The following is a 562,737-nucleotide window of genomic DNA, read 5'->3' as shown; positions in this document are numbered from 1 at the left end:
AGCAGGTAGCTTATTGATTTTTTTGTCTCATGTTTGCATGTCAACTTCTTTTTGTGGTATAGATAGGTAGATATGTAGGTAGATACATAGCAGTATGTGTATGTATATTATTTAACATATGTGTATGTATTAATGAGAATTTTAAGAGCTCTGAAATGTATTAGAGACAATATAAATTTAAGGATAAATATTCAGTTTCCTTTTTAATGTAGTTTCTTATTTCCTAAGTGTAATCCAACAGTACTGTGAACATTATGAATGCGAGTTTACATTCCTCCCCTCCCCTTCATGTATTACATTGTGCCTGAAAATACCAAATATAGCAATTTACCCAAATAAACAGCAAGGGTGTATATTATGGCTTCTGCATGTGTACTTAATTTAAAAGCGTACTGATGGTATTTTTAAGAATCATCCTTTTTGAAATAAATTCAGCACACCCCCATTGATTTTGTTCAGTGTATGAAGTGTTGGATTATGATTAATTTTAATAGCTATATTAAAAAATACATCTAACATTCTTAATTAGAATAATCTCCAAAGCCAGTTAAATGTTTCAGAAGACAAACAGTTTAATTAGCTAACCTCAGAGTTCCCCTCCCCCATATGTTGCAGTGGTTTAAGTCTTGGTGTGAGCCTTTCAAGCATTCTTGAACAACTGGATGAAAAGGGATTTTAGGCAGATTAGAGGAGGGGATGCTTTATATGTTGTTCCTAATCTTGCGATATACCACATCTACAAAGTTTTACAAAGAAATGAAAATTTAAATAAATTTTACTTTGACTACCTAGTTAGCATGAATTACAAGCTAAAACATTTAATGATAAGACTGCTTAATAAATGTATTCTTTTAATTGTGGATAAGAGCCAAAGTACATGCTGGGGTGGACTAGCAAGTGATATGGCAAATTAACATTCTAAAGGAGTCAGTGATTATGTTTCTACTCTTCCATAGTGCCACTAAATTTTTGGAAATAAGGTCAGAAAGTTGACATTGATTTTTTACATTTTATTCATAGTTTTTTTCCTCCTGATTTTTTTCCTGTTCTTGTCTACTTTATATCTTTCAGAAATTCTGAAGATTTAATGAGTTAATTTTTTCCATTTACTATTACAAAGTGCTAGGCATCTTTACAGAGGTTTAAGTGTTATATAAATCACTGCTTCCATTTTTTTTCTTTTAACTGTACCAAAAAAAGATTAACCCTTTTATACCTAGAGGGTTTTTCCATAGTTGGTTATATGCTTATAATTTCTCCAAAATAAGTACTTGTGGACTTAATTTTTTAATTATGAGGGTATTTCAAAACTGTGACAGTAATAAACTAGAAGTAAAAATATGTAAGGTTAGATTATAAAGATTTAACTTTGTCAATTTCATACAAAGATATTCTATATTTACATTATGTGAAATTCTCTGAAAGCTAACTTTAAGATAGTTTTGATTGCATAGATCCATAGAAATAAAAAATTAATTTCCTTTGTGTATATTTTGTATGAATACTTAGTAAGGTGGCATTTGCAGTTAGCTTAATTGAGTTTGAAGGAGGAAAGGTCATTTAATTGGTCTATTGAAATGTTAACAGAAACAGATATGCCATGGAATAGACTTTAATGACCACAGTGTTGCTCTAAGACTTGCAAAATTGTTAATTAGGGCACTTTGGTAGTTCATTTGTTTTGTATTGATGTGCTTAGTCCAATGGGAAAATCAATTTTATAAAAAGAAATGTATATGACTTGCTAACACCCTAAAGTGCATATTTATTTTTTTATACCCAAGAGAATATTATATAGTGTAAAACCCAATTGCATTTTTAGTAGGAGACCTCTACTTCTCTTTTGAATAGTAGAATGTCAACACGCGCACACAGACACACACATACATGCACACATGCACACATCAGTGCTGGGATTGAACCCAGGGCTTCTCTGTGCTAGGCAAAGTACTCTGCCATTGAAATATATCCTCAATATTATCGGTTTTCTATTTCACTTTTTTGATACAGTTAAAATGTCCTGCATTAGCATCTCTATTTGTGTCTTATGTGGAACTTTTCTTAGCTAACTGTACCTATAAAGTGATTCTACTGTTTCTAGGAAAAAATAAAGGAAGAAAAAAGAACAGTTGTGTGTAGGATTGATCCTTTCAACCTCTAAATCAGAGTGTAACATTTTGGGCCATGCGTTTTGCTCTGCATAAATGTTCATTCATTAACTAGGGAAAACTGTTAGGAAAGGGTATTAGGGATTTTAAGATTCCTCACTAAGTCTTACATGTTTCATTTAATGAATGATGTAAGACTCTAGAGAAGCTCTACTAAATTTTGGCTTTTTGTAGTCTACCTATACATGATGTCATTTGTACTAATCACCTTTTAAAGCAACTGAGAAAACAAGCTAACAGTCAACTTTTAAACACTAAGTTCTAATATTGCATTATATACATTATATATATTACTACTGCATAGTTATAATTGTTTGTGAATATGAAGGATCTTGAGATCATCTTTGTGTTTTTATTTTACTGATGAAAACACTGAAGTTGCAGTAAGAGACTGGCACAAAGCCAAAATTAGAACAGGTATTTTCTCCCATTCCAGAATGTTTTTCTTCCCCTGAGCCATGTTGTTATACAGCTCATTTCAAAACAAAAATTCAGTTCCTAACTATTTCACGAAAACAATCCACACTTTGAAACATGTCTTAAAAATACTTTGGGAGATAGGGAAGTAACATAAAATGTGTGAGGGGTTGGTCTTTAGTAACACTAAAACAAAACAATGCACATAGAAATAAATAAATAAAACATTGGATTATTTGCTATAGTTTCTTCACAGTGAAGTGAATCTTTAATTTTTAACTCACAGATAAATTAAAAAATTATATTCTACTTACATAGAATAAGTGTTTTATAATTTAGACTAAATGTTAATAGAAAATATTATCTGTGTGGTAAGTTATATTTATGTATTTATTTACTTATTTGAAATGATCCTTTCACGAAGAAAGTTTTAATGAAGCAATTTGAAACTGAAAATAAATTTCTTAGGCTTCTATGGCTTCAGGTTTTTTCTTAAGTAAATATCTATATACTTAAGATATTGTTGGAATTATAGCCTCATTGCAATATGGTTTATGATTAAGTTATATCTTGATGCTTTCCACATATTTTTCATGCTACATATGTACACAATCCCTGTTTAGCTTGCGAGTATAATAAAATCTAGAGCATTTCATTGTAGTACTATGCAAATGTATTTACTTAGGAATAGCTATAGTTTTCCTTAAAGAGGGCAACAGAATTGAAAACTGAGGCCAACAAATAAATGAAAGTTCCTCTAAATCCACTGGATAATAAAGGCAGTGTTAAGGCTAACCATAGTGTTGAACTAAACAGAGGGATTACTCCTGGGTTTTGCATCAGTTGTTTTCTGCCGGGTGGCCTCACTTGTCAAAAAAGAAAGAAAGAAAAAAAGGAAAAAGAAGAAATTTAACGGGCAAACATTCACATGGGCACATTGAGAAAAGAAGTATTCTTAATTCCATCAAAGCTTAAAAAAATGAATCATTAATTTATTCTCACAACGATTGTTGGCCATTTGTGAAAAACATCTGGCCTTTAAGTCATAGAAAACTAAGCACCAGTATAATTTGAGCTTCAAGTTTGATGTGGTACAGAAAAGCTATGTTAACATGTTTGTTGCTATCAACTGTAGACTGCATTTGTTTACTTATAATGCTTTAACTCTGTCTTTATGTTTTACTTTGAAGCTATTATAAATTCAAATTTAGTGTGTTTTAGACCTTAAAAAAAATTTAAATTCACTGCCTTTCCAACTTCTACTTTTTTACATATCTTTCTACAATTGTTTAACAACAATCTTGGCCTTATCAGTCAAGAATATCTCTAATAAAGTCTAAAATCAAGGTAGTTTTTAAATGATTTTGGGAGAAACAGACCCTACAAGCTAAGTAAATTGCTAAAATATTTGTTTTAAAACTGAATTTAAATACTCTTGAGTACTCTCTCATTTGATATAGCTAGTCCAGATGATTTTATTTAGGAAACTGATAGAAAAATGCATTGAAGGGGTAAATGTGCAACTTTATTCATATTGCAAAGTATAAACTAATTTAGTTATTATGTATGTAGTAACATCCATTTGAATTTTTAAGCTAGCTGAAGAACAGGTACTTGGGATATATTAATGCATAGTTTTAAGTTAGTCAAATTTCGTATTCTAACAATATGTAGTCACATCATAGCAAAAGTTATTGATAAATAACAAGTCTTTCTATTTTTTTTTGCTTTAAGAATGAAATTTTAAATTATGGAAGAAAACCAATAAGCTTTAAGCAGTGAATTTAGAGCTTAGAGACATGAAAAAGATATATATCATTTTAATTAGGCACTCTTAATATAATATGAATATTTCATATATAAAAGCTATCCCTGTGATATGCTTTTTAGTATAATGGCTTTTCACTGAATGAAGGAAGTAAAACATAATATAACCAAATGCTTCTCTGTCAAAAGCTTCATGAAGAAATAATTCATTTATTTGTGTTGGGTGTTTTGCCTTGTTTTGTTGTGTTTATAGTGCTAAGGATCAAACCCAGGGCCTCTCGAACACTAGGCAAGTGTTCTACCACTGAACTAAATCCCCTTTCCTATTAAATCTCCAGCCCATTAAAGTATTTTAATTTGGTTATATCATGTGCTGTATTTTATGTACCATTGTTCTTCTTCTGTTGCTTTTGCTTTTTGTATCATTGGAGTTGGAACTCAGGGCAAGTACTCTACCACATGAGCCATGTTCCAGTCCTCCCTTGGGATTTTGATAAGCTGTAAGTTAGAATTGACTCTAAGTAAAATAATGAACAATGAGAAGCACTTTTTTGTGATGAGAAAAGTATTTTTAGACATTATTTCACTTATGCCACAAATAATACTGTAACAAGATGATCGTGTTTCTAAAATACACATTTGAAAGCAAATCTGAAAACTTCTATGCCATATGTACAATTCATTTGTAAAATTTTGTTTAGCCCTAATTTCAAAGACACTGATATTCAAAGTACTGTTAGGATACTAGAGATGAGAGGAAAATCACTTAAAATAGCTTGTGAAATATAATGTTTGAAATGGTTCTTTGAGAATGTGCAGATTATGGCTTGCATAGGGACTGCTTCCAGCTCTCTGGGAAAATGAGCTGTTGACATTCTTTTGGGTCATCATCCAAGATAGGAGGGCAATCACGAGGATTTAGATAAATTCATCCCCAAAGACCTTTATCCATTTCATTGCAACTTGGAAACATTCATGTTGAATAGTAGCATTAATGTAGCCCATTTAGCTCTTCAAAGTGAGTCATACATTAAATAAAGACAAAAAAGATGATAAAAGCAAATGAATAAGGTAATAACTTATTGAAGTATCCTAAGAGATATTCCTTATTTACCTAATTTTAAAAATACAAACTATGTTTTTCTTTATACTAGATTAAAAAATAAATGGAAAAATTATTTAACATTAAGTTTTGAATGAACCAATCTTGCATGCTACTTAATTAAGAACACAAGTGTTAATGTTTAAAATTTTTTATTTTAGAAGGAAAGTAAGGGAATTTAGATTCTCTCTTTGGACTTCATGATTTAGGCAACAGGGAAGACGAAATTGTGATAATGTACATTAAGGTTATACACCAAGAGTCACATACATGTTCTTTCTTATAAATGGTGAAGGAAAATAAAAAACTTTTTGACTCAAACTGGAATGATACTATATAGGGCTGAACATTCAGGAAAGGTTCCCACAATGCATTGTGCAAACCTAAGGCTAACAAATACCCTGCTGCTTTGAAACACCACCACCACCACCTCCCCCCCGCCCCAAAAAAAAGACAAAGGCACAATGAAATAGAAAGCTTACCACCGGTAGCTTTCAAAACGACAAACTAGGCAAACTATACATCTCCACCACTCCAATTTTGTCAGAATGCTAATGAGCTTGCTCTGATCTTTACTCGGCTTCCCGTGTTTTCTACATCTTCAAGGACCACATGGTGCTAGCAAAATAAAGACAACTAAATGAGAATTTCGAATGCTTTTTGTGTTAGGACCTAGTGCTTTTCAGCAGACGCACTCGTTGAATATTCTTAACTTAAAAGAGTACAACAGGGGGTTGGGTATGAACTTTTTAACAGGAGGAAATTTGAACAAAAGTAAATTAGTGAGATGAGGAAAATATGAGAAAAATTTCTGATTAATTTCCACTCCATAATATCAATGACACCTTCAGCCCCACTCATACTCTTCTAACAAGAGATGCTGATAAAAGATGAATGATTCTGTGTTGTTCAGAGTGAATGTTTAGTGGTGTTTTAATAGCAGCATTCTACATAAAAGGCACCAGGAAGTACTCCGCATTAGCAGTTGAGATCACTAGTTAATAGGATGATGTCTTTTAGCTTTTGTCACAAGATTATTAGAAAGGATGGGTTTCTGTTCTCATCATTGCATAGTTTGGAGTGCCTGTTGAGTACAAGTGCTAAAATACAGGTTTCTCAGTATTGTTTCACTGTAAAGCAAAAAGCCTTTTAATGCAACACCTTTTTCCTTTTTTTACCAGGTGATTTTGTTATTGATCTCTAATCTGCCCCTTTAGCTGTATTAAATGCTTGAAGTGTTCTGCTTTTCACTATAGCCTTGATGCTAGCTATTTGTGCCTATAAATTCATTAACATTAAACAGGGTCTATAATAGAGAGCATTAGAAAATGGCTGGTTACATGCTTTTTATGACTTAGACTATAGAAAACAACAAAGTTAAGATTGTTGAAGTATATATGATAGAAATACATTCTTTGGGAGATAATTACTATATTAGATTTTAATTATATGTTTCTAAGGGACATAGTTTTCACTCTCTCTCCCTTATCTGCCAGTTGCTCTCAATCCCCCATCTCTTCCCATACCCTAGAAGAGGAAAAATGAAACTCAAAATTGGTTTGAACTGAAAAGTTAAACTGATTCTATACAACTAATAACCAGGAAAGGAAGGAAAAGATTTAAAAATAGTAACACACTCCAGATTTTTAGAGGAAATTTTTGCCATTTTTTTTACATGCAACATATACCTTTGATGTTTCTTTGACTTTTATTTTGAAAATTGTATTTTATGGCTGTATTTTGCTTACATTGATATTAAAAAATCTTACCTCTGAAAGTATTATAATTTATTCCCACTCCTCACAAAATGAAAAGTCCTACAGTAACAGGAATAACTTGGACAATTACAGTTAAGAAAATCAGGGCAATGTAGAAAATACATTCTAAATAACACAACCATTTTTATACTTTATAATTTAGTATTCTTAATCACTTACTATGATCTTATATAGGTGGGAATTAAAGTTCATGTAGGAAAATGTCACCATTTTGTAGAAGTTCTACTTTATAACGTCTATTTTCACACAAATTATAATGACAAAAAAGGTCATTGGCTTTTAAAAGTATACATTAAGTTGAGATACCTGTTTTTGGAGTTTTGGCTACAAAACTAAAAGAAAGTAAGAACTTAGGCTTGAATATAGTGCTTTTTATAATGTGACAAACCAAATAAAAGTAGAAACCACGTTCTGGTGGCTTACACCTATAATTCTAGTAACTGAGGAGGGTGAAACCTAAGGATCACGGTTCAAAGCCAGCCCAGGCAGGGAAGTCTGTGAGACTCCACAGTTAACCACCAAAAAGCCCGAAGTATAGTGTAATTCAAGTGGTAGAGTACCAGCCGTGAGCACAAAGCTTAGGAACTGCTCACAGGACCAGCACAAAGAGTAAATATATAAATAAAGTAGAATGTTTTCATTTGATCTCTATACAAATAAAATATCAAAGGAACAGGCTTGTTTACAAGGTTGCTTCTGCAAAGGAACTTTTTATAAGTAGAAAAAGTGAGGGAATCTGGTATTATAAAGTAAATAAAATTATCTCTAAGATTTTAAAATATAGACCTAGCTTATTTTTCACTGAAATAATTATTACTAACAAATTCACCTGGCACTCAGTCTGTGTCATCATAAATAAGCCATTTTTAATAAAAGATTTTATTATTGAAATGTTTCTATAAAGTGAGTTTTTCTGCAGTTTTCAGCAGCAGTGTGCCACATCCTTTGATTAACTCTGAGTTGACAGAATTCATTCCTTTTTGGAAGTAAAATGCCAACATATATTTGTTAAATGTAGTTTTATAGTTTCTTTTTTGTATCTGGTTTCTTTTTTTTGTATTAGGTAAAGATTTTGTTTTATATTTCCTGACATCAAGAATTCAAAATAGTAACATTTTCTAATTGCAAGATTATGATACAATGTCATGTGAATCTATTCTAGTTTAGTATGCAGAAATGTGAGTATATAAGCATATAGAAATATGTCAAACAATTGATTCTGTCACATCCGTGATTAACAGAATGATAGGCAGATAGAACAGTGAGCAAAGGTCTAGCTTTCCAAAGTTTCTATGTGAATTTTCTTTTAAGTGCCCTGTGAACTATGTGTCAAGGCTATATGTCTTCCATTAATTTTGACAAAATTATTGGAGAAGGACATTTTTTTTTAGTGATTCATCCTAAATATACTTTCATCTGAAAACAGAGACAGCCATTTCTGCTGTGAGGTGAGTTGGAACCCTAGTTAGTTGGGAAGAAGATAACCAAGATTCCACTCTATTGCTATGTATATTCATCCCTGCTTAACTTCAAATGTGAGCCTTAGTTTCCACTATAATAGAATGAGAATAATATGGCCTGAAACATAAAAATGGAGGCCTAAAGCTTGGCACTGGTGGCTCATTCTTGTAATCCCAGCTACTGAGTAGTTCAAAGTCAGTCAGGTAAGAAACTCCATGAGACTTATCTCCAATTAATCAGCAAAAAGCAAGGAGTAGAGTGTGGTTCAAGTGGTAGAACACCAACCTTGAGCAAAAAAGCTAAAATACAGTGCTCAGGCCCTGAGTTCAAGCTCCAAAACTGCCAAGAAAAACAAAAAGGAACCTGAGAGTATCGTTTAAATGGTAAAGTACTTGCCTAGCATGTATGAAATTACAGTGAATTCTCAAAAGATAAAGCTTGTTTATGTTTTTTTGTCTTTTGATTTTCATTTTTTTCAACAAATATATTTTGAATCATAGTACACTATATAGAATTTGTACCTTGGTTAGCAAAACTTTGAACACACTGAGTCAAAGTTGGTATTGCATGTCAGCTAAGAGAATTGTAAGAAATGAGATAACCTTTGCACAGTACTGGCAAATAGCATAGGAAAAGCTTAATAAATGTTACCTAATATTATTTGTATGATTCACTGAAAACTTAAATTTTTCAGGGTCTCCTTTGAATTAAATATATCAAAAGTGGGAATGACTCGTGATCAAGCACCAAATAAAAAAGTTATGACAATAAATATTGTTCTTTTTTGCATTTCTACATTTTATTGTTTTATACAAATATATTACAGTGAGGCATTTAATTATATGAAAATAACAATGAAGAGACAGTATAAGGGATAAAATTTCTTTTAAAAGATAAGTTTAGGGGCTGGGAAGGTGGCCCAGTGGTAGAACACTTGCCTTGCATGCATGAGGCCCTGGGTTCGATTCCTCAGCACCACATAACCAGAAAAAAAAAAGCCGGAAGTGGCGCTATGGCTCAAGAGGTAGAGTGCTAGCCTTGAGCTGAAGAGCTGAAGGACAGCGCCCAGGCCCAGAGTTCAGGCCCATGACCGGACCCAAAAAAAAAAAAAAAAGTAAGGTACTTAATAGTGCTTTTCTTAAGTTTTTATACTTTTAAGTTTTTAAATTCATTATATCAGGGTGGAGAAGTAGAGTGGTAGAACATTTGTGTATCATACACAAGGTCCTGGGTTTGAGCCCTAGCACCACACCACACTAAATGTTTCTCTTTATTTTTTCTTCTACAGTAACAAGAAAACTAACATTTGGAGGTTTTCTTTATTTTCACAATTTGTTCAGCTAGTTCAAATATCTGTTTGTACCTAGGTTTTATTATTTGCACTGTTGAAGAAAGAAACTTTATAAATTGTGCTTAGAAGTAAGAGCGCTCTACTATCACTAACCCATTCTAGTTTATGCAGTAGGTTTTAGATTATGAGATTCTAGAAAGCAATCTCTGGTTCAGAAATGCGAAGAGCTTCCTAAGGTTCTCATTTGTAACATTTGTTTCCTCTCCTCTTAGTGCTCACTGTATGCTCCAGCTTTTTACTCTGTTTTAGGCTGAATTTTCTCATCTTGCTGACTCAAGTTTATTCATTTATACAGAAAAACAAATTTATATATAATTTCTATCAATGATATTTAGAGGGTATTTTCCATAACTATAAAATTTGAGTTGGAAGTGTAAAATGCAAGTTTTGAACCTAAAGACTTATCCCAACACCAGAAGTTTCTATCTGGAACATGCCTATTGCTGAAAGCAAAGTATGTCCTTACTGAAGACTGTAACAAAAAAAATTTAACATTTAAAAGAGTAGAAATTCTAGGAAAATGTGGTGGGTTTCTTTTCTCAGCAACTATCTATGAAGTAAAATTTAGGCATTTGAACTGATTTGGCAGCAACATATTTTTCTTCTGAATGTGAAATTAAATTTGTGTAATGTCATGCCAATGCTAAAATAACATGTTATACATGGAATATCACCCTTTCTTTTTATGAAAAATTAATTTCAGTGATTTTTTTTGTGAAAGACCCAAGATAGTGGTTCTCAAACTTTGGTACCCATAACAAATCTGATGTTGATGGTTTAATCTAGCACTTCAGAGGCTTACATGGAGGGATTGAGAGTTCCAGGTCTGGGCTACAAAGCAATGCTCTGTCTAAAAAAAAAAGGAGCTATTAAATATACAGCTTCCTAGACCTTGATTAAAGATTCTAATTTAGTGAATTTGGAATGGAGCCCATCTTTTAGGCAATTCTATGACAGATCATCCACAGACCACATTTGAGAAATATGGGGCCAAAAGATGATAAACATGACAGGTAGATTTAAGATCATAGACTCTTTTTTTCTTTTTTTTTTTTTTTCTTTTTTTCTGTTTTGGGGCTTGAACTCAGGAGTGCCTCCCTGGCTGGCTGTGAGCCACAATTTTCTATCTCAGCCTCCTGAGTAACTAGAATTAGAGGTATGAGCTGAAGTACATAGAGTTTAAAATCAACAAGGTCCCAGCTGGAATGTTGTTGGTCTTGGATAAATTACTTAATCTCTCTAAGCCTCTATTTCTTCAACTCTTTTTAAAACTGGAGGAAATACAAATACTGCCTATTTCAAAATGTTGAATACTTGGGTACAGCATGGCAAACAGTGAGCATTTAATATACAAGAAACTGCTGCCATCAGTATTTTAGTTTTTCTATTTATCATTGTTTCTACTTTTTCCTTTTTACTTAGCTTTTAACAAGAATGTATGTATCCCATTCTGTAACTCATCTCTTTGTTTTAAGAATTTCTTCTTCACCTCCTCACCATTTTTCCCTCTCTTCCTTTCTGCTTCCACCTCCAAGAAATGTAAGTAGAACAGGTTTAGGAATTTGACCTAAGTCTGGAAAGCTGTTCCAGGTGCCTGTTCATGACTCACACCTGTAATCCTAGCTGCTGAGGAGGCTGAGATCTGAGGATGAGTCAGAGTCAGCCAAGGCAAGAAAGTCCATGTCACTCTTATCTTCAAGTTAACTACCAAAAAGCTAAAAGTGGGGTTGTGGCTCAAGTGGTAGAACACAGTTCTGGAGTGGAAAAGATAAGGGAGAACATCCTGGCTCTGTGTTCAGGTCCCAGTACCAACCACAATAAAGACTGAAGAATTGTTCTTGCTAGTGTTTAGCCATTAGGTTATGTATTAAACAGTAACCGACATAGTTGCAGTTACTTCCTGAGAAGGCAGCCTTAGGAATGTTGCTAGTCCTTTAATCTGCTTAAGTTTCATTGAATTGGTATACTAGTTACTTGAGTTTTGTAAGTCACATACAAAACAAACTGAACTTGTGTGTTTCATTTTGAGAAATTTATTTTAGGACATTGTGTAGGAGGCAACTTTACAAATGCCTTTCTCCTCCTCTGTTTCATCTTGACACTGTGCTAAGAAGCTTAAGCCTGATTTCACAATTTGATTTTACAAAGAATAACATTAGAGATGGATAAGTGTATGTGAGTTGCCTCCTCAGTTGAGTCAAAATCGAGGTAGTTTATGGAAAGATACAAACTCTATTCTAACATCTTTCTCCTAGTTTCTACAAATGAATCATTTTTCTGTAAAAATACAGATAGTGATGCATAGAGACAACTAGATGTGTCTGAGAGGTCCTTCATCTTGGGGAAAGAACTGCCAGATCAAATAGCTCTCAGTCTTCCTTTTGTTGTTACAGGGGCTTACAAAGTTCTGCTTATAAACCACTGTTCATTTTGTTGCCAGATCTTTTTCCAGTGGACAGTAAATTATGTCTTTTAGATATGCATACTAATCCTTTTCATAGATGTTCTAGTAATTGTATCTGTTCCCTGACCCCACATAACACTTCTGTACTGGAATATAAAGGGTACTCATGAACTCAAAGGAGCTATTTCCTCAGGAAATGTTTACAAGTTAAAGAAAAATTATTGAGTTGATATGTTTTTACACTTTCCCCTATCTGTTGGACCCTTGAGCATGCTAGACAAGCACACTATTACTTTGAGGAACACTCCCTGCCCTTATATATATATATAATGTTCAAAACTGTTTTGCTTTTGAAATTGGCTCTTTGCCTTGAGTGGCCTTGGAGTTCTACCTCCCACCACCAAGGAGCTGGGATCATAGGGTATACTATCATGCCCCCAGCTAATTTGCTCTTAATACTGCTAATTAATTTTTAATGTATATAGAAATTTTTCTGTGAAAATTTGTTTTAATGGTATTTGGAAGAAGTTTATACAGAATGAAAAATCATGTATAGCCTTAAGCAAACTATAAACACACACACACACACACACACACACACACATTTATTTTCAAAATCAGGTATAATGATATGTTCCTCTAGTTCTAGCTTTTCAGGAAGTTGAGCCCAGAAGTTCAAGGCTAGCCTGACAATGTACCATACCTCAATTCTACAACTCAAAAATGAAACAAAACAACTTAATAATCCTAAAGGAATTTAGTGGACTTTGTTATCAATATATAAGAATATGTTAAATTTCTTTAATCTTTTGTTTTAAATTTCCTCTTAAGTTTCTTCTTTTAAGTTTTCCTCTTTGGTTTGAGTGGGAGACAGTATGTGAAGACATAATACATAAAATTACAAATACCTACCTTGTCTCCTGCATTTGTTGACTGGTTATATACTGCTTCTTTACCCATTCCAAACCCACCTAATGCTATATCTCTCATTAATTCATTCTGAATTAATAGTACTTGATAGCCAAAGCTAAAAAATGTGTCAAGTGCCATAGAAGTACTCATTAAGATCTTATTTTCTCATGAGAATAAAAGGATCCCAACTTTAATGCTTTTAATACCACTTGCTTCTACTTGTTTTATTCTCTTACTGTTTCATTTTCTGTGTGTATTTGTGCATGCCAGTACTGCAGCTTCTACTCTGGGCCTCACATTCTTCAGCTTTCTTGCTCTTTGCTGGCATTCTACCACTTGAGCCATGCCTCTAGACCAGCATTTTCTTGGTTAATTGGGAGTAAGAATCTCATGGATTTGACTTTCTTGTGCTGGCTTTAATCTGAAATTGTCAGATCTCAGTCTCCTTAGTAGCTAGAATTACAATAGAGCTACTGGTTCCTGGCTCAAGAGCTTATTTTAAATTAAGAGGAAAAAAAAAGATTAAATAGAGCAGGGGGCCAGTGGCTCCTACTTGTCATCCTAGCTATGTAGGAGGCTGAGATCTGAAGATCACAATTCCAAGCCATCCCGGGCAAGGAAAGTCCATAAGTCCCTTATCCCCAGTTCATCTCCAGAAACCTGGAAGTAAAAGTATGGCTCAGTGGTAGAATGATAGCCTTGAGAAGAAAAAAAAAAGCTCCCAGGCCCTTAGTTCAAGCCCCAGGACAAACACACACACACACACACACACACACACACACACATTATGGTACAAGGAAAGATGTCACATTTTAGAGGCAAAACCACAGGTCTTTAAAGAAACAAAGCAAAACATACATTTATAATCAGATTGTCTTAATATTAAAGTAAAAACTTCACTTTTATGATGTTTTTATTGGTAATATATTTATAATAAGCATGAGATACTGTATTTTACTATGTAAAGTAATAACACAGCCATGCTTTCACATTGGAGTAGCTGTCTACTGCATGGCCACAGTTCAGCAGAGAAAGACTTGCTCGCCCCCCCCCCACCCCCGTGGTGAAGTATGTTTTGCTGCTTTGACCTCAGATTTATTACACATGGTTTTGGCCAAGAATAGTCAAAAAATAATAGGTGTGAAGAGAATGTTTTAGGAAAAATTCCTACAGGTGAACTATGCAGTTCAGTGAAAGGAGAGATGATTTCAGTCAGTTTATATCATTGTGTGATCTGCCAAGTGTTTCCTTCCCCTATATTTTGTGAAAATATGCCTCACAAAGAGCAAATCATGCCTGGTACAAGATATGGTCATTCTCCCAAGCCAAAAAGAACGTGTAATACGTTTTAAGTGATACATTGAAAATTTTAGATATGTTGCAAGGTGGCATGTCTTTGGCAGAAGTTGGCTGGCATTATGGGAGAAACAGTGAATCATACAGTACAGAATCCTGTGCACCCTGAGCATTCTTGGTATTTCCTCAGCTGTGGTCTCCTTAGGTCTGTATACCCTTGGATACTATAGGTCTGTTTAATTGCATATGTGGGGCAGTGAACTCATTCATTACTAGAAACTAAAAGTTCTGGAAATTCTGTAGTGGGTGGGGAGCACACTGATACCAGGATTTGAACTCAAGATTCTGTTCACTCAGCACTCAGGATGCTGAGATTCCACACATGTGCCACCATGCCCCCACTTAGAACTGCTTTTGAGTCATTCCCATGACTTGTCTGAGAGGGCTTTAGAAGATTAGAATGTAGTGGAGTCTGACTGGTCCAGTCCCAAAAGAGGGGCTTCAGGAGAGAAGTGCTCTCTATCTGTGAGTGCAGTTCACAGTTCAGGTTTTCTCCCGATTAACAGATGCCTAATTGATTTTCCAAGTAGATTACTATCTATTCTGTGGAATGATGCCTGTGTTTCACTGTATTTTACGCCATCTTACGAAGTATGCTGCATATATATTTTTAAAACTAATTCATCTTTGGAAAGTTTCAACTTTTACCAAGTGCTCACCTGTAGAGAGTTCAGAGAGTGATTCATTCTCTGAAATTTTGGTCATACTAATGCCTTTGAGGTTCATAGCTATGAAAAGTCATAGGTGCAACCTTGTGCCATGTATACTTTTTTTTTAAAATATGGATGTGTGACTTAGGACATACCTCAGTCATGGAGAGCTTGCTTAGCACTCACAAAGCCCTGGTTCTCTCCCTAGCATTACAAAAAAATTATAAAAACCAGTTTCCGCTGGGAAGGTGGCTCAGTGGTAGAGTGCTTGCCTTGCATACATGAGGCCCTGGGTTTGATTCCTCAGCAGCACATAAGCAGAAAAAGCTGGAAGTGGCGCTGTGGCTCAAGTGGTCGAGCTGAAGGACAGCACCCAGGCCCAGAGTTCAAAAAAAACAGTTTCAGAATTTGGGCATCACTTTAATCTTTAATTCATTTGTGTGTATTCCCATAGCTGAATACTAAATGAAACCACATAGAAATTCTTGAGTATATAAATGAATTCCTAAAAGAAATTGTAACTAAATCATTTTATTTTGGTTTTTGGTTGTAAATAAAAGCAGTTCTTGTAGTCAACTGACATTTAAGTAAATGTTTATACTACACATAGTACTGTTCATTATATGATGCATTCTGTTAAATAGTTTTGGTACCTGTGAGAAGTAACTAAATTCTATATTATTCTTGATTGCTTAATAATTTTACAAATCGTACTCCAGCTAGAAAAATTGATTAAGAGAAAAAAATTGACATTAAGACAGTGTGATATCTGGGTGCCCATTACACATGCCTGTAATCCTAAAAACTCAGGAGGTTGAGATCTGACAATCAGTTTGAAGCCAGCCTGAGCAAGCTTGAGACTCTTACCTCTAATTATCCAACAAAAAAACTGGAAGTGGAGCGTCAGCTTAAGTGGTAGAGCGCTAACTTTGAGGGGAAAAAAAAAAAATGCTAAAGAATAGCTCCTAGACCTTGAGTTTAAGTCCTAGGACCAGCACCAAAATAAAATTGCAGTTTATTTTTAAAACCACAAGTCTTTAAGTAAACACATTTATAATCAGATTGTCATAATGTTAAGGTGAAAAACTCAGTTTTTATGATGCTTTTTAAAAAAATTTTATTGTAAAGGTGATATACAGAGGGGTTACAGTTTCATGAGTCAGATAATGAGTAATTTCTTTTTGGACAGTGTCACCTCTTCCTTTGTTTTCTCCCAACCCCACTCCCTCACAAGTTGTATAGTTCATTTTCAACATAGTGTCTATTGAGTATGATGTTTTTATTGGTAATATAATTATAAATGCATGAGGTATTGTTTTAATATATAAAGAAATATCCTAGTCATGCTGTCACGTTTTAGTAACTGTATACGTGACTTCATTTTTTAGGCATTTTTTATACTAAGTATCTTGAGTTTTTCAGATGATGAAACTGATAAAAATTTGAGAGGAAGGAAAATGATGGAAGAAGTGAAACTGCTCAAGATGCATTGTACTCATAAATTGACATGTTGATTGAAACTCCTTTTACAATTATTTAAAGACAATAAAAATAAATTCTAAAAACTAAACAAATTAAAAAGTGTCACTTGGCTCTCAGGTGTAAAAGTGTGGTTGTAATTACAAATTAAAGATCATTTTGAAAGAGAAGTAGTTAACCAGGTATGGTTAAACAAGATTAAATGATTTATGGCCATTTTATAATATAATGACAGTCTTCATTTTTAAGCTACAATGTAAAGTGCTTTATTCTGAGATTAAGTATTGTGGCAGAAGCTAAAACTGCCTTTTTTATAACTGCCAGAATACAACCTCTTTTTCTTTTTTCACTAACAAGACTGCTTTACCACCACAGCCCACTCTAAGTAATTAAATCAATCCTTTGTACTTACCGTATTCTCTTCTAGTGACGGTACTAGATCTGATTATATGCTTCATGCATATTCAAAGTGCTGCACTGACAGCTCTTTAATGAGCTCTTACTTAATCAGTATGAACAATGTTCATCTTGTTCTTTTTTTCCTCCTGCATTAGAGCTACGAACAGTTGGGAAAAATGAAACATCCAGCATTCATTTGAAAAATATATTGTACTTTGAAAAGTGTCTAAGCTGAGGAAGTTGCATTCTGCCCTTTAAAAGTCTGATGGACAAATTGGATTACTAGTATTGGATTAAATAACAAATGGTTAGAGGAGAAATGAGAAAAGCTCACTGTGATCACAGGCTTTAATATTTTTTGTTACTTATAAAGCTAAAGGGGTCTTTAACCAGTTATTAAAGTCAGGATTAATTTGTAATGGTTCAGCTTACTGGCTTTTAAAAGCCTTTTAAATTTAAAAATTTTTTAAATCTCTAAAAACAATAGTGTAATGATGCCCAAGAAGAAACTTTAATTTTTTTATTACTATAGACTAAGTATACATTTCCATCATTATATATTATTATCTCTGATAAGCTTTTGTGATACAGGATTGATTTGTGGTTTAATTTAAATAATCTATATAGCAATGTATGTGTCCTTAAATATTTATTGTTAGGTTTACTTCTCTTTGAAACATGATACTCTTTTATTATTAGCCATTTCCTAACAATAAGGGAAAAGGGCTATCTTTGTTTCTTACCTAGAAATCATAGGCATGAGTTAAACTGAAAATAACACAGTACCACATCAATATTATTATACTCAAGGAAGCAGTGTTCCATTGAAGAAAGTAATGCTAATTTAAGAGTAGGCTGGTTGCTTCTACTATTGCTTGAAAGCCTCAATTATAGGTTAAGTTAAAATCAAAACAAAGTTTTAATATGTCTATATTTTAGAACCTATTTAGGCTATGAATACAAGAATCAGATCTTTAATCAGAAAATAAAATATCATAAAATCTACACCTATTAATATTGCCCACATGTGTCATTTCACTGATCAAAAATATCATAAAATCTACACCTATTAATATTGCCCACATGTGTCATTTCACTGATCAAAAAGCTTTCACGGGGTACAATTGGCCTTTTTCCAAATTGCAAGCTTTTTCTCAGCTTTTTCTTTTTACTCTTTCTTCTTTTGTTACTACCCAGGGATTTGTGCCTATCGCAGCCTGTATCACATGACCAGTGTCAAGACATCACATGGTCCAAAGTGAATACAAAACCAGCTACCCTAAAGGAGAGATTAAGAATACTGTAAAACAATAAAGACTTTTGTTCAGGCTCTAAAAGAATCTATCTTAAGTCGGCTTCATACCACTCAGTTTTAACAGAATTTAATGAAGGCACATATCTTCACTATTCTCCCTAATGATAAACAACAGATGATTGTTTTATAGGGATATTTAGAAATTCATTATTTTTCTCCTGTACACAGACCAGCTTTTTTGTATTCTATTCTATTTTTTAAATTTCTTCCAATTTCTATTAATGCAGAAATAGTTTTACTATGGCATGCCCACGGTTGATGCAAGCATTGAAAAGAATGAAGTTGATATTTGGACAGAATGAGAAAATAAATCATAGGCCAATGTAACTCAGCTCAGTGGTGTTAAAGAAACTTGTAATTGTGTATAGACATGATATATACATGTGTTTGATAGACATATCTATGTGATTGGAAGGAGATATGCTAAAGTGTAATAGTACTTAATCCTAGAAATGGGATCTGGGGTAGGGAAGTAAAGACGGTAGGGTTAGTGAAATAAGACTTGATTTTTTTTTTTACTGTTATACCTCTGTATTATTCTTTTATTCTGTATTATTATTTAAAGTATTAAAAAGAAAATAAAACAGAATAATAATGCTATAGCTGGGATATTTAATGCATTAATTTTTAAAATTTTTTTATTGTAAAGATACTGTACAGAGGTGTTACAGTTACATGAGTAAGGCATTGAGTACATTTCCTCTCAAGCATTTCCTCTTGTTATCTCCTCCTTTGTTTTTCCCCAGAAAATTCTTAATCTTATGAATGTTATGCAGTACTTGAACTGGTAATATTAAATATTGGCCTAGCAAAGCAATACAGTCATGAATGAAATCCAGGGGGAAAATTTAAACAGTTATCAATTTGACTAGTATAATTTAGAAGAGTACAATTTTAAAAAGTAAATTGTCTACTTTTGCATGAAGAATTCCAAGTATATATTATATTGTATTTTAATTGTAAATGTACTAGCCTTTGATGGAGAAGGGCGGACTGATTTAGTGATGGAATGGGTATGACTGTTAGTGAACTTCAAATATCTCCAGTATGTAATCAGTAACTGCATAATTGAAAATATTAGATTATTTCTTTAATCAAGTGTCTTCTGAATACTATATTCATTATAATGTATTTTATTTCACAAAGAGGCATTTTAGTAGCATGGCCATTTACATTCATTTAATAATGTGGAAATGGTTACCTTATTGGTTGATGAGTTCCAGAATGGTGTGTGTGTGTGTGTGTGTGTGTGTATGTACATATCTTTCATATATATATATATATATATATATATATATATATATATATATATATATATATATATATACCTTTTATTTATATATATGAATATATAAATCTTATTTTACTTTGCAGTAGGAAAATTTTTAAAAAGTAAATTGTTATGAGTGGAAGCTTTCATCCAGTCTTCTGATCTCTTCCTAGTTTTATGGTTCTTGTAATGATTTTTTTTAATGTTTTTGGGATTTTTTTAAATCATGATTGTATGTCTGTCAGCACTGTGAATTCTTCATTGAAACATAATAGCAAGTCAGCCTCTGGGGAGGATTTATAAGGTGGAACACTTTATTTACAGTACTTAGTGTTAATATGATCTATTGGAATGTTCAAGGAACTAAGATATATATGCTGAATAGTACCAGCTTTAAAAGATTGAGTTTTTAAATACTGAATTCTTCCAGACCTTCAACTTCAGTCTTACAGTATAAGCAGTGAAATATGTAGTACTGAAGTAGCTAAAATATTTTTCATCTTAAAAGAATTGTGCTAAGTGATTATTTGGCTTGTAAAATGTCATGTAATAAGAAGTTACTCTTCCTGAACTATAGGAAGGAATACGGAAGAAGAAGAAGCTATGATGCAAGAATGGTTTATGTTAGTTAATAAAAAAAATGCCCTAATAAGAAGAATGAACCAGCTGTCTCTTCTGTAAGTACTCACAACTATTTTTCTACTGATAAATCTTCGGTTTGTGTTGTTATTGCTTGCTTTGGGGTTTCATATTTATTAAAGTTAATTGTTTCCTTAGAGATTATAGTATTTTGTATTTTTAAAAAATAGCAAATAATTTTTATCCAGTCAGCTAAGGAGAAGAATAGACACTGGAGAAAAGAAGTGTTTATGACGCAAAAAGTAAAGGAATAGGAACTATTTTTGTGTAAGAAAACAATCTTTATAAGGACAAAAATGCATTTATCATATGACAGCAATATTAATCTAAGAAAGATAAGAAATTAATTGAAGTGATCTTTTGATGATTGTAAAAATTAAAGTGGAAACTAGGCCATATGTAAACATTCTTAGTCTTTAACTTCACTTCAGCAAAAGTCTTAATGCTTGTTCCTTTCTGCTTACCAGCAATGTTCTTATAGTATGCCACCTAGTGTGGGAAATGGCAAGTTTACTATGTTTTATTTTGGTTAAAGGAAAAAAAAAAAAAAAAACATTTAATTTTATAACTTCTACCTAACAAAAATTTAGTGAGACACAAAACTTGTCCAGAACTTTTTATTTTTCGCTATATTAAATTTGCACTGGCATTTTGTATTTCTTATATTCTTTTTCACATGGGGTTTTGAATTTTTAAAAAGTATTTATTGTAAACTATGAAAAGTGTTTTCAAAAATGACTTTATACCTGGCACTTAATACATGCACCACTGAAGAATAAAACTATTAATGCTCAGATTAAAATATACCTTTGTGCCATTCAAAATTGAGGGAAGAAAATAAGCACACTAGTAAATATTCAGCTGAGAAAGGATTTGAGTTTGTATATCATTTGTTTGGAGTGGCTTAAAGTTAAAGAGAAAAGTCAGTTCCGAGTCCTAAAATCAATGTAACCTAAAGGTTCTTTTAAGTGTTTAATGATTTAGTAATTAGCATATTGATGAACTTTTGCAACTTGCCTAGGGAAAAAGAACATGATTTAGAACGAAGGTACGAGCTGCTGAACCGGGAATTGCGGGCAATGCTAGCCATTGAAGGTAAGAAATGCAGTGATGAGGAGAGGTATGTGAGTATCTGTTCTCAATGTGATATTTAGAGTGGAACACACATCTGGTTTTTACCACCTCTGGTCTATGAGGTATCTACAGGAATTACAAATAATTGCCTTGGAGGCAGAAAGCAGTATCATAAATCTAAGGATCCTAATTCAGATAGATAATTATCATTATGTTTGCTACTATGCAGAATTACCTTAACTTTTGATTGAACAAGACTAAATTTACATAAAATAAACATATAAAGAGTTAACTGATTTGGTTACATTTGCAATTTAAAATTATTTCCTCTTGGGAAGGTTTAAGAAAATGTTCATTTTGATTTTTCATCTTTAGACTCTAAATTTTATCATATCATTGTTGTCAACTTTGGTATATGTCACTCTCCAGACTGTGTTGTAGCTATTAAGACTCAAACTCCTTTTAAATGGTAGGTAGGCAAAGATGAACATGAGGGGGGGAAATTAAATATTTTGATACAATTTATAATTCATAGAAATGAATTGCATAGAAATGTTATGCATGGTTTAAAATATCAGTAAACATCAGTTAACGTAACTGTACCATTTACTACGTATGATTTTTTTAAAAAATTCATAGGTGTTACATAATATCTTCTCTTTATATTTTTCACTGGAAAATATTTCTAGTTCAAAGAGTTCTGCCTAAAAGCTAATCCTTTGGGCTCTGTAAAATGGATCTTTTGTCTAATCAATGCAAATTGATTTTCCTATTCTATATTGACCTCTTAACCCATTGACTGTCCATGGTAATTTCATTCTTCACCTGATAAGATACCTGATCCATAATAAGTCGATTCTAATTAGTTCAGAAACTAGAAATCTTAGTTTGTAAAAGAAAGCCAAGTGAAGTATTATATTTTTAAAATATTTTAATAGACTATTGCTATCAAATATAATGTGTCTTATTTATCCTATATATACATATATATTTGTCCTATTTGTGTTAGTTTTATTTTTAGCTACTTTTATATCCATACTCTCATTTGATAAATACCACTGGTAACATTTGTATATCTATCTTTAGAAACTCGATTTATTTTATTTTAAAAGCCTCCAGTTAGCCAGTTTCCTTCAAATGGCTATCTGAATGTTTGTTAGAATTCTTTAAGAAGTTTTGTGAAACTGCCATTGAAAGAAAATGTACAAGTACATTAATGGGTTTTTCCCCCCTCTGGATGTAATGTTTGTGATCATAGTATAATGTTTAAGCAAGTGAAACACTAAAAGGTTGAAAAGTATATACAGAAAACACTATGTATATGCAAATATGGTGTATGATATATAGTGTATATATTTAGCATTAAAAATAGCTTATTAAACAGTATATTCTTAATAGATTCATTGTACATTACACTGGAAATTAAGTATTCTTTAAAAAAAATTACTTCTCCTGTTTGTAGAAAAATAAATTGTCCTTAAAATACAACTTGATACAGTATAGCTGCTTTTTAAGGTAGATATTACATGTTGTTCTATCCCCCACACCAGTATTATTATTACCAAATACATCATAAAAGGAAGGCCTCCCTCATATAAAAGATAACAGTTTTGTGGCCTTCCTATCCCTGCATACATACAAGTTTACAATCTTAAATAAGCTTCCATGTTAAATAATGTACCATTTTGAAATCATGCATGGCATTTGTATACATAGAGGAGTAATAGTCATATTTTAAAAATACTTTTAATGCAGTTATTAATCATTTTGTTAATATTTTCTCTCCATAGTCCATCCTTCCCCCACTCCCCCTTCTCCTTCCTCTTCCACTTCCTTTTTCTCCATGTCCCTCTTCCTCTCCCTCCTTCTCCTTCATTGTAAATTACATTGTCCTGTGTGTGACAGTGCCTCCAATCTTACTGCTGGTTTTCATTTAGGGAAAGGGGAGACTTGAAGAAACAGAATAGCCTGTTGATTACAAAGAAAGACACTATCTTCCAGAGAGGCTTGTCCCACTGGCTTGGGCAGGACATAGGCAAAGCTAGCCAAGAGAGATGCTGAGCATTGTGAAGTTCAACTCTTGGAATGGACACACGGGCTTAAAATAACACACACACACACACACACACACACACACACACACACACACACACACACACACACACACACACACACACACACACACACACACACACACACACACACACACACACACACACACACACACACACGAATAGGCAACACAAGTTGATTTTGTTTTGCTTTCCTTTGTTTTAAAGTTCATTCTTCTTTTCCAATCTCTTCTGCTTGGTAATTTTAAGATTCAGTAATAAACTAAAATCTTTTTAAGTAAATCTGCTGTTAAAATTATTGATCAGGAGAAAAGTATAGAGTATTAATAGCCATAGCACACTGAAAGAAATATTAACAGCTTGGTCTGAGAGCAAAACATACTAAATATTCAATACATCCATTCTTCTGAGAATCCATAGTCACTTTGTCTCAACTGTTTTTTCCACCTTTTTTCCTGAGGTGTATTCATAGCAGGAGTTTCACTCTACTGAGCTAAGTTGTAGGATCCCTCAAGCTAACAAACATCTTTTAGATACTTTTCCTATAGTTTTTTGTTGTTGTTGTTCAGATTACTTAATGCTCCCTCAGGAAAGATAAATTCATTTCTGCACACATTGGGGTGGGCTTTTAGAAAGTGGTATGTTCATTTTCTGCACAAGAAATGGATCTTCTCTGGGATTTTGTACATCTTGATTTATTCTTGGCTTAGAGTTTGAAGTGGGTGCTCTTCTAAAGGGATTTATGCATAGGTTCACTATTTTTGTAGTTATGGTTTATATGATAAGCTTTTTATATTTAAAATCAATATGTAATCCTGTGGAGGAGCTTATCCCCTAAAACCCCATTTGTAAATCTATTTTAGCTTTGTTACACAGCACAGCCACAGTCTTCCATAGATTGATTAGGTACAGCAGTAGAATCCTATCAAATGGCCTGTTCTGATGATGATGCAAACTCTTTCAGGATTGCTAGTTGACTGGAACTAAAGATAAGACTTGACTGCAATCCCCCAATGTGCTCTTTACAAAACTAGTGTTAATTTTCATCAAAGTGCTAGGCTTACTTATGGTGGCAAGGTTGAAGGTTTACCACAAGAACTTCAGGTCTTTTCTATTACAGTGTTTATGGTATTTCTCTTGCCTTTTTTTCCCCAAGGTAATTACCAACTTCAGCAAATAAACTGACTCATGGAATGAATAATTTTCCCTACGTATAAAAAAACTATTTTGAATTAACCCAAACATCTCAGTACAGATGGACATAAACAAAATCTCTTTATTTCAACAGTTTGGGTCAAATGCAGCATCAAAACTTAATCCTATTTGTTGTGAGAGGATATGGCTTTTGTAGTGAAAGTACACTGGAATCTTTAAGTTAATCACAACCCACACTAGTCTGTCCAAGCCAGTGAGAGCATCTAGCTAGCTGTGACTGGTGTTATAAGTAAGTGACTAATCCTTTCTTAAAACACATAACAAGTAACATGTAAACTTACACGCAGACTTTTAAAACATGGCATGTATATAGGTAAAGGCATTTTAAAAGCACTTTTTTTCAAAGTGGATTTTAAAATTTTTTACTTAAACACGGGTGTAAATCTTGATCAATTGTCAATATAATTTTTAGTGATCAAAGTAGTAGTCTACTTAATTTCTCAAATTAGTGTTCAGTTATACATAATAGGAATAGATGAGTGGATGAGGGTATTTGTGCATATACATATATTTGCCTATGAGAAACCAAATATAAAAGTATAGTTTGCTACTATAAAATCTATTCACACCGGTATGTGCTCTGCAACAGACTATATAATTATATTAATGTAGTAATGAGATACTTAATAGGAAAAATCCAATAAATTTATGCTAGAATATTGTAATTTGTTAGCAATTCAATTAGACCTAAATGTCTTTAGTCTTTAGTTTTAAAATGTTCTTTTTCTAGTTATGAGAATGACCTTATCAAGATAGGAAAAAGTTGAGATTCTTATTTTAAAATTATTTATAATACCTCAGCTTAAAAATGTTTCCTCACTTATATAGTTAAAATTCTAATTTTTCCAATGCTAAGAAAAACCTGATATTTTTAAGTTACTAATTAAGGTCTTAAAAGTGACTGGTCAGGTTTAGAGGACTAGTTCAATTTAAAAAATTATGTTTCCCATGTTCATTTTTTTTCTTGGCTTAAATATTTCTATTTGTATTTTTGGAGTGTGGTAAAGAAAAATTATTTTCTACTCATAAAGTTATCAAATATTTTGGAAGCCAAAAAGTATACATTTAAGCTTATAATCAGAATGATTCCGCCAAGTTGAATATTGAGCAATATTAACCAAAGCTAGTAATTTAAATAATTATAAATTTTACTTGCTATTTTTTATTAACTCAGCAGAGCTTTTTTCCTGAATTAGTATTTCTAGAACAATTACCTGAAATTAGACTAAATGAGTTTAAAGATTTTCCCAACCTGGAGAATCTATTAATTTACTTTCTCTGTAGAATATGGCTGATTTAAGAACAAGAACCAAAATATTAAATTTCCAGCATTCCTGTTCTTAGTTGCATTTAAAACCAAAGTAAAATTATGATAGATTTGGCTCCTTCGTTTCTTTTTTGCCTATTATTAAAATTCTTTTACCAGAAAATACTTTTTATAGTTTATTTCTCTCCATGCTATAAAGAATTTTATTTCTAATACAATATAACAATCAGTGATTTAACATTTATTTTGTGATGTTTTGTATTAAATGTAGATAATTAACATATGGCAGTTTCATATATATGTATTTATGTGTTTGAGTTTATAATAAAGGAACAGTGATAAAATTGAATAAGCTATTTTAGCTTCTTAGAGTTATTCTAATCTTTACTGCATGTTGATGCATCTAATTTTTAATTTGTAAATACAAGATAGAATTCCCTCTAGCACCATTTGCTTTCATAAAGCTGCTGAGCAGTTTGCTGTCTTGAATAAATTTTGCTTTGGAGAGAGTAGGGAGGCGATTTGAACCAGCACATTCTTGTGTGGTTTGTGAAGATTCACATGGTAACCAGCGGTGTGCATTGTTAGGTTTATCTGAATAAGCACCAGCCATGTGAGTTTTAACATGATTGCCCTGGGCAATGGAGAGAGAAGAGAAACCCGAAAGGATTGCACTCCTCTGTTTTTTTGGAAACTGCATTTGCTCTGTGGGGGAGGGGACTGTAAGAGTCAGTGCCCAGGGTGTTTTTTTTTTTTTTTTTAAACTGGTGTCCTGTTTCCCTCTTGGTCCTCATTTGTTCTGCTATCTGCCTCATCATCTACTTCTTCTTTTCATTGTTTACCTTCCTAATGAGGGAGGCGGGGTAGACTGAGGGTTGATTGACAGCTACAAGCCCTTACAGTCTGGCCAGAGAGCTGTTGGCTTTGGTTTCAAAAGTGTTTTAAATGTTCGATTTGGTCCTGTTTTTATTAAAGGAAACTGCTGCTCATCTTAAGGAAATTATCAGAGTAGCAAAGACTAGGAAATATATTATTGGGACCGAAACCTTCATAAAATGACCCTCACCCATTCAAAGAGCACTGCCCATTGGATTTTCCAACCTTTAACATGGAGTTTCAAAGAAATATGTAATTTTTTTTCTTTTGCACAAGTGCTTTCATTTGAAAGCACCCAGCAAACGTCTCCAAATAAAAACTGGCTGTGATGCGATTGAGAGCTGCAGTGTAATATTGCAGAGCAAATTTATTTTTTACTTCAAAGAAAAATGCTAATTAGCCGATTCACTACTTTTAAAGTTATTGTGAAGCATATGGCGCCCAGTGTGAGATACATCCAACTGCTAAAATAGAGCGAAGAGGAAATTAGTGAAGAATGGGCTGTTTGGGGTGAGAGTGGGGGTGGGGAGGAGAAGAGGTTCTTAGGCAGATTCTCGGGCCTTTTCAGAATGATTTTTATCTCCCATCACTGTTTCCCGCCTCCTCGTTTACCCACTCGCCCACCCCAACCCCAGGGCCAACCTCCTCTGGCCTCCATTTCCCCTCCCCCACTTGGCCGGGATTCAGGTGCGCACCTCTGACTGGCCATCAGCTCACACCTGGTCTCTAGTCGGTTCCCACCTTGCCTCTCCACACTCCATCTGTGGGAAATATTTCGAAAGTATGGTTTTAGGGGAAAACCTCACTACAACTGCCAAACTCCCCAGAAATACTAGCTAGTGGAGCTATTAGCTGGCTTTAATGGGAGATGTAAGGGAACTGGAAAAGGCGGGAAGGGGAGGGCAGAGCAGGGCCGGGAGCTGGTATGCACTCAGGCCTTGAAGCCCATTAACTAGCCTCCCATCTCCTATAGACTGGCAGAAGACTGAGGCCCAGAAGCGACGAGAGCAGCTCCTGCTGGATGAGCTGGTGACTTTGGTGAACAAGCGAGATGCACTTGTGAGAGATCTGGATGCACAGGAGAAGCAGTGAGTACACCTTGGGCCTTGAATTCAGGCATAGCCACCTGCCAAAGGGGCCCCCTAGAGAAGTTTACCCGAAGTTCGGTTTAGAGGTCTCCGGAGGCCCGGTGCCCCGAATTCCTCCTCCTGGATATGGAATGTGGGGCAGGGGGAATGCTGCTCTGCTCTCCATGAAGAAAATAATTTTGTTCTCGTTTGTCTGGCATCCAGGGCAGAAGAAGAAGATGAGCATTTGGAGCGAACTCTGGAACAAAACAAAGGCAAGATGGCCAAGAAAGAAGAGAAATGTGTTCTTCAGTAGCCATCAGACCAGTGTCTCTCCCAACATTTTAGTCTTGGGCCCCCAGACCAGCAACAGACTGGTTGTTTCAAAAGTTAACATTACATTTGGCTGGATTATACTTCTGTACCATCATCACCACTTTAACTCCTTTCCAGATAATATACAGAACTCCAAACATAGCTCTGTTTAAGGATTTTTTTTCTGTGAGTGAATACTTTCTTTTGAAATCATGTGAGATAGATTTGCACAGACACTTTGTGAGTAATTGATATTGGAGGTGTTCAAGAAACTGTTCAAAAAGAAAACACTTCCCGCATTATTTCCCCTCATTGTTTGATGGGAGGAAAATTTGAGACATTTCTGTTGTTGTTGTTGTTGTTGTTGTTGGTAATAGCATAATGACAGTATAGGGGGGAGGGAGGCAAGGCAGGATAAGAAAAATGCCATGATTTTTTTTCCACTCCTGCCATCTGTAACATTTACTCTGTTACCTAAATTTCATAGTTAGATCATATTCAATCTACTTATTAAACTCTGTTTATTTACCAGTGAGGTTTTCTGCAACTGTTTTGCATTTCACAGAATTCCTCTGCTTTCCTCCAAAGATGGCCCTTTAAAAGGTAGCCTGAGACAAACCCTGCGATTTGCAGGTGATGAGAGGAATTGACATGCAGCGGTTTACAAAGACAGTTTTATCATGGGAGAATCTGCCATCTTTTTCTCTGGATAATATTTATTACATCTTGGTTCGTTCTTACATTTTGTTGTATCTCAACATTGGCTCAAGAATGCTGTTAATATTTATTCTGTATTGATAAAAGTCTGTCTTGCCACTACAAGTAAATCTTTCCAGTTAATATTTTCTTTTCTAGCATAGCACTGTCTTTTTTGTGAAAATGGTTATCTGTTTATTTATTACAATACTGAGTCATATATAAATTTTCAATAAAAGCAGAAACTTTCTTACCTGATACTGCTTGGACTAGACTGGAAGTTTGTGTATCCATAAATCTTTGCATGTGGGAAATGGTCCTCTGGAACACGGGGTAGGATACTGGATGGTATTCAGAGCTGGGTAAGTTTATACATCCCAGAGGAGCCCTGCTGACACATGGATGCAAATTGAAAAGTAATTAGTCATATTCTTAAGGAGTATAAACTATCTTCTCTTTTGGAAGGGTCATCTCAAAGACTTGAAGAAAAATTCTGATTCCACGCCACTGAAAGAAAACAATACGAGTGTGATGAATTTTCCACATGACTTTGAATAGTTCCCTTTTTGTAGTTGTATGGGGAAGAACTGTGTCCTGTTAACCGCAAGTCTGTGGATACTGAAGTGAAAGGAAGAGGGTTATTGCTAGGGAAGGTGGACTGCAGGGAGGCGTGTGCCCATGTACCCCTGGGTGTAGGAGAGAAATGAAAGAGAACTTTTAGAATTTCTAGGCTGGGGGGGGGGGGGGAAACTGGCTTTCCTATAGCAGTTTACATCACTCTCTAACTGGGTGTCCGAACAAAGAAAACTCCTTCAACAAGTCCAGAAACTTAAGACAAAAAAAAAAAAAGCATTTAGCTTTAGCCTAAGAAAATCTCTCTCCCTTCTTCCCTCCCTGCCTTGGACGTCTTCCCTTCCCAGACCTACATCGTGTCCGAAAAGTCTGCTGCCACTCCCCAATTGTCAATCCTTTTCAAAATTTAAAAAACCCACTTGCCCTGGTAAGAGTTCCTTTATGACACGAATTTTAAGTTGCTGAAAAGTTCCCGGAACTAAAGGAAACAGGGTGTTTTCCCTCTGCACTCGAGCCCCGGCAGAGCGAGGTGTGGCTCCCGGGGGAGGACTGAGACCCCCTCACCCCGGTTCACCTTCGGGCCGACGGGGCCCGGCGGCAGCCCGCAGCACCCGCCCTGTGTACGCTGCTTTTGAGAAACCCCTTCGGATGGGCCTCGAGAAAAAGCTGCTTTTTCCTGGCCCCACGCAGCCCCAGATCCACCTAACCATAACCCCCTCTGGCCTCGGGTCTGCTAGGGTGTCTGGGGGCCGCTGCGGGCCCTCGCCTGGCCCTCCCGGCGCTGGCGGGCTGGCGGCGGGCTGCTCCGCGGCGCCCGAACGCCCCTCAGCGGCGGCGGAGCGCGGCCCCTGGGGACTGCTGTGCGGGGTCGGCCCCGCGCACGGCGCCGGCCCCGGGCTTCGCGGCCCGGTGCCCGCCCATGAGTGGGAAGCGCCCCTTGCAAACGGAAGAACCCAAGTCCTGAACCTTCTTCACGCTATGGGACCAGAGACTGTACAGGGTCTGGGGGTTGCAGAGGAAGCTGGAGCGATGGCAGCGAGCTGGACTGGGCACCGTGTGCCCGGCCAGAGAACAACTTCGGTCCCTCGCCCGGAACCTTTGGCCTGAATTCCAAATCCCTCCCCCACCCCACCCCACCCCACCCCGTGCCAAGTGTCCTCTAGAGTCCGACCAGGCCTTTGAGGTCACCAGATGCTAGGTCCCGGTCTCCAGGCCCAGGTGTCTCGGCCCCTCCCGGCCCGGGGCCCTTACGCGGGCTGCCTTCCCCGCCTCCAGCGCGGTGCGGGCCGCTGGAGCCCGCAGCGCTTCTGGCCCGGCGTCCCCCACCTGGACATTTGCCTAGCGACGGCCGATTCGATCCTCCGCACCGCGTCCAAGAAACTTTCAGCTCACTCTCCACGCTCTTCCCTCTCCCCTCTCCTCTGTCTTTCTTCTCTTAATCCCGGGGCTTTAAGAACTAAGCATTAAGAAAATTCGCCTGCAAGTTGGGATTAGATCCATATTCTCATTGGGGGCGGAAGTCTGTGCTACTTGATCCCTCCCGTCTTCCCGGGGACTGGTGGCCGCGTCCGGACCCGGGCGCGCCGGACTCCCGCGCGCCGGCGGCGGCGGCGGGGCCTTGGGGACGGCGCGGCCACATTCCGGCGCGCACGGCCCGCCCCGCCTCGCCACGCGGGACCCCAGCCTGGCTTCCACCGCTGCCGTCGGAACCGCTCGGGCCAGGCAGGAGGACGCGAGGTTGTGTGGGACGGGGCCGGGACACTTGCCCCGGCTCTTAAGGGCCAAACCCAGCCCACATAAGACGCGGGCCGGGACCCTGGCAGCGCCCACTACAGACTCGGCCTCCGCCAACCAGCACCCCGGGATGTCTGCGTTCGCTTCCCGGCCAAACTTGTGCGACCCACCCCGGACCTTTTTCCGGGAAACCCGTGGGCGGGAGTGTATTTCGTTTAGACCGCACCGCGACCTCCGAGGCTCCGGGCCCCCGGGCTGGCCGGCGGCCGGGCCGACTTCTCCCGCTGGGGGCCGGCGAAAGCCTAAGGTGTGTCCCCGGCCGGGCCAGCGCGGGGCTCTGCGAACTTCTTTCCCTCTTAAACGTCCTCCCCCCCCCCCATCGCTCCCTTTCCTCTCGTTCTTTTCTTCTGCTTTCTCTTTCTCTCCCTTTTGTGAATGGGCCGCGGTGTCTTTGTTCTAGAGAGAAGCGCCCGTGTCGCTGACTTTTGTGAACCAGAGAAGGATCTTGTAAAACCTCCTTTTCTCCTCCCTGTCCCCCCACTCACACCCCTCCTTCCCTGCCTCTTTGATTCGATGTTCCCTCATCGTTAAAAGGGGGGAAAAATGTAATTTCGTTGGTCTGGCGGCCACTTTCTTTGAACATTAGCTCGCTTTCAGCTCCAACTTCAATTAGAAGGAGTTGATTTTGAGAGATCAACAAAAGAACCGACCAAAGCCTTATTAAAGGTCCTAAGAAGATCTCCCGGGTCCTTTGAGAAGCAGTTAAGGAAACAGTGTGCCCTCCATCATATTCTGTTACCGTATTTTATTCGGACTCCAAAGGAAAAGTGTCGCTTGGGGGAGGGGGAAGCACTTTGATGAGCGACGGCCGCAGCCCCTTTTCACTCGGCGCCCCCCCCCGCCCGAGCGCCGGGTCAGCCCGGTGCCGACCCCGCGGCCCGCGCGGCGCGCCCGGCGGCCCCGGCTCGCCCTCGCGCTCGCGGCGGCTCAAACTTTTCCTGCACCTATGGGAGTGGGGGTGGGGGCGATGACAAGGCTGGGGTAGGAATTCCTCGAAAGGTAGAAAAGTGGTCCCTAATATTCAGTAGGAGGTGCCATTGAAAAGAATCGTCTGGCTCAGGGTTGGGTCGAAAACCTTTTCATTTTCCCCCCTCTCCTTTCTTTTCTCCCCCAAGCTTTGAGAAGTCCAACACTGGTAGACGTGTTTGGCAAGTTTGTTCCACGGAGCATGGGGTTTGCCAGTTACGGACTAAACGGGAAAAAATCGCTTCCAGAAGGCTTCTGGAGTTGGGGGGGAGGGGGTTGAGGAGCCGGATTGGGGGCGGGGGTCCGGTGGATCCGTTTTCCCGCGGATCGTGTCTGCTGGGTGGAGACGTGGAAGGAAACAAGTGTGAAAAATAAAGTTTCCTACCCCCAAACCCTACGATTGAGAAGAAAGCTGTATGAGTGAGGGGAAAGAGACCTGGGTTCCAACGGCTCAGAAGAAGACTTTGAGATGTGCGAAGACCCCCGGAGGGGCCGGGGCCGTCTGGAGACGCCCAGGCGCTGGTGAGTGGCGGCGCGTCCGCGGCGCGCACTCTTCCCGGGGCGCCGAGCAGGGATCGGCGCGCCCCGAACTGCTCCCGCGCTCGGAAAAGTAGTCTGCGCGGGCAGCAGCCGCCCCCGGCGCCGGTCGGCAGGTGGAGACTCGGAGGAAGCAGACACAGGGGCCCACGGCGCCGCGAGAGGGGCCAGGGGCCAGCGTTCCTGCAGCCCGCCGCCCCCGAACCCTCGCGCCCACACCCTGGCTGCGGAGCCCGGAGCCGCGCGCGCGCGCGGGAGAGGGGGGGGGAGAGAGATAGCGAGACAAGGAGGGGGGGTGAGAGAGAGAGAGAGAACCGATTATCCAGTACCTCGCCCCCTCTCTCTGCCACTGTCTGAGAAGCGCCGAGAGGGCGAGAGAAGGGCAGGGGGCCCCCTAGGCAGGCCTCGAAATCCGAGGGCTCTGGGCTTTGCCCAGCTCAACTCGCTCTGCGCGGAATTCGCCAGCGGAGCCCCGGAGTTAGCGCGCGGCCGGGGCGGGGCGGGGCGGGGCGGGCGGCGAGGGCGGGGTGTGGGGGGCGGGGGAGGGCGGGGGCGCGCGGAGGTAACCCCCGGCTCGCGCTGCCATTGCCCGGCTCCTTGTCACTCAGCCCGCGCAGGGCCCCCGATTGGCGGCCTTGCCCCATTACGCACTCGCCTCGCGTTCACATACCCGGGGAGGGCAGTAGAAAGGTGATCAATCTTCATCAGGCTACATTTCCAATCACCTAAACAACAGAGCAAGACAAGCCACTCCGACAAGGTAAATCGCTTGATTTATTTAGTTTGCCAAATGACTCTGCAGGACTTCCCCGGTCGGTCCTCACCGCCTCCGCTTAGCACGGGGAGTGCAGCGGCAGCCGCGGGCCGCCCCCAACTCTGCCCCTGGCATCCCCCTCCTCCCCCTCGGCGGCCCCTCCGCATGGTCCCCGGCTGGGCACTGTCCGGTCCTGGAAGCGTGTGGGGCTTTTGCAAACAAAAGTGTTTATGCAATAAAGTGAAACCTGGAGGGACACGCACAAAGCTACGGGAAAAGGAGAGGGAGAAAGAGAGAGAGAGAGAAAGAGAGAAGGAAGTTGGGGGAAAAAAAGAATCCCGGGGTCTTGGGCCGGCCGCAGGAGTGATCCCAGCGCCCCTCTGTTTTGCAGGTTGGCTGCCCGCAGGGGCACAGAGAGGGCGTGAGGTAGATGGTGAGCCGCCCCGGCAGCTGAGGGCAGGTAAGGAAAAGGCTGTGGGGCCGCGCGGGACTCCGGGATCGCGTTGGTTACTTTGGCCTCCCCCCCCTCCCTTCTCAAACCGACCCTTGCTGCTTCCCAGGTCCTCGCCAGGTGGGCGGGGCTGGGGGTGACCCCACTCCTTTCCGGGGTGCGGCGGGGACCCCAGATCGTTAGTGCGGCCGGGCGCCTCCTCCCCCCCCCCCCCCGCCTCCTCCGAAGTAACCGAGCTGGGGTGCTAAGTTTGGAGAAAGTCTGAAAACTCACCGTGCACCCTCGCAGAACCGTAGTGCCGTAAGAGCTGTTTTCCTTTGGCTTAAGAGCCAGCCCCGGATGGTTTCCTTTTCGCCCCTTTCTCCCCAAGCTGGGCCCAAGCCCGTGAGTCCCAGAGGACGGGGGTGGGGGGTTGGGATGGGGAGCTTCTTTAGCCCAGGCTTCTCTCCCCGAATTTCCTAGCCTGGGTTCCCGGCCTGCTTTGCAGGATCCCCCGCGAAACGGGTAGAAAGAGAAGGCCTTCCACGGCCCCAGCCCCGCACCCCAGCACCCCTTCTTTACCCCCTGAGAGGAGCGCCACGGGTTGAGAGCAGCTGCAGAAGCCGAGCCTCGACCTCCCAGCTCTGTTCCGAGCCAGCTTTACCGCTTGAGGCCTAGTTCTGTCGTTTGGGTCGGGTCCTGAGGCCTCGGGCTCAGGTAGTAGAATGGCAGGGAACGCACACGACCTGCTGTGCCCAGGCTTCCCCCAATCCCCGAGAGCCTTTGACGCTTTGGCCGGGTCATCCTTGCTCTTCTGAAGAGACTTGGTAAGGCACGGCCAGACTTGGTTACAAGAAGGCTCCCCCTGCGCCGCGAAGAAGGGCGGTGGGCCGCATCTGTGCACCTCTGACCTCGGGCGGCGGCTTCTTAGAACTGCCACTTCTACACCGGCCCCTTCGGCGCTCTCTGTCCACCTGCGAGGGGCCTGGGCCCGTAACTGCGGTTGGGGCACCGGGGGGACTGTGGGTGAGCCTTCCTTTAGTAGTGATAGACACAGGGCGGGCAGCTGCAATGGTGATTGCCGGGGCACTGGCAACAGCGCAGGCCTGGAGACCTTTGAAAGAGCGAGGTGTCCTGTGTGGGCATTGTATCCCCAAGAGCCTTAGGTAAAGCTAGCCAGCCTTCCGGTCTCACCTTGGCCTGCTGTAGTACCTACCTTTTTTGCCCTCCTCTTAATAAACATTTGAAACGAAACGAAACAACCCTTCCTGGGTGGCACGGCGAGAGAATATTTGCTTGAACAATACGAAGCTCGAACTCAAAATGTTGTCTGTCCTTGGGATCTTGCACCTTTGCAGGTTCCGGCTAACCTCCCCAGCCAGGTCGCTTTTTTTTTTTTTTCTTCCTCTAACCACTCCTCAGTCTTGTCTACACCCTTGGCCCAAACCAAGCTGGAAAAGAGGCCAGGACATCCAGAAAAAAAGTTTACTTTTTAAAGAAGCCATGCCCGATCGCTCAGCCAAGGCCTTGCGAAGGACTGACTGCCTTGGGCGGTTGCACAGCCTGCCTATCCTGACCAACCTGGACGCTGAAGGAGTGGCTGGAAGCTGAGTGTTGGTTTTGATGTGTTTCTTGTTTCCCTTAGGCCAGGCCCCCAGAAGAAACGACTTCGAGGTGGGAGCTCTGAGCTGCTCCTAGCCCTAGGCCCCCTGGATCCGTCTGGGCACCTCCATCCAGCTGTTAGCATGATGTCTTACCTCAAACAACCTCCATATGGCATGAATGGACTGGGCCTAGCCGGGCCTGCCATGGACCTCCTACACCCCTCTGTGGGCTATCCGGGTGAGCAGTGGCCCTTTGACCATACACTTTAGTCTCTGAAAATGTTTGAGTTCCCAGACTCTCAAGTTTGAGCCTGTGTTGTCTCTGAACTGGATAGGGGAGACCCGCTGCAGGCCCCAGAGTTAGAGCCGCAGGCCCTGTGTGGTGGCCAGGACTTTGAAAGGCCCCAGTGCACATAGAGAGCTAGCAGTATTGGCAACCTGTCTCCTATTGTGGGCTCCTCGGTGTAGAGTGTTTACCCCAGATTCGTTTCCTGTGCGCCGCTATTGTTTTGTGGGTCTATTTCTCTCTGCCCTCCATCCTCAAATGAGGAATCTGGTCACCCCTAGACCATGACATTAAAAGCAAAACCTTCCTTATTGGACTTGTTGGGTTGAACAGGAGAAGGTCGAGGGTGGTGGCTTCCTTTTCTAATCAAACTGTCCCTCACAACCAGTGACCTGCACCAACTTTTGTGCTGGTATGGAGGACTGCTTCAACTGAGTCTTGTGTTTTTTCTCTGGCTCCTACTCTTTTACACTCTTTTATTTGCCCTGAAAGTGTTGGGTTGTTTTTTTAGGTGGTGTTTTCTGCACACCTCTTGTCCCCAGCTAGGGAGTTGGTGGCTATGTAGGGAAATGTGAAGGAAGGGAAGTTGTGTGGCTTCTCTTCCTTTTAAACCTCAGAGCGGCGGGGAGGGAGCTAGCTCTCCTGTCTTGGAGTGGAATAGTGGCACTTTCTCCCACCTGTGGCCTTTAGGCTGGTCCTTCAAGGCAGATTCTTTTGCTCGGGGAACTAGGCCTTTGATGACAGTGGCCAGGTTCTAGGCCTGTAGAATGGGGACCTGCCCAGGGCTGCTCGCGTCAGTCCACGTGGCCACCGCTGACCGGAGGCGCCTCTGCCTGTCCCCGCAGCCACCCCGCGCAAGCAGCGGCGGGAGCGCACCACCTTCACGCGCTCACAGCTGGACGTGCTCGAGGCGCTTTTCGCGAAGACTCGCTACCCTGACATCTTTATGCGCGAGGAGGTGGCCCTCAAGATCAACCTGCCCGAGTCCAGAGTCCAGGTGCGCGCTCCTGGTGGGAGGGCTGCCAAGAGCCAGGGCCAGACGGGAAGGGTCGTGGGAGGGTGGTCTGGGGGTGGGGGGGTGGGGGGCAGAAGTATAGGCTGGGCAGCCCCTCACGGACTCCCCCTAGCGCTGGGCGTCAGCCAGAGGGGGAACAAAGTTGAACGATTTGGATTCAGTCCTTGGCCCTCCTTCAAGTGTTCAGAGTGGTTGTAAGGATTTCGGGGGTACAGGTAGGCTCCTAAAGTCACAGGGTCCTGCGTGCGCCCCCCACGTGGCCGCGCTTCTTCGGCAGCCCCAGGACTCAGAGTGTCTGGTGAGGCCTGAACTGGGTCTGCGCCCTTCCCCGCGGCGCGTCCCGCCTCGCCCGCCGGCAGTCCTGGGGCAGAGCTCAGCTGGAGCCTGCTGCTCCGCCCCGGAGAGTGTCCCGGGAGTGGCGGCAGCCTGAGCACACACTTTCTTTGCCCGGAGCTGTTGCCGAGTGTAAAACCTGGCTGCCGGCTTTGCTATTTCTATTTTTGAGATGAAAGCGCTCCGAAAATACAGTTTGGATTAGAACTCAGAACTCTCTGAAAGGGTCTTTTGTCTCGCCCTCTTTCCCTAGAGGCTGGAAAAAGGACCAAGAATGAAATGCTGGGTATTCCAAGAGGAGAGGGCACTTTATGGCTGGCTATTCTATTTGGTTCCCTACCTAAATACTCCAAACAAACCAACAACGAAATATCACCCAGGCTTCCTTCCCAAGAAGCCCCGGTACTGGAATAGTGCCTTGGTTTTCCCTCCAGCCTCGCTTCTTCTCCCACCTAAACCTTCCCCCCTGCCCCGGCCCCCTGTGGGAGCCGACTGAGTGCCACCCGCCGGGCCCCAGACTTGGTGACTGCCCCGCACTCCTGCGCTCTATCCACGCAGAGAAAACGGGGCTCTCCAAACACGAGGGGCTGTGGAGGGGCAGCCATCAGCGGCAGTTTGGGGACCGTTGAACTTGTTGGCCGGACGGGCATGAAAGTCCCCCGGCGGGGCAGAGTCTCTGGAGCTGGGGGTGGGGAGGTGCGCAGCGCAGCGGGGCAGCCAGCGAGGATGGGGGAGGGAGCAGGGTCTGGCGGGCCCGGGCCGCGGAGGGGCGGGGGGTGGGGAGAGGACGGGGCGCGGGATCCGGGGCGGGGTGCTGGGGCCGGGGGGTGGGGGGCGGAGGAGCCTAACCCCCGCCACTCGCCCACCCTCAACCCACTCTCCCGCCCCCCCCCCCCCGGGCCGGCTTGCAGGTCTGGTTCAAGAACCGCCGCGCCAAGTGCCGCCAGCAGCAGCAAAGCGGGAACGGAACCAAGAGCCGCCCGGTGAAGAAGAAGTCCTCCCCGGTGCGCGAGAGCTCGGGCTCCGAGAGCAGCGGCCAGTTCACGCCGCCCGCCGTGTCCAGCTCGGCCTCCTCGTCCAGCTCGGCGTCCAGCGCCTCCGCCAACCCGGCGGCGGCCGCAGCTGCGGGCCTGGGCGGGAACCCGGCGGTGGCAGCCGCGTCGTCTCTGAGCACGCCGGCGGCTTCGTCCATCTGGAGCCCGGCCTCCATCTCGCCTGGCTCGGCGCCGGCGTCCGTGTCCGTGCCGGAGCCGCTGGCCGCGCCGAGCAACGCCTCCTGCATGCAGCGCTCGGTGGCCGCCGGGGCGGCCACGGCCGCCGCCTCCTACCCCATGTCCTACGGCCAGGGCGGCAGCTACGGCCAGGGCTACCCCGCGCCCTCCTCGTCCTACTTCGGCGGCGTGGACTGCAGCTCTTACCTGGCGCCCATGCACTCGCACCACCACCCGCACCAGCTCAGCCCCATGGCGCCCTCCTCCATGGCCGGCCACCACCACCACCACCCGCACGCGCACCACCCGTTGAGCCAGTCTTCAGGCCACCACCACCACCATCACCATCACCACCACCACCAAGGCTACGGGGGCTCGGGGCTCGCCTTCAACTCTGCCGACTGCTTGGATTACAAGGAGCCTGGCGCTGCCGCTGCTTCCTCCGCCTGGAAACTCAACTTCAACTCGCCCGACTGTCTGGACTATAAGGACCAAGCGTCATGGCGGTTCCAGGTCTTGTGAGGCCCTGGGAGTGAGAGGAAGAGGAGAAGAAACGCAACTACCTGCGCCCTCTGTGGTCCCCGTCCTGTTGCTGCTGCACCGCCCGCCTTTGCCTCGGCTTCTCCAAAACTGAAGTTTTCACCGCCTCAGAACATGATGCCCATTGCCCGCACCGCCGCTCCCATCTTTGTGCCACCTGTTCTGTTTTGGTTTTTTTTGGGGGGGATGCAAACCTGCCCGCCCCTTGGATGGGGGGGAGGGGGCGGTGATCGCTTTGGCCCATGTTCTTTTACTGGATAGCTGTGTGCTGTCCCAACCCCTACGGAAATCCTGACACCCTACCCCCCCACCGGCCCCTTCCAGTCGTTCTGGACAGCTAACGATGCACTTGCAGCCTTCCAGGCTCTTCCTTTCGACCCTCTGTTTGAGCTCAATACTTTAATTTATTCTTTCTGGACCCTGGAGTCTCGAACCGGCGCCTCTCTCCGCCTTGGCGTGCGCCCACAACACTGCTCCGAATCCAAACGACCACTTAAAAGTGTTTCTGGCCCCCACGGACTTCAGCTGCCTCCACCCCGCTCCCCGCCTGCATGCCAGCGCTCCCCGGGCGTTTCCTCCTCCCCAGTGGGGTGCGCTGGGCACCGCGGGCAGGATCGCTCCCCGCCCCCCCCCTCCCATCGCACAGCCTTGCCCCCGCGCCCTGCGCTGGACTGGTTGAAGCTTCCGCCTCGCCTCGGCGGGAATGCTGTACATAGTCAGGTCCGTTCCAGGGACCACTTAAACTTTTTAGTTGCTGTTGGTTGAACTGAGCATTATTCACGTCTTAGCGCCCAAGAAACTTTAAGATATATACAGCACATTATATATATACATATATATATATATATATAAAACAAGAGCAAAAGCTATTTTCCCTTTGTCCCTTTTCCCCCCAATCGATGGCGCTTTTTATTTTTCTGTTGCTACAAAGCTGTCCGGCCCTCTTCACATCTTCTCCCTCTGTGTATTTATTAAGGAGAACCGCTTGGTTCCAGGAAGCTGGGCGCGGAGGATCAGGAGTGTGGAGGAAACAGCCATATTAGGGTACCAGGGGGGGTACTGGGCTGGGGCAAGAGGCTGAGTCCTCTCACCCCTCCCAAGTGCCTGGGCTCCATTCCAGCATAGACACCCCAGACCAAAAGGCACAAACAAAAACAAAAAGACGAGATTTCAGCATTGTGGAAATAACAGAGCCAGGCCCCAAGCCCCCTTCCCTCTCCTCCGTCGGCTTCTCTTCCATCATCCTTGTTTTGTCTAGTGAGTTCCCCGTGCGCCTTCGTTCTCCCAAATCTGAGGAGAGCCCTGCACGCCAGTATATCAATTTTGGTTTCGGCCGCTTCGTCCAGTAGGTGGGAAAGTAATTTGTAAATTTGATTTGTCCGATGTGAAGATCTCAAATTACTTGTTGAAATGTAAGGCAGTCCCCTTCCCTCCTCTTTATCTACATTATTGCCCCCCCCGAAAATAAATGCAAATTAATGAACGGCTTGTCAGTGTTACTCTTCGGATTCCAGCCCCAGCTCCTGGTCTTGGGGGTGTAAAGGCAAAGAACACTGCGCTAATAACCCGCGTGAATCTGGAGGCCAAAGAATGGGGTGGGAGGACGAACCCCTCCAGAAACGTTCGTTTAGGGAGTGTCTCCTCCCACCCCTGCGTCAGCCGGGCCTCCCCCCACCCCCCATCCCCAAGGTTTTGACCCCGAATTTCCCTCACCATCCAGGACAGAGACAGGTGTCAGGACTCAATTCCTTTCTCTTCAGAGGCAGGAGCCTGGCACTGATTTCTTCACCCTAATTGCCTGCACCAGCAAGCAGAGGGGGAGGGGAAGAGGGTCGGGAGGCGGGAAGGGAGAGCTCTGTCGTGCGCTCCGAGCTGAGCCAAAAAGGAAAACAAAAACGACCCCCCCCCCAAAAAAAACCCCAAAACAAAACAAAACAAAACCCCGATCTGTGTCCTGCATGTTGGCACAGACAGCCTTCCTTTGAGCTGAGCTGTCCCGGGCGGCTTCCCGGTGGCTGGGGACCCGCGTGATGAGGGGGACCACGTGCTGATGGCCCTCCAACCCCCCGGCCCGCGCCAGCAGGAGCCAAAACACCTCTGTTTGTATGGTAAAGTTTCTTTAAAACATACAAACAGAGCCACTGGGAAAGCTGAGAGGACGAGGTGTCTGTCTTTCTTTCTTTTTAAACTTTGGCAGGGGAAGAAGAGGCCCAGGATTGCAGTTGGGACTGGGGAAGGAGGGGGCTCCACCTGTCTCTGAGGGCAGATGGAGATGGGGGGGCTCCCCCCAGAAAGTCTAGAGCCGCACACCGTCCAGCCTCGGTTGTGGCCTGGAAGCTTGGGGCTTGTAAGGCCGAGAAGCTGCTCGATCTTGTCTCAGGCAGGAAGGAAATGAGGAGAGAACGAAAAGTTTGCTGCGAAGTGACCAACACCCCCTATTCTTCAGACTCCACGTGAGACCCGAGCCGCAGAGTAGAGCGGGGATCGGAGAGCGACCCCTCCCGCAGGGTCCCGCACCCGCGAGGTCACAGGGTTGCGGGCCCCGGGCAGTTGAAAAGCTTCAGCCGCGTCCTCCACCGGGATCTGGTGGGCCTGGCTCGGGCCCACCTTTTCCTCGCCGACCCGCCTGGCCTCCGCCCGGAGGCCCGCGGGAGGGCGCAGCCCCCCCCCCCCCCCGCCTGGCTCCGCGTGCCCTGCGGCGCCGCCCCTGGCACGCGGGGCTGCAGGCCGGACCCGCCGCGCGAGCGCGCGGGCTCCTCTGAGGCGCCGCCTCCCGGGCCACGCCAGGCCGAGCTGTCCCGGGCTCTGTGGCCCCTGGGCTGCGGGGTCCGCACGTGTCGGGGAGGCCCGGGCGAGGAGGTTCCCAACTCGGCCCCGGCCTCCCGGCCTCTCCCCTGTTTTTCCCCTACCCGGCAGCTCGAGGCCCTGGTGCCAGGCGGCCTCGGCCTGCCCCTGAGGTGTTGCCCGGCGTCCCCGGGCTGCCGGGTGCGGCGAAGCCAGGACACCCGCGTGGCCTCCGGAACAAGGCACCCGAACCCCCCCGGGCCTCGGTTTCGTTGCCATTGTGAGTTGGCCCCTGGCAGCCTGGGATGTTCCAGAACTTCAACTTGGTCTGGAGACAGCAGGTGAGAAGGTCACACTCGAGCCTTCCCTCCCCGCCCCCACCCCCTGTCTTAGCTTGGCCACCGAGCGGCGTCTAGAAGCTTCGGCACCCCCGGTACTCTCTTGCGGGAGGGGTGGTGAGGCGCGCCGAGGCCCCACCGCAGTTCCCGCGCGCGGCACGAGGCTTCGAGAAGAGCCACGTGCTTCTCCCCGGGCCTGCGGGCTGGCGCCGAGGCCCAGGGCGCCCCGCGTGGAAGCCGGGAGCCGGAAGGCGCGGGGCTGCGGGGCGCGGGGCGGGCCGGAGCCAGGCAGGTCCCTCCCGCCACCTGTTGCCCCGCAGGTGCGGGAGCTCCGTCCCCAGGCCGCCCTTCTCCAGAGGGAGGGTGGGGGGGAGGGAAGGACGGACGGACGCTGTCCTCCCCGAGTTTCCGCGGGGCGCACATGCCATCGAAACCCCTAGAAGTCGACAAGTCGAGCAGATCCAGCAAAACTGAGCCAAGTCGAAACTCCCTAGGCGGCTCAACGAAATCTCCAGGGTTCGCGCCGGTTCTGGGCCCCTGGCAGAGGGGCGCGGGCGCCTCCCCGCCAGCCCAGGGCCCTGAGGTGTTCGTGGGGCGCGCGCGCGGGAGACGAGCAGGCTGGTGGTTTCTCTGTTCCTCAGGAAGGTTTCAAGGTATCGCATTCACTCGCTGGCGCTTTAGCCCGACGCGGGGAAGCAGCCTGGCGTGGCCAGGAGCCTTCCTGTCACCTCGTAGACCAGCTGCGGAGGTGACAGAAACAGCGTTGTTCGAAATGATCTTTTCCACGCGAATCCTGTAGTGGTTTCCACGTGAGGGGGAAATCCGAGAGAAAAAGCCGGTGAACACTGAAGACGGGGGATGTCAGCAGATTCAGCCATGAATGTTTTTTTTTTTTTTTAGCCAGAGACCAAAACCCCAAGTGATTTCTGGTATTAAAAGAAAAAAAAATTTTTTCCTAAGTATTTGGTGGAAAAAATAGCCGTTTCCACGGCTAAAGGTTGTTTTCTTTTAAAATTATGATCATAAAAGTAAGTTCACTACTCGTTCTGGCAGAATTAATTATAATGTTAATGATGTCATTAGTATCTGATGACAAGCACTGAGTCTGTCTTTTAGAGGAACCGAAATAAAATACATGTGATGTATAAATGTAGATAACATATATGTTATTGGTAAAGAGAATCTGTATCATTACTATTCAAGACCAGAAAATCACTTGGCTTCTGGTGCAGAATTAATTTAAGAAAGGCAACAAGATATCTTTACAAATTTCCCTGATTTAAAAAAGAAGTTCTCAACAACTTATTCTATATTTTCTGCATTATCTTCTTTCCTTTATACAGTTGTATGTCTCAAATGAACACTCAAGTTCAATAAGAAGAAGAAAAAACCTGTTGACTTAAAAATGAACACCAAATAGTAACAATGTACTACTTTTCTACAAGAAGCAGCCTCCATTATCTTTCAGTCGTTGACTGTGTGAATTATGCTTTTTAAAAATCAGAAATTTTTTCGTGTGTTTAATAAATGGATCCTTAGAGGACAAGTTTACACCTCTTAGTGTAAAACATCATATTGATATTTACTGGTATATGGGAGAAAGAACAGAATGAGTGTGGGGGGGGTACGGAGCACAGGGGGGAGGAGGAGGAAAAGGAAGAGGAGAGGAGGGAAAAAGAGAGGAGGAGAATATTTTGATCTGATGTTTCCTGAATGAGTTTTAAAACTGAATTGAATTGAATTTTCCATAAAATACATGAGGTGCAGTCCTTCAAAAGCATTAAAAGACCAAAAATATTTGCCAAAAAGTTGTCAGTAATTAAAGTGCAATGGCAGTTTTACAATATTGTCAAAGTTGAAACAGCCTTTCAGTATATCCAATATTTTTCCTTAGGAACAAAATGAAGCAAAGAACTGTACTGTTGTTTGAAACTAAATTGCACACTAATTTAATATATAAAATTATACAGTTTTGTTTCTAGGACTATGGCTTGAAAATAAGGATATGCTTCAAGTATTTCACAGTTCTTTTTCATCAAATAGGACTTAGAATCCATTTAACCAATGACAACCCATCGAAATTTGAAAATCTATTATGTTTCTAAAAATTTTGTACCTCTTCCACTCCTTTGGATCCTTTACTTAGTGACTAATATAATCAAAGGAACAAAATTACATTCCATTCCAAAGGTCATAAATACTTTTTTATAAAGGTTAATCTTTATTGAACAGCTTATGAAAACTATTTTAGAATTTTTTAAGAAATTCCTTTAAGTGGATTGTAAAATTCGGATTTAAGGAAGCTGAGTCCAATTTTTTTCAGGATTAGAGTATAAATAAATCATAATTAATTTTGACACTTGGGGGTAAAACTAAAATGTAAGAATAAACGGTCTGTGATTCAACAGCTTGGTGTCTAAAGAGCTTATAAAATATTTTTAGTATACAAATATTCTTATGTATGCTCAAAGCTCTAAATGCTTCTAAGATATACCATCATCTGTCATAGCTATTTCAAATAGGAATCACATTTCTTTTTAAAATTTATTTAAAATTTTTCCTGTGAAATATACATATGAAAAAAAATTATAAAACTGATTTTAACAATTTAAAGAGTGACAAGTTTTTAACAAATACTTTGAAAAGTAGATTTGCAGTTGGTTACAGTATTCATGTTTAAATTTGATGTTATATAAAATATATCTGTTTTAGGTTTTTGTTAAATCCTTTAGTAACTATTGCTACATAGAGACAACCTTTTAAGTGGAAGAAACACCTGAAATCATAGGTTCTGTACATCTTGGTAAATTCATAGTTTCTTGTGCTTTATTTTTTTAAAGCCTAAAGAGACTTTCCCATTTCACAAGCATTGATACTTGTTCTTATTCAAAGATACAGCTTCAGATCTCAAATCCATGTCTCTAGCCTAGACTTTTCTGTTGGATTTCATACACCTGAAAAGAGGCCATTGGGTTTTTGGACTCAGGAAGTTAATGATTACTGTCTTGCTTCAAAATAATTGACGAGGAGGAGTGGCCTTGAATACTGGTGAAACAAGATTAGCACCAGGGTTGATAGTGTTTAAATCTGAGAGTGAGTAGGGAAGATTTCATACACTATGTTTTTGTACACTTAAACTTGTTTCCAAAATAAAAAGTGACTAAAGGGCTGGGAGTACAGCTCGGGGTAGATTACTTGCCATGCACGTAGAAGGCCCTAGCTTCATCCTCAGCGTGTGTGTGTGTGTGTGTGTGTGTGTGTGTGTGTGTGTGTGTGTGTGTGTGTGTGTGTGTTCATCACATTTATCACACACATGTAAGTTTGCAGAAAGTCTTTGCAGTGAGCTGAGAAAATTAAGCTGTCACTAGTTTGGAATTTACATAATATTATTTCTATATGTTTTCTTTAATCTGCTCACATCTTGAGAGGTGGGTGATGGGAAGGTGAGTCTCCCTGTGGCTTGGCTACTTACTGAAGATTGCACCACAGGGGGCAGCAGGCAGATCACAATGCTCAGAATTTAGATCCCAGTTTCTTTTGCTGTAAGAGCTGCCTATTTTTTTAGTCTATTAGCAAACATTGTTATTTTTTATAAGCTTCAATCAGTTATACTGGAGAGATATTGCATTTTGTTACCTGAGAATCACATTGCCAGATTAGATATTGCATTTTGTTAGCTGAGAATCACATTGCCAGATTAGCATCAACAAAACATGCACCATCATCATCATCATCATCATCATCATCATCATCATCACCTTCATCACGATTACTTAGCATGCTAAGCAAGCCAATCCCTGGCCTGATGTTAAATTTGAGTTTTGCTCATGAATAATTCCTGTGTGGGATGTCCTTACCTTTCTATTTCTGGGCATCACTTAAATCTTATTTTAATGACTTTTCAGAGCCAGAGTAACAGACAGTAAATGAGGAGATTTGTCTGATATCAGATCTCTTCTTTCTATTTCCCCCTTTAATTCTTTATTAATTTTAATTCCTCACTATTTTTAATTTCTTAGTAATTTATAAATTCCTTACTGGTTCCTTCATGTTTTTAAGTGAAGTTGTCTGTTCTTGACTGAGCCTTTTTTACTCCTTAAGACACAGTTTTGCTACATTATAGGACTTCTAATCCAAGGAAAGTTGTATAAGCAAGGTAAGGAGTTAGAATAGATTAATGGCTCTGTGTATGAGGTTTAGTTAAAAGACATTCAGAGGTCTTTTTCTGCTTGCATTTTGGGCACTTCCTTCTGAGTTTTGAAGCTTGTAGCCTCCTGCAAGTTTTGAATCTCATTGGTGTCAAATCTTTTGTCTTTTTAGGTAACTTTTCTTTTGCAGAGCTAAGTGTGAACATTTTAAATGACTTAAGTTTGGTAATAGAGATCTCACCATTTTATAGGTTTATTTTATTGAAAATCAACAAGTATAGATCTTGTTTAAATTGCACATTCAGTTTTTAAATTCCTCAGTTCATTATTTTCTTCTTGCCACTGATCCGTCAGTCTTCTCCTAACCAGGCATAAATTATATAGATTGTCTTTCTCATTTACTATGTTTGAAGAAGAAAACAACTACTATGCCCCCTCACCCCCTGTATTTTCTCAGTGGAGTCATGAATATTGTCAGCCCTCGATTATTCCTGGATAACTAATTTTTTTATTAGGAACTGACTTGCCGTTGTTGTTCTGCAGAGATTGTGTTCCAGTCTATAAATCAGCTAGACATTTATCCCTAGGAAGAAATCTGTGGGCGTCCTGGTACTAGAAGAAGCCTAAGTGGTAGTAGGACCAAGTTGTTCTGTATTCTTAGTTCTTGGCATAGTGCCAGACACAGATGGGACTCAACTGTGTTTGTTGAATGAATTAAAGAGTGAGATTGTTATCAACCTTGAAGCATATTTACATGTCGTTCATCTCAATTTTTTTAGTTGTCTCTTTTCTTTGTACTATTCGAAGTTAGTTTTGAATGGACTTGACAACACGATTTTAAAGTTCTTTGGTTGGTTGGTTGGTTGGTTGGTTTGCAATGCTGTAGATTGAACTCCACAGCCATGGTGCATAACAAGTAACAACTACTACTGAGCTACATGCCCAGTCCTACTAGTCATTTTTAGTCATCCTTTAACTCAAATCTTTTTGGTTACTTTACACTATAACATCTCTTGTAAAATATAAGACCATTGCAAAATTTATTTCATGAGAATATTGCTCTAAAATTACTTAAAAGTTTGCAAATGTTATGTGTACTTTAAATCAAATGATGATCCACTTAACATCATATGATCAATACCCCCCAGTTCAAAACATAGATTTTTTGGGGGGGGGTCCGGTCATGGGGCCTGAACTCTGGGCCTGGGCGCTGTCCCTCAGCTCTTCAGCTCAAGGCTAGCGCTCTACCACTTAAGCTACAGCGCCACTTCCGGATTTTTTTCTTTTTGCTTATGTGGTGCTGAGGAATCGAACCCAGGGCCTCAGGCATGCAAGGCAAATGCTCTACCACTGAGCCACCTTCCCAGCCCAAAATAGATTATTATTAAGACCACGGATGGAAAGGGTATTCCCTTTCCATCTTAATCTCTTCCATGTCTTCAATAATAACCATTATACAGTTGATGATAGTAATTGCTTCCTTGCATTTATTTTCCAATTTACCATTTGTATATGCATTCCTAAACAATAAAGATTCATTTATCTGTTCAGAATTTTATATAAATAGAATAATATTACAGTTTTGGGCTAACTTTTTTACTTAATGTTATATGTTTATAATTATGTGTCTGTAACTTATTCTTTTTTTTTTTTTTTTTTTTGGTCGGTCGTGGGGCCTGAGCTCTGGGCCTGGGCACTATCCCTCAGCTCTTCAGCTCAAGGCTAGCACTTTACCGCTTGAGCTACAGCGCCACTTCCAGCTTTTTTCTGCTTATGTAGTGCTGAGGAATCGAACCCAGGGCCTCATGCATGCAAGGCAAGCACTCTACCACTGAGCCACCTTCCCAGCCCTACTTATTCATTTTCGTTGTTGTGTGCTCTATAATATTCCACTGTTTGAAAATGCCATAATTTATCTGTTGAATTTTTTAGTTATTTCCAATTTGTGGCCATTATAACAGTGCTATTGTGAACATTTTTTTATGTATGTCATTGTGCATAAAGGATGCAGACCTATAGGGAACATCTTAGGAGTGAAATTTCTGAGCCATAAGGGATTATATATTTTCAACTTGGCTAGATGTTCACATGTATTGATTTGTTACTTTAATCCCCAGATAGTAAAGGAGAATTCTAATTGCTCTATATTTTTGCCAAAGCTTAGTATTGTTAGACTTTTAAAACTTTGATTGTTTGTTGAGCCTGTAGTATTATTTTTTATTTTTGTGTACTGGTACTGGGCTTGAACTTTTGACATGAGCATTGTCCCTTAGCTATTTTACTCAAAGCTATTTCATTCTGTCACTTGGGCCACAGCTCCACTTCCGGCTTTTTACTGGTTAACTGGAGATTAAAAAGTTCACAAACTTTCTTGCCCTAGCTCTCATCAAACTATGATCCTCAGATTTCAGTCTCTTGACTATCTAAGATTATGGTGTAAAGCACTGGCTCTGGGCCTGCATTTTCTTAATTACTGAAGAGCTCAAGCCCTGTCTTTAATGCTTGTTGTCAGTTTGGATTTCTCCTTTTTTGAAGTGTTTATTCTTTATTTGCTTCCTTTTTTCCCTATTAGGTTGTATCTTCCCATGTGTTCTGAATTATTAGTCCTCTCTCAGTGTGTTGAAGGTATTTTTCCACTTTATGGATTGTACTTTCATTCTTTTTATGGTGTTTGTATTTATTTAATTGTTTAGTTAATTAATGAATTGGCCAATTGTAGGGCTTGTACTCAGGGCCAGGGTGCTGTCCCTGAGCTTTTTCACTCAATGCTAGCTCTCTACCCCTTTGAAGCCACAGTGCCACTTCTGGTTTTCAGGTGGTAAATTAGAGATAAGTCTCAAGCCAGCCTGGGCTGGCTTCAAAGCACGATCCTTAGATCTCAGCCTGCAGAGTAGGTAGGTATGAGCCACTGGCACCCGGCCTACGGTGTTTTTAAGTAGCTGTATTTTAAATATTTCATTTCTGATTGGTGCTTTTTGTATGTTGTGTTTAGGAAATCCTTCCTTACTTTATGGTCATGAAATTATTTCCCTATATTTTCTTTTTAAATTTTTTTCTCTTTAAGTTGTTGTACAAAGGTGTTTCAATTCAACGTATCGGTTTATTAGTTTATATATCTTGATCAATGTCATTTCTCCCATTTTTCCCCCATCTCTCCCAGTTCTACCCCATATTTTCTCATAAAAGATTTCTTTAAAAGTTTTACCTTAAATATGCATCATCAGACATTTTTGTGTGTAGACTATTTGGTGCTGGTTTCTTTTTTAAACTGAAACTTCATTTGTTTATGTGATTGCTCTGTTATCTTTATGTTCTAAATCCACAAACTTGTATTTTTTATAGATGGTCTATAATTGTTAGCTGAAATCTTTGTATCTAGCTGTCTTCTAGACCACTCCTTACCACCTGAATGTTTTGAAAATGTTTGCTATCTGAAATCATTTTTACCCTCTGATTTCCTATTTACATTAAATCATAGAATAAGTCAAAATATATAATGGGATCTTTGAGACATCTTCCCTTCCTTCTCCAACCAAACAGCCATCCTGGCTAGCTGGCTCTACTGTACTCTGAAATGCATCTTAAATCCATTCATTCTGTTCTCTCTAGTTTCACAATTACCACTCAAGAGTTCTAGCTAGTCTGGTGCAATCGCTTTCTAATTGGTTTTCCTGCCTGCTTTCTATTCCTTTTCTCTGGTCACTCTTTCACCTTGCCACAGTATATCCTTTCTAAGACACCAATTACATCTATTTCCTGCTTTTATGGCTTTTCATTGCCTTCATTCTAACAAAAAGTTTAGATCTTTCACATGACTTCTGCCACTACTCTGCAGGAATCTCATGTTTTAACCACACCAGGCTACTTATTGTTTCCCAAAGAAGCTGTGTACATTCTTTGTGTGTTTTTCCCCCATGTTGTTTCCTCTGCTTGGAATAGTCTTCCTTCTGCCTCTTTCCATGGGGAAAATCCTATTTCTTCCAGCACCATTCCCAGACAGAATAATCCTTCCTGCCTCTGGGCTTCCCATAACACTTTGTTCATACCTTCATTGCAGTGTTGATCATATTGCTTTACAGTTATTAGTTTATGCATCTGTCTTCCAAGCTAGATCATGTGGTCTTTGAAGATAGAGAATATGTTCTGCTAATCTTTTTATTCTTAGCACCTAGCAGGATACATAATGTACTAAAAAATACTTGAATTAAATTTAAGAATTGTGCTAACCTTAGCAAAGAAAATAGAAACGTATACATTAACTAAGGAGTTGTCAGCCGGGGGGAATATTGATGAAGAAGTACAATGTAGATACTTCTAAACTATCTTACCTATTTTGAAGTTGATTAAAGCTATCACATATTGCTGTACCATAATCAGAGCTTAATTAGTTATTGAGATTTTTTGATGTTGGGTGGCTTCTAGCCTAATGCTAACTGAAGTAGTAAAAATAATAAAAATCAATTTCAAAAGAACACATAAAATGGACTGAACTTCATTTTTAAATGACTTGTTACAAACAGGCTTAGAATACACAGTTGCATACAATCAGTTTAAAAAAAGAATTTCTCAATACTGTTGAAGAAATGTGTCTTTTTGAAAGAACACATTAATAAGCATACATTATCTAATTACAAGTTGTATATCACTGCTTTGTAACTTCCTCTGGAAAATGCTGGCCCCGTAGGTTTAATCAGAGCAGTGATAAATTAGCAGTTTCTGTGTATGTTAATTTTTCAAACTCCTATTAAAAACAAAATCTCTAGATGTATGGATTTAAATATTTGCTTAAACTCACACACACACACACACACACACACACACACACAAATGCAGAGCACAATTGAATTATGGCAAATGGATTTTTATAGTTCATTTTGAGGAAGCACATTAGTATTCAATAACATTATTTCCATTTTTCATGTTAACATAACTAATTTATTATATGTACAAAATACTCAAAATGTAAATGTTAGAGAAAACTGAAGAGCAAATGATTTTTATTAAAATACATTTTTTATATTTGGGACTTTGATTAAAACAACGCTTTAAAGAAGTTAAAAGAAAGCTGTCACCTATGACTACAGATAAGTTATTTTCTGATGATACAGTAAATTTTGAAATGAGTCAGCCCCTAATAATAAAAGCATCTTCCAGATAAACATGATTAATCCTCTGCATGTGTTTATTTTTACTCTCTCTTGAAAATAAACTAACAACAAAGCTAAGGAATACAAAAAGTCAAACTGTAAGGACAAAGGGAACGTGGGGAACATTAACAGAATTTTTGGAAGCTGGAATATCCAGGCATGAAGGTAACTTAAAGAGAGTTGAACTCCAGCCTGTGCAGCTGCCTTCCGCTTGCCACAGCTGGCTAGCCAGGGTTGAGGGCCACAGGCTATGCAGATGCTGATGACTCCCAGGCAGCAATGGCCAGCATGAACTCAGCAGGGAACTAGAGTTCCAGTTTAGGATGAACTAGCATAGTGTACTGATCTAGACTTTTGGCTTTTGAACCTGGGAATAACTGAGCATCAGAGATGAAATATACTATATAAGCATATGTTATAAATCATGTTTGATTATATAACTAGATTTATGGTGTCTAAGGAAGAAAGAACTTCAGTGGCTCTGTTAATTCAAAAGAGTTGAGTTAAGGAGCTACATCGTGGCTTTTTGTTTCTTTGATGGTGCTAGATATGGAACCCAGGATCTCAATAGTAGGCAGGTACTCCACTACTGAGCCACAACCTCATCCTGGTTGAGGTTTTTTAAATGGCTTAAAATTATTTTTAATTTTATTAAACAGTTGTCCAAAGAAGTTACAATTCCATAAGTTAGGTTATGAGTACATCTTGATCAGTGTCACCCTTCATTTGCTACCTCCCTTCTCTACCCTCAAGTTACTAAGTTCATTTTTTTTTTTTGTCGGTCGTGGGGCTTGAACTCTGGGCTTGAGTGTTGTTCCTCAGCTCTTCAGCTCAAGGAGAGCGTTCTACCACTTGAGCTACAGCACCACTTTAAGTTCATGTTTTTAAAAAACAGTCTGGGGCTTGAACTCAGGGCCTGACCACTGTCCCTGAGCTTATTTCACTCAAGGCTGGCACTCTACACTTGAGCTACAGCTCCACTTCCAGCCTTTTGGGCCATCATACCTGGGTTGGCTCCCAGCTTAGATCCTCAGCTCTCAGCCTTCTTAGTAGCTAGGATTATAGGCATGAGCCACTGGTGCCAAGCTCATAGTTCAATTTTAACATAATGTACATTGTATATAATGATTGTATTTGCTCACTCTTACTCCTTCCATTCGTGGAGGCTTTAAAAAAACAAAACTAGGATTTATTTCTCTTCTTTCTTATTCTCCATCCCTCCCTTCATTCTTTCCTTCTCTTTTGAACCTAAGGCCTTCTGCATGCTAAGCATATTCTGTTATTGAGCTATACCCTAGCCCACATGTGGCTCTTTTTTTTTTTTTTTTGTCCATGGTGGAGCTTGAACTCATGGCCTAGGCACTGTCCCTCAGCTCTTCAGCTCAAGGTGAGCGCTCTACCACTTAAGCCACAGTGCCACTTCCAGTTTTCTGGTGGTTAATTAGAGATAAAAGTCTTACAGACTTTTCCTGTCAAGGCTGGCTTTGAACCTTGACCTTTAAATCTCAGCCTCCTGAGTAGCTAGGATTACAGGCTTGTGCCACCGGTGCCCAGACCACTTGTGGCTTAAAAAAAAAAACCACCAATTTTTAGCAGGAATTTATTTTAGTAAAACAGGGTGGAAGTAGGAACAGCTAGAAAGAGGACCATGTCTTTCTCTGATGCAGGAAATGGGAGTTCAAGACTCCCTACATATGAACTTTTTTTTTCTTTTTTCTTTGGCAGTTGTGGGGCTTGAACTCAGGGTCTGCGCACTGTCCCTGAGCTTTTCTGCTCAAGGTTAGAGCCTTGAGCAGCACTTGGAGCCACAGCATCACTTCCAGTTTTCTGGTGGTTAATCTGTAAATGAAGACCTCCTCCATAGCATCACCTCTCAGTAGCACCTGAGATATGGCAATATATGCCTTTGGCAAACCACAAAACTAATAGCAGTATCACTTGCAAGCCGAATGCAATAAAATTAATGGAATGAAAGGAAGTTGTCTACTTATCAACAGATGTTTTGCTATTATTTATATGTCTTCACAAATATCCTAAATCTATATAACTTCTGTTTTGTATCCGAGTGCTGAATGACAAAAGGGACAACTAAACAACTGAGCACACAGAGCTTACCATAGGCATCACTGGGAACTTGTTCTTGGTTCTCAAGGTTTCTAGCAATCATTCTGTGTGTTTCTAATCACTTTTCACCGAGTTTCATAGTGACTACTTGAAACCTCCCTTCTACTTTCTCCAGCCTTCACCCTTGTTCACGGCATATGCTTTTATTTCTTACTTCATTGAGAAAGTACTATAGTGGGCATCAGCAAAGAATGACCTTGATTTTGAACTACTCTATCAGGGTGCCCCACTTTACTTATGCTCTATAGGTAATTCATTCACTCCCAGTTTCCCTCACAGCTGTTCCTTTCCTTCTGTCCACTACTTACATGCCAACTGATTTCTACCTGAGGCGAATCTACTTTGTGCTTGGAACTTTAGCCCCCTCTGCTGAAGGTTTCTTTTGGCTTCTTCAGGTTCTTTCTTTCTCCATGTTGACTTCCTCCCAGCAATATTTAAATACACACCTACCTTCGTCATCTTAAAAAAAATTCTTCTTTGACTCTTTGGCCTTCTGTACCTACCACTGTCTTCCTCTTTTTAATAGTTGAGCATCTTGAAGGAATTATTGTCATTGTTTCCCTATCATCATCTTTATTCACTTGTCACTTCACTGCAACAGTACTTGTATGCCTCACGTTGTTTTTGCCAAATCACTAATAACTTACAGGTCTATTATCCAAGGAGACCATTTTCAGTCTTAATCATATTTAACCTTCCTCTATATGGCATTTGATACTAACAATAATTTTGTTTTGTATAAAATACCTTTTTTGTGTATGGTGCTGGGGAATCCACATAAGTCCACATAAATACTAGGTAAGCATCCTATACTTTATACTCCACCCCTTTATTATCATTGTTGTTGTTATTATTGTTTTGGTGATGCTCTTCTGGTTTTTATTATTGGTCTTCTTTATGACTACTCCTTTTCTTTGTTTTCTTTTTTGTTTGTTTTGTTTTGTTTTGGTCATGGGGCTTGAACTCTGGGCCTGGGCTCTGTCCCTCAGCTCTTCAGCTCAAAGCGAGCACTCTGCCACTTGAGCCACAGTGCCACTTCCAGTTTTCTGGTGGTTTATTGGAGATAAGAGTCTCATGGACTTTCTTGCCTAGGCTGGCTTTGAACCATGATCCTCAGATCTCAGCCTCCTTAGTAGCTAGGATTACAGGTGTGAGCCACTGGTGCCCAGCCTCTGTTTCTTAAGACCACCATTGGGGTGTCCTCTCCTTTCTATCCATGCTCTAGAGGTAATGCATTCATGCCCATGATTTCTGTTGTTCTAAATCTCTATCTTCTGTCTCGATCTTTAGAGCTGATTTCATCTACTTAGTACAAATACCACAGTACCTTTGCTACCACATCTGAACTTTTCTCTCTGTTGTGGGGAATACCAACTGTATTAATCCCTAAGGCCAAGAAGGAAACCAGAGAATGCATTCCTCAGTTCTCTTTATCAGTTATTCACCAAGTTCAATCCATTTTATTACTTGATAGTTCTTAGTTCTATTTAAGTACAGAGACAAAACATCACTAAATCTTTTACCTAGTCTAATCCAATAATCTTCTAACTGACTTCCGATCCCTCGATCCCTCGGTCTTGCTCTTGTGGATGAATCCTTCAGGATTCATACTGTTGTGTAGTTAGTCCCTCCCATTCTGAACCTGAGCTGACCCTGCCATTCACTTTAAGGATTGAAATGTTGCAACGTGACACTATGCTAGTTACAGGCCTCAGTCTTATAAATGCCAGATAGTTTTAGTTTTTGTACCTAAAGTGCTTGATAAGTATAGTTACTCCACTAGAGTTCTTCTTGGAAAGAAAGTGACTGAAACTTAAGTGGAGAGGAATACCCAGGTAAGTATTCCAGCATTCTAAGTAGCCATTCTTCTTGATGTTTTGGATAAGCTGCCATACCTAAGAGAGAGTCATCTCAGATGTTCTATTCCTGCCCCCCTCCCTTCCCCTAATGCCTTCAGCTTCAGGCAGCATTACATGCAGCTATTGAACTGTCTAACCAAGGCCGCTCAATTCACAGACTAATGAGAGATAACAAAATGGTGTTTGTTTTAAACTACTAAACTTTGCGGTGGTGTATTTCACAATAGATAAAACAAAACAAAACCCCTCTCTGTTCTTAACTACTCTAGTCTCATCTCTGGTAATTCACCTTTGACACTTTAAGCTCCACCTTCACTAAGCTGCTTGAAGTCCCTGAATGCCTTCAGCCTTTTCCTCTACGCTTTCTGCTTCTGCCACTAGAAACATTTTCCTTTTTAACTTATGAACACTGCCACTACCAAATTTCTACTCAACTTTTGTGTCTTGGCTTAGACATTCTGGATGACTAAGTTAATCACATTGTTTATGTTCTCTAGTAGTAGCAAATGCTTCTTATTGGCAGCTTAATATGTGTGCCACCAGCATCTGGCCTTTTATAACCACTTTTTTTAAAGAACTTTTTATTTTTTATTTTTTTTTGGGTCCGGTCGTGGGCCTGAACTCTGGGCCAGGGCGCTGTCCCTCAGCAATTCAGCTCAACGCTAGGGCTCTACCACTTGAGCCACAGTGCCACTTCTGGCTTTTTTTTCTTTTTGCTTATGTAGTGCTGGGGAATAGAACCCAGGGCCTCATGCATGCAAGGCAAGCGCTCTACCACTGAGCCACCTTCCCAGCCCTTATAACCATTTTTAAGTGTAGGACTTAATGGCATTTTTCATTCACAATCTGATGTAACTACCACTACTCTCTATTTTCAATTTTTTTTCCTTCCAAACAGAATGTTTGTCTTATTAAACAATAAATTCTCATTCTCTAGAGTCTCAGAACTTTTAAATCTCTTTTTTTTTGGGGGGGGGGGGTGGGGGTCCGGTTGTGGGGCCTGAACTCTGGGCCTGGGTACTGTCCCTCAGCTCTTCAGCTCAAGGCTAGTGCTCTACCACCTGAGCCACAGTGCCACTTCCGGTTTTTTTCTTTTTGCTTATGTGGTGCTGGGGAATCGAACCCAGGGCCTCATGCATTGCAAGGCAAGCGCTCTACCACTGAGCCACCTTCCCAGCCCCTCAGAACTTTTAATCTGCAGCTGTTCATACAAGTTTTCCATGAATGTGTCTATTTTAGATATATTATTAGAACTGTAGTCTATTTGTCTTTTTGTATATGGCAAGAGTAATGTCTATGAGGCTCTTTCTCATTACAACATTCATTAGATTTTCTTCCTTTAGAAGACTAAACATTTGTTTATCTCTTTCCTACTTTGTTGGACACTCAGGCCAGTTTTAACCCTTTGGCTTCTGTGAATAAGGCTGCTATAAATATGAGTGTTGGCTTGAATATCTGTTGAAGTTTCTGCTTTCAGTTCCTTTGAGTACATACCCAAAGTAAAGATGTTTGATTATATAATTCTTCGTTAAAATGTTTGGAGGAGCCATGGTGTGTGTGTGTGTGTGTGTGTGTGTGTGTGTGTGTGTGTGTGTGTGTGTGTGTGTGTGTGAGTTTTCTCCCATAACATTCCTATCAGCAGTGTCCAAGTATTGTAACCTCTCTACACCTTTATTGACTCTTGTTATTTTTTTCCTTTGTTTGTTTTGACATCTGTCCCAATGGATGGGAAGTGATATCACATTGTGGTTCTCTCTAATGATTAGTAGTGTTAACTGTTTTTTAATGTGCTTGTTGGCCATTTGTATATCTTCTTTGAAGAAATGTTTAAGTTTTGTGCTCATTTTTTTTCTGTGCTTGTTTTAAATCAAGGTTGTCTTTTTGAGTCCTCATCAGATATAAAATATATAATTTTTTCATTCTAAGGAGTGCTTTTTAATTCAGATAGTAAAGTTCTTTTAATGTGCAAAAGCTTTACTTTTTTTTTTTTTTTTGCTGGTCCTGCGGCTTGAACTCAGGGCCTGGGCACTGTTCTTGAGCTTCTTTTGCTCATGGCTATTGCTAGATTGAAGTAAGGAGGCCAGCCATCTTTCAGTCTTGAGATTTCTTTTGGGTAAAGTTAAAAAATGGCCTGTCATCTGGAGGGGAATCATCCTAACTACCTCCACCTTGGTAAAAGCAGATGAGACACAGCTGATCACACACAGCTGATTCCTGGTTGAAAGACTACTTTGAGTCTTCTGGAACAAAGACTTTAGTTATGGGACATTCTTTCTTTGGAACATAGATTTGTAAATTATACCCAGCCTGACCTGGAAAAGGAAGTTCAAAGTCCCCTGACTATATTGGTACCAACCATATGGAGCCAACTTCAACTGCTGGAGACTCCTTAGATACAGGAGAGAACAGCTTAGGCCAAAATCCAGCTCTCTTACAGAGAAGTCAATGATTTGATTTCATATATATAAAAAGTTGGGGGGGTGTGAAGTAAGGAGGCTGAGTCTAAGTAATTTCTTACAGCCATCCTGGTACCTCTTGCTGTAGAGAGGGAATTCTACACCCAGTCTTGAAAAGCCTAGAGGTGAGAGAGGCCATTCATTGAATGCATAAGCCTAGCTCAAGGTGAGCAAGGAGGTCTCTGCTTCAGAGAAATGCAGAGATCATAGCCTTAGGAAAGCTTTGCATACGGAGAATGCTCTGATTCTGCATTGATTAACTCCCTAAATGGCTTGAATCACCAGCCTCTGAGTAGCCTCTAGGTACCTGAGTATGTCCATTCAAGGTCTGGCATCTTGTCTTCTGGTGGGGGAAGGTGATGCCTCCCTCCTCAGGTGATGGGCATACCTGGATCTCTGGAGACAGGGGCAGGCACTTGGCTGATAGGTTACTGAACCTGTTAGTCCAGAGTGTCCTGTGGCCCTTCCCCCTGCCCTGGCCCTATTTAGGCCCTGGAGAAGAGAGGCAACATTACACCATGCCATATGTCTCTGTGTCTTCATGATTGTGCCCTGTGTCCTGTCTCCAGGCTCATCTCTGGTCATCATGGTGTCCCAATTTCACTCTCTATAGGAGCTGAACTGGTTTGTTGGTATTGTTTTTGTTTTTTCTTTCCTCTCTGGGTGTTTCCTAACAGTGTGCACTGCAAACCTTTTTAACGATCGGCTGCCTGCGGACTGCTAACGGTGTAATAAAGACTCCAAAATTCTATCTTTCAAAATATGACTTCTCTGATAATTTACCTTATAACAATACTACTCGAGTCACAGCACCGCTTCTGGCTTTTTCTGAGTAGTTTATTGGAAATAAGAGACTCACAGACTTTACTTCCTTGTCTGGCTTTGAACTGTAATCCTCAGATCTCAGCCTCCTGAGTAGCTAGGATTACAGGCATGAGCCACTGACATCTGGCTAAAAGTTTTAAATTTGACAGTGTCTAGTTCATATTTTTTTTCTTTTCTCACCAGTGCTTTTGGAATGATAACAAATAAATCATTGCCAAATCTAATGTCTTTTGTGTGTTTTTCCTAAAAGTTTTATGTAGTATTAATGCCTATGTTAGTCTATTTAGTGACTTTAATTGTTACAAGATAAAGGTCCAACTTTTTTTTTAGTGGGTGTACAGTTTTTCTGTGACTATTTGTTAAAAAATATTGTAGTTGCTATAGTCAGGGCTGGAAAACAGCTGCCATCTTAATTGAGGGACTGGGGAGTTGCTGCTGCCCCGATTCCCAGTAACAAGCATTTTACAGTGGCCTTCTGGAGACTTCTTAATAGAAAGAAGTAACTTCAACAGAGAGAACTTCAGGTGTGTACCACCACAGCCAGCAAAATTTTTATTGGAAGGAAAAGATGGCCACACACTTTAGCCAGTTACTGGAACAATCATTCCAGTGCTGAAGTAGATGTCCAAAGGCTCTGGAATCATTTGGATGTGGCTCACTGCTTGGTTAACAGGTTTGTTTTCAGTCATGTGCCAGTAATTATTCTTCTTTCTATGCTGGTATGGATTTCACATACTCCTGACCAACAGCAGCCAGAAATTTCAGACAGTCTCCTTTCTCCCATGATTGTATTTCTGAATCCTCTGAGATCACTAGCCAAAGTGTGTAGATGGTGTGCATGCCCTAGGTGGGCAGCATGGCCAATACTAACAGAGAAAAGCCCTGGACCTATGATGGCCTTGCATCCTCCAGTACCAGAACAAGTTATATCAAGGCTGTTATGAACCTCAGTGGCTACCTGATCAGAATACAAGTGTCAGTAAATATGATCAGAACCATAGAGCTAATTCTGTATGAAGACTTGAAGACATTGGACATGGGCAGATAGCTGTGTTTCTTGGTGCCTCTTCCTGGAGGGCACTTGGAAGCCTGGTGGAAACACTGGTGACCATGATGTGTGATAGGAGCCAGAAAAATTACTTCTAAAACTGAGCTACCAACATGTGGTGCTGAAAACAGAGCTGGAACTCCACAAGTTGCTATCAATACAGATATTAGTTTCAGAAAAATTCAATTTACAGTCTGCTCTGGCAAACATACAGCAGGTGGCCAATGAAAGAGATCTAGAGCACAAGGGATTTGCAAGCTGCCTGCCTGCCTCACAGCAGCATGTTGCAGAGCTAGAGATGAACTTGCCTGCAGAATGAGACAAACAAGAACAACCTAGAGTTCACTAAATATCTGACTAATGTGAAGCTGAAGCTCCAGGAAAGGGCCAGAAGCTGCGATAAAGTGGAAGAAGAGAACACCAAGCTGTAGGAGAAACTGTGGAAGTGCTCTTGACACAAAAGGCCGACATGAAGATCAAAACTCATGAGTTACAACAAGCACTGGTGGAGTGGGTAGAGTTGGAAAGACAGCTAGACAACATGAAAAAGTTGGTGATGGCATTAAAGTTGGAGAGAGACATCTTTGTGGAGGACCTGAAGGAGGAGAGCTCCAGATAGAAGGAGAAGATCTAGCAGCTCTTGGAGTAGATGAGTCAAATGAGAGAGGGGAAAGAGCAAGAGGTGAGGCAGGTGTTGGACCTAGAGACCAACCTGATAGACTTGAGAAAGCAGCTGGCTGAGCTTCCACCCCACAGTCCCTTACAGGACCATTTCAGGCTGAGCTGCAGCTGCAGGCCCAGGCCTACCACTTGCAGGAGCTAAAAAACAGTTTCACATCCACATACAGGAAAACCAGGGTCTCAGTCTCCAGAACGTGGAGCAGCAGGAGCAGTTGTGGATACTGGAGAAGAAGACTGAGGAATGGCATCAGCATGCTGAGGATTAACACAAGATCCTGGAGACAATGGAAAAGGAACATAAAACCTTGAGATGCATATTGGTGTGCAACCAAGAGCTGAAAGATCAGCTGGCACCAGGCTGAGCAGTGAGAAGGAGGAGCTCACCAGCATCCTGTACTCAGAGCAGCAGGTGAAGAAATATCTGTAGGTGAGGCTGGGTGAGTGAGAGAAGTTAGAAGAAGGAAAAGAGTCAGCTGAGTCAAAGAGCCAAGTGGCTCAGAATCTGCAGGAGCAGCGTGACCAGTACCTGGCCCAACTGCAGGAGTTCAGAGCCACCTGCGAACAGCACATGGCTTCCAATCATCAGCTGACCTCAGAGAAGGAGGCCCTGCAACAGCAACTGCTGAGGCAGACCCAGCTCCTGGACCAGCTGAAGCAGGAGCAGGGGCAGAGAACAAGTTGGAGGACTAGACAGCGCCTGAAACGTTACAGGACCCTCTGAAGTGCCTGGAAGCAACAAGACAGGAGAACAGCAGCTCTGAGCCCAGCTCAGCTTCCTGGTTTTCTCTAGGGAAGGTAAAGGAGTGACCAAAGAAGAAAAGAGTGAGGAGGTGTCTCCACCTTATATGAATGAGCCAGAGAATGTACACAACCCACAAGCCATGTGGGATTTTTATCTTGTAGCATGACCAATTGCTGAATCAAAAAAAGTGAAACTCAGCTAGCAGCTGAAGGAACAGCAGGTGTGCTGTGGGTCCCTGGTGAACCTGGCAGCCCAAGGCCAGATAAAGCTGGAGCAGCAGGTCTGGAACACAGAATGCTGTGTCTGGGAACAGGAAACAGGGCACACAGGAACCCAAGAAGGAGCTGAAAATCTGCTGCATCCATGACCTGCCCAACAAGGTGGACTACCAGAAGTAAGTGGATAAACTCCAGCATCGATGCATCCAGCTGTCAGAACACATCAGCACTGTTGAAGAGTCCCTAGTTTTCTGTAAAGAACAGATGGCAGTTCTGGATGAGTGGCATCAAGAGAAAGATGAGTGTGTCACCTGACTGTCCCAGGAGATGAGGGAGAAGATGCTTCAGGAGCTGCTGTTGCACCTGCAGGTGAAGGTACAGAGTGCCAGGACAAGATGCTGGCAGCCAGCCACTCAGACCCCTACTGCTGAGACTTGTTGCACCTCAGACTTGTTGCGCTCAAGAAGATGGAAGATGGAGGAGCAGTAAGGTTTTGAAGAGATGCAACTTGAAGAGAATGTGGAGCCTGCCCAAGGAGATGCCGGGGTATCTTGCCCCCTGGAGGACCCCACCACAGGACACATTGTGCGACTGCTGCCTGGTCAGCACCGCCAAGAACCTGCAGCCTTGGGCACTGAGCCCTCCTTCCCTTTCTTCTCCAGACTGATGCGATGAAGAGTTTGAGATGATTACTACCAATGACCTGGCAGGCACCGTCTAGAGAAGTAGGCTCTGGTCCTCTTTTTTTTTTTTTTTTGGTCCTAGGGCTTAAACTCAGGGCTCAAGCACTGTCCTTGAGCCTCTCTGTGTTCAAGGCTAGAGCTCTACCACTTGAGCCACAATGCCTACTTACAGCTTTTTTCTGTTTATGTGGTTCATGCATGCTAGGCAAGCACTCTACCACTAATCCACATCCCCAGCTCCTGTCCTCTTTAATGTACTCTGGGACATGGCAGCTGAGTGGCATTCGCTCAGGGCTTGTTATAATGGGGCATGGGAAGGGGTAACTGCAGGCCAGACAGAGCAGAGGTTGCTAGGAGGTGGCCCAAACTCTAGGGACAGCTAATAGTCCATTGATTGCCAGGCAAGTGGCCCACATGATGGTTATTACAAAGAGTAAATTCGTTACAAAGGAATATGGGGAACAGTGGCATAGTTTTCTATTAGTATATTGCATTAGTGATGCTATTTTATAAACTACTTCCATATTAGCATACTCATTATTTTATGGCATATTTTTAAGCTGATTTATGAAGTTGTTTTCATAATTCTTTGAATTTTGAAGAAAATTTTTATATGATTTCTTTGAGTTATTTCATTACCATTGCGTGTGGTGCATTCTTACATATTTTTAAAAAAAACTGTACTGTGTACCAGCAACACTGAATTTTCTTGTCTGTATTTTAATATACTACAATGGTAGTAGTGAGATGAAAAAAAACCAGGATGAACTGTGCAAAAGAAGAAAAGGTTATTAAACCTGAAAGTTTGGGAAAAGAAATAATAGAACAAATGGAGGTGTCCTATAGCAGAAAAACATTCACCAAACAAGTGCAAAACTGTAATGCAGAATGATCTACACAACTGTAGAACATCTGCATGAGAATATCAAGCATCTCAAATTTTCATTCATGAGTATTTCTTTTTTAAATATTTTTTAATTGAGATTAGGTGATTATATAAATTTCACATATTTCACAGTATTGTGGAAAAGTGATACTTAGTTAAAGTCACAAACACATTTTAACCTTCACAAGGCAAATTGTCATTATCGTGGTCTATAAAGTTTGTGAATTCTATGAGCTTTGACAATACAACTATTTCTTCCACATCAGGTGATACTTACATTTCTTTCCTTTTACTAGTGTAAGCTGTTTCAGTCATGAGTATTTCAAGTGGTAAGTGTGGTATACTGTTCATTGGATCTAATAAAACATTAAAACTTAAATAAAAGATTGTCCTACTTGGTGCCGGTGCTTACATAGGAGGCTGAGCTCTGATGATAGCTGTTCAAAGGCAGCCTGTACTGTCAAGTCTGTGAGACTCTTACTTCTAGTTAACTACCAAAAAGCCAGAAATAGAGCTTTGATTCAAGTGGTAGAGCACTAACCTTGAGCAAAATCCTCAGGGACAATGTCTAGGCTCTGAGTTCAAGACCCAGGGCATGCACAAACACAAAAACAAAAAAAATCACCTTAGTTATGGTTAATTTTTTTAGTCATCATAACCATTTTAAGAATATTCACATTGACACACAGTTGCCAGTACCTTCCACTGGTAAAACTGAGACTCTGTAACCATCCTAGGATATGCAACTCACTACTAGCAACAAGCTACATGCTGCATGTTATGTGCTACTCATTACATGCTACTTTCTGCATCCCTACTCTTGAATGTGGCCAGAGGTTTGGTTCTCCCAATAAACTCTTCTGCCTGAATGGTATGGTGGTCTCCTTTCAGCAACCTTTATTTTTTTTTATTGTGAAAATACTGTACAGAGGGGTTACAATTACATGGGCAAGATAATGAGTACATTTCTTATCAAGCATTGTAGCCTCCTCCTTTGCTTACCCTTCCCATCCCTTCCCAGCCTTCCCCCCGCCCCCCCCATCCTCCCCACCCCACCACCAAAGTTGTAAAGTTCATTTTCAACATGACAACTAGTACTTCTCATTGTTGCAACGGGTCCACCTGTATCCTTATTTAAATGACTTGCTTTTCCCCTTCCCCTCCACAAATTATACCGACATCAAATACAGTGAAAGCAGGGGTTATACTGTGGGGGAAGGACATACAAAGCAACAAAGAAATAATCTTATAAATGCTTTAGAAACAAATGCATGAAAGAAAACAAACATTTAAATACATCTTAGGGTTCATTTCCCTAACATCACCTTATCTGACCTTTTCTGCTTGACTCAGACATATACTAGATATTGCAAATAAGGGAAACCATGGGACCTATGTTTCTTTGGGCTTGGCTTACTTCATTAATATAATTTTTTCCAAGTCTTTCCATTTCCTCACAAATAGGGCAATGTCATTCTTTCTGATGGAGGCATAGAATTCCATTGTGTATATATACCACATTTTCTTGATCCATTCATCTACTGAGGGGCATCTGGGTTGGTTCCATATCTTAGCTATGGTAAATAATGCTGCAATAAACATAGATGTGCTGGTAGCTTTAGTGTGGTCTTGTTTGTAAACATTTGGGTAAATGCCCAAAAGTGGGATTGCTGGGTCATGGGGGAGCTCTATGTGGAGTCTTTTGAGGAACCTCCATACTACTTTCCAAAGTGGTTGAACAAGTTTACACTCCCACCAACAATGAAGTAAGGTTCCCTTCTGTCCACATCCCCTCCAGCATCTGTTGTTATTAGAGTTCTTGATTTTTGCCATTCTAACTGGGGTGAGGTGGTATCTCAATGTTGTTTTGATTTGCATTTCTTTTATGGCTAGGGAGGTTGAGCATTTCTTCATGTGTCTATTGGACATCCTTCTTTCTTCTTCAGAGAAGTTTCTCTTTAAGTCATTTGCCCACTTATTTATTGGGCAGGTGTTTCTTTGAGGATTTGTTGTTGGACTCATCAAAGAAAGAGAACTATAGACCCATTTCTTTGATGAACATTGATGCAAAACTTCTCAACAAAATTTTGACCAATCGACTTCAACAATTCATCCAAAAAATCATACACCAGGATCAAACAGGATTCATTTCAGGGATGCAAAGCTTGTTCAATATATGCAAATCAATTAATATTATTCATCACATCAACAGGAGCAAGGATAAGAACCACATGGTTATCTCAATAGATGCAGAAAAAGCATTCGACAAGATCCAACACCCCTTCATGATGAAGGTTTTGGAAAAATTAGGAATCCATGGAACATTCCTCAATACAATAAAGGCTGTATATGACAAACCTACAGCCAGCATTATACTTAATGGTGAAAAACTAAAGCCATTTCCTCTTAACTCAGGAACAAGACAAAAGGATGTCCACTCTCTCCACTTCTCTTCAACCTAGTATTAGAATGCCTAGCTACAGCAATAAGACAAGATGCAGACATAAAGGGGATCCAAACAGGGAAAAAGAAATAAAACTCTCTCTCTTTGCAGATGACATGATCTTGTATTTAAAGAATCCCATAGACTCCACTCCCAAATTACTCAAGCTGATTCAAAACTTTGGCAAAGTAGCAGGGTATAAAATTAACCCCCCAAAATCAATGGCTTCTCTGTATGCCAACAATGAGAAAAGTGGGGCTGAAATTAGGAAAGCAACTCCATTTGTAATAGCCCCACAAAAAATAAAATACCTAGGAATTAACTTAACCAAAGAAGTGAAGGACCTCTATGATGAAAACTTTAAAAACTTGAAAAAGGAAATCAAAACAGAACTTAGAAAATGGGAAAACCTCCCATGCTCCTGGATTGGAAAGATTAACATCGTAAAAATGGCAATACTTCCCAAGGCTATCTACAAATTCAATGCGATACCCATCAAAATTCCAACCTCATTCTTCAAGGAAACAGAAGAGACAATCCAAAAATTTATATGGAACAAAAAAAGACCCCGAATAGCAAAAACGCTCCTCAACGGAAAGAAAACTGCTGGAGGAATATCAATACCAAATTTCAAACTCTACTATAAAGCCATAGTAATCCAAACAGCTTGGTACTGGCACAAGAACAGACCTCAGGTCCAATGGAATAGAATTGAAAACCCAGAAATGAACCTACAGACCTATAGCCATCTAATCTTTGATAAGGGAGCTAAAAAAATAGAATGGAAGAAAGACAGCCTCTTCAGTAAATGGTGCTGGCAAAATTGGTTAACTACTTGTAGAAAACTAAAGCTAGATCCTTATATATCACCCTGCACCAGAATCAACTCCAAATGGATCAAAGATCTCGGAGTCAAAGCAGACATTCTGAAAACATTACAGGATGGAATAGGAGAAACCCTAGGTCTCCTTGGCGCAGGCCGAAATTTTCTTATTAAAGACCCAGAAACACAACAAATCAAAGAAAGGTTGGACAAATGGGATCGCATGAAGTTGCAGAGCTTCTGCATGGCAAAGGACATAGCTAGCAAGATCAATAGAAAGCCCACAGATTGGGAGAAGATCTTTACTAGCCATACAACGGACAAGGGTCTCATATCTAAAATATACTTGGAACTCAAAAAATCAGCAACCTTTACATCAAAGCACGGCGTTCCATATCCCACTGCCTTCAGTCCACATAAAGTGCTCTTCTGCTTTCTGTCTCTTAAGTATTTGACTTCTCTTAGGTACTTTGTAAGGGGAGTCAAATAATATTTGTGGTGGTTTTCTTTGGGGGGGAGTGGCTAGCTAATTTCACTTAGCATAATATAGTATATGTTTAATATATATAATATAGTATATAATTTAGTATATGTCAGAATTTCCTCCTTTTATTTATTTTTATTTTTGGCAGTCCTGGGCTTGAACTCATACTTGCTTAACAGGCACTGTACTACTTGAGCCACTCTACTTGCGCTTTTCACATTGGTCATTTTTGAGATAGGATCTTGCTTTATGTTCAGGCAAGCTTCGACTGCAGTCCTCCTATTTGTGCTTCTCAGTGTTTCTGGGATCATAGGTAAGCACCACGTACCAAGCTATTGGTTGAGATAAAGTCTTATGAATGTTTTTTTTGTGAGGGTTGGTTTTCAACCATGATCCTCCATCTCTACTATCCAAGTTCCTAGGACTACAGGCTTGAGCCACAGTACCCAGCTAGACTTTTTGAAAGTTGAATAATATTCCATTGTATATCTAGATATTTTGTTTATCTTCTCATCTGTCAATGGACACATGAATTGTTTTCATGTTGGGCTGCTGCGATCAATCCTGCTCTGAATATGTGTATAGTTTACTAGTTTGTTAGGACTGTCATAATAAAATACCATGACTGGGTGGCATAAACAACAGTAATTTATTTTCTTACAGCTCTAGAGGCTAAACATCCAAGATCAAGGTGCCAGCAGAGTGGTGTCTCCTGATACTTTTTTTCCTGTGGCTTGCAGATGTCTAATTTCCCACTGGGTGGTCTTTCCCTCTATAAGCACAGACCTAGCATCTTTTACTTTCATCTAAGGGCACAAGTCATCATGGCTTAAGTAAAACCCCTAACTTTTTTTTTTCTGGTGATCCTAGGGTATTGAACTCAGAACTTCACATTTTCTAGGCAGGTGATCTATTACTTCATCCATGCTTCCAGTCCATTTTGGTACTGTTTATTTTTGAGGTAAGAGTCTCACTTTTGGTCCAGGCCACTCCAGATCATGAATCTCTTCTTTATACTTTCCACCAAAGCTGAGATGGCAGGCATATATCACTGCATCCAACTTTTTCTGTTGAAATGGGATCTCATGAACTTTTTTTTCACCTGTGCTCGCCAGAAACCTTGACCCTCCTGTTCTTAGTTTCCTGTATTGCTGGGATGACAGGCACATACCACTGTTCCCAGGTGTTTACCATATGGTTACAACATTTAGCATTACCAGCAAGTGTTCAAGGATTCCGGTTTCTTCATCAAGTCTCCATTTTTCTTCATCAACACTTACTATTTTTTTTATAATTGTCATTCTAATAGAAGCCGGTTTCTTCATCAAGTCTCCATTTTTCTTCATCAACACTTACTTTTTTTTAATAATTGTCATTCTAATAGAAGTATTTTTGGTACTATTAAGTGAAACTGCTTAATTTTTCAGATTCTTTATTGCCAATGTATAGTTACAACTATTAGTTGAATATTGAGTTTGTATTGCTAAATACTATTGCCAATGTATAGTTACAACTATTAGTTGAATATTGAGTTTGTATTGCTAAATACAATTGCTGAATTTGTTAACTCATTCTATCAGATTTTATGCAGACTTACTCAGACATTTTGGGTTGCCTACATAGAATATCATACCATCTATGAATAGAGATAATTTCATTTTTTTCCTTTCCAATACTAATGCCTTAATTAATTAATTAATTAATTTATTGTCAGTCATGGGGCCTGAACTCTGGGCCTGGGTGCTGTCCCTCAGTTCTTCATCTTAAGGCTAGCGCTCTACTGCTTGAGCCACAGAACCACTTCCAGCTTTTTCTGCTTATGTGTTGCTGAGGAATCAAACCCAGGACCTCATGTATGCAAGGGAAGCAGTCTACGACTGAGCCACATTCCCAGCCCTTATTTTGTTTTTGTAATTATTCTGGCTATAGCTTCCAGTATAATATTAAATAGAAGTAGTTTGTCTTATTCCTAATTGTAGGAGAAATTATGTCTTTTTTAATATACACATAGCTGGCTCATACACACACACACACACACACACACACACACACACACACACACACACACACAGCAGGTTGATTTGAACTTGACTTGCTCTTGTTACGCTGGCAGGTTATTGCTGAGCCACACCTCCAGCTCTTTCTTCTACTGGTTATTTTTAGGATAGGTTCTTGCTTCCTGGGTGCATTTCCTTTTTAAAATTTTTTAAATTAAAATTTAAAATTGTTATAAAGGTGACGTACAAAGGGGTTACAGTTACATAAGCCTTGTCTAGTTTCCCTTCAGTAGAGATGTAATCCCACAGACTTTTCTGTTTGGGCTGGCTAGGCACCATGATCCTCCCATTCTCAGCCTTCCATTTAGCTTAGGATGACAGGTGTGTGCCTCTGGACCCAGCTATGAACTGAGAGGAGAGCCTGTGGATTTTTCTGCTTGGGATGTTTTTGAACCATGATCCTCCTCAGCTTCCCAAGTACTAGGATTACAGGTGAGAGCCACTGGAATCTGGCCTGTTACAATTTTTTTCTTTGTTTACAGCAAAATATTCTATATTATGGAGTGTACTTATCCAAACTTGGAATATATATATATATATATATATATATATAATAAACAGAGTTTATTATATGGGATTGAAAGAGGTGAACAAAGCTATAGGTAGATGTGGGAGAAATACCCCCGGCTAGACACAATGTTTAAACAGAGGTGGGATCAGGGACAGCCAAGAATCACCCCACCACTAGGAGGCAATCCCTAGCTGTGTCAGGGCTAGACCTGAAAGAATGAACAGGATCTTACAAGTTTTTAGCAGCTGTTAAGTGATGTTCATTGAATACAACAGGTATTGTTATAATTTAAGAATTAACATGAAGTGAAATGTTTCCCTTGTGCCTAGCTTGATATGGGGCCCGTGTAATTTATCATCCACATCTTCAGAGTAAAAGAGGATGCTATCAGCAGTCCTGCCTACAAAGCAAATATAAACTATCCTACCAACACAAACAGTGATATGGGTTATCATATTCATAGACTGCTTCACATTCATAGGTAGCAAGTGTAGTTTCAACTTGAGAATGTTTAGTTGTGATGGCATGTTGATTAATGTCTGCAAAAAATTAACTGCAAAATCTAGAGATAGATTCATGGGTTGAGAAATTTAATGTAATAGCCCTTTTACACATGAGCATAGAATGTGAAGGATAAGTTTTGGAGGGTATAGAGATATCTGCAGTGCTAACCTCTACTATTGCTTACAACTAAATTTGTGCACTAAGCAGGATACCCTTTAGGCAGTTTTGTTGTTGTTAGATTGAGTCAGAGTAATTCTTATGATGATGCAACTTTCTGTGATGATTGATGATGGGTTTATAGTTCATTTCTGCTTGCTGCTGTTTCTGGACATTTGTGATAGCATCTCTGAATCTAGTGACTCATCTGCACATGACCATACTCATTTTCCTTTTTTGTACCAGTCCTGGGCTTGAACTCTGGGCTTGGGCATTGTCCCTGAGATTTTTTGCTCAAGGTTAGCACTTTGCCACTTGCACCATAGCTCCACTTCCAGCTTTTTTGGTGCTTCATTGGAGATAAGAGTCTCCATGGACTTTCCTGCCTGGGCTGGCTTCAAACTGCAGCCCTCAGATCTCAGCCTCCTTTGTAGCTAGGATTATGGGCTTGAGCTGCTGGCACTCAGCACCATATCCATTTTCTGTAACTAGAATGCCCTTCTGCTAGAATAATTTCCTTCATGGAAGTATGTGAATATAACTTTAGTACATGACTGATCTCTGATATCAACTAAAAAACTTCAAGAATTGTCATAGCATGTTAGTGACCTATCTTGACTCTGTAGTCCATAACTTTCTTAACTTTTAAGAAATAATTGGTTTATATTTTTAGCTCTACCATGCTCCTAATAAGAAAAAAGAAAAAAAAAGCTTTCCATAATTTTATGCTCTGAATGTAAAGTAGCATTCATTTGCTTTGGCTTCATTGCTGGCTCTTACTCTGCTCTTCTAGCCTGTGGGCGTTGCCCAAGGCCCTGTCTTCTACCGCTTGCCCCGTCTATATTGATTCTCTCCATGAACTCATTCAATCTAGGATGAGAGATTCAGCTGTTACCATTATGTTGATTTTTGAAGCTACCTGATCATCTTAATTTCATCAAATTTAAAATTTAACTAATCTTTGTATGTCATTCTCCTCTTGCTTCCCTACTGTCTGAGGTCATTTATATCTTTCTCTCCATAAATCTGGCTGCCCTGTATCTTACAGACTTATCATAATAAGTAATTCATCTTTACTACTTTCTCTAGGAGTCTAAAGGAACTTTATTTCATTTATTACTTTCAACTCCTATTGAAGTTGAATTTAACTTTGGTTTCACCATCTGTCTGTCTGTCTGTCTGTCTGTCTGTCTGTCTGTCTCTTTTGTCAGTCATAGGGCTTGAACTCTGGGCTTGGGTGCTGTCCCTGCGCTCTTCAGCTCAAGGCGAACACTCTACCTCTTGAACCACAGCACTGCTTCCAGGTTTCTGGTGGTTAATTGGAGATAAGAGTCTCACGGACTTTTCTGCCTGGGCTGGCTTTGAACTGTGATCCTCAGATCTTAGCCTCCTTAGTAGCTAGGATTACAAGCGTGAGCCACCGATATCTGGCTCACCATATCTCTTATACCCTTCCCTCTCTCTATCTGACCTCACTTTTCCCCTCCCCTGAAAGCCGTTTTGCTGGTCACCTTTTGTCATGGTAAACATACATTGCTAATTTGATCCAATTAATTTCTAGAATGAACAACTGAAGGGGTCCATCTTATCCCCAGACTTTCCTGATCTTTCAAGAATCCTAAGACTATTGCCTCATTATCTAGATGTTTTTCCATGCCTTGTTACATAGATGTTTTCTCCTCAAATGGTTACAACATAATTGTTGGAACCATGTTAATTTTGTGAAGGCAGAGAGACTTAGATTATACTTCTTTGTGCTTCTGTGTCATCAAATGCTAGGCACATAGTAAAGGCTTGCTGATGGATTATTTTGTTTTAAACATTTATTTCTGCCAGATACTGGTGGCTCATACCTATAATCCTAGCTACTCAGGAGTTGACATCTGAGGATCACAGTCTGAAGCCAGCCTGGGCAGGAAAGTCTGTGAGACTCTTATTTCCAATTAACTACCTAAAAACTGGAAGTGGAGCTGTGGCTTAAAGTTGTAGAGTGCTAGCTGTGAGCCCAAAAGCTCAGAGACAGTGCCCAGGCCATAAGTTTAAACCCTATGACCAACAGAAAAAAATACATATTTTAATAAGTACCTTAACCTTAACCATGCCATTTTTTTACTAATTTTTTTATTGTGAAAATACCATACAGAGGGGTTACAATTACATAGGCAAGGTAATGAGTACATTTCTTATCAAGCATTGTTGCCTCCTCCTTTGTTTCCCCTTCCCATCCCTTCCCATTTCCCCCCTTCACTCCCCTCCATGCCATTTTAAAATTATTTCCTTTAACCATTTTTTTTTTTAGTCAATAACTTGTACTAATTCAAATCCTTATTTTTAGGAAATCAAAGTTGTAGGATAATGGTTTTCAATCTTATTGAATGGAATTTCTGTGTTTAAAATAAATGCTTTGTGGGCTGGGAATGTGGCTTAGTGGTACAGTGCTTGCCTAGCATGCATGAAGCCCTGGATTTGACTCCTCAGTACCACATATCAGAAAAAGCTTGAAGTGGAGCTGTGGCTCAAGTGGTAGAGTGCTAGCCTTGAGCAAAAGAAGCTCAGCCCTGAGTTCAAGCTCCAGGACTGGCAAAAATAAATAAATAAAAAATAAATGAAAATAAATGCTACTCTTAAAATAAATCTGCTTTATTATTGTGAAAAAATTATAGGGAACACATTGCACTTATACAGCAAATATAAAAAGACAATATAATACCTAAATTATATTAAGCCATAAAATAAACCTACTTAATATACAAAATATTAGATATTTCAAGATGTAAATATGTATAACATGACTGTGCTGGAAATTCCTATGACAGATGTACTAGTACACAAAATCACTGGGCAATAGCCAAGTACATGTACAAACTGAGGTATTTAGTATTGAAAAACATTATACATAATATTTCTTTCAGTAATATGATTTTCTGAAATAGTGAGCTACTCTTGACAAAATTCCAGACTCAGAATTTCTGAAAAATTCATCACATACAATACTATGCAAGATTATATTATGTTGGTAAGTAATATAGAGTTAGAGTATATTTTTCCTTATATCACTATGCATTAGGTATAGAAAGTATTCCATGTAATTATTCTATTCTCTATTTGTTTCCTGCCCACTAAAGAGCAGTAGCACCCCACCCTATTTTCTAATAACTATCTATAAATTTTACCATCAACTTTCATAAACAATTTAAATTTGATAAAATTCCAGAAGTTTTAAAAAATTCTTTTCTTAGGGTATGCCATCTGGTTGAGAATAATGTTAAAATGATGTTGATTTTCAAAATGTAATCAGTTTTTTCTCAGTTTTTGACATGCTAACAGAATATCTATGATGGGGAAAATATCCAATGGTCAAAGTGAAATTTTGTTTCTCTAAACTGCATACATTTTTATATCATTTTAATATGTCAAGGGTAATTTAACCTACTAAAGAAAGATGTAATAATCCCCAGGCAATGCCATTGTGGAGTCCTTTGGAAATTGCTGAATTCAATGGTTTAAAGTATCACCCCTTTAGGTATATTAGACTCTGTGGGTTACCTTTGAAGATAAAGATGGCAATGTCAGTAGTGCGCCCATTCTCAGTAGGATCTCGGTAGCTCTGGTCACCTGGAGAACTTGTCATGTAGCAAGTGTCTTCCTGCATGTAAGTGCTTCAGTTCCATCAGAATGTTATGGATTAATTCAATCCTGAGCTTTTAGTGAGCCTGGGAAAACTTATTAAAAAAAACCTGCATGACTACATTTGATACCCCTTAAAAGTGGCAGGAAGATGTGGCGGGAAGAGTGGCTCACCTCGGTGATCTGATGTGGATGCTTAAAATTTTGTTTTTGTTAATTTTTTAAAGTTTCATACAGAATTCTGTGTGAATTAGAAGAGACAACATTAAATGAGTAAATAAGTCTAAGAAATACCAGACTGAACCGAGGAATAATCTTGCTTCTTTGGAGAAATCTCAAGCAGAATTAAAAGCATATGGAAAAGTGAAAGAGAATGAAATGCAGAAAATAACACCAGTAAATAAGTATGTGGAAATCTGTATTTTTTGTTCAAGTAAGGTCCAGAAATTTATTGGATAAGGTGGTGAAGAAGCTTTCCTTAAAGAGAACACATGATTCTGCCTTTTTGGCTAATAAATATTATAGTTTTGTAATTATGTACATTATTATTATATATAGTATGTAGAATTACTTACTTTCAAACAGCAGGAAATATTGGTAATCATACCAAAAGCCAAGATATGAAAGTGATAGAAGAAATGAAGGACTCTAGTCTAGGAACACCTCAGCCTTCATCCTTAATGCTGTGAAATAGTATAATTGAATCAAAAAGTGTATTACTTGGCTGAGAACATGGCTCAAGTGGTAGAGTGCCTGGCAAGCACAAGGCCTAAGTTTAAGCCCTAATTCCCCAAAAGAAAAAGAAAAAGAAAAAGTATCCAACCGACCTTTGCATTGACAATGCCTCAACTTTTTTTTTTTTTTGTCAGTGGTGGGGCCTGAACTCTGGGCCTGGGCGCTGTCCCTCAGCTCTTCATCTCAAGGCTAGTGCTCTACCACTTCAGCCACAGTGCTGCTTCTGTTTTTTTCTGCTGATGTGGTGCTGAGTAATCAAACCCAGGGCCTCATGCATGCAAGGCAAGCTTCCTAGCCCCAACTTTTTTTTTTAAAGCAAGGATATATATATTACAGCATTTTGATAGACTATGCTCAGGTAATTGAAATGTTCAACAGCATATAATAGTTCCAAAGAATAAGAAAGAATAAATAACAAATGCCTCAGATGATCCCAGTTAACAGCAAGTGGTTTCTGCTATAGTTTGGTTGAACATGATGAAAAAACATGTTTTGCTACACCCTATTAAGAGGGCTTTATTTAGATTTGTATAGGGAAAAGTCATTATCACTACTAACCTCTGAAGATAAAGGTTGGCTGACTTTATGGAGAACTTTGACACCACAATCATATATAAGTTTGCTAGAAGAAAATGAAAAGGAAACAGGCAGTAATGGCAACAGTAGGAGGCCTCTGCCAGGTGAATCTGCCTGAGCCAAGCAGGCTCATTCCCTTTAATGAGTTATTTAGAAGGGTTGTCAATCAGATTAACAACAGTCAGAATAACAGTTATTTCCAAAAATGGTTTACTTTTAAAAAACCAGTGTCAAAATTAGAAATTATATCTCCTAATGAAATAAAAATGTAGCAAAACTCTCTAAGTAGAGAAAACTCCTTTGCTACTGTGAAATTCTGATCATCAATGGCAAATCATTTATAGAACTAAAAAAATGGTAAAAAAAAAAAAATTAGGAGCTGGGAAGGTGGCTCAGTGGTAGAGTGCTTGCCTTTCATGCATGAGGCCCTGGGTTCGATTACTCAGCACCACATAGAGCACCACATAGAAAAAGCCGGAAGTGGCTCTGTGGCTCAAGTGGTAGAGAACTAGACTTGCGCTGAAGAGCTGAGGGACAAGTGCCCAGACCCAGAGTTCAAAACCCACAACCAACCTCCTCCACCCCACCCTGCAAAAAATTAAAGTCTTTGAAGTTTATCAAGATCAAATACAGGAAGCAGTGGTATGTGAAGTTTTCAGGCTGTTGGCTTCTCCTGCTGGGCTTGACAGTCATAGTTGTTTGTTCCTAGGGTAGCAAAGTAGGTGCTATGGTTTGAATCTGTCCCTCAAAGTTCATGAATACCCAGAGAAACTTAATCCCCATGCAACCACCATAGGAGAGGCCACAGGAGAGGATTAAGTCATGAGAGCTACCTTCTTGAGTGGATTAATGTTGTTACTGTGAGAGTGTGCTATTACCAGAGGTGTATTTTCAGGGTTGTGTGTGTGTGTGTGTGTGTGTGTGTGTGTGTGTGTGTGTGTGTGTGTGTGTGTGTGTGTGTGAGTGTGCGTGCTGGTCTTATGGCTTGAACTCAAAGCCTGGCCACTGTCCCTGAGCTTTTGTACTCAAGGCTGGTGTTCTACTATTTGAGCCACAGCTCCATTTTCAGTTTTTTGGTGGTTAATTGGAGACAAGAATCTTACAGACATTCCTGCCCAGGCTGGCTTCAAACTGTGATGCTAGATCTCAGCCTCCTTAGTAGTTAGGATCACAGGTGTGAATGAACAACCAGCACCCACTTAGTATTTGCAGTTTTAAAAGCAAAATTTCCCCTTCTTTTTGCTATTTCTTGTTTGTATCCTGTTATTGTCCCACCTTCTTCCATGAAATGATACTGTGAAGACTTTCCCCAGATTGGGCCCTTAAGATGTAGACCCTTTGACCTTTGACTGTCCTAGTTTTGATGACTATAAAAACACATTCCTTCCTCCAACCTTTGCTATCTTCCTCCTTCTTTTCCTCCTCCTATCCCCCATGTCTTTCCTTCTTTTTCTTTTTGGCATATAACTTTGTTTTGTAACACAAGCTGGCATGGAACTCACTATGTAACCCAGGATAGCCATTAGCTCATGATCCACCTACCTTAGCCTCCTGATTGCTAGGATATAGACTTGTAACACCTTGGTACATGTATGCTTGGCTTAGAAATAAAATTATTTATAAATTATCCAGTCTAGCTTTTCTGTTACAGTAGCACAAGCATAGAGTAAGGTGACATTACTGAGTGTTAATGACAGGACCATGTTATGGTTACTGCAGAACCTACAAAAGGGAGCTTAACATTTGAGATCCTAAATGCAATTGTCAAGCAGGACCATCTGTTTTGAGTTGAGGTTGTCTAACCAGTAAAGAAAATGTAGTGTGTTGCTTCTATCATTATGTAAAGGACTAGGGGCATCTTAAGGCAAAGCAGAGAAAATTATTGAGGAATCTTCCAAAACCCTGATTCTGTTTGATTAGGAAAACAGGAAATAAAGACCTGGCAATGTCAGCAGGTTAGAAGACCCTGATCCCTTTCTCTCACATCAAGGCAATGATTTTGTTACATACTCTTGCTCAAGAGGGACAACCAGTCAGTTAAAATGAACAGTTGACAATTACAACAGGGTTCTGACAGTGTATTGGGAATGTTGCCTGAAATGGCAGTCTTTGCTTCTTCCTCAGCAACAAAATGCTTCTGGTAAGGAGAGCTTCTATTTAAAGAGAACTATGAGAATTTCGTTTGACTGTTTGCAGCTCCTAAAGTGAATGGGAAACTATTGATATTTAGTTGTGATATATAAAATTGAGAGAAAAAAATTTCAAGAGAAAGGAGAGAAGAAAAAAATTACTTGTCTCATTTAATAACAAAGGCAAATATATAAATACTCAGCTGTAATATTGTCTGCTCCCAGACTAATTAGGACATAAAATACCTTGAAATAAGAAATAAATGCTAGCCAGACTCTGGTGGATCACACTTGTAATCCTAGCTCCTCAAGAACTGTAGTTCAAGCTAAAGTACAGTTCCCAGGCCCTAAATTCAAGCCGTACAAGCAGAAAGCAAGAAAGCAAGCAAGCAAGCAAGCAAGCAAGCAAGAAAAGAAAGAAAGAAAGAAAGAAAGAAAGAAAGAAAGAAAGAAAGAAAGAAAGAAAGAAAGAAAGAGAAAGAAAGAAGAAAGAAGGAAGGAAGGAAGGAAGGAAGAGAAGGAAGGAAAGAAAGAAAGAAGAAAGAAAGAAGGAAAGAAGGAAGTAAAGAAGAGAGAGGAAAGAAGGAAGAAAAGAAGGAAGGAAAGAAGGAAGGAAAGTAGTCGGGTTAGTTACCATATAGATTCCTCTAAAAATTCCCAGGGTTTGCTAGGCATGGTGGTGTTTACCTGTGATTCCAGAACTGTGGAGATGTTGGCAGGAGGATCAAGAGTCTGAGACCAGTTTAAGCTACAGAGTAAGGCTTGACCTAAAAACCCAAGTACAAAGACTCATGATTAAAATAGTGTTAATAGTTTCAGAATATTTATTTTGATACTGATACATGAGTATTCCTGCCAAATAAGAACAAAAAAGTTTAAAAGAAAAACTTCCTTTATCCCTGAAGGAAATTCCAATAAAGTGATAACTAAGTTTGGGATCTTAATTGGCTTTATTTAGTTTTAGTGAATGTTAGTGAAAGATATATATTTATATTAGCCATGTTCATATTTTGTCTAAAAAGCCACCTTGGTAAATTTATCCTCAAAGCTGTTTCAAAATGAAAGTATCAAAGGTCTGTATCTAATTTAATGTAATGCTAACATAGATATCTTATTAAAGCGCTACAAATCTTAAATTATAAACCGTAAATCTTTTTCACTTAAGCTATTGTCACATGTTTTTGTTTATGTTTTTCATTTTTTTATTCTTGGGTGTTCTGTTAGCTGCTAGGATAGAACTCTCAAGGATGAAGGGCCACGCAAGAAGTAATCTGAAGGCTGCCAGGTAATGATCTCACCTGTACTAAGTGTCTATGTGGTGTAGGCACTGAAATAGATTCTTTACATTTAATTAATCTGTATGAATTGATGCTATGGGGTGTGTGCACATGCCAGTCTTCAGGCTTGAATTCAGGGCCTACCCTCTAGCATGTGGAGTCACTTCCAGTGTTTGTGTGTGTGTGTTTGTGTGTGTGTGTATGCGTGTGTGTATGCGTGTGTGTATGCGTGTGTGTGTATGCATGTGTGTGTGTGTGTGTGTGTGTGTGTGTGTGTGTGTGTTTTGGTGGTTGTGGGGTTTGAACTCAAGGCCTGGGCGCTGTGCCTGAGCTTTTTTGCTCAAGGCTAGAATTCTTATCACTTTGAGCCACAGTGCCACTTCCAGTTTTCAGGTGGTTAATTGGAGATAAAAGTCACGTGGTTTTCCTGCCCAGACAGTCTTCAGATCTCAGCTTCCTAAGTAGCTAGGATTACAGGCCTGGGCTACCAGAGGCCAGTCTGAATCAATACTTTAATTCTTTAACTTCTCTTTATCTCCATTTTTCTACTTTTTTAAACAATCTAAGGTCATGAAACTACTAAGTAGGTGATCTTAGATTTTAATCATGGTCAATCTGATCCATCTGTTTTTTATTTATTTATTTTTTTTTGTTTTGTTGTTTTGTTGGTTGTGGGGCTGAACTCTGGGCCTGGGCGCTGTCCCTCAGCTCTTCAGCTCAAAGTTAGTGTCCTACCACTTGAGCCCCACAGTGCCACTTCTGGCTTTTTTCTGCTTATATGGTGCTAAGTAATCGAACCTAGGGCCTCATGCATGCAAGGCAAGCACTCTACTACTGAGCCAACTTCCCAGCCCCCATCTGGTTTTTATATAATCTAAAGAAATCTAGTGTTAATAGAAACAATTTTATATATTTTTGGGAGCTCCTAGTACAAGAGAGTTGCATTATGAAAACATCATCGATGAGTACAGTGTACTTCGAACAAGTTCACCCATTCTATTATATTCCACCTGGTTTGGGGAACCTCTTGCTAGAGGGCCTTACAAGGCTCTCAGAATTAGTTGATACACATTGGGGTAGACATGTATACCTCTTGAATGCTTCTCATTAGCTACCCATGGCTGTTAGTCTGTATTGATCCTTTTGTTTGATCCTTGACTGATGTAATAATATCCTTTTTACTGTTCTTGGCAGAAAAAAAAATCCCTTCTCTTCCCTTCCCCTCCCTGCCAACAGTTCCCTTTCAAATAGTAGTTGGGTTTCACTATACTTCTTTATACATGCTTGTGTAACATACTTTGAACTTTTTCATTCCTTGGTATCCTCTCTTATTATTCTCCTATCTACTACTGATCTGCTCCTCCCCATAGTCCCTCTTTTACATTCAGGTTCAAGTTTCATTATTGTTATCCACATTAACCATAGATTCCATATTTGACTGTGAACACTGGATATTTGGCTTTTGAGGCTGGCAAATTTGCATTCTATTTTACTAGTTATAAAGTCAAAGTTTTTATGGTGGACTACAAATTACTACTTAGTCCCTTTCCTACTTCTCTCTACTATTGTCTTCTTAACCTCTTCATAACTTTTCCTCTTCAACAGTTCTCACTGGCTTTCTCCTTCTTCTCAGTGAGAAAAAGATAACCTTACTTACCTTGCCACATCCCCTACCTTAATGTCCTCTTATTTTACCGTACTTTTCTATAGCATTTAATCACTTTTCAATGTATTATATAATTTATATAATATTTATTATAGTATCTGCCCAATGGAACATAAACCCAGCGAAGATTTTTATTTACCTGTTCAATCTCACTGGTTAGAACATTGCTTGGCACACAGTAAGTGCTTAATAAATACTTGTTGAATATGTGAATTCTTCACTTCTTCAGAGGTTTTCTGATGCCTACAACACATAGAAGAATCTCTTAGCATATTATCATTGATTAGTGGATAGTAGATAGTTCATAGGTGCTTTTAGTGGCAATACAGTTCATCCATTTTAGATATAGTGATTTCTCTATAGCAATTATTGAATTTACAGATGTTAGAGGTAAGTCATGAATTTTCTGCTTCTGTTTGTAAGGCACAAGATTTTCTTGGTGATTTTTTTTTCATTTTGTAAATTTTAAGACTTACAGTAGAAAAGTACCTCAATGAACTTGCATCTACCACAATGCAGCTCCTACAGCTATGAACACATGCTAACATTATTCTTCCTTGTTCAGAGCCCCCTTCTCAATCAGGAAGCAAAATGGCTGTCATTGTAAAAAATGTATTTGTAAATAACATGAAATACTTTTCATAAAAGTTGAATATTGTTAAAACAATATTCCATACTTACTGGTAGTGCCATACTTATCTCAACTTTGCAGCTCATGATTTGTTTCAAGATATGACTAAATTTCTGCTAAGTCACTTATACGCTAGAATTTTACTATAATTTTATCTTCTCATCTAAGACCTGATGAATCAATTTTCTGTTTTATGTTGAATTTGATTTCTTCTCTTTTGGCTATACAGTTTGTTCACTCCTCAGCCCCAAACCTTCTGATAACTATTTTCAGTCTGGCATGGAAGTTCACATTTGTAGTTCCAGTACCTAGGAGGTTGAGGCAGGAGGATCCTGAGTTTGAGGCTAGACTGGGTTATATAGAGAGACTCTATCTTTCACATCCATTGAGGAGAATTACTTTTTAAAAATGACCCTTTAGAGAAAACAATTTTATATTTAAAAGGAAAAGACTAGTTTTAGGGTGGTAGGATGATGCATAATATTTAATTTTTTCAAAATGGACCTGTTTTGCTATTACTATTGTAAGAAGAAAGTATTTTGTAGTTGAGAGTTCTACACTTATCTGTAGACTAGGGGATGAGCAATAAGTGATGCATTATTTTACTGTCTTGTGGCTGAAGAGAGCTGGATCACTTTGCTTACAGCAAATGAGCTGTGATTTCTATCAAAAAGGCTATAACTTATTTTTGAAGCCTAAATTCTCTCTGTGCTATGGGATTGCTTCAGGCAATCTGAAAACACCACCCAAGTCAAAGTCAAAATGGGTAATTTGCTGAAATTGTTAATAGATGCTTGTAATCTGTGAATATTTAATTTTTAATTTTATTTTATTGTCAAGGTGATGTACAGAGGGGTTACAGTTCTATGCTTAAGGTAGTGAGCACATTTCTTGTCAAATATTGTTACCCATCCCTCATTTTTCTCCCACTTTCCTTTCCCTCCTACCCCCCCAAGTTGTGAAGTTCATTTCCAACATATTGTCTTATGAGTATAGTTAGGAGGGGTGAGGGAGGGAATAATTTGTTATAACTATCATACTATCAAAACGAATGCATTGTTAGTGTAGATTGTTTTTAATTTTTTAGAAGTATGCATTCTCTAAATACGAGAATGTACCCTATGAGTGAATTTTAATCTTTTTCTTGTGTGTGTGTATGCTAGTCATGGGGCTTGAACTCAGAGACTGGGCACTGTCCCTGAGCTTCTTTTGCTTAAGGCTAGTGCTCTACCACTTGAGCCACAGCTTTACCTCTTGTTTGTGTGTGTGTGGTTATTTGGAGATAAGACCTCAACCTCCTTAGCTTGGATTTCATGAGTGAGCCACCAGCAGCTGGCAAATCTTACTAAAATTATTAAATTGAATCTTGATAATTTTCTAATCAGTGTGAAAGCATAATAAATAAAGTTGGCATTTGCTGTTGTAGTCATAGTAAGGAATGTTCTCTCTCTCTCTCTCTCTCTCTCTCTCTCTCTCTCTCTCTCTCTCTCTCTCTCTCTCTCTCTCTCTCTCTCTCTCTCTCTCCTCTCCCTCTCCCTCTCTTTCTTTCTCTCTCCCCCTCTCTCTCTGTAAGTGTGGACATTCAGTCTCACTATGTTGTCCTACTTGTCCTAAAACCCCTGGACTTAAGAGATTCCCTGTGCCTTGGTCCAAGTAGCTGGGACTTGCTACCACACTTAGATTAAAGAACCTATTCTGCTTAGAAATATTTGCAAGTTTTAAGTGCTGACTAGGAAATTTTAAAATATTATATTATCTTAAAAAGATTTTCTTGACAGACAAATTAGCATCTCTGCCAGTTTTTGCATCATTATTTTTGGCAAGATAATTAGCTGTAATGCCAAGATTTAGATATATGGTAGTTGGAGTTATAGATGATCCAAAAATTCATTCTCAAACTGTGATATATCTCACACCCCTAGGAAGTAGGGTGTGGATTACATTGCAAATAATTAGGTGTGTATGTGGTTTTAAAACTACCCTAATAGATACAGTGGTTTCTAATAAAAAAAATTAGAGCTTTTGCACTATTATAACTTTGGTTATATGTTTTAAGTTAATAAAACATCAAGAGCCTCAGCATTCTGTCAGGCTTTTGGCAGTACATAATTGTAGATAGTAATGCTCAGTCTTTCCTGGGGACAAGGGGAGCATGCCTTTGGATGATTCCTGGCATGTATGGCTTTTACACACGAGGAGTAGTAGAAGTTACCGAAGAAAGGGGTTTACGGAGTAAGAACTCTTAGGTAAGATCGGTAAGCCCTTCTTTTTTTTTTTTTTGTCTTTTTTTTAAAATTGTGATTAAGTGATTACATAATTTCCCAAATTTTACCGTATTATGGGATAGTGATGCTCAGTTAAAGTCACAAACACATTCTAACTTTCCTGGAGCAAAATGTCTATCACGGTCTATAACGTCTATGAGTTATGTGAGCTTTGTGATACAGCTATTTCTTCCACATTGGGTGGTATGTACATTTCTTTTGTTTTGCATAGCATCAGCTGTTCCCTCTTTCCCACTTGTTCCCTCCCTCTCATCACTGCCATTAAGTTGCTTAGTTCATTTTGGTCAATGTCCTGTGCAGCTGATGGGTCCCGCTGTTGTATGTTTTTCCGATTCCCTCTAGTTCTGTGTTGTCTTCCTGGTTCCCCTCCGGTGTACACATATATACCATACATGTGATCAGCAGCATAGGGTTATTTAGTAGTGGTTCGACCAGATGAGTGGAAGTTCTTTGTTTGTTTGTTTTTTTTTTTGGGGTCCGGTCGTGGGGCCTGAACTCTGGGCGCTGTCCCTCAGCTCTTCAGCTCAAGGCTAGCGCTCTACCACTTGAGCCACAGCGCCACTTCCGGCTTTTTTCTTTTTGCTTATGTGGTGCTGAGGAATCAAACCCAGGGCCTCAGGCATGCAAGGCAAGCGCTCTACCACTGAGCCACCTTCCCAGCCCCAGTTCTTTGTTTCCTAAGTCCTGTTAATTTGGTTGTATCACCTAACATTTTGGATTTAACATCCACTTATCAGGGAGACCATGTACTGTTTGGAAAGCCCTTCTTTAAAGGGAGTGCAGAGGATGCTGGATCAAGAAGTAGAAGAATGACTGAAATCTTGTGCATTGTCTGCTATGCTTATGTTCTGGTAAGAGATGGTATACCTACAGGGGCCTCTTTTTCTCTTTTCTTTTTTATTGTTATTATAAGGTAATGTACAGAGGGGTTACAGTTACATAAGTCAGGAAATGAGTGCTTTTTTTTTTTGGAGTGTCACCTCTTCCCCCATGTACTCCCAGTTTTCCTCTCCAAACTTCCCTCCCCCACAGGTTGTATAGTCCATCTCTAACATAGTGTCTAGTGCTGCATTTGTTCACTTTTTCTCTCACCATTTCTGTGCTCCCTATTATCCTTTTCAAAACAGATAAGCTTACATGGAAGACAAAAGGTGCAGAAATCAAATACAGTGACAAGTAACAAAAAACCCTCTTGTTTCCATTTCTTGGAGTTCATTTCTATAAATATCATTTTATACAGTCAAATGAACATGGCTATTGAGTCTTTGTGACCCTCTCCTAAGAATATCCTCCTTTAGACTCACTGTGTGAATGTTTAGAGTCCCATATAATTTATTATGTATGAGTGTAATTTTTTTGTCTTTTACAATCCAGTGTGTTTACTTGTAGATTTAACAATACCAGATCCTGACCAGGATGTGGCCAAAAGGGAATGCTACTACATTGTTCCTGGGAATGTAAACTTGCTCCACAATTCTGGAAAGCAGGATGGAGGTTCCTCAAAAGACCTAACATTAGAGCTTCCCTATGACCCAGCAATTCCACTCTTGGCCATTTATTCAGTAGACCACAAACCAGGTTACACTAAAGCTACCAGTATAACCATGTTCACAGCAGCTTGTTTACTATAGCCTAGCTATAGAACCTTTCTCTTATGCAGTATAGCAGTATGAACTATCAGAAGTCCTGGTGGGCAGAGATGAGGTCCAGAGGCGAGAAGTGATTCCTACTCCATAATGACATTATGAAAGTAGAAAGGAAAAATCTAAACAGTGATCCCTTTAAATGTTTAATATTTTCTTCAGGGTAGGAGGATATTGATTGATTTTTTTTTAGTAAAAAATGTGTGACTCATTATAATAAAAGGTTTTCTAAATGCATGGGATATAGCTTAACACTTCATTTAAAAATTCATTGCTTTCCTACCATTTATAATTAGATTACCTTACATATTCACACACTCATTAAGGATTGAGATAGTGGCTTATATTTGATCTTGACTTCTCCCTACTTTTCTAAAGTTGTCTCCTATAACTTATTATTTCCTTGTTTGTTATATCACAGGCATTAGTGGTTGTTCTTGCTTTTATTATTGAAGTCAGATATATTATTCAAAATGGTTTAAGGTTATTTTTCTGATTTTTTTTAATTTTATTTTATTTTATTTGAGAACATACTGTACAGAGGGGCTACAATTACATGGGCAGGATAATGCATACATTTCTTACCAAGCATTGCAGCCTCCTCCTTTGTTTGCCCTTCTATTTTTCTGATTTTTATTTTTACTTTTCTATTTTTTGTTTTCTAATCGTATTTTATGCTTTTTTTCTAAACCAAATTTTTTTTTAAAGTCTCAAATTTAGTTTTTGTTTTTGTTTTTGTTGGTCATGGGGCTTGAACTCTCAGCTTGGGCACTGTCCCTGAGCTCTTCAGCTCAAGGTGAGTACTCTACCACTTGAGCCACAGTGCCACTTCCAGTTTTCTAGTGCTTTATTGGAGATAAGAGTCTCACTGACTTTCCTGCCCGGGCTGGCTTTGAACTGTGAGCCTCAGATCTCAGCCCTCTGAGTAGCTAGGATTACAGGTGTGAGCCACCAGTGCCCGGCTCAAATTTAGGTTTTTTTTAAACTAAATTTCTTGTTCCTGATAAACAACACTATTCAATGCCTGATTTAATTTCAGATTTTCCTCAGGTCATGCTGTCAATTTCAGTGCCTGTTAATAATCTGCATTAAAATTGATGATGTGACCTTCAGTAGCACTGTACAATCTATTAAGGAGATACAGTTGGAAAAATGCTTGCTGGAGATAGTTTGGTGTTGGAAAGGAGTATTTTAAAGTGTTTTCTCAATCCTCTTGATTTTAGAGGTTTGGGTGAAACAGTGTCATTAACTGGTCTTTTATTATCAATTAATTCCAGTGATAATTGAGTGTCTCTTGAGACTTCTTTGTGCATTCTCTTTATTCCTGCTCTGGGAACTGATAGGTATGGGTACAGATATCAGGACTTTGATATCACACTTTAATGGGTTCTTGGCTGATATTTTTTATTATTAATGAATTAGGAAGCAAAGTCATTTGCTGAGACTAAAGAAAGAAGTATGAGATTTGAGGAAAGTAAGGACGAATATAAGGGAACTGGCAAAGGAATGGAAGAAGGATTGTTGAATAAAGCTAAGGACCAAACCAACATATGTTAGGAACCATGCATTGCCAGTGGTTTCAGCCAGCTCTTTTACACAAATAACGTGACTAGCAGATTTTCAGGTAAATGTAGTACATGGAGTTTTAAGTGTACATAGGTTTAGTTAACATGAAACAATCACAATACTGGGGAAAATGAAAGGACATGTGTGATGGTGATATTATTATATTCTAACTGGATTGTTAATGATTCTAAGAAGATTGAGTTATGTGTTAATTAAAATTTCTATAACAGCCACTAAAAATTGTGAAGATATAGAGAATTAATGTAATAGATAACATGGGATTTAAAGATATTCAAATAATCAAAAAAGCAAGGAATGACCTGACATATGAAATTGTAACTTCTTTGTACAACCACTAAATAATATTTGTTTAAAAAGCAGAGAATGGAAAACAGATGAAAACTGAATGGAGAAACAAAAAAACAAAGTCAAATAATAGTTTTAAGTAAAAACATTAATATTTATTAAATATAAATGTCCTAACTACAATCATTAAGAGATAGCAATTGTCAGATTTCATAATAATGAAAACATTAAAATATAGTGGTAGCTGGGCTCTAGTGTTTCATGTCTGCAGTCCTAGCTAGTCAGGAGGATGAGATCTGAGGATCATGGTTAGAAGCCAGTCTGAGTAGGAAAATCCATGAGATTGTAATCTTTGGTTAACAAACAAAAACTAGAAGTAGAGCTGTGGCTCAAGTGACAGAGTACCAGCCTTAAGTGAAAAAGCTAAGAGACAGTGCCCGGGCCCTAAGTTCAAGCCCCAATACTAGCATGATAAATAGACTGACTGACAGATTAATTAAGCAAATAAGTAAGCAAGTAAGTAAATAGGTACAAACATGTTAAAAGAAAAGGATTGGCCTGGCATTAGTGGCTCTTAGCTACTCAGAAGGCTGAGGTCTGAGGATCATGGTTGAAGCTGGCCCAGGCAGGAAAGTTTGTGGAATTTTTATCTCCAAATAACCAGGAAAAGCCAGAATTGGAGTTATGGCCCATGTGGTAGAATGCTAGCCTGAGCAAAAAAGCCAAGCAAGACTGCAGGGCTCTGAGTTCAAACTAATACTGGCACAAAAAGAAGAATAAAGAGTGGGAAAAGATATATCATGTAAATATAAATAGAAGATATTTAGAGTAAATATTGTATTTTCAGGAGGGAATTCAAGCAGTGTAATTCCTGAGAAAAATGAACTCACAGTCCAAGAAAATGAATACCAGAAAACTGCCACTTGAAAGGTGTTGGGGGAGAGATCAAGGGGAGGAGGATAGACAAATGAAGACAGGAAGGAACAGAGAAAACAGTCATAATATTCAATGCATATTCTATGAAAGTAGGAAAACTGAGGTTAAGATTTGGGTTGGGAGAGTGCAGGAGAATAACAGCAGGTTTAACATTGATCAAGATGCATTATACTTACAAACGGATTTGCTAAATGGTAACTTTTGAACAGCTACATATTTTAAAATAATAAAAAATATTTTTGAAAAAGAAAAACCAAGAAAGCGTATCAATGTTAAATGTCTGTGTATCTAACAACAGAGATTCAAAATACTTAAGGCAAATCTGGCAGAAATGAAAAGAGAAATAGAAAATCCACTTACAGGTGGAGACTTCAACACTCCCAGTAAGTGATAAAGTTGGCATCTAAATAACACATCAGCTAGCTGGATCTAGTTACATGTAGAGAACATACCACCCAGAGCAAAACGAATATTCCTTTCCAGTGTTCATAGAACATACATCTAGATTAGGATGATTTGTGTAAAGGACCAGTAAGTAAATATTTTAGGCATGGTAAGACATTTGGTCACTATCACCAGTACTGTGCCATTGTAGAGCAAAAGTAGTCTGACAATCCATTAATAAATGTGTCTGAGTTCTAATTTTAAAAAAATCACAAGTGAGCACCAGTGGCTTAACCTGTGACGTTAGCTACTCAGGAGGCTGAGATTTGAGGATCTCCTTTTCAAGCCAGCCTTGGCAGGAAAGTCCATGAAATTCTTATCTTCAATTAACCACCAAAAACCTGGAAGTGGAAGTATGAGTTAGTTGGCAGAGTGACAGCCATGAGTGAAAAGGCTAGGGACAGCTATCAGGCCCAGTACTAGCGCGCGCGCACACACACATACACACACAAATATTTATGGACATTGAAATCTGAATTTCATGGCATTTAAATTTTTTTCTTTTCTTTTATTGTAGAGGTAATGTACAGAGGGGTTATAGTTACATAAGTAAGGTAATGAGTACATTTCTTGTCCAACGTGGTTACCCCTTCCCTCATTTTTCTCCTATTTTCTCCCCCCAGAAGTTGTAAAGTTCATTTCTGACATAGTGTCTTTTTTTTTTTTTTTGGTCCGGTCATGGGGCCTGAACTCTGGGCCTGGGTGCTGTCCCTCAGCTCTTCAGCTCAAGGCTAGTGCCCATGAGCCACAGCGCCACTTCTGGCTTTTTCCTTTTTGCTTATGTGGTGCTGAGGAATCGAACCCAGGGCCTCAGGCATGCAAGGCAAGCGCTCTATCACTGAGCCACCTTCCCAGCCCCTGACATAGTGTCTTGTGAGTATCACTGTGGCATTGGTTCACCTTCTGTCCTTTGTCTTACCATTTTGTTATTTCCCTTCCCTTCCCCAAATCTGATAAATGTCTATACAAGACATAGGATACCAAAATAAAAAATACTGACAAGAAAGGATAAACCAAAGGGAAAAAAAAGAAAAAAGAAATAACTTCATGCAGAACATTAACAACAACAACAATGAAAATACTCTTGTTTCCATATCTAGGTGTCCATTTCAATTAACATCATTTTATATAGTCATATGTACATAGCTATTGAGCTATTGTGATCCTCCACTAGGAATGGATCAAGAAAATGTGGAATTCTATGCTTCCATCAGAAAGAATGGCGTTGCCCCATTCATAAGGAAATGGAACGACTTGGAAAAAATCATATAGGCTCCATGGTTTCCCTTCATGACATTTTTACATCATGAATTATTTTTCTTTTGGCATTCTTAGCCATTTAAAATGTAAAAATAATTCCTCATTTGTAAGCCATACAAAAATAATCAAGGGATGGATTTGTTGCAATAGCTATTTCCTCACCAAAGTAAATTATATCCCATGGCATAAAATAAATCTTTTTTTTTTTTTTGTCCATTATGGGGCTTGAACACTGGGTCTGGGTGCTGTCCCTGCACTCTTCAGCTCAAGGTGAGCACTCTACAGCTTGAGCCACAGTACCACTTCCAGTTTTCTAGTGATTTATAAGAGTCTCATGGACTTTCCTGCTCTGGCTGGCTTTGAACCACGATCCTCAGATTTCAGCCTCCTGAGTAGCTAGGATTACAGGACTGAGCCATAAGCGCCCAGCTATAAATTAAGTCTTAATCTATCATATTGAGTGAAATAAGTCAAGCTCAAAAAGGCCAAGAATCACATTTCCACTCACTTGCAGAATATACACCTTAAAAACTATAATATGGCATGATTATTAGAGGGTGGTTTGTGGAGAACTAGCCATTCTGATTTGGGTGAAATAGAATCTCAGTGTTGTTTTGATTTGTGTTTACTTTAAGGATGTAGCCATTAATACTATTTGTCTTTGTGCTTCTTGTCTTGAGAACTGTCTGTTCAACTTATTTTCCCATTAATTAAATTATTTATTCTTTTGCAGTTTTGAGCTCTTTATGTGTTCTGGGTATTCATCTTTTGCTTGATGATCAGTAAAGGTTTTTCTCTGATTCTGTGAGTTATCTTCTCATTTTAGTAATTATTTTCTTGATGTGCAAAACTGTTTTTTAGCCTGGTCTCAGGCTAGCTCTCTACCACTTGAGCCAAAGCACCACTTCTGAGTAGTTTATTGGAGATGAGTCTCATGGACTTTCCTGCCTAGGCTCACTTTGAACTGTGATCCTCAGATCTCAGCCTCCTGGGTAGCTAGGATTACAGGTGTGAGATGTGCAGAGAATTTTAAACTTGAAGCAATCCCATTTTCAATTCTTGCTATTTTCTCAATTATTGATGTCCTATTACAAAAGTTGTTTTCTCTGCTTCTATCTTGTATTTGCTCTGTTTTCTTAATGTTTCAGATTTTATACTAGGATGTTTACTTCATTTTGATTGATTTTTGTACAAGGTGAGAGATAGGAGCCTAGTTCAGACTTCCAAATGTGGATATCAGGTTTTCCAACACCATTTATTGATTTATTATAATTTGTTGTAATTCTCTGATGCATGTTTTTGGCAATTTTGTCAAATAATGGATGGTTGTGTAGGTTAAGTTTGGGATCTTCTATTCCATTCGTTTATATATCTGTTTTAGCCCCAGTACTGTACTGTTTTTGTTACTAGGACTTTGTAGTATAATTTGAAGTTAGGTATTATGAGTTCTCTAGCATTGCTTTTTTGGTTCAAGATTTATCTGGCTACTTAGAGGTGTTCTATGATTCCATATAAGTTTTAGGATTGAAATGTCTACTTTTATGAAAAGTGGCTTTAGGATTTTGGTGAGGATTGCACTGAATCTCTTTGTCACTTTTGGTAGTATATCTCTCCCCCCCCCCCCACGTTTTCTCCTTTTTTTCCATCTACCTTTCTCACTCTTTGTTCCTTCTCTTTTATTAGAAAGAATACAGTAATCTAGGTTGGCTCTTTCTTTTCTTTCCTTTCTTTCTTTCTTTCTTTCTTTCTTTCTTTCTTTCTTTCTTTCTTTCTTTCCTTTCTTTCTTTCTTTCTTTCTTTCTTTCTTTCTTTCTTTCTTTCTTTCTTTCTTTCTTTCTTTCTTTCTTTCTTTCTTTCTTTCTTTCTATTGGGGGGTCTGAACTCTGGGGCTGGGTGCTGTCCCTCAGCTCTTCAGCTAGCACTTCAAGGCTAGCACTCTACCACTTGAGCCACAGCATTTCTTCCGGTTTTTTCTGCTTATGTGGTATTGAGGAATCGAACCCAGGGCCTCATGCATGTGAGGCAAGCACTCTACCACTGAGCCACCTTCCCAGACCCGGCACTTACTTTCTTTTAGGACTTGGAATACACCATCCCATGCCATCTCTTCTTTTAGTGTTTTTGTTAAGAAATTTGCTGTTATGGTAGATTTGCCTTTATATGTGACTTGGTACTTCTGCTTTAAAATTTTCAATATTAATTCCTTCTTCTGTATACTTAATGTTTTAACAATTATGTATATTAGAGAGGTCAGTTTATGTTTTTTATCTGTGGGGTTACCTAAAAGCCAGCTTCTATACTGATGTCACTCTTTCTCAAGATGTGGAAATTTTCTGCTGTTATTTTTATAAATATGTTTTCTATGCTTTTTGGCTTGCACATTTTGTCTTTCTTCGTTGACAGTTCATAGATTTGGTCTTTTAATCATGTCCCACAAACCGTATATATTCTGATTGTGCTTTCTTATTTTTTTGTTATATTTCTCTGAATGTTTTAGTTTCTTGTCTTCAAGGCATCATATGCTGTCTTCAACTTGACACTGTCTAATGGACTGATTTTCAGTTGACTTGTACGTACCTTTCCATTGCCCAGATTTCAATTTAAGATTTCTTATTGAAGGGTTAAAGTTTTGAGGCAGTGACCACTTGTTGCTTGTTTCGTCTAGCAGAGCAACACATGGTGGTAATCCAAACACCTTTATGACCCCTGCAAATCCTTAGCTCGGGGCTCTCCTCCTGTGCTCCACTGTGTTGGAGTGTAGGATGAGGCTCGAGCTGCAGCCCATTTAAATAAAACAGCTGTAGAGTCTGACTCTCGGTGGTCTTCTTGGTGGGGGTCCTGCAACCTTGGCATAACATATTAGTGGGGGCTCGTCCGGGATCCCTCCAAAGACCCCGAGACCTCAGACTCCAAAGGTAAAACAGCGCTGTCTTTGTTAATTTGTCTTGTCCTGTCGTTTGTCTGTTTTACTTTCATTTTTCCTTGTGAGGACGACTGCTCCGATTCCTAAAGGGTTGTCGAAGCAGACGTGCTTGCACGACAACCCTGGAGGAACTGGGAGACGTCCCAGATCCTCTTGTGGGGTGGGGGTAACCCTGCCGTGTGGAGCAGGGGTCCTTGGAACCCCACCGTGTGGGGCGGGTGTCCTTGGAACCCCACCATGTGAATTGTGGGGTGGGGGTCGGTTCAGTGTTGGGCCGGAACTGACCAAGAGGGCCTCCTAACCAAGGCCCAACTTACCCACTGTGGGTCTGCTCCTTGCTGTGGGGCGTGGGTGTGGAACCCTGCCATGACAGGAGTCAGCGGACCAATTCGAGAGCTCTCCACTTCATAAGCTTTTTTTTTTTTTTTTTTTTTTTGGTAACTGTCAGGCCTGTGTGTGTTTTGTTTGTACTGTTTATTGTTTTTTGGACTGTACGACTGACGGGACTGGAAACCATGGACACCACTCCATCTAGCTTCCTAGGCTTACAAAAAGAAACTGAGAAAGAGGAAAAGAAAAGGTACCCCCCCCCGGTTTTTCAGGGAGATAACTTGGAAGAAGAAATGTTTCCTCCCCCATACTCCCCTTCCCAAGTTCCTTTTGCAGAACCTGAGAATGATCAAGAGGAGGAGGGAGCTATAGAACCCTCGGCACCTGCCCTTAAAGTTTCTGAGGGGCCAGTCACTCGACGACACTGTGGGATCTAATGCAGCAGTTTTTCCCTTACATGCCATAGGTCCTGTTGATGTGGATGGTCAACAGCAACTCCAATATTGGCCATTTTCTACCAGTGATCTATACAATTGGTGCACCCAAAATGCCCCCTTTTCTGAGAAACCCCAGGACTTAATTCGTTTGCTTGAAACTATTCTCTTTACTCATCAGCCCACTTGGGATGATTGCAATCAGCTTTTGCAGGTCCTATTTACCACTGAGGAGAGAGACCGTATCTGAGAGGCGGCCCGGAAACATATCCCTGGCCCCACAGGAGCGCCTATCATGGATCCTACCCTGATTGCTGCCTATTTTCCTGAGATCCGACCAACATGGGACTACAATATGTTTGAAGGTAGAGAGCGACTCCTCGTCTACCGCCAGGCTCTGCTGGCAGGTCTCAAGGCGGCGGCTCGTCAACCTACTAATATGGCCAAAGTTTATGATGTTAGACAGGGAGGAAGTGAAAGTCGGCAGCATATCTTGAGCGGCTCATGGAAGCTTTTAGTCAATATACCCCGTATGATCTTGAGACCCAGGAGTCGGCTCAGATGATTATGTTTGCCTATATCAATCAAGCTGCACCAGACATAAAGCAAAAGTTGCAGGCTCTAGGTAGATTTGATGAAGTCTATTAGGGATCTAGTAGCCGCGGTGGAAAAGGTTTACAATAAGAGAGAGACAGAGGAGCAAAGACAGGAAAGGAAGGACAGAGAACATGAAATTGAGTGTGAAAAGAGAGACCAGAAGGAAAAGAGGCCAGACTTGTTGGACTCGCCACTATTGCATGCCGAGCATACCTGGTTTACAAATGGCAGCAGTTTCATTCATGATGGAAAAAGGTACGTGGGTGCAGCAGTCACCACGGACACTGAGATAGTGTGGGCAGAAGCACTCCCCCAGGGAACGTCTGCACAAAGAGCAGAACTAGTGGCACTAACAAAAGCCCTACAAATGGGAAAAGGGAAGAGACTAACCATTTACACGGACAGTCGGTATGCTTTTGCCACCGTGCATGTCCATGGAGCCATTTACCAAAAGAGGGGGCTGCTGACAGCTGAGGGAAAGACTATTAAAAACAAACAAGAAATTTTAAGCCTCATCCGGGCCTTATGGGAACCAGCAAATATTGCCATTATGCACTGCCCTGGCCTTCAAAAGGGAACTGATTCTATAACCAAAGGAAATAACTTGGCTGATCAGGCAGCTAAGGAGGTGGCCCTCCAGCCCAGAGCGGAAGTACTGACTAGTAGACCCAGGGCCACGAGCTTTGCCTCCTGAGCCTCAGTACTCCCAAGAAGACTTGGAGTGGATAAAGAAAATTCCCATGGCCTATAAACCCTCGGACAGAGAAGGAAACAAAGACTGGTGGAAAACTGGTGAGGGGAAACTTACCTTGCCACAGAGATTGGGCAAGGGGATTCTTAAGAGAATCCATTGGGTCTCTCACATGGGAACCCAAAGAATGCAGGACTTGCTCCGACACTCAGAAGTAAAAATTAGGCAAGGAAATCAACTCATTGAGGTCATTGTTAAAAATTGTAAAGCCTGTCAGCTCACCAATGCCCCCAGTCAACCGGTTACAAAAGGAGCTCGCCTCCATGGAGATAGGCCAGGTGTGTATTGGGAAGTAGACTTCACAGAAATTAAAACTGGAAAATTTGGATATAAATATTTGCTAGTTTTTGTAGACACCTTTTCAGGATGGGTTGAAGCCTACCCAACAAAGCATGAGACTGTGAACATTGTGGCTAAGAAGATCCTGGAAGAAATCCTACCCAGGTATGGCTTCCCATCCACCATCGGGTCGGACAATGGACCAGCCTTCATTTTAAAAGTAAGTCAGGGAATAGCCACGGCACTGGGGACGGATTGGAGGTTGCACTGTGCTTATAGACCCCAGAGTTGAGGGCAGGTGGAAGAATGAATCAGACTCTAAAAGAGACCTTAACTAAATTGGCTTTGGAGACTGGCACAGACTGGGTATTGCTCCTTCCTTTTGCCCTATTTAGAGCAAGAAATTTATTTATTTAGAGCAACCATATCAGCTTGGCTTTACTCCTTTTGAAATAATGTATGGACACCCTCCACCCATTATCCCTAGCCTTCAGACTGAATTGCTTGCTGATTTGGATGATACTGTATAAGCTTGACTATTTACAGCTGGTGCATAAGAGTATATGGCCCCAGCTTAGGGCATTATATGATTCTGCTTCTATTCCTAACCCCACCCCCCATTTGTTTAAACCAGGGGACTGGGTGTTTGTTCGAAGGCACAACTTGAGATCTCTGGAACCACGGTGGAAGGGACCTTACATGGTACTACTGGCTACACCTACTGCCCTTAAGGTGGATGGCATTGCTGCTTGGATCCACTGCTCCCACGCCAGACCGGATGACTCCTTTGCCCTGGATGACCATGGGGAAACATGGGAAGTCTCCAAGCATCCTACCTAACCACTCTGCATACGCCTCAAGAAAAGAAAAATGAACTGATTGTTATTGGTATTGTTGTTTAATAGTATGGCTAAGGTCAGAGAGGGACTATACTCGTTTAAGATCGAGAGCTGTTGGAGTCTAGTTTTGGGCCAGAGCCACAAGATTGTGTCTCAGGACCATAAGTCAAGGGGGGGAATGAAGGGTTAAAGTTTTGAGGCAGTGACCACTTGTTGCTTGTTTCTGTCTAGCAGAGCAACACGTGGTGGTAATCCAAACACCTGGTTGATTGTGTGCTTTTATAACCCCTGCAAATCCTTAGCTCGGGGCTCTCCTCCTGGGCTCTGCTGTGTTGGAGTGTAGGATGAGGCCCGAGCTGCAGCCCGTTTAAATAAAACAGCTGTAGAGTCTGACTTTCGGTGGTCTTCTTGGTGGGGGTCCTGTGACCTTGGCATAATACTTATCTTCATTGAATTTGTCTTCATATCCTTTTGTGATTTGCCTTACTTACTTTATGTAGGTATTTGTATTATCCTTTAATTAACCCAGGACTTTATTAGTGATATCTAGATCATTCTTAAAAGCTGCCTTCTTTTTTTTTTTTTTTGAAAGTTGTGGGGCTTGAACTCAGGGCCTAGACTCTGGCCCTGAGCTTTTTTGCTCAAAGCTAGCACTCTACCACTTTGAGCCACAGCTCCACTTCAGATTTTCTGGTGGTTAATTGGAAATAAGAGTCTCACAAACTTTCTTGCCTGGGCTGCCTTCAAATGCGATCTTCAGATCTCGGCCTCCTGAGTAGCTAGGGTCACAGGTGTGAGTCTCTAGTGCTTGGCTTACAATCATTCTTTTATTTCTTCATTTGAGATTACCTTCACTTCACTGTTGTTGTGCCTCTTACCATGTAGTGGTTGACTTTTGGAAAGAGTCATATTATCTTTTTTTTCTTTAACTGTATTTTTTCTTTTCTTTTTTTTCTTTTTTGGTACTAGGGCTTGAACGTTGTACTTGCTAGGCAAGTGCTTTGCCAACGAACTTCATCTGGCCCTCTTTTTTTTTCTCTGTATTTCTTGTGATTCTGCATTCAGATTTGCACGAGACAAGGAAATTTAATAACCTAAAGTCTTGCCATTGAAATGTTTTCAACGTTCAGGCATGACTATATAATGGCAGGGTTGAGATATAGTTTCACTTCACTAGATGGGATTAGGACGGGTAGTTTAGCTACCAAACAGCTGCTCATTGCTTAGAGCACCAGGTCTGATCTCTTTATCACTCACTAAAGGAAAACTAGCTAGAGTGTCTTGTAGCTCCTAGTGTATGGGCTGGTGCTATATTGGGTTAATGGCATGGCCAGCCCAGGATCTGCTGTTGTCTTCTGTGTTGCTTTCCCTTAAGTAGCCTCTTTCTGTCTCTGTCGTCTTTCTGTCTCTGTTTGTCTCTTTCTCTTTCTCTGTCTACCTCTGTCTGTTTCTCCTGCACTGGAAGTTGCTAATGGCTGCGAAGAACTTCGTAGTCCATGGGCCAGACAGTTTCTCACTTGTTGCACCAGGCCCCCAGTTTGTGCCTCCAGGGGCAGTTAAGTGTCAAGCCTAGGCATGTCCTCCAAATACATGAAATTGTGAAGGAAGCAAACAAAGCACTGAGTTCTGTATTAGTGGTGGAGAGCAGAGGGACTGAAACAGTCTTCCAGAAGGTTTTAGTGATTGTAGACCCTTCCTAGCTGCGGATGGGGCCACAGTCCACCACACCCTGTGATGTGCAGGCTCTTTGCTGTGTAAACTTATTAGTGGATCCATTTCAGACTCTCTTCCTCTCCAGAATCATCCTTTGTGGCTGCTTTCCATCAAGATACTCTGTCAGAGTGTTCCAACACTCCTTGTACTATCGTACTATCGTTGTTTGGCTTTCACATACCTAGAATATCTCAGTCTCAAATCCCACCTGCCAGCAAATACCTGCTGTTAGCAGCTAGCTCCTGGAGGCTCCTGGAGCCGCCATACTCTGTTTTCCACAGTGGTCCTTACACAATGTAACTTGCAGAAAGGGTGGGTTTGTCAACCACATTGGTGTTGCTCTTGGCAGCTTAAACTTAGTGGGTCTACATGTAGAGAAACTGTAATTGTTCCTTGTTTTCAAGGCCTCAGAATGGCTCAGTATCAAACTCCACTTGGTATCCCTACCCGCTCTGGACCAGCCTGTGGTTCTTGGAGCTAGGGCACTCTGCCACTTATGGGCCTAGTGGTCTGTTTCCACAACCATCCAAAGTCAACGGGATTTTCTCTCTCCTGGAAGGGTGGGGACACCAATCATCAGTTTTCTGGGCTGAGAACCTTTAAAGTTTAAGTGCCCTAATGCTGAGTGCTGAGAGATAGGGAATCTTACCCATTTTATAGGTTCATGTTTTTACTTTTTAACATTCAAAAAGTAGCATTTGGGGATCTTTAAAAATTTTAATTTTTTTGTTCCTTCTTCATATTGCTGGGTTTTTTTGGAAGTTCCTAGTTATTTTGTGAAACTGAAATAATTGATTGCAAAAGCATAAACATTTGAAAAGGCTGAAGTGAAAAAAGATGAGAAAATTTGTATCTTAAAAAGTAGTTATTTAATTCCATTCACTTGCTGGTATCCTTATAGAAACATTTCTGGAACCAGCTGGTTTGTTGATGTTTCTCTGCCTGTTTGCTTTTCTCTTCTTTATGTAGACACTGACTTTCCTGATTACATATTTATTTGTACATGGCTTCATCATGAGCCGCTTAAAGTGATAGCCTCAGACTTAACTTGAGTCTACATGGCTCTGGGTCTCCTGCCCACAATTACATATCCATGTTATAATTCCAGACATGCAGGAGAGATTAGCTAATTGCTTCAATCAGTTGTGTTCTGGGACTGAAGTTTGGAATGCGGGAACCAGGTCAAATAGTAGAAGGATTTGTGCCCTCCCAGAGTTATATGAATAGGAAAAACAATGCCAAAAAGAAAATTTTGGTATTCCTAGTAAGTTTAAAGAATTTTATTTTTTGTCTTTAATGAAAGAACAGAGTAAAGGAAATAATGTTTCTTAGTCTGACAGTGTCTTCTACCCTACTATGATTTATGTAAGCACATCTCTCCTCAATAGTGGGAAGCTTCATAGAATGATCACAAAATGAGAACCTGCTAACTTGTACAAACTCCTCAAATGAACCTTTGTATTTAAGATTTCATTTTTATATGAAATCTTATCAAATAATGACTTTAATTGTATGCCCTAAAATTATTGTATTTCACATCTTAAAATGTCTGTTCATGCTATATAGATATTAAAATCTAATATTTTAGGAAATCACCCATTTTATGTACATGTCTAGAATTACTTCCTGTGTAATTTTAAAATCTGAAATCCTCTTGGCATGGTAGGTAAATACATTATATTATACCGAAGGATTAAGCTTTACTGTTTTGTGTCAGATTAATTCCTCATATAGAGATTGTCACTTGACTTGACAGAAATGTGGCTGCAAGTCAGAAAAAAACCCTCAATGGATAAGTAACATGGCATTGTTTCATATAGGATGAATGTTATGCCTTTTGAGTGGTTGTGGTGTAATTTTCCAAAGTCAACTTCATTAGCACACTTTTCTTAGAATTTCACAGGAATCCATGGAAAAGGAATGTCTGATAAGTTGATGTGATGAAAGTACAACTGAGTATTTTGTGCTGATTCTTCTCCTTTTATTGGAGTAACATTTGGTAAGGATAATTCTTTGTGTTATTTTCATAGTTGTAAATAATCTATTTTGATTATTTTCCATCTCCTTGCACTTTTAATTTTTATATAAAAGTTTGTACATTACTGGCTTTGAATAAAATTGTTTTTAATAAAAAGCCAGTGTAGCCAGGCATGATGTCATTCATATCTGTAATTCCAGACCTTGGGAGGCTGAAGCATGAGGACAGACAGTTTGAGGCCACCTGGGCTACATATTAAGATCCTTCCTGTCTCAAAACAAGTTAGAAGCTTTAATAAATAAGTTTTTAACACAAGAAAAACATATGTGCAATTTTTGTTAGAATAATTGTGAGGAAATACTTTGTGTGTGCATGGAGTAGTGAGGAATAACCCAGGATCTTGTTCATGCTAAGTAGGCACTGAATTACATCCTCAGACAAGTAATAACTCCTTTAGAGAAGTAAGAACAAAAATAAAGGTTTGAATAGTTTGTTAGCATTATAAATTTGAAATCTGGATTTTTATAAGTGAATTTTAAACTCCATGACTTTTCAAAAGAGGTAACTTTTTCTTGGAGCACTTTTAGGTTCACAGCAAAATTGTAAGTGAAGTACTGAGATTTCCCATGTCACATGCCTCTACACACGCAGGAGCCTCCCTGTTATCAGCATCTCCCAGCAGAGAGGTGCATTTGTTATATCCATTGACTACACTGACACATCACTACTGCCTGAAGTCTACAATATATATTGGGTTCATACTTGCATGTTGTATGTTCTGTGGGATTTTTTTCTTTTTTCTTTTTTTGTGGGGGCTTGAACCCAGGCCTGGGCACTGTCCCTGAGCTTTTTTTGCTCAAGGCTAGCGCTTTATCACTTGAGCCATAGAGCCACTTCCAGCTTTTTCTGTTTATGTGGTGCTGAGAAACTGAACCCATGGCCTCATGCATACGAGGCAAGCACTCTACCACTGAGCCACTTTCCCAGCCCCTGTTCTGTGGTTTTGACCAACCAACAATGACATATATGCACTGTTAGACTCATACAGAGTACTGTAGTTTCAATGCTTTAAGAATTCTGTGCTCTGCCTGTTTATTTCACCCCTATAATCCTTGGCATTTACTGATTTCAAAATTTTTTATTGTAAAAATGGACAGAGGGGTTAGTTACATGTCAGTACATTTCTTTTTGAACAATGTCACCCCTTCCCTCATTTTCTCCCAGATTTTCCTTCTAAATTCCATTCTCCCCTAAGTTGTATAGTTCATTTTCAACATAGTGTCCATGGGTATCACTGCTGAATTAGTTCATACTTTGTCCCACCATTTCTTTGCTTCCCCTTCCCCTCCCCAAATCAGATAAACTTGCATACGGGACAAAAGGTACAGAAAAATAAAAAACAGTGACAAAAGGGGGAAAACAGAAAAAAATCCCACAGAAAAGTAAAAAAACCTCATTTCCATTTCTTAGAATCATTTTGATAAGCATCATTTTATATGATCTTAGCACATAACTATTGAGCCCTTGTGCTCCTCTCCTAAGAATATCCTTCTTTCATCTCACTGTGTGAATATGGTAGACTCCTGTTTATCATGCCCAAGTGTAACTGTTTTTACTATCCATTGGATTTACTTGTAGGTTTGCTCTTTTCAGAATGTGATACATAGGATGCAATCTCTTCAGGTTGATTTCTGTCACTAGTAATATTCACTTACAAATTCTTAATGTCTCAGTAATCCATTTATTTTTAGAGCTGAGTAACATCCATTAATTTTATATACCAGTTTCTTAGTTTACACAATGAAGGGCATCTTGATTGCTTCCATGCTTTTGGAAATTATGAACAAATCTGTGATTTATAAAAAACTGTATACAGTTTTTTGTTTTTGTTTTATGGTCATGGGGCTTGAACCTGAGGTCTTTTGCTAGAGCTCTATCACTTTGATTTACAGCTCCACTTCCTGTTTTCAGGTGGTTAGTTGGACTTTCCTGCCTGGGCAAGCTTTAAACATTGATGCTCAGATCTCAGCCTCCTGAGTAGCTAGTAGCCATAGGCATGAGCCACCAGTGCCTGTGTACAGGTTCTTAGGTGTACATGTTTTCAATTTGATGATGATGTAATTGTACAAAGGGGTTATAATTTCAATGTTTCTTGGTCAATATCATCCATGTTTTCATCTCTTTTGGGTAAATAACAAGGAACCTGATTGCTGGGCCATCTTGAAAGAGCATGTTTAGTTTAAGAATCTCCCAAAGTATTTTCCAAAGTTGCATACGATGTGGAACATCTTTTCTTTTAAAATTGTACATATTACTACATATTAATTGTCCATGCAAATGGTTTCACACTGACATTTCCATGTATGCTTATATCATCCTACTGTGGTCCTACCACCTCCAGCAACCCTGATTTACCCTCCCTCCTACCTCACATTCAATCCCCAGTCTCTGTGCCCTTCCCTAGAAGTCCCTCTGTCACTTGCAGCATATTTTTTTTTAATTCTAAGAAGACTTCATATGCTTATTTTTCTTCTGTATGTCTTCATTGCTGAGATATGTTAGGGTCATTGGCTCAAAGTTTTGGTAGTTTTGGAAGTCTGGGCCTACAGCGTGTGAGGCAGGTATACTACCATTTGAGCCATGTCCCCAGCCCTTGTGTTTTATTTTTCAAATAGTCTTTGGTTTTGTCTGAGGTGGTCTCAGACCATGATCCTTCTTTTTATGTCTCCAGTGTATCTGGGACCACATGCGCCACCATTCATGGGACTCATTGATTGAGAGAGGGTCCTAATAACTTTTTGCTTGAGTTGGCCTTGAACTTTGATCCTCCCAATCTATGCCTCCTAGTAATTGAGATTACAAGCATGAACCACCGCACTTGGCTTTTATTTTTTTCTTTTTGGCAGTTGTAGGGCTTGAACTCAGTGTCTGGGTGCTGTCCTTGAGCTCTGCTCTTTTTTTGCTTTAGGCCAGTGCTCTACCATTTTGAACCACAGCACCACTTTTGGTTTTCTGATGGTTAATTGGAGATAAGAGTCTCCTGGGACTTTTCTGCCTGGGCTGGCTTTGAACTTCAATCCTCAGATCTCAGCCCTGAGTTGCTAGGATTACTGGCATGAGCCACTAGCACCCAGCTTAGATTTTTTTTTTAAATCTTGCAAACTAAAAGTCTGTACCCACTAAACAGCAACTCTTGATTTTCCTCTTCCCTCAACCTCTGGCAGCCACAATTCTACTTTCTGTTTCTGTGAATCTGACTGCTCTAGATACCTCATCCCAATGGAATCATACAATACTTGTTTTATGTGACTGGCTTATTTCACTTAGCACAACATCTTCAAAGTCCATCTGTGTTACAACATATGTCAGAATTGCCTTCCTTTTTAAGGCTGAACATCCCAGTGTGTATATACATACACCACATTTTGTTTATCCATTCATCTGTTGATGGACATTTGGGTTGTTTCTACCTTTTGGCTATTGTGAATATTACTGCTATCAACATAGTTATATAGATACTGTTTGAGCTTTTGCTTTTAATTCTTCAAGTCATACACAAGAAGTGGAATTGCTGGATCAGATGGTGGTTCTATTTTTAATTTTTTGGAGAACCATCACACTGTTTCCCATGGTGGCTGCACCATTTTACATTCCTACTAACAACATAAAGCGTGCCAATTTAGCTCGCTAACATTTGTCTTTTTCTTTCCTCTTAAAAAAAGTAATAGCCATCCTTGTGTGTATGAAGTGGTGTGTCACTGTGGCTTTGTTCTTTATTTCCCTAAAGATTAGTGATGTTATTATTTCATGTGCTATGGACTATTTATGTATTTTTTTGAGAAATGACTATTCAAGTGCTTTGCTCATTTTTAAATTATTTGTACTTTTTATACCTATTTCTCAATCTAAGTTGTAGAAGTTCTTTGTTTTCTATATTTAGCCCTTATTAGACACATTTTGAAAATATTTTCTCTCTCTTTTTTTTTTTTTTTTGGGTCCGGTCGTGGGGCCTGAACTCTGGGCCTGGGCCTGTCCCTCAGCTCTTCAGCTCAAGGCTAGTGCTCTACCACTTGAGCTACAGTGCCATTTCTGGGTTTTTCTTTTTGCTTATGTGGTGCTGAGGAATCAAACCCAGGGCCTCATGCATGCAAGGCAAGTGCTCTACCACTGAGCCACCTTCCCAGCTCCTCATTTCTTAATTGCCTTTTTGTCCTGATGATGATGATGCTCTCCTATGATGGACAGAAATTTTGAATTTTGATGAGTTATCTACTTTTATTTTTGTTGCCAGCAGTATGTTATAGCCAAGAATTCCCAATGGAATGCAATTAGATTTCAAGGAGTTTCATAATTGTAGATCTTATGTGTGGGTACTTGAGTCATTTAATTTTGTGTGTATGTCATGATACTGAGGTTTGAACTTATATACTTTGTGCTTTCTAGGTACTCTACCACATGAGCCATACTCTCACCCTTTATTGCTTTTGTTATTTTTCAAATAGGGTAAATGGAGCACTTTAGTTCTGCATACTCCAAGAACTATGATTCAGCTGGTTCATCAAATTCATCTAACCTTGAGTCATGTACACATGCATGATCTTAGGAAACCTTGAGGTTATATTTTGGCCATATGCCACTTTTTCTAATGGTAGTATAAACATGCAAGACTGGAGGACAGGGTGTGATGGACTGTACACAGTGTTGTTGTGCTGTTAGCTGTGTGTTGTTGCTTTTGAGAGCAGGAGAGATTGTAAATAAAGTCTGACCCCATTCCTACTGTGCCTGTCATTTTTCTTTGGCCTGCCCAAATTGGAAAACCAGCACTGGCCTCTCACATTCATGACTGGTCTACTGGGAATGTAGCCTCCTATTTATGCTTCCTGCCTAGCTGGGACAGGCACCTGACAGGCATACACCCAACATTTTAGAGCAATAACACATTGAAAGCCCTGAGCATCAACTTCTTTCTTTGCTGGTAGGGGTATAGATGAAGAAGGACTAGAAATAAAAATTTAAAGTATATTTTTAACAAATTTTAATTTTATAATTCATGGATAGTATTTCAAAAGAATGATTACTATGGAAGCTACAATTATGAAATATTATCTGCTGCTGAGTGTGTGACAAGAATTGTGAAAGAGATTGGAAATGTCACTATTAATTGTGAGGCCTTGAGTTCAATTTCCAGTACTACCTCCTTTCTTACCTCACCCCACCCCCACCAAAATAAAAAACTGTTAGGGTCTGAGATTTTAGCCTACTTTGAAGCTAACAAATTTTGGAACTATAACTGTACAGATCCTAGACTCAAAGACAAAGGACAGTTTTTATTACAACAACAGCAGACAAAATGTCAACTTTTTTTTTTTTTGCATTTGTTTCCTAAGCTACATTCCCATACAGCAATGTGAAAAGGGCCAAATGACCCTGCATACAGCAATGTGAAAAGGGCCAAATGACCCTGCATACAGCAATGTGAAAAGGGCCAAATGACCCTGCACACTGTGGGCTGTTTCAAGGACAGAAGCCTGAGCTTAAGGAGCTCAAATCTCATAATAGGTGGTAAGCCTGCTTCCACTTCGCTCCACAGACATAGCATCTCTGTGTTCCAGGGGACATCATGGCAATAATTTGAAAGACACATGGACCTACTAACATTAGGTCTGAGGTGATATTTTTCTTAATACTTTATTTACATGTAAATTAAATACTTTATTTAAATGTAAATTAATTATGTAAATAAGACATGAGGAAGGAAATTTAAAATGCTAGAGAGAACAAATTAATCTACTTACAAGGCATCAAATGGTGTATGATAGTTTCCAAAATTTGTATATTATTGAAAGTAAGTAGGTTAAGAAGATTGATTTATGATGCTTTTCTGTTATGCTGTGCTGCATATTTTGTCTTTCCTTTATAAAAATGCATAAAGAAGAATTTAATAGAATCAGGGCATGAAAAAGGTGTGAAAAAGACCAGTTTCTTTGTGAAGTTAAAAAAAAACCAACTTTGTTATTATTTACATCAAACCAAAGTGAACCATTCTGAGAGAACCACCTTCTCCATCTTCAGGGTCCTGCAAATAAACAGATGAAAATAATTAAAATAAAATCATGCTTAAATAGTAAAACACTGACTTACATTTATATCTATACTGTTTGTAACTTGAGTATTTTAAAACAATGAAATGAAATTGTTTAAAATACTTGTATATATTTAAACAGAAGAACTGCATCTTACTCAGAATTCATAGTCATAAAAATTACAAAGAAATGGGTCTGACGCTGGTGGCTCACCCCTGTAATCCTAGCTACTCAGGAGGCCAAGATCTGAGAATTGCGGTTCAAAGCCAGCTAGGGCAGGAAAGTCCATGAGATTCTAATCGCCAATTAACCACCAGAAAACTGGAAGTGGCACTGTGGCTAAGTGGTAGAGTGCTCACATTGAGCTGAAGAGCTTAGGGACAGCGCCCAGGCCCAGAAGTTCAAGCCCCACAACTGAAAGAAAAAAAACAAAACAAAAACAAAACAAAACAAAACAAAGAAATAATATCTGAAGTATAAAAAGTCTAAGTCAAAGAAGGAAGGGCAGGATGGTAGTAGAGATTTGGAAATATCTGAAGATACAACAAAAATTGTTATATGAGATCTAAACTATTGATTCTTAAATACTGTACATTCTAAAAGGTTCTACATAGCTTCTATATAAAATGCGTGCCTTTTTTTTTTTTTTTTACTGAATATTTGATAGTAAGGGAATGGATTACAAAAAAAGATCATAGATCTCTCTCTCTCTCTCCACCCCCCACCCCCCGCCAGTACTGGGGTTAAATTTAGGGCTTTGGCACCTTACCACTTGAACTATGTCTTGAACTCTTGTTTTTATTTTTCAGATAGGATCTTCTGCTTTTTACTCTGGCCAGCCTTGGATTGAAATCCTTTTAATCTAAGTAGGTGAGATTACAGACTCCTGACCCAAGATCACAGTTTTATAGGCCTTTGATAACATTTATGAAAGTGTATGAGAGATTAGTGAGAACTTCATCTATTTCCCATTTGTTCTTCCCATAGTTCTCATCGTTTCCTCCAACCCAACTTCATCAGATACAGAATAAGATTTTATGATGGGATTCTGAAATTAGAGGATGTTTGAAGGTAAGACTAAAGATGAATGAAAATATCTGAACATTTTTTTAATGGGAGCTTTTTAAAAAAAAATTTGAAGGTAGCTTCTTGGAATGGAAAAGATGAAGGTTAAGACAAGCAGAAAAGGTCAAAATCTATGTACATATGACCAGATAAGATGATGTTAAATGAAATGAACCCCAAGATATGGAAACAAGTGGTTTTTTCTTTCTTGCTATTGTTTCTAACGTATTTATAATGTACCATGTGATTTTTTTGTTTCTTTGTATGTTCCTTCCCCATGGTATAACCCTTGTTTTCACTGTATTTGATGTTGGTGGTCTGCATCTTGTATATACACTTCTTTAATTTGGGGAGGGGAAGGGAAAACTAAAATGCTTAAATAGGGATACAAGTTGACCCATTGTAAAAGTGAGATGTACAAGACATTATGTTGAAAAACTAGCTTTACAATTTAGGCAGAGTGGTGGTGGGGGTGTGGGGGGGAGTGGAGTTGTGGAGTTGGGAGGGAAGGGATGATAGGGGAAACACAAAGGAGGAGGCAACAATGAGGAAATGTACTCATAACCTTGCTCATGTAACTGTAACCCCTCTGTACAGTATTTTTACAATAAAAAAGTATAAAAAAAGAGTAATAGACAAGAGACAGCAGATAGGATTTGCACTACCATGTCATAACTGGAAATATTTTTCTTAATGTGGAGGTGAAAATAATGTATTTTAAAATGATTTCTGTGGTGTTGGAGCTATTAACAATTTAGGGCTAGGGCTGTAGCTCAGTGGTAGAGCACTTACGTAACATGTGCATAGCCTCAGGTCTAACCCCTATTACCACACACATGCAAAAATTAATGTTATTCCTATATATCTTTTTAAAAGATATGTCTCATTGTTATCACAGAGGTGATGTACAGAAGGATTACAGGTAATGAGTACATTTGTTTTTTTGGCCAGTCTAGGAGTTTGAACTCAGGGCCTAAGCACTGTCCCTGAGCTTCTTTTGCTTAAGGTTAGTACTCAAACACTTGAGCACAGCACCACTTCCAGCTTTTTCTGTGTATGTGGCACAGAGGATTAGAATCCACGGCTTCATGCATGTTAGGCAAACACTCTACCACTAAGCCACATTCCCAGCCACATGAATACATTTCTTTTTGAACTACATCACTTTTCCCTTGCTTTCTCCTGTCCCTACCCACAAATTGTTTAGTTTTTTCCACACAGTGTCTGGTGAGTATCATTGCTGTATTTGTTCACCCTTTGTCCTACCTTTTATGTACCTTCCCAAAGAAAAATAAGCTAATAAAACAACAAAAGGAAAAAACAACAAAATCTTGTTTCCATTTCTTGGAGTTCATTTAAAAAATACTTTATATGATTATATGCATATCCTATGTTAAATCTTAATAATTCAAAACCATTTTATAAAGTCTGCCTTTATAGTATTTCTAGTCATCTCTCTAAGGAAACTGGTATGCTCCTGAAAAGTTAGGGAAACACACGTGTGTGTGTGTGTGTGTGTGTGTGTGTGTGTGTGTGTGTGTGTGTGTGTGTGTGTGTGTGTGTGTGTGTGTGTGTGTGTGTGTGTGTGAGAATGTGCCTGTGGATATTGAAATGCACAAAAATTAAAAAAAAAACCTGGAGTAACAGGAACTAGAAGAATGAGTAATTTAATACTGCCCGGGGCTTGTATGTGTGTGCTGGCAAGTTTAGTGGTTTTAGGTAGCTTTCAATTGCAAAACAAAACAGAATATTACAAGCACTGTCATTTTAAAAACATACGCTCCGACTCTTGGCTTATAAACCACCAAACCAAAGTTTTAGTTTCTACAATCATTAGAATGGCCATTGAGGAACCTGGACTTAGCATTTGGTCTTGTTCACTGTTGGAGAGTCTAGGTAAATTATTTTATTTTCCTTTTATATGGATATATGCTGTTGCTTGAAGGCCAGGTGCATACCCAAGAAGTATCATATGATTGGACCTTTTCTTTTACTTCACTCTTCCCTTCCCTTCCCTTTGCTTTTCTAACTCCCTCCTATTCTTCCTCCCTCTCTGCCTGCCTGGCCTTTTTCTTTCTCTTTGTGTATTCCAGTGATCCTAGAATCTACTTAAAAAAAAAAAAACAAAGAAATTTCCCCTTTGATGGATTTCTTTTAAATCTATCCTTTTTTTTTATTTTATTTACTTTAGGGTATTTTGAAGGTTTCCATGGTAGCTTGCTCCATGTTAAACTTGACTTGAACCCTATTTGCTCAAGAGGGATATTTTGAAGATTAATAAAGCATTTTATGTTTGGTTATTTAATCGTTATTAAAAGTAAGGCATAGTCATTAAGTAAAAATTGGAAAGACAGAAAAGCATGAAAATTTCTCTTAGCTCCATGTAAAACTACAGTTAGTGCATATGTTTCCAGTATCTTTTTCTCTATATTTTAATTAATAAAAATAGAAACCTAGCTATAAATATTTTATTTATAATTCTCTAGTTTCTGTTCCCAATTTTTGGGCTTCTCTGAAAACTTTCTGATACTTCTATGAAGTCTTTGATTTTAATGTTTGAATTTTATTCCATCAAATACTATATTTACTTAACCATTCTCTGCTTTTGGTTTCCAATTCTTTTTCAAAATAACCCTATGCTGGATATTCTTACATAAATTATTTTTGTATTTAGGATTATTTCACCAAGGCTTATGAAACTTTAGCCCTTTATAAACACTGAAGAATCAATAGTTTGGCTTTACTTTTCTAATAGTTTGGAAGGAAGCAACTCTGTTTGGTAATAGGAAGTTGTGGTTCCAAGAGAGGCTGACCTTTATTTTATTATGTGCTGAAATTGCATTCACCCTTGACTAAAGCTGCATGTTAATTCCTGTAGTAATCTACAGCAACAAAAAGCTTTTCCCCATTTGATTTCTACATATGGTTAAGTTCTTTTTTTAGCCACACCTTACTGCTGTTACCTAATGTTGGGTGATACCAGGTCACTTTCTTCTAAATGTACACAGACTTTCCCAAGGAAATTCAAGGAACAAGTTAAGGTTCGCTTTAGATGTGAACTGGATTCTGACATGTTGCTCACTGATTACAGATTTTTTTCTTTAATATAAGTGATTATGTAAATATTTGTATTGTGTTTCCTTTGTTATTAATGATCCCTTATAATGCTTTTGATTTAACACTAATTAAATTCTAGAAGGTATATATTTTCTGTAATGAAATGAGGTACTTTATGTAAGTACCTGGTTTATGTAGTATTTATTCTTTTGAACTTTATGTATTTCACCTAATGTACCATCTTTAAGTATGTTTACATACGGCAGGTATCAACATTTCATTTCTTTTTAGGCTGAGTAATATTTTTTTTTAATTTTATTTTATTTATGAACATACTGTACAGAGGAGTTACAATTACATGGGCAGGATAATGCGTACATTTCTTACCAAGCATTGCAGCCTCCTCCTTTGGTTTACCCTTCACATCCTTCTTTTTTTTTTTTTTTTAAGCCCCAACTATACTTTTGGCTTTTGTTGGTTACTTGGAGATGGAGTCTCAAATACTTTTCTGCCCAGGCTGGTTTCAAATTGGGATATTCTAGGTCTCAGCTTACTGTGTGGGTAGGATTATAAGCATGAGCCACTGGTGCCTTGCTATATTATCTTTTAAAATTAGAAGTATATAAGCATACATATATAAAAATCATTGACATACAGTAATTGTAGAGTGAATGGAAATCCCTGGAATTTCCATATATGTATGTGTATATTGTGTGCTGATCATGTTCATCTACCTTTCTTCTACCCTCTCCCCTCCTAATTTCTAGCAATTAGTCTATTTTCAGGTAATCTTTTCATTTATTTTTGTGTAGTTTATGCATCTGAATGAAAACAAAGTGTTTTAAGAAATACATTCATGTATTTCTTCACTTGGTTTACTCTGACTAACATTATGTTCTCCACTCACATCCATTTTGCTTCAAATGACAGAATTCATTCTTATTTTATGGCTGAATAATAACCCACTATTTTATACACACCATATTTTATACAATAATCTGTTGGCGAGCAGTTAGGCTGGTACCATTACTTAGGATGTATCTCTTTTGTATGAGGCTTTAATTTCTTCAGAATTACACCCACGAGTGTGCGAGACTGCTCAATCATATGGTAGTTCTATGTTTATTTTTTTAAGACACCCCCATATTATTCTCATAGTGGCTGAACTAACTTACACTGGTTCCAACTGTGTACAAGGCTCCATTTTTCCTTTGCCAGCATTTTTTTGTTATTTTGATAATAATCATTCTAGGCAGGGTGGTTTGATTGTAGGTTTGATTGCCATTTCTTTAATGGCTAATGATACTGAACATTTTAAATGTATTTATTATCTATTTCTATCTCTTCTTTTGAGAAATGTCACTCAGGTCATTTTCCCATTTGAATATTAATCCTGTTAGATGAAAAAATGGCAAAGGATTCTCTCCAACTCTATACACTAGTCTGTTGGCTGTTTTCTTGTCTTTTTTTTTTTTTTTTTTTTTTTTTTTTTGTCAGTCATGGGGCCTGAACTCTGGGTCTGGGTGCTGTCCCTCAGCTCTTCAGCTCAAGGCTAGCACTATACCACTTGAGCCACAGTGCCACTTCTGGCTTTTTCTGGTTATATGGTGCTGAGGAATCAAACCCAGGGCTCATGTATGCAAGGCAAGCACTCTACCAACGGAGTCACATTCCCAGCCCCAGCTATTTTCTTTTCTGTACACTTTTTAGTTTTATGTAATTCTATTTGTCAATTCTTGGAATTGTTTCCTATACTTTCAAAGACCTATTCAGAAAATCATTGTTGATACCAATATCTGAAGTGTTTTCTAGGTCTTTAGTTGATTTTGAGTTGTTGTTTTATACATGGTAAGAGAATTCAAGTTTCAGTCTTCCTATGTGTATATCAAGATTTCTCGCTGGGTGCTGGTGGCTCATGCCTGTAATCCTAGCTATTTACAAGGCTGAGATCTAAGGATCATGGTTCAAAGCCAGCCCAGGTAGGAAAGTCTGTGAGACTCTTATCTCCAATAAATACCACTAGAAAACTGGAAGTGGCTCAAGCGCTGTGGCTCAAGCGGTAGACCGCTCGCCTTGAGCTGAAGAGTGCAGGAACATCGCTCAGGCCCAGAGTTCAAGCCCCACAACCGACCAAAAAAAAAAAAAAAAAAGATTTCCCAGCACCATTTGTTGAAGAGGTCTGGGCACCTTTGATGAGAATCAGGTGGCTGAAGATGTATAGTTTACCATTCCATTGGTCTACATGTCTCTTTTTATGCCAACACTGTGCTGCTTTTGTTTCTATATTTTGGTGTTTTTCAAATAAAGTATTGTGATGCTTGCAGTGTTTTGTTAGGATTGCTTTGGCTCTTTGGAGTCGTTAGTGCTTCTATATAAATTTAAGGATTTTTTCTGGTTCTTTGAAGAATGTCATTGATATTTTGATGGAGAGTTCATGGAATCTGTAGAGTGCTTTGGGTACTCTAGACATTTTAACATTAATTACTGAAATTCATTACAATGAGAAAATTTTCTACTTTTTAGTGTCTTCAATTTCTTTAGTCTTTTACAATTATTGTAATTATGATTCTCACATTACTAGATTTACTAATGACTTTTGCTGTGACTACTGTAAATGGGATTGTGAAAAAGCTGAGTACAACAGGAAAAAATACGTATGACATTGGGAGTAGGGTAGGAGATCTTAAAACAAGATATAAAAATGTTGAATGAAGGGAAAAGGGTCATACATCTTATCTTTAATGTAGTCAAATGTATTAACTATAAAGATAGGAAGAGACAAGCTTATTTGTTGCATCGGGGTTTCTCTACAGCATGCATATGGATTGTTGTGTCATATAGTGGTTTTTCCAAAGCAGTGGTTTTCAGTGCCGCATGTGTGTGCGCTCGCGTGAGTGCATGCATACATGCATGCATACATGCATATGTGTGTTTTGTGACAATGACAAAAGCTTATTTGGACTATGTAGAGAACCATAAATCAGTAAGAAATGGGCTAAGAACCTAATAGGAAAACAAGTACAAGACAGGAATGAACATTATAAAGAAGAAGAAACAAATATGAGAAACCTAAAACGTCCAACCTCATTAATGCAAATTAAAAATTAAAACCTCAATGAGAAACCATTTCTGTTACTAGGAATGGCAAAGCAATAGAAATGTGATTATTAAATCTAAGTGTTAGTAAGGACTAGCAAGAAGTGGAGCAGAAGAAACTTGTAGTTACTTGGTGGGAATGTAAATAGGTAAAATTACTTTGGAAATTTATTAGAATTAAAGATGTGTACTATGTGTGACCAGAAATTCCACATATATAAGTATATTTTCTAGAGATACACAAAAGAATACTCAATAGCAGCATTGTTAGTAATAGCAGAGAGTAATGAATAAAGGAGTATAGTGGATAAGTAGGTTGAGCTATTCACTCACAGAATAGTATAGACAATGAAAAGAAGTGTACCTGCCCATCAGCACGACTGCATTCAAAGCATAATAGTGAATGAGTAAAGCAAGTAAGAAGAATGTGCCATTTCCATTATATAGTTGTCAGAAAATGATAAAACAAAACAGAATTATTTATAGATACAGCCACCTATGAAAAGCCATAGAAGCAGCATTCAAAGCGATTCATGCTGTTCTCCTGGAGGGATTGGTATAGAAAAATAAGCCTAACCCCAAATCTTTCTCTGGCGTCCCATCTTGACATATCATCACTTCCACATATACACTCTTGTCATTTTGATGATATTTGCAATGAGCCTGGGGCCAGAGGCTTAAACAATGGAGCCACCTGATTGTGACTTTCAACCTCCAACATAGTGCTAATATACTGACAGCTTCAAGTATTTCATTATGGCAATAGAAAAGACAAATTTGAAAGGAAAATTAGACAAAGACACACACATATGCACAAACTTTGTTTTAAAATGTAGTGCCTTCCAGATGCTGGTGGCTCATGCCTGAAATCTTGGCTATGCAGGAGGCTGAGAGCTAAGGATTGTGGTTTGAAGCCAGGCTGAGCAGTATAGTCCATGAAACTCTTATCTCCAATTAACCACCCAAAAGCTGGAAGTGGAGCTGTGGCTCAAAAACCTCAGGGACAGTGGTCAGGCCCTGAGTTCAAGTTCCAGGACCAGCACAAAAAAATAAAATGTAGCACACGAAAATTTTGAATAATACAATGCTTAAAAGCAACAATGTCAACTGGTCATAATCTACATAGAACTGTACCTAACAGATTTCTATATCAGAAATCACAAGACTGAACATTGTCTTATGACCAATAATATAATAACCATTCAATTACATTAATACACAAACTAGTATTTCTCTTAATTAAACTACATCCCTCCCACTTTCCTCTTACTGAGGTATTTTAACTGTATGAAAGTCCTTCTGGAAAGACTGTTGGGAAGTCAGTTTCTTAACAGTATTTCATGCATACTTGTGTAAGTGGATGTATCTATAAAGTTTTGACAGGATGCTGTATTTTCCTTAACAAGTGTTCTAAAAACTAAGACACTTAAAATATGTAAAATTTATGGTAAAGTTTTTTTAAGATTTAGCAGTCTAAATGCAAATTATTACATATATATTCAACTGAAATATGGAATATTTTTTCCTCTGAGCAAATCAAGATTAAAAAAAATCCTGTCCATAAAAAGTAGGTTGAAGTAATGTTGATAATTACTATCATTAGTATAGTTATATGTAATTATCAAAGTCCTACCACATTTATGCTCATAACAGAATCTCACAAAAACACTATGGATATTTGGCATTACCTCTGTTTTACAGATAAAGAAGTTGAGTAGTAAAGAGATGAAATTATTTGTCCAAATTGTAATGTTAGTCATTGTAGAACCATCATTCAAATCAAGTCTCAAAATGAATCATGTAACTATTGGCTATTCACAAAATTATGAGTATTTCTATGACTTATACTTCATCTTAAAATGAATGTCAGAGACAGAAGATGAAGTCAGAGAGACAGAATATGGAAAGGCTAAGGTTCAGGACCACTTGTCAGAAGTGATGTCTTTATATACATTTCTTATAAAAACCTATGTAATCAAAAGGCACTGGATAATTTCATATTTACAAACCTTGTCTCTGATTTTTCATTTTGAATAATTTCAAGTATATACCTATGAAACAATGATGTACATGAACTGCTAGATTACTTAATACCAAGATCCATCAAATTTCAACTCTTGGTCTATTGTGGTCATGACCTTGCAATCCTCCTGCCTCAGACTCCTAAGTGCTAGAATTACAGCCCATAATAACTACACAACTGGTGACCCTTACTTCATCTATATTCCTCCTATTTTTCCCTTACTGAAGCATTTTAACTCAAATTCAAGATAAATTATATTACATTATGGGTAACTTTATTCTAAAATAACTATTATAATAATAAAATCTTGGGAATAAAAAGAAGCTGAACAGTCCTCAGTATTATAATATAGACCAGTAGGCATAATTTCTTTTTTTTTTAAATTTTATTTTATTTTATTTGTGAACATACTGTACAGAGGAGTTACAATTACATGGGCAGGATAATGCGTACATTTCTTACCAAGCATTGCAGCCTCCTCCTTTGTTTACCCTTCACATCCCTTCCCAGCCTTCTCCCTCACCCCCAATCCCAATCCTTCTCCTTCCCCCCCTTGCCCCCAGTAGGCATAATTTCTTGAGTTCTTGGAATTAACTAATTAATTTTTGTCAGTCAAAGGGTTGAACTCAGGGCTTTTGCTCAAGACTAGTGCTCTACCACTTTGAGCCATAGTGCCACTTCTGATTTTGAGTGGAGATAAAAGTCTCATAGGGACTTTTCTGCCCTGGCTGGCTTCGAACCACTGTCCTCAGATCTCAACCTCTTGAGTAGCTAAGATTACAGATGTGAGCCAATAGTGCCTGGCTCTTGGAATTTAGCTGTCTAATAATAATAGTAAGATAAAGTATTTTACCTGTCCTCTGAAGTCGTGCTTCAGTTCTCCTAAAAGAAAAGGTCAGAAAAATCATGATTTTAAAAGCTAATAAAGGATCTCAATAACATTAAACAAAACTTTTCAATTTCTTCACTAAAAATAAAACAATCAGAAAATGCTGAAAGCTAGAGAACATTATAAAGAAGACTTAAAATAGCATGAAAGTGCTAATTATTCTCAAGTACATGTTGTGGCTCATATCTGTATGGAAATCAAATAAGCAGAATATTCTTACATTTTTTTTTCTGTTCTTACTAATGATGTCTTACTAGTATGACAAGAAAGTATCACCCAAGTACCACTTCCAGTTGAGTAGTTGTGATTGCTGGGAAGCTGTGATGACAAGTTGTCTTTTTTTTTTTTTTTGGTTCAATGAGAAAGAAAGTTGTAATTGATTAGTGAGTTATCTTCTGTAACAGCAGTCTATACTTGCTGACCCTACTACATCAAAATGATGCTTTAAAGAGGCATCACTTCAACTTACATGCTGAGAGAAAAGACAGCCATTATTGCCACAATCTACTTTTTTTTTATTATAAACAGATGTTAGGTAGTAATTCACATAGTTACATATTTTCATCCCTGAAACATTGAATTGGATATATATATATATGTATATATATATATATATATATATATAAATTCCAGTTTTATTTCTTTTCTCTTTACTTAGTGAACAAATGCATAACTCACTTACACTAGCCTTATGCTAATTTACATTATTCATTTATTTTATTTATTTAGTCTGCCTTCCTAAGTAGATTACAATTCACCAAAGTTAGCTGGCAACATCTTATTTTCCTTCCTTGTCCTACCAACAAGTAATGCCTTGGTGACTATATTCTATAAATTTGCATGCTATTTGTCATTAACACCACATTTGCTCTCTTTAATTGTTGCTGAGCTGAGATTTTGTTTACGTAGATTAAAATTTCCATAACATTTTGAGCATGATGCAGATCATAAATCTAGATGATAATATCTGCTATCAATACACAGCAGGTGAACTAGCTTTCCTTCCTTCCTTCCTTCCTTCCTCTCTTTCTTCTTTGCTTCCTTTCCTCCCTCCCTCCCTTTTTCTTTCTTTTCTCTGTCTTTTTTTCTCTCTCTCTTTTCTTTTTCTTTCTCTCTTCCTTCCTTCCTTTTCTTTCTTTCCTTCCTTCCTTCTCCTCCCTCCCTCCCTCCCTCCCTCCCTCCCTCCCTCTCTCTTTCTCTCTTTTCTTTCTTTCTTTCTTTCTTTCTTTCTTTCTTTCTTTCTTTCTTTCTTTCTTTCTTTCTTCTTTCTTTCTTTCTTTCTTTCTTTCTTTCTTTCTTTCTTTCTTTCTTTCTTTCTTTCTTTCTTTTTCTTTCTTCCTTTCTTCCTTTCTTTCTTCCTTTCTTTCCCAGTCCTGGGGCTTGAACTCAGGGCAAAGGAACTGTCCCTGAGCTTCTTTTGCTCAAGGTTAGTCCTCTACCACTTGAGCAACAGTGCTATTTACAGCTTTTTCTGTTTATGTGGGTACTGAGGAATCGAATCGAGGGCTTCATGCATGCTAGACATGCATTCTGCCACTAAGCCACATTCCCAGCCCACAGGTAAATTTCTTAAAACAATGAGTTGTATTTTGCTAGTTCATTTTCAACATAGTATCTTGTTCATCTCACTGTTACAATGGTTCAACTTGTATCCTTATTTCAGCATGCTTTAGTTTCTTGTCAACTTACTTCTTCCATATATGTGTCTTAATTTAGATAAGAGGCCAGATAGGAAATATTTTAGACTTTGTGGCCAAAAGGTAAAGTGGAAGATACAGTGCTAAGTACTTATTTTAAATAACAAGAGAAAGACTGTCAAAATCGTATTGATGAAATTTAAACTAATAATAATTATACATCTATTATTTTGAAATTTGTCCATTGAAAATTATAATTGCAATTAAATGCAACTTGTAATTTAACTGCAATTAATTTAAACTGCAATTGAGGATCAAAATTAATTATTATTTCTCATTAAATTAATTGCAAATGTTCATCAGTTAACGTTGATCTCTGGAGAGTATAAAATATTTCATCTTTGGAAACGCTTTATCAAGCAAACAACTGGACCCTTGGTTACCAAAGGTGGTATGTAGTTCTAAGAAGACTGCTGTTGAAGAAAAGGTGTAATTGCTCAGTTTAGTACTGCAGTGAGCATTTTTGATTAAAAAAATATGTCTATGTTAACTTAACTTTTTATGCCAGTACTGGTTTGAACATGGCCACAAGCTCTTGTGTGGCTTTTTTTTACTCATAGCTAGTGCTCCCCTACTTGAGCCACTCCTAGTCTTCTGGCTTTTTCACTGGCAAATGGGACATAGGAGTCCAATTTTGAAAGTCAGTTCTCAGATCTCAGTCTCCTGATTAGCTAGGATTATAGGTATCAGCCAATGGATACCTGGCTTATTTAACTTTTTATTTATTTTTCGGTCGTGGACTTGAACTCTGGGCTTGAGTGCTAGCCCTCAGCTCTTCAGCTCAAGGTGAATGTTCTACCACTTGAGCCACAGCACCACTTCTGGTTTTCTAGTGGTTCATTGGAGATAAGAGTCTCATGGACTTTTCTGACCATGCTGGCTTTGAACCATGATCCTTAGATCTCAGCCTCCTCAGTAGCTAGGATTACAGGCATGAGCCACCGGTGCCTGGCTCTTATTTAACTTTTATTTTAACTTTTTAATTGAAGTTTAATTAATGCATATGGGGGAAATGTCCTATCCAATTTTATAAAGTTCTGTTTGATTCTTCTCTTGATATTTGCATTATAGCATATCATTATATAACAGATTAATCACTTCTAATTCAAGGTTTGGTGAAAGCTTCTCAATTACACAGTTCATGGATTTTGAAATATGTGAATTCTTTTGCACTAGCATGCAGAAAATGCCATTGTAATTAAGATCAGTTTGTCTTCTGGACTGAGCAAGTCAGGGACTTCCCAGGATTTGAGAGTTTTAACTGCTAAAACTGGGATGGTTTCTTTATTTTTTAATTTAAAAAAACCTTAACTTTTAAAAATTCTTATTGTAAAGGTGTACATAGGGGTTACAATTACGTAAGTGAGATAATGAGTACATTTCTTTTTGGACAATGTCACCCCTTCCTTCTCTCTCTCCCAGTTTTTCCCTCCCATCTCTACCCACAAATTGTACGTTTCATTTTCAATGTAGTGTCTTGTGAGTACCATTGCTGCATTTGTTCAGCCTTTTTTGGAAGTTTCTTTGTTCTCCTAGACAGGTTTTTGATGTATTGCTTGGGATGGCCTCAAACTTTTGAACTCAAGTGATCATTCTGCCCCTAAGGTTTTTTTTTTTGTTGTTGTTCCCCAAGACATAGCTAGAACCAAAGTTTGACCATAGAAAATATATCTTCTTCAAATTTCTTGTGAAATATATATTTGGTTTGTTGTTTTAACTCTTTCAGTACACTTTGACATCACTTATGATTCAAATAACCTCAACTAACATTGAAATGGCTTTACTTCAGTAAATTTTCATATATATAAGCACTATTTATTCTTGTAATTTTAGGTTGAAGTCATTAAAAACATCAAATTTGCAGCAAAAGCTAATTTCCAAAGCCATTTAGTTTTATAATGGCTTCTTCTTGTTCATGAAAATTTCAATCTCAGCACTGAGCTAAAAAAAATTATAATGAAATTTTTTCCACTACTAAGGTTTTGAACTTCTGTTCAAAGTATCCAGCTTCTATTTCTGACAAAAATTCACAAAACTTGCAATGGCTAACCCAACAGAGCTAATAAAGTTCACTGTGGACACTATCAGTTCAATCACACATGATACAGTAAAATGTTTTCTGCAAGGTACCTGATGATGAATAGTTTAATCCAGTCAATAGCCAAAGCATTGAATCATATGGGATTTCATATAAGCTTCATAAATTTGCCTAACGATTTTTCTTCTCTCATAGTTGTGAAATTTAGCATATTCTATGGTAGGTTATACTTAATTGGTATTTTCTCATTAAAAAAATCTGTGCTTGGGTTATTCTACACAGATTTTTTTCTTAAAATCCATTCTTTAATTTTTCAGCTACTTGAATGTTCTCACTGACTCTTCAAAATGAAAAACAGGAAGTGGTGCTGTGGCTTAAGTGGTAGAGTGCTCGCTGAGCTAAAGAACTCAGGGACAGTGCCTAGGCCTAGAGTTCAAGCCCCATGACTGACACACACAAAAGAATCAGGTAAAATGAAAAACGGAGTTGTTTTTGTTGGTCATATTTGTTGGCCAGGGATAAAAACCACTTGAAATTATTTACTTTGATTTCTGTGTGTTTACTTGTTTTCTTGCTGTGTTCTTCTAATCAATTATTGATGTCATTTTTAATGACCTCAGCTTTTGACCAATTACTTCCACTAAATGTCCATTGGTCTTATGTTTATTTTCTCTGGACACATTTCTTCAGCAGCTTGCATCCAATGTGATAGATGCAGTTCACCATCATTTTACACTGCTTGTTCTTTGCTTGGCTTGCAAAGGAGCCACTCAGATAACTTTCGTGTAGGATCATTTTTAATTTTTATGAAAACAGCTTATTATAAAGCACTTCACATAAAAATTTCTCATTATGTTGGAGAGTGGTAGAGTTACAGCCAAGTGATCAAGCTGAGCAATTGTGAGGCCCTGAGTTCGAACCTTTGTACCAGCAAAGCAAAACAAAACAAAACAAAACTAAATTTGTTGTCTATGGCTGGGGATATTACAATTAATTCTCTTAACACTGATGCACACTGACTTCTTTTAAGCACAGTCATGTGTCATTGCACAATTAATGCAATGCTTTGCCATCTAATTGAGTAACCAAACAAGCCAATTCATTGTCCCCTAAAAGTGTGGTACTCAAAGTTCAAGCTTCTTTTCTTGTTGATTGTTCTGTTTTTTATGATGAACATTCACTCATTAAAAAATTAGATAAAATGTTGTACTGAAGCAATATAATGGCACTAGAAAAGCTATAGATTAATGACAATGTCCCCGAGGTTGCAGTGACACATGTCAGTGTAAAGTCCTATTTGCTTCTGTCACTGTAGCATGAAAATGGTTAAGTAGTATGTAAAGAATTGAGCCTGGCACCAATAAAACTTTATTCATGGGTATTGAAATTGAATTTTAAACAATTTCTATATGTCACTGAATATTATTTTTGATTTTCATCACCTATTTAAAATTCAGAGACTCATTCCTTTCTTGTCATTGAACATTTTCATTTCTACATAAACAAATAATTATTCCTTAAATGGAGAAAAGCTAACTTTAGCATGGTATATAAGCCCTTACACGTTGTAAATGCCTAATATCTTTATGACATTGCTTTAATATTAACATTCTTTTAAGATTTGCCCCTAAAAATGTAGAAAGGTATTCACTATCTTGTTTTAGAGTTCAGAACACAATCAAAAGTATTTTTAAAATATCTGTAACTTACTGTGCTAAATTATTTGTGATCATTAGTTCCTGTATTTCTCTATGTTGCATATCCATTAGGTCTTTTGGACTTGGGTTACTTTTTCTTAAACCTATTACTTGAGCCTATTGCCATAATTCAGTAAGAGCTAATTACTATTAGGTCAGTGGTATGAATATACAGCATGAATACTGATTACTGATATGCTGTAAATTATCTGTTCTCTACATTTGATAATCTCTGACACCAAGAAAAGCAATTAGGAACTTTGATGGCAGTTGCATAGGATACTTTTATGTATGTTTATTATAATAAAAATTTTGGACATTTCATTTTTATTTTTACTGTACTTTACAAAAGTGCTGATCCATATTAGATTAGAAATTTTTAAAATGGAACAAAAAACCCCTGGTACTTCTCCAAATCTAGTTTGAGTCATATATGGTTTCTGACTCTCAGATGGGAGAATTAATAATATGTTTTTGTCTTTTATTGTAGTTTTTCTCCTCTCTTTTGAGCTAACTTGCCATCTATCCTTTCATTCTTTGACTTGCAGTGTAATTCTTAGCGTGTTTCTTTTTGCTTTTCTGTATGCACTATTAACTTAGTTTGTATAGCTTCCTCATTATGCCTTATTTCTGTATTTCCTGCCTATTCTCATTTTGTGTTAGAAAGTATCACCTTTATGATGATTTTGTACTCTGCCAATAAACTTGGCTAAGCCAGAATCATGTTTCCCACAATACCCTTTTCTGTTAGAGATGGCCAAAGGGAAATCTGTGTACTATCTGGAAGAATAAAGTAAAACACCAATTATTACTCTTTGAAGGTTTTGAAGGTGAGAGGAGAGACAAGGTGCCAGCAGATTCTAGTCTGTCCTACCTATCTACCATTTCATGTCCAGCTGACCTCCCCTGAAAGAGGAGCTCCTCCTTCCTTCAAGCTGGGATATTGGGTGCTCTTGCTTTGTATTTTCATCTGAAGCATTGCTCCTCCAGCAGCTACAGACGGTGGCCGGCCTTCACTACAGTATCAGCTAACTACACAATTGGCTTTCCTGAGTTTCTAGCTTGCCAAATGCAAATCTTGAGATTTACAAGCCTTCTTAATTATATGCTCCAATTCCACATCATCTCACCTCCTTCCCCTTCTTAATCCTTCTCTCCCACTCATTCCAGCTTCCCTTTCCCCATTTTCTGTTTGTTTAGTATTTTGGGACAGGTCTCTTTAGGGAGCCCAACCTACTCTGGACCTCAACAATATTCCTACATTTTGAGGTCCCAAGTGTGCATAATCATACCCAACTCTGTTCTCTTCCAAAATCTGAATTTCAGTCTTTATAACAGTTGCTATGGTCTGAACCTTCTGACACTCACACTGAGATTCTGCTCCCCTCATAACAGTGTTGAGAAGTGGTGGGATATAAGCCAAGGAATCATACAATCTTCATGGGACTGGATGGTTCCTATGAGAGCAGGCTGTTACAGAATGAGGCTGTTAGAGCAGGAGGCATTTCCCAGATGAAGCTGCCAGGTATGGGACTTCTATCTTCCAGAAATCAACTTCTTTCCTTTACAAGTTACCTAGTTTTACACATTTTATTAATGCAAAAGAAAAATGGACTAAGGTAACAGTTGACCAGAGTTGGCTTTAGAAAAAAGAAAAGGGGAGAGAATGAGTAGATCAAGCTGGACTCATCTTTAGGGGAAAGAGAGAAGACTTAATGAAAACGCCAAAGCACGAAATACTTTTCTTTCACAGACAGTCATCAACATAATTGTCTTTTTTATCTCCTAAAGTGCTCCTCTATTTTATTCTGAATGTTGAGAATGTACTGATCTTTATTAGGCCAGCTAGATCTAGGCTTGGAGTGATTATCATTAGCTTGTCATGCTTTTCTTTTTGTTGGTACCAATTTTGAGGAGTATATTACATGGTTTCCTTGTTATAGTATTTTCTATGTATATTACTTTCTTTACTGCTAAGTTGGGCAAAAAATTGCCATTTTTCTCAGTGATTCCCAAAGCCTATTTATTTACAGGCTGAGAGTTGTTTAGAAACACAAAATCATAGGTACCACTCTGTTCCTACTGAATCAGAATCAATAATTTAACAAACTCTCCAAATGCATATTCCTTTATATGTTCATTAAAATCTAGCCTCGGGGCTGGGAAGGTGGCTCAGTGGTAGAGTGCTTGCCTAGCATGCATGAGGCCTTGGGCTCAATTCCTCAGCACCACATATGCAGAAAAAGCCGGAAGTGGCACTATGGCTCAAGTGGTAGAGCACTAGCCTTAAGCTGACAAGCTGAGGGACAGTGCCCAGACCTAGAGTTCAGGTCCCATGACCAAAAAAAAAAAAAAAAAAAAGTTAAAATCTAGACTCATTTATAATCATGAGTTTGAATTTTATATTATATCAAACAAAAGTAGTCCTATACTGACTGCTCTTATTTTTATTTATTTACCAACGGTTCTTATACAATTTTTAATGTTATACTTTGAATATTCTGGGTACCTTGAATTCCATTACCTTCTGTATTACAGGTCTTCAAAGATTCAGCACAGATGTCTTTTTCTTGTTCATTTCTTCTGTCAATTACCTGTCTGTAGGGTAGGAATATTTTAATATGAAAAAGGATTAAGAGAAGTTTAAGGTTAGATATAAGTTATAGATGTAACATTAAATGTATAAGCAAAGTATTAAATATTTTTAAATTTCCAATTTTCTAACAGAACTATCTAAAATGTCTCCTGAAATTTTCAACTATCTTATATTTGAATTTTTAAAATTAATTTTGCAGTGCTTAAGATTGCATATGCAGGCTAGGCAAGCAGGATATCATTGAGTTACATACATCCTTTGCTAGTGATTTTTTTTTACAGATATAATAAATTTTTATCATAATCAACCTCTTCTTTTGTGTTCCTGTGAAATCATCTATGTATATACATTTATTCATTCATGCTTTATTTATCACTTGGACACTTATGCTGATTCCATAGTTACACTATTGAGACTAGAGGTGTTATTAACATAGGTGTACAGATATTCTACTATATGCTGACTTGTAATCCTTCAGATATATCCCAAGGGTGGCAGACTGGAATCATAGGATAATTCTATTTTTTGTTTTAGAGGAACCTCCATACTGATTTACATTAGCTATACTAAATTACACTCCCGCCAACAGTGCGTAAGAGTTCCCTTCCCTGTGTCCTCAACAGCACTTAAAAACAAAAATAGCCATTCTGACTGGGATGAGATGGAATTCCATCCATGTTGCTTTGAGTTTCCATTATGATTAAAGATGCATTTATTCTTGAGAACTGTATGTTAGTATCCTATCTTCTACAAATAGATAAGCTTGACTATTTTTCTTGCCTTAGTGCTCTGGCTAAGAATTCAAGCAGTATAGTGAATAAGAGTGGAGAGAGACACTTATGTCTCATTCCTAACTTTAAAGGAAATGCTTTTAGTTTTTTCCTATTTAATATGATATTAGCTATAGGTTTGCTGCAGATAGCTTTTGTTATGTTGAGGTATATTCCTTGTATTACTAAGTTTCTTCAAAACTTTTATCATGATAGATGTTTGTTGTCAAAGGCTTTACTGTGTATATTGAGATGATCATGTGACTCTTGTCCTTCATTCTATTTTCTGTATTATGTTTACTGATTTGCATATGCTGAGTAACTCTTGAATCCTTGGATTGACATCCGTTTGATCCTCTAATGTACTGTTGAATTTTGTTTGCAAGAATTTTATCGAGAATTTTGCATGTATGTGCATCAAGGCAAATGGCCTATATTTTCTTTTATGGTTAGGCTTGCAGGAGGTGTGGGCTTATACCAAAGCTAAAATTTCCAGTTTGTTGAGGGTTAGCGGGCTTGTCTTTGTTTCTTCAACTCCCTCAGCTCTTGGGAGGCAGGATTAGAGCTATGGACTCTTTTCTCTGCTTTTCTCTCCCATCTTTGTTTCTCTGTGCAGTTTAGCTATCCTGTCATGTTTTCTAATACTCCATATTCTGTTTCTTCAGAGTATAGTTTCCATGTTGTCACCCTGCTTCTTCTCATTCAGAGTTAGAGGGACAAAGGTTTTATTCCTAACTTCATTTTCTCTGTAAATTGTTCATAGTATTGAAGAGGACTAAAATTCAGCTTTAACATACAAATATTCTATATATGCAGTTTTTTAAAATACACTGTTATTGTTATTAAGGTGCTGTACAGAGGGATTACATTTCAAAAGTCAGATAATGAGTGTTTCTTTTATGGATACCGTCTTCCAAATTATATATGAAGTTTTTAAGAGAAATAATTATGGAAAAATGATTCTCTGAGCTGGGTATTAAAAATTAATGAGCTTCAATAGGAAGTGTTCATTTTTATGACATTTCTACATATATTACAAAAATCAAGCTTAGAGTTACCATGTTCTCACCCTGCCCCCCACCTGCCCCCACTCCCCTAGCTTTTTTGCCAGTCCTGGGCCTTGAATTCAGGGCCTGACACAGTCCCTGACCTTTTTTTGCTCAAGGCTAGCACTCTACAACTTGAGCCAGAGCTCCACTTCTGGCATTGATTGGAGAAAGACACAGATTTTCCTACCTGGGCTGCCACTGGACTGCAATTCTCAGAGCTCAGCCTCCTGAGTAGCTAGGATTATGAGTGTGAATCACCATTTTTTTTTCACTTTTGATAAATGCTGTTAAAATGACTTGAAAAATTATTTTTAAAAAGTTTATATTGAATTACAAAATTTGACCACTAGAAAAATTTGACCACAATGGATTGAAACACTTCAAATATGCTTTAGACATCCATAGGGTCCTTCCTGCTACCTATTTCCTTGAATAAAGTGTCAATGAAGAGCTGACAGGTTATTACTCTGAGAACTGATAAATCTAGGGAAATTAGCAAGCATTTACCTTCTAACCAAATTTGATAGTCAATAAGCATTTTTTTTTCTGTATACTGTAAGGTTTGCTGGAAAGGAAACCACTGCATGGTTCAGGCAGAAAAGAGTTTATTATGGGGAGGGTAAACTGCAGACCAGAGGAGTTGGAGGCCACTGAAAAAGAGGAGGGGACGTGAGCCTGACTATATCGGGAAAGATGGGAGGCGGGCACAGCAGATACGGAAGTAATCTCGGAGCCTGGGGAACCCCTCACTGTTCAAGGGAGACGTGACCAGTGCTATTCCTCAGCAGATGAGGAAGTGACCTCAGAACCTGGGGTCCTTCGCTGACTCACAGTCGGTGATTGCAGGCAGGTGAAGAGCAAGGGGGAGGGGCTTTTTGACACTCCAGGCTTTTGGCAGTTATAAGCGGGCGGGCGAGGATCCTCTTTGGCTACTTGCTGCTTGCAAGGGGCATGGACATTAGGGGTAGAGGCAGGGTTGTTGTCCAGTCCCGGAGAAGGCACAAGCAGCAGTACATCTCCACCTTTTACCCCTAGCCAGAGAGAATCAACTTCCCTCTATAATTATCAAAAGAAGGGGACGTTATGTCTGCTGGAAAGAGCTCAGCTTGTCTCCGTGCCAGTGTACACTAGCCCTCCGCCCCCATTTTGTTTTCCACGCAGGAAGTCTACACGCAGCACCTGCGTTACCCAAGTGGTGGGCACGCCTGGAGGCAGTCACCGCCCCTTTCTCTGAGGTTATCCCGGGGCGCCCCTGTCACACCTCCTCCTGCCCTGCTTGCCACCCACCCAGCCAGGGCTGCTCCCTGAGGGCGGGCCTGCAGTTTGTTTTCCTTTCTGCCTGAATCACGTGGCAGTTTACGCTCAGCAAGCCTTACAGATGCAGTAATTCTAGCTCATAAATATGAAAGGAATGATGGAATTAGAAAAGTGCTATCTTACAATGCTATTAATAATTTAGGTAAAATCCATCAATAAAATCCAAAACAGGAGGCTTCAAAAAGGATGATGGGAAACCTTATAGTGATCATCGTTAGCCTCACTAAAACATATGCACCTAATATTGTGATGTAATAGGAAACCCACAGCACATCGTTGGTATTGTTTGACACAAAGCAACAAGTTCCCCGTATTAGTTTATAGAAACATATATAGCAAAAGAAAAACAATTCATAAGTAGGAGAAGTGTGGATACTATGTTGCAGATATGCAATTTACCTCTAGTAAGAGGAATAAAAACAACTTCGTCTACCTTGAACCATAGTAAATGGATAATGTCTGTAAAAGGAAAAACTATTATATGATGCTTACAGCATGTTTTTAGCCTAGTGAGGAGATTTTTCTGGGGACCTGAAGTATATATAGAAGATATTTCAGTCTGTTTTTCAGTTCTATTTTTAGTTGTGCATGAAATAGCAAAGACCAAACTACCTGTTTCTTATACAGTTACAATTTTTGTGTATGTATATTACTGACACTGTTTTTTAGTTTGTTTTCTGCTTTTCACCATTCCTTCCCTGAAGCCTTAGTTTCTTAATCTTTTTCTCCTTGTCCTCCCAGTACTGGGCTTGAACTTAGGGCGTCACACCTGTAGGACACACTTCCTGGACCTACTGCCACCCTTCTAGCTCTGCTTTTTGCTGGTTATTTGGAAATGGAGTCTAGGCCTCAAACTGCAATCTTCAAGATCTCAGCCTCCTGAGTAGCTAGGATTATAGGTGTGAGCCACCAGTGCCCAGCTTTCTTCACTCTTAATGCAGAAAATTATGAGAACCTAGATTCAAAGAATATTGCAGAGAGAAGAAAACAGTGATGATCAGAAGAGGCAAATAGGTACTTTTATCTCATCTACAATGAAAATATATTTTATTTTTGAAACAGAACATTTCCTTATTTGACCAATGAAATTTTCATTTGTTTCCAAATATTTGTATTGGTATGTTGGGTATTTAAATAACTGACAATATGTGTATTAATGATGAACTAGCCCTTCATTTGGCAGAGATGACAGAATGCTCTGAGCCTTGTGGAGGACATGTCATATAGAGTTCACTGATAAAGGTTTAAGTGTTTTAAAGTATATAAATAAAACTTTACATATGCAATTACATTTCCTTGTTTTTCATTTGAATTAAAAATAGAAAATGATACAATCTAATTCAAAACACTATTCTTTAAAAATGAATAAACTTTGGGCTCTGACTTTCTACATTCTTGTTTGTCTAGTTTTAGTACCAAAACAACTGCAGTTCCATGAAAGAGCTGGGGATCTGTGAAGAAACTCATTTCCTTACAGTGCTCCTTGTCATATTAAAACGATGAAGTATCTTCCCTTCAGTAAACTCCAGTGGATTAGAAATTAAGAAATAGACTAAATGAGGCTGGAAAAAAAGTGGAAATAATCTTTTTTGCTCTTCATTTCCAATTTCTAACATTTTCTCGATTAGCATTCTTAAACCGCCTTAGGTGTGATGAAAGCCTATATCTTTTGGTTGATAAATTTCCAATACAGACTTTTATTTTTATATTTGAAAAGAGCTTTACATTGTCTAGCTTCTTTGGAAACATGCTTAAAATTGGCCAGATTTAGTCATATACCAAGATTTGAAAAATATATGTCTCTAGGGAGTTTCCCCTTTTTATATGCAAACCTATGTGCTTAAGATGAATGCAACCAGGTATGTCTAAGCTACTACAAGAGCTCAATACACTGGAAATGCCCTGTATGTTACACTTATTTTGGTTTAAGATGCAGAAATGGACTTCGTACACATATGCCATATGTTCTCATTTCATGCCAAGTTAACAAGAATTAAAAGACTGAGATGAATAAACAAGGTCAACTTAGGCTGAGCCAAATTAGACAACAGAGTAATTGTCAGATTTTCTGTTGGCAGGACCAGTTTGTTTTCAGCCAATCTTCATGAATTATAGGCTGTAATTTTTTTTTCTGGTTAGTCTATTGCCAGGCATTCTGTTGACAATTTCTTTGTTTTGTAAACACTGAAATTTTTCATCAGCTATATTAAATTCTGAATTAATGAGTATCTTTTGCCTGTCCCAACTTAAAGAAAAATTGCTAAGACATGAATCCATAGAATCAACTCAAAATTTAACAACTTGTTACAGAATAGTATTTAATTTGGAGTCTGTTAGGTATAAATTCAGATTTATAATAAATAGCAAGAAACTAATCAGGCTGGGAACTGGTGGCTCACACCTGTATTCCTAGCTACTCAGGAGGCTGAGCTCTGAGGATCGCGGTTCAAAGCCAGACTGGGCAGGAAAGTCCGTGAAACTCTTATCTCCAATAAACCACCAGAAAACTAGAAGTGGTGTTGGGGCTCAAGTGGTAGAGTGCTTGCCTTGAGCTGAAGAGCTGAGGGGACAGTGCCCAGGCCCAGAGTTCAAGCTCCATGACCAAACAACAACAACAAACAAACAAACAAAAAAACCAACAACAGAAAACTAATCGGTATTGCAGTGAATTTATGACAGTAAATATCAGGGTAGATAAGTTTGCTGAAAATATAGCAAGGAACTTTAGACTTCGACAGATAATCTAACACAAATGAGAAAGTTGAGACAACTACAGAAATGCATTATTTGAAATATAACTAGTATAGGACAGGACCATTTCTAATGGTAGTTAATATTACTTCAGATTTGGTACAATTATTTTACTTATATACTGCCCTTCTCACACTGTGAATTTTTCTTCTAAACTATGCTTGAGTTGTGTACCACTTTTTAGTTGTCACATCAAAAACATGAAGGACCATTTCAATACTGATAATGTCATATAAAGAATAGCATCTCAGGCAGCCAGATCCAAAGAATGAAAACCATTTAAATAATAGTACTACTGACAAAAATACAAAATTTTCCTATGAATATATATAACCTTGTCAATTTATATAATAGCAACTAAAAAAACTGTTCTGAACTGCAAATAAGTGCTTTAATTTGGGAGATGCCATTCTTTTGTACATCTAATACTTACTTTAACTATTTTCAGTCTTTTAGACAAAACTTGCATTCTTTGGTTCATGTTTCCTTTATTTTTAAAACCAACAACCATGAGTTGAGTTCTTCTCACATTGACTCATTGTGGACACTGACTCTTCTTTCTTCCACATTTAAGGATTACACTACTCATATCTAGATAATCAAGTTGATATCCCTGTTTCAGAGTCATATGATTAGCAACCTTAATTCTATCTGCTACCTTAACTTTTCTTTGCAATATAATTTTAATATATTCATAGAGATAAATATATAGGAGGCCTTTCTGCCTAGCACATACTCTAATATTCTACAGTAACTTCTTGCTGAAATTAAAATGAAGACCAATTGAATGGTCTACTAAGGTCCTAAGTAACTTACTTGCTCTTCCACCACACTTACTGCACAGTGTAGCTACACTGGATGCTACTTGAACCTCTCAAACTTATCTCCACCTTTAACATGTATAGTTTCTTTCCTTGGAGTTCTTGTCACCTCACATCATTAAATAGCCATTTGGGTTTTAACTCAAATATAACCTTCCCAGTGCAGGTTTCTTTGTTCAGATATTATTTTTTTCTTCTAAAATTTACCATTATTATACACTTTTTTTTGTCAGTTGTGGGACTTGAACTCTGGGCCTGGGCACTTTCCCTCATCTCTTCAGCTCAAGGCTAGTGCTCTACCACTTAAGCCACAGCACCACTTCTGGTTTTCTGAGTGGTTAATTGGAGATAAGAGTCTCCTGGACTTTCCTGCCCAGGCTGGCTGTGAACTGTGATCCTCAGATCTCAGCCTCCTGAGTAGTTAGGATGATAGGCGTGAGCCACCAGCACCCAGCTTGCGCATATTTGAGTTTGTTTCTTATTCATATTCATAGCATTCCTTTCACAATGCTCTCAAACTTCCAAGAGAGCAAGTGGCATAAATATATTCCCTACCTAATATGTGACAGCCATTATCAGACACTGTGGTATGGCTTGGAGACATTATGATGGTGGTCACGTGCCTGCCTTAATGAACATTACAGCTCTATGAGGAAGTAGGTATTAATCTAGTAGTCACACAGTGAATAAAATGACAAATGAGACATAAGTTTTAAAGGTTTTATGATGTGCTTTTAAAAAAATCTCTAGTAGATCAAGATCTAGCTAGTGGTTTCTCTTTTTTGTGTTTCCCTTGGTATTTTTTTAAAATAAAAACTTTAATATTAACTTGTCTAAGTACATAAAAGTTTGTTGGTATTTTTGTTGGGATCACATTAAATTTTTAAAATAAAATAGGAAAAACTGATGTCTTAATAACAGGAAGTGATTCTATCCCAAGTCTTTCTATTTGTTAAGCCTAATTTATATTTTTTCAGGGTGTTTTTAAAGTTTTCTATATGTAGACTTTGCACATTTGTTACACTTAATCGTATGTCAATTTCTTCATTGACATTGTAAATGAGGCTTTCTCTAACAGTTGGCTCTGTAATACATTTGTTTGCATATATGAAGACATTTGGTTTACTTGTGTCAATTTAAAATTCTTTCAGGTTTAAAGTATTTGATTTAGTTTTAACAATGAATCCATGACTTTTGAAGCAGATTGTTTTACTGCTTTTATTTCCTTACCAATTCTTTTTTCTTTCTTTCTTCTTTTTTTTTTTTGTTGGTCGTGGACTTGAACTGTGGGCTTGGGTGCTGTCCCTGAGCTCTTCAGCTCAAGGCACATGCTCTACCTCTTGAGCCACAGCACCCTTCCAGTTTTCTGAGTGGTTTATTGGAGATAAGAGTCTCACAGACTTTCCTGCCCGGGCTGGCTTTGAACCGAGATCCTCAGATCTCAGCCTCCTAAGTAGCTTGGATTACAGGTGTGAGCCACGAGTGCCCAGCTCTCACCAATTCTTGTATCTTTGCTCCAAGGAAGCAGCAAACCCTTATGTAAGGGCCTGACAGCAATTTATTTTAGTCTTTGTCTCTATTACTAAACCATACTCATTAAACCAATAGGTATGGCTATGTTTCAATAAAATTTTATGTTCAAAACAGGCAGCAAGCTGCTTAAATTTGGCATGTAGGTGAGTTTGCCAGCCCTTATTAGATGATTTGTGCAGTCAGTTACCACCTCTAGAATAATGATGAAAAGTAGCTGAAACAATGGCTGCCAACATGGAAATGCTCCATTTAGAAAAACATCAGCATTAGGATTAAGTTGTGTGTGTGTGTGTGTGTGTGTGTGTGTGTGTGTGTGTGTGTGTGTGTGTGTGTGTGTGTGTGTGTGTGTGTGTGTGTGTGTGTGTGTGTGTGTGTGTGTGTGTGTGTGTGTGTGTGTGTGTGTGTGTGTATATATATATATATATGTTTAGTAGTATTCTCCAGTTTCTTTTTTCTTGAGTGCATTCATCAGGGACAGAAGTTGAATTTAATCAAAGGTATTTTCCACATCCATAGAAATAATGCAAATTTTTATGGGCTGGGAAGGTGGCTCAGTGGTAGAGTGCTTGCCTTGCATGCATGAGGCCCTGGGTTCAATTCCTCAGAAAACATATGTAGAAAAAGCCGGAAGTGGCACTGTGGCTCAAGTGGTAGAGCACTTACTAGCCTTGAGCTGAGGAGCTCAGGGACAGCAAATTTTTTTATACTTCAGATGTATTTTCATTCATTACAGCTCATATGTATAGTCTTGACAGTCTTTAGCAAAAAATTCTTAAATGAGCTCTGTGTTTGTAATATATAATAAAACTTTTTTTTTTTTGAATCTGGTCATGGGGCCTGAATTCTGGGCCTGTTCGCTGTCCCTCAGCTCTTCAGTTCAAAGCTAGCACTCTACCACTTGAGCCACAGTACCACTTCTGGCTTTTTCTGCTTATGTGGTGCTGAGGAATCAAACCCAGGGCCTCATGCTTGCAAAGCAAGCACTCTACCAATGAGCCACCTTCGCAGCCCCTATAATAATACATTTTTAACAATATAAGGATGAAGAGTACAATTTACATGATAGAAATATACCTTAAGTTGTATGCAGATAGTAATAATGACTCTTGCTGACAAAGGAAAAATTTACAAACTTATTTTCATGAGTATTTATGAATGATATTGGGATATTTCTGTACTGTGAGAAGTCCTTCCTTGTTTTTGAATGATTTGGAATATTTTCCAGAACATTAGAAATATCTGATCTTTGAAGGTTTGGTAGGATTTATAGAACTATCTGAATTAGATGCTTTGTTGCACAGATCATTTTGTATAAAATTTGCATGCTGCAGATTTCTAAGTCTAGTACTAGCCATTTGTGGTAATAAGTGTTTACCTAGGACATTATTTAACTTACAAAGCAACCAAAAAAGTAGTTTCATGATTTAAAATTCCTCCATGGTTAAGTGGTTTGTCGCCTGTTTGTGTAAAATGGAATTTTATTGGACACATCCATGCCCATTCATATCTGTCTATGCTACAGTAACAGCTGACTACTGTAAGTCTATCTTATTTGTGGATTTATTACATTCAGTTGTGGCCAAGTATAGTTCAAAAAACAACAGATTTTTTTTTTTAATCAAAAGAAAAAAGCCAGGTGCCAGTAGCTCACATTGCTAATCTAACTACTTTGAGGCTGAGAATAGGAGGGTGGTAGTTCAAGGCCAGCCAAGACACAAAAGTTCATGAGATCCCTTCTATTGTGTGTACCTGTAATCCCAAGCTCCTTGGGAAGTTGAGAACTGGAGAATTGTAGATCCTGGGCAGAAAATGATCACAAGACTCCATTTTCATGCTGGGAAGCTGGACCAGTGAAGTGATTTTAGCTATGATGGGAAGCAAGACCCTCTCCTGAAAATAACCAGTAGAAAGCAGGGCTGGAGGCATAGCTCAGCCTTAGTGCTGCCAAATTTTAAAAAATTATAAATTCCTATACAGGTATTATACAACTCAGTTGCTGTGAGAGTATGTCAATCAATCTAGTGTTATTACCAACTGTGTTCAATCACTGTATGATATGCTGAGCGTTTCCCTGCCCTTTATTTTGTGAGAATATCTCTGCAAAAGACTCAGACATGAAGGCTTATGGTAGAATTATTCATAATAGCCTTCAAATGGAAATGTATATAAAATTTTTCTAGAAACAGCAAACAGAGTGATTGTCTTAGGTTGGAGTAGAGAATAAAATTAGGCACATGGAAATATTTGTGTGGAAATGTCACAAAACTGAACTGAGGTGATTTTCATATAACTTTCTAAGCTTATCAAGTACCCTTATAGAGGAATTTTATAGTTCATACAAGATACACCTCACTAAAATTGTTTTTAAAGAAGTAAAATGCAAAAATGGCTAAGGATAATATTGGTTGCCTATGTTTCTAACTCCCAGTATTTCTATAAATAATACAGAACATAACTAAAGGGAGGAATGAGGGACTGGGGCATGGCTCAAATGGTACAGTACTTGACTAATAGGCATGAGGCCCCAAGTTCTATCTCTAGTATTACAAAAAGAAAAAAATGATTAAGAAGAAATGAGCTGCTTGGCAACTATGCACCTGAGCATGACTTGAAGAAAATGTCCCAAATTCAAAATAATTAAAAATAGGATGGAAAACCCCCCTCCAAATTGAAAAGTTGAGTCCATCTAGGAAAAAAAACACCAAAAATGCGAGGTCATATAGCTTCATCAGGAAATTGTGGAGGGCTTAATTAGCCCTTCTGACTCTCTTCTTTCTGTCTGTTAAATTTTTGACTAGCTGTCATTCAGCCACTTGCTCAATCAGGAGATCAGAATTGTTGCTCTCCTTGGTCATTTCCTATTAACTCTGTCACTAATTTCACTGGCAGTGAGTTTGATGCTTTTATTGACAATAATGGCAAGCAAGGTTTTTTCCACACTCAGCCCCACATTCAGTCAGCTGTTGGCTTTCACAACCAATCTTAACTGGTAGAAGAACTAGCTTAAGCTTGGGAGGAAGATAAGAACTGCCTTCAGCAGGATTTTCATAGACTCTAGTTTATTTCTAGAAATTGAGCAGTTTTTCTAACCAATAAATGCTTCTCTATTTGTTGCTTGCCTTTGCTTTCCAGGGCCCAGAAAGGAGAGGGTTTGTATAGTTTTATAATAGTTTCCTGGAGAGAGGATCTAAATAAACACTCATACTTGGAAATGCTGATCCTCTTTACTGTTAATTTATGTGATTTGAAGCATTTTTTCTCAAGAACATTATAAAAATATGTGTATAATAGATACACATGAATTTCAAATCCAGCCTTTCCACAATTAGTACATATGATTAGGATCATCTATAAAATATAATCTGTCAAGTTTGAACCACTGTTTTCATAAGTTTTGTTGTAACATAACTATTCTAACTCACTTGCCCATTCTTGTCTATGACTACTTTCATACTAGAACAGCAGGATTGAGTAGTCACTAAAATGTTCACGTGGCTCACAAACCCTAGCAGACTTATTATCTTGTACATTACACTATGTTTGAGCATTATTATATCTTAGTTAATGTTATAATGATCATAACAAATAATACTATTTCTGAAAATAGTGCTGCAATTATCACTCTACATAACAATCATGTATTAATTTCATATCCATTTTTTTCTTAACCCCATGTGGCAAGACGGATCTTTAAATTTTCTTTTATCAGATTTCAAAACGAATAGGAAACATATTTAAGTTATATATCCTAAAAATTAATATTCATTTAAGGTAGTCTAACAGTCCTAGAATTTAACAGGAAAATATAACTAGACTATAACAAATATTACAGTAATTTCTAGAAGAACATTCATTTTAACAGTACTCTTTTTATGTTCAGTTCTGCTTGCATTAAGCCTGCTCTGGCATTACCTAACTACTGCAAAGTCTTAGCCAGGAGAAAAATGCATATTTTTTCCTTGGCATTTTCAAATATTCTTGCTTAGCTATTAGTTTTTAGTTGAGCATGGTATTTAAAGTATTGAATACGAAGTACTTCCTTTTATGGAATAAATTTTCAATTCAACATAGCTTACCTGTTAGAAGAACCATTCAGTGTTTTTTGCTGAATAATATGTCTGTGGACAGATCCAAAGGAAGGAAGATCATCTGGAAGTGATTCTTCCCCTTGAGGAACTAAAGACAGTCCAACAAAAGCATCACTTAGCATATCCCCTCTGTCCAAAGGCCCCAAGAGTTCTGTAAAAAATGATTAAGACAGGGATCAAATACAATTTCAGCTAACTCCTACATATGTTATGATTACAGAAAAACTTCATACATCCCAATGGAATTCTTCCTTTATCTTGTCAACGTGCTATGTAGCACACAATTAAAATAATGAAACTCCCAGTCCCTCATGACTTCAGTCATTTTTATACTTACTTCAACAAAAGAGTTGATAACATCATGATTTCAGATTCAGATTTTTAAAAATTCATTTATACTTTTGCCTATTCATAATGCTTTTGTAAGCACTTTATTAACCAAATCTTTTTATACTGTCACACAATTTATTTCTGGAATATTGTAGAAGTCAATTTTACTCTTCTGTATTATACACACTTTGAAGAGGAAAAGCTGTTGCTCAATATTTTTCAACTACTGTTAATTAGTGTTCGGGATAAAACCAGGACGATGCACACTGTAGGCAAATCACAATCACTGCTTTCAACTAGCATTATCAAGAATATATAGAGGGGTGTATTTCCATATCATACAGATGTAAGCTGTAGAGACACCTTAGCCACTTTGACAGGTAAATGCTTTAAAAAGTTGTTTGAAATAGAGATTATAAAAATATGTATATATTGTCAGAAATACAAGGCTTCTTAAAAATCCAAGAAGGCTGTGGACCACAATATCTGTCAGTTTAATAACTGTAGCAAGAAAACCACAGAACTTAATTTTTGCCATCCCTAATTTCAAATGTACAGTTCACTACTGTTAAATACATTCATTGTCGTGCAGCATGTCTAGAACTCTTTCATCTTGCAAAACTGAAACTGCATCTATTAACAATTAATCATTCCTCCTTTTTTTCCAACTGTGAACATACAATTTATTATAGGAGATATGACATAACAAGCTAGAAGAAAACATTAATATTTGACACAACAGAATGTGTGAGGGTTGGATAGCAATGCTAAAGATACACAATTGCACATATTAAAAAACATTCCTCCACCTTGCTGCCCCTAATACACCGTTTTATTTTCTGTTTATATAAACATGATAAATTTAGATACTTTGTATAAAAAATGTCTTCGTTTTGTGACTGGCTTATTTCACTAAATATAATGTCTTCCCTCAGTTTTATCCACATCATACTATGTGATAGGATTTAGAATTTAAGGCAGACTAATATTACATTGTGTGTATATATATATATATATATATATATATATATATATATATATATATATATATATATATATACTACATTTTCTTTATCCATTCACTTATATATGGGCATTTCAGTTGCTTCTGCCACCTGGGTATTATGAACTATGAACATGATTGTACGATTATCTACTTAAGAGTCTGCTCTAAGTTCTTTTGAATATAACCTAGTAAGTGGAATTGATTATGTGAAATTCTATTTTCTATAGTTTCTCTTTTATTCTGCTATGATCTGATAAAATTCAGGAAGTTATTTAAATTTCCTTATAATTGCTAAGACTTGCATAATGTCTTGAAATATGGTCTATGTTGCAGACCTCTCCATGGGCTTCTGAGAAGAATGCTTATGCTGAAGCTGTTTGGAATATTCTGTAGATGTCTATTAAATCCATTTGCTGTATAGTGTTGTTTATTTCTGATGTTCCTTGTTGATTTTGGAGGTGTGTGTGGATCTAGATGACTAATCTATTGTTGAGACTAGGGGTACTAACATAACCAACTATGTTGGAGTCTACTTGTGCTCTTCTTTCTAGTAGTATTAATTCTCTGGCACTGGGTGCTTTGAAGTTGCATGTATATATATTTACAGATACATGCTGTATCAGTATGATGGATTACTCTCTTAAACATTATGAATTAACTCTCTTGATCCCTTCTGACAGTCTGTTTTGTCAGATATGAGTATATAAGCTTTTGGGCTCCATTTGCACGAAAAATCCTTTTCATCCTTTTTAACTTGTGTTTGTCTTTACTAGTGAGGCCCATTTCTTCCATTTCTTATAGGCAACAAACAGTTGGGTTTTGTTTTTTAATCCAATTCATTAGTCTGTGTTGTTTGAAAAGTTGAGAGCATTAACACCCAGAATTATTATTAAAAATTATGCAGTATTCCCTGGTATTTGGTTGTTTTGAAGTGTTCGATTCTTTCCTGCTCTTCATTTGTCTTTCCTGTATTTTTATAGATGTTTATCTTTCTTTTCTGGTCTTGTCTATATGATATTCTAAAACCCTCCTGTATATGGATGACTATTTCCTCTTGAAAAATTTTCTGGTATGTTTTTGAGTATGTTTTTTTTATGCCTTTAGAGTACACCTTTTTTTTTTTCTATGCCTTGACTTGCAGATTTAGACTTCATTTTTCCTTGTCAGTTGTGGAGCTTGAACTCAGAGCCTGGATGCCGTCCCTGAGCCTTTTTGTGCTCAAGGCAAGTGCTCTACCACTTGAGCCACAGTGCCATTATTGGTTTTTGAGTGGTTAATTGGAGATAAGTGTCCCATGGGGACTTTCCTGCCCTGGCTGGCTTCAAACCATGATCTTCATAGCTCAATCTCTTGAGTAGCTAGAATTACAGGCATGAGCACCCAGCACCAGGCTTAGGTTTAGACTTTTAATGGTGTCTGAAGGGTCTTCTGTGTTCCAGTAGTATTTTTAAAAATTATTTTTTTATATGAATGTACTAATATATCCACTTGTCTCAAATACAGATTTTTTTTATCTAGTCTGCTGGGGACACATTCAACTGAATTTGTTGTTTTTGCACAAGGCCTATTGCTTTGCTTCATTGGTTGATGCTCTGCTCACTTGATTCATACCTCCGGTCTAGCATTTTGCTGGTTAGTTTGGGGATAGGACTTTTCTAGCTGTGTTGGTTTTAAATCTCATTCTTCAGATCTCAGCCTCCTGACTAAGTAGGATTTAGGTGTTAGGCACTGGTGCCTGGCTCAGCTTTCTGAAGAATCTCAATTTGTTTTCTTCTTCAGAATTTCTATGTTTTTAAAATTACTGTATTATGTCTTACATTATCTTTCTTTCATTTGTAGATTTTTGTGTTTATCCAAGCGCATTTAAAATTTGTTGATTTTTTTGAATTCTTTGTGATTTCATCTACTTCAATATTGTTAGTATTTGGTATTTTTAGGTATCCTTAGTGTTGTTTTCACAGAAGAGTCTAATCTTGTTTTCTTGTATTTCTTGTATTTCTGCAATTCAGATTTGTGTAACTGAGGCCAAATTGTTGGTTGTTAGTCTTTCAGTTGATATATTCTTAGTTTCAGACAGGACTCTATAGTAGAAGGTTGACATACTATTTCTCACCACTGGACTTGGGGTATGGCACAATAGTTAAGTATTCATTGATATAGTCAGGGTAGCATACTTGATCCAAAGCACTGCTCACATCAAGGAAAACTAACAGAGTCTGTTGTAGAAGGGCTGGCTGTCTGTTTCTGGCATGTTTTCCCTATAGTAGCTTGTCTTCATTGTGCACTTGGAGACACAGCTGGCTAAGACACAGGGCTCTCTGTCTCACTTGGCAGCAAACGCATTACAGTTCCTGGAAGTGGTTCTTAGTGCTTTCAGGCTATGTCCTGCAAGTCATCTCCCTATGGGAGTCAGGAGGCTGTAGAAACCATCTGATGTGAAAGGTTTGGGCTTGGAGCTCTCAATCCCACCTGGCAGCTAACACGTGCAATTCAGTTCCCAGAGGCAGGTTTTAGTGTTTTTAGACTATGCCCAGTAGTCTACTGTCCTGTGGAAGGGAGATGGAAATTGAATGATCTGGAGAACATAAACTGAGGGCTCTCTGTCCCTTAGAACAACAACAACACACCACAGGAAGCAGTTCCCAGAGATGGGTTCAGTGCTTTCAGAACCTGCCCAGTAGTTAGCTTCCTTTGAGAGTGAGTAGATTATGGAAATCACATGACTCAGAGGGTCTTGGCTCAGAGATTTTGGACCCATCTGGCAGCCAACCCATGTGGCCAAGAATCAGGCTCTAGAGACCATACACTACATCACCCTTGGCCTTTTAACACTTAGATGATGGGACTTGCTCCTCACCAGGGAGGCAGGTCCTCCAACTACTAGGTCATTCATTGCCTGAGCTTTCCAGTGCTTGAACCTCTGTGGGTCCATACCACATGCTCTCCCTTCCCATGACTATCTTCTATCCAGACACTGTGGCAGGGTATACCAAAACTACCCAAGCCATGACTGTGCCTTGCTACCAACCCCCTAATACAGCTCATTCCCAAACACTGAGCCCTCTCTCAAGATAATGCTTTGTTTTAGCAACCAGAAATAAGTGGAACAGCAGAATGTCATTTTTTTCACTGAAGCTAGCCTTCTACACAGGAACAGACAATACTGTCTGACCAAATCCCTGTACTGGATCTAAGGCTTGTAGAGGTATGGATAATCCTCCTGCTAGAATTGTCAGTGTGTGCCAGGACCTTCTGGCTTACCTTGTAAGTGTATTTTTGGCTTCCCTTCCCTGTTGGATAGGGTAGACAGAGCTTCAGATGGCTTCTAGTTTTCTCTGTCAATTTCCTTTTTTCTGTGCTTTTCAAGTATTTAACTACCTCTTCACAATTCCTAATACTCTCTCTCTCTCTCCTCTCTCTCTCTCTCTCTAACTGACTCTTCTCAATCAGGCCACCAAATGTAGGATGCTCTAATCTACCAGCTTGCTCCGCCCTATTGATACATATGGCCTTCAACTTTTCTCTTTGCATTATTTTTAGTGTATCTCATCAATATAAGTATGTGCTTGGGTCTACTTTCATTTGAAACAAAACATTTTCTAATTTCTTTTGTGCTTTTTTTTTTTTTACCTATTAGTTATTTGCTGCTTAATTTTCATGTATTTGTGGATTTCCTGTTTTCCTTTTGTTACTGCTTTCTAGTTTATTCCACTGTGATCAGAAAAGATACACATTTTCAATCCTTTTGAATTTGTTAGAAGATTTTAGGGCTGTGGATGTACTCAGTGATAGATCACTTGCCTAGTATACCTGAGGCTTAGTTTGTACTCTCAATACCACATGGAAAAAAACCAACCTATTTATTGACTTCCTATGGTCATTCCTAGAGAATGTTCTGGGTACACATATAAGGATGTATATTTTATAGCTTTGGGTGAGTATTTTGTATTTGTCTGTCATTCTGATCTGTGGTATATGTATATATATCTTCTGTATGGTAGTTTATTCATTAGTGAAATTTTATAGAAACTATGAATTACCTACTTCTTTGCTTTGTTTTCTTTTCCTAAACTGACAGTCCCATGTACCAAAATCAGTTAACAGATGTCTGACCTACAGTATTTAAGAATGTACTTCAATTACTTACCAACACTTAAATATTGGTAAATTTCACATATGATCTAGAACCTTAGCTTACTTTTTTTCAAAAACTTACTTGGCAGCATTTCTCCTCTATTTCCAAAGAACAGTTGTCTGCTGAACTAGAGTGGGTACTGCCCTCTTTATCCTATCCCCCATCAGATCCTATTATTTCCATAATACTAAAGCTAAGTATTTTGTCTGTTTAGCATCAGGCTTATACTTCTAAGGCCTCCATGTTGACTGTAGGACAGGGCCAAATACAGTTCTCTCCTGGGCCATCTGGTTTTATGTGGCTCGTATCCTAAGTGCAGTTTTTGTATTTCCAGATGGTTGAAAAGAAGCAAGATACTCTTAGAAGTGAAAATTATAAGAAATCAAAATTTCAGTGTCCAAATACAGGTTTTATGGAACATAGCCACACTTGTTTGTAAGACAAAATTAGCCTTCTATAATACATAAATAGTTTAAGAGTAGCTGAAGCAGAGAGAATATGACATGTAAAGCCTAACATTTATAACCCTTTGGGAAAAAATTTACTGTACATTATCTAGAAAAAGGAATGTTTTCCTCACTTAAAAAAACCTTTTTCTCCTTCATGTTTGTTCCATATTTTCTCTTCTACCATGACCCTTCAACCCAGGTAGAAATTTCATGAAATTTAATTTCATAGAAAGAAGGAAAACTGAAAAACTGAGGAGACTGGGTTCTGATCTCTCTTTAACTGTGATCTTGAACAAGTCATTTCATCTCTTTAAGCATCAATTTCTTCATTTATTTAACATAAGTGCTAAATTGGGTTACCTCTAAAACATTTATCACTTTGAATTCATGAAACAGAAAAAAAGAGATAAGCTGGGTGAATAAAAATGTAAAGGAGAAAGACTAAAGGAGGACCTGGAGACTCCCAGTTGCTAAGTAGGTAAGACAGACTAATAATTATTACCTTTATTGAGTTAGTCCATTTACATATATTTTCTTTCATTCTCATAATGACCCCATAAACCTGTGCACTAAGTATCATTACCCCATTTGCAGATACAGAAACAAAGGGTCAAAGAAGTTAATTGGCTTGTTCTAAACCAATATCTATTAAGTGGTAAGAATCAAGGTTCATACCTGAAATATCTGGCATAAAGCCAGTGTTGTTCCATATCAACAAATTGCTAGACTCAAGAAGAGAAGTAAGCTAAAATAACTTACTGGCATTATACATTGTCTTTTGAAATGAACACCATTATTTCTCTAGTGATCTTATACATCATTTGTTAAATCATTCTCTTCCTTTTGTTGGCTTTGTGCCTTCAAAGGAGATATCCTTTCTAGACTAAAATCTCCAAAGGATTTTCAGGGTAAAACACATTTCAAGATGTGCAATCACATGGAAGAACGAAATTCTTTTATAATATTGTTTGTTAAACTGACAGCTCTACTTAACAGGAGCTATTAAAATATTTACAAAGTAGCAGCTGCTCTTGTTAAAAAATACAGCTTTTGGAGGCATAAAATAAACAAGCTGATAAGTACAAGATAAGCCATTTGACGGGTTCTTTGTGTACACTGCACAATATTTAGAAAATTCTGATATTTACAGAGCAATTATATTGTAAGATCTTTTAAGTTACAAGGACATAGATTCAGCAAGAACTGAACTGTTTATAAGAATTTTCCATACTGATCTTTTAAACAAGTTAGGAAGTCCCCAAACATTATCTTTTGTGAAGTACTAGGCGTTTGGTATGTGTTGTTTTGTTTTTCAAAATAAGTTTTGGTCTTAGAAGACAGTTATACTTGAACGAATCTCTATAGAGCTAGTTGAGTTCTGCCAAGGCTCTTCAGAAAGTAATTACAAATTGCAGGAAATAGACCAAAACAACAAACCAATGCCAGCCAAAACAAAATAACAACAACAACAAAAAAACCCCAGAAATCCATTTAAAAGCAATTTCACATTTGTACTTTATGTCTTAATCTACTAGTCTAACAGGTATTTTTTATATAAGCTGAATGGTTCTGTATTTTCCAAAAAAATTTACAAAAGTGTTAATCACAAAAAGTTACCTGTGTGGGAGTTCTTATTAATTTTCTCAAAAGAGAGCATCAATATATAACTTTTACAATCCAACATTATATATAAACAGAGGGAGACCTACATATAAAAGTGGCTTTTGGAAAAATCCAGACACATAAAAGATACCCTGGTTATAAGCAGGCTGATTTTATTTAATGGGTTTTACTTACTGGCAAGAAAAAGTAAAATCTAACAATTATTTATAAACTTGTAATATTCTAATAAGCTTGAGTAGACCACATCATTTTATTAATAAAGTTTCATAAAAGGCATGGAGTTATTCTAAACATTTAATTGTGTGTGTGTAGTATGGCTGTTTTCAAGTTCATCCAGTTTGTTTGTTTTCTTTTGTGCCAAGCACAAAAGACACTGAGTTTTTTTTTTTTGTTTGTTTTGTTTTTTTGCTTAAGTCTAGCACTTTACTACTTGAGCCACAGCTCCACTTCTGTTTTTTTGGTGGTTAACTGGAGATAGAAGTTTCATGGAGTTTGCTTCCCAGGTTGGCTTTTAACGATGAACCTCAGATCTCAGCCTCCTAAGTAGCTAGGAGTTACAGGTATGAGTTATAGACACCCAAATTTATGAGAGAAAAAAATTGGAGATAGGGTTCCTCGTATGCATTTCCCAGACTGGCTTTAAACTCAAAGAGGCTACATCAACTTCTTAAACTGCTGCTGTGTTAGTAGGTATGCTCAAGTGTCCCCAGCCCAAGTCATGTTTTCAATATTTCTCAAATATAGTATTTTCATTCTGGGTGTTTTTTCCTTTTTTCTTTTGATAGTTTGTTACAGCCCAACTTTGAAGTTGCTTCTAGATTAGGCTGACTTTGAACTTGCAATCTTCCTGCCTCAATTTTTTGAGTACTGGGATTATAGATACATACTACCAAAACTAGCTATTGCTTTCTATATCTACTTTCTAGAAATTAAGTGATAGAAATTATGGCATAAGTTTCTGATTTTACTTTTAATAAATCCTCTGTGTATGTGTAGTATTGTTTTATTTTATAGCTTTTAAGACACATTAAATACTATATACTATACATTTTATTCTAAGCTTTGTGTGGGTGCCCTGGGCCTTGTATCTGCTAAGTAAATACTCTGCTGCCATATTCACAGCCCTAAAACCTTTTCAAATTATTTTTATTTCAAGAAGTTCTAAAGTTTAGATTAAAAATAGGGTATTGTGAAGTTTCCAAATAACAAGCTCTTAAATTTATTTCATATGTTACTGCTTTTAGATCACAGTATGCTTTTTCTCTATTATTTCTACTCTTTGAAAGTTAATGGTGTTTAGAACATAGTGCATCTTGATCAATGTCACCCTTTTAACATTCTCACCCACCCCTCCCAACCCACCTTTTCCCTCACTTATCTTTATTTTCGGTTATGTATTAATTTTGGGGGAGGGTATTTAACGAAGCAGTTTATATATACAATGCATCTTGATCTATATCACTACTTCAACATCTTCACCCCCTTCTACCTATTCCTTCCCTTATATTTCTCAATTCTGTGGTATATACAATGAATTCTTTGCCTGCATTCTTACCCTCTCCCCCTTCATTCTTTATCCCTCTTTCCTTATAGCCCAATATATAGCCAATTTTTTTCCTGAATGTTTCCATAACACTTTAAAAAAGGAATAGCCTTCAGTTTTAGAGTTTCTCACATATCTGCATCACTGATTATGTTGCCTAGGTATATTCTTCTTCCTATTTTTTGTTCACTTGGTGTTCCTCTTTTTTTTTTTTTTCTTCCAGACTGTGGATTGAACTAAGGACCCTATTCTTGCAAGCATAAGCCATGGCTCCAATCTCTTTTGGCACTGGTTATTTTTGAGGTAGGGTCTTACTTTATATCCAGACTGGCTTGGGCTACAATCCTACTACTTGTGCTTGCATAAATGGTGTGTACCACCCTACCCATGAGTGTGATGGTGTCTCATAAACTTGCACCTTTCTTGGCATCCTACTACTACCCTCTGATCTCTATTTTTCAAGTAGCTAAGATTACAGGCCTGAGCCACTGTGCACAGCTTGACCTTTCTCTTGGGAGAGGTATAACCGTTTCCTTTTAGAGTAAATTGCTCTTTATTTCTCCTGAAAGATCTCATACATAATATCTGCTTAATGAAGGCTGTTTGCTGTCTTAGAAAACTTCAAGTGATACATTTTCACTGTGAATTTCTGCTTTTAGCATTATGAAAAATGTCCTTTTCATTCTCTCTGAATTCTGTCTTCCCAGATATTAAGACTGTGACCTCTAATTTCTTTTCATTTGTCTGCATCTTTATCTCTTTTATTTTTAACCTTTCTGAAGCAATCTCTTCTCTTTCTTCTCCTTCCTCATCTCCTTCCTGGGTGTGTCTATTCTGTTTTCTTTAATAAAAAAGTTGTCATTATAAAGGTGGTATACATAGGAGTTACAGTTACACACGTCAGGTAATGAGTATGCTTCTTTTTGGATAATGTCACCCTTCCTCTGGCTCTCTCCCTGGGGCGTTTATTTTTATGTCTATTTATATGTGAAACACGGTGTTGGATTTTGCTTTGTTACCTGAACTTTTTTTTTAAATAAATGAGTTAGGCTCATTCATAGTTACTGATATATTTATATTCAACCTCAGATATTTCATATTATTTCATTATACAAGATTTTCCCCTTGGTATCCATAGATGATTGTTTCTAAGAACCCCCATGGACTCAAAGTTGTACAGACTCAAGTCTCTTATATAAGATGGCATCATTTTTGCATATAGCCTATGTATAACTTCCTGCATACTTTAAATTATCTCTAGAGCAGAGGTATAGCTCAATGGTAAGGTGCTTGCTAGCATATATGAGAACCTAGGTGGGCCCCAAACACCACAAAAAATCAACAAATTCAGCCGGGTGCTGGTGGCTCACGCCTGTAAGGAAAGTCCATGAGACTCTTATCTCTAATAAACCACTCAGAAAACCGGAAGTGGCATTGTGGCTCAAGTGGTAGAGCTCTAGCCTTGAGCTGAAGAGCTGAGGGATGATGGCACCCAGGCCCAGAGTTCAAGCTCCATGACCGACCCCCCCCCCCAAAAAAAAGCAACAAAGTCATACTTAGATTACTTATAATACCTAATACACTGTATATAAATAGTTCTTAATGCTAAATTGTTTAGGGACTAATGACAAGAAAAGATGTCTGTACATGTTCAGTATAGATGCAGTTTCCCCTTCATATATGTATTTTTTATTTAATTTTTATTTTTTTATTGTGAAAATACTGTACAGAGGGGTTACAATTACATGGGCAAGATAATGAGTACATTTCTTATCAAGCATTGTAGCCTCCTCCTTTGTTTACCCTTCCCATCCTCCCCCCACCCCCCCACCCAATCCTCCCCACGTTCCCCCCGCCCCGAAAGTTGTAAAGTTCATTTTCGACATAAAGACTTGTGCTTCTCATTGTTGCAATGGGTCCACCTGTATCCCTATTTAAATGACTTGTTTTTCCCCTTCCCCTCCACAAATTATACCAACATCAAATACAGTGAAAGCAGGGGTTATACTGTGGGGGAGGGACATACAAAGCAACAAAGAAATAATCTTATAAATGTGTTAGAAACAATCGCATGAAAGAAAAATAAAAACATTTGAATACATATCCTAGGGTTCATTTCCCTAACATCACCTTATCTGACCTTTTCTGCTTGACTCAGAAATATACTAGATATTGCAAATAAGGGAAACCATGGGACCTATGTTTCTTTGGGCCTGGCTTACTTCACTTAATATAATTTTTTCCAAGCCTTTCCATTTCCTAACAAATGGGGCAATGTCATTTTTTCTGATCCAAAAATGGCTGAATTTACTGATATGGAGCCCATGAATATTGAAAGCTGACTGTACAGCTGTGTATCAACACTTTATCGATAAATATTGTCTGCCTTATTTTATGTGAATATGTAAAATTTTGATATATGCAAATACCTATTTGTATTTTTGTATTTGCAAATACATATGTGCATTTTTTCCTTTTCTGTATGTTTCCAGTTAAAATTTTTCTTTGAGGACAAAATTTTCTGTTCTCTACTGTGAACAACCAGAACTAACTAACAATCTATTTCCCCCTTTAATCTTTTACCTTCCCAATGTAGGATTTGAAGAAATATACTTTTTTTACTTTAAGCCAACACCTGTAAGGTAATCACTGCACTTTTTCTACTTTTATTTTATTCTTATTCTTCCTACTTTTTTGTTAGCTTACTGTTTGTCTCCTGTTAAGTGGTTAGTGCAGCATTAAGTATATTCAAGTTGTTTTGAAACAGATGTCCAGAACAATTTTTCATCCTGTTAAAACTGTAAATCTACCCATTCAGCACTAATTCTTAGTTTTTCCTTAATTCCTTGACAACTACATTTTTAGTTTGTTTCTATGATTTTTGACTGCTTTAGGTAATTCAAGAATGAAATAATACTGTACTTGTCCTTTTGTGACTAGCTTCATCATTTATAGGTCGATATATTTTTATTGTATATTAATATAAATTAATTATATAAAATGAGTTTCATTATGACATTTTCACACATTTGTAATAATGTTCTTTGATGATATTCACCTCCCATTACCTTTGTTCATCCCCCACTGTTTTCTTTTTTATTCTCTAATAGTCCCTCTTCTATTTTACTTGTTTAAATTCCATATATGAGAGAAAGCATGCTGTCTTTCTGAGTCTGGCTTACTTCACTTAAGGTGATGATCTGCAGTTCTAGCCATTTTCTTACAAATGACTTTAGGTAGATATATTTATTATGTTTACCACTAATCCTTATATAGGTGACTCCAATTATTTTGCCTTTCTTAATCTCATTCTCTAATAGATTTCCTAGGAATTGGTTGTTTTTGAGTATTTTAAATATTAAATATATTCATATATTATATTCTAGCACATAATATTGCTGTCAAAAGTGCCCATATTCTCATTTTTTTCCTTTATAGGAATTTGAATGTTTCCAGATGTCACATGCCTATTCATTAGGATTATATAAAGTATTTTTTCTCTTTAAGGGACAAATCTGAAGATTTTTTTTTGTCAGTCATGGGGCTTGAACTCTGGGCCTAGGTGCTGTCCCTGAGCTCTTCAGCTCAAGGCAATCACTCTACACAGTGCCACTTCCGGTTTTCTGGTGGTTAATTGGAGATAAGAGTCTCATGGATTTCCTGCCTGGGCTGGCTTTGAACCTTGATCCTCAGATCTCAGCCTCCTAAGAAGCTAGGATTACAAGCATGAGCCCCTGGCACCCAGCAACAAATCTGAATATTTTTAAAGTATTAATTCTATAGTTTTGTTTTCAATAGCCCATGGACTGGGAGATCTTCACTAGCTATACAACAGACAAGGGCTTCATATCTAAAATATACGTAGAACTCAAAAAATTAAATCCTCCAAAAACAAATCCTCAAACAACCACCCCATCAACAAGTAGGCTAAAGAAAAACAGAGACTTCTCTGAAGAGGAAACAAGAAAGGCCAATAGACACATGAAGAAATGCTCAACTTCTCTGACCATAAAAGAAAGGCAAATCCAAACAACATTGAGATTCTACCTCACCCCAGGTAGAATGGCTATAATCAAGAAACCTAATCACAACAGATGCTAGAGGGAATATAGTCAAAAGGGAACCTTACTGCATTGTTGGTGGGAGTGTAAACTTTTTCAACCACTTTGGAAAGCACTATAGAGGTTTCTCAAAAGACTCTGCATAAAGCTCCCCTATAACCCAGCAATCCCATTTTGGGGCATTTACCCAAAGGATTATAAACAAGCCCATACTAAAGCTATCAGCACAACTATGTTTATTGCAGCCTTCTTTACCATAGCTAAGATATGGAACCAACCCAGATGCCCCTCAGTACATGAGTGGATCGAGAAAATGTGGTCTGTGAGTATATATATATATGTATATGTATACATACATATGTATGTATGTATATCTATATGTATACATATATGTGTATATACATATGTGTATACATATACATATATGTATATATGTATGCATACACACACACATATATAATGGTTTTTCTTCTTTATGAATTCTTATATATATATATCTTATCTGCTGTATCATTTTTCTTGATTTGTCCCGATTTACTTTTGGTTTTTAAATATCTAAATTTTCTAGTTGTCTTAAGTCATTTGTGGTATTTTTTGGTTAATCTTCATTTCTACAATATTTTTCCTAATTAGTTTCATTTTATATTCTCTAAAAAGAAACAAAAACTGTCTCTAACCTCATTTCTGAATTTCTGCAATTCTGATTTATTTTTGCATTTTTATCATATGTATGACTAAAGATTTTTAAAATATTAGGATCAATGTTAATCTCTTATGAGCATGGCTTTCTACAGTGCTTTCTTCTGACTCTGGATTTAAAAGTAACTAAGTCAGATTTGATTGCAGTCCTTTATTGTTGATGAAAACTAGTTTCCTATATACTTTCAAGAGGCAAGCATTGGCCAAGAGATTTCTTTTTGATCTTCAATAGTCTAGAGCTTCTGAATGTATTGTTGACTAAGTATCAAACATATAGTTTTCTATTTTCTGCCAACTGATTTCTACCTTTATGCTTCAACCACATTATTCCTGTTCTCAATTTCGGTTCTACTTCTGTTTCTCCTCCGTTTGGAGATTAACCTAGAAAGATTGTTTTGATCAGTTAATGTGAAGCATTCATAGGACCAACTCATGAACATGCCAGTAAAATTCATAGCTTCTCTTGTATCTATAATTTGGATCGTACAGAATTCCCTCCAGTTTGTGCTGATGTTCTGAAAATGGCCCTGAAAAAATGTTCAGTTATACCTGAATTCTCTACTTTCCCTACACTTTTCTCATAATGTTGCTGTAATTATTCTGTGTGGCCTCTTTGGTCTACACATACTGAATATCAAGATCAGGTGAGCTTTTGACTCCCTGTTCCATAGGTTTCTGCCCCCCTGAGTAACCTTAGGACACATGCATTACTGTCACACTGTACTACCCCAGCTCAACCCTCTGCCTGCCACTCTCTTTGGAGAGGTTTGTCTGTGTTTAGTGTTACTAGGAACTTGAAGTAAGAGTTCCTTGGGGCTCCTTTCCACCTGTTCCCTAATTGGGTCAATAAAAAAATGCGAAGATTGGATTGCCCAAAAGGCTATCGCTATTCCATACCCTCACAGGGTGCCTCCTTCTTATATGGATTTTATAAAATCCACTTCTGTTTACTCTGCCAGACTAGAGTCAAGATCAACTGGATCTTCCTTCCCAGTCAGTCTGTCACACCGCTTCCCTTGGTTGTGATTTCACTACCTTGGTAGGTAAAGACAGTGGGAATCTTGGTCAGTTATTTGTGCACATCACTAATTAGATGACCATGTGTTTGACTGTCATAAATAGAGTTTCTTTTTTTTTTTTCCCTGCCATTTACCATGCTGCACTGAACTTTTCTACTATGTCATTCAGACCACTGGGTAGAAATCATGTTGTATCAATGCCTATTTTCAGTCTTCTCCATCCTATGGAGTTTTTAGTGTGTTTTGTAGCTGTTGGTGATTTATTACAATTTAATTACATTTTGAAACTTATGAAAATATGTTGTCATTAAATTTTTTTGTGATGCTGGCCACAGTTTTTGAGGTGCACTATTCTAGTTGCTCCTTTATATGAGGGCTTCAGGAATAATAAAACCCTACAATGATGTCATCTTTTCAGAATTTCTGACAGCATGTATTTTGTTTTTGTTGTTGTTGGTTGTAGGGCTTGAACTTAGGAATTAGGTGTTTCTCTGAGCCTCTTGGTGCTCAAGGTAAGCACTCTACCTGTTGAGCCACAGCACCACTTCCAGTTTTTGAGTAGTTAATTGAAGATAAGTGTCTCATGTGGACTTATCTGCCCTGGCTGGCTTCAAATGGTGATCTTCAGATCTTAGCTTCCTGAGTATCTAGGATTATAGGTGTAAGCCACCAGCATCTGGGTGACAGCATGATTTTAGTAAAATCATGGAATTACTCAAATATCCACCAATATGATTTTGGCTAAAGAAACAATATATTCATGCATTTGAATAATATGAAAAGAAGGCAGGTATAAGGTATTGCTAAAAGCTTTCATTGATAATAGCTTATTTTTTCTTAAAAGGCAGTTTCTCAACCTGTAGTACTGAATCACTGTATTTTGTTTAAAATATATAAAAATTGGGGGGAGAGATAGAAAATATTAATTTTCTGGTGGATGACATTAAGTAGAACTCTTTCAAAATTAATCATTTCCTCATACATGAATTTTATGTAATTCACATATACTAACTTCACATCAGAAAGGAAGTACTCTGAAACAATGATTAAACTGTATAATTATTTAAACAAATTGAAATTCTTTTGTGTAAAAATCTGCAGGATTTTATGCAAAATTAAAGTTCATCTAAATAATTTAGAAAATGGTCAAATTTGCTTTTTTCTAAAAATTTATTAGGTTGGGAATTTTTTTATTAATAAGTTTGTTTTTATTGTGAAAATATCATACAGAGGAGTTACAATTACATGAACAATGTAATGAATATATTTCTTATCAAGCATTGTTGCCTCCTCCTTTGTTTCCCCTTCCCATCCCTGCCCTACCATCTTCCTCCCTCCCCAAAGTTGTAAAGTTCGTTTTTCAACATAATGTCTTATATATCTCATTGTTGCAATGGGTCCACCTGTATCCATATTTAAACAATTTGATTTTTCCCTTTCCCTCCCCAAATTATACCTACATCAAATACAGTAAAAACAGGGGTGGTTGGGAAATTTTTTATGGGATTTTGTTTTTGGCAGGTTTGAATTTAGAACCTTGTGCTTGCTAATGTGCTCTATCACTTGAGCCATGTCCCTAGTCCTAGAACAGGAAAGTTTTAACTAAATAAATGGAATTAATTATTTCATAGTGAAAAATAAATATTTTACACCGTGGACTACTTTAACAGTAAAATGGGATCAGATCATTAGACTGGATTCACTAAAGAAATATATTTTGAATGGCCTTACTTCCCCTTACTAATTTTTCTGGGAATTTGTATGCTTTCTGAACGTATCAACTATTTTAAACACTTCATTTTTAGAAAATCAGTTCCTGGACATGGTTTTTCTTTTAACCATGGATGTAGTATCTCAAAGAAGAAACAAAGTTGTGTATCAGAACAGGGTTGCCAAATTATGGCCTAGCCTGCTGCTTCATTTGTTTTTTTTTTTATTTATAATTCCTGAGTTAAGAATGAATTTTGCATTTTAATGGTTACATAACATCTAAGATAGATTCAGGAGAGAACTCAAGAGGCGTAAATCTTTAGAAAGGCTAGCTCACAATCCAACAAAATAAACATCAGCAAACAGGTTCTTGAAAGGGAGGGTGAGTTCAAGGGGAGGAGGGATACAACCATAAATTTCAATGCGTATCCTAGAAAATTAGGAAACTGAAGAAGGGATGGGGTTAGGAGGGGTGGGAAGAATGATGAAAGGAACAGCATTCAGCAAGATGCATTGCATTCATAAACTGCTTTGTTTGAATGGCAACTCCTTCTTACTACTAAAAATCAATGATAAAAATACAAAACAGTATTTTGTCGAATATAAATATTACATGAAAAGTATATGTGTGTCTATAAAGAAGTTTTTTTTAGTGGAACTCAGCCCTGGTTTTCCATTCACATACTGTCTACAAATGCTTTTACACTAAAGGACAGAAATGAGTAGATGTGACAAAAACTATGTATCTCCCAAAGTCAAAAATATTTCCTATCTAGTCCTTTGGAGAAAATTTGTTCATTTGTGCTTTGGAGTATTTCATTCACCTAGAATAGCAAGGTCTATTAGGATCAAAGTTTTAGATAATCTTCCCCCCATTTTATTTTAGTTCCCACAGAACCAAAGAACTGGTCTGTTCCTCCATTAGTGCTTTCATTTTCATATGTGACTTAGGTAAATTCTTGAGGCCAGTAAGTAAAGTATTTGAAATAGCTTTCTTTCTTTTGACTAGAATCTTAAGGCTGTCATCTTAGAGTAAAAGGGAAGAATAACATATCATTTTGTGCTAGGCCACATAATTAATGGGCCAGTGCACACATTGATGGGTTTAGATGAAAAGTGACTGAAATTTGAACTACTAGCTTTCTCTTTCTTGTTACTTCAAAACTAGTTCAGGCTGTAAACTTCAACTTACAGGTGTTTACCTTTCTTTTTTTTTAAATTTAATTTGTCAGATAAATAACTTTCCAAAAACATAGTTTTATGGTTTAGCCTTCCTCGAAAAGAAAACCTGCTAGGTCCCACAAATGAATTCACAGAAAAATACTATTCAAAATTTATTTTCTCAATTTTTATCAGAATATATACAAATGGTTTCACTACCCCTGGAATTGACTAATGAATAACAGATTTATATTTAATAGATGCTTACTTAGATTCCTCTCTGTGCTATGTCCTTTAACTATTCAGTGTTTCTTAAGGTTGCGTCTATAAGAATATTTCCTTTAGAAGTGAAGAATGTGCAGTGGCACTACTACATGCTAAGTTACTGAGAAATTGCTAAGACTGATTTTTTTACCTCATTTTGAACACTAACCAGAATTCAATATGATAATTCACAGTTATGTGGGTTAATCTTTAATACTTATCAAAAACTAGACATGTGGATTATTATTATAAATTTGGAAAGTAAAAATTATTTTGTTGCAGGGTAGGTTTTGGTCAAAAGAGAGACTATGGAGGATTTGTATTGTATATATGATGTTTTCTATACACTTTGAGTTACTTTCTCTGTTCATTTCACTAAGAGTGACGAGGATCATAATTAATATATGCTTAAAAATTTTTAAAAGAAGGTTCAGTTATCATACTCAACAAGAGATATTAGACTAGTAAAAACAAGTCATTAATCTACAGTATTTGTTTTCATTTCTTATTTCAGTTCAGAATTTTATGGCTGTTTATAAAGTCTGATGTGAATGTATTTCTATATTTAATATTTTAAATATAGCCTGCTATAAAAACAGATTGTCTATCATTTTTAATAAGAATAATAAAGGTCTCTAGTAAAGTTCTGGTATTAATATCAATTTGAGTTCAGTACACCACATTAATATGTTTTAAAATACTGGTTTAAAGTCTGCCACAAAAATAGAATGACTTTTTTTTGTCATTAAATCAGAAATAGTTGCTTACACATTTGAGCTGAATTATATTGAAGGCTTAATTAGCTGTGATGTGTAAATATGCAATATATATGTGCATGCAAAGTATCATAAATCTTCTTTACATTACTCTTTACTACTAGGCTTTTACTTAGCTTTTTTTTTTGCAGATGCATGCTTTTATGAGTCGAAACATAGGAACATTTTCTGAATTTACCTCTAGGCACAAAGGCAAAAGAAGTAGGGTATTATAACCTGACTAGTTTAAAACATCATGATGCTACTCTGAATGACAGTTTACAATTTACAAGTAGGGTGTGGCTAATAAAGTCACTGAAGCAGACATAAGCATAGGTTTTCTCTTATATACACTCCTGGCCTGTCAATCACACCTCTGAAATGCTTTGTTGCACAGGCATGCCAATAACTAAAACCACATTTTACCAGTTTTGTGCCCAAAGGCTTTTAAAAGGCTATGCAACCCTATCAATGTTTGAAAACCCCAGATTAAAGTTGAAGTCCTCAAGCAGAAACTTTTATTTTATCCAAAAGAGTAAAACATTCTTGAATTTTCTTGAAGTAATTGATATAATGTATTAAAACAATGATAAAAATTATAAATTAACAAAAAACATTAAAGTTTTGGCTTCTAAGTTTCTTGTTTTGCCCTTTCCCAACATTTTCTGTATTTCTGAGAAAATGTTAATCTAAAGACTTTAAAATATGAATTTTCTTTTTGTGCATATTACTGCATATTTGTACATAGTAATGCATCTGTGTGTATTAATATGTAGTAATGTACAGTAACAAAAAAACAAACAGCAAAAGCCAATCAATGGCTGCGCTGATGCCATGCCTTCTTCCTGCTGTCTCACACACGTCATCCTTAGTAATTTTTCTTTTTAGTGTAATATCTCTATGTTCTACCTTTATGGGGTAACAGTACACAATTTTAATTTAAAGGCACAGATTTGGAAGGTAGAAACACATCTCAGCCAATAAAATTTCTCATGTTTTAGTACTTTGTAGTTGTAGAAAGCTAGTTCCTATCACAGCAGACATTAAAGCTGGACAGAGGGCTGTTGAGATTTCACATACTAGAAGGTACGCAAAAAGAGGTGAGAAGCCAGGTGCTGGTGGCTCACGCCTGTAATCCTAGCTACTCAGGAGGCTGAGATCTGAGGATCGCGGTTCAAAGCCAGTCAGGGCAGGAAAGTCCATGAGACTCTTATCTCCAATAAACCACCAGAAAAGCGGAAGTGGTGCTATGGCTTAAGTGATAGAGAGCTTGTCTTGAGCTGAAGAGCTGAGGGACAGCGCCCAGGCCCAGAGTTTAAGCCCCATGACCAACAAAAAAACAAACTAAATAGGAGCGAGAAGGAAACCAAAGAAATGGGAACAAAGAGAGTGAAAAATCTGACAGAATATTCAAGCCTAGGCTGATTCTGAAGTAGTTGGCTACCTGTGTGATCCCGAATGGCAGGAGGAAGGTTTTAGCTAAAATGGATAGTATGGGTGTGTTCTGGTGCTTCCAACTAAGATAATGTTTTCTGATAACTGTTGTTTATTTTGGGGAATAAATCTTCTTTGGCTTCTTTGAAGTCCTATACAGTGCTTAATAAAGACTTGTGAAATTATCTAATGATATAAAAAAAAAGCAAGTCTGGAAGTCAAAATTTCTATGTAGTTCAATTCCATGTGAATGAATGTAGTGCATTATTATAATGTGTTTGTTTGTAGTGAGGTAAAGGAAGCAAGAACATTGTCTATAGCATGTGGTTCTTGAGGAATTCTTCTAGGATTCAGGCTGTATTTCTTGTCTTTTTTTCTCTCATTTGAATGGTGAATTGGAGAATAAGAATTACTATTTTGAGATGAATAAGTATTTTAGCAGTGCGTCCATAAAGGTGACTATGAACTGTGGAGGAAAGAATGAGACTGTGGGGACGTCAACAGTAGCAGAAAACCTGACTACACGGATAGTACCAAAAGGTCAGTAGGGCAAATGAAGGTGCTACAGGCATTTTATATATATATATATATAATAGCATGTCATACAGTTGGGATCATACAGCAAAAGCTTTGAGATTGGCTTCTCTTAGTAATATGCATTTAAGATTTCTTCATGGCTTGATAGATCATTTATTCTTAGTATTGTATAACAGTCTATCATCTGGATGTATCAGTTTATCCACTTATCTATTGAAGGACAACTTGTTTTGGAAACTTCTATATATCAGTGTGCAGAATTTTGTGTGTGCATATATCTTAAATTCATTTTGGTAGAGATCAAGGAGTGCAGATGCTAGATCACACAGTAAAGGTGTAACTGGTCTGATAAGAAACTGCCATTGTTTACACACTGCATTCCAATCAGTAATGTATGAATCTCCTCTTGCTGTGTAGCCTCATTACCCAGGTCACAAACAGATAAATGAGAATACATGCAGAGTAAAAAACATTTTTTTTTTTAAGTAAAAGATGATGTTTAAAAAGCAAAAGCAGGCGGGGTGCTGGTTGCTCACACCTGTAATCCTAGCTAGTCAGGAGGCTGAGATCTGAGGATTGCAGTTCAAAGCTAACCCTGGCAGGATAACCACCAGAAAACCAGAAGTGGCGCTGTGGCTCAAGTGGTAGAGCACTTCCATTGAGCTGAAGAGTTCTGGGACAGTGCCCAGGCCCAAAGTTCAAGCCCCATGACTGATTAAAAAAAAAAAGCAAAAACAGTATTCTAAGTGTGGGAGTAAATATTTACATTCAACTAAGTGCTAAGTAAACAATATACAGAAAATTTCTGGAAAGAAAAATTACAGAACTCAATACAGCACAATTGGGCAGAAATCTTAAAGGGTACTTCACAAGAAATGTATCCAAATTTCCAATTAACATGTAAAAAATATAGTCAACATTATGACTTACCAAGGAAATACAAAGTAAATCAGTAGGGTAACTCACTATATACACTCCAAAATGAGAAAAATGGTGATTTGGACATCAAATTGTTTTGAAGATTTTTTGAAATTCTTGACCTAAGTCATCTTTATGAAATGTCACACCCTGTCACATCCTATTACTTACATTGAATAAACAGAAGAAAGGTTATAAAAACTTAGTATGCATATCACCTGACATAAAAGTATTTGCCAATAATTTTTTCTGCTTAAATGAATGCACTTTAGATTATTAGCTTAGAAAAATATAAAGTACAACTAATTCTGGATAAGAAAAGAGTTGTTTGTTTTTTTTGTTTGTTTTTACTAGAAACAGCGTATTTCTCCTCCCTATCATCTTCTTTCTTATATGTGAATATGAATATAGCTATGCAAACCAGTTCTGTTTCCTTCTTAGAAACAGTCTTAACATGGAACGTGGTAGCTATCAAGCACAAGTGGAAATTAGCCAGAAAATAATGGAAAAAAATCTAATAAAAGTTCAACAGAAAATTACTCAGGAAATATGTGGAACTTAGTATATCCATTGTTATGAAAAAGCATTATGTGAGGGGTAACATGGGGAATGATGATGAAAGGGGTGACACTGAAAAAGAAGCATTGTACTCATAACCTGACTTATGGAATTGTAACCTGTTTGTACAACTACTTAATAAAAAAAGTGTCAACCAAAACAAGGATAACAACAAAAATCCATTATGAACAGCTGAATGACCTAGAAGAGCTCCCATCATTTTTCCTTTTAGCTACATAAGTAAACATTTTTTTCCTATCTCCAATAAGTTATTTAGCTGTAATAAATGAGCAAACTTACTAAATAATGCTTACTTCTCTATCGTATTTTACAATCAATACAGGTTTAAATAAATATGTCCATTGAAGAAACAATTACATTTTATGTAGTTCTAGGGAAATTGCCCATGTTTCCCATTTCATAAGTGAAGGAACCAGTGAGGTCAAGATCTACAGCAAAAAAGCAAGAGACAAACATAAGGGGATCCAAATGGGGAAAGAATAAGTAAAACTCTCCCTCTTTGCAGAGGACATGATCCTGTATTTGAAAAACTCCATAGATTCCTCTCCCAAGTTACTGATCTGAAAATTTGGCAAAGTAACAAGGTATAAAATTAACCCATAAAAATCAGTAACTTTTCTATATGCCAACAATGAGAAGAGCTAGGCTGAACTCAGGAAAACAACTCCTTTTGCAATAGCCTCAAACAAAACAAAATAACCCTCCCCTAGGAATTAACAAAAGGGGCGAAGGTTCTCTATGATGAAAACTTAAAAACAAAAAAACTTGAAAAATAAAGCAGATTTAAGGAAGTGGAAAAACCTCCCATGCTCCTGGATTGGGAGTATTAACATTGTAAAAATGGCAATACTGCCCAAAGCTATCTAAAAATTCAATGCACTACCCATCAAAATCCCAACAACAATCTTCAATGATACAGAAGAAGCAATCAAAAAATTCATATGGAATATTAGAAGACCCTGGATAACAAAAACAGTCCTTAGCAAGAACAGAACTGGAAGAATATCAATACCATACCAAGCTTTAAACTCTATTACAAAGCCGAAGTAATAAAAACAGCTTGGTACTGGCACAAGAATAGGCCTGAGGACCAATGGAACAGAAGACCCAGAAATGAACCCACAGACCTATAGCCACCTAATATTTGATAAGGGAGCCAAAAACAGAGAATGGAAGAAAGCCCTTCAACAAATGGTGCTGGCAGAATTGCTATACATATGCAGAAAACTAAAGTTAGATCCTTATATATCACCTTGACCCAGCATCAACTCCAAATGGATCAATGTAAGACCAGATACCCTGAAAATATTACAGAAAGGAATAGGGAAAACATTAAGGCTCCTTGGCACAGGCTGAAACTTCCTAAGAATCACAACAAATCAAAGACTAGATAAATGGGATTGCATCAAACTGAAGAGTTTCTGCATGGTAAAGGACATAGCTGGCAAGAAAAAGCCCGCAGAATGGGAAAGACCAAGGGCTTCATCTCTAAAATATACTGAGAGCTCAAAAAAACTAAACCTCAAATCCTCAAAGAGACAACAACCCAATTAATAAATGGACTAAGACTTAAAGAGACTTCCCCAAAGAAGAAATAAGAATGGTCATTAGACACATGAAGAGATGATCAACATCTGTGGCCATAAAAGAAATGCAAATCAAAACCACATTGAGATTCCAATCTCAACCCAGTTAGAATGGACAGTATAAAAAAAAAAAAAAAACTAACAATAACTGATGCTGGTGAGGATGTGGCCAAAAGGGAATGTTATTACACTTTTGGCAGGAATGTAAACTTGTTCAACCACTATGAAAGCAGTATAGAGGTTTCTCAAGAGACTCCACATAGAGCTTTCCTATGACCCAGCAATCCCACTTCTGGGCATCTATCCAATTGACCACAAACTAGGCTACACTAAAGCCACCAGCATGAGCATGTTCACTGCAGATACGGAATCAACCCAGATGCCCTCAGTAGATGAAGCATCAAAAAAACGTTCTGGTAGCTTCAGTATGACCTTGTTTGTGATCCTTTAGGTAAATGCTCCAAAATGGGATAGCTGGGTCTAGGGGAGCTCTATGTGTCGTCTTTTGAGGAACCTCCATACTACTTTCCAAACTGGTTGAACAAATTTACACTCCCACCAACAATGCAATAGGGTTCCTTTTTGGCCACATCCCCTCCAGCATCTGTCAGTATTAGATTTTTTATTTATTTATTTATTTATTTATTTATTTATTTATTTATTTTTGGGTCCGGTAGTGGGGCCTGAACTCTGGGCCTGGGCTCTGTCCCTCAGCTCTTCATCTCAAGACTAGCACTCTACCACTTGAGCCACAGCACCACTTCCGGCTTTTTTTCTTTTCTTTTTTTTTTTGTTTTGCTTATGTGGTGCTGAGGAATTGAACCTAGGGCCTCAGGCATGCAAGGCAAGCGCTCTACCACTGAGCCACCTTCCCAGTCCCGTTATTAGATTTCTTGATTATAGCCATTTTAACTGGGGTGAGGTGAAATCTCAATGTTATTTTGATTTGCATTTCTTTTATGGCCAGAGAAGTTGAGCATTTCTTCATGTGTCTATTGGCCATTCTTATTTCCTCTTCAGAGAGGTATCTCTTTAAGTCTTCAGCCCACTTATTAATGAGGTGGTTGTTTCTTTGAGGGTTTGTTTTGGGGGGATTTAGTTTTTTGAGTTCTAAGTATATTTTAGAAATGAGGCCCTTGTATGTTATATGGATCAAGAAAATGAGGTATATATATGTGTATAGATATAGATAGATAAATCGATATAGATAGACAGATAAACATGGAATTCTGTGCTTCTATCAGAAAGAATGACACTGCCCCATTTTTTTTAGGAAATGGAAAGACTTGGAAAAAAGTCATATTAAGTGAAGTAAGCCAGACGCAAAGAAACATAGGTCCCATGGTTTCCCTTATTTGCAATAATTAGTATACATCTAGGATAATCTTAGCAAATGACCAGAATAGTTCAATAAGTATGACCATATAAGATAATGACCATATAAGATAATGGTAAGTGAAATAACTCCAAGACATGGACACAAGAGGTTTTTCTTTGTTGTTGTTTTAAATGTAATTAATATATGATTGTTTGCTCCTTTTCTATGTTCTTCCCCCTATGGTGTAACCCCTGTTGTCACTGTATTTGATTTTGGTACCCTGGTACTGTATATACGTTTATTTGAATTAGGGAAGGGAAGGGGAACAACAGAATGGTGAGACAAAGGACGGGGGGAACCAATGCAACAGCGATATACACAAGACAGTATGTTGGAAATGATCTGTGCAACTTGGGTGGAGGTGGGGGAAGGGAAAGTAGAAGAAAAATGAGGGAAGGGGTAACAAGTTTGACAAGAAATATACTTATTGCCTTACTTATGTAACTGAAATCCCCTGTACATCACCTTGACAATAAAAAATAAAAAAGAAAATGTGGTATCTATACACAATGGAATTCTATGCTTCCATCAGAAAGAATGATATTGCCCCATTCATAAGGAAACTGGAAAGATGGAAAAATTACACTAAGTGAAGTAAGCCAGACCCAAAGAAACAAAGCCGTATATTTTCTCTCATTTGTAACAATTAGAATATGCCTATACATCTACAAGTAAACTCAATGGACAGTGAACAACAAATAATTATACCTGGACATAATTAATTAAACAGAAATCTAAACATTCACACAGTGAAACCAAAGAAGGACTTTCTTAGGAGAGGATTGCAGGGCTCAATAGCTCTGTGCATATGATCATAGAAAATGATGCTTATTGAAATGAACTCCAAGAACTGGAAGAAGTTTTTTTAATAAGTTTTTTATTGTAAAAATACTGTACAGGCTGGGAAGGTAGGTCAGTGGTAAGAGTGCTTGCCTTGCATGCATGAGGCCTTGGGTTCGATTCCTCAGCACCACATAAGCAGAAAAAGCCTGAAGTGGAGCTGTGGCTCAAGTGGTAGAGCACTAGCCTTGAGCTGACGGTGCTGAGGGACAGCGCCCAGGCCAAGTCCAGGCCCCACGACCAAAAATAAATAAATAAATAAATACTGTACAGAGGGGTTACAGTTACATAAGCAAGGTAATGAGCATATTTCCTATCAAGAATTGTTGCCTCCTCCTTTGTTTTTTCCCTACATTCCTTCTCTCCCACCTCCACAAGTTTTTTTTTAATTGTACTACTTTTTGGTCCTTTTTCGATTTTTTTCTTCTTTCCTTTTTTCTTTCATTTATTCCCTTCTGTCACTGTTTTTGTTATCTGTATCCTTTGTCTTGTAATATAAGTTTATCTGATTTGGGGAGGGGAAAAGGAAACACAGAAACAGTGGGACAAAGGTTGAATCAATTCAGCAGTGAAATCAACTAGACACTATATTCTACATGAACTTTAGAACTTTGGGGGATGGAAAATTGGGAGGAGAAAAACAGAGAGAGAATAAGGGAGAGGGTGACACTGTTCAAAAGGAAATGTGCTCATTATCTGAATCATGTAACTGCAACCCCTCTGCACATCACCGTTATAATAAAACTGAAAAATAAAAATAACTTAAAAACATCTCCAGCAGAATGTCCAGTCTTTAGCATTAAAACCCACCCACTTACCACATAAAAGTATTACAGAGACTATTTGAAACAGTGCTCAAAGTGACTCTCTAGCACAGTTTTATTCCATGGTGTACGAACTCAGTTTGGCAGCGACAAACAAAGAAGACAGAGATAGCTTTCTTATTGTCTTTTGCTGTGCCAAAACTTTAAGAATCAAACTCTAACAAACAGTAACAATTCTATGGCAGCAAGGACAATAAGAAAAAGCAGCCTATCTGAAATCAAGGAGCATAGCAAAGTGATTTCGAACATTTGGTTTATAATTAGATGGCTATGATTTTTACATTCAGTCTCTAACACCAAGTCACTGTATTTTCATTTGTACATGGGAAATGAATAATTAACTTTTCAAAAAAGAATTAACTCTCTAGGGTTGTTTTTTTTTTGTTGTTGTTTTGTTTTGTTTTTGTTTTTTTGGGGGGTCCGGTCCTGAACTCTGGGCCTGAGCGCTGTCCCTCAGCTCTTCAGCTCAAGGCTAGCGCTCTACCACTTGAGCCAGAACGCCACTTCCGGCTTTTTTCTTTTTGCTTATGTGGTGCTGAGGAATCGAACCCAGGGCCTTGAGCATGCAAGGCAAGCGCTCTACCACTGAGCCACCTTCCCAGCCCTCTCTAGGATTGTTGTACATAAGAAAGAGGTAACTTACGCTAACATACAGTTGTTCTTTCTAATGATTTCTTTATTGTCTTATAGTGATAATATTCTAGTTTTAGACTCAGCATAGTAAAGAAAGATCGATGTGTAACTATTTCACATTTTTCTTCACAAGATTTGGACTATGGGTCTAATTCTTGCACTGACTGATATGTTAATTCTAAGCAAGTCCCTCAACTTTATTGAGTTCTATCTAAAAGTTAATACAGATAAGTATTTTAAAAATGGTAATGAACATTATTTGTATAGCCATTTCATTGTATTTCAAAATCTATTTTATATTATTAAAACTGCTTATTTTGTGGACAATGTGTAAGTGATAAAAATTAAAATGTACAGTTTTCTCTGTTGAGATTAGTACTTGAAATCAGAAAAGTTACTTAGTATAGGTATTTCTTCTTGTTCATCACTTAGGTATAGGATAGTAACAATTAAATTTATGTACCTTGTAGTACACATGTATTACATTGAAGACTTGTTGAGCAGAAAGTGTTTTACTTTTTTGCCTCAGAATTTAGTAGTTGGAATGGCATCGTATCATAATGAGTAGGTAAATTAATGATTATGTAAAGCCCCTTAAAGATGAACCATGAATAAATATGCATCTAATAAAGAACATATGAACAAAATTTTTCACAGTTATATGTTGGCTAGAATTTGATTAACGTCTTAGTTTGAATTCTATTCAGTCATATCTAGTCTAAAATTTCTCTTAAAAACAATTGCCTAATTTAGAGGAAAATACTTAATATATCATGTCTGGTATTATTCACTCCAAGAGTATTCACAAGACAAAGGTTTTATGATAATCGAGTTCTTAGGAATTTCACTGAAACTATAACTCATTGAGTAATACAAGTAATATGATCTGTACAGACCTTTGTATCCAAAACAGTTAGTAATCCTTGAGGTTCAGATGGTTATAGAAGTTTAGGTTAACCCCAAGATAAGTATTCAAATATTTTTGCTTTCATGCAATTGTTTCTAACACATTTATAAGATGATTTCTTTGTTGCTTTGTATGTCCCTCCCCCATGGCATAACCCCTGCTTTCACTGTATTTGATGTTGGTATAATTTGTGGAGGGGAAGGGAAAAAAACAAATTGTTTTTAAATAGGGATACAGGTGGACCCATTGCAACAATGAGATGTACAAGTCGTTATGTCAAAAACGAACTTTACAACTTTGGTATGGGAGGAGGGGAGGGAGGGTAACGGGAAGAGATGGGAAGGGGAAACAAAGGAAGAGGCTACAATGCTTGTAAGAAATGTACTCATTATCTTGCCCAGGTAATTGTAACCCCTCTGTATGGTATTTTCACACACACAAAAAAAGACGTTTAGGTTTAGACTTATGTCGTTAGGCAAAGATATCTAAAGGTAAGAAGGTATAGATAAAAACTGACATCATGTTCTAATAAAGATAGGTGAAGGATGGGGCTGGGAAGGTGGCTCAGTGGTAGAGCTCTTGCCTTGCATGCATGAGGCCCTGGGTTCGATTCCTCAGCACCACATAAGCAAAAAGAAAAAAGCCGGAAGTGGTGCTGTGGCTCAAGTGGTAGAGTGCTAGCCTTGAGCTGAAGAGCTGAGGGACAGCGCCCAGGCCCAGAGTTCAGGCCCCATGACCAGACCCCGCCAAAAAAAAATTATTAAAAAAAAAAAAAAAGATAGGTGAAGGAGAGCCAGGTTAACATGAATGTCCCTCCTAGGACAAACATGCAATAAATCATACACTGTCAAGCATAGCACAGAAATTAAACAACCACAGTTTAAATTGTTAGAATTAAAAACTTTTTTGGAGTTTAATTTTAGAATATACTTTAAGAGCGAATGTCTATCTTTATACATGTATCATCTATTAGATATCATTTGTATGCACCTTTACAAGAGGACTAGGGCTTAGTTACTGACTTTTTTTTTTCTTTTTCTTTTCTTTTCTTAAAATGTTTTGCCGGTCCTGGGGCTTGAACTCTGGGTCTGGGCACTGTCCCCAGGCTCCTTTTGCTCAAGGCTAGCACTCTGCCACTTGAGCCACAGTTCCATTAAGGACTATGGTTTAATAAAAGCTAAAAGACACTTTTAGTAAGAAAACTTACTAAAACTCAAGTTTTTGAATGATTTTTTTTTTGTTGTTGTTGAAATCAGGTCTTCTGCTCTTATTTAGCTTTTTTTGCTCAAGGCCATTGCTCTACCACTTGAGTCACACTTCACTTCCAATTTTGTTGCTGGTTAATTGCAGATAAAGAGTCTCACAGCCTATTCTGTAGGGCTAGCTTCAAATCTTAATTCTTAAGTCTCGGCATCCTGAATAGCTAGACTTTTGGGGTAGAGCCTGGCTTGCATAAATTTTTAAAGGCATGGGACTTTGCTGATGGCATATCATTGAATAACAACTCAAGACAAATAAGGAATCCAATTTTATTAAGTATATGCATAACAAAAGAAGGAAGTAAACTGATTTATTGGTAATCTCTGGTTGAAAATAAATTTTTATTTTTATACTACAGCTTTTAAATTGTAGTGTTTCAAATTTTTCATTAAGCATGAATAGGCTTTTGAAGTAGAATTTAAAAATATATTTTAAAAGGAGATGGCAACTTACAATGCTACAGATTTTTTATAGCAGAATATCTGAAAGATCATATATAATAAATGAATTTGGAAATATAATGCATTTGGAAGAATCTCATAATATGCAAATGTATAGACAGTTACATTAAATGCAGCTGGGATGTCTTTTATATTTTCATTTCTCTGCATATGTGGATTATATAGAAGTTTTTTTTTTATGTTTCTTTTCTTTGAACTGCTAGCTATCCTCCCAAATGGTTTCTGATTTTATAGTAACAACACTTGTTCAGCCCACTGAACATATACTTGCCTCCAACTTTCTCATAGTTTAATGTAGTATAGTCCTATGACTAGGTTCTGCCCAATGGTATATAAGCAGAAGTGATGGCTAACAACTAGGTTGTACCTGGACAAAAAGGAGCCTTCCCTCTTCCTTTTTCCTCTTTCCTGTAGGCTAAGACGCTCATCTTTAATGATGTAGATGGAGGCTGTACCTTACGTAAGAAAGCAACACATAGAAGGATCCTGGTAATCTGATAATACTTCTATGCTTTACCATTCCTGAATGCATCTCAGGATTAAGAAGGGAGTAACAGCTGGGTGATGGTGGCTATGATGAGACTCTTATCTCCTATTAACTACCAAAAAAAGCCAGGATAGGAGCTGTGGCTCAAGTGGCGGAGTGTTAGCCTTCAGCAAAAAGGCTCAGGGATAGCACCCACACCCTGAGTTCAAGTCCCAGGAGCGCGCGCGCACACACACACACACACGAGTAGTATTTCTTTGGTAAGTTGTATTTTGAGGTTTCTTGTTTTATTTCTGCCTGGACTATTCCACACCAACTATCTCACTGACATTACAGTACCCACTGATACACCAATGATAAAGCCAAGGTTAAAAGTGCAAGAGGACAGATTTTACTTCACAGTTTGTATTATGCCAGACTTCTCAGGCTTACAATAAAATTAGACAGTTACAAAAATACAAACTTCTGTAAAGATATAGTTCATGGGATACTCATTCCTAGTTCTTTCCTGATAAATGAATTTTTAAATTCAAAATTTAATAAAGAATGCTAAAATTTAAATAGGAAGGACTAAAATTAAGGTATCATAAAGAACAAACAATAAATTTTGTACTTTGTGGATGTTCTGTCTTCTATTAAAATGTGTATTACTACAAATACATACTATATTTTGAGTTTTAAAGGACTACTAATAGTTAACCAATACTATGCCTTAATCTTTGCAAGGCTCTGTTCAAAATATGAAAGAACTAACTTAATTCCACAATAATTTGTAACATAGGTACTAAACATACCATCACTTTTTAAAATGAGGGTGCTGAGGCATGTAGAAAGTAAGTTACTTTCTAGTGGTCTTGCAACTGGTAGTAATAACTCTGGTGCCAATGTTCATATTCAGAATTTTATTTTATTGTAATAACCAGCCGTAGTATTTTATCAATCTTAAGAATTTTTGCCTTTGGTATTTAACCCAATATAATATATGCGATTATATGATCAGAGAATAGAAATGCCTGAAATAATCAAGTTGCTTAAAAAAAATCTAGCCATCAGTTGGACACCAGTGGCTCATATTTATAATCCCAGCTACTCAGAGGTTTGAGAATTGAAGATCCTGCTTCAGATCCAGGCCAGAAAAAGACAAATATAAGAGACTCTTATCTTCAATTAACCAGCAATATGAGGAAGTAAAGATGAGGCTCAATGTTAACCTTGAATGGAAAAAGCTAAGTAAGAACTTGAAGGCCTTAAAAAAAAGCTCCAGAACCTCAGTTCAACCACCTGTATGGGGAAACATGGGCATGCGCGCACACGTGCGCACGCGCACACACACACCCCCACACACCCACATTAAGCAGTCCAGTTTAGGCCAACAGAATTTGCCCTGACATAATTCACACTATGACTACATTATAATAGTAATACTGGGGCTGGGAAGTTGGCTCAGTGGTAGAAGCGCTTGCCTTGCAAGCCTGAGGCCCTGGGTTCGATTCCTCAGCACCACATAAGCAAAAGGAAAAAAGCCGGAAGTGGTGCTGTGGCTCAAGTGGTAGAGCGCTAGCCTTGAGCTGAAGAGCTGAGGGACAGCGCCCAGGCCCAGAGTTCAGGCCCCACGACTGGACCCAAAAAAAAAAAAAAAAAAAAAAAATAGTAATACTGGATGTTGTTTTGTAGTATTTTATCTTTTTCAAAAATGATTTTATACCCACAATCTCATCTATTTAATTCTTTAAACTTAAGTCTGTCTAGTCTTCTAATATACAAGAAAATTTGCATATAGTACTGAAAAGCAAGCAAAGGAAAGAAGGAACATTTAAAGTACTTCATTGCTGCTATCAAATACTTACTGAACTTAACTTTTTTTTTGGGGGGGGGGCCTGGTTGTGGGAACTGAACTCTGGGCTTGGGCACTGTCCCTCAGCTCTTCAGCTCAAGGCTAGCGCTCTACCACTTGAGCCACAGTGCCACTTCCAGCTTTTTTATTTTTGTTTATGTGGTGCTGAGGAATCGAACTCAGGGCCTCATGCATGCAAGGCAAGCGCTCTACCATTGAGCCACCTTCCCAGCCCTGAACTTAACTTTTATAGGTAGTGACTATGTGTCTATGTCATGCCATGTCAAAACTGATTACAAGTCTTTCCCCTACTAAACTGTAAAATGTTTAAGCATGTTATGTGCTTAAATGTGCACTTAAATAAATGTTATGCACTTAGTATAATTTATTGAGTATACTTGAACACTCTACCAAACATAAGACAAGGCTGCTAGAAGAAATGAAATAATCAAAAAGCTAAGCAAGGGTTGGGAAGGTGGCTCAGTGGTAGAGTACTTGCCTTTCATGCATGAGGCCCTGGGTTCGATTCCTCAGCACCACATAAGCAAAAAGAAAAAAGCTGTAAGTGGCGCTGTGGCTCAAGTGGTAGAGTGCTAGCCTTGAGCTGAAGAGCTGAGGGACAGTGCCAAGGCCTAGAGTTCAGGCCCCATGACCGGACCCAAAAAATAAAAATAATTTTTAAAAAAACTAAACAAATTGTGTATATTTGTATTTATACATATATAATATATAGTATATATATTATATATACATATGAATATATATTATATATACACATATATATTATAATATATACATATATAATATATAATAATATACTATATATACATTTATATTATATATATAATTAACCTCACAAGTCATATTTAAAAATGAATTATCCTACATCCACTTTAATGGAATGAATAAAATTGTATTTATAACTGCAACACTGTTGTACATTGATTAAAAATAAAAAAATACAACTAGAGGCTGCTGGTATAGCTCAGTTTAGCATAAAGAGGTATTAGGTTTGATCCCCAGAGAAAGAAAAGAAAAACAATTAAAACTGCCTGCAATAATATAGAAGATTCTCACATTCCCAGCATTGAGTAAAAGGAGCCAAATATGAAATAATGTATATGGGCTGGGAAGGTGGCTTAGTGGTAGAACGCTTGCCTTGCATGCATGAGGTCCTGGGTTTGATTCCTCAGCATCACATAAGCAAAAAAGAAAAAAGCTGAAGTGGCGCTGTGGCTCAAGTGGTAGAGCGCTAGCCTTGAGCTGAAGAGCTAAGGAACAGCGCTCAGGCCCAGAGTTCAGGCCCCATGACCAGACCCCCCCCATCAAAATAATAAAATAATGTATGTGTAATTCTATCTAGTATTTTAAGATTTAAAAAGGCCAAACTAACCAATTATATAAAAAGTAAAAAGTTGGGCATGTGGTTTATTCTCTGAACAAAGATACAGGAGGACTTCTATGGGTCTTAATCATGTATGTTACTTGTTCTGGGTACTGGTAAACAAAGAAGTGCTCCCTGTAGAAACTCACTGAGCCCTACTTACGATAAATCACTATTCTGTATGTATGTCACACTTCACTAAAATTTTTAAATGATCTAGTCACTCAGTGATCATGATAGAGCTTTTCCTTTGACAACTCTTACTTTTAACTGTGTTGATAGCAACTATATGTAATACACTATATGTAATAAACTATATGTAATACATTTACAAATTCTTCCATGTAGACCAAACTACTCTGAATATCTTACATAATTCGGCCTTTTACTTTTACTTGGTCTTTGTGTGTGTGTGTGTGTGTGTGTGTGTGTGTGTGTGTGTGTGTGTGTGTGTGTGTGTGTGTGCATGTATACACGCATGTGCAAAATGGTGCTGTGGCTTGAACTCAAGGCCTCATACTCTCACCTGGTTTTTTCTACTCAAGACTGGTACTCTGTCATTTGAACTACACTTCCACTCCTGGCTTTATGCTGGGTAACTGGAGATAAGCATTTCTCAGATTTGTCTGTTCCTGTTGGTTTTGCACAGAGATCCTTTTAGCCTCCTTGAGTAGGTAGGAACAACCAAACTCCAGCTCCAAACAGCAACCTTGATAGCTAAATTTTAATCATTTTCTCCTTTGGGAAAAGTTTGCAAGAACAGTGATTTAAATTGAGGTAATTTAGGAGGAATCTAGGCCTAAATAGCCCAAGGAATATAAGGGGAAGGAATTATGATATAAAATTATCCATACTGACAGATTTAGTACATCAGATAAACTGAGTTTAGGAAAAAAAGTTCATGTTGATAGTACAATGTATTTTAAAACCTTTTACTTTTCTATTCTATAGTGTTTAAATGGGTCTTTAGTTTCAGTCTAGGCCTCTCTGTTTATTTCAGACTACTACTTTGTAAAGTGGCCTCTAGCAGCTTCTGAGCAAAGCCAAATCACTCCTTAAACCTGAAATCCCATGAAATCCTTTGATGCAAGAGATAATTCTGTTAAGGTATGACATGTCTGTGAATAAAATTGCTATACGTTTCTATGTTAGTTCATCACCTAACAAATGATAAAAATGAACTCTTTTCCCAAAATATAGAAATAGCATCGTCTTTTTGCTAAACAGTGACTGAAGCAATCAGTGGTTATCAGTTGTCACATATCAGCTGGTTTATCAATCCTAAACTCTTTCTCAAGGCTTAATCTTTCTTTAAAAAAAAACAGACTTTACAAAGAAAGTAATCCAAATTAGCCAACCATGCTCTACAAACATATATAGGAATGATGCTAAGTATTGATTAAAACAAAAGCATTTTAAAAAACCAGCATTGATTCTTACCGACTCCAGAGGTTATTGATTCCGCATCAATGTCACTAGCTCTTTTTCTTGCCACTTCAGCTAGTGCCAATTCACCCTTATCTAGGGCGAGGTAATGGATATCCTTTGGAAATAAAGAAAAATAAAAGATTAATTCAAAATGATTCTTGCTCAAGTTACAAAGGAGATTCTGAAAGAGGAAATTTAACTGTTCAGATTACAAAATAGACTTGACAAATGAAATTTTTTTGGACTTTAAGGTTCTCAATATTCTTTTCTTACAGACCAGAGCTGTGACTAAATATAATTATGTGAATTAGCTATTTTATGCTACAAGGGAAAAATACAAAATTTCCCTCAGCCTCTCAAGTAGCTGATTCTACGGGCACAAGCAGCTGAGGGTGAGTCTTCAAATTTTATATTATGCTAAACACTATTCAGTGATATTAATTACACAGAATGTATGCCTGGGGTATACTTGTGAATACTGTAATTGGTGCCGGCAAGTATTGAAAACTGATCTGAAACAAAAATCAATTACAGTCTTAGAATCAAGAAACTATGAGCCCCACTGGACACTGACGAAAAGTGAACTGTAGACCTGGTGGGTGGAGATGGGAGTGAGGGAGGGACTGGAAAAGGGTGAGGGAATAGAAGACATTGTAAGAAAGGAAAGGAAATGTACTCACTACTTGACTCATGTCATTGTAATCCCTCTGTATATCACCATAATAATAATAATAATAATAATAATAATAATAATAATAATAATAATAATAATAATAAAAGAAACTATGAGCCCAGGAAAAAGACAGACCACTATAAACAGACAGTTAATTACCACTACTATCACCACCACCACCACCAACAAATCCCTGTGTCTCTTTTATGGCAGACATGGGCACAGACTGGAACTAAAGAAAGGAGCTGGTCCTTAATTTGAGCCTTACAGGATGTATAGTTACACTGGGAGGGAAAAAGAAGAAAATGTAACAGAATGAATGACATCAGGCACAAACATTCAGAGAAGCTTGAGAAAACATTTTCTGAGTGTTTGAGAAAGCACGCTCTGTCAGGCAGTGGTAGGTCTCTCAAAATGAAAGAGGTGTTGGACGTGTGAAGGAAAACAGTGAAAAATAAGTAGGTAGAACCACCAAAAAGAACTTGGTACTCTTAGGTATGAGACTATTCCTTGATTGTTGGAGTGAAATTTTTATAAAAATGAAAAAAATAATATGAACAGCCAATTTCCAATTAAGAAGTAAAATGTAAATGGCTTATAATGATGAAAAGATACTTAATCTTATTATTCAATCACATAAATTGAAAACATTATTTCTGATCTTTTTAACTGTACAAATCTATGGAATACTGTGCTGAAATTCAATACATGTATAGAGGCGTACAGTTTTAAATGAAATCAGGGTAATTAACATTCAAATTGTTTTTTAGAAGTTAATAATATTTGTTTGCAAATTTTGGGAAAAGTCACTAATATTTACTCAGAACATCATCAGTTAATACTTTATAGGACCAGACCTACTAATACATACTTGTACCTTAACCTGAGATGCTGAGGCAGGAGAATCACCAGAGAGAGAAGGGGGTGGAGAGGAAGGAGGGGGAGAGAGAGAGAGAGACAGAGAGAGAGAGAGACAGCAAGAGAGAGAGAGAAACAAAAACAAAACCCAACAAGACTATAGAACAGGAAGTCAGCAAACTATGACCAATGGACCAACTAGCTTGTGTTTGTATAGTTTTTAAGAATGGTTTTTACATTTTTTGAATGGTTAGAAAAACTGTTCTCAACCACTGTTATTGAACTTTGGCTCTGGAATTAGATTTTGCTGCAGACTTGAAAATGTTTCAAGCTAAAATTACAAGGCAAAACAGTGCTTATATGTGAAACATTCTGTGATAAAGTCATTTCAATGAGAACTAACATTGTTGAATTGCAAGTAATGTCAGGCCTGCACTGTCAAAAGTTTTTTTTAAGTGATATCTTCATTCCTACACAAATTTGTAGCGATATATTCTAATTTCAAATAACAGCAGTGTTTTCAGACCTCTATGCATGTATAAAAAATTTCCATATTCCAAAATCCACTTAGCTGTGCAATTGAGGAACTTTAATTGGAAGTGATTTGCAATGTAATGACATGCTAAAAGGCATTCTAGCCTTTTAGCTAATAGAATTCTAAAAATGCCTTCCAATCTGTGAAAATGCTCAATTAAATCATGTGTTCACGGATTGATACCAGTATTTGGCAGTACCTATGTATGTGGAAAGACATTTGCAAAGGTGAAATATGGAAAATCTCATTGTAGATCAGCGTTAACAAATGAACATTTGAAACAGATTTGGATGACAGAGAACATCAACATTTAACTTCCAAAAGAACTCTGTTCTTCAGATTTGTAGACCTGGATTACAAATTGAGTACAATGTTGTATTCAATGTTACCATATTTCTAATTTAATCAATAAAGATTTACAGAAATCTGTTTTCTTTCTTGTAATTTAAGTACCTACAGAATAATCTCAGTTTTGTCTTGGCCTACAAACCTACAATACTTGCTATCTGACTTTATAGAAAAAGTTTACTGGAACCCTTTTTTTTTTCTGCTGGTACTGGGATTTCAACTCTGGGCCTCACCTTTGCTCAGCTGGTGTTTTACCACTTGAACTACACTTTCAGACCTGTTTTATGTTGGTTAAGTTAGAAGTAGAGCCTCTTGGGACTTTTCTGCTTGGGTTGGCTTCATAATGGTTATGCTCTGGATCACAACCTTGTGAGCATCTAGTATTACAGGCATGAGCTACAGTGCCTGGCTTGGACCCATATTTTAACAATAAATAAAATTATATATTCTTTCAAGAAATCTACTTAAGGAAATGGTGGGAAAATGTATGTCCAGCAGGGTATAGGTGGTTCACACCCATAATCTTACCTACTACAGAGGCTGAGATCTGAGGATTGCAGTTCAAAGCCAGCTGGAGTAGTATAGCTCATAAAACTTTATCCTCATGGTGAGACAAAGGACAAGGGAAGAACTAATGCATCAGCAATATATACAAGACAGTATGTTGGAAATGATCTGTACAACTTGGGGTTTGGAGGAGAGGGAAAGTAGGAGAAAAATGAGGGAAAGAGTAACAAGGTTGACAAGAAATGTACTCATTACCTTACTTATATAGCTCTGTACATCACCTTGGCAATAAAAAAACACAACAAAAACAACAACAACAAAATCTCAAGAAAAACTTTATCTGCAATTAACCAGCAAAAAGCAGGAAGTGGAGATATGGTTCAAATTTCATAATACTAACTTTGAACAAAAAAGCTAAGGGACAGCTTCCAGGCCCTGAGTTCAAGTCCCAAGATTGGCACAAACAAACAAATGATAAAAAGTAGACAAGACTTACTCTAACTGACAAAGGTTTTGATCATATGTTACACTATAAAACAAATTAATAAATTTGAGAAGACTGAAATCACATCATGAAACCAGTAATTAATGACAAACAGATGGCAATTGAACAACATGACCCTAAACAATCAACGGGGTCAAAATGAAATAAAAATAGAAACATAAAAATGTATTTAAATAAATGAAATGTGGTAAAAAACAGTAAAACTTGTAGGATACAATAAATAGCAGTTCTGAGAAGTCTGGCTACAAAATAAATGCCTACCTAAAAAAAAAAAATGAAGATCTCAAACAATCTGGTATACTTTAAGGAACTAGAAAATAAAAACAAAGTCTAAACTTTGTACAGAGAAGGAAGTAACAAATAACAGAAATAAATGAAATAGAGATTATATAAAAACAATAAAAAAATCAGTCAAACTAAAAAATGGGTTATTTTGAAAAGATAAGAAGAACAAGCCTTTAGGTATACTAAAAAGAGTCAAATAAAATCAGAAATAAAAAAGAAGATATAAAACATGCATAGAAATGCAAAGGCTCATGACACCAGTATGAATACAGGTGCACCAACCAAGAGGATAATCTAGAAGAAATGGATGCATCCCTAGAAACATGCATTATATCAATACAGAATTAGGCAGAAATAGAAATGGCAATGAGAGACTGATTAGGTAATACAAAGTTTCTCATCACAGGCGCTGATGGCTCACGCCTATAATCCTAGTTACTCAGAAGGCTGAGATCTAAGGATCATGGTTCAAAAAGCCAGGTAGGCAGGAAAGTTGTGAGACTCTTATCTCCTATTAACCACCAGAAAACCATAAGTGGTGCTGTGGCTAAGGTGGTAGAGCATTTGCCTTGAACTGAAGAGCTCAGAGACAGCACCCAGGCCCAGAGTTCAAGCCCCATAACCGACAAAAGCAACAACAACAACAACAAAAACCACAAAACAAAACAAAACAAAACAAAACAAAAACATTTAAAAGAGAGCTAATATCAGTCTTTCTCAAACTCTTACAAAAAGCTCAAAAGGAGGGAAAATTTTCCAAACTAACTATAGGAGTTCAGCAATATCCGGACACCAATGCCACATAAGGATTCAGAAAAAAAAATTGAGAAAATTCAATATTCTTTCATGATAAAATCTTGTGAGAAGGCATAGAAGAATTGAACTCATATATATATAGAATCTGAACTCATATATAGATAGATATAAGTATCTATCTATCTATCTATCTATCTATCTATCTATCTATCTATCTATAAAACAAACCATCAGCCACTCATTGAAAGCTCTTTTTCTAAGATAAGAAATAAAACAATGCCTACTCTTACTATTCGGTCAAGTACTAGAAACTTCATCCAGGAAATTAGGCAAGAAAAAAAGAAATAAAGCACATTCATATAAGAATGGAAGACGTAAAATGGTCTCTGTTGGCTGATCACCTGATTTTGTATATAGAAAACGCTAACTCACAAAAGCTGTTAGAACTAATAAACAAATTCAGTAAGGCTTCAGTAAAAAATCAACATGTAAAAGTCAATGGCACTTCTACTTGCTAACAACAACTATTCAAAAGAAAAACAATCTCATTTACATCATAAAATAATTAGAAGTTAACAAGAGTGAAACATCTGCACAATACAAAACAGATGAAAAGAAATTGAAATAGATAAACTGAAACAAGTTCCATAGTCATGGTGTAGAATTAATATTGTTAAAACATACATACTAGTCAACATTTAAGATATTCTAGCCCTACATGATACTTTACTGAGCTAAAATAAGGTAAAATAAGTTAAAATAAGTTATCAAAACTATTAATATAAAATATTGTTCAGAACTGTTCTATTTAGCCTACACATCAAAACATGAAATACAATTCTTTTTCTATATTAAAAATAAGTTTCTTTGGCAGGACAAATCTAATCAGTAAGAAACTTTTTTTCCCCTCCCCGTAGCATTTTTGCTCAAGACTGGTGGTGTACTGCTTGAGCCACATCTCCACTTCTGGTGTTTTTGCTGGTTAATTATAAATAAGAGTCTCCTGGACTTACCTTCCCAGGCTGGCTTAAAACAATGATCCTTAGATCTCAGCCTCTTGAGTAGCTAGGTTTGCAGGTGGCTCAGTGAAAAGTTTTAAGAATTGGGAATAACTGCCTAGCGAATCATAGGTTCTCTGTTCAAACCATGGGGTGCTTCCCAAACCCAAGAATTAAGAATAAAATATTGTTTTTCATAATGCCATATTTTAGAAATTTCAAATTTTGAGGATTTAGAATATAACTTTCAAGATAAATGTCAAATAACACATTAATGTGAATATATATTTTAGTAATCAAGAGTCACAAGCAGGCTATGCCACAAACAAGACCCAGTTGTCTTTCCAGAATCTCAGAATGCAATGAATAACAAATTTACAAGTTATGTCAATTTTGTGGTCCTTTAATCACCAACTACTGATTTCACCTGGCATTCATGGCCATTTGCCATCACAGATTCTTTTATCCCAACCTTAATTATTAGCAGTAACTGTCATATCACACATTATACATAAAGTTTACAGAATGGCTAACAAAGAGTTAAAGAGATTATACTATCTGGTAAAGAGCTCATACTTATGCAAGTAGGTCTCTGCAGGTAACCAGATTAATAATTTCATGAACTTCAAGCACAGAGCTGATCAGGCCTTGGAACATGGGTCACAATTGTCAAATGGAGATCTAAGTGGCAAGATAGTTTAAGTTACAGTCTGAAGTGTGCTGTGTCTTATGGGCAGCAGAAATCATTTATGAAATGGAACCCAGGGAAAGAGGCAGTGATCTTTTGCAATATAAAAACAGGTCATCAAAGTACAGCTTGTGAGCCAAATTCATCTTGCTAAAAGCATTTCTAATAAAGTTTTATTAGAATACAGTCAGATTCATCTCTGTAAATATTGCCTCTGGATAATTTGCATGTATAATAGCAGAGCTGAATAGTTGTGACAAAGGCTGGGGTGGCCTGGAAAGCCTAAAATATTTACTATCTGGTCCTTTACAAAAGAAAGCCTGTGAGCTCCTTGTTCTAGCTCATTACTCTGGAGTATAATGAAAAACATGGTAGTAATAAGCACTCAAGAACCTGGTCTGTGAATTCCAGCAACACTCCTACTAAAAAAAACCAGAACTACTTAGAGATATAGCTGATTCTTGGTTTGGGGCACCTTATGATGGAAGAATGCAAGGAAGCTATCAATACTACAGGAATCAGTGCAAAGGACTCAGTAGAGAGAATTTGGCTAGTAAGGAGTATACCACGTGTAACTTGTTCACATGAATATAGCAAAATCCGGTACTCACAACACAAAATTTAAAATAAAACATGCAATAGGATATAAGAAAATGTAATCCTAACCAGCAGAAAAACTGAAAAATGTTGACAGCAATACATCAGACTATGGCCTAATATCCAAAATAAGGAGCTTCAAAAGCAAAACCCTCTATTTAGCTTATAGAATCTTCTCAGAAGTAACAGACATATGAAGAAAGGCTCAACATCTCTGGCCATGAAGGAACTGCAAATCAAAACAACATTGAGATTCTACCTCATGAAAATTCTCATGATAAAGAATAAAAACAGATGCTGACGAGAATGTGGGCAAAAGGAAACCCTAATACATGATTGGGAATGCAAACTGTTCAACTACTCTGGAAAACAGCATGGAGGGTCCTCAAAAAACTAAACAGAACTACCCTATGATCCAGAAATCCCACTCCTGGGCATTTATCCAATAGATTACAAACTAGGATACAGTAAAGCCACCAGTACAATCATGTTCATTGCAGTACTATTCGCCACACCCAAGGTATGGAATTAGCCTAGAGGCCTCCATCAATGTACAAATGGATCAAGAAAATGTGGTATATATACACAACGGAATTGTACTCATCCATTAGAAATAATGATACTGCATCGTTTGTAAAGAAATGGAAAGACGTGGAAAAATTATGTTAAGTGAAGTAAGTCAGGCACAGAGAGACAAAAGTTAAATGTTTTCTCTCATATGTGTAAGATAGAATTAGTGTATAAATATTTAAGTAAATACTTTGGGTAGTATGCAAATGTACATAAATGGATTAACTGAAATAAGATAGATTCAGATGAGAATTCAACAGTGTAATTCCTTAGAAAGATTACATCAAAAGTCAACAAAATAAACACTAGGAAACCACTACTTGAAAAGGGTGAAAAGGAATCAAAAGGAAGAAGAAAGGAGAGGAAATGCAGTAAAAAATGCAATATATGTTCTACAAAATTAAGAAAAGTGAGGGAAGGGTGATTGGGAAGGAGAGATGAGAATGTTCAAATGGTGACTTGACCAAGATGCACTGTGTTAATACACCGCTTGGTTGAATGGCAGTTCCTTTATACAGCTCCTTAAATAAAAGAAGAAAAACTGAACACCTAAAACAGACTAGAAAAATGACAGAGATAATGGAATAGGAACCAACTTTTAAAAATATATTTTAAGTCATATAAACCAAATAATCAACACATATCCTTAACACATACATACACAATATACACATGAATACAAAGAAGGATTTAATGGAAAACATGAATATAATAGTTACTGAGTTGAATTATATTTTTTAAAGAAAAAAATAGAGATTGAAAACACTACATCTCAAGTGAAAAACATACTGGATGGGCAAAAAGTAATTCTAAGACTGCAGAATTCAAGATTAGTGAACTTAATGCAAAAAAAAAACAAAAACAAAAAAACCCAAAACCAAAGCCAAAATAAAGCCTACAGAGAAAAAGACTAAAAAGGACATTAGCAAAGGTATCTCTACCAACATTACAGTAACATAATGTCAAAACAGAAGGGAAAAATATAGTGGGAACCATGAAAATAACATGAACAAAGTTTTAATAAATGGATTAGTCTAAGTGGAAGCCCAGAAGATGGAGAGAGAGGGGGGAGGGAGAAAGAGAGACAGAGAGAGAGAGAGAGAGAGAGAGACAGAGACAGAGACAGAGACAGAGACAGACAGAGAGAGACAGAGAGACAGAGACAGAGACAGAGAGAGACAGAGACAGAAACAGAGAAACAGACAGAGAAAGTGAGGGGCGAACAATAAGGACAAAAAGATGATGACTGAAATTTCCCAATATAATGAAAACCATGAAACTACAAACCATAAGCAAGATAGAGAAATGCACAGACACATATACAAGGCAAAGATACAGCATAATCAAATTGCTGCAAAATAGTAACAAAAAGGCCGGGCACTGGTAGCTTAGACCTGTAATCCTAACTACTCAGGAGGCTGAGATCTGAGTTTCGTGGTTCAAAGCCAGCCCCAGCAGGAAAGTCAGTGAGACTCTTATCTCAAATAAACCACTAGAAAACAGGAAGTGGTGCTGTGGCTCAAGCGGTAGAGTGCTTGCCTTGAGCTGAAGAGTGCAGGGACAGCGCCCAAGCCCAGAGTTCAAACCCCACGACCAACACACACACACACAAAAGTAACAAAAAGAATATTGTAAAAACAGCAAGATGGACAACTCATTGTATAGAACAATGAAGAAAGATCATGAACTAAATTATATAAGCCACTAAAAATAAATTTTAAAGTGTTGAAAAAAAAAGAAATACACTCTGTAAACCAGGAGGTCTATACTAAGCCAAAATATCTCATCTTTGAGAAGTGAAAGTTATACAAAGTATAGGTAGGGGGACCAAAGTGTAAAGCCGGCACTGAGTAAAAATGAAAGACTAAAGTAAAAAATGGCTAAGGGCAGCCATTCCAAGTGGTAAACCCTTGCCTAGCAGGTTTGAGGCCTGGTTTTATCACTGGTACCACCAAACAAACACCAATAAAAATGTATTGCGGCTTGTACTATTCCAGAAATAAATATATAATATCACAATTGGTAGATTTGAATGAGGGAATATATGCTTCTTTTTTTGATATAAAAACACAGTTATAACCTAATGATACATATTATAATGACAAGGACAAGTGTATATCTATGAACAAATGAAAGCAATGCAGTATAGCCAAAAGACAGAAAATATAAAACATATGCAATTAATTCAAAAGAAGCACAGAAAAGGAAAAATTGGGGGAAAAGATAAAGGCAAAGAACAGTAGTGAAAAAAATAACATTTAAAGTAACCAAACTGGAAGCTCTGGAGAATGGTTTCCAGTAAAAGGTGGATCAACATGTGGGAACTGTATTGAGAAGGAATATCTCAAGCAGGGTAACATCTGGAGAATGGATCTTTTCTACTGAACTTTACAGGATGTGCAGCGTGCAATAAGTGGGACTTCATGATGATTACTAACAAATCCCTGGAAGGGGAGGATGGAGAAGAAATAATTACCTATGATCTGTATAAAAATTGTCATCGTGGGCTGGGAAGGTGGCTCAGTGGTACAGCGCTTGCCTTGCATGCATGAGGCCCTGGGTTTGATTCCTCAGCACCACATAAGCAAAAAGAAAAAAACCGAAAGTGGCGCTGTGGCTCAAGTGGTAGAACGCTAGCCTTGAGCTGAAGACCTGAGGGACAGTGCCCAGGCCCAGAGTTCAGGCCCTACGACCAGACACCCCCCCCCGCAAAAAAATGTCATCATGTCATAGCCAGGCATGAGTATTCATTTGGTATCATGGATGAATTTCAGGAATACACCATGCTATGTCTGTTATGTGGCAAAGCTGAAGATAATGTAAGTATTCTCCCTGATGACCCTCAACAAATGACTCTGTTATCCTAAGATTCCTAGTTTTGTTGTAATCATGTTGGTTAGTTTAAAATATAGCAATCCTGATGTTTTATCTAATAATGAAACTTCATGTTTTTTTATTGTGAAAATACCGTACAGAAGGGTTCATGTTTTAATTATTTTTTTGTTTTTGCTGCTTAAATAGCAAGTCTTTGAACAAAAAGCAAAGGGGATCTGCATTTCCCTAGAGCCAAGCTTTTGCTGAAGTTTCTAGTTAACAATTATCTGACCAGAAAGTAACTAAATTAAGTGTATACTTAGGGCCCAAATCTTGATTTTCCTTAGAAGGAACCAGAAGGAACCAGAACTCCTTGGGAAACTGACTGGTAGAGTAGGGCAGGAAATATACAAGATGAGTATGGAGCATTTATGCCACAAAAAACCAGCAACAATGAAGTCATAAAAAAATAACACAATGACCAGTAGTATGTCAGATAGACAAAGGAACAACTAAAGAAGTTCCCAGTGACCACAGCTGGACAACTTAAAGAAACAAAGTGGTATTGGATTATGACCCACACTGTAGCTAACTATATTAATAATTACATTAAGTCAAAGGGTGACTTCATGGGTGAAAAAGCAATCAGTTATCAATGGAGACTCACTCTAAAGACAGATAAGTAAAAAGAAAGAAGTTGAAAAAGATTAATGTAAACATTAAAATCAAAAGGAAGCCAAGTGTTTATAATAACAAAAGACAAGTTTTAGAAGAATACTTTTTTATAGACAAAAGGATATTGCATGATAAAGAGGATCAATGACTCAAAATATCTAATGTAAATCTGAAGGAATGGAAAACACAGCTAGCAAAATGTACAGCTAAAGTTGGAGGCTTAACTCTTTACCTCTAAGTTAGCTGACAAAAAGACTGGGATATAAAATAGAATGCTATCAACCATGGACCTAACAACCATGATCAGAATTCTTTCTCACATCCAGAAAGAAAACACATACTGGTTATGCAACAAGATTGACTGCTTAGCTATAAAAGAATTCTTAATACATGTTCAAAACAAGAAAAATTTTAAAACTCGGACAATGGAGCATATTTTGTTTACAAAGGAATTAAGTTAAAAATCAATTCAAAAGGTATTGGAAAAATCTCCAGGGATTTGGTATTAAACAGCAGACTTTTAAGTAGCCAGGGGCTCAAAGAAATCACAGAGGAAATTAGAAACTATTTTGAATGAAAATGAAAACATGACATTATAAAAGTATTAGAATTCAGCTGTAGCAGTAGTTACTAGGAAACTTTTAGTTTTAAATGTTCATATTAGCAATGGAGAAAGGTCTAAATGGACAATATAAACTTTAACTTATGAACTTAAATGAAAGAACACATTAAACCAAAGAGAAGTTGAAATAAAAATAAATACAGAACCAATGAAATGAAGCAGAAGTCAGTAAGTGACTAGAAAAAAATTGAAAACAAAGATATTATAGAACATGATATGGGGGTGGGGGGAGGATGGGAAGGGATGGGAAGGGGAAACAAAGGAGGAGGCGACAATGCTTGATAAGAAATGTACTCATTACCTTGCCCATGTAAATGTAACCCCTCTGTACAGTATTTTCACAATAAAAAAAAACAAGTGAAAAAAAAAGAACATGATATGAAAGTCAGTTTCCAGTGTGCACAGTGTGCACAGTGTGGACCAGAACACCGGTGTATTCACTTACTTACTTGTTATGGGTGGCTACTTTCCTGTTGCAGTCATAGACTTGAGTAACAGTAACACATGTGGCCTGCAAAGCCTAAAATAGTTACTGTGGCTTTTTTTGTTTGTTTGTTTTTTTGGTCAGTTGTAGGGTTTGAACTCTAGGCCTGAGTGCTGTCCCTGAGCTCTTCAGCTTAAGGTGAGCGCTCTACCATTTGTGCCATAGTGCTACCTCTGGTTTTCTGGTAGTTAATTGGAGATGAGTCTCATGGACTTTCCTGACTGGGCTGGCTTTGAACCATGATCCTCAGATCTCAGCTTTCTGAGTAGCTAGAATTATAGGCGTGAGCCACTGGCGCCCAGCTCTGTATGGCTTTTGAAATAAATATTTTGCTTTATTCCTGAAACAGGACATGGAAAGTCAGCAGAGGGCATGTGGCAATCCCAGCACTAGAAAGGCTGAAAAAAAAAAAAAAAGGATTTCCAGTTCAAGGCCAGCATGGACAACACAGCTAGATCCTGACTGAGGATTATACTTCAAAGCTAGCCTTGGCAAGAAAGTCCACGAGTTTCTTATCACTAATAAACCACTAAAAAGCTGGAAGTAGATCTGTGGCTTAAGTGGTAGAATGATGAACTTTTATTTATTTTGGTAGGTTACAAAAAGGGAGAAGTTATATTTGGGCTATCAGGAATGAAAGAGGAAACATTGTCATAGATAATACATATGTTAAAATGGTAATAAAGGAATATTATAAATAATAATGTAACAATAAATTTGACAAAGTAGTATGTTAGGCAAATTCCTTCAAAGATAGATTACAAAACTAATTTCAGAAGAAATATAAAACTTAGATGGCCATATATCAATTTACAAAATAGAATACAAAGTAGAAAATTTCCCACAAAGTATATTCCAGGGCCCAATTCTATGAAACAATTTGTGGTACAATACTGTCAGGTATACACATATTTTTCTGCACTGAGAAACAGGCAGAGAAGTCAGTTGGTCAGGAAGAGAAGTGACAAGAGGAGAAAGAAGGATATTCAATGCAGTTTATAACACCAGAATTACAGTGACATCAAAACTATAAAAAGGCATACAATTTTATAGACTGATATAACTCATGAACAATGCAAGAAAATGCATCATTACAAATTGGACTTTTCCACAGGAATGCAAAGTTTAAGTACTGAAAAATATTCTCTTACCGGAGTAACAGAATAAAGGCGAAAATAAATTATTACAATAGATGAAGAAATACGATATAATTGAACATACATTGATTACAAATTTTAAACACATTAGGACACTCGGAATCAAACAGAACCTCCTCAAAGTAATATGAGGAACTACAAAAAATGTCAGACTAGACACCATTCTTTTGTGTGTGTGTTCTAGTCCTGGGACATTAAGAATGGCCAATAGACACATGAAGAAATGACCAACATCTCTGGCCATAAAAGATTTGTAAATCAAAACAAAATTTAGATTCCACCTCACCAAAGTTAGAATGGCCACTATCAAGAAAACAGTAACAGATGTTGGCAGGGATATGGCCAAACGGGAACTACACATTTATCTACATAAGAAATCCCAAGTAGTCTATTGATAAATTAATAGAAACAATAAATTAAAACTTGAAAAATTTGCTGCTTTTTATTTCTCAGATACAAATAATGCCTTTCTTAGACGTTTTTTGAATATTTTAATGTTATCGTAAATGTGGCATAAACCTCCCAAAAATAAATCCTCAAAGAAACAACAACCTAATTAATAAACTCATTAAAAATGTATAGAGAGCCTTCTCAGAAGAAGTAAGAATGGCCAATAGACACAAGCAATCTTCCTGTCCTAGCCTCTAGAGTAGCTGGGACTATAGGAGTATACTTCCTGAATCATTGAGGCTCTTCTTTCATCCTCACTAACTGAAATTTTTCCTACATATTCTTTGTACTAAATGTCTTTCTCTTATCTTCTTGAGATCAAAGCTAATATCATTTTTTTCAGTTTTTGTAAGAATATAAATTTCTACTGAGTATTATTGCTTTGATACCTAGCCACATTTCTTGACATGTGGTATTTTCATTGTCATTAAATTTAATAATTTCTACTTTCATAGCACTATTCAAAGAGCTATTAAAAATACCACTTTTATAATGATGCTGAGGTTAAAGCAATTGCCTATAGCATACAAGAGCCCCTGGTTTCTATCCCCAAGCACAACCAAAAAACTTATAAGGCACATGCTATTTTTTAGAAGATAATTGTTTTACAATTTATTTTTATCTTTATCAACTAGGGTCTGATTCCCAGGAACATTTTTGGTTTGTTCCTTGATGGCTCAAATACAATTATTATGAATTATTTACTTTGTGATTCTTATTAATAATGTGTATTCTTTTTCAAATTAAATATAAATATTTTATTAGCTAAGTTTTGCCATTATGTTACTCAAACCTGTAATCCCTTTCCTTACTTTTTTTTGTTCTTTGTGTATAATTTTCAGAGATAGGGGTGTTAAAATTCTGCAAGTTGACTAGATATTTCAATTTTTCTTTGATGACTTTACAAAAATGCATCCTGGAAGTGGCGCTGTGGCTCAAGCAGTAGAGCGCTCGCCTTGAGCTGAAGAGCTCAAGGACAGCACCCAAACCCAGAGTTCAAGCTCCATGACTGACCAAAAAAAAAAATGCATCCTGGAGCCATGTGGTTAAATATTGCTATGTTTATGTGGCTGACTGATTCTGGTATCAACTATATATATTATTATGAAAGATCTCTCAGCTTCGGTTATGTTACTAAATAGCAAATTGCCCCTTCCCACCACTGAGCATCTTAAAACAGCAAACAATTATTATATCACAATTTATGAGTACCATGCATTCAGGAGGCCTTAACTAGATAACTGATTCAGGATATCATGAGGTGGTAGTTATCTGAAAGTTTAGCTGATGGAGAGTTCAGTTTAGTTATCTGAAAGTTTAGCTGATGGAGAAACCTACTTATAGACGGTTCATCAATGGACATGGCTGTGTCTGGACACCACAGTGCTTTCCTGGTTCTTCAAAGGAAGCACAAAGGTCTCACTGCTGAGACCTTTCCAACAGAGGGGCCTCAGCCTGGTCAGAGCATGGCATCTAGCAGAGGCACATCACTTCCCCCAGTCAAGTGATCCAATAGGTGAGGGCAAAAGAAGGAGCCATTCCTTTCACTACTTTCTGAAGTTACATACCATAAACACCTACCATATTCTTTTTTTAAAATTTTTATTTATTTTTTATTGTGAAAATACTATACAGAGGGGTTACAATTACATGGGCAAGATAATGAGTACATTTCTTATCAAGCATTGTAGCCTCCTCCTTTGTTTCCCCTTCCCATCCTTTCCTATCCTCCCCCCGCCCCCCACCAAAGTTGTAAAGTTCATTTTCGACAGAATATTCTTTTTGTCTTTGTTTTATTTTTGGTCAGTTATGGAGCTTGAACTCGGGGCCTAGGTGCTATCCCTGAGCTCTTTCGCTCAAGACTAGGTTCTACCACTTTGAGCCACAGCACCACTTCTGGTTTTCTGGTGGTTAATTGCAGATAAGAGTCTCATGGATGTTCTGCCTAGGCTGGCTTTGAACCACGATCCTCAGATCTCAGCCTTCTGAGAAGCTAGGATTATGGGTGTGAGCCACCAGTGCCCTGCTTCATATTCTATTAAGTAGAAGAAAATTACTAAAATCCAGCTTATATTTGAGGGGATGAGAGACCCAGGTTCCACCTTTTGAAAAGAGAAGTACCAAAGTATTTGTAGATGTATTAAAAAAAGTATTTCGCCCTCGTTCTCCCTTTTAATTTTTTTGCCTTCTAATATATTCCCTGCTACTTAGCAGGATGCATTTGTATAATATTCTATTGGTTTGAATGTGTCCCTCCAAAATTGGTAAGTTGGTCTTCCCTTCCTTTACTCTCTCCCAGTCCCTCCCTCCCATCTCTACCCATAAGTTGTATAGCTGAGGGAAGTGAAGACACTGCATGAAAGGAAATGTACTCATTACCTGACATGTAATTGTAATCCCTGTGTATAATAACTTTTATAATAACAATAAAGAAAAATTTAAAAAGACACCAAGATACTTAAAAAAAAAACCAAAATCAAAATTGGTACATTAGAACTTAAACCCCCAAGATGACTGCGTTCAGAGGGGAGATCTTTAGAAAGTGATTAGGTTCTGAGGCTTCCACTCTTACAGAGGAACAGATGGATAAGGCTCTTCTGAGAGACAAGGGAACTGTTATTTTTGGTGCTTGTCCCTCTCACTATTAACTGCTACTGATATTTAAATGTTCCTGCCAGCTTGTTTTGTGTTTTCCACTTACCATCTCCTTATTTTCTCCTACAATTTCCTATTTGCTTTTAAAAATGATCATTTTCTTTCCTGTGCGTTTCCTATTTACTGGTTCTGAAATAATGCCATTTGGATCAGTCAGCTAAGGCTGCCATAACAGATTATTAAGGCTGCTTAAAACACTATTTTCTCAACAGTTCTACACATTGGAATTCCAACATCAAGCTATGTGCTCATGTTCTGGTGTTTACCCCAAGGTCTCGCCTTAGCTTGCAGAAGGCCATTTCCTTGCTGGGTCCTCCATACCTTTCTCCTATGCTCAAACTCCTGACATCTCCTAGTTGTAAAAACACTAAGCAGACTGGCTGAAGAACTCACCCTGAAGGCCTTAGAGCCATTCTTCCTTACTTCCTTAAATGTTCTGTCTCCAAATACTATCATATTGAAGTTAGGGCTTTAATATCTGAAGTTGGTAGGAAGTGGTGCTGTGGTTCAAGTGTATTGTTCTAGCCTTGGGCAAAAGAAGAAGCTCAGGGACAGTGCCTAGGCTGAGTTCAAGCACCAGGACCAGAAAAAAAAAAAGAGTGAATAAATGAAGTTGGTGGAGGAAAATAACTCAATTCATCCCATGGAACCATCCATTTTTATCTGTTCAATATTCTTGAATCTTAACATATTCTTATCAACCATTTTTTCCTACAAGTGTTTAGGGTTTACTCCATACTTTTTGTGGCTTTTCTCTACTCACTGATGTTCATGCAGCATCTGATGTAGCCACAGCTTTCTCATACATACTTTTCCATTCCTAGTATCCTTTCAGGCATGGAGAACTTCTGGTGTTCCTCCAACTTCGGCAGCAGTCTTCTCTTAACATTATGGTATCTTCTGTGTTTCTTTAATCATATGCTATTTTTTAGCTTTCAATGGAGTCTTATAACCTCAGTTCCATCATTGTCCATTCTTGGTTTGTATCCACATTCAAAATTTAAAAACATATACACATACAATTCCATCATGGGAAAGATTTAGCATATGCACTCAATTTAATATTTTAAAACTAAAGAAGTACAATGCTTCTGAGTGGAGACTTCTTACTGGGAGAATTAAAACTTGAATGCCCAATCTAAGTTTGTGAATAGGGTCCAGAAAGGTATGTATTTATAATATTAATTTAAATTGTAGTGTATGTAATTAATGGTAATCTTGTTTCAGAAATTAGCAGGTATAAAACTCCTCTATGTAAAAACAGAGCCAAGGAAGCAATTCTATGTCAACTTGATCACCAAGCAAGTGCCTAGGAATAGCAGATGTAAGCCACCCACAAAAACATGCCAACGAAAGACAAACTACCCAATAGTCTCATGCCAAGGCAAGGCACAGATGGCTGGAGAGCAGCAGCTATAGGTCTTTTTATAGCATTATCAGATGGTACAGTTGACATTCCAACTGGCCTTGTGCCAATGGCCAAGGTAGTTAGGATGCCAACATGAGAATGTTCAGGAGACATACTCATCTTCATGCTATCCAACATAGGCCAGAGAAGAAATCTAAGGTGGCTTTTCTGCCACAATGGGTAAAGCAAAATGAGAAGGTTTATGCTGGAGTAATACTTAGCTTAGAGAAGTTACCTGAATTTTCAAAACTAGAATAATGTCCTAATGATAGATAATTAAAAGCAACATTTTTGTGACCAACGCAGTAGACTTTTAAGCCACATAGATTCTACCTAGAGTAGGATCAGCAGTAGAATAAGGAAAATTGTATATTTTTGAAATAATCTCAAAGTTGCAGAAAGTGTCCAGAGCAGTTCAAATGTCACTTTTTTCTGAATTATTTGAGAGTTAAAGTTGCCAACACATTTTGAGTTATTTAGCGTTTAGTTCCTACAAAACCACAAGCCATCAAAATTGTGACAATATTGATAATATGACTTCCATTTAAACAATAAAGTTACAGTTGTTCTACATATGACAAGATTCCATTTCTTAATGCTTTTAATTATGTCTTTTTGGTCCTTTTTATAATTGTTTATAAGTCTCTTCTCTTACACGAATGTGACATTTTTGCAGATAAACTAGTTATTACATTGTCCCTCAATTTGAGCTCAACTGGTCCTTCTTCTTTGTTAGATTTAAGTATGCACTTTTTTGCAAGAATGTCACAGAAGGGCATTGTATTTTTACTTTGATATAAAGTGGCCAGCTATTGTGACTTTACCATTACTGATGATAGTTACTTGGTTAACATGCTGTCTGCCACCCTTATCCACTACAGTTACTCTTCTTACCCTGTAAACAATGCACACTTTGTAGAGAATTACTTTGAGACTTTGTAAATGTCTTGTTAATTATATAAAAACTTCTCTAATTATAGCACCCATTGGTTATTTTTCCCTTATTCAATTATACCAAATGGTAATTTTCTAGTTATATTGTTATTTTACATTTATTAGTTGGCCTTGTTAATTATTTACTTAAATGAATATAGACTTATAGATTATATAGTAGAATCACCTCATACATTATTAGATATTGTTGTTCTCATAAAATTCATTTAAAATACTTATTTTTATGATTTCTTCTTTAACCATTAGATTTTTAGAGAACTGGTATTTAACTTGCAAATATTTGTGAGCCTCATAGGTATGTAAACATACTGATTTGTAATTTAATTCCTTTGGTATCGTATTTTAGTGTTTTATATCAAGCTTTCATCTTATGGACCGGCATATATTTTAGATTGGTGACAATAGCATCTGCATTTGGAAAGAATGTACATTCTGCAATTGTTGAATATAACTTAAATATCAGATCATGTTGTTTCACATATTTTGTATATTCATAATGTTTTGACTATTTGATATATGAATGATTATATATATAAATATACATCTCATTTGTTTTTCAGCTTTGGCTTTATGTATTTGAAGCTTACTAGTACATAAATATTTAGGATTCTTAAGTTTTCCTTAGAGCTTTTATTATTACAAATATCTTTTCATCTTTTTATTTTTCCTTTGTTTTGAAGCCTTTCTCTTATTTTTCACATATTATCTTGTTATTCAGTTTACTTTCAATTTATTTGTGTCATAACAATGCAGAGTCTCATTTACATACTGAATATAATTTAGTCTTGCTTTTTATCCAGTCTAATCTATTATTTAAAACATTAGTAGCTATCATTTACTTGGAATGTCCAGTCAATTTGAATTTAATGTAACTTACATGCTTGAAATTATACTTCAATTTCATTATGTTTTCTATTTGTTCCCTTGCCTATCCTTCTTGTAAATAGAATATTTGTACATTATATTTAGGTTTTCTCTATTGACATTTTAATTTTTTTTACAATAGTATTTTTTTATTGTGAAAATACTGTACAGAGGGGTTACAATTACATGGGCAAGATAATGAGTACATTTCTTATCAAGCATTGTAGCCTCCTCCTTTAATTTTTTTTTTATCGTAGCAAAAAACCCCTTTTGAACTCAGGGCCTTGTACTTGCTTAGTTGTATTAGTGGGCCCTCTACCATCAAGTATCATCTTCAGCACAGCTATTTGCTATTTATTATGGCTCTACCACCTGAGCCACAGCATCACTTCTGGTTTTCTAGTGGTTTATTGGAGATAAGAGTATCACGGATTTTCCTGCCTGGGCTTGCTTTGAACTGTGATCCTCAGATCTCAGCCGTGAGCCACCGGTGCCGAGCTTTCTAGTTTAATTTTTCTAACTGAAAAACTTCCTTTTACTTCAGTATGATCCTTGTATATAAGCCAGGTATACATATTATTTATTCATTACCTATTATTATTTATTATTTACTTATACAAGCCTTGTATATATATTATTTAAGTCTAAAACATATAATAACATAATATAGCAAATCCTAGAAAAAAGAGAGAATCTGAACTCAGTTGTCACATTATAAAATTCAAATATTCAGTTTTCAACAAACATACTGAAAAAAAAACTCAAATAAGTATGGGTCATTTCAAATGGGGTGAATAAAAAACCTGATGGCAAAGACAAAGACATTCAAAAACAACTGCCTTAATAAAATATATGCAAAGAACTAAAGGAAGATATGGAAAAGCCGAGAAAAGACAAATGAACAAAGTGGAAAAATTAATAAGATGACCAGAAAACCTAACAGAAACATCCAAAGAAATTCTAGAACAGAATACTACCATAATTTTTTTTTTAATGACTAAAGGGTTTCAAAGAAAGATCCAACTAGGCAAAAGAGAGATTTAACAACTTTGAAAATAAGACAAGGGAAATAGAAAAGGACTGAGTAAAAATAAACATCAGAATCTCTGGAGATCAGAAGGTAGTTGGCAAATATGTTCAAAATGTTAAAAGAAAAAAACGTCAGCAAGGAGTTGATGGCTCACACCTGTAATCCTAGCTACACAGAAGGCTGAGATCTGAGCATCACAGTTCAAAGCCAGCCTGGGCAGGAAAGTCCATGAAACGCTTACCTCCAACTAATCACCTGGAAAATGAAGCTGAGGCTCACATTGTAGAGTGACAGCCTTCAGTTAAAAAAACTAAGGGATGGCTGGGAAGGTGGCTCAGTGGTAGAGCGCTTGCCTTGCATGCACAATGCCCTGGGTTTGATTCCTCAGCACCACATAAGCAGAAAAAAAAAGCTGGAAGTGGCACTGTGACTCAAGTGGTAGAGCGCTAGCCTTGAGCTGAAGAGCTGAAGGACAGCGCCCAGGCCCAGAGTTCAGGCCCCACGACCGGACCACCCCCCCCACAAAAAAAAAACCAAAAAAACAAAAAACTAAAGGACAGTGCTCAAACTCAGTTCAATCACGAGTGCCCACAACAAAAAAAAAAAGAAAGAAAGAAAGAAAGAGAGAAAGAAAGAGAGAGAGAAAGAAAGAAAGAAAGAAAGAAAGAAAGAAAGAAAGAAAGAAAGAAAGAAAGAAAGAAAGAAAGAAAGAAAGAAAGAAAGAAAGAAAGAAAAAGTCAGTAAAGGCCCTTAAGATTCCTACATCTGAGAGTTCTGGGAAGATGGCAGAGGAGAAGCTGGAATCTAAACAAGCTCTCGCATAGAAAGCAGTTTTAGAGTTCCAGTGAACAGTCCTAAGCCAGAGAATTACACCAAGTGTGCCATCACAGGACAGAGAGTTAGACAAGAGAGGGAAAATCCAGGCAAGGAGACAGATCTGAGCTCTTGCCAGCAGTCGCCGCGGCAGTGGCAGCGGTGGCTGAGGCTGTGGCCATACCTGAGCCACAGAGAGTCCAGGACGAAGGAGCCATATGCAGCAGGCAAGCGGATTCTACTCAACACCAGCAAGAACCGACAAGGAGCGGACATCTTCATCCTGCAGTTCGCAGACCAGAGACGACCCAGGAACCAAGACTCGGCGTGAGTAGAAGCCTGACGTCCTCACTCCTTCTCAGGGAGCAGAGGAGGGAAGGCCACCCCTCCCCCCCCCCCCCCCAGCACCTGTGATCTCCATCTTGGATACAGACAAAGCTCTGCGGAGCTGCTAGCTCCAACTCAAGCTTTGGAATAAAACAAGTCATTTAGCAGGTCACAAGAACTTAACAGCGGCGTGACCTGCCAGACTCAGATCCACCCAGGGAAAAGTCACCCAGCTTGGGCGCCAGCCCTAGGAGTGGCTTTCTTCACTGGGTAATCAGAGCCAGAGGCTGCCCCTCCCTCTAGCAGCCTCAACAATCAATTGAAATTCAGTAAACAGAAACCCTGAGAATGGCTCCAGGCTGGGCTCTGTGAGCTTTTCACAAACTAGCCTCCAGGAAAAGCTACTGTTTTTTGAAAGGCCTCAACTCTACCCAGAACCTAGCCTCATCACTGCATCCCCCTCTTTGGTGATACTCAAAGCAGATCTGCCTCCCATTGAACTAGCCTGGGAGGAGGATCGCAAAATCCTAGGTAAAGCAGAGCATTTTTCTGCCTGTTCGAACAAACTGACTTAAGAAACCAACCAAGCCACAGGACCACAAGCAGACCAGAGACTCCAACAAGAGGCTGGTTACGGACACAAGGGAGATACAGGATTTTTCCCACCCCTCCCCTCAAAGAACTTCTTTTTTCTTCTTCTTCTTTTTTTTTTTTTTTTTTTTTTGGTACCTTATATAAAAAAATTTTTTTTTCTTTTCTAAAACTTTTTTTAATCTTTAATTTTTGCCTTTTTTGAAAAAAAAATTGTTTTCCAGTAACTTTTTTTTTACTCTTATAATTTTTATTTTAGGGATATGTGAGTGTGCGTTTTTCTTTCTTTTTCTGTTTTCTTTCTCTTTTTTTACTTTTTTAATTATCTTTTTGTTTTTTGCTTAGCTCTACTGAACGTCTGATCTTTTTTCTTCCTTTCTTATCCTTTTCACCTTTTCCTCTCTTTCGTTCTTCTTTATGTGACTTAATTCTTGTCCTGCACATCCTCAGATAAACCTGCAGTTGACTATTAGACCCTATCACCTATTGTGTACATTCTTAATCCACAAATTTATTACTCAATTCAAAACCTCTGAGACTTAAATTCCTTAATAGCAGTACTACTCTTTATACCTATATAATATTTTAAGCATTTTTATTTTTAAGTTTTTCACATCTCCTTTATATATTCACGTTCTTCTCTAAATAGATTGTGTTCTATTCTATATAATATTATTAATTTTTACTTTTCTATTTTTTCTGGTCTCTTTTCTTTTCCAATTCCCTTTCTTCTTTTTTTCTCTCCCTCTACTTTCATCCTACCCAACCTATTTCCTGCTTTGAGATTAGGACTTAGTTAACTCTCCCTGTGCCTCCCCACATCAATCTATTCCTATTTTTTACCCACATCTCTCCCTAACCCTAATAATTTCTGGTTTTTCAAATTCTTCTTTGCAGTTCATAGCCCATTAACATATAGTTGTTTGATGTTGAATAGATATATCTGTTGAACTAGATTGTATCTGCAGACTATTGACTGTGCAAATTCAGACTTTGGTTGATGCTTGCCTTAAGATAGTGTTCTAGCACAAAACTGGTGCTATTTTCATCTCAAATGGGCAGAGTAAGCCGGAAAAATGGCAAATCCGGGTATCTCAATTCCCAATCTTGATAATCAGGGGACAGAACAGATAATGAATAATCCAGAGGAGAGTTCCCAAATAGTTCTACAAACACTGCTGGCAAACATGATAAATGAAAAGATGGAAAACATACAAAGGACTCTGTATGAGCGTGATAGGGAGAGAGAGAAGGCAATCCAAAAGTTTATACAGGAATATCATAAGCGTGAGGAAGCTACTCAAAAACTGATACAGGATTTGCGTGAGTAGCTTGAGAATACTCAAAGAGAAAGGCAGGAATGGCGTGAGCAGGCTGAGAACACTCAAAGAGAACTACAGGAATCCCACAAATGGGAGGAAGCTAATCAAAGAGTAATACAGGAATTGAGAGAGCAGGAAGAGAATACACAAAGATCACTAAAGGCATTCATGGAATCCATTAACAAAGAGCTGAAGGAAGTCAGGGAGACCACAAAGGGAATGCTGAATGGAACCCAACAGAAGAAATGTGAGTCCAAGGAAAACATAACCAATCAACTAAGTGATTTGAGAATAAACATTGAATACCAAATTAAGGAAGTAAAGAAGTTCATACAAGATCTAAAACAAAGCTTCAACAAAGAATTTGAAGCCATCAAAGCTGACCAATTAGAAGGAAAAGAGATAAAAAACAAAGTAGAAAGCTTGACAGCAGGTCAGACCATGCAGAAGATCGAATCTCAGGGATTGAAGACAGCCTAGATATTATAGAGAAAGAACATACAACCATCCAAGACAAGTCCAAGAAATATGATAGATCTATCCAACACTTGGAAGACACCATCAGAAGGCCTAATCTAAGGATAATGGGTGTAGAGGAGCACCTACAAACAGAAGTTAATGGTCTAGGAAATTTGTTCAACAGGATCCTAGCAGAGAACTTCCCAAACATGCAAAAAGATAGGCCTATTCAGATACAAGAAGCTTTTGGAACCCCAAATAGACCAGACCAGAATAGGACATCCCACCCTCACATTATAATCCACACTGGATCAACACAGACCAAGGAAAAGATCCTTAAAGCTGTAAAGGAGAAAAGATTAATCACCTATAAAGGGAAACCAATTAGAATCACCTCAGATTTCTCAGCAGAGACAATCAAAGCAAGAAGAGCCTGGAATGATGTATGCCATGCCCTAAAAACAAACAACTATCAACCAAGAATACTGTACCCAGCTAAACTCTCCTTCATAACTGAAGGCCAAATATAAACCTTCCATAGCAAAGAAAAATTGAAACAATACATCTTCACCAAACCAGCCCTACAAAAGATTCTTAAAGATGTCCTACACATAGAAAACCAACAAGACCACAATAAAGGCCAAGAAACAGCACCCAAACTGAGAATCCAAGAACCATAGGAAGAACCCAGTTTTCGCAATCCCCAAGAAGGTGGAAAACATGGCAGGAACTCCCAAATACCTCTTAGTCCTATCTCTTAACATTAACGGACTTAACTCTCCAATTAAGCGACTTAGACTGTCTAGTTGGATTAAAAAACAAGACCCTTCTATCTGCTGCCTTCAGGAGTCACATCTTGCCCGTAAAAACAAACACATTTTCAATGTGAAAGGCTGGAGCAAAATCTACCAAGCAAACGGCCCCCATAAACAGGTGGGAGTTGCAATCCTAATATCAGATAAAATAGACTTCCAATTTAAATTCGTGAGAAGAGATAAAGAAGGTCACTACATACTAATAAAGGGATCTCTCCTTCAGGAGGATATTACAATTCTAAATATCTATTCGCCAAACAATGGAGCACCCAAATTTATCCAAGAAACACTACTTTCCCTCAAATACCATATAGATCCAAAGAAATTAATTGTTGGGGATTTTAACACATCACTCTCCCCACTAGATAGATCAACCCGGCAAAAACTCAACAGAGAAACCGCAGATCTAAACAGCTGCATAGACCAACTAGATTTTACAGACATCTACCGAACATTTCACCCAGCAGCACATGGAACATTTTCTAAAATAGACCACATTTTAGGCCACAAAAAAAAACTTGTCTAAATTCAGAAACATTGAAGTTATACCTTGCATTCTCTCTGACCACAAGGGAATAAAATTAGAACTCAACACCAAATGCCACCAAAGAAAGTCCGGTATCACATGGAGGCTAAACAACACACTGCTGAATCACGAGTGGGTCATGGAAGAGATTAGAAAGGAAATTCAAATGTTCATGCTATTCAACAAAAATGAACACACAAATTACCAGCTCCTCTGGGACACAGCAAAGGCAGTACTCAGAGGCAAGTTTATAGCTCTGAGCTCCTACATCAACAAATTGGAGAGATCTGAAACCAACAATTTAATGACACATCTAAACCTCCTTGAAAAAGAGCAGCAAGATAAACCCCAAGCCAGTAGACGGAAAGAAATAATTAAAATTAAATCAGAAAGGAATTAGAATCCAAAAAAACTATAGAAAGAATCAACAAAACAAAGAGTTGGTTCTTCGAAAAAATTAACAAAATTGACAGACTCTTAGCAAATCTTATCAGAAAAAGAAGAGAACACACCCAAATTAATAAACTCAGAGATGAGAATGGAAACATCACCACGGAAACAACCAAGATTCAGAACATTATAAGGGAATACTTCTCAAAACTTTATGCTAATAAGTTTGAGAACTTGACAGAAATGGACCTTTTCCTAGCAAATATTGACATGCCAAACTAAACCAAGAAGAGTTAAACCACTTTAACAGGCCCATATCAAGCATTGAAATAGAAACAGCAATAAGAGACCTCCCAGCTAAGAAAAGTCCAGGACCAGATAGTTTCAGAGCGGAATTTTACAAGGACTTCAAAGCAGAGCTCACACCAATACTCCTCCAACTCTTCAATGAAATTGAAAGAGAAAGTTCACTACCGAGCACATTCTATGAAGCCAGCATAACCCTCATCCCAAAACCAGGCAGGGACTCATCAAAGAAAGAGAACTATAGACCCATTTCTTTGATGAATATTGATGCAAAACTTCTCAACAAAATTTTGGCCAATCGACTTCAGCAATTCATCCAAAAAAATCATACACCACGATCAAACAGGATTCATTTCAGGGATGCAAAGCTGGTTCAATATACGCAAATCAATTAATATTATTCATCACATCAACAGGAACAAGAATAAGAACCACATGGTTATCTCAATAGATGCAGAAAAAGCATTCGACAAGATCCAACACCCCTTCATGATGAAGGTTTTGGAAAAATTAGGAATCCATGGAACATTCCTCAATACAATGAAGGCTGTATATGACAAACCTACAGCCAGCATTATACTTAATGGTGAAAAACTAAAGCCATTTCTTCTTAACTCAGGAACAAGACAAGGATGTCCACTCTCTCCACTTCTCTTCAATCTAGTATTGGAATGCCTAGCCACAGCAATAAGACAAGATGCAGACATAAAGGCGATCCAAATAGGGAAAGAAGAAATAAAACTCTCCCTCTTTGCAGATGACATGATCTTGTATTTAAAGAATCCCATAGACTCCACTCCCAAATTACTCAAGCTGATTCAAAACTTTGGCAAAGTAGCAGGGTATAAAATTAACCCCCCAAAATCAATGGCTTCTCTGTATGCCAACAACGAGAAAAGTGGGGCTGAAATTAGGAAAGCAACTCCATTTGTAATAGCCCCACAAAAAATAAAATACCTAGGAATTAACTTAACCAAAGAAGTGAAGGACCTCTATGATGAAAACTTTAAAATCTTGGAAAAGGAAATTAAAACAGAACTTAGAAAATGGCAAAACCTCCCATGCTCCTGGATTGGAAAGATTAACATCGTGAAAATGGCAATACTTCCCAAGGCTATCTACAAATTCAACGCGATACCTATCAAAATTCCAACCTCATTCTTCAAGAAAATAGAAGAGGCAATCCAAAAATTCATATGGAACAATAAAAGACCCCGAATAGCAAAAATGCTCCTCAACGGAAAGAACACTGCTGGAGGAATATCAATACCAAATTTCAAACTCTACTATAAAGCCATAGTAATCAAAACAGCTTGGTATTGGCATAAGAACAGACCTCAGGACCAATGGAATAGAATTGAAACCCAGAAATGAACCTACAGACCTATAGCCATCTAATCTTTGATAAGGGAGCTAAAACAATAGAATGGAAGAAAGACAGCCTCTTCAGTGCTGGCAAAATTGGTTAATTACTTGCAGAAAACTAAAGCTAGATGCTTATATATCACCCTGCACCAGAATCAAATCCAAATGGATCAAAGACCTCGAAGTCAAAGCAGACACTCTGAAAACATTACAGGATGGAACAGGAGAAACCCTAGGTCTCCTTGGCTCAGGCTGAAATTTTCTGAATAGAGACCCGGAAACACAACAAATCAAAGAAAGGTTGGACAAATGGGATTGCATGAAGTTGCAGAGCTTCTGCATGGCAAAGGACATAGCTAGCAAGATCAATAGAAAGCCCACAGATTGGGAGAAGATCTTCACTAGCCATACAACAGACAAGGGTCTCATATCTAAAATATACTTGGAACTCAAAAATTAAATCCCCCAACAACAAATCCTCAGAGAAACAACTGCCCAATAAATAAGTGGGCTAAAGACTTGAAGAGAAACTTCTCTGAAGAAGAAAGAAGGATGGCCAATAGACACATGAAGAAATGCTCAACCTCCCTAGCCATAAAAGAAATGCAAATCAAAACAACATTGAGATACAACCTCACCCCAGTTAGAATGGCTATAATCAAGAACTCTAACAACAACAGATGCTGGAGCGGATGTGGACAGAAGGGAACCTTACTTCATTGTTGGTGGGAGTGTAAACTTGTTCAACCACTTTGGAAAGCAGTATGGAGGTTCCTCAAAAGATTCCACATAGAGCTCCCCTATGACCCAGCAATCCCACTTTTGGGCATTTACCCAAATGCTTACAAACAAGACCACACTAAAGCTACCAGCACATCTATGTTTATTGCAGCATTATTTACCATAGCTAAGATATGGAACCAACCCAGATGCCCCTCAATAGATGAATGGATCAAGAAAATGTGGTATATATTCACAATGGAATTCTATGCCTCCATCAGAAAGAATGGCACTGCCCCATTTGTTAGGAAATGGAAAAACTTGGAAAAAATTATATTAAGTAAAGTAAGCCAGGTGGAAAGAAACATAGGTCCCATAGTTTCCCTTATTTGCAATATCTAGTATATGTATGAGTCAAGTGGAAAAGGTCAGATAATGTGATGTTAGGAAAATGAACCCTTAGATATGTATTTTAATGCTTTTTTATTTCATGCATGTGTTTCTAACACATTTATAAGATTATCTCTTTGTTGCTTTGTATGTCCCTCCCCCACAGCATAACCCCTGCTTTCACTATATTTGATGTCAGTACAACTTGTGGAGGAGATGGGGAAAAACAAGTGGTTTAAGGATACAGGTGGACCTGTTGCAACAATGAGAACAAGGTCATGTCGAAAACGAGCTTTACAACGTTGGTGCGGGGGTGGGGGGGGTGGGGGGGAGGGGAGGATTGGGTGGGGGGGAGGTAGGGAAGGGATGTGAAAGGTAAACAAAGGAGGAGGCTGCAATGCTTGATAAAGAATGTATGCATTATCCTGCCCATGTAATTGTAACCCCTCTGTAGAGTATGTTCACAAAAAAAATTAAATTAAATTAAAAAAAAAAGAAAAAAAGATTCCTACATCTCAGATAAAAGCAGAAGTATTTATTACCACTAGGCCCATCTTTAAAAATTGTGCAAATAAGTTCTTTAAAGTTAAAGAGCATTACATAGTAACTATAGGCCATATGATCAAATAACGATCTCAATAAAAGTAACTATATGGACAATTACAAAAGCAAGTCATGTAACAATGGTTTTTAATATTACCTTTGTTTTGTACATACATGATTTAAGAGACTAATACATTTTTATGAGGGCTAGAGATGTAGCACGGTAACACAGCACTTGGCTGCCATGTCCCAGTCCTAGAAAGAACTTATTAAACAGTCAATATAACTTTGGTTTGCAACTACATATTTGTTTTAGAGAATGTATATATAAAATTATTCCTTTATGGATTGAAGACTTGTATAATGATGTGACTTTGTGACATCAAACACTGAGAGGGTAGGAGCATAGGTGTAAAACAGCTGTAGTTTTGGCTACTACTGATGTAAAGCTGATAGAAATCCCAACTAGAGCACTATAATTTCAGGATATTAAGTCTGATACCCATAGAAACCACAAAGAAAACAGGTATAGACAATACCACAGGATATTAAACATTTATATCACAAAAATCATAATATATACATTTGTTCCTAACATATACATTCTTCTCAAGCGTCTATAATATAAGTTAGTCCATAAACTACAGATCAATAAATTTAAAAAGAAAGGTATAATACAAAGTATCACTTCCCATCAGAACAGGATCAAGTTAGAAATAAATATTAAGAAAATTTGAAAATTCACAAATTTGTGAAAATTAAGTGACATTTTTCATAACAATTGTATGAAAGACAATCACAAGAGAAATTAGAAAATACTTAGCAACAAATGAAAATAAAAACAATATGTACCGAAACAAGACTGAAGATTTTTTTAAGTTTCAAATACTTTGGAAAAAAACAAATCACAAGAATTATTTCATACAACTCTTAAATTTTTTAGGGTAATTAAATATCAGTGTCTGTAAACAATGAAACAACAGCCAAACTATTTGCACATACATTGTCCTTGGATGTTTTATCTCTACAAATGCAGTGTTTAGGAGCTACAACAGTGAGTAGCTTGTAAAATACAAAATATTTATATTTTTATAGTCTAAAGTATTCATGCATGGTCCTTTGCCAAAAAAATTATATACCCTTGCTCAAAGTATTATTATTCCTTTGTTTATAAACTTTTTCAGCTTATAGTTTTCTTTAAGATAAATTCTCAACTCCTTTTTGTGCACCTGTGGCCTCTCTTCTGTCTCAACTCTGTTTTCCACATCAACCTCCTTGCTATGGTGTCTTACGTAACCCACTAAAGCTAATGCCAAAAGCAATTTTTGGGTGCGCTTTTGGATATTATATTTAGTCTTTCAGGAAGAGATACAGTAAGGGTAGAAAATCATCTGTAAGTAGGGATAATCTGTTCATTTTATAATTTTTTTCCCAAAAGATGTAAGGTTTTGTTGTATATAGGTTACAAAACTCTGGGTATATTTTCTTCTATATGGCAAATTCTTTAGGACAATTTCAACATGGAGCCTCAAATGTATCTAGCAGGATCTTGAACTTCCACAAAATGCTAAGGTCCCAGTGCTCTCTTCATTCTGATCTTCCTTAAAACAGGCCTTGCTACAGTCAAGTCTTACATGAGGAATGAGGACACAGCACTCTGAATTATGACTGTTTACATCTTCTTGAATTAAGTAATTCTTTTCTTATTTTAGCTGATCAGTAGAAAGTTTATTTAGATTAAGAAGATTAGAACTAACACAGGGACTTTATGTTGGTACTAGGAAAAACAGGCTAAGTCCTTAAACAGATATGAAAAAAAGTTTAGAAGATGGCTTTGATGATTATGCTAATTAATAAAGCAGTATATTTATAGAGCAATATAATACCCTGAGGGGAAAAAACTGGTAGACACAAAACATTTAAATACTAATCTTGTTAGTCCTTATCTTGGCTAGGGAAAAGATTGGAGAATATGTATAAAAAAATAAAGAAGCCAGGCGCCAGTGGCTCATGCCTGTAATCCTAGCTACTCAGGAGGCTGAGAATCATGGTTCAAAGCCAGCCTGGGCAGGTAAGTCGGTAAGACTCTTATCTCCAATTAACCACTAAAAAAATGGAAGTGGTGCTGTAGCTCAAGTGTTAGAGCACTCACCTTGAGCTGAAGAGCCAAGGGACAGCACTCAGGCCCAGAGTTGAAGCCCCACAACCAATAAAAGGATAGAAAGAAAGAAAAAGAAAGAAAAAGAAAGAAAGAAAGAAAGAAAGAAAGAAAGAAAGAAAGAAAGAAAGAAAGAAAGAAAGAAAGAAAGAAAGAAAAAAGAAAGAAAGAAAGAAAGAAAGAAAGAAAAAAGAAAGAAAGGAAGAAAGAAAGAAAAAAGAAAGAAAGAAAGAAAGAAAGAAAAAAGAAAGAAAGAAAGAAGGAAAGAAAGAAAGAAGGAAAGAAAGAAAAAAGGAAAGAAAGAAAGAAGGAAAGAAAGAAGGGCTGGGAAGGTGGCTCAGTGGTAGAGTGCTTGCCTTGCATGAATGAGGCCCGGATTCGATTCCTTAGCACCACATAAGCAGAAAAAGCCGGAAGTGGCGCTGTGGTTCAAGTGGTAGAGTGCTAGCCTTGAGCTGAAGAGCTGAGGGACAGTGCCTAGGTCCAGAGTTCAAGCCCCAGGACTGGCAAAAAATAAAAAATAAAAAATAAAATAAAGAAAATGTACCTTTATTGAGTAAGCAGCATAATTTAGATGGTAGAGATAAGGAAGAAAAGTTAATGGGTAAGAAAATTTAAGAAGTGTTGTAATTAAATTTCTGATACTGCGATAATCTGCACGTATAGTTTTTGGTGAAAATAATAAAACCTTCCCTCATACTTATATGCGTTCTTAAACATCAAATAAATAAATGAAAAATGAATAACAAGATGTTAATAGTTTTGAAAGCCACTGAAACTTTTCTCATGTTCAATGAAAGTTGAGAATATATAAATGAAATATATAATTTAGAATTTAAATATTAAACCTATTCTAAAGACAAGTGATCTAATGTGATGAACCCACAGTAACTTCAGAAATACCAAGCCTTGAACTACAAAAATTTCTGCAAAATGATTCAGGTTAAAAAGTCATCAAGTTTTTGTTTTCAAGAAGCTTTTGCTCTATTGTTTATAACAATGAACTAGCTATGGAGAAAAATATGTTGGGAAATCAGAAAAGGACTCTGACTTTGTTTATCCGATGTCATTGTGACACAAGATCTTATAAAATAAGAACCTGGTACAAAGCACAAAGACTCGTTAAGAGCTAAACACTTTTACTCCTCTGTAGGTAAGAAATGAAAGGATTGGAACAGATGTGAATGCATAACGTCTAGTTCCACTTTGCACTGTTTATACTTATCAATACATGTAGGAACATTCATAATTTGTTACTTCTCACTAAATTCTTAAGAGAATTGAGCACATTCAAGATCTGGGGTCATTTTCCCCACATGTTCTGCTTTCTATACTTGTATGTCCTTAGAGAATAGATTAGAAAGACATTTAAGCTTATTAGATAAAAAGGTGTCATCCTTTCACCTCAAGGTACATGAGAAGAAAAGTTCAGGAATTATAAATTCTTCGACAACATAAAAGGTTCTGTGGACCCTGGCAAGGAAAATGTCAACAAGTCAAAAGATGCTAGATGGCTATTGACCAGTTTCACGAAGGCAAAGCTGCAAGCCAGGATGGGATAATGCTTTCCCCCCATGTGTCTAAAGCTGCAAATGACACTAATCCTTTTTAATGGTCACAAAAGCTGACAACTTACTCAGCCTTAGAACTGAAGGCACAAAAATCATGTCTGGGAACAACTCACCATGAACAGGTCACGAGCACCGATGTCAACAGCCAGGAGAAATGCCTTTTCAAATCTCTGGTACCTAAGAAGGGGTAGAAAAGAAATGTGGATTCGTTATGAACAAAGCTATATAAAACGAAAGAGCTGTTTGTTTAATGTATTTATTTGATACCATTTTCATTCTTCTGCAGGAAAAATATTTTCCAACAGAAAGGATTTAGCTGGCTAGGATCTTCCATATGTGAAATATTTTAGACCTTAGGTCTAATTTCATAGAATCAGTATAACTTTGAGTAGATATTGTTGAATCCATATGGGAAAATGATAGCTCAGGAAATGTGCTTTCATAATTTTCCCTTCATAGTGCTTTATAAGAAAAGATTATATATACAATCATATATCAATTATATGTATGATCAACTAACAAATTATCTGGTTAAACTTTTATAGTTAGGGATAAGGTAAAAAGTCAAATGTTCCATAATTTTAAAAGTCTCATGTTTATGAGTTTTGAAAAAAATATTCCAGGCTATCTTAAAAGGATAACAAATATATATATATATATATATATATATATAACTTTTTGGTTATCATAAAAGAAAAATAAAATATAAATATTTCTAAAATCTTAAAGACATTGCTACGTTTCTATCCTTTCTAAAACATACTGCCTTTTCCTGAAGTAAAATTTTGACAGTTTTCCTTGTGAAAGTTTATTTTCAGCTGAGATATATATGATCAGGCTTCAGTTTAAATCAAATACCTCTAACAAAGTTTAAGATCTTAAGAGAAATACATATCATAAACATTGCTTGCACAGGTTTTTGGCATGAAAGGTTGTGTTTTTCCCAAGCACTAAAATTTATATAAATGCAAGCTATCAGATTTTCCGACGTTAGGAACAAATATGTAAGTAAGTTATTCTCTATTCTCTATTTTATACTGTACAAGATGGGGATTGAAAATAAGTAATGAATACTATTACTATCATCTAATTACATATATTTTATTAATGAAATAGCTAAAATAATAAAAATTCAAATACACATACAAAGCTTAATATTAATAGAGGAGATATTAGGTCCTGAGCCAGAAACATTTGTATAATTTCCATGCTCTGATGACTTTTCATGACTGTTACCCAATCTCCTCCTTTTTACAATCTTACTAGTACCTGAATTCCTCTTAGCTATAGAAGATCATGAGAAAATGATGTTTATTTCTTTGGATGAAAAATGTCTTACTAGGAAACTTACTGGTTCATTATACTGTCAATGGGAGAGAATTATAATGAGGAAGGTCAGAGAATTAGCACAGTGTACAGTTGTGTACTTTTTATGCCATTCCACATTGTCTTACTCCATTATACTCAGTGCCTACTCCACTGTAACTATTCTGGCAATAGCCATTATCCATCTTCAAATCATCCAAAACCTTTGGCAACATCTAATACTATAAATTGTCCTCCCTTGAAACCCATTCCTTAACTTCCTTCATTCTTGGTTTTCTCATTTAGCTTAGATCTTCATACAATTCTTTTCTAACTCATCTTTCTCTATCATCTCTTGAAGTTGGTGTTCTATGGTCTTCTTTTATTTCTACTTACTCCATTCTCCTCAGTAAATCTTACCATGACATTAATATTATCCATGACTCACAAATCTACATCTCTAAAACCCTAAGCTCTGAGCTCAAAGTCCAGGTACCACAAAGTTAACATGTCTAACATCATTGGCAACAATATATAGGAAAAATTGAAATTGGAGAAGTGAAATTAAGGGAAATAAGTTCAGATATACTGGTGTTGCGAGGTGAGAAATATTGATGGAAATAATGATAAAATGAGGAAACTGGCAGTGGCATTTGACAGTATAGTGAAACTGAAATACCAAAAGGAGCACGCAGCCAGACTATTTAGAAAATATACTTTGAATATATAATGAGAATCTAAAAATCTAAAAGAGCAAGGAAATACTCAAGGGTACTTCATCCTCTACTGAAAGATTACCAACTCAGCAAAATTGCTTGGTAGAAACCAGAGTAAAGAACCCTAAGTAGCAAGTAAAAAGAAGCAGGAGAGACAGAGCTACACTGAAAGGCAACCACCCTTAGGAGACTGACCTGTAAACTAGTCTCAAGGTAAAGATGTGGCACCCAAAACTTCTGATTGAGCTGGGATGTAAAAAGAACCAAACTAGCAGTGTTCCTAACTTTTGCAGACACAAAAATTATTATGCGGACTAAAACCCTCTGATAGAGGTTCTGAAACATCACAAATTAGAATCTACAATATGAATCTATTAAGATGATCAAAAATATAATAAAGCAACTCTGAAACATTAGAAAAATATGTAGATCAGCAGATTTCAGATATCTGAATTCTTAGAATATAAATTGATTTACAATACAATATTCATAGAAATAAGTGATGTAATCATGAATATAAGCATGCAATATGACACGATAAAAGAATTACTAGGTCAATTTTTTTTTCCTCCAGTGGTAGGGACCAATTCCAGTATCTCCCACATGCTCCACCATTAAGCTATATGTCCAGATCAGCAAATCCATTCATTAAGGGATAAAATAGAACTTTTAGAAATGAAACATTAATGAACTGACACAATTGAAGAGAGATTTAGTGAACTAAAAGCACATGGCCAATACATAAAGAATTATGCAGACTATTGTGAGGAAAGACTATTGTAAGTATAAGTAACACAGAAAAATGAAAAATACATATGAAATATATCTAATATATCTAACTAGGAAATTAAGTTAAGTGGATAAGAATTTTCAGAACACCTAAATGATATGAATCAACAAATAAAAAAGGGACTAAGCAAGAGAAAGGAAAAGGACTTTATGAGTATAGAATCCTTGAGTATAGAACTGCAATGAAAATGCAGAACTTCATAAATTTAAAAAAAATCTTAAAGGCTGCTGGGGAGAATTCTGATGACCTATAAAGGAACTACAAATAGACTGATACCACACTTCTTGATGGTGATAGAGGGATAGAAATAATAGCAATAGAAGATGATAGAAGTATTTAAATTCTGAAAGGAAAACACCTCAATGAGTCTCCATTGCATACATAACTGTGGAACTCTGTGAATTCATACTTTAATCTATGTATATACTACATAGAATGGAGCTGGCTTTATTATTCATTCTCATATATATATATATATATATATATATATATATATATATATATATATATATATATATATATATATATATAGTGCTGTTCTGAGAGTTAACTTGGACCTGCACACTGTTCCTTAACTATTTCGCTCAAGCCTGTTTCTCTACCACTTGAGCCACAGCTCTGATTCCAGCTTTCTCGGTGGCTTATTGGAATAAGATTCTCAATGACTTTTCCTGCCTGGGCTCGTTCTGAACTGCAGATCCTCATATCTCAGCCTCCTGAATAGCACTGATTGCAAGCATGAGCCACTAGTGCCTGGCTCAATCCTGTCTTAAAAAAATAGAAAGTTTGACAAAAAGATAAGAAAGAAAATCACAGCCCTTACTTAAGAGAAATCTACTATACATATTTAAAAACAGATCATTTGAAAGGAGATAGGTGGAAAATACAAGGAAGCCAGAATGGCTATTATTATCATCTGGCTATGAATATCAATCAGATAAAAAAGACTTCCAAAAAATAGTATGAAGATAAGGTGGGACAATTTTATGTTAAAAATGTCAATTCACTAGGAAAACATAAAAAACTGAATGAAAATCATGATTTTTAATCATAAATACACAAGACAAAAAGTAACAGAATTAAGGGAGAAAGACAGATTTTTGTTACTCCTCTATGAGCAAATTATGGAAATTTTAAAAATTAGTAAAAGTATAGATGATTTACATCTTCATGCAAATGATATTTGTGTGACTGACGTGCTACCAACCATTATGCTAACAAAACACCTTACATTTGGTATTTATAGGACAAGTGTGTGTGTGTGTGTGTGTGTGTGTGTGTGTGTGTGTGTGTGTATGTGTGTGTGTGTGTGTGTGTGTGAATACTCCTATTAAGAGCTCCTTATTTATTCTGTTGCTGTGTTCATTTGTATCTTGTTTTCCTAGTCAGCCATAGATCAAAACTGATAAATGCAAAACTACTACTGGTTTATTTTTGTATCTTTTCCCTAATATTTCCTACATTATCTTATCTATGAAGATTCCTCTCAGGTTAATACAAATACCCATAACTTTATAATCATCAACATTATAAATGACATCTCTATCCTGCCTACTGACATGTGGCTTAATTCTACGTTGTTAGTTATATGTGCCACTTAGTTACATGCTACATTTAGTTATATGTTACACTTAGTAATGATACATTTTGAATTGATTTCAGTACAGGGGAAGAGGCATGGCTCTAGCTTTAGCTTTCTAGATACATGAGGATGTCAAGTTTTCTCAACAACATTTAAGGAAGAGACTATCTTTTCTCCAATATACATTTTTGGCTCCTTTGTTGAAAATCAGATGGCTGTGGGTGTTGGGCTGTATAGGTTTACTTTTGGATCTTCTATTATGTTCCATTCATCTGTCTGTTCTTATTCTGTACCATGCTGTTTTTATTACTATGTTTTTGTTACTATTGAAATCAAGTATTGATACTTGCAGCATTGTTCTTTTTGTCCAGGATTGCTTTGAGTATTCAAAATCTGTTATTTAGAGTTTTAGCATTTCTGATAAGGAAGGTTTGGTGGTGATGGACTCTCTCAGCTTTTGTTTATTGGAGAATGTCTTTTCTTCATTTCTGAAGAACAGGTTATTTTTTTTCCTGTCAGCATTTTTAATATATCATCTCATTCTCTGCTGGTCTATGGGGGTTTTATTTGTTTTCTTTTTGATGCGGGTCCTGTAGTTTGAACTCAGGGCCTGGGCACTGAGGTCCCTGAACTTCTTTTGCTTAAGTCTCTACCATTTGAACCATATCTCCACTTCTGGCTTTTTTTGGCAATTTATTGGAGATAAGAGTCTTACTGACTTTCCTGCCAGGACTAACTTCAAACTGTGATCCTCAGATCTCATCCTCCTACGTAGCTAGGATTAAAAGCATGAGCCACCCATGACCAGCTCTGGATTTGATGTTTTTAATCATTATTTCCTTAAACTTTGTGATTCCTTTCTCTTTCCCCACTTCTTCATGTGTTCCCATGATGCATACATTGGGACAACTGATGTCCCAGAAATCCCACAGCATATTTTTTTTTAATTTTCATTTATATTTTATTATTGTTGATTGCTTTTTTCAAAATTTATTGTAAAGGTGATATACAGAAGGGTTACAGTTATATAAGGTAATGAGTACATTTCTTTTTCTTCGTACATTGTTTTCCTGATTTTGTCGAAATGTTTATCTGTGTTCTCTTATAGCTCACAGAACTTCTTTCATAATAAATTCTAGCTATTCAAGCTCAAATGAAATGGTCTGACTTTCACTTACTTCCCAGGTAAAGTTTTATTCTCCCTTATACCTATCCGTTCTCCTCACTTTTGAAAATTGTCTTGTCTTATAGTTTGTTAGAGCATGTAATATACACTAGTGTTCTATTCGTTGCTTTTGTTTTAGAGGTAGAAATAAATATACTTCCTTGGTGCTAGGTTTATATGCTTGCTTTATAACAGATTCCTTAGGATATATGTATTCACATTTTCCTCTAGCATCTGTTTTTCCAAGATTGATACCCCATAGACATATCTTGATCTATTCTCTTTCCCTGGAGAATTCTGTAGCTATTTCATAATACTTGTCTCATGGGCAGGAAATCTGATGTTAGCTTTATTTATTTTTTGTTTTAGTTCTAGGGACCAAGGCTTTCAGTATCTAGGTAAGTACTGTACCACTGGGCTACATGCTCACCCCCCATTTACTCCCTTTCCAAAAATGATTTAACTTCTTTGCCTGAAGGATCAGTGGACACTTTAAAGGTTATTTTACTAGAAAATTTCCTGGAACTGACTGTTCACTTAATCTTTTCAAGTACACTGTGGGCTGTTTAAATATGTAAATTTAACTCATTAATTTCCTGAGTGTTTTTTTTGCCTATTGAAGTATAATTTATTTATAAGAAAAATTAACTCCTTTTGCATAAATAATCCAAAGAATTTAAACAAAAGCATGTAGTTACTGTACCATAACCATAATACAAATTCACATATATTTTTCGTCATCTCAAAAAGCTACCAAGTGCTCATTTGCAGTAAATGCCCTCAGCCCACCTCCAGGCTTTGGCAACTACCGATCTATCTGGTTCCTGTTGCTACAGCTCTTTCTGTACAGCTTATTAGATGTATGAAATCAAACAGGATATAAATATAAATTGTATCCGGCTTTGCATTTTCAAAGACATGATAAAAATGGGATCATGCAGTACGCAGTGAGTTGTTTTTAGCTTCTTTGCATAAATCTTTTGAGGCTGATATATTTTGCTCAGGTACTTATAGTTATTTTTTAATTTTTAGTAGTATTAATCAACTATTTGTTCATTTATCAGCTGATGGGTTACTTGGGATGTTTGCTGCTTAGACCTAATCCTGCTATGAGCTTCTTGCACAAGTCATTATATGGACATGTGTTCTCATTGCTCTAGATGTTATTAGAATTGCCGGATCATATAGTATTTTTAATTATAAGAAAATGCCAACCAATGGCTTATAACATCTTACACATTCATTAACAATACTGAAAATTTCTTCCCTAGTTTGTCTTTTTAAATTTTATTTTTGTTAACATATAGTGACTTTCTGTATACTAATAATTATTTGTGTATATCAGTCCTGGGGTTTGAACTCAGGGCCTGAGTGCAGTTCCTGAACTTATTTTGCCCAATGGTGTTCTACTATTTGAGCCACAGCTCCACTTCCTACTGTTTAATTGGAGATAACAGTCTCACAGTCTTTTCTACCTGAGCTGGCTTTGAACTGCAATCCTCAGGTCTCAGTCTCCCAAGTAGCTAGGGCTATAGGCATGAGACACCGAACACATGACTCTGATGACTAATGATGCTGAGCGGCATCTATGGGATTATTAGATATTCATTTTTTTTGATTCAGTGTTTTTGATTAAGTGGGTTTTTTTATTGCTTCTTCTAAACCTTTGCCAATTTTTATTGTTTGTTTCACTATTCAGTTGTAAGAGTTTCTTATAAATTCTGGGTGCAACAGTCTTTTATTGGATAATCTTACTGGATAGGCTTATCAGATACAAGTATTAAGAATATTCTGTTTAAGTTCCTCCCTTCCTCCTTTACTCTCTCTCCATGCCTCTTTCCCTTTCATAGTATTGGGGTTCAAATTCAGGTCCTTATTGAATGCTAAGCAGGCACTCTACCACACAAGATACAACCTCAACCTTTTAAACTTTAGTTTTTAGATAGTTTTACATTTTTGCCTGGGTGGCCCTGAGTTTATTTACTTCTTCTATGTAGCTAGGATGACAAGCTGTACTACCACATTGAGAGTTTTGAGAGACTTTTGCTAACTTTTTGCCTACACTGGCCTGGAACTGTGAGCTTCTGACCTCCATCTCCCAAATAGCCTGGGATTACAGATGTGAACCACCATGGTAGCCTATTTTGTAGATAGGGACTGCCTGTTTGCCCCAGCTGGCCTAGAACTGTGACCTTCCTGATCTCAGCTTCTCAAGTAGCTGAGTTCATAGGCATGAGTCACCACACCCAGCCTTATCTTTGTTCTTTCAAGACCTGCTGATTTTTGTCTAATTTGTATCTACTATACACTCTTCAGTCTGCACCAAGCCAATGGAAGATGAGGTAGAATTCTAAGACAGGTTCATTACTGGTAGATATATAACTGGTTTTTTTTCCTTTATCTTCATAGAACTGCCTATGCACAGCTTAGACTTCAGCCAAAGACTTGAGATGACTCTTCTATTTCTGAAGCTATTTCTCTGCATAGCACCTGTCTTTCTAGTACACAAACTCACAAATCCCAGCTACCTTAGCAACCCTAAATATTAGCAAATTGTTATGTTGTATGGATTCTATTTCCTTACTCCCTGGCCTAAAAAGGAACTCTGGGCCAGAAAACTGGAAAGTTATAAGGTTAATTTCATGTTTTTTTACTATCAGGGATGAGACCTACCACAGTCAATCATTTAATTCTAAAAACAATTTTTTAAAGTATTTTGTCTGTGCTAGCTGTCTTATGATGAAAGAGTCAGGCTATCAGCTAACCATGATAGCTGTTAACAAGAAGTCCCAGGAGTGACAGGACTTTTATAAATATTATTAAACAATACTCAATAATAGTGTTTATTGAATATGACATTTATTTTTATTGAATATCTTCTTCATTCTAGTTACCAAAGTTCTTTATGTATATTAACTTGTTTAACTTTTATAACACTTTGTGTAGGTTGGTACTATTATCTCTATTTGCCTGATATGAAGAGCTTGGAGTCGGCCTTGAAGGACCTGAAGATCAAGTGAGTTGTGGGAGGAACGCTGTCCTCGTTCCATACATGCTGCTGGGCAAGGGACCAGGGGACGGGAGGCTGAGGGTGGCTTTGCTGAATACTTCTAGGTACCAGTATGAGTCCACGCAGGGGAGGGATGGGGGCTTTTCTTACCTATTCAAAGAACATGTGCCTTTTTCTTTAAAAAGAAATGCTTGCATTTATTGTAAAAATGCTCCTAAAGCACAATGCTGATCATGAACTGCTTCAGAAGGGAGGTAATAAATGTACAAGTTGTGGTGTGTCAAAAAAAAATTCAAGTGCACAATGGTCAAGTAACAGCTTCCAGATAAAATACAGCATTCTCAATTACCTTTGCATAAATAATAAATTTCAGAAAACAACAATATATTTAGTGTAAGTACTTCCTGTGCAATATTTGGGAAGGTCTTAAAAATAATTCTTTGTTATGTGAAATTCAAATTTAACTAAGTATCTTGTTATTTTTCTAAATCTGTTGAACTAAACTTGTCCAAGGTCCCATAGTAATTCACTTGTATAGAGGGGTTTAGGACTCTGGATCTGGCTCTAAAATTCATACCCTCTACTACTCTACTAAGCTACTCCACTCTCACCCAAAATGACTTTGCTAGTTGCTGTAGGCTTAAAGATCCTTGTTTAAGTCAGGTCTCTGGTTTTAACTTTTCTGAATTCAAAATTCAAAATGGGACTACTATGTCTGGGTGTCATATGAGGGAAAATATGGGTCAGCCCTTCCTTCTCTGCTTTATATACAGTACTTTCAGGACCCTAATTTCATCATTTTTTATGGCTTAGTTTTAAAATCAATACTATAAGTTATTGTCAGCTAGACTGTCAACTATAACTACATTTACTTTATAAAGTACTTCTACAATACTTTGAATGCTTGAAGTCCCATATTAGGATGAAAAATATTGGAAATACTAATGATACAAGCCTTTGATCATCAGCAAGTTAAGTCTAATAGGAGACACGGTCATAAAAATAACAGGGAGCCTTCAGAACAGATGCATCCTTAATACTTAGCAGAGGAAATATACATCATTAAATTGCAGCTGACCACTAAGATAGTTTCATGTAGTAATTAGTCATATTATTAATATTAAACCTTTAACAGTTTAAGACTTTCGGTCAGCTATTAGCAGTTAACTGGGAACAGACTGGCTCTATCACCATAACATAATGGTGAATGGCTTTCATATTGTTGATATGTGCTTGTGTGCATGTGTGTGTGGAGGGGGGGCGGTAATTGCTTCTAGAGACTGAACCTAGTATGTCTGCATACCAGGCAAGGGCTCTACTGCTTCAGCCATGTCCCGCCCTTTTGTCTGTTTTGTTTATTTGTTTGTTGTTTGTTTTGGCAGTACTGGGGTTTTAGTTTAGGCCTAACACTTTCTATGCAAGTACTCCACTATTTGAGCCACACTATCAGGCCTACTTTGCTTTAGTTATTTTTCAGAAAGGGTGTTATATGTTTTGTTCAGGGTTGACCTCAGACTGTGATTTACCACATTCCAGAGTAGCTGGCATTAGGGTTTAAGTCTCCATGTCTGGCTTTATACTCACTAGATACTGAGATAGGATCTATCTTCACACAGATATCCACTGCATACTCATCAGGGGAAGCTGGAAGTAAGCTCAGTTGATTCCATGAAGAAGCCCTGAGAAACATTTCTCAGTTCTGCGCTAGGGGTGTAACTCAGTGTTAGAGTGTCTGCCTCGTCACCTGCAAAGTTCTGGTTATGATAATCCCTAACACTGAAAGTAGGAAAGTTCCAAACCCTCCATCTTTTTACAGACATCTTCCTCAACATGCTCTCAGGACCACAATTTATACTAGCATATAATTATCTCAATTTTTATGGGAAATCCTAATGTTCATAAAGCCAGAATAGGTCAATATACTTGTTATTCTCAGGTATCCTGGGTGAAAAATTCTCTTCAGAGAACTTTTGGTAAAACAGTATTGTTGAAATTCTCCCTTGTCAGCCCTATTTTATTTTCATTCTTACTTGTTAAATATGCCTTCCTTTATTAGTTTGATGTTTTGCATTTCAATTGATTTTGGACTGCTTTACTGGCATTATTCTTAGCTTACTATTATTTTTTGTATATTTGTTAGTAGCCATATGTTAACACAATCCCATCATTACCCACAAGATTCAAGTGTGATAGCATGTTCCTGTAATTCCCATCTACTCAGGAGGCAGAGGCTATTTTCTTTACCTAGATGATATCTGTCTATATGAGCTATTTTGATTATTACAGCACAAAATACTATGCAAAATGAGGTTTCAGAAGTATTTCTCATTAACCACTAAATACTGAACAGCTCTTATAATCCTTTGGAAAGAAAACCCTAAACTGTTCCCTGTTATCCTATGTAGTTTTATATTAAAGTGAAACATTTGGAGTCATCTTAATCTAATTCTCATCCTTTGAGGAGAAAAGTGTAGTTAGGAAGAACTACAGAGTGTGGCTGACTAGGCTACTGATGCCCTGTGGTTCCTCTCTTAGGGATGAGTAGCTCCTCTCTATGGAACCAGGAAATCAAGGATCACTCTAGTTTAGCTACTGGCTCTCTGGATCTCATTCAGGGAACAGGCTAGATCCCAGCTCCTTGTTTTAGTGATCGTTTGGGGGATAATAGGGCTGAACTCAGGGTCTCACACTTTCTAGGCAGGCAATCTATTACTTGAATCATGTGCCCAGACCTTCTTTCTAAAATACTAAAATGGAGCCATTGATGGACAGAGGATTTCAGTTTCCTTTCCTTTCTAGACCTCCTCTTCCTAGCGCCTTATCTGGGCTTCCGTGGTCGGTCCTAGTTGCTTTGGGTTGAAGATTTATGCCATAACCATTGGAGTGCTGAAGTCTTCCCTATCTCTCCAGAACATAGTACAGGGAATGCTGAAGAGGAGGGATTAGGTGGAATGGCTCTAACTCAGTCTGCTCTATTTTGGCTCTAACTTGGACTCCTGTTTTGTATAAGGGTTTACTTAAGGCTTTGGAAATCTCCCAGGAATTTTCAGGCATTTTTGTGGCATAAGCAAAGCAAGTTATAAACTTCAATGATGTTTTACTGGCCTGCGTAATGCAAATTTGTTTTTTCTTCTGCACCCTAATCTGAAAATTGATGAATAAAATATTGTTTTGTATCAACAAAAATACTTAAATATCTGATTACATTGTTTAAAAAGATGTTGGAATAATGTTTAATAGTTAACATTTTCCAATGATTTCTGTTTCTTATATAAAGACGAGAGTATAATTTTTTTGCAAACTACTTCATGAGATTACAGTGATAAGTAAATTAACAAATGTCAATAAATGTGCCTCAGAAATCAATGTGAAGCACAATTTTTAGTGTTTAGTGCTGATGCCTTTTAATATAACAATCTGATAGTGCATCAAAATAAAAACTGAATGGAAGTTTAATTACATCGTGAGATCACAGCAAGTTATACTTGAAAGTCAGCACTTGGAGGCCTGAGTACAGTTCAATGTTTTTATTTAATGTGGGTTCAAAAGCTAAGAGAAGAGCAGTGTAGAGTTAGTATTTCCTACTATTGAAGGAAGGGTGTTGAGCACATGGTCTCTGTGTGCTAGATTCCTTCCTGCCACTCAGGAGGTTAGTGACACAACACTGAGGGATGGCACATTCTCTAGCTAGAGGGTGCCAGCTCTCCTTCCAGGACACTGGTATGCATTCCTCACCCATAACAAGAATCTGACATGAATTTGCTGACTTCTGTGCATTCCTAGTTGGTGGTAATAATTATACTAATGAGCAACTAGTAATGTACACGTTCTTTTTAAATAACAAAGTACTTCTCTTTGTGATCAAGATTGTTTTCATTCCTGTAATTTTTCAGTCCTGTTCTTATATTCTACATTTTTAAATGATCAATTACACTTTTTATTTGCAGAATACAATTATTTCCATCTTACAGGTCAAAAATAGATGCTTTCTAATAATTGTCTTGGTAGATACTATATTCTGGAGTGATAGGCAGGTGATTTGATTTCTCAGTATATAGTTAAAAGTTTGTCAAAGGTTTCTTAATCTTCAGTAGAATTTTAATTAAAGATCAAAACCCTTAACTCCAATGTTCTTTCTTTCTTTTTCTTCTTTTTCTTTTTTTTTTTGGGGGGGGGGTGGTGGTGTCCGGTCATGGGGCCTAAACTCTGGGCCTGGGCGCTGTCCCTCAGCTCTTCAGCTCAAGGCTAGCACTCTACCCCTTGAGCCACAGTACCACTTCCAGCTTTTTTCTTTTTCCTTATGTGGTGCTGAGGAATTGAACCCAGGGCCTCATGCATGCAAGACAAGCGCTCTACCTCTAAGCCGCCTTCCCAGCCCCCTTTTTCTTTTTCTTTTGTTCATTGTGGGGCCTGAACTTTGGGCCTGAGCACTGTCCCTCAGTTCTTCAGCTCAAGGCTAGCACTCTACCACTTGAGCCACAGCACCACTTCCCACTTTTTCTGCTTATGTGATGCTGAGGAATCAACCCAGGGCCTCATGAATGCAAGGCAAGCACTCTACCACTGAGCCACCTTCCCAGCTCTCCAATGTTCCTTTTTCTTGTTGTTGTTGTTAGTCATAGGGCTTGAACTCTGGGCTTGGGTCCTGTCCCTGCACTCTTCAGCTCAAGGCTAGTGCTCTACCACTTGAGCCACAGTGCCACTTCTGGTTTTCTAGTGGTTTATTGGAGATAAGAGTCTCACAGAGTTTCCTGCCCATGCTGGCTTTGAACCATGATCTTCAGATCTCAGCCTCCTGAGTAGTTAGGATTACAGGCATGAGCCACCAGTGCCTAGCCCTCCAGTGTTCTTTTAATGCTAATTCTAACAGTCATTTTACATACAATTTCAAAGAAGTCAACTGGGCCCTGGCAGCTCATGCCTATAATCCTAGCTACTTGGGAGGCTGAGAATGGAAGGATGGTGGTTCAAGATCTGCCTACACAGCAAAATTCACAAGACATTTTCTCAACCCATAGTTGGGTACAGTAGTATGCACCTGTCATCCAAGCTATATGGGATGGTGAGATTGGGAGGCTGGGTTCCAGGCCAGCCAGGGCATTCAAGTCTGAGGGCAAGAAGCTGTGATCCCAGCAGTAAGAGAAGCTTAAGAAGGTAGATCAAGGCTCAAGCCATACTTGGGTGTCAAGGGCGAGCCTATGCTAAAAGTAACCAATGAAAAGTAGGACTGGAGGTGTGGCTCAGCAGTTGAGTGCCAATGTGCATGTGCAAGGCCCTCAGTACTACCTCATAAATAAACCTCAGTACCACCAAATAAATAAATAAATGAAGCAGTTGGCTGGAGTCATGGATCAAATGGTGGTATTTGCCTTGCAAACATGAGGTCCTGAGATCAAAGCCCAATACCACACACACACACACACACACACACACACACACACACACACACACACACACGAATGGAAAAGAAAAACAAGACATTATAAAATTAAAATTCATCTTTTAAAAATCCTAAAAACTTCTCTATGGACTCTCTGGTCTCCTCTGTTCATTAGTCCTAAAGGTACTTTCCAGTCCCAGACAAAAGACCTTGCTCCTAACATATTTCATTTTTCTTCCTAGCCACTCTCTTACCACGGTCTTCATTTTCCCTATTTCCAGTCTTTCTATTCCTTCCCCTTTCCATTTCTCATTCCTCTTCCTCCCCTTTTTATCTTCTCCCTCCCTGCCATGTGCACATCTCAAAAGTACTTTTTAGAATCTGACTCCAAGCAAAATCTAACCACACTATTCTGGCTCCTACACCTACATGTAAATATCCATACTATCACCCAATGCCTTGCAAAGTTTCTCAGTCTATCAAGTAAAAACATGCTTTTCCAAAGCAATCATATTTAAAAGGAATGTTGATACAATCCAGTTAGAAAATAGGCAAAGAATAATGAAGATATTTCACCAGAGGGAATACAGATAGGAATAGCACATGAAAAGATTCTCATATCATTAGCTATGAAGAAAATGCAAATGAAAACCCCAAAGAATGATTCCCACAGCTAAAATAAAAAAGAATGACAATGCTAGTGAGGCTGAGGAAAATGCAGATTGCTCAGATGCGGTAGGTGCATGACCAGTGACATATTTGGGAAGATAGTATGGCAGTTTCTGTGTACTAAACACCCACAACTAGCACACAATTTAGCAACCACACTGCTGGGCATTTATCCATCCACAAAACTCCAAACACATATGGTTCAAGCTTTGTACCCAAACCAGACGCAGTGAAAATGTGCCTCCTAACAGATCCCTGTCTTTAAAAATTACACTTTATAAAATGACATTTATTGGGAGAGTCAGACTGGCATCTTTTATATATGTAAAAAAGTAATACTCATTAAGATACTCCTTTAAAAAAACCTTCTCCTTCAAATAATGCAAAAACAAATTTCAGCTCTGAGTGAGTCTATAGCTCAAACAGTGGAGGCTGCATCTCAGTGCAATTTGAGTTATGCCTGGTTATTCACAGAATTCTAAGCACGGTGGAAATTTTGACTGCTAGATGACACTAGTGAACATTTTTCTGTCCAGAGAAAGCCAATTGAGAAAACTGTTTTTCACCTCCCCTTTTATAAATTCTCTTTCATGTTCTTAATTCTCTAAATGCTTTCCATATTTTCCAATGTGAAAATTCTTAAACTGCCACCATACCTTGTTCTATTCATAGAGATTTAACATAGGCTCCCTTTAGACATCTACCTCCAGTGAGCGCTTTCCATTATCCTTTCTTCCCTATAAAAACCTTTCCTCTCACGATTTAGCATCTTCTCAATAGCTGTGTTTATCTCAGAAAGCAGGCACGTGGCCATGTACAGTAAGCGCTTAGGGCTAAAACCAGCTGTTACTTAAAATCCTGTGATAGCAGTCATGCACCTGTTGTTCCTCACTTCTTTTGCTCAGGGGCCAGTCCACTCCACCCATCCTTTATTTCAATAACTCTCTATAGTTCTTCCATTCCAGCTGTAAGTCTTTCATGGTGGCAGTCATTTTACAGGAAAGCCATGTTTTATTGAGCTAAACTATCAGGATGACTGTATAGTCAGTTAGAGCTTTGGTTAAGATTAAACTACAGGCTGGTGTGGCTAAGGTGGTAGAGCACTTGCTTAGCAAGCATGAGACTGTGTGTTAAAATCCTAGTATCTCCAAAAACCCAAGAATGAACTACCTTTCAACAATCAATGTCAATTGTCCACATGATAATGCAGTGATTTTTTAACTATGGGAATAACTTGGTACATCAGTTAAATATATATATATATATATATATATATATATATATATATATATATATATCCCTCTCCCAGCTCCTACATCTTAGTAGAGTGTTTCCATAGAAGAGAATAATCTAGTATTTAGAAAGCACAAGAGGATTCAGTGACTTAAATCACCTCAGCATAGAGGCAGGAAAAACTGATGATCTTCAAGAGTAACTGCTGGTGAGTCACTGAAAAGAAAATGTATAAAAAAATAAAATGGGGGAAAAAACAGTATATCAGAAACATTTACAGAGTGGCCTGAATGATGTAGCATTGAGGCTAGTGAGATCATAGTTATAAATCGGAATAAATTGATATTGCCTCCAAATGTTGTCTCATAATGGTTAGCATAGCAAAAAGTAGGTTTAAGTCAGGAAAAAGAATGTTGGGAAAATAGCTGAATCTCTGTGCCATTTTTTACAGTAAATTACTTTCTGAGTATTTGAATAAAATATGAGGCATAAAGGTAAATAATTTTTAATCTTGGGGCAATAAGATCTAAGAATGACAAACAAGTACCATAATGGAGACGATTCATATACTAACTGGTCCTCATACAGTTTCTCTCACCAACATAGTGTTGGGCAGAAAAAGCAAAAGACAAAAAATGTACTATGTAATTTTGTTCATATAAATTTCAAAAATGAGCACAGCTAATCTACACTGTTAGAATTCAGGGTAATGATTACCTCTGAAAGGAAGAACGCAATTGGGAGCTGGCAAAGGGGGATTCCTGACGTGCGGGTAATGCTCTCTTTCTCACTGGGGTGCTGGCCCAGCAAACATCAGTGTGTTCCCTTCTGATGAATGTGGTGAACAATGATCTACACAGTTATGTTTTTTGACTATATGTTAATGCAATATAAGGTTCTGAAAAGCAATTTGTTTTGGGGAAAAAAAAGAGCAAAACAAAAAATAGCAAAGAAATCAATACCACATGCAATTTTACTACTCTTCTAAATTCGTGTGTCACAGTAGGTTTAAAAGCATTCTCAGTAATCACCTCCATGCTAGGTCTTTCTCTGCAGAATGACTTAATGAGCTGACTGTGCTGCTCTATCTATGTGCTCTAAGGTAAGATTCTTAAATAGTAAAAAAGCATGTACTTTTTCTCCAATGTTCTTATTTGTCAAAACAAATTATCTATCTATCTATCTATCTATCTATCTATCTATCTATCTATCTATCTATCTATCTATCTATCTATCTATCTGTCTATCTATCTATCTACCTATCATGTATCCCTCACTCTTCTCAATGTTCCATATAATAAATAACGTGGTAATGGGATGTTGTGCAGTTTTAGCAAAATTGGATTTTATATGTTGTAAAATTTGCAGAACACCTGTGACAGGTTCACAGTACAAGTTAAGAACCATAGAACTGACCTATCTCAAAAAACAAAACAAAAACAAACAGAAAAACAAGATCAATGATAGAGTATCTAGCATGTGCAAGGCCATGGGTTTGATCTCCAGCACCATCCAAAAGAAAAAATATATAATAAACTTGAGCCTGGTAGGCAGATCTCCTATGCATTGCTGGGAGCTTTTGATTTCCTGCTTGCTCTTTTCTTCACCTCTCCCCTCCCACCCCACACTGATGCAGGAATTCAGTGGACTCAACCCACCTCTGTGATATTGTGCATAGGTCAGCCCCAATTTTGTTGAGTTTGGTCTGTCAAAACTTCTTCCATCTTTTTAGTGCTAGGATCTATGAAGTCCATTTACTCAGCAAACATTTCTGAACAAAGGGAACTCATAATGTCTTCTTCCTTTTCCTTTTGTTCTCAACTGCAAGCTCCAAAGAAATTATAGATATCTCTTGCTATTTTGATTATAATAGGAGTTGGCAAATGTTCTCCATAAAGAGACAGGGAGTAAACACACTTAGAGGGATACACAACTAAACCTCCATTAGAGCATGAGAGCAACCCTAGATTATATGTAAACAAATGGGGTTGGCTATGTTCCAGCAAAACTGTATTTACAAAACTGGAAGGCAGGTTGCAGTTAGCTGACTCCTGCTTTATATAATCAACCTTGGCATTGCAGTCAAGGACATGTAGTGACTTGAAACAGGGAAATCGCTACTTAAATTGCGTTGTTGTGGGGATTAAATAATAGCCAACTAGCACAAACTTGGAATTCAGCAACTCATGGCTGATGGAGAAAAAAGCTCCTGTAGGTGATGTGCCTGACCTATTGAGGGCTCCCCTCGCATGGACATTCTTCAACCTAGGGAGTAGAGGACGCTCTTTGGATATGAGTAATACTGAAGAATGACAAAGATTGACTTCAGCTGTAACAAATATGGTAATAGTATTCAATCTCCTTCTGTCAAGCACTTTCAAGTTGTATTCAAGTAGTATGCACTTCACAACAACCTCTAAGGTGTACATGGTGCACAAAATTTCCATAACAAAGTTGAAGAGAGTGAAGACAAGGAAAAAAATTTAAATTATAATTCCTTTTTGATAAGTCATTCTAACACCCAAAGATAGTATTACACTATGGTTTTAATTTATATTTCCATAAAAATTAGAAATGACGTGTTCCTCATTCTCTCCTTTTGAAACGCTCAGTTCGGGTATTTTTCTAATGCTGATTTCATAAGTTACTTTCTTTCTTGCCATTGAGCAGTTTCAGTTTCTTATGGAGTTTGGATATTTTCCCTTTTCAGAGGTATGGTTAGTAAATATTTTCTTCTAATCTGTGGGTTATTTCTTCATCCTGATAATTGTTTCCTTTGCTGAACAGATGCTTCCAGTTTAATGCAATCTCACTTGGCTATTTTTGTCTTTGTTGCTTGTGTTTTTTGAGTCCTATCCAAGAAAATTACTGCCCAGACTCAGGCACAGAAAGACAAATATTTTATGATATCACTTACAATAATTTTTAAAAAGTGAGTTCTATGACAACAGAGAATGAAAAAGGGACTAGCAGAGCCAGGGAGCAGTGGAGTGGAGCATGCATGGCGACTGCAAATAATAACAATGTACTACCTATTTCAACATGACTACAATAGGTTGTTATGTCTTTACTGTGAAAAGTGATAGATTAGTAAGGTTTTAAACAAAGACAAGCGGAACTAAACTTACTGCTGTGTATCCTATAGATGCTAATTGAAAGTAAATTTAAATTTTAAAAAGTCCATTCCTATAGTACATTAGGAATATACCATAATCATAAACCAAAGTGAAATGGTGACATTTTCTAAAAAGAAGTGTACTCATTACCTGACTTATGAAACTGTAATGCCTCTGTATATCAGCTTTATAACAACAGGTTTAAAAATTACGCCCCCCCCAAAAAAAAGACTAATCACAGTATCAACATCTTTTATGCTCTGAGAACTCTTAGCTACAGGTTTCCTCTCAAGCCCAAAGAAAGACAACCAGGAGGCACTATCAGCAATGGCTAATTTAGGGCAGCACCCTCAACTGGTATCTGGTCATACTTCACTCCCAGAATTCTTTTTTTTTCCTGCCAGTCCTAGGCTTTGAACTCAGGACCTGAAAGCTGTCTCTGAGCTTTTTTTTGCTCAAGGCTAAAACTCTATTACTTGAGCCACAGCTCCACTATGGCATATGGTTAATTGAAGATAAGACTCTTACAGTCTTTCCTGCCCAGGCTTGCTTCAAACAATGATCTTCAGATCTCAGCCCTTTGAGAAGCTATGATTATAGGCATGAACCACTAGTGCACAGCTCTGAGAAGTATTTTATTATTAAAAAAAACCCTAGGTTATTTACATTTAGTAGGTAGTCTGATTTGGGTTATGAATATTATTAGACATGTCAAATAAACAGTTTTATAAATGCAATATAAATCTACACTCAACTATTTTGTGTACTTTTCTTCATGACTTACCACTAAGATCCCATAATTGATCATTTAAACTTTAATTTTAACTCATTAAATATGAAAAGTTTAATTTAGAGAAGTAAGATCTAACCCTTCTACTCAGAGGAAATCTGAGAATCAGGCACAACTAGTGGACATTCGGGGTAAAACAGTATTTATAAGGACTGGACATGGTAGCAATGCCTGTAATCCCAGCACTTGGAAGGCTCAGGCAAAGAAATTTGAGTTTCTGACCAGTGTGAGCCACATAGCAAGAACTTCTCACAAGACAAAATAGAAAGTACCTTAAAAGTTTACGGAAGGCTTACAGGCCTATATTTACTCTCCTAAGCCCAGTTGACTCTCATATTAGTAGCTGATGGTTTGGAGTTTTGGTCAATTTTAAAAGGAAGTATTTCCTTCTAAAAATGCATTCTTACTGGGGGAAACATTATCTTCAAAGGAGCACAGGTTAGTTTTTTTAGGAATTGAAGAAAATAATAGATATTACACCAACTTGCCTTCTGATGTTTAAATTTATGTGATAAATTTTATTCTTCAGTATCTTGTTAGGAAGAAAACGAATTCATTTAACTTAACTGTAAGTAATTTCCTTCATGTGGCAATGATAAAAAAAGGTAAAAAAAAAACTGTTCTAAAGATCAATCTGTCCATATTTATCTAATTCACAAATCTCTACAACACCATAATTAATATTATATAGCATTCATTGTACCTCATTATGTATAGGTCTGAATATACTTTAATCTTTGATTACATGGATATTAATTCTCACATAGAAATATAGTAGGAACCAGAATCATCCTAGTTATAAGGCAAGAGTTGAAGCTAAGGGATACTGACACTTTGTTGTCATGACCTGCCATGCTGTATGTCCCTCCACAGCAGGAAGTTACTTCTCTTGTACAAAATACTTCTGGAAAACAACTCTGTGTGTCCTGAGGTGGCTTATTTCTTAGTCCAATGGTGAAGATCAGGGACTTTGGGGTCAGCTGGGTTAGAGGGAGAATTCTGGATTGTCATATATTGTTTCTGACTTAATCTTTCTAAATGTCTTCATATAAAACAGGCTGACAAAGGCTTATGTACTGGCATGTGAGGATTAAATGTGATCATGTTTATAAAGTCCTTAGCTTTAACCAACACTCATTAAATAGTTGTCATTCAGACAAGAATGCAAATAGCTTACTTCTATAAATGTATGAAATAATTTTTACTTTAAAAAAAGAATTGGGTTGGGGGCTGAGAAGGTGGCTCAGTGGTAGAGCATTTGCCTTGCATGCATGAGGCCCTGGGTTCGATTCCTCAGCACCACATAAGCAAAAAGAAAAAAGCCGGAAGTGGTGCTATGGCTCAAGTGGTAGAGCGCTAGCCTTGAGCTGAAGATCTGAGGGACAGCGCCCAGGCCCAGAGTTCAGGCCCCACGACCGGAGGCCCCCCCCACCAAAAAAAAAAAAAAAAGAATTGGGTTATCTTGCCTATGTAATTGTAACCCTTCTGTATAGTATTTTCACACACACACACACACACACACACACACACACACACACACACACAAAGAATTGGGGGGTAGTTGTGGAGGTGGGAAGAAAGGGATGGTAGGGGGAAAACAAAGGAGGAAGCAACAAACTCAATAGGAAATGTACTCATTACCTTGCTCATGTAATTGTAACCCCTCTGTACAGCATTTTTACAATTAAAAAATGTACAAAAAAAAAAAAGAATTAATAGGGCTGGGAAGGAAATGGGAAATTTCTATTTTCCACTTGGTTCTCCTATGAAACTAAATGTGCTCAAAAATAAAATCTACTGATGGTAAAAGAGCCAGTAGACATTAAGAATCTATACACTAAAAACAATTAAAGTGACAGGTGCCAAATGTCACCTATTTGATAGTCAATGCTTTAAGAAAAATATTGTTTCCGCTATGAATATGATTTTTAACTTTACTAAGTTATGACAACATTTAACTATACACATGCATAAAATTTAAAATTGTACAAGTTGTGTGCATCTCATCTATGTGTGTTAAATAAGGATATCATGTATATGCATGGAATGTTTATTGGAGCAATGTTTCTAGTAACAAAAGTTGAAAAGAGCTCACTCATCACTCAACACTATGTCTGTATCCACAGGAAGATGTAAACCTATGTTTAAACATTTAGAAAGGGAATAGAGTATTTATGTTGTGAACAAAATCATGACACTTCCACCTCCCAAAGACTATTTTGGAAAAAAAAAAAAAAAGAAGTTTTGCATTCTAAAAACTACAAAGGCCAGCCAGGCACTGGTGGCTCACATCTATAATCCTAGCTACCCAGGAGGCTGAGATCTGAGGATCGAGGTTCAAAGTCATCCCGTGCAGGAAAGTCTGTGAGACTCTTATCTCCAATTAACCATCAGAACACCAGAAGTGGCGCTATGGCTCAAGTGGTAGAGTACTAGCCTTGAGCTGAAGAGCTGAGGGAGAACACCCAGGCCCATGACTGATAACAAAAACAACAACAAAAAACCAAAACACTACAAAGGACACTCACAGTCTTTGTTTCAGGAAAACCTGAATCACTGGGAAGGCTTTAGGTTGAAACAACTTTTATTTTCAAAATCTACAACATAAGCAACATATATCCTCACTTGGCAATTAACATATGTGATCAGAGTATTATTAAACATTTTACAAAAGTAGTGTTCTTTTCAGCCATTTCAACACTGCTGAGGCCCATAAACAAAGTGAGCCTCAAGTAAACCTGGTATTGCGCTCCCCAACTTAGTTCCCAGGTACTGACAAAACTGAAGTACCCTTTTCTACAGAATATAATGAAATTGGTAATAAGGATCAGAATGTACAGTGAGTTAGATCTTTTATTATTTGGATATGCTTACTTGTAGGGAAGGAAAAGGAGTGTGGGAATTGGGATTGAAAATGCAGCAAGTGCACAGAACTTATTCTCATCTCCTCTAGGGAACATGCATGAGAGTGTTGACTAAAGCTAGAATCAAAGTTACATCATCAGTTAAAGTTTAAATATGTAATAAAAGAGTAAAAGATTATTAAAGGTGTGCCTATACGATCAAAAGCAAAGGCAATACAAATGTATTTCATGTAAGTAGACACAATCTAAAACCTGATGTCATATGTTATCATTATCTTTATTTGAGCTGGAGACCTGAAGATGCAACAAACCTGCCTAACAAATTCTTAACAGTATTGTTTCTAAAGATTTCTTTTCAGACCTCAACAGGGTAAAATATGCAGTAAAAGAAAATGTCTGCTAGATTTTACAGAGTGTTTATGAGTGTCAAAAAAAAAAAACAAGAATCATCATTTTTTTTTCTGGGGCTTGAACTCTGGGCCTGTCCTTGAGCTTTTGTGCTTAATTAGAGATAAGAATCTCACAGATTTCTGCCTGGACTGGCTTCAAACCTCAATCTCAGCCTCCAGAGTAGCTAAGTTTACAAGTGTGAGCCACTGGTGCCTGGCTCATCATATCTTTTTAATTACTTCATTCACTCATTCATTCATTTTTAAGGGTAATGTACAGAGGAGTTACAGTTATATTAGTCAGGTAATAAGTACATTTCTTTTTGAACAGTACCACCTATAAGTATGGACATTCCTCAAAAGACTAAACACAGAATTTCCCTATGACCCAGGATTCCACTCCTGAGCATTTATCTAATTGATCACAATCCAGGCCGCACTAAAGCTACCAGCACAACATGTTCATTACAGCACTGTTTACCATAGCCAAGATATGGAATCAACACAGATACCCCCCAGTAGATGAATGGATCAAGAAAAATGTGATATGTACGCATTATGTATGTATAGACACACACACATACACACACACACACACACACACACACACACACACACACACACACACACACAGGGATTCTATACTTTGCATCAGAAAGAATGATATTGTACCATTTTTAAGGAAATGGAAAGACTTGTAAAAAATTATATTCAGTGAAGTAAGCCAGACCCAAAGAAACATAGGTTGCATGGTTTCCCTCATTTGTAGTAATTAGAATGTGCCTATAATTCTACAAGTAAACACAATGAATGGTAAAAGACAAAAAATTACACTTGGACATGCCAAATTAAACAGGACTCTAAATATTCAGAGTGAGACAAAAGGAAGATATTCTTAGAAAAGGATCTCATCATCTCTTAATAACTACAGTCAGCATTATTGTAAAGGTGATTACAGAGGGGTTACCATTACATAAGTCAGGTATTGAGTACATTTCTTTTGAACACTGCCATCCCTTCCCTCATTTTCTCCCAGTTTTTTCCCTCATGACCTCCCCACCCCCCAAGTTGTACAGTTCATTTCCAACATAGTGTCTAGTGAGTATCACTGGTGCATTAGCTCACCCTTCACACTGTTGCTGTGCTTCCCCTTTCCTTCCTCATCAGATAAACTTACATATAAGACAAAAGGTACAAAAATCAAATACAGTGACAAAAGGGAAAAAAAGAACTGCAAAAGGTAAAATTTAAAAAAAAACCTCTTGTTTATACTTCTTGGAGTTCATTTCAATAAGCATCACTTTATATGATCATTTGTACATAGTTATTAACCCCTTGTGATCCTCTCCTAAGAACATCCTCCTTTGGTCTCACGGTGTGAATGTTTATAGAATCCTGTTTAATTTATCATATCTAAGTGTAATTTTTTTGCCTTTTACTATCCATTGGATTTACTTCTAGATTTATAGGCAGATCTGAATTAGTATAAATGAGGGAAAACATGCAACCTATGTTTCTTTGGGTCTGGCTTACTTCGCTTAATAATTTTTTTCCAAGTTTTTCCATTTCCCTACCAATAAGGCCAAGTCATTCTTTCTGATGGGAGCATAGAATTCCATTGAGTATATATACACCACATTCATCCACTGAGGGGTATCTGGGTTGATTCATATCTTGGCTATGGCAAACTGCTGTTTATGGCTATGCTGCAATGAATATGGCTGTGCTGTGGCTTTGATGTGGCCTGGATTGTGGTAAATTGGATAAATAAATGCCCAGGAGTGGAATTGCTGGGTCATAGTGAAACAACATGTTCCTCTTTTAAGGAACCTCCACACTGTTTCCAGAGTGGCTGAACAAGTTTACACTCCCACCAACAGTGCAGTGATATTCCCTTTTGGCCACATCCCCACCAGCATCTGTTATTGTTGGTTTTCTTGATAACTGCTATTCTAGTTGGGATGAGGCTTTGATTTGCATTTCTTTCTTTCTTTTCTTTTTTCAGTCCTGGGGCTTGAACCCCAAGCCTGGGCTCTGTCCCTGAACTTCTTTTGCTCAAGGGAAGCTCTCTACCACTTGAGCCACAGCACCACTTCTGGCCTTCTTTGAGTAGTTTATTGGAGATAAGAAGCTCATGGAGTTTCCTGCCTGGGCTGGCTTCTAACCTCACATCTCAGCCTCTTGAATAGCCAAGATTACAAACTTGAGCCATCAGCACCTGGCTGATTTGCATTTCTTTTATGGCCAGACATGCTGAACATCTCTTCATGTGTCTCTTGGCCATTTTTACTTCTTCCTGGAAACGTCTCTAAGTCTTTAGCCCATTTATTAATTGGGTTGTTCTTTCTTTGAGGAGTTATTTTGGGGAGGTTAATTTTTTTAGCTTTAAGTGTATTTTAGATATGAGGCCCTTGTCTGATGCATAGCTGGTAAAGATCTTCTCCCATTCCGGGGCCTTTCTATTCATGTTGCTAGCTCTCCTTTGCCATGGAGAAACTCTTCAGTTTGATGCAATTCCATTTATCGAATCTTTGATTTGTTGTGGTTCTTGATTTTTTTTTTTTTTTGTCAGTCATGGGGCCTGAACTCTGGGCTTGGGCGCCTGTCTCTCAGCACTTCAGTTCAAGGCTAGCACTCTACCACTTGAGCCACAGTGCCACTTCTGGCTTTTTCTGCTTATGTGGTCTGAGGAATCGAACCCAGGGCCTCATGCATGCAAGGCAAGCACTCTACCACTGAGCCACCTTCCCATCCCAGTTCTTGATCTTTGCTTAAGTTTTGACCCATATCAAGAAGTCCTAGTGTTTCCCATATCCCTTCCTGTAATATTTTTAGGGTATCTAATCTTACATTGAGGTTTCTGATCCATTTTGAATTGATGCTGCTTCAGGGTGATATATAAGGATCTAGCTTCAGTTTTCTGCATATGTATGGCCAATTTTGTCAGCATCATTTGTTGAAAATGCTATCTCTCTTCTATCCTGTGTTTTAGCTCGCTTATCAATTATTAGGTGTCTACAGGTCTGTGGATACATTTCTGGGTCTTCTTATAATATTTATTTTTCTAATATTAAACTTTAAACAGTTTTCTTTCCTCTATTCTACTCTGGTTAAATTTATTTTCTAATACTTTTTAATTTCTTAAAAACAGTATGGCTTGGCCAAGCAAGGTATCTTATACCTATAATCAGAGCAATACAAAAGGTGTATATAGAAGGATTTCAGTCTAAGGACTGTCAGCGCAAAAAACCCACAAGACCCAATCTGAAAAATAACTAAAGGGAAAAAGATTGTATGTATGGCTTATGTAGTAAAGCTCCAACTGAGACAGTGTGGGGCCAAGGTCAAGTCCCAGTACCTCCCTCCACCAAAAAACAGAATAGCTTAATAATTTTGAGTGATCTACTTTCCCAATATAAACATTTTAAAGATATATAATTTCGGGGCTGGGCAGGTGGCTCAGTGGTAGAGTGCTTGCCTTGCATGCATGAGGCCCAGGGTTCAATTCCTCAGCACCACATAAGCAAAAAGAAAAAAAAAAGCCAGAAGTGGCGCTGTGGCTCAAGTGGTAGAGCGCTAGCCTTGAGCTGAAGAGCTGAGGGACAGCGCCCAGGCCCAGAGTTCAGGCCCCACAACTGGACCCCCCCTCCTCAAAAAAAGATATATAATTTCCTCCTTTAATTCTATCACAAAACTCATTTCTGAATTGCTTACTCAAACTTAACATGTTCCAAAACAAACTCCTGATCTTTTTTCCACATACTTGTTCTTTCATAGTCTCATCAATCTTCCCAATGTCAACTCTATTGTTCCGGTAGCTCAAGTCCACACTTGACTTCTCTATCATACCCTTCACCCTCATGTAAAGAGAGAGTTGGTGAAAGAATGCACAGTGGCTGCATCAGAGTGGTTAGCACAAAAATAAAATTGTTTCAGAGTGTTAGTTTGTCTCAGAGAACCAGTTCAGATCAGGTTACCGACTTAGCACAAGATATTGAAAAACACTGAAGGATTCTGCACGAGATTACCAGTTTTTCTGTCCGTCTTGTGAAGAAACAATGAGCATAACAAATGCTATTCAACTGGCTGTTTACGTTCATGGGATAACTACACAGTTTGACAATGGAGAGGAATTGTTCCTGGAAGCCAGGCACACTAAAAGAGGTAAGGAGTTGTTTGTGAGACTTGTTTTTCTCAATGCAGAAACTTGAGAAGACATTTGAAAATATTACTACATATTGGAAGTAGGTGCCTTTATTCCTGATAGAGCTATGGTCATGGGTGGCTCAAAGACAAGGTTAACTTCATTTGTAAAGAAAGACCTGAAGTCAGACAGATGCTGGTGCTTGTAATTCTAGCTACTGAGGAGGCTAAGATCTGAGGACTGCAGTTCAAAGCCAGCCTGGGCAAGGAAGTCCATGAGATTCTTATCTCCAATAAACCACCAGAAAACTGGAAATGGCACTGTGGCTCAAGTGATAGAGCACTAGCTTTGAGCTGAAAACTCAGGGACAGAGCCCAGACCCAGAGTTCAAGCCCAAGCGACAAAGAAAGAAAGAAAGAAAGAAAGAAAGAAAGAAAGAAGAAAGAAAGAAAGAAAGAAAGAAAGAAAGAAAGAAGAAGAAAGAAAGAAAAGAAAGAAAGAAAGAAAGGAAGGAAGGAAGGGAAGGAAGGAAGGAAGGAAGGAAGGAAGGAAGAAAGAAAGAAAGAAAGAAAGAAAGAAAGAAAGAAAGAAAGAAAGAAAGAAAGAAAGAAAGGAAGGAAAGAAAGAAAGAAAGAAAGAAAGGAAGGAAAGGAAGGAAGGAAGGAAGGAAGGAGGAAGGAAGGAAGGAAGGAAAGAGCTGAAGTCTTGATCCATTGATTTAATTTTATGCCCCTGCATCATGCACCAAGAAATTCTCTATGCACAGCTGCTGCAGCACAACAATGAGATGTTAACAGTAGTATCATATATAAATTTTGTCCAAAACAGAGGGTTTAACAGCCACCATTTAAAGTAGTTACTAAGTGATGCTGACTCTGAGTCAGGTTGTTACTCTATCACTGTGAAGTGTGGTGGCTGAGTCACAGGAATATGCTCATGAGACATTATGAACCACAGGTGAAGTCAAGCAGTTTCATTAAGATGAAGGGAAATTGTCAGGATTGATAGCCACTGGTTGTGTGATCTAGTGTTCATGGCAAGTACTTCTCAAAGCTGAAGGTCAAGATGCAAAGGTCCCACCAAGCTCCTTCAGCTCCTTGGCTTTGAAATGTTAACTCTTACGATGTCAAAATAAGGCTGTGGAATAATCTAGTGTATTTCCTTACTCTAGAAGATAAAAGTGTTCTATGACATGTGCATATGCTAGTGAATGTACAGAACTGACTGAGGCAATTAGTAAAAGATTCAAGGATGTAAAAAGCAAACAAACAGAAGTAAACATCTTGGTACACCATTCAATGATGAGTCAAAAGCTAGGTATACTGCTTTAATTAAACAAATGTTACATGAGCAATGATGAATTTCCTACATTGAAATATGCACCTGTGTTCTGGACAAGTTATTGCTAATGGGTAGTTCTTTTCAACATTTACCTTTCCAAAGAAGTGACTATGCTCCAGATTAACCAATACAAACCTAGAAAAGCAGTTGCCAGTAGCACACATCCATCAATACCAGTTAACATCACTTTGTCTCACCAAAGAGAAGTCATCCCAGCCATCACATTAGGGATGAGTCAATTAAATGTTTGCTCAATGATAGCAACCTAAATTTAAGTTAAAAACTTCTTACAGAATGTGAATTATTTCATAAATAATCAACTGCTCTTGACAGAAAATAGCATCCCTAACCAAAAAATAAGCAAAGTAAAAAAGGGCTTGGCAGAGTTGTTCAAGTGATAGAGCTCCTGCCTAGCAACCGCAAGAACCTGAGTGAAAAACCTTAGCACCATCAAAAAAAGGTATGACTCTGTGCCACAATCACATAATACCATTGTATGAAAGTAAACAATGGCCTTAGAAGTAAATGAATTATTGCCTTTATAACACATATAAATAAAAACTTAGTAGGTGGCACTCATTTCAATTTGCCTGTCCTTTCATTTCATCCACATTTACACACTCCAATTATAGTTTTCTGTTTATGTCTGAGAAACTTCATGCTTCCAGAAGACTACTGAATACCACAGATAAGTGAACAACTGCCTTCTAAATCTGTTTAGGCAAACACACATTTGCATTCTATAGGGTGTCTTCCAGAGTAATTATTTTTATGAATTAAACTAAATTAAGTAAATAATATAAAATAAATTAAAATTAAATAAATACACACTGTATTGGCTACCCTATCAAGATTGTGCTTCTCTACTACTTGTCTTTTTTTTTTTTTTTTTTTTTTGTCGGTCATGGGGGCTTGAACTCTGGGGCCCTGGGGCGCTGTCCCTCAGCTCTTCAGCTCAAGGCGAGCTCTCTACCACTTGAGCTACAGCTCCACTTCCAGTTTTCTGGTGAGTTTTTATTGGAGATAGGAGTCTCATGGTCTCTCCTGCCCGGGCTGGCTTTGAACCGCGATCCTCAGATCTCAGCCTCATGAGTAGCTAGGATTACAGGCGTGAGCCACCAGCGCCCGGCTTCTACTACTTCTTATCGTTAATGTTAGGAATAATTATTTAAATTTCTAGGGTTCATTTATTAAAAAACTGATGACTTTGAACATATCCAAAAGGATTTCAGAAAGAAAAGATGAGAATTAAGATTCATAGTTTTAGATTTGTTAGAATTTGGAGGGTTTCAGGTTTCTCTGTACTTGTGAAAGATAATAAGGGCCAAGGAGCATAAAAAAAAGATGTCTGTAAACTGTTTTTCAGTCAACAAAAAATCAAAATTATATACAAAACATATACTTTAATAACCTACATGGTATACTGTCTATTGTCCCAAATTTAGTCTGAAACCCCTTTATATGCTGAAGAAAATTAAAGTGAGTGTAAATTTTACTCTTCTTACTCAAAATAATCTAGTATATACTCAGGCATTCTAAGCCTCATGTGAGTGATCTTAGGCATGCCTCTAATGCCATGGAAATTCTATCATCTAAAATGAGAAATTCCCTATATACTCTATGCTGCTTAGGACTTACTTTATTGCTCAATAATTTTTTTAAAGAATATTAAAATAATGATTAGCCAAAGCAGAAGGAGTAATATCATTCTAGCATTTCACAAACACACAAAAAGTCTTGCTCATTCACCTACCCTTAGCAGAACTTGGCAGTAGATTAAAAAAAAAAGAATGGTTTCACCTTAAGCCATCTCATTTAATATCCACCAAACTAACTTTTCTTTTTCCATAATGATATGTGTGGCCTACTATCAAAAGAAGAACTAATAAACACTCATTAGAACAGAAATAGCAGCAAAGCATTCAAAAAGAGCAAGATGAAAAGGCTAGTATAACTCCAGGGGAAAATATCCAATTCCACATGTAACTATGTAGAAAAGTTAAAGTCTAATCATAATGACAGCAACAATAGTCACATTAGCAAAGTATATAAAAAATAGAAAACTGCATAAAGAAAATAATGAATATAAAAGTGCACACAGGCAGAACGTGAGTATGGTAGGGCCTAGGTGCTGCAAAAACAGAATCTTTAGACAAAACTCAAATAACTTCATAGAGTTAAGAGAGGCCATCAAGAGTATGCTCCCAAGATTTTTTTGCATTCATTCTTGTTTGGCATTTTTTTGGGTTCTTCAGGCAAGAGGTTAACTCATTAATTTTCCCCAGAGAAAATAAAATAGCAACAGGAGCAAAGAGCAAAACCCGAAGTTCAAATAAATATGACCTCCACCCCAACACTTTTGGCATATTCCCATTCCTGGAAGACTGCCTTGTTCAGGGTGATGCATCTCTTGGAATATGCCAGTACCATTCAGATAAAAAGGCAAGATTCAATTACAGATAAGTGAATGTTTCTCTCAGCTTCTAAAAATATTGTTTTCCGAGGCTTCACTGCTGCATAGAGTTCAAAGTGTTATATACAGAAAATTAATAGTAGAACGTAAGAAAATCTATACATAATATACCCTCCTGAAGCCTTGATTAAACTGGTTTCTCCCAAAATTTGGGGCTTGCCAAGCCTATTTATCATTTAGCCTATAACTATTTTACAGGCATCTAAAAACTATAAAACCAATAACTGATGAATGGTACTAAAGAAGGGGTAAAGAGAGGGCTCAAAACTAGTTCAAGATCTGCTACCGCCAATAACTTGGCATTTGATCTAAATAAGCCATTTACCGGTTTTTCAAATGACAATACTCCTTTTTACCAAGCTGTTTGAGAGAAGAAAAATAACAAGATTACAGATAGAAAGTCTAGTATACTAGAAACTTTTTTTGGTGGTACAAAGGTTTGAACTCAGACCTTGTGCTTGCAAGGGAGTTATTCTACCAATGAGTGCTACTTCAGCTCCTTTTGTACTGTTATTGTTGTTTTGGGTTAGGGTCTTGTTTCTTATCCAGGCCTGTGCCTATTTGACACTTCCCGCCATCGCCGAGATGACAGGCATATGCCATGGTACCAAGCTTCTTGCTGTTGAGATAGAATTTCAAGAACTTTTGTTTTGCTTGGGCTGGTCTGGCACCACAATCCAGCCTCTCAAGTAGCTAGGATTACAGATATAAGCTACTGCACCCAGCATAGTAATACCTTCACAAACCCTAATACATACTACTCATCATAAGAAATAGAACACTATTAATGCCTTCAAGGATCCTATGTGCCTATTTTATTACATTTCTTTATACTCACTCCAGATTATTCTAAATTTTGTTATCATTTCTTTGTTTTTATTGATAAAACCATGGTATTTATATGTATCCCTAATATACCTTTCTATCTATCCAACCATTTATTTTCCTTCTCTCCATTTATTTAACCCATCCTCTTTTAATATGCTATATATACTTGTCCTTCAACAGCATTTTTCTTAGAGCAATTTCTTAACATTTTTTGTTTTGTCCCATTGAAGCAAAAAAAGATACAGTGAAGTTAGCAATTGACCCACTGTATGAGAGGTAATTATAAGAATAATACTCTCTTTGCAACATCTAGTATAGGTATGAGTCAAGCGGAAAAGGTCAGATAATGTGATGTTAGGAAAATGAACCCTTAAATATGTATTTTAATGTTTTCGTTTCTTTCATGCATGTGTTTCTAACGCATTTATAAGATTATTTCTTTGTTGCTTTGTATGTCCCTCCCCCACAGTGTAACCCCCGCTTTCACTATATTTGATGTCAGGATAACATGTGGAGGAGATGGGGACAAACAAGTCGTTTAAGGAGTCAGGTGGACCTGTTGCAACGATGAGAAGTACAAAATGTCATGTCAAAACCAGCTTTACAATGTCGGTGTGGGGGGTGGAGGGGGGTATAATTGGGTGGGGGGAGGGGGGAGGCTGGGAAGGGAGGTGAAGGGTAAACAAAGGAGGAGGCTGCAATGCTTGGTAAGAAATGTATGCATTATCCTGCCCATGTAATTGTAGCCCCTCTGTACAGTATGTTCTCAAATAAAATAAAATTAAATTAAAAAAAAAAGAATAATACTCTCAGAGTTTTATAGCAAAAAATTCATATAGTTAAACCCCTGTTTTCACTATATTTGATGTTGGTATAATTTGGAGAGTGAAAGGGGAAAAAACAAATTGTTTAAATAAGGATACAGGTGGACTCATTGCAGCAATAAGATGTACAAGATGTTATGTTGAAAAATGAACTTGACAACTTTGGCAGGGTGGGGGGGGAAGGGGGGAAGGGATGGTAAGGGGGAAACAAAGGAGGAGGCAACAATGCTTGATAAGAAATGCACTCATTACCTTGCTCATGTAATTGTAACCCCTCTGTACGGTATTTTCTCAATAAAAAACTTATATTAATAATAATAAAAGAATAATACTCAGAGCTTTATAGAAAAAAATTCATATAGTTAACTTCAATTACCACACAAACATTAGGAACAAAATTCAGTTAAAACTTGATATTGACTTCATACAGCTGCCATTTTTATAACAAAGGTGAAAGTATATTAAAGAATACTGATATAAAAAGCCCTGAGCAATATTCAAATACTTCCTTAAAAGAAAAACAAGGATAAATTAAGTAAAGAATATCGAGAAGATGGGAAAAAACCAGTTGTTTAAGGATACAGGTGGACCTGTTGCAACAATGAGAAGTACAAGTTGTCATGTCCAAAACGAGCTTTACAACGTCAGTGCGGGGGGGGGGGGGGGGGGGGGCGGGGAAGGAGAAGGATTGGGATTGGGAAGGAGGGGGGAGGCTGGGAAGGGATGTGAAGGGTAAACAAAGGAGGAGGCTGCAATGCTTGGTAAGAAATGTACGCATTATCCTGCCCATGTAATTGTAACTCCTCTGTACAGTATGTTCACAAATAAAATTAAATTAAATTAAAAAAAAGAAAATAGAAAAAAAAAGAATATCGAGAAGATTTTTTTCTTTTTCAGAGATGGACTGTCAGAAAATACTGAAAGTATTATGAAATACTCTCAGTAAAGAGGACGGCTTCTGAAACAGGTAGTCTGACACTAAGCAAGCTAATGACAGCATTCACCTGAGCAAGTGGTGGAAGAATCGCCTTGCGTACTTGCTGATTTGGTCTCTATATTTCAAAATAGTTGTATCCAGAAGCGGTCTTGTTGGAGCATAGAAGGTTCCAAGGCTTGCCTCAAGCTGTGCTGTGGAATTCAAACATAGCAGCACTAAAACAAGTGAAACTCCTTCAATTACAACAGAATACTCATGTTTGCAGTCAGTCAGGTTTTGCAAACTTGGATGAAATGTGAGCTTGTTGCAGGAAAGATGAAATTAAAATATGACAGCTGGTACAAAAACAAACCTGTGTATAAACTTTCACTTGAGGCAAAGCTGACAATGACTCTGAGCAACAAATAGCTGTCAAAACTGAAGAAATCCATAATGAACCAACCTCTCACCACAAATGGGTAATTAAAACAGTGACTCATCAAAGAAACACAGTTTGAACTAGTATTTCCAGTGAAATCAACTCACAGTGTGCTCAACATTTACTCTCTTTAACTGAAAGTATAAAACTAACCTCTTTGCATGGGGAAGTGAGATCAGTAGAGTAGAAAGTTTTTTCTAAATAATACAAATGAAAAGTAGGCAGTATTATATATAGGCATTTCTTTAAAAAACAACTATCTTCCAATTTTAACAGAACAGTGAAAGTCCCTCTATCTTTTGTAAATCCTATCTGAAACAAGATTCTTGGTTTTGTCCATGTATGAAAGCTAATACCCTGGGAGAGAAAAGAAGGACTGGAAAACAGGTTTTGAAAAAGAAGGGGGCTAGGGATTACGAGAAAGGCACATTTGTCTACTTCACAGTTTTACTGAGACTTGCCTATGGGGCTGTGCTTCCTCCCAGAAATACCTGGAAGTTAAGTAATTACCATAGGGTGAGAATATGAGTATGTATGAGAACACTACAGTTCACAGTGAGACTCCTCTTATTTTTATGCTACCAGTACTTGGTTGAATAAACAATTCATTATTTATCAAAACTCTTTAGTTGTAGGCATATTTGGGTTTGGAAGTATTAAATACCTCATCAGAGTAATTGCTATGAACTTGGCTAAGCTGTTAGTAATTTCTTTCTCAAATCTAGACAGTAAAGTAAGATGAATTTGAGAGGTATTTTCTTTTAAAGCAGCAGTCAATTTAGATTAAAATTGCATACAGCAATGCTATTGTGAACACAAGCCAGATTCTCTTGCCATTGCTTGTTTTCCTGACAGCATGTTTCGTACATCTGAAATGCTCGAGCCTACATGGAATACTCCTAACTCCATGCACAGTTACAGCTTCATTAGATAGCCCAGCTTGATGTTTAAGGCAGAAATGAAGATCTCAAAGATAACCACAACACGGCTGCAAATAAAAGAGCTTGCTGGGTTCCACTAATAAAAAGGAAAACAAATTACCATGTCAAATTTGTTAGATTCAGATAGAATAAATCTCAACAGAGAAGAATTCTGAATGTTTTAGAAATGTGTTTTGCAGTTACTTGGGGGAAAATCTATGCATCAAGTTAAAATATACATTTTCTGATAACCCAGCATCATACAAGCATTTTAATAGCCTAGTTTCATAAAAGCCTTTTTTACTTCCTTATCTCCCAATATCATTCTGTGAAAATTTCTTTTATTAGGACAAGAATCTGATAATGCCCATTTGTGTATTCCCTAATAATCTTTCTTGAAACACAGTAATCTTACAACATAAATTCACCAAGGTGTTAGCAATCTTCTAGTGTCCTAAACACATTTTGGTAATTTATCTTCTCTGTATTTCTTCTTTAATTGTAAATTTAGGAGCTCTTGAATAGTCTGTATGTATCACTATATGCTCCTTTTTATTTTGCCCCAGTACTGGAATTTGAACTCAGTGCTGTCCCTTAGCTTAGCTAACTTGCTCAAGGCTGGTTCTCTACCACTTGAGCCATACCTTCACTTCCACTATAGGCTTTCTTTGGGGGCACTGCTTCTTATTTTATAGTACATGCCCAATCTTGAGAGTATGTCAATACTCAGAAATAGTTACTTGAGAAAACTCTGCAGGCAGAACTATTATAGTAATACTTTGTGCTATTAAAATCTTGTGAATTCAAATTTTTTTAAACCAGTATTTAGTAACACTGTAGGGCCAAGCACTGTGTTGGGCATTTCTTTAGAGTAGAAATACTAGAATCTCCATAGATGGGTTTGGACTACTTCCAAAAAGTCCATTCAAATCATATTAAGTAAATATTTATTATGGGACTTCTGTGAGTTAGGGCAAGACTCATAACTTCCTGGAGGAGCATATACATATACATTATTCTTGCCTAAAATTACTAAAAGGAAGGTTACCTGCAGAATTCTATCTATATGCTTAAAATTTTGGAAATATAATAAAAATGAGTGAGGAAAATCTATATAAATTTACAGAAAATAGTAAGAAACAAAACATTCTTCAGTTAGGACCTTTTGACATATAACTTGGTTTCCTTAGTTTATAAACTCCCTAGAAACAGCTTTTTGATGGCCATGATTTCCCAACATTAACACTAACTTCAAAGATTTGAAATAAAGATGCAAAGCCAGAATATTCTGGCATATTTACATTATGTAAATGAGTAACTCATAAAATATATACTAAATAATTAGCCAATGAATGCTTTCTTTTTATTGTTGTGTGTGACATATTTTTCCTTTTTCTTTTTTTTTCTCTCATTTAAACAATAGCTCCGGGCAACATTACCTATTGAGTAAAGGAGGAGAGGAGAAATCCAAGCAGGTAGAAGGGAGAGGTAAGGTGTGTCAAAAGTATAAGACAAAGAATGAAAACAAGAAGGAGCAACCTGGGTTACAGCGCTTTCTCCCTCTCTCTCTCTCTCTTTCTCTCTCTCTCTCTCATACACACACACACACACACACACACACACACACACACACACACACACACAGAGTGAGTGTTAAGAACTACTGTTGGGACAGTGAGTGGACTTAGGTGTGAGGGAAAAAATATTGATGTCTAATGCTGAGGAGGAATAAAAACCTTTGTTTGGGGCCTTTGTCTACCAAATCCCAAAGAGTACATGAAATTTCTGATCAAAGTTTGAAATATAAGCATATTCCACACAGCTCAGACTGAACTGTACAATGCGTTGTGAATTCCAACACAAGAATATATAGAAAAGTTGTTCTTTATGTAGACAAATACCACATAGTAAGTACTATATTGGAATAATTATTTGATATCTGATCCTTTCCGTTTTAATAGAGTATTAGCATTTTTGTCCTCCAGTCTCTAGTAATGTAACTCAAAGGCATCCTAAAAAGGCTGATTTATAAATGCACATCATGTATATACAAAGCCCACTTATGAAATACATTCAAGCTGACCTTCTCTCTGTGGAGTGAGCTTTTGTCTGAGAAGATGATTCACAATGGCGGTCATGCTGATAAAGCACTGCTGGCCCAGAGTGTCCCAGTTCATGCTGCTCAGGATGTTTACTGCCTTGCAGATCTCATCATAGTGAATATACTGGAAGATGATGTCCATGGGGGCCAGCTGTCCTCGAGTGAGGATGCCTGTTACAAAGTGTAAAACCAGGTGAACCTGTTTCTTTATTTTTTGTTTTAAAATACTAAGCAGAGTAACAAAACAAAGTTAATTTTCCCAAAAGGAAAATAACCATCATCATTTATTGGATAAGTGCTTGACGTATGGAACTGAGTCCCTTGACAACTATTATTTGCTATAAAATATTTTGGTACAATACTGTACACTTTTCTATCCTTTCAAAATAAAAGAAAATCCACTTTCAATCTTAGAGGGCCAATACACAAAGGAGAAAAAAAAAGTTCAGAGAAAAGGCACTCTGTTCTGGTTTTATTTTATTGTCTTTTAAAAGGCTGATCTCATTTGAGACTAACAATTTCCCTGTTTTAAACACAATAAGTACTGGGGCTTTTAAGCACCTTTCTGCTTTATTTTGTTTTTTCATCTTTTATAAATGGCTAGCTATAAAATTGGTTTTTTTCCTTCAGCCATGTTTACTCACTTGAGCAAGTCTACAAAAACTTCTCAGTTCAAATAATCATAAAGCTAAATGAGAAAATGTCTGTGAAATTACTTTGTAAGCTATAAAATATTATAAAACATTACTATAATTCTTGTTTTTATTACTGTCATCATCATTTAACTGGAATATTTATGGTTTAAGATTAAAAAATATATTAGTTCACACAAAAGATGCTGAAATTTTCTATACTAACTTCAAGTCAGATCAGAATAAAAACTTGCGCTGTATCTAACAGGACTCAACTTGACAGGGAATCTGGGGAATTGCCCTAACTATACTAAGTAGTAAAACTTTATGGTTCTTTTTGTGTTGGTAGAATCAACAAATGTGACTCTCCAAAAGCCTCACGAGTCTGCAGTGAAGCCCTGGAAGTCCTCATAAATCAGGTGGCTCCTTGGCAGTAGGTATTAATGTGCAGGAACTTTGAAGGAAAATGAAAATACCTGAATACTACTGACTCTATTTGTATCAAAAGCAGTGCTTTTACAAGGACCAAGAGAAAGAAATGATCTGTTGACAAAAAAAAAAAGCTAACTAGAGTATAATAGTTCAATGATGATGAAAAAAGAAACTTTTTTAAAAATAGGAAAAAGATAGGATGTACGGAGATATAAATACAACGATTACAGACTTTGCACCTGAAATTTTACAGGCCCAGAAAAACAATAAGAAAAATACTTTTAAAGACTGAGATAAAAAACAAAGTAACCTATTATGCTAAAAAATGAACCAAAAGTAATAAAGAAACATAAAAATCTTTGCATATATTTAGTAACAAAGCTTTGAAATAATAAAGTAAAAACTGACAGAGACCTAAAAAAAGAAAGAAAATATACAATTATAGTTGGAAATTTCAGTATTTCTTTCTAGAAGCAAGAGAACATATAAACAGACAATCAGAAAAATGTACAGGCTGTGCACTGAGTGGCCCATGCATGTAATCCTAGCCACTGATCTGAGAATAGCAATTGGAAGCCAGTTTGGAGAGGAAAAGTCTGTGAGACTCTTGTTTACAATTAACAACCAAAAGTCAGAAGTGGAGCTGTGGCTCAAGTGGTAGAGTGCCAGCCTTCAGGGACAGCAGCCAGGCCCTGAGTTCAAGCCCCAGTATTGGCATGTACATGCACATGTGTGTGCTCACATGCACACGTACACGCCCCCCACACAATGTATAATACTTGAAAAACACTATCAAATTTGACCTGATAGTATAAAGCATTTCACTGAGCAATAGCAAAGTATACACACTTTTTTAGTATACCCAGAACACTAAACAAGCAACAGCAAATCACTAAGTTTCTCCTAAAGTAGGTAACGGACCAACACTGCTTTTGTTTTGCCCAAGAGAAATAAAAATGTTTCTATACAGTCTTGTACACAAGACACAAAGGTACGTACTGTTCTTAGTCCTTCAGCTCAAACTTGGCAATAGCCCACCTGCCCATAAATGTGTAAAAAGATAAAAGAAAACTATGGTATATCCATATAAAAGGCTGCTGGTCAGTAACATAAAGGAAAAAAATTATAGATGCACGCTAATGGAAGATTCTCAGGGATTAATAGTGAGTGAAAAAGAATATCAACTATATGATTGTTTCCATAAAATGCTATATAAAACAAACCTAATCTGTAGTGACAAAGCAGCTTTGAAAGATGCGAGGATTTACAAAAGGTTTTGGAGAATTTCTTGGGACAAGGGCATGTTCAATGTCTCAATTGCGGCGGCACTCATGAAGTGTATATTAAGCTGTGTATTTAAATTTTTGTATTTTATTTGTGCAGCTTATATCCCAAAAACTTGATTGTAAAATCCAGTATCATTCTAGTGTGAAAAAAAAGTAAAATTTTACCTGGAATAAAAGTTTACTTCAAATGATATAAAATCCCTTTTTTTTTTACTTTAAAAATCTGGTATATTTTCTTACAAATTTTGTGTTATAGACTCTATTCTTTTTTATTATTTATGTATTTAAATGACAACAGTCAAGACAATATATCAAAAGGCAATGAGTATAATCAAAAAGTTATTATGATCTTTATAACTGTTACAGGCAATATTTCATGTAAATAAATAAAGCAGTAAAGGGTGACTGCATTATTTAAATAAAATCATTTATAGAAAAAGAATAAAGATAAATATAAACCACATGTTTAAAAAATCCCTGAGCCATGGGCTGGGAAGGTGGCTCAGTGGTAGAGCACTTGTCTTGCATGCATGAGGCCCTGGGTTCGATTCCTCAACACCACTCTGTGGCTCAAGTGGTAGAGTGCTAGCCTTGAGCTAAAGAGCTGAGGGACAGTGCCCAGGCCCAGAGTTCAGGCCCCACGACCGGACCAAAAAAAAAAAAAAAAATCCCTGAGCCAGGCATGGGTGGCTCACGTCTATAATCCTAACTACTCAGGATGCTGAGATCTGAGGATCACAGTTCAAAGCCAGCCCAGGCAGGAAACTCCGTGAGACTCTTATCTCCAGTAAACCACTAGAAAAACTAGAAGTGGCACTGTGGCTCAAGCAGTAGCGCACTCAAGTTGAAGAGCGCAGGGACAGTGCCCAAGCCCAAAGTTCAAGCCCCACAACCTACCAAAAAGAAAAAGAAAAAAGAAACCCCTGAGTAAAATATAATAGGACCTGTATTTACATCTATATTCCTTATTAGATCTGGTAAAAGAAAAATAAGTTCAGTCTAAATATTTCTTATAATTATTTTTATTGATGAAGCATCTAATAAAGTATCTCACATTTCTATCCAACAACAAACCACCATCAGTTACCACTTAGGTAAGTATAATGTTAAAACAGCTCATCGGAAATACGTTTTGAAGAGAATATTCTTTTACAAAGTTCCTAAAAGAAAAATCATCCTCTTTGCTTTTTAGAGAGTGACAGAAAGGCAAACATAGACATACATTCCTGTGATTTTCAAAATTCTAGGACAGGGAGAATGTTAGCTTTAATGATCTCTTTTTAGCATTACCACTTGAACATTTAGCCTTTCCCCAGCTGTGCAGACTCCATGAGAGCCCTATAGGGTCACTCCAGGCAGATGGTAAACAATTACCATCACCATGGACAGAGCAAGTAGGAAAAGACATGCCATGGTTGGAAAGCTACATTGATGTAGCACAGCTGGGGAGGTGACAAAAGCTGTTCCACAAGTGAAGTGGTTCAAGCTGGAGAATCCAAGACCACAGTTAGAATGGTCACTCTGGTGCAGTGTGCAAGCTATGTAGGGCATGGGCGGAAAACTAGAAGGTAGAAGAGTGTAAAGAGAAGACCTCTTCTTGATCATGATAAAATAGGAGAGGTCAGATCAAGTGAGATTGAATTGAATTAAGATGTCTGAGCAGTATATAAAAGGAAAATGATGGAATTTGGCCATGGACATTAGAGTGATGATGACATTTCTGGTTTTTTTTCTGAGAAAGGTTTTCACTATGTAGCCCAGGCTGGACTTAGTCTTCCTGCCATAGACTCTCCAATGCTCAAATTATGGGTATGTACCATGATGTTTAATGTTTTTACTCAGAGGTTCCATCTCTGTGATTGTAAAATCCGCCAAAATGGAGAGGACACGTGGAAAAGCTGGTCTGTGGAGAAAGATGATTTCAGGTCTATATAGAAAGAGTCTGAGGCAGTACCCAGCAAGCCAGGTGAATGTGCAGATGCAGGATCTGGAGTGGGCTGGGCTGGAGTCAGAGATGGGCTAATGGCTAAATCATTTCATGCTAGTGTAACTGAGTACCACAGACAATGTCAATTACACACAGTGGAAGTTTTCCCAGCTCATGGTTCTGGAGGCTGCAAAGTTCATGATCAAGGTACTGCAGTGGATGAAGGATTTCTAGCTGAGCATACCCAGGATAAGAGGAAAGATAAGGACTAAAAGTAAACATGCCTCCCCCTTCAATAAAATGAAACACAGCTAAAAAAAAAAAAAAAAAACAACCAGAATCCTGGAGACCCAGCATCTTCATGAGCAGTCAGAAGAGTATAAAGAAGTAATGAAAAGCTGAATCTGGGGTCAGAAAAGCAAATGCCATGAGGGTTCTATGACAGTGGAGGTAGTCAGCAACCAGCCAGTTCTGAAAAGTCATCAAGGAACAAGGAATATAATTATCATGTAGGAAACCACCCCATAAATCTTCCCTAGGGCAGCCCCAGAGAACACTGCAGACACAAACCAGAACACAATGAGAAGTGAATGAGAAGTGAAGAGGTAGAGAAAGTTGATGCTTACTATTATATCAATGATGGCTATGAAAAGCAATCATTTGATCAATAATGAGGAAACCACTTGGAAGGGTTTTTTGGGCTTATGCTTGTACTCCTAGGTACTGGGGAAGCAAAGTTCAAAAGGACTGCAGTTTGAAGCCAGATAAGACAAAAAAAAGACCCCTATCTCAACATATAAACTGGGTGATAGTAATACACATCTATCTGTAGTCCCAACTACTGAGAGGGATAGGTAAAAGAACTGCAGTCTGAAGTTAGCCCCAGACAAGAACACAAGACTCTAGCCAAAAAAATAAATCAAAGAAGGGCTAGGGTCCTTCTAGCGACAAAGTACCTACAAAATAAGTGTATGGCACTAAGATCAATCTCTGGTGTTGCCAAACAAAACAAAAAGAAAGAGTTGTTTGTTTACCAGGTGAAGCTTTGGCTTGCTTATCTGCTAATTTAGTAAGACTCAGGGAATGAGGAAGAGTGATAAAGTAAAAACATAAAAGAGGATATTATGAGATCTACAGTGGATGCAGGGAAGTAACTACTCTAGGACAAAAGGAAAGATTCCCTTTCCTTGGGATTGGGAGGGAAATATGCAAGTGCATGTAGGTAAATGGTTAGATGGCTGGATATCTGCATTAAGCAAATACTTAATGAAGGGCCAATTAAGACATGAGCTACTCTGCTGAGAGAAGATGGAGCTGGTTACGTGAGTTTAAAGAGAGCAGTGAGAGTTGGAAAAAGTTCCAGTGAGAGTAGAGGCGCTTTAATACCTTAGGAGTATAATTAAGGGCCCTTCTTCCTCTTTAACCTCGGTCTATGTATGTGAAAAGTATGGAATAATGACTGCCACATAAAGACATTCTGTATTTAATGTTCTACATAAGGTAAAATTTCTTGGCTTCCTGAGGACAGATACTTCCAATAATAGTGAAGATGGACTTTTAATATTCAAAAATTTTTATGCAGTTACTATAAGGATTAAGTGGGAGTAGGGCACTGGTGGCTCAAACCTGTAATCCTAGCTACTCAGAAGGCTGAGATCTGAGGATCATGGTTCAAAGCTAGCCCGGGGCAGGAAAGTCTGTGAGACTCTTATCTCCAATAAACCACTCAGGAAGTGGAGCAGTGGCTCAAGTGGTAGAGCATTAACCTTGAGCTGAAGAGCTGAGGGACAGTGCCCAGGCCCAGAGTTCAATCCCCATAACCGACAAAAAAAAAAAAAAAAAAAAAAAGAAAAGAAAAGAAAAGATTAAGAGGAAAACTCTACCCTTGGAACCGTTTTCCTTCAACTCTACACTAACTGACCTAATCTAGGAGTCAAGATCCAAAGATCTTCGCATGTTGGCATCAGCCACTGCCACGTTTACATATGACAGCATTCTATTTTAAACTATGATCTATGATCTGTCTTTACAATTTTAAATCATAAGCTACACCTTTCATGTCAGATTTTCCAAAGGCTTGCATAACAAGTATCTGAAAAAGAATCTCATAAATGCTCCTAGTGGGGAAACTGCACATGCAACTACCTGTTTACATATGCAGCAACTTGAATTATACATGAAAATGCCACATGGATGCCCAGAATCAGCTCTGTGTTAATTCAAGAAGTATATTAATTTTTGGATGTATTTAGTAGCAGATCATAAGAAAAATCTGTTCTTTAAAACTGAGTTTTCTTTTTAAAAGATTGCTAGTTGGAATCTACTATTTCAAGGAGTCTACTCTTCCCAGGAAAAACAATTTGATTTAAATATTATTAATCTTATAATACATTAATAATGAGAACTAAAGCTTTAAAAATCCTTATAAATTCTATGTTTAGATCTTTTAAAGAACCTTAGGACTATACAATTTCTCTATCCTAAAAAACTTAAGAGTCATACTGAAAAGAAAATTTAAATGATAAATGTCAGTTGCAGAAGTTATCACCTTTTTATTTGAATGCTCGTCTTCTATTGGATAATCCGCTTCCAAGAGACCTTCTTGGGAAAAAGAGGTGACAGCCAACTCATTGCCTAATTGATTTAGGAACAGTGCCCAGGGAGACAGTCCAATTAAGTTTACAAGCTGGCAATTAGCAGGAAGCCCTCTAAATCCCTCCACTGAGAGCCTGTTTACTTTAGTAAGAAGGCAAATGTGCTAGAGATAGGAAGAGAAAGCTGTGCTTTTTGCAAAGCTGTTGTGAGTAGGCCCACAAGGGAGGGCTGAAGAAAAACTAGGTCTACGTGGGCAGACAGCCTTCTGTTTGACAGGTAACTGAGTAATTTAAAGGGTGAGAGGGAGAGAGAGAGAAAGAAAAAGAGATCTATGTAGCAAGACAAGAGACACAGAGAAGAGTGTGTGTTTTAACAGACATGCAAAACATCAAACATCCACTTTAATTAGTGTTGTGTATGGAGACATACAACTGTTAAACATGTAGTTGGGCAAAGTATAACTGCATTAGCTCATAATAAATGAGATTTGAAGTATTCTTTGAGCAATATTAACTTACTGACTAGAAAATTTAGCTGCATTCTTTTTTTTTGTAGAAGGGGCACAGAACTCCCATTATATATGTATATATATATATATATATATATATATATATATATATATGCCTTGCAGGTTAATCAGGTCATTTTCACCAGATTTATTTCATATCTTCAATTTCAGAGACAAGTAAACACAAATAAAATTAAACTGAAAGTTATTTACCAAACACTCGAATGCTGTGAATCTTCTACAATACCTTTAAAAAATTAACTGCATCACATAGCCAAATCTTATAGGAGGTTTAAAAAATGTTTTCATTTTTCTATCTTTTCAAGCAAATGTAATATGAACTAATTTAACAAAATTTTAAACTTAAGTTCTCTCAAGAATGTTAAATTATACAAAACTACCTAAAGTAGTCAGTGTTATTTCAGGATGTAATTGGTAATGGAAAGCTACAAAGAACACATGAATCATCAGAAACATTTTCATTTTAAATTTTTTGGGAAGTGAATTTTATCAAAGATTGTATGTGTAGAAATATTATATTATATATGCATATATGCAGCCCCTTTTTACAATTAATATAGACTAATCAAAAAGGTTTCTTGATTGAAATAAGCTATATTAATATATAATTTTAGAGATATTGGTAAATCCTTTTGGATATTTTTCCCTATGGCAAACAAAAAATTACAATAGAGATCTTTAGCAAATTCTAAGTAAATATGATTCTTTAAAGCATTTACTTGTTAACTGCTAACCTGGGAAACAAGAAACACAGATCATCTAAGACAGTCATGATAGAAAAAGTATTACATTCCAAAAACACATAGGTTGTCAATGGATATAGAAAATACCTTGTAAAAAACTCTATTTTTATTTACTTTTTAGGACTATTTTAGTAGGTCATTGGAAAGTAGCTTTTTTGAGGAAATTACAGTAAGTGTTTGAAAGCCAACCATTTTTAGGGACGGCAAACAGAAAATCTACTTTCCAAGAATAGTCGTATTTCCTCAGTGATGCCATCATCATAAACAGTGTATTCACCAATTTCCTTGACTTACCAAGTTTAAACAAAAGCACACCCAAGGGTCCTCTGTCCAATCTAAGAAAGAGAAGGTCATAGACATTTCCACTTTCAAGCTTCTGAGAAACAGCTGGAGGGGCTATCCACTGCATCTGAACAAGGCTGCTGGAAACATCAAATAACTTGCTGAATTGCAAAGTCACCCTGGGTAAGTGGTCTTCAGCCAAGAGCTGGATGTTAATAGGGGATAGAGCCATATCAAAAATTTGCAGTTCCCCTTGGTTGCTGCCAACTAGCAGAATGGCACCACTTGGGTGGCAGCTTATTAATGAAGGCAAAAGTTCAGCCTGGGCCAACAGAGTCACTCCATGATGAGTTTCATAAAGAATTACTGAAGAATCTTCACAGCCCAGAATCAGTTTGTCTTCAGTAACACTCCTACAGCAGCTAATGGCCTTCGATCTTAGTGGTATTCTAGTGACTGATACACAATGAATTTTGTTCCGAACACATTCATAGATGCAGCTGTCAGCCATGGGCTCGTGGTCTACGCTGACAGAGTGCTCCACTGTGACCACCTGATAAGGCTGTTTGGTGAGAAAGCAAACATCCAGTGGCTCCCATTCTGTGCGAACAGAACTTAACACCTGTAAGAAATGTCAAAGACATTCTGATTGACTTTGGTTTTTCTTCAGCTGCCACTGCATTTTAATACAAACCATCAATTACTATCTTAAACATCAGCAATATGTAGATATATAATAGTGCTGAGCACACAGCGGTCAGTATCTATATTATAGCACAGCTTCAGGTATGAAACTATAAGATTTTTAACTTAAATATTTGATTTTGAAAAAAGTATAAGTCACTTAAAGTTGATTAGGTCCTATAATATATAAAGACAAAGTGGGCTTTTAGTAAAATAATATGCCTAGCAGAATATCTTGAAAAGTTAGAAGTCAGAAAGGAAAAAGGATTAGTGAATCCCCTTCCCACCCACCAGGCTTCCCAATTTAGAAATTACTTAGCAAAAATACAATCAGTAGGGCTAAACATTCCAAGCAAACACTTTAGAACTCTATTTAAACACTCTTATAGGTTTATTTTGCTATTGAGAAAGATATAACAGATTGCTAAGTAGAAAAATGACCAATGGGAAGAAATAATATCATGTACTAGTTTTAAAATAAAATTAGACCAAGTAAATAATATTAGTTAATATTGGTGAAGTAAACTGGAATTACTTATGCCTATAATCCTAGGTACTCAGGAGGCTGAGACCTAAGGTCCTTGGTTTGAGGCTAGCTCGGATACAAAAATCCAAGAGACGCTTATGTCCAATTAACCAACAAAAATACACACACACACACACACACACACACACACACATACACACATACACACACACACACACACACACACACACACACACACACACACACACACACACACACACACACACACACACACACACACACACACACACACACACACACACACACACTGTTCCAGGGTTTTAACTCAGGACCTCATGCTCTCTATGGAATTTCTTGCTCATGCCAGGCACTGTACCACTTGAGCCAGTTTGTGTGTATGTGTGTGTGTGTGATACCTATATTTATCTATTGATGTGTGTATATATATATATATATATATATAAATTTAAAGTATCTTATATGTAGAAAGGAAAGGCTACTTGCCTACAAGAAACATCAATTCAGAACAAACAAATTTACTTTATCCAAGTTAATTATGGAAGGTCAGAAGCCAGCAGAGTGTTATTAAAGAGGATTTTTTGAAAATATTGACTTTCAAAAATTAGATGCACTTGCTAAAATTTTTTTAGAATTTCATACCCCCCCCCAAAAAAAAGTGCATGTTGGCTGGGAATGTGGGTCAGTGGTAGAGTGCTTGCCTAGAATGCATGAGGCAATGGATTCAATTCCTCAGTACCACATAAACAGAAAAAGCCAGAAGTGGCGATGTGGCTCAAGTGGTAGAGTGCTGTTAGCCTTGAGCTGAAGAGGTCAGGGACAGCACCCAGGCCCAGAGTTCAAGCCCCACAACTGACAAAAAAAACAAAAACAGAAACAACGGTGAATGTAAATCTGCCTATATCTGACTTAGGTTTGTCTGAGTTAATAGTACTGCATCAAGGACATTGCTTGTGACCCCATTCTGTAGTAATGTAGGCTATTACCATAGGCGGCAAGTACATAAAGAGAACTCACTGTACCATTTTAACAATTTCTTTTGAGTCAAACTATTTCAAAATTTAAAGTGTGTAATACACCAAAAAGCACACAGAGGGCTGGCTTAGTGGTAGAGTGCTTGCCTAGAATGCATGAAGCCCTGGGTTCAATTCCTCAGTAGCACATAAACAGGAAAAGCCAGAAGTGGTGCTATGGCTCAAGTGGTAGAGTGCTAACCTTGATTAAAAGAACTCAAGCTCAGGGACAGTGCCCAGGCCTTGAGTTCAAGCCCTAGGACTAGAAAAAAAAAAAAAAAAAAAGCACATAAGAGCTATGTTGGGTTAGCAGGAGAGGAGGGATAGATGTGATGTTTTGAAACATCTATCTTACATATTATCACCAAATTAAAATGCTTTTTTTTTCAGTCCTTTCAATATTCAAACATTTCAATGGCAACACACTTTTTACAGATTTCGAGATTACATTGACTAATGAGTTAAATTTTTATTCCCTTGCCTTAGAATACAAATGTGTTGAATATGTTCCATTCCTTTCTTCCCTTGTAATCACTTTCTTGTTCTTTTTGTGAGCCAGGTACTAGAAGGGACACAGCAGCTAGCAAATCCTCTCCCTTGGGTCCCATACACTGTACCAGAGAGAAAATAGCATCTTCTCCTAAACAAAAGTTGTAAAAGGCCAGGTGCTGGTGGCTCACACCTGTAATCCTAGCTACTCAGGAGGCTGAGATCTGAAGATTGTCGTTCGAAGCCAGCTTGCGCAAGGAAAGTCTGTGAAACTCTTATCTCCAATAAACCACCAGATAATCGGAAGTGGCGCTGTGGTTCAAATGGTAGAGCGCTCACTTTGAGCTGAAGAGTTGAGGGATAGTGCCTAGACCCAGAGTTCAAGCCCCATGACTGACCTCCCACCCCCAAAAAAAATTTTGTAAAAGTTCCAGGCTGATACACTATAACAAAAGGAAGGTTCTGAAGAAAGAAGCACAACTAAATTCTTTAATTCTTTAATTCTTTAATTAATTCTTTAATTTTCTTCATGGCATGAAGACCCTAGACCCAGGTTAAACTGTGGACTCTATGCTTACGTTTCATGAAAACAATGGCCCATTTATGCAGTATGACTGGATGAAAAGCATGCACAGTGGACCATTGGTATCTGTAGGCATGTGGTTCCAAGAGACTGCTGTTAAGGAAAATCTGCAAATGCTCGGAATGCAATAGGGTTCAGTACCATCATGTGGGTGACTGATTCATCTTTCCCATAATGCTACCCAACTTCTATTGAAGATATTCTGCCTTTCAAGTCTAAAAATCTTGTTTTAACATTCAGATTAAGCACATTAACTTTTACCTTGATTTGGGAGAACTATATACTTTTGGCAGGCATATTTTCACAACACTATGGGCAGGCAAACACAAAGCAGATCATACAACCATTCAAATGCAACTAATGGCACTGGGAACCTGATTGAGATTCTTGGCACCAACTGAACTGTGTAATGTGAATGAGAATTTAAAATTTTTGGTTTTGAAATTTCATTTGATTTTTTGAAGCCATGCTTGATCAAGACCAGTAATCAAGGATTACTGTGAAACCTATAGGAAACAAACTGCAAGGAAATTAGCAAGGCCTGTCCATTCATATTTTTGGTATCTCTATATCTTCATTTCTTTCCTCTGTATAGAGGGCCATAGGAAGATCTTCTGGCCTACTTTCAGGGGAAGTAGGTCAGATGATTCTGTCAGGAGAGAAAGATAGGAGAAGAGAAAGAAAGAGGACTAGAGAGATCTTTCTGCTTCTGCTATTTTCTCCAAATCCTTCAGCTTAATATATTCAGGGTGCCAAATTGCTCTATTTGGGGTAGCATTTCCTATACTCATCACACTTTCATAATGAAAGAAAAGGCAATAATTAGCAATTAAATGCACATAGATACTCTATATTTGTACCACACAAGTACCATGGAGTAAAATAAAGCTAAGTGAGAGCAAAGGGAGTGGGAAGGGGCACGATATTGAGAGGTCAGGTAGGCCTCTCTGATAAAGACGGCCTGAAACGGGGAGCCTGCGGCCATCTAGAAGAGAAGAACTCCAGGCAGATGAAACAAGCACTGAGGCAGAAGCTCTATGGCCTGCTGAGTGATTCACTATGGCTAGAGAAGGAGGAACAAAAAGAGAGCAGTGGAAAATGGGAATTGAGGGGGAGGATTATTGAATAATAAGTTGTAGACTAATAAGAGACTCCAACATTTTTCTCCAATGAGATGAGACGCCATAAGCAAGTTTTGAGCAAAGGAAGGGCATGATATAACATGATATGACATGATATAAATTCTAGTGATATTCCCTACAGTCTCACTGAATGTACTCTATCCTGAGCTCAGACCAGAACCTGCTCCACATTTTCTCCAGGCATACCACTTTACTTTCATCCTTCATCTGAATTCCTCTTCACTCATAGAGAATTTCTTCCTTAAAAAACTAGACCAAAATCATCCCTGTTTTCTGGATTCCTTCCAGGTAGGTGACAGCTCTGCTTTATTCCCACTTCCATATCCACTTCCCACTCCCAACTCGGTCAGTGTCTATATTGTGATATGTAACCTCTATTTACTTTTGGAGTTTCATTTTAAGTCCTTATTATCACACACTAGCAGCGTTTGGAGGTGCAAGTCACGAGTGCTAGCATTCAGGAGATGAAGGCAGGAAGATTGTGAGTTGGAGACCAGCTTGGGATACATATCAAGTTTAAGGACAGCATGAGCTATAAGCTAGACTCTGTCTCAAGAGACGATAAAGACAAACCAAAAATCTTTCTTTCACATTTTATACCTTTCACACCTATGTACCCAAAAGGCAAAACTATGCTGGTACAAAATATGTAATAAACTTTTTAAACTATGAATTTAACAAAACCAAACATTGTAATGCTGGTTGAAATATCACATTTCAGAAGGTATATTTTTGCAAAAGAAGCCTTAGAGCATACTAAATATTTTCAACTGAAGGTAATTAAAATGCTAGTTAATACTGAGGATAGCCTGTATCAACACAGGTCAGCAGAGGGCAGTGTGGTCTACAGGTCACAAGGCTCAAGTTCCACGAAGAAGGGTCCTAGGCATCTTTCATTCCAGAACTCTGCAAGACCCTCGCTAATAGATTTAATAGTCCCATCAAGAGAAAGAGGAGGAAGTGGCACTGTGGCTCAGGAAGTAGAGCAAAAACCTTGAGCTGAGAACTCAGGTACAGTACCCAGGCCCCAGGTTTGAGACCCACAACCGACAAAAGGCGCGGGGGGGGGGGGGGGGGGGGGAGAAAAAGACTTCATCCTACTTGCATATGCTTTCCAATCCTGTCAACCCAGATTATTCTACAAAAGTAGCCATAGTCAGATGACTTGCTGTCTCCCCAACTGTTTCTATAACTATGGATCGTATGACTGACACTCACTTAAGAAAGAAAATGTCTTATACAGTAATTAAAAATACCATGAGCTGAAGGTGTAGGTAGAATACTAGACTAGCAAGTATGAAGCCCTGATGTTGATTCCTGGTGTTACAAAAATTAGTAAATAAATAGATAAGCTTAAAAAGTATTTGACACATAGGTTTCAATAGAGTAACCCTATTAATAAGACAATAGGATATAATTGCTTTCCATACATTGTTTTAGTCTCTTCAATACCTCATAGATAGGTATTATAATCTATATTCTATTATGACAAAGGTAGTTATTGAGAAGGTATGAATTGATCTTGGTCTCAAAAGTTAATCAATGATAGATTTGTAGTTTGAATGCAGGTCTGTGTGAAAACAGGTAATATGTAAATTTACATAACTGCATTGTATCAGTTTTTCCTCTAAGTAAACCCAGAGATAGAATGAGAACCACAGGGCATTGAGAACATTAAGTGTTGCAAGAAGATCCCCCTACAGCAGAAAGAAGAGTATAAAAGGTGAAGGGACTAAAGGGACAATGTATGCAAATGACAAGGGAGCCTGGTAGCTCTGGGGTAGGGAAGAAAGAAACTCCTGCTGAGCTGTTCTTGTCTGGCAGTGAATACTAAAGGCAATTTTGCTGTGCATGATTACAGAAATTTGGAAGGAGGAGTCTTACTAAGCTGGCTTCTTTTAAAGATATTACATTCTTAGATTGAGTCATATTGAAAATGAGAGAGACTTGAAGATAAATCTAAAATGTCAAAATATATCTGGAATGCTGGATCTAGTGGTAGAGCACTTGCTTAGCAAGCATAACGTCCTGAATTCAAACCACAGCACTAACAAAAAAAGTTAAAATATCCCTAAAATGAACTACAATAGGCACATGAACACTAAAATATCTCCTCAGAATAAAAATTAGTTCATTTTCCTGACACAACCCACTTTCATTCTTGAAAGTACTTTTCTGTTCTGATAACTCTATTAATAACAGCTAAAATTATAGACATAAAACAATATTCTAGTTTAATATCGGTTGCTTCTATGATATTGCATGTAGTCTTATGAAAGCAGTACTGTGTCAAGAATAGTTAAGTTTATATGACTCAGAATGATAAGATACTAGTAACATTAAACTATCTATATGTTTAAAGTATTTCATATGCTTGTGGTCCAAGTTTTACCCTAATATGAACGTGACTCTAACTTGGACATGTAGTCATCACAACACTTTATACAGAAGAAACACACTAACAGAGCTGGTTTTTATTTTGGCAAAGGTATTCTGAGTTCCTCAACAAACTCATCTCTCAGAATTGTTATTTTCTCACACATAAATTAAGGATGTATTTGCCTTTAAATTAAGGATCTATTTACAAGATTGCTGTAAGAATAAAAAATGTGACTAGTTTGGAAGGACTGAAAAGCCCTTAATAAACAGTGGCTATTACTGTCATTCCTAAAGAGAAATCTCTGAATTCTTTGGCAAGTAGTACAGAAAACAAAAAGAATGAAAGACATTGTTACTTAATAAAATCTCTATTTCATTATTTAGAATTTATGGTTGATATATAAGTAACAACTATAAACATAATTTTAAATGTAGTAAAGATGTATTTTAGAAGTTATTACTAAGGCTGGGAATGTGGTTTAGTGGTAGAATGCTTGTGTAGCATACATGAAACCCAGGATTTGATTCCTCAGTACCACAGAAAAAGCCAGAAGTAGTGCTGTGGCTCAAGTGGTAGAGTACTAGTCCTGAGCAAAAGAGGGACAGTGCCCAGGCCTGGGTTCAAGCCCCAGGACTGGTGAAGAAGAATGAGGAGGAGGAGGAGGAGGAGAAGGAGGAAGAGGAGGAAGGGTGGGGAGGAGGAGGGGGAAGAGGAGGGAGAGGAAGAGGGGAAGGGGAGAAAGGGAGGGAGGAGGGAGAAGAAGAAAGAAGGAGGAAGAAGGAAGAAGAGGAAGAGGAAGAAGAAGAGGGAGAAGGAGGAGGAGGAGGAAGAGGAAAAGGAAGAGGAGGAGGAGGAAGAGGAAAGAAGTTATTACTAAATGGATTTTATTTATTTGTAATATTTAATACTGCAATTGGCATATGGTAAGACTATTCAGTGGACATATTTTAAATAAAATCCACAAAGTTCATGATTTTAATTTAATTAAAACATACTTAATTCTGAGATTTAAAGAATATTTTCATTTATTCATTTTTATTTGCTTTATTCATTTATTTAAACTGCTTAACTTGATGGTTTTTAGTACATACAACTATGGACACAACTAACATCTAGATTTCCACCCCATGCTCAGCCTTGTTGGCACACTGGTTTGTCTATAGATATGGATTCAATGGATCTAACATCTTTCTTTCTTTTAATATATGTTTTATTATCTTTTTGTGTGAGTATACATATGTCTATCTGTCCTTGGGCTTTTCCAGGACCCTGTCCCTAAGTTTTTGTGCTTAAGGCTAGTGCTCTACCACTTGAACCACACCTCTTCTTCTAGCATTTGGGTGGTGCACTGGAAATAAGAGTCTCCTAGACTTTCCTCCCCAGGTTGACTTGAAACTTTATCCTCAGATCTCAGCCTCCTGAGTAGCTAAGATTAAAGGTGTGAGTCTCCAGTGCCCAGCTATTTTAAATTATCTTTAGCTGTACCAAAGAGTTGCTTTTTTTTTTTTTTTTTTTTTGGTTGGTTGTGGGGCTTGAACTCTGGGCTTGGGCGCTGTCCCTGCGCTCTTCAGCTCAAGGCAAGCACTCTACCGCTTAAACCACAGCACTACTTCCGGTTTTCTAGTGCTCTACCACTTGAACCACAGCACCATTTCCAGTCTTCTAGTGGTTTATTGGAGATAAGAGTCTCATGGACTTTCCTGACCTGGCTGGCTTTGAACCTTGATCCTCAGATCTCAGCCTCCTGAGTAGCTAGGATTACAGGTATGAACCACAGGTACCTGGTAAGAGTTGCTATTTGAATAAAATGCATCTTGACTCCAACATCTTCTCTACCACCAATGATAGAAGCTTGGTCAGGCCACCTATGATCTTGAGATCAGGCCTCTTCCAATTAAAAAGATAACCAATAATATTAAATGAGAAAATCATTTGTTTATGAAAATAATAAATTTATATAACATTGTAACAAAGGTGACATGTAGTACTATAATAAAATAAAGCAAAACAAGACAAATACATGGGAAAATGTGTACAAATAATGTGTTGTATGTGTGTACTTGTGTGCATGAGTGTCTGTGTCTGTGTGCATGCCAGTACTAGGGTTTGAATTTTGCACCTGTCATGCTGCCCACCCGTCCACACAGCTGGTGCTCTATCACTTGGCCTATAGCTACAGTTGCAAATTTTTGCTGATTATTGGAGGTAAGAGTCTCACAGACTTGTCTATCTATGCTAGCCTTGAACTGCAATTTTCATATCTCAGCCTCCTAAGTAGCTGGGGTTATAGACATGAGCCACCAGCATCTAGCTTTATAAATAAATGGATTTACGTGGCAGACAAAGTATCAAAGTTTAATAAAGAAGAGTAAAATGATACTTGAGTGCTACCAAACTGTGATACTATTTTTAACTGAAAGGAAAAGCAGACTGAAATTTATATATAACTGTGGAGATATTTTGTATTAAAATAGGGAGAAATGAATAATCAATAAAAAAAAATAATTCAGATGACAAATTCAGTGCAGGGGAAGAAAATTCAGTTGTTCAGTTAGTTCTATGAAAATGCTAGTATGCTGCAGAAAGATAATAACACTCAAACACGTGCAACTTTCAGCAACCTTTTAAAGCTATTAAAGTATATCGTTTTAATTTTGACATAGTGTTAGTTTCTTGCAAAAAACAACTGGAAAACAGCAATAAGAACTGTACACTTACTGTCAAATACCAAAAAAAAATACTTAAAATTTCAAATTTGTAAATACTAAGATACCTCTTGCTTTATATTCATGTAGCTAGTTCTCATAAAGTGAACTCAGATTGAAATACTAGTCAAGATATGATCAAGGCCAAGATATGATACTAACTTAAAAGAGCAAAATGTTTGGTGTGTAGTGAAGGAAGAAATGCTAAGTGACAATGCCCTTAAGAAAAGAATGAAAAAGAAGAACCCCAAAAGAAGATTGCTTTTGTGACACTTATACAATGCCCTTAAGAAAAGAATGAAAAAGAAGAACCCCAAAAGAAGATTGCTTTTGTGACACGTATACCCACCAAATTAATCTGCTGTGCCCTTGCACCTTCCAGGAAGCATCTCATTTGTATCTTCTTCCGTTTTTTTTTTTTTTTTTTTTTTTTTTTGGACAAGGGTGTTTGCAGAATTTTATTTTCCATGGCTCTCTTTTGACTTCCTTAAGTCACGTTAAGGCTGATTTTTCCCTTCATCTTAGTCATGCACAATTATAATAATACTATCTTCTGAAAACTTTATGACCAAGAATTCCCTTCTCGTTGAGTTCTTGATCTTACTCTGTCCTTAAATATGCCTCAGACTTAGTATTATAAAATCTAATAATGTTTTAAAGATTCTCAAAACATGTATCAGAGACTTCAGGAACTGTCCGTTAGAAATCGAGTAGGAATGGTTGAGATGAAGAATAGAGTCAAAGGTTCTGATCAAAGGCACTGTGAACAGGCAAAAAAATGAGAAGGGGTGAGCAGTACAACAGTTTAACAGTATTAACAAAAGTTATACTTCTATAATATGAAAAGTCTATGGAACGTCTGAAAAATCTGAAATAAAATGTCTCTGCTTCAACTCTAAGGAAGAAAAACACAGAAACAAAGCTGTTAGTTAAGAGACCATGTAGTGTTAGAAGGGACTAGAGAAGGAAGATTGTTCCAGAGATGGTTGATCTGTAGCCTACATTCTGTTTTCCCTTCTATTTTTAAAAAGAAAACTCTTTATAGAGAAATTGTAAAAAATTGAAATAGCAAGCTAAGGAATAGCAAAGAAGATAAGGGCTCATAAAAAGGCCTGAACTTTTCTAATTTCAAAGATGAGCAAGTCGGCAGGCAGTACCAACCCTATGTGAAAATGTTTTATCCAAGTTTAAATCAATCAGCTTAGGTTAAAACAGTTAAAAAGGCATCATAAAAATGATGCATTTTATTCTTTAAAAAGATAAATTTGAAAAAATTATATAGAATTAACCTAAGAATCTTCAAAGAGGAAAACAGTATAGAGAAGGAAGTGAAATATCAGTCATTAAGATTGATACCATCTCTGAAAGATGAATTAAAATTCAGAAAGAACAAAAAGTAGAAAAGCAATGATAGTAAGAGACTGGCTTGAGATGATCAAATTTCATGTTTCTATTAGAGAGGGTATCTATTAGAATTTTTTTTTTTTTTGGTCAGTTGTGGGGCCTGAACTCTGGGCCTGGGTGCTGTCCCTCAGCTCTTCAGCTCAAGGCTAGCGCTCTACTACTTGAGCCACAGCACCACTTCTGGCTTTGTCTGCTTATGTGGTGCTGAGGAAACTAGCACCCAGGGCCTCATGCATGCGAGGCAAGCCACCTTCCCAGCACTAGAAATCTTTTTAAAATCACCCAAAATGTAAATCAGGAAAATTTATTTAAAGAAAGGACTTTTCTGGCACTGAAATTTCCACCAGTGGGTAAACAGGTTACTTAAAAGATTATGCAGCAACCAGAAGTTCTTAGCTTATCACTAGGATTTTTCTGAAATCTACATTTCCCTCTTACGTTGCAGAAATTTTTAGGAACAGGAGATAAAAAGTACACTTTATTTTTATGAAACATTCAAAACACAAACGTAGAGAAGAAAAATATGTGAAAAACAAAAAATTTTTTAGGAAATGCCATCTTTTTGTTTCAGTTTTAAAAATAAAAATATGTATACAGCCAAAGTCTGCCAGGCCTCATTCCTTTCTCTCCCCTGGAGACAATGCTAACATTAACTTGGCATTTATTCTCCTTATTGTCCTTCATCAGTCAAGGGCAATCTTGTACAACACACAGAATTTTTTGATTGTTTTAAAATTTTATGTATTGTACTATGATTCTGTCATACTGTCATTTTTGTGCTCAATTTATTCCTTTGAGATTACACAAACAAATAGCTCTAATTTAGTCTTTTCAATTTCCATGAAGCATTCCACTCATTAAATGGGCCACAAAATATTTTTATATTTTCCAATTGGCATACATTAAAGTTGTTCCTTTATGTATTTATTTATTTATTTGCCAGTCCTGGGGACTGCACTCAGGTCCTGGGCACTGTCCCTGAGCGTTCTACCACTTGAGCCACAGCACCACTTCTGGCTTTTTCTGTTTATGTGGTACTGAGGAAGAGAAACCAGAGCTTCATGCATGCTAGGCAAGCACTCTACCACTAAGCCACATTCCCAGCCCAATGATTCCCAGTGATGCTTCACACTACTGTACACACATACAGACCACTTATGTTGGTGTGGGACTCACCTCTATTGAGAAGTGGCTTTCTATCACAGTTTACTAATGCTTTTCTAATAAGCAGTGAATGTGAATTTTCTGTTGTGCCATGTCTTTACTGACCAACTAAAAACATAGTAACATTTAAATAAATATATCTACCATATGTCTAAATATATTATATCTGCTATGTACCTACTATAGTTAATATATCTACTATATTTAATAGCTTTCTACTAATTATGACACATATAATAAATATGGTTCATGAGTATAAGTTTAGAAAAAATATCTACTAGGAAGTATCTGTATTTTTTATTATGTGAAAGTTATAACTTTATATGTTTATATTAATAAAATCCTCAATGCCACACAACTACTTGTTATATAACAGACAATACAATTCCCAAAATATACTTATTGAAAGGATATGCAAAAAGATACTAGAACAGAATAGAGACCCTCACAGACATAGTCAACTGATATTTAATGAAGGAATAAAGGGAATTCAATGGAAAAAGAGTATTTCAACAAATCATCCTGGAATAACTAAAACATCTGCATGCAAAAACATGAATCTAAACACAATGCCTTATATTTTTCTCAAAAGACTGGTTCAAACAAATGGTGTTTACTATGATCTAGAACAGTTCCCTGATTCTGGAAAGGTAACAATATTGGCATGACTGTTTTTGATCTCTCAATCGCTCCATAAAATATCAACTCATCTGAAGGACAAAATCCAAAACCCATGAACTAAGAGAGAAAGAACATTTATGCAACAATGATATAGTCAATAATATAGGTAAGGTGAGATTATTTAAAATGGGGGTAACAGAAATGAGGAAAAACACAGACAAGCTTTTGAATGCTCTTAGTAATTTACAGTGATGTGGTAGAACTGGTATGATTAACCTGAGAATGATTATGTGCATACTGTTAAAGTTGGAAAATATTTACAGGATTTAATTCACTCTTGTGTCTTTAAACTAAAACTTTTGATATAAAAAAGAGGAAATACAGATGTATGTTGAAAAAGATAATTAGAAACCCTGTACTACTGAATTTGAGGTATACATTATCAATGTGCACTTACTATAAACACGTATTTGTATAAAATCTCAAAAATTGTATATGATAGAAATGTAGAAATAACTGACCCCAAGCAACAACAGACCAATAGTCCAATATTGCAACTTGGGCTTACAATACTGTTTTACATTTAAGAAATTAGAGTGTTGGAAAAATGACCAATTCCAGTTAAAGACAGGAAATGAACATGATGAGCACAAAACTTACGGACACACCAGACAGTAGGGAAGCCACCCAAGACTGCGGGGGTCGCCACAAAGAAGAGCCAACTTAAAGATGCTCCCATTGACCAGAGATGGGACAATTTATGATTCCAATTTATCAAACATATCAAACTGAGTATGTGTAAGTCTATAGATTAGTGCTATTCTTAAAATTAGAATTGGCCATCTTAATTAAGAAATCTTAATAAAGAATCAGTCACATATTCTGTTTATCCTACATGAATATAACAACTATAACAACAAATGGGAGTTAAGTGGAAGTGTCTTTATAAAAAGTATCACAACTGATTAATAAAAATGAAATAATATGATCAGAATATTAACATTTTGCAGCTTTAATCAATGGATGCATTGGCTATCAATAACTGCCGATATCAAAAAATGGAAATGGAAACGTTTAAATGAAATAATGTTAAGACTTCTTGAAATGACTGCTAAAATGACAATGAAACATTTTTATGATTCATTTTATTTCATTTTTTTGTCAGTCATGGTGCTTGAACTCTGGGCCTGGACACTGTCTCTGAGCTTTTCAGCTCAAGGTGAGCGCTTTACCACTTGAGCCACAGTGTCACGTCCAGTTTTCTGGTGGTTAATTAGACATGGACTTTCCTTCCCAGGCTGGCTTTGAGCCACGATCCTCAGATCTTAGCCTCCTGAGTAGCTAGGATTTCAGGCGTGAGCTACCAGCGCCCGGCTTATGGCTTATTTTATATATTAGTTTAACTATTTGTCATGCTAATAAATTGTTGATCATATGGTAAGTCTATTGGCTGCTGTTTCTACTTCAAAAAGCCTATTTATAAGCATCATATAAATGTTTTATGGGTATATTTTCTATCATATTTTTACTTAGTGCAAAATAAAAAGGTAATTTTGCTGAAGGGGGAAAAAAAGAAATATCTAGGAGAAGTGAGAAATGCTGAAAGTATGTACCTCCTGATGAAAGACAACCACCTCATCTCACCTTGCCAAAACTGCCTACAAAACTGTAGAATTTTCAAAGAACAGACAAACATGTTGAACCATGCCATGCCTATACAAACAACAAGATTCAGGCTGAGAAACACGATAGTTCCAACAGATAAGTTTTAAGGACAAGAAGGAGGTAGATGAGAGCGTCTAGATCAAAAGACTGAAGGTATACATTAAAACATTTTAAATAGAGAATGTTAAATTATGATTTCTGAGGATGCACACTTAGGTGATGGAAAAAATCTGTAAATATGTAAGAAAGTGATTAAATGTCTTGATGGTGATTCCTTTGGGGGAAACGAAGGAGGTTACAATTGTGACAGGGCCTATGGAGACATTTCAGGATATTACAAAGTACTTAAAAAAAATAGTACTGGCTGCAGGGAGCATTTCCCTGACAGTATCTCAATCTTATTAAATTATTACTTTTGTTTATTTTTATGTATTTTACTTTAAAATAGATAATAAACACCAATACCCATAAAATAGAATGTATTTGTCATTTCACTACAAGCTAATTCCACTAACACAGCTTTCAGTGAGATTAAAGCATTTCTTCAGGAAAAAAATACATTCAGAACAAATTCAAATTAGTAATTAAAAAATAAAAGTATTTCTTTCTTATTATTACTATTTTTATTGTGAAAATATCATACAGAATGGTTACAATTACATGAGCAAGGTAATGAGTTTTTTAATTTTACTTATTTAGCCAGTCCTGGGGCTTGAACTCAGGGCCTGAGCATTGACCCTGAGCTTCTTCCACTCAAGGCTGGTACTCTACCACTTGAATCACAGCACCACTTTTGGTTTGTTCTGTATATGTGGTACTGAGGAATGGAACTCAGGGCCTCATGCTTGCTAGGCAAGCACTCTACCACTAAGCCACCTTCCCAGCCCTGTATTATCACTATTTTTTGTGCATAGGGTCTTACTATGTAACCCAGGCTAGCCTGAAATTCATGATCCTCCTGCCTCAGCCTCCAGTAGTACATACATTACTATATCCAACTCTATATACATTTCTTTGTAAGACATGCTTTTTAAATATGTTGGCTTTTCAATTGAATATATCTGTAATACTTATTGGATGCATTTTTTGTTAATTACACTATCTTAGCTATTGGCACATTATTACTTTTCTATCAATTATTGCTCCTGAAAATCACTGCAAAAACAATGTTTAATTCTTATAGGGATATCTACTGAGGTTACATTAGCAAACAAATTCAGGTGGCTAGCCGGGTGCCGGTGGCTCACGCCTGTAATTCTAGCAACTCAGGAGGCTGAGATCTGAGGATCGCGGTTCAAAACCAGCCCGGACAGGAAAGTCAGTGAGACTCTTCTCTCCAATAAAACACTAGAAAACCGGAAGTGGCACTGTGGCTCAAGCAGTAGAGCACCAGCCTTGAGTGCAGGGACAGTGCCCAAGCCCAGAATTCAAGCTCCATGACCGACAGAAAAAAAAAAAAAAATTCAGGTGGCTTTTTGTAAGAAAAGACATATTCAGAAGGCACTAGCAGACCCTTACATTGTAAAAGTTTAAAATGCCTGCTTAAGTATAAAAGTAAGGGCATAAGTTGTTGTCATCACACTATTGTCAAAGTGAGTAAATAAGGTAATCCCACAAAGATGGCAAGGACTTTTCAAAAGCAAATGCAAAGAATATACAAAAATTGAAATGAAAACAACTACATTACGAACCATAATCCACACATACTGTTAATATATACTTTTTAATGAATTCACTGATTAAAAACTTGCTTTTATTTCACTATCATATATTTTTCAAAATAATTTTTTTCTTAGACTACATAACTCCCTTTGCTCTGTGCTTCTAATTAAGATATGGACTGTTGTGTAGAGCTGTGTAGTGTGAAATTAGACCTACGGTTTTCTAATATCCATAAAATAAATTAAAAAGTGTTTCTCCTCTGAAAGAGAGATAATTCAGTCACAGAAAGCTTACTTCTATGTTTCCTTTGTTTTCTTTTCTTTTTTTTAGCTGCTTGGTAAGCCAATTTTCTACTTAGAATCTACTGTTAAACTCTCATTTGCTTCAGTGTGTGGGCTTTATCCTTTCCATGGTCTGTTATGTAAAAAAGATGGGTTTAATCTTTTTTTTAATGTTTGCAGTAGTTCTCAACTTTGAATGCACAGGAGAATCACCTAGGGAAACTGTGAAAGATTCCAGATGTCCCCTCCGGTCCAGAGATTCTAAAGGAACTGGTCTGGGTGGGCCTCTTCCCAAAAGCTTTGCAGGTGATTGTAATTGTAACATGTAGCCAAGACTAGCAAGGACTGCTCTAGGATCCTGCCATTGTCCAAATAAAACCTTATTATCTTTTTGGACTGAATCCAGAAAGGAAGTTTCCCCCCCCCCAAAATTATAGCTTAACAGATATAAAGATTAAATTTCTCCTCTACAAGACTGCTGTGACTTCCTTTTTTGTTTGTTTGTTTTTTTACATTTGAATTTTAGTAAGCATATTGTAGCCGGGAGCTGGTGGCTCACGCCTGTAATCCTAGCTACTCAGGAGGCTGAGATCTGAGGGTCATGATTCAAAGCCTGATCAGGAATGACTCTTACCTCCAAAGCTGAAAGTGGCACTGTGGCTCAAGTGGTAGACTGCTCTCTTTGAGCAAAAGCAGCTCAGGGACAGTGCCTAGACTCAGAGTTCAAGCCCCGGAACCAGCAAAAAAAAAAAAAAAGCATATTGTACCATTATTCTGATAATTAGTTCAAGGAGTACCTGGGTTGCTAGTGGCAAATAAATAAATAAATAAATAAATAAATAAATAAATAAATAAATAAATATACTTGAGCATACACTTCAGTAGACTGGTGGGTTTAAGTATATCATACTGTTTTCAAAAAAAAATTTATACTTCATGATTAATGATTATGCCTTCAAATGAACAAAAGTAGAACAATTATTTGTTTCTTCCAAAAAACCGTTTGTCTTAATACATATCAATATTCACTTGAATTTTTGAAAACAAAGCTTGCAAGACTATTTCCAATAGGTTAATTTCAATAGAATAACTGGAAAAGTCAAATCCAAGGACAAAGCTCTTGCCAAGAAGATGAACTGTGCACAGTAAAAAGAAAAATGAACTCTAAGATATGGAAACAAGAGGTTTTTCTTTGTTGTTGTAGTTTTTAATGTACTATGTGATTTCTTTTTTCTTTTGTGTTTTCCCCCCTTATGATTTATCCCCTGTTGTCACTGTATTTGCTTTTTGTACCCTAGGTCTTGTATATATGTTTATCTGAATTAGGGAAGGGAAGGAGAACAAAATGGTGAGACCAAATACAAAGGGCAAACAAATGCAACAGCGATACTCAAAGACAATATGTTGAAAATTAACTGTACAATTTGAGGGAGGAGGGATTGGGAAGAGAGAAAGTTGGGGAAAAATGAGGGAGGGAGTAATAATTTTGACAAGAAGTGTACTCACTACCTTACATATGTAACTGTAACCCCTCTGTACATCACCTTGACAACAGTAATGAATTAAAAACTGCCTAGTGAGAGTGCGCCTCACTGGTGGAGCACTAGCCTAGTCTGGGAGAGGCCCTGGATTTAATCCTCACAGCACACACATCCAAGAAGATATATATAAATACTGTTTACAACTTTATGAAAAGCTCAAATAGTTACATAAAGTAGATACTTTTATAAAGGTACAACTTATAGAAAAGAATCCAAAAAATTATAATCTACCCCTAAACAGATTCTTTTAAAATAAAATCAGTACTTAAAAGTAAGTCTATCCTTCTAGGCAATTTAATAGAGCAAGTTTCACTAAAATTTCAAGTATCAGATAATTCCCTTTTGTACTATTACAGAGAGAAAAAGAAGAAAAAGCTAGCAAATCTCTCCACAGGGATAGTACAACATTGATATTAAACCTAAAGGATAAGAAAGGTAAATAAAATTGTATACCAATCTCATTCCAACACATTGTAAAGCTTTCTTTAATCCTCCTTCCTTACCATCTCTCTAGAATCAACCACTCTCTATGAATTCTATTACAGTTTACATATTCTATCCACAGCACCGTTCACACTTTCATACACTTCCTTACACACAGTCGTATTTGCCTCTCAATAGTAGACACTAATATTCTTGCAGGCAGGACAGTTCTTCATTCAATCTCATGGTATGAAATATAGTGCTTACTCATGGCAGGCTCATAACTGCTGAATGGCATGCCTGTTTCAGGCAGAAACACTGTTAGCATGACTTGAAGAAAATGGGAAATAATGAGGCAATGAGTAGATCAGATCCATTTGGCCAGGGCACAGGTTTATGTAAGACAGTAACACTGTAAATAAAGGTTGGTCAGACAATTACTGTGAGTTTTTCAGAGGTAAGGTTGAGTTTGGTTTCAGTCTCTAATGAAGATATTTGAGCAGGCAATGACTAACCAAGATAAGCACCTTTCAGACTGGACAGGGACCTGGGAAGGACCACTCTTGTCTATATCTATTGTTTTTTAAAAGCAAACAAATAAATAAAAACCTAAAATTCAAAGCCAGAGCACAGAATTATCTAGAAGCAGGCATTAGCTTACAGGGAGTAAACTTGAATCACATAGTCTATGGTATAATCAACAGGCAAACCCAGTTAGTTCAATTGGAAGTATGATCTAGATGACACCAGGCAAGAGGTATGTAAACCTTCTGTATACTCTTTTAGGAAATCCAGCTTTCAGATTAATGCACTCAATTTGATTAAAGGTAATTAGTTCGTGTGTAACCAAAGGCTGATTTACTTATTTTTACTTTGATTATATATCTGAACACTTAAGATTTCTAATTAGCTTAATTGCATTAATGATTTTGATTAAAAATCATTTATTTAATTAGTTTCTAGAACTAAGATTACTAAAACGGTGGACATGAAGAGGAAATATACAAAACCTAGACCTAAATCATAACATAAAAGTCATTGCAGCAGAACTATTAGAGCTCCAAAAGAAAAGATATGAAATCTATAGCAGGTAGAGAGGAAAACTGATGGACAAACATATCATACATAATATATTTGGATTCTTCAGTCTTAAAAGACAGGCTGAAACAGAGTATGGTATATACATCTGTACTCTCAGCACTTGAGAGGGTGGATCAGGAGGGTTATGAGTCTCAAAAATAAAAGAAATAAAGGAATAAATAATAAAGATAGCCTGAAAGTTTATAAAACCAGAAGTATGTAGGGCCAAATATCCTGTTTCACCCAGGCAAAATTTTAACAAGAAGGGAACACAGAAGTTTGTCTATAAGAATGAGTGACTAAGTCATTGTCGGGAATAGCTAGAATGAGGATATTGTCCTCATCTTGTAGATCAGTCCTTGCTTCCATGAAAGATAGGATTCTGGACTGAGAAGGACACTGCTCTGTACCTTCTTTAAATTTCTTCCCCTGACAGTTTACTACAAGGGCTTGCAAATGGGTATTTAACTAATATATGTTAATTGATGGAATTTTGGAAAGAATAATTGGGAACACAGTCTTTTCTTTTTGTCCCCTTGACAGTACTGAGAATTTAACTAAAGGATTTGAGCTTGGAAGGAAGGTGCTCTTATCACCTGAGTCAGGCTCCCTTTGCTTTAGTATTTTTCAGGTAAGGTCTCATGCTTTTGCCTAGGGCCAGCCTCAGACCTTACTCCTTCTGTATAAGTCCTCTTGTGTAGCCAGGATGACACATATGCTTGCTACACAATGCCCAGCTTCTTTATTGAAATGGAGTCTTGCTAGCTTCTTTGACTGGGCTTTCCTTGAACCATGATTCTCCCACTCTCCACCTCCTGAGTGGGCTAAGCTTAAAAGGTGCCAGCTACTGTACCCGGTTGTGACATAGGCATGAAATCATGAGCAAACAGTATGCTAGTGCTAATGATAATTAACAATGGTATTCAACAGTGAGTGATTCAGAGTTTGTTATATGCAAATATTGATTGTTACTGAAATTACAGCACATGGGTTAAGTTAACTTGCTCAAGCAGAAAGAGCTACATAGGAGCTACAAAGGATCTGAACCTAGACGCATGTGCTCTTAATCGCTATGCTATTCCAGTCAGCCCTAGAATTTTCTAGTTATCCCCTAGCTATGATACTTTTTAGGATTTCATTTTATATGCCATTTTCATTTTTGAATATCTGAAAACATAAATTATAGGTTTGAAAAAGTATACACATTTACTTTAGAAAAACGAATACAATTTTACTTGCATTTCATTAAAATGTAAATGATTATTTTAGATTTACCTCAAGTCTTCCTTGAGCACAACCTAGGAGAAGCAGATTGGCTTTGTCCTTCTCAGAAGAAATTGGGGCCCAAGGCCAAGCATCATCATTGACCAGTGGCCACCAACAAACAACTCTATCCTGATTGCAGTTGATAGCTAGATGACGCTGCGTTGTCCTATTAACTGGGCCAGGTATTTCAAAATAAGAAATCTAATGATTAAAAGAAAAGCATCTGAGAAACATTTCTTTGAAAAGATGTAACATCTTCAAAGTATTACAAAATTAAAGCATCTGTAAATGTAGATACATGCAAGTGAATATGCATGTTAAACATGCATCTTCAGAGGGTGTCAGAATTTACCAAATTCTTTTGACACATACATAAGAAAGACATATGTTCACAATTCTCCCCATTTTTAGCAGAGGAAAGGAAAAAGAAGAAATGTGAGTTAGGGAGGAATTGGATATAGCAATTCCAATCAATACCAAAATGTACAGTCATGGTTGCTTGACAGCATCGACCTACACATAGGTTTCAAGACCAGCTATATTAAATGACAAGTTCAGTACTGCTGACCAAGGATGTCTGAGTACTGTTTAAGACATAACATGTTAACAATGACTGACAACAATCAAAGGAAAAACAACTTGAGCAAATATCTCTTACAAAGAATATATAAGACATATACACATATATTCTACATAAAATGGATAAGCCACAGCATCATGCGTAAAAGTTTATGCGGCTTCTGAGAATTATGCTTTTCTTTCTTCGGAAGGATTTGTAGAATTTATTATTCAAACTATGTTATTTTGGAACATGGTTATTTGAAAACATAAGCACGACACCATCTGGGTGACACATGCCAAGGAAATATAGATTGCACCGTATTTCTGCTTAAGGAATTAATGGAAGGTTGATAGCTTGGAAGAAAAAAAAAACTATCTTGCCATTGCTGGTCAGCAATAATCGAACCACTTTCTGGGGATTAAGCGCATGGCTAAGCCTACTGGACCAGACACTAGCAAAGGGCAGGGGGTCTTCTTATCAGAGAAATGCTTCTGGAGCCAGTCTCACTACATGACAGATTGCTTTCATATTCCTGTCTGCAAGGCAACAAAGGATGGCAGTAATGCGATAATGCCAGAGTGCAATGGGTGTTAAGAACCCGTTGCATTTATGTATTGTATTTAGTAAATAATCAGGCTCATCCAAATTGTGATCTCACCACTCAACCAAGGCCATTAAAATCAAGGTTAATGCTTTAATAATCCTCTGCTATTTTTTTTCAAAATGGTCAAAAGGAACCCTTTTCTATTTGCATGGCCATAATATTATTGACCTCTTCATCCTCTGAATGCACATCAAAAGGAACCGAAATCAAAGTAATTACCAGTGTTGTTCTCTCATGGTAAACATTTAACTCCTTGCACTATCCCTTCACTGTTAAATTGAATTGCATTTTCAAAATGTAGACAGGAAAACTTGCTAAAGGTCAACAGTTTCAGGATAAATTTTCTTAACCAAAATTATTTCAATCTGAAATAATTAAATTATGGTAAGGAACTGAAGAAAGCAGAATGATAAGATTTGATACAACTTCCTTGTGCTAAAATCCAAATGGGCTATGACAAAACCCAGATGTACTTTGTGATTTTAAGTGAAAATACATCTATGGCCTCAATATAATTATTTTAACTTTCTTCTCATTGGAGAGAAATAGCATAATAGAATTGCTAAGTACTTTAAAAACACATATATACACATTACATCTTAATGTCCAACTTGCCAAGTAGGCATAGTACTTACAAATCTCAAAATGAGAAAATAGTTTAAAATGAGTGATTGGCATTTTAATTTCTCACATAATGCAAATGAGTTGTTATTTGAAATTTCATATTTCCTATGAGTTTTAGTGGTATCAGTAGTCTCTCATGATGATTAAGAGGGCAGGGAAAATGAGTAAGTTTCTTAAAATATCCTTCCAATGAAGAAATGGCAGTTTTTACTAATTATCATATATCTATATTTTAAATATTGAAACAGGAAATGAAATCCATAGGCTTTCCAAAAGGAAACAAATTAATTCTGTAATGTATAGAAGTGAGGTGGAAGGCTCACACTCCTAATTTTTCAAATCCAGAGGTAGAAGAAATAAGAGAGTTAATTCTCTTATTTAAGGTATGCAAGGACTCAAATGCTAGCTCTGTTTTCCATCTGTTTTCATAATAAAAACTGACATGCTGGTAGTTTTCTCTGCTCTCACTAACAGGTAGCTACTATCCTTCAGTTCAGGAGACTTTACCAAGCTATTCTTCACACCTAAGATGGAGGAACTAATCATACATAGTTTTTATAACAGCATTAACCATCCTTTATTCTAAATGACATGGGTTAATGCATATTGTTACATTTTAGGGACCAATTTTAGCAGCTAAATAATGTTTCAAGTGAATCTGCAGTTAGCCATTTGGAATGCTAAAGGAAAAATTGTTTTGGTAATTAAGTATAACACATATATTACATATTTCCAATTAAAGGAAGTCAATATTATATCAAGTTTCATAGATGAGCCCCACAAAGCTATAAAGAAAACCACACTATAGCTTATTACCACATTGGAAACCTATTTCATGCATTTCATTCCATTTTAAAACCCTTTTTTTAAGAATAGATGCTTCTAGTAAACAAAATGAAATCCTCCCTGCTACCACCTCAGTCATAAGAAATGATCCCAAAGTGCACAAAGTTAGGTTAAATACTAGTCTTCTAAAACCACACACAAATTACAAACCAGCAAGCTGATGTCTAAAAAATCTTTGCCCTTGCTATATAAACTCTAGGTATGGCATAAGTGTGCATCTTTTTTAAGAAAGCTGTATATCAGCTCTGTTCCCAGTGAACAGTGAACTGTCTCAAATCCACGTCACAGAGGCTGGATCAATCTTGCAAACACAAGTCATTGCTGAAAGGAGGCCTTGAACTGAAACAGCCTGGAAAATGTATTAGATACTCATCCTAGCAGAGAGTATGCCTTCCTAGCAGTTAAAATGTAATGTGGCAAAATTTAAACACATCATTTTAAATTAAAATCCTGCCTTAACAGATGTAAAGTCCCTGCCTAATACAAGGAAACAAATTACCTGGACTTAGTGAAGGAAGACATACATCTAAAAGAAATTTCTTTTTTGCATTTTCACCATTTATAGCTGGGAATAGGGGTGGGATTTCACTACTCTTTGTTTATTGCACTTTTTTTGAAAGAGCCTTCTTCCTTCTTTTGATTCTTGTGAAGTGGAAACCAGGGCTCCTAATAGGAAATGAGAATGGTTTTCTACAATTGGCAAAAAAAAAAATTGAAAAATGCTATTTGCCTCTGTTACCTGTCTTTGACTTTCATAACTACTATAAAAATTGCTCCAAATATGTCCCTGTTATAACTGAATAGTAAAAATGAAAACTTAGGATGGCCACCGTAGTAAATCAACCTTAATCCTGTAATTTTCAGTTTTCTGAAATCCAGATGTGTTCGAGAATAACAGTTATAACAGTAACTCATATGATACTCCAGTATATCTTAATTAGTAATATAACTATATACATTGAGAGCTGTACCTTATAATCCAAGGCCGAGAGTTTTTCCAGTCTTTTATTTACATCAGACAAATCCATCTTCTTTGTAAACTGAATGAAACATAGATTGTTTTGTGCCAAAAATGATAAGATGATGAAACTGTCTGTGAGAAGAGCTAAAAAAAAAAAAAAAAGATTTGATGTTACCAAGTTAGAATAAAATTGTGACGAATTAATAGGTTGTTTTCCACAGAAGTGTTAAAAAAAAAAAAAGCTGCTTTCAGAAGGTGAATTAATTCGAATCTGTAGTCCTTTAAATATGGTCATGATATTTTATAAAAGTATTAGGGATATCATGAATAAATAACAACCATCAAGTTAATCATACAGATTTACTTTTTGTTTTTGTTTGGTCTTCTTTTTGTTTCTGTGACTATTTTAATATAAATTGACATTTGGGAGCTACCACAATTAAGACATATGTGGAATCAAGGCTACAGAAGCATACAAGATGAGTACTTCATGCCGAAGTGCAAACATGAAAACAATACTTTCATTGTGCTTTCACTCTAATTCCATGTTTCTACACTATTAAGCCATCTGAGAGTAAAGTGATAAATGTTCTGTACCAATCTAAATTTTATTTCGATTCACCAATTTAATTTTTAACCAATGATCCTTCTTTTGACAGTATACAAGTCAAATGAAAAAAAGTATATTTTACTCCATTTATATATTACAGAAATTAATATTTAACAATGAAGATTGCCAAAGAATATTTCTATAGCCTTATTCATAAAGTATAAAGTGAATAGATAATATCATGGTTTACATGAAGGGCCATATGTGTTATGAAATTACTGATAAAACACATAATAGCTATTTGAGAAATTCACTGTTCCTAGCATAAAGAAATTGTTGAATGTCTTATACATTTTTCTTTATTTCCATGCCCCTGGCCGTGCAAGCAGTGACCAACAGTGGATCTGCACAATAACAGGGGAATTTGGAGAACTGCCAAGAAACCACATTGTTATCATGTCCCATGAGAGTGTATTATTTTGGGTACAAATAAAAGAAACAAGTGAAAAAAGATAATTCACACGAATAGCATTGGAAGTCTCATTTTAATTCTTATAGAGGAGCATCAAAATGACAAAGTCATCACAGTCACTATTTCATTTGTAATGTCAACAAAAGGTTCAATTCTTAGAATATGAAAATGGAACATCTTCCATAGGGAAGCTCCCTTAACATCATCCTCCTACATGGAAGGGGAAGTGGCATCCTGACAGTCCTAGCCCCGCTTGTTATTATCAGTAATGTTGCTAATTATAACCATCCTGCAGAGCACTTTTTTTAAGGTGCTGTGATTATGTCTGACTTACTCAGAGGCTGCTAGTGAGAGCACACGGTGGACAGGTCTCTTCACTCTCATTTCTGTCTTTCTACTATACTACATTTTCCTTTGTTCAATTTAAGATACTGACCAATTTCATTATTCCATATAATGGAATCTCTTTTTGGATCTTTTGCCTTAAACAGAAGGACAAAGTCTGAAAAATTCAGGAGTCCGCATAGTATAGCAGAAAGAAAATCGGTGTTGTAATCAGAACCTATGTTCAAATCTCAGCTCAGTCACTTTCCAGCTATAAAATTCTCGCTATGTTCCAATGTCATTCAGCTTCAGTTTCTTTAACTATAAAGATGGAAATAATTCTACTTTTTTTTTCTTGAAATAAACAACACAGGTAGTCTGGCATCAAGCATTGTGACTTTATGACTCAATAGTGGTTTTCCTATTCAGTGAATGACTTAAAATATTTTCTTATGTATTTTGTACCAATTATATACTATTTGTGTTTTCACTCAGTAGAGCCAGTATATCTGGAATTGATTTTCCTTATTTAGAAAAGTTTCAAATCTCTCAAAAGTCAGTAGTCATAGACTAGTAACAAAATATCTTCCTAAATAAGCTCTTATGCCATTTTACCAGGATCTGTGTTGACATATTTGTGTTATTAAAGAAATGAGGACCAGGTATTAAGTAGTATGCACCTATAAGCCCAGCTACCTTGTAACCACAGATGGGAGGATTTTAGGTCAATGCCAAACAGGGTAAAAAAGAAGTTAGCAAGACTTTATCTCAATAAGCAAGTCAGAAACAGTGGCTCCTGCCTGTGGTCCCAGCTACTGCAAAAAAATGGAAGGAGAAAGATCACAGTCCAAGATCATTAGATCTCCATACAAAATGTGTGATATCCTATCTGAAAAACAAGGCAAAAATGCCTGGAAGCATGGTCCAAGTGGTAGAATGCTTGCTCAACAAACATGAGGTCCTGAGTAAAAATCCCACTACCACCAAAAAGAATATTTTTTGGGGGGGGGGTCTGGTCGTGGGGCCTGAACTCTGGGCCTGGGCACTGTCCCTCAGCTCTTCAGCTCAAGGCTAGCATTCTACCACTTGAGCCACAGCACCACTTCTGGCTTTTTTTTTTCTGCTTATGTGGTACTGAGGAATTGAACCCAGGGCCTCATGCATGCAAAGCAAGCACTCTACCACTGAGCCACCTTCCCAGCCCAAAGAATATTATTAATAGTAATATTATTATTAAAGATATAATAGAGGAATGATCTTGAAAGAATAAAAACAAGCTTATTTTCAAAATATATTCACATTTTTAAAGAAAAGAGTAGAAAATACCCAGAATATGAGCCTAACACTTGGCAAGAAGAAAAAAAGACCTTGGTATTAAATATTAGTGGAAACTTATATTGGTCCCAGGGGTTGTAAGTACGCTATTACAAGCAATTACTTGTTGTGTTTGCAAGTCCCTAGTGTTAATAATTAGTCTACCTGTTGACACACTATTTCTCCTGCCCCACTGTTAATGTAGGCAATTGATTTGCACATGGGGGTAATTACCATCGCTGATGGTGTCTGAGCCGAGCTTCCCCACCAAGCTTCTATCAATCACCACTTTCTCCAGCTGCGGCCCAGAAAGGCTTAGGGACACAAGCACACCTGAACCAAAGAGGAGCTAAAACCAGGTAAAGAAGAAGGGAGAGGAAGATGTGGAAAATTAGAATCTCTTAAAAATTTCTCCAAATGTACAAGTGTAGACAAATATTTATACATGTATTTACACCATGAAATTATAAAGCTTCACTCCACTGAAAAACACCATGATTAAAAAGAGACAGGTGGCTAAATGATGCCATGTCCTAAGAGCATCGATTAGAGCTGTATGCAGAAAGCTAATTTAGTGTGTGTTTGTTAGAAACCTAATCTTCTAAATACTTAGAAAGTGCCTAGGCAGAAATGACTGCTTTGTTTTGCATTCAGAAAATGTGCTCTATTAAAATACTTTCAGAGATTATTATTTGTATCTGAAGCTAAAAGAACATTTCTAGAGGCTTGAATAATCATTGCTATACATTACATACAGAAGAGAAACCACCATTAGAATATAAACAGATAATGTTATATAAATGGAATTTAAGCCCTACTTCCAAAACTAAAGATCATGTCAGTCTAAAAATATTAAAATACATGTAAATTAAGGCAATTAAGTAAAAACACTTTAAATTCATAAACAACACAACCATAAGCAATGTCACAAGGAAAGATAAGCATCCAGGCTTTATCAATATCAGCATTCAAGCAGCCACCCAACAAAGGATGACTGGATACCACCATTACAATTTGTCATTGCTCCTTTCCATTTGTAGCAGCATAATTCATTCATCTCCAAATGTTTAAAACTTCTGCAAGGACTCTGCATATGTGTGTGCTTGTTATCTACGAGATTTTGAAATATCAACATTGGAAGAAATTGTTTCACCTTCAAGGCAACAGACTCAAAGCTGATGAATCATGGAATAACATATGGTATAAGAAGGAAAAAACCAATTGTCAGTAAACTAATCATGCACATGCTAGCCAAACCCAAAGACAACTATGATTTAAACAAAACAGGGGAAATCCCCACCCACCTGGGCATCAAGTCCCAGCTAGAGACAGTGATTTCATTCAAACCATTTGACATCCGTGAAAGATAAGCTTATCTAGGGACCAAAGTCCTAGAATGAAGGACCCTTATTCCCCCACCATCCAAGAGATTCCAGGTACATGAAGCAAAGAAACGGAAAGATCCCTTTGTCTATACTGCACGAGTCCTTGTCCTAATCCACAGAAACCTTACTTTTACTTAGTTTAATGGATTCATTCATTCCATATCAGTGCATTTACTGGCCTATGAAGTGGAGACAGGGAGGAAGGAGACTTCGTCATCTTTGAGTTCTGGAGACTAAAGTAAGACAAGATGCATTTGTTCTAGGAATGTCAAAATACTTTACAAATTAATTACACTACTGAGTTACATCCAGCCCTGAATCTTATCTTGAAGGCAAATGCTAATATACTATTCCAGTGGGAATTCCCTGCCAGCACCATAGCACATGGCCTTCACACTTAAAAGTTTTCCCTTCTCAGACAGGAAAGATTCTATGCTACCTTTCATGCCTAGTTATCTTCGTTTTTCTACCCTTTCTATTCTGTTCAAATCTCTCAAAAGTCTTTTTCTGTTTATCTACTAAATTTTACAGCTATACTCTTAATTGCTTCTTTTCGTAGTTAATAATAGTTCCTTACAGACATTGATTAAGCTGCATTATCTTTTCATCTTCAGTGCTTTGAAAAATGCCAGACACAGAGTAGGTGCTCAACACATGTTTACAGAAGGATCCTAACAAAGTCATCATAGGATTAGGAAATGTGGGGCATTTTCCTTCTACAATACTCCTTCAAGGGCACAGCAGACGAGCACTGCCAGTGATCAGGCCAATTGCCCCACGGGTAAGCTTTTCCAAGATGAGACCGTTAGAATCAATTTTTAATTTTTTCTCTTTTCCTCAATTTAAATAGCATTTAAAATGAATGTTGTGATAAAATAAATGGCTCAAAAATGAATCAATTTAAATAGCATTCATTTTTCATTCAACAACAACAAAATGAGTGTTGGTCTAAAATAAATGGCTCAAAGTGAATCAAATGTAATCCTTAAAATAGAATAAATATAGGTTATTAGTAGACATAGAAGCAAGTAAGTCTGAGGTAGTTCTGTTACTGGTCCTGTTAGAGGCTACATTCTCAGTGTACTGAGAAGACTGAGAGGTCGTAACTCTGGAATGTTTGGCTAAGGCTAAACCTGATTTCTAAGAACTTCCACTCTAGCCTGCTTTCAGTAGTGGCTCTTCAAATATTCAAAGATGGTTAAGAGCATGAACTGAAATCCACATTGGCCCTATCTCTTACTACTGTGTGACCCTGAGGGGGTTTATTTAACCTCTCTGTACCTTCATTTCCTCTTCTGAAAATAGACATGATAGTTATCAACTTCATAGGACCAGGATTAGTGTTTTGCAAACAACATTAAGTAATGCTTGTCACACAGTGTTCGCAATGACTGTCGTTCTACCATTCCTCCTAGGATGTGTACTCACAGTACTCTGCCTGGGGCTGGGATGTAGCTCAGTTGCAGAGCACTTACCCAGCCTCTCAAGGTCCCCTGCTACAGCAAACAATGACAACATATATCCTCATCTACTCAGGTTAGATCCAGTGTTAAGACACAGAACATCAGGGCTCCAGTTGAGTTGTAACCAATATCACAAAAGAACCCTCATCTCCTAACAGAAACTACCCTGTTTGTCAGCACGTGTTATGTTTAAAATTAGTTCTAAAAGGCTATTTTTGTGGAATGAAGAGGAAAGTGCAGCCTGAGGGAGCAGGTGAAAATGAAATTAATACTATTTAACAGATGGGAGTCAGGAGCAGTGGAAATGTGCATTCTGCCCATCAAGGGAAGTAGGACCAGTGACTTGGGTACCATGGAGCCTGTGCTCCAAAACATTTTTTTTTTTTTGGCCTGGGCGCTGTCCCTCAGCAATTCAGCTCAAGGCTAGCGCTCTACCACTTGAGCCATAGTACCACTTCCGGCTTTATTTTTTGCTTATGTAGTGCTGAGGAATCGAACCCAGGGCGGCCTCATGCATGCAAGGCAAGCACTCTACCACTGAGCCACCTTCTCAGCCCCATCCAAACATTTCTCATCCATTCACTGGCATTCACTCCATCATTCATCTCACTGTTCTGATTATAAAGATACAGCAGGGAACAAGGCGAGAGTGTCTCTGGCCTCTCAATCTTCATGGAGCATGCATTTGAACAAGGATATTAGCCAATTAAAGTGTCAAATAGGGGCTGGGTGCTGGTGGCTCACACCTGTAATCCTAGCTACTCCAGAGGATGAGATCTGAGGATCACAGTTCAAAGCCAGCCCAGGCAAGAAAGTCTGTGATATTCTTATCTCCAATTAACCACCAGAAAACCAGAGGTGGAGCTGTGGCTCAAAGTAACAGAGCATGAGCCTTGAGCAAAAAAGCTTAGGGACAGGACTCAGGTCCTGAGTTCAAGCCCCCAATTGACAATAAATAAATAAATAGCAACAAAATAAAATGTTAAATAGACGTAAAAATTATAGAGGAAACAAACACAGTAAGATAGAGATTTTAGGAGGATGCTATTTTAGGTAGGATGACTAATATATCAAAATGCCTCTTTGAGGAAATGGTACCTGAGCAAATAAAGAGAAGTGGTACACCACATAAACATCTGAGGAAAGGAAATCTGAAGCGGAGAGAACAGCAAATGCATATTCTTTCCGGTTGGATTGGGCCTGGGATGACTTAAGCAAAGCTGGGCCAGTACAACTGGAGGGAAGAGAGTTCAGGGATGTTCACAGAGGGTGAAGGCCAGAAGGAGTCAAGGGTGAGACTTCACAGGACCCTGCTGATGGAGAGCAATTGAGCTTTATGCTGGATGAAATTACAATCTGCATTTTAAAGGGAGAAAGGGCAAAAGGGGAAGCATAGGAGGCTCTTTTGAGGTCCTCACAAGAGAAGACAAATATTTGCAGACAGACTTAAGCTATACAATATCCAGTAGCACTTAATCTAAAACTTGGAAGTGGCACGTAAGAGAAAAACTCACAGTGTTTGGCCTGAGCAACCAGGTACTGATATAAATAATGCTAGAGAAGCAAATTTAGCTTATGGGTAATCAAGAGCTTGGTTTTGCTTAAGTTAAATTTAAGGTGTTTATGGAAATGCAAGTGGAAAAATCAAGTAGACAATTAGAAATAAATCTAAAGTATAATCAAGGATGGGAATGGGAGCCGTCAATATAAAGGAAGTATTTAAGGTCATAGAAGCACTCTTTAAAAATGAGTGGAAAAAGAGAGAAGTCCAAAGTCTAAGTTCTGGGGCCAACCTTTAGCAGTATTTAAAGACAGGGCTCTTTTTAGGATCAAAGTATGTCTACCATTTCAGATCTCAGTGCCCGTTACCAACTTTTGGAATATGAAGATACAAATAAATTAATAACCTAATTAATGCTGTAAAACAGCCTATGGGGGAGCATAAAGTTTCCAAGTACTGGTGCCAAAGATAATCCTGGACGTGGTACAGGAAATAACTTCAGTAAGGAAAAAAAGAGTTCTGAAACTCCAGGAAAAATATTCCAGCTCAAACAGGAAAGTGTTAGTCTTACCTGTTGTGTATGATGATGTGGTATAACAAGAAGTAAAAAGGACAAAAAGGCCCTATTCCTGGCAAGGGGTTGGAAGATTCTGGTAACTCAGAAAATGGAAAAGAGCAGGCTGAGTGGCAAAAGGAAGCAGCTGTGAAGTGAACAAGGAATGAAAGAGAACCTCAAAGAAGAATCAGTCAAAAGGTGAATAGGATTTCAACACTGTCCCAATTTGAATACTGTTCTTGGCACCTCTCCAGACTGGAACTATCCTTACTTTTGCTTTGGCACATCTCTTTCTGTTGCATTTACTTCTTCATCATTTTCTTCATCAAGTTTAGAACCCATAGAGATGAGTTTGTCCAGAAACTCAAAAAATGTTTCTTAGGATGATCGGCTAAGCTCTTCAATTTGGTTTCTCATCCTTCCTTGCCCCTTGTGGTACTGGGGACTGCAAATCTGTTACCCTTACAGTCTGCAGTAGACCGAATAATTAACAGGGTAAAATGATACTCGCACAAGAAAAACAATACTGTATTAGATGGCATTCATCAATCAAAATAAAATATAAATAACAACCAAAATATGAGTTTCATTTATTCAATAGGTGAAAACCTATATGAGACTTTACTAAAAGGAGCCAGCTACCTAAAATATCCAGCGCAGGCTCCTATCAAACCTGCCTGGGCCCTGCCCAGGAGCCACATACGACCAGCTTCTCTCTGTTAAGACAGTGCTAGGTCATTTAGGTAGAAGGTATATGAAGAGTGAAGAGGAAGCTGGGCACTAGTGTCTCACAATTATAATCTTAGCTACTCAGGAGGCTAAGATATGAGGATCGCAGTTTGAAGCTAGCTGGGGCAGAAAAGTCCCAATGAGACTCTTATCTCCAATTAACTACTCAAAAACTGGAAATGGTTTTGTGGCTCAAGTGTTGAGAGCATTAGCCTTGAGCAGAGAAAGGCTCAGGGATAACACCCAGGCCCCAAGTGCAAGCCCTGCAACTCCCCCTCCCCAAGTAGGAAATATTCAGAGCAGCAACTTAGACCTATGGAAAAAGATGTTCTGAGCCCTAAAATAAGGAGGAAAAAGGCCACAAAGAGGTGTTGAACATTAACTAAATGCACATTTGTCCAAAGGAAATATAATCTGTATGTTGAAGAGATATCTGTATTCCCACATTTATTGCAACACTGTTCATAACAGCCAAGAAATTAAAAACAAACCCTAAATATCCTTCAACTGATGAATGGAAAGAGTAAATTGCTACATGTACACTATCGAATACTATTTGCCCATAAAAGGGCATATAATTCTATTACAACATGGGTGGAACTAGAAATTATTAGGGTAAGTGAAATAAATTAGGCAGAGAGCAAGTATTGACATATGTGTGATCTCGTGAGATAGTGATCTCACAGAAATTGAGGGTAAAATAGTGGCCACCAGAGGTTGGCAAAGTAGGAGGAAGAGAGGGATGGAGAAGGGTTGATCAATGGATATTAAGGTATACGTGTTCATAGCATGACAACATATTCATATATAATGCAAACCTAATTATCAAAAAATGATATATATATATAAGAAAAAAGGAATATATCCAAAATTCAATAATGATTGTCAGTAAATAAGGAAAGAAGTGAATTATAGATTATATTCATATGGTCTTTTCATATTCCTCAAAATAAAAACATATTGCTTTCTTTAAATAAACTTTCATATTCTGCATGTGCATCACACACACACACACACACACACACACACACACACACACACACACACCAGCTTAGACACAGGTCGCTCATGCCTGTAATCCTAGCTACTCAATAGGCTGAGATCTGAGGATAGCAGTTCAAAGCCAGCCTATGCAGGAAAGTCTGAGAGTCTTATTTTCAATTAATCACAAAAAAAAACAGAAGTGGAGCTGTGGCTCAAATAGCAGAGCACTAGCATTGAGCAAAAAAAAAAAGCCCAGGAACATCACCCATGCCCATATTTGAGCCCCAGGACTGGAAAAACAAAACAAACAAAACACCAAAAACAATAAACGATGTGAGGAATCCATATACCATGTATATAGATGTATGGAGATATGATGATAGACAAGAACAGTAGACCAGATGTAAGATAAAGGAGTCTTAAATTTAGGGTTTTAGGAGTTTTTTTAGGTTTCAATTGGTCTTAAATTCTGAAACGGTATTATAAGTAATTATGGTGACAAACAATTTAATTAGTAAAGCTGGACAATGGGTGATAGGTTAAATCTACTGACAGCCAGACCAATCCCAAGAGATTATTAAGAGTTCCATGTGAGGGGCTGGGAAGGTGCCTGAGCAGTAGAGTGCTTGCCTCGCATGCATTAGGCCCTGGGTTCGATTCCTCAGCACCACATAAACAGAAAAGGCCGGAAGTGGCACTGTGGCTCAAGTGGTAGAGTGCTAGCCTTGAGCTGAAGAGCTCAGATACAATGCCCAAGCTTAGAGTTCAAGCCCCACTACCAACCAAAAAAAAAAAAAAAAGAATTCTGTGTGAGACAACAGTACTAAACACTACAAACTAGGGAAGCAACAAAGTATCGGGACACTTAATGAATTCTAGGGCTGGGAAGGTGGCTCAGTGGTAGAGCACTTGCCTTGCATGCATGAGACCCTGGGTTCGATTCCTCAGCACCACATAAGCAGCAAAAAAAAAGTGGTGCTGTGGCCCAAGTGGTAGAGCACTAGCCTTGAGCTGAAGAGATGAGGGACAGTACCCAGACCCAGAGTTCAGGCCCACAACCAGATCCAAAAAGAAAGAAAGGAAGGAAGGAAGGAAAGAAGGAAGGATATATGCCTTCCAATCTATATGACAAATTCTCAAAAAAACTCAAAACTACATAGTTAGATAACTTTACATTGAAGAATTCTATAATGAAGACTAGAATCCCTGATTATTTTAGCAGATAACCTACTAGAAAGGAGATAACACATTTTCTGTAATTCATTCTTTCATTCAGCAAACATTTATTGAGCATAAAGGGAAAAACCAAGCCTGATTAATCTATTAAAACAGAGGCAAAGTTGAATTAGTCAAGATAATAAAATAATAAATAGACTCACTATAAAGTAATTAACTTAAGGACAAGAAACAGGCAAGAGTTTTGGATACAAACATGTTAGCAGTTGGGTTTCCCAAAGCTCTGTGTGATGTTCTCCAATACAGAGCATATATGTGTCTAGAAATGTACCTGCCTGCTAAGTCTATTTCAGCTTAAGGAATCTCATTTTCTTATTCTCATTGTAAAACACATGATGTCACTTTAAACCTTTGTATTTATATTTAAAAACTGGTCATTCCTCAAGCAATATTTATATTCCTGGCCAAATTCAGGAAAGAGTAAGATTAAAAGATAAAGTTTACATTTATCAGTTGTTTTAAAATTAAAGGGGTAACAATGGTGAGAAATGAATAGGAAAATATATCTGATAATAGAATACTTCATTTTGTATTATATTTTAAGATGGACAGAAGGGTTTTTAAGACACTGAGTATAAATATTAGCACAATTAGTTCATAATAAGTATACTTAAAAATAAATAGCAATAGTTAATCCTTTAGTGATTTCCAGTCAGAAGAGTGAAGACTAACTGTCCTAAAATTAGTTAAAGCTAAAGGTCTGATTAGGAAAGCAGAGACCAACACAGGTCTAGTAAAAACATTTCTATACTCTCTATGCTTCTGCACAACTGGTATCCTTAACTTTGCTACTCAGCTGACTTCCATACAATATTCTATCTGGTTTTTCTTTCTGTCACCCTTCACTCTAAACTAATGATTTCCAACTACACTTGATTTGGGCCACTAGGACCAATGTCAATGTCTGAAGACATTGTGGTGATCACCACCTCTATGTATTAGCACCTCCACAGTCTTACCGGGTGTAAATAAGTTGCAGTGAAAGTGAAGGTGTTTCCCATGTCTGTATCAAGTAGTTTTGGGGGCTTTTCAAACTCCAATCAATGTCTTATTTACATAAAGAGAGGGTATTGTAGTAAGCTGCCCTCTTGTCATGGAGGACATGGGCAGGTGTGTCCAATGGAATGGAGGCAGTGAACAGTCCAGATCAAGACGGTGGAAGAAACCTGTTCTGTGTGTCTCCAACAACATCTCAGTGCTGTGACTGATGACTAAGTTATAAAAAGCCACAGGGCAAATCATAAAGCTACCTCAGTGTGGTAGAATGATCCTGTTAGAACATCTCCTTGCTTTTGTTCTAATTATCAGCCCTCTTATCTATAATCTAGCCTCTTGAGTAATTCATATATTAGGTAGGAATGCCCCAAGCAAAGAAGCTATGTATAGGATGCCAAATATATCTCATATTGCAAATTGATAAATTACATTTTGGTTAATAAATCAGTCCCTTCTGAGTTTGGCTAGTGTGAATGTTGTTAGTACAAGAAAATAAATAGAGATAACATAAAAGATAGATAAGTTTAATTAATCAGATATTTTCTGCCCAAGTCCATGATATACTGTGGAAGTGGAGATGAAATTTTAAGTTACATACTTACACAAGCAATACCATCATATTGTACTGCGGAAAAACTCAAGTGTGATATATACATAGTGACGTTATACAAAGGCAAGGCATGATAGAAAGAATGCAGAGATGTCAGTACTAGGTACATCCGAGATGAAAAGGGAGCTGGAGGGCATGAAATTAAATTCTTGCTGCATAAATAATTGATTTTTAGGAGAATCAACAGGATTTTTTAAAGTTTTTGAGTGTTATTTGGTTGTTTTCTTTTTTAAAATGTTATTGTCAAGGTGATGTACAGAGGGGTTACAGTTACATATGTAAGGTAGTGAGTACATTCCTTGTCAAACTGGTTGTCCCCTCCCACATTTTTCTCCCACTTTCCCTCCCCACCAACACCTTCCCCAAGTTGTACAGTTCATTTTCAACCTATTGTCTTTTGAGTTCCGCTGTTGCATTGGTTCACCCTTCATCCTTTGTCTCACCATTTTGTTGTTCCTGTTCCCTTCCCTAATTTAGATAACCGTTTATACAATACTCCAGGATACCAAAATCAAATACAGTGACAACAGGGAATAAACCATAGGAAAAAGATTTTTTAAAAAAAAAGCACACACAAAAAAGAAATCACATAGTACATTAAAAACAACAACAGAGAAAAACCTCTTGGCTCCATGTCTCAGAATTCAGTTCCCTTAGCATCATCATATGGGGCCTGAACTCTGGGCTTGCGCACTGTCCCTCAGCTCTTCAGCTCAAAGCTAGTGCCCTACCACTTGAGCCTAACACCACTTCCAGCTTTTTCTGCTTATGTGGTGCTGAGGAATTGAACCCACGGCTACATGCATGCAAGGCAAGCATGCTACCACTGAGCCACCTTCCCAGACCCAGATTTTTTTTTTTTTTGGTCGGTTGTGGGGCTTGAACTCTGGGCCTGGGCACTGTCCCTCAGCTCTTCAGCTCAAGGCAAGCGCTCTACCTCTTGAACCGCAGTGCCACTTCTGGTTTTCTGAGTGGTTTATTGGAGATAAGAGTCTCACAGATTTTCTTGCCCCGGCTGGCTTTGAACTGCGATCCTTTAATGAGTTTTTACCTTGCTCATGTAACTGTAACCCCTCTGTACAGTATTTTTACAATAAAAAATGTATTTTTTAAAAAAGAATCAACAGGATTGATTTTTTTAAACTTTTTGAGTGTTATTTGGTATTTTTCTATAAATCTTTTCAAAAATAAACAAAAATATCTGGCTACAAATATATTTCCTGTTTTACAGTTACAAAAAGATGAGAGAAAAGAACAAAACATGGAACACAGAAGCTGGGTGTGGTGGCATATACCTGTAATCCCTGCATTCAGGGAGATCTTGAATTGGAGGCCAGCCCGGGCTATCTAGTGAGACTCTGTCTCAAAAAAAAAAAAAAAAGATGAATAAATAAAAAGATGAGAGAAATGTGTCTGTGAACAGTCAGCATGCTGAAAATGCACTAGGGGTTCCTTCCTAAAAGGATCAAACACGACACCAAAACCAGGCCTCTTTTGTAAATACGTTTATAAATTTTTAACACTATCTGCATTAATGACATTTCCTTCTTTGTGCAGCTTCCTCATTTATTAAGAAGATTATAAAGTATAGTATATCCAAACCATGGATTATTATGCACCTATCAAAAATAAGATAGCTGTAGGCTGCTGACAGGTATGTTCCATGTTGCTATATGGAGCAACTTACAGAACAAGTATAGAATGGTTGCATTTATTTTAAAATGTGTGTTTATATACAAACACACAGTTGAATATTTGGAGGATATAAGCCAAACTACTGACTACAATTATACCTGGAAAGGGGAATACATTTGGGATAAGGAAAACACTTATTGTTTACTACTGTATCCACGGCCATTTTATCATTACCAGGAATTATCCTTATTTAAATTTTAAAACATTAAATGTGGAATAAGATCACAACTAAATCTTTTTTTTTTAGTTCCCTTGGCTTGAGATTGCCATTTCTAACTGCTTGCTTTTATCTAACATGATTCAAATTCATCAGTAAATTCTGCCAATTCTCTGTCTTCCCATTTATCCCAGGGCTACATGAAGTAAGTTTTAGATAGATTTCCTCATCCATTCTTCTTTACTAGGAATATAGTCAAGAGCTGACCTTTATACCTTCTAATTCTTCTCTGAAATCCCTATTAATGTAACACAAATGTAAAAGAATGGCTCCCAAAACACAATCCATAAAATATCTTAAAATGTTCTAAAGCATACAGAAAATTAATAGACACCTTTTAAAGACTGACAACAGCACTTCCTGAGTTGATTTAAATATCTACATATATCTACATGTACACACACACACACACACACACACACACACACACACACACACACACACACACACACACACACACACACACACACACACAGTCTTCTACCTGAATATACCTTCTGAAATTAGCAGTGAGGTATATTATGGTATGTTGAAGAATAATTTCTAAGCAGTAGTAATGCTATCAATACTTCTCCTGAGACCAAGGAGATTCCCAGATGAAAGGTTGGGAGCCATATAGTATTTTGTATATAATATCATATCTGATCAGTATAGTAATTACCTCTTTTCATTTCATGGTCAGTTGTTAAGTATTTTATCTACTAGTCATATAGTTTCATTTTCCTAAAAAACATAGAATACATTACAATTTGGCAAAAGTACTGTGTTGTCTCTATCAGTTATACTGGCAAATATATAATACAATACTCTCAACTATCATGGAGTAACTGAGCTCCTACACTTAATCCAAAATAGTAGATATGTTCCTTGCATTGGACATATTCCAATTATGCTTTTAACACAAACTTGTAAATTTTAGATAAGTTACTTTTTACATAAAAAAGAATCAATATACAAATATAGTGGGCTGAAAGCCTCCCCAATACAATTTTAACCTCTACTTTGTTAAACACATGAAAATCAACAAGGAAGGAATTACTCAGATTTTGAACTGATATTGCTTTGTTCATATTTACTGATGAATATAAATGAGACAAATTCATAGTCTTGATCTGGCTTTTTCTGTAGCAAAACTTTAAGGCTTTGAAAACATAAATATGAATGCAAAGGTAAAGCTAGAAAGGAATTTCTTTAGAGAAATATTTTAAATTGAAAACAAAAGAGAAGAAAGAACCATTTATGAAGAAAGCATTATTTAATGATACAATAGATTACTATAAAGATAAAAAATTTTCTGTTAGCCATGCTCCAAAACTGGGTTAATATTTTATTGTATTCAGAAGTAATTAATGAATCAGTAGATTATTAAGGGCCATTGAGCTCTGGATTAAAGTTGTTAAATTAACAATGTATTTGTTTCTTTTTCCTGGGAAGGAGTGAAACTTTTGGCAAAGAAAAGTAATTATCAGGATTATGACAATAATCACACTAGCTGAACTTAAAATTAAGAGTCCTCAGGTACAATGTGTGGTGTGGCAAACACAGGTACACATGATCTTACAAATTTCTGAGTAAGAGTTCCTTCAAGAAAAGCTAAACCAGAATATATTACCTGACAGAGGCCACTTCCCTGGGCAGCTACTAGTCAGTAACTGAGAATGCTGAGTCCTGCACTAAGCCAATTCTATCCAACAGTGGACTCCTCTAAGGAACATTTGCAATAGCAAACATTTTCTCAGCATCATGCTATAGCATTAAGCTCTTTTATGCAATCTTCCTTTCCTTCCCTCTCTTTTCACACATATCAGACCATCATTACCACTGGAAGGCTCTACCCTCTGACTCCTACTCACTAAGATCTTTCACACATACCCCCATAAACCTCTTGAATGGTGGGTACCATACTTGTGTGTGCTTCTCAGAAGATCAAACTGGAATTCTAAAGAATGTACAGGCTGGGAAGGTGGTTCAGTGGTAAAGTGCTTGCCTCACACGCATGAGGCCCTGGGTTTGATTCCTCAGCACCACATAAACAGAAAAGCCAGTAGTGGTGCTGTGGCTCAAGTGGTAGAGCATTTGCCTTGAGCAGAAGAGCTGAGGAACAACACCCAGGCCCAGAACTCAAGCCCTACAACCACCAACAACAAAAAAGGAATGCGTGAGGCTGGGAAGGTGGCTCAGTGGTAGAGTGCTTGCCTTGCATGCCTGAGGCCCTGGGTTTGATTCCTCAGCACCACATAAGCAAAAAGAAAAAAAGCCGGAAGTGGCGCTGTGGCTCAAGTGGTAGAGTGCTAGCCTTGGGCTGAAGAGCTGAGGGACAGCGCCCAGGCCCAGAGTTTAGGCCCCACGATTGGGCCCTCCCCAAAAAAAGGAATGCACATATAATTGTTAAGATGTCAAAGAATTGTCAAGGTGATTTACAGAAGGATTTCAGTTACATAAGTAAAGTAATGAGTACATATCTCTTTTTTTGTTGTTGTTTCTTTGAAATCAATGTAATTTATTCAGCCAGGTATAGAGAAACACTGTTTCGTGGAAACAGATGAGTCCCAGTAGGACATGGGAGCTTTGGCACATTTTCCCATTGAGCTGTTCTCAGGCCCTTTAGCTCACTGTACCAAAGGTGTCACCATTTAAACCACCAGAAGAATGATATGTAAAGGACAATCTGCAATGACAAACACCAAATAAATCTGATGATAAGACAATAAGACAATTACTGTGTATTCCTTTCAGAATGTACTTTAAAAACACCCTTTTAAGTAAATGAGCATAAATTATGTATTTTGTTTCTGTTTTTGCTGTGCCAGTGATTGAATCCAAGATCAAGGCATATACTAGGCAAGAGCTTTACTACTGAACTTAAGTTATACACTAACCAAAATCCAGTTGTCCCAGGAATTTAAAGTTAAAACATTTGTTCATGGCTATGAAAGATAATGGAAATTTCAAATAGAGCCAGTTCTTATGTGGGAGTAAATTTGACAATTCTTTTATGCTCCTAAAAAAGAAAAGGCAAAGGCAAGAAATAAATTTATTGACAAATGAATAGGCTAATGCTATCCTTCCATCATAAATGCTTTTCCTCAAATTGAATAATGTTTTACAGCTCAAGTTTTGTTTCATTTATGGGCCAGACTCCTATTCCAATAGCTCCCTTTATTCTTTTTTTTTTTTTTTTGGTCAGTAGCAGGGCTCAAACTCAGGGCCTGCGCACTGTCCCTGTGGTTTTTTGCTCAAGACTGGCACTCTACTCTTTTTTTTTTTTTATTGTGAAAATACTGTACAGAGGGGTTACAATTACATGGGCAAGAAAATAAGTACATTTCTTGTCAACCTTGTTACCCCTTCCCTCAATTTTCTCCTACTTTCCCTCTCCTCAACAAGTTGTACAGATCATTTCCAACATATTGTCTTGTGCATATCACTGTTGTGTTGGGTCCCTCCTTGTCCTTTTATCTCCCCCATAGTCTCTTGACAAAAATAACTACTTTAAACCCTCTTAGTGATTTCTTCTCTATCTCTATCATTTCTAAATAACAAGCTGTGCTTGTTAGGAATACATTTGTGTGTGTAATAGAAACCTTGGGAGGGGGGGGACAAAAACTTCCTTAATTGAATAAACTTGGTTTTCTCAAATAACAAGTCTAGAGGGAAGCAGTGCACATTTGGTAAGGCAGTAACTCCCATGCTATCATCCAAATCCAGGCACCTATCCTTCCCTTCTCTACTGGTGTATTTTTCTTTCTTTCTTTTTTCCCCTCACCAATAGTTTCAGCAATCAATTCCCCCCTTACCCTGCATTTATTTCCTCCTTTCTACTGGACCATGCTCACTGCCATGCCAACATCTGTTATTTTTCCAGTGTAGAAAAAGAAAAATATTAAAACCCTCTATGGATACCTCCTCTCAGTTTCCTTCATAACCTTCACCTTTTGTTACATTGTAACCTTACATCTTCTCTTTCCATTTTATCTTAAATACTTCCAATCAGGCTTCTACCTGAGCCACTGCTTGCAACTGCTTTTGTTCCAGTCACCAATGACCAGCACAATACTCCTGCCTATGGTCAATCACTAACTCTATGTGAAAAATACTCCTGCCTATGGTCAATCACTAACTCTATGTGAAAAGTGCATGACAGGCAAATTTAGTGAGAACTGTTATGACTGAAATTGTTCTTGCCTAAATGCAAAATCAAATTATAAATTCTATCATGCAACAGAATAGGATTTCCAGACTTGAAGGCACTAAGCACATTGAAGTATGGAAGAGAGGTGGCTAGATTGAAAGAATTCATAATGAATTTGAGGGAAGTTTTAAGTCTAGTTTGCAGAAGTTTGAAGACCTCATTGTCTTCTAACTTTATATGTGTTGTTGGAAAATCTGATGTGATTCTCATTCTCAAGCCTTTGTATTCATTTTGATATGCTTTTTCCCCTTTTACTCTAAATGTTTTATTGATCTCTCTCTCTCTCTCTCTCTCTCTCTCTCTCTCTCTCTCTCTCTCTCTCTCTCTCTCTCTCTCTCTCTCTCTCTCTCTCTGTCTGTCTCTCTGTCTCTCTCTGTCTCTCTGTCTCTCTCTCTCTCGTCGGTTGTGGGGCTTGAACTCTGGGCCTGGGCACTGGCCCTGAGCTCTTCAGCTCAAGGCAAGTGTTCTACCACTTGGGCCACACCGCCACTTCCAGTTTCCTGGTGGTTAACTGGAGATAAGAGTCTCATGGACCCTCCAGCCTAGGCTGGCTTTGATCCACAATCCTCAGATTTCGGCCTACTGAGTAGCTAGGATTATAGGTGTGAGCCACTGGCACCCAGATGGATGATCTTTCCTTATCACTGGCTTTCTAAAATTTGTAAGACATGCCTTTTCTAAAATTTCCCAAATATAACTAGTTGTCTTTTTTTTAAGTCATTGGGTCCTTTCAAACTGGAAATAAACATCTTCAAGTTCAAAGAAATTTTGTCCTGTTATTTCCGTGCTATTCTCTTTTTCTTTCTGCCTCTCTCTCTGTGTTCTTAGTAAAATACTAAACTTTTTGATCTGATATTCTACTTTACTTCAGTCACCTATAGGTCCTTATTAGAGCCTTTTGATATTCTGTTACACATCAGAGGGATGCTTCAACTCTTTAAATATTTCTATAAGTTTTTTTCTATTGCGCTACCATACTCTTTCAAAGTGGTTGGTAATACTTTTTGTTGTTGTTTTGCACAACAACTTAGAGCCTGCACATACTAGATTCTTAATGTGCAACAGTTCTTTTCCTTTTTCCTGATAAGTGTGTGTGTGTGTGTGTGTGTGTGTGTGTGTGTGTGTGTGTGTGTGTGTGTGTGTGTGTGTGTGTGTTCTACTACGTAATCTACTGTTTGAACCATGTCTCTGGTTATTTTTTTTTGTCCAGTCCAGCCTGGACCACTATCTGTTCGGATAATCTTAAAAACTTTTTGTTTTACAGCTGCATAGATCAACTAGACTTAACAGACATTTACCGAACATTTCACCCAGCAGCATCAGAATACACGTTCTTCTCAGCAGCACATGGAACATTTTCTAAAATACACCACATTTTAGGCCACAAAGCAAACTTGTCTAAATTCAGAAACATTGAAGTTATACCTTGCATTCTCTCTGACCACAAGGGAACAAAATTAGAACTCAACACCAAAAGCCACCAAAGAAAGTCCGGTATCACATGGAGGCTGAACAACACACTGCTGAATCATGAGTGGGTCATGGAAGAGATTAGAAAGGAAATTCAAATGTTCATGCTATTCAACAAAAATGAACACACAAATTACCAGCTCCTCTGGGACACAGCAAAGGCAGTACTCAGAGGCAAGTTTATAGCTCTGAGCTCCTACATCAACAAATTGGAGAGATCTGAAACTAACAATTTAATGACACATCTAAATCTCCTTGAAAAAGAGCAGCAAGATAAACCCCAATCCAGTAGACGGAAAGAAATAATCAAAATTAAATCAGAATTAAATGAATTAGAATCCAAAAAAACTGTAGAAAGAATCAACAAAACAAAGAGTTGGTTCTTCGAAAAACTTAACAAAATTGACAGACCCTTAGCAAACCTTATCAGAAAAAGGAGAGAACACACCCAAATTAATAAACTCAGAGATGAGAATGGAAACATCACCACGGAAACAACCAAGATTCAGAACATTATAAGGGAATACTTCTCAAAACTTTATGCTAATAAGTTTGAGAACTTGACAGAAATGGACCTTTTCCTAGCAAATATTGACATGCCAAAACTAAACCAAGATGAGTTAAACCAGCTTAACAGGCCCATATCAAGCATTGAAATAGAAACAGCAATAAGAGACCTCCCAGCGGACCAGATGGTTTTACAGCGGAATTTTACAAGGCCTTCAAAGCAGAGCTCACACCAATACTGCTCCAACTCTTCAATGAAATTGAAAGAGAAAGCTCACTACCGAACACATTCTATGAAGCCTTCATAACCCTCATCCCAAAACCAGGCAGGGACTCATCAAAGAAAGAGAACTATAGACCCATTTCTTTGATGAACATTGATGCAAAACTTCTCAACAAAATTTTGGCCAATCGACTTCAACAATTCATCCAAAAAATCATACACCATGATCAAACAGGATTCATTTCAGGGATGCAAAGCTGGTTCAATATACGCAAATCAATTAATATTATTCATCACATCAACAGGAGCAAGAATAAGAACCACATGGTTATCTCAATAGATGCAGAAAAAGCATTTGACAAGATCCAACACCCCTTTATGATGAAGGTTCTGGAAAAATTAGGAATCCATGGAACATTCCTCAATACAATAAAGGCTGTATATGACAAACCTACAGCCAGCATTATACTCAATGGTGAAAAACTAAAGCCATTTCCTCTTAACTCAGGAACAAGACAAGGATGCCCACTCTCTCCACTTCTCTTCAATCTAGTATTAGAATGCCTAGCTACAGCAATAAGACAAGATGCAGACATAAAGGGGATCCAAATAGGGAAAGAAGAAATAAAACTCTCCCTCTTTGCAGATGACATGACCTTGTATTTAAAGAATCCCATAGACTCCACTCCCAAATTACTCAAGCTGATTCAAAACTTTGGCAAAGTAGCAGGGTATAAAATTAACCCCCCAAAAATCAATGGCTTTTCTATATGCCAACAATGAGAAAAGTGTGGCTGAAATTAGGAAAGCAACTCCATTTGTAATAGCCCCACAAAAAATAAAATACCTAGGAATTAACTTAACCAAAGAAGTGAAGGAACTCTATGATGAAAACTTTAAAATCTTGAAAAAGGAAATCAACACAGAACTTAAAAAATGGCAAAACCTCCCATGCTCCTGGATTGGCAAGATTAACATCGTGAAAATGGCAATACTTCCCAAGGCTATCTACAAATTCAATGCGATACCTATCAAAATTCCACCCTCATTCTTCAAGGAAATAGAAGAGGCAATCCAAAAATTCATATGGAACAATAAAAGACCCCGAATAGCAAAAACGCTCCTCAACGGAAAGAACACTGCTGGAGGAATATCAATACCAAATTTCAAACTCTACTATAAAGCCATAGTAATCAAAACAGCTTGGTATTGGCATAAGAACAGACCTCAGGACCAATGGAATAGAATTGAAAACCCAGAAATGAACCTACAGACCTATAGCCATCTAATCTTCGATAAGGGAGCTAAAACAATAGAATGGAAGAAAGACAGCCTCTTCAGTAAATGGTGCTGGCAAAATTGGTTAACTACATGTAGAAAACTAAAGCTAGATCCTTATATATCACCCTGCACCAGAATCAACTCCAAATGGATCAAAGACCTTGAACTCAAAGCAGACACTCTGAAAACATTACAGGATGGAATAGGAGAAACCCTAGGTCTCCTTGGCTCAGGCCGAAATTTTCTGAATAGAGACCCGGAAGCACAACAAATCAAAGAAAGGTTGGACAAATGGGATTGCATAAGATTGCAGAGCTTCTGCAGGGCAAATGACATAGCTAGCAAGATCAACAGAAAGCCCACGGATTGGGAGAAGATCTTTACTAGCTATACAACGGACAAGGGTCTCATATCTAAAATATACTTGGAACTCAAAAAATTAAACCACCCAACAACAAATCCTCAAAGAAACAACTGCCCAATAAATAAGTGGGTGAAAGACTTAAAGAGAAGCTTCTCTGAAGAAGAAAGGATGGCCAATAGACACATGAAGAAATGTTCAATATCCCTAGCCATAAAAGAAATGCAAATCAAAACAACATTGAGATATCACCTCACTCCAGTTAGAACAGCAAAAATCAAGAACTCTAACAACAACAGATGCTGGAGGGGATGTGGACAGAAAGGAACCTTACTTCATTGTTGGTGGGAATGTAAACTTGTTAACCACTTTGGAAAGCAGTATGGAGGTTCCTCAAAAGACTTCACATAGATCTCCCCTATGATCCAGCAATCCCACTTTTGGGCATTTACCCAAATGTTTACAAACAAGACCACACTAAAGCTACCAGCACAACTATGTTTATTGCAGCATTATTTACCATAGCTAAGATATGGAACCAACCCAGATGCCCCTCAGTAGATGAATGGATCAAGAAAATGTGGTATATATACACAATGGAATTCTATGCCTCCATCAGAAAGAATGACATTTCCCCATTTGTTAGGAAATGGAAAGGTTTGGAAAAAATTATATTAAGTGAAGTAAGCCAGGCCCAAAGAAACATAGGTCCCATGGTTTCCCTTATTTGCAATATCTAGTATAGGTATGAGTCAAGCGGAAAAGGTCAGATAATGTGATGTTAGGAAAATGAACCCTTAAATATGTATTTTAATGTTTTCGTTTCTTTCATGCATGTGTTTCTAACGCATTTATAAGATTATTTCTTTGTTGCTTTGTATGTCCCTCCCCCACAGTGTAACCCCCGCTTTCACTATATTTGATGTCAGTATAACATGTGGAGGAGATGGGGACAAACAAGTCGTTTAAGGATTCAGGTGGACCTGTTGCAACAATGAGAAGTACAAAATGTCATGTCAAAACCAGCTTTACAATGTCGGTGTGGGGGGGGGGGGAGGGGGGTATAATTGGGTGGGGGGAGGGGGGAGGCTGGGAAGGGAGGTGAAGGGTAAACAAAGGAGGAGGCTGCAATGCTTGGTAAGAATTGTATGCATTATCCTGCCCATGTAATTGTAGCCCCTCTGTACAGTATGTTCTCAAATAAAATAAAATTAAATTTAAAAAAAAAAACAAGATAAAATTTAAAAAAAAAACTTTTTGTTTTAGTTGGCTTTGAACTAGTTGGCTTTGTAGCTAAAGAAAACCACAAGGGCTGGGTGGTAGAGCACTTGCCTTCCAAGCATAAGGCCCTGGGTTCGATTCCTCAGCACCACATAAGCAGAAAAAGCTAGAAGTGGCTCTGTGGCTCCAGTAGAGCGTTAGCCTTGAGCTGAAGAGCTAAGGGACAGCGCCCAGGCTCAGATTCAGGGCCCATGACCTACAAGAAAAAAAGAAAATAAAAAGAAAGAAAGAAAAAAGAAGAACTATTTTTTGAAAGTACTTAGTACTAAAGTACTAAGCTGTTACATGCTGGCTAAATTTCAATGGTCCCAAAGGGATCCTAGACAGTTATGCATTTATTTATTGTAATAGTAAAATCAGCTCAAATCTTCAGCACTTGTCTTAAAATAGGTCACAAAAGGCCATCAAATGGAGAAATCTTCTCAGGTGACTTTTCTTGCCTTAATTATCTTAAACAGATGACATAAAGACAATCAATCTTTGGTGACATGTTTCCCTTATAACCAGGGTGTCCTCTTTCCTTTTACGTGCCCAAATTATGTCTTTCTTTCCAAGTGCAACTTCAATCCACAATAATCTTAGAACTTTAAATGTATTTAGATACTGTATCAAGAAATCGTAACATTTAGTCTCAATTATTCTTTAACATTTACTTTTATTATTTTTTTATCATTGTTGTTTTTAAGTAGAGTCTTGGACTATATAGTCCAGGCTTGCCTTTAACACTCAATACTCCTACCTCAGTCTCAGGAATGCTGGGGTACAGGAATGCACCACCATACCTGGCTCTACATGAAATTCTTTAAAGGTACAAACTCCATCTAATATTTTCAAAAGTCTCTTAATATAAATGTAAGCTTATCATTTAATATCTACAGTAAAGGCCTACTGACAGCTTTTCAATAACAACCCATCTGGCTTAAGCCTTTTTTTCAGATCCTCTGACTTTTTTTTTTTTTTTTGGGTCCGGTCTTGGGGCCTGAACTCTGGGCCTGAGCGCTGTCCCTCAGTTCTTCAGCCCAAGGCTAGCACTCTGCCACTTGAGCCACAGCACCACTTCCGGCTTTTTTCTTTTTGCTTATGTGGTACTGGGGAATCGAACCCAGGGCCTCATGCATGCAAGGCAAGCACTCTACCACTGAGCCACCTTCCCAGCCCTGAGACCCTCTGATTACTTTAGAGAAAAAAATCTTCTCTACAGTTCTTCATTTTTCTTTCTGCTTCTTTTGCTGGCTCAATTCCTGTCATGTCCACTGGTTCTTAGTTCTCTTAAGATACTCATCTTCCCTCAAGAATGTAACCAAATGGATGGGTTTAGAATCATCTCTTTGGCTGCCTCCTCCCAGATTTTCAACTCCAATATTGCACTCTAATTCCATATTTCCAATGTTATTATTTGATAACCTTTGATTACTTCACATGTAACAGGGGCAAACTCAAGTTTTTAACCTATCATTCTAAATTTCTTTACTGGCATTCAAACCTCTCTGCATCTTGGTCTCATTTTACATTTCCAAAGAAATGTACTCCCTCTGATTCTCAGATTTTTTTCCTTTCTTCCCATTGCCCATAATCCCTCCATAAGTCTGATCTGGCACTGATGGAAAGGTATTTATTTGTACTGTTACAGGAAAATATATCAATAGCTTATTTGAAGTCCTTGTTACGGGAGCTCCAATATGAACCATTTATTCACAAGTTAATGAAATTATTTTCTGGAAGGCCATTCCTTCCAACTTAACCAAATTTTACACATCCTTTTAAGTGTAAGCAAAATTATAACTTCTCTACAAATGACTTGCTATTTCACATTGATACTTAGGTATTCTCTAGCATCTACTATCTTTTTATTTGGTGCTTAGTGTCTTTATGACCTTGTATATGTGTTTTCATTGATGAGGTTTTGCTGAGGACTAGCCCACATCTCTTCCTTAGCAACTCCCACATGCCTCCTACCATTATAGGCAAGCAATCAACACTGCAATGGGTTTTATAAAAATAACATGCTATTAACAATCCTAGTAATAATACCACAATTTCTCTATTTTATGAGGAAAACAAATCATCACACAGTTTGATAAAAAGGTAAGATCAGGCTCTACAATTAAAGAAGTTGTGATCAAGCGAGTTTCATAAGGTCACAATTTATCGGAGGTAGACATGGAAAATAGTTCTTATTTTTTATATAGTCTGTCAGACACTGGAATTTACAATGTAACTATCCTTTCTGGGCATTTTAAGATTGTAGCTGGAAACACAGAATTATGATTGGCAGAAATCAGAGTACAGCTAATTATTATATATTTTATAGTTAAGTAGTAAATATGTTTGTATGAGTCAATTTAATCTAAAATCAGTATGTGTCAAGTTTTATCTATGCTTAATAAAATATCATCTTAAACTAACCTGAAAGTAAGAATGTGACTTAAGATACAATGCTTTATGGAATCTGAAGTTTCTACCACACCACAGTAATAAACAATTTAATGTTTTAATGTTAAAGCTATTTTTTCTTATGAAAAGTTTACAAAATGGCTTATGAAAGTCAAAGTAGAAAATATTGAACAATTTCTGCTAATTGAAAGATCTTAGATAAAAAACAGGAGAAACAATAACCAAATTAAAATTAGCTGAGATGTCCAACAACCAATGAATATGTGTGTATATTTTGCTCAGCTATAATTAAAATGAAATTATGTCAGTTGTAAGAAATTGAAGGATCTGAATATCATCATGTTGAGCAATATAAACCAAATTCACAAGGTAAATATCTCATATTCTTACTGACTTGTGGAGTATATACCTAAGATGATGATGATGATCACAAAGACAACAACAATAAGGGCATTGAGACATGAATGTAAAAGGGGAAAAAATCTAGGTTAGGATCAGTGCAGAAAGAGGGGATAAGGGGATCCTGAGAAGCAAAGAAGATCAAAGGACATAAAATATATGTATATGAGTATGTGTGTCTATCATATGTATATATAAATATAATACACATATAAAAGACACATATACACACAGATATACTATATATATCATAATAAAACTCATTAAACATTGTTTGCAAAAAAGGGGAAATTGGAGGGGAGAAATGGAAGATGGCAGATGGGGTGAATCTGTTCTAAGTACACTACAGTATATATGAAAATTTCACAATGAACCTCCATGATATTACAAATATATGTCAACTCAAAAATAAAATTTTAAACAATGAGAAATATGTTTTAAAAGTGGCAAAAGTAAAACTCTAAAGTATATCTCACATTTCAATGTATCTCAAACTAGTAATTGGCACAGTCTGAAAAATCAAGCTTAAAAAAACAATTTTAGCCGGGTGCTGGTGGCTCATGCCTATAATCCTAGCTGCTCAGGGGGCTGAGATATAAAGATTGCGGTTCAAAGCCAGCCCAGGCAGGAAAAGCCATGAGACCCTTATCTCCAATAAACCACTAGAAAACCAGAAGTGGTGTTGTGGCTCAAGCAGTACAGGGCTCGCCTTGAGTTGAAGAGCACAGGGACAGCGCCCAAGCCCAGAGTTCAAGCCCCACAAAAAAAAAAAAAAAAAAGACAATTTTATCTAAAACTTTATACATAGAGTAAGACTTGACTTGTAAACTGTTCTGAATTTACAAGTGGAAAAATTGTTTTTTAGATAGTACAATTTATAGGTTACTGGACCAGCACCATTAACTAAGCTTTGGTAATGACAACAGATAAATTCTCCTATTCAACAAAGGGAAAGATCCAAGCTCAGCTTGCATCTGCGAAAAGCTTTTATAATGCTGTAGTTTCTTCATTCATGTGTAAGCAATTGGGCCTTTAAGGATCCTTTAAAGAGGAGAAGACAACCAAGACAATAAATTCCCTACATTCCAAATTTATCATTTAGAATAAAAAATTACATTAGAGGAAGAGTAGATTAATTCAAAGAAAGTCTAAATGTTGTTAGCACCAGGATACCCAGAAACTTCTTCATTTCTTTTCTCAGTGTTATAAAACACATGGTTATCTGCTGCCACGTGAGACCCTGTATGTGTAGAAACCACTAACAGAATTTGAGCACATCTCATTAGGACTTCTTCACTGCATGGTGCTGAAAATTGGACCCTTAAAGAGAATGGGCGGGGGGGGGGGGCTGTTTACTTATTTTACAACTTGAGTACAATTTAACAGAATTTAATAAAAAAATTTTATAACAGATCCTTTCCTTAAACTAAAACTGTAGCTTGAGCATCATTTATTTTTAACTTACTGTAATACAAAGATCTTTGGGAATGTGACTTAAATACATTTTTCAGAAGACCTAGTTAAAGTCGAATCTAGAAACTGAAGTGGATGGATAATGTTAGGAGGTCTCACAAAGATTTAAGGATGTTAGGAGGCCCTAAAGATGAAAGGATTAACAGAGGTGAGATTACCTTATTAAAATGTGTTACATAAAAAGTTTGCTGGAAAAGCAGAGCATTGTGGCACATACCTGTAAACCCACTCAGGAGGTTGAGGAAGGATGATAGCAAGTTCAAGATCAGCTTGGGCTGTATAGAGAGACCCTATCTCAAAAAACTAAAATGTGCTCAAAATAAAAGATCTATTTTAGGAATAGTTTATCTGTCACAGAAATACAGCACAAAATAATACATATCACAAGATAAATCCTATTGTAAACGGAGACTCACCAGTATAGCAGATTAAGTAAGCAGTACTATCAGATTGTTGTTAATTATAAAAGTAATTATGTATATGCTCAATCATAAAAATTTCCTTTCTCAGTTGAACTAACTCCTTAGCAAGGACATCCTTCTATAACACTCATCAAACCTAAAACTAACAAAAAACTTGCTATTAAAAGTCACTGAGGTCTATATGAAAAGATTGTCTATTGGGATGCTCCACTACATATTTTAAGGTGTCTGGCATGTTCTGACTTATACTGTGTGAGGGTAGGGGTGGAGGCCACGAGACATATCTCTTACTATCAGTGGCAGGCTTGCCCTCAAGCCAAACAATTTTGATCTTGTTGTTTAGGTGAGTAATGGCTACAAGTTTGAGTTGTGCAGTTGGAAAATTTCTGGACCATATTTTGTATTCAAGCTTTAAAGTTTTATTAAAATATTTCAATGTAAACAACTTACGATATGAAAACAAAACCATCCTTTTGAAGAGTATCCTAAAGTAAACTCAAGAAGTATTTTGTTTCTAAAAATATTCACTCTACTTTTAAGCAGTCTCTGGAAAGCAAAAGTTCCAAACCACTTGGGGAGGTAGTTACTTCCAATCGGTGAAGGTTCTAGTTTAGATAAAATAATAAGGAAGTACTAGAATCACTACAATAGCCTACACCAAAATGGTATTTAATATAGTATTTTTAATCACTATAAACTTGGTGTTTGGCAACTGATATATAGAAGCATAGACTTCATCTGCAAATGAGAATACTCACACATAAATCACAGTGAGAACATATAAATTTAAATTAAAAGAGAATATGTGATTCTATCAATTACAATTATTAGTAGTAACAAAATAATTGTCATCAATTATTCCTCTTTTTCAACTTTAAGAACTTTTAATAACTATATTGGTGAGTAAAGAAAGTAAATTACAGAGCAAATGTATTGAATTTAATGAAAGTATTTTAATTGCCAGTTGATAACACATAGTCATTGTTATCAGCTGTTTTGTTTTAAAGTAATCGTTGAACAATCTTACTAAATATTAAAATATATAGTTTTATGCTTATAAGACGAAAGAAATTGAGCCAAATTATTTTCTGGTAACCCTATACAAAAATTCCCAAATGCATGTATGTTATTTTCTTATATCTGTACCTTATCACCACCATAGTAAATATGGATTAGCAATTATTTTTTTTATTATCAAGACCAAGTAAAATTTTTCTAGGTAAATGACATTTTTTTCAGATTTACTAGCAAAGCTAATGTGGCTATTATCTTTTTGTGTGCACTAATTGTTATGTCCTGATTAAGTGCTAAATTTAGGTCCATTGAGTATGTAGATCACCTTGTATTATATATAAAATTATATATGCTCAATCATAAAAATTTCCTTTCTCAGTTGAATTTACTCACTAGCAAGGACATCCTTCTATAACATTCATCAAATCTAACACTAACAAAAAAAACTTGCTATTAAAAGGCACTGAGGTCTATATGAAAAGATTGTCTACTGGGATGCTCTACTACATATTTTAAGATGCCTGGCATGTTTCAACTTACACTGTGTATAATTATAGGTATAGATTCCAGTAGAATTTTCTCAATAGAAAGAGTCTGTGTCTGCACTGTCCAGTATGATAACACTCAGCTACTGAGCATTAAAAATTTTAATTTTATTTAATTATTCAAATGTCCAAATAAGGTTAGAGGTGACTATATTAAAAAGTGCAGCTTAGGAAGTTCAAAAACTAAGATGAGCCTCTTACACTTACTTGTTGACTTTTCATAAATATGCTATTCATAAATGCTTATAAGAATGAATAAAAATATTTTGTCCTTTTATATAATGTTCATTCAAAATATTATATAATGTCCATTCAAAATATTATTAAATCTATGCCAATAAACATCAAATATAACATTATCTGAAAAGATTTTTATTAGAGTTATACATAGTATGTCAGTATGCACTGAGTAATGAGGTAGTACAGTGATGTGCATCTATCTGCCTAATGTTTATTCTAGAATGACCAGAATTCAAACTATGAAATATCTAACCCTAAAAAGTTTTTGTCCATTATCTATCATAACACAAGAATACCAATTACCACATAGTTTTCAGCCCCATTGGTTAAACACTGCAAAAGCTTGTCAAACCATTTTACCTGACAGACATATTTGTTCTTCCATTTGCTCAGCACACACTGACTGTTTTGCATCAGTTCCTGAAGGACAACAGAGAAAGAGAGTGCAGTTGGCTACACACATTGTCATTATCAGTTAAAGTGCTTCTGATAGCAAGGAAAAAAAAAAAAAAGATCAGCATGCCACACAAAGATGCAACTGTTTAAGAACTTCTCACTGGACAAAAGCAAAGCTATCATCACCATGAGAGTTGATCCTTTATGAAAATTAAAGCCGTTGAAAGATGTTTTAAAACAGATTTGTTTGTTGCCATTTTTGAAACTTTTTGTAAGATACCTCCAATTCTTTGAGTGAATCTCGAAGTTTTTCTGGGCGTCTATTTTTGAGCGTCCAAGGATAATCTCGTGCTGGCAAATAAAACATGTACTACAGTTAGTTAAACATGATTTAAAAAAGGAAACTCTGCTTAGCAGTGCCTTAGGAAGATTAAAATAAAATACATCCACAATTGAGAGGAAGTGGGCTTCATTTCTATCATCAAATGACAACGTTTTAAAAGGCTTTGTCATAGGAACAGGATTTTTACCACAAAACATCATCTCCTTGATGATCTGTTATGATGATAACCAGCATGCCCCAGAGAATCCCTGGGAAAATTTGCTGGGTATGTCAATCTAGCAGTACCTACTAGTAGTGACCCACTCTTTAGCATCAAAGTAACTTTTTCTTGTAAATAACAAAGTATTTAATCCAAACAAATTTCAAATTCTGCAAGTGGACTACAGAGACCTGAAAATCCTCATGAATAAATATAGTGAGGAAAAAAATACAAAAATGATACACAGGATACGAATTTAAGTGTGATCAAGATACCATATACTAAAACTACAGAAAAAAAGCATTCAAATGTTAACATATTAGGTATTAAAATTCCTTTAATTTTTTAAGTAACTATTTTTGTGAGTGCTAGTCCTGGGGTTTGGGTGCTGTCCCTGAGCTTTTTACCACTTGAGCCACAGCTCAACTTCCAGCATTTTTGGTGGCTAACTGAAAATAAGAGTCTCATGGACTTTCCTGCCTGAACTAATTCAAACCATGATCCTCAGATCTCAGCCTCCTGAGTAGCTAGAAGACACCAGTGCCTGACTTAAATAACCTTTTAAAAATGTATATGATGACTAAGTGATATTCCTTTGTTTCAAATAAGGATTTTTTTATTTAATAGAATCCCAATGCTAGCCTAAGATAAACTAAAACTAGTTTTGTTCTTAAAAATTAATAAAAGTGAACTGGCTGTTTAACTCAGTAGTAGAGCACCTGCCCAGTACTCATGAGACCCTGGGTTCCATCTCTAGCACCATACACACACACACACCACACACATACACACACACACACACACACACAAATGAAATGTTAAATTCATAGCATCTATTTTATCAGAAAAAAATAGTCATTTTCAGATCTTCCTACTGGTAATTCTAAATGAGAGTTGTGTGTGAGTACAGATATGTTATGTGTGCGTATACATATAATACATACAGTATACATAGATCTTTAAATTGGAAAGTAGACTTGCTATATATCTCATTTCAGCAAACTAATTTGGCTCTATAAACATAATTTGGATGTGCAGAACATATGTACAAATTTTAAAATCTGTGTTGCACTGAATACTGACTATCTTCACCCAAGTGCTGATCCTACACAGTTCTACAGATGAGGAACTAAGACACAGAAGGAAAAGACCGACTTCAGATTTCTTAGTCACTAAGAGTTGAAATATAAATAAAACATTCTTAAATCATTTCAAGAAAATCTACACTGCAGTTACTAATACAGTAGTCTAAAAATTGTCAGTTCAATGATTTAAAATAAATAAAAATAAAATCTTAAATATTTAAATCATGAAAAATATCACATGGTAGCCACATTATAAATAATATATTACATATGTAAATATGTTTATTTATATTTATATACATATTGGAGGCTAGCAAAGACTAGTAAATAAAATGCTCACATTCATCTATAATCTTATTTTCTTAAAATGAATAAAACATTAATAATTTAGGCAAAGTATGAATAATTAAATGCTATCACTGGAATTTAAGTGTGGTACATTTTAAATATATTGAATAATACAAATATAATTCAGTAAGAAAATTTATATTGACATAGGAATATTGTTTTATCAAAATTGGACAAAGTAGAGATTTTAATTTTCTAAATTAGAACTAACAAATGTAATTTTTACTCATAGTTCATGTACATAAACAATAATATGTAATTATAAGAAATTTGGAAAGAATAACACTTCTAAATTTTGCAGAAAGAAAAATATTTTAAAATACTGAACTTTCTAATTTTATAATAATTTTAAGAAATAAAAAATAATCTTACATTCTGCAAACCTCTGCTTTTCTTCTAAGTTACCAAGCTCTGTTGATGACATTGTGGCGGAGGAAATTGGAAAAGAAGAAAGAAGCGCAGTTTATTTTTATTATAATAACTTTTATTTTAATATGTACATACAGGGTTATCATACACAGTCTTGAAACTAATAAATGTTGCTAAACCTTTAAAAGGACAGTTGAGAAAAATGCCCCAATGTGGATGTTTTCATGTTTTAGAGATATTTCCTAAATTTGCAGTGAAAAGGCTTATGTAGCACAACAGGTGGGCCAATATCCTGAGCTTCCAATCTCATCAGATAGGAAAGGGAACTGCAACCGAGCCCAGAAGAGAAGCTGCTGCAGTCTGTCATCAGAGCCATGAAGTCAGCCTATTAACCACCACGCTAAGCACACAAGATGCTCACACAGCCCCACTTCAACAGAGCCCAGAACAAGAAGTAACTCTAGCTAGGGAGACCTTTTGGCCCATCATAAAACTTCTGGGATTAACAGGATTAATCAGATAAAGAAAATTGATCATTCACTCAGAAATGCCTATTTCAGATATCAGGTGAGGATCCGGGAGGCCAGTATCAGTGGGACCCATGCATTAACAATGCCCTCTACTGGGACACCAATAAATAAATGCGAATAGACTGTCCCTTTATCAGCCTGATCAGCAGTAAAATGAAAATTTTCATGTTCTTCACAGCACTGTCTCAATATTGCTTTATTTTATATAGATCAGATGACAGCAGATATCAACCTAGCATTTTTCTGAAGAACTGAAGTGACCTTCTTAAAATTAGAATTTATCTAAAGTCCATAAAAATAGAGTTTTTAATTGTCAATTTTCAATGGTCAGTTTAGGATATTTAGTTTCTAAAACTAGTTGAACAGAATTGTACTTTACCTGCTGTATCTTTCTTGTCATAATACTGGTAGATGCCGATGTCTCTATCTATAGAAAGGAAGAAACAACATTAAATTATGGTAAAAAGTTCTGGAGAATAAGAAGCCAAACCATACTATATTGGAGGGAAGGGTGGGGAGGGGAGCAAAAACAGCTCTCCTTATGTTACTAGAAATAAAATAGCTCAAAAGCATCTGGACATGGGTTCATCTATTCTAGGGATATGCAGAAACTGGAAAGTTTATCAATCTAATGAGAAAAAGTTAGAATGGCATGAGGAAATACACAGAAATATAATGGCATGAGGAAAAGATTAGTAAAAAAAAAAAAAAAAAAACTAAAATCAAGGAAGACCAAGTTTTCTCTTTCACACTTCCTCTGATATTTTTCACAGGGCGCTACCAAAAGGAACTGCCACTAAGCAATGCCAAATGAAATCAGTGGATGGAAGAAAATGCCCTAGCTGTTGGATTCCGAGCTGTGGCTTGCTTTTCTCCAATTTAGCTCGAAAGTCTAGTTTCCATCCTACAGCATTTGGGAGGAAATCTGCAGGAAAGAAAGACAGGATTACAGAGAGGTATGGATAAATTATTATCTGAAACTTGTTTAGATTCAAAGAGCTTCCAAACCCATTCAAATTCAGAGGCTCCACTGGACTAGGTGAGAGGCAAAGCAAGGCTTCCCAGATGTTGAGATTGATCTGACCAAGGGATCTGTTCTTGCAATTTAAACATAGGAGAACAGAATAATTTTGTTCACTTTCACCAAATCTATGAATAATGAAATATTTCTTTCATTGAAGTAACATTTGTTTTCTTCCATGCAAAAATTAATTCTCAGTTACTAACATAAGGAGGATGCAACTGTTTCTTAAAAAGTGGTAGCAGTACAGGCTGCCCCCTAGTGACTGACTGCTCTAAACTTTGTGAAACTCAATGACAAAACCAGAAGAAACAAAAAAGTATTACTGCTATAATTAACTCTTCAAATATAGTTTTCTAGAATATGCTATCTTTTACTTATCATACCACTAATGTGATTTTGAAGAGAGTGGTTATATACCATGACTGACTGGGAGAAGTGGTAAGTAGGGCTTCTTGAGTAATGACATTATTTTATTATTGGCCTGGGGAGTGATTTTACAGGTGTTTTCACTTTTCGATCATTCATAACATAATCTTATGATCTATATACTTTCAGAAAATATGCTGTACTTTACTTTTATATGTCAATATAATATCCTCCATTAAAGTATTCATCCTATAATTATATAATTATTCCCTACATCTGAACATTTGCTACAATCCTAAAATAAACACATGAAGATCATATAGGACTCTGAATTTCTGTGCATAAGTCTGACCTACTGTACCTAGCCCAGATTGGGACTGAACCTAAGCAGGACAAGGAGGCATCCATGTAAGGAGACTGTCTTACAAGAGGTGCAAGGGCTGGATAAGAAAGGCAACTGAGCAGAATCAGCCTGGCATGTGTGCTATGACCCTTGTAGGTACAAAGAGCATTTACATGGAGCAATGGCTTGGTGTGGGCTGGAGCTGAACAATATGAATAAAACACTAACAAATGAAAAATGTCTAACTTGGTATATCAAAACCCACATAAAAGGTCAAAGAGATAGGAGACATTACAAAGGATGATTAATAAATTAAAGCTATGGAAAAAACTGGTTTCTGTCTGATAAGAAAAATACAAATACAAAAAGGGAGAAAATTTTAATAAACCCTGTGACAATAAATTGAAAATATTTATGGGTTCTGAACCAGATTACTTCTCTAAAAAAGAAAAATAAGACCCTAGTAATCATGTCAATGTAACATGGTTAATTTCCTGATGTCAATGGCTAGACATTAATGATTCAGGACAGTATTCCTTTGAAGGAAGGATTTGGAGATATCAAATCTGCAACTTTAAATGGTTCAAGAAACAAATGATTCTCTGTACTGATAACATTTTTGTGAGTTTGGAATTATTTCAGAATTTCAAAATATATTCAAAAATACTGAATTGTCAAGTCATTTAATGAGAACATAGAATGAGGGTTATTGCCTTCTCTAGATGTCAGGAACAGCTTCCAGAAGTGAGTACTAGAGAAGCTGTAAGATTTTACACAATTAACAGACAAGAATGTTCCCCACAGAGAGAAAGGGTAGAGCTTGATGGAACTGAAGATCTTTACTACTCCACAAGGCCACTCTGCACAAATGGGGCAATCTTTTCTCAGCACTACACTCAGCCTCAGAATACAGGAAGCAGCGACCAAGGACTTTAGATAGATGGAAAGACTAGGAAGGAGCATAAGCAGGGCAAGAAAAGGAAGACTAGGTAAAAAATGGAATGGATGAGATTTCTAGCTACTTGTTAGGCAGCTGCTCTGCCATTGAGCTGTATACTCCCAGCCCTCTCACTGCTTATGCACATGTTCATGTCCCTTTGTTGTTTGCCCTCAGGCCACATTACCGCCTTCTGTATTGTTTTCTAGACTTAAACACAAGTTGGTTGTTAGTGTAATTCTCCTATGCTGGCAAATGACATTCAGACCGTTGAGTTCTGTTCTTCCTTCCTTTACATCTACCAGAAATCAAATTGCAGTTGGCCATTTCCTATTTGCTGACGTCTTTATTGGTTTATGCCTTCTTTATATTAATTCAATTACCCTAATTTTAGAAGAATTTTGGGGAAGAAACAAATGTGTGTTAAATCCTGAAAATTCTATCTTTAGTATTTAAAGGAAAATAAACAGTTTAAATATGACACTCATCTGTAGCTATATATTCAATATTAAGAAACAATATAAGGCAAACCATTTTCTTAGTAATAATGTGAAATATACGTACAGAGGAAAAGACTGTGAATGTTCAGGATGCAGCTTAGTGCTGTATTGCAGATACTTGATTTATTTTTCCCATAACAATTCCCAGCTTCCACTAAAGACATGTCACCTTTCAACAAATCTAAAATTTTCACTATATCATTTAAACACATTAACTTTTGCCTTGTTTGGAAGAAAGGCACCATTTGCAGACAGATTTTCACAAAATTAAGGATAGGGAAACACTCAGCAGACCTCACAATTTAAATAAACATAACTGATGATGACCAACTGAGAACTTCTCTGCAACCAAGTGAGATGTGTCATGTCTGTGGGAATTTAACCTTTGGGATTTTATTTTTTAATTTCTTTTTTTTTCATTTATATTTTTCTTCTTAGTGGCACTTGATCAAAGCCACATGTAATAAAGCCATAAATAAGGTGAACTCACTATAAATAGACATACTCAAAATTTAAGTTGTTTTGGGTAGTTAAATAAGAAAAGATTGCTAAGAATGTTTTCTAATAAAATTTATTTATCCTATGATATTAATATTGTTAAAATACATTTATATTACTTCTCTGCAAAATGTGAAACTCAAAGTAAACAAAAATAACTATATATATTACCTATTTAAATTTTTATTTTAACATCAAGTAGAAATGCATATAAGTGCCTATAAATATTTAACTAAATTAGACAGCAGTTATGAGTAATCCAAAGGAAAAAATTAAGCATGTGCAGTCTTTATAGGATGCAAATATTAAGCCAATAAAATTTATTTTCAAAATAGAAAAACTCATCAAATGCCAATGGCTCACACCTATAATCCTAGATACTGAGAGTGCTAAAATCTGAGGATCATGGTTCAAAGCCAGCCTGAGCAGGAAAGCCTATGAGACTTTAATCTCCAGTTAACCAGCAAAATGCTGGAAGTGAAGCTGAGCTGTAGTGTGCTAAAAAGCTCAAAGAAAGAGTCCAGGCCCTGAGTTCAAACTCCAGGACTGGCAGAAAGGAAAGAAAAGAAAAGATGTACCCACAAAATTCAAGCTGTAAATAAGTTAATAAAAGCAATCAAAATGAATAATTTTCTTTTACAATGTCAAGATTTTATTTTATTATAGCTTGTTAGAAGGCAGTTCCAGAGAGAGAAACTTGGAAAGGTGGAGTGAGGACATCAGAAAACCTGGTGCACCAATGCATCAATGAGAACATGGGTAAAACTTATCTAAATCAATATCTTCATATCACTGGGAACTTACTAAAGGTTTCCAACAATTACAGAATTACTAAAAATAATAATAATGTAGAATCTCTATAGGAACTGGAAAGTATATACTTACTTAAAATTTTTATTAGCATAAAATCATTGCACAAGGGACTTCCTAATATTAACATGCATATAATGTACTGTGATCAGATTCACCCATATCTGTTGCTCTTTCTAAACCTCTTTTAAACAGTTTTTTTAGTCAGTTTTATTGTGTTACTTTCATACATATATAGAATGTCTTTCTGTACTACTCATTCTTTATCATTCTCTCCTTTCTCCCTCCTGCAACTAGCTGGATCCTCTTTCTCAGTGTCCCTTTCAATAATATTGACATATTATTAGTTTTAGGCCTAGAATCTGCATAGGGGAAAAAAACGTTTAATATTTGTCATCTGAGCTCACCTCACTTGCCATGAGAGTCTCAGTTCTATCCATTAAAAGGAATTATTTTCTCCTAACCAACTTTTCACTGAAGATTGAAAAAATGAATGCAACTCCAGACAGGGAGTGAAAGCTAAATGTTGCTAGTACGTATCTATAATGGTGTAAAACTGAAAAACTAACAAACACTGAAATTGATCCGGAACTCATTTACCTCCAATGTGTAAGGTGTTCCTCAAAGACCAGAGGTGCATTTCAGTCAAGTAGAAAGACATCTGATAGCAGAAGGAATCTCTGTCCTGTTTAAAGGTAATTAAAGGAAGTATCAATTAATTACTTTGAATTGCCAACAAAACCAAGATCCCTTAGTGTTTATAAGGGAATAAGTAATTGCTACTATTGAGATTAGAGATATGGGTCATAAGAATGAACACACTTAGATGTATTTGGTTAACCATACAAAAATAAACTCTAAGAAAAGGAAAAGTACATTTCTTTCCCTAGATTTAGTTAGTCATCACATTGAAAAATCTAGTAAGAAGAATTATATATATTTGGGTCTTCGATAACATATGTTTAGTTAAGGCTCTAGATTATATTTAGAATTTTTCATACTTAAGCATTTTTAAGTTAGAGTTTTGAGGGTAGAAAAGTTAAGTATAAGCACATTTTAATATATAAGACAAATATTTAAGATCTACAAACAAGTTAGTTAGGGTAAAAATTTTCAGAGCAAATAGTATAGCTACTATTATATAAAATACAGTTACATTAATATTTAGATTTAGTTTGTTAATATTCATGTCATGATAGATCCAAATAGTTTATCTACACTTTTTAAAATCAGATAGTAAAAATTCACCATACAAAACAATTACCAGAATAAAAAGACAACCCACAGAATAGGGGAAAGTCTTTACCAGTTATTCAGCAAAGAATTAATATCCAGAATATATAGAGCTCAAAAAAACTAAACAACAAAAGAACAAATAGGTCAATCAATAATAAATAAAAGTGGTTAATAGATATATAAAGCAAATGTTTAATACCCTTAGGCAGGAAGAAAATAAAAGGAAAAATACATGAAGATTCCATTTTCCTCTGTCAGAATGGTCATCAACAAGAAAATACACAGCAATAAATGCTGGTCAGATTGCAGAAAAAGGAATCCTGTACACTATTACTGGGAATGTAAACTAGAGCAAACTTTATAAAAGTATTAAAGTTTTCAAAAAGCTAAAAATATCCAGGCACTGGTAGGTCATGCCTGTAATCCTAGCTTCTCAGGAAGCTGAGATATCTGAGAATCATGATTTGAAGCCAGCCCAGGCAGGAAAGTCCATGAGACTCTTATCTCCAATAAACTACTCAGAAGAAGCTGGAAGTGGCACTATGGCTCAATTGGTAGAGCACTAGCCTTGAGCAAAAAGATGCTCAGCGATAGCACCCAGCCACAGAGTTCAAGCCCCAGGACCAGGAAGAAAAGAAAAACCAGAAACCTAAAAACAGATTTACCTTATGACCCTATCATACCCATACCACTGCTATGAATTTATCCAAAGTTCTTTAAATCAATATACAAAAAATATGCTTCCATACCCGTATTTGTTGCAGATTCGTTTGCAATAGCCAAACTGTGGAGTCAACCAATGTGCTCAACCACCAATGAATAGGTAAAAAAAAATATGGTACATATATATCATGGAATATTACTCAGCTATAAAGAAAAATGAAATTATGTCATAATTAGGACAATGGATGGAACTGCAATACATAATACAAGATAACCCAAGCTCAAAAGGCAATATTGCATATTTTTACTCATGTGTGAAATCTAGACCTGAAAGAATATACATGTCCATAAACACATATTCAGATATATATGTACATAGTATATGCAACTCTTTGGGAACATGAGAAAGAAAAGGGATGGGAAAGAGAATGACAGAGAGTGAAAAATATATAGTATGAGGATTCCATAAGGAATCCACTGAAAGCTGTTAGAGAACATGGAGTTTGGAGGATGAAGAAAAGAGAGTAATAGGACAATTATACTGACATAATATTATCCGGTGTGAAATGCCATGATGTATCCCCTTTGTGCTAATAATATAAACTAAAAACATAAATGACTCTTTGGGGGATAGGTACTAGAAGGCTGGGAGAGGGCAGGTGAAATATAACTGATTTACTTCAAATGCATATATGAAAACAGAACAATTAAACCAGCTGAAATAGTTCTGGAAAGTAGGGGAAGAGGAACAATGATTGCAGGTGAAATTGACTGGGATACATTGTATATTTGTGTAGAGGTGTTATTACGAACACCTCCTTAGGCAACTAAAGTAGGTTAAATATTTTTTAAGTTTATGAAGACAGTTATTTCTTTCCATTTTCGCAGCATGCGTTAGTGATAAAACATAATGAAATAATTATTAATACTTAAAAAATCAAACAGAACCTCATTAATTTGGACTGGGGGAAAGCCAGACTGAATCAGAAAAACGTCAGCATTTTACAAATATCAAAAAGAAATTTTTGTAGCTTCCAAATGTTTGCTTGCAAATTCATGGTACTATGTTAGATGTATATTGTGTTATATGTTAGAAATACATGTAGGAATTTAAATTACAGACATTATAAAATCATAAAACAAATGTTCTTTCTTACAAACTTCTCGAAAGCAAACAAAGTTTGTTAAGTATCTTAGGATATCTTTTAATGGAGCATAAAGTCTTTAGTTTCCTTAACATCAGGAGTGACTAAAAATATTTCCTATACTATTTATATGGGTGATAATCCAAAAGAATTTTAGCTACAGTACAAACTTCCTTGGCTCTTCTTCGCTTTTACAGCACCTCAGAGTACACAATTATCAAGAAACAGATGTTCAACTAAGGAGACACAATGTGGCATGAATTGAAATGGCAGAGTGAAAAATATGTCACCATAAAAGAAGGGCCAATCTTGCCTGAATAATAATAGTGGGCTTTGGAAAAAGCTAAGAGAGAAGCTGTGAAATGCTAGTGAGTGCTCTTGAAACTAGGTCATTTAAGAACTAGCTTGATGAGCTGGGAATGTGGCTTAGTAGTAGAGTGCTTGCTTAGCATGCATGAAGTACTGGGTTCGATTCCTCAGTACCACGTATGCTATGGCTCAAGTGGTAGAGTGTTAGTCTTGAGCAAAAAGAAGCTCAGGGACAGTGCTCAGGCCTTGAGTTCAAGCCCCAGGACTGACAAAAAGAAAAAGAAAAAGAACTAGCTTGATGATGATGATGATGATGATAAAAATGGTAATATTTGTTCTAAATGATTTATGTTTAAACTCATTCAATCTGCTCTCAAAGGTACTTTGAAGTATTATCATGGTTACTTCTATAATGAAGAAACTAAGGACAGAAAGGTGGCATAAGGAGAATTTGAATCTACATAGGCTAGACTGTCAACCACAGTGCTCTGCTGTATTAAGAGTACACGGAGGTGTGGAAGACAGTACACAGGTAATTTGAATTAAATGATAGCATGTCCCACAGATAACAGTAAATCCAAGTGCATGGTGAAAAATAATAGACTAAAGTTGAAAAGTATAAAAAGGAAGCAGCCTATGAAAATTGTAGTTTTTTTTGTGGTTGATTTCTGTTTGCTCTCTTTCTTCTTGCCTTGAAAAGAGACAAAACAAATGACCCCTCAATCACCGGATTGTAACCAGATGCTGGTTACCAATGTGTATAGATAAATGGATGGTTTATAATGGAAAAACATTTGTATTTGGGAATGTTTATGCATGAGAAGGTATTTGTATTAGGACAAACACATTAACATTTCATTGTGAATAAAGAAGAAATGATATGATAAGGGGCTGGGAATATGGCTCAATGGTAGAATGCTCACCTAGCATGCATGAAGCCCTTGGTTTGATTCCTGAGTACCATATGCATACAAAAAGCCAGAAGTGGCGCTGTGGCTCAAGTAGTAGAGAGCTAGCCTTGAGCACAGAGAGGATCAGGGACAGTGCCCAGGCCCTGAGTTCAAGCCCCAGAACCAGCAAAGAAAAAAAAGAGAGAGAGAAAAAAAAGAAATGATATGATAAACAGGTATTTTCTTTGATAAGCATCAAAAGTCACCAAGTTTTAGATTATAGTAGATTAAAAATCATATTCCTGAATTTACAGTTTTTTCAGATCTCAATAATGCTAATTTGTGGCAATGTGGACAAAGGTAAGGCTGAAGTTCAGTTGCTTGTGTTTACGTAAAATGACTCATAATAGTCAAATAACATAAAAGTTTAAATTCTACTAGTTAGTAAATTCTGCTAGTTAGTTTAAATGAATTCAATAATCATAAACTTCAAAACTTTACTTGATAACAGAATGACAATAGAGTGCAATTTGTTTAAAGGAATTAACTTTGGCTATTTCTCAGAGGAAGAAGTGCCTTCAACTTGAAAAACCAATAGAGCCACTGTCCATACCTTTAGTAAGTTTGAAAGTCCTAAACTACTCAGTAATTACAGTGCTTAAGGAAGAAGAACAGGTAAAATGAGCTTCATTGAAGTTTCAAACTTCAAGAGCAAACCTATTCATCCTTTGCATTGGGAGCAGGGAGAGAATAAAGCCTTGAATTTGTAACCTGGATTTATCTTCTAGCCTGGTACCCCAAGATTCCTACTGAGCTCCAGGAATATTGAGAAAAATGTACAAGTTATTTCTCCAAATGTTTTGATATACAAAAAATATTGCTCTGGTTTCCCACTTAAAAGCATAGAATGACCTAGAGCTAATTATTATAGTCTCATGTCTATAATCCTAGCTTATCAAGAGGCTGAGCTCTGAGGATCATAGTTAACAGCCATCCTGGACAGAAAGTACATGATACTTATCTCCAATTAACCACAAAAGTTGGGAGCACAGCTATGGTTCAGATGGTAGAGCACTAGCAAAAAACTCAGGGACAGTGCCCAGACCTTGAGTTCAAGCCTCAGGATCAGTACAAACTGAGAGGGAGAAGGAAAAGGAGAGGGAGAGGGAGAAGGAGAAGGAGAAGGAGAAGGAGAGGGAGAGGGAGAGTGTGTGTGCAAGAAAAAAAAATAAGATGAAAGAGGAACATTTTCCTTCTACATTATAAGGACCTTTCTTATGGCCCAACAGAGAACATACCATAGGTAAATAGAGAAGATAGCAGAAGGCAGTAAGTACTAAGTAGAAAGTAAATAGGATGGTAACTTATATCTAGGAAGAATGTTAACATCCAGACAGAATAGGATCTGTACCTAGCAAAAATAGCTATGATGTAAAGTAATCCAAAGTCACCTGAAGAAAAGCAGCAATAATCAGTTCAGGGAGCAGGTAGTGGGTGAGATAGATGAGAAGAAAATGGCCGGTGTCCACTAAGAAATGTCTGAACTTGTTCATGAGCATATCACAACTCCTAAGATTCCCTAAAGCAAGTATAATTAAAGAGAAGGCTTTGTAAGGGGCCATATATTAACACAGGGGCAGAAGATACCCAAATGTAGGTTACTCGTCCTTCTTTTTCCTTAAAGTTCAAATATCTGCCAGGAAGACTATGTAAAATTAAAGAGAATTAATGGAGTAAACAAATTTGAAAAAATCTACAATAATCACCAGAGGATCAAATCAATATCCCCTCAGCCCTCACAATGTCTTTCTATCTTTATATACTGTAGGTTTTTAAAACACATTTAAAAATATCTGCATCTTGACTCAAGAATGCCACCAGTTTAAAAGAATGCTGGTAATTTCCTGGTTTGAAAAATCTGCCTGGAGGAAGTAGTCAAGACTGAGCCTGTATTATTTAAATATTGTATTAGTGCATAAAGAGTTGTTTTGAAGTAAGGAAGGAAAGAATTTCAAAAGAATGCTGAATTCTGCATTTTGGGAAGACATGATGAGAAGAATTGAAAAGGTAGTGAAAACTGGGGATACTTACACCAAAGGAAGCTGAGGTGTTACCCCACTTTGCTATATTTTAGGTTATATCCAAATAAAAATAGCGTGAAAAATGTGAATAAATTCATCCATAATATATTTATTTCAAAATATTTTAAGTTTTGTAACTTTCTGTTTAATTATATAAGGGAGTTGATGTCAGTTTCAGATGTCACAGAAAACTATCTGAATCCAAGCTTCCACTATCCTTGAAGAAATAAACAGCATCACTTAAAATGAGATAGACCTAAATTTAGATGACTGTTCTCTTGTATAGGGGTGAATCTGTGAAAGCTCAAGTTTTGAGGACAGAGAGATGAGAAGAACTTCAAAAGCCCTTTTCTTACTCTCTGCTTCCATCCTGGAAAAGTCTGTCATTTGAAGATTTCCCTTCAGTTTGATTTGCATTAGAAGTAATCCTTACTTTCTTTCAGAACAAAATGTTTCCATACAGACTACATTTTGAGAATAAAACTAGCAAAACAGAAGTAGCTTCGCTAATGTACTGTTGATAATCTTCTTTTGAAAAATATAAACTGTGTTTTGGAAATAAAGATCACTTGGCAATTAATAAATTGTAAAATACTTGTCTTCTGCCAGAGTAGTTAGGTATGCAGTTGCCTAGTTTCTTAAAGTCAGATATTTTGACTGTTATTGGGAGGATAGGAAGCTTGAGGGCAAATAAAACTCTAATGTAAAACCAAAGAAAGAATTAAGCAAGAGAAGACACTGCTATAGTTATAACAAAGATAAATGATACCATGGCGCCCACAAGACAGTTTAAATGAACGTGTATTAGCCAAATACTACAAAAAGCCTAAGGGAATCTATTTGGACATAAGCTTAGAATACATATTTCCTATGTATTTTCATAGATTTTTCTGAGAAATATCTGAGAGAGAGAGAGAGAGGCATATAGCTCAGCACTGGTAGCTCTCACACCAGTAATACTAGTTATTCAGAAGGCTGAAAATATACAAATATAAAAACAACTAGCATGAACTTAGATAAATCACTGGCTAATTTTTTTAGGTGCTATAATCACCATTACATTATGATAGAGGGATATAAATTCACTATATGACTCTCAATCACTTCTCAATGTCATCAACATAGTATTATATTAAGATTGATTAAATAACTTCATGAGCCTATTTAATTAAAGGCATGTTAACCTGAAATGCTTTTTTAAATACTTTTAAATACTTAACAGTAAACCAAACTATTAAGCAATAAGTTCATTCAAAAGAGCTGGATAGTCTCAAAACAATAAGACCTCATATTTCGGCTAATCATTATACAAAAGACTAGAATATTAGGAACAATGGCTGTTTGTGACCATGGGGCCTTATAAAAGCTAAATATAATTTAATTAACAAGACTTTTAGCATCCTGTGTGCGTCATTTTACTGTCTCAGAAACAAAGATTTATAAAATAGGGTCTCTAGTATCAAATAGCTTATAATCCAGTACAGCAGATAAAATAACCACCAAAACAATATGAAATGTATGATCAGTGCTAGTTTAGAAACATATACAAAAGACTATAGTTATTCAGTAGGTATTCTAGTTTGATAAAGATCTATGGTATGGCTCAATGATATAGTGCCTGCCTACCAAGTGTGAGGTCCTGAGGGCAAGCTCCAGTATTGCTAAAAGAAAACAAACCATCCAGTAACACACACACAGAGAGAGAGAGAGAGAAAGAGAGAGAGAGAGAGAGAGAGAGAGAGAGGCATATAGCTCAGCACTGGTAGCTCTCACACCAGTAATACTAGTTATTCAGAAGGCTGAGATCTAAGGATCGTGATTAGCAAGAAAGTCTATTAGACTCTTCTATTTCCAATTAACTACCAAATAGCTAAAAGTGGAACTGTGACCCAAGTGGTAGAGTGCTAATCGAGCTAAAAAGCTTAGGGACAATGCCCAGGCTATGTGTTCAAGCCCAAGGACCACCAAATAAATAAACAAACAAATAAATAAATAAATAGAAGCTTTTGAAGCTTGTTAGATTTTGTGAGATAGTGTTTTTTGTTGTTTTTGTTGTTGTTGTTATTTGTTTGTTTGTTTGTTTTTTAAAGAACAAGCTGAGCACTGGTGGCTCATACCTGCAATCCTAGCTACTCAGGAGGCTGAGATATGAGGATCACGGTTCAAAGCCAGCCTGGGCAAGAATGTCCAGGAGACTCTTGTCTCCAATTAACCACCAGAAAACTGAAAGTGGCACTGTGGCTCAAGTGGTAGAGTGCTAGCCTTGAGCTGAAGAGCTCAGGGACAGTGCCCAGGCCCAGACTTCATGAGCCACAAAAAAAAAAAAAAAAAAAAAAAGAAAGAAAGAAAGAAAGAAAGAAAAAGAAAAAACAAAACACACACATAAAAACAGGGAAATGCAAAAGGCTTATTTTTTAATACCAAACACAACTTATATTTGCTAAATAGCTAATGAAGAATAATGAAACATTTCTGATCAGGGAAAGTATTTTAGTAGTAACGGTAACCGAGATCAGGATTATTGGCAGATTAACTGGGTAAATAGTTTATTGGAAAAATAAAGGAAGCTGTAATACAAATAATGTACTTGAAAGGCAATCAAAGTCACATCATAAATACTTTCAGTAACAAGGAGTTGAACTGGGTTGGTGGCAGTTGGGATGTAAAGAAAGAGATGGAAGTATCTTTTACAAACAAAATAACAAAATAACATGTAGACAGTGATAAACTATGAAAGTAAGAGCGCAGGTGGAGTTTACCACTGAAGGGTGGGGTTCTGATTTCTGTATAAATCATGAAGCCCTCACTTGAACATGGATTCACCATCCCCTGCCTTGTAAAAGGAATACCAGTAGACTCCATCTATTCACAGCATTTGCTCAACTACTCAACCCATACACCTCCATTTTCCTGAATCACTAGCTGGTCTCTTTTTATTCTTTTAAACCCTGGCTCCTCTTTTTCTTCCATTGTAATTAAGCTTGTTAACCCTAGCAAAGAGCCCACAAATACCAGGCTTCCTGGCCATATTTGCTTCCCAGGAAACTCTTACCAAAACTCATTCCTCCCTGGTTTATACTAGCTTCGAGGGCAGGATTGAAATACGAATAGATACACGTTAGTTTAGAAGAAGAGTAGTTTTGCTAAAATTAATAAGTGAAATTATGGGCACAGTGAGAGTTTAAGGAACAAAGAAGTTACCACTCTATATATGTCTGGCTGCTAGCTAGAAATACAGAAAAGAACTCCAAACTATAAAAACCACATATTTTCTAAATTGAGAAGAAAGTTAAAAGCATTAAAGGTGATTCCAAAAGAAAAAAAAATGCCAAGGATAGATATTTTGGTAATTTTTCTGACAAGGAAACAATGGAAAAGACAAGCAATATAGTATCGGGAAATAGTACAAAAGAGAAAGTATGTATGTGTTTATTGGTTACAGAGTGATCAAACTTGTTAGTCTGAATTTTGAATTATAATGTAGAGATGACCTCAATATTCTTTAATGAGAAGTTTTATCAAGGACATAGAAATTAAGCTTGCTAAAGGTGTGGTTCTACTGATCCACTGTTTGCTGGGCTCTGAGCCAAAAATGTCTTCATTCTAATCCTGCTGTGACAAATTTACTCCAAATCATTTAACCTCTCTGCCTCAATTTCCTCATCTACAAGAATACGGATGATGATATTGACCTACATTTGCAGAAGTGTTGTAAAGATTAATTAATGTTGTATAATGCTTTGAAGATGAAAAGGGCTGAGCATCATTAGTGGTATTGCATAACTAACTGCCTTTAATATGGAATTATTTATTTATTTATTTATTTGGTCATGGGGCTTGAACTCTGGGCTTGGGCACTGTCCCTCAGCTCTTCAGCTCAAGGTGAGCTCTCTACCACTTGAGCCACAGCACCACTTCCAGTTTTCTAGTGGTTTATTGGAGATAAGAGTCTCACGGAGTTTCCTGCCAGGGCTGGCTTTGAACTGTGATCCTCAGATTATCATCCTCCTGAGTAGCTAGGATTATAGGCATGAGCCACCAGCGCCCGGCTTAATATGGAATTTTTATCCTTTAATTTTATTCTTATAAAAGTTAGTAAATAAGATGGTCTACCTGCCTTAGTGACATTTACCGTCTAATGTTATCAAAAGTGTATCTAGATAGTTTCTGTATTTCAGGTGTTTCTCACAGCATACAAAGTTCCAGAACAGTTGGAAAATCGAGAATACCTTTTCAACCCAAATGTTCACAATACTTTGAATTATGAAATTTTAGATTTAACACACACCATTAAGCAATTAACTGGTATAAGAAAAAGGAAGAAGCATAAAGCATTGTGTTATAACCACTACCTCTCATAGTTTTATATTAAAATAAGCTAAAAGTAGACAACACAAAGGAAGAGAGTGAGTTTTAAATCCATTAGTACTTCTATCTGGTCTTTTGTTTCTTCTAGAGGTTTAAGACAGCAATAGTAATGCAGCACACTCATTTTTTAAATGGAAGTATTTAATGTACAAATAGAGTGTTTCCTCCCACCTGCTCTCTCCACTCTGATGGGAGCCACGGCACAGTGTGCCAATTGTCCTTTCCAACTTCATGGTGTCCACACTCAGGCAGACTCACACAATCTATTCCTAATTTTCATGTTGCAAACAATTGTACTGTGAAAATACTCTCTCACATTTTATGCCTTGAGAGCCTCTAATACTGTACTAACTTACACTACCACCCAAGACAGGACTGCCTTGCTCTGTAAATGCCCACTTTATTTTTCCATTCTTAATGAGATCAAATACTTTATCATGTATTTCTAAATTATTGTGTCCTCGGTAAACTATCTCTTTCTATGTATGCCCATCTTTCTGTTAAATACTTTATACCTTTGTATATTAATGACATTAATCCTTTGTTATATATTGGACCTATTGAGTCATTTAAAGTCTCTTCATCAACTTAATATAATGAAGGAAGTAAGAACATATACAATATATTTGCTTTTTTCTTTCAAAGAACTGGTCCTAATATAGCAAGAAGACACTTTGACTCCATTCAGCTAGTGCTGTGCATATGCAAAGTGCCAAAGACCCGAGCTCTATGGCTAGGAGACAGTTTTTCACAGCTGCCAACAACTGATTGATACTCTTTTCCGGATAAAGCAAAACCTGAACAATTTCTATGTTCCAAGAGAATCTGTGTCTAATTCTTACTAAAAAAGATTAGAAGAAATCCTGTGCCTATAAAGAAAAGTAAGAATCCCTTCACTTTTGTGAAATAAATTGTAGCCAAAAAAAAAATCTTTATAAATCTTCTGCTGTACTCAAATTTGGAAATATTTCTCTAGGGCATTGTTCAAACTATTTAATTCACTTAGTTAAATAGATCTTGTCAATTTAACATTTTCCATATTGTAAGCAGTTTTGACATTTAGACAGTTTATCAATGGCTTCTTCACTGTAGTCTGCTTCCTTCTCTTCTTTCTACTCATTACATGCAACAAATTAAATTTCACTAGTATTTAAAAATCAGTGCTGACCTTTGCATAGCCATTTTCTATGTTCCTATTAATACAAACATCTTGTTTGCTGATGCTCATTTTAAATATTTTGCTACACACAGTTTCTCTCTTTTCAAAGAGACTTATATCTAGCTGAAGTGCATTTTTCTATGACCTTGCAAATGATTTCTATAGTTTACATTAGGCTTTTTTGGGGGGAGGGGGTTTGCTTGCATAATAAATGATTATAACTGAAATAACAACAATTTTCTCTCACCACCAGCCTCAACACAAGTACTCCTCTTTCTGATTTCAAAAGTAAGAATTTAATTCTTCTAAGGATGTGCCTCAATCACAACAAAACAAGAAAAATAGAATGTTGGCAATAAGGTAATTCTAGATTGTAACTCTGTAAATATAATTTTATGCTACACTTGGATAGGAAAAAGTCACTTTAAAGAGAAAATAAACTGAATTTCAGGAATAATTACTAAATAATTCAGTTAAAGACAAGAGTATACAGAAATGCTCTTATCTAAACCAATGCCTGAATATTGAAATAATTTGTCAATTTAGAATCAGTTTTAAAAAAGTATATAAATCAAAGACTACTGTGAAGTAAGAATGAAAAAAAGATAGAAATCCTTTCTCTACAAATAGGAGAGACAGTGAAAAATACTGAAGTGCCCTGCAGCTATACCACCTCAACCTTGTCAGGTTTCACTTGTCAACACGATGATGACAGATTGCCACCCCCTCCTCTAAAAAAACAAACCCTAATAACTGTTGAAAGAAGTGGCTTCTTATAAAAAGTGGAATATCTCATGCAATTTGATAGTTGTTACTTTGAAATCTTTTCAAAAAAAAGATTTGAAAAACTTGGAATCTAAAATACTCTCCTAAAACAAGGAAGTGATGGGTAGACATTTTCAAATAGCTATAAATGCACTTGATGTTCATTATTTCCTTTCATCCTCCCAGGAGCCCTCTGAAATTATGAAATATATATGTATATATATGTGTGTGTGTGTGTGTGTGTGTAGATATACATAAATAGTGTGTGTGTGCGTATGTGAATGTGCACACACCATCACAGACAGCTTTTCCAAGGAGCCTAGGTGCTTCCTTCAGTCTAAATCTGTTATACTATAAATCCCTTAATTTACAAATATGAAAACCTTGGGTGTAGGGAGGTAATTTGTAAGCTCAATCAGTTAGAGAGGGGAATAATTAGGACGGGAAATTCCTCTCCACCAATTATCAGTGTGGTACTCTACCTCCCTCCATCTACATCTGTGCCTTTTGACACCTGAGACAAGTTACTGGTATAATTCACTCATTACAAAACTTTTTTTCCAGCCCACTTTTATTTTATTTTCCTAAGAAAGGTCTTGAAAAGTTTCGTGAATGACCATTTAGGGACTATATTTATTTAGTATACCAAGTTATAAGTAGTGATGTAGTAAACTATCTAATTTAAAACTGTTGCTTGGATGTTAGGAATCTCTTCCCACTATTTGCATAGCAGACTTCACAGAGGATACAAAAAATGAGCTCCAACATAATTATTAACATTTTATGGCTGACTGGTAAACCAATCAATGTCTTCCTTTTAAATTACCATATTATTCAGAAGATCTTTTCTATGTTGTGCAATCTTATTTGGTAGGCGCTCTCATCAAGTTCTCAGCCACTGAGTCTTCATGACCAGCTCTTAATGAAATGTAAACAGGCCCTGAATGCTCAGTTTATAAAATTTCTGCAGTGACTACTTTAACATTGTGATTGGCTTTTCTTTTATACACTTCTGTCCCTGATTAGTCATTTTCTCTTTATGATGCCTTGACCGAGGTTCTTATTCAAATAAAACTTTTAGTATTTTGTTTCAGTGGTTGAATAGAGAAGCAAAATAGATAAGTTAGGAAAGAAGAGCCTTCTCTTATTGAAATGAAAACCTGTGAATAACCACCAATGTTCCCTAAGAAGGGATCAATTTCACCTTAATATTTTTTAACACACGCATACATCATCAGGGCTTATAATGCTAATAATTCTCTAAACAGTAGGAAACTATTACCTGATATTTATAAATCAGTAGAATAAAACAAGGAAGATTTTAGATTATGATCATGTTTTGCCCTAAAGCCCAAACAAACTACAATTAATACAAAATGTTCCTATGCTTTTAAAACTGTACTCTATATTGTTGAGGATTCAACAGGAAAACATCTGGACATTTGTGGCAAATGATAATTATTCAATACATATTAGTTTTCCTTTCACAACTATTCATTATCTATAAAGAACCAAAAGTACCAACAGAAAAAAATGTAGTTAGCTTCAATAGTATCATTTTCATCTACTTATTTTTAGTTTGGTTCAACCAACATTTATGTAAAATAGAGCAAGTGCCAACCACTGTGTGAAGCACTGTGCTAAGCTCTCAAAAGTATACATTTAAAAACCCCAACCTGCCCTTGAAGAGATTCACAGTGGGGGCAGAAAGTGGAGGAAAAAAAAAACAACAATGAATTCAATTACATCAAAGGGAGAGGGACAGGGAAAAGGAAAAAGGAAAAAATTGGACAGTCAGATTGAGCCTTAATCAGACAGCTAAGAAAGAGAACAGAGACAATCGGAGGCAAGAAGCAAGGAAAGTTCATAATTGAAGTACATGACTCTTCAGGTTGAAAGAATCCAATAATGTAGCCAATATAGTGAAATATAGAAACCTTGACCCTGAGTACGCTACACCATTATAAAATCTCAAAACACTGGTGATAAACTATCTTAAAAGTTTACAGAGAAGAAAACAAAAGAACAAAGAAACAAACAACAACAACAAAACATCACATAAGAAATATCAAGGCATAAGACTTTTTCATGAGCAGTATTGGAAGTTCAAAGATAAGAAAGTTATACTTTAAGTTCCTGAGGAAAATTATTTTCTACTTATTCTATATCCAGTTAACTTGTCTCTTGAGTGTAAGGTTAGGAAAAGATATTTGGAGAGGAAAAATGTAAAATTTTTAACAATTAATGCATTGTTTTACAAAAGTTAGTGAAACTTGTGTTCTACTAAAAAATAGAATCGATTCTGTAAGGTTAAAAAAATAAGGGAAACTAACACAAGGAAAAGAAAAAGGTTTCCCAGAGTAATGATGGAAGGAAATCCCATAAGGATATCTGTGCCTCACAAAGATAATAATAAATCTAGAGCAGAAGATCAGACAACTAAAGGATGCATGTTTCCAAGAGCAATAAAATTAACAAAGTAACAGACTACTTGGTTTATTTAGAGAAGATTTACAGTTTGGCTTGGCAAGTTGAGAATAAAGAAATAATAGTTCTAAATAATACATTAGGAGGTAAGGCAATTAATTAAAGAGAAAATTAGAAATCATAAGAAATAAAACATATCTTAGTTGTCCTAATTTGGCAGGGTTAGGTTTCTCTTTAGGGATAGTTTTAGTTGTTTGTTTGTTTGTTTGTTTTTTTGAAGATCTTACCAATCAGTCTTGTCTTTCCTGGAAACCACAGTGATTGTAAAGTGACTGGAGAGATGGATGGAGAGAGAAAGGTGGGGATGTGAATACAATCATAAAACTCAATATACATACATGAAAAATGAACCAGGTAACTTGAGGGGATGAGTGGTGTTGGAAGAGATCAGGGAGTATGATGGAATGGGTGACACTGATCAAGATGCATTGTACTCATAATCTGACTTGCTGAATTGAAACTATTTGTACAACTACTTTAAGAATTTAAAAAGTAGCCGAGATGCTGGTGGCTCACGCCTGTAATCCTAGCTGCTCAGGAGGCTGAGATCTGCAAATTGCGGTTCAAAGGCAGCCCGGGCAAGGAAAGTCCGTAAGACTCTTATCTCCAATATACCACTAGAAAATGGAAAGTGGCGCTGTGGCTCTAGCAGTAGAGCGATCGCCTTGAGCTGAAGAACTGAGGCGCCCAAGCTCAGAATTCAAGTCCCATGACCAACCAAAAAAATTTTTTTAAAGAATTTTTAAAAAATGATTGCATCTCCAGTTCGGAACCTGTAATGTATATGGCATGATGTATTTTTATCTTACAGAATAAATCAATTGTATATATTTTTCTCTTGATAAATAGCTGTATGAAATTTGTTTCTTGGGTATTTTTCTTCTCTTGTACAAATTCTGACATCCTACCAGTATTTGTCCTCCCAGGTTTTGTTGTTTCTGTTCTGTATAATAGTATCTAATGTTGGCAAAAATTGAATTTTTTGAAGTATACAGAGTGTTATGGGTTTTGGAATTTGTGGACACAGATTTAGAAGATCACCATTTACAAATAAAATATTTTACATCTATAAAAAAATGACTGCATCTCTCATTTGTTCTTAGACAAATACAAAATGGAGGCATCTCTCCTACTTTTGGTTTAATTTGTGGGTCTCAGTAAAGAATCAGTGCTTTTCAGCAAGAGCAATTCTTAGGCACTTGTTATATTACCATCAAGATCATAAGTTTTAGTGTAATCACATTTCTACACAGCTCTCCATTCATTGATCTTAAGTTAAGAAATGAACAGTTTGTTGTTTTTATCCTTCTTCTGCTATGATTCCACAGGAATTACTCAGAAAACAATTGAGAATTAATCTTTTCATTCTTTTCCCATTTTGAAGCATTTAGAAAAAATGGAAGAGATGACAACAAAGGAAGTATGAAAGTTATGTTTTGTGGTGGTAGAAGTCTTCAAGACTCCATGTTTCCCCAAGAAGGTCACTGCTTTATTCTAGACTGAATTTTCAAGGATGGCAGTTGATCTTAGAAAATATAGCTAATGTCTCTTATGGAACAAAAGGGAAACATATTCACTGTGAAGTGTCATTTATTTCTCCAAAGCAGGCCTGTTTACTGTTAGAATATTTGGATTCCTTAAGCTTGAGTTTCCTCCCCAGTGATGCAACCCCTGTGTGTGCATGCTACCTAGCCATCTCTTAGGTCATATTGGAGAAATGAGGTTCAGGGAATCAGAGCAAAAATGCAACTCTTCATCTTGACCCTGGAGTCTCATGTTTTCTATAAGCATCTATGAACTATGATAAATAAATCTGACTCATAAGTTTCTTGATGGAAAACAGAGATGAAAAAGAAAAGAAAAGCTTTATGATATGTTTGGGGTTGTTTTTTTTTTTAACCTGGTGAAGAGTGAAGAAAGTTCTTTTGCTGACTGAAGCAAGAACAGTAGGAAGCTAAACATGAGTGAATTTGGAAAATAGCCACTGTGGGGGCAGTGGGAGAGTAAGAATGAACATCTATCTCCCCTTTGGCCCATCACCTCTCAGCTGGATAATTCTCTTGATTTTCTTTCTGCCTGGTTGATAACTATTTCCTGTCCTCTCCATTTCCTGCTCCTTTCCTGGGTATTTAAATAATTTCTCTGAAGAATTTCCCTGATCCAACTCAACCCACTGATGGGTTAATCTTATAAAGAAAAATAACTTATCAGAAAAATTCCTGTTCAGTTCCTGGTAAGGGACTGGGTATGGTAGCACATGTCTGTAATCCCAGCATTTTGGAGGCAGAGATAGGATGATCTCTGGTTTGAGGCTGATTCTATACAAAGGCAAGAGACTTTCGAAAATTGACTAGGGATCTGGCTGCAGTGGTAGAATGCTTCCACTCTACTCGTGAGGGTGGCATCTACTAGGGATTCCCATTGCCAAGAGAACAGAGCTTTTGTATGGCAATCAAGGCCTTCATAATCATTTCCCTTTCATACCTTTCCAGTTTTACTTCCTCCAGAAACCCAACAACAGACACTAGGTGATGTACCTGTTACTTTCATAGCCTCATAATTATACACCATTTACGATGATATCCTGTTCACCTGGAATGCATTTGCTGTCATTCAGTAGTTGTTTTATGTATCAGATGCTACCTCTTCTATGAAGGACTCCTATTTCTTAGTCAAACAGAAACTTTCCTATGACTATATATATATATATATATATATATATATATATATATATATATATATATATTTCCTATATGTGTGTGTGCATTTGATGTTCTAAGTATATTTCTACTCTAAGTAGAAATGTGTACATTTGCTGCTCTAAGTATATTTCTACTTTCACTGCCTGATACCTTTCAATCACTCTCATTCTTTGACCTCAGAGACACTGTACTCTTGTTTTCCTCTTGCTTCTTTCCAGATGCTACTTCTTACTGTTTTTCACTCAGACTTCTTCCTCTGTCCATCTCTGAAATGTTGAGTTCCTCCTGTCTTCTCTTTATTCCATCCATCCAAACATCTCATATACTCCAATTACCACCCATCTCCATCACTCTTCTGAGGCTCTGGTTTACATATCTAACTGCCTACTGGCCTTCTCCCCCACAATATTCCCCATGGACTTGAAGTTTACCAATTCGAAAACTGAACATATATTCTCTGTTTTCAGCTTCTCCCATAGTTCTAATCACAATAAATGGAAGATAATTTACCTGTTTACAAAAGCCAAAAGTCATTTTCAGTTCTATTTCCCCCAATCTTCCATTCAATCACCAATTCTTGCTTGTATTGGTTAAGTATTTCACAAACTCGTGTTTTTACCATCCCTCCTTCCTACCATCATAGTTTATATTCCCCAACAACTCTCCAACAATTACTCAGAAAGTCCTCAGTATTCCTGCCTCTAATCTAATTCCTTCTAATCCATTTTCCACACTGTTGCCAGGACAATTTTTCCAAAAAGCAAGGATAATTATGTAACTTCTCTGTGAAGTTTTAATGACTTTTCATTAAAGATGAAATCCAAATGATACACAAGCTCATGTTTGCAATCAGTCCTTACACATGGTCCTAATCTCACTTCTGAATACTGAAGTCTGAGTCCCACGAGGTATACCTTGCTCTCTAGTCTCTTTGTATTTCTCTATCTTATTTCATCTAAAAGGCACTTACCTATCCCTACTTCCTTCTCCCTTCCAACTCTTTTCCTGGCTAACCCTAGGCCTGAAGTTAGCCAAAACTTTCTTCAGAGAGTTTTCCTCAGCTAGTCGCCAGTGTAGCTAGCTCATGCCTGTAATTCTAACAACTCATGAGGCTAAGATCTGAGAATCACACAGCTCAGACAGAAAGTTCATGAAACATCTTCAGTTAACTCCCCCACCCTACCCCCCCAAAAAAGCCAGAAGTAGAGCTGTGGCTAGAGAGCTAGCTTTGAACAAAAAAGTTGAGGAGCAGCACCCAGGCCATTAGTTCAAGCCTCAGGACTGGCACCAAAAAACAAAAAAAGATTTAGGTAGATGGCTAAACACAATTCCAGTATAGATAATTTCAGAGAAATGATGGTGCTTTCCTTGACCACAGCCCACATCACCTTAATTACTAATTGTTAAAATAACCTGTATTGGGCTGGGAATGTGATTTAGGGGTAGAGTGCTTGCCTAGCATGCGAGAAGCATCGGGTTAAATTCCTCAGAACCACATACACAGAAAAGACCGGAAGTGGCTCTGTGGCTCAAGTGGTAGAGTGTTAGCCTTGAGCAAAAGAAGCTCAGGAACAGTGCCCAGGCCCTGAGCTCAAGCCCCAGTACTGGTAACAGATAAACAAACAAACAAACAAACATAACCTGTGTTTAGCTATTTCCTCCAAAAATTTGTAAACAAGCTAAGCCATGCAGATGACTACTGTACCCCAACACTTAACAAACATAAATCTGTTTGTTATGCCGGTTCTGAGGCTTAAACTCAAGGCTTGCACACTGCCCCTGAACTTCTTGGCTGAAGCCTAATGCTCTGCCACTTGATTCACAGCTTTACTTCTGGCTTCTTGTTGGTTAATTAGAGATAAAGAGTCTCAGACTTTCCTGCCCAGGCTGGCTTCAAACCAGATCCTCAGCCTCCTGAGTACCTAGGATTCAGGCATAAGCCACCAGTACTTGGTTCATAAATATGCTTTAAGTACATTGTATTTTTGTATATTTTCTTTACAGCTTAATATCAGCTATTAAAATCACTAGTGTCAACACCTCCTTTAAAAACATTCATTCATATATCATTCAAGGAAAATATTTTTAAATCGTGTATTATTTTGACATACACTTTCAAATGATAAGAACTCAACAGTTACAAGGCCTTACACTTTTAAAAGTGTAAATTAGCCAAAAAGATTTAACTATCTTGACAGAATTTCACTGTCCAATAGATCTGACAGTTGAGATTCTACCACCTCTAATATTGTTTTAAATTTTAATGTATTGGAAAGATGTACAGGGAGGTTACAGTTACATGAGTAAGGTAATGAGTACATTTCTTGTAGAGCATTGTTACCCATTGTTTGTTTTTCTCCTATTATCCCTTCTCTTCCCCCCACCACCCCATTTCTTCCTCCCCCTACCAGCCCCCCCAAGTAGTAAAGTTCATTTCCAATATAGTGTCTTGTGAGTATCATTGTTGCAACGGGTCATCCTATGTCCTTGTTTCAGCATTTTGTTATTCCTTCTCCTCCCCAAATTAGATAAATGTATATACAAGATGCAGGGTACCAAAATCAAATATAGTGAAAACAGGGGATATACCCTAGGGGGAAGAACATACAAAAAAAATTTAAAAATCACATAGTACATTAAAAACAACAACAAAGAAAAACTTTTTGTGTCCTTATCTTGGGGTTCATTTCATTCAGCATCATCTTATATGGTCAGATGTACATAGCTTTTGAGCTTTTCTGCTTATCTGATAATATTATCCTAGATGTATACTAATTATTGCAAATGAGGGAAGCCATGGGACCTGTTCTTTGGGTCTGGCTTGCTTCACTTAATATGATTTTTTCCAAGTGTTCCCATTTCCTAATAAATGGGGCTACCACCTCTAATATTTTAAAAATTATTTATAGAAATCAGTCATTTTTAATCCTAAAAGACATACAATATGAATTGCAAAATAACTCTTGTTACTGAAAACATTTACAAAATAATATAGTGTCAGGGCTGGGAAGGTGGCTCAGTGGTAGAGTGCTTGCCTTGCATGCATGAGGCCCTGGGTTTGATTCCTCAGCACCACATAAGGAAAAAGAAAAAAGCCGGAAGTGGCGCTGTGGCTCAAGTGGTAGAGCGCTAGCCTTGAGCTGAAGATCTGAGGGACAGCACCCAGGCCCAGAGTTCAGGCCCCATGACCGGACCCAAAATAATAATAATAATAATAATATGGTACCAGTAATGAGAATTCATGGTGCGTGTTTGTATCTCAGACTTACCTTGTCTATTTCTTTTTAGTCTTGAACCAAGACTAGAATTTTAACATTGCTACAAAATACTAGTTAAAAAACTACTGATAAGGCCAGGTGCTGGTGGCTCATGACTGTAATCCTAGCTACTCAGGAGGCTGAGATCTGAGGATCGAGGTTCAAAGCCAGCCCAGGCAGTAAAGTCCATGAGACTCTTATCTCCAATAAACCACCAGAAAAACTGGAAGTAGTGCAAAAAACTATTGATAAAATATTTACAATAAACATATTTTAGCAAAATTAAAATTTTATGAAAGGTGAAACCATAAGCGTATAATTAATTAGCAAGATAGTTAACTTAGCACTTTCATTTGGGTAAATGCCCAGGAGTGGGACTGCTGGGTCATAGGGGAGCTCTATGTGGAGTCTTTTGAGGAACCACCATTCTGCTTTCCAAAGTGGTTGAACAAGTTTACACTCCCACCAACAATGCAGTAAGGTTCCCTTTTGGCCACATCCTCTCCAGCATCTGTTGGAGTTCTTGATTATAGCCATTCTAACTGGGGTGAGGTGGTACCTCAATGTAGTTTCGATTTGCATTTCTTTTATGGCCAGAGATGTTAAACATTTCTTCATGTATCTATTGGTTATTCTGATACGGAAAATAGTACTATTTCACTGCAATCTGGCTAACTTTTTGGTACCTAAAACTCCCCTTTTCGTTTTAAATAACAGCATTAGACATAGTGTTGTACACCTGTAATCCCAGCAAGAGGGAAGTTGACAGCTCAAGGCTAGTCTGAACTATCTAGGCCAAGCTTGTCTCAAAAAAAAAACAAAACAAAAAAACTGTAGAGATACAAAAGATAAAGGCAGAATTTCTTTACATTGGTAAACTTCGGTAACATGTACTTAAAAATAAACTGAATAGCTGAATATAATCTGTTCCGTGAATGACAGTTAAAAGAAAAAATATCTGGCAAAACCACGAAGAGGGACTGCTATCAAATAACTTTTCTAGTAATACAGTTCTTTGTCGTAAACTCTTCTACTACCTACATGTACTCAGAGAATGTATATGAATAATTCTAGTAGGTATTGTCATTTATATGAGTGGATGAACAGATAAGTCATTTTTCTTGAGTTATTCAGATATGTCTTATAATCTTTAGTACTTAAATTATTTCATCATTTTATTGACATTCTAAATAAAAAATCAAATATTGTATTAAGAGGTTATGTTCTAACCAGGTGCCAAAGATTCATGCCTGTAACCCTAGCCACTCAGGAGGCTAAGACCAGGAGAATCATAATTCAAAGCCAGCTCAGGCAGAAAAATCTATGAGACTCTATCTCCAAAATAAACAACAAAAAAGCAGGACCACAGGTGTGGCTCAAGTGGTAGAGTATCAGCCAAGTAAGCATGAGGCCTTGAGTTCAAACTCCAATAGTGCCACAAAGGGTTGGGTGTATTAATTTCTAAGGAATAAAATAAAATCTGAAAACAATTACTTTTATAAATTACGTAGAAAACATTTTCTCAAGCACTACGTAACTTAAACATGGTCTGCAGAAGCATATTCAAGACAATAGAAATGAGGGCTGGGAAGGTGGCTCAGTGGTAGAGCGCTTGCCTTGCATGCTCGAGGCCCTGGGTTCGATTCCTCAGCACCACATAAGCAAAAAGAAAAAAAAGCCGGAAGTGGCACTGTGGCTCAAGTGGTAGAGCGCTAGCCTTGAGCTGAAGAGCTGAGGGACAGTGCCCAGGCCCAGAGTTCAGGCCCCACGACCGGACCCAAAAAAAAAAAAAAAAAAGACAATAGAAATGAATATGGAATACATATATATGCATTTCTGTTAGGAAATATTATTTAGCTTACTAATTGTTTTTATAAATAATTAATAGATACAAACATTTGTCTCTAAATATTTTCTAAAACATCAAAATGTTTTTCTTTCATATGTGATTTAAACTCCTTTAAGTCAAGAGTATTAATAACCAGTGTTCTTATGAACTTTTAAAACTCATGAAATTGAGAAGGTTCACAAAATGCTCACCTTTACAACAAATAATTATGTACACTGTTCAAATAGGGCAGCTTGCTGGTATAAAAGCCCCCTCTTATGGTGGGTTAAGGAATAGACTAAGTACTGGCAAGAGACACCTTTAACTCTTCATTCATAAAGACATACTTATGGATAGACAGACGAAGGGCTGATTTATATTATAATACTTATAATCACGTCTGGTTCTGATGGCTTCTGTTAAATACAAAATGCAGAAAGGAAGAAAGTTGCAACAATATCCATTATATATTTTCTAACTAAAACACTGATTAGATTCCATATTTCAATTTTCAATTGGCTCCACTTTGATTTAAAAGCCTTGTAATCCAAAGGATTTTGGTAATACTTTATGATTTTATAAAATACAAATGTTGTTTACCAGCAAGATTTTCATGCAACACATTTTATAGTAAAAAGTTATAGTTTTTCATTCCACATTATTCTTAAATGTCTAATGTTGAAAAGCCATTTATTTAAAATTACTTTCACCATAACACACTTCTTGCTTTTAAAATCATTCATTATTGCCAAAAATATAATAGCAGGTGTTAAAATAGACAGAATGTGTGTGTGTGTGTGTGTGTGTGTGTGTGTGTGTGTGTGTGTGTGTGTCGGTCATGGGACCTGAACTCTGGTCCTGGGCATTGTCCCTCAGCTCTTCAGCTCAAGGCTAGTGCTCTACCACTTGAGCCACAGCGCCACTTCCGGCTTTTTCTGCTTATGCTGTGCTGAGGAATCAAACCCAGGGCCTTATGCATGCAAGGCAAGCACTCTACCTCTGAGCCACCTTCCCAGCCCCATAGAAAATATTTTTGTTTTACGCCTGATATTACAGTAGCAAACATTGGATTTCTGCAATTTTTTCTCCTCTGCCCAATGAAGACATTATTAAATTTTAAAAGGACATCAGATTTATGTAAAAGCAGGCCTATGTAACTATAGATTAGTTAATAACATCAAACTAATAAAATTATAAACCAACTTGGTTTTACTACTTCACTTTCTCATCTCCCTGGGTTAAATTTTTAGCCAGCACTTGAGAATCAGCTACAGCAATCCCATCACCTTAATGAGTATTCTATGTGCAACTCTTCACACACCAAACAGAAGGCTTGCACAGTTTATACATACAGCTTGCACAGATTATCGTCCAAACATCTAAATAAGTGTGCAAATAAATACAAATCCAAATTTTTATAAAGTCTAAATAAACACATATTTCTGTATCAATTATGTATACACACATAAACACATATATCACCACACTCTACCAGGCTTCTACATAGCTAAGAAGTTGAGTTATAGTCATTAAAAGGATTATCCAAAATAAGTGCCTGCATAGCAATATCTTGGACAGGGTTTGAATGAGCTATATATTTAACAGAGCGTGTCAAATGTGAGGATTCCCATTCATGAGACTATATGTATTACCTAAATGAAACTGTTTGAAGCCTGAATACTGCATTCAATAATACAGGCCTGAAACGGAAGCATTTTTCCCCTGAAGTGAATTTGATGCGTCTGAAAGACTGATAGATTTGGAAGAAAAAGCATAGCTCTAAAATAAATTAAGTATTCACAGAACAAACACTGTAGCTGCAAGAATAATTCAAGTTTCCTATCGCCAATATTTCAATCCTCTTTTAAAAGAATGGTTTCTGGGGTCAAAGGCTACTCCCATTTTTATGGCTATTCAGGCCTCTGGCTAATGTAGCTAACACGGGTGCCCTTAAATAGTGGCAATTGTGATAATGGCTATATCTGCAAGTGCAGCAAGTCATTTTATAAAGGCTGCCAACTGCTATAAAAATAGTGATTTTCAATTCCACAAATTGTTTCTATAGTTTTATCTAAAGCTGCTGGCAGGAGTCAAATAATAAATCCATACATTTAAAATAAAATATTAATTATCATACTCCAAAAGTTCCAAATACAATTGAAATAAATTTAAAATGAAAATACGTATCACCAAATGAGCTATGAGCAGTGATCCAACTGCTTGGACGTACAGTATTCCCAAGCAGTCTCTAATGTGTATATGTCAGAGTCTGTGCACATACATATCAATCTCATCAAAGGAAAATAACTCTTTCCTATCAAAATCCTTGGTTAATTATGGGGAGTAATCTAATTATAATCTATAACTAGTAGTATATATTATAAAGAAGCTAGAACATATTCTGAAATAAACATGCCATATATAATACATTACAACTCACTGAACAATATTACTTCAAAATAAAGTATCAAATAAACAAAATAAAAATTTTATAGGTTAATAGTCAAAGTATCATAACATTAAAGGAATAGTATTCCATAAATATCTAAAGATGCCATAATTCTTACATAGCTGTATGTGTTAAAATAACTTATAGTTCTATGTTGTTTCATTACATATTGAAATATAAGATCAGGTGTTAGGCTGGGGATGTGGCTCATGGAAGAGCACTTGCTTAGCATTTGCAAGACCTTGGGTTCAGTTCCCAGCATGGTAATAAATAAACAGATTAAATCAGTTTTTTTGTATGTTTTCTATTGTAAAAATGTTGTACCGAGGGGTTACAGTTACATACACGAGCAAGATAATGTGTACATTTCCTATTGAGCATTGTTTAAATCAGTTTTGTATGATTCTGTATCTGATGGAGAGTATGTGATTCATAGAAAAGTAAAATTAAAACATAAATAAAAGATATATAATTCTTTAAATTGTGATAACCTATTGAAGTATTTGACTCAGATTTTGCTGTGATTATCAATGAATGATTATAATGGTAAAATAGAAAAGTATAGCAATACACTGTAATTACAGCACCTGGGAAGTTGAGGAAGGAAAATTCAAGTTTGAGCCAGCTAGGGTATACAGCAAAACCCTGTTTCAAAAAACTTGGGAATGGGCTGGGAAGGTGGCTTAGTGGTAGAGTGCTTGCCTAGCATGCATAAAAGGCTGGGTTCCATTCCTCAATACCACAGAAACAGAAAAACCCAGAAGTGGTGCTGTGGCTCATTTGGTAGAGTGCTAGCCTAGAGAAAAGAAGCTCAGGGACAGCATCCAGGCCCTGAGTTCAAGCCCCAGGACTGGCAAAATTAAAAACAAAAAACCAGGAGTAGGAGTGGGGAGGTAAATAGCCTCTTGCCTCATTCTGTACTTTCAGAATATTGAAATGCACTTAAATACAAATGTAACTAGACACAAGATTTTTCATGAAATCAATGGAAGACATAAGTGAATTTTGTTTTTAAATTTCCAAAACAGGAATATTTCTTAAGCTGAAAAACAACTGAAAAGGAAATCAAAAGAAAAAAAGTTAAGAATGGGCTTTAAAATAGCCATTCAGAATTGTTTCTTTTCCTCTCTTTATTTTAGCATACAAATAAACCAACAATAATTATTTCTACAAATTGCCTCTTCAATATAATAATTTTAGAACCTGGAATTACATAAGAATGTAAGATTTGTTGAAATGGATAAGAGAAAATATGCCAAGTGGAAAGCTATTTTGCAAGTTTTAACTGATCTACAGTTTTTTGGTAAGCTGATATATAATATTGCAGATAATTACTCAAATCCTAGGGCATTTTAGAATGATTTGAAATAGTAAAAAATAAGTATTTAATTATAGTCAGAAAGATATTCACTACTTAAATATGTATAAAAATTCAATTATACTTTTTGGGTTTATTGGGGGGGTAGAATGATTTGAAATAGTGAAAAATAAATTTGTTTAATTATAGTCAGAAAGATATTCACTACTTCAATACGTATAGAAATTCAATTATACTTTTTGGGGTTTATTGAGGATGGGGGTGAGAATGATTTGAAATAGTAGAAAATAAGACTGTGTGATTATAGTCAGAAAGAAATTCAATAGTTAAATTCAAAAGTTGAGAATTTAAAAATCAAATTAAACATTTTTTCTGCTTTTTTGTTGAGGTGCACAATTAGTTGATCTTTATAAAAAATAAAAAATATATTGAGAACTTTGTGATCTAAATCACAAGACAGACTCCCATTTGAATCCCATACCAATTAATCAAAAAACAATATTTTTTCATCAATTCTAGTACTTTGAGAATTCATACTTTCAAATAGTTTCCCCAAACTACAGTTTTAATTTCATTCTGACTCTTTTAAAAAAAAAAAAAGCATATTTCATTGTATGGTCCTAGCACAATTGCACCACCTAGTGTTCAGTATGTAATAATTCTACAAATTTAATAAAGCTTTCTCAATATTAAAGAAAAAAAATCACTATCAACACCACTACACCAACACACAACACTGACTATCCAAACTTTAAATTTTTACCTTTGTTTTACTTACAAAAATTTAATAGTTTGAGATTAATTAAAAGTTCAAATTCTGCGTTCTATTTAAACTTCTAAATGTGTGCTGAAATGTATATTTCAAATGTATTCAAATTGATTATTTCAAAAATTCATTTTTTTAATCTAGAATGTTTTAACATCAAAATTGACAGGAAAAATGATGGTGTGTATCCTCCATACATCCTCTTCTCTTCCTGAGGGTAACAAAGTAGGATCTTGCTCCTAATCTCCACCTACAATCTCTTTTTAAGAGCTATTGAGTTGTGTATGGAAAGATATACTACTGTAGGTTTCTCAAATAATTACTAGACTTTTTAAAAATTAACATTACTGTCAGTATTGAGTAATAACTTCTTTATATGTGTATTTGTGAGTGATAAAACACCATAATTATACTAAGTTTACAATATTAACATGGCATTCACTTGATAATTTACATGATAATTACAAGCCATTTTGGCTTTCTCCATCATAGTCAGGCATAAGTGATAAATTTCTTATGAATTACTATAATCAACATTGCCATTATGTAGTTTAAGTTATGTACATATAAAAGAAGCTGCAGAAGGGAAAGGGCTACCCCAAGTGGAACAGAAAGGTACTCTAAGATCTTCCAAAGACTTCATGATCTATTATCCTCACTTGGGAGAGCCAATCTTATTCCTTTTCTAGCAGCGGGGTGTCATGGCTATGGATTACAGAACTCCCTGGCTGGTAAGTATACCAGTTTTCCAACTTGCCAGCCTCCAGTGTTGAAAGCCAGAAGAGAGCCAAATACAATTTGGCTTGGAATAGTAGTCCTAAGTGTTAAAGTGTATGTGTGTGTGGTGTGTGTGCATGTGCATGCACATGAGCACGTGTGTATGTGTGTGAAAGAGAGAGAGAGAGAGAAGATGAAGAGACAGCCACAGAGAGGCAGAGAAAGAGAGAAATGGAAAAGAGGGCTTTGATCTAAATTGCAAACGAGTCCTAACTCTCCATTTGAGCAGCAGAAATATGAAGTATGCCATCAGATCTTCCTTAGATAATGTCTATCTCCCTTTACTCTCAAGTGATCTTCCTTAGATAATGTCTATCTCCCTTTACTCTCAAGTATCAGGTCTCTATCACCAGGAAGCTTCTTATCACCTAATTACTGTGATAATTTAACTTACTTTTCTATTTGGAAATTTTACTTTTTTAGCCTCCCTATACTTAGGGATGACTAATAAAATTTGCTTATTTGTCTAAAACTGACATAACTGAACAACCCAAGTGATACCTTTGATGCCACAGTCAGACCCACCTAATAATAGTCAGGTGTTCTTGAAACTATTCACTGTGTCTTCCCTCGCAGCAGAAGATATGTCCAAATATGGCACTTCCTTAGCAAAAATGAGGCAATGATCTACAAAATGGTTACAATTACAGGGGCTTCTCTTCCACTTCTAATGTCTTCTGATAATTTCCTATTACTCCTTATGAGAAATGAGTTTTATAATAATATAAATCAGCAATAACATATAAGCCAAAAGGAAGGTAAAAATGGTTAAGAGGTTGTAAGTCCTTATAATGTCTGAGGAGAATAGAGGTGTTGGGGCTCAAAACTCAATACCCTCAAAATATATCATTTTTGTGTGATATATGTGTGAATGTGTATGTCTAATAGAAAAGAGAGAGAGAGAGAGAGAAGAGTATGTATATTCGGACTTGAACTCGGAGCTCTGAGTTCATTCTTTTTTTTTTTTTTTTTTTTTTGTCCCACGTGGGGCTTGAACTCTGGGCTGTCCCTGCGCTCTTCAGCTCAAGGCGAGCACTCTACTGATTTGAGCCACAGCACCACTTCCGGTTTTCTAGTGGTTTATTGGAGATCAGAGTCTCACAGACTTTCCTGCCAGGGCTGACTTTGAACCGTGATCCTCAGATCTGAGCATCCTGAGTAGCTAGGGTTACAGGCATGAGTCACCGGCACCTGGCTTGAGTTCATTCTTTCTGTGCACTTTATCCACTTGAGTCACATCTCTAGTCCATCTTTTTCCACTGGTTAATTGGAAATAGTCTTGCAGACTTTTCTGCTGGGATAAATTCGAATAGCAATCCTCAGAGCTCAGTGCATACTTACTATTTTAAGCTCAAAAGTAGCATAATAGCTGTGAAAAATCACAGAAGTAGAAAGGTAGGCATACTACCCTATCCTGAGAGGGAAGAAAAGTCACACAGAGATGCAAAGAAGAATCGGAACAAACAACCCTTGTTTATTGCCATTAGATCATATATCCTTTTCTGCTCCAGTTAGACTTCCACACAACTATTCACAGAAAGTTTTCCCTTTGGCTCTTCACTTCTCTCCTGCATCATATAAAAGTTTGAGTCAATAAATTCTTACGCTTTTGTCTTGTGAACATGAAGTAAAAGCTACAAGAGTGTGAGCTGTCAACTTTATGATAAATGAAAATATTTTCATCCCTTACAGAGGTATTAGACTATCTTGAAAATGACATCAATTTTTAGAACAGAATACATAATTTCCAAACTAGTGGGGGAAGAGTGAAATGTGATTAAAAAAAAAAATTCAGTTCACTCCCAGATTAGTAAAAATCCAAAACACTAAGAACATCAAATGCAGGCAAGGATATAGAGCAGCAGAAACTCTTGCTCATTACAGGTAAGAATGCAAAATAATACTGCCACTTTGGAAGAGTTTGGCAGTTATTACAAAAGTAAGTATTCTTACCATATGATCAAGCCATTATACTTCATTTTCTTAAAAAGCTGAAGACTAATTTCCACACAAAAAACCTATATACTTGCCGGGCATCAGTGGCTCACACCTATAATCCTAGCTACTGAGGAGGCTGAGATCTGAGGATCACAGTTCAAAGCCAGCCCCGGCAAGGAAAGTCCGTGAGCCTCATCTCCAATAAACCACCAGAAAACCGGAAGTGGTGCTGTGGCTCAAGCGGTAGAGCACCTTCCTCGAGCTGAAGAGTGCAGGGATAGCGCCCAAGCCCAGAGTTCAAGCCCCATGACTGACAAAAAACAAAAACAAAAACAAAAACAAAAACCTATATACTGATGTTTAGGGCAGCTTTATTCATAACTACCAAAAACTGGAGGCAAACCTGAAGATTTTCTTCGGTAGGCAAAATAAACAAACTGTGGTACATTCAGACAAGGGAGAATTTTCAAGTCATGCAAAGACATGGTAGAATAAATATCTACTGGTAGGGGAAATAAGACAACTTGAATAGGCTTAGCTACTATATGATTTCAACAACATTACATCCTGGGAAAGAAAAAAATCTATGGAGATTGTAAAAAAAAAAATCAGTAGTGTTGGAAGGGAGATGTAGCTTGGTGGGAGAACTTAGTACTTACCCAGCAAGTACAAGGCCCTAGGATTGATCCCTGGTACTGTATCTTCTCCTTCCATCCCAATGCAAAAACAGTCAGTGGATGCCAGGATTTGGGGGGAAAGAGGATTTTTAGGACAGTGAAATAACCACAATAAAAGATATATATTAGGGCTGGGAAGGTGGCTCAGTGGTAGAGCGCTTGCCTTGCATGCCTGAGCCCCTGGGTTCGATTCCTCAGCACCACATAAGCAAAAAGAAAAAAGCTGGAAGTGGTGCTGTGGCTCAAGTGGTAGAGTGCTAGCCTTGAGCTGAAGAGCTGAGGGACAGCGCCCAGGCCCAGAGTTCAGGCCCCACAACCGGACCCAAAAAAAAAAAAAAAAAGATATATATTATTGTACAGCTGTCAAAACCAGAAAATGTACAACACAAAGAGTGGATCCTAATGTAGACTTTGGACTTTGGGTGATAAAATGGTATGTCGATAGGTGCTTAAGTTCAACTGCTATTTTTAAAAAGCTAAGGAATTCAGAAGACAATAAACAGAGATTCAAGAAAGCATTTTATACTTTAAAGGAACATAGAACAAAATTAGATCATTAGCATAAAAGTTATTGTAAAAGTAGTCTCAAAAAACAGAAAGCTGGGCCGGGTGCTGGTGGCTCATGCCTGTAATCCTACCTACTCAGGAGGCTGAGATCTGGGGATCTTGGCTCAAAGCCAGCCCTGGGCAGGAAAGTCCATGAGACCCTTATCTCCAATTAAGCACCTGAAAACCAGAAGTGGTGCTGTGGCTCAAATGGTAGAGTGCTCTCCTGGGGTTGAAGAGCTCAGGACCAGTACCCAGGCCCAGAGTTCAAGCCTCACGACTGACCACACACACACACACACACACACACACACACACACACACACACACACACACACACACACACACACACACACACACACACACACACACACACACACACACACACACACACACACACACACACACACACACACATTTAGAGGCAGACAAAAGAATATACTCAGAATCTACTTGAATCCAATATCCTGATCTTACAGTTATAAATAGTAAAGCGAAGATCTGAAATAAGGTTGTCAATTATGTAGTAAACATGTTCTCTCCTCTCATACTATGCCTCTTCTCCAACAATCTCCCAGTTTCCCTTCATGCCAGACCTTTCTACAGTACCTTCTGAATCCCCATTCTTTACTAAATTTTTGTTCCAAGATGTTGGTGATACCAATCCAAGAAAAAAGGTCTACAATATAATAAAACAAAACATCAGTATGATAGCCAAGTGTGAAATATTTCTCCAAATAAAAATTACCCATTTGAAAAGAACATAAAAGAGTCCTGAGTGCAAACTCCAGTATCATAACAAGGCACTAATAAAGTAGCAGTTATGAAATTACATATTGCAGAGAATCACTACAGTCCAAAAGTGATTAGGAATAGCTTCCTAGAAGCAGGTTCTGTAACATCTGAATAGCTAGGTGGGAGAAAGAGAGTGGGAGGATCACAATTAAAGGCCAGCCAAGACCAAAAAGTTCCTAAGACCCTCATCTCAAACTGTCTGTATGTGCCTGTCATACAGTCTAAATACAAGGATGGAGGGCAAAAGGTAAGACCAGATTTTTTAAAAATAACAAGCAATGAAAAGTTAGGGGCATGGGTCAAGTGGTAGAGTACCTGTGTAATAATTGTGAGGCACTGAGTTCAAACTCAGGTATTTGCCCAAAAGAAAAAGACAAGAGATACAGAGTCAGAGAGAGAAAGTGAATGAACAAACAAATTCCTTGGAAGAAATAGAAGCCAGGGACTGGGAAGGTGGCTCAGTGGTAGAGTGCTTGCCTTGCATGCCTGAGGCCCTGGGTTTGATTCCTCAGCACCACATAAGCAAAAAGAAAAAAGCCGGAAGTGACACTGTGGCTCAAGTGGTAGAGCGCTAGACTTGAGCTGAAGAGCTGAGGGACAGCGCCCAGGCCCAGAGTTCAGGCCCCATGACCAGACCCAAAAAAAAAAAAAAAAAAAAAAGAAATAGAAGCCAACAATGTGTTTTGTCCATTTAGTAGCAAGAAGAAAAAATAGAGGTGAACAACAAAGGAGAGGGTAACAATGCTCAATAGGAAATGTACTCATTACCTTACGCATGTAACTGTAACCCCTCTGTATGGTATCTTTACAATAAAAATGTATTAAAATAATAAAAAATAGAGGTGACTGCATATAGTAAGAACCAAAAGGTTGTTTCAGAGTAAAAATAAAACCAGTATATCTGAAAATAATTTCTACAAAACTGTAAAGTTATGATAGAAAAAAATAAGTTATCACTAAACTATAGAAGAAGCTAAAAGTCCAACTAAGAAGTATGAAATTACACTGAAACTGTGCAAACCAAATGGCATTAAAAGAAAGCATCCATCAAGACTTCCCCTGTCATCTGGGGAAAGCTCCGTATATTGTGAAAGTTTCCTTCGACCCCATACAAGGTGTAGAGGAGGGAAAGGATGAATACAAAAATAAGCTTGATTTAATGTTACCAGCTTTTCCCAAGTAATAAAACCACAAATGAATAATATGAACTCTTCAACTGTTACATTCCATTTATGAAATGTGATACTGCTTTTTCTTTTTTGTTCTGTTTAAGACTCAGCATTTATTTCAAGATTGCGTGAAGTACTTCCCCTATCTTGGTACATGTCAGAGCCAGTTATTTTTGCAGCTTTGAAGTTACTTCAAGGTCTGTCATTTGGGCAGCTCAAAAGATGAATGCCTGGAGTATTTGTCCTCCAGGATGCTATTTTTCCTAATTCTTTTCTGTTAAGAAATGATTTATGCAGTTTAGAGTGTAGGGTATTTTTAAAAGATTTAAAAAAAATCAACAAGCCCCATGTCAACATGGTGATATTCAAGGCACAATTTTCCATTCATCTCTTTAGTGTACATATTTAAACTGACATTTACATCAATTCATACCTTAAAAAAAACTTTTTCTTTTGTTAAGTAGAGCATTCACTGTGAATTGAGTCATAGGAATACTCAACATTAGATGAAAAGATCTTTTAAACTTAATTATAAAATAATTTTAAGTTAATAAAAGAAGTCACAAGTGTAATAAAAAGAATTCCAACAAACTCTCACCCAGTTTCCCCTATTAAGATTTTACTACATTATATTACACTTTCTCTCATCATACTAACACATAAACTTTTTCCACATTATTTCCAAACTTTTCCTTCTCTTTCTTTCTCCGTCTTCCTTTCACCTTCTTCTCTTCCGTCCTCCATTTTACTGAGGATTAAATTCACAAGTCTTCTGCTTAAGTTTCAGACCCAATGACTATTTATTACCCTTGATACTTCAGCGTAATTTCCTAAACTCAAGGACACTATGCTACATAAATATACTATAACCACCAATATAAATAAATGATTTTACCACTTAAATCAGAGACTGCAGAATTTCATCCATCATCCCAATAATGCTTTGGATCCAATCCAGGATCAAGGTTGTATTGCACTCTCCTATCTCTTTAGTCCTCTTCAATCTAGAACCATCCTCTTTTCTTGCCATTTCTTTCTTTTTTCTTTTTTGGTCAGTTGGGGGGCTTGAACTCTGGGCCTGGGCACTGTCCCTGAGCTCTTGGGCTCCAGGCAAGTATTCTACCATTTGAGCCACAGTGCCACATCTGGTTTTCTGATGGTTAATTGGAAGTCTCACAGACTTTCCTGCCCAGGCTGGCTTTGAACTGAGATCCTCAAATCTTAGCCTCCTGAGTAGCTAGGATTACAGGCATGAGCCACCAGCGCCCGGCTCTTGCCATTTCTAGCAAAAAGGCTAGTTACTTTATAGAAGTTTCCTTACTTTGGATTTTTCTGACATTTCCTTGAAATTCGATGTGTCTTACATTCTATACCACAGAACTGATGCTATGATGTTGTAGTTTCATTAGATTAGAAGGCACACATTTCAACCTGTTATTACTGTGGCTAGGTAATTCTATCACTTGACATATTTTGTGGGCATACATTTTTTAAACTATACAAATCATCCTTCCCCCTCTCTCCCTTCCTCTTACTTGTCCCTCTCTTCCTCTTCCCCTCTCCTCATTCTCCTCTCTCCCCTCCATTTTATTGGGGATTGAATTCACAAGTATCTCTACCACTTAAGCTATTTGCCCACAGATCTTTTTCTTTGACCTTGTTTTTCAGATGGGGCGGGACACTTTGCTCAGGCTAGTGTTGAACCAGGATCCTCTTATTTCCTGAGTAGTTAGGATTACAGGTTTACAGGTGTGCAAAACCACACCTAGCTCTGGAGGTAATTTTCCAGTTCCAACTTCTTTTCTACATTATTTGTTATTCAACCATAAGGTAGAGTACTCTGTTCATCCCTCTTTATTCTTATGTTTATATCATTTTGTACTCATGGATTTCAATTTATTTAATGAGTTAAACCCATCATTATTTATGTTAATATTCAAAATATCTGAGATCTGGCCAGTGAACTTCTTGCAAGCGTGAACTTTTTCTTTTATGTGCTTTTGATGCTGTCTTATCTTTTTTTTCAACACTTCATTGCTTTTGGCACAAAATGCCATTTCACTAAGGAGTCCTTATTCCTTTAATGAACAGTGACAGTGAGAAACAGAAATCTGGGCACTAGCATACTCATTGCTATTAGATTGCCATTGCTTCTGGGTTCTCAGAGCTCAGAGCTAGGAAATACATTTAGATATACACACTACTTATAAATGCATGTCTTTTTCCACTGCTGTTTCAATGACTAAAAGGATCGTACTTCTAATTCTAGTCTTAAATTCATCAAAGAACAAAGGTACTTTTATGCACATACAACTGTTTTGGCATAACTCTACAACAATCCAACAGAGACAAAATAGGTAACAGAAAATGACCAACAAGAAGACTTCTAGATAGATGGTTCTTGTGAATCCTTACTGATACACATTTGAAAAAGTGTCATTCAAAATCTGTCACATGTGTAATAGGTGGTCAGTCTTGTTAAAAAAAATTGTACCATTTAACAGTGTACCATTTCACACCACAGTGTGAAAATGAAAAAAAAAATCCTGAACTATTGCTAAATAAGACTCCTTACTGACTGTAGATTCTTCAGAAAGAAAGAACCAAGATACACAAAAGCCACATCTTACACAATTCCATACAGATGAAATGTGCAGATGAGCCAATTTCATTTAGACAAAAGTAGATTAGTCACCAAGCTAGAGAGAAAAGACAAAACAGAGGGATGACTAAAGCATTTGTATTACTTTTGGGGTGATGAAATTTTTTTAAGTAGATAGTGGTGATAGTGGCAAACTTTTGATTATACTAAACCCCACTAATGCACACACTTTCAAAGGGAAAGGTTTACGATACATGAATTGTACAATTAAACAAATGAGGCAAACTGCTTCCAGAAACAAAAAAAAAAAGCAAATAATGTAATCATCTTTAATGGTTCACTATTAACTTTTGGGGGTTCCTATGATGCCAAACTTCTGTGGCTTTTCTGTACACCGAACAATTTTGATACACAACACTGCCACTTAGGTAGAATGGTGATCAGAGAATGTCATCAGAATTTTCCATTTTTCACTTCACTAGTCAACAAGAGTCTAACATTAGTATAGTGAGCTTCTTGAGTATAAAATATAAACAAACTTTTAAATGACTTTTTTCAATGTCAATTGCACTTATGTTTGTAAATATATTAGGGCTTAAAGCAATCATAAGATTTTTGGGATACTACATTTGTAACATTAAATCTCAGATTTAGACATAGAATTTAAGAAGAAATAGTAGTTATTTAAGAAGAAATACATTGAGATGTAAAATATTAAACTTGGGAGGAATGTTAGATAGATTATTCTCACTAAAGATGACTTAACTGATCATATTTAGGTCTACAAGTTAAATTAAATTCATCCATTGAGGACAAAAGAACAAAAGAGAAAAGAGTCAATAGTTATCTTCCTAAATAATACATTTTTAATTGAGGTATGCCCAAACTTAATACATTGGGATATAAAATATGAAATGTGGGGGGAATGTTAGATAGATTACTTTGACAATTTTAAACTAACAACCCTAAATTTTACCTCTAGAAAAACAAAAAGAAAAAATTACTTTAAAAAAATAGAATACTAGGCAACATAGTTTTTTTTTTTTTTTCAATAGCCCAATTAAGGAAAGGAAAAGAAAAATTTAGAAAGTCTTTTAGTTTCCTGGTCCATATACCAATTAGGTAGATAGAAACTGGGCACACTTTGATTTGTAAGTGTTGTCAATGGTAAAGAAATATCTATCAGGAACTGATTAGTGTTTTTAAGAACTGCTTCTAGGCCCATAACACAAAAGATTCCCATAAAAGCTGCCATAACACAAAAGATTCTCTAAAGTGACCATTAAGGATCTAATAAACCAAAATAAAATAATAGTCAATTTCTCTTTAACAGAAGCTAAAAACAATCAAGAACATGTTGCATTCATGTAAATATAGAGCAGAAAGACAAGATAGTTGGATCTAAAATGACAAAAGTAGATAATAGGTAAATTTTCATCCTAAAGCATGAAGTCCATAAACAGGATTGAACCCTACCTTCAGTTCCTCTCTATTTCCTGTAGGTTAAAGAATAGGGTGGAAACTTCCAACCTTCCCATTCTTCCTTAGTCATCCCACAAATAGCCCCCATCCTGAAACTATCTGGGAACTCTTCAGCTACATTACCTCATTAGCATTCAGACACCACTCTAGCAAAAGGCATTCTCATCAATGGAGATTGAGGTTTTTAGGAGTTGTGGGCCAGGAATTAGGGACAAAACTTAGGCATAAAACCACATTTTTTTGTCTGTCATACTCTCCATCTTTACTTTATTTGGCCCTACTTTTTTCACTAAGCTCCAACCTCTCTGGCTTCCCTTGGGCTCCCGATACTTCAGATTCCTATATGAAGAGTTAGGCTCAAGCTGACCCCTCTGCAAGGAGCGCCCTCTCTTGCTCAGCTTTTGCTGCAACTTAAATATCAGTTACTAAGAGGCTTTCCCCCAGTTCTTCCATTTGAAGTAGATATCTCTTGGTCTTTCTCCTTTATATCACATTTTATTTCTTTCTATAAGCATTAATTAATAAAGTTTGCAATTTGGCATTTTAAGTGCTTGTTCTGTCTTTATCCCTTACCAGACTCAAATTTCTTAATGACAAAGAGCTTGATGATCTGTTTGCACAGTGCTTTGTATGATGCCAGGCAACTAATTTAATTCATTGATTGAACAAATGAATAATGTTTTTCTTTTCTTTTAATGAAATGAGTTTGAACTCAGGACCTAGCTTACTACATGGGTACTTTGTCACTTTTTTGCAGGGGGAGAAGGGAGGAAAAACAGGTTTGAATTGAAGGCTCTATGCTTACTAAGCTAGCACAATACTACTTATTTTTATGACAGATCTTGCTTTCCCACCCAGGGGCATGCCTGAGCTACAATCTGCCTTATTTTTTATTTTCATCATCAATGGGATCACAAGTATGCACAGTATTGTGGACTTTTCAGTCCAGGCTAGATTGAATCACAATCCTTCCTATCTCTCAGCTTTGTATGTAGTTTAGGATAACAGGTGCAGATATGAAACCCAGCTGGATTGAGAAGGGACCTTTTCTTGCCCAGACAGGTCAGCACTTTCCATAATCCTAATTCTGTCTCCCTCGTGGCTAGAATGCAGGTATGTTACTGTCATGTCCAACTTTTTGATTAGGATGAGATCTCACTAATATTTTTCCCCCAAGCATGTCTTGAACTTTGATCTCCATATTTCTCTCTGCTGTGTAGCTGGGATTAGATTATGGGTAGGAGTCACCATGCCCAGCCTAAAAAAGTAAATTTCTGTATGATTCATTTGGACATATCTTCAGTGAAAATGCTGTTAAGTCTCAAAAAGAATAGGGATGAAGAATGAATTTAAATACATAAATGAGTCTCCTATAAAGATAATGACAATGTATTTCAGGCACTTCACATTTATTAACTCACCGATCCTACTATATGAAGTAGTTTTCATGTAAAGATGTTAGGCTAGAAAGGTTAAATAACTTTCCCAAGCTTAAATGAACATGAAAGAGCCTGAGTTTTGAACCTAGGCAATCTGCTCCAACCACAATGCTCTCTAGTATCAAGTAACTTAAGTTTAATATGGTATATAAAAATTAAAAATAAAAAGGAAAAACAAATGGACTATTCTTGGACATGTGGATGTAAGGTAAAATATGGATTACAGTACTTCAAAATAATGTATTTATCACTAGTCCACTAATTAAACACATGATCTATTAGGTTGTATGATGCATCAGCCCAAATTATTAAGCATTGTGTCTATTTTTTCCTCCACATAACAAAAACAGTCTATATTCTCCTTGTAAACTTTACAAGGACCTAGAAACATAATCATGTGTGCATAGTCACTTACACATGAGTTCTGTTTTGCTTTTTGTTTGGTTGGTTAATAAACAACAGAAACCAACTCCCTTTAACTTTAGTACAAAAGAAACTGCTAGCAAGGAAATTAAGTGAGTCACAGGTTCCCTGGAAGCCTAGACAATCAGGCTCCAGAGGACACCAAAGAAAGAAAGGCATGGGGTAAAACCACATGTACTCAAGGATAATATTCCTTGGAATCCACTGAAGATTCACCCTTACTTCAGTACCTGCTGCTGATGAAACTAATCAACGAGTGAAACATCTATCATTCCCTTTAAATAGTCAGTGTCCTGCACAGGACCATGTCATTGACCCCCACATATCGGGTGTAAGTAAAACCTATTTCATCCTACATGGTATTTTGTCCTCTCTCCACACCACCAAGGAGGATATGCAGCTTCAAGTTGTTTCTAATTGTAAAGTATCATATTATTAACTATAAAATAGAATAAATTATTAGCAAGAAAGCAAACAACAGGGTAAAAACCATGCAACATGATCATTCCATAGACTTCAACTCCAAGGGCTGACTTTGAACCATAGTCCTCAGAGCCACACTCCTGAGTATCTAAGATTATAGGCGTGAGCCGTCAGCACTCGGATTAACCAATCAACTTGGAAATGTATACCCAAAATATTATCTTAATCATTTATAGACTGTCATTTTAAGGTGGGGCGAGTACTTACAGAATTAACATCCCTAAATTAAAATATTTGAGTATTGCTCATTTTTCTCTTGCACCTATTCAAATCAAATTATCAAGCTATCAGAGGTACCAGTAGTGAAGAGAAAAAAATTATGTAAAGCTGAAATTTAAGGGGTATCTTAGCTAGTTCCTCCATTTACCTGTCATTAAGTAGGCTATTTTACAATGCTGTAGCAAGAGAAATTAACTTATAGGAAACAAACAGTAACACAAGTTATTCTTGCCCATAGAATGCAAAAACCATACCCTACTGAAGGTAGCTGATTATTGCCCAGTGGATATTAATAAGCCTTGCCAGTTTTACATTTATTTCAGTAGCCTTGATTGTAAAGTTTTGGTGCTTCAACTGGCAATAACAATAATATCATTAATTAAGAATTCAAATAAAATATACATGTTCATTTTTATTTGCATGAGAAGCATATTCACTTTTAAAATTTATCCTGTAACAATAGTCTATATAGTAAGGAATTAAAAGAAAATGACACACATACATAGCAGCTACCTGTAATACCACAGTAGAAATTCAACTTTGGCAAATATGGATAGTACAGATTAGTACTATAACTAAAGAGATTCAGGATTATTGATAAAATGACTATTTCTCCATATTACATACCAGAAACAACCTACCAATGTATTCTGTATTATATTTTTATTATATTATTTATTATATTCTCAGTCCATCCCTCCTCTCCCTCGCTCTCTATAATACAAATGTAAGTATATATTTTAAAAGTAATATCCATGTGTACTTTTGTATACATATATATGTATATCTACATGTAGATGTGGCATATGTATATATACATAAGTATATATACTATATATGCTCATGTACACACAATATATATTATGAATTATACAGTACTTACACTGTATAATGGTATGTTATCTATATGTATGTTATCTTTACTGCATGCCATTATAAATAGCTTATATATTATACAACATATATTTGTGTTACCATATACTACACAGCCTTCACACTTTACAGACACCATATCTGTATCAATGACCATTAGCTTTCAAGATGAGAATCTGGAAAATAACTATGAATCCAAAACTACTTCTGCATATTTATAAGATGATTTCTTTGCTGCTTTGTATGTCCCTCCCCCATGGTATAATCCCTGTTTTCACTGTATTTGATGTTAGTATAATTTGGGGAGGGGAAAGGAAAAAACAAAATTTTTAAATAAGGATAAGGTGGATGCATTGCAACAATGAGATGTACAGACGTTATGTAGAAAAATGAACTTTAGGGCTGGGAAGGTGGCTCAGTGGTAGAGTGCTTGCCTTGCATGCCTGAGGCCCTGAGTTCGATTCCTCAGCACCACATAAGCAAAAAGAAAAAAAAAGCCGGAAGTGGCGCTGTGACTCAAGTGGTAGAGCTCTAGCCTTGAACTGAAGAGCTGAGGGACAGCGCCCAGGCCCAGAGTTCAGGCCCCACGACCGGACCCCACGCGCGGGGCGTGGGAGGAGAGATGGGAAGGGATGGGAAGGGGAAACACAGGAGGAGGCAACAATGCTTGATAAGAAATGTACTCATTATCTTGCTCATGTAAATGTAACCCCACTGTATGGTATTTTCACAATAAAAAAAAAGTGTAAAAAAAAGTTTGATTCTATGAGGAGCACCATTCATAACTTGGAATCAATAGTTTATAAGCATACAGTTAATTTTATTTGTTTAGTTAGACGTAATCCAGAGACAGAACAAACCCAGATATCTTTTCTTATTTTTTACACACTGCTCAACAACAGCACTTCAGAAGCCAGACTGCTGTGGAGCAGTTCTTAGCAATACCAACTGGATGGCAGGGAATTTAATTCAATTCTGACCCTATCTTCCTTTATATAGTATGAGATCTCACAGGTTAAGGGCTTAGTCTACCCCTTTCCACTGCTGATGCCAATCACAAACCTCAGGCTGTGACCTATGCTTCTGATAAACAGACTCTAAATTGAGGCTGCCACCGCATTCCTTGACTTGATATTTGCTGGAGCAGCTCAGATAACTCAGAGACACACTTTACTAATTTTTTTTAATGATTTCATTATTATCTTTAAGTAGTTGTATAAAGGAGTTGCCATTTAACAAAGCAATTTATGAATATAATAAAGCCTGATCAATGTCACCCCTTTCAACATTCTCACCCATCCCTCCCCTACTTACTCCTTCCCTCACTGATCATTTTATAGGATACATATTGGATTCTCATCTGCATTTCCCCTTATCTTCACCTGTTTACCCTTTTCCCCTTGAACTTACCCTAACCTCTTTGAGTACCTATTCCCTGGTATTTTATTTTGCTAAACTTTGATTTTGGCTTTTGTTTTTTGTTTTTTGTTTTTTTTGGCCAGTCCTAGGGCTTGAAGTCAGTGCCTGGGCTCTGTCCCTGAGCTTGTCTGTGCTCAAAGATAGTGCTCTACACTTAAGCCACAGCACCACTCCTGTCCTTTTCTGTTTATGTGGCACTAAGGAATCACACCCAGGGCATCCTACATGCTAGGCAAGCATCTACCACTAAGCCACATTCCCAGCCCCTGATTTTGGCTTTCTAAGGAATTACACTATTTGGATTACTCTTGAACCTACTGGATTTCAGGTAATACATTTGTATATACTTGTATACCACCCAACATATTTACTTATGAATTTGTAAACTAATCTAGCTTCCACATGTAAAGGAAAACATGGATTATAAGTCTCTCTGGGGGCTAGGAAGGTGGCTCAGTGGTAGAGCACTTGCCTTGCATGCCTGAGGCCCTGGGTTCAATTCCTCAGCACCATATAAGCAAAAAAAGAAAAAAGCCGGAAGTGGTGCTGTGGCTCCAGTGGTAGAGCGCTAGCCTTGAGCTGAAGAGCTGAGGGACAGTGCCCAGGCCCAGATTCAGGCCCCATGACCAGACCCCCCCCACCAAAAAAAAGTCTCTCTGGGCCTGACTTACATCACTTAACATCATTTTTCCAAGTCTTTCCATTTCTTTACTTATATAAATGGTTTTATACCATTTATTGTAAAGAATATTACAAAGGAGACAGTTAACAGCCAATGGAAGAAGCCAGCAGGGCAAGGCACATGGAAGGGACTTGGAGTTTCTATACTCTCTTTGGATGTACCAACCTCCAGGAATCTCTGTGTGTTCAGCTAACCAGAAGTTCTCTTGCCCTCTGGATTTTAGAGGGGCTTCATCATGTAGGCATGACTGATTATATCATTGGACACGACTAATCATCTCAAATTTAAGTCTGTCACCTTTCTTTGAGTGGAGGTGCAACTGAAAGACCCAACCCTCTCATCATAGTTAGTTTCTTTGGCAACCAGCTTTCCTCTATAGTGAAGCTCTCCAGGAAGGGTTAGGAATGTGTCCCATGTGTATGCTAAAAGATACATCACTCTAGGGAACCCAAGAGTTTTCGGAGCTATATACTAGTAATCAGGGGCAGAGACAAGTATATGCTTTTTTGTTATAACATAATATACCTGTTAAAGATGCATAAATTATTTTCTTTTTGTCAACTCATAATAATCAAATTAGATATTCTCAGCCAAAAACTACCTGTTATTTTATTCTTCACTTTTAAGTTAGTTCTACAATTCAGTTTTAAACCTTCTTAAAGAAATGTCAAAATAATAAGTATTTTTTAATCCCTTGGCAATGAATCCTAATGCATAGAACTTAACTCATTTTAGATGCATATTTCAAATTTTTATATTTAATCCTACCTGGAGAGTAATTTCTAAAGTGATATTTCCTGAAGCCAAACCCCAGACTTCATGTCTCTACGGTAATCTTGCCTTGTAGTAGTTTTAACTTCAGTGAGTCTGTATCACCTTCCCAAAGTAGCTGTGGCTGGCCTGGGCTTGTAGTAAATAGTTGGTTCGGTCAGACAGCTTTTTAAATGTCAACACCCCTAACAATTCACACAACATACAAGGAAAGTATTGTACTTCAAAATAAAGATGTTTTTCCTCTTGTGAAATAAAGTTTAGCATTTGGGAAGGTCTGCTTAAGGAAATAGAATTGTTTTGTGTTCTCTAGAAAAGAATAGAGAGGGCATCTCATCTCACTTTTCCTTTCCTCTATCCCATTTCAAACATGACTCAGATTCAGTGTTCTTCTATAAAAGAAAAGAAACATCATCAAAGGATGCAAACCTGCAAAACCCAATAGCTATATAAGACTGAGAGATTCCCAAACTGTTTTGTAATTTTAATATCTGAAAACAATCAAATAATTTTATGATAAATACACATTATCCAAGCTCCCTAGTCTATCTCTCTTAAAGTTTTAAACAAATATACTTGATATGAAAAAGAACACTTTATCCAAACATCAAATATTATACTGAGTATTTGAACAGCAAACACAAATAATCCTAATCCCAATCACAGGCTATATTTTGAAATGTTAATGTATTTAAAATTTTTAATTATACAAGGAATTAACTTAAATACTGCACTTTAAATAATTAGTTATTAATACTCCATCATATTAAATAATAAAGGGGGCTGGGAAGTAGCTCAGTGGTAGAGCACTTGCCTAGAATGTGTATGACCTTGGTTTCAATCCTCAGCACTGAAAAAAAAAGATGAACATATAAATAAACAAGTGACAATCCATACAGAAAACTTTCAAAAGTAAACTCACATGTTCAGTTTTATTATCTTCAAAATGTTAACTGTAAACAGACAATAGCCTATACAGATATTCATAAAGTAATATGAATAGCTATTTCAAAGAAAATATCAATAATGCTATATAACAGAAATATAAATAGGAAAATCTGAGATTTATTTACACTTTTAATCAGGTTAAATTAATGAATTAATTAATAATCACAGTTTCACAATAATTTTAAGGAATACAGAAAGTATCCAATTAATAAAAATCTTGCCTCAGAATTACACAATTGGTCAACATTATCATTTAAATTTAAGTAAATATCACAGCATTAATATTCTGAAACTCAACTAGGAAAACACTCAGCTTATACTGCCTACAGGAGAACAGGGCACTGTTTTGCCAACAACTCAAGGAAACTTGCCCTCTCCACTAGACTGACTCCAAGAAAAGACACAGGACAGTCCAGGACAAAGAACATCATCATTCTTTCTGACTGTGCCCCTTAGATACATCTGAGTGGGTTGGGAATGGGTACCTGATACATTCTAGAGGCTAATAAGCAAAATATAAGAAATCTTGTAGGAGAAGCTTTGCCCAGCCATCACAGGAATGACCTCCCAGGTTCCTCTAACTCTGCTTCTTTAAGGGACTACTAATATACGCAGACAGTTCCAAGTAAGAAGAAAAACAAAGTTTTTAAAAGAAGTGAGGTTACTGAACTAAAATTAGGTCTGTGGATTTCTGAAGCTAGAAGGACAGATAAACAAAACTCATAACATTCTGAAATTCAAGAATGTGTTTCAGTCCATTCTTCATGAGGTTCATGTAATTGTCCTATTTGTTCCTATTCATTAGGGTGAAGGATAGGGTTAGAATTTCAGTTTGGCTCTCCCTAGGTTTCCATGAGGTCTTGTCAACTAGTTGAGATTTGTCTTTTCTCATTATCACATACACCCTTACAGTATAACTTCCTATTACAAAGTATCTGAGGTGGCTTATGTTCCTAAAAAGTAAGAGTACTAAATAGAAGATTGTTTGGTGGGATTTTTAGTTCATTTCCTCTCAAGCCATGCCAAGTTGAAAAGAAATTATCTGTATTTACTCAAAGAAAAACAAAACCTTAATGTACTCAATCTACTTAAAAAAAAAAAGAACCTATGCTTTCATACTCATTAGATTGTGCAGATGATAGAGAAAGAAAATAAAGAAAAAGAAAAGGAGGGAGAGAAGGAAAAAGGGAGAAAAGGTAGCAATAAAGAAAGGGAAAGGAAGACAGAGAAGCAAACACAATAGAATATCATTTAATAAACGTTTGCTATATAAAGACATAAGTTTACAACCATAGTAATAACAAATTGAAGCAAAAATTATTAATGAGTGCTAAACAATGCCTTTGATGAGAAATAGAATATTAATGATACCTGTAGTATGTTCCCAATGATTGCTTCTTATTTTAAATGACAATTTTCAGGAAATAAATTTGGTGAATAATACCCAGACCAATAAAAATTAGTATCACAAACAATAAGCCAAAATAATATAACAAACTTATTATACCACAGAACTAGTAATTCAATGTTCTTGCCAATTTTTAATCAAACAAGTCCAAATTAAAGCACATTCTATAAAACTAGACTACATGCCAATGCCATGAAGACAAATAGAGATACTCTAGATTATAGGAGACTAAAGAGACATGATACCTAAAGACAATGCACAATTCTATATTAAGGGAAAATGTTATAGGACATTGTTGAGATTGGAAAAAGGTGAACATGGAATATGTAAGGTAACAGTATCTATCAGTGTTAATTTTTTCTGAATTTTATGACTAGTAGTTACGTTAAAATGTGTCTTCATCCTGCAAAATATGCACTTAACGACATAAGGGCATTCCAGACATCACATCTGCAATTTATTCTCAAATGGTTCTGAAAAAAAAATAATGTGGCATGGGAGATGTGGTGGTGGGAACATGAGGGATAGAGCAAATGCTGACAGGATTTTAACAATTGCTAAGCTGGGTTGAGAGGGCCTCAGGAGTTCTTTTTACTTCTTTTAGAACTGATCAGTAAATTCTAAATCATTTCAGCATTAAAAAAAAAAAAAACGAGCAGAGCATTCGATAAAGAGTATTCCTACTTACCAAAAAGAGGAAATAAAGAGTAGGAAATACACGTAGGGAAGTGTGTTAGAAGAGAGAAGGTTCAGCAGAGCAAAGGTTAAACTAGGAGAAGCCCAGCAGACAATCTGAGTTGAGGAGACAGAATGGAATATTAGGGAAAACAAGGTCCTTAAGAGTTCTCTGGCAAGAACAGAGCTGCAGAAGGAACTTCAGAGAGAGTTCGGTTTCCCTTGAGAATTCCCTTGAGTACTGATGGAACTGTATGAGAAAATCACAAGGCCTAGGAAAGAACAATCAGAATGCTTATAGATAACAGTGGCTGGCACTCCTGGGAGGCTGGGAATAGTGCCTATTCACAGCAGCCTAACAGAAAAACTTCATGATTCATTGAGTATACAGAAAAGTCTTGGCTCAAGAATGGGGACTTGTAAGTTCTATACTAAGCATTATTAAAGCCTTGCCTAATCTTAAAAGTAATTATAATTATATTCAGTATGTTTTAAAGCTAGTATACATGGAAGATTAATAAATGACCCAAGTCGAACCACTACAGATTAAAAACTATGCGATTTAAAAATACATTGGATTAAAAAAAAATACATTGGATAGAATTAACAGCATATTTGACACAGTAAAAGAAATTATTAGTGTCCTTAAAGAATGCAAAATAAAACATGAAATTAAACATAGGAAAAATAAGTTCAAAAATAAAAACAGCACCAGTGAGCTGTGTGACAAACTTCAGTTGATCTGCTATTCATACTTTTAGAATCCCTAATACTGGCAGGATCAGAGGCAAGAGGAAGATTTAAAGAAGTAAAGTTTGGCATTTCCCCTAAATATACCCAAGAAGCTCATTGAACACCAAGAAACATGAAAAACACTATGCTCAAGCACATCATACTCAAATTACTCAAAACCAAAGATAAAAAGAAAAATGTTAAAAAGATTTAAAGAAAAACAGATACTTGAGTACAGAGGAGAGAAGAGAGAGACAACAGATTTCACATCGGAAACAAGGCAAATTAAGACCATGGACTAAAATCTTTAAATTACTGAAAGAAAAAAAAAAAGTATTAACCTAGATTTCTATACCTATTGAAAATACATTTGAAAATAAAAAATGAAAACAGACTTCTTCAGACATACAAAAGCTGACTATGTCATCAGCAGTAAGTCTACGCTACAAGAAATATTTTTGAAAACAAAGCACTTGGGGAAGAAAAGCAAAATCACACCACATGAATGAAGCTAAAATCTACACAAAGAAATCAATGTACTGAAAATAGTAAGGTTATGGATGAATATTTTCCTCAATATCGCAATGCCTTTAAAAGGTATCTAACTGTTCAAGTAAAAAAAAATAAGTTATTATAGGATTTATAACTTACCCAAAGTAAAATATATGCCAACCATATAAATCACAATGGTTGGAAGAGAAGAAATGAAAGCAAATCACATAAGAAGGTTGTTATACATATATAAGGCTCTTACACAATCGATGAAGTGGTATGGTATCTCTGGAAAGTAAATTTCTGATGTATGCTGTGAACCCTAAAGCAGTCAGGAAAATAACCAGTATACTAATCAGCCAATAAACATCATCAAGTGGAATTTAAAAAACACTTCAATTTTATTGACAATGAAATAAAAATCCCGAAGAAACTCCAAGAAATAACTTATGAACATTTTCTGAAATGTTTGAAACATTTACCAATATATTCAGGTGAGTTCTTTGTTTTACAATCCTTACAAATTCAAACTCTTCTTTACGGTGCTCATTACAGGTTATACAGTACTTTTTTGTCTGTTCAAGACTAATTCTCTTCTCTTTCCTCTGGATTACAATTTCCATGAAGAATGAACAAATAATTTATGTTATTTTCTTTATTTTATCCCTAATAAAAATCTCTGACCCCTTACTAGGCCCTCCAATAAGTTCATTTTATAAATAAATTTGAATCATGTTTGTAAATATATGATGTGCCACACTTTATTATTATTTTTCACAAAGATCTGTGCAATGTATTACATCTCTATATCATTTCCAACACTAGAGATATAAATTGTTTAAAGGCCTTTAGTTTTGTTTCATGCATTCTTTGGTTAACTTGCTCCATGAAAGTTCATTGTAACAATGTGGATTTCTGTGTAATCACTGGGCATGTATGTTAAATACTGAAACTTCCTGAAAAAAATAAAGGAACATCCTTTTTATACAACTACACTTGTAAAGAATAAAATTTTTCAAGATCTCAGCTCTTAAGTCACAATGTATGTAGTGGTTAGACTTTGTGGTTTTTTAATTGATTTCATAAAAATTTAAGGCTATCCATAGCTATATTTCAGAGAACTGCAATTATAAAGCTGAGCCCACATAATTACTAACCACAGTAATATACATTTATACAATCCACTTTCTGACCTGTTTATGAATACTGTTTGCTTACCATTGTTATCCGCTGGGCTGTCACTAGTATATTTCAGTGTTTCTGCTGTACAAAATATACATGCTATTATGGCCTATAGAAGGTTATGTTTTGATTTTAAATATTTCTAAAATAATTCCCCTTCCAAAAACATAAATGAATGTCTCAAATTGTTTTCCATAATTATGTCTTTGTTATTTTGGACTCTAGGGATTTTGATCTTTCAGGACTTCCACATGTAAAATTATAACATTCAGGACTATGTCTTTCAAGACTATGACCCAAACCCCTGCAATACCAGCCAGCTATATGAGCTGGCCTTGCTGCATAGGAATTCACTCATCAAACCCAACACCCCTGAGATATGAGTATACATTTCTTCTAAGGGTAGTGTTCCTACAACCTAATTACCTGCCATTAAAGAACATCTCCTATCAACATGGTTACAGTGGGAACCAAAAGCATACGAAATTTGGAGGTACAAATCATATCTAAACAATAGCATTTCCACACGTTTTAGTTTTGTGGAAGATGGATCATAATGCATATATTCTTAGGTAATTTTTCACTCAATATGATATTTTTAATATTTATTTAAATACTTTTAATATTTGATATTTTAATATTTATTTATTTTAATATTTATTTATAAGAATGTATATTGATATGGACCATTCATTTTCAATTTACCTATTCATTCTAGACCTAAGGGTTATTTCCAGAGTCTTGTTCTTAGAAACAGTGGCTTGTAAACATCATCTACATGTCTTGATAAAAAAGAATATTTATGGGCTGGGAAGGTGGCTCAGTGGTAGAGCGCTTGCTTTGCATGCATGAGGCCCTGGGTTCGATTCCTCAGCACCACATAAGCAAAAAAAAAAAAAAAAAAGCCGGAAGTGGCACTGTGGCTCAAGTGGTAGAACACTAGCCTTGAGCTGAAGAGCTGAGGGACAGGGCCCAGTCCCAGAGTTCAGGCCCCACGACCGGACCCAAAAAAAAAAAAAAAAAAGAAAAGAAAAGAATATTTATACAAAGGTAATTGCTTCATTATGTTTCTGGACTTTATGGTCACTTGGCTATTAGAAACTAAGGCTTACCAAGAAAAACCTGTTCAAGGTCATATAGCTAGGTAGTAGACTTAAAAATCAATCAATTTTACTGCTTCCAATTTAAAGAAGGGAACTCAAGGTTTCCTTGAATGCACTCAGAAAAAATGTAATTATTTAAAAACTGTAATAAATAATGTTTTACTCGTTTCATATAAACATTTTAAAAGGGACTAGGGCATGGCTCATGGTAGAGCCCTTGTCTGACAGGCATGAGGTACTGGGTAGCCCTAAGTGCAACCCTAGTACTTCTAAATGAACGAATGAAATGAAGAAATAAATGGTTCAAAAAGAAGACATGGCCACTAATTCCTCAAGTCTACTTCTTGACTACTTGTAACAACTAAATTAATAAACATTATATGATTAATATTGTTCCTGTTGAACTATCCTGTAGTTCTCCATTCTTAAATTCTAGTCAAATGTTTTGTAATTGTGCTTGGTTCAACATTACACACACACACACACACACACACACACACACACACACACACACACACACACACACACACACACACACACGAAAAATATGTTGGGATGTGTTTAAATTTTGTAAATAAAAAATTATTAAAAATAGAAATAAAATTGTTCTCAATTTGGTTATAATTTTTTCAATTTGGTTATATAATTTTAAATTAAACTATAAGCACTTTTATTTTTACTATGGCTGAATTTAATTTTAGGACTGCAGTGAATGTGTTGTTTGTTTGTTTTTTAGGGCATTGGAGTTTGAACTCAGGGCCCTGAGTTTGTTGGGCAGATAATCTATCACTGAAGCCATAACCCAACACTTTTTGCTTTAGTTACTTTTTCCAAATAGGGCCTCACATTTTAATCTGGGGCTACTCTGTACTGTGAACCTCTGATTTATGTCTACTACATGGCTGGAAGTACAGGAATGAGCCACATGCCAGACAGAATCATTTAAAAATACCATGTATTTACTTTAGAAATTACTTGAGATATTTTTAAAAAATAATCTGTATGTCACCTAAACTGATCAAATAATTTCAAAGAACCTAACTTTATTCTTATTAAAAAAAAAAAAAAAAAAAAAGAGCTGGACATCAGTGACTATGCCTCTAATCCTAGCTGCTCAGGAGGCCAAGATCTGGAGACCTGAGGTTCAAAAGTCAACCCCAACAAAAAAAGTTCATGGGAGTTCAGCCTGATCAATAGATGGACACAGTGGCAAGTGCCTGTTATACCAGTTGTAGGGCAAACACAACGGCTGGTACAGGATCACAGACCTCTCATCTCCAACTATATAGGGAAGCACATGTAGGAGGATCTCAGCTCAAGCATAAAGCAAGATCCTACCTTGAAAACAGCCAAGACTGGGGCTGGGAAGGTGGCTCAGTGGTAGAGCGCTTGCCTTGCATGCCTGAGGCCCTGCGTTCGATTCCTCAGCACCACATAAGCAAAAAGAAAAAAGCCGGAGGTGGCGCTGTGGCTCTCAAGTGGTAGATCGCTAGCCTTGAGCTGAAGAGCTGAGGGACAGCGCCCAGGCCCAGAGTTCAGGCCCCACGACTGGACCAAAAAAAGAAAAGAAAAGAAAAGAAAACAGCCAAGACTAAAAGGAGCCAGAGCATGGTTCAAGTGGTAGATCAATTCCCTTAGTAAGCAAGCAAGAGACCCTGAATTCAATGCCCAGACTGTCAAAAAGAAAAAAAAAAAAAATCACATATGGGGGTTGGAAGTGTGGATTAAGAGAAGAACATCTGCCTTCCAAGGGCAAGGCCCCTGGGAATGAATGTAGACCTGCATGAATGTAGACATGTTGCATATACTAGCTAGGCTCCTCTCTCTCTCTTAACCATGTAAACCTGCCATTTTATTTCAAACCTCTACATGGGGCACACCGTCATCCATCTACTAAAGAATGAGGCAGGATCATGGGCTTTCTAAGATATTCTAGAGCAGCAGACAGATATTGTTGAGGCTCACACAGAAAATGACTACTGAGCTTGCTGATGGTAACAAGCTCAGAATTCAAGACAATATTCTTTTTAATCATATGGTGACAATAAATGTGTGTTGTTCCAGAATAAAAACAACTGGTTAAGGCAAGAATCATTTTTTTTTCTTTCCCCTAACAAGACCCTTGCTGTATAGTATTACAGAAGTTACGTTTACATAAGGAAGCCAAGGGTAAAAGGAAGCCCTGTTTCCCCCATGAAGATATACTGCTCCTTCTCGTTCAGCACCACATCTTGCTTCCTCTAAGTCTAGCAGTGCTGTGCAAATAGGACTTTCTGTGATAAGTGTTCTATATTGTCACATATGCCCATGATGTAACAAGTATGACTGGGAGACTGAGTTTTAAATTTGAATAAACCTAAATTTAAATAGCTACATGGGATTAAACCTATAATATTGACAATGCAGCTCCCTCCCTGGTTTTGTCTTTTGTTTCTTTTGTCCATAAATCAGGAACTTGAAGCATGTGTGTATATATGCTTTCTTGCTGCTAATCCAAACAGTACCTCCAACATTGCAAATTCAGTTCTACCTCCTACCTTGTGCCTAACACAGATGTCCACTTTTCTTCATTCAGGCAGTACTTTCATTTTAAAGCCCTGGCAGCCCTGAGTTAACTATTACTAACCAGTCACTCTCACTCTCTGTATTCCATGCTATTCAGTGCTCCTAAAACTCAGCAATTATATTCATTTCTGAATCTCTGAAGCTTAACCAAGTGCCATAGGTACTCCTGTGCTCCCCTAGGCAATTTATTAAATTGACAGCTCCAATCCTTCACTATTTCACAGTTTGGGGTATGTCAGTACTGGAGTTTGAAGTCAGGGCTTGCACTTGCTAAAGATGCATTCTATCTATCACCTGAACCTCACCTTCAACCACTTTTGCTTTTGTTTGTTTGTTGAGATAGGGTCTTTCTTCTTTGCCTAGGCCCAGTCTCAGGCTGCAGTCCTTCTACTTTTGCCACCCAGCTAGCTAGAATTACAGCTGTGAAACATGCCTGTCTGTTTTTGTTGAACCAGGGTGCTGGCCTCAACCAACAATCCTGAGCTTCACTTCCCAAGTAGCTGCTATTATAGGCTAGTGCCACCAAACTCAAGACACTTGCAAATTTGTAATTTCACCCACAACCAACATAATGGAACTAGAAGCTGTTTGTGCTATTTGTATCAAAGGCTGTGTGATACTTCTATACATACATTTGTTCAGTAGAAAACGCTGTAAAAAATAGTAGAGCTCATTCTTATTAGAAATAACAATTATTTAGGCATACCTTGAAACTCAGAACTAGAAACAAACGAGAGTTTTTAACATAGTGGTAGCATTTTCAATCAGTGTAACTCGTCAATGAGTTCACTTTGGGACCCAGTGCAGATAAATGAATATAGGCACTCTTACGTGAAGATATACAACCTTGGAAGTACTGACAAGGCACAACCAATTGCACATGAGGAAAACAGGCAACGTATGTTTCCTGACAGCCAAATAAACAGAGATTCAACCTATCACTCAAGCATGATAAACGCTAATGAATAATCAAAGAAGAAAGTAAGGCATTCTATTTCTTTCCCAAAATAGTAAGTCTTCCATTTTCATGAAAATGAAAAATCAGGAAAACACGACCTGGCGTTCATTTAGCAGAATTAGAGAAAGCCTCGATGTTAGACCAGTTACCTCAAGGACCACATTTTGTTCATTTTCACTCTGTAGCTGCTGCTCCAGAGCATCACAGCTTCCCCACGCGCAACAGGTTTCAGAGATCATTCATTTTGAATGAAAACTTCAGTGGTTTTACCAGCTGACATTCTGCCCGCAACAACCAGTGCCTCCCAGTCAGCTGCCCCACTTTCTTGGAACGCAGGTTTGGCATAACAACACTGCACAAGGCGTTTTCAAGTGCACTCTAGAACCCAGTTGCCTTCTCTCGCCTCTAATCTTCTGAGCGGAGAAGGGACCCGCTTCTGAGCCTGCCCGCACATCCGAGCAGATCCGCACCGTTGGAAAGCAAGACTCCCAACCGCGTGCCGGACCCTACCCGGAAAAGTCTGGCCTTGGGACTCACCTGTCTCACCGCGCAGCCCCGGTGGCCTTGGAGGAGGCGCCCCGCAAGCACTCTCCCAGGCCCCCCCCGACAGTGCCACACACGTGGGACCCCCGGCGCTACGAACGGGTGGGCTTGTTCCGAGCAAGGCGCGCGCCCCTTTTCTGGAGTCTGGAAGTCTCGGCCACGGACTTTCGCTCAGGTGTTCGTGCCTCGTCGCCTAGCAACCGGAGAAGCCGTGGCGTCTTCCGCACACATCAGTTCCCTCCGCCCTTCACCAGCGTGCACAGTGTTTTTAAAAGGTTTGTTTCCGGGTCGGGCCGGCTTGACGCAGCGGAAGATCTCTTTGCCTCCCACGCTCAGCATCCAGCACTGAGTAATCTCGGCTGCTCGCGTGTAGGTGATGTCGCTCAGGGATCTGTCTCGTCCTCTTTCAAGTTACACACGCCTTCTCTCCCGCCAATTGCTGAACGCCATCAGGCAGCCTTTCCCCTCCCGGACCCAAACCATCCGCTCGTCGTTGTCCTCCAATCACAGAGGCTCGTCCTCGGGGACTATTTTTGCAATAGGCTAAGGGCGCAAGGACAAAGGCGCGATGAGACTTTGCGCTCTCGGGAACTGTAGTTCAGCCTTGAGGAAATGCTTTGGAGCCCGCGCCAGAGCCTGGGCCGCCGAAACTACATTTCCCGGGGGGCGTCGCGGCAGGGAGCCGAGCCTTTTCTAGCGAGCACCACACATCTTCCCCGAGTCGGTTCCGCCGTAAAGGTGACCTGACTACCGGACCCTCGTTTTTGCAGGTGCAGAAGTTATCGGCGCAATTCCTAATCATGGTGAGTGTGGGCCCCTAGCTCCTGCACTGCCTCTGGCTTCGTGCCCTTCACTGGGATTTACTGTGCTTGATGAGGTTTTGGAAGGCCCCAGTGCAAGACCGTTGTCTTTGGTGCTATTTGTAAAGCATCTTCTGGGAACTGTCGCAGTAACCTCGTAATTGGGAGGAAGTTGATTTTTTCCCCCGGGGAGCTGTTCCAAGGCTCTGGAGCAATCGCTGCCTTTGGAGAAGTGTAATCTCAATCCTGCTGCCAGGTCAGGGGACAAACGAGAGTCCTGATTTTCTCCCAAGGGCAGTAGAGGATTTCATAAGAACGTAGAGGTCTGATGGGAGGGGAAAGTCGTATTCTAATCTCTTTTTTTCTTTCTTAAGTCGTAATGTTATTAAGAGCTTTTGTCACACAGCCCTTGAAAGCAAAAAGCTCAGGGCTGTTAAGGTACTGCTTACTCACCTTGCAGGAGACCTGTCTCCGCCATATCTAGTTTTACAAAATGTTATTTAAACCCGTTCGTGGAACTCCTTTCCCACAGCGTCACACGCCAAATAAACTAGGGCAGATATTATGGTGGCCTGTTGTATGAATTCCGAAGCACTATTTGTAAACCGCTAAACCATCATGTGGTTGAAGATCTGGATCTAGATCTCCACGTTTTGTCCCTGATGTAGCCAGGGAGGCAGGGAGGGAGCGGTGACGTAAGAGTAATCTGCGCACTGTTTGAAGGTGACATTTGCTGCCAGACTGGAAAAATTGCCTCAGTGGTCATACTTATATCCAGATACATTTTTCTTCTTTATCTCAAAATACTGAAGTGAGTGAGGATTGTAAAAACAGCAACGACAAAAAATGCTTGAATGAACTGGAAATTGCCCAGAATCCGGGGGGGGGGGGGGGGGGACATGTTTTCAAGGCGTTACTCATTCAACCTTTATAAAAGGCTTGAAGGGGACAGTGTTATTTTATAGTAACTGTTTCCTATTGTCAGACAACTAGTCATTTAAATTTTAGTTGCAGTGGTTTCTGTCCTAATCTTAAAAAAGAAGAAACTTATTATCAGAAAACCTACAACTATAATTTTAGAACTGGATGCAGCCTTTACAGAGAACATCTTGACAAACATCCCCACTTGGAATATTAAAAATGAGTTTATTAGGGCCCAGAGAAAATTATTTGCTCAAGGTCACACAAGGTTTGTACTGAGGATCCCACAGACAATATTGTCACATACTTACCAAATCATTATGAAATTTTACTTTTAGTAGCTGAAGTTCTGAATGAAGATACAAGTTCATTATGATGCAGATTATCTAATCTATTCTTTGTAACTCAATATTAGAATTTGGAAACTGGAGGTTTCATCTATCTTAAAATGTAGCCTGATGAGGTCAAATGATTTTCCCCAAATTACAGCTCCCATGGCTTGATTCTGTGTTGTTGTTGCTACAAAGTAGACCAGCCAGGCCTAACCCCTGGAACGTGGGTAGTAACACAAAAGATGGTCCATGTGTATGAATGCCTCAAAGATTCAGAATCTTTTGGCCTCTTCAGAAGAGCATGTAAAGGAAATCATTGATTTAGAAAAGAGCCACCGATCGATGTGGAAGAAATAATTTTATTGTCAATGCTCACAGAATTCACAAACATTATAGACCATGATAATGACAATTTGCCTTGTGAAGGTTAAAATGTGTTTGTGACTTTAAGTATCACTATCCCACAATACTGTGAAATTTGTGAAATTTATGTATTCACTTAATCTCAATAAAAAATTATTAAAAAAAAAAAAAAAAAAGCAAAGCAAAGAGTCACCAAGCCTGACATGATGGTATATGCCGTTAATCCTAGCACTTGGGATGCTATGGCAGGAGGATCAAGAGTTTAAAGCCAGCCAGGACTACAAAGACCTGTTTTCAAAAAAAAGGAAAGCCTTTTTGTAAACCAATCTGAAGAAGTTTTTAAAGGAAGGGATTCTTTGCTTGTATTCATAAAGAATAACAGCAAAAATAAATGTATGAGAGAATCTGATACTGCTTATCATTTGAATTACAGAAATATATGTAAATTAGGAATATGTGCGTTTTTCTGTGGAATAACAGAAGAAACACTTAAATTCTAGCTTTGCAACTGACACTTTAGCACATTCTCAAGATAGGGCCTGCATCTGCAGCAAGGTCATTAGTCCCCCGCCAAGAGCAAAGACATTCCTTCTTGGATTTTGGCAGACTGCCCAGAATCTGAGCAAAGAATAGTAACCTGCATTGGCACTGAAACATTGTGAGAAATCAGTGGGACTCCCACCATCCTGCTTTTCAATTGCTGTGTTTCAGAAGAGCCCTAAGAACCAAATATGTGCTTCCTTACCTATTTCATCATCAAACATTCAGTTACTAACTAGGCTTTATATTACCCATAACAAGATTGCCTACCTTAGAAAATCTGTCCAGAGACACGGAAATCAACTGCTGAGATTGAATTAGTTGTTCATTAGTTGGCCACAGCCTCTTCACTAAAGACTGGAAACAGATTTTTTTAAAAAAGAAGCTAAAATGAACTCCTAAAATTGACTATTCTAACCATCTACTTGACTTTCCGGGAGATGAAACTTGATAGATGCTGTCCTTTCCCACTCATTTCTAATAGAGACAGTATGTGTTTATCTTTTTCTGGACCTTCATTCATTCAACACGATAGTTTTAGTTGATCACTATATGGGAGTGCAAATATGAGTCAAAGGCATATTTGTTCTAAAGTAACAAGAAATGGAAAAAATTCAGTCTCTAAGAATCCTTAAAGGAAAATTCTGTGATGACAGAGACTATAATTCTAACAACTATCTCAATCTAACAAACCCTGTCTGTTAGGTAGCTGCTATTATTATCTCCATTTCATTATGACAAAACAGTACAGAGGTTAAGTAACTTATCCAAGATCAGAGAACTAATGAGTTGTGGAGCCCAGACTTGAGGCCATCTCTTTAATTGCTTGCTACTTCATACTGCCTCTAGTCCTGTTTTAGACAATTGGCTTATCTGCTGTAAATCCATTTAGTTCACAAATAAATTCCTTAGCTTAAATTAGTACCAAGCACATGATAGGAATTCAATTGTGTATTATTTAATAAGTGAGTTAAATATTATCCGTTGATTGATAAGATTATACCATTAGAAATTGTACCACTGTTTTGCTCATTATAGCTGAAAGTATGCTTTTCCAACCTTCTCAGTACAACTATATATGAATGAAATAAAATGGCTTTAAATATTTAAAATGTATATTCCATATGCTTCTAAATGGTTCTTAAACATTTCAAGCATTTGGTAGCAGTATAAACAAGATGCAGTTATTTCTAAAGTAAATACACTCCAACTAATGTGCCAGGTATTTTAGTTACTTGAGAATAGCAATAAATAAAGGAAACAGTTTGTTTTGTTTTGTTTTTAAGGCCTTAAGGAGCCTGTATATAAAGGAAAAAAAAATTCTTCATTCCCTTTTTCTCATCTGCTCTACTTGACTTCAAGGAAGAGGGGAACATGACAAGCTGAAAAACATGTATAGGGCATGAAAGATTTTTTTTTCCATAAGTTGCAATAACTCTTAGTAATGATAGATCAAAACATAAATGTTGTGGAGGCTTATATAATAGAAAATATTCATGCATAGTAATAGTGTTCTTCATAAATCTATTTAGGAATATGAAATTAATTGTCAAAACTGGATATTTTATAGTGCTAATCACATTTTGCTTATTCAGAGATATGAAGACCTGGAGCAAAAGTAGTGGGGAAAAAAAATAACAGTTGACACTTTCCTGAGATTTTGTTTTTCTCTTTGACATCTACAATAAACATCATGGTGCTACCTTCTGAGCTTAGGTTTAGAAGGTTCACTGGTGCCTTCCTTCAAGGTCATCATCTTCTCTCCAGGTCAGGGGGATGACTCATCTGGAAGATAGAATTCTAAATAAAACTTCTGTCTCCAGTCAGTTCCATGGGACATTTCTTCATGCAGATAGGCATAGGGGTGACAAAGAGTAGAAGCACATTTATCCAGCATTAGGAAAGAAATAGTTCATCTGTTTTTTAAATTCTCTGAGTTTAAGTTAACTTATTTATTTATGACTCAAGGTCATTTCTTTGATTTTTGAATTTTTATTTTTTTATTTTTATTTTTATTTTTTTGGTCATGGGCGCTTGAACTCTGGGCCTGGGCACTGTCCTTCAGCTCTTTAGCTCAAGGCTAGTGCTCTACCACTTGAGCCATAGCACCACTTCCAGGTTTTTCTGTTTATGTGGTGCTGAGGAATCAAACCCAGGGCCTCATGCTCATGCATGAGAGGCACTCTACCATTAAGCCACCTTCCCAGCCCTGCTTTGAATATTATTTTATTCAAAGTCTGTTCCAGTCCACAAAACTACTTTCTGTTATAACTACAGTATTCTTTGTATGGCTTCATACCCCCTTTTAAAAATATTTTTTTTACTTAATAATGTCCTTTTGTAATCATACTTAACTGTCACTACCTGTTACTATTGTCATTTATTGCTATTTAATACTAAAATTCATTATAATCCAGATATTCTCATTTTCTTAAAAAAAATAATAGCCTTCCTTTTCTAGGTAATTAAGTGAAGCATGATTAATTGTTTTATTAAAACATTTTGGTTTAATGTAAATGGAAAGTTTTAATCATTGTTACTTGGTCCTGGTGTGAGTCTACTGAGCAGGTGCACATGGGGATTTGCATAATAAGGATTGTGAGGTTCTTCTGGGTTTGTAACATACAATTATTGTGACTTTAGTAGTAAAATATCACCCCCCCCATAATGGGTAAGATTATGTAATAAATGCAAAATTATTTTCCCTACATTTTGAGAGTTACTAAATAGGGGGACAAAGGATACATACTCTGTTGATTTGTATCTACTATAGTAATTGAAACAAATAAGTTCCTTTTCTGCTAAGCTAGTTATAAAGAGAATAAAAGGTTACATTCACTTCTTTTGCTTTTGGTGCCAGAAATTGCTAAAGCACTAAGCTACAGCTCTAGGTTCCTTGAGACAGGGTCTCTCTAGTTTAGCCTAGCCTGTAACTCCATATGTATGTGACCCAGGATGGCCTTGATCTGGTGATCCTCCTTAGTCTGCCTCCCAAGGGCTAGGATTATAGTTGTGTGTGTGTTCATATACATGTGTGTGCACCAGTTTGGGGGATTGAACTCAGGGTCTGGATGCTGTCCTTGAGCTTTTTTGCTCAAGGTTAGCATTCTGCCACTTGAGACATATCTCCAGACATTTTACTGGTTAATTGGAGATAATCCCACAGACTTTCCTGCTTGGCCTTGATGCTCATTTCTCAACTTCCTGAGTTGGGTTCCAGGTATGAGCCACTGGCACCTAGCTTGCTTTCATTTTGAATATGTTTTTCTTGTTAAAATCTAATTATATACTTTGTTAAAATAGTAATAAGATGTGAATGGATCTTTTCATTTCAGTCTGAACCAATCAGAGTCCTTGTAACTGGAGCAGCTGGTCAAATCGCATATTCACTGTTATACAGTATCGGAAATGGATCCATCTTTGGTAAAGACCAGGTAGGGGCATATCTATAAGTCTTGCTAGTAGAATAAGAATATTGTTAGTAAAACCTATAATTAATTGCACACACATTATTCTATGATGAAGGGATGAGTGGTCCCATTAACTGCAATAGACAGTTTGCTATAAACGGGAACTGGTAATGTGTTCACATGCATCCTTCCAGGCATTGCAAATAATTGCCAGTCAAAATTCTTTCACCTAACGTAGTTAACTTGGTGAAACCAGCGGGTGACAGTCACTGCTGTCACTGATGACAAGGGCTGCTGGGAGAGAAAGTTGATAAAGTGAGAATGTTAATGAATCAGCATGTCCTTATTCACAAATGGTCTTTTGAACCAAAAATAGTCAAATAGAAAAATATGCTACCCAGCAGGAAACAGACATCCCAAATTCTAGCAAGTCTGATTAATATGCACTATTACTATTTATTCATTTTTGCTCTTGATTTATACATAGTTGAATTCTTCCTTCATGTCAGATATTATATGTAGCTATCTAAGAACTTCAATAGTTGAGTTAATAGTAATAATAAGAGCAAGTTATTGGCATCTTACTTCAAAATTATGTTTGTTTCACATACTCCTCTAAATTTCAGTAAGATTAAGATAATTCTTTTCACTGCATCTTTTCTCTTTCTTTTCTTTTCTTTCTTTTTTTTTTTTTTTTTTTTTGCTTGAACTCGGGGCCCGGGTGCTATCCCTGAGCCTCACTATGCACAAGGCTAGTGCTCTACCGGTTTAGCCACAGTTTAATTGGAGATAAGAGTCTCAAAAGGACTTTTCTGCCCAGGCTGGCTTGGAACTGTGATCCTCCAATCTCAGCCTCCTGAGTAGCTAGGATTACAGGTGTGAGCCACTGGTGTGGGCTCTTTCACTGCATCTTTTAGCAAAGCATTACTAGTTTTGTAGTACTCCTTTTGCCAGAGTAGTATAGTATTAGCTACCTGAACTCCTAAAAGAGTGGTTGTGACTAATTAATGAAATTATAGATGTGTAAACAAACTATGAAAGAGACTTCTTTTCTGAGTGGAAGACCTAACCTACACTGACAGACACTGCCCTTGCTATTTGGCAGCCTATAATTCTTGTGCTGTTGGATATTACTCCCATGATGGGTGTTCTGGAGGGTGTCCTAATGGAACTTCAAGACTGTGCCCTGCCCCTCCTGAGAGGTAAGTTGGGGAGGTAAAGGGAAGGGTTTTGTAATATTTTATATCTGCCAAAACATAGATTTGAAATTTTTGCCAAAGATTTAATTAGAAATTATGTCATAGAGATATTTTATTTTTGTTTCTTTAATCACAAGTACTTTATAACATGAATACTGAGAATAAATAAGGGAAAAAGTAAGAAACAGTTCATGTCAAGTAAAGAACTTCTTTTTCCTCAATGTTTATATATACTCTGTTGTACTGATTAGGTATGCTTAAAGATTATACATCTAAGATTGCCAACATTGTGGCATTAGCACAATAGTAATTAGCTAATTAGCTAATAGTAATAGAAATTCAGTGCTAATGCTGGCAGTAACAGAAACTCAATTCTGAAGGATACCCTTCAGAGCCATACAAAACCCTAGACATTAGCTATTCCATTATATGTGGTCCCATTCTACCTAGCTGCCATCAGGTTGAGATATAGTGTAAACTGGCCCAATCATAAATTGTAGTTTAATAAAAATTCATATGTATGCATATAAATGCCTTTGAGAATCATTGAACTACTATGCAAATGTAAGACCAGAGACTTAAATGTGATTGAAAAGTTAATTCAGATATATCAGATTTTGATTTGACTATTATTAAATTGACACTGTATCATAGTAATTGAACTCTGGTCTCTAGACTGACTTAGGCTGGGATTACAGCCTCATTATCTTATCATGGTGACTAGTTCAGCTGTTTAAACTTAAGTTTCTTCATCTATAAATTATGAGAATTATAATATACAGCTCTTAGCATTATTCCTGGTATATTCCTCAATAAACATTTACTATTTTCAATTCAAAATTTGTATCTTAAACCTTAAAGCAGGGCTAGGAAGGTAGCTCAGCGGTAGAGTGCTTGCCTTGCATGCATGAGGCCTTGGGTTCGATTTCTCAGCACCACATAAACAGAAAAAGCCAGAAGTGGCGCTGTGGCTCAAGTGGTAGAGCGCTAGCCTTGAGCTGAAGAACTCAGGGACAGTGCCCAGACCTAGAGTTCAAGCCCCATGACTGACAAAAAACAAAAACAAAAAAACCTTAAAGCAATTTTAATTTAAAAGACTAATTAGTTGCTCCCTTGTGTTATCTATAATAATATGTACAAAGTACATGTTGCTTCAAAAGTTATTAAAGTCTGAATTATATAATTGTGAATAATGAATTGTCAAAGTTAATTATTGAAAGAGGAAATGAAAAATAAATGTTGCCATTTCTGGTGGTGAAATGAATATATATTGTCCTTCCTTTCTTTAGTCCTAAAGGGGGTACAGTCTCCTAAGTAAAAGTTTGTTATTCTGTCAAAGTATAAATGAGTAGATTCAGTATGAAAAAGAAAACTTTACACTTGAATATTTAAGTAGCTCTGCGTGTTGTTTGCTGTGTCCACAGATGTCATCGCAACAGACAAAGAAGATGTTGCCTTCAAAGACCTGGATGTTGCTGTCCTTGTGGGCTCCATGCCAAGAAGGGAGGGCATGGAGAGGAAGGATTTACTGAAAGCAAATGTGAAAATCTTCAAAATCCAGGGTGCAGCCTTGGACAAATATGCTAAGAAATCAGTGAAGGTAACTAATATCATATTTAAATGGAGATTTTAATTATTTGTACTTTGAAACTTCTGCTTTTGGTGTTTAAGTGGAAAACTGTCTTTTTGTTTCTGATTCTGTGCTATGGTAGTAAATACAGACACAGAGTTTTGCTTGATAAAATCTCTCTGGATCTCCTTTTTTGTAGTATAGAAGTCTGTATGCAGAAGTGCTGGGAGATATTTTTCCTGTTAGCATGACATGGAAATATAGTATCTATTCTTTTTTTCTTTCGCTGGTCATGGGGCCTAAACTCTGGCCTGGGCACTATCCCTCAGCTCTTCAGCTCAAGGCTAGGACTCTACCCCTGGAGCCACAGTGCCACTTCCAGCTTTTTCTGTTTATGTGGTGCTGAGGAATCAAACCCAGGGCCTCACGCCTGCAAGGCAAGCACTCTACCACTGAGCCACCTTCCCAGCCCCTTTAGTATTTATTCTTAAGGACAACTTTGTGATGCTTTTTGCTATGTGGGACTGCTTCAGACCTACATTTGTGTGTGTAATTATGAAAAGAGATGGTCATGAGACCCATTTGTTCTTTGCAACAAGAGATAGTACCTTCTGAATGTCCCCCTCCCCCCAAAAAATTTTTTTTTCCTAATCTTGGGGTTTGAATTCAAGGCCTAGGTACTTTCCCTGAGCTAGTGCTCTTCCACTTGAGCCACAGCTCCACTTCTAGCTTTTTAGTGTTAACTGGAGATAAGTGTCTCAGAGACTTTCCTGCCTAGGCTGACTTCACTGCAATCTTCAAATCTCATCCTCCTGAGTAGATAGGCTTACAGGTAGATAGGCTTACCAGCACCTGGCTTATGCCCAGATTTTCTTAATGTGAATGAATTTAAGTATGTTGTTTCTTAAGAAATGGAGTCATTATGACTTCCTGTTTGGTCTCTGTGTTCAAGGTGTTTTCATTTGTTTCTAAATTTTTCTTAATATTATAAAACACTGCCTTTTACCAATGAAGTAACAAGTTAACTAGAACTAAACTTTTGCATTAAAAAGATTTACTAGATAGGGGTATACTATCAATATACTTTCCTGTCAATGACTTGTTTAAAAAGTATCAGAAAATGTCTTTGTTTTAAAAAGAGAATTTTCAAGTTGGCAATTATAATCTTCTATCTGTGATACTTCACAGATTTCTACATTTGTTTCCTCTATTTAATAGTTTTTATTTCCTATAATAATTAACAGAAGTAATAGAAATGAGTTGAGTTAGAAAAGCACAGATCTCCTGGTAAGATTACAAGGGCATTCAGACTGCTGAGCTGTGGGCTCTAGACTGACTGGCTTAATAGTTCTGCTGCCAGAAATGTCCTTGTTGGGGGCAAGTAGTATTACTGACACTGTAATACTTAGAAGCAGTAGAATACATTAGCTGTAGCTTGCTTTCAGATGGCCAAGAAAGATACAAAAATATCTGTGAGGAGGGGGAATGGGAGAAAAAGAAGAGGAAAGGAGACAGAAAAGAGAAATGGAAAGGGAAAAGGAAAAGGATGGAGTAAATTGGTAAAGGGGATAGTCTGGAGTCAGTCTTTAAAATATGCTTGCAATTTTTCTTTTTAAAAGTTATTTTCTTAAAGTTCTCATAACTTAGAAGTCTACATATATTTCCCTATGCTTTATTATAGTTCACTATTGACTAAACCTCCACAGTACAAAAAGATAGCCTACAATATCCTAAAAATTAATAGTTGAATAGTTTGGGAGACAAGATGATTGGTAATCTCTACTTGAGAAATAGTCTAGGTACCACTGAAGATTAGGCAGTTTAAGAAAAACTTTTAATTCATAGACACAAATTGTTGTCATAAACTCAAAAATAAGGAAAATTTTATGAATGACTCAACTTCAATTACTTGCTTTATGTAGTTAAGTAGATAATAGATAAATGCTGTATCTCTGGCACAAAAGCAAAATAGACATGCGCTCTAAGTGACTGCCATATGTAATAGTGGCTTTCTCAAAGACATGTTTTCAATAATCATACCAAACACGAACAAACCAAAACAGAAGGGGGAAAAAATGGATTTTACAAGGTAAGATCAAAATCCCCTACAAACTCCAGTGTAGTTCTATATATTTGGCTCATACAAACGATGTATATGCAACTATACAGCTTATAAACCTGTGCCTCCCATGCATCGTAGGTCATCGTTGTGGGAAACCCAGCCAATACCAACTGTCTGACAGCCGCCAAGTCAGCTCCGTCCATCCCCAAGGAGAACTTCAGCTGCCTGACTCGCTTGGATCACAACCGAGCTAAATCTCAAGTAAGAAAAAGGCCTTTGATTTGTTGCTTTGTATGTCCCTCCCCCACGGTATAACCCCTGCTTACATTGTATTTGATGTTGGTATAATTTGTGGAGAGGAAGGGAAAAAACAAATCATTTAAATAGGGATACAGGTGGACCCATTGCAACAATGAGATGTACAAGTCATTATGTCAAAAAACAAATTTTACAACTTTTGCGGGGGGTTGGGGGGGTAATAGGAAGGGGAAACAAAGGAGGAGGCAACAATGCTTGATAAGAAATGTACTCATTACCTTGCCCATGTAATTGTAACCTCTCTGTACGGTATTTTCACAATAAAAAAAAAAAAGAATTACAAGAAGGGTTAGAGGTCACAGGGAAAGTATTGTGATAGAGGGAAAAAAAAGAAAAAGGCCTTTGAAATTAGGAGTTTCAAACCTTTTCCTCTTTTGAAAGAAGTTGTATTTATTAGGAAAACTTTTTTTACAATTAAATTTGTTAGACTTTAAATCTGTTCTCTTACGAGTAAGAGGTTGTTTCCTGCTGCATTTTATCTTCAACTAAATTTCAGTCACACACTATAATTAAATGAAGTTGCTAACATTCTTTAGGCACAGCAGTTAACAATGAGTGGCTAGTACAAATAATTCACATAGAATATTGTTTAATTTTATTATTTATGTAGGAAATTATAACACAAAGGAGTTTTGTGTTGTGTGGTTTCACTTCATTTTTTTTTTCCCTTCAGCTAAGTAGCACAATCAGATTTCAATTTTATGTTTAACTCTCAATTTTGTATCTTTTACTATTGTGAGTGAGTCCATAAAATATCCCTACTTTTACTACTTAGGAACTAAACTTCAGTTGTTAATTGCCTTATCCCTTTGAACTTTAAATAAATATGCCAAGGAGTCAGTGACAAGGAGATTAGCAATAGAGTTTCAAAAAATTAGAAACCAAGTCAGTTACCTGGGCTAGTTCCTTAGGCTTTCTCAGATCTAACTGCTTCCGGTGCCCTGGTTGTCATGATAAAGTTGAAACTCTCAGACAGAGCTTCTTTCTTGTCCCTCCCACTTTACTGGCCATGACTGTTCATCCATAACTTATCACTTCTGGATAGTTCTACAAGTGTTGTGCTTCTTCTTCTATCCAATGACAGCTTTATTTGGTTTCAAGAGAGCTGTGTTTTTAACCAGAAGATGAAAATGAAAAATTACTGTTTTAAACTGAGACTTTATTTTTCAGCCCTGGAACAAGTCAAAGAAAAAAGAATTTACACTTATTAGGCTTTTATTGTAAGCTAAATACTTTATATATAACTAGTGTATGTGCTTGTGCATATCCATGTACATAATAACTACATTTAGAAAGTTGTTATGATGATTAAATGAGGTAAGATCTATTTTAAGGTCTTGGGATGGTATCTGTCACATAATTAAATCCAGTGAAGGTTGACTGCTATTATTGCTGATTTTTTTTATTATTATTAAGAGGAATATATGTCTGAAGTTGAAAAGAGCCACATCTTAGGAGCTATGTCTCAACATTCAAGTTAACTTAAAAGATAACTGAATAATAAATTTAAGAAGCATACCAGGCACTAGTGGCTCATGCCTGTAATCCTAGCTACTTAGAAGGCTCATGCTTATAATCCTAGCTACTCAGGAGGCTAAGATCTGAGGATCAAGGTTCAAAGCCAGCCTTGGCAGAAAAGTCTGTGAGACTCTCCAATTAATCACAGAAAAAGTTGAAAGTGGCACTATAGCTCAAGCAGTAGAGTACTTGCTCACCTTGAGCAAAGGAGCTTAGGGACAGTGCCCGGGGTCAGAGTTCAAGATCCAGGAGTGGCAAAAAAAAAAAAAAAAAAAAGATTTAAATATTCTCTCAGAGGTTTGGGGCTATAGGCAGGTTCTGGTGGCTAGAAAGTAACAAAAGTATAGAAACAGAAGATTTTAAGTATTATGGGAGAATTATAAGGAAAAGGTACTATATGTGGTCTAGTTTTAGCCAAGCAGTTACTTCATTTAGTTCTTACAGAAAGAAAGGTAAAATGAAATCACTTGACAAAACCTCCTTTGTTGTTTTCTTTGAGTTGTTGGTGGAGGCAGACGCTGGAAACCTCTGTTTCTGGAGATATTACTCAATGGCACTTTGTCCCATTTCCTCAACCAGTTTTCTTTATGGGAATAAAAGTCATGAATGAGCCAAGAGGAAAGAGGCTATCTTGTCAAACTTTGGACATCACTTTTTTTTTTTTTTGCCAGTCCTAGGGCTTGAACTCAGGGCCTGAGTTCAAGGCTAGCACTATTCCACTTGAGCCACAGTGCCACTTCTAGCTTTTTTCTGTGTATGTGGTACTGGGGAATCAAACCCAGGGCTTCATGCATGCTAGGAAAGCACTCTACCACTAAGCCACATTCCCAGCCCTTGGCCATTGCTTTTGGCACACATTCTTTGTGATTAAAAGTTAGGCACTGTTTCCGCATATCAGTTCAGCTTTTAGAAAGGTTTTAAAGATATAGTTTCTTCTTATAGATGTCATTTACCCAGTGAGAAAATAATAAACCCAAAGATAATTTTTTTGTACATGGATGTTAACTATTCTTATATAATTGTTTTGAAACCCAGAGGTCTTAGCTCTCTCGTGGCTGTTTATCACCTGCAGCACTCCCCTGGGTATTGATAAATCAGAGCTGAATAATTGACAGCGCTGCCAGTTAGTTGGTATTAGGGACAAGAAAATTGCTAGGGCTGGAGATTCAGCCAAAAACTTTTAACAGATCTATATGACAAAGCTGAAAATGTCTAAGGAAGCAAAAGACTATTATTTATCCTGGATAACAGACTAGCTCTGACATGAATGATATTCAGAAATAACATCTGCTGGGTACAAAGTACCTGGTCTTGGCTGTCCAAATAAAATTGGATTAGCTCAAAAGATCAAAGAAACTAGGTAAGGTAGTCAACACAAACAAAGGAAGTTAGAGGAGCCATGGAGACTCCTTGATGCAATTTGTCTTCACTGTACTTTGGAATAGTTGAAGCTGACATTCAAGGGGGTTATAGGTTCTTGAGTTCTTAGTAAAAACAGATCTTGGGTTACTTGCTCAATATGTAAATATAGATACAGATATTGATAAAGTATAAGAATATTTTTTAAATACTTAACATTTTATTATAAGACATTATTATTATAAAATAATGTGATGTTAGGTTATTTTTGTCCAGCTATATATAGGCTAATATAAGTGTTCTGAACACATGTAAGGTGCAAGGCTAAGTGCTGATCTTCATCAGATTTAGTGTGTTAAAAGTGTTTTGTCTTAGAATATTTACCACTTATGATGAGTTTGTTTGAATGTGACCATAATAAGGAGGGTGCATATATCTAACCTTTTTCCTTCAGTTTCCTAATCTATCTAATGGGAGGGTCATGTGTTGATAATTCAAGTCCCTTCAAACTCCAAAGTTTCATATTTAGAAGTACTTGAAAAATAATTTGTATTTGGTATATCATAAGTAAGAATGTACCTAAAATACATGACTGCTCAGAAGTGCTAAGGGAACATCTCCATGTAAGTATTGACAACAAAATAAGATTACCTTTCTGTATTCAAGAAATATTAACCTTTTGGTTGATGTTTTATAGATGATAAACTTTACTATACTAATCACAAATTGTGGGGTACTTTCTGCCTTTAAAGTTCACAATTGTTAATGCCACTAAGTTATTTAGAAAATTGCCAAAGAGCAAAATTTGTCTTTTTCACAAATCATTTTAACTTGTATACTCTTGAAGTTCAGAAGCTTTCTATCTTAAGGGCTTTTATTAAATAGGTAACATTTTTTAAATAAGAACCATTTATCTAAATAGTATGTTGGCTTTCAATTCAACCAGATTGCTCTTAAACTTGGTGTGTCTGCTGATGATGTGAAGAATGTCATTATCTGGGGAAACCATTCCTCCACTCAGTATCCTGATGTCTGCCATGCCAAGGTGAAATTGCATGGAAAGGAAGTTGGTGTGTATGAAGCTCTCAAAGATGACAGCTGGCTCAAGGGAGAATTCATTACGGTGAGAAGTCTTAAGAACTCTTAGGAGTCACACCACACTGCTGGCTGTCTCCAAGGGGTGGAGGGGACAGCTCAGGGACTGATGTCTTTCATAGTTGTTCTGATAACTACATCTTTATTTTATTTTCCTACAAAGCCAGGTATGGTTTACTCTGATTTTATCTGTTGTATAGCAGTTGAGGTCGATTAGTAAAATGGGAAGAAAAACTGAATCATTTGGTTATCATTATATTAAGATCTATTTCTTCATATTTAATGTGATAAATGTTCTACAGAAATTTGTTGCATTGGGTTGTTTTTTTGTTTTGTTTTTATTTTCAAGAAGACATGCTTATGACTGAATTAGGTTAGTATGCTCAACACTGAGTAGTTGAATGGTTTTGGAGAGGACACATTAAGCCAGAATTGCAGCCTTTTACCCCAGGGTAAACTTGGAATTGATGAGAGTTTTCTTATGGTCAAGTAACACTGCTCCCTCTACCTGCCCCACCTCAGAGTGTGCAGCAGCGTGGTGCTGCTGTCATCAAGGCTCGGAAACTGTCCAGCGCAATGTCTGCTGCAAAAGCCATCGGTGACCACATCAGAGACATCTGGTTTGGAACCCCAGAGGTGAGGACGCCGATTTGTACGGTTATGGCCCGTGCAAATTTTTGTTCCCTGATGGTGTAATATAAAAGGAGCCTGACCTTAGCAATCAAGCCAAATAGGTTCATTTTCCAGCCAAGAAACCTTGAGAAACTCTTAACTTTTACATTTATCATACATGATTGTGCTGGTTAAATGAAATTATATTTGGAAAGCCATTTTTCTTCTTAAAACCAATTTTGAACCAGAGTTTCCTTAGGTGTAAAGATGATACTTCTTTGGCCTACCTGACACCTAGTTTGGAAAAGTTGAATGTGATAATATCCATGAATGTTAACTTGTCATGGAAAGGCATAGTACTGAGGAAATTCCTTATATACACAGTTAAGGAAGTCACCTGGCTTTCCTTTGTTAGTTTATATGTCAGTTGGTTATAAAAAGTAATTCCTGTGCCTCAGGAGAATGCACGGTATTTTTCAGGGGGAGTTTGTGTCTATGGGTGTTATCTCTGATGGCAACTCCTATGGTGTTCCTGATGATCTTCTCTACTCATTCCCTGTTGTAATCAAGGTAAGTGTGAGGGTTTTGGGGTAGGCATTTGGATGTTGTTATAGGGGGAGGGAGTCACTCCTATGAGAAAGTAGTCACTTTCATTTAATTTTTTCTGCTTTAAAATTCTATAAACCACAACTTCAAGTTGTAACGACTGTAGAAAAGAAAATTCATCCCCACTAGACACATTGTTATTATACCTCTAGTATAAGATACCAACAAATAATGTCTATTATATTTTCAAATGAAGCAATGGTTCTCATCATTCCTTTTTTTTTTTAAGATTTAGTGGATTTTAAATTCAAGTGTTGACTTATATCAGAATCATCTTCTAATTAAGTTTTGGGTTCAGGGCTGGGATTATGCTCAGTAGTTTCTGATTACTTCTTTAGAATCAGACTTTAAAACAGGAATAAACAGATATAAATTCCAACTAGATTGTTGCCTGCTAACAGATCCCTTTAGTTTCATTATAAATCTCTTACTTACAATTATTTTCACACAGAATAAGGCCTGGAAATTTGTTGAAGGTCTCCCAATTAATGATTTCTCACGTGAAAAGATGGATCTTACTGCAAAGGAACTGACAGAAGAAAAGGAAACTGCTTTTGAGTTTCTTTCCTCAGCATGACTAGGCCATCATTTTGATGTGAATAAATACCCAAAAGCTGAAGAATCTAAATGTCGTCTTTGACTCTAGTACAAAATAACAATAATGCTATTACTTAAACTACTTGTGGGGGGAAAAAAAGCATTTAAAAAATTGTGTGCTTAGTGGTACAGATTTGAGTGAATGTCTACAATCATGCTGTTATTGCTACATTCTAAATAAAAATATATATTCATGTGAAAGTGTCTCAGACTCTTAATTTCTAGCTAATATTTATTTTTTTCAGGTAATAAACTTGCATGTCTCCTAGCTTGCCTAAAGGGTTGTGATTTTTTAAAAAAATTTCTGGAAAGGGCTGGGAAGGTGGCTCAGTGGTAGAGTGCTTGCCTTGCATGCACGAGGCCCTGGGTTCAATTCCTCAGCACCACATAAGCAAAAAGAAAAAAGCCAGAAGTGGCGCTGTGGCTCAAGTGGTAGAGTGCTAGCCTTGAGCTGAAGAGTTGAGGGACAGCGCCCAGGCCCAAAGTTCAGGCCCCATGACCGGACCTAAAAAAAATTCTGGAAAAAGTAATTGCATTGGAAATTAATCTGAAATAAAGCATAAATTTCTTATATAGGAAATTCTATGAAAAATTAACCAATATATTTTTTTCAATTGCTGACATAAGAAAAACACGTAACTTTAAAACCTTAAAGATTCATTCATGCTTTTTGGAAATTTTGATTTTAAAATTAGTAGTTAAATAAGTTGCAGATAACAATTTTTGTCATTGGGTGAAATTAGAAGTCATTTTCATGGTAGAAAAAAATGATAGCAACAAGTCTTCCTCTATTCCTCTGTAGCAGAATAAGGAATCATTTACATTTCATACACAATAAGTATCACAGAAGTTTTTGTAGTGTTAATGTTTATAGTCTAAGCTTAATTCTAGAAACAGTGTTAAAAAAATAGTCCTTTGTTTTCTATGATAACAGGATACATTGTCTCTTCATTCTTTCCTTTGTCTGCATGGGGCTTGAACTCAGGGCCCAGACTGTCCCTGAGCTTTTTTTTTTCTCAAATGTAACACTCTACCACTTTGAGCCACAGTTCCACTTACAGCTTTTGGATAGTTAATAAAAGATAAGAGACTTATGGATATTTCCTGTCCTGGTGGGTTTTGCACTATGATCCTCAGATCTCAGCCTCCTAAGTAACTAGGATTACAAGTGTGAGCCACCAGCACCCAGCAGTTTTTTCCCTCTTGTGCTTATCGCATTGTCCAAACGTGCCATAAATCTCTCAGGGCTTGCTGTAATAGTCCTCATGGATGCACAAGTACTTGTTGATTAGATTTGTTACTTAAAATTACCTATGTCAGGGCTGGGAAGGTGGCTCAGTGCTAGAGTGCTTGCCTTGCATGCATGAGGCCCTGGGTTCAATTCCTCAGCACCACATAAGTAAAAATGAAAAAAGCCGGAAGTGGCGCTGTGGCTCAAGTGGTAGAGCGCTAGCCTTGAGCTGAAGAGTTGAGGGACAGTGCCCAGGCCCAGAGGTCAGGCCCCATGACCGGACCCAAAAAAAAAAAAAATTACCTATGTCAGCCTGTAGTCAGCCTGTAGAATACTAATTAATAGACCTCTATTAATTAGAAATATAGGAGAATGTCAGAGAGACAGAGTATGGCTCTATTAAGGTTATTGGAGAGCTCTAGATTACCTGAGGTCAGTTTCTCCTGCATGGTTCCAGGTGTCTATTTTGTTTTCTCTTTTGAGAGTGTTCTTTTCTGCTTTTGTCTAACATGTAGGTAATGATTATGTGTTTACTGACTGCAGCAAGAATCTCGCTGTCCTAAGACTAGTTCTTACCACTACTTCAGAATTCAACCATCAGATGAGGTTTGGAGTATTCAGCTGCATGTGACTTCTTAGTAAGCAGTACTCCTGGAAGAAACCTCAAAAGAGGAGGAAGAGCAGGGGCAGGAAAGGAGGGAGGAAAGCAAGCCCTGGTATATTGCAACAAGAATGAATCCGGGCTCAGTAAGTTAGGGAACTGTCCTGAAGCCAAGGAGCCTGGTGCTGGTGGGAATTTCTTGTCACCTCCTGTAAGTTCTGACAGTAAGGGTCTCATAGCTCAAGAATAGTCCTCTGGAAAGAATCATAGTTGCTAGCTGTTGGAAGTGCTGTAAAAGAAAACCCATGTGGTAGGAGCTGAGTGCTAAAAGGGATCTGGTCAAAGCACCATTATTCACAATACAATCACCCTTCAGTCTTATTCTCTTAGTGAGAGTTAAATGTGTTAGGAAAATGGAGGAGAATGGAAAAGAAATAGACCAGACTCCATCATCAACAGGCTAGGACTGTTCAGGGGCACAGACCTTGCCATGGGTTTGGAGGTTGTGCCAGAGAGCTAAGACAGGAGCTGGGTTTTTATAGGAGGTCTAGGCAAGGAGGCAGAGGTTAATGAAAAAGCCACTAGGTCAAAGAAGGTAGGTTCCTTTCATTTGGGCCCACAATGGGATGTTTACAGTGGGCTTAGGTGGATTGCCTTGCCAGCACATCAAACAAGTTCATACCTGCGATTTTGCCTGGGGTTTGTATGGGCCTGGGACAATAGGGTGTGGGGTCAATCCTTCAAGATGAACTGCCATTTTATGATTAAATGGAGAGAGCCTGGTTGGGGTTCAGAATATAATAATCCACCGTGCTTTAGCTCTGGAAGAACCTCTCCTACTGTCTCTCACCAACCCCTTTTTCTCCCAAGAATGGTTACAGAAATAAAAATTCTTCTCTCCAGGGTGAGTCATAGAAACTACAACTATCCCCTCACCCCACCCCACACATACCCCAAAGCAAGCCATAAAACTTTAAAAAGGTCACTTTCTTCCTTACATTTGAAGATCCTCTTTGTAACAAACAGTTCCTACCCTATGTTTTGGGGGAAGGAAAGGATGGAATGGAAACGTAGGATAAGAAGAATATGAACAGACAAGCAGGCCTTGCTGGGTCCTATTAGATCATATCATCTTGTCCAATCACATTTCTTCATGACTAAGCATTCTTCACTGAACCTACGTATAAAAGTAGGGAGACTTGACTGCTTTGGAATCTTCAGTCTGAAGATCTTGTATCACTAAAACTTTAACTAAACATTAGGATTTTTTGGCCTATATTATTATTTTATTTATTTTTGGTGGTCATGGGGCTTGAACTCTGGGCTCTCAGCTCTTCAGCTCAAGGCCAGCACTCTACCACTTGAGCTACAGCACCACTTCCAGCTTTCTGGTGGTTTATTGGAGATGAGAGTTTCATGGACTTTCCTGCCCGGGCTGGCTTTTGAACTGCAGTCCTCAGATCTCAGCCTCCTGAGTAGCTAGGATTACAGGTGTGAGCCACCAGTGCCCGGCTATTATTATTATTATTGTGTCAGACATGATCCTTTCAATAGATAAGAAAAAGTATAACTTTCTACTTGGCCACATCAAACCTGTGGGGTGGGTTGCCCATGATTTTTGCCTCCATGATTTTCCACTCATGTTTCTTCACATCTGGCCCAGAGAATAGGCTTCCCTATTTCACTATACAGCTAAATTCAGGGCTTTACCTTTATCTAGGCTGGGTGATAATGATATTGTCAAGTTTCTGCAGGGAAGTTTCCAGAATAAAGTTTCTCACAGTTAATACTCCCTTGTTCAATTATTTATTCAAAAGGGAAATGTATCTGGGCAAGACACTGTGCTGTCTCAGGACAATGATGAATTTTAACATCATACATAAATTACAATAAGGTCTTTGGAGGGAATGGTGCGATCTTAAGAAGACATTAGGGGCAAAAATCTACTTAGATAAAGATGGTTTTCAAGTCTTTCTGTGGAGTTAAGAACTGAAGAATAAAAAAGGAGAGGAGAATTTCTTTCCTTGTTGCCAAAGGGAAGTTGGAAAAGCTTTTTCTATTGCATGAAAGAAAAGACCAGTAGAGTACTGGAGCAAATGGGAGGTAAGATAAAGGTGTTCACAATAGAATTCTAGAAGAAGGCAGTAGCTGAAAGCCTCTCACCTCAGCCTAATAAAGATTAGATTTCTTTTTGACATGGAAAAGTAACTCTAATGATCACATGTGAATCCTTTATCTTTTATGCCTTTTAATCAGAAAGTTTTACAAACAAAACATGGATCATTTAAAAATTCTATTGGCTTTGGTATTGCCAGTTGATTAAACTTGATTAGAAAGAAGCCATCCCTACAGTATTAAAATACAAACATAGTAAACACTACATTCCTTGCATAGAATATTTTTTTAAAAAAAGATTTCTTCGAAGTATAAGCCCTACTAACTCACACCTGTAATCCTAGCTATTGGGGAAGACTGTGACTCAAGTTCATGAGCTCTCATTTCAGCCAAGAAAAAACAAAACAAAACAAAAAAAACAGGTGCAATGATGCCTCCCTATCATCCAGGGAAGCAAAAGTAGGATTGTGTTCCAAGAAGGGCAGGGCAAAAATTGGGACCCTATTCAAAAACTAGCAACGCATAAAGTTAGGGGACCTGGCTCAACTAATAGAGCACCAAGCAAACATACAAGACCAAGTTCACATCCCAGTACCATTCCCTACAAAATGTACAGCATGACTATGTAGAAAGAGCAAAATGAAAGTATAATCTATAAAAGTATTTTTGAAGTGGAATAAATCTTTGAAATTATCTAATAAGATACTTGGCATTTTTGTAAATAATTTAGCTAATGACAAGAAATTTAAAGTTTTATTTGATGCTATTCTCCAACATTCCTGAAAGTAAAAATAAAGCTGGAATAAGTGGCAGAAAAAGTTAGCTTAAAAATTGATAAAACAGGAGCTTTTATCTTGTCTCTGCTTTAGTAGCAGGTCTTCTGGAGCAGGACAGAGTTCCAATTGATTAGAATTTCACCAAAGGAGAAATTTTCAATTATTCTTTACACTATTCAAGACACAAGTCTTGCACCTGAGAAGGATAAAATTCCATATTGTCCATGTTGCTATCAGAGTCCTAGAGCAAAGGCCCAATTCTAGGGTCCCCAACAAACCATGCTCTGCCACTAACCCCAACTGATTAATCAGTAGGAAAAGAATTTATTCAGTACAGCCATACTAAAGAGGAACTTGGGGATCAGTGTTCTCAGGCCCCATCTTTCTGGTACTGACAAAAGCCTCAGGCTTCCACAGGGAAGGAACAAAAAAAGGACCAAGAAGCATGCAGTTAAGTAGTATTGCTTAGACTGTGGTCTGGTTAGTCATTATCTTAGAATCAGCCATGTGGAGATTTGTCAATGCTGTTGCCATTGCTTGTGAACAGTTCTGACTCTTGGCACGAGGTGTATATTACTCAGAACTGTCCCTGGAATTCATAGTAACTATGGGAGAGAATGGTAGAGAAAAAACAAGTCAGAAAGGCAAGATGGAGTTAGTGAGGATAGTGACTAAGTTCTTCAGGTATAGGGAAGTAACTAGAGGCTTCTAAATGAACTGAAACATGATGTAAAAGGTGATGATTGACATCTGTTTTTTATGTTGTTCCTTAAAAGCCTTGAAAATAACTTAGTTCTTTCTTTCTTTCTCTAGTCTTTTCTTTGGAGTTTATTTTGATAAATATTATTTTATATGATCAAAAGTGTGTCTCTAGACTTGAAGGAAGAGGATTACCAGTTTTGGATGACACTCCTCACAGAATACTGTTATATAAGAATTCAATCACAAGATAGAGAGGAGCCACATTTTGAGAGGTCGAATTGGGAGTCTTTATTAGAAAGCTGGCAATTGCAGGTGGACTCCTGTCCCAAGACCTGAAGCCTCGAATACACTTAACACTGTTAGAAAACTGAGCCATGAGGGTAGTAAAGCAAAGAGCAGAAAAACAATCCCTACAAAACCAGATCAACTCCAATTGAGAGCTGAAGTGGGACACTGAGGTGACCTGAGGAGAGCCAGGAGACTCAAGGAATGTGGCACTATGGCTACCTAGGCTGGTCGGGGCATAAATGGGGTCAGGGGCAGGGGGCAGGGTCACAGGGAGCTCAAGACACAGGACTGGCAGGTCCAGGAACTTATTGTCCAAGTCCCGGCCCTGTGTCTAGGAGTTCAGGTGTTATAAGGTATCACAGTTGTGAGAGAACAAAGAAACCACATTTTTGAGAGGCCGAATTGGGTGTCTTTGTTGGAGAGTTGGCATCTGCAGGTGGACTCCTGTCTCAAAGACACCCATTTCCAAACAGAGCTCAGACAAAGCTTTTAAAGACAAAGACCACATGTTTGGGTAGAACACCCAATATAAGCAGACCTTATGAGTAAGTAGCTCTGGTAGAAGCAGAAATATCCATTTGGGGAGGTAGTTAAGGGGTCAAATTAAACTTCCCACAAGGGATAAGCCTCAGATTTTCCATTTAGGGAGATTACCTCAGTGGCAAGTGAATCAAACCATTTAGGGAGAATCAAGGTAGAATCAGATTCATTCTCTATACAAAGCTTTCCTAAGGCTAAACTATGACATGTTCAATTCAATGATTGGCCTCTCTCCCCTCTAGGCTTTTCACAGCTGGGTGGAGAGCCCCCTTCACCCAGCAAAGACCCAGGATGGCTGTGAGAAGTTATTTAGACTCAGCCTCCTCACTTCACAGGTACACCCAACACCTGGGGGTGGGACTTGACCTTCATCCACCAAGAAGACAAAATGGCACCCATTAAACCCAATTCCCTATCATCCACCACATTGCCAAGATGGCGCTGGTTAGACCCAGTATCCATATTTCAATACACGTGTCTATATACACAGTTGAGCAGGCATTTGACACAAAATTTAACCAATCAAAGGATACAAATGTAAAATGAAGGCAGAAATGACAATTTTTTACTCTTGCTTTTTGTTATCCATCAGATACCTTCATTCCCAACAGACAAGTCAGTGGCTTTAGCAAAAGCATCATCTAAGTCCCTCTTACAATTTTAAAACCACAAAGGTAATAATTAGCCACATTTTAATGTAAACATTGGAGTGATCATGTAGATCAACTGCTTTTAAACTCAAAATAAAATCTTTCATTATTTAGAGATGAGTTGAAAGTAAAATCAAGGTGACTTCATTGTCTTTTAGAGAAAATCATGAACTCATTTTTCCTTTATCTCATATGAGTTAGAGGAGACAAAAATGCTTCTTTCTACCTGTCTAGGTTATGATTAAAAATTAAATTGACATAACAAGTTGAAGATAGACAGTTTAAATTATGTACATATATATTAAAGGTCTATAAAAATAGGAGACCCAAGAAAGGGAACAGGTGATTGATACATATAGTTAGTTCTTGATATAGTATGATGGTTTGGAGATTATGGGGGAGGGGGAAATTATAGGAAGAAATGTACAGTGAATAAATGTTGCCTTGTCATGCCATTAATAGTTTTTTATCTCTAGGAATGGCTTTTTTCTGAAGGATTGACGCCTGCCTTATTTCCCCAGGTTAAGCAAAACACCAGGTACATGCTCATGTGCTTGACTGTGAGTCCCTGTGAGACTCTTTAATTAACCAGCAGAATGCTGCAAGTGGTGTTATGGCTCAAAGTGGTACAGTGTTAGCCTTGGGCAAAAGAGCTCAGGGACAGTACCCAGGCCCTGAGTTCAAGCCCTGCAACTGATAAAAGTGATGCCAACTGGGACATTTTCCCAGCAAGAAACAGATACTCCTGGGAAGAAGTTTGTCCTGGCAACAAGAATTCATCTAGAGGCAGTTGAAAAAACTGCAGATAACGTGTGTATTTTTTTTTTTTTTTTTTTTTTTGGTCCGGTCGTGGGGCCTGAACTCTGGGCCTGAGCGCTGTCCCTCAGCTCTTCAGCTCAAGGCTAGCGCTCTACAAATATTTTTTCAACGTGTGTATTTTTTTTTTTGGAAAAAATTATATTAAGTGAAGTAAGCCAGGCCCAAAGAAACATAGGTCCCATGGTTTCCCTTGTTTGCAATATCTAGTATAGGTATGAGTCAAGCGGAAAAGGTCAGATAAAGTGATGTTAGGAAAATGAACCCTTAAATATGTATTTTAATGTTTTTGTTTCTTTCATGCATGTGTTTCTAATGCATTTATAAGATTATTTCTTTGTTGCTTTGTATGTCCCTCCCCCACAGTGTAACCCCCGCTTTCACTATATTTGATGTCAGTATAACATGTGGAGGAGATGGGGACAAACAAGTCGTTTAAGGATTCAGGTGGACCTGTTGCAACAATGAGAAGTACAAAATGTCATGTCAAAACCAGCTTTACAATGTCGGTGGGGGGGGGGTATGATTGGGTGGGGGGGAGGGGGGAGGCTGGGAAGGGAGGTGAAGGGTAAACAAAGGAGGAGGCTGCAATGCTGGGTAAGAAATGTATGCATTATCCTGCCCATGTAATTGTAGCCCCTCTGTACAGTATGTTCTCAAATAAAATAAAATAAAATATATATATATAAAAACAAACTGCAGATAAGAGGGATGGTTTCAGATCCTAAACTGAGTCACTTTGGGCTTGCCTTTTCAAAACTAATCAGAGCTGGGAGGTCAAAAGAAAATAGTTAATAAGCATGCCTACCTAATCTTCATAACTCTACCTTCTAACAGGCCAGGAACTTAAAATCTATTACCTGCTATTTCTATTTTAGTAGGTCTTCCTTCCATACACTATAGTCCAGACATCTATAGTCCAGTGACAGGCAATGCTTAAGGCCTCCAACTGATCCTTTAACCACTTTAATCCAGCCTCAGCTTCTGACTGGTTATTCTTAACTAGTCCACCAGGCTCTTCCCTACCCAGTTGCCAGATGTTAATCAGTCAGAAGTAGTTACTGACAAGATCCACCAACTCCAGGAATGCCTGGAATGTAGGAGACATTCAAGTCATTCCATTTTTCTTTTCCACTCTTCCTTCTGCCATTTGTGGGCCCAATTGTCATAGCTATATAGGCAATATCTGTAGGCTCTGACTTTTTTTCTGACTTTCCCCAGGAACACATATAGACTTTCACATCCCAATGGGTAGCTGGGTCCCTCATGTCTCTGGGATACCAGCCACTTAACAAAGAGGACCTGGCCAACACAAGAGCTTACCAAAACCAACATCTAAATGATGTCACTCCTCATCAGCAGAAAGTAGCCTAAGAAGGATGGCCATCAACCCTTTTAGCCTCAGTCCAATTTTTCCTTCTATCCAGAGACTGAGTATGAAGGATTGATCCCTGCCTTATTTCCCCAGGTCAAGCGAAAGACCAGGCGCACGCATAAGTGCTTAATCACAGGCAGGTCATTCTGACCTAGGCCCAGTCTAAAGTTCCCTCACCCCAGATGGAACATTCCATTCTGGGACTGGCCAAGGGTGCCTTCCCTAGGCCCTCAAGAGACCACAGCCTGGTTTTTTGTTTTTTAAATTTCTGTTTCCTCATTAAGACCAATATAAGGCTGACTCCAATGCTACCTATTCACACCCTTCATCCCATGGAAAAGTTGCTTGCCCTTCGCTGCTGTGCCTTAATAAACAGTACTTGCTGTAAGGTTTTAGGCGAGTAAAGGACCATGCAGAGAGGAATAAAAAGATTGACAGGAAAGTTTATTGGGGTACATCTCCTGGTGAATTCCCTGTGTTGTGCCCAGATAAGGATTCCCAAAGACCACCAAGGAGTCGATTCTGATGCAAGCACAGGAGAGTCTGGACTCACAACCATCACCGACTACAGTGGGTCAGAGTTGAGAGTCCCGACTTTCAGGTTTTAGCAGGGTTTTTATTGTGCTTACAGCAAGGGTAGGGGGTTTCCAACTTAGTGGTTACATGACTGGTTAACATTTAGTGAGTGAATCTTGTAACAACATTACTGGCTAGCCAGCACGGGCTAAGCTGCTAAGCAGCAAACTAGGTTAACTATGCTATGGTAAGAAACATCTGGAGCTTAGGCACTTTTCTGCTAGTTACTGATTGGCTGTTGCTAGAGAGTTACCGGTCAGAGCACCCTCGGTTAGAACGTTGGACGGTTTTCCCAGTTACCTGGGTTCTTACTTTCAGTAAAAGTCTTCACAATGGGTACTTTTGGTAAAGGCCTTCACAATGGAGTCTAAGTCCTGAATGGCTGTACTTTGGCTAAGGTCTCACACCTGGTTAGAATCAGAGAGGTCACACACTGAGTTTAGTTGCAGTAGAGCTTTTATAGGCAGCTAAAAATGGAAACTTTTAGTGAGCGGGGACTTGTGGCACTTAGCTTGTTTTAAAGTTTGAGCAGTGTTAGGCCAGTACACTCAAAGAATGGTTGACTCCATGGTGTTTTTGATAGGGACATGGTCTTTTTCAGCAGCCTGCCACATCCTCCCTAGTCTGACATTCCCCCCCCCCCCACTTCCTCCAGTGGCCTGACATACTAGCATCTTTGGTTTGGAAATGGGGTGATGACAGTCATCTGGCTACTTCTGCCAAGGAGGGGCACAGTGGGGCCATATGCCGGTTGTCTAGGACACCAGAGGGGCAGTTAGTTGGCAGGTGAATGTACTGGTGGAGGAGCAGCTGATTAACCACCCGTCTGGTCATTTCTTGGATGCCGCTCTAAATAAACCTTAGGAGGCATTGGGCAAATGAAAAGACCAATTAAAGTTAGTGGGCCTACCAGGGGCAGGAACCATCCAGCCAAGGGGCTTTGAAACCAGTCTAAGATGGGTCCCCTTGCTTGCTGATGTTCAAGTTCTTGCTGCAGCTTGCTTAGGGCCTCAATGTTTTGCTCTACCAAACCTGATTCTTTGATGTAGTAGCAACATTGTTCCCGGAAAAATAGGCAGATCCAAGCTTTTTTGGCTGTCAGAAGATCCAGGGCTCAGTGATTTTGAAGAGCCATTTGTGCTAGGGAAGTAAATTGGTGCTGAGGGAAGGCCAGTGAGGTTGAGGTGGCCTGAGCGGCCATCTGGAGCTTATCTGAGAACTCCTGAGCTGAAACCAGACTATGTCCAAGGGCTCCTCCCCCAAAGGCCGCACCCTCAATGGACAAGCCGAGGCTGACCCCCACCATAACAGGCAGGAAGGTTGCCCGTGTTGCCTTATCATGGGGTAGGAGCCAACTCACTTCGCCTTTTGTAAGGTCAGTTGAGGAACAATAGAAACTAGTTTGCAAGGTGTAGTTGTTGTACTGAGGTTTTGTTTCATGTTTTGTGTTTTGTTTTTGTTGATCCTGTGGCTTGAACTCTGGGCTTGGCTGCTGTCCCCGGACCCTTCAGCTCAAGGCAGCGCTCTACTGCTTGAGCCACAGCACAACTTCCCGTTTTCTAGAGGTTTATTGGAGATAAGAGCCTCAGGAACTTTCCTGCCCGGGCTGGCTTTGAACCACCATCTCTTTGAACCTCAGATCTCAGCCTCCTGAGTAGCTAGGAATAAAAGTGTGAGCCACCGGTGCCTGGTTTGTTGTACTGTTTAAGCACTGAACCAAGGTTCCACATCAGTGTACCAATCCTGACTCTATGTGGCTAACAAAACTGCCCATTTTTTCCTTTGGCTTGTAGAACTGAGTTATCCCAGAACTGCCTCAAGGCACCACTTGGGTGGAAAAGTTTGCTAGATTTTTTGGGGGGCGGGGGGGGGGGGTGGTCCAGTCGTGGGGCCTGAACTCTGGGCCTGGGCGCTGTCCCTCAGCTCTTCAGCTCAAGGCTAGCGCTCTACCACTTGAGCCACAGCACCACTTCTGGCTTTTTTTCTTTTTGCTTATGTGGTGCTGAGGAATCGAACCCAGGGCCTCAGGCATGCAAGGCAAGCGCTCTACCACTGAGCCACCTTCCCAGCCCCAGTTTGCTAGATTTTTAATGCTAAGAGCAGGACTGGGTCTCTATTGCAAGCATCAGACATGTAAGAGTGCCTGTTGATGGTGGCTGGGAGGAAAGGCCATCAAAACTCCCATGACCAAGACCTGGAAGGAATTAAGGGGTCCAGGTAGGAAGGGAGGACTGAATAGGTAGCCCCCATATCACCCAAATGGCCAAAGCAAATGGCCTTACCCACTACCTGGATCTTACCCTAGGCTCCACAAGGGTGATCAGGGTTAGCGAGACAGGGCGTCCTCAGTGTTCAGCGGCCAGGCCAGAACTGATGGTGGCAAGTCAAGGGGTGGAAGGGCTGTACCTCTGCTACTAGGGGTAGTTGTCCTTCCAGAGTCCCTTTTGATTGCACAGCAGGCAGGGAGGGCTTTAGGGGAGGACAGGGTTTGGGGCATGTCTTTGCCCAGTGCCCCTCTTGGCTGCACTTGAAGCAACATCCAGACAATACTTTCCTCCAGAGCCGCAGGGCATAGAGGGCCTTAGGGTAGGGGTCAGGGCTTGGGCTTGGTAGGCCGCCTTTTGGCAAGAGCAGACTTCCCTATCTGCCTTTTCCTGTTCCTGGAGGGCATGAAAACCTTTAAAACCCATGGTTACCAGGTCACAGATTGGGGTTTGAGGGCCATCTTCAACCTTTTTAGGTTTTTTTCTTTATGTCTGAGGCTGACTGAGAAATAAAAATGAGTCTGAAAAGCTGGCCCAGCCAGGGCAGAGCGAGAAGCGGGTGTACTAAGTTAGGGCTTTAATAAGTCTACTTAAAAAGGCAGCAGGGTTTTTCTCTGGGAGTTGGGTAATTTCCCTCCATTTATCAAAGTTACCAACCTTATGGAAGGCTGCCTGTAAACCAGCCAAGAGGCACTGAGTCATTTTGTCCCTCTGTGAGCAGCCAACATGCCTGCCTGCATGTCAGTCTGGTATACCCAGCGGGGATCCTGTCTGGGGACTGCCTCAGCTGCCACCAGCATAGTGGCATCTGTAAGAAGGATTTCATCTCCATGAGCCTGGGCAGCCTGATAGACTCGCTCATGCTCCTCCACGGTAAGAGCAGAGGAGAGTATAACATGGAGGTCATGCCAGGTGAGAGATCAGACCCTCGGCCCAGAAGGGTCAGGTGCATATCACAGGTGGGGAGGATAACTGAGAGACCAGAGGGTCTGGAGGGGGAGAGAGAGAGGGAGAGCTTTTGGCAGGATCTTGCTGCATGAGCAAGAGTTCAGATAGAGGCAGGAGAGACAGGAGGGAGAGAGCATAAGTAAAAGAGTCCCTGGACGTAAGCAATTTCAGCCCACTTTACTGTCGGCTCGCAGAAATTGCGGAGATGGGTCAAGATGTTAAAAATTGAAAGTCGGGGGGGGCGGGGAAGGTGGGGGAGAGAGGAGAGCTCAAGCAGAGGTAGAGACCTCAACTGGGTTTACAAGGATGACCAAAAATATCCCAAGCCACCTGGTGGCCGTCCAGGGGACCTGCCCCGCTGGCCACGAGGTCTGTTGAGTGGCTATTTAGCCCAAAGTAGGCTCGGTGGGCTCTGCTCCCAATGGAGGAGGCCTCAGGAACAGGAGGAGAGGAAAAGAGAGACGGAGAAGGGGTAGTGCCCATTGATCACCCAAGGGCAAATGGAAGCTCTACGGTCTTCCTGGGTTTCGGCACCAGATGTCAGGTTTTAGGCAAGAGAAGGACCACGCAGAGAGGAATAAAAAGATTGACAGGAAAGTTTATTGGGGTATGCTCCTGGGCGAACTCCCTGGGATCAGAGAGGTTGCACTGAGTTAAGTTTCAGGAGACCTTTTTTTTTTTTTGGCCGGTTGTGTGGGGCCTGAACTCTGGGTCTGGGCACTGTCCCTCAGCTCTTCAGCTCAAGGCTAGCGCTCTACCACTTGAGCCACAGTGCCACTTCCAGCTTTTTTCTTTTTGCTTATGTGTTGCTGAGGAATCAAACCCAGGGCCTCATTGCATGCAAGGCAAGTGCTCTACCACGGAGCCTTATAGGCGGGATAAAATGGAACTTTTGGTGAGTGGGGATTTGAGGCACTTAGCTTGTTTTGCAAATTTGAGCGGTTTTAGGCCAGTGAACTCAAAGAATAGTTGACTCAGATGGTGTTTTTGATAGGGACTAGTCTTTAGGCAACAGCCAGTCCCCCCCCACCCCCCCATGGCCTGACATAGTTCCCTGGCTGCCTACTTTCTCCAGCCGCCTGACACTTGCCTGTTGAGATCCAGTCTGGCCTGTACTTTCTCCTCCATTTTCCTAACACTTCCTGGTACAGATAAGATAGCTAATATATTCTTTAACAAATGTTCACTTACTTTACCAATAGAGAAATGTATACTTTATTTTAGATAGTTAATATCAAGACCTATTTCTCAATTTCCTTTGGTCCCAAACAACCAATATGCTAAAACAGTGTATTTTGGGGTGAGCTTATTCTGAGCTTCATATGCATATACAACAAATTTGTATTTCATTCTTCTGTAGGGTAAATAAAAGCTAGTATTTAGTAAGTAACACATTGCTTTTAGTACAACAGCATTAAAAATAGTGATTTGTTTAAAATGTTCATATGTATAGTTTGCTTTATCTATGAATTTTTACTTATTCAAAATGCATTTTTGCATCTCAACTACTAAATCTTTAAGGATTAAGACAGATTTAAATGAAAGGCAAGCTTATGTAAATACACCACCTTTGAGTTGAAAATGGGAACAATTTTCTATTCTGCACAGATATCAATGTCCTGTTGAGAAGAAGATTCCTCAAAATGCTGCAGCTAGTGTTTAGAAAATGAAAACTCAGCCAGCACAGAGTGGAGTGGACGACCAGGAAGGCTTTATCTGGAAGGCTTTATTTCCTGGGGGTAAACTGTATCTTTGAACTTAATAGCTTCAGGGTGGGGGTACAATCTACAACTTAGGTAAATGGATTTCAGTGTATTCCTTCAACACAGACAGTACAATGGAGTGTGGTTACTATTTATTATTATGAATTTAATTGCCCAGGTGTTAGGCCTTTTTCCATTTTATTTTCTGGATCTATTTACTATAATTGTTGAATAGTTAGTGATTATCTTCTGTCTTCATCCCTTAGATGTTGATCACTAATATACTGGAATAATTTCTCATTCAACATACTTGGACTCTACTTGGCTCAATTCCACATATCCTTGACTCACTTTTGAAGCTTGAGTACTGAAGCTCTTTTAAAATATGTTACTCTTGATAGGAAAAACATAATTTGTTTTAAATTGATTGTAAATTGTATGGTGTTATGAGAGCCTATTTCATCCCCATCCATGTAAAAATACAACCACCATCAAACTTCAAAATCCATTTTCCTTATTCTCTGAATCTCATTTCTTGACTTGCTGCTCCTTTCCCCCTCCCATATCAGTCAGCTGGTCATTTGGGGAGGAAGAAAAAGCAATAAAGAATAAGTAAGAGTTTTAAGCTTATATCAGTATGCTGGATCATGAGTAACTTGAGTAATACAAGAAAATTACCCAAATAGCTTTTTTAAAAGAGCCCTAACAGGGAATTTCAAATATTAGAATATACATTTTCCTTCACCTCCATCAATCTACATGGCCCCTACTATAAGAAGTGCTTTAAAAAGTCAGGCATCAGTGGCACACATCAGTAATCCTAGTTACTCAGGAGGCTGAGATCCAAGGATCATAGTTCAAAGCCAGCCCGGGAAGGAAAGTCCATGAGATTCTTACCTCCAATAAACTACTCAGAAAAAGCCAGACATGGTGCTGTGGCTCAAGTGGTAGAGGTCTAGCTTTGAGCAAAAGAAGCTCAGGGACAGAGCCCAAGCCCAGAGTTCAAGCCCTAGGACCAGCAAAAAAAAAAAAAAAGGTGTTTTAAAACCTGCCTCTTCTCTGAGTTATTCTCTCTGTGGTCACTTTGCCATCACCTTGGAATGCAGAGAGGACAGGACTTAACATTTAGCAATAACATCTTTAAGGGGACCAAAACTATCCCTAAGGAACAACAGAGTTTCCTTGGGATGGACCACCCAGAAAGCAACAATGATTTGTCAATCCTGACCAGTGATGACAGTAATAAAAATTTCTCTGGAACCCTTCTGCAAATGAAGATAGGACTAATGATCAACCAGGATTTGAACAGAATGCATACCACTCTCCTCCGGCCTCTAGTTCCCTATCTGTACTCCAAAAATGGCTAAAGATACACTACAGTGCTAAGAGTGACTACCAAATAATAAATCTATCCCTGCTCTTCATCATACCTTTTTTCCTTTTTTTTTTTTTAATTACCAAAGTATGAACTCGGGAACTTGTGATGGTCAGAATAGCCCTCATCACGGGAATGTCTTAGTGGTCAGAGGTTGTGGCAAGTGGTTTGATAGTCCATTGTCTAAGAATTAGTCAAGAGGGGCCTATTTGACTATTATCTCACTCCTTATTCTCTAGAGTTTCAGAGATGTTATCACTATTATCACTTGAGGGGAACAATCCGGTTTCCATGAGATGATTTACTCCTGCTACAAGGTATAGATAGCTTCATCATTAAAGGTGATTGTCCCTATCTTGGGACAGGGATAGACTGGTCTGTAAGGCTCTCTTAGGGATAATTTTGGTTCCCTGTTATAAAGATGTTATTGATCAGTTTTGTCCTTCCCTGGATTTGAGGTTACAAAGTGAACAGCTTAAAACAAAGGACATAGATTAAAAAGTGGAGGTTGGCAAGACAAGCTTTTTCCAGCATTTAGTTGATTTGTGGGCCTAAGTATGTAGTCAGTACTTTTTAGCAAAAAGCATTTTTTAGCACCTGTCATATCAGTAAAGGATGATAATTTGAGTATTACATTATACTTTTGATATGATGAGTCAAGATTGCTTTAACGAATTCCTAAGATTATCAACTTTTAAAGAAAAACAAGGTTATTTTGGCTCATATAACAAAACAAATCCAGTCACCTCATGGCTAGGAAGTAAAAAACATCCAGCTTGGTCCAGTACCTTGGATCCACTTCCATTCCTTTTTACAGTTGTTCCAACTCATCCACAGCAGCCAAGATGGTGACGCAGATCGACAGCAAGGATGCCTTTCAAGAAGCCTTGGATGCTGCAGGAGATAAACTTGTAGTAGTTGACTTTTCAGCCATGGTGTGGGCCTTGCAAAATGATCAAGCCTTTCTTTCATGCCCTCTCTGAAAAGTATCCCAATGTGATGTTCCTTGAAGTCGACATGGATGACTATCAGGATGTGGCTGCACAGTCAAATGCATGCCAACCTTCCAGTTTTTTAAAAAGGGTGAGAAGGTGGGAGAATTCTCTGGAGCTAATAAGGAAAAGCTTAAAGCCACCATTGATGAATTAGAGTAATCACATTTTCTGAAAAACATAACCAGTCAGCTGTTTGAAAACTTGTATTTTTTTTTAATTTACAAAAGTATGAAGTATGGAAACTATATACCCAACTGCAATCTGATTATAAATGACAATAAAATATTAATTCTACTCTTTAAAAAAAAAAAAGGAAGTGAAAAACAGTGTAAAAGACTACATCTTTTGAAGGGGACTTCAAGGGCATTCCCATAATGTCTTGAAGACTTCTCATTAGCACCAAGCTAGGGACTGAGGCCTTAACATGTATGACTTTGTAGATATTTAAGATCCAAATGATAGTGTATAATATCAAATATTTTCTTTTCTTTTGGGGGGGGGTGTCTGGTCGTGTGGTCTGAACTCTGGGCCTGGACACTGTCCCTCAGCTCTTCAGCTCAAGGCTAGCTCTCTACCACTTGAGCCACAGTGCCACTTCGGCTTTTTTCTTTTTGCTTATGTGGTGCTGAGGAATCGAACCCAGGGCCTCATGCATGTAAGGCAAGCGCTCTACCACTGAGCCACCTTCCCAGCCCTCAAATATTTTCATAGCAAAATGCCTCCTGACAATTCTTTTTATGCTGTTATAAATACAAAGGATAACAAATCCATACCCCACCCACACAATGTTCTCATATACAACCCCTCACATGAAGAACTATCCTCACTAAAACCAGCCTGTAAAATCTAGATTGAATGTTCCATTAGGACTGAAGAGATCATGTGGAAATGAAAGAACTAAATCTCCTTATGTAACTAATGTAACCTAATAAAAATCTGCTAAACAAAAACAAAAAAAAAAACTCCTCAGGTATCAACAAAAATGGCTCCCCCCCAAAAAAAAACTATGTAAACATAATATGCTTGCGTGTAAATATAATGTTTATAGTAAATAACCTCAGAAAAATGGAGAAGTGGGCTGGGAAGGTGGCTCAGTGGTAGAGTACTTGCCTTGCATGCATGAGGCCCTGGGTTCGATTCCTCAGCACCACGTAAGCAGAAAAAAAAAGCCAGAAGTGGTGCTGTGGCTCAAGTGGTAGAGTGCCAGCCTTGAACTGAAGAGCTGAGGGACAGCACCCAGGCCTGAGTTTAGGCCCCACGACCGGACCCCCCCCCCAAAAAAAAAAGAAAGAAAGAAAGAAAGAAAGATGTAGAAGTACAAAATAATTTTCAGTGAAGTTCAGTGAGATAAGCAGAACACAGATAGACAACTTGATGAAATTAAGAAATAATACACAAAGAAAATTAGAAGTTCCACAGAGAAATAGAAATAAAAATCACAAAAAAAGAATCAACCAGAATTTCTAGACTGGGAGAATACAATTAATCCAATAATAATATAGTAGATAGCATCAACATCAGACTTGATGGAGGAAAGAAAAGAATTTGTGAATGTCAAGATAATTTGCTACTATCTAGACAAGAAAAAAAAAAATGTGGGTCAGGTGCTGGTGGCCCACACCTGTAATCCTAGTTATTCAGGAGGCTGAGATCTGAGGATCAAGGTTCAAAGCCAGCCCCAGGCTGGAAAGTCCATGAGACTCTTATCTCCAATAAACCACCAGAAAACTGGAAGTGGCGCTGTAGCTCAAGTGGTAGAGCACTAGCTTTGAAGCTCAAGAGCTGAGGGACAGCGCCCAGGGTTAGAGTTTAAGCCTCACTATCAACTAAAAAAAAAAAAAAAAAGTATGTGAATTTTAGGACAACATGACATGGCTCAATATATGTAATGTAATATAAAGGAGAAAAGGGGAAGAGAAGGGGAAAGAAAGGAAGAGAACGTTTAAAGAAGCAATATCTGAAAACTTTTCAAATTTGAAGAGAAATATGAATATACTGGTATGGCTCACGGATTCCCATACAGACGTAAACTGAAAAGGACTTTACCAAGACACATAATAAAATTGTCAAAAATCAAGGAAAAGATTCTGAGAGGAGCAAAGAAAGAAACACATAAGGATTATACGAATTTCAAGGCAATCTCCATAAAGCTACCAAAAGACTTATCAGTAGAAATCTTGCAGGCCAGGAGAGAGCGAAATAATATTCAAAATGCTGAATGGAAAAAAGAACCCTGCCAACCCCAAATACTTTAACCAGTAAATTTGTCCTTCAGAAATGAAGAGAGAAAGACTGCCCAGATAACAAAAAACGAAGGAAATTCATCAACATAAGACCCTCATTAGAACAAACTTCATGAGATTTATTTAAGCTGAAATGGAAGGACACCAAGAAACATGAGAGCATGAAATATAAAACTCACTGTCAGGGTCTGGGTGCCTGTGGCTCACAACTACTACTCAGAAAGCTGAGATCTGAGGATCATGGTTTGAAGCCAGCTGGGACAGGAAAGTCCCTGGAACTTTTATCTCCAATTAAGTGGGAAATAGAGTGGTGGCTCAAATGATAGAGTACTAGCCTTGAGCACAAAAGTGCACAGGCCCTGAGTTCAAGACCTAGGACTGGAACACGCATACACACACACACACACACACACACACACACACACACACACACACACACACATACATACATACATACGTACACACATACATACACACATACACACATAAAATACAACAGAATATAGTCAGATTTAGAATACTCTAACGTTGGCATACAAATTCCTTACTAATTATATAACTCTTGCTATATAACCTGCAAATTTACCTCACTAGGCTTCTTAGGAGGATACAAGGATACAGGGACAATATTAGGGTCTCAGTGGCTGCTGTTGGTGTGAATTAAAAAAGAAGGGTGACAAATTAAGGGAAAAGGTATCCTGAGTTGATGCTTTATTTCTTGTGCTGATCTTAGGCCAGTCTGAGATTTTCCTGGAGGTCCTTCTTGGAATCTTCAATCTATTTTCTTAGGAAGTAACCAGCTTTCATGGTCTCATGGTACCAGAGAGTGAAAGAAAAAAGCAGGATCCATAGTTCACATGGAATGAGAAGCAGCAGAGTTGGGGAAAATTCTGTGGTGGAAAGATAAATGATCATAACTGCCAGATTCTTGGTAGAAAGTGAAGCAATGTCAGTACTTTGTGTTTTTGTTTTTGTTGGTCACGGAGCTTGAACTTTGGGCCTGGGCGCTGTCCCTCAGCTCTTCAGCTCAAGGCTAGTGCTCTTCCACTTGAGCCACAGCGCCACTTCTGGTTTTCTGAGTGGTTTATTGGAGATAAGAGTCTCACAGACTTTCCTGCCTGGGCTGGCTTTGAACAAAATTGTGACTTGTCATCAGATAAAGACAACTGTTGCTATGGACATGACAACAACAGTAGGAATCCTGGCTTTTTCTTTGACCACCTGGAGCAAAGCCACTCTGTCAACCTAGACTTCCTACCTTCTGAATGGTGGAAAAAGAGAAAGTCATACTGCTTTTAAGTTACTATGCTTTTAAGTCTCTTGAGTATAGCAATTTAGTCTGTCCTTCAATGTGTATTCATATGTTAAAAATATATACCATCTTCGAAGGTAGAAGTCATAAAATCATGAAAATAAAGGTAGTAAGTTCTAATGCAGAAGAAAAACAAATCACTTTGGGTTTGATTGTCAGAAAAGACTTTTGTTTCATCAGAGAAACCAACTTCCTGTGTGTGTGTGTGTGTGTGTGTGTGTGTGTGTGTGTGTGTGTATGTGTATTTGTATGTGTACTCATGCACGTGTAAGTACATTTATACACACATGCAGAGAATTATTTTAGGAAATTGGCTCATGTAGTGTGGAGGCTGGCAGGTCTGAAGCAGGCAGGCAAGCTAGAATCTCATTCAAGAGTTAAGTTGCAGGCTTGAGACAGAATTTCTTCTCCAGTAACCTCTTCAGGCCTTTTGAGAAGGTTTATCAGCATTATAAAGAGTAAGCTTTACTTAAAATCAATGTTTCATCCATGTTAACCACATCTACAAAATATATCTATAGTAGTATCTGGATTCGTGACTAATTAAATAACTCGGAACCACAGTCTAGTACAGTTGACAAGTAAAACTAACCATCACAACTTTATAGGAAGTGGTATTTAAGATTAGCCTTGATGAATGAAGATTTCAACAGCACATGGCTTATATCAAGCTGATTTTTCACGCACTTATTATTTGGCCATGTGTTCCTGAAGCTATAACTTTCCTCGTGGAAATAAACTGCCTAATTTAAGCATTTGCTCCATCTGGAGAAAAAGAGATCATTTATACCCACAGTCGCTCAACTGGTAAGTTAAATGCTATAGTTCTGAGGAGCTATTTGTTCAGATAATGCAATACTAAATGGCGCAAGTGGCTATGATGGCTCCCACATGGACACTACCAGGACATTGCAGAATTGCTTCTGTTAAGTCTGCCAAGGACATAATTTTGGCCCAGTATAAGCTACACACACACACACACATACACACACACACACACACACACACACACACACACACACACACACACATCATTCTCGTTAACTTGGATCTCTGAATATGGCATTCAGTAACTTGGATGACACAATCTCTAAGTGAAGATGGGTCAGAGAACTTGTGCAATTTACAAATCCTTGCGCAATTCATATACTTGAACTTTCACCAAGAATCAGTAAAACTCTCAGGTAAAGCAAATCTCAATGGAAGCAAATGTGTTTTTATTTGACAAGAAGATGGAAGAATTAATTTGCTTGAAATCAGAACTCTCTCTGGGTCTATAAGTAGGTAACTGTATGGATGAATCCCACCAGATGGCTCCTCTGCCTGCCTCAAATTTTCCACCATCTGCTTAGATTTATCTTCACTGGATCTTCACTTCTTTCTGATAAGGCTTGATCATTTTTAAAATGTCTTAGACTTTTTGAGAAAAAGGTTTTGATAAAAAGAATAGAGATAGCAGGAATCTCATGGTAAAGGACTTAGAACATAATTATTGTCTCTGAAGATTAGCTTGTCATATTTATTAAGTTAAACTACTCTTAGTACCTGATTAAAAAATGTAAGTACAATTCAATTTAGGTTATCTTGGTCTCATTTGTTTTTAGCCAAAAATTAGAGTGCACAGATGGATATAACACTGGAAAGGGAGGTTAAATGGAAACAATGGGCCTCAAAAGAGTCACCAGAGGTCTGTATACTCTTCAACAATTCTCTTTTCAGAAAATCTTAGATGATTAGGCAAAAATGAAACAACCATTCCAGACATTGGAAAATATGTTAATCCCATGCTATAATGTTCAACAGAAGGGAATAAACACAATGAAACCTACGATTGCTCTGGCTTTCTTTGCTTTCATTTCTGCAAGAAATCCATGAAGGGAAAATTCAAGTAGAGCCTAGTAAATTGGCTGGGTAGGGACAGAAATCATAGTCATGAGGAGGAAGCTTTGCAGAGAGAGATATAGAAATTTGCATTGAAGCTGAGCACCAAGTGGTTCACACCTATAATCCTAGCTATCAGGAGGCTACTATCCGAGGATTGTGGTTCAAAGCCAGCCCAGGCAGGAAAGTCTGTGAGACTCTTATCTGTGAGACTCTTAGCTCTAATTAACCACAAGAAAACCAGAGGTGGAGCTGTGGCTCAAAGTGGTAGAATGCTAGCCTTGAACAAAGACATTCAGGGACAGGGCCCAGGCCCCAAGTTCAAGAAGTTCTTTTGTGACTTTGGCTAACTATCAATATATGTGCATACCAAGAGTGAACCTGAAAGAACTAGGTAAGTCAAATAGTGTTCAAAGCTTACAAATGACTGAAACCAAATCAGGTTCCCAGCGGTATAAATGGATGGATTTTGCTGAATACATGAGGAATTCAGTAGACCTCAGGAAGGTCAAACTTTAGTAATGGCACTAAACAAAATTTAGAGTGATGCTATGCCACTTCTATACAACTTCTATACAGCTTCTTAAAGATAATTTTTAAAAATTAAGAAGTAAAAGACCCAGACAAGACAGATGATGGGATTAGAGAGAAAAAGAAGAGAGAAATGGAAAGGGAAAAGGACAGGGATGGCTGGATGCTGGTGCCTCACACTTGTAATCCTAGCTACTCAGGAGGCTTAGATCTGAGGACCTTGGTTCAAAGCCATCCCAGGCAGGAAAGTCCATGAGACTTATCTTCAATTAACTACCAACAAGCTAGAAGGGAAGCTGTGGCTCAAATGATAGAGTGCTAGCCTTGAGCAAAACAGCCCTGAGTTCAAGCCAAAGGACTGGCACACACAAACATACACACAGACACAGACACAGACACAGACACAGACACAGAAACACACACACACACACACATACACACACACACACAGGAGAAAGCATTAAGTGGAAAACACAAATCTTGGGGGGAAACTGAAAGAAATTCCTATAAATGAAAACTAAAATACTTAAAATGAAAATTTCACTGCACAAAATAAATAGAGGGTAGACATTGCTAAGGAAAGCATCAATGAACTGGAAGAGAAACTACCTAAAAATCAAGCGGAAAGAGAATAAAGATTAGTTATAAGAGTACAAACAGAGGGCTAGAATAGTTACAATTCTTTCTTGCCACTTCAAAAATGACCATGGACATAGATGGGCAAGGAAGTAGTAATTAGAGGTTGCTTCTAATTACTGTTTTTTGTCATAAAATTATATTATTACAAATATGCACTTATATACATAAATATATATCATATATGCATATAGCATGTACTTATGTACATTTATTTATATGTGAATGTGTGTTCATAAATAGTATTATATGGTACACACATTTTCACATTTTCTACCCTTTTTTTTTTTTGGCTAGTCCTGGGGCTTGAACTCAGGGCCTGGGTGCTGTTCCTGAACCACTTTGTGCTAAAGGCTAGCGCTCTATCCCTTAGCCACAGTGCCACTTCCAGCTTTTTCTGAGTAGTTCATTGAAGATAAGAGTCTCATGGACTTTCTTGCCTGGGATAGTTTCAAATCTCAATCTTCAGATCTCACCCTCCTGAGTAGCCAAATTACAGGTGTGAGCCAATGGGGCCCAGCTTCTTTTTTTACTTCTTGATTCATTTTTTTTTTTTGGAGGGGGGTTGTTCATAGGGCATGAACTCTGGGCCTGGGTGCTGTCCCTCAGCTCTTCAGCTCAAGGCTAGTGTTCTACCACTTGCGCCACAGTGCTACTTCTGGTTTTCTGGTGGTTTATTGGAGATAAGCATCTCACGGACTTTCTGCCTGGGCTGGCTTTGACCACACTCCTCAGATCTCAGTCTCCTGAGTAGCTAGTATTACAGGCATGAGCCACCAGTGCCCAGCTCCTTTTATTTTTACTTCTTAATATGGCTTAGAGATCTTTCCACAAGAGATACAAAATAAGGGGTTGGGAAGGTGGCTCAGTGGTAAAGCGCTTGCCTTGCATGCCTGAGACCCTGGGTTCGATTCCTCAGCACCACATAAGCAAAAAGAAAAAACTTGGAAGTGGTGCTGTAGCTCAAGTGGTAGAGCGCTAGCCTTGAGCTGAAGAGCTGAGGGACAGCGCCCAGATCCAGAGTTCAGGCCCCAGGACCGGATACAAAAAAAAAAATTCTCTTATTTCCCTTTTTATTTTTATTGTTTTGTTTTTGCTTGTGTTTTTTTGGTCTGAGACTGGTGCTCAAATTTGATACCTGACACTTTTACTTATTGGCTAGTGCTCTACCATCTGAGCCATGCCTCCAATCTTATGTTCTGTATTTCCCATTTTTTGGAGGTGGGTCAACTTTAAGATATGAAATACATCAATATAGTGGCAAAGAGACTCAAAAAGTATAGAGCAAGAGATTTCTACTATCTCTATACATTATGTGCTCTTCGGTCTTCAGTTTTTGTACATCTTTCATAGATTTTTGATGCACATAGAAGCAAAATCTATATAAGCCTTTATTTCCTACCATTTTCTAAAAGAAACATCATATTATACAGCTGTTCTAAATGTTGGGAGGTGGATTCTTTTTTTTTTTTTGCATTTAACAATATAGCTTGGGAATAATTTCCTTAACAATACACAGTGGGCTTTTTTGCTTTCTTTACATGTCGTATTTCATCACATGTACAGTCTATAATTTAGTTACACAGTTTCTTAAAAACTGTGTAAAATTTGACTACATCAGTTTACATAGATTCAGGTTACTGCATGATATATCTTCAGAAATGGGATTTCTGGGGCTGGGAATGTGGTTTAGTGGTAGAGTGCTTGCCTAGCATGAATGAAGCACTGGGTTCGATTCCTCAGTACCACATAAACAGAAAAAACTGGAAGTGGCGCTGTAGCTCAAGTGGTAGAGCACTATCCTTGAGCACAGAGAGGCTCAGGGATAGAGCCCAGGCCCTGAGTTCAAGCCCCAGGGCCTGCAAAAAAAAGGGGGGGGTGGATTTCTGACAAATTTCTATAAGTAAGTCTGATGGAGGACAACCAAAGAAGGATTGTTGTACTACCTGTTGAAAAGAAGTTCTTGAAACCTTGTGGGGGAATGACTGGCACCACAGCTCCTATATACCTGAACTTAAAAGTGTGGGTATTTTGTGCCCTATGTTCTTAGTTGTGAGTTCCAGTTGCCAGTGCTGGGAAAACAGGAAGATCCCAAGTAGAGCCTTGCCTACTAATCCTCAGTGATCTAAGATTTTGCTCCAACAGCCTAGTCCCGTGAAGAATGAGGCCTTCATTTGACCTGGAATTCTACAGTGTCCAAGGCTTGCTTAACTTTAGACTGTAGGCTAGGATGGGAACCTGGAAGTCATGGAAATGCAAAATCCTTGAGAGTCATAGAGAATGGAAAGCACCAACAAGAGGCCCATGGACCTTGGCTGTAAGGTAGACATGGGATAAAACCAAGGAATACACACACAATGAGATGTAGTTCAAGATCAAAGAACAGATATAATTCAGGACTCAATGACAAGACTTGGAGATCGAAAGGCCAAAGTCAGGATAGTAACCATTAAAAGCAATTCTTTCTTTCTTTCTTTCTTTCTTTCTTTCTTTCTTTCTTTCTTTCTTTCTTTCTTTCTTTCTTTCTCTTTCTTTCTTTCTTTCTTTCTTTCTTTCTTTCTTTCTTTCTTTCTTCTTTTCTTTTCTTTCTTTCTTTCTTTCTCAGTCATGGGGCTTGAACTCTGGGCCTGGGTACTGTCCTTCAGCTCTTCATCTCAAGGCTAGCACTCTACCACTTGAGCCACAGTGCCATTTCCAGTTTTCCGGTGGTTTATTAGAGATAAGAGTCTCACAGACTTTCCTGCCCTGGCTGGCTCTGATCCTCAATCCTCAGATCTCAGCCTTCTGAGTAGCTAGGATTACAGGCGTGAGCCACCAACACCTGGCTTAAACGCAATTTCTTGAGTACCTATTGTGTGTCAAGCACTATTCAAGGCATTGGAGATACAGAAATAAACTATTCAGAGTTGGGAAAGTAGCTCAGTGGTAGAGGCCCCTGCATAAGGCCCTGGGTTTGATTCCTCAGCACCACATAAGCAGAAAAAGCCAGAAGTGGCGTTGTGACTCAAGTGGTAGAGTGCTAGCCTTGGGCTGAAGAGCTGAGGGACAATGCCCAGAGTTCAGGACCCATGACCAACTTAAAAAAAAAGGAAAGAAAGAAAGAAAGAAACAACTCAAACTGTTTTATTGTCCTCATGGACTTATATATGAAGTTGAGACAGATAATTAAATGATTAGCAAACACTATCAAGTAGTATAAATTAAGAAAGTGACATGGGATAAGTTGATACAGTGATGAAAGATGTCTTCTGTAAAGGGTAGAGTGATCTGGGAAGGTTTCTATAAGAAGATGGTATTTAGTAAAATTAATGAAATGAGAAAAACAGCCATGACACTATCTGAGAAAGTAAGAACAAAGTCCTGTGGTTAAAACATGTTCCCCCACACTCAGGAGGCTGAGATCTGAGGATGGCAGTTCAAAGCCAGCCGGGGTAGGAAACTCCGTGAAACTCTTATCTCCAATAAACCACCAGAAAACCGGAAGCAGTGCTATAGCTCAAGTGGTAGAGCCGCTAGCCTTGAGCTGAAGAGCTGAGGGACAGCGCTCAGGCCCAGAGTTCAAGCCCCACGTCCGACAAAAACAAAAACAAAACAACAACAACAAAAATGTTCCCCCAAACAGAGTTCCAGTTAGAAAGTAAGTGTGGCTGAGATGGAATTTTGAAGGGAGTGCCAAGAGTTGATGTTGAGGAAGTGGGATTATGGGAGGACAAGGCATACCTTAAATTTGGTTAGTATATTAGCTCTCTATTACTGTAACAAAATACTTAGAGAAATGGTTTTAAAGGGTCCAGTTCATGTTTAAGTGGCACCAATGCTTTGGCTCTTGAGTAGTTCCAAAATGATTTGCCACAATTTAAACTCTCTTCAGTTTCTATGAGTCAGTGACTATCTGGGCATTATTAGGCTTAATGGAAGATTTAGAGCACAAAAATATGTTTGATTTTTGATACCATTTAGTAATGCAGTATTATTTTTAAATAGTGTAGTAGTTTAATTTAATGATAACGTCTCATAACAATATAGCCATGTAAAAGCCAGGTACTTGTGGGTCATGCCTATAATCCCTGCTACTCAGGAAGCTGAGATCTGAGAATTGCAGCTTGAAACCAGCCTGGACAGAAAAGTTTGTGAGTCTCTTATCTCCAATTAACTACCAAAAAACTGGAAGTGGTAGAGTGCCATCCTTGAGCAAAAAAAGCAAAAAGAGCTAAGGAACAGCACTCTGGCCCTGAGATTAAGCCCAATACCAGTACAAACAAACAAACACACACACACACACACACACACACACACACACACACACACACAAACACACACACACACACACAAAGAATATATAAGAACATTACAAGTGTTTTCTTCAGTATTATTTTTAAAAAGACCATATACACATATTTGGTAAAAAACTGAATTCCATTCAATGGAAGAAATGAACATTTAAATTTAAAATTAGCAAATATTGTTATAATCTCTTATTATATCTTTTTATTTTCATAGCATTTAACATCATTTGTAGTTATATGATCATTTATGAGAGTGTGTGAGTTATCTATTGCTGTCTAGCAAATCCCCCCAAAACTTGGTGACTTGGGCTGGGAAGGTGGCTCAGTGGTAGAGCACTTGCCTTGCATGCTTAAGTCCCTGGGTTCGATTCCTCAGTACCACATAAACAAAAAGAAAAAAAACCGAAAGTGGTGCTGTGGCTCAAGTGATAGAGCGCTAGCCTTGAGTTGAAGAGCTGAGGGACAGTACCCAAGCCCAGAGTTCAGGCCCCACGACTGGACCCCCCCCACACACACATAAATAAATAAATAAATAAATAAATTCAGATTTACATAACATTTAAAAAAACGTGGTGACTTAAAAGAGCACATATTTATCTTAAACTTTAATATATAGTCAGTAAGTATGCTCATTATATTATTTTGACATGTGTAGTTAGCTCTCACTTTGTGAGCTAGGAAAATAGTCATAAGTAAATGGATGCAGTCCTAGTTTTTGAAAAGCTTTCAGGTAAATGAGGAGATGGGAAGAGTACATTAACTGAATGTAGATGAAAGATTCATAAGACAGTCACCACATATCACTGCCTCCTGACAGCGGGTTTGAATTTAGTGCCTCATTTCCAAAGAATGGAATATAGCAAGTTGATACTATATAGTTTATATAGTTTCTGTGAATTGTAGGAGAAAGCCTGCTTCAATGTCTTTCATAGGGTATCATCAGGGGGTGTTTCCTTTGAGGACAACTAGAAAGAATTTACTTCCAACTTCACTCAAGTGGTTTTTATCAAGAACTACTTCCTTGTAGACACTGAACTGAAGTTTCAGTTCTGGCTTCTTGCCACAAAGACCTTTCCATAAAGAACCTCCCAATAAGGGCTGGGAAGGTGGCTCAGTGGTAGAGCGCTTGCCTTGCATGCCTGAGGCCCTGGGTTCAATTCCTCAGCACCACATAAGCAAAAAGAAAAAAGCCAGAAGTGGCACTGTGGCTCTAGTGGTAGAGTGCTAGCCTTGAGCTGAAGAGCTGAGGGACAGCGTCCAGGCCCAGAGTTCAGGTCCCATGACCGGACCCCCCAAAAAAAGAACCTCCCAACATAACAGCAAGCAAGCAAGCAAGTGTACAATATAGAGACAGAGCCAGTAAGGAAGGAAAGAGTTAGAAGGACAGATCATGCAGTCTTTTATAACTAATCCTGGATATTATGTTCTATCAACTTGCTGTATTCCATTCTTTGGAAATGAGTCGCTAAGTTTAGACCCCATGTCAGGAGGCAGTGATATGTGGGGGCTGTCTTAGAAGTCCTTCATCCACATTGAGTATTCAGTTAAGGTACCCTTCCTATCTCCTTATTTACCTGAAAGACCAGGGCTGTATCCACTTACTTATGACTATTTTCCTAATTCACAAAATGACAGTTAAACATACATGTCAAAATAATACAGTGAGCATACTTACTCACTATATATTAAAGTTTAAGCAAGACAAAAGGATATTTCTTTTTTTTTTTTTTTTGTCAGTCATGGGGACTGAACTCAGGGCCTGGGTGCTGTCCCTCAGCTCTTCAGCTCAAGGCTAGCGCTCTACCACTTGAGCTATAGTGCCACTTCTGCCTTTTTCTGCTTATGTGGTGCTGAGGAATCGAACCCAGAGCCTCATGCATACAAGGCAATCACTCTAACTACTGAGTAACCTTTCCAGCTTCACAAAAGGATATTTCTTTTAATAATCATGGCATATACTGCTTGATCCATCTTTAATATACATACACAAACACCAACATATAATCAATTTCCATTATAACTTGCTGTCATCAACCTAAGTATACATTGAAATGCCAAATGCCATGGAGATAAATAGCTATATAATGAAGATGTATTTTGAAGTTATCTGTGAAACAAACAAAATAGGAGAGAAGTAGTAGATTCCAGATACAGTACAAGGCAATGAACATGCAGACACTGGGTGCTATGGGAAGAGCCTTCACCAAGGCTCCCTTCATGATTCCCAGCCCTTGATATCTGAACAGGACCTTCATGAGTAAAAGTCAATGAAGACTGCTTCTTGAGGCATATGTATATGTTGGGTGCAAGGATCCACAACAGAATAATTGGCAAGTGGGAAAGATGTCTCTAGAGAGAGCCTGGAGACAAAGTGGGAGGGAAAGCATAGAATCTTAAATAATGAAATTGAAATGGGCTAAATTCTTTAGTGAACATATAATCTTTTCATGTTCAATATAGGGAAATGTAGGCATAAAAGTTAAAATGACTTGTCCCATATGCTAAGTAGTAAGAGTATAAACAGCACAAACCTTACTATTAAGCAGCTGGATTATGGGGCTGGGAAGGTGGCTCAGTGGTAGAGCGCTTGCCTTACATGCATGAGGCCCTGGGTTCAATTCCTCAGCACCACATAAGCAAAAAGAAAAAAGCCCGAAGTGGCCCTGTAGCTCAAGTGGTAGAGTGCTAGTCTTGAGCTGAAGAGCTGAGGGACAGCACCCAGGCTCAGAGTTCAGGCCCCACAACCAGACTCCCTGCGCCCCCCCCCCCAAAAAAAACAGCTGGATTTAAAACCCAGGGTTTCCATTTATTAGATTGATCTTAGGCAAACAATTACCTTTCCAAACTTCAATTTGCTCATTTTATAAGGATTAAACTAATTAGTCCTAGGTTTGCCTCATGGTCTTGTGTGTGTGTGTGTGTGTGTGTGTGTGTGTGTGAGAGAGAGAGAGAGAGAGAGAGAGAGACAGAGACAGAGACAGAGACAGAGACAGAGACAGAGAGACAGAAAGAGACAGAGACAGAGACAGAGAAAGAGAGAGAGAAGGGGAGGGACAGGGAGAGGAAGCAGAGAGATTGACTTTATCTTGGCTCTGAAATGTAATCAAATGTCTCCAGAAGAGAAAAGCAAATACTTTCAGGGAGGATAAGTCTTTAAACTTCTTTAGCAATATTCCATTCTGGGCATGTTTGTCATTCAGTCATGTGTTAGCCCTATTTACTGGTGTTCAAAATGCCCAAATAATGCAAAAATTTGGAAAATATTCTTGGAAAGTTTTATTCTGGCTGTGAATATCCAATAAATGCTATTTCCATGAATCAAAACCCAGTGTTCTTTAATTTCATACATTTCCCCATAGATACCACTGTTGTTAGTAGACAAAAGGCTCTCTGTCCACCAGCTATCCCAAAGTGAACAGCACCACTGACTTTACCATCTCACTGACTCCATTCGGTTATTTCCTGGCTTATAATTCAGCTCAGCAATCTGTTGGCTGCTTTCCTGAGACTCTTTCACACATATAATTTCTAGAGCCGAGAGATTCTGGAGAGTAATTTGAATAGTGAGCTAAAATTTTTAACATATTAACTAACAGCTTTCTTGTGTCCTGTTCCCTTCTCTCCTCCAATCTTGGCAGCTACACATAGATCACCAATTATTTTTTTGGGGGGGTGGGGGTCAGTCATGGGGCTTGAACTCTGGATCTAGGCCCAGATCTCTTGATCTCTTCAGCTCAAGGCGAGTGCTCTACCACTTGAGCCATGGCACAACTTCTGGTGGTTAATTGGAGATAAGAGTCTCACAGACTTTCCTGCCCAGGCTGGCTTTGAACCTTGATCCTCAGATCTCAGCCTCCCAACATGCTAGGATTACAGGCGTGAGCCACAGGTGCCTGGCCACATAGATCACTATTATTTTGGAAATTTGTATTATAAGGGAACCAGAGAACAAAGTTGTCAAGATCTTCAAGAACTATAGCTTAGACTTGAAACATAGTTTTAGAAACTACATAATTTCCTAAAACCAGTTCTGTAATGGAACTATCCTTACCTTAAAACTAGATGCAGATTACTGGAAGGGAAACCAAGAGAGAAGAATGGCAAAGCAGGCTTCAGTGGCTCTCAGTTTGGCTCAGGCTGAGGTGTAGGGAGGAAGCAGAAAGAAGACTCCCTGCAAGTGATAGTAGATTACACATAGCGATCATTGTCTAAACCATGACAATGGGAATGGAGAAAGGACACAAGAATCAGTTTGTGAGGCTTTAAGATTTTGTAGGTATATTTAGAAGAGCAAATTACCAACTACAGTTTGAGAAAAGATAAAGTGCTGATTTGGTTGTTGTGTGGCTAAATCATTGAAGGGAGGTTATAGATTAATTTCACGTTGCAATGGTTGGCTGTTACTTTCTACACAACCCCTCCAGTACTTGGGATAGAACCAAGGCATCTTGATGCTAGGCAAATGCTCTACTACTTGAATCTTCCAAAGCTGGGGAACTCTTTATTTTTATTTTGTTTTTTATGTCAGTACTGAGTCTTGAACTCAGAGCATGGGTGCTATCCTTTTCCTCTCACCACTTGAACCACAGCTCCACTTCTGACTTTTTGGTGGTTAATTGTAGAAAAGAGTGTCATGGACTCACCTGCCCAGGTTGGCTTTGAACTGTTGACACTCAGATCTCAGCCTCTTGAGTAGTTCAAATTACAGGCAAAATTGGCCAATTACAGCCATAATTGTCAAATAGTATTTTCATTTTTGAGATAGTATATGAGAATAACTTTGACCAGGCTAGTCTCAAACCATGATTTTTCTAATGCTGCCTCTAAATAGCTAGGATTATAGGCATTTGCCACCAAGACAGGCTTACTTTCTATTTAAAAAAAATACTGTATTTGTGACTCTTACACTATTATGGAGAAATTGAAATGGACTTTTAAACCATGATAATTGATATAAATTTCATATAATTGTTGTTTTCATGTTTGTTCATGTTTCCCCTAATTTGGGAAGTTGATAAAACATTCTATCCCCCTACCCACTCATTTTTAACCCAAGCTGTGTTTACTGTTTACAGGCATTTGAGCATCAGATAATTCTAATAAATTGGAAATATATTGCTTGTTGAAGTTTAAAGTATTTAAAGTATTACATTTGGTTATACACGTTTGTCTCAGAGTCACTTTTATAACATACAGATGAGGAGGTCCAAAAAGAAGAATTCTTTTTTTTTTTTCCCACTCCTGGCCTTTGAACTCTGGGCCTGGTGCTGTCCTTAAGTTCCTTTTGCTCAAGGTTCACACTCTATCACTTGAGCTACAACACCACTTCTGGCTTTTTCTGTGGTTAATTGGAGATTAGAGTCTCAGGGACTTTCCTGCCCCAGCTGGCTCCAACCTGCAACCCTCAGATCTCAGCATCTTAAGTAGCTAGGATTATAGGCATGAGCCACCAGTGCAGCTTCCAAAGAACAATTCTAAGCAAGAAGCAGAGACTAAAGACCTAGGTTTGGGAATTAGCAATTATCAATGTATAAGAGATTATTGAAATTATAATCGTATCTATCGAAGTTCTTAGTTTCAAACAATAGAAACCAACACTAGTTAGTTTAAGCAGAAGAATGATTTATGAACAATAATGGATAGTTTAAAGAATTTCCAGAAAGATGGGAGAACCAAGATTAGTAACTATATGATAAGAAAGAGTTCCTAAATCACAATGCAGGGCTGGGCCTAGTCTCTGTAGCTAGTGTAACCAATGTAGCCAACATGTGCCATGGAATGCTACCATAAGCCTCTACTCCAGCTGCTTCTGGATACTAGAGGTAATTCTTCCAGTGTTGGAAGGAGGGCTCCATTTCATCCCCTCACTGGAAACCAACTCAGGTAATTGAAGGTTCCACTGAAATATCTATGTCCTGGCTGGAAACATGACTGATGACTGACAACCTGGGCTTTGTAGTAGCAGGGAGAGGCTCTTAAATGATGAAAGAAAGGAGTTTAATCTGAAATATGGCAAAAAGGCATAGAAAATGATTACTACAAGAATGGAAGCTGAGATTGTCAGAGGAAATAAGAGAATGCTTTTTGAGCATTTACATATTCAATACTTCAGAAATATGAAATAAATTTACTTCTTAAAACAATCCTCTCGGGGCTGGGAAGGTGGCTCAGTGCTTGCCTTGCATGCATGAGACCCTGGGTTCGATTTCTCAGCACCACATAAACAGAAAAAACCGGAAATGGTGCTGTGGCTCAAGTGGTAAAGCGCTAGCCTTGAGCTGAAGGGGTCAGGGACAGTGCCCAGGCCCAGAGTTTAGGTCCCATGACCGACAAAAACAAACAAACAAACAAACAAAAAACAAAAAATAATCCTTTCAAGTAGAAACTGTTAGTTTACAGGTTGGAAAACAAAATCAACATTTATTAAACATATGAGCTGGGAATGTGGCTTGGTGGTAGAGTGTTTGCCTAGCATGCATGAAGCCCTGGGTTCAATTCCTCAGTACCACATAAAACAAAACAAAAAAATTCCAGCGCTAAACATATGGCCCAAGGTAACTTAGCAAGGAAGTCTGACTCCAGAACTTGTGCTCCTATTCCTACGCCATACTGCCTCTGCCCTGGGAGGACAGAGGTGGAGTTCTAGGAAACACAGACATTTAGGGAGCAGATAGGATGAGAAAACAATAAATAATTAGGGAATTAGAAGCACCTGAAGGCCAGTATTATCTATACCAGAAGACATGCATGATACTGGTGTGCTAGTGCTTTTACCAGAAAGTATCACATACTGGGTGGTTTAAACAATATGTATGTATTGCCTTATAGATCTGGGGGTTAGAAACCAAGATCCAAATGCTGGCAGGGTTAGTTTCTTCTGCAGGCTCTCATTGTCTGTGCCATGCTTCTTTCCCAGCTTCTGATGGTCTGGTGTCAAACTAGTGCTCTTTGGCTTGTAAGGGCATCATCCCAACTCCACCCTCATATGGCATTCTCCTTATGTCTCTTCACATCATCTTTCAGATGATGTCTGTCCTCAAATCTTGCCATTTTGTAAGGACACCAGTCAGACTGAAGTAGGGGCTCTCCTGGCTTCAGTATAAGCTCATCTTAACCAAGTACATCTATAAAAGGCCCTTTTCCAAAATAAGCTTACTTGAGATACTGGGAATGGGATTTTAATCTATGAATTTGGTAGGGAGGGGGGGTATAATTCAACCCACATAAATGGTCAGCTATACAAACGTGGAAGGGAAAGTAAGAAGGATGCAGACAAATTGAGCTGTTTGATAACTAGGAGGTTCCTGGAAATTTGTCAGGAATGTTTTAAGTACCATAATGCTAATGGACACAGCTGATGGGAATTAGGACATGGAGAGAAAAAGAGAATTCTCTATGTAAGTTTGGTGTGTTAGGAAAAGTAGAGCATAGCTTATACAAGGAGGAAGACCACTGTGCAGCCTTTACTAAGGCACCTGAAATTTTATGTGTTGATAATGTTATTTCCTATGTGTGAAACCAACTCATGTGTTTTAAAGTCAACACCTGGGTTGGGGCAGACAACTGCACCGCATGTGGTGGTGTTACCATAGTGATTGCTACCCTAAGAAATTCAGGGAACAACATTTACACTGAAGTTTCTGTGCCCCAAATTGCAGACATATTTTAAAATACTAAGGACCTTCACATATATCCCTCCTGAATGTTAATGCTATTCAAATGAGTAATAGAATACTTCAGAGGATTTTTTCATTTCTTGAAAATTAAATGTCTTTCATTTCCCAAAAATGAAATATGTCTTCTATCTGGAGATACTCTTCTAAAATGCAAGAGCTCAAATAACTGCAAATTCCAACAGTTTTTGATCTGTACAGCAGGAAGGACTTAGGATTTAGAAGGCTGATTTCAGTGCCTGCTGTGTGTTTTCATTCTCTTTGCTGGGCCCCATTGCTGAATTTCTGAAACAGGAGCTCTGAAAGCAAAGATGCATGTCTGAAAACATGGAATTGGTTTCCTATGTGGGTTTCAAACTCCAGTTTGAAAGAAACACTTTCTTCTTGTTCAAATTTCCCTACTGTTCTGATGAATTCATTTCTCACATGATCCCACATGACCATATTTCATGCTCCCACCTTCAGGCTGGAAACGGCTTAGTCTCGTGTGCTAATGACTGATTCCCCCAGAATGTGACCACCTGGCTTCCAGGGGCTTTTGATCTTCTGTGCTACAGCCAAAGCTCATTCAGTGCTGGGCATTTTCCCCTTCTTTCTGTTTCTACCCTATAGCTTTCATCTTATTAGCCCTGTGAGAGCCCATGCTGACCACACTGGAGCTCTACTGTGAACCTTCCCTCATGTCAATGTGTCCACAGTCTCAGTTCACAGACATTCTCTGCTGGGGTATCAAGGAAATCAATGTTGAAATCTTGTCAAATTTCCTACCAGTAAAGCCCACTAAATCTTCAAAAAAGTGTTTACATAGTGGCAATACACCTTGTTAAAGTGTAGATACTTGCATAGGATGGGATACTTCACTAAAAGAAATCATCTCCTAGAAACAATTTCAATTTTCAAATGGTGAGGCCTTTGATTGTAGTGATGGTTTTGTAGCTAACTAATTATATGCTTACTAAACAAGTGCAGTATTCTATCAAGTAAAGACAAAAAAACTAGTAAGAAAATAGTGGACTTCCAAATAAACTTTTCTGTTCAGAGAGAGAGAGAGAAAGAGAGAGAGACAGAGAGAGAGAGAGACAGAGAGACAGACAGAGAGAGAGAGAGAGAGAGAGAGAGAGAGAGAGAGAGAGAGAGAGAGAGAGAGAGAGAGAGAGAGAGAGAGTGTGTGTGTCCTCACTGACATGGATGTATCTCAGGATTTGGCTTGTGTTTACCATATACCCATGTATTCACCATGGAGTGAAACTGGCATGGACTTGTCCTCGTGGGTAGGACAGGGCTGGCAGGGTGCGTGTACTGCATTCTGCAAGCAAGGTCATTGAAAAAACCATACTAAACACTCCATTGCAATGGTGTGTGGTTAACAGTTTAACAGTAATAGCTAAATTGCTTGTTGCATTGTTCTGTGGTTGTTCCTGTTTGGGATTTTGTCTCTCTTTGCTCTCTTTCAAGGGATAGATTATGCATATGCAAAAACAATTCAGAATTTTTCTTCTACTCTTCTTGCTTCTCTTTTCCTAGAGCTATATTAAATTTTATTTTCCCTCCATGGGTAGTTTTTTCCCCTCAGGATACAGCAGAGGATGGGAAGGGAGAGGGGTAACATATAGGGATGGGATTCCATAATAACCTAGGGGAAGGAGTTACTGGCTTGAGTCAACATCTGCTATATCCTCTTGATTCTGGCTAGTGAAATCAAGTTGTCTTAAGTTTTCCAGGTTCCTTCCTTTAATATTCAAAGAAAGTAACTCAAGTCCCATGTTTCAGTCCTATCTCCAAGGTTCTTAGGGATGTTCATACACTTTGTACCCTTCTTATTTTCCTAGTCCTTTTCCAGGATGCTGGACACTCTCTGTTTCAAAGCAGGGATTCCCTAAGGCACTAAGTACTAACCCAAGTCTTAGACTGTAACAGCATTAATTCCATACTGAAATAGGTTGCTAGTGTTTGAAAGTAGAGGCTTGCTAATATTTAATAGCTTATCAATAATATCAGAGTTCACAGAGGGAAAACACAAACAGCCTTTGAGCAATCTACATTCTTGCACATAGGTGGCAGTAAACATATAGTCTGGTAATGTATAGCTTAAAATGGCATTTAACTAACAAGAAACTAAGTTACAGAAACCTGGGGAAATCAGGATAGGGTCAACCTGAAAGAACCAACTGTCATGATCCCTGTAGCCTGCAATTTTAAAATAACTTCCTAATTTTATTTCAGGTATTCTGTTCCTCCAGTCCACTGGCTAACCTCTTGGCAGGGAGACCCTGCCTGTCCCTGGCTATCTCTGCCGCCTCTCTTCTCCATCTTTCCTTTCCCCTCCCTTTTCCTTTCTTTCTCTCCCAGCCTCTCCCCTCCATCTCTAAGCTTCAAAATTGCAATTTGAGTCTCCCTGGAAAACTGAAAGGACGCAAAAGCAATCTCTCCACAGAAGAAACCCCTCCTTTTACAATGACCAGCAGAAAACTTTTAGCTTACCTTGTTCAGTGCCTGATTTTTCCCAGACTTGGCTCTAGCACAACCAAGTAGTATTCAGAGAACCCCCTCTCCAAAATAAACAAATATCTATCCCCAGATAAAATCTAGATCTATCTTTTCAGAAAAAACAGTGAAATTATACTTTTATTTAGAATGTAAATATATATTCACGTGAGATTCAAGATAAAGGAATTTATGCTTCCCACAGATGGAGTAAGGAGCAAACGAGAGTTTGGTTCTTTCTTTCTTCCTCTTTCCCACCATCCCACCCAACTCTGAATTTCTGTATATTCTAGTCTTTATAATCCTTCTTTTTTGTGAGAGATTCAAATAGGCAAATTAGATCTAGATCTAGTTTTGGTATATCACCTATAAGTTAGGGCTTGGTATGATTTTTTTTAAAACAAATACCAATTGCTTTAATAACATTTCTTTCTAGAAAGGCAAGCATAAGCTTTGCAAATTGCTGCCAGTATTCTAGTGACCCTGGTCAACAACACCTAGTGATCCAAGAAAACTTGGCAGTTGTTAGATAAACAACTCTGGGATGCAAGGATCAGAGACACGTTTGTTCTTTTCTGGTGTGATGTAAATAGTGATGTCCAAAGATCTGCACTCAGGCAAAACACTAGAGGGAAAGTTCTAACAGTAGCTTTTCTGGACTCTTGCTTGTCTCCTTTGGGATTCATAAAGATAAAACTAAGACCTCTGATATGAAATAATTAGAAACTAAAGCATGCACAGTGTAAATGGTAATCAGTCTACTACAACATGGATACTGGATGTGTTCAAAAACAGTCTAAGTAATCTGATTATTCTACAATGTTTAATGTTTAAAGTATACATTCTCTAGCTTCATATACATACATTTCAAAAGCTCTTCTCTTGTTACATACATTTACTCAAAAGCCTCGTGATGTGCTAAGCACTGTTTTGTCTGGGTTGTTACATTATGCAACTTTAGGGAGTGCTGTTCACATCATAGTTTTGGAATAATTATCCCAGGAATTATCTAGTGCACAGCCTTCAGAACAGTACATGGAGCTCCTGGTTTGAATCCTAGTCTGCTACTTACTAGCCCTGTGGACTCAGGGAAGCTTTTATCTACTGTAAGCCTCATATTGTACAAAAGGAATGATAGTGGTATCTATTCCTTAAAGTTTCTGGGAGGATTAAAAAGGCAAAGTAACTGAAAACATGGTAATAACTATTAGGTATTACTGATAAAAATAACAAAAGGGAGCTAAATTTCTACTATTCCACCTTTCCATGTCTCTGATCTCTTAGACACACATGGTACAATCTGTAATCAGGGTGAAATGAATATTTGCACTTTGCTATCACCTACAGGAGCATAGTTTTTCAAAGGCTCTAACAATGTAATTTTATGAATCTTGACTCATAGAAAGCTGTTTCTGGGTGGCATTTGTGTTAGCAGATCTCTCCCCTGAGTTCTGTTTGAGACCCACCATCGTACTGGACTGAACTGTCTTGACTGGTCATCCAGGCAGTTTCCCCTGCCCCCTCATCAGCAACTGCTCACCATGCAGATGGGTATCAGAAGCCACAAGTATGAAGACAAAATATACACTAAGAAAGATAAATACTGGGCTTTTTTTCTCTTCCTGTCTTGAATGCCATTGGGCGAAGCCACAGAGACAGCAAAATAACAATGCAGCATGGAAATTATAGAATGAAAGTGCTGGAGGAAGAAAGTGAATAAGGGAAAGGTGGAATAAAAAAAGAAAGGAGACGGGTGCCCGTGGCTCACGCCTGTAATCCTAGCTACTCAGGAGGCTGTCATGCTTCAAAGCCAGCCTGGGTAGCAAAGTCTGTGAGACTCTTATTTCCAATAAACCACTAGAAAACCAGAAGTGGCACTGTGGCTCAAGTGGTAAAGCACTAGCCTTGAGCTGAAGAGTGCAGGGAAAGCACCCAAGCCCAGAGTTCAAGCCCCATGACCAACCAAAGAGAGAGAGAGAGAGAGAGAGAGAGAGAGAGAGAGAGAGAGAGAGAGAGAGAGAGAGAGAGAGAGAGAGAGAGAGAGAGAGAGAGAGGAAACGTAAACAAGATGGGGAAAAAAAACCCAAGAGCCTCAGGTTGCTAAACACCCGGTTCCCCAGTGTCCTTTGTTAACCTATGTCAAAGTCTGAAACCTGGTCAGAAATGGTGTGGTTATTAGTCACCTTTAGACAGGATTAGCATTGTAAATAACCAGTATCAGCAACCTCTCCTTACCTGGGGCAGTGGGAACAAATCTAAGGCATAAGTGTGGATGAGGGAGAGAGGGAGAAGGGTGGGGGAGAGAGAGAGAGAGAGAGACAGACAGACAGACAGAGAGAGGGGGTGGGAAACTATGAGAAAAGAAAAATAAAGAAGATTTGAGAAAGGGAAAGAAAAAAGCTTTAAAGAACACCTGTAGGAAAAATCATTTCCTAACAAATGGGGCGATGTCATTCTTTCTGATGGAGACATAGAATTCCATTACACACACACACACCACATTTTCCTGATCCATTCATCTACTGAGGGGCATCTGGGTTGGTTCCATATCTTAGCTATAGTGAATAATGCTGTGATAAACATGGTTGTGCTGGTAGCTTTGGTATGATCTTGTTTGTGAACATTTGGGTAAATACCCAAAAGTGGTATTGCTGGGTCATAGGGGGACTCTATGTGGAGCCTTTTGAGGAACCTCCATACTGCTTTCCAAAGTGGAAAAAATTACATTAACTGAAGTAAGCCAGGCCCAAAGAAACATAGGTCCCATGGTTTCCCTTGTTTGCCATAACTAGTACATGTCTAGGACAAGCAAAAAAAGGTCAACAGCTATGTACATATGACCATATAAGATGATGTTAAGTGAAATGACCCCAAGACAGGGACACAAGTGTTTTTTTTCTTTTTTGCTATTGTTTTTAACATACTTATAATGCACTATGTGTTTCTTTTGTTTCTTTTATATGTTCTTCCCCCACAGTATAACTCGTTTTTACTGTATCTGATTCTGGTGTCCTGCATCTTGTATATACATTTTTCAAATTTGGGGAGGGGAAAGGAAATAACAAAATGCTTGAATAAGGATACAGTTTGACCCAATGTAACAATGAGATGTACAAAACACTACGTTGGGGGCTGGGAAGGTGGCTCAGTGGTAGAGTGCTTGCCTTGCATGCATGAGGCCCTGGGTTCGATTCCTCAGCACCACATAAGCAGAAAAAGCTGGAAGTGGTGCTGTGGCTCAAGTGGTAGAGCACTAGCCTTGAGCTGAAGAGCTGAGGTTCAGGCACCATGACTGGCAAAACAAAAACAAAAACAAAAACACTGTTGAAAATGAACTTTACAATTTCGGGCGGGAGGGAAGAGTTGAGGATGGGAGGGAAGGGATAGTAGGGGAAAAACAAAGGAGGAGGTAACAATGCTTGATAGGAAATGTACTCATTACCCTACTCATGTAACTGTACCCCTCTGTATAGTATTTTTTACAATAAATATATATGGAAAAAATAAAATTAAAAAAAGAAAATTCATGAGAGGTGGTTGCCACTGCAACCATACTGCATTGTGACCCACTGCCCAGCTTGGATCCTTAGTTGGGGGACAGGACATAGAGCTGTGCCCCATCATTTGTCCTGTTAAGATAATTTGTTGTGAAACTGATCAACTTCCCATCCCATGACTGGGCACAGGAGAGTAACTCAAGGCAGGATTACTGCCTGGTGGAAATTCACTTATTGGGCAACTGTGACTTGAAGACTCTCCTTTGACCTGAACAAAATTTCTCAGGACTGCATTGTATTTGATGTTCTTTTATCTTCCCTCTCTCCTTTCATTCATGCCAGCTCTGCTTTTGATCTGAAGTTTCTTCCTACAACTCTTTTTATTTTCTTTTATTTTTTTGTGCCAGTCCTCGTGTTTCAACTTAGGGGCTGGCATTGTCCCTGAGCTCTTTTTTTTTCTCAAGGTTAGCACTCTACAACTTAAGCCACAGCTCCATTTCTGCCCTTTTTAGGGGATGGTTAATTGGAGATAAAAGTGTCCCAGATGGGCTGGGAAGGTGGCTCAGTGGTAGAGCGCTTGCCTTGCATGCCTGAGGCCATGGGTTCGATTCTTCAGCATCACATAAGCAGAAAAAAGCTGGAAGTGGTGCTGTGGCTCAAGTAGTAGAGCGCTAGCCTTGAGCTGAAGAGCTGAGGGACAGCGCCCAGGCCCAGAGTTCAGGCCCCACGACTGGAAAAAAAAAAAGTGTCCCAGACCTCCAGGTGCTGGTGGCTCATGCCAGCCTGGACAGCAAAGTCCATGAGACTCTTATCTCCAATAAATCACCAGAAAACTGGAAGTAGCACTGTGGCTCAAGTGGTACAGTTCTACCCTTGAGCTGAAGAGCTGAGGGACAGTGCCCAGGCCCAGAGTTCAAGTCCCATGACCAAAAACAACAAAAAGTGTCCCAGACCTTGTTACCTGGACTGGCTTTAAACCACAATCCTGTCTCCTGAGTAGCTAAAATTACAGGCATGAGCCACCAGCATCTGGCTCAACTTCCTACAACTCTTGTTCCCTTCCCATTTATCCTTTACTGGTATCTCCCCAACACTCTCTTGTACATATCTAATCTCTCTTGACCTCTGCTTTGAGAACTTAATGTGATGCATTTGTCCCACTGGTTTAGAGGTTTAATTATTTACTACCCATCACCCACAACTGTATACATACACACTTCTATGTGCCAACTGCTATCCTCAGTAATTCGCATTCTTTATTTTACTTAATACAAATTAAATGTGCAGTTTAAAATGGTTAAATAGCAAATTTTAGGGACTGAGTACATAGCTCAAAAACAGGGCACTTACCTAGCATACACATAGCTTTTGGTTTAATCCCAAGCACCATAAAAAGGCATGGGGATAAATTTTAGGTTATATATATTTTTATCAGAATTAAAAAGTAAAAAACCTTGACATCTCAAGGAAATAAGCCTTCTTATTTAGAAGTCTGCATGTTTGGTCAATTTACCTCAATAAGAGAAGATATATTTTGCAGATGTCCTATGCCAAATATCATCCCCCAAATACATGTTCTTACGTTCTAATTTATATAGAAGTTGTAAACTTATTAAAGTAATGCTTTCTCAGAAAAAAAAAAAACTCTGAAAGATAGCCTTAAACTAAACTCAGTTTTGCCTTATGGATCCAAAATGAGCATTACAAGTATTCAGCTTTCCAATGCATCTAATGAGTATGTGGAGAATTTTTAGGAAGGGCTGGACAAACAAGGCTCCACCATGTCACTATGTCACTCCAAATAGACTTCTGCTCTTGATCAAGGCAATTTAAGGTCAAGGCCTCCAGGAAGTCTAAGCATGTATTACTTGTCTGCACGTCTTGTATACAGTAGACCCTAATCTCATATAATAATGTAGAGCTTCATTTGACTTCTTTTTTCCTACTTATTCATTGATTGAATTTGTTTCAAGGATACAAAATTACTTTTTATCGTGTATAATCTGCATGTCCTTCAGAAGGCCTAATTCAAGAATGTCTTCCTGAGTATCTCAATTGAGATACTTTGTCCCTGAAACTTTTTCCCCAAACATAAGTAAAGCTCAAGGGCATGGCACTCTCCATCACCATTATATTTTCAATAAAAAAGGCTCATGTGTTGAACACTTTGTTCTTAATTGGCCACACTATTTTGAGTTGATGTAGAAACTTGAGGATCTGGCCTAGCTGCAGAAAGTAAGTCACTGGGTGCTGGTCTTTAAAAGTTGTGCCTGGGTCCCGGTCCCTTCTCTTTTTTGTGCCCTGTACACCATAAAGTGAAGAAGTTTCTCCACCACATTTTTTTGTTGCCTTGATGTTCTGTCCAGTGCATAGAGTCAAGCAACTGGGGACTGAATTCTCTAAAACTGTGAGCCAAGACAAATCCTTAGGTTGTTTATGTCACATATCTGGTCATGGAAACAAGAAAAGTAATTATAATCTCCATTTGAAAGAATATTACCAAACTACTTTCCAATTGTTCTCATGAACCTGCTCTGTTTTTCTGATTCCAGTGTCAGTGAGGTTTGCTTCTCTTACTAATTCCTGTTGGCTGAGTGTGCGTTATTAGTTTCAAGGTTGGAGTTTTCCTGAGAATTCTGTCCATGTTTTGTTGGTTTCATATCCTCAAAGCCTCAGGTCAGCCTTGCCCTCTCCATCTTGCTCCCAGTTCTGGTTCACAGAAACAAAACCGTTTAACATCTCTGACATTGTTCATCTGAATCCAATTACTGAGAAACAATTTTGCTTTTCCTCATGGATACCAAGAACAATGTGATTGACTTTATATATTAACTTTTCTCTTTGGGTGCAACTCTAACAGATTAACCATTTTTTGTCTCATTTTTAAATACTTTACTTCTAAATTGAGGTTTAAACATATACAGTATATAATAACCAAAATTTCTCAGGGGTTTTTGAAACAAAGTTTATCAGATGCAATGAAAAGAGAGAAGAATAAAACATTTCTAATGCAAACTGGCACTTCTCTACATGATATAAAAAAAAATAGTGATTCATACCTATAATCCTAGCTATTCAGGAGGCTGAATTTTGAGGATTATTGTTTGAAGTCAGCCAGGGCAGGAAAGTCTTAATTTCAATTAACCAGCAAAAAGCCAGAAGTGGAGCTGTAGCTCAATTAGTACACCACTAGAGTTGAACAAAAAAACTCAGGTACAGTACCAAAGCCCTGAGTTCAAACCCAGGACAAATAACAAAGGTAATTCCTTATGTAGTATATGGGTAAGATGAATTAAATCATAATTTAATATCAAAACATTGTCCAAGAGAACACAAATTATCATTCTATTATAGAAAAATTAAAAATATTATGGACAAATATTTTACCAGCAATTTTCCTTTGTTTATAAAAATAAGTTTTTCTTTATACATTTCTCTATGCTCAAAGTTTTATATTTATGTAAATTTTATAATATTTACTTTAAATATAAATATTACTCAATAGAGTGAATAGCTACTAGCTAGCCTATTTTATAATAATTCTAATCCAAGTCTAAATCTGAGGCTCCTATACACCTGTTTTTTGGTGGTGGTACTGGGATTTGAACTTAAGGCTTTACACTTAGTAGGCAGATGGTCTACCACTTGAACAGCAACTGAATTCTTTTCTGATTTAGTTATTTATCGGATATGGTCTGGTGTTTTTGCCCAGAGCCAGCCTCAGACCATAATCCTCCTACCTACACATCTTCATAGCTGAGACTTCAAGTACATCTCACAATACCCAACTTTTTTGCTGCAATGACTAACCTGGCATTAACAAGAATTATAGGGTTAGTCCAAAAAGAAATGCATTCTTTACCTGACTATTAAAACTTGTAACCCCTCTGTAATTACCTTATAATAATTTTAAAATAATTATAAAAGATGGATAAGATACAAAATAAACATCTGTCTGAAGACATCAGAAAACAACTAAGATAAAAGTTTCAGAGCTAAGATTTAAAAGACTCCAGAAAGAAACTGAACATTTGTTTTCCCTTTCCTTCAAGGATGATGCTAATTTTGAAAGTGAAAGGTATGGCTCAGTGTATGAACTTTTAGCAATTTCATTGGGCTGGAAAAAATTGACCAAGGAGGAGTGACCTTGAGAAATATCTTTTGTTTGGGACCTTAAAAGGTTATCCCATTTAAAAAAAAAAAAAAAGGTTATCCCATTAAAAAAAAAAAAAGTTATCCCATAGTTGTAACAGAGACGAAGAAATAGACTACCCTTTTTATGATGGTGGTTCTCTGTCATAGCTGTACATTAGCATCATTTAGGGAGATTAAAATATCTTTTTAAAAAACCTAGAAAATTATACTGCTGACAAGAGCTAATCTTGAAGAACATGTTCTATTTTGATAATAATCATGAAGCAACAACAATAAGGTACTAGAGTTTAAATTTTAGGTCTTGTGCTCCCACTTAACTGGTGCTTTACCACTTAAATCACATCTCTAGTTTTGACATTTTGTTGGTCAACTGGAGATAAAATTCTCAAGGATTTATCTGCCTAGACTGGATTTGAATCTTGATCCACAGATCTTAGCCTCCTGGTACCTGATGACTGGGGCCTGGCTTTAAAGTTACTTTTAATAACTTCAATATTTGGTTGGATTATGATTTCCTAACATAAGACATGCTCCCAGTATAGCAAAAGTAAATCTTCTATGGAAAAAGATAACATAATTCAGAGTTGCAAATTATGTCGGCAGTTTTTCATCCATCAAAAAGACAAGACTTGATCCAAAACTACAAATAAAAACAGTAATAGAAATAGACCCACAGAAGATTTCAATATTGAATATTCAATATTAAGTATCAGCCAAAGAACACACACACACACATATATAGGCCCACAAACAGAAAACCACAGAGAAAAGACCCAAAACAGAAACAAAATCAACTTATCTATATCATAGCAAAAGTGTTAAAAATTAAAAATAAAGAAAAGCCCTAAACCCAGACATAAAGGAGAAACAATAAGATGAAATTAACAGCTGAGGACTTAACAGAAAAAATGAAAATAGTATAAATGCAGTGATTCTTCCATAGACTGAAGAAAATTATCACCAACTTACAATTCTACACACAGGGAAGATAACATTAAAAAATGATATAGCTGGGTGCCAGTGGCTCATGCCTATAATCCTAGCTACTCAGGAAGCTGAGATCTGAGGATCACGGTTCAAAGCCAGCTGGGGCAGTAAAGTCCATGAGACTCTTTTTGTTTGTTTGTTTGTTTGTTTGTTTGTTTGTTTTTGGGTCTGGTCATGGGGCCTGAACTCTGGGCCTGGGCGCTGTCCCAGAGCTCTTTAGCCCAAGGCTAGCACTCTACCACTTGAGCCACAGTGCTACTTCCAGCCTTTTCTGTTTATGTGGTGCTAAGGAATTGAACCCAGGGCCTCATGCATGCGAGGCAAGCACTCTACCACTGAGCCACCTTCCCAGCCCCATCCATGAGACTCTCATCTCCAATAAACCACCAGAAAACTGGAAGTGGCGCTGTAGCTCAAATGGTAGAGCTCTAGCCTTGAGCTGAAGAGCTGAGGGACAGTGTCCAGGCCCAGAGTTCAAGCCCCAGGACCAACAAAAAAAAAAAAAAAAAGAAAGAAAGAAAAGAAAAAGAAAGAAAGGAAATAGAGTACTTTCACGCTACTGGCAACTGAGTGAATTTTTCAGCAAGGGAAATGTAACTGATGCTCTCCAGCAGAAGAAGGAAATGATCTTAGATAACCATTGGGGATAACAGAAGGATTGATAAGCAATGTGTGTAAGTCTACATGAATACTACATACACTTTGTTGCATGTATTTCTTGGTAAAAAGTTTCAGTATATTTGTTTATAAAGCATTTAGCACTTTGGAAAAATGTTCTTATGACCATAAGCCTGGGTGTGCGTGTGTCCTCACAGACTAGGTCCATCCAACTTACTCCAAAAGACTAAACAACAAAAAGTGGTAGTAGAGTAGAAAATGAATTATTGTTATTATTTTTGTGCACTCATAGCAAGGAGAACAAGAGCAGTCCAGAGAAAATCTGTCTCTTGGGGCTACATAAGGAAGGAATACTTAGGGTTAACTTTGGGTTAAATAGTGACAAGACACTTGCATAACTGGCAATCTTGGTCAGGCATGATCATCGTTTCAGAATTGCTTATGTAGAGGTTTTTCATCAAGAAAAAAGATGTTGATAAGTGAGTGATAGTTTTGACTTTTAGCACAAGCTGTTTGTCCCTTAGATTTCTTGTTCCTGGAATTCAAGATGCAGGAGAGAGGGACTCAGAGAATGGACAAATCAGAAAGGCAAGATGGAGTTATGACAAGGACTAGTCCCTCCTTCAGGTTCAGAGCAATGTCTGGAGAGTTCTAAGTACCATTCTGGTAGTCTAAAAATGATTTTTTAAAAAAAACCTGGTGTTTGATAATCTGTTTGTTATAATGCCATCTTTGAAGAGGGAGGATTACCAGTTTCAAATGACTGCTTCTTAAATGATTAACATGTAGTTAAGCAGGAATCTGATCCAAAGTTTAAGTTGCAAAGGAGACAGATGTAATATAAAGACAGAGATGCCAAACTTTTATCCTGGTTTTACTTACTCAGGCATCTACAGGCCCAAATAAGAGTAAATGCTTGTAGTAAAAGTAGCCTGTAGGTCTCTGCTACATTCTCACTTTGATTTTCATAACCTTTCTGTGAAAAATAAACATGTCGCATGGTAACCATCTGTATATGAAAAGCAAATAATAGCTTAACCAAATATGGGTTTATTTTTCTCCTAAAACAAGAAATTTAGGATAAATCATCCATAGTATATACACTACTTACTGTAATTGAGGATCAGATCTTTTCTACTTTTGATCTATCATGCCATCCTCCTTATTTTGTGGCTTGCCTTGCCTTGCCTTACCTTTGGATCCCGGACTCAAGCAAGTGCTCTACTGCCATGCTACACTCCCAGACCTTCTTGCAAACTTATGGCCAACAGATAGCTGTGCATGCAGATGCATCACAGCTCTACCCCAGGAAGAAAGAAAACGTAAAGGGCAAAAAGGTGCTTTAGCTGGTTTTCTCTTCATTCAAGGCAAATAGTTTTGTAAAACTGTTTAACAAACCTGTGTACATCTTATTAGCCACAACTGTTTCACAAAGTCCCTCCCAGTTGCAAAAGAGAGTGGGAGGTAAATGAGCATTTATCTTTGAAGCTTTCAATATAAAGAAAGGCAAAAGTGAAGAAAGCTGAGAATTAATGTGAAGTTAGCCAACCTACAGTGCTTGATGGGTTCATTACACATTCACTCCACCCTCTTTTTAGTGTTACAGAGGCTAGAAAGCTAAACACTTTCCCCCTCCCCATTCAGAGTCCTTATAGAGTTTAGCTTTGCTAATCAGATACAGTTGTAGAAGATTTGGGAAGTCGAAGCAAGCAAAATGAACTCCATTCTGCTGTTTCTTTCTATCCTTTCTGCTGGAACACATAATGAATCATTGCTTTTTTTGTTTTTTAACCTGTGCCAGCGTTTTAGTGGCAAATCACTAGTTCTTGGGTTATAATGGGTACGATGTAAATCATATACACTGAAGGCTTCAGTGTTTCTCTGGTGTGGTGTTGGTGGTGGCAGAAGCTATCTGATCCCTGGTATGTGCTCCTGAAGCCAACAGTTTAAACAACAGTCTGTTAATAGCAGAAGTGATACCTACTTCAGTGGCTACTTCTGCATAATAATTCCATTCTAGGAGTTATTTTAAATGGTCTAGCCTGGAGTTTTTGTCTACTTATAATTTGGCAAGTTTCTAATTCTATATATGACTTTGTTTAAAATAGCTAATTTCTGTCTTCTGAAATAGACAATGACAGATATAATCTGCCTCAGCCTGTTTAGGTTCTAATATGCATCCTCTCTCTCTCTCTCTCTCTCTCTCTCTCTCTCTCTCTCTCTCTCTCTCTCTCTCTCTCTCTCTCTCTCTCTCTCTCTGTTACTGAGGATTGAAGGATTGAACTCAGGGCCTAGTGATTCATAGGTAAGCACTCTACCAGTGGAACCACTATTCAATCTTTAAATATATTCTAAATATATTCCTCATTTGGAAGGAATCACTACTTCCCTTTTATTTTATCCAGTTCTTCCATTCTGCTTTAATGATAGTTTTCTTTGTTTTTTTGTTTTTTGAGACAGGGTCTCACTATGTATCCTAGGCTGCTTCAAACTTATGATCATCCTGCTTTAGCCTCCTGAGTATTGAGATGATAGGCATATGCCACCACACTTACCTTGAGTAGTTTTTATCCTACATGGCATATATTGCTTGGACAGTGAGAGAAAGTCTTTTAAAGAGATTCAGCATTTCTCTGAGGTGGTGCTGGTAGTAGTAGAAGATAACCAATTCTGAAGCCAACAATTTCAACAATTATTTCCTTTTGAGAATAGTGGCTCCTTCTGCATGATAACTTCATTGTGGGAGTTATTTATTCTTCAAGGCATAGCCTGAAGTAGTTTCAGGTTCATGAGGGCTGTCTTTGTCAGGGTTCAATAGTCAATCACAGGCTGTTGGTCAGCCAGGCCTAGGAATTTTTTAAGCATCCTTAATAGGTTGCTAATCCAAGCACCAGTGGCTCATGCCTATAATCCTAGCTACTCAGGAGGCTGAGATATGAGGATCACAGTTTAAAGCTAGCCGGGACAGGAATATAGTCTATATCTTCAATTAAACCCAGAAAAATCCAGAAGTGCTGCTGTAGCTCAAGTGGTAGGTAGAATGCTAGTCTTGAACAAAAAGATGCTCAGGGACAGCACACACAGGCCCAGAGTTTGAGCCCCACAACTGGGGGAAAAAAAAGGTTGCTAATCATTTGGATTTTTGTCAGTTGGGGTATAAGTAACCATAGTCAATGATAGACTTAGTTTAAACATTTTGTTTACCCTACAGGCTCTGTTCTTCTCCACAACCTTAGGAGTCAGTAGCCTCACTTGAGGAGATGCTAGTTTTCAACGATTATTCCCCCTTAGGGACTGGCCTTCTCTCTCTTCTCTTAGGTAAAGAAATTATAAGACCTTAAATCTGAATCTTATTTCTAGCTAAAGCCTTTCCCTCCTTAAGACTGGTTTTTAGGTAATTATAGAAATAGGCTTTTTTCCCCCTTTGAGACCCTCCAATTTCTAAATTGTGAGATTAGTAGTTAATTTAGTGTTGACGGCAGGCAGAAAGCATCTCCCAGAGAAGCTGTGTTTTCTTCCATCTATCTCATCTAGATTGGCTGCTTCTAGGCTAAGTTCATTCCTCATGCAGGATTTTATGTCATTCTTAAGAGTGTGTTGGGTTGGGAGTAGAAGGAACATAATTTGAAAGGATTGATTAAACAAAAACAAAACAACTAAACAAGTTGTTCTGAGTAACTGTTTGTTTGAGTAACTCTAGTTTTTTCCTTCCCCCAAAGCATAGTATTTACAGAATTTAGATAGTCATGACAAACCATCAAACTGCAACAAAGAAATGAGGCATCAGAATCAGTAATGCTGTTCAATCAACTATAGAGCCTTTTTTCAAAGTAAGGCCTGACCAAACATTTTCATATCACATTCTCTTATTTTGGGCTGGGAAGGTGGCTCAGTGGTAGAGTACTTGCCTTGCATGCCTGAGGCCCTGGGTTCGATTCCTCAGCACCACATAAGCAAAAAGGAAAAAGCCGGAAGTGGCTGTGGCTCAAGTGGTAGAGCACTAGCCTTGAGCTGAAGAGCTGAGGGACAGCACTAAGGCCCAGAGTTCAAGGCCCCACAACCGGAACCAAAAAAACAAACAAACACATTCTCTTATTTCTTGGCTTATTCAGAGTTACTACACACACTAATCATCTCCAATAATTTCCATGTACAAGCCAACCTTTCCTACCAAGCAGTCCATCTGATGCTATTATTACACTGTACCACACTGAAACAATGAGAAAAGGCATAAAACTATATGGTAAGGAGATTAGCACAGTCCTTTAAAAGAGGAGTTAGGACAGAAACAAGAAATATCCTGTTGGGAAAAAAAAAGAAAAAAAAAAGAAAAGAAAAGAGAAAAAAAAGAAAAAGAAAAAAAAAGAAATATCCTGTTATTACTGAATGTATTTATCACCTTTGCATTTAGAAAATGTACTGGCCCAAGTGGTAGAGCACATGCCTAGCAAGCTCTGAGTTCGAACTCTAGTGTTGCCAGAACATAGAAAATAAAAAGTGATTCACTTCGATGGGTGGATGCCCAGGATAAGTGTTTAAAGAGGTCAAAGATGGGAGCATTACTGGGCAGTAGGCTGCTTTGGCTGAGTGGAATTATGAACCAAGGACAGCTAAAAGACAGACTATTTGTCCCTTTAATTTGTATCCCCATTCAAAAGCACTTCCAATAGGTTATTTCAGTTGACCTGTAAAACAATTTCCTGGAGTATATTGAAGAGAAATTATTGTAAAATTTACTAAAAACTACTGGGTTCAGCCACAAAAACTAATTATCATTATTATCAGATTTTTACAAATAAGGAATCACAAGCAATTTCTGGCTCTTTCATCCTTTTCACACGATCCATTTCAAGAATCCTCTCAGGAATACCTGGCCTTCTGAAGTTTGACAATATGCATAAAAAACTGCCAAAGCATATCTCTGTAGGGTAATAATTATGAGTATAGATAAAATTTACATGTAATGATTCCACTGCAGAGATGTAAAGAGCAAAATATAGTAATTAATATAAATATCTGTCAAAGATGGCAAACTAAATTGCATAAAGGAAAGCCACAATGATTGATAAAACACCCACATAATTCAAGAAAGATAGAGAAAGAAATGTTCTTGGTATCCATCGCATATCCCCCTAGATCTCAAAATCTGTTACTGCTCAAGACCCTTCTATGAAATGGGGCAATATCTACATAGAACCTAAGTAATCCTTCTGAATACTTCCTCAGCTTCACTTCAGATGACTTAAAATATCCAGTACAGTATTAGTGCTTTGTAAACAGTTGTGTTCTGTATTACTTATAGAACAATGACAAGGAAAAAAACCATATGTACAGTATAGGCACAACTTTTTTAAAAAATCAAAATAGTTTCAATCCATGGTTGTTTGAAACCACAGATATAGTGGCCAACTGCAATATTGCATATCAAATTGGAGGGGGGAATCAATTTTTGAATATAACCTTAACATATGTTTATCTAGCTCTGTTTTAAGCAGCAATAAGATAAACAGTAGCTGTTTTTGTCTGTACTAAATCTCATAAAATACCTTTAGCACCCAGATTTCAGTCTCTAATACATTATCCACTGAATGAACCAACTTGTTGAAAAATAGTTTTCTCTATAATTTGGGAACAGGAAAAAAGTATATTGGGTCTTAAATATTAGGTTAATGCTAGAAAGTCAGGTTGCAAGATGTCCTTAGAGGACAAAAGACATTATACAAGGAAACTTGCCTTGAGCATGTTGTAAACTTTTGAATCTTGAAACAGAAATGGTAATAGCAACAGTAATGAGCCATTATTGACCTTTTGGTCAACAAAAAAGTCTCTGAATCCATACTAATGCTGAATGAGGAATACTAATTAGAAGTGAGAAAAATACAATTGCCATACAAAAGAATGACAAATATAAAGGTTTAGCTTACTTTATTAATTTTTTAAAATAAAACTTTAATTATAGATCTTAAAACTGTTTACTACAAAGTATGTATGTGTATTTGTGTGTATTTTTTCTATACTATTAATGGGAAGAAGTTTACAAAAGTTTGTTGAATGAATAAAACAATTCCTCCAAATGCAGGGCCTCCTCATTTTATAGACAGGACTATATGTGCATTATGCTATTACCAAATTACCTTGATTTTCTTCAGGATATTGTTTTCTTCAGGGTATTATTTGGGCCACAAGTTTCTAGCTATTATTCCCTTATGGGAAATTCCTTATCTTAGAGCCTAACTACACAGAGAACTTTCACACACATAAGACACTCCATTGACCAGAAGATGGCTCCACAGAGCAACAACAACAACAAAAAAATTTCTTGAACTGATTAAAGGCTGATACATGTGTAACTCATTAGTGTGGGGCGGGGGAGGGGAGAGGACGATCTCAAAGGTAAAGAAAGCATTGTTTTCATAATCATAATAAATCTGATTAAGAGAAAACATTTAACTTGCTAAATTAAACAAACTAAATGCTTTGTTCAAATTTAGCAGCAAATGCTTTTCAAGAAATTCATAATGAGGTTATTGTTAGCTTTTACTTCAAAATTTATCCATATGCATACAAAGCCAGTTTAACATATTTGCCAAGTAAAAACATCTGGGACTGGGGCTGGGAAGGTGGCTCAGTGGTAGAGCGCTTGCCTTGCATGCCTGAGGCCCTGGGTTCGATTCCTCAGCACCACATAAGCAAAAAGAAAAAAAAGCCGGAAGTGGCACTGTGGCTCAGGTGGTAGAGCGCTAGCCTTGAGCTGAAGAGCTGAGGGATAGTGCCCAGGCCCAGAGTTCAGGCCCCACGACCAGACCCAAAAAAACAAAAACAAAAACAAAACATCTGGGATTAATTGTCATTTTTAAGAACTATCTTCTAAACGATATAAATCACATCTAAAATAATATGGTGTCTTGAAAAGTAGGTATAGTTAAATCTCTAGACAGGAATTCTTTAATTTTTCAATTAAAAAAATACAAATTAATCTGAGAGCCCTTGGCTCATACCTATAATCCTAGATACTCAGGAAGCTGAGGTCTAAGGATCATGGGTTTGGAGCCAGCCCAGGACCAACAAATCTGAGACTCTTTTTTTTTTTTTTTTTTTGCCCTTCATGAGGCCTGAATTCTGGGCCTGGGCGCTGTCCCTCAGCTCTTCAGCTCAAGGTTAGCGCTCTACACTTGAGTCACAGTGCCACTTCTGACTTTTTCTGCTTATGTGGTGCTGAGGAATCAAACCCAGGGCCTCATGCATGCAAGGCAAGCAAGCACTCGACCACTGAGCCACCTTCCCAGCCCCCAAATCTGAGACTCTTAACCTTCAATTAACCAGCAAAAAGCTAGAACTGGAGGTATGGCTCAAGTGGCAAAATGCCAGCTGTGATCAAAAAAGCCAAGTAAGAGCATGAAAACTTGAGTTCAAATCCCTGATCCAACACAAAAGTAATAGAGTGTAAACTTTGTTCAGAAAAATAAAATTGACCATAAATATACATTTAATGGCTTACATCTCAAAGAGATATACTAGTTTCTTCTAACATTCTTATTTGTTATGTTTATTATTTTATTTTATTTTATTTTGGTGGGTTGTGGGGCTTAAACTCTGGGCTTGGGAGCTGTCCCTGCACTCTTCAGCTCAAGGTCAGAGCTCTACCTCTTGAGCCACAGTGCTACTTCCAGTTTTCTGGTGGTTTATTGGAGATGAGTCTCACCTACTTTGCTGCCCGGACTGGTTTTGAACTGCGATCCTCAGATCTCAGCCTCCTTAGTAGCAAGGATTAGAGGTATGAGCCAGCAACGCCCGGCTTATTATGTTTATTTTTTGAGACAAGGTCTTAGTATGTAGCCTAGCTAGCTTAGAACTCAGTATGTAGTTCAGCCTAACATTAATTTATAATCCTATTGAGTCAACCTTTCAAGTGCTGAGATTACAGGCATGCACTACCACGTCTGGCTCTATATTTTTCTAATCATGGAGATAACAAAATGTTACTATTATTTTCTTTAGCATTGTATTACAAACCATTTTTATTTATTCATTCAAGTAGATAACATTTAGTGAGTCCTGGTTGTGTGCTACCCAACATGCTTTAGGCACTTTACATATATGAATGATTTAGTTTGCAGTTCTACTATATGAAGTAGTTAGCATCATTATCTCTGTCCTTCAGATAAGGTAGTGAAGGGAGAAACTAGATTATCCAAATTTACCTAGGTGACAAGGGGTAAATTCCCAATTCCAGTATTCTATGGATCAGAAAGTATTTACTAAATGATCATCTCTCTACTCTCCAAGATGGCAGACAAAAAATACATGCTCAATCCCTACCTCAGGAGACTATAATCGTAAACTTGTGCAGACAGTAGTAAAGAGGCAGGTTGTGTTTCTTGGTATTTGAGCATAATTGGTCCTAGGACCCTCAGGATCCAAATTGCATGGAATAGTACTGAAAACAACCTACATTCTTCCTCTTGTATACTTTAAATCATCTCTAGAATGCTTAGAATATCTAATAGAATATAAGTGCTAGTCCTTATGTTATGTAATTTAGGAAATGAGAAGAGAAAATTTACATATTCAATACAGTTTTTTTTATTTTCCACCAGCAGATGGTATATTTAAATATTATAATATTTAAATAAAACACTTAATATTGCCATATGGTAATACCAAAATAAAAATATAGACAATAATTTCATAATATAGTCAGGTTGTGGACTAGAGCAGGCAGATGGAATTTCATGAAGGTCATGAAAGTTGAGTTGAGCATGATACAGGCACAGGATAGGTATTATTCTGAGCATGATACAGGTGCAGGATAGGTATTATTCTGGCAGTCTGGGGTAGAAACTTACCAAACAGCCAAGAAAGACCTGATGAGAATAGAGTAGGAGGCAAAGTTGGAGGGGTAGGTGGGAACAATATGGCAGAACCTTTGAATGGTATCAAAATTTTGGAAACTAAAAGATAAGGAATTAACTAACAATCCAGCATATTTAGTTTGTGCATATTTAGTTTCATTAATGGGCCTTTTACTAATGCTTATATAGCAGTTTACTTGATTTATATATCTATGCTAATACTATTTCATACAAATTAATGCTATTTTACTGCTTCATTTGTGATACTCACACACTAATTTATCTGTTAAATATTTTAAATTCTTCTCTGTATGTATAAGGCCTTTATTTTCCTGCCCTTCTCCTCCTTTTCCTTTACTTTTTTCCTCTCTTTTTCTCTCCCCAGCCCCTTTCTTTCTCTCATTCAGCAAAGAACTTTTAACAGAAGAAACTTTATTAACAGAGGCTAACATGATATTTAAACATAGATGTCTCTTTTATGGTTATGTCTTCTTGACAATAATATACCTAGTAATTCAATCAGTTGTGTAAAAAGATCATTGGCGAATGTATTGATGTAAGTGATTGAGAGTGCATCAATGACTGATTAAGTGACCTGGTCAGAAATACATTGGCAAACAAACAACAATGCAGGAACCCACTAACTTTTGAAAAGATTAAGGAGTGGGTCTTTAGGACAGTGGTTTCAGTTGTGGGCTGCTGAGATGCCTCATAATCTTTCTCTGATGCAGCACTTTTCCCTCTCCTCTTCTCCTCCAATGTTGTATTCAAGTGTTGAGATATATTTTCTGTTTAGATCAATAAAAATAACTATATAAGAATTTTACTCTAACAACGTGAATGATATTCTTGGTTCCAAAACCATGACTTGGAAGCCTTCAGGAAAGCAGGAAGCAATTTCATTTTATTACCATCCATCTGTATTTACTAAAAGTGTGTCAGAGCACAAAACCTTACGTTAATTCCATGTATTGACGAAGCCTGGCGGTACACTAAATGATCTAGATTGGAATCCTTTACCATTAAGAGGGGGAAGAAGAGGAAAAGAAGAGAATTCTGAGGCTTTGGATCAAATCCACCAATTGTTCAAGAAATAGAACTATACCAGGTGCAACAGTAGTCAAGAAGAAAAGGGGGGAAAGGGTCCTTTCTGCACAAATAACAAATAGATTTTCTAAGCGTAGCCTAAGAAAGCTAGAGATAAGAAAAGGCAGGAAGAAAGCCTGGAAGAAAGGACCTTACATCCTTAATAGATATCATTCAATACATAGCCTTCTTCACTTTGTTGTCTGACGATGAGACGTATTATTCATTTATTATTGATTTTGGTGGTACTGGGGTTTGAACTCGGGGCTTCTCGCTTGGTAGGAAGGCACTCTACCTACTTAAGCCATGTTCTCAGTCTTTTTTTGCTTTAGTTACTTTTTGGATTAGTGTCTTGGCATCCTCTGCCCCAGGTTGGCACTTGGACTGTGATCTTCCTACCTATGTCTTCTGCCTAGCTGAAATTACAGATACATACTACTATGCCCCACTTATTTGTTGAGATGAAATCTTGCTAACTTTTTGCCCAGATTGGCCTCAAATCATGATCTATCTAATCTCTCAGCTTCCTGAGTAGCTGAAATTACAGCTCTGAGCTATTATACTTGCTAAAGGTGAACCATATTTTGAAAATTTTAAATTGCAATTGCCACAAAAATGCAGAAAGACCAGTTTCAGGTAAATAATGAGTATATATTTTAAATAAATATGTGTTTCATGTATTGCATGAAAATTGTTATTCATCTAAATTTTGAGATTAACTGCATGTTCTTTAGCATTATTGGATAAATCTGGTAGGCCTCCTAGTAGCTATTACTCTTAACAGAGACAACTCTCTCGTTTCTTTGTTTTAATATGTTTCATCTGGTTTATCAATATTCCCCCACTTAAAAATTGTTTTTTGAAACACAATGCATTTATCAACTGTATTGTCATTAGTTAACCTCAGTTAACGTCTACAAACTGAACTATTCATTTATCAAAACCCTGAATATTGCCAGCCCTTAGAAGCCTCACTTGTACATCCTTCCATTCTCCAAAGGAAACCACTGTCATGACTTCTAACAGTATAGACTAGTTTCACTCATTTCACTATTTTCATTTGATGTCAGTGTCTTGTGGGTATCTCAAGAAGCTATCTACATACTTGTTAGTAGCACATTCCCCCTTTACCAAGTTAATTGACCAGTTATTGGAAATAGTTTTGGTAAGGTAGAGAGTTTTTCTGCTTCCATGTATTAAGTGAATGAGGCAATGTACTTATCCAGAGGCCTAAAGAATGCAGCAGGTGAGCATACCATCCAGGGATCATGGAGATAATAAAGGCAAAAATCAAGAGATCATGGGTTCTGAATTTTTGGCTAGGAGGGGCTGGAGATCAAGCAGGTGGTTTAGTCAGCGGCACCTGAGGGTAGTAAGAACCATGCATTTGAGACACTGGCCCGTGCACAGATTCTTGAAAGTATTCTGACAAGTCCCTGTTCCCTAGCCAGGGCTGTCCACTGGCAGTGTTTGACCTGCCCTGGCACAACTTTGTATATAAGGTGGCTCCATGAGAATACATAATTCTTCTAAGCTACAGTTCCCACGATTTCTAGAGAAGACATTGTTTATTTTCTACTAAAGTTTACCACAACCGTTTCCTTAACTAAAGATATGATGAGGAGACCCTTTTCTTCCCAGTAGTGGGACAACCCGCAGAAAAAGTTCAGGACCTCCAACAAACCCTTTATTCTTCCTAGGCAGGAAGAGAGGGCTGTGCCATGGATTCACTACAGTTTACTGAGTTTATCACTTCCCTGAACTGTGTTTATAGGAATCCCATGGACCTTATTAGTGAAGAACAGGAAGCACGACACAGTTGGTCAAAGATCTTTCTCTGATCAGAATCTGAGTACATGCTACTGGTGATTCAATTTAGAAAGGTCAACTGGATATATGTTTGGGTAGTACCAGACAGTGAATAATTTCTGAGCATCAATCTTATAGGCAAAAGTGAGGTAGTGACATCCTCTCTGGCATGTCAACCAAGTGCACAGTCATGAAGGTGAAACACATCCCTTTCATTTCCTATCACTGCATTCCTCCCCTTCATCTATCCTGTTACAGATGCAAGGAGAGAGTAAAGGTATCTACAGTTTTATATTCACGGCAGCTTTGGTCACCACAGTGAATGGAAACAACCTAGGTGGCCATCAGTAAATGAGCAGATGAAGAAATGGTGGTCTATAGACACAATGGAATATTATTCAGTCTGAAAAGGATGGGAGCCTCCCATTTGCCATAACACAAGTGGCCTTGGAGAACATAATGCTAAATAAAATAAGCCATCCACCAATATTATCTGATCTAATTTATATATAAAGTCTAAAAAGGAAAAAAAATGTCCCAGAAAAATGGCTCAAGTGGTAACATGCCAGTTTGGATTTTAAAAAATGCTAAGAACGAGTCCCTCATTTCAGTTCCCATTACCAGCTTGAATCAGAGAGAGAACTAGAGAGAGCAATAGAATATCATATTGACACTTTAAATATACTCAATATTAACCTTAGTAAAAGGGCTTAAACTCTGGGCTTTGCACTTTTGCTTCGATTTTTGTTCACAGTTGGCTTCTAGCATTTGAATCACACCTCCACTTCTGGCTTTTTGCTGGTTAATTGAGGATAAGAGTCTGTCAGACTTTTTTGCAATCCTCAGGTTTTAGCCTCCTGAGTAGCTAGGCTTATAGGCAAGAGCCACTGGTGTCCAGCTAAATTTTATTTAAAAGGCAAACAATAGGCAAATGAAATGGAAGAAGGATGTTTGTTTTACTATTGTTCCCAATACAAAAAAAAAAAAAAGACACTCTTACACTAAGGTATTTAGTGCGTCATGCTCCATCCAGACAATGTAAGCCTATTCACTCTTTAATCTCACAGAAGAAAATTTAGGAGTAATTATAGCTGTAGCTAACCTGCTAAAGCCCTTACTACCAGACACTGTTTTAAGCACTTGGCAGATGTTGACTCACTTAAATATTTACAACTCTGAAGCAGGAACTACTATTATCTCATTTTACAGATATGAAATCTAAAGTAACTATTTCAGTTAAAGGCCACACCTTTGACTATTAAAGGACAAGCATATGGACTTTCCATACAAAGAAAAATTATTATAGGGATATATATACATGTATGTATTACACAGTTGACAATATTACCTATGAACAGCTGCAATAGATGATTATTTCCTTTATAATTTTCTATATTGCCTAGTTTTTCCATAATAAACATTTACAGCTTTTTGTAATGAGAAAATTATTCCTAAGACAAATGATTGTTTTGTTGCAGTCAGCAAATGTGATCAGTAGCCAAGATGTTGTGGTATGTGCCTGTGGGGAAAGTCACGTTCTCAAAGGGCTTTCAAGACATGCCCGGATCACACCATGTTGACAGACCATTTTGACTTAGAGGAAAATAATTTGATTCATTTGTCCATAAACTCAGTGCCTAGGTAAGGGCTGTGCTGAACAACAAAAAGATATCAGAGAGCTTAATGTGGCAGAGACCTCTAGCTTCTCAAATCTAACCCCTATGTTGCCAGAGACCAAGGCTAGAGAAGTCACCCATAGTGAAGTAGAGTTATTGGGAGGCCCCCACAGGAAATAGCATTACACCCTAGAAACAGAACACAAAAGGAAATTTCATTAGTCATTTTACATTTAGTCACAGAATGTCATAGCAAGAGCCAAGAAGACATGAGTTGATTTTTATTTTCTTGTGGCCACAGATGTTTGCTAAGAAAAAAAAAGGGCTCAGGAGGGAGCTTTGTAGATATATTGCAGTAATGATTTCTGTATATGACTCAAAAGATTCAGAGTTAGCCAAAATGGAGAAGAATCTGCTTGCAGACAATTACATGGATGTGTAGTCTGTTTTTTCCAGGCTACACCCTCTGACAGGGTTGCTTACATTCAGTGCTTCCCATAAGTGTCTGTGGAGTTGACTCAGAGATCTACCTCAATCTGGATTTCCTAAGGGAAATTATTACATGGTCTGGCACCAGCCTCCTCAAACCTCACAGTAACTTGTGTGAAGATAGTGGAGAGGGCTGGCAATGTAAGCAACAAGGTTTCTAATGGCTGCTCCCACGAGGAGAATGATAGAAGTCTCGCATAATGTGCAATGACCTTCAACAGCTTCTCATTCTCACTGGGCATCCTTTAGTACCACTCACCCACCCCAAGGCCCTACTTCTCTTTTTGGTTCACAGTTGATGTATTGCCTCTAGAGGGCAGTTCAAAGTGGGGTTCTTAATGAGTTCTGGCAGAATTTTAAAAACACAGTTCAAAATGTCCTTGATTGGCCTTAAGACACAATCTATGTTCTCTCACAGAATGTCATACTTTAGCCGTACGCTCAGGCAATTTTCAGGACTCTTGGAGGAAGCACTGAACATGTACATGAGTATTTCATTAAAGGAAGTATATGATGACAACTTCTAGAGTTATAAAGAAAGTACTAAGGATTCTGAGGGCTGGTAGATCCAGCCAAGGAGGTGAATAAAGAAAGCACACTTTAATGCAGTACCCTTTGAGTTGAATCTTAAAGATGGGCTGGAGTTTTATAGAGCAATACAAGAAGGGGAAAAAGCGAAGAATACACAGACAGGAAAATGTCTAAACCAAGTTTGGAATTGTGGAAAAATAGGAAATAGGATAGGAAAATGAAAGGCACTGCTGTCTAGAAGTTTCCTGTAGCCAAGGTAAAGAAGAATCGTTGACTCTAAGACACCATGACTGCCACCAATTTTAAGAAGCATTCTGGTTTTGGAGACGTTTTAAAAGTCTTTTTTTTTTTTCTGATATGCCTTACCTAAGGTCTTACTACCAGGTAAGAAGGGTAGATGGTAAGAAAGGGAGCTTCTAGACGCTTTTGAACAGGGACATGATGATATACTTTGTGATATACAGGGCTAGAGCTATTGCATTAGCATAGGCTCAAGGGAACTCCTGGGGTGATGGTAGAAATGGAAAAGGTCATACATGAATCTTCTACAAAGAAAAACTAAGTGAGTCAACTTCCCAGATATTCTGACTAAAGGAGAAGTCAAAAAATGAATTCCAGATGGATAATGAAAAAGAATTTGATAGGCCTGTCATTGAAATTTGTTTCCTACTTATTTCTTGTTGTATTTTTTTCCTTTCTTGATGTTTTGTTTTTGAGACAAGATTGTGTTATGTAGCACAGGCTGACTTTGAACTTGAGATCCTCCTGCTTCAGTTTATGAGTGCTGAGATTATAGGTCTGTGCCACCATATCTTGCTCCTTTTCTTATTTTTGCTAGATGTCAGAGTTTTGGCTATCTCATTTTCTCTCTATTTTATAAAGTTCTGAGTCTTCAAAACAAACAAAAAAACAAATACATAAAATGTGAGAGCAGAGTTGGAGATGTAACTCAGTGGTAGAGTGATGGCTCACCATGCACAGGGCTTTGGGTTTGATCCCTAGCACTGCAAATAATAATAATAATAATACCAAATAAAGTTTTGAAGAGCTGGGCACTCATGGCTCATGACTATAATCCTAGCTACTCATAATAATATAATCCAGGAAACTGTTACTTTCTTTTTTTTTGGGGGGGGGGTCCGGTCGTAGGGCCTGAACTCTGGACCTGGGCGCTATCCCTCAGCTCTTCTTCAGCTCAAGGCTAGCACTCTACCACTTGAGCCACAGCGCCATTTCTGGCTTTTTTCTTTTTGCTTATGTGGTGCTAAGGAATCGAACCCAGGGCCTCAGGCATGCAAGGCAAGCACTCTACCACTGAGCCACCTTCCCAGCCCAAAACTGTTACTTTCAATTAACCACTATAACTTCATAAGTTAGAGGTGTGGTTCAAGTAGTAAAGCACCAGTTAGGAACCTGGGTAAGAGCTTAAGGCCCAGAGTTTGAGCTCCAGTATCAGCAAGGAAAAAAAAAACAAAACCTTTGATTCCCATCTTTATAGGGACAATGTTTACCCACATATATTTTAGCTTGTGTTTTTAGTTTAATATCAAAACTTGTTATCCATTTTCAAACAGAAGGGAAGATTTAGCTGCCTTTCCCCTCCTCATCAGACTGTGATGGTATCATCACATTTGGGATTTTATTTGGGGGCTAGGTGAACGCACACTGAATACGTATGTGTATATGATTTGATTATTCTGTGCAAAGATAGTCCCAATAAATAGGATTAATTTCAGGGCACCCAAATATATTAAAACTCATTGAAACTTCCACCCCAAAGCCTACTGTAATTTTTAGTTTATGGTTGTGATTCTTCCTGATGATTCCTAACTAAGTTGAAAGAGTTTCCATTTTTAATACTGATCTAATTTCTACTTCCCTAAATTTTACTTTAACTTTTTTGTTTTTAAAGTTCTTAGACTGAATCAGAACATTTTCTATTCTTTACTTGACTTCTTCTATATTAAGGGTGCAGTTTTTATTGCAGCACCTGAAGGAAATCATGAAAGATAATCAAAAGGAGCAGAGAGGTTCAATAAAGTTTGTGAAGAGAAAGAGTACGGTTAAGTAAATAAGTATCAATAAAAATGAGTAGGGCTCCTGACTTTTGGAAAGCAATTACTCTGAGGCCACATGGTTAAAGCTTTTAAAACCAAGAGGAAAACATGAGGTAAATCAATTGGTAGAATCCTTATACTTACCTTAGAATATTTCTTGAAACTTAAGAAATACACTTAAAGAAAAATGCTGTTGGGTTTCACCTCCCCCATGCCTTCAACTTTAGGCTTAGGTTTAGAGAGCCAGGTGAGATGAGAGGCACTTGGCAGGAAACTGGAAAGTGAAGGAGTAGGAGTCTCCTTGCAGTGTTCTTTGTTGCCTGAGTCCGTCTACCAGAGCTCAGTTCTTTTCATACTGTTTTTGAGTGCTAGTAAAGGGATCTTTCCTTCTCGTTTCAGACTTTTGGGCAGTAACAGCTCTTCCTTCTTACTAAGTCCAGATACTAAATTATCTCTCCTTGATTTCTGTAAACCTTGCCCTCACTTCATAAATAGTGCCAGTACTAATTTCTCTCCACTACCCACATGGAATAAGCCATCTTTTCCCAGATCCATGTTGAACAGGCCTAGTGCCCCTGTAACTAAGAAATGGGATGGGTACAAAATATCAATATGGGGATCATTTTTTTCTGTTGCTCTAGGTGGGCACAGCCTACATAGCTTTTATGGTTTCACAGCCAGCAGAGACAGCTAGAGTTGTAGCCAGTTGTAACCCTGAAGTAGGCAATCCCTTGATCAGTGTTCAGCTTAACAGCAGATGCCTGTCAGTGTTGCAGCTCCATTGCCCACCTTTTCCTTTCCTTCCCTTCCCTTTCTTCCCCTCCCCTCCCTTCTCTTCCCTTCCCTTCCCCTCTTCTCTCCCTTTCCTCCCCTTCCCTCCCTTTCCTCCCCTTCCCTCCTTCCTTCCTTCCTTCCTTCCTTCCTTCCTTTCTTTCTTTCTTCCTTCCTTTTTCTTCCTTCCTTTCTTCCTTCCTTCCTTTCTCTTTCTTTCTTTCCCTTCCTTCCTTCCTTCCTTCCTTCCTTCCTTCCTTCCTTCCTTCCTTCCTTCCTTCCTTCCTTTCTGTAAGGTCCACTCCTGGATGTCTAGCAGACTCCACCCTCCTCGCAGCAAAGTCTCCACCCAGTACCTGTGTTACCTAGGCAACTGGGACACCTGGAAGAGGTCACATCTACATTTGATGTGGCCACACCTTTCCCCACCCACACCCTACATAAGGCCTAGCCCAGGCCCAGATGCTCTCTTGCTGCTCTTTTCTTGCTCTCTCTGTTCTATTCTAGCTCTCTCTCTGTTCTTTTCTTGCTCTCTCTCTTTCCCAGCCACGTGGATTGCCCACCTTGCCTGGTCCCAGCAGGTCTACCCCTTACCTGAATACCATGTGAATGCTACTGTTCTTACCCCTCTCTCTGCTCTTTTCTGGCTCTTTTCTCTCTCTTTCCTCTCTTCCCAGCTCTCTCTCATTCCCAGGCCTTTCCCAGCCACGTGGAGTGCCAACCTTGCCTGGTCCCAGCAGGTCTACTGAATAAACCTACCCCTTACCTGAATACCACGTGCGTGCTGGTGCTGTTCTTACTCGGCTACCTCTTTTTAAAAACCTAACACTTTCTTTCTTTCTTTCTTCCTTTTTTTGTGCTTGTCCTGGGGCTTGAACTCAGGTCCTAGGTGCTGTTGCTGAGTACTTTTATTCAAGGCTAGCATTCTACCACTGAATCACAGCTTCACTTGTGGCTTTTTTGGTGGTTAATTGGAGAGAAGACTCCCATGGACTTTCCTGCTGGCTTTACACTTCCATCTTCAAATCTCAACCTTCTGAGTAGCTAGGATTACAGACATGACTCATCAGCACCTGACTCTACCTTAGGTTCTTATCTAAGGAATTTGACAGATGAAGTTCAAAGGCCACTGCTGCAGTGTTTGTCCATCGTATGCTCTGTCTGTCATCTGGCCAGATGGTTCTCTGAGTCTAGGTTTTTTTTAAACCCTGAGCTGTGCTCTGATTTGTTGTCTCTATGAAATTGGGTTTTTTGTAAGGTCATATTTTAATTGGTGGGAGTCCACAACATTATGATTTATTGTTAATTCTTAATCATATCTCTTCTGCCAATCTTCTCCCCAAGGCTTGGAAAGGTTATGAAACTAGAAGGGACTAGGGAGGGGCAAAGACAAAATATTTTGAAACAATGTCTCTTTCTGCTTGGGGCCAAGATGCTGTCCAGAGGTCCTGGGTCATAACTAAGTTACCCTTTCAAAAGTGACCATTGATAAAAGAGCCTTAACATCAACTTTCAGAAGCAACAAAGATTTCTGGAAAATAACTTTGAGACTGTACCTGGAGGACTAAGGAGCACCTCTGGGGTTAGGTGGAACTTTTTTTTTTTTTTTTTGGTCCAGTCATGGGGCCTGAACTCTGGGCCTGGGCGCTGTCCCTCAGCTCTTCAGCTCAAGGCTAGCACTCTACCACTTGAGCCATAGCGCCACTTCCGGCTTTTTTTCTTTTTGCTTATGTGGTGCTGAGGAATCGAACCCAGGGCCTCATGCATGCAAGGCAAGCACTCTACCACTGAGCCACCTTCCCAGCCCCAAGTGGAACTTTTTAAAGGGTGGATATTTTTACTCTCAGTCACAGAGGAACTGGCTAATACCCATGTAGGAAATAAACTGAAATGATGGGCTGGAGAGGAGGAACTTTTGCTACTCTTCAGATTAGGGGCCCATTCGCTCTTGGATTTTTGAAGCATGGAAAGGCCTGAATCAGCTTCATTCTAGGCCTCAGCTACCCCTAGGGAAGCATTGACACCAAACTTCTATTTTTGCCAGGAATGACAGCAGAAACAATAACAGATCAGAGATAGAAACAACCAGTTTATTTTGGTAAGGAAGCTAGAGGCTCAAAAGGTGTCAGCATTCTACCCTCCAAAAAGCAGGAAGCACTATAATGAGTCATTGTTACTGCTTTGGACCAAAGGATAAACTGTCTACTAAAACTGTAATTACCTGAGCAAGAGTGGGGAGGGAGAGCTTTACTGAAGGTCAAAGGTTGAGAAGGCTAGAGGGGAAACATGGAGAATTCTTTAAGGCATAATAAGGTAGTGTCAATAAAGCTTCAAATATAGTTGAAAGCATTTTCAGAGAGGTCATTTTCAGCAAATGGGCTGGGAGGAGACAATGCTGTGCTATTTGGGGTACACATTGCAAGGATGCTTTCCATTGTCACGAACTGAGAACCTGGGAATACCTGAGTAGCTTCTCAAAGTAGCTTCTCAATAGTTAGGTAAATCCTGTCTGGGGAATTAGGAATTTACTAAGCAAAGCCAAAACACATTCTTGACCTTTTGAGACTGACACTAGAGAAAGCAAGCTTCCCTATTTACAAAACTCCCTTGGTACTACTGTTGGGGTCCCAACGTAGGATTAGTTGGGATTGGCAATATTTAAGGGATGTTTGTTTTTGTTGAGATCCTGCCATTAATTTCCCATGTATTGGAGACAAGAATAATTCTTGAGGCATTCACAAAGTTATGTGATGCTCTCATTCCTATTTTAGTTAATGGGACACAGACGCTTGTAAGAGCCAAACAAACTCTCATTAGTCATATGAGCCTTGCATGTTTTCCAAAAACTTGCCCTCTGCTCTGACGAAAAAAGGGAGGGCCTCTATGCCAGCTAAAAGGACATCACCTGACAGTCTCTAAGGCAATATTGGGCCTGGGCTCAGTTTATATAAACAGTGAACCCAGGCACCGTCCAAAAACATTTCTGAGAAGTATTAACTTGGATCAGATATAGTTCCTAAGACTTTTTTTTTTTGAAAATATCCAAATAATATATGATAGTGTAAAATCTCAAGAAATAAATTACCAAGAAACAAATATCAATTCTCATACAAAGAATAATTTATCTTGTCCTTGAAAAATGTTAATTAAACATTAGGGATCTGAGCAGGCTAGGATCTTCTTGGATAAGTAGAAAGTGAGACTTAAGGTTTTAATATACACCCCTCTATGAACCAAATCTTCCAAAGATGAAGCTTTAAGTGTCAGACTCTCTTCTATCAGTGAGGAGCAATTATGCCGCCTAACAGGATTCAAAAATTCTCTTTCAGGGATATTTTGTGTCTCCACAGACATAATCATTACTCTTTTCTCAGGAATATATAAGCCTCACTACAGGGGAAAAAAGTCTTTTCCTATGGGAAGAAAATGGGACCCATAGAGTATTTCTCCCTTATCTCCCTATACCATCCAATCTAGCCCCAAGCTGCTCTCGCTTCCTGTCCTCTTTTGGCCTTTCCACTTAAACTTAAAGTCATCTTCCCCAAGAGCATGTGACTCAGGCAGCATAAGGTCAGGGATCAGGGCTGAACTATTATAGACACAGTAGATTAGCAGCCAAGCAGAGGTTCCTATGACTAGGGTTATCCAGGGTTCTCTGAGGAGTCATTCTCTAGCAACCATGCCCCTTGGACTGTGAGAGCTTTGTAATTCTAAGGAGAACTCCTGAATTACAACATGGCAAGATTCATGATGGATGAGCTCATTTTATGGGTATACAATTTGTTCATATTATCAAAATTGTGGTGAACTAAAAAAAACCTCCAAGAAAGAGAAGGGTTTTGTTTCTACTTCCTTCTACTTTATATCATTATGAGTGTAACTCCATGGCACACAATGATCCAGTACAACATGATCAAGCATAGACTTATAGGAATGGTGACATTTTTCCTACATTCTTTTCTTGCCAACTGTAGAATGGGTGTGAGCTGTAGATTATTCAGGGCCCTTCTACAATTAAATAATAAAGGCAAGAGCTTTGGGGACAGAAAAAAACTGACCACAAGGCATGAATTTTAAAAGTCCAGATTGTTTCTATGATAGGTAAAATTAAGTTAGTTTTTCTAGCAAATTTCTCAGAACAGAGCAGTAGTTTCTAGGAAAATAGGCAGATGTCTTCATATATGGCAATTAAATGATAATTAATTTGGTAAAATTAGTCAGCTGTTCAAAATGTGGATCCTTAGGCTGATGGGAAGAAAGGAATTATAGACTTGACTTTTCATTTATTTATTTATTTTGGTTGTGGGGTTTGGACCTGGGCACTGTCCCTGAGCTCTTTGCTTGAGGCTAGTGTTCTACTATTTTGAGTCACAGAACCACCTCTGGTGTTCTGGTGGTCACATGGATTTTCCTGCCTATACTGCCTTGGAACCATGATTTTTAGATCTCAGTCTCCTGAGTAGGTAGGATTACATCTGTAAGCCATCATCACCTTGCTTAGACTTGGTTTTTAAGACATTGCATATTGATGTTCAGGTTTTCCTCATTAGATTTTTACTTCTCACCTTCATTTGAAACATTTCTCTTAATTGAGGGTGAGACTAATTGTAGGAGCAAATTGCCCAAAGGGCAATAGTTCTGTGCTATTAAAGAAACAACATGGTGAAAATGTAGCTGGACTTCAGGGCAGATTTGAAGTTACTCCTCATTATAAACACAGCTACTGTTGTTATTCAGCATGTACATTGGCTCTGTTTGTCCAGGAACAGGATTTAGTGAGATAAAACACCTCTGCTGAACACAGCTATATGCTTTTTGACACTTTACTAAGATAAGTTCATCTCATTATACTTCCATTTTTCTCTCAAAAATAACCATAGGGCCAAGTGTCATGGCTTACTTTACTATTTCCTTTACTAAGATAAGTTCACCTCATTAATACTGCCATTTTTCTCTTTCAAAAATAACCATAGGGCCAAGTTTCATGGCTTACTTTACTATCTCCTTTACTAAGACAAGTTCATCTCATTAATACTTTCATTTTTCTCTTTCAAAAATAATCATAGGGCCAGGCACAGTGGCTCATGCCGGTAATCCTAGCTACTCAGGAGGCTGAGATCTGAGGATGGCGGTTCAAAGCCAGCCCTGGCAGGAAGGTAGTCTGTGAGATTCTCATCTCTAAAATAAACCACCAGAAAACCGGAAGTGTTGCTGTGGCTCAATTGGTAGAGCACTTGCCTTGAGCTGAAGAGCTGAGGGACAGCACCCAGGCCCAGAGTTCAAGCCCCATGACCAACTAAAAAAAATAATAATAACCATAGAGCCAAGTGCCATGGCTTACACATGTAATCCTAGCCTCTCAGGAAGCTGAGATCTGACAATCAAGGCTTGAAGGCAGCCTGGGAGGAAAAGTCTGTGAGACATTTATCTCCAATTAACTGTCAAAAAAGCCAGAAGTAGAGTACCAGCCTTGAAGAAAAAAAGCTAAGGAAGAATACAAGCACCACTACTGGCATACACACACACACACACACACACACACACACACACACACACACACACACACACACACACACACACACACAAACACACACACACACACACACACACAAATTTAATAAATATAGGGAAATTGTTTGGCAGTTTTTCAGAAGGTTGAACATAAAATTCCCATGTGACTCAGTAATTCTACTCTATATGCCCCCCAAGGACTTAAAAACAGTTATTCAAATAGAATGCTATTGGAAAAATGTACATAGCAACACTATTTTTAATAACCAATAGATGAAAACAATCCAGATATCCATCCATACATAAAAATAAATTTAAAAACAAATGGTTTACAAATACAATGAAATATTACCCAGTTGTAAAAAATGAAGCCCTGTAGCATACCAAAATACAGATGAGTCTTGAAAACCTTATGCTATGTGAAGTCAAAACAAAAGGTTACATATTGTATGCTTTCCTTTATACACAGAATATATAGATACATACAGTCAGAAAGATCAGTTATTATAAGGGCCTTGTGAGTGCTATGGATTTTCTTTATGAGATGACACAAATATTTTGGAATTGACCTAGATGGTGGTTACACAACATTATGAATGCACTCAATGAAAACTCATTCATTATTCACTGTAAAATGGTTGATTTTATGTTAGATGGATTTCACCTGAATAAAAATAATTTGAAAATTAAAGTAAAGCAGCAATTTGCTTAAATCTCTGCACAAAATATTAGGTACCTCAGAATATCATCCAGTTCCAAAAAAAAATAACATTATAAGCCATAGGCAAAGAAGAAACTGCACTGATTCTTGATCATGAGAAACTACTTCAGTCACCTGTAACATTACAGCTTCAAAAAGAGATGCCTGACAGGAAAGAAATGATACCCAGGCCTCATATTTGTTGGCAGCCATTTCATAATACAAGAGCCATTCATTTCTCTGACAGGTACAAAGCTCTGGATTAAATTTTTTTCATGCTTCACAAAAATGTGCTTTCGATAGAAAATTGATATACTGGCTTTTATGAAAGGAAACCTTGCAGTTGGTGATCTGCAGAAGAAAATGGCCTATTTCTGCTCATACTTTTCTTTGAATTTAAATTCATAATGCAAAGATAAAGCTAAGAATTCTCTACTTCTCAGGGTCAGGGTCTGTCAGGGTTGCCAATAGGAGGACAACAACAGTAATTAAGGATTTGAGAGATAAACCAGTGAGTACTAGGGAAAAAATGTAGAAGAGAAAGAGGATGGTATAGGTTTTTAGTACCTGAATTTGAGGCTGTCTCATGGGGCAGTGATCACTTATTTTCCCTTCCTAAGCAGAGGAAATGAGTCTTCCTGCACAGACATTAAAATGGCTTGATAAATTTTGTTGCAATGGAAAAAGATATAAATAAGGCTCCAAGAGAGGCTTCTTTAGGAGACACTGAAGACACTGGAGCAAGCTAGGCAATGGTGGCTTATACCTTTAATCCTAGCTACTTAGGAGGCTGTGAATTGGAGGATGGGGGTTCACAGGCAGCCAGGTCAGACAAATCCATGGGACTATATCTCCAATTAATCAGAAAATGAAGATGGAGATGCGGCTCAAGTAGTAGAGCAAGAGCCATGAGTAAGTTAGCTGAGTAACAGTGCGTCTCTGAGTTCAAGCCCTGGTACTAATGGAATCTAAGAAACAGAGGGACTTGATCTCTGAAATGACAATTTCTCTGACTTAGAGTCATAAGAGGTAAGAAGGTAACTCCTTTCAAATATGTACTTTCTTGTTGTCCTAACTTTAGTGAGAATAAGAGGGAAGTCATTATATTATCCTCTATAAAATAATTTTTCAAACAGCTGAAGCTGATTGCACTAAGTTAATCTTACCTTCAGATATAATGTTCATTTGCTGGTTAAAAACCTCTTAGTTCGGGCTGGGAAGGTGGCTCAGTGGTAGAGTGCTTGTCTCTCATGCATGAGGCCCTGGGTTTGATTCCTTAGCACCACATAAACAGAAAAGGCCGGAAGTGGCACTGTGGCTCAAGTGGTAAAATGCTAGCCTTGAGCTGAAGAGCTCAGGGACAGCGCCCAAGCCTAGAGTTGAAGCCCCATGACCGACCAAAAAAGAAAAAACAAAAACAAAAAAAAACCTCTTAGTTCTTAGCCAGGCACTGTAGGTGGCTCACACCTGTAACCTTAGCTACTCAGGAGACTGAGATCTGAGGATCACAGTTCAAAGCCAGCCCAGGCAGGAAAGTCCATGAGATTCTTATATCCAATTAATCCCCAGAAAACCAGAAGTGGAGCTATGGCTCAAAGTGTTAGAGCTCCAGCCTTGAGCAAAACAGCTCAGGGACAATGCCCAGGTTCTGAGTTCTGGTCCCCAACAGAAACAACAAACAAATAAACAACAACAACAACAACACCCTTAGTTTTTAATTTTTCTTTCTCACAAATACATTTGGTCATCCTTATGACATTCTTTCCATTATTTTAAAGTCTTCCACCCCTTAGTAGTACCTCATACATGTTGGGCAAGAATTCTATTAGCTGACCCATGCCCTTAGCCCTTTTGTTTGTATTTGGTTTTTTAAATAGGTCTCACTAACTTGGTCCAGGCTGACTTTGAACAAGTGATCATCCTGCCTCTGCCTCCTGGGTAATTGAGATTACAAGTATGCACTACCATTCTCTCCTTTAAAGATCCTTATTGTCCTCTGAAACCATATATATGATTTTACAGCCTAACCTCAGAAAAAAAGCAGAATAAATACACAGTATTTAAGTTGAATATCCTTTGATTGCAAGAACATTCAGTATCATATTGTGGATCACAAATCAACAATTGTATGGAAGAAGTTGTGGCACACAAAAAGAGGGCAGGGAGTATGGAAATTACACTTTTTTGGGATAGTAGTGCTTACTTTGCAGGCACTTCACCTACCAGTTGAGCCTGCCCCAACCCAAGGACACACTATTGATACATTAGCCCATGAGTACTTTATTACAAAATAAAAACTGGGCCTGGAATAAAGTCTTTATCAAATTTACAATTATGAATTCATCTGTCCACTTTTATCCTACTTTCATATTGAGACAAGAAAACACAAGTGGTTTACTTACTACACACAATCAGTTAGTAGCAGAATTGAAGTTCAGATTTAATAGTACTTTATTGCTCATCTACTGTTCAGTCCACTGAAATCAACTCTCCACATTTGGAAATCTACTTAATACAAAATCAAAACATTCTACCAAAAAGAGTCTTCTAATCTCATTCTGATAGTAATTTGCTGTCTTCATCAAATTGATACCCTTATACTTATTTAGTTATAAGAGGTCTTTTTTAATAAAGCAATAGTACAAAAGCAAGATCTGAATAATAAGTAACACTCGCCTTGATTGCTTTCCTGAGTCTCTGAAGCTCAAAGGTTGCTGTGATTGCTGAATGAAGGATCTGGATACTCTTTGGTGAGGGAAAGGTCAGTTTATAGATCAGTTAAAAACCACACAGTATACTAAGGGCAAGACTTGTCTTATGCTTTTTTTTATTTTTCACCTACAAAGAAAATTTTAATATATCTTACCTTGAAGCTGCTAGCAAAATTCTCAGCTAGATCTTGAGTCATTTAGAAAACCAAATGACCTAGAAAAAAGGGAATAATATATAATGAAATTGATTATCAAATTTAAAAAAAAACAAGAAAAACAAAGTGTGGAATTTAGATAAGAAAAAAGATAGGCCTGTGCCTGAATCTTGATTCTTTGATGGGGAAGGGGGTAGTACTAAGGTTGAACTCGGGGTCAGGGCCAGGGCCTGGCCTGTCCCTCAGCATTTTTGCTCAAGGTTGAGTCATAGCTCTACTTCCAGCTTTTTGGTAATTAGTTGGAAATAAGAGTTTCCTAGGCTTCCTTTCTTGGGCTGGCTTTAAACTGCAATCCTTAGTCTCCTGAGTAGCTAGGATTATAGGCATGAGACACCTGGCAAAATCTTGTCTTTTTTATAGGCTAAAATAAATACCCAAGGTCCCAAATGAATTTGAAAAGAATCCTGGAATAAAAAGAAGCAATAGAATGTTGAGTTTCTGTCAGGCACCGGTGGCTCATGCCGGTAGTCCTAGCTAATCAGGAGGCTAAGATCTGAGGATCACAGTTCAAAGCCAGCCCAGACAGGAAGTCTGTGAGACTCTTTTTTTTTTCTTTCTTGCTAGTGTTTTTAATGTACTTACAATGTACTATGTGATACTTTTATTTCTTTTTTTTAATAATTTTTTATTGTGAAAATACTGTACAGAGGGGTTACAATTACATGAGCAAGGTAATAAGTACATTTCTTATCAAGCATTGTTGCCTCCTCCTTTGTTTTTCCCCTACCATCCCTTACCTCCCATCTCCACAACTATCCCCCTCCCCCTCCCCGCAGATTGTAAAGTTCGATTAAGTAAGTGGAGCTGTGGCTCAAAGTGGTAGAGCACTAGCCTTGAGGAAAAGAGCTGAGACAGCGCCTAGACCCTAAGTTTAAACCCCATGACTGGCAAAAAAAAAAAAAAAAAAAAAAAAAAACCCAAAACTTGTTTCCTGTTGCAATGGGGATGATGGCTAGATATTAAACCCAGGCTACACAGTTTTATAAGGAAAACTCCAGGGAAGCAATGCTTTCTAGCTCCTCTCAAGCCATTGCAAGACCCCTGGGAGGTCCCAATGAGTCATGCATTCAGGCACAGAGGACCTAGCCAACTGAAGTACTATTAGTAATAGGACTGGGCAATGGGAGGAACCCATGCTGAGCACAGAAGGCAGCATCATGAAGGAGCTGCAAAGTCAGTAGTCAGAATCATTCCTGCAAAGACATACCAAGAGCTATTCCGGGATCAAGCCAAAATGAGAGCCATGAGAACCAACAGAAGGAGCCAGATCTCAAAGCCAAGAGTAGAACTTAAGTCTCAGGCTAACATTCATTTGGGAGCTGAGGCTGTAGTCAGTTATCTCAGACAAGAACTATGTATGAAATGTTGGCGGAGAAGGACTGAAAACAAAAAAGGAAATAAATCAACTCACTTAGTATGTTTTCTTGTGTTTTTGTTCTTTCGTTTTGTTTTGCCAGTCCTGGGCTTGAACTCAGGGCCTGACACTGTCCCTGGGCTTTTTCAGCTCCAGGCTAGTACTCTACCACTTGAGCTACAGCTGTGCTTCTGGTTTTTTTTTTTTTTTCCCCTTGGGGGGGTGGTGTGATTAACTGGAGGTATGAGTCTCATAGACTTTCCTGTCTTGGATGGTTTTGAACCTGGATCCTCATATCTCATCCTCCTGAGTAGCCAGGATTACAGGAATGAACCACTAGCACCTAGCTTCACTTAATGTTTGGATTGAATGTTTTGTTCTATTGTTGTTGTTATTTTGATACACAGTTGTAATGAGCTAGAAACAAGCCCTCTAAAAGACCTGTAACTTCTAAATGTAACAGTTTGAAAAAAAGAGTGTTTGCAGATGTAACTAGATTAAGGGAATTGAGATATGATTATCCCAGATTAACTGAATAGATCCTAAATCCAAAGTTGAATGTCCTTGTAAGTAAGAGAAGAAAAGAATATAAACAGAGAGAAGGTCATATGAACTTGGAGAGAGAGGCTAAAGGTATGTAGCCACAAACCAAGGAATACTCAGAGGCACTGAAAATTATAATCAACTGGGAAAGATTTCCACTAGTGCTTATAGACTGTTATGACATATATATATATATATATATATATATATATATATATATATATAGTTTGTTTGTTTGTTTGTTTTGCAGTTGTGGGGCTTGAACTCAGGGCCTGGGTGCTGTCCCTAAACTCTTTATGCTCAAGGCTAGTGCACTATCACTTTGAGCCACAGCACCACTTCCAGTTTTCTAGTGGTTAACTGCATGCAGATAAGAGTCTCATGAAATTTCCTGTCCAGGCGGGCTTTGAACTATGATCCTCAGATCTCAGCCCCTTAAGTAGTGAGGATCACAGAAATGAGCCACCAGGGCTTGGATATGACCTACATCTTGATTTCAAATATCTGATTTCCCAAGTTGGGAAAGAGTAAACTTTAGTTATTTTAAGTCACCAAATTTGTGGTTGTTACTGCAGCACTATGATACTAATACACCACAGTTGAATTGTGGTTATCATTCCAGGAGTATTTTAAAAGTCCATCTGACATTGAACACCACCATTTATGCATTCTCTCTCCTAAAGCGCACGCACACACACACACACATACACACACACAATCACACAAACGCGCCTGTGCAAACATTTCACCAGCTCAAAACAAGGTCCCCTGAGATGGCAGACTAGCCATAAGCATCAAAGTACTAAGCTGGGATATGCCTGTATTCACATCTCTGTATCTTCTGGATGTCTAGTTTAAAAGGGGATTTCTGATACCTACAGGAGTAGCAGGTATGGCAGATTCAAGGGAAATCCATGATTTCTTAAAACATGGTTTGTTTAAAGAATTTGTTTTAAATGGCAGGTAAAATGAAAAGGACTCTTCAGTAATAAGATTTAAAACTACATAGCTAACTGCTTGCCTTGCTTCTTTAAAGATCTCTGGGTTGATGAGAAACTCTCTTGAGACTTATCCCTGAAAGGCCTTTCTGTATCCTGGAAATATCCATCCTGTTTTATAGCTTTGTTATTTAACTTGATTGAACTTTTGAAAATGAAAAAATACCTAGTAATGTGGAGCTATACTAAGGATTTATGAATTACCCTTATATTTGAAAGTCTCAACCTTCAATTGACAAATTTATGAACACCAACTGTAAGGAAATAGTAAATAAATATTTCAAGTACCAGGAGTATAAATAAAGAAAAGATCAGGAAGATGAACTCATGGGTCAAAAGACTTTTTATTGGATTCCAAGCCTAAGAAGGTCATCCAGGCCATCTTCAGCCCTGCTGGAGAAGAAACGGTGGACAACCATTGCTCTTCAGCCCTGCTGGAGAAGATATGGGGCCATTCTCTTACGGCTAAGGTCTCTTTCATTAGGCAGGGAGAGTGAAGGCAGGCAGGGAAGTATGGGGCTGGTCATAGGAGGGAGTTAGGATAGGAACAGGGGAAGGGGCTCTTTGTGCAGAGATAGAATCTGGAGTTTTAGAGAAGATTCTCCCTCCCCCCCCCCCCCCAACATGTTTTTAGCAGACATGTCAACAGTATGGGCCTCAAGTCACAGATTGTCTCTTTTATAGCCACAGGGAGAGATGATTCAGCAAGGTCTACAGCAAGGGCAATTCTAAGATGACAGTCAGGAGGAAAAAGGGAGTGTTTATAGTTTAATTTAGTTTCAATCACTAACTCTATTGCTGGGTTACTCTAAAGTTTGAATGTAAGGTCTCTGTGCACTAGGATCTTTGATCACTGATGTATCCTAAGCACCAAGAAACTCAATGACTATTTGTTGAACTATTTCAAATACACTCAAAAACCTAATTTAAAGAAAATAAAAATATCTGGACTATAACCAAATATGTATGATGCAGGAGACCACTGTAAAACATTTCCTAAAGCTATTGTTTGCTACAGTGCTTACCCACAAAGACAATTGTCAGCTCATCGGATTAAGGAATTTTGTAACAGACCTCCCTGTGGGCTATTTATCATAAAGATAGACACTGATCTTTTACTTACCCCACCTACCTGCATTCTGTATTTTGCAAAAAACTGTGTTACCAATATGTTGCAACCACTTCCTCATTCATTTATAGTATATAAGCCTGCTTGTAAGTTCAATAAACAGACCTTGATCAGAACCTTGTCTTGGTCTCCTTCCCCAAGTCTGGTTTGTCTCTAATTCAGGTCAGTTCCTCTTTGAGCCCTTGTTGACCCACCCTGCAGGCCAGGGCATATGGTTTAGGAATAACAAATTTAAAACATCATAGTTATTAGAATTAAGCATATGGTTTAGGAATAACAAATTTAAAACATCATAGTTATTAGAATTAAGCATAAATGTTTCTATATTGTAAACTCATTTTAAATCCTTAGTTACAGAGTAGATATCTGTGTCCTTTTCTTTCCTTTTTTTTTTTTTTTTTGTCAGTCATGGGGCTTGAGCTCCAGGCCTGGATGCAGTCCTTGAGAGTATTAGCTCACAGTGAATACTCTACTACTTCAAACCACAGTATCACTTCCAGTTTTCTGGTGGTTAACTTGAGATAAGAGTCTCATAGACTTTCCTGCAAGGGCTGGTTTTAAACTGTGATCCTCAGATTTCAGCCCTCTGAGTAACTAGGATTATAGTCCTGAGCCACCAGTGCCCAGCTTCTTTTCCTTTTTGGTACCTAATGAAGCTCTAAATTGTCCCAAGTCAGGCCAAGACTGCTGGTGACAAATAGGTGGAATCTTTGGAGTCTTTGATAATACTCAAAAAAATATTATATCTGGAGAGCTATCATTTTATATTATCACTATCTTTCTGCTTTTTATTAGCTCTAATAAACTGACTGCTCTCTTTGCTGAGAGGAATAATATTGGATACACAGTTGTATTTCAAACTATAGTAGATATTTTCATATGCCAGAAATTGGCTAGTCAAGAGTGATCTAGTATTTTTATAGGACAAAAAAAATTCCAGAGAAATCCTTACCCAGGAAAATAGTCATTCTCTTTCCTCAAAAACAATAGATAGTAACAGACATAAAAGAATAAGAGGGAATGATAGGGAAAGAGGGAACAGCTGACACTAAGCAAAAGTAAAGAAATGTATATATCACCCAATGTGGAAGAAATAGCTATATTGTCAAAGCTCATAGAATTCACAAACTTTATAGACCATGATAATGACAATTTGTCCCATGAAGGTTAGAATGTGTTTGTGACTTTAACTAAGTATCACTATCTCACAAGACTATGAAATTTGTGAAATTTATGTAATCAATCACAATAAAAAATTAAAAAAGAATGACCACATTTTAAAATAATCTTTTTAAAGTCTCATTTTAAGTCATTGATTTTGTGATAGTACTCATGATTATTTCTATACAGGTGATTGGGGTTAATCACATTTTCTAAAAAGACTTCAGTGTAAGTTCCTCTCCCCCCCAAAAAAAAAGAATAAAAATAAGATTTATTGGAGTTATTTAACAGTGGACCTGGTGTTCACACACACATACATACAAGCTGAAGATTAATAACAAGAATATGGGTATGTTAAGTGGGTTGCTTCTGTGTCTAGTGCTGCACCAACGATGATATGGTAGTTAAGAACACAAAAGCTAAGATTGAATTGTGTGAATTCAAACTATGACTCTGTTCCTTATTAGCTGTGTGTTTCCAGGTGGTTTGGTTAACCTCTTTGTACTAGTCATACAAATACTGTTAGCATGACAACAATAAGCAGGAAATAAGTTGTGATATAAGCAGATAAAGACTAGTATAAAGGGGAAGAAGAGATTTAAAAAATCAACGAGGTATGGCTCCTTGATTCCCACAAGGTTGTCATAGACTACAGGGACCTTAAATATAATCGCCCATCCAGCTCTTGTAGAATTCTCCTTTCTTTTCTTTTTCATTATCATTCTGAAAATTATTATGTATTTTAACTCTTGGTTTTAATTTACATTTTGAGACACCTTTGACTAGCCCATGGCAAGAACAAAATGTTTTCTTTACAAAAAGAGTGCTCTGAATACACAGCTGTACTTCAAACTATGGTAAATATTTTCACATTCCAGAAATTGTCTAGAAATACAAAACAGGCTAGGTCCAAAGTGTGAAGAGTTGTTTGGGATTCAGGGCAGGGCACAGGGCAGGAATCCCAGGCAGGGAGGGAGGCTTGCCCACTTATGTATTATCTACTGGTTGAATCACAGCTGGTGTAACACTGCCTGGCTCAGAAGGCAATACAAAATACACAAGGGCTTGCAGGAACGATGTGACAAATTACCTGCTTGTTCTGGCCTAGGACACTTAGCAGCCACACAGTATTAATAAAACATGTTGGTGAACACATGATAGTAAGCAAAAAAGAAAATCTATGCTGACCTTAATAAGAATTATATTTGGTCTTAGTGCCATCTAGTTTCTTGTCACATAGATTGAAGTACCTTTTGTCATTAATTCCCATTCTTTCTTTCTTTCATTCATTCTTTTTTACTTGCTTTCTTTCCTTCTTTCTTTCTTTCTTTTTCTCACAGGGCTTGAACTCTGGGCTTGGGCTCTGTACTTGCACTCTTCAGCTCAAACAAGCACTCTACCACTTGAGCTACAGAGACACTTCCAGTTTTTGGTGGTTTATTGGAGATAAGAGTCTCACGGGGGGCTGGGAAGGTGGCTCAGTGGTAGAGTGCTTGCCTTGCATGCATGAGGTCCTGGGTTCAATTCCTCAGCACCACATAAGCAGGAAAAAAAAAAGCCGGAAGTGGCGCTGTGGCTCAAATGGTAGGTGCTAGCCTTGAGCTGAAGAGCTGAAGGACAGCACTCAGGCCCAGAGTTCAGGCCCCACGACCGGACCCCCTCCCCCCCCCCCCAAAAAAAAAGAGTCTTACGGACATTTCTGCCGGGGCTGGCTTTGAACCTTGATTCTCAGATCTCAGCATCCTGAGTAGCTAGGATTACAGGTGTGACCCACCGACGCCTGGAGGCTTCTTTTCTTTTTTTAATGTTACTTATTTATTTATTTATTATTTATTTATTTATGGTACTTGACATACAACTTTATTCTGATTTTAAACAAAGGAATGGGAATGAGAGTAACAAACAAGGTTTTACCACTGAGTATTGTGATGTGACTGTAGCTGTCTTATCTTTGAAACTCAAGAAGGAAACAACTGTGATCCAAACAGCTAAGTATTCAAGTAAAAAAAAAAAAAAAGAAGGTATTTAACTGCCACATTCATTCCAATGCTTATTCATCTCCTTCAGCATCCCAAAGATGAAGCACATGTTCTGCTTCGCTGGATGATAAAGTGGCACACATGGGCACCATTGACGTCCCAGGACAGCTGCCTATAAAAGTAGACTTGAGGGCTGGGAAGGTGGCTCAGTGGTAGAGTGCTTGCCTTGCATGTATGAGGCCCTGGGTTTGATTCCTCAGCACCACATAAGCAAAAAGAAAAAAGCCAGAAGTGGCGCTGTGGCTCAAGTGGTAGAGCGCTAGCCTTGAGCTGAAGAGCTGAGGGAAAGCGCCCAGGCCCAGAGTTCAGGCCCCACGACTGGACCAAAAAAAAAAATAAACATAAAAGTAGACTTGAGATACCGGCTCCAGCTTTGCTTTCTCACAGGTCGTCATCCTCATCCTGGAAAGCTGTGGTCTGAGCAACCTCTGGGTCATGTTCATCCAAGGCTGGATCCAAGACTACCTCTGGTGGGGCAAGAGCGGGCATGGAGACAAACTCAAGTCAGGGTCTCTGATGAGCTTTCTGGTGAGCCAGAGGAAGAGTTTTTGGTGGTTGCTTTTGGCAGAGATGTCATAGTACTTAAGATCCTTTTTCTGGTGGAAGACAACAGACTTTGCCTTCACGTTCCTGTCCTTGATGTCTACTTCATTGCCACCCAACACAATGGGGATGCTCTCATACACAAGCACAGATCCCTAGGCCAGTGGGGCACGTTCTTTTAAGTAACTCTTGATGTTACATCAAATATTAGGATGGCGCACTGGGCTTGGATGTAGTCGCCATTTCTCAGGCTGAGGAACTTCTCCTGTCCAGCCTTGTCCCACACGTTGACCTTGATGGCCCTCAGTTGGTGTGGAAGACAATGGGGTGGACCTTGATGCCCAGCGTGGCTACATAGTTCTTCTCAAACTCGCCTGTCAGGTGACACTTCATGAACATCATCTTCTCGGTTCCACCGACCCCCACCAGGCCCAGGATGAGCTTGAACTGCACCTGGGGCTCTCCCTGCATGGCCATCACGGCAATCCTTCCAGAAGCATTTCTGCACCCATCTGACTCTTACTTTTTAATTTTTATTGTAAAGGTGATATACAGAGGGATTACAGTTACCTAAGTCAGGTATTGAGTACATTTGTTTTTTGAACAGTGTCACCCCCTCCCTCATTTTCTCCCAGTTTTTTCCCCTCTCACCCCCACTCCTCCCCAATTTGTATAGTTCATTTCCAAGATAACATCTAGTGGGTTTCACTGCTGAATTAGTTCACCCTTGTCCCATGGTTTCGGTGCTGCTTCTTCCCCTCCTCAAATAAGATATAAACTTACATACAACACAAAGGATACAGAAATAAAAAATCAGCGACAAAGGGGAAAAATAGGAGGAGAGGAGGAGGAGGAGGAGGAAGAGAAGGAGTAAGTAGAGGAGGAGGAGGTAGAGAAGAACTGCAAACAGCACAATAAAAAGCCTCTCGTTTTCATTTCTTGGAGTTTATATCAATAAGCATCGTGTTATTTGATCACATGCACATGCTATTGAGCCCTTGAGATTCTCTCCTAAGAATATCCTCCTTTGTTCTTACTTATGAATGTTTAGAATGTTGTTGAATTAATATGTCCGAGTGTAATTTTTTTGCCTTTTACTATCCTTTGGATTTACTTGTAGATTTATAGGCACATAATGGTGCTGGCAGAATTGTCTATACATGTGCAGAAAGCTGAAGCTAGATCCTTATATATCACCCTACACCAGAATGAATTCCAAATTAATCAAAGACCTCAATTGAAGAGCAGATAATCTGAAAATACTACAGGAACAGAGGAAACACTAAGGATCCTTGGCATAGGTCAAAACTTCATAGTAAAGATCCAGAATCACAACAAATCAAAGAAAGACTAGATAAATGGGATTGCACCAAACTAAAGAGTTTCTTCATGGCAAAGGACATAGCTAGCAAGATAAATAGAAAGCCCATAGAATGGAAAAGATCTTTACTAGCTATGTATCAGACAAGTGCCTCATACCTAAAATATTCTCAGAGCTCAAAAAATTAAACCTCCCAAAAACAAATCCTCAAAGAAACAACAACCCAATTAATAAATAGTCTAAAGACTTAAAGGGAGACTTCTCCAAAGAAGAAATAAGAATGACCAATAGACAGAGATATTCAATATCTCTGGCCATAAAAGAATTGCAATCAAAACAACATTAAGATTCCACCTCACCCAGTTAGAATGGCCATTATCAAGAAAACCAACAATAACAGATGCTGGTGGAGATGTGGCCAAAGGCAGACTACCACACGGTTGGTGGGAATGTAAACTGGTTCAACCACTCTGGAAAGCAGTATGGAAATTCTGCAAAAGACTAAACATAGAGCTTCCCTATGACCCAGAAATCCCACTCCTGGGCATTTATCCAACTGACCACAAAGCAGGCCACACTAAAACCACCAGCACAATCATGTTCATTGCAGCATTTGTTTACCATAATTAAGATATGGAATCAACCAACACGCCCACATTGAACAAGTGGATCAAGAAAATGTGGTATATATGCAAAATGGGATTCTATGCTTCCATCCAAAAGAATGACATTGTTCCATTCATAAGGAAATGGAAAGACTTGGGAAAAATTATATTAAATGAAATAAGCCAAACCTAAAGATACATAAGTTGTATGGTTTCCCTTTTGTCATTCATAATAAGCTCCTTTCAATAATATCTCGGTGGGCTAGGGATGTAGCTAGCTTATTAATCATGCATGCTTGTGCTGGATTAACAGCACTGAAAATAAATTCTGCTTCTCAATAGCACCTGAGTTTATGGTGATGAGGTGATTCCTAGTGAAGTCCCTAGATAACCTCAAGGTGGAACAGGTACCGAAAGAACCAAGTGATTAGAAGATTAGAAAGTTGGAACTGTCAGCCCACTGCTGATCTCTAGAAGCTGAAGCAGGAAGATGGAGAGTTCAAGGGCCAGCCTGGGTTGGATAGTGACATATTGTCTCAAAAATTTTTAAAAACAAATAGCAACAAAAACATTCAAATTATAAACTTTTATTTATTTTATTTATTTTATTTTATTATTTGCCAGTTGTGGGGCCTGAACTCTGGGCCTGGGCGCTGTCCCTCAGCTCTTCAGCTCAAGGCTAACACTCTACCACTTGAGCTATAGTGCCACTTCCAGCCTTTTCTGCTTATGTGGTGCTGAGGAATCGAACCCAGGGCCTCATGCATGCAAGGCAAGCACTCTACCACTGAGCCATCTTCCCAGCCCCATCAAATTATAAACTTTTAAAAACTTACTTTGAAAATAAAATAGAAAAAGAAAAAAAACTTACTCTGAAACAAAATAACACAGAAGGTTGAAAAGCAATAGACTAAAAGAAAATAACATGAGCAATAAATACAAACCCAAAGGAGACTTATTTATCCATTAGTTACTATTAGTCAAAATCGTATTTTCCAAAAAATAATATGTAAAAGAACTACCAATCCAGGAGACCCATCAATCATAAACTTATGGTTTATGATTTCTAAACTTAATGCTTTGCAATTTAACAATATAGCCTTGAAATGTATAAAACAAGAAATGACTGAAATATAAGAAGAAATAGAAAACTCAGTCAAGTTTGGAGAATAAAACATGCTCAGAATGGTTTTGCTGAAGAGAATTTAATGACTGGACTGTTTATATACAGAAAGCTGTACTGGTTTGATAGAGCAAGAAAGGCTGATAAGGCACCAAAGAGAAAGAGTGGCAAGCCATCACCTCCCCCATTTCAGGCATAGCAGACCAAGAAGAACAGTGTTGGATGGAGACTGGAGGAGGTGCTCTTGAACACAAATAATATTTCTGAGACACCTGAAGAATATATATATATATATGTTGTACTGTTCTTTGAAAATTTCTGCTGGGGAGAGGAGTCATTTATAGAGCAAGAATAAGGTGGAGGACAAATTAAATAATCAGAACAAGAAAGTAAACATTAACACAATCCACTAAGGATGGCAGAATGGAACATCTAAGTTACATTTTAGGGTGGGGTTTTCCTAGCCAGAAACAGTTTTCTGTGTATGCTACTATTCTTTATTGTCATTACCGTGGAGTCTGAACTGCCAGTAGCAAAGTAAGATGTCATCTGACATTTCAAGTGATAATAGGAATATTTGAACAGCAAATCCTGAAGCAAACAACACATCATTATCAGGCTTCTCAATACAAAGCAGAATCTACACTGAGAATCACTGCTTTCATAATTCAAATGCTGATTCAGATACAGAAGTCCAGTTGGCATCACTACATAAGTGGAGCTGCCACTCAATTCCTTGATTTATTCATTTAAAAATCTATAAAATGATAATGAATGTTTTGCCCACTTCAGAGAGCCATGATGTGGGAAGATGTCCTAGCAGTTTATACAAACTCAATAACAAGAGGGCTTTGTTTTCATTTATTTGTTTTATTTTAGTAGAGCTGAAATAAGCCAGAACCTTGTACATGCTCTGACACTGAGGAACATCTAGCCTTGGGAGTCATTCTTGACAATTTATAATTTCTCTCTTAAATAACCAGAGAGCAATTCTTGTCAACTATACTTTAAAAGTATCTCTACAGCTTGGATATCCTGACCCAAGACTATTGCCACAACTCACCTAGAGACTTACCTGGAATCCATTCTCTCCCAACTGGAGGAAGGTAATAAGCTCTGATAGGGCTCTTCTCTCCTCTAGCCCACACTAATCCATATTCCATAGAGTAAAGTATTCTTCAAATGCAAATCTCTTTAAAAGATTAAAAAAAAGGTAACTCCTTTTTCTAGGCTCCTCCACAATGGTCTTGTGTTTCTTAATACTGGCATGTGTTTTCCTATTTCTGGGCATTCTTGAAATGAATGCTTCTATAAAAATACCTGTAATCCTAGCTACTCAGGAGTCTGAAATATGAAGATTATGGTTCAAAGCCAGCTATGATAGACAAGTCAGTGAGACCCTGATCTCTAACTAGCAAAAAGCTACGAGTAGAGGTGTAGCTAAGTGGTGGAGAACCAGCCTTGAATAGAAAAAGCCAGGAAAGAGCACCTGGGTTCAAGTTCCAGTAGTAGCATGCACACACGCACACACACACGTGTGCACACACACACACACACACACACCTTTCTTCACCCTTCATGTTTGGCTATTGCCTCTCACTTTAGATTTAGATGTATAACTTCCTCACACCAGCCATCCTTGAGCTCCCTTCCCTTAACATGATATCAGGGTCTGTCATTACAAACTCTCTAAGAATTTTGTGGTTTCTTTGTAACTCCTATCATAGTGCTAATTAAAGAATTCTTCTAGAACAGCTCCATGTTGGAGCTCCTTTTATCTTGGCTGTATAGCTCTTCACACAACACTTTGTACTTAGTTGTCATGCTTGGTAATGAATAGTTGATGAATATGGGCGAGTGAGACCATATTAAGCCAATCAAGATTGTACACATTTACCATACTCAGCTCCATTATTTAGAATCCATAGTCCCACCCAAGGCTGCTTTGATGCCCTGCTGAGATCCCAACACTCCTCCAACAAAGCAGAGACTAGGAGGATTTAAATCCTCATATGAATGCATTCTTGTTTTCTCTACTCTTTGATTATAAAAGTAAGCCTGTTCACCTTTGAAAGTCCAAACACATAAAAGAAGAGGGAAAAATTCCTAACTTTTAGGCATTCAGAATAAAGTTCATGGGGCTGGTATGTAGCTCAGTGGCAAAGCACTTGCATAGCAAGTGCAACACCCTGGATTTGATACCCAGTACCAAAAAAAGAAAAGACAAAAACAGAATACAGTTCATTTTAAATCTCGGGTAAGTCTGTGTGGTATTTTGGTAGAGTTGAAACTTCTGTTTAAATTTTAAATTCCTTCATCTTTAACAACCTCCACATCTAGCAGATAGCTTATTATGTCCTGGCCAACTTAGGACATTTCTGGGAGATAATAGAAACCAAATTACACAATGCTGAGTGATAGAGGAGACATACCCAAATGACGTACTTAGTTTGATATGGTTGTTCATTGTGGTACCAAAGTTCTTGCTCATAAATGTATCTACATTTCACATTAGAGGGAAATATAGTTTAAATATGCAACATGTTGTTGATAATCTGTTAAAATAGTAAATATTAGAAAATGGCCTCAAGCTTTTCTTCTTTTCTTTTATTTATTCTATTTATTTTTTATTTCTTTATTTTTGTTGGTCGTGGGGCTTGAACTCTGGCCCTGGGCGCTGTCCCTCAGCTCTTTAGCTCAAGGCAAGCACTCTACGGCTTGAGCTACAGCACCACTTCCAGTTTTCTAGTGGTTTATTGGAGATAGGAGTCTCATGGTCTTTCCTGCCCAGGCTGGCTTTGAATCTCGATCCTCAGATCTTAGCCTCCTGAGTAGCTAGGATTACAGGTGTAAGCCACTGGCGCCCAGCTTTTCTTCTTTTATTAACCACATAAAATAAAGAGTATCTCATCAATGTTTTTACTCTAGGCCACATTTCCTGAGGAATCTCTCTACTTAGCAGTTCTCTAGCTTCTGTAAGTTTGACATTCACTCTGACTCTATTTCATCTCTTTTCAAAAACATCGTTCTTAAGTGACAAATTCAGCTTCAAACTAAAATAAAATATGGCAATACTTAAGGAGCAGAGGAGATTAAATATAAAACATGAGGAAATAAAATCTCTCAAATCCTACATATGGACAATTAGACAACTATAGGAAAAAATTGTTGGTCAAACCTTTTAATAGCTGCATGAAAAAGCAAAATAAAAAAAGGAGGCTACAAAGTTTAAACTTCTATAAGCAAGCACTTTTAAAAGTTTTAAATATGCATCTAACTCAAACACTGGCTTTCTTTGTTTAAAGAACTCATGGAGAAGTTTGTTAGTTCATTCTTAACCTGAAAACCTCACACCAAAAGCAAGGGCATGTGAACAGCTCTTGAAAAATCTGTTTGTGCATAGAGGCTGAATCTGGGCCATTTGTACATAGGACCCGAATAAACGCTCAAAGTTCACTTGCTTTTAGTTACTGCTTTTTGTTGACTTTAAACTTCACTAATTTTAGTCCATATAGCTGAATAATTTATTATTAATCTTCTAGCTCTCTCTTGCTGTAGAGAACACCTCTGATCTATGGGTCACGATGCTAAAGGTTGTTCTGGAACTTGAAGGACTCTTTTGTTAAAACAACCAATTCTTCACTTGGGCCTATTCAATATCTCATCTGTGACTTCTTTGATGTCAAGGGACCAATAACTCTGCACTCAAAACAAAGAGAAAGCCACCATATTGCATCGTAAGAGCTATCATTTATTACACATACACAGAACACAATTACTTTGCTTTTCTTAACTTCTAATCATCTTTCCTCACAAATTAGATCCCATTTCTTCTTTATCCTATATATGTCCCTAAGCCTTGTTCTGGGGAGGTAGATTTGACCTTGATCCATGCCCTCCTGTCTCCATCCTTGGCCACTTCCCAAATAAACTCTCTGTAACTTACAACTTGGCATACTACACAGTGGATGAAATGGGTCTAGTTCAATAGCAGGGGAATTCATGTTTATTTCTAGGAATCTAGCTCTCAGCCTGGAACTACAGTTTTCATATTCATTTTTCTCTGGAATTTTAAAAATGTTTGTGATATCTTATTTACTTGCCAAGCAAATTGTTTCAACCTTAAAAGCAAGCAGTTTAAAGAAGCTGAAGCTGAAAGCTTTAGTATTCAAATTTAATATTACCAATTCCAGAAAATAAGAATGCAGATATGGTATCATATAGTAACCTATCATGATGGAAAACTACCTTCAGGAAAGTATCTGATGATAAAAATGAGTTTATTTTGTAACATCTAACTGTTCACAGATATAAGTAGTATAATATAATCAATAAAAAGAAATTAGAGAAGTAATATTTCATCCTACCAGCAGTTTCATAGCTTTTGAAAACTAGCAGGTATAAAGTTGCTCCTAAATACCTTAAATGTACTGAATTTCATTTTTTAAAAAAAGGCTTTCAGAAATCAGACTTGCATCTAGATTCTTATGGCCATATACCTAGGCCTGAACTATCAGGGAGAGAGTGAGGAATCAGCAGGGACTCAAAATTTAAGGAGTCACTCTCAAAACACACTCTGTATTTGCACAGTTCTGAGAGTAAGTGCTTCCTTAAATTTTTAGCCCCCAGCTGTCACTTCACTCAACTTACCCTGTCAAATGGTACATAGGCAGTTGTGGTGGGTCAGGCTACTCAGAAGCCTAAAATCTGAGAATTGTGATTCAAAGCCAGTTTAGACAGAAAAGTCCATGAGATACCATCTCCAATTAACCACCCACATAAATAAATATGCCTCCCCCCAAAAAAACCCCAGCCAACCAGAAGTGGTGGTATGCCTTAAGTGGTAGAGTGTCCTGACCTTGAGCAAAAAAGCTAAGAGACAGCATCTAGGCCCTGAGTTAAAACCCCAGTATTAGGGGCTGGGATGGTGGCTCAGTGGTAGAGCGCTTGCCTTGCATGCAAGAGGCCCTGGGTTCGATTCCTCAGCACCACATAAGCAAAAAGAAAAAAGCTGGAAGTGGCGCTGTGGCTCAAGTGGTAGAGCGCTAGCCTTGAGCTGAAGAGCTGAGGGATAGCGCCCAGGCCCAGGGTTCAGACCCCACGACCGCACCAAAAAAAAAAAAAAAAAAAACCCAGTATTAGCATACACACCATAAAATGCTACATAATAAAATGCTACATAATGAATAAACATTCATGTAATAATTATTATAGCAAAATGTTCAATATCATGTCATTGACTTAATTTTATTTGTTTTTTAGGAAGACTCAACCATAGAGAGAAGACAAATAATTATTCTAATTTTATGATGAGAAACTAAAGGCTGAAAATTAAGTGATTTGATCTGTATTCTAAAAGTAGATAGGGTACCAAAACTTAAACATGGGCTTTCTACTTCAATGCCAGTACCTTCTCCTCAATGCTGTGCTCTTATGCCATTCACAGACAGGTGAATGGATTCTAAGGTAATGCTTTTCAGAACATGTCAAGGAAATTTTCAGCATACCCTCATGAATACAAACCAATAGTACCTTGGAATAGAATAACAATAAATTTATTTTCAATTTAACTATCTAATCTCTAGAACCAACACCAAAGATGATATATTTCTTCCCCTCCCTCCAAAAACTCAGAATCCATATCTTGTAAGAACATAACACTGTTATACTTTGTATGCTTAAAAAAAAATTCCCATCCTGGGGCTTGAACTCAGGGTCTGGGCACTATCCCTGGGCTTTTGTGTTCTACCACTTGAGCCACAGATTTACTTCTGGCATTTTGGTAGTTAATTGGAGATAAGAATCTCACTAACTTTCTTGCCCATGCTGGCTTGGAACTGCAATCCTCAGATCTCAGCCTCCTTAGTAGCTAGGATTACAGGCATGAACCACCAGTACCAGGTCCTTGTATGGTTTTTAAATAAGACTTAATTATAATTCTCAAACAAGCCATTCCATAGAGACCAAAATTCTCTTTAATATGAGGCCAAAGTAAAAACAATAACAGTTAATCCATCCATCATAATGTCATAGTTTATGAAATTAAAAAAAATTGAAAATAAAAACTTGCTAAATAAAAACTGACTTGGAGATAATAATGTTTTTTAACTCAGAATTAAAATAAAAGGAATACTTTCTTAGTAATCTATATTTAAATCACATAATAATTTTATTAAAATTAATTTAATATATTTTTATTAAAATATAGATCTAGCCAGGCACAAGTGGTTCATGCCTGTAATTCTATGAGGATTGTGGTTCAAAGCCAGCCCAGGCAGGAACATCTGTGAGACTCCTGTCTCCAATAAACCACTCAGAAAACTGGAAGTGGCGTTGTGGCTCAAGTGACAGAGCCCTTGCCTTGAGCTGAAGGGCTGAGCAACAGTGCCCAAGCCCAGAGTTCAAGCCCCATGACTGACAAATAAATAAATAAATAAAATATAGATCCAAAATATTTTAAAATATACCTAAAACCATCTTATAATTGACATAGAAATGGTGAAATATTTTTTAAAGTTCCTAAGCAGTGGAATTTTTCAATGAAAAAAATTGTTGAATTTCAAAGAATAAGGGGATAAGTTCAATGCTTACATTTTCCATTTGAATAAATGGAGCAAGCTAGGAACAGTGGCCTATTGAAGGTCAGTCGGTGACAGGGCCAGGACTGCTAATCTAGAGCTCTTACCTTGAATCTGCTTCCTCCTTATAATGTATCAAGTGTTTTTGCCTTTGTGTGAAAAACAAACCAGAAATATTACACAACACAATTTCATACTTTCTAACACATTGAATACTTTCTACTATAGTTCAAGGTTTCTTTTCCCACCAGATTAAAAAATATATATAGTAATTTTAGCCAAACTTGTGCACAATAGTTAGGTTTCCTGTGCTATTTTGTTTAATGGGAAGAAATCTATGGAAAAATTAATATCAAAAGGAGGGAATACACATTTATTTTGTCCTATTGAGCTATCTGATCCCGACTCCTTTGTTGTTTTCTTACAATGCTAAAATTAATCAGATGTGGTCCAAGCCTACTTGTCTACCTGGTGCTTCCTTGATTTGCATTTATTTATATATAATAGGGATGGGAAAAGACCAATTCACCCAGGCAGGGGGCACATGTAGTCCAGTATCTATGGAAAGAGGAGGAGTTCAGAAGGTAGAAGGAGTAAGTGGGCAAACAAAAACTCATACTCCAAAGAACATTTACATGCAAAAAAAAAAAAACAAAACAAAGAACATTTACATGCATTACTACATTCAGTCTTTACAAAGTCCTTAAGAAGTAGTGGGGATTTTTTGTTTTGTTTTTGTTTTTGTTTTTGGTTGGCTATGGGGCTTGAACTCAGGGCCTCGGACATTTTGTGCTCAAGGCTAGCACTCTACCACTTAAGCCACAGTGTCACTTCTGGTTTTTGAGTGGTTAATTGGAGAGAAGAGGCTCACAGACTTTTCTGCCCGGGATAGCTTTGAACCAAGATCCTGAGATCTCAGCCTACCTAGTACCTAGGATTACAGGTGTGAGCCACTGGCATCCAGCTTATTGGGGGGAGGATGTTATTTTTATTTTTGCTGGTGCTGGGGCTTGAACTCTGGACTTGGGCACTGTCTCTGAACTTCTTTTGTTTAAGGCTGGCACTCTACCACTTGAGCCACAGCCCCACTTCCAGGTTTTTCTGAGTAGTTTATTGGAGATAAGAGTATCATGTATTTTCCTGCCCAAACTGGATTTGAGTCATGATCCTCACATCTTAGCCTCCTGAGAAACTAGGATTACAGGTGTGAGCCACCAGTGCCTGGCTCTTTTTTTTTTTTTTTTTAAATATATAAGAAATTGACTTCTCAAATGACCTGATGCAGAGCACACAGCTAGTTTCTGACAGAATCAGAATCTGAACTAAGACTATTTGACTCCAAAAACTCACAAGGAAGAAAACTTTCTCCCTCTCTTTCTGGGATTTATTTTACTACTTTTCCTCATTTAAAAAGAAGAGTATGGACTGTCAAATCTGTTCTAGGGACAAATAATCCCTTAATGTCTGAAGTAACCTGGAAGTGCTATCTTCATAAAATATGGACATTTCGCATAACATAAATTAACCATTAGCCACTTAAAAATGTACACTTGGTAGTATATTTACACTGTTGTGCAACTATTCTAACTAGTTGTAAGACTATCCTAATAACTCTAAAAGAAAATTCCATACAAAAATAGTATTAGAAATTCTGGGAAAATAAGAGGGGGGAACATGAAAAATAAGTAAGAGCAGAAAAATGATAAACTTAAGAGAAGCAAAATGATTTCAAGTTTCACTTAACAAATATTTTGAGGACCCTCCATACCGCTTTCTAGAATGGCTGAACAAGTTTACATTCCCACAAAGTAGTGTTGTCTTTTGGCCAAATCCCCACCAGCATCTGTTATTGTTAGTTTTCTTGAAAATAGCCATTGTAACTGGGGTGAGGTGGAATCTCAATGCTGTTTTGATTTGCATTTCTTTTATGGCTAGATATGTTGAGCCTCTCTTTGTCTATTGGCCATTCTTATTTTTTCTTCAGAGAACTCTCTCTTTAAGTTTATTAATTAGGTTGCTGTTTCTTTGAGGATTTGTTTTGGGGAGGTTTAATTTTTTTAATTTAACTCTAAGTATATTTTAGACATGAGGATCTTGATTTCCCTCATTTGTAATAATTAGAATGTGCCTATAAATCTACAAGTAAACCTGATGGATAATAAAATAATAAAAGACAAATAATTACACTTGGACACAATTAATTAAATAGCACCTAAAGATTCACACAGTGAGAACAAAGGAGGATATTCTTAGGAGAGGATCACAAGGGCTCAATAGCTTTGTACATATGCTCATATAAAATGATACTGACATTTCATGAAATGTAGAGCATAAGCAAAAGTAAGATATCTATAGGATACTAAACTAAAAAGATAGGAAATATATTTGTTCTATTTAGATCAAGAAAGTCTTGTATTTGGACCAATGATGCCTTTGACTTTACCTTTGACTTTAAGACTATGAAAAAAAGGAAATTTCCAGATAAACAACTAAATCCAGTGATGCTACAGGGTACATGAACTGAACCCCCCTCACTTTGCAGGGTGAGTGAGGAAAGTGGAGAGACAGTTAAGGCTTCATGTGAGTATAAGCATTTATGGCACTGTAGTATATAAACATTCTCACAAAGAAGTATAGGCCAAATCTAGGAAATATAGGGGGAAATACAAAAAAGGGGAATTATGTCACAATAATTATATTATCCTATAGCAGAAATGAGAAAAGGCTAGGCATACCTAGAATTTCACAGGGTGGAAAGTTCAAGAGAGTTCAAGGCCAGCCCTGAACTATAAGGCTACATGGTGAGGACTTGTCTCTAAGACAGACAAAATAAGAATAAAATAAACTGGATGTCAACAAAGAAACAGATAGGACAAAAAGGGGACTACAAAATACACTGAAAGAAAATACAATAATTAGAAACAATCTTCAAATTTTTGTCCAAGATGAAATTGCAAATAACATCCTCCCAAAATGGTGATTTGTAAATATAGGAGAGGATCTATTTCCAGGAATACAATAAAGATTTTCAATGAATATAAAGCTTGAAGTCCTTAAAAACGACTTCAAAGTAAATATGTGGCTATAAAAGAATAAATAATAAACTTGAACATTAAAATAAGCTTTAAACAGCCACAGGAAATAAAAGAAGGTAATTAATTTGTATTATAAAACAGAAGCATCTTATAAAACATTTTATTAAATAAATGATGGCTCTACCATAAAAATATTCAGGGAAGGGCAACAAGTATCATTGTATGGACTGTGACTAAATTATTCTGAATCATCTAGACAAGATTAAGGAAAAGCAAGAAGAGAGTATAGTTTTAAAGTAAAAGCTTATACATCTTATTCAGAGGAAGGGAGAAAGAAAAACAGACCATGTTGAAAATTAAGACTCAGAAAGCAGAAACATTTATAGCTATAGAAGTCAGAGAACTGAGCATATATGAGTAAAATATATTAGAAGTAAAAGAAAAGTTAAACAAAAAGTCAGCAAAGACATTCAAGATAAATCCATTGCATTTAAGTAGATAACTTTTGGCACGTAAGTATGAAAAAAATATAAGTATGTTTGGAGATAAAACCTAGGAGAATCAAATGAGCTAATGAAGGGGAAGATGTTTAAAAATTACAAAGCAGCATGCAAAGAAAAGACTTTATTTCTCAGCAGCATGCTCAGCACACATAGAGGGCAGAAGCAGCAGCTGGCCTCTGCCCAGGTACCCTAGACCTCATTTACTGTAAGCATAAGTGTGCTGAAGATGGTGAATCTTACCTCAAGATTCCCAACCCTGGATGGAAAATCCTCTGGGAAACCTCATGCAGAATCTTCAATTGGTATTTTTAAAAATTGGGGTAAAATTCACACATCATAATATTCACAACTTTAAAATGTACATATCTTTTCCCTCCCTTTTCTCCCTTTCTTCCTCCCTCCCTCTCTCTTCTTTCCTTTTCTTTTTCCAGGACCTTGAGCTCTGACTCAGCTATTTCATTCATGGCTGGTGCCCTAGCACTTGAGCCAAGTCTCCACTTCTGGATTTTTTTAAAAATCAGTTGTGGGGTTTGAACTCTGGGCCTGGGTGGCTGTCCCTGAGCTCTTCAGCTCAAAGCTTGCACTCTACCACTTAAGCCACAGAGCCACTTCCGGTTTTCTGGCCAATTAATTGGAGATAAGAGTCTCACAGACTTTACTGCCCAGGCTGCCTTCCTTTGAACCACCATCCTCAGATCTCAGCCTCCTGAGTAGCTAGGATTACAGGTGTGAGCCACCAGCACCGGGACTGTGGATATTATTAGCTTATTCGTTGACATGGGGATCTTGTTAATTTCTTTTTCTTTTCCCCCCTTTGGAAGTAGTGAGGTTTGAACTCAGGGCAAGTGCTCTACTCCATAAGCTATTTCTCCAGCTAGGAATAGTTAGAATCAGGACAGAAACAGAAAGCAAGAACCAATGGGACAGCCTGGAGCCGGTGGCTCAGCCTCTAATTCTAGCTACTCTGGAGGCTGAGATCTGAGGATCGCAGTTCAAAGCCAGCCCGGGAGGAAAGTCCGTGAGGCTCTTATCTTCAATAAACCACCAGAAAACCAGAAGTGGCACTGTGGCTCAAGTGGTAGAGCACCAGCCTTGAGCTGAAGAGCTGAGGGTCAGCACCCAGGCTCAGAGTTCAAGCCCCATGACGAAAGGAAGGAAGGAAGGAAAGGGAGGAAGGAAGGAAGGAAGGAGGGAAGGAAGGAAGGAGAAAGGAAGGAAGGAAGAAAAGAAAGAAAGAAAGAAAAAAAACAAAACCTACAAGGGGCTGGGAAGGTGACTCAGTGGTAGAGTGCTTGCCTTGCATGCATGGGGCCCTGGGTTCGATTCCTCAGCACCACATAAGCAGAAAAAGCTGGAAGTGGTGCTGTGGCTGAAGTGGTAGAGCACTAGCCTTGAGCTGAAGAGCTGAGGGACAGTGCCCAGGCCCAGAGTTCAGGAACCATGACTAGCAAAAAAAAAAAAAAAAAAGAAAAGAAAGAAGGAAAGAAGGCAGTACAGGCCTAATATGCCATAAGAAGGATTTTATATGTTATATAAATTTTATATGTTATATAAATCTTAGCTAAGATTTTGATCAAGAAGGTCTTATGAGACGAGCTATATTTGGGAAATAGTACAAGTCATGTGTAAAAAGCACTGGGGGAAGAGACCAAAGGTATGAAAAAGTTAGGAAGCTATTACAGTGGCTTACGACATAATTAGGGTAAGAATAAGGGGCATCCAATAGTTCCTTGTAGTGGTTAGTTTGTATACCCAGGAGCTAAATTCTACTAAGTTAATATAGAAACAATCCCTTAAAGGATGAATTGAAGACTAGCCAGGGCTACAATACTAATTCAAGGACAGCCTGGACTACAATGTAAGACCCTGTCTCCACAAAACAAAACAAACAATGCATTAATCTTGGTTGTTCAGTGATACCTCAAAAGTTAATCCAATTATTTCCATAGAGGAATTTAACCGTAATATCAATAATTTATAGATTTTTCTCTTTAAACGCTTAACTCATTGTTAGAATTCCTCTGGGAGTTAAGGAATGCAGAACTTTGGGCCAATTGCCCTGATTCCAACTTCAATAATAAAACTGAGATCAACAGAGGAACTTACTTGTCTAGAGAAACATCCCTGGATAAAACTCAGTTGCTTGATCTTTTCTGCCACCCCCCAACTCACCATCCATTGTGAGCTGGCTAGAACTGACATATCAAAGTCACTATTTTAGTTTTTTTGTGTTTAAAGGAGTAGTAGTTGGTTTCAAATAAATAGCAACCAAAGAAAAAATCCCTCCCCAAACATACAAACAACAACAACAAAAATACTTTTGGCTCCACCAGCAAGTTGGAAATTTGCAAGACATTACTCTCTGGATGGAAAACTAACATCCCAGATGACTTGTTCATCAAGTATCAAAACACAAGAGTTAAATGCAATAAAGTAACCTCAAAACTTCCTGAAAAATTCTGGTTGCTTAGAGGAATTCTTACAGATTTGTGATCTCCAAACTTTTTTTTTTTTTTTTGAGAACAACAATGTTTTTAACAAAATTCGATTTAGGGTCTCAGGAAGTAACTGACAATCTGTAGCTTATAGGCATGGCACAAATGAAGGAAAAGGGCATCAATCTCTCAAAATTCTGGCAGGAAAGAAGTGGCTGTTTTTAAAGTTCTTCCTTTGAAACAAACTGCTTGCAAGTGTGCCAAAGAACAGCTCATCTGCAAAGTGATTCCATTTTATGGGGAAGTTTTGAAGAGAAAAATATCAGCAATGTATACTATGATTTTCTTTTTCTTTTTCTTCTTTTTTTTTTTTCTTTTTGTCAGTCGTGGGGCTTGAACTCTGGGTTTAGGAACTGTCCCTACACTCTTCAACTCAAGGTAAGCGCTCTACCACTTGAGCCACAGTGCCACTTCCAGTTTTCTAGGGGTTTTATTGGAGATAAGGGTCTCATGGACTTTCCTGCTCAGGCTGGCTTTGAACTGTGATCCTCAGATCTCAGCCTCCTAAATAGCTAGGATTACAGGCATTAGCCACTGGCTACACCATGATTTTTTAAACTTCATGTCCTGAAACTTTAACGATCTTGCTGTTTTTTTTTTTTTTCATGAACCTAAAATGTGTGAGGTTTGATTGTTGAGTCTCCCATGTTGACTATTATGTTAAAGTCTACACAAGAAGCAACATGGATTTAAGTGTTGCTAAGACAAAATAAAAACATGTGACAGACTCAAATTTAAATATTCTTTTTTCTGAAAACTCAAAAAACCCAAAGCTCCTCTTTGTGTAATTCATGCTACACAGAGTAAGTAGCATGCTTTAAAATAGCATTTCCCTATCTCTCCTGGAGAGGCCCAGCAGTGCCCAGGCGTGTTTCATGTGTACTCTAAGAACTACTTAGTTTCATATGTTTCACAGTTTTTGTCTGATGAAAGCAGCTGCTCCCATTCTTTCAGGTCATGTCACCATGGCCACCATTGTTGCAGCTGCAAGAACAATGTGTTCAAGAAGAGTTGAAAGGCCTAAAGTCCACATTCTAGGACAACAAAAACATGGATGGTCCTACAGCTAAGACTGCCACATCTGGCCCCTATTATCATGCCTCAGACAAGCTGTCTTGTCTGTGTCTGAGAAAAAAATAGTAAAAACTATCTTCTTTAGCTCCTAGGTTTTATAGTACAACTACCTTAAGGTCACAAACTCAAGAGCTGTTTCTTAAAAGAATGAATTCATCCTATAGGCTTGATTGGAAATAATCCGAGTGACAGCATGATGGACTCAGGCATATTTAAGCTCTCTGGCAGGCTTTCATTCAGCCTCAGCCCTTAGTTCTTTCTTCTACTAGAATTAGTTCTTTCCTGGAAGCTACTCAAATGGTCTTAGAAATAAAATTGCAGAAGGATCACTCCACCATACACCAGGACCAGATATGCCTGAATCCTAGCGAAAATAAACCTTAGGTTCAACTTAACTACTTACTACTTTTTTCCATCTTAGAAAAAGGAAGTTTAGAATGGACATAATTATACAAATGATTCAAGTTTTTGCTTTTTCCTTTGATTCTCATCAGGAATTAAAATACACATTGATTTTGATTGCAAATATGGTCAGATGACTCTGTTTATTTATTTTATTTTTTCATGGTCCAGGGCTTGAACTCAGGGCCTGGTACTATCTCAGCTTTTTCAGCTCCTAGGGCTAGAGTGTTTTCAGCTTTTAGACTAGTGCTCTACCACTTGAGCCTTAGCTCTGCTGTTTGCTTGTTTTGGTAATTAATTCGAGATAAGAGTCTCATGGACTTTCCTGCCCAGGCTGGCATTGAACCTCAGTCCTCAGATCTCCACTTCCTAAGTAGCTAGGATTACAAGTGTAAACCACTGGCACCTGACACCAGACAATTCCTTTAAATATACATGATTATTTAAAATTTTAATTAGCATACATCTACATCTATGATTCTCATACTTGAGTGTGTATAAGAGACAAGCTAGTTAAAACTAAGGTGGCTTGTTAAAACTCAGCCTCAAAGTTTTTAACTCAGTAAGCTCTGGATTGAGAGACAAGTTATTACTCTTATTTATTTACTGATACAAATAGGCTAGAGACATACTCTGAAAACCACTACTTAAGTGCATCAAGGTTTCCCATACTCTAAAACCATTCCTCACTGTATTTCACCTGACCTTTGTTCTGTTATATCACCTGCATGGTGTTTGAGGTTGAAAGTTCTATGGCACTCAATATTTCAAGCAAAATATTTTACTCATAAATGAGCCAAATGATTATATTATCATTTGACTTGTTTTTGTTTAGATTTTTAAACTACGTCTTGCTAAATAGCCCAGAATGGCCTCAAACTTGTAGTCCCTCTACCTCAGCCTCCCATATTAACTGGGACTATGGGAATATACACCTATGCTAGGCCACTTTATTTCACTTGTAATATTTAGTTTATCTATGCTATCATAACAAAATGCTTAGTAAACTGTGTTTTTATTACATAGTGAATCAGTTAGCTTTTCATTACTATACCAAAATCCTTGAGATAAACAACTTAATAAAGGAAAAGGTTTATTTTTAATATTAATTTCAGAGGTTTCAGTCTGATGTTTTGATCCTGCGGTGCCAAAGTATAGCAAAGTGGGACTACTAGATGGCTGAGAAGGCCTGTTCACTTCACGGCAGCCAGGAAATAAAAAGGAGAGAAGGAATTGGCATTTGGTGGTCTGACAGCTATTGTTTGCAGCAAGTCTCCTAGAAAGAGGTGGTCTTCTTTGAACCAAAATGTCCATAAATGCAGTAAAAAGTTCAAGACTTTAGTCTTATTGGATGAAGTAATCTGTTTGTCTGCTACTACTAGTTTCTTTGGCCCAGAGCCAAAAAAACTCTAATAGTTCTTTTCCTTATCCATAAGAAATAGATTGTTATTTCTGCTAGTGTATCTCTTTACAAAATTCTGTCTTAACCCCTGCTTTCACTGTATTTGATGTTGTGGAGGGGAAGGAAAAAAACAAATCACTTAAATAGGGATACAGGTGGACCCATTGCAACAATGAGACGTACAAGTGGTTATGTTGAAAATGAACTTTACAACTTTGGTAGGGGGGTGGAGGAGGGTTGGGTGAGGGGGTGGGGGGAGGATGGGATGGGAAGGGGAAACAGGAGGAGGCTACAATGCTTGATAAGAAATGTACTCATTATCTTGCCCATGTAATTGTAACCCCTCGGTACAGTATTTTCACAATAAAAAAAATTCTGTCTTTATGAGTGTTAACTAACATTGTATTTGGAAAGTGATTGCTGAGAAATTTTATATTACTAAAAGAAATCAAAGAAGTCAAAGGTTTCTGTATATTTATCTAAAAGAAGAAAGTTGTATTTTTTAGCCAAAGTTTGATTCTAATAATTGGTAACAAGTTTTGTCTTGTATCAGGCAAACTCTCTTACTTTAGCTATAAATTGATCCTTTAAAAATCTCGAGATAAAGCACTTAATAGCAGCATCTTTTATGGAGTCATTACAGAATAATTAGACTTTCTAATCTTCAAGCTAGCACTCTACAACTTAAGCCACAGCTCCACTTCTGGCTTTTTGTAAGGGGTAATTTATTGGAGATAAGAATCTCATAGATTTTCTTGCCCAGGCTGGTTTCAAATAGTTATTTTCAGAACTCAATCTCCTGAGTAGCTATGATTACAGTTGTGATCCACCAGCACCAGGCTATTATTTACTTTTAATAATTTTATTTACCTATTCCATACCTCCAAGGAGCTGGTTTTTGTTATAATTAAACATTTTATTCAGTTTGTTTTATTCAGGAAATGTCCTTAAGAATACTGAAGTCTTTTGCATTTCACTATGCTTAATGATTTTCTTTGCTTGTCAACTTTTAAAGATTTCTGGCTTTAAATACAGTGCATCTTAAATTCTATTGGTTCACTTGGATTATATAATATGTTTTCATTCCAGAGTTGTCACTTTTAACCAGAAACTAGGTAAGTGAAAACAAAACACAAAAATCTCACTACTTTGTATTACTTTTATTTAAAAAAAAAAAAAAACAATTTTTTTTTAAAGGCCAAGTGCTAGTAGCTCATGCCTATAATCCCCACTACTCAGGAGGCTGAAATCTGAAGACTATGATTTGTAGCCAGTCTTAGCAGAAAAGTCTGAAAGACTTATCTTCAGTTAATAAGCAGAAATCCAGAAATGAAAGTATGTCTCAAATGATAGAGCACTTGTCTTGAGCAAAAAAAGCTAAGAGCATGAAACCCTGAATTCAAGTCCCAGTATTGACACAATAACAGTAATTAAAAATAAATAAGAGAAGTAGAAAAAGGAAAGCACAATAAAGAAAAATACAAGTGGAAAAAATTGTCTCATGTATTACCACTCAGAAAATAGCTATTGCTAATTATAAGTGAGTTTTATTCCACAATTTTTATGTGTATATGCATAATAAAGGTTAGGCAAATAGGAAGTTACTGTTTCAACAAAACTTCCATCTGTGAACTAAGTAAATGTTATTTATATTGGATCCCATGATAACTGGTCATCAATAAAAATTTAGTTAATTTTAATGTAGCAAAGGATAAACAAGTTCAGTGATACAGAATAACTAAACTTCACGTAAGTTTGGTCTTTTTAAATGACATTTCAGCCATATTTTGAAGATTTTGCTCACATGTGCTTAGGATTTGGTTCAGTTCTGATCTCAGCACAAGCCTAAAGGAATCTCTGGACTACATAGCCAACAATATTAGTCTTCTCAATATCTAGTCATTTATTTTCATCATCATCATCTTCATATTACATTTAATAGTTTATCCTCATCATATTACAGTATGCATGTTTTTGTCAGTTATTCTTTCTGTGAAAAGATAAATAGAAAAGAAGGAACAAAGAAGGAAGAGAATGAGCAGGACAGATCAGGGGAAATGAGGCATGGTACACTTACAGAAAATACAGGAGATATTTATTCATCTAGTTCCCTTAAGATTAAGGGACCAAAGTCATTTTAGGGGAAAATGAATCAAGATAATTAGGGAAAATGAGGTCTGGTGAAGGCAGTTCAGAAACCAGGTATTTAAAAACATAGAAACACTATCTTTGCTTCTGAGAAAAGCAAGAGGACATCTTCCTTCTCAAGGATAAGCATCTGTTTTATGTCAGGAAATGCCCAAAACATCGAGGAACTCCAAAAGTGTAACACCAAGAATGACTAGAGCAAAGATAAAACACCTATCGTTGGATAACTTTGAAATAAGACCCCCCCTGCCTTTACCATATATATACCCCTGATACCAAAGAGCTGTGTATGTCTCTCCCTCCCTTTGAGAGCACCCGCACACTCTGTTAGAGTATGCCCTGGCCAAACTCTGCTAAGTTTTCTTACCATTATGACCAGAAATTCTTATTCTGTGATCAAAGTCAAGGAACCTAAGTGAAGAGTCCTACTTTTAGAGGGAAACTTCATTAACCTTCACCTGCATACGGTGACAGGAGGAAGGAAGGAGGATTTCTATATCAACACTTACATTTTACTTTGCCATTTTAATGGTCTTCATTCAAATTCCATGCAACTTGTTGATAATACTCATTGGACATTATATGCTGACCTAGTGTTTTATTAAGTAGATCTGGCCTTCCTGCTGCATGATGGAGAAGGTCCAAAGGGCCATTATAGGGTGGTTACATCAGAGTTTGTGGCGCCTTAATTGATCTATATTATCTCATTAATGAACTAGGTTGTACTAAAAGCCTGATAGTATACAATCTACTTTATTCAGTCTGCAATTGCTGTGAAGGTTTTTTTTTTTCCTTTCTACAAATTTGAAGATTAGATTGCCAACCCTGAACTCCAGGGTAGTAGTTACAAATAACAACCACCAAAAAACTCACATAAGAACAAATAAAATTGCCAACAAATTATTTATTGTATTTCATGAACATTACCAGAGAGTATGACCTTGCAGCAGACAAGTTATGTACAAAGCCCTGCTAGAGAAACTCTATCCCCTGACCTGGTATCAGCAATACTGAGCCTGATGCTACCAATTACATCTCATTAACTAGACTGTAAAGAATCAAAGGATGCTATAATTGAAAATGAAATGAATATTTAATAAGAAAGGCCAACATGACCCAAATGGGAGTAAAGGAATAATGTTTCTTAAGCCTCTAGTTTTTACACTAATAATAGAACAGTTTGCATCTTTTTAGTACCCAAGTGGAAGAGTAGAATTTATAGAGTCTGTATTTTTATTTTACAGTTAAGTCAACAAGGCTTACAGGGAATAAAGTGATAAGCTAGAATTTGAACCCAGATCTGTCCACCTCTTGTCCTTTTTTTCTGAAGTTATTTCCAGAAGTTATTTCAACAAAAATTCTATCTGTGAACTAAGTAAAGCTTTGTGGTGGTGTTAAGTGCTCCATGCTACATGCTCCATACTTAAAATTTTCTCAGAGCATCAGGCCTGAGTATTTCAGTCATCAATGTCATTTTTAAAGTCACACCCACAGCTACACAGATTCAGTTACTGCCTGTCCTTACCATCTAATGTTGCCAGAAAAAATGGAAGAACAGCTGCTGGAAAGACTTACAAATTCCTTTGGATAGTTAGTAACATTATCTAAACTTTAAATTCTAAAGGCCTCTGCTGATAATATAATTTTAAAAAGTATATATCAAGATGTACCTGGAAACAAAACTAAGTATTTTAGAAAATTATTTAATAGGTATTGTGTAGATTTTTCAAGGAATGAGTGAAATTTAATCCCAAGTAATAAATACTTGCCTGAAAGTTCATAGCATTAAGTGATGGAGTTCTATTTGAAAGGTCATGTGCACAGTTGAGCAACTTCACAGCAACTCTTCTTACTAGGGAAATGCATTGTAGAGCTCGTGATACAAGAAGATTTTTTTGTTTATTTTTTGTTTTTTCTATCACCAGCTGTTTAAAAGTAATGACTGTAATATAAATTGTATGAAATTTATTATCACTGTCTTTATTATACTATATTAATAATATATCATTGTGTATATTATATTTCATTAAATTTACTAACATAGAAAATAAAATTTTAAAGTAATTCATTTTTTATCACTCTTTCTGATTTCAAAATGTCTTGCAAAATATTTCAGGTGCAAATCCAAGAAGTTAATATGAGGAACAGAAATTAGTACTGATTTAAGTGTGATAAGCCACTGTTGACAGGAGCCATTTCTGAACATCATCTCTGAAAAATCTTTTGGTGAGTTATCTATAGCCCAGCTGTATGCTGGAGAGATGATAAAGAAAAGTTATCTTATAACTGGAAAACTTGAAACAGACAAGTAGTCTGTTGAGGTTGTATTTTTGAACACATAACACCCTTACCTGCATTACTCTTTTTGTTTAAACAGAGTTTTGGTGGTTTATAATTCAGATTAAGAAGAGATGTCACCTTCCTTGTGTCAAATCTGCTCCAATCTCAAAGCTGCAATAACCATGTAGCCTTCTCTTAATGCTTTTGCTGATGCTTCCTTTTCCTCTTACTCTTTCTTCTCTTCTTCCTCCTTTTTCTTTCTTCTTCCTTCCTTTAATTAAAATCCTTTAATTTACATGATGGACAATTATTTTCTTATTCCAGTTTAATAGAAATGCAGGTTAACTGAAAAATTAGGAGCTAAAGAAAATGAATTTTGTGGAGAGTCTGGTCCTGGGGCTTGAACTCAGGGCCTGGGCACTATCCCTAAGCTTTTTTTGTTCAGGGCTAATGCTCTACCACTTGTGCCACAGCTCCACTTTCAGCTTTTGTGGTATTCAATTGGAGATAAGAGTCTTAGGGACTTTCCTGCCTGGGCTAGCTTCCAACCACTATCCTGAGATCTCAGCTTCCTGAGTAGTTAGAATTACAGGCATAAGCCACCATGCTCGGCTAAGAAAATGAATATTTTTTTTTTTTTTTTTGTCGGTCGTGGGGCTTGAACTCTGGGCCTGGGCGAGCGCTCTACCACTTGAGCTACAGCGCCACTTCCGGTTTTCTGGTGGTTTATTGGAGATAGGAGTCTCACGGTCTTTCTTGCCCGGGCTGGCTTTGAACCGCGATCCTCAGATCTCAGCCTCCTGAGTAGCTAGGATTACAGGCGTGAGCCACCAGCGCCCGGCAGAAAATGAATATTTTAATAAAATGTTCAAAGCACAAAGTATTCATAGATCTAGGGATTAAGGAAAGGCAAAGAATATTTTGAGAATTAAGCTTGGCAATATTTCTGTCTATATTATCTTCACCTAAAATTAGCAATTACAAATACTACTTTATCACACCATTCTATTGTTATGAAATATTTGGGAAGATTCCATTGCTTTAAGAGACTTTTACTTATGTCAGATCTTCTTTTATGCTGACTTTTAGCTCAAAATGACAAGTCATTCTCTTTTGGCTTTAATAATGACATAAAGTTGTCAAATAGAACAAAACTTCTCAAAACAGAAGCCCTTAACACCTATACCATGAAAACATCTGGATACTTTGCTATGAAAGTGTTCTCCCACTGTTAAAATATTCATACTTCTGTCAATGTTGAAGTCAAATTGGTTTGTCAGACCAAAGTACCTAAGACTCAGACTCATCCTGGAAAATTGTTGCCATTGCCTATAGACAAGTTGCAACTGCTTTAGAAAAAAAAGAAAAAGAAAACAGCTTACATCTCAAAGGGAAATCACAAGATGACATCAATCACTGATGCACTGTACTTATAAAGTATACGTTGAATTGAAACCCTTTTGTACACCTACTTAAAGAGAAAAAGAAGTATGAGTCTTGTGAACTGTTTTGCTGGGACTAGTCTCAAACCATGATCCTCCCAAGCCTCCCAAGTAGCTAAAACCACAGGTACTAGTGTGATTACTATCATTTTTAATTTGAAAATATATAATATTCATATGTATAGGCAACTCGCAATTGTTGGCTTTATATTTTTTATTAGAGTAACTATTTTCAGCACTTGTTTAATTGCAGCCCTTTCATCTGGAAAGTCTAATATCTGAACATTTATCTAAGATTTCTGCACTATGACCAAGATCATAAAAAAGGTATAATTAAGATTTGAATTTGGGGGACTGAGCTAGAGAATAAGCTATTGATAAATATAGAAATGTTCTTCATATTTTTATAAATTAAATTGATTTTAATGTTATTTTCATTGTGAAATATATAGTATACATATTTAGTATTTAATTAATAATGATATTGTAAACTTTAGTTATGAAAGAGAATATTGTTAATGTTTTAGAATATATGTATGGGTCCTAAATTCCTTTCCAGAAGTAATCCACTTTCCTCTCTTTTCTAATATTTTTCTTTTGCATATCTTTACAATTTTACCATTATATGTATCCCTTCCTCAATTATGCATTCTTTGGATTTTGTTTTCAAACATCATGCAAATGAAATCATTCTTTTTTTTTTTTTGGTCGGTCGGGCTTGAACTCTGGGCCTGGGCGCTGTCCCTCAGCTCTTCAGCTCAAGGCGAGCGCTCTACCACTTGAGCTACAGTGCCACTTCCTGAAATCATTCTTTCTGCAATATTTACTACTTGATTCTTATTCTAAAAATATATTTATAAGATTCTTCTATGTTAATACATGTAGCTATAATTATTAATTTTTATACCTGTAATCTTGTATTTGTTTTCCATACTATGTAAAAAATTATCACAAATTAAGTGACTTAAATCACCACACATTTATTACTCCACAGTTTCCATAGGGCAAGAAAAAGGCATCACTTAACTGAATCCTGTGCTCTGGTTGTCCCAAAGCTGTAATTAAGGTATCAGCTAGGCCACATTCTCATCAAGTACAACTAGGGGAGGATTTGCTTTGAAGCTTATTCAGGTTGATGGTAGAATTCATTTTCTTATGGTTTTAAAATTGATGGCAAGGAAGTAGTGTTGTGGGCTCAAAGTGGTAGAGTGCTAGCCTTGAGTGAAAAAGCTCAGGGACAGCACTCAGGCCCTGAGTTCAAGCTCCAAAACAAAAAAAATTTCATGACAACTTGCTTCTTCAGGTGTCTGATCAGATATGCATGCCTATGTGTGTTTGTATACATGCATATATATATATATATATATATATATATATATATATATATATAGAGAGAGAGAGAGAGAGAGAGAGAGAGAGAGAGAAAGTGAGAGAAAAAATGAGAGAGAGAGAGAGGAGAGAGAGAAAGAAACATTACCATGAGAGTGACTGCCCATAATTTGGACCATATTCCCTTAGTTAGAAGCAAGTTACAGGCTCTTCCAGTAATCAAGAAGGGATTATACAGAGTATAACACCTGGAGGAGCTATCTTGGGGGCCAACCTATAATTCTGCTTATCACCACAAGTAATTTAGAAGTTTACATATGTATATATATGCCACAATTTATTATTTATATACATCATTATATACATACTATATACTTATATATGTATATATACATATGTGCCACAATTTATTATTTACTCTACCACTGATGGACATTTAGACTCATCTAAATTATTTCTAGTTGTGATTTTATGTGTCAACCTCTGATGCTCAGATAGTTGTCAAGCCTTCTGGATATTTCTATGAAGGTGTGTGTATACATATATGTATATAGATATGATTTCAATTATTGGATTTTGAGTAAAACAAATTACCCTTCAAAATATGAACAAGTCTTATTCCAGTCTACTGAAGGCCTGATAGAACAAAATGTTGACCTTCACTGAGTAAGAGAGAACTCTGCCAGCAGTATGCCTTTATGGCTTCATCTGCAGTTATTAGCAATTCTTGGTTCACTAGCCAACTGCCTTCAGTCTTGAATTGCCATTCTCCATACTGGTAGCCTCTACTATCAGATATTGGACTCATCAATTCTCCACAGTTTCATGAGCCAGTTACTCAAAATGAATCTCTTTACACACACACACACACACACACACACACACACACACACACACACACACTTGTTTCATGGAAAAATCTTAACACACAAATGCATACACAATTTTTTTCTGTTTCTATGGAAAATCTTTACTGATACATGAACTACATGTCTCCTGATGAATATAAAAGTGTTACTGGGCTATATATCTAGGAGTGGAATTCCTGAGCGGAAAAGTATGCTATTATTCATCCTGATGATGCATGCCAAGTATATTTCAAAGTTTTTTGTGCCCATTATACTCCCACCAGCACAGCTGAGTCCCCATTAATACAAATGTTCCACACATGGTATTATCTATTTTTAAATTTCTGTTAACCCGATGGGTATAGAACAGTATCTCATTACACTTGTGTTTTTTGATAACAAGGTTGAATGTGATTTCACAAGAATGTAAGCCATTTGAGTCTCTTGTGAAATATCTGGTCAAGTCTCTTGTCCATTTATCCACAGTTTTGTCACTTTCCTTATCAATTTGTGGCAGTTCTTATTTTAGTTATTGTGTCTTGGTAACATGTGCTACAAGTTATCTTATTTGTAGCTTGTCTTTATACTTTCTCAATGGCACGTTTTGATCAGAAATTCTTAATTTTAAGTAGTTTAAATTTTCAACGTTTTCCCTTATGTTCGTCTTTTTATTCCTAGTCATGGGGCTTGAACTCACGGTCTAGGCACTGTCCCTGAGTTTTTTCACTCAAGGCTAGTCCTCTACCACTTTGTGTCACAGAGCCACTTCTGGGTTTTTGTTGGTTGATTGGAGATAAGTCTCATGGACTTTCCTTCCCAGGCTGGCTTCAAACCACAGTCTTCAGATCTCCTGAGTAGTTAGGATTACAGGTGTGAGCCACTGGCACCCAGATGTGTTTGTCTTTACGTGTGTGTGTGTGTGTGTGTGTGTGTGTGTGTGTGTGTGTGTGTGTGTGTGTGTATAATTTTATTTATTTTTTGTGCTTGAGTGGTATGAAGGAATTGAGCCCAGGGGTTCATGCATGCTAGACAAGCACTCTACCATTAACCCACATTCCTTACCCATGTTTGTCTTTTTGTGTGTTAAGAAACCTTTCCATGCTGTATTGCTATGAAGATATTTTCCTTTTTTTGGGTCTGGTCGTGGGGCCTGAACTCTGGGCCTGGGCGCTGTCCCTCAGCTCTTCAGCTCAAGGCTAGCACTCTACCACTTGAGCCACAGCACTACTTCCAGCTGTTTTCTTTTTGCTTATGTGGTGCTGAGGAATCGAACCCAGGGCCTCATGCATGCAAGGCAAGCGCTCTACCACTGAGCCACCTTCCCAGCCCATATGAAGGTATTTTCCTATATTATCTTTAAAAGGATTTGGTTTTGTTTCTGACTTTTCTATTTTATTCTCCCAGAATAATTATTTTGTTTTTAATGTGGGGTAGCAATCTAACGTAATTTTCCTCTTTATAAATAACTTTATCCAATACTACTTATTGAAAAATACATCCTTTTCCTATTATCTGCAAGCCCACGCCTATCATATACCTAAAATTTATACCTATCAGTGTCTATCTCTGGGCTTTTGTTTCATTGATTATTTGTCTATTTAGCATTATTATCTTAAGAGCTACAGTTGTTAATGTCTTAAAATCTGATCAGGCAAGTACCCCATATTCATTTATCCTCTTAAAGAGGTCTTGACAGTCAGGTGTAGTGACACATGTCTATATTCCTAGCAACTTAGGAAACACAGGCAGGAAGATAACAAATTGAAGGGCATCCCAGGTAAAGCTAGTGACAAGATGCTGCTGCAAAAAAAAGAAAACAAGTAAAAATTCAAAAGGACAGGGAATATAGCTCAAGTGGTAAATTGCTTGCTTAGCATACACAAGACCCCAGATTTAATCACTAAATAACATGCACACACACATGCACACATGCATACACATACACTAATGTCTTAGTTATTTTTAGTTCTTTGCAAATTTTGTTAAATTCATGTTCATTTATTGATGGGTCAGGAAGCCCTAAGCTGTAGGGTTGTGTTAAAAAAAAAAACAACAACAAAGTTTTATAGATGAAACAAAATTGGAGTTTTTAACTAACAGAATGATAATTTCTATTTGACCTTCCATCCTGATTATATAAATTGATCCTTTTGTCATATTAATTCAACAATAATTTTTTTATGTTGAAAAAAATGTTAGCAGGATAGCAAAGATGGCAGATTAGAAGCAAGCCACACATTAGCTTCTCTATGACTTATAAGCAAAGCAGCCAGAAAACAGCTTCTCAATAAAATTTTTAAGTCACACATCAGAATTGACTCTCAGCACATGGAGAAACTGCTGACATCACATTCCTGTGAGTTCTAGATACAAAGAACCAGTTGAGTAGAAATTGGGACAAATCAAAGTAAACCAGCAACTATCAAATAAAAAAACCAGAGCCAAGGGGCCACCTCTAGCCTTGGGTGTGTCCTACTGCTATGGGAGTAGGAAGACAGATGGGAATTGGAGTGAACTAGAGTGAGGTGGGAATCCCGTGAGGTGAAACCCAGAGCTGAATCCCTGGGAATGACTGCCAGCTCAGTATTTAGTGCAATTTGAGTGGGAAGCAAACTGGAAGGCAGGACAGTGTCAATAACATGGAAATTATGCTGCTTGAGTACAGAGTGATCTGTGAATTGGCTAGACCTGAGTGACACAGAAGTCACCAGAGGTCAAGTTAAAGTCACCACCCATGACAGAAGAAGAAGACTGGACTGAACTTGGGAGATTTGGGGGGGGGGGGGCGGGGTTGGTGGTGGGGCTTGAACTCTGGGCTTGGGCGCTGTCTCTCAGCTCTTCAGCACAAGGCGAGCACTCTACTGCTTGAGCCATAGCACCACTTCCGGTTTTCTAGTGGTTTATTGGAGATAAGAGTCTCCCAGACTTTCCTGCCCAGGCTGGCTTTGAACCACGATCCTCAGATCTCAGCCTCCTGAGTAGCTAGGATTACAGACGTGAGCCACCGCCATCAGGCTACTTGGGAGATTTTAGAAGACACTGGAACCCAGTTAAGGTGCAAATAGCATTTTCTGTCTACATGTTGAGCTGTGGAACTAGCTCAGAACCTTACAATTGCTGGATAACTAAGTGTTCGGCTAGATCCTTGAACCAGACAACTTCCTCTGTTCTAACCTGTTCAGACTTAACCAAAACAAAACACTGTTAGGGTGCGTGGGAGAGGAAGCTCCTCTCCTCCTCGACAACAAAGAAATACTGACTTTTTCTCTCTCTCTCTGCCTTGCTTTTTGGTTTTCACAGTCATTATTGTTATGTCTTTATTTTCTTTCCTAAGTATTTGTCTTTCTCTGTACACATTTTACTGTGTTTTTCCTCCTCTTTTTCTTACTTTATTGCAGTGGTTAGGATTACAATGTAGAATAGAAGTTGAAGGATGGGCTTCTACCCCTTATTCCTGATCTTAGAGGAAAAGGATTCAGTGTATGATCCTTTTGTGTGATATTAGTCGTAGTTTTTGTAGCAGCTTTTTATGATGACACTCATATTCTCCAGCTGGTGAAGTTAAGAAAAAAAATTTTTTTTGGTTGGTCATGGGGCTTGAACTCTGGGCTTGGGTGCTGCCCCTCAGCTCTTCAGCTCAAGGCAAGTGTTCTATGCTTGAGCCATAGCGTCATTTCCAATTTTCTAAGTGGTTTATTGGAGATAAGAGTTTCACAGACTTTCCTGTCCCGGCTGGCTTTGAACCTCAATCCTCGGATCTCAGCCTCCTAAGTAGCTAGGATTACGGCGAAGTTAAGAAATTTTAACAAAAGCTTTTTCTGCATCTCTGACTTCATGAGTTATTTTTCTCCTTTGTTCTCTTAGTATGGCTTATTATCTTCACTTGAAAATTATATTCCATCATTTCTGCAATATCCTATTAGTTTCAGCCAGTGTAGGAGGTGATTACAGAGGCAGCCAAGAGTAATCATCTGTGAGGAGGTTTATAATTCTATAGGAAGGTGGGTGGGAAGTTGTTTTGTTGTTGTTGTTGTTGTTGTTGTTTGATGGTCCTGGAGCTTGAACTCTGGGCCTGGGCACTGTCCTTGAACTTCTTTTGCTCAAAGCTAGTGTTCTACTACTTGAGCCACAGCATCACTTCTGACTTTTTTGAGTAGTTTATTGGCAATAAGAATTTTCCAGACTTTCCTGCCTAGGCTGGCTTCAAACCACGGTCCTTAGATCTCAGTCTCCTGAGTAGCTAGAATTACAGGTGTGAGCCACCAGTACCTGGCTGGAAAGTTTTTTGTTTGTTTGTTTGGTCAGTCATGGGGCTTTAACTTTGTTGTTTGGGCGCTGTCCCTGAGCTCTTCAGCTCAAGGCTAGCGCTCTACCACTTGGGACACAGCACCACTTCTGGTTTTCTGGTAGTTTATTAGAGATAAGAGTCTCGTGGACTTTGCTGCCCTGGCTAGCTTTGAACCGAAATCCTCAGAACTCAGCCTAGAATTATAGGCATGAGCTACCAGCGGTTTTTATAGTATGAATGTAAGACTACTTCATATTCCACTGAAATGAACTTATATGACCACATTGAACAGCATGGTGTGCACTATACCTATGTACTATAAGGACATGTACTATAACTATGTATCTATGTGTCTTTCATTACAAGATAGAAAGAACAAAGGAGCAGTATTTAGATGTACATCTGGCATCTTCTACTACAATTGAGGAAATGAATCAGGAAGAAAAAATGTTCCGGAGATGAGTAACTAAAATAAAAACAATAAAAGTCTTAATGAGCAAATTTACAACTATGTATATTCAAACCTACGTAATATTTAACATTTGTTTCCCACATGAATTTCATTAAATTATTTTGCCTACAGCATCTCACAGGGAAAAACTATGAAATTCTAGTAGGTTGAAACAACATCCTACTCTTGGCTTCAAAACATTGCAAAGAACTGACTTTTAAAAATAGTGTAAAAATTATTGTTGTCCATTAATGACATCCAAGATACATAGACAATAGGGAAAATATAATTTGTATATATACTTGCTATCTAAAAAACTAGTGAAAAAAACACCTAGAAATAAAATATGCGACCCCTTCTTCAAGAATTTCTTTCACAAGTGGCGCTGTAGCTCAAGTGGCAGAGCGCTCACCTTGAGCTAAAGAGCTGAGGGACAGCACCCAGGCCCAGAGTTCAAGCCCCACGACCGACAAAAAAAAAAAAAAAAAAAAAAAGAATTTCTTACCCATTGGTAAGTCAGAGACCAGATAGTTCTTATTACATTTCCTGTAAAAACACTAAAATTTCAGATAAAATAGAGTTTAATAGAGAGGTGTTTTTAACTAGTTCTGCTTAATGAGGAAAAGGGAATTTCTTTTTTTTTTAATTGTGAAAATACTGTACAGAGGGGTTATAATTACATGGGTAAGATAATGAATACATTTCTTATCAAGCATTGTAGCCTCCTCCTTTGTTTCCCCTTCCCATCCTATCCTCCGCCTGCCCCTCCATCCAATCCCCCCCCCCAAAGTTGTAAAGTTCATTTTCGACATAACGACTTGTATATCTCATTGTTGCAATGGGTCCACCTGTATCCCTATTTAAACTATTTGTTTTTCCCCTTCCCCTCCACATATTATACCAACATCATATACAGTGAAAGCCTGGGTTATACCATGGGGGAGGGACATAAAAAGCAACAAAGAAATAATCTTATAAATGTGTTAGAAACAATTGCATGAAAGAAAAAAAAACATTTGAATGCATATCTTAGGGTTCATTTCCCTAACATCAACTTATCTGACCTTTTATGATTGACTCAGACATATACTAGATATTGCAAATAAGGGAAACCATGGGACCTATGTTTCTTTGGGCCTGGCTTACTTCACTTAATATAATTTGGAAAAGGGAATTTCTTAGTTGTAACACAAACCTCAAGTAGAGGATATTTTTCTTCCTAATTTGTTTTGAACATTTTGTTTGGCTTTGAATCATGTTTCGCATCAATAAAATGCAATTCAAAAAACTGCTTTGTTTAAACATTTAACAATTAATAACTAGCTTTGTCCATTTTTCCACTAAAGAGAGTATATATTATTTCTTTTTGCAATAATTTTGCTCACTTGGACTACATTTTGCTGGAATAATTTTTTCAATTCTGCATTCTCTGAATTGTCCCACAATGCCTTATTATAATAGTTTAAGAAGATTATACCCCCATTTCAGGTTCTATAGGTCCTCTATAATTGCAGAAAGGCTAAAATTAGGTGTCAAAATTCTTGTCACTGATTATCATCACTGTGACATTTTGGCTTATTTAAAAAGGAACAAACGATGACCTTAGAATATAATTAAGTCATCCTAAATTTCCATTTGCTTATTTATAAAAGAACACTATAATAAACATCAATGTGAGTACCAAAAATAAAAACAAAAAGATACAAAAGACTGGATGCTGATAGTTCACACCAGTTATAAGCATTATGCCCACTGAGATGGATGTAATGGATCCTTTCACCAGTAATCCTAGTTACTCAGGAAGCTGAGATCTGAGGATCACAGTTCAAAGCTAGCCTGGACAGGAAAGTCTGTGAGATTCTTTTTTTTTTTTTTTTTTAAATGTCATTCGTGGGGCCTGAACTCTGGGCCTCAGCACTCTCCCTCAGCTCTTCAGCTCAAGGCTAGCGCTCTACCACTTGAGCCTCAGCGCCACTTCTGGCTTTTTCTGCTTATGTGGTGCTGAGGAATCGAACCCAGGACCTCATGCAAGGCAAGCCCTCTACCACTGAGCCACCTTCCCAGCCCAGTCTGTGAGATTCTTATCTCCAATTAACTACTGGAAAACTGGAATTAGAGCTATGGCTCAAGGTGGTAGTGTGCAGCTTGAACAAAAGGCCTCAAGGACTATGTCCAGGAACTGAGGTCAAGCCCTATGACCAACACACACACACACACACACACACACACACACACACACACACACACACACACAGATGCAAATATACTTTATAAAATTTGCTTTAAACTGGGTGCCGGTGGCTTACGCCTGTAATCCTAGCTACTCAGGAGATCTGAGGATCACAGTTCAAATCCAGCCCGGGCAGGAAAGTCTAGGAAACTCTTATCTCCAATAAACCACCAGAAAACCAGAAGTGGCGCTGTGGCTCAAAGTGGTAGAGCACTAGCCTTGAGCTGAAGAGTGAAGGACAGTGCTCAGACCCAAAGTTCAAGCCCTATGACAGACAAAAAAAAAATTGCTATAAAATTTAATAATTTTGTCCCCCCCCAAAATAAACAACTATGGTGAAAGCTACACTGAACATAAAGTTTGAAATCTTGTCTTTATCATTTATTATCTGAGAAATCTCAGGTGAGTCACTTAATCCTTGTTAAGTTCTAGTTTCCAAGTATAAAATAGGAACTCTAATAACTTCTTTTTAATTTTTTTGGTGGATTAAAGAATAGAAAAATGTGAAAGTACTTAGCAAACATTTAGATGTTTTGTTGATTCGTACTTTAATCCTCTTAGTTTAACAATAGAATTTTACAGATGGAAAAAATGCAGAGACATCAAATAACTTACTTAAGATCATGTATCCAAAGATACTTTCATAACATTAGGCTTGCCCTAAAGTCTCCTTTGGAAAGCATATACAATTTACTGCAGCAGGAAGGGTATGAGACCTAACTGGTTATACATACAGATAGTACAATGTGGACTACATAGTGCCTTGTTTAGCACACAGAGAAAGGATGAGTCCAAAGTCATTGCATGTATGTGTATTTATATTCACAGAACAAGCACTATGTAAAACATATCAAAGGTGCTCAGTCCTGAAAACAGCAGAATGTCTCAATGTCTACTTTAGATTTGTCAAAAAGAAAAATGAAAAAAGGGGGAATCTTTCAGAATGTAAAGCCAGAAGCCACAGAGAACAAAATGCTTCTCAAAATCGGAGCTTAGTCAGGTAACATTCCTCTACCAAATATAGCAGGGCCCTCAAATGTTCTTTGCGAAGAGATTTCAAAATTCTCACAAATCTATATTTGCATTTTCTATTTTTCCCTTAGTAAGGCATTCATAGTAATTATTCTGTTTTTATACCATACTATACTTTGGGTGAGAGAAAGCAGGTATTTTTAAAAATTTGTCAAGTATAAGTAGGATCTAGAGAGGTAGTTTCATGGCTAGAAACAGTATATTACTTCAATTTTCACAGAAACACTTAAAGAGATGGGTCCTCTTTCAGCTTGGGTCTTTGAGAGGCACTTGCTAACCTAGGTTCTGCATGTCAAATAAGCAAGAAATAAACATTTGTGTGATCAAAACCCTTAGATAATAAAATTCAGCCTGGTCTTATTAATACAATCACAAATTTTATTGATTTATTGAGACTACTTTCTTCTTATAAGAGCTTTATAAGGAAGATCAGTGTCTTCAACCTGAGATTAAAGTGTTTCTATGTTGTTGTTTTAAACTCACCAAAAGAACTGTATTTCTCAGTAGAAAGCACAATGGTTTGCAAAAAATGGCTTGGCCATTTCATTATAAAAGAGCTAAATTTTGTGTCATTACATGATGTAAGAAGATTAATTTTGCCAAGGTAAAAGACTGTGTGTGTATATATGTATGCATACATATGATATAAGGTGATATAATTTTGAAAGAAAAGAATTTATTATTATATTGGTGCTTTGAATTTGTAATCACATTGCTTCTCCAATAGGGATAAAAATCAATTAAAGAAAAGCTTCAATAACTGAAGGAAGAAGAAACTATTTTTTCTTCTTTAATGTGACTTAAGCAGAACTCAACAGCCCAATATAATTTAATTAGCAAGATTTTTTTTTTATAAACATCTAAGTTTATGATGGTTTCAGCAGAATGTTCCATCCAGGGAGGCTACAAGTAACACTTGAAGAAGGAAAGCAGTTGAAGAAAAAAAATACTATAATTATGACAGCCCCAACTGAAGTTTATTCTTTCCCCAATCAAAAACATAGTTTATGACTTATGGGTTTCTTCATGGCAAGTCATGTTATGCAATTTTAAAGAAACCTCCAGATTCTTAGGTGGATTGGAGACTAGGTAGGCATACTATGAAGGCAGAGGTGGAACTGACCTAAAGCTAGTGAGGGATAATCTTCAGGACTCCCTTTACATAGGCTTCTTCCAAGGTCCTGTGAGAGGGCTTTGCCATTTTGTATTTGAAAGGAGCATTGCCTACTTAAATTGTAGATACTTAAGGCCCATGTAACATGAATCTGCCTTTGTATAGAGGTAGCAAACTAGCAAAGAGAAGTAAGCCACAGGCCAAATATTCTTCAGCTAGGAACTTCCCAATAACCCAAGTTTGGGAGAGTGAGTGAAGTAATAACTGGGATAAAGCAGTTGATTCAGCCTGTTGTAGAAATCTTGGAAATGATGAATTTCCCTATTATTAGTGGCTGCCTTGTGGTAGTGATCCATATAGGCTTTAGCTCTAGTTGATAATTCCTGAGCAGATATTAACAAATATCAATCAATATATTAGTAAAATTCTTAACCTGTTTTGGGGGACCACTACAAGATTGCCAGCTGTTTGTGGCCAAGCTTTAGGACTGATATGTTGAATTTTCATTGACTGGGGGCATCATGGATCACCAAATCATGACAAAGAGTCAAAAAAAGACTACTAAGGGCTGGGAAGTTGGCTCAGTGGTAGAGCGCTTGCCTTGCATGCCTGAGGCCCTGGGTTTGATTCTTCAGCACCACATACGCAAAATAGAAAAAACCCAGAAGTGGCGCTGTGACTCAAGTGGTAGAGCGCTAGCCTTGAGCTAACGAGCTGAGGGACAGCGCCCAGGCCCAGAGTTCAGGCCCCACGACTGGACCCCCCCCCAAAAAAAAGACTACTAAGGCTAAATATCTGGGAAGAGAGTGCAGTCTGACTTAGAGGAGAACACAGAGGAGTTGGTAGCTGAGGGAGCAAGGAAGCTGTAGACTAGGATGATGCCATTTCCCATAAGGGTTTTCCTGGAACCCTCTGCATAATTATAGGAGCAGGCTAAATGAATGAAAATCAATCTGAAGTTTTGTTTTTGGCAGTACTGGGGATTGAACTCAGGCCTTCATGCACACTTCAAATTTTTTGCTAGTTATTTTTGAAGTACAGTCTTGTTCTTCCTGCCACCTTTCTGCATGTGACTGACACTGTCTGCCTCCTTTAGTTTCCTGCCTTGCTGGGATCCCAAGCACATGCCATAGAAAAGGAATCTTGCAGACTTTTTTGCCCAAGCTGTCCTAGATCTGTGATCCTCCTGATTTTAGCCTCCCAAGTAGCTAGTCAAACTGAAGATTTGATCTGTAAGTGACATTTGAACACTGAAGAAGGTTAAAAAAAATGTACTTATTTTCTTTTTCAGAACACAGCCAATTTAGGAATTTCTGGTTGAATCAATTTGGGAATACATAAGAATCATACAAAACATTGAAGGTAGCATGTTACTGTGGAAAAATTCATTCACTTATTCATTAATTTACTGAGTTTCTATAGCTTGTCAAACCTGTGGTGTGTGCTGAAGATGTAAATTACCCAGAACAAGGTTGTGATACCTTTAAATTCACATACATCTTCCAATATAGCTCTTTCTATATTTGAAACATGATCATCTATATATTTAATATGATTATTGGACTACAATATTTCAGTTTAAGGTATGACTTGCTCATTTCTATATTCCTTGCACCTAATATCTGGCTGACCCATAGAAGGTAACTCAAAAAACATTTGTTGGCTAAATGAATTGATTTGCAGTGAAAACACCATAGCTCATGAACTTCATTCAAAATGAAGGTTGTTAATTTACTATGATTAAAACAATGAAAACAAACTCCATCTCATATACTCTGAAATGTAAAAACCAAAAGTTGTTTTGTTTATTTGGGTCAGTCATGGGGATTGAACTCAGAATCTGGGCGCTATCTGAGGACTCTTTTGGTCAAGGCTAGCACTCTACTACTTTGAGTCACAGCATGATTTCCAGTTTTCTGGTGGTTAATTGGAAATAAGAGTCTCGGGGACTTTTCTTCCTAGGCTGGCTTCAAACCTTGATCCTCGGATGTCAGCTTCCTGAGTAGTTAGGATTACTGACATGAGCCATCAGCACCTTGCTCATTTATAATTTTTTGAAAAATTTCCATGCTATTTTCCATGATGGCTATTTTCCATGTCCACCAACACTAACAACATGGCTAAGCTGCAAGAATAGCCCCATGGTTGCCCAGAATGAGAAAGTTCTCTGTTATTATTTTACTAAATAGACTATCAATGTCTTTAATATTGAATTCTTCTTCTTCACTGGCTCCTAACTACGCAGAAATTTGGTCTCTGGGCTGAGTTTGCTAATTCTTGGATTTCTCTTCCATAGGCTTTCAGTGTTTTTTTCCATATCCTTGACTTATTGTTCTAGTGAGACTGCAGCATGGAGAAGCAGAAAGCTTCCACAGCACTGGACCCAGACAATGAACCTAGCCTTCCCAGCCCCAGCTGCACAGCAAACTGAATACCCATCAGCTGGCAGAGAGCTCACTGGCCCAGGGCTGAGCTCCTTCTAGCTAGCCCCTGCCAACTGAAGGCTACTACCTGATGACACAACACAACCCTGACAATCCCTGCATGCAAATATGTAAATCACAATGAAAGATTACAAGATTCATGAACAATCAAGACAACAAACCAAATCCAAAGTCAATAACAATCCAGAGAAGGACCCCAGTAAGAGTGAAGTAGAGATAGAGGACAAAAGAATTATTAAAGAAATGATGACAGAATTGGCCAATGAAATAAAAGGGGAGATGCAAAAACAAGTTCAAGAGTACAAAGAAGGAATGACAAAGATCCAGGACTTCCAAAAAGATGTGGAGATAAACTAGAAAATCTATATACCTCATTCAAAAATGAAATTAACACTATAAGAACTGATCTTGGAAGCATAAAAGGTTCAGTTTCCACATTGCAAACCACACTGAAAGGACTATGTAACAGAATAAGTAAAATGTAAAACAGAATATCAGGAATGAAGGATAAAACAGAGGAGCTAGAAAATTCAAAGGTATGGAAAAAACCAACACTCAGAACCTACCAAAGAGAAATCCAAGAATAAGCAGACTCAGCCAAGAGACCAAATTACACATATATGGGAATGATGAGGGGAAAGAATTTCAATACTGAAGGCATAGAAAATCTAATAACAGAACTTCCACAATCTTAAGAGAAACATCTCATACAGAACCCCCAGTAGACAGAATCCAAGGAAAACACTTCTAGACATATAGTAAAAAAAGTTAGACTTGAAAAACAAGGAATTGATTTTAAACACTGCAAATCAAAAAATAGTTATGTTACATTGGAAAGAAAATCAGAATCACTGCAGATCTCTCCACACAAACTCCCAACACAAGAAGAGTCTGCAATGGTATAATCCAAGCCCTGAAGATCAACAACTGCCAATCCAACCTTGTGTACCCAGCAAAGCCATCATTTACTTTTGATGGTGAAACTAAAACCTTCCATGACAAACAAAAATTAAAGGAATTCATGAACATTAAACTAGCATTACAAAAAATACTAAAGGGAAGTATAAAAAAAATCATAATCAAGGTGACACATTATGTAAAAATCACTAAAAGACTAACTTAGTAAGCACAGGATAGGAAAGAAGCAAAATACAGGAAATCAAGAAAATGGCAGGAAACATGACACATCTCTGTTTAATAACTATAAACATTAATGGTTCAATTCCCCATTCAAAAGAAAAAGAACAACAGATTGGTTCAAAAAAATAAGATTCATCCATTTGTTGTCTTCAAGAGACCCAAATGACAGTCAAAGGTATTAACAAACTCTGAAAGAAGGGATAGATAAAGATCTTTTATGCAAATGAACCTGCAAGAAGGCAGGAGTAGCCATACTAATATCTGATAAAATAGATTTTTTTCATTGTAATCAGTACCAAGAGATAAGGAGGGTCATTATGTACCAATAAAAGGAATGAACCATGAAGAGGAAATCACAGCAGTCAATATCCATACACCAAATAATGTAGCACCTAAATACCTTAAACTAATACTTTGGACTCACAGAACAGGATAGATTCAAACACAATAATCGTGAGAGATTTTAATACCCCACTCTTACCAAAGGATGGGTCACTCAAACAAAAGATAAGCAAAGAAGCCTCAAAACTAAATGATACCATAACCCAAATAGACTTAACAGACTTCTACAGAGTATTCTACCCAACAATTAGGAAGTTCTTCCAATTCTGTGAAAATGAAGACACATCACAACAGAACCTCTGGGATACAGCAAAAGCAGTGCTGAGGTTAAAGTTTGTAGCTCTAAGCACACACATAAAGAAAACAGAAACAGCTCAATTAAATAACCTCATTGTGCAATTAAGGCTGCTAGAAAAGCAGGAACAAATCAGACCTAAAACTACTAGACGGAGAGAGATAGCAAAGATTAGGGAAGAAATCAATGAAATAGAAACTAAAACTCTATACATAAATTCAATGAAACAAACAGTTTGTATTCTGACAAAATTAATAAAGTTGACAGACCACTTGCACGATTAATGAAAAAAAGAGAGGAGAGTCAAATCAGTAAGATCAGACATGCCACAGCAATCATTACAACAAACATCCAAGAAATTCAAATAATTAAAAAGGAGTACTTCCAAAACCTATACTCACAAAAGAACGAAACCTTAGCAGAAATGGAAAAACTTTTAGAAACATACCAACTGCCTAAACTGAACCAAGAAAATATAAACCAGCTAAACAAGCCAATAACACACGAGATACAGGAGATAATCAGAAGTCTTCCAAAAGAAAAAGGTCATGTCCCAATGGATTCACTGCTGAATTCTGTAAGACTTTTAAAGATGAACCAATACCAATACTCCAAGCTTTTCCATAAAATAGAAGCAGCGAGAGAAATTCCAAACTCATTCTATGAAACCAATATCACACTCATCCCAAAACCAGATAAGGATCCAACAAAAAAAGAGAACTACAGACCAATTTCTCTGATGAACACAGATGAAAAGCTCTTCAATAAAATATTAGCCAACAGAATCTAGAAACAAATTTTTAAAATCATAACTATGACCAAGTAGGCTTTTCATCCCACAGATGCAAGGTTGATTTAACATATACAAATCAATAAATGTAATTCACCACATCAACAGAGATAAGAACAAGAACTACATGATCATCTCAAAGATGCAGAAAAAGCTTTCAACAAAATACAACATCCATTCATATGTAAGGTTTGGAGAAACTAGAAAGAAGGAACATTCCTTGAAACAATAAAGGCTATATATAACAGACAAACAGCCAACATAATACTAGGTGGAGAAAAACTAAAAAGTACATCCTGTAAAACCAGGAACAAGACAAGGATATCCACTTTCTCCACTCCTCTTCAATACAGTTCTGGAATTCTTAGCCAGATCAATAAGGCAAGAAAAGGACATAAAAAGGATTCACATATGGAAAGAAGAAATTAAACTATCCCTATTTACAGATGAGATGATCATATACATAAAGGACCCAAAAAGCTCCACTTCCAAACTCCTAGAGCTGATCAACCACTTTGGTAGAAGTAGCAGGATACAAAATTAAACCACATAAATCAGTAGCCTTTCTGTATGCCAACAATGTACAAGCAGAAATGGAAATTATAAAAACAATTCCATTTGCAATAGACTAAAACCAAAACAAAAAACCTAGGAACTAACCTAGCCAAAGATGTATAAGATCTTTATAGTGAAAACTATAAAAATCTAAAGAAAGAAACCAAAGAGGATGCCAGGAAATGGAAAGACCTTCCATGTTCATGGATAGGTATAATCAATATTATGAAAATGAAATGACTTTCTTTACTAAGATGGAGAAAACAATCCAAAAATTCATATGGGACGACAAAAGACATAGAACAGCCAGCGTAATTCTAGGCAAAAAACAAAACAAAACAGCTTGGTATTGGCACAGAATAGACCCATGGAACAAATCAGAAGATCCAGAAATAAAACCACATACTTATAGCCATCTGATACTTGACAAAGGAGCCAAAAACATACAGTGGAAAAAAACATAACCTCTTCCATAATTTGTGTTGATAAAATTGGCCAGCCATATTGCAGAAAACTAAAAGTGTATCCTTATTTGTCATTATGCACTAATACCAATTGAAAATGGATAAAGACCTGAACATCAGACCCGAAACTCTGAAACTACTGCAAGAGAGAATAGGAGAAACGTTAGAACTTACAGGTATAGGCATGCTTCTTGAATAGAGTCCCAGGGGCACCACAGATAGGAGAAAGACTCAACAAGTGGGACTACATTAAAAGAAAAAGTTTCTGCACAGCTAAGGACATAGTTACTAAACTAGAAAGTTAGCCAATCTTTAAAGTCTTTACCAAAAATACATCCGACAAATATTCAATATATACAAGGAGCTCAAGAAACTAACCCCTCCCATACTTAATACACCAATTACTAAATGGGCAAGGGAGCTAAGAAGAGACTTCTCAGATGATGAGGTAAGAATGGAAAAGAAACACATGAGGAAATGCTCATCATCCTGGCCAAAAAAAAATGCAAATCAAAACAACTCTGAGATTCCATCTCAAATCAGATAGATTGGCCAACATTTTGAATTCAAACAAGGAATATTGGCAGGAATATGGGGGAAAAGGAACCCTACTGCACTGCTGGTGGGAATGTAAATTAGTACAACCACTCTGGAAAGCAGTCTGGAGGTTCCTCCAAAAACTAAACATAGTCCTTCCCTACAACCCAACCATACCACTCCTAGGCATCTGACCTGAGCATTACAAACCAGGATATGATAAGGACACCTGTGTCTCAATGTGCACTGCTGTTTTCTAATAGACAAGATATGAAAACAACCCAGATGTCCCACAATAGATGAGTGGATCCAAAACTGTGGTACCTATATACAAAGGAATTTTACTCAGCCATTAGAAAGAATAACATTGCCATTTGAAGGGAAATGGATGGAACTAGAACAAATTACGTTAAATGAGATAAGCTAAGATCAGAGAGACAAATGATGGTCCATGTTCACTCTGATAAACAGAAGTTAGATCTAAAACTCCCTGGGATATGACAAATGACACAGGATTCTAAATATTCACATACAGTGAGACCAAAAGTGGTTAGTCTTAGGAAAGAATCACAAAAGTGCAATGTCCAAGCACCTCTCCATATTTATATAAAATAATATGCATACTGAAACAAATTCTGAAGATATGGTATCAAAGGACTTTTTAAAATTGTTTTTTCTTTTCCTGATGATTCTGTATTCTTTACCTTATATACAGTGTTTTCACATACATATCTGTGGGAGAGCGGGGGTGGGGGGAAGCACAGAATCCAAGGAAAAGGGGTAAAAAAGTACAGCAGTAGAGTGCATTGGACATTGATGAAAGTGAACTAAACAACTTGTGGGTAGCGATGGGAAGGGGGAAATGAGAGAGAATGAGGGAATGGATGACACTATGCGAAAGGAAATGTACATATTACCTGACACAGTTAAATATAACCCCTCTGTATATCACCTCTATAGTAAAAAAAAAAATATATATATATATATATAATAGATTAAACCCAGCTGCCCTAATATTATCAATGTATATAAATAGAGTGGAAAGTGAAAAGCCATAAACATTACCACTGGTAGTCTCCAGGAATTGCATCTTTATAGCTTTGACCCTCTAAAGAAGAAATGTGCTACCACATTGTGTTCATTTATTTAGAGAAAAGATCAAGAGGCCATTGAGAAATGTAGGGGGGGGGTCAGGGAAGGGGGAGTGGCTGGAAGATTTTAGTCCCAAACAGAGAAGACGGTGGTCTCTCCCATTTGTCATTCAGATTCTATTTCTAGCACAGATTTCTCACCTGTCTGGGTGAGATGAGTGGGTATGTGGTGAATAAAAATGGAAAACTGAAAAAGTTATTTAGCTAAGTAGGTTGAGACAGTTCAGCTATTCAACAAATATTGTGAAAAGTACTACATTCTGGTATTTGTTACATACAGAGGAAAAATACTGTGAAAAGTACTACATGCTGGTATTTGTTACACACAGAGAGAATATAATGATATGCAAGACAGAATTCTTGTCCTCTCAAATTGTCTAGAGATGATATTTAAAATAGGATTACATAATATTAATTTTAATAAAGGCTATGGTGGCAGTGTATAATAGGGAAATTCAACCTGGTCTGAAAATGAAGCATATTATATCAGGGAAAATGGGGCATGGGAAACAGGAATTCAAAGACAAACATTGTATTAATGAGTAGCTCTATTAGAAACACATAAACATTTTTGCTTTAAGCCTCCTCAGAAGCTGCAGTATTAGTAAGAAGAAAAAAAAGAGTAGCTTTCTCACTCTGACCCTACCTCCTACCCCAAATAATGTCTCTGGATACTGAGCAGGGATAGCTTAAAGAAAAACACTTAGCTGGGCACCAGTGGTTCATGCCTGTAATCCTAGCTACTCAGGAGGCTGAGATCTGAGGATCCTGGTTCAAAGCCAGCCTGGGCAGCAAAGTCAGTGAGACTCTTATCTCTAATTAATCACCAGAAAACCGGAAATGGTGCTGTGGCTCAAGTGACAGAGTGCTCACCTTGAGCTCAAGAGCTGAGGGGCAGCCCCCAGGCCCAGAGTACTAGCCCCGCAAAGAAAAAATGAAAAACCAAAAACGAAATATGGGGAAAAACTGACACCACTTGGCATAAAACATGTTTAAAATACATATCTCAATTATAAACACCTGTCTTGAAGGAAGTATGTGGCAGAATCAAAATCTATCCTTTGAAGGGACATCAATGACTGAAATTTATAGAGCAGGTCAACTTCAAAATCTCTACCCAATTGATAAAACAATGTAATAGCAAGAAAGACAAAATGTACAGGGTGCCAGATCAAAAGAGAACATATATCCTAAAGTGAATTTGAGCCAAAACTCACCCAACCTACTTTTCTACCATAAAAGTACATGATGGTGGAAGCACTTTTTGGCCTGTTATCAGATGTGCCTGAACCCATGCATGTCTGGGTTGTGTACTATTTTGCTTTATTAATATCTAAACATGAATTATATCTAAACATGTCCTCAAATTCTTTTTGTGTGTCAACATCAGGATTTCAGCACCTAAGAGCCAAATTGGATATTCATGTCTGTTGTAATGTTTCCCCTGCCTAGAAGTCATCTCTCTGTTCTTCACTTTAATTTCTGCCCATCCTTCAAGAGACAAGTAAAATGTTCCTATCTCTGGTATGGCCTCCTTCCTTTTCTTTTTTTTTTATTATTTTTATTTATTTATTTTTGGGGGGTCCGGTCGTGGGGCCTGTACTCTGGGCCTGGGCGCTGTCCCTCAGTTCTTCAGCTCAAGGCTAGCGCTCTACCACTTGAGCCACAACACCACTTCTGGCTTTTTTCTTTTTGCTTATGTGGTGCTGAGGAATCGAACCCAGGGTCTCAGGCATGCAAGGCAAGCGCTCTACCACTGAGCCACCTTCCCAGCCCCTCCTTCTTTTTCTTTACTGCTAGTCCCTGCATCCTGTAGTGTTCCTATTGTGCTTCATATAATACTACTTCTTGACCTTATAGTATAGTGATTCTATGTTTTTTTATAGTTCTTTGTTATCTTTAAATAATTGCACAAAGGAGTCGCCATTTAACAAAGCTGTTTATGAACACAGTATATCTTAATCAATGTCACCCCTTTCAACATTCTCACCTGTCCTTCTCCTACATACCCCTTTTTGGCTTTTCTTAATTTTGTAGGCTATATATTGGATTTTTTTATTGCATTCTCCTCCTCTTCTCTTCATTGGTCTACTCCTTTCCTCTTGACCCCATTCACTCTTTTGGAGTACCTGCTTCCTTGCTGAACTTTGATTTTGCCTAGGAATTACACTATTTGAGATCTCCCTTGAATCTTCCATATTTCAGTTAATACACTTATATACATTTTCGTAAAGCCCAATATATTTCCTTATGAGTTTATAAGCTTCTACAAATAAGAGAAACACATATCATTTGTCTCTCTGGGTCTGATTAACTTCGCTTAACCTATTGTTACCATATTGGGTTCAAGCACTAGACTGAGTAGCATTTTTCAGCTTTTTAAAAACTCATCTTCCTTTTGAAAAGCATGTTTTGTAACTCTCAACTCCACTGATTATAAATATCCCTGCATCTTCATTGCTACAGTTTCAACTTCTCATTCAAACTTTACTGTGTGTTGTTTATTAAAAAGAATTGAATTTTGCCTGGTGCCAATGGCTCTTGCCTGTAATACTAGCTACTCAGGAGGCTGAGATCTGAGGATTGAAGTTCAAAAACAGCCCAGGCAGGAAAGTGCATGAGAGTTCTTTCTCCAACTAACCACCACAAAAAAAATGAATAAATAAAAGCCTAAGTGGTAGAGCACTAGCCTTAGCACAAAAGCCCAGAGACAGCACCTAGACCTCGAGTTCACACCTTAAAAAATTGAATTTCATTTTTAAATAAAGTATAAAATTAAATATGCTTCTTTTAGCTAGGTACCAGTGTTTCATACCTATAATCCTAGGTAGGAAGGAGGCTGAGATCCAAGGATTGAGTTTTAAAGCCACCCTGGGTAGAAAAGTCCTAGATACCTGCATCTCTAATTAACCAGCAAAATGCCAAACTTGGGTTGGTTCAAGTGATAGAGAACCAGCTATGAGCAAAAAAAGTACAAGGCCCCAGAGTTTATGCCCTAGTATCACACACACACACACACACACACACACACACACACACACACACACACACACACACACACACACACACACACACACACACACACACACACACACACACACACACACCAAAAATCTTTTTTATGCTATTGTATTTCTCCCTTCTTCTTGCTCACAATCTTCTTTCTACAGTACTACAATATTCCCACAGCTGTTTTCTAGACTCCAAACCACCTAGGAAACTTTGTCCTTGATTCTTTTTTTTTATTGTGAAAATACTCTACAGAGGGGTTACAATTACATGGGCAAGATAATGAGTACATTTCTTATTAAGCATTGTAGCCTCCTCCTTTGTTTCCCCTTCCTATCCCTTCCCATCCTTCTTCCCCCCCCCCTCCCGCCCCCTCACCCAATCCTCCCCGCCCCCCCACCAAAGTTTGTCCAAAAGGAACTGTCCTTGATTCTTATTTGCAACTTTATGCCCCTGAACTCATGTTTCAACTGTGATCACTTGTTTGTTTCTAACTTGCATAAGTCTCAAATTGTGATTCCAAGAATGATTGGCAGCTGATGTCTTTCCAGTCCTGTGTACAATACCTGGCCTAGAGGAGGACTGATTCAATGCATTTTTAAAATAAATGAATACTATATGCATCATTCTACCTTGAGACAAACTTAAAATCACCAAAAGAAGCTAGTGGAAAGAGTTCTTCTTCTGAGTCATGGAGGCTGGTAGCAAGAATATAATCTGAAAGAAACAGAAGGATTATTCTGCTCTTCACTAGAAGGGCACTCTGCTGGTGAACCAGGCTGAATAGATATTTTTCCTATTACATGTTTTTCTTTCTAAGAACTCCCAAGGACATACTTGTTCTAATCAGAAGTAGAGTCTGAAGTGTAACAAACAGAAGGCAACCTCCTGAGGAGGATCAGAGTGTTTCAATCAGCCCATGAGGTCTGATTCGAGACATCTGCTGCTTTGTTTAACAACAGCTGTCTTCTCAGGACAATGCATCTTTCTTTGTTCCCCAGCACTGGTGGATATAATATATGCATAGCTTGGAGAATATTTATTATGGTAACTAACTTCAGGCAGAATGGAAGCAATAAAGAAAATAAATGGGTAGTTAAAAACTCCAGTAAAACAAACCCTTTTTAGACTTGGAAAAGGAAAAAAAGAACACAATAAAGCAAGACAACATGCCAGATCCCACACACAGGCCCAAATACCTTGTATTCCTCCTTCCACAAAGAAATAAATAGATCTCCACACAGATTGAGACACTAGAAAGTTGAAGAACTAGGTCTGTTGCAGATTGGTTGCAGAAGAAAATTACCCTTTGAGCCATTCACTTTAATTAGTGCCATTTCCCTTCTATACTATTACTTAAAAGTAGTACTCCTGGAAGGTGCTACAGAGCTCACTATTATATCTAATTTCAGTCTAAATGCCAGTACTTGAGCTGGCCCTAAAATTCTGTATAGATATTCATTAAATTTAGGCACCCCATGACTGGCAAATATTTTCCAGTACACATGTTTCCCCTTGCAGCACACATTGGATAAACAAAATATGTTTAATATGAAATAGAAATGTTGAATGGCAAGATGTGAGATAGCTTAGGAAAGAAAGGAGAAGTGGCAGGATGTCTTACTTAGGTTCTATGTATGTCAGACTCTCTACAAGACAATTTGCACTTACCAACCAGAAGTCTATCTTCTCCCCTAACTAGTAGAGATTTCTCTTTGAATTAGGGGTAGTATAGCTACCAATGTAATCAGACCCCAGGCATCATCCATGCCTAATGGCTAAACAGTAGAGAGTAAGCATAACATTTAAGGACAATAGGAGTAGTAAGAATTTATCCTTTATTTCAAACACATTATAGTAGTCATTTGTTATCTCGTTCATTTATTCCACACTATTTATTGAATGTTCATTCTAGGCAATGTGAAGTCATTGTGCTAAGTTCTAGGAAAAGAGAAGTAAATACAACATATCCTCTCTCTCCTAAAGAATACAGTCTGCCAGGCGCTGGTGGCTCATGGCTGTAATCCTAGCTACTAAGGAGACTGAGATCTGAGGATCGCAGTTCAAAGCGAGCCCTGGCAGGAAAGGCTGTGAGACTCTCATCTCCAATTAACCACCAGCAAATCAGAAGTGGCCCTGTGGCTCAAGTGATAGAGCACTAGCCTTGAGCTGAAGAGCTCAGGGACAGTGCCCAGGCCCAGAGTTCAAGTCCCATGACTAAACCAAAATAAAACAAAGAAATACAGTTTATTTGGGAAATGGACAGGCATGACAACAATAGGAACAACACAATCTGTGAAGTGCCATAATAGAAGTAGGTATAAGGTATAAGAGAAGATTACTAGGGAGGCTTCTTAGGCAGTGACACATCCTTTATATGAATTATTATAGCCATGGTTCCAGTAAATGAAACTGTCATTTTCCTAGATTCCACTGAAGATCCTTATATAGATCCTACGATCCTGTTCTGCTACAGCTGCAGCTGTCTGAATTAAAGATGAGCACCTGTCCAAGGCAATCTATACACAGGCAATCAATGCCATAGCACAGAATGTGTGTTTATGTGAATGCACATGGATAGTCAAGCATGTATTGCTAAAGATAACCTGGGAAATCACATATCCTCAGAATTTGAACTAGAAAATACAGAGAAAATTGAGGAGTTAGCCCAGAAAGCACTTACTTCTTTTATGTATGCTAATTCACCCTTCAAATTGCAGCTTTTATGGTTTGAATAGAAGCCCCCTGTCTTCCCCTCACCCCACCAAATCTCAGATTCATTTGTTGAAGACTTGGTCCCTATCGGTGGTACTATTTTGGAAGATTCTAGAAACCTTATAAGGTTGGGTATAGTTGGAGGAAATAGGTCACTGGGTATACCCCTTTGGAAGTTACACTTAGTACCCACTTCTTTCCTTTCATTTTACTTCCTGCCTGCCATGTGGCGAAAACTCTACCATATACTCCTGCCACTACGATATCCTATCCAAGCACATGAGGCCAAGGACCATCGATTGGTAAAGGTATAAACAACTCACAGGCTACGTAAGGGCCCTGTAATCATTTGGTACATGATGGAACAGACACATAATGCTTCCTATAAGTTCCTTGTCAGTTGCCTGGGGCCACTAGCCTGTATTACTACATTATATGGCCTTTGAATGTTGTTATAAATATCCAAATGGGCTTTTGCAGAAAAAAAAAGCTCCCACCCATTATGGAGCCCTCTAAAACCATGTGCCAATATTCACCCTTCCTTAAGTTGTTATGGAAAGTGTTTGGTCATATCGATGAGAAAAGTAATTAAATAAACTGGATGCAATGAAGTAGAGTACCAAAGAAGTTCTGAGACTAAACTAGGCCAAGTGGTTCTTAAACCTTGGGAACTGGTTTGTTGGGAAGAATATGGAAGCATTTGGGACAGCATGATTCTGAAAGCTTAAGCCACTCAGAATTTAGTGGGAAATTCTGGTAGAAACTCTGAAGAAGGCCAATAGGAGTACGGACAGGTTCATGAAGTTTCTGTTGGAAGTGAGGACTCTATAAGGAATTGGACTAAAGGATATTCATATTATATTCTAGTAAAGAATTTTGAATGACCTAAGAGTTTCAATGAGGCTAAATTCAAAATGAATGGACTAATCAATTTACCAGAGATAATTTCCACAGAGCATAGTAGCCAGACTGTGACATACCTATAGTTGGCTGCTATTAATCAGGTTCACAGTGACAATAAGAAATAAAAGAAAAACAGAAGATTTGGAACAAAAATATAATTTGTCCAGAAAAATAAAGAGTTGAAAATTGTGGACAAGGATAGTGTGATTTTTTTTTGTTTTTTGTTATTTTTTAATTTTTTTTTTTTTTTTGGTCTAGTCTTGGGGCCTGAACTCTGGGCCTGGGTGCTGTCCCTCAGCTCTTCAGCTCAAGGCTAACACTCTACCACTTGAGCCACAGCGCCACTTCCGGCTTTTTTCTTTATGCTTATGTGGTGCTGAAGAATTGAACCCAGGGCCTCAGGCATGCAAGGCAAGCACTCTACCACTGAGCCACCTTCCCAGCCCAGAGAGTGTGATTGTTAAAGTAGATCCCCTACCATCTTAATTCTAACATTACTCAAAAATCTAAGTCAAGTGGGGCACTGGTGGCTCACACCTATAATCAATTCTAGTTACTCATAAGGCTGAGATCTGAGGATCTGGGTTCAAAACCAGCACCAGCAGAAAAGTACTCCCCCTTCCCCCAGCCTCAGCAGTAAAGTACCCATGAGACTCTTATTCTCCAATTAACCACTCAAAAACCAGAACTGGAGCTGTGGCTCATAGTAGTAGAGTACTAGCCTTGAGCAAAAGAGCTCAGGAACAGCACCCAGATCTTGAGTTTGAGCCCCTCAACTGACCCAAAAAAAAAAATCTAAGTCAGGGCCAGATGCCAATGGCTCATGCCTATAATCCTAGCAACTCAGGAGGCTGAGATCTGAAGATCACAGTTCAAAGCCAGCTGGGCAAGAAAGTCTAAGAGACTTTCAGAAGTCAGAAGTGGAGCTGTGGCTCAAATGGTAGAGCACTAGCCTTGAGCAAAAAAGCCCAAGGACAGAATCCAGTCCTTGAGTTCAAGCCCCAGGACTGGTGCACACACAAAAAATCTAATTCAGAGTCTTTTCTGACATTCAAAATAATCTCTTAGATCTGACCCTTCATAAAGATTCAAGACAAAGCTAAACACCTCCAAGACACAAGGACATTGAACATGCATTTCCACTTCAAGAGGGAGTAATAGGGTCATAAATGGAGGACTAGGACAGAAACCCAACAGGGCAAACATTGAACTCTGTAGTTCCATGTCTGGCATGTAGGGCACATTATGTAATGTGAACTCCAAAAGATTTATACAGCCCCACCCCTATGGCCTTGCCAGTTGCAGACAACATGGAATTTTTCAATGCCAAATGTCCAGGACCATTTCATAATTTCAGTGTCACTGTATGTTTATTTGTTGGATGAATCCCTTTATACCATTAGCTCTATGGGGGTCAGTGAGAATTTTTTCCTGTTGCTACTTGTATATCAAGAATCAGCTTTTGTTTGAGACATAATTCATGCCTGGTAAATATTTTTTTAGTAAACTAACAAAAGAGTTTTAATAAGGTCAAACAGGGAAGAACCAAAACAGAGTAAGCCATCACACATGATACACTAAGAAGCCAGGTTCAACAAAAAAACAAAAACAAAACAAAACAAAAACTCCTGAGAAAGAGTCTCTGAAACAGTAAGAAGCATACTCAAAGGAAGATATCATGCATGCCAACAAACACCTTTGGCCCAAAACCAAATAACATTTGGTTAGTAGCACATGATGTTCTTGCCTTTCAAAGTACAACTTGAGCTGAGCACTGGTTGCTCACATCTGCAATTACAACTACTCAGGAAGCTGAGATCTGAGGATTGTAATGAGAAGCCAGCCCAGGCAGAAAAGTCCGTGAGATGTTTATATCTAATTAATCACCAAAAAGCTGGAAGTGGAAATGTAGCCAAAGTGGTAGAGTGCTGACCTTTAGCAACACAACAGCTTCTAAAAGGAAACCTTGACAAAAATTTTGTTGTAACAAGGAAGGACAATAAACAATTCAAAATTTAGGTCTAAATATACAACACAAATTTTAACAACCAGAGATGTTTGAAGATGATTGTGTTATTATAAATAAAAATCATAAACTATGTATATAATTATACTATAGTACATGATTTCAAATCACATATTAATACTGTATGAGGAACCATGTGTTTAAGACATAGGCTTTAAAACTGGCAAACCTAAGTGTGAGACTGAGGATTTGGGAGGATTTCTTAACCACTGAATAACTCAACTTCTCAATGTAGACCACAAATAATAACCAATTCCTTCAAAAAGTTATAAAGATTAAATGAGACAGCATACATAAAGAGTTTATACTTAACACATGAGGGCTCAGCATTCAATAAATGATCATAAACCTATCTCCTTACATTAAAAATACTTCTTAAAATCTATTCTACCATCAGATTTTATCTCCAATATCACTAAGTAGTTTTCTCACAACCATAAGAATATTTAAATATACTATTTTTTTTCCTGGTCAAAGCTAGTGAAAATGTGTTCCATAGGCACAAAGGAGAAAAAATGTCTTTTTTTCCCCTTTATGCTCAGGCTCTTTTCACACTGGAGTACTTTCCCTCTTTCTTCCACTCCCTCTCTGCTTTTGTACATACCTAGGCTGGCTACTTAGTATGCATTCATGTTCTCTGCTTTTCTCTGTGAAGTGGAGAACTCAGCTCTTTCATTATAGAAGGGCAGAATGCCTGTTTTTTGTCAGCATTTTGAGTGAATAGTGAATTGATATTTATAAATTGAGACTACATCCATACATGTTATACCATCCATAAATATTATATCATTTATTTTCTAAATATTTATAAATGCTCAGTATAACATTCCTTCACACATTTTTTCTCCTAGAGTACCATGTTTTAGGGAATATTATCATATTCCTCTGTTCTCTGTAAGGTTCACCAGAAAGGAAACTGCCACATGATTCAGGCAGAAAAGAGTTTATTGGGGGGAGAGAAAACTGCTGACCCAGATGAAATGGAGGTGTGCAGAGACAAAGGCAAAAGAGAAAAAGAGGATGGGACTTGTGTTGAGCTGGATTATATAGGGAAAGGCAGAGGTAGGACCACAGAGGATAGGGAATTGATCTCAGAGCCTGGGATCCTTGGCTCACAGTCAGGTGATTGACAGGTGATTACTGGTTTCAGGCAGGAAGAGGAAGGGGAAGAGGGGCTGTTCTCCTGGACAGACCTAATATTCTCCTTATTTTATCCTATGTTCTGCTGTTATCTAGCTGAAAATTAGGCATCTTCCAGAGGTGTTCATGTTTCAACTCCACTGAAGCAAAACAACCTTTAGAATCTCTTAGAATCATTTTCTGTCCCCTGATCCGAGCCTTACGAGATCTAAATTAGGTAACTTGACTTAAACACTAGCTTGAGATGGCCATGTTAAATTATAACACCCTTGTACATCTTCTTGAAGTTCAGAAAATTTAAAAACTAATTTAAGGTATATGTAAAAACTAATGGCTATTCCACAAATTCGTCAAAACAAACAAACTATAAGAGCAAAGTAAAGATGCACTTTCTAGGTCCTGAATGAACTAAAAGTTCCCTAGTTTTGTAACTGTGACCCTTGATTTGAGCTATTCTATGCTGCAGTCAGTCCCTTGCAATCACCAGTTTGAAGAAGAAAAGACCACACTCAGTGATAACCATTCAGTGATAATCATATGTGAAAGGTAAACTGCCTCTCAAATAAGCAATGTCTTCTTATTACCTTAAAGCAAAAGAACATCTTGTTCCTGTTCTGTTCCAGTAAAAAAGTGACAATTTCTCTGGAACTCGTCTTGAGACAAAGACTGAGCAAATGGTAGCCAAGCTGTACCTTTGACTTAGAAATGTTTTACTATGCATATCTTTCTCACCTCCCGGTCCCTGATTCTCCCTATTAAACCTGATGCCAACCTATACCTCTAAAGATGGCTGAAGATGTACTAAAGTACTGTATTCGCATGGCTACCATGTAATAAACCTTTCTCTGCTCTACACCATGTCTCTTTATTTGGTATATGGGAGTGAATGATCAGACCTAACTTGGGACTCTTGGACTGTGGTCCTGGTGTCTAAAATCTCAGTTTTAAAACAACACAACAACACAGTTAATGAGACTGCAATTTAATGACAGGATGGAATACAAAATCTACAAATTCTTGGAGACTGCACAGGTTTTTCTCAACAATCCATGTATCAATGAAGAGTCTCTAGGAAAATAAAATAAATGGATGATTCCCAACTTAAATAATAAAATAAAATAAACAATAGCTTGAGAAGCTTGATTTAACACTAGTATTTTTAATAATTATGTAGCAAAAAAAGATATTATAAGGCCATTCTAAAGTTACCAGCACAACTATGTTTATCACAGTATTATTCATCATAGCTAAGATATGGAACAAAACCCAGATGTCCCTCAGTAGATGAATAGATCAAGAAAATGTGGCATATATATACATATATATATGTATATATATGGAATTCTGTGCTTCCATCAGAAAAAATGACACTGCACCATTTGTTAGGAAATGGAAAGACTTGGAAAAAATCATATTAAGTGAAGTAAGCCAGACCCAAAGAAATATAGGCCCCATGTTTTCCCTTATTTGCAATAATTAGTATACGTCTAGGATAATCTTATCAGATGAGCAGAAAAGCTCAAAAGCTATGCACATATGACCATATAAGATAATGCTAAGCAAAACGAACCCCAAGATACAGACACAAGAGGTTTTTCTTTGTCATTGTTTTTTTAATGTACTATGTGATTTTTTGTTGTTGTTTTTTGTATGTTCCTCCCCCTATGGTATATCCCTGTTGTCAGTGTATTTGATTCTGGTGCCCTGCATCTTATATTACATTTATCTAATTTGGGGAGGGGATGGAGAATAACAAAATGCTGAAACAAGGACACAGGATGACCCATTGCAACAATGATACTCACAAGGCACTATGTTGGAAATGAACTTTACAACTTGGGGGAGCCGTTAGGGGGCAGGAGAAGTGGGGGAGGTAGGGGAGGGACAGGGTAATAGGGGAAAAACAAAGGAAGGATAACAATGCTAGAGAAGAAATGTACTCATTAAAGCCAGGTGCCAGTGGCTCACACCTGTAATCCTAGCTACTCAGGAGGCTGAGATCTGAGGATCACAGTTCAAAGCCAGCCCGGGCAGGAAAGTCCGTAAGACTCTTATCTCCAATAAACCACCAGAAAACTGGAAGTGGTGCTGTGGCTCAATGGTAGAGCGAACACCTTGAGCTGAAGAGCTCAGGGACAGCACCCAGGCCCAGAGTTCAAGCCCAACAACCGACCAAAAAAAAAAAAAAAAAAAAAAAATATATATATATATATATATATACACACACACACACACACACACTCATTACTCATATAACTGTAACCCCTCGGTACAGCATCTTTACAATAAAATAATTTTTTAAAAAGACATTAAGAAGACAGAATGAAGGGCTGGAAAGGTGGCTCATTAGTAGAGCGCTTGCCTTGCATGCCTGAGGCCCTGGGTTTGATTCCTCAGCACCACATAAGCAAAAAGAAAAAAGCCGGAAGTGGCGCTGTGGCTCAAGTGGTAGAGCACTAGCCTTGAGCTGAAGAGCTAAGGGACAGCGCCCAGGCCCAGAGTTCAGACCCCTCGACCGCAACCAAAAAAAAAAAAAAGAAGACAGAATGATCACTTTCAATTTTTTTTTTTTTGTGTGTGTGTGTGTGTGTGTGTTGGTCCTGGGGCCTGAACTCTGGCCCTGGGCGGTGTCCCTCAGCTCTTCAGCTCAAGGCTAGTGCTCTACCACTTGAGCCATAGCACCACTTTCAGTTTTTTCTGCTTATGCGGTGTTGAGGAATCAAACACAGGGCCTCATGCATGCAAGGCAAGCACTCTACCACTGAGCCACCTTCCCAGCCCCCAGAATGATCACAATAGTAATGTATTTTTAATGAAAAATAGTCTTTACATATTTGGTAGTACAACTTCCATTTTAAAAATACAATAGCCATACTGACATGGATTTAGCTAACCTTTAAAAAGACAGATTTTGATTTCCACAGTAACTTCCTTATTCAAAGTTTCTCATATTTTACTTTCTTCTCTGTAATGTTGAATTAAAAAGGGTGTAAAAAATTCATATTAACAGGGGGAAAGATCCATTATGGAATGTCTCTACGGAAATAGTTCCAATAGTTCCAGTTTTAGTAACCACTTTAACCTATAGCTCTAGGAGTCTTAAAGAAATTTGAGCATTTGGGATTTGTTCATGATGTGACATGATATAATTTGGTCATGACACAAATAGTGTCATCCATGTGTTGAGCACAGAATCATTCAGCTCTGGCCTACATCCTTACCTCTATGCAAATGGTAACCTTTAGTGTCAGCCTCTCACTTTGTTTTCACAATGATGACAAGCCTATCACTGACTAACCAGCTAAATGGCAACACCCCAGTGTCTCATCAAATAATACAGACATGACATGAAACACACTCAATGGAAATAGACTGCAAAAATGTCCAAATTGCATGCAATGATGCTATAACTTACAAAATGAAAAAGATGAGTCGTACTCTCAAGAGACATGGATTTTTAAAAAATGAAAGCCTCACAAGTACACAGGACTATATGTTTTATTACTTGAATATTCCAAGTATATTTCTGGATCCCCACAGACACTCAATAAATACATGTCAAGTGAATGAATAAGACAATATAAATTTTATTTTTTATTTTTTGGGTCCGGTCATGGGGCCTGAACTCTGGGCCTGAGTGCTGTCCCTCAGCTCTTCAGCTCAAGGCTAACGCTCTACCACTTGAGCCACAGGGCCACTTCCGGCTTTTTTCTTTTTGCTTATGTGGTGCTGAGGAATCGAACCCAGGGCCTCAGGCATGCAAGGCATTCACTCTACCACTGAGCCAACTTCCCAGCCCATGACAATATAAATTTTAAAAAGGACACCCTTTCTGGTAGATTGTTATTTTCTCTGATCCCTGATTATTCTAGCCTTGTCCTATAAGCATATCTGCCTCTTTCTTTCTTTCTTTCTTTCTTTCTTTCTTTCTTTCTTTCTTTCTTTCTTTCTTTCTTTCTTTCTTTCTCTTTCTTTCTTTCTTTCTTTCTTTCTTTCTTTCTTTCTTTCTTTCTTTCTTTCTTTCTTTCTTTCTTTCTTTCCTTCCTTCCTCCCTCCCTCTGATCCCTGATTATTCTAGCCTTGTCCTATAAGCATATCTGCCTCTTTCTTTCTTTCTTTCTTTCTTTCTTTCTTTCTTTCTTTCTTTCTTTCTTTTTCTTTCCTTCCTCCCTCCCTCCCTCCCTCCCTCCTTTCTTTCTTTCTTTCTTTCTTTCTTTCTTTCTTTCTTTCTTTCTTTCTTTCTTTCTTTCTTCCTTTCTTTCTTCCTTTCTTTCTGCTGTTTTTAGTCATGGGGCTTGTACTTGGGGCCTGGGTGCTGTCCCTAAGATCTTTTTGCTCTACCATTTTAAGCCATAGCATCACTTCCAGTTTTCTGGTGGTTAACTGGAGATGAGTATCATGGACTTTCCTACCTGAGCTGGCTTTGAACCACCATCCTCAGATTAGAGCCTCCCAATTGGCTAGGATTACAGACATGAGCCACAGGTGCCCAGCTTGCTTTTGTCTTTTAAAATTGCATTAACTAGTATATCTAATGGCTCTAAGAGAAATACACACAAAACAAATAAAATTTAACTTAATTTAAGCAAGGGAGAGACATTATAGTAAAAATTATTTTACAAATTCAGGTACTGGAAAATGAAAAGAAAATCCTAGAATAGAATGCCTAAGATGAGCTCTGGGAGCAAGGGTGCCTTCAGGAAAGAAGACATTGACATCTAGGACAAAAATTACCTTTCTTCTAATTTTGCCCAGGGTCAACCACATTCCTATGCCATCCAGAAGAATGTTTAAGCAAATAAAGAACAGACTGAGAAGTTTCTCTATATCTGTCATTAAAAGTATTAAACAAAAAAAACAAGTGTGCATTTACTGGGCAAGATTTATTTTGTTTTATGCCAAAGTATAAACAAACTTTAACATTTTAGGGGCATTATGAACTAAAGAATGAATGATGAAAAAACAAATATGATTTGTTTTCATTTGCTGTTTCAGAACAGGCTATTTGAAAATATATTCACAATAAGTATACATCAGAGCAGAATTTTCTCAAACTGGAGGTTAATTTGAGGGCTGATTATAGCCCAACTTTCTTTAAGTAAAAGAATAATTATCATAAGTAATTACTTATGATATTACTTATATTATTTATTCTGATTATCACTAGTAAAGCTGAGGCTAATATCTTATTGATGTTTTCTTTAAACTTTAATAAGAACTCATGCTATCTAGCACATCTGCAGTTATCTGTCTCAACATTTTTCTATCTAAATACATGCACAAACAAGTAGTATGACTTTTTAGATTATGATAGTCCAGTACAGTCATGTACTATTAAATGAAAATGAAGAATACATCATTGATAGGTATGACTTACATGGCATTAGCCAAATAATAATAATAAATCTGATCAACAAACATTTATGGTAAATGGGAGAATTTTCCTTAGTAGAATTTCTAACTCTGTATTTTTATACTTGAAAGAAACATATGGTCCAATACTTATAGACTTAGCAGTAGTGGGAGGCCTGTGAAAACTGTTTGCAGCCACAACCTGGAGCACATTTTTAGGACTTCTCTCAGAATTCTTTTAAAGACTTCCATTTTTTTAAAAAGTGATAAATATAGATCTGGTGTCCTTTATTCACTTCCATCATTATTCACTATAATCAACATGAATATTAGCTAAAGGATATTTTTTATTTTTACAAAGAGAAATAAACTTCCATTGATCAGTTGTACAACTTATTAAAAAAGAAAGAAAAAGGGGATAGGAATGTGGCTTAGTGGTAGAGTGCTTGCCTCTAATGCATGAAGCCCTGGGTTTGATTCCTCAGCACCACATAAACAGAAAAGGTCAGAAGTGGTGCTGTGGCTCAAGTGATAGAGTGCTAGCCTTGAGCACAGAGAGGCTCAAGGCAGTGTCAAGGCCCTGAGTTCAAGCTCTAGGGACTGGCAATAGATAGATAGATAGATAGATAGATAGATAGATAGATAGATAGATAGATAGATAGATAGATAGATAGATAGATAGATGAATTTTTAAAAAGAAAGAAAAAATCTTACCTTTTAAATTTTTTATTGCACCAATTATAGAAATGGTTTTTCAAAAACTATAACTAGATGTTCAGGAATACTGTTTGCTTTGGCTGCTCTCACATTTTCAAATATCATTTCTTTGACCATATAACCATATTGCATCAGGGTCCCAGTGGCTTGTGCTTATAATCCTAGTTACTCAGAAGAGTGAGATCTGAGGATCATAGTTTCCAGCCAGCCCATGTAGAAAAGTTCAAGAGACTCTTATCTCCAATTAACCAGCAAAACAAAAAAACAGAAGTGGAGGTGAGCCTCAAATGGTAGAATGTAAGTTTTGAGTGAAAACCTAAAGGATAGCACCCTGGCCCTGAATTCAAGCCCCTGTACCAGCACACACACACACACACACACACACACACACACACACACACACACACACACACACACACACACACACACACATACACACACACACACACACACACACTGCCTTCTGAGACGACCAGATATCAATATTGTAAACATCTGTCTATAGAGTATGCTTATAATTCTGATTACTCCAGATTCCAACCCAGAGACAAAGACAAAGACAAAAACAAAGATAGCAAGGCAGAGAAAAATATGACGTGAGAAGGAAAGTAGAGGCCAATTTATAACTTGGTTCAGGAGTCCAGATATTGGCATTCCAGATATTGACATTGCCCCATATTACAATTAATATGAGGATTAATCAGAAAAATAGAAGCATTGTGTTACTTTCTCCACCCATGACCCCAGAAGAAAAGATGAGACAGGCATAGGGCAGAGACTATGTCTATTTTACCTCTAAAGAAAGAAATACATTTTCTGTGGTTAGTGATGTTTATGCTTTGATATCCTTCCATTGTATGAACTGAGAAGGGCTGTTGCAATGTGTTCACATGGTGAAATGTGAAAATTTTGCAAATGTAGTCATAATCCAAGTAAAAACATTCCCCAACAGAACTTATGGCAAAGTGTAGGAATTGCTACAAGTACATTTAGCTCAGAGACAGCTGACTTGAGACTATTTCAAATTTGGGTTTTCTTGGAATATTCATGGAGTATGTAGTCACTCTAACAGTACTTCAGGTTTTTGTTTTTGTTTTTATTTTTGCTGTTTTGTTTGCTTTGTTTTTAAGGAGAAACAAGGTGTAATAGGATACTGATGTAAGACACAGTAGGCAGCTATCTAGCCAAAGAGAAACAGCAACCTATAATTACGTTGTGGTGGTGGTGGTATGGTGATGGTATATGTGTGTGTGTACATGCACAAATGTGTACATGTGTGTGTATGCATGCATACTACTACTGGGGTTTGAACTCAGGTTCTCATGCTCTTACTCAGCTTTTTCACTCACAAATGTCTCTCTATCTCTTGAGCCACATCTCTACTTCATGTTTTTTGCTGGTCAACTAGAGATGAGTGTCTCATGGATTTGTCTGGCTGGCTTCAAACTATGATTCTCAGATCTCCACCTTCTGAGCAGCCAGGATTATAGGCATGAGCCATACTATAGATTATAATTAAAAGTTTTAACATAGGAATGGCTCCCAGTATTGCCCTCAGTTCATTCATAGCATTGGGGTAAGTTGTGACCCAAAAGCAAAATGTTCAGAGTTTGTATCATGTTTCATACATGTCTTATAGTAGTAAGAAATATGGTAGCAGAGAAGGCTAAGTTTGAAATATATGGAACTAGAAGCTAGAATAGACATTATATGTGTAGACTGTATGGCAAGTGTTAAATTTAGTTCTCTTCAATAGTAAACAAAACAGAAGTTCTCTTCTTCAGAATTTGACAAATGTCTCTTGTATACCATATACTTTTCTACATTTTTTATGAGAACCAGATAAAACAGAATGAATATAATGATCTTTATAAATGTGGCAAATAATCCTTAGCAGAAGTATAGAAGCACAATTGAATACATAGTGTTTGTTTATGTATCTCAAAGTTTTATGAATGTATTCATAAAAGATTTTAATTTCTTGCTGACATGATATAAAATAATCAATAAAGATAATATAGGACTCAATATACTACAACAATGAAGGCAATCATTGTTATTATTATTATTATTATATCAGTCATGGGGCTTGAACTCTGGGCCTGGGCACTGTCCCTCAGCTCTTCAGCTCAAGGCAAGCGCTCTACCACTTGAGGCACAGAGCCACTTTCTGGTGGTTAACTGGAGATAAGAGTCTATGGACTTTCCTGCCCTGGCTGGCTTTGAACCACGACCCTCAGATCTCAGCCTCCTGAGTAGCTTGGATTACAGCATGAGCCACCAACGCCCAGCCCCATGATTATTATTAAGATGTTTATGGGCTGGGAAGGTGGCTCAGTGGTAGAGTGCTTGCCTTGCATGCATGAGGCCCTGAGTTCGATTCCTTAGCACCACATAAGCAGAAAAATCTAGAAGTGGCACTGGGGCTCAAAGGGTAGAACAGTAGCCTTGAGCTAAAGAGTTGAGGGGCAGTGCCCAGGCCCAGAGTTCAGGCCCAAGAACCAACAACAACAACAACAAAAAAAAAAGATTTTAAATTTTTCAAATTTTTCTGATTATATTTGAAAGAAACTTGAAAGACAAGTATTCTTAAACTTAAAAAGTTAAAAGTTTGGGGCTGGGAAGGTGGCTCAGTGGTAGAGCGCTTGCCTTGCATGCATGAGGCCCTGGGTTCGATTCCTCAGCACCACATAAGCAAAAAGAAAAAACCTGGAAGTGCTAGCCAGAAGCGCTAGCCTTGAGCTGAAGAGCTGAGGGACAGCGCCCAGGCCCAGAGTTCAGACCCCACGACCAGACGCCCCCCCCCAAAAAAAGTTAAAAGTTAGCTGGACGCCAGTGGATCATGCCTATATAATCCTAGCCACTCAGGAGACTGAGATCTGGGGATAGCAGTTTGAAATCAACCTTAACACAAAAGTCCCTGTGAGATTCTTATCTCCAATTAACCACTCAAAAACTGGTAATGGCACTATGGCTCAAAGCGGTAGAGTGCTAGCCATGAGCAAAAGAGCTCACTCAAGGACAGTCCCAGGCCCTGAATCCAAGCCCATGACTAACCAAAAAAAAAAAAAAAAAGAGTTAAATGGTGAAGTGCTAGCCAGTGAGTGAAAGAGTCAGTTACCAAGGTCAAGTCCCAGTCGTGGAAAAAAAAATTTTTTTGACATTCATGTAGAGAACTATCTTCTATTTTAGTTCTAAAAAAAATGTATATTATTCTTGTATTAAAAGATGATCAAAAAGTATGTAAACATAAATATATAAGAAATTATAATATTTCAGTTATATCAGACAATGTTACTAAAAAACCCTATAACAGGGGCTGGGAAGATGGCTTAGTGGTAGAGTGCTTGCCTTGCAAGCATGAGGCCCTGGGTTCAATTCCTCAGCTTTTTCCTAAGCAGAAAAAGCCTGGTGGCGCTGTGGCTCAAGTGGTAGAGTGCTAGCCTTGAGCTGAAGAGCTGAGATACAATGCCCAGGCCCAGAGTTCAGGCCCCCCAACCGACCAAAAAACAAAAAAACAAAAACACCCTATGACAAGTTTTTCTGGTTTTCAAATTTCAATGGCATTACTCAGCTTTGAAAAAAATCATAATTTCTTTCTTTTTTTTTTTTTTTTTTTTTTGGTCCAGTTGTGGGGCCTGAACTCTGGGCCTCGGTGCTGTCCCTCAGCTCTTCAGCTCAAGGCTAGCACTCTATCACTTGGGCCACAGCGCCACTTCCGGCTTTTTTTTTTCTGCTTATGTGGTGCTGAGGAATCAAACTCAGGGCCTCATGCATGCAAGGCAAGCACTCTACCACTGAGCCACCTTCCCAGCCCTTCTCTATTCATTTTCATATCCAGTTTTGGCTTATAATTGCTCTTTTGCTTAATAAGGATCCTCCAAATTATACAAGTCCCAGATTACAGGACCTGTTTCTGTAGGGTGCCTATCTCAGAACCTGGTACACTGGGTGTTTGTTGGAAGAATCACTCTGTTCTAAGGAATCAGCTATCTTGTGCTGAGAGTTCTTTACTATATTCAGCTCACCAACTTGACCAGTTTGGGATCTCTTCCAAAAAAGAGATCTTGAACTCAGCTTATGAGGTGCCAAGATGGCATTGGCAGGAGAAAATGAATCTATGGACTGTTATTGTGTACTATTTTATAGTCAAACAATATTTTTTCTTATGAAAGTAGCATTTTCACTCTTGAAAGCTACTGAAATTAATAAAAAGAAACTTCCTGTCTTCAAAGAGTATGCAAACGCGTTTTCATGTGCTTGTACATTTATTTCTTTGAGTTATGTTTCTCATTTGAAGAAAATAGTATTCTTCCAACATTGTAAAATGTATAATGTAAAACATATGTGGTTAGGATTACACCTCCCAAAATATCAATGTTTGGAAGTGAATGGAATGTTCCATATAGAGTTCCAAGTTAAAATATTAACTTGAATTAACATGCACATTTGTTACCTGATATTGTTATTCTATTCATGTTCCCATTTGACAGTATTTCCAGACTAAAGTGATATTTAACCACAAAATTTCTATGTTGCTTCATTTCCATCAAGTGCTAAAAGTCTAGGAAGTGTTCTTTACTAAAGGCAAAGTCTAGATACATGGTTGGGCTAACTGCTTTATGATGCTGTGTCTGAGGTCCCCTATCCATCAGAGGTAGTCTTTGTTCAAGGTACTAAGAAAAAGAATAGAGCTGTGTGATATCTACAGGGATTGGCAATAGATTCACCTAAACAAGTGCTGTCATGGGACAGCAGAATGGAATATTCCAAATGGGAGAAAATATATAACTTAAAGGTGTACAGTTTAGAAGGCCAAATAGGCAGAGTTGCCATCAGAGATAACTCTCAGCAGTCAACAGTCACATGGAGGACATCTAGAGATTGATACCAGTCTCTGGGAAGGGTTGATGGTAGAGAATAAGAACAGAATAGGATTCTGCTGAGTATGGAGGCAGATCCCTGCTACAGGGAGCAAAGTAGGATTAACTAATATGAAGCATATGCAGGTAGATAAATTAAATGGGTCTTGCACAATAAGACTAAGTTGGAAGTTGGGAGGATTGTCAGAGCTAGCAACAAAGGTGAATTGATGCTAAATCACACAGTATTAGTGTACAGCCTCAAAAATCTCTTCTATTTAAGGCCAAAATTGGAGAGTAGGATAAACTGAGCTCCTGATTAGTACAAACTAAACTTTGCTAAGGGAACACTGAAGCATGTAGAGACTTAGAACCAGGTATACTTGCTGCTGATGAAGCAAAGAAATGTTTTTGTTTTTGTTTTTTTGGGTCCAGTCATGAGCCTGAACTCTGGGCCTGGGCGCTGTCCCTCAGCTCTTCAGCTCTTCAGCTCAAGGCTAGCACTCTACCATTTGAGCCACAGTGCCACTTCCGGCTTTTTTCTTTTTGCTTATGTGGTGCTGAGGAATCGAACCCAGGGCCTCATGCATGCAAGGCAAGCGCTCTACCACTGAGCCACCTTCCCAGCCCTGAAGCAAAGAAATGTCCTGGCAGTCCTTCTGCCTTGGCCTCCCAAGTGCTGGAATCTCCAATGTGTACTACTGTGACTGACTTTCATCCTAGCATTTCAATTCCTTATGGGTGGAGACATACATGAAGCATTGCTAGAAGACTGAAACTAGGTTCTTACACCCCCAACTACCGATTTTCTTCTCTGAAAATCAACAATAACCCTAGGCCATGGATATGATACAAGCTTTACCAATTACATGAAGAAAAGAAACTGGAACTTACTAAGTTTTAAAGTAATTAATTAACAAATAATCTAAGCCTGGAAACAATGTACAAGTCTTGAAGTAGTTAAATCTCTATAAGGCACTCTTATAGGTCCTCCAAACTCACACCAATGACATACTAAATTCTACAATACTATCTCAAATGTGGCCAAAGAAGATAAAGAAAAAGGAAGGTACAGTGCTAGAGTACAGTGCTAAGGGATACAAAGAGCAGTGGTTCCCAGAGAAATAGAACCAGAGGCAACCAGATTTGACAAACAAGAAACTCATCACTACTAAGGCAGGCATTTCTCTTTTGTTTTTCTACTAGGATATAGTACGAGCTGTGGATCAATGTGCACAGAATTGTGATTTACTTTCTCTTCTTTTCTTTTTTTTTGGTCCGGTCATGGGGCCTGAACTCAGGGCCTGGGCACTGTCCCTCAGCTCTTTAGCTCAAGGCTAGCACTCTACCACTTGAGCTACAGCGCCACTTCCGGCTTTTTTCTTTTTGCTTATGTGGTGCTGAGGAATTGAACCCAGAGCCTCATGCATGCAAGGCAAGCGCTCTACCACTGAGCCACCTTCCCAACCCCCTTTCTCTTCTTTTCTAATGATAGTTTTAATTTTACTTATCCTGTTCCTTCACTATTATTATACTCTATACATGTTTTGGGTAGAAAATTTATCTTTTAGCCATGGTCCCTGTGACAGAAGAAACCAAATTCAAACCTGATAGGGAACCTAAACTTAGAGCTGAATATAGTTATTGGCTGGGACTTTGCATTGCTTCCCCTTAGGGAGAAAATAATTTTGTCTCATGGGCAGGACACTTTTTAGATTGTGTGAATAGAAGATATAGAACTTGAATAAACACTTAAAATACTGTTGACTCCCACTCCTTTTTTTAACTTAAAGATCCCTACTAAGCCAGGAGCTGGTGGCTCATGCCTGAAATCCTAGCTATTCAGGAGGCTGAATTTGAGGATCATGGTTCAAAACCTGCCTGGGCAGAAACGTCCATGAGACTCTTATCTCTAATTAATCACAGAAAAAGCCACAAGTGGTACTTTGGCTCAATTGATAGAATGCTAATCTTAAATAAAAGCAGCTTAGGGACAGTGCCCAGGCCCAGAGTTCAAGGCCTAGGACTGGAAAAAAAATTTTTTAATAAAAATAAAAAGTAAAGATCCTTAATGTGTTCAGGTACTAACTTAGTGTTTATGTGCATCAGAAGATATTGATCACTCTCAGGAAGTAAATCCTTACTGGTCTAGGTCAAGTAAGATTCTCTATTCAAGTAGGCATGGTGCTGGACACCTAGAATCCTAGCACTGCCAAATTGAGGCCAGCTTGGATTATATAACAAGACCCTATGTCAAAAATAAATATATTCTTTCATTTCCTGATGGTAATTGTTTTGGACATGGTTATGTTGAGCAATGAACCAAAAGAAAAAGTCTGTTGAAATCTTCTGGTAAATGTTTCTCTATTTTTTTCAAAAGTCATAGTTACTATCTGTGTGGTGACTTTCAGCACATCAGGTTGTGATGCTATAGTTATCTGGTGAGAATGAAGAGAACTGTATAGTGAATATGAGGCTGACATGATAAGGAGGAAAACAACAGAAAAAAAGTCTTTCAGACACTGGATTAAATGCCTTAAAGCCTTTCTGTCTCAGGATCTCTTACTATGTATAATAAAAAAAAAAATCTTGGGTTGAGAAGGTGGCTTAGCAGTAGAGTGCTTGCCTTGCATGCATGAGGCTCTGGGTTCGATTCCTCAGCACCACATAAGCAGAAAAAAAAAAGCCAGAAGTGGCACTGTGGCTCAAATGGTAGAGTGCTAGCCTTGAGCTGAAGAGCTGAGGGACAGCGCCCAGGCCCAGAGTTCAGGCCCCACGACCAGACCCTCCCTCCCCCCAAAAATTATTATTTCTTTTTTATTCTCTCTCGTTTTGTTTTTTGTCTAATTGTGGGGCTTGAACTGGGCCTGAGCACTGTCTCTGAGCTTCTTTTACTCAAGGCTAGCAATCTACCACTTGAGCCATAGTGCCATTTCTAGCTTTTTCTGAGTAGTTTATTGGAGATGAAAGTCTCATGGACTTTCCTGTTCCAGCTGGCTTCAAATCATAATCCTCAGATCTCAGCCTCCTGAGTAGGTAGGATTACAGATGTAAGCCACCAGTGCCTTGCTAAATCCTATTTAAGTCTATTAAAATTGAAAATGTCTTTTTTTTATAGTTCAAAACATCCTCATAGATATATATCTGATTTACCCTTTGACTTTTACCTGGCTAATATTTTTTAATATGAACTCTCATAGAGGCAGTTCATTGAGGCTGAAGCTTATACATTAACTTAAACATTATGTTCAAGTGTACATTTTTACAGCATGAATATATTTATTCAGTTATAGCACATGAATATTAATTCAGTGTTCCCGCATCTGTTATAGGTTGAATGTAACTCTTTCCATCAACAAAATTTGTAAAGTCTCATGTCTCTGAAGTGAAAAATACATTTATTCAGTCACACCAGATGAATACTAACTTGGTGTTTTATAATATATTATATGTAATGTTATAGGTCAAAATTCATATGTTGAAATTCTAAAACTGAAGTGTCTCAGAATATTCATCTATAGGTTTTTACATAGGTAATAAAATTAAAATTAGGTTAAGTGGAAGAAATTTGGACAAGAATATAAAGAGATATAGAGGAACCAGCCAAAAAAAAGCACAGAAGAATGCATGAAATGGATTCTTCCCTCAGAGCCTACACAAACCAGGCTGATGGCAAATGTACCTCAAACTAGAGATCCTAGAACAGTGAAACAATATGTATTTGATTGTTTTAGCCACTTAGTTTTTGATACTGTGTTATGAAACCCTAGCAAACTAAGATTTCTGACATTGCTTCTAGGAAGAAAGAAGAATTTTTCTTTCTTAACAAGATTAGCAAACAGTATATATCCAATGGTACAATGTTATTCATTTATTCAAGTTAATTTGACAAGCACTATACTAGTTGACACTTATCCTAGCTTTGGCCAAATACCTTAGAGAATAACTTACTAGGAAGGAAGATTTATGTTACTCACAGTTTAAGGAAGTTCAGTCCATGTTCACTTGTCCCCATGTACTTGGGCAGAACGTCCTATCAGTAGGAGAGTGTGGTGAAGAGCTACTCACATCAGGGTGATAGGAAACAGAGACTAAGAGTGAATTGGGAAAACTACTGGTCAATTGTAACTTTCAAAGGCTGACCCTTAGTGATCTATTTCCTCCAGGTAAGCCATACCTCCTAAAGTTTCTAGAATCTCCCAAAATAAACTACCCACTGAAAAACAAACACTCAAATATATGAACCTATGGGAGACATTCATATTCAAAGTATAACATTCTGTTGTTGGTCCCCAAAGTCTCATGGCCATCTCATATGTAAAATGCATTTAGTCCATCTCCAAGACTCCCCAAAGTCTTAACAGTTCCAATATTGTTCAAAGCCTAGAATCTCCACTGAGGTACAAGGTAAACTCTAAGCTTCAAAAATCAAAAAGAAAATTAAATATTCCCAAGACAGAATAGCACAGAATTAGAATTCTCATTTTAAAAGGGAGGAATGGAGCAGAGAAAGGAGGAATGGAAGAAATCAAGGCAGAGCAAACATTAAATCTTTTGTGTGTGTGTGTGTGTGTGTGTGTGTGTGTGTGTGTGTGTGTGTGTGTGTGTGTGTGTGTGTGTGTGTGTGTGTGTGATGGGACTTGAACTCTGGGCCTGGGCACTGTACCTGAGCTTTTCAGCTCAAGGCTAGCACTCTACCACTTGAGCCAGAGCACCACTTCCAGTTTTCTGGTGGTTAATTGGAAATAATACTTTCACAGACTATCCTGACCAGGCTGGCAGATCTCAGCCTCTTGAGTAGGTAGGATTACAGGTGCTTGCCACCAGCACCTGGCTAAACATTAATCTTATAACTCCACATTTGACATCTAGATCATGTGGTATCCTTAGGTATCCACGTGAGCTCCAAAAGGCTTAGGCAGTCCTACCTTTGGCCTAACTGTTTGTAGCCCACATAGCTTCTCTCCTGAGCTGGCTCTATTCCTTGTCTACAGTTTTCTTCAGAAAATGTGCCACAGTCCTGTTATCTACAGAGACTCCAATATCCTGAGGTCTCCATTCCAACTTAGGCTCTGTCTTCACAGCTTCAAATATTACTCTCTCAGGGTCTGCCTGTAGGGATCCTGATGCTGCCACACGTGCATGGCTATATGTCCCTGGTCTTCCTTTTAAATCTGGGAAGAAGCCTTCATGATCCTGCATTGGGAATGAACTATGTCAAAAACATGGATAGACATATGTCTGTCTATGGAATCTTTCCACAATGTCAACAATAACAACAAATGCACAAGCTATATCAATTCCAATTGTTTTTTGTGTTAACTTACCAAGTACCACTGAAGTCCGTTAGTCTAGGCCTCTGGCAACACAGGTTCTTTTCTTTTTTTCCCCCAAAGATTTCTTTATTGAGATTAAGTAACTACATAAATTTCACAGTACTGTGGTGTAGTTATACTTAGCTAAAGTCACAAACACATTTTAACCTTTACAATGATAATCATCATCTTTCTAATCTGCAAAGCTTATGAACTCTATGAACATTAACAATAAAACTGTTTCTTCTAGATCAGGTGATATCTACATTTCTTTCCTTTTGCTTATTATTGGCTGTCTCCTCTTTCTCTCTCATTCCCTCCCTCCCATCGCTGCCCTTGAGTTGCTTAGTTCACTTTCATCAATGTCCAGTGCAGCTGATGGACCCCTCTGCTGTACTTTTTCACCCACTTTCAAATGATTCTCTTCCTTCCTCCAAGCTTCCCTCAGATGGCAATACAGGTTCTTTAGTACAATATTAATTACTAGTATGAACTCTCAGATCACAATTCACAGTGATGTAAAGATTACAGAATAACTAGAAAGGAGGAGAGAGGGAGCAGAGGCTAAGGTAGAGAACAGATAAAATATAGTCTCTGCAGATAGTCAAATAAGCTATTAGTAACCACTTAGACACAACTGGGACTGATTTCAGGCAGATTGATTTCAAATACAGAGCCATTCAGAACTATTGGATCCTGAGGGACAGTAATGAGTAAGTCATATGAAGCAGGGATTTAGCTGAGCTGAAGCCCTAGGAACAGAGATGTGCTTGTGGTCTGTTGATCCTTGATGCTTACATCATATGGTCTGATAACCAGTTGGTGCCCTGGAACCCCAGTACTAGGAATCCCTCCTTTTATATAATTCAGGTGAAATAGCTTGTGTCTGATGTTTTCGATATAATTTGATAGATTCGCTGATGTAATTGTCACAAATGTAATATCAGTTTGTGCCTCATGGTGTGCTGACAGATGGTAGTTGTTTACTTGCATAAAAACAAGTGTAAAGTCATTCTTGTTTTAATCAACCTTACATCTGGCATGAGAAGAATTCAGGCAAGATGAGAATACAGTAAAAGTGATAGAAAAATTTAGTAGGCCAGAAACAGGAAGAGAAAGAGATTAACATAGCATGGGAAGAGTGCACTTCAGCCCATTTTCAGCCATCTTCCTCTGTCTTTTGGGGTACAAAGAGGGTTAAATAGGGGGACTTGGGAGCAGTTAGTGAGAAGATATGCATAGTTAAAACAGTCCAAGTCAGGTTCTGAGGTGATGGCAGGTAGTACAATAAACCATTGCCTCGGGATTTGTCAAATGTGGCCTTGGTAGCAACAAAAGTCTTTTAACACTTGATAGTTGGTCCAGCTTTTCCTAAATTCCAAGATGGCAGAAAAGTGACTGCCAGAAAGAATAGCTTTGGAGCACTAAGTTGTTTTCCATCCCATTCCATCAGCGTATGGGGCAGAGTCACTGTTCCAAGGGTGGGAGAAGTTTACTGAATTACATTTGATCTCCAGGACATAGTTGTACTGGCACCGGTAGGTATACTAAAAATATATTGTTTTAGAACTATTCGTTGACCCACTTCAGCCTGGAATGAATATAATGGTTAATCCTTAGGTGAGTGGAGTTCTCAGAAATCCCCTCTTGCATGAAATATCATGACCTTGATGGCCACATAGGATGGTCATCTGTAAACTGGAAAGTTTAATTACAAGGTTTTGTTTTCCCCCCCAGAGATCCTGTCCCATTGCTTACACAATGGGTAGCTCAACTGCTACCTACATCAGAATGGTTTGGGTTAAAACTATTGCTTTACACAGGTCAAGGGTAGGAACAGCCTAGCATCTTCCCTCCTATCCCAGTGCAGAAGGCTTGAGTTCTTTTTAATTCCACAAATCTCTTTTACAACCATATTCTCTTTGCTCACAACTTTCAACTCTCTCCTTTTCTAGTCATACTTCATGTATTTCAAATCCTTCTGCTTTGCTTTTTGCACCCAATTCTCAGTAGAAAATCTGGTTAAAAGCAGCAAGCCTGGTGCAAGTGGCTCACACCTGTAATCCTAGCTACGCAGGAGGCTGAGATCTGAGGATTGCAGTTCAAAGCCAGCCCAGGCAAGGAAAGTCTTTAGACTCTTATCTCCAATTAACCACCAGAAAACTGGAAATGGTGCTGTGGCTTAAGTAGTAGAGCACTTGCCTTGAGCTGAAAAGCTCAGGGACAGTGCCCATGTCCAGAGTTCAAGCCCCACAACCAAAAAAAAAAAAAAAAAAAAAAAAAAAGCAGCTAGCAGTAACCTTGAATGTTATGCTGTTTTGTTTTTTTTTTTAATTTTTTTATTTTTTTTTAATTGTATTTTATTTTATTTGAGAACATACTGTACAGGGGGCTACAATTACATGGGCAGGATAATGCATACATTTCTTACCAAGCATTGCAGCCTCCTCCTTTGTTTACCCTTCACTTCCCTTCCCCGCCTCCCCCCTCCCCCCACCCAATTTTACCCCCCTCCCCCCACCCAATTATACCCCCCTCCCCCCCCCCCCACCGACATTGTAAAGCTGGTTTTGACATGACATTTTGTACTTCTCATTGTTGCAACAGGTCCACCTGAGTCCTTAAACGACTTGTTTGTCCCCATCTCCTCCACATGTTATACTGACATCAAATATAGTGAAAGCGGGGGTTACACTGTGGGGGAGGGACATACAAAGCAACAAAGAAATAATCTTATAAATGCGTTAGAAACACATGCATGAAAGAAACGAAACATTAAAATACATATTTAAGGGTTCGTTTTCCTAACATCACATTATCTGACCTTTTCCGCTTGACTCATACCTATACTAGATATTGCAAATAAGGGAAACCATGGGACCTATGCTTCTTTGGGCCTGGCTTACTTCACTTAATATAATTTTTTCCAAACCTTTCCATTTCCTAACAAATGGGGAAATGTCATTCTTTCTGATGGAGGCATAGAATTCCATTGTGTATATATACCACATTTTCTTGATCCATTCATCTACTGAGGGGCATCTGGGTTGGTTCCATATCTTAGCTATGGTAAATAATGCTGCAATAAACATAGTTGTGCTGGTAGCTTTAGTGTGGTCTTGTTTGTAAACATTTGGGTAAATGCCCAAAAGTGGGATTGCTGGATCATAGGGGAGATCTATGTGAAGTCTTCTGAGGAACCTCCATACTGCTTTCCAAAGTGGTTGAACAAGTTTACATTCCCACCAACAATGAAGTAAGGTTCCTTTCTGTCCACATCCCCTCCAGCATCTGTTGTTGTTAGAGTTCTTGATTTTTGCCGTTCTAACTGGAGTGAGGTGATATCTCAATGTTGTTTTGATTTGCATTTCTTTTATGGCTAGGGATGTTGAACATTTCTTCATGTGTCTATTGGCCATCCTTGTTTCTTCTTCAGAGAAGCTTCTCTTTAAGTCTTTCGCCCACTTATTTATTGGGCAGTTGATTCTTTGAGGATTTGTTGTTGGGTGGTTTAGTTTTTTGAGTTCCAAGTATATTTTAGATATGAGACCCTTGTCCGTTGTATGGCTAGTAAAGATCTTCTCCCAATCGGTGGGCTTTCTATTGATCTTGCCAGCTATGTCATTTGCCCTGCAGAAGCTCTGCAATCTTATGCAATCCCATTTGTCCAACCTTTCTTTGATTTGTTGTGCTTCCGGGTCTCTATTCAGAAAATTTCGACCTGAGCCAAGGAGACCTAGGGTTTCTCCTATTCCATCCTGTAATGTTTTCAGAGTGTCTGCTTTGAGTTCAAGGTCTTTGATCCATTTGGAGTTGATTCTGGTACAGGGTGATATATAAGGATCTAGCTTTAGTTTTCTACATGTAGTTAACCAATTTTGCCAGCACCATTTACTGAAGAGGCTGTCTTTCTTCCATTCTATTGTTTTAGCTCCCTTATCGAAGATTAGGTGGCTATAGGTCTGTAGGTTCATTTCTGGGTTTTCAATTCTATTCCATTGGTCCTGAGGTCTGTTCTTATGCCAATACCAAGCTGTTTTGATTACTATGGCTTTATAGTAGAGTTTGAAATTTGGTATTGATATTCCTCCAGCAGTGTTCTTTCCGTTGAGGAGCGTTTTTGCTATTCGGGGTCTTTTATTGTTCCATATGAATTTTTGGATTGCCTCCTCTATTTCCTTGAAGAATGAGGGTGGAATTTTGATAGGTATCGCGTTGAATTTGTAGATAGCCTTGGGAAGTATTGCCATTTTCACGATGTTAATCTTGCCAATCCAGGAGCATGGGAGGTTTTGCCATTTTTTAAGTTCTGTGTTGATTTCCTTTTTCAAGATTTTAAAGTTTTCATCATAGAGGTCCTTCACTTCTTGGGTTAAGTTAATTCCTAGGTATTTTATTTTTTGTGGGGCTATTACAAATGGAGTTGCTTTCCTAATTTCAGCCACACTTTTCTCATTGTTGGCATATAGAAAAGCCATTGATTTTTGGGGGTTAATTTTATAACCTGCTACTTTGCCAAAGTTTTGAATCAGCTTGAGTAATTTGGGAGTGGAGTCTATGGGATTCTTTAAATACAAGATCATGTCATCTGCAAAGAGGGAGAGTTTTATTTCTTCTTTCCCTATTTGGATCCCCTTTATGTCTGCATCTTGTCTTATTGCTGTAGCTAGGCATTCTAATACTAGATTGAAGAGAAGTGGAGAGAGTGGGCATCCTTGTCTTGTTCCTGAGTTAAGAGGAAATGGCTTTAGTTTTTCACCATTGAGTATAATGCTGGCTGTAGGTTTGTCATATACAGCCTTTATTGTATTGAGGAATGTTCCATGGATTCCTAATTTTTCCAGAACCTTCATCATAAAGGGGTGTTGGATCTTGTCAAATGCTTTTTCTGCATCTATTGAGATAACCATGTGGTTCTTATTCTTGCTCCTGTTGATGTGATGAATAATATTAATTGATTTGCGTATATTGAACCAGCTTTGCATCCCTGAAATGAATCCTGTTTGATCATGGTGTATGATTTTTTGGATGAATTGTTGAAGTCGATTGGCCAAAATTTTGTTGAGAAGTTTTGCATCAATGTTCATCAAAGAAATGGGTCTATAGTTCTCTTTCTTTGATGAGTCCCTGCCTGGTTTTGGGATGAGGGTTATGATGGCTTCATAGAATGTGTTCGGTAGTGAGCTTTCTCTTTCAATTTCATTGAAGAGTTCAAGGAGTATTGGTGTGAGCTCTGCTTTGAAGGCCTTGTAAAATTCCGCTGTAAAACCATCTGGTCCTGGACTTTTCTTAGCTGGGAGGTCTCTTATTGCTGTTTCTATTTCAATGCTTGATATGGGCCTGTTAAGCTGGTTTAACTCATTTTGGTTTAGTTTTGGCATGTCAATATTTGCTAGGAAAAGGTCCATTTCTGTCAAGTTCTCAAACTTATTAGCATAAAGTTTTGAGAAGTATCCCCTAATAATGTTCTGAATCTTGGTTGTTTCCGTGGTGATGTTTCCATTCTCATCTCTGAGTTTATTAATTTGGGTGTGTTCTCTCCTAATGCTGTTTTAAAATCATCTTTGGAAAATTAATGAGTTTATTAGTTTCTAATTCAGCGTCATTCAAAGTTTTGCACACAAAATGTAAACAAATTCTTTGCTAGAGTGTAACATGAATAGCCTCTAATCCAATTCCCTATACAGTATTAGCTCCCATGGAAAACCTTATGAGCCTGACATTTATTGTTCATATTCCAACAGTCATTCTCCTCTTCTGATCTCCCAAAGGAATCCCCATTTCTAGCCTGCTGCTCCATATTTCTAAATTTCTCTCAAAAATACAAACTAGTTTCAAAAGCTTAAGAACTAGCTTGGTTAGGCCTCTCTAATCACAACAATCCCACTTCTCTGGTATCAGTTTTCTGTCTTAGTTTCTTTTTTCATTGTTGTGACTTAATACCTGAAAGAAAAACATTAAAGAAGGATTTTTTTTCATGGTATATATGATTAGAGTCATTACTGGGTGTGTTTTATTTTTCTGCTCTGATCATAACTAGGAAGTCGACTCACATTTACTTCACCCAGGATACAGCAGACTCACTGCTGAGACCAACAGCCAGGTTCCTTTCCCTGCCAACTCACTTTGGGGCAAACTGTCATGTGCTATAAAATTTCTCCCAATTCAGTTCAATTCTCCCAATTCTCTCAATTCATTCTCCCCCCCCCCCAAAAAAAAATTGTGCAACTCTTACCAACTAAGTGGTTATAGCACAACTAGTGTTTAATTTTTATTTAAAGTCTATCCATCCTGAGTTTTAAGTTTTTCTTAATCATATAACCTATCCCCATTGGCAGGAAGCCATAGCTTCCTTTGAGGTTTTCCAAAAAAGACTTATGTAAATATATGCCTGATTTTAGATGATTGTGACTTTTGTTTTATCCTCTCATGGTTATAATTTTTAAAAGATAAATACATGAAAATGTCATCTGGATGTTGGTAGCTCACTCTGGTAATCCTAACTAGTCATGAGACTAAGATCTGAGGATTGCAGTCCAAAGCCAGTCCAGGCAGAAAAGTCTGATGCACTCTTATCTCCAATTAACCAACAAAAAATCTGAACTGGAGGTATGGTTCAAATGGCAGGGCAGAACCCTTGAGCAAAATGGTTGAGCAGTAAGAGTACAAGGCTCTGAGCTCAATCCATGGTACTAGCATTTTTTTAAAAAATGCAATTTTGGGTTGAGATGTGAGACTTAAATAGGAGAGTACTTGCAAGCCCAAGGCCCTGAGTTCAGTCCTCAGTAGCACCAAAAAAAAGAAACAAAAGAAACCTATACCATTTAGCTATACATGGTGCATTCTTATTATACTTGCTACTCAGAAGGTACAGGAGGGAGGATTGCAATTTAGAGGCCTGCTCAGATAGTAGTGACCCTATCTCAGAAACAAGGATGGAGGACTGGGCTAGAGTGGTACATAGAATACTTCCCTAGCATGCACTGAAGCCTGGGTTCAATGCAGGTAGCTAATCAGAAAAATTAAACAAGAAAAATGTTTTCTTTTAGTTTATAATTAGATTGCATTTATCATGTTGATTCATGGATTGAAAGATATTGATTTCTTTCACCTGAAAAAGTAGGGTGAAATGTTATATTTAATAACTTAAAAATATTTCATTTCTTGGATAGACCTAGAACAAATCATGTGAAGTGAGGTCTCAAAAAGACAAACTGGGACATATGTGGAAACTAAACCTAAAATATAACTGGACATGTTTTCTCTCATATGTGGAAAGTAGATCTAAAATATAACTGGACATGCACCAGTGTACATTAATACACAAAGAGTCAGACCAAAGGAGGATGCCCTTAGGCGAGGAACACAAAGATGTACCTTCTCTGAACATTTAAAATACTATTTATCAAAACAAATTCCAGGAAACAGAAACATGGTGGGGTTTTTTGTTATTATTGTTTTTGTTGTTGGGAGAGATGTTTGTTTTTGCTTTGGGGTTTTTGGAAGGGAGGGAGGAAAGGTGAACAGATGCAATCATGCTATTCAGTATACCCTATGAGGAATATAAACTATGTAAACTTGTGGACAGGAATGGGAGGGAAAAACTGGGGGACATTGTCCAAAAAAAGAAAAGTACTCATTAACTGACTTATGAAATGGTAATCCCCTGTGTACAATATCTTAATAACAATAAAATTATATCTTAAAATATTAAATTCCTGAGTTGAAATGATGTCAATCTTAAAACTACTTACATTGAATTTTGGTAGGTTGTCAGTTCTTAGATTTAAAATCTATCCATGATTTTATTATTTATTTTTTTTTTTTTTGTCGGTCGTGGGGCTTGAACTCTGGGCCTGGGTGCTGTCCTTCAGCTCTTCAGCTCGAGGCGAACGCTCTACCACTTGAGCTACAGCACCACTTCCAGTTTTCTGGTGGTTTATTGGAGATAGGAGTCTCACGGTCTCTCCTGCCCGGGCTGGCTTTGAACCGGGATCCTCAGATCTCAGCCTCCTGAGTAGCTAGGATTACAGGCGTGAGCCACCAGCCCCTGGCTTCATGATTTAATTTTTTTTTTAAGCGAGCAAAATATGTATTTATCTTGCCTTATTTCCGCATTTAATAAGACTTCACACTTTGGAATCTGACAAATAAAACTAGTAGTTCTGTTTCTAGAATTTTCCCAATAACGTGTACTGTAAATAACATGCAATTGTATTTCAAAAAAGCTATTTTACTCAAATGAAAAGTTAAAGAAATATAGTCTATGAGGAATTTAAATAAGAGGGCTCACAAATATCTTATTGTTGAACATAATAGAAGAAACTAAATTTAAGAGAATAAACCATAGGAAATTGGTAATATCCTAGAAACAGAATTTCAGGTTTGGAAGTAAGCTCAACCATTATCAAGTCACAAATGAGGTTATCTCATTTGAGGCTTACTGAGACTCAGTATTTGTCCAAAGTCTCAGAGTCAGAGGAACTTCCAGGAATATGCCAAAGAAGCTCTGACCCCAGTCTTTCCTTAACAATGGTGACCACCACCCAGCAGTAACCTTAATAGTTTGCATCAGCATCAAAGTCCTTTCTAAAGAGATCTAATTCTATGGTGATATAGGCGAGAGATTAACAAATGTTTTCCTATACATTTCAGGTCTCGCAGGCCACTAACATCCTTTTATTTGTAGTTCTTTTTTATTTGTAATTCTTTCAAAATATAAAAACATTCTTAGCTTGAGTCCCATGGAAATACAGATTTGGCCAGATTTGGTCACTGAGAAATAAGTTTGTCAGCCAGGCGCCAGTGGTTCACGCCTGTAATCCTAGCTACTCAGGAGGCTGAGATCTGAGGATCGTGGTTCAGAGACAACCCAGGCAGGAAAGTCCGTTTAACTCTTATCTCCAATAAACCACCAGAAAACCAGAAGTGGCACCTCAAGTAGTAGAGTGCTAGCCTTGAGCTTAAGAGCTGAGGGACAGCACTCAGGCCCAGAGTTCAAGTCCCACCAAAAAATTAAAAATAAAAAAAAGAAAGAAGTTTATCAATTCCTATTATAGGTCAGGGAGTACTAGTTAATGTTTCTGAGGTAGTCAGTTTTCTATTACTGTAACAAGTATTTGAGATAATCAAGTTATGAAAATAAATATTTATTTTTGTCCCACAGTGTGGAGGTTCCAGTTGATAATCGATTTGCCTATTGGTTTTTTTTTGGGGTCCGGTCATGGGGCCTGAACTCTGGGCCTGGGTGCTGTCCCTCAGCTCTTCAGCTCAAGGCTAGCACTCTACCACTTGAGCCACAGCGCCACTTCCGGCTTTTTTCTTTTTGCATATGTGGTGCTGAGGAATCGAACCCAGGGCCTCTGGCATGCAAGGCAAGTGCTCTACCACTGAGCCACCTTCCCAGCCCTGCCTATTGGTTTTTTAGTTTTAGTTTTTTGTTTTTTGTGGTTTTTTTGTTTTTTGTTTTTTGTTTTTACGGTTGGGGACTGAACTCTGGGCCTGGGCGCTGTCACAGCTCTTCAGCTCAAGGCTAGCATTCTACCACTTGAGCCACAGTGCCACTTCTGGCTTTTTCTTCTTATTTGGTACTGAGGAATGAAACCCAGGGCCTCATGCATGCAAGGCAAGTGCTCTACCACTGAGCCACCTTCCCAGCCCCTTGCCTATTGTTTTTAAGCCTTTGGCAATGCATCATAGTAGGAGTGTGTGGAGGAGCAAAACATCTGCCTTCATAGCCAGGTGTGAACAAGAGAAAGAAGAGACCTAAGCCTACTATCCCCCATGAGGATATGCTCCAATTACCCAAAAATCTTCCACCTCCTAAATAGCAGAGATTCTATCACTATATAATAGCACAAGGCTGAGCACCAAGCCATCAATGGGGGATACTGCAGATCTAAATTGTAGCAATTTCATTAGTCTCCTTAGCAAAATGGGCCAATGCAAAATGAGCTGTTGTAAATCCATTTAATATAAACCCTTTGGTCTTTCTCCCATTTTGGAGGAGAAAAAGTCATTAAAATATTCTTCCTTTAATGCAATAACAATGATATATATGAAAAGCTTTTGTTTGTCCTGTTTCATGTTCTTTCTTGTTTAAAAATGAAAAAAAGATAGTTAGCTATGTCTCTGGTTTAAAAATGTATATATTTTATTGGTTCCTGAAATTATAAGGTCAAAAAACCATTGCTCTCAATTTTTTTTTTTTGCTCTCAATTTTAGACTCTTGTTTTTCCAAATAGCATTCACAACTGAATACAACACATAGCCTGAAGTTTAGCAATCATTTCAGAGCTATGTGATAAGCTTGTGTTCTCTTTATGTGAACAATAGATTACTTTGTACAGTGAGGTACAAAGCTTAGTGCAGCTGTGTTTCAAGTTTTTGTATAATCAAAATAGTCTTCCTTAAGACCTATTTATCCTGTTAAAGGTGTCATATAAGAGAAAAATTCATGACAGTGGAAAATTTGACTTAGTGATAAAAAGCCCAAGTATTTCCTTTTAAAAATACATGTTCTAGGACTGACTTCTTTGCTATTTCACCAAAAATCATCATGCAAAGATTACTGTTTAGAAAAGTAAAACTACACATAAAACAAATTGAGAAAGCAAAAAGAAAAAGGATCAAGGGGAAAAGAGAAGAACAAAAAAGAATGAGGAGAAGGAAGAAAAGAAGGAAGAGGAGATAGTTGGGGGATTAGGTGTGGTACATACCTGTAATCCTGCTATTCAGAAGGTAGAGATAGGATAACAGAAGTTCAAGGCCAGCTTGGACAAAAGTTAATGAGACTACCTCAGAAATAAGCCAAGTTCATAACTGTAGGTCTATCCTGTTAGGAGGCTGAGGTAAGAGGATCATGATCCAAAATCACCAGGCATGAAAGTGAGACCCTATCTAAAAAACATATTAAAAGCAAAAGGACTTGTTGCATAGCTCCAGAAGAACAGCATTTGCCTAGCAAGTATGAGACCCTGAGTCTATTCTCAGTACTGTTAAAAAAAACAAAGCTGGGTACTGGTGGCTCATGCCTATAATCCTAGACACTAAGGAGGCTGAGGTATGAAGATTTCTGTTCAAAGCAAGGCTCAGGTAGGAAAGTGCATGAGACTAATCTCCAGTTAGAGCACTAGCATAAAAGCTCAGGAACATTGCTCAGGCCCTGATTTCAAGACCCAGGATACACACACACACACACACACACACACACACACACACACACACACACACACACACACACACACACACACACACACACACACACACACACACACACACACACACACAATGAAAAGGAGGTCATAAGTTTCTTAAGGGCAAGAACCATAGTTTGTCCATGCATTACTCTTTTCACAGCATCATAGTGACAAGAACTATATTTGTTCTAATTTAATTGATAAATAAGCAAATAAAATAAACTAAAACAATCATACATTGGAATGCATGTTGGATCTAGGGGAATTTGTGGGGATAATTCAGGATGAAATGTGAGTTCCCGAGCAAGACTAATAATTTGGCATATTTTCAAAGTAATAGCTAAAACAGTAAATGTTTGACACTTATTAAAAGTAAAAGTCTTCTTAATAAATGATTTATTACTTTTTACTAAGTTAAATATTTCATGTAGGAAAAGTATTTTAGCTATTGATTGCTACAAAATAAATTACCCCAAAACTTAGCAACTAAAAAGATTAAACATTTACTATCTAGCAGTTTCTACAGATGAGTATTGACAAACAGCTTCAGTCAGTAATTCTACCTCTGGTCTCTCATGCTTTTGCAATCACAATGTCATATAAAGGCTTGACTGGGGTTAAAAATTCCATTTGCAAGAATGCTCCAGAGGAAAATTTAGTTCCTCAACCTGGAGGATCACCAAGGCTATATAATAAAACCCTGTCCCAAATAAATAGATAGATAGATAGAGAAACCCCATCTCTAAATAAATGTATACATGAAAAAAAGTTCAAGGATTTCTCTTTGTAGTCAGGCCAACCAGGGGTATATATCAATGCCTTGTCTAAAAACTAAAACAAAAATAAAAATAGCTCAAGGATCTTACTTTGTAGTTTCTTTATATAATTTCTGGAGATCTTGACATTTCAAGGGTCTAAAATTTGAAAGTTGTATATGATGTAACACAGACACTTCAAAAGAGTGAAGGAAGCTGTGACTGTCCATCAGAATTTATTTTTAAATGACTAATATTGACCATTAATTATCATAATTCATCATTAAACTTTTAAATTAAAAAGTGCCAAAAAATCTAAGACTTAGAATTTTGTAAAACTTTCCTTTGTTCTTTTCCTCTCTTCCTCCCACCTCCTCTCTCTCTCTTTCTCTTTCTCCTTTCTCTCCTCTCTTTCTCTCCCTCTTTTTCCTCCTTCCTTCCCCCTCCTCTGTCTCTCTCCCTCTCTCTCCTTATCTCTCTGTCTGTCTCTGTCTCTGTCTCTCTGTCTCTGTCTCTCTCTTTCTCTCTCTGTCTCTCTCTCTGTTTCTTTCTTTCTCTCTCAAACTTGTGATATTCCTGCTTCCGCTTCTCCAGTGCTGCAGTTACAAGCTTGGACCACCAAATCTGGCACTTTCTCTTTTTTAAATGGGAGAAACAAAGTAAATTTCCACATTAATTTTTGTTTTCCTTCCAGGTCTTACTGGGGTTTGAACTAATTAATGGCTTTGTGCTCATGCTTGCTAGGCTAGTGCTCTACTATTTGATCCATACCCCCAACACTTTTTGTGGTATTTGTAATGTAGAGTCTCACTTTTCTTACCCAGACAAGCCTGGATTGCAAACCTCCTATGTAACATCTCTCTAAGAATTGGGATGACAGGCTTGTTGGATGATAGACATGAACCTCCACACTTGCTTTTTTTTTCTTTTCCTTTTTTGTAACAGCCATACAGGCCAGAAATAATACACACATTTTTCTGATGTACATTTTCTGGAGCAGGCACAGTGAAACATAAATTTTAAGTGAGATGTAGTGAATATAGTATATTTTATAAATCATCAGATCTTATACATGTTAGATAAGTACTCTATAAATTACATCTCTAGTCCTACTCATTAGATTTATTGCTTGACCTAAATTTTTATCGTATCTATTTTATTTATTTATCTATTTATTTATTTTGTTAGTCATGGGGCTTGAACTCTGGGCCTGAACACTGTCCTTCAGCTCTTCAGCTCAAGGCAAGCACTCTACTATTTAAGCCAGTGCCACTTCTGGTTTTCTGGTGGTTTGTTGGAGATAAGAGTTTTATGGCTTTTCCTGCCTGGGCTAGTTTTGAACCTCGGTCCTCAGATCTCAGCCTCCTGAGTAGCTAAGATTACAGGTGTGAGCCACGGGTGCCCTGCTTAGTATCTATTTCATTTGCAAGCAATAAATGCATGATTAAATGATGAGTTATAGCGTAGATTAAAATAGCTACTCTTGGGGAGTTTTCACTCAAGCACAGGTTTATCCTGGATGATACTCCTCTTCGTAATATAATCTTGAGTAACTATGAATTTTTATCTGGCTTAATTCTTTAGACCCAGAAGAACTTGTACCATACTTTTCCACACATATTAAGGGAAAACACTTTTCCTTAAACTCTGGAACATAAAAATGTAGTACAAAACAAGCCAGATCCTGATAAGCCACCTCCATGCACATGCCCTTTTCCTTCTAGCTGCAAGGTGGTTTGATACTATCTTTGCAAAAAATGGCAGTGAGAAGATAGATTGATCTAGGAGGATTCATCAAGTTACAGTGAAATACCTACCTTCTTCAGGCCTATCTATGACTTGTCACCAACAAGGACTTGTCATAAAGTCCACACTAAGAATAGGAGCAAAAAGTAGCTGGAGACAAAAGCAAAAGAAAATTTACCCATGTTGTGTCAACTCTAAGCAAGTATATTCTCTCTCTTTTTTTTTTTTTTTTTTTTTTTGGTCCGTTTGTGGGGCCTGAACTCTGGGCCTGGGTGCTGTCCCTCAGCTCTTCAGCTCAAGGCTAGCGCTCTACCACTTGAACCACAGCGCCACTTCTGGCTTTTTTCTTTTTGCTTATGTGGTTTGCTAAGGAATCGAACCCAGGGCCTCATGCATGCAAGGCAAGCACTCTACCACTGAGCCACCTTCCCAGCTCCATATATTCTCTTTTTTAAGAAAGTAGTACCAGGAACAACAGTTTGAATCAGGAAGCAAATGTATTTTGACAGGAAGTTTGCTCTGTCGGGAATTTATATTATCAGTGAATGCATTTACCTAATTTTATTTAGGATCGGAAAAACCTTAGAATAGTGTCTGATATACCATAGGCACTCAATAAATTTTTCTTGAATGAATGGACATGTATCATATGTGAAGCCATTTCTAATTCTCTTCCCAGTCACAGAGTAAATACTAATGTATTTGAAGTCATAGATGATTAAATGTTTGTTGATAAGCAGCACAACCAAGAACTTCTGATTCTGAGCAAATGAGGAAAAGAAAATAATAGGGAAGGCAATAAAAGGGTAGAGGTATACCTGCAGTTTAGTTTTGTTTAAGAATACGGATCACAGGGCTGGGAAGGTGGCTCAGTGGTAGAGTGCTTGCCTTGGCATGCATGAGGCCCTGGGTTCGATTCTCAGCTCAAGTGGTAGAGCGTTAGCCTTGAGCTGAAGAGCTGAGGGACAGCGCCCAGGCCCAGAGTTCAGGCCCCACGACAACCAAAAAAAAAAAAAAAAAAAAGAATACGGATCACTTGATATATATTAATAAGCACTTAGTATAGTGCTTAGTGATTTTTACCCCAAAGCCAATCCCAACTCCATCTCCCTTGCCTTAAAATAGATACCCATTTCCACACCTCCTTCACAGTTAGAGACAGTCTTGTGACATACTTTTGCCAGAAGAAGTCTACCAAAAGGTTGATTTGAGAAAGATACTCTTTCTTGGAAAGAAAAAAAGCAAGTAGAAATCTCTGACCAATAGTGTGCCCTATCTGCTGCCTTTAAACAGCTTGGAGGGGCTGGGAAGGTGGCTCAGTGATAGAGCACTTGCCTTGCATGCCTGAGGCCATGGGTTCGATTCCTCAGCACCACATAAGCAAAAAGAAAAAAAAAGCCGGAAGTGGCCCTGTGGCTCAAGTGGTAGAGTGCTAGCCCTGAGCTGAAGAGCTGAGGGACAGCGCCCAGGCCCAAAGTTCAGGCCCCACGACTGGACCAAAAAAAAACCAAAAAACAAAAACAAAAAAAAAACAGTTTGGAGGTTTTGCATCCATCTTGTGAAAACAAAGAGGGACAAAGAGAATCAATCACAGAGATATCTGCCAAGAGCCCTGACATTAGTTTGATAAACAAATGCCAGCAAGTCTCTAATCTTTGTTTATGTTTGACAAATAAACTCCTCTTGGTTAAGATCTGTTAGTCTATTATTCTGTTACTTATAGCTAAAAATTCTCAAACTAATAAAAGAGGCTAAAAAAACAGCTAATAATACTATCTAGTAAATAACAGTACATGTAAAATGACTTTAAGAAGCCTATTTGATTTTTAATTATGTTTTGGGGGATCAAATTTTTATGTCCTTAAATAGTTGTATCATAAGTTACCCTATCTCACATGTGACTATGGTGTCAGTCTTTCTTCTGTTAAACCTCTTCCCGTGGATAACTGTGACAAGAATGAAGAAATTGGGGTTTCAAAAGAGTGTATTTGTCAACTCTGATTTCAGAGATAGGCCAAGTTAAAATGAAAATTAAAGGAACAAAACAATCAAGTAAAAATGCATATTAGCACAAGTGAAAAATTTAAATTTATTTAGCTAACCTTTCAAAATTATTCTATTCCAATAATGTATTCAAAAGACTTAAAAATAGTTTTGGTTTATAACCTTGCAAAAGAGTAACAGTAATTACAAAACAAATTGCATAATTCTATGTTTGCTACTAATCATTCACATGACCATTTCTTAAAACTGTCTAAAAAGAATAAGGAGAACTCTGTGCTTCTATTACCTTTCACCCTTGCAAGTGTCAAGAGACCTGAGAAGTCTTTCAACTTGCTTTCATAAATGAATAATGTACTCAATAATCAATTTCTAGGATTTTTTAATAAAGGAAGCAAATTTTCAATGAGGAAACTACTAGTGTAATAAGTAAGAATCCTGGAGGCTTGCAACTAGATTAAAAAGGCAATCTTTTATTTAAACCATTTCTAAGAAATTTCATTAACTGGAACTGTTCAACATTAGTGGAATTACTTTATTACAAAGAAGGATACTTTCTTCCTTCTTATTTTTTATTCACAGGCACTATTCAGTCAGGAAACACTTGTAGGGATGAGAAAGCACTGAGACGTGCCTTGAGTTAGAGGATACACAGATGACAGAGTCCTTGACCTCTACAGAGCTTTCCTTGAAGAGTTGTAAAGTGGCAGCTAGGCACACACACTTAAATATAGCCAGAAAGCCTTTCCCTAAACTACATAAGGCCTGTGAAATCATGTGAACTGTCCCTGCCATGGCAACTGCAGATTGGATTCAAAATTCAGTAAGTCAATAATAACAATATCACAGGTCAAATGACCCTTGCAGAAAAAAATGTTTCCCTCCCTGGCCTAGAAGTTATACTTATTGGAACTAGAAGGGTAGATGGAAATCCAATGACTTTGCTTTTTATTGAGGAACTACACTTACATTCTAACCCAATGGAATCATCACTATTATTCCCATTTGAGACAAAAAAAGTATCTAATTTAACATAATAAAAGGCTACAAGCACCAAAAAAGTATTAGAAAAAAAAAAAAGAAATGACAGGATAGAGCTTAGCTAGCTAGCTAACTATTGTGGTGCTGAGGATTGAATTCTCTATTGTTAAATTATATCTCCAGATATTTACATATTGCTTTGAGAAACCTGGTAGAAATCCAAATCCTAGCTGGGCGCCGGTGGCTCACACCTGTAATCCTAGCTACTCAGGAGGCTGAGATCTGAGGATCACGGTTCAAAGCCAGCCCGGGCAGGAAAGTCTGTGAGACTCTTATCTCCAATAAAAAAAACCCACTGGAAAACCAGAAGTGGCATTGTAGCTCAAGTGGTAGAGGGCTTGCCTTGAGCTGAAGAGCTGAAGGATAGCACCCAGGCCCAGAGTTCAAGCCCCACGACCGGCCAAAAAAAAAAAAAAAAAAAAAAAAGAAAGAAATCCAAATCCTGTCTCTTGGCATCATTATCTTTTCAATTATACAAAATATTTAAAACAGATACATCCACATTGATTACCTCATACACATATTCCTGCCAAAACTAAAAATCTTATTACAGGTAATTACTAAAATAAAATTAGTCATGTTGAATATTAAGATAATTACAGCTGGGGTATTCAAAGACTGTAAAAATACATCTACAAAAAGCCTTGTATGTGAATATTCAGTTAAACTTTATTTGTAATGGTCCCCCAAGTAGTTTAGATGTCTACTATTAAGTGACTATAAATTGAGATTCTGTAGTTGGCTGTCCAGTGGCTCCTAAAAGATGTGTCTACTTGGAACCTGTGAATGGGACCTTATTTGGAAAAGGATCTTTGTAGATATAATTAAGGATCTTGAGATGAGAGCTTCCTTCGTTAGTAGGGCTACTGATATTATCCCCATATAAGAGAAGCAAAACAGATGCAGCAAGTAGGTAAAGACAGAGGCAGAGACTGGAGTTATGCTGCCAAAGCCACAGGAGCCAGAAGAAGCAAACAAAGATTATCCCTTAGAACCTTCAGAGAGAGCAGAATCCTGCTAATACCTTGATTTCAGATTTCTGACCTCTGAAACTGTGAAAGAATAACTTTCTGGGTCATAAACCAGCAGATTTGGGATAACTTGTTAAGGCAGGTTTTAGAAACTGATATAGGTATATTCATAAAACTGTAGTATAGTCATACAATGAAACATTACCCAGCAATAAAAAGGAATGAACTACTGATAACCTCAACACCTGGATGAATTTCACAAGTAAGTTGAGTAAAAGAAATATTCAGATAGTATAAAGTTCAAGAAGAGGCAAACAATCTAAGGACATGGAAACCAGAACAGTGATTAACTTCTTGGGGCAGAGGTAAGGATTGGTTGGAAAGGGTCATGAAGGCACTTCCTGGGGCAATGAATATGTTCTAAATGAATATGTTCTTGAGTAGGATGCTAATCACATTATGAATAATTTGTCAAAATGCTATCAAATAGTTCTTAACGATGCTATATTTTAATTGAATGTAAGTTAGATCTTTGCAAAAGCAAAACAACAAATAGCAAGGATGACTGAAATTACACATTAAGGCAGGATGAGCAAACTACAGCTGTGGGCCAAATCTTGCTCGCTACCAATAAAATTTATTCAAGCACAGGCTGCCCCATTTGTTTACATTGTGTGAATTCAATGTAAACAGTTAGTATTCCACATAAAAGCAGAATTGAATAGCTGTGAGAGATACTATGCCTGCAAAGCTAAAAGTATTTACCATATTGGTCTTTTATAGATAAAATTTGGCAGCTTCTACAATAAAATGCTAGTCTGTAATTTAACTTTATAGAGTTCTTATTTTAGTATTCATTATACTTAATGGTATGAATCAGAAGTGTTTGCTATTTGAAAGGTCTTTACCCTACGCATTTAGGTGAAATTTTCAGTTAAATCTTACACTTTATAGTTCATGTTTTTCTTTCACTTGATTTTTTTACATAACTGTACACTATCAAAAGCTGTTGAATTTTATCTATATATGTATCAACTTATAGGCCTCTTTTGTGAGATATGCCTTAGCACTTTATCAGCTGATTACAGAAAAATGAGAAAATTGGGAACCAATGGGCCAAGCTGAGAGAAATTAACCAGTAGCTGAAGTGATCTAGTTAGCTACTAGGCAAGAACATTTAAAGGGCAATAAAACCAGGTTATTTCCTTTTACATGACAGTTAACACATCATCATGTTGTTGTAATTGTGTGTGTATGTGTATGTGTGTATGTGTGTGTTTATTTTGTCAGTAGTGGGGCTTGAACTCTGGGTCTGGGCACTGTCCCTGAGCTCTTCAGCTCAAGGCAAGCACTCTACCACTTGAGCCACAGTGCCATTTCAGGTTTTCTGGTGGTTAATTGGAGATAAGAGTCTCATGGACTTTCCTTCTGGGCTGGCTTAGAACCACGATCCTCAGATCTCAGCCTCCTGAGCAGCTAGGATTATAGACATGAGCCACAAGTACCTGGCTCATGTTGTTTTGTTTTGGATAAGGCCCTTTAGAAGAAAACAGAAGGAGTAAGACCAAGTCACTAGGTCACTCTGACTCATACTTTTCCAAGTGACCTAAAGGAAATTCCAATGATTATTAGCTCATATATTGCTAAATTTTCCACCCTAGGGCTGTTCCCATTTGCCATATTTTAACATACCCCTAAGAAGAAGCAGGACTTCAAACTGAGTATGATCAGGAAAGTGCTTACCTGTGTCTGTAATGGCAAGTCTTTCCAAAATAAATATTCATGATCTCCCCCAATAAAATTCATGGTTGTCTTGGGGGAGACATTGCTTTAGGAGTTATCGTCCACGCTCTTCTTACATGAAGTTAGAAAGTCAAGACAATCAGCCAGAAAGGATTTTTTTTAAACTACCTTCAGAATAAAACTCACAATCCTTAAAATGGTCCCCATTTCCCTGAATAAAGTGGCCACTGCTTACCTCTCAGTCTTGCTTATTCCTCTCTTACAACTTCTTTTCACAGGAGGATGTTGTCAACGCTGACTTCACAAAAATTTCTCTGGGATAACCTGGAGATAAAAAGAATAGTTCAGGACCACCAAGATAATTCATGTAATAAGGAATCATTTAACAAATGTCTGAATTAAGAAACACAATATGGGGCTAGGAAGGTGGCTCAGTGGTAGAGTGCTTGCCTTGCATACATGAGGCCCTAGGTTCAATTCCTCAGCACCACATAAGCAAAAAGAAAAAAAAAGCTGGAAGTGGCGCTGTGGCTCAAGTGGTAGAGCGCTAGCCTTGAGCTGAAGAGCTGAGGGACAGCGCCCAGGCCCAGAGTTCAGACCCCACGACCGGACCCCCCCCCCCCAAAAAAAAAGAAAAAAGAAACACACAATGTGAAAGAAGAAATGATACCATGATAAATAAATGTTGATTATTTTCTCACTATAACACATATATAGTAATGAAAAGAAATATAGTTTACATACAAAATCAATGTCATGATGTTGAACAAAAGAAGCAAGGCACAAAAGGTCACATTCTTACACGGCAAGTTCAAAACAGAGAAACAAAATATCAATGGTTGAGAATAATTATAAAAGTAATAAGAAAAACTCTAGAAACAAGTCTCATCATAGTTAAGTTCATATGAAAGACAGGCATGTAAAGGGCTGCCCCAGGCAATGGAATTTACATGAATGTTGTCTGTATTGAAATATATAAAAATATACACTCTTTCTCAGTATATATATGCATATACACACATCATAATAGACACATAGATAAATAAATGTACTTTCCTTGCATATTCTCTATAATGTTATATCATGATTTTTTGGTAGTATAGGTTTTGAACTCCATGTTTCCTATCTGCTAGGCAGGTAATTTACCTCTTAAGCAACACACATACATACCTGGCCCTATTGCTTTATTTTTTCAGATAGGGTCTTGTGTTTTTTTACCCAGGCAAAAAGCTGGTCTCAGATTGTAATACTCCTACCTTCATTCACCTCCTGTGTAGCTAGGATTACAGGTGTGTCCCACCACGTCTGTTTTTCTTTTTCTTTTTTGTATTTCCTAGTAATAAGACTTGACCTCTCACTCAGCTTTTATTGCTCATGGCTGGCACTCTACCACTTAAACTACCTCCACTTTTTGCTGGTTAACTGGAGATGAGTCTTTTGGATTTGTCCTCAGATCTTAGCCTCCTAAATAGGTAGGATTATAGGTGTGAACCATTAGTATCTGCAACTGGTCCAGTTTTTTCTTTGAGATAGGGTTTCACTTTTCTTGTCTTGGTTGGTCTTGAACTGCAATCCTATTATCACTACCTCCCAAGTAGCTGGAGGTATCCTATTATCACAACCTCCTAAGTAGCTGGAATTATATCACAATTTAAAACAGATTAAAGTAAACAATAGATTCTACAGAAACAGTTGAAGTATAATTAATTAGGACTTAATTAGGGTATAGTGTGCAAGGCAGAAAATTTGAAATTAGTCCCAGGGTTCAAATGTTGATTCTTTTAATATTGATGGTGTGATCTTGAAAAAATTACTTAACCTCCTTAAAGTCTTAACAATGAGATGTACAAGACACTATGTTGAAAACAAACTTTATAACTTTGGCGGGTGTGGGGGGTAGTTGTAAAGGTTGGAGGGAAAGGATGGTAGGAGAAAAACAAAGGAGGAGGCAACAAGGATAGGATATGTACTCATTATCTTGCTCATGTAACTGTAACCCCTCTGGGTGGGGGGTCTGATTCGTTTTTTGGGAGGGGTCTGACTGTAACTCCTCTGTACAGTATTTTTAACATAAAAAAGTACAAAAAAAGATATAAATTAGGGACACTAATAGGGCTGCTATTACGATTAAAGTTATAATTTTTTATTATTTTTCTGCCCTTTTTTTTGTGTAGGCATAGGGCTTGAACTCAAGGACTGGGCTCTGTCTCTGAGCTCTTTTACTCAAAGCTAGTGCTCCATCATTTTGAGCTACAACTCCTCTTCCAGTTTTCTGGTGGTAATTGGAGATATGAGTTGCACTGACTTTCCTGTCCTGGCTGGCTTTGAATGATGATCCTCAGATCTCAGCCTCTTGAGTAGCTAAGATTACAGGTGTGACCCACCAGTACCTGGCTACCCTTTTTGATTGATTACTTCGTTATGAGTTCCTCAGTGTCTTTGCAGGCCAGGTGTACTCGTACTGATAAACCATCCAAGTGGAGGATATTAAGCTATTTCTCTCATAGCCCAGTGTTTTTCTATCCTCAATGTTTTTTTTGTAATCTCTTAGATTTATTAAAATACTGTTTGCTGGGCCCTACTTTCAAACTTTCAGATTTACAAGCCTGTAGTTAGGCTTCAAAATTGCATTTCTAACAAGTTCCAGAGTGATGTCATTGTTTCTGTTCCTGGAACATTTCAAGAACTACTAATCAGTTGACAAATTGAGTCTCCTTTGCTGAAATAAAGGACAAGCTTATTTGCACTCAGGCTTTCCCAGCACAGGGAGAGAGGCCCTCTTTTAATTCACACTTGTAAAAAGAGTGACTGTATCTCCTCTCAGATGGAAGTTAGATTTCTTAAGCTATAGGCCTTATATATTCCACAGCTATCCTCTCCTGGGAAAAAAACTCTTGGCTGTCCTCAGCAGCACAGATGATTCTGAATTGCTCCAGTAAGGAACTGAGGTGGGAGAAGGGAGAGATTAGAAAAGTATATTCAATCAAAAAGAAAAGAAAAGAAAAAAAAAGTGTATTCAAGCCACTTTTCTTCCCAGAAATTCCTGTGAAGTTTAAGGGAGATTAAAAAAAACAAACTAACAACAACAAAAACCAAAGTGCCTGGGGCATTCATAGCATTTTGCAGGTTAGTTGTTATTGTTATAACTTCAACTTTCTTGAGCTAGATGTTTGCAAAGATAATTACATCTCCACAGAACAGGACATAAGCACATTTCTCAGAAAGTGAGCAGCTTAATAAAGGAAGGAATATTTAAACGCTGAAAAATGTTACGTTTATCCTCATATTTATCAATTTCAATAATCATGACTCCAAAGTTTAAAATCAAGGAATTTTTACAAAACAGTAATCTGAGAGAAAGAGAAGATGGCAGGAAGTTTTCAGCATTTCCTTGGGAAAATGGAGATGCGACCCAGTTTGAGATACAACCAGAGGCTCTTCCACATGCTTAATAGCTGGCTAGCTCATGGAGACTAGGTTCTCAGAACAGGCAGTAAGCACATGTTAAGCTTGTGATGTCCTTTGGCAGTAAATCGTGACAAAAATCACTCATTCTTTAAACACATGATTCCAGAGTTTCTAAACAAAGTTCAGTTTGAACATTGACTGCTTCCCTAGGGGAGGGAGGAGCTATTTTGCAATGTCTCATTAACTATTTCATGGTTTTGCTTTATACACACAGACACACACACAGACATACACACACATATACATACTATATCTATATATCTATATAACATAAAACAAAAAATGTTCCTTTTTGGCAAATTCATTTTAGGACAAAACATTATTCTTTAATATTTACATTTCAGCTATTCAAGTATTATTTCTGACATATACTTTCCGATTACCCTAAGACAGTTAAATAGGTTCTATGAACTACAATAGACCCAACTTTAAGAGTTAAAAAAAATGAGCAACATCTGGGAATATAGATCAGTAGGGCTGTATTTATAAAGCTTTACCATCCACATTGTGGGGGTTTTTCTTTTCTTTGGACATATCTATTTCTTTCTCACTCCTCCCTATTTTTTTCTTTTTCCTTTTGAGACAGGATCTTGCTATGTAGCCCAAGCTAGCTTAGAACCTGTTCTCCTCTTGCCTCTGCCACCCTCACCCCAGTGCTGAGATTATAGGTAAGTGCTATCATGCTTAGCTCCGACTATTTCTTTCCAAACATATATGCAAGCTGTAACTTCCTCAAGTATCTTGGAGACTAAATATACGTCTAGATGGTCAGATTCCTATTTGTGAGTTCATAGGACACATGTTTGTGGCGATGCCTTCAACTCCCCAGGTCTGCATTTCCTCTCTAAGGCTGCTTCTGTTGTACCACCTTTCCTTTTCTTTTTCTTTTCTTTTTTTTTTTTGTGCTTGTTCTTGTACTGGGATTTGAACTCAGGGCCTCACATTCTTGCCAAACTTTTTTACTCAAGGCTGATGCTATATCACTTGAGCTACATTTCTGGCCTTTTACTGGTTAATTGGAGATAGGAGTTTCATGAATTTATCTACCTGGGCTGGCTTTGAACAGATATCCTCAGATCTCAGCCTCCTGAGTAGCTAGGACTACAGACATGAGCCACAAAACCTAGACCACTTTTCCTTTCTTTTCCCATCTATGCTGAAATAATGGGCTCTGGGTTCCTTTTTACCATGCATCTATGCCATGGATTTCATTTTCAAGTGTCTAGAAAGCAAGCAAATGAAGTACTTCACTAGGCAAGTACATAAGAGAAAAATCTAATATCTAATATGGTGTGAATAGGAATACTTCACTGTAACTACCCATTTGCCTAACTACAGAATTAGCCCTTTTTATACAGAGGGCAGGAAAAGGTATCAATCTAAATAGATGGTTTTATTTCCCTCAGTGCTTGAATCAACTTAAGACAAACCTGGTCAAATGTGTCTTAATTGATAGTATCACTGGGATCATAGCTTTCCAGAGGAACAGAACACAGCCCTGGGTTTAACTGGCTCAGTCTGGCAGTGTGGATAGTGCATCAGGTTCTTCAGGATAGGCATCAAGATGTGGTTTCTCTACAAACTGAATATGGTAAATTTGGAGCAGTGGCAGACAGTTAAGGCACTGAGCTGGGTTTGGGGGTGTGGTCAATAATCATGATGTGTTCTAAGATCAGAATCTCTAAGGTACCTGCCATTTTCTCCAGCAAAAATCAGAGGATCTTAAGAATGAAATTTTCCATAGAAAGGTTCTTCAAATCTAGGTACTTCTACTGATTGGTGCCTGGACACTGTGACATATGTTTCAACTCTAATTCTTTGAAAGGTCTTGGGCTAAATGAGAGAGTCTTTATGAGGACTAGGCTCTCATGAACTCTGATGAATAGGCCCAGTCATGGCTGTCAACCCAATAGTCCAGAAGTTCTGATATACATTCTGCAAACACAGCACTTAAAATTTCTACCTCCTAAAGTGAATCTTCTGGGAAAGCAGTTCATTGTGTTGAAGGGTCAGCACATCTGTAAGTTTTCCAGATTTTAGTGTTATAAGGGAGAACTCTTAGTTCCACATGATTTAAAATTAGCCTTAAATTCTGATTTAAAAAATTGTTACATATGCTGGTTCCAGTGGCTCATGACTAATTCTAGTTACTCAAGAGGGTGATATCTGAAGACTGCTGTTTAAACCCAGATGGGTAGAAAGTCCACAAGACAGAATCTCCAATTAACCAGCAAATGTCAGACTGGAAGTAGCATAGCTCTAGTGGTAGAGCTCCAGTTGTAAGTTAAAATTAAAAAAAAAAAAAAAAAAAAAGGAAAAGCTTGAGGCCTCGAGTTCAAGCCAGAGACAGGAGAGGGAGACAGAGAGGAGAGGAAAGAATAGAAGGGATAAAGGGGAGAGGAAGACAGAAGGGGAGGGGAGAATTGAATGATTAACAGTCTCTGGTATAGTAATAGCCTAGTAAAGGAAAATAATAGTCAATAATGGACATAAACCACTATGTTAACAGCCCTTCTGTATGATAGAATACCTGAGATAAACAGCTTAGAAGGAAGATTTACTTTGGCTTAAACATCATGGCAGGGAATGCATGGTAGAGCAAAGCTCCTCACATCATAGTAGCCAGGTAGAAGGAAGGAGAAGAAGAACTACTGGTGTCCTAGGGACCTCACTTCCACTAGGCCCATCTCCTAAAGTTTTCACCAACACCACCTCCTAATAGCATCATAGAATTCAACAGATAGATTCTGGGGAACAGTTAAGATCTAAAACCTAATGACCACAAACAAAATAAGGCTAAATAAAATTGGAAAAATATTTTATGGTAGATATTATAATACAAAAAGTGCATATAAATTCATAAGAAAATGTTAAGATCCTAATATATGAATGGACAAGAGAAAAGAAAGGTTGAGTTAGAAATATCAGAAAAAATTTGGGGAGGGAAGAATTGAGTGGGGGGGCGAGGGGAGGCTGGGAAGGGATGTGAAGGGCAAACAAAGGAGGAGGCTGCAATGCTTGATAAGAAATGTACTCATTATCTTACCCATGTAATTGTAACCCCTCTGTACAGTATGTTCACAATAAAAAAATAAAAGAAAAAGAAAAAAGAAAAAAAAGAAATATTGGAAAAAATTTAATGTCACTGATAAACACTGATTAATAGATTGATTCTTTTTCTTTTTTGTCTATTACTGAAGTTTTCATTTTGTTTTCTGGCTTTATCTTTAAATATGTATACCCAGTACATACTTTGGAAGTTGGGCAATGCAAGTGCCTCCAGTCTTAGCAACCGAGTAGGCTAAAAAAAGGAGAATCACAGGAGCTGAGGATTTTTTTCTTTTATAAAAATTAAAAAGCAAAGGAAAAGAAAAAGAAGCTGGGCACCGGTGACTCACACCTGTAATCCTAGCTACTTAGGAGACTAAGATCTGAGGATCGTGGTTCAAGGTCAGCCCGGGACAGGAAAGTCTCTGACTCTTATCTCCAATAAACTATTCAGAAAAATCTGGGAGTGGTGATGTGGCTGAAATGGTAAAGCACTAGCCTTGAACACAAAGAGTCTCAGGGAAAGCACCCAGGCTCTGAGTTCAAGCTCCAGGACAGGCAAAAATTTTAAAAAAAGAAAGAAAGAAAAAGAAAAAGAAAAGAAAGAATACTGTGTGGAGAATGAATTATAAAAAATACTATGAGGGGCTGGGAAGGTGGCTCAGTGGTAGAGCACTTGCCTTGCATGCTCGAGGCCCTGGGTTCAATTCCTCAGCACCACATAAGAAAAAAGCCGGAAGTGGCGCTGTGGCTCAAGTGGTAGAGTGCTAGCCTTGAGCTGAAGAGCTGAGGGACAGCACCCAAGCCCAGAGTTCAGGCCCCACGACTGGACCAAAAAAAAAAAAAAATACTATGAAAGGGCTACTTCCTCTCTGTCATCCTAATGGGTGATATTTGGCAATATATATTAAAATCCTCCTTTCTCTTGACTCAGGAAATTGTTCAGGATTAATTTTGGGGACATTGTACTGAGTGGAAATGACAGTTTAGTTAGACTTCTTGTTGTAGAATTGAGAGTCCTACTCAGGCTGCTTAAGGGAATGGGAGGCTTAGTATTGGAAGCCAAGGGGCTAGGGAAACACTGGAAACTAAAAATTCTCTTGTCTTTCTCTCATGTCATCTTTGATTCTCTCTACCAGAATGCTCCATTCTCCTTTCTCTAGTACTTCTTCCACTTATACATAGTTTCTAATTTTCCACATGCTCAGTGACTGTTTGTAAAGGATTCTGTTGTTTATCATTCAGGCATCTAGGCTGATGGACACTGTATTAAGAAATTGCCTCTCTGATTATTGTGGCAGAAGGAAGGAGACAGAATTGTACACTGACACTTGCTTTTAAAACATCTCTCTCAGAGTGATTCATACTACTGTAGCTCAATAGCCAAAGAAAGGTACATGGGCACAACTAACTCCAAAGTTGGCATCAAAGAGCAGATTTCATAAAAAATCAAAAAAGTGAACTGTTACTATGATTTCATCATTTACATTTTTATGTGCTTATCATTTTTTTAAATCAAGATACATCAGCAGATATTTACTGATATAAAATTATACAAATGAGCACAAATCCACAATACATATGCATCTTGCTCAAACAGATGCCAGTTAAAAGTTCAGATGCAGGGGAGAGGAGTAGTGGGGAGGATTGGGGGGGGCGGGGGAAGGATGGGAAGGGATGGGAAGGGGAAACAAAGGAGGAGGCTACAATGCTTGATAAGAAATGTACTCATCTTGCCCAGTAATTGTAACCCCTCTGTACAGTATTTTCACAATAAAAAATAAAAAAAAAAGAATTAAATGAAAAAAAAGTTCAGATGCATCAATCTGACAAATTCTCTGTTAAGGTAAAACAACCACTTACATAATTTTTTAAAAGATGCAATAGTATTGTGTCCTACTAAGGGTATTTTAAACAATTCTTTTAACTTTAGTTCCCTCTTTTCTAAGCTTTGTATTTATAACAAGAAATTGTACTAATAGACATCCTTAGTGGTTCAGTCTTCAAGTAAATTATCTTTCTCCTTTCTTAGGCTTCTCAGTCAAGTTATTGAAAACTGTCTGGGAATTAGTATTTGCAAATATTTATAATACTCCTATATAATCAAGAATAAATTAATAATGCTAGCAAAAGTGGAATGCCATCTATAATTCCTATATATATATATATATATATATAGTGTTCATTAAAATAGCCTCTCTAATCTATTCTGTAATAAATGTCATACAGTTAAACTTAAAAACAAATATCCCTATATATACTGACAAATATATCATTTGCCTAATTTGAATATTGTAGTTCTCTCTAAAAAATCATTTGGATAAGACTTCTAGTGCTAAAATTAATTTTGAGAACTGTGTCTGAGGGCATATTTTTTCCTTCCCTTCCCCACCTCCCTCACTCCTCCCCCACAAAGTTGTAAAGCTGAATTCCAATATACTGTCCTGTGGGTATCATTGTTGCAATGGGTCATCCTGTGTCCTTGTTTCAGCGTTTTGTGATTCCCCTTCCCCTCCCCAAATTACAAAAATGTATATACAAGTTGCAGGGTACCAAAATCAAGTACAGTGACAGCAGGGGATATATCATAGGGGAAAGACATACAAAGGAAAAAAAAATCACATAGTACATTTAAAACAACAACAAGGAAAGGCCTCTTGTGTCCATATCTTGGGGTTCATTTCCCTTAGCATCATCTTATATGATCATATGTACATAGCTTTTGAGCTTTTTCTGCTCATCTGATAAAATTATCCTAGTTATTGCAAATGAGGGAAACTAAGGGACCTATATTTCTTTGGGTCTGGCTTATTTCACTTAATATGCTTTTTCCCAAGTCTTTCTATTTCCTAACAAATGGGGTGGTGTCATTCTTTCTGATGGAAGCATAGAATTCCATTGTGTGTGCATATATATATATATATATGTATATATACACACATATATATGTATATATATATATATATATATATATATATATATATATATATATAAAATCACATTTTCTTGATCCACATTCATCTACTGAGGGGCATCTGGGTTGGTTCCATATCTTAGCTATGATGAATAATGCTGCAATAAATTATTGTGCTGGTAGATTTAGTATGGCCTTGTTTGTGATCATTTGGGTAAATGCTGAGGGCATATTTTTTGTCACAATTTCATTTATTATTTATTTGACTTTAAGGTCTCTCCTGTTTTGGAAAAAAAATCTTCTTTTATATAACAAATGTAAATGCAAACACTTTCTTTTTTGGGGTTTTTTTTTTGGGGGGGGGTCCGGTCGTAGGGCCTGAACTCTGGGCCTCAGCTCTTCAGCTCAAGGCTAGCGCTCTACCACTTGAGCCAGAGCGCCACTTCGGCTTTTTTTCTTTTTGTTTATGTGGTGCTGGGGAATCGAACCCAGGGCCTCATGCATGTCAGGCAAGTACTCTACCACTGAACAACCTTCCAAGCCCCTGGAAAAAAATCTTGTAAAAATACAAGTATAATCTCTTATGTCTCCTGATTTTCAGGCTTTTCAAGTCTAATTTTTGTAAGACATCCTAGCAAGACTCTAGTGAATAAGTAACAGAATTTTAAACAGTTTATACTGCATATTTATTTTAAAGACTTCCATAAAC

General features: G+C 37.6%; 4 protein-coding genes, 1 non-coding gene and 3 pseudogenes across 12 annotated transcripts in view; 6 read left to right on the top strand and 2 right to left on the bottom strand.

Moving 5' to 3' along the window:
- The window catches only part of Ehbp1 (EH domain binding protein 1), a 305,708-nt gene extending 276,408 nt beyond the window's left edge, over positions 1-29,300 (top strand). For 5 of the 7 annotated variants that reach the window (XM_070004551.1, XM_070004550.1, XM_070004548.1 and 2 more), the window contains 4 exons: positions 20,407-20,506; positions 21,490-21,563; positions 27,946-28,060; positions 28,265-29,299. In XM_070004551.1, the coding sequence (XP_069860652.1) occupies positions 20,407-20,506; positions 21,490-21,563; positions 27,946-28,060; positions 28,265-28,355 (380 nt within the window). In that variant the 3' untranslated portion in view covers positions 28,356-29,299. Of the gene's footprint in view, positions 1-20,406; positions 20,507-21,489; positions 21,564-27,945; positions 28,061-28,264 lie in introns of all 7 variants that reach the window. The other 2 variants (XM_070004546.1, XM_070004547.1) reach the window with 1 other exon arrangement.
- Positions 29,301-33,576: 4,276 nt separating this feature from the next.
- On the top strand, positions 33,577-39,710 carry LOC138815191 (homeobox protein OTX1). The gene is made up of 5 exons (XM_070004441.1): positions 33,577-33,680; positions 34,066-34,134; positions 35,750-35,946; positions 36,840-36,991; positions 38,254-39,710. The coding sequence occupies exons 3-5, from the start codon at positions 35,850-35,852 to the stop codon at positions 39,073-39,075; spliced, it is 1,071 nt and encodes a 356-aa protein (XP_069860542.1). The 5' UTR covers positions 33,577-33,680; positions 34,066-34,134; positions 35,750-35,849; the 3' UTR covers positions 39,076-39,710.
- Positions 39,711-104,082: 64,372 nt separating this feature from the next.
- Positions 104,083-365,178, bottom strand: LOC138815257 (WD repeat-containing and planar cell polarity effector protein fritz homolog). 2 transcript variants are annotated; one of them, XM_070004544.1, is made up of 18 exons: positions 365,006-365,178; positions 311,288-311,372; positions 306,589-306,636; positions 305,683-305,721; positions 303,616-303,686; positions 303,300-303,359; positions 276,000-276,114; positions 273,116-273,249; positions 269,518-269,709; positions 248,913-249,522; positions 240,457-240,645; positions 237,103-237,226; positions 203,593-203,656; positions 170,763-170,865; positions 135,494-135,656; positions 123,090-123,178; positions 115,113-115,141; positions 104,083-105,011 (listed from the first exon to the last, which is right to left on the bottom strand). In XM_070004544.1, exons 2-18 carry the CDS (start codon positions 311,346-311,348, stop codon positions 104,955-104,957), a joined length of 2,148 nt encoding a protein of 715 aa, XP_069860645.1. In that variant the 5' UTR covers positions 311,349-311,372; positions 365,006-365,178; the 3' UTR covers positions 104,083-104,954. The 2 variants fall into 2 exon arrangements, with proteins under 2 accessions (XP_069860645.1, XP_069860644.1); XM_070004543.1 differs by having other exon boundaries at positions 123,105-123,178; positions 365,006-365,087.
- On the top strand, positions 177,385-180,937 carry LOC138815202 (protein Churchill-like; annotated as a pseudogene).
- Positions 365,179-365,706: 528 nt separating the features above from the next.
- Positions 365,707-382,514, top strand: LOC138815259 (malate dehydrogenase, cytoplasmic). The gene is made up of 9 exons (XM_070004545.1): positions 365,707-365,814; positions 371,303-371,401; positions 372,483-372,579; positions 374,001-374,176; positions 376,347-376,469; positions 380,350-380,526; positions 381,021-381,134; positions 381,591-381,680; positions 382,168-382,514. Exons 1-9 carry the CDS (start codon positions 365,812-365,814, stop codon positions 382,291-382,293), a joined length of 1,005 nt encoding a protein of 334 aa, XP_069860646.1. The 5' UTR covers positions 365,707-365,811; the 3' UTR covers positions 382,294-382,514.
- Positions 382,515-399,058: 16,544 nt separating this feature from the next.
- On the top strand, positions 399,059-399,535 carry LOC138815190 (thioredoxin pseudogene; annotated as a pseudogene).
- Positions 399,536-463,524: 63,989 nt separating this feature from the next.
- LOC138815189 (GTP-binding nuclear protein Ran-like) lies at positions 463,525-464,163 on the bottom strand (annotated as a pseudogene).
- Positions 464,164-471,653: 7,490 nt separating this feature from the next.
- On the top strand, positions 471,654-471,734 carry Trnaa-ugc (transfer RNA alanine (anticodon UGC)). Its single transcript has one exon. It is a non-coding gene; the product is annotated as a tRNA-Ala (tRNA).
- The last annotated feature ends 91,003 nt before the right edge of the window (positions 471,735-562,737 follow it).

The sequence above is a fragment of the Dipodomys merriami genome, unplaced genomic scaffold (genome assembly GCF_024711535.1).
Source record: "Dipodomys merriami isolate MVZ:Mamm:240054 unplaced genomic scaffold, mDipMer1.0.p SCAF_63, whole genome shotgun sequence".
In the NCBI taxonomy this organism is placed as follows: Eukaryota; Metazoa; Chordata; class Mammalia; order Rodentia; family Heteromyidae; genus Dipodomys; species Dipodomys merriami.
The sequence above is the reverse complement of the archived record's forward strand: the minus strand, read 5'-3'. Positions and strand labels throughout refer to the sequence as shown.

What these genes read in the sequence shown, in the direction of transcription:
- LOC138815191 (XM_070004441.1), top strand. Translation starts at nt 35,850, where the DNA reads ATGATGTCTTACCTCAAACAACCTCCATATGGCATGAATGGACTGGGC. An exon ending in CCCCTCTGTGGGCTATCCGG is followed by an intron (nt 35,947 to 36,839) that starts GTGAGCAGTGGC and finishes CTGTCCCCGCAG; the next exon opens with CCACCCCGCGCAAGCAGCGG. An exon ending in TGCCCGAGTCCAGAGTCCAG is followed by an intron (nt 36,992 to 38,253) that starts GTGCGCGCTCCT and finishes GCCGGCTTGCAG; the next exon opens with GTCTGGTTCAAGAACCGCCG.
- LOC138815257 (XM_070004544.1), bottom strand. Translation starts at nt 311,348, where the DNA reads ATGTCTTTCTACTTGACTGAAATGCACCTCTGGTCTTTGAGGAACACC. An exon ending in GTGCTCAAGGAAGACTTGAG is followed by an intron (nt 249,523 to 269,517) that starts GTAAATCTAAAA and finishes CATTTCTTACAG; the next exon opens with GTGTTAAGTTCTGTTCGCAC. An exon ending in GCTCACTCCACAGAGAGAAG is followed by an intron (nt 237,227 to 240,456) that starts GTCAGCTTGAAT and finishes TGAATTCCACAG; the next exon opens with CACAGCTTGAGGCAAGCCTT.
- LOC138815259 (XM_070004545.1), top strand. An exon ending in ATGCTAAGAAATCAGTGAAG is followed by an intron (nt 374,177 to 376,346) that starts GTAACTAATATC and finishes CATGCATCGTAG; the next exon opens with GTCATCGTTGTGGGAAACCC. An exon ending in ACAACCGAGCTAAATCTCAA is followed by an intron (nt 376,470 to 380,349) that starts GTAAGAAAAAGG and finishes CAATTCAACCAG; the next exon opens with ATTGCTCTTAAACTTGGTGT.